The following is a 412,974-nucleotide window of genomic DNA, read 5'->3' as shown; positions in this document are numbered from 1 at the left end:
TTACAGATTACCACTTTGATCATTACTAGTGTATAAGGACACCTGTGGTGGGGCAGTGTGCGGCTACTATTTATGGTACTCATTAAAATAATTTCTAAAAATGGTGTGGTATAGAGGAAAGAGGACCGTTAATGTATTGTATATCTCACCTTCATTTAGTAACTAATCATCTTTGTTTGATAGATGGTTATGTGGCAGATTCTTGTGTGACTTGGATGTTTTTATATTTTACTGCCTTTTTTTCTCACTAGCCACTATGTTTATAATATATGATGAGACATATGTGATGTGTCCTGGAATAGAAATAAATAAGTGTCTAATTTTGCTGAGGACAATTGGATGATGCTCTAACCATAGACTATATATTTAAAACTGTAAAAATGTATTACTGAATAATAGTAATAGGTTTAGTCAATCTATTTTGGAGTGCTGTCTTTGTTGAAAGTACAAGAAGTGACAGTTTATATATGGAGACCGTATTGGCCCTGAATCAGCAAGGAATGTAAATGCCGATATGTGCCGCATTTAGTTTAAAATCACTCTACACATGGCCAGAAACAAACCATACGCTAGAGAATGCGGAAACTTTCAATTCATGTGAGCGCAAAGGACACCCTACGATTTCATTGGATAGGCTGTATGCACGTAGTGAATATACAGTAAGGGGGTGCCAAGCTCAAGTGCACGCACCAGCGTCTGATTCAAACTTTGGCCGTTTCTTAGGTTTTCAGTCGTATCACTTGCACCAGATATATATCTGGTGTAAGTGGCATCTATTAGTAATGACGGCTGTGTATGTATGCTAGAACATGTCTTTACAATTAGGAGCAACTATAAAAATTTAGTTTATGTGCAGTAGACATTAATAACATTCTAATAAATATATTTAATGGGGAAAAAACACTTATTTTTTAATGTTTTATCATTAATAGCTATATTATTAAGAGGTGACATTAATTGAATTTTTTTTTCCTGTGCGTTCCTTTGTGACTTGATATGCCGGTATCGGCACATTACGGTTATTTTAAGTTTCTTGATGAATGAGGCCCTATATGTGGCCAATATTACTTAGCAGTTACCAGATATGTCTGACCTTTAGACCCAGTCCTCCTGCATCTTGTGGTCAGAATGTTGTGTATCTTGAAAAATCTAAAGTGATTAGCTGAAGTTGTATCCAATTATGTACTACCTTTAATATACAACTACATCTCTGAATGAAGTCTGTCATAATGTATATCTTCTAGGGTCGTGGCTGTCCACAGGATCGGATGCTGCCTCATTCACTAGATCCAACTTTTTTTAAGAAGGGGTAGAAGTGAAATCAGTAGTCCTGCACTGCTGTATGCACCAGATGGTGTCCAAAACTGTGGGGAACTTTGATTTGCAACTCTTGGATAATAATAATTTCTGAAGTGTCAAATCACTGGAACATTTTATGATCCAAAAATGCGGTACATATTAGTTTTAGGATTATTTTATTATTAATTATTGTGGTCTTGACAATGGAACTGCCCCTAAACCGAGTACTCTGTTTTAGATTTCTTAATACATATTGCAATTTCAGATATATTCTTTATGGTTTCAGCATCTCTGCAGTTTGCTCCAATGCAAAACTGTGGACTCTAACCTGAGTTGAGGAAATTGTTGGTTCAGCATCTTCCCAGTGCATCACAATACAGAGACATAGCTGAGCTACTCTTCTTTATTTCTAGATATTGCTTACCGCAGACATCTCCCTACAGGCAGGGCTACCACTGCAAATCATCACAATATTTCCATTTAACAGCAAAACCCGGATTGTGTATCACTTTGCCCATAATAACCCATCATATCTCAAAAGTTATTTGATACATACCAGTAGATAATAAAAGTAAACTACACACATATGTTCTCCAGAAGCTACTTGTTTTACCATATTTATATATTTTATTACCATTAAATATTGTTACCACAGCACCAGCATCTTCTTAAAAAATAATAATAAATAAATAAATAAATATATATATATATATATATATATATATATATATATATATATATATATATAAAGAGAATTATCTACAGGAGTTTAATTCAATAGGGAATATATACCTACTCACAAGATCTTCAAACTTTTACATTCATTAAATTTATTTTGTTCTATTGTGCTAATGCAATTAGTATGTCAATGCCCAATTTACTATGCCAGGGGGTATCAGATATAACAGGGCTCCTTGCTTTAGATGTAGGGTTGTTTCAGTTCTCAGGGTGTAACGTGCAACCTACAGTGAACAGTAGAGTGTTTTGGAGAAATTAGGGCGCCACTTTGAAATGGTTTCAGTGATTTACCATCAAATGAAAACTAAGAAAGTTCTAAGAAAGGTCTTATAACTAGTGGGAGTAGGTGAATTAGGCCTCTCACACCATCCATCATACTAGCAATCCCTAGAAATTGGTTGCATAGAAGCAGTGTGCTGATATCATCTTGTAATTCCTGCTGTAAAATATTCACACTATTTAATATGCTGCTTAATAGTTTTCCTCTTGTATCAAATTGCAATTCAGGATTGGCTGTAGGAGCTGTCAATAAACAAAATAGACAAAACAGAAAGGATAGTTGCTCAATCATTTTATAGGTTAATGGCAGCTACTTGAAATCCACCACTCTATTTCCAGAAGCGCCCTGACGTGGCTGGTGGCTTATCATGCATTTGCAAATGTGTGTAACTAATAATTCTGCATTTTTATGTACAAATAGAAATATCAGCTTTGTAATTGGTTAACAGCGAGGTGCTGGGGGATTTTTCTCAATAAACAAAATAGCCAATCATCTAGCTCCTCCAATGAGCTATCATTATGGCCTTGTGACCAATGAAAACATTAACTTTATTATATTTAGATCCTGTTAACAAAATGTCTATGCTCAAAGCATTAATTTAACATGTCCACCTGTCATGGGTGGGTTACATTCACTTTTTCATTTTAAATGGCATGTCCTCATGGCACCTGAAAATGTCCTTCATTAATAACCATTTCCTCCATTAGACTTCTGTAACGAGAAAAACACACAACAACACAATATTAAAATACCACTTTATGTAACCTTGAGTGGCACAGATTTATAATGGTAATATAATTCTTTAAAAAGTTGAATGTTAATGTTATCGATATTGCATTAGAGATAAAACTCCTGACATCATTGCACATCAAGGATTCTGATATAAAAATTGTAAACCTGTGGTATTAAGTATACAAGCTTCCTGCTTTAAAGGGCCACTAAACCTTAATACAAGAGCATATAAATATCTACTAATTAAATTAATAAATGTACAGTCTTTCAGTATTGTGAAGACAGTACAATTGGGAAAAGGGTGGTTTCCTTTATACAGCAGACTTCCTACCATGAATCCCACAGAAGGATGTGGCAGTCAGTCTCTTTAATCTGGCTACATACTTTATAGCACAATCATTTAAGCTGATTGTTTTTTTAAAAAAAATGGTTAAAGAGTTAACACATGAGTTGGTGACAATCTATTCAATGCTATCAAGTGAAGATGGGCAAATAGAGCAGTAATGAGATATTTGGTTGCAAATTTTAATCCAAAAGTATCGACCTGAAGTTTATAATATTAATAGCGAACGATTAAAGTACAACCGACCAGCACCTGTCTTGCATTGAGCATACGCTGCAAAAGTATTTTTGGTCCATTAGACTAAAATTGTAATGTGTGTAACTCAAGTACAGTACTTGGTTCTTTTTTTACTTCTAAAAATAAATCATTGGCTAAAAAGAATCAGACTAATGCTGATCAGATTTTAAATGCATGCCTTGATTGTATATTGATGCATTTGCACAGATAATGTCTGTGGAGCCAAATTTAGCCTCATTTTGCAGAAACTATCTGATAAACATAATTTTTTAACTCAACTGAACAGTAAATATGAATAGAATATAAAAACATATCAAGTTCTGTCAAAGCATAGGAACATAACACACACACACATATATATATATATATATATATATATATATATTGTTGTTGTTCAGAACAAACACCAGAATGGGAAAGAAATATGATCTAAGTGACTTTGATTGTGGAGTGATTGTTGCGGGGGGCGGGGCTCCGAAATTGCGTAATTTTGGACCCGCCCCCCCCGTGACATAATGACACAAACGCATAATTTTACAGCAGGGGCGGGGCCAAATGATGCGATTCCCAGAGAGTCGCGGCATTTGACCCTAATTCTGCCCACTTCCCTAGGAAGTGGGCAGATGCTGGAGACTTCCACACTCTACTCACCTGAAATGCGGGAGTCTCCCGGGAGAGTTGGCAAGTATGCTATGAGCAGCACAAACCCCCCAAAAGGATATAACATGTGTTTGTTATTAAATAATAAAATAATTATTAAGCTGCCATGTTGTTCTGTCGCTCCTCTGTCACTAATTTTAGGCAGCCAGCTCGCTGCAGACTTTGGCCAAAATTGGCGAAAATGTAGAAAGTTGTGAAGGGATCATTAGAAAGTAGACTGTTATTGACTGGAAATGAATTTTAATGCTATAAATAGTAATATAGGAACAAAAAGAGCTAAAAAATCACATAATTTTACCTATTTTTCATAAGTTTTAATTAAATCCAAAACCAAAACGTAGCCAAAACCGTTCATGATATTGGGGCAAAGCCACTAACAAAACCAAAACAAGAAAATGTTTTAGAACCAAAACCACATCCAAAACCAAATCATGTGGGTCTGTGCTATCTCAAATGAAAAATCTTAAACATGCCCAAGATGATAAAAAGTCTTCCTTGTGCCAATGCAATGCACCTCTTCCCTATTGATATATAGTATATTGCACAGTATCTTATAGCGGAGTCCCTTTTGTGCGTCAACTAGTCCCAAAACATATACATAATATTCTTTAGATCCACAGTGTTATAAGTGCACTTATGATCCGTTGTACTCTAAGCGTAAGGTTCTTCTTAGTTACTCTTTCCAAGCGGCTGCTTATTGCCTTGGTTGGACGCAGGGCCGCCGAGAGGGGGGGGGAGCGGGTACATTTTACCCGGGCCCGGGCTTGCCAGGGGGCCCGGACCGGGCCTTCGCTGCAAATTTGTTTGTTTTTTTTTGTTGGTTTTTTTTTTCATCTTCCGTCTTTTCATTTTAATTTTTTTTTTCCGCGGGAGGGGGAGGGGGGGGGGGGCGGGGGTCGGTCCGGCAAGATCGTTGGTGGGGGGAGCTGGGACAAAAAAAACAAACCAAAAAAAATTAATACTCACGTGATCGGCGCCGCGTCCCTCCTCGTTCTTCTCTGCACCATTCACACTGACTGTCGGGCGTGATGTCATCAAGTCACGCCCGTCAGTCAGTGAGGAGCGCCGCAGCCAGCATGAAGAAAGCAGCATGAAGACAGAAGAGAAGAGAAGAAAAGAAAGAAGCTGACAAAGGTAAGCAAAGAAATGGAGAGGCAAGAGGAGGAAAGAACAGAAAGGGACAGTACTATAAAGAAGGGGAAGAGAGGCACAGAGGAAAATAAAATGGGAAGAGAGGCACAAAGGAAAATAAAATGGGAAGAGAGCCACAAAGGAAAATAAAAGGGGAAGAGAGGCACAAAGGAAAATAAAAGGGGAAGAGAGGCACAGAGGAAAATAAAATGGGAAGAGAGGCACAAAGGAAAATAAAATGGGAAGAGAGCCACAAAGGAAAATAAAAGGGGAAGAGAGGCACAAAGGAAAATAAAAGGGGAAGAGAGGCACAAAGGAAAATAAAAGGGGAAGAGAGGCACAAAGGAAAATAAAATGGGAAGAGAGGCACAAAGGAAAATAAAATGGGAAGAGAGGCACAGAGGAAAATAAAATGGGAAGAGAGGCACAGAGGAAAATAAAATGGGAAGAGAGGCACAGAGGAAAATAAAATGGGAAGAGAGGCACAAAGGAAAATAAAAGGGGAAGAGAAGCACAAAGGAAAATAAAATGGGAAGAGAGGCACAGAGGAAAATAAAAGGGGAAGTGAGGCACAGAGGAAAATAAAATGGAAAGAGAGGCACAAAGGAAAATAAAAGGGAAAGAGAGGCACAGAGGAAAATAAAATGGGAAGAGAGGCACAAAGAAAAAAAATAGGGGGAGAGAGGCGCAGAGTGAAAAAAAGGGGGAGAAAGGCACAGAGGGAAAAAGAAGGGGGGAGAGCAGCATGGAGGGCACAGTGTGAGCATAAGGGGGCACAGTGTAGTTGTAATGAAGGGGCACAGTAATGTGTGTGATGGCACAGGGGGCTTGTTGCAATGTAGTGAGTGTGAGGTAGGTGGTGGCTAATTAATAGGTGCTATTTTGTTTGTAGGGTGATGGTGAGGCAATTTAATAGTGGGGACTATTAATTTAAGATGGGGAGGTTTGGGGGCTATTGAATGTTGGGGTGAGTTTAGGGAGAATGAGGTCTATTTATTAAATGTGACTATGAATTATTTAATGGCAGTGATGGTTGCAGGAAATAGGTATTGCTGGGGCTGTTTGCAGGAAGGGAAATAGGTTTATTTATTAAATGTGAATACTATTATTTTAATGTTGGGGCTGGAGGAAGACCTAATTATCAATTGTGGGTGCTATTGATTTAACGCCGGGACTGGCTGTAATTTTCTAAATGTAGCCATTTTTTCCAAATAGGCCCTTCAACATTGCAGGATCCGGACAAGCCGCAACAAAAGAAAGCAGCAGCCACAGGTGGAGAAAGTGAGAAGAACAGGTAGGAGAGAGCAGCACAGTGTGTGAAATGTTGTGATTCTAGTAGGGACAATACCAATTTTTGGTGAGTGTTGTGCCCAATGTAAGGTGCAGGCCAAGACTGAACTGTTTGTGTACACACTGCATTCTTTGTATACTACACTGTGGTGCTAGATGTCCTGAAAGTCAGGAGTGCTTGGACATATGTGACGCTCCAGCGAATTGAGAGCCTAGTGATTTTGATGCTAGCCACGCCCCAATGGCGCATTTACCACGCCCCCAAATGCATGAACACACCTCCGAAAAATTTTGCGCCGTCGGTAGGCTAGCCACGCCCCAACGGCACATTGACACGCCCCTAAATGTATGACCACACCCCCGAAATTTTTTGCGCTTAGTCGACTATGAGGGGGGCCCCATGAATTTGTTGTACCCGGGCCCTGAATTCCTCTTGGCAGCCCTGGTTGGACGCACATTTGTATAAGCCTCATCCTCTCAGTTTAAGTAACCCAAGTTGCAATCCTCAGATATCCACTATTTCCTGCTTATTCCACCTCTGTTTTGTGCTGTTATCTTCATATGTGCTCAAATATATTTTGCATGCAGATGAAAACCATATTTATCTCTACACTCATGAGCTTACTCCCTCTTTATTACCCAATTTATCCAACTGTTTTCAGCCATATGCTCATTAATGTCTAAAAGGCATTCAAAGTTAAACACAAAAGCAAAACTAATTTTCTTTGCTCCATCAATCTAAGTACTTCCCAAGTTTGTGGCCTCATATACACCTTTGGCTCTGCATTCTCCTATATTTCTCACAAGAAGGCAATCTCCAAGTAATGTCACTTCCTCCTGCACAACTCCTTCAGAACACATCTTCCTCAGAAAAGATACAAACTCTCAATTTATGCCGTTATAATTGTCCACCTTATTTCCCTCTCTGTCAATCTATTCACTGGCTTCCTATAAACTCCAGAATGAAATTCATTACTTACCTATTATTCCTAAATTCATCCATAAATACTCTCCCAGTCACCCTTTCCACTCTTCTAGTATCCTTCTAATGTCTTCTTCTCTCATGGCCTCAACCCATGCATAACAAGACTTCTTCTGGGCAACTATCCATCTAGACAAATCTCAAGTCCCCCTATGAGATTCTACTCAACCCGTAAATTTTTTATTCATCCCTGAAGATATACTTATTTATTTATTAACAGTTATTATATAGCGCCAGCATATTCCAAGTCTGACTATTAACAGACAGAAAGAGAGAGAGAGAGAGATTAGATGGTCCTACTCACAAGTTTACAATCTATAGGACATTATGAATTTGGTAAATGAGGTTAAGTGCCACATATTGCAATATTGCATAGTGGTCAAGACAGATTGCAAGGGTAAAATTGCTTAGAGGGCTATATGATCCAGTCACACAGCAATGTTGTTCTGATGGTCATCAGGTTGTTTAAGTATAGAAAGAGAACACATGTAAGTTATGTGTGAACTGTGTAGAGGGGTGGAAATTGAGTAGAATAGAATACAACAGTTGAATAATATAATAAAGTAACCTAGGGAAATTAAGAGGGTGGTTCAGGAATTTGATAAGCTTGCCTAAACAGGGGAATGCTTGAAGCACGGTGGCTTAGTGGTTAGCACTTGTGCCTCACAGCACTGGGGTCATGAGGTTGATTCCTGACAATGGTCTTATCTGTGTGGAGTTTGTATGCTCTCCCCGTGTTTGAGTGGATTTCCTCCAGGTGCTCCAGTTTTCTCCCACACTCCAAAAACCATAGTAGTAGGTTAATTGACTGCTATTAAATTGACCTTAGTCTCTCTCGGTCTGTGTGTGTGTGAATGTTAGGGAATTTAGACTGTAAGCTTCAATGGGCCAAGGACTGATGTGAATGAGTTCTCTGTACAGCACTGCAGAATTAGTGGCGCTATATAAATAGCCGATGATGAGGTTTTAAGGCTAGAGGAAAGGTCATGAGGAGGGTACTGTAATAGTCAATGCAGGAGATAGTAAGTGCACCTATTAAAGTTCTTACAGTGTCTTGTGTGAGCTACGTGTGCATTCTGGAAATGTTTCTTAGATTTATGTAACAGAATTAGAGATGCTCACTTTGTGTCTTGGTTTTGGATCTGTATTTTTTTGAAAAATTGCTAAAATATGCTAAAATCACATAAGTTTGCTCTTTTTTAGTTCCTACATTAATATTAACATCAATAACACTAATTTCTAGTCATTTCCAGTTAATTTTGATCACCTCACAGGTCACAATATTATTTCCATACACTTTCGAACAAAGACTACAGCGAGCTGGCTGGATGCTAATTGACAGTGCAACGATACAAACACACAACACTTCATAGCACATCTAGGAAACATTGCCACACAGCGGTGGCAGGAAAAAAAGAAAAGTGGTGCAAGATGGAATTGTCCTTGGGCCCTTTCACGCACCCTTATGTAAGATATTGAAAAGGACATGTACAGTTTAACAAAGCAAGCACTCCAGTGACAAGCAGTGCCACTTTTGTGGCTGAAGTGTTTGGTTTGTTTGGGCCCCCACAAAACAAGCTACCAATAGCTTAGCTGCCTTAAGCCCAACAGTGCTGTCAATGAACTCTACATTATTAAACCATGTCTGGTTGTGCAGCATCTTTAATCTCCTTCTCCTCTGTGGATACCTCCCTCTCATCCCTGAAGAACTGCCAAATTTATGTAGATACAGGAATGGATATTACAACTGGAGTGGGATTAGATCTGCTTCAGACAGACTGTGACACGGAACATGTGAGCAGCATGGAATCCGTCATGTTGAAATACGCTGCATTGAACAGAGGTTTAAACCAATATATAGATGCAGTTGAGGAGACCGTACTTAAATTGAAAAGTGACCCATCGGATGAGATCACAGATTTAAGAGAGCTTGTACATGAGAGATCAGTGCACTTCAGAGGAATATAACAGAGGAGGCCCTGAGACAGGACAATAAATCTGTCCAGTTTAAAGAACAGCTAAAAGACCTGAGAAAACAAAAGGGTGTCACCGGCCCCTCCAGACTAAGCTTTGGAAGATGAAGACGAGGAGATCGCAGTCACCCAGAGCACTCCTATAACACAGTTGGGGATGGTGAACCCAGTGGAAAACAAAGTACGTGGTCACACATACGAGAGAGAAGCAATTGAACGGATGACTGAAAACTAACTTCAGAAGGATTATCGGCCAGGTGTCCAAAAATTGGCTGTGATCACTCTGACATGAGTATATTGGATCTTGTTCCAGACAATGCACTAAAAAGAGGCATTCATTGACATTCACAGCAAAAAGCAAGGTCATCACTGAGCTTCGAATCGGCTCCAATCCACAAAAAATGAAAATATAGTTAGGTACCTTTGACATAAAGTGCAGATTACAAACACTTTGTGCAATACTGATGAAACAGCAGCAAAGTGGAAGGTTTGAGTAATACATATACACATCTATTTAGACATCCATGTTGCTTACATTATTTCTGCAAGCAACGTTGTTCTTTGTTAATAAAACTGTTGTCTTTAGACAGTTAAAAAAATAATAAAAAAATCCTCCACCATGGATGTTGATAGTAGGATAAGGTGGAGTTATGGCAGCGGTGTCACAAAGTTTGGTCAATTCTTTTAGAGAAAACCAGACCAGATGACAAAATGTTATACTGAGTCATCTGCATCATTATGGGTGTCTTGGTAAGATTGCAAAGCAAACGACAGGTTATAGCACATCTAGGTAACATTGGCACATAGCAGTAGCTGAAAGGAGAAGTGGTGCAAGATGGAATTGTCCTTCTTTGGCCCTCCCACCCACCCTTATGTTGGATCTTAAATTGGACATGTACACTTTAACAAACCAAGCACTTCATCCACAAGGAGTGACACTTTTGTGGCTGAAGTGCTTGGATGGATTGGGCCTCCCACAAAACAAGCTAACAATGTGCTTAAAGCACCTTAGCTAAGTGTGCTGTTAATGAACTCTACAGTGACAAGATGTTGTTGTCATCATCCTCACCCTCATCAGTGTGTACTTCATCCTCACACAATATTAATTCTTTCCCGTTGGAATCCACCATTACAGAAGTCTCTGTACTTTGATGTAATTGGCGGTAAAGGCCTTCCTTGTGGAAATTGTAGTTAATTTTCATGAACATGATCTTTTTCACATTTTTAGGAAGTAGCCTCCTATGTCAATCGCTGACAAGGTTCCCAGCTATGCTGAAAACTCATTCCAAGTACACACTGGAGGGTGGGCAGCTTAGCGAGTTGGTACATGGGGCTCCAAATTCCCTTTTTTTCCTCCCAGTATGTAAAGAGACTGTCTGATGTGTCTATTTCTGTACTGTCTGTAAAATAATCCTCCACTATCCTTTGGATGTTGATAGTAAGATCAGATGGAGTTACGGCAGAGGTGTCACAGTTTTTGGTCAATTATTTTAGACCAGATCAGATGTCAAAATGTTGTGCTGAGTCACCTGCATCATCCCTGGATCTCTTGGGAAAGCTAAGTTTTTCCTAGCAGCAGTTGACTGAGAAACAGAAGGGGGTGACACCATCCTGTCACATAACACTTGAGTTGTCACCTTGCTCACCAGGAGCTCCTTGCATCTCTTGAGATCTGGGTTAGTTGGAAACAAAGAGAAGACATAGCTCTTAAAACTAGGATCAAGTACAGTCGCCAAAATGTAGTAATCCGATTTCAAAATTTTGATAACTCTTGGATCCTGGCGAAGCAAATAAAGTACTTGATCTACAAGTCCGACATACTTAGTGGAATGTCTTTGTTTCATCTCCTCCTTCACTTTCTCAAGCTGCTTTTCCAAAAGTCTAATTAAGGGAATCACTTGGCTCAAGCTAGCAGTGTCTGAACTCACTTCACAGGTTAAAGAAAAGAGGATGAATGCGCAAACTCACTTCTTATGAACCATATAATCAAAGTTTAATAATACCAGATACTAGACCATCACGATCTCACATATCAAATAAAAAATGTATATATACATAATCATAAATCCCTGAGTATATCTCCTTAATAATAAAACATGCATGTACACAGCATCCAATACATGATTCTTAAAATATATAGAAAGCAGACTTTAGCATCTTTGCTCCATATCCTGATGGATTAAATACTTTTCTATTCTCATGAAATTAAATCAAATAGTAGAAAGTCACTTCACAGGTGACTACTTTGAATGGTTTCAGCACCTAGTACAACACAGAAAATATTCTCCACTGCGTTTGAGTAAAATACAATCCCCCTCCTTTCCCAATGGCAGGGCTTGTGGAGTAAGCATGTATGGCTTTTTGCTGTTCCTCGATCCTCAGAAGCATATACAGGGTGGAATTCCACCTTTTACCACCTCTTGCTTCAGTTGGTGGCAGGGCAAATTAAATTGTTCTTGTAGCTACTGCAATCTTCTACATACTGTTGCAGAATTGCAGAAATGTCCAGATACATGTCCACCTGCACGTCCCTGTCATTTTTCAAAAAGCTCTCCACCACCAAGTTGATTGTGTGAGCAAAACAGGGAATGTGATGGAATTTACCCAGCTGTAATGCTCTCAAAATATTGGTGGCGTTATCAGAAATGACATATCCTGAGGAGAGTCCAAGTGGGATAAGCCATGTTGCAATGAATCCCTTAGTTTTTGTAACATATTGTCAGCTGTGTGCCTCTTAATGAAGCTGGGGATATACAGAGTAGCCTGACTCTGAAAAATGTGATGTACTTCGGTACATGCTGCTGTTGTTCCTGCTGGTGAAGGCGATTCATCAACCCAGTGAGCTGTCACAATCATATAATCTTTAGTTTGCCCAGTTCTGCTTATCCACATATCTGTGGTTAAGTGTACAGTGGGTAGAATGGCATTTTGTAGCCCAATTATTACATTTTTACGAGCCTTCTTGTACAAGTGAGAAATAGCTTTTCTTGTAAAATGGTGTCGTGATGGAATTTGACAACGGGGACACAAGACGTCAATTAACTGTCTATAACCAGCATAGTCACCATGGCGTCTGTGATCCGCTTTGCGACTGGGTGACAGCTTTCAAACTTGGTTCCTCTTGCAAAGGATTGTTTAACAGTCAATTGATGTAAACTACTAGTAGTCTTCTTCTTGGTCTGCTTCTGGGTTGAAGATCCACCCCCAGCAGCAGCAGCGGGACCAACGCTTCATAATTCTTCAGAGGAATCATTAATAGTGAAGGAGTCATCTAGCCTTAGCAACTTGAATGCAGGACAAACTCCAATCGCTACAGAGGATATTAATGAGGAAGGTGTTGTGGGTGTAGAATGCAGGTGCCGGGATCTAGGTGAGAGAAGGGAGCAAGCTGATGCTGGACTGCTTGTTGTTATGTTTTTAGCATAAGTTTCTGATTTTCCCAACAGCTTGCCATGAACTCACTTCAAATTGCGTAACATGGACGAGGTTCCTAGATGGTTAAGGTCCCTACCTCTACTAACTGTGGCTTTACAAACACTACAAATGGCTAGACAATTGTTGTCAGGATTTGGGTAAAAATAATTCCACACATAAGTGGTGGATTTTGTGGTCTTAGCCCAGGCATGACAATGGCCTTCTTCTTATCACTGGCAAGAACTGCTTCCACCGGTGCAGGACTTACACAAACAACATCATCCTCACCAACATCCTCATTAGCGCCGTTGTCAGCTACACAAATATCTCCCTCACTCTGTTGCAATTCCAAAGTGGCATCCTCAGTTTCTGTATCACACTTTGGCTGCTCATCCACACATCTGCAGAAATGCTGAAAGGAGGCTTCTTTATGAGTATAGTATCAGAAAAGTCAGGTTTACACCTAGCACTCGTGGATAGACTCTCCTCAGGGATTTGTGTCATTTCTGAATCTGAACATACTGTTTCTTCTAATGCCTTACTGTTTTTTTCCAGCTCAGCTTTTACACGTAAAAGTATTTGGGCACGACTTTTTGAGTCAGAATGACTCACCTTACAAGAAGATGGCTCACTGACAATTGCAGAACTAGCACTCATAAAGAAAGGCGAAGACCTGATTCTTTCCTTGCCACTGCGTGTGTAGAATGGCATGTTGGCAATTTTATTTTGTTCAGCATTTAACTTTGCCTGGATTACAGGTGTTTTTTTCTTTATCAAGGTAAATGTGCTTTTTTCATTTTTGTTTCCCTGACTTAAAAACACTATGCCCTTTAACATAGGCTTTAGCAGATGACGTAGAGATGAGCAGATGACATACTATCAGCATGACTGGTGCCAGCAGCTGCTTGGTGCTCCTGCTCTTCTGTGGACTGATGTGAATCCATTTTGATGACACAGTACAAATGTGACTGTAGACTTTTAAAACCACTGCCAGCTCTATTATTATAATTTCAGTTTCAGCACTGAAAACTGCCACCTCTCCTGTTTCTGGGTGAGCTATGGCACAGTAAAATGTCACTGGAGACTTTTAAAAACACTGCCAGCCCTATAATGTGTCTTTCAGCACTGAAAACTGCCACCTCTCCTGTTTCTGGGTGAACTATGGCACAGTACCATGTCACTGGAGACTTTGAAGAACACTGCCAGCCCTAAAATTTGTCTTTCAGCACTGAAAACTGCCACCTCTTCTTTTTCTGTGTGAGCTATGTCACAATACAATGTCACTGGAGACTGCCAAGAACACTGCCAACCCTCCTCTTTCTCTTTCATTAATGACACTGCCCTACTGCACGGGAGACTGCCAACAACCCTACTACCCCTTCTGTGTCTCTCTGTGAAATGGCACTGGATTACCAGGGAGGGCAGTACTTATAAAATCTAAAACTCGCAAGATCCTATGACGCAGCAATGACGTTTTGCCTCGTTTTCACTTCCAAGGGCGCGCAAAAGTACTGAGCCGACTCGGCTCGGTGCTCGGATCAGCGAAGTTTGGGTGAGCTTGGTTCTCAGGGAACCGAGTCTGAGCATCACTAATTAACATATACCATTAACCCACTAAAACCATCTGAAATGACTTATGAGACTTTTGTTTTGCTCACATGTCTCATGAAGTAATGATGAAGTCAGACTATCATCTGTCCTCATATATTATACCTCGGAGAACCGAGCCCGAGCATCTCTAAACAGAATATGGATGCAGTTTGGATATGGGGAACAGAGGACACATCTGAGCAGGGCCGGATTAAGGGAATGGAGGCCCCTGGGCTAAGGGGGCCTCCATTCCCCCGTGAGGGTCCCCCCCGTGATCCGAGCTGCTCCCCCCCCCCGTGATCCGAGCCGCCCCCAAGGCACTTACCTCCTTCTCCTGGCATCAAAGTCCTTCCCCGGCGTGCTGTACGCTCTTTACTGAGGAGATCTCGTGAGAGTGAGACTCACGAGATCTCCTCAGTAAGGAGACTACAGCGCGCCGGGGAAGGACCTCATGCAAGTGCTCAGCAGCACTGATCGCGCCGGGGGGCCCCCGCCCCCGACCGATCTATACTGCTGCTGAGCACTTTCAAGGGCCCCCTGGATGCCCGAGGCCCCTGGGCTGTAGCCCAGTTAGCCCTAGAGTTAATCCGGCCCTGCATCTGAATCAAGGATAACACATGTACAACTACCTTGAGGGGTAAGGTTTATTGTAATGTTGTGAACAGAAATAGAGATGTCAGGTAGGTAACTTCTATTGGCTGGTGGGTATATTATTGTAATTTACTTCTTCAAAGAAGCCTATACCTTTCTTCCAGAACCCCTTTTCTGTCAATCTTTGAGTTTCCCAGTAACTACCACTGTTATTTCCCCCTATTTTTTTTGTATCAAATGCGCCGCACATCTCTTAGATTGTTAGCTCTTTTGGGCAGGTTCATCTTTACCTCCTGTTTCATATTATTGTATGTAGCTTGCTTGTAACATGATACCCTTAATGTACAGCACTGCATAAAATGTTGGTGCTTTAGGAATAAAGGCTAATGATGATGGCATTCTTTAGAATATCTCAAAATACAAAATCTTATTTTAGAATTGTTGCACAGAATAAGGCAAAGTATTTTGGTTATTCTGCAATCTGTCCGTGTCTGGCAAGTCCTTATCCCGCAATTAGCACTATTTTTCTCTAATAACCCGTGTGCCTGTCTGTAAAAGAAACAAAAAAGCATGAGCTACAACACACAAATAGTAATCTGATGTCATAAAGCAGGTTTTTGCAGTAACTAACCATATTTTTCTCATCTATAAATGATCACCAGTAAGCCTACTATACATAATAATAGTAAACATTCAGCAGTTAAGAATTGTTCATGTCAGGAAAGAAAATCAACACTATAGGTTTGGAAAGAGTCCACACAATACAATCCAAATCAGGCAAGCCTTACTGCCTATCAAGAGGTTAAAATCGTGCTTGCTTTCTGTTTTTTTTTTTTTTATTGTGTCCATTGCTCCTCCCTTAACAGCATGTCTACTTAGCTTATGTTGTAAAGAACGTAAAAAAAAATTACTTAATTGAATTTTACACAGGAGCTATACTGGTTGCCCCTGACAACGGTCATTTCAGGTAACGATGCTGCAGAGTTTTCCCTCAGCAGTCTGGCTGTTAAATAAAACCCAGCCTGTGTGTTACAAGCAGCTGGCAGGGTCAGGAACGCTCCAAGCTTTTTAAGGGGGATTGAATCCTATTTTCAATCCCTTTGAGGCTCTATAGTAAAAAGGTGATTTGGGGGATTCAGGGTAAGAGAAATAACAAAATAAAATTCTTTGTAAGATGAGATGAAAATTTCTCACATCAATCCATAAATAGCTGTTGTCAGTGAGCCAATGAACAGACAAATGGGAGATTATTGTGACTGGAGACAGGAACAGGAGTTATCCTTACAGAATGTTGTAAACTCAGATGAACCCAGCAGAAGTGTAGAAAACATAACAGCTTGTCATCTCAATGAATAGTGCATAACAGTGTTTTTCTGTCTGTGGCGTAATAAGACATTCTCATGTGCTGAGTTGTGACTACTGCCAGACGAAAAGTCTGACAAACTAAAACATTCAGAAAGATTTATTGGTGTTACTTTGCGAGATCTGGTCATACAGGGGCCAATGTTGGCACTCTGCTCTTGGCATAAATGGGGCATAATAGTATAATTGGAAGATTACCACACGAACAGGCTGGGATGTTTACCAACATGCCGGATAATGAGCTGATTGATTTTAATTTGATTATAATCAGACATCTAGGACACAAATGCTGCATTATTGACCCAATTGGCTAATATAGGCAGCAATGTTGTGAAATGTGTATCCAGCATTAAGGCAACAATATTGTGCTGTTCTATTTGTGTACTTAAGAAACAGACCACATCCTTCTGCCTGATTCATTTTGAATATGGGTTTTATGGCATGGGTATTAGTCACAATGGAGTCGAAAGACCATCTCATGTAAACAACACTACTCAGCACAGGTGCCATGTAAATCCCAGCTCACTGTCCCAGTGCGGTGTCCCTACATTATGAAGTGTTTATTAAGGTCATAGGCAATGCTGTGGTAGAAATAAATTGGTGAATGCCACAGAGATAACAGTGAAGGAGTGCCCACCCTATGCAATATTTTCCATTTGCTTCCAACTCCATTTTAAGGAATAATATTTTTCTTGATTTCAAACAGAATGTGACTGGATGAGGGCGGATACCTGAAAACTATTGAATGGAAGTACCTATTGTTCTGTACCATTTAGACAATGTCTTGTCTGGCAAGCTGGGTGGATGGGTCACCTAACCACAGGGCCGCCATCAGAAATCATGGAGCCCAGTACGATGACTCCCCCCTGATGAACCAGAGCTGTCTTTCCGAATGGGCACGATGGGCAGGTGCCCAGGGGGAAAGTGGGCCTAAGGCAATGAAAAAAAAAATCCTGTAGAAAAAAACCCGTACCTTTCCTGGTCACGATCCGGCTCCCTCCCTGGTCCTTGAAGGGGGTCATTTGGAATGCAAGTTTGTGTTCCAAAAGCCGAACTTCCTGTTAGTGGAACGCACGTGCATTCCATTGCGGAAGTTAAGGGCTGAAGGTACAGTTACGGCTCTGCCCGCTGTCCTCCAGTCCCGTCTTCGCTGCTGTCTTCAGCGGGCCCCCTGGTAAGTGTGTGCCGCCATGCCCCCTGGTGAGCCCGGGCCCGGTACAAGGGTACCCCCTGTACCCACCTGATGGCGGTCCTACCTAACCAGAACCACTTTCTCTGTCACCAGTCCAATCTTTTTCTATAATAATCTTTTTCTATAACTTGGAATTAAAAGTGGCAAATGGGATGTTTAGTTTTGGACAACCCCCCTTTCTTATGAGTCTTTGCCCCCACCATTCCGGAAATGGGGGTGCCCTCCCCCAGCATTCGTTATCTGAAATTTAGATGTTAAAATGTTTCCAGGGCAGGCAATATAGAGGGAAGGGCGCACAGGACACCACTGAACAGACTTGGATTTTAACATGCAGGAAGAAGAATTTGATCTATTTGGACTGTGTGGAAGAAGGGAAGCAGACCCGCCCCTTATGAACTTAAAAATTAGTAAATTTGAAATAACTGCAAACAGCATTCATTCAAAAATATTTTTTTAAAAAAATTACACAATTCTTAAGGAAATTACCCTTTTCTAGATTACTTATAAAATACAGATACGTGATTACACCTACATGGAATGTTTGCAGGTGAACATGGTAAAAACTGTAATAAAATCAGAGAGATCCTTTACCCATCTGTCTGTTTACTTGTCTATAGAAGCAAAGTTGTTCTATTATGTTCAGGTGGCTCCCCCTAGTGTTCACATCATTGATTGCTGATGTCTCCAGCATTTTCTTTTTTCCCAGCAATTTCCTAAAGCTTGAACAGCACACTTACCACTGTATAAAAAGATAAAGCTGTGTGGGCATATATATTTCACATATGCTAATCCAACAAATGAAAATTTTACGGACAATGGGAGCTGTGCATTGCTGCCTCTATATTGTCAAATACCCATATCCTTTTCTTTCTCTCTATTTATCATCTCATGTACTCTTTCTCATTACTGCTTAAATATTTAACATTATCATAAATATTAAATATACAGGACTTACAGAAGCACAGGGATCCTTGGCACAAGGGCTGTATACACTAATGTTTAGAGGTTAGAAGTGAGAGATCGCTCTGTGCGGGTAGAAATGCCTGCATTACATTTGGTTTTTAAGTTCACTGTAAGATGAGTGCATGCAGTACCTTCCTAATATGCAATGCTTGCTCAGCGCATGTCATGATGTAACTTCTTAGGATTTTTAGGAAGTGCACAATTCACATGCTGCTCTGAAGCACACTGTGTAGAGGGATTAAATATGTATTGCAGTTTAGTCTGTTTCCGAAACATGGTTGCCCCCCAGAGGTGCAGAAAAATACTCCATGTTTTTTGAAAACTGATCAAACGTTACATTATTATTATTATTATTATTATTATTATTATTATTGTTTATAAAGAAGATCTTTCAGTAACAAATCCAATTGCTTTCTTCTTATTAATTTATCAATATTTTTGCAAAAGATCTTCAGTGCAGAATATTGAATGCTTATGCTTTTTTGAAAATAGGTATGTAATAAATGATAGGAAGACAAGCATACACAATTATTATGTCGTTTTATCCTCAGTGCTTACAGAGGATATTTACTCATCCACATCAGCCCCTGCCGCAATGGAGCTCCAACAGCTTCCATCCTGTGGCCGTCTCCTGGTACCTCCTCCATCCTCAATCCATCTACTCATGCCAGTCTCCATTTTCCGGCCCTCTTCTGATGCCTCCCTCCCGAGCCTTCCCCTGAAGCTGTCCGCCCATCTTCTCATGCCAATCTCTCATGCCTCTGTCCTCTTCGGATGTCCCTGGATAACCTTCTCCTGTGATCATTGTACTCCTGCTCACTGCAACCCCCCTCTACCTTCTATTGTTTCTGACCTCTGGAACTACCACAAACTTCTTCCCCTGAATTCCCTGGATAACTTCCTCCTGTGATACCTGGACTCCTGGCAGTGAGATCCCTGTTTGCCTTCAGTTGTTCCTGACTTCTGGAACTACCACAAACTCCTTCCACTGGTCCTCTGGACTTCTTTTAGATTACTAATTCTAGAACTCCAGTCCTGTCCCTTGGTCCCTCCTGAACTTACCCTGATCTTATGATATCCTGAATTTACTTTTCCGGAACATACCTTAATGTACTGAACCTACCAGAACTTGTGGGCAATGAATATCCATCTTCCAGTCCTGCTTCTTCATGGACTGTTCAACCTGTTTCCCCTGCTATTGTACCCATTGATGCTTTACTTAGATTCCTATAATCTTGTTGCTATTAGTGTTGTGTCACATAGTCGTTAGATGCTTCATGTATCCATTTCCCAACTTTGCTTTCTCATTCTGCAAGTTGTTACTGGGTAACTAATTTGATCCTTCTCATATCCTACTGTGTCTCATGCTGTCTTTCTTGTCTCATCCTGAACCCCTTCCTGGCATCCCTGCACCCTTCGCCCACTCATTTCCTAGTCCATCCTCTCCCCTCCTAACCTTCCTCTCCCTACTTAGTCTCTTTGCTCCAGTCCAATACCCATCCTTGCCCTTATTTCCGTCCCAGATTCAGCCAACCTCCACACACGAGCAACCTCTCCAATCTCATCCACATCTCCCCACTTCCATCTCTCCCTTTCTCCTGTGCTCTCTGGATTCCAGATCCATCTGCTACAAACTGCCTTCTATCCACAACTGATACTGCTTCCTCCGCTGCTCTCTCCTATGGGGGCCTCTCTTTCACCCACTCAGTCAAACCTGATCACCATCCAGGTGGTGGGGTGGGCAACCTCCTTTCCCCCAATTGTACCTTTAATGCCATCTCCCCTGATCCCTCCCTTTCATTCTCCTCCTTTGAAGTCCACTCTATCCATCTATCCATCTCTTCTACTCCATCCATCTCCGTGTCTCAGTCATCTACTGCCACCCTGGTCCCACTTTCCAATTTCTTGATAATTTTGCTGCCTGGCTTCCCCACTACTTTTCCTCAGACCTCCCCTCCATCATCCTAGGTGACTTTAATATCCCCATCAACAACCCCACAGACACAGCATCCATCAGACTTCTTGCCCTTTCTTCCTCCTTTGACCTCTCACAATGGACCTCTTCCCCCTCCCATTGTCTTGGTCACTCATTTGACCTTGTCTTTTCCCATCATTGTGCTCTTTTTGACTTCTCCAACCCTCCCTTCCCACTGTCTTACCACTATCGCCTCTCCTTCACTCTTTCCTCATCTCCTGCACCCCTCCCCACTGTCACGGGCACTAGGAGTCTTTACCCAGGAAATCACCAGATGTTGGCTTACCAGAGTAATATAGATGGTAATGGGTACTCTGGTAGCAGGGTGACAATGGAACTGGAGGAACAGCAGATGGTGAGAGACTGCTCGAGGAAAGTCTATGACTAGCAGCACTGGTAGTGAGTATATAATTGAACACGAGGAACTGGATGGACAAGGAAACGTGAGGGTAGTCAGTGGTCTGCGTAAAGCAAGTTGTACCACTGCTATAGTGAGGAGGAATGTCCAGAGGTAGCGAGGAGGTAGTGAGAGTCAGCGGTCTGCGTATAGCAAGTTGTACCGCTGTCTAGGTAAAGGAATGGAATCCAGGTGAAGGTAGATAACAGGGAAGTCAGTGGTCTGCGTATAGCAAGTTGTACCACTGCTATGTGAGAGGATACTTGAAACTGGTGTCACAGGGAACTGGAAGCAGTGGTCTGCATATAGCAAGTTGTACCACTGCAATATATATGTGAGGAGGGCACGAGGAGATGAATGCTATGCAGAGTATACACGGGTACACAGAACTTGATCCCACGATGATATCACAATACAATGATAACAGAGCAGCACTGCTAAAGAATACAAAGTCACAATAACAATCCAGGCAAATAGGAGACAAAGTCAATGGTAGCAATAGTCTCAGTGGATAGAGGACTCCGGAGGAGAACACAACACAGTCCAGCTAGATATGCAATACACAAGCAAAGTCAATGAGAAGTATGCATACCGCGGTTCAGGAGAGCAGGCTGTCAGAGAGACGTGCAGAGATACCTGAACGGCTGAAGGCCGGCAGGAGGAGAGATCACTGGAAGGTGGAAGCGGTAATCAAGTTGGTGCAGCGCACGGCAGGTAAACCATCATGAAGGAGGCAATACTCTGGAAGCAGTAGTAAATGAAACTGGAACTTGAAGAACACGGGAGAGTTGAGGCGGTCTGAACTCCAGTAGCAGAGATGGAAGCAGCGGAGCGCTGACCCGATGAACACAGGAGAGTTGAGATGAGCTGGAACTCTGTAGAAGCAACGGAGGCAGCGGATAGGAATCAGCTGGCTGCAGACACAATGAACACCGGGGAGTTGAGGTGAGCAGGAACTCTGTAGAAGCAGCAGAGGCAGCGGATAGGAATCAGCTGGTGCAGACACGATGAACACAGGAGAGTTGAAGTGAGTAGGAACTCTGTAGAAACAACGGAGGCAGCGGATAGGAATCAGCTGGTGTAGACACGATGAACACAGGAGAGTTGAAATGAGTAGGAACTCTGTAGAAACAACAGAGGCAGCGGATAGGAATCAGCTGGTGCAGACACGATGAACACAGGAGGGTTGAAGTGGTCTGGAAACCACAATAGAAATAACAGGAATCAGCAGGAGCTGAATACACGAGGAAACACAGGAACACCTTCAGAGGCTCATGGGAATGAGACTCCAAGATCAGGCATTGAGGTATTGACCACAGGTGCTTTAAATAGGGAGTGTTGCCTGATCAGCCAATTAATGAAAAGTAACAGATACTGAAGGCTAGAAAGGGCTGCACATGCGCAGACCCTCAGGATGGCGGACGGCCACGGTTCCTTAACACACGAGAAGTAGCACTCACAGTTCGGTGAGTGACACCCACGCACAAATCTACCCTTTTTTGACACATTCTTGATGCTCTTGATCCTGCTATTTTGTCCTCTTTGCTTGAAATTATCCTCTCCTCTCTATCCATCCCAGCCTGCCACGGACAGCCTCCCTCTACAACCACATCCCACTGCTCTTGACTCTGCTGCCCCTGCCTCTTCTGTCCACCTTTGCTGCTCTAAACCCCAACACTGGCACTCAAAATTTACCCAGTTTCTTCAAAAATGCATGCGTACCACCGAAAGCCACGAGGAAATCTAATTTCTTGGCAGACTTCCTTTTTTTCAAGTTCATCCTCTCATACTACAGTTCCACCCTCTCCCTCGCTAAACAATCCTTCTTCAAGTCTTTTATCTCTTAACACTCCTCCAATCCCTACCGCCTTTTTGCCAATTTCAACACACTCGTTGAGGCCATCAGACATGAAATCTCCTCCTCCCATATATCTTCTGCCACCCCTACCACTCCTCCTCTCCCTCCAGCTACCACCTCTTCTGCTGTTAGGGTTCCCAGTATGAAGACCACGTAGAGTAGGGAAAAAGAAACAGATTGTTTTTATTTTTTAACACAGGTCACACAGGTATAAACAAGATCAGTCAATAGAAAAACAGCTAGCACAAAACCTTAGAATTAACAGGAACAAATGGAGAACTGCAGGTGCATGATGCCTAAATTACCAGGCTTAGCTGCAAAGCAGGATTCACTGGATAATAGGCACACATGGAGAACTGCAGATACTGGAAGCCAGGATTACCAGGTTCAGCTGAGAAGCAGGGGTCACTGGATAATGGGCACAAAAGAGTAGCTGCAGGTGCAGGGGATACCAGGATATCCAGGTTTAACTGAAAAGCAGGAGTTACTGGAGACCAGGCACAATAGGATAGCTGCAGGTACAGGATACTGGAATCTCCAGGGGGTAAATGTATGAACCTCCGGATTCTTCAACGCCGGCGAGTTCAGCATCTTCAGCGTTTAAATTTAAAGCGGTGCTGCTTTAAATTTAAGCGCTGAAGACACTGAACTCGCCGGAGTTGAAGAATCTGGAGGTTCATACATTTACCCCCAGGTTTAGCTGAGAAGCCAAAGTTAGTGGAGAGCAGGCAAAATAAGATAGCTGCAGGTACAGGATACCGAATTCTCCAGGTTTAGCTGAGAAGCCAAAGTTACTAGAGAGCAGGCACGATAGGTTATTTGCAGGTACAGAATACCAGAATCTCCAGGTAGCTGAGAAGCCGAAATTACTGGAGAACAAGTGTAATAGGATAACTGCAGCTACAGCATACAGGAATGACCAGGTTTAGCTATGGTCACAGGAAACACTAAGTGATGATCAAGGGAAGAATTAGACTGGAGGAAGGTAAGGCATGCCAGGGTCAGAAGCTGAACTTTCCACAACAGTACCAGGGTGGTTCACCTTGTCGAAGTCAGCAAATTGGATAAAGTCATTTCAATTAATATCGAGGAAACTTGGTTGTCTTTGTCTGAAATTATGCGTAGAGCACGCTACGGCGTGGAAGGGCATATCCAACCACAACATGTGGCAATAACAAGGTTTTACACTTTTACACAAACACACACACTTGTAAATAGTACACATTAATTGTAGTTGCAACACAGTTATTTATGTCGAAATATAGTAGTATTTATGTTCAATAAGATAAGATATATGCATTTAAGTGAAAGCCAAGGCTCAGGTTGCAGGAACTGTGTCATGTTTAGTATCATTTTAATCCCCTATTCATCAGCAGCTGTCCGGTTCATTCGCCGAAGAGATCACACATTGCATACTCTAGTTATTGATGTTAGGAAATAAATGTTTAAAGTGATACTGACTATAAAATGCTAATAGACTAGTTGAAACTGGAGTCTTGGTGGGAAAGTCGGAGCACATCCCCTGGAGAGATGACCCCCACCTTTGGATATTTTGAATTGAACTGGCCTATGACCTGCAGTACACTGGACCTTCCTGAAGCCTGGACCAATAGAAGCAAGCCACATCATCTGCATTGTTTTACTGTATTTCTGACTGCATATAAGCAGGAGCTTTGGGCTTAGTGACGTCTTCTTTGACCACAGCCTTCAGACCTGAATAACTGTTCACTGGATCCAGAGCGCCTGCGATAAGTAACGGCTGTACTTATTTTATTTTGCTTGAATTATTCTGCTACTTTTGGATAATAAATTACTTTGTGCTTTGGAAACACAAATCGAGATTCGACAATCGTTATTGGATAGCGACAAACCGTGCATAACAACCTCCTACCTTGCCAACTAATCCTTCTCTGTTTCTACCTCTGGTTCTTTCTTGACTCCTCCCTCTCCTTCGCCCCATTCAATTTCTTTCCCAATCCTGCCACTTCCTGCTCCGCAACATTGCCCGTATTAGACTCTCCTCTCGCAGGATGCCACCAAAACTCTTATCCACTCACTGATCATTTCTCGTCTTGACTACTGAAACCTTCTCCTTACTGGCCTCCCCCACTCCCATCTCGCTCCAATTCAATCTATACTAATGCTACAGCTAGACTTATCCTCCTCTCTCACATCTGCCTCTCCTATCTGCCAAACCTTACACTGGCTCCCCTTCCCCCACAGAATTCTCTTCAAACTCCTAACCCTCACGTGCTGCCCCCCACCAGTGGAACGTTCTCCCTCATACTATCAGACTAGCCTGTATAGCTTCAAGCGGCCATTGAAAACCCACCTGTTTATAAAATCCTACCAGTCCTCACGTAACCATTTCACCATGTAGCATACCTCATTCTCTTTTATCCTCCATCTATCCCACTCTTGCTTCTTGCCCTCAAATACCCTTATATTGGCTCACCCCATTTGTCTGCCTTTTCCTTTAGATTGTAACGCAATCTATAAATTAAATAGAATTAATTTAGGAGAATCTATAATGGAAAAAGATTTGGGAGTGCTCGTAGACAGTAGACTTAGCAATAGTGCTCAATGTCAAGCAGCAGCTGCAAGTGCAAATAAAGTATTGGCATGCATAAAAAGGGGCATAGATGCAAGGGAAGACAGTGTAATTTTGCCACTGTATAAATCGTTGGTAAGACCTCATCTTGAATATGCAGTGTCGAAGTCAGTAAATTGGATAAAGTCATTTCAATTAAAGTCTAGCAAACTTGTTTGTCTTTGTCTGAAAAGATGCGTACGGTACGCTACGGCTTACAAGGGCATGCTACGGCGTGAAAGGGCGTGCGCATCCACTACACGTGGCAGCAACAGTAATCGGTCTTTTACCACACATTCGCACAAACACGCATACTTATAAAATAGTACACATTAATGGTAGTTGCAACACATAGTCAGTTATGTCGAAATATAGTTGTATTTATATGTTATATCAGAGTTACACGCATATTAGTGAAATACCCGGAATGGGTTGAAGGAATAACATCATGAGTGGTATCATAATGAACCTTGTCACATATCCTACTGTTTGGTTCACTCTGCGAGGGAATCGCAGAGTGCATACTCAAGTTATGAATGATAGGGAATTATGAACTACTTAATACTAATGAATCTTGGCGGGAAGAGCAGAGCATACCCCCCGCTGAGATGACCCCCTCCTTTGGATTCCTTTGTATGAACTGGCCAATGATGACGACCCCTTGGACCTTCCTGAGACCTGGACCAATAGATGCAAGCTATTCCATCTTCATTGTATTACTGTATGTGATTGTGTATATAAGCAGCAGCTTGTGATCCAGAGTGCAGACTTCTTGTCCCCAGACTTCAGGATTGAATGACTGCACTGGATCCAGAGCGCCTGCGATAAGTACCGGCTGTATTTACTATTACTTCGCTTGAGCATATTATTCTACTTATTTGCGAATAAATCTTTGTGCTTTGGAAACACAAATCGAGGTTCGACAATCGTTATTGGTTAGCGACAATACGCACATAACAATTTGGGGGCTTGTGAGCTTTGGAGGTTTCGTTGCCGACCAACGGATTTCGGTTCCTCAACAAAGGGTGGAGACGCGTCATAAACGGGTAAGAACGCATGGTGTTCAAAACCTGAATTTTACTCTGTGTTGCGAAACCGAATGTCCGTTTTGCATTATCTAGGGCACGCTAACTAGAACCTAGGGACAAAAGAGAAAACTGTTTCTTTTTACTGTCATTGTGCGTTTTAACTGTATTGCATTGCGTATGTGTACTTCCTGCTGTGCGTACGCGAACTTCCGGTAAACTTGCCATGTGGTTAAACAATCGTTTTGATAGTTATTGTACATGCATAGTATAATCACTTGTGAAAGCCTCTGAGACATTATTACTTTTGTTGGGAACTTTTGATTTTCTGCGCAGAAAAGGTGTATAGTGTGTGATGTTGTAACGTAGATACACTGTTTTATTGTGGATTGTGCTCAGTTGCTGTCTGACGAGGCGGATTGCCCAACTGAAGGACGGTATACAGGGCAGGTATACCGAATGCGAAAACCGGGTTTTTTGCAAAAGCGCTACCAATAGATCGCAAGGTTTGCTAATAATTAGTATTGGTAGGCAGTGCGATCCGATCGCACCGTTAGTGCGGATTGGTGAAGCAGCTAGGGGGAATTATACTGGAAAGGCAGGTTGATTGTATCGACTTTGCGCTCCCAGCGATAATAAACTCAGCAGATTTTTGTGGTTAAGCCAGGTTATCGAGGAGCTGATAGCCCTTGGGGCCCACAGTGATATTTCTGTATTAGGGATCCTCGCATGGTGCGAGAAAAGCGAGTGAACGCGGCTAAAGGAAATACGTTCACCGAGCATTATAGATCTCTAGCGGTGAGTATAGCAACAGAGTTGAAATCATTAGGTGGAAGGAACAGAGCACTGCGGTGTGTCTGTGTTCGGGGTAGAAGGTATATTGTTCAACATGGGTGCTAAGCATACGCTAGAGATGGTCAGTGTACTGCCTAAGGAAGGCCCTATTGGTTCAGCTAGGTTTCTCATGTGTAAGAAATATGGTGCATATGCAACTGTGTATTGTGACACGTGGGTCGGGATGACCAAAGCTTGTGATAGGCCTTTCCCAACAATAGGGAGTTTTAATGCAGAGGTACTAAATACTGTAAAAGATAAAGTATGGTTGATCAAGTCAACGAAAAAGAGAAATAGACATAATGATTGTTTAAAATTGTGGCAAATGGAAGGTAACACGTGGCAGAGCAGCGAATGCAAACCGGAAGTAGGCGTGACGAAAAGCGCGCGCGAGGCGGATGTAACCATTGAGAAGCGTGGCGAACTCAGCGCAAGCGCGCCCCCGCCACCTTATGTGGCAGGAGGGGTAAGTACAGCCGTTGTTAAAACTGAAAATAGAAAAATTACTAAGTTGTACCCGTTTTAAACCAGTTTCAATCAAGTGTATCTGAAAATGAAGATGAACCCACTGTGATTTCGGCCATTGCCCATGCTGTTAGTGTACTAGAGGCTCAGCGCAAGTATGAGAAAATGGCTGAGATAGGTGAGAGTAGCGTGATCACTAGGAGTGAAAGTGTTTTAAATCTAGGGCCTGTAAATCCTGTAGTGTCCCCTGAAGTTAGTGTACCAGAGGGTGTGTTCCCGGTCCGCACAATATCGGTTCCCAATGGGAAACCGGATAAGGATGGTGTAGTTCCTTTAAGAAATGTTACAATGCATTGTCCCTGGACTAGATCAGAATTACGTTCCATTATGACTGAATTCCCAGACCCTAGAAAGGAGTTAGCTAAATGTCAGAAATTTGTTAAAGACTTAGGGAATGCTCACGAACCAACCAATAAGGATTGGCGGGTAGTGTTGAGGGCGTGTCTTCCTCCCAATACTAACATACAAAAATTTATTGAAGATTGTTTGTTGGAGGAAGATGACACCTTGACTGATGAGATTAACCAACGGAATATAGAACAAATTGTCAAACATTTAGCCATCTGTTTTCCAGTAGTAGTAAATTGGAGTAAGATTTTCACCATTAAACAAAAGGATAGTGAAACTGCCTCAGATTACTTCACTAGAGCTATAACAGCGATCGCACGATTTACTGGGATATCCAACATAAGTGAGGATCCACATCACAGAGAGGTAGCTGTAGGAGTACTGATGGACGGCCTTAGAGAAAATTTAAAGACGAGAGTACAAACCACATTACCTAATTGGAGAGGCGTCACGGTAGACTCTCTTAGGGAGTCTGCTGTGGAGCATGACAAGAACCTTTTTAGAAAAAGGGAAGAGAAAAGTGATAAGTTAATGACGGTAAGTATACAGGCTCTAGAAGGGGTGCATACACGACCACCAGCATACAACCCATATAAAAGGAAACCTAAAGTGATCAGGTGTTTCAACTGTAACGAGGAAGGACATTACAGGAGAGATTGTAATAAAGAAAGACTCAATACACATAGGGGTGGGTCACATAGATATCCTCCAAGGAAGGATTCACATAGACTAGAAGACTCACATCTACCCGCGCATATTACGGCAGCAAATGCTGCGCGGGAAATCAATAGTCAGCGCTAGGGGTCAGGTCATACCTGTAGTCTACAGCCAGTGAGGTTAACTGAGAGTCAGAGTGAAGAACCAACAATGATAGTTGACATAGCTGATAGGAAACAAACTTTTCTTGTAGATACAGGGGCGGCCCGATCTGTGATAACCTCTCCTTTCAATCTTCCAGCTATGGGGGTGACGGGAAAAGTGTTACATTATCCTCTAACTAAACCCGCTGAAGTTACTATCGGCCCTCTGCATACTAAGTATTCGTTCCTATTAGCTGCAGCGGCTCCTACTAACTTGCTAGGGAGAGACTTGTTATGTAAAATGGGATGTGTCATATACTGTACTTCAGATGGTGTGTTCCTAGATATACCCGAGAAGGTTGCACATGAGGTACAGGACATATTGGACACCCCTCAAAGGTTAATGTTACACTCTCCTGTTATAGAACGAAGTCCAGCTCAAGTAAAGGGGATGTTGCTGGAAATACCAGGTTCCCTATGGACCAGAGATGGACAGGACACTGGACTGATGGCAAACGTAGCCCCTGTCATGGTCAATCTAAAAAGTGGTAGGATAGCTCCAAAAATCCCACAGTATCCATTAAAACCGGAGGTGGAACTAGGGGTATATCCTGTTATTGAGAGGCTAATACAACAAGGGATTTTAATCCGTACAGCTAGTACAGCAAATAGTCCCATTTTCCCTGTGAAGAAGAGTGGGGGGAGGGGCTATAGATTAGTCCAGGACTTAAGGGGAATTAACAAAGTTGTTGAGAGCCAATTCCCCGTAGTGCCGAATCCAGCTGTCATCCTCATGCAGATTCCACCGTCTGCCAGCCATTTTACTGTCATTGATCTATGTTCTGCTTTCTTTTCAGTCCCTCTTCACCCTGACTGCCAATACCTTTTTGCATTCTCCTACAGGGGAGTGCAATACACATGGACCAGACTACCCCAGGGGTTCATTGACAGCCCCAGTATTTTCTCCCAAGCCTTACATGACTGTTTGCAATCCTTTCAACCCCACAATGGGTCTGTTCTAATTCAATATGTGGACGATTTGTTGTTGTGCTCTGATTCTTTTATGTCATGTTTACATGATACTAAATTGTTGTTGCTTCATCTTTCACAAACAGGGCACAAGGTGGCAAAGGATAAATTACAGCCATGTCAGACTAAGGTCAAATACTTAGGACACTGCCTCACTAAGGGGCTAAGACACCTGACAACCGACAGAATTGAGGCCATACAACACATGACCCTGCCACAGAGCCAGAAGCAGATTCGTACTTTCTTGGGGATGTGTGGATACTGTAGGTCCTGGATCCCAGGTTTTTCTATTCTGGCATTACCATTGCAGGAGCTAGTCTCTTCCTCAAAACCAGAACGTGTTGTACACACAGAAGAGTCAGAGCAAGCGTTCTTTAATCTTAAAGATAGTCTGACAAGAGCACCTGCATTGGGAATACCTAATTATGAAAAGCCTTTTGAGCTATTTTGTACAGAAGCTGATGGTTGTGCAGCAGGTGTCCTCGCACAGAAACATGGTGATGCTAGCAGACCGGTAGCATACTACAGTGCACAATTAGACAATGTGGCAAGATCACTCCCAACATGTCTCAGAAGTGTAGCAGCAACGGCCCTTCTAGTAAGTAAGAGTGAGGATGTAGTATTAGGACATAATTCAACCATCTATACACCCCATGCTGTATCAGCTCTGTTAAATTCAGCCCAAACCAGACATGTTTCTTCAGCTAGATTCACAAAGTGGGAACTAGCCCTGATGGCACCCTCAAACATCACCATCAAACGATGTAGCACCTTAAATCCAGCTACATACCTTCCATATGTGTCTCAAGAGACACAAAGGGTGGGAGGTGAGGAGACCCTGGTTGATGATGAGTTAGGCAAGAATACTGACACGCATGACTGTATGGAACACCTGAATCAGACCTTTACTGCAAGACCCGACATACGTGACACCCCCTTAGAAAATGTAGATTTTACGTTTTATACAGATGGAAGTTGCCATAGACAGACAGAGACAGGAGAGCTATGTACTGGTTACGCTGTTGTAGACGATCAGGATGTGGTAGAAGCTGAACCCCTTGGCCCACCTCACTCAGCCCAGGTGGCGGAACTAGTAGCACTAAGGAGAGCGTGTGAATTGGCAGAGGGTAAATCAGCCAATATATATACTGACTCTAGGTACGCCTTCGGGGTAGTGCACGATTTTGGGGCCCTTTGGCGTCTTAGAAACTTTACGACAGCAGCAGGTACACCAGTGGCACACTCACAACACATAAAAGGACTTCTGACAGCGATACAGTTACCCAGAACAGTAGCCGTCATAAAGTGCAAAGCCCATACCTTTGAAGAAGACCCAGTGTCACTGGGCAACAACAGGGCAGACGAAGCTGCTAAATGGGCAGCAGGCCAACCTATGACTGTATCGACCGAGACTATGATGGTTTTTCAGACATTAGACATGCAGAAATTAATTGAAATGCAAGATTTGTGTTCCCTGCAGGAAAAGGCGGTCTGGAAGGCGAAGGGATGTGGTCAAGAGTCCTCAGGACTCTGGAGGGATGGACAAGGTAAGCCTGTAGCTCCCCAAACATACTATCCAAGCCTGGCTGAAGCAGCACACGGCCTGACTCACCTGGGTAAAGAAGGTATGCGCAAACTGGTGAGAGCATACTGGTGTGCTCCCGGATTTTCCTCTCAAGCTGGTAAGAAAGCAATGTTATGTCTTACTTGTTTGAGGAAAAATGTTGGGAAAACTATTCCAACTGAGCCATCCCACATCCCTCCTTACAGACGGACCCTTTTCAGGTAATACAAATTGACTATATCCAATTACCACCGTGCAGGAATCTAAAGTATGTGTTAGTGTGTATTGATGTGTTTTCCGGTTGGGTAGAAGCATATCCAGCAGCCACTAATACTGCTGTGTTCACTGCAAAGAAAATTGTACAAGACTTTGTGTGTAGGTTCGGTATCCCTAGGATCATTGAAAGTGATAGGGGTACCCATTTTACTGGTGATATCTTCCAAAATATGTGTAAACTCATGGGAATCAGTAGCAGACTTCACACCCCTTACCGACCACAAGCCAGTGGTAAGGTGGAGAGAGTAAACGGTATTATCAAGAACAAACTGGGTAAGATAATGGCTGAAACTGGGTTGGCATGGCCTGAGGCTTTGCCGTTGGTCCTCCATAGCATTCGAACCACTCCTAGACCTCCTCTTAATCTGTCACCCTTTGAGATACTGTTCGGACGACAACCTCATTTGATCGTGACGACTTAAAGTGTAATAATGAAGTGACTGTACAATATCTTATAAGAATGAGTAGACAGCTGAAACAACAACAACAAAAACTAAAAATGCTGTCACCTGGTATGCCAGAGACGAACTGTCATGATGTTGAACCTGGAGACTATGTTATGATCCGCAATTTCTTACGTTCAGGTTGTTTAACAGACCGTTGGGAAGGCCCGTACCAAGTGCTGCTGACCAGTACTACATCACTGAAGGTTGCAGAGAGAGACACTTGGGTCCATTCCACCCACTGCAGGAGAGTCCATAATCCGGAGAAAGTGCAAGACAAATCTCAGACCGACTACATAGAACTGTCACTTGTGAGCCTGTTCCGGGAGACCTAAAGCCTGCAGTTGAGACACCTGAACCAGAGACGTTGCCTCAGAACTATCTTTCCAGCGATGGAGTGGCGGTTTTTGTTTTTCTTTTGTTCCAGGATTTTCCTTGTTTTTACTTTTTCTAGGACATTCTATTTTTGTGAAGGAGGATGGAGGACGGAGGAGAGTTCTGGGAGTGATACGGACGAAATGGAGGCCGAAGAAAAGTTAATAGAATACTCTGAGCAGCCCATTATCAAACTTGGTCCAGGGGTTATGAAAAGGTCTGCTAGCTCAGGAACTCGGAGGCAGTGTGACGGGCTATTGTCTGATGAGTATTGTATCTGCAAGTTCTGCGACTCCCTAGTTGAAGAGAGATGCATCCAACGATGCCAGTCCCCCAGTACTCTGAATATAGGCGGGCATCCTTTGGAGGATTATCACTCCCTGGTGGGTAAGGTGCTAAACCAAACCGAGTGTTGGGTGTGCTCTCACGTGCCTCAAGGGCAGCATAACATAGGACTAGTGCCATTCCCTCTAAACATATCCGAAGTACTCGAATTAAGGGGTGGGAGGCCCATAGAAGGGAGGTACAATAACACTAGGTCCCCTAGTCTGACGCTTCGACAATACTCCATAGGCAGATCTTTGCTGTGCCTAAACATATCTCATGCAAAGCGCCTGGAGAATTGGGAGGCTGACCTATCAGATCAGACAATGGCTCGCCACCCTCATTTTAGAGGAAGACTCACAAGGTCACTACTAGGCAGGAATGTTGATGGAAGTCACAAGTTAGGGCGTATAACCAAACATAAGAAGGTATCCATTGGAAAAGTCTCTACAGATAAATGTGAAAATGTCATTAATGCCGACACATGTCTAGAGCAGATGAAGACACTAGGCATGGGTAGTTTTATCAAAACTCTGTGTGATATAAATCATGGGCATACTGTTCCTTATGTTCTCCCTGAGGATGTGTATTTTGTTTGTGGGAGAAAAGCGTATTCCTGGGTGACTCCGAGTTCCAAAGGCTTGTGTTTCCTAGCTAAACTGGTTCCTGAAATCATGATTATTACTCATGAAGAAATGGTTGATATTCACAAGACTACATCACCACCATACATACACACACAGTATGAACATATGATTCCTGGTGAGGAACCCATAGCTACAAAATTGATTAGTGAAACTGCTGGCTTCCAAGTTATGGTTGCTCTAGATCTCACCAGGACCGCTCGGGGAACATTAAACTTTAAATATATCCAAGACCTAGCCAAATTAATAGATAATATCACCGAGATGTATGATGACACTTTCAGGTATACTGGAAGGGAGCTACAAGCGTACAAGAAAGAGTTGGTGCAACACAGACTGGTACTAAATTATCTCACCTCTATTACTGGTGGGTACTGTGTGACACTAGCCACCCAGTTCGGTGTCAAATGTTGCACGTACATTACTAATAATACGGATGACCCTAAAGAGGTTATAGACCGGAAGATGGATGAAATTTTGCAGCTGAAATGGGAATTTCGAAAGAGCCATAATTCTTCGTTATATGAGGTCGGGGAAAAGGTGGCGGGTTGGTTCTCATGGTTGAACCCAGCAAAATGGTTCTCCGGTCTGGGGGAGTGGGTACAGGAAATGATTGCGAGTGTAGGTAAGCTCCTTCTCCTTATACCTGGTGTCATCTTAGCAATTGGTTTAGTTGTCAAATGTGTTCCTACTGTGTTGAAGTGTGGAAAATGGTCTCATAGGAGTAACACTAAGAAAGAGACTGAAAGGGTGGTACCAGATACCGAGATCATGGTCTGTGGAGAAGTATTGTATAATCCTGAACTTGAAACGGTGATTGGGTGATAGTTTATTACACTATCAAAGGGTGGAACTGTCGAAGTCAGTATATTGGATAAAGTCATTTCAATTAAAGTCTAGCAAACTTGGTTGTCTTTGTCTGAAAAGATGCGTACGGTACGCTACAGCGTACAAGGGCACGCTACGGCGTGAAAGGGCGTGCGCATCCACTACACGTGGCAGCAACAGTAATCGGTCTTTTACCACACATTTGCACAAACACGCATACTTATAAAATAGTACACATTAATGGTAGTTGCAACACATAGTCAGTTATGTCGAAATATAGTTGTATTTATATGTTATATCAGAGTTACACGCATATTAGTGAAATACCCGGAATGGGTTGAAGGAATAACATCATGAGTGGTATCATAATGAACCTTGTCACATATCCTACTGTTTGGTTCACTCTGCGAGGGAATCGCAGAGTGCATACTCAAGTTATGAATGATAGGGAATTATGAACTACTTAAGACTAAGGAATCTTGGCGGTAAGAGCAGAGCATACTCCCCGCTGAGATGACCCCCTCCTTTGGATTCCTTTGTATGAACTGGCCAATGATGATGACCCCTTGGACCTTCCTGAGACCTGGGCCAATAAATGCAAGCTATTCCATCTTCATTGTATTACTGTATGTGATTGTGTATATAAGCAGCAGCTTGTGATCCAGAGTGCAGACTTCTTGTCCCCAGACTTCAGGATTGAATGACTGCACTGGATCCAGAGCACCTGCGATAAGTACCGGCTGTATTTACTATTACTTCGCTTGAGCATATTATTCTACTTATTTGCGAATAAATCTTTGTGCTTTGGAAACACAAATCGAGGTTCGACAATCGTTATTGGTTAGCGACAATACGCACATAACAGCAGTACAGTTCTGGGCACCACTCTATTAAAAAGATAATTTGGAACTAGAAAGGGTTCAGAGAAGGGCAACAAAATTGATAAAGGGTATGGAGTCATTAAGTTATGAGGAAAGGTTAGCCAGTTTAGGCATGTTTACTTTAGAAAAGAGACGTCTAAGAGGAGATATCATTACTGTGTACAAATACATCAAGGGTCAATACAGAGAAATTTCATGGGAACTTTTTACCCCAAGGACTATACATAGGTCACCCCCTAAGGTAAGAGGAGAGGAAATTTCACAACCAGCAAAGGAAGGGGTTCTTTACAGTAAGGGCAGTTAAATTATGGAATTCATTGCCAGGTTGTGATGGCAGATCCAATAGCTATGTTTAAGAAAGAGTCAGACAAATTTTTAGTGAAAAAGTGTATCCAGGGATACGACTGTTAATTAAAATGAAGGATAGTACTGGATATAGGGTAAACATAGGACTGCAATATTGGGTCTGGTAGGATTTTCACAATTGAAACAGATTGACGGTTGCTTACTCTGGGTCAATTTCAAATATAAGTGCAGGATCGCAGGAGATCCAAAATAGGTTGAACTTGATGGACTGGTGTCTTTTTTCAACCTCATCAACTATGTTACTATGTAAGCTCTAGTGAGCAGGGCCCTCTTCCTTCCTATTCTCATTATCTATAACTTTTGCTCTCCAGCTACACTGTGCACTTCCTCCTTTGGCTCTCTGCCCATTAACTCCAATCATCTATAGGTCACATATTTCAGCCTGCCCTGAATATACCTCTTGCACCCCAGTAGATGTGTTGAGAGATGTAATGTTATCATTTTACTGTATTGTACTGTTATATCATGTACTGTCTTGTTGTTTGCCCTCTGTACGGCGCTGCGGACCTCATGTGGCACCCTATAAATAAAGGATAATAATTATAATAATACTAATGATAATAATAATACAACTTAAAGCCCATATACTGAAAAGAATTAAGGTGTAGGGGAAGAAGGCGGAAATCTGATTCTACATCTAACTGTGCCAGCAATGCAACTGACCCATACTCTGGAACTAAAGCCAAAGCCTCCTCAAATGACTGATATACCACCCCAGCAATGGAGGACCCAGGAGGGGGTGAGTGATTCAGGCAGCTGCCTGGACCAGCACACTCATTGGGGTATATTCATTAAAGAGGGGCTTTGAAAAAGTGGATATGTTGCCTATAGCATCCAATCAGATTCTAGTTATCATTTATTTAGTACATTCTACAAAATGACAGCTAGAATCTGATTGGCAACATCTCCACTATTAGGATTTTTTTTATTGAATGCCTACATCTCTTTTTAGCCTGACAATCATTATATATTCACAGTTGTTCTGAGTTAAAAATGTCCAAATTTTGGAGAAAAAATGTGTCTATTATACCACATCTGATTATAAGAAAGGTCCCTGCATAATAAACTTAGTTTTGTACCTATATCAACAAGAAGTAACTTGTAATGCGATTTGCAATTGATCCATCATAATCCCACCGGCGCTTAGTTGTACAGTGTGCCACTAACTACATCTTTTTTCACTGCAGGTAATTTTAAGTTAGGTTTGTGTCTGAATGTAAATTTGCCGTGCACAAATATGGTGCACTCTAATTTGCATTACAAGTTGTGCCCTCCACAATAAGTGCTGAGAGACAAAATCTGTGGCATTGAAAGAAAGATAATTCAGCAAATAATATTAAGAATAAAGATCCTGTTTTATTAATTACTTGCTGAAGTACCTGGCGTTGCCTGGGTTTAAATCTTCAAGCTATTAAGTTATCAATGAGTTGAATGTAACTCTCAACCATTTCAAAATAATTAGAAGCTTAGCGGGTCTTCCAACACACCCATTAGGAGGCTGCCCAGTGTCATTTTTGTTTTTATATTAAATGTAATTGAAATCAATCTAGTGGAAGGTCCGGAACAGGCTTGTCAGGTCAAAGTTCTGCACAGCGTACAGCAACGGGAGTTTCTACTGGGACGCTAATCTCCCTAAAACCTGGCCCATCTCGCGTTTGTTTCATCCCAATCGGTGCAGAGGTGTCTGAATGCATAACTGGGCAGACAAGCAGATCAATGATTTTATATATAAGATTTTACTGTGATAGGACATCCTCAGAATCATTCCTCCTCTTGTCTGCCGTACTTAAATTGTTCACCATTCTGCGCTCTTGTTATGATAATTGCTATACCTACTCCCAATGCCCTTCTTGAGTATGTTCCAGTAGGATTAAGGATAGGGATGAGGTATCCTACTACATGGACAGGAGCCAATGACTGGGGAGTCATCAGACCCATTGTGGTTAATAATGCCACATAAGTACCCCTTGAGCAAAATATACACCATAGGTATATCCAAGCACTTTTTTAACTTAAGATGATAACACTAGAATCTGAACATATCCTGGAGGGGTGGCTAATTGTGAGGACGGGGGGGGGGGCAGGGAATCGTGTCATTTTGCTACCGCCCCCAACTATACATTTATGCAGCCGCGTCGATATGACCCAGGTGTCAAAGCCTACATTACGCAGTTTGCTGTGACTCGTGTCATGGAGGACCCCATCCTGACCACTTCACTGGGAAGTGGCAGGATGAGGGAAAACCTACCCGGGAGATCTATGCAGAATTAGGGAGTCTCCTGGACAATCGGGGAGAGTGGGCAAGTATGATTAAAACATAACCTAAAGCATCCACTACAAAGCATACAAGTATAATAGTCAACTCCTGTAAGCAAATCTATATACACCAGACAGAGAATACTAAGTAACACCAAACAAATGAGCTGGCAACTATAATTGTCTGCTAGTGAAAACAAGTTCTGCATTGATATAAGATCACTTTTTACAGACTATGGTGCAGGAACAACAGTCGTATCTAAGAGACACGACACAAATACTCAATCTCCTTAACCAAGTCCATTGGGAAGACCATTATATATTAGTCACCAATGATGTTAGAATGCTATATACATGCATTAATCATTCAGATGGGATGAATAGCATTAGGGCCCTTTTGGAAAAAGACTCTAAAATCCCATCAGAACAGATAGAGTTCATCATCAAAGGCATACAATTTATTCTCACACATAACTTTTGGCTTGAGAATACTCACTACCTTCAGACAAGAGGAACAGCAATGGGGACCAAGTTTGTGCCAAGCTATGTGAATCTTTTTATGAGCCAATGGGAAGAAGAAACCATTTGGTTAGATCCTAGCTTGGTAGCAAACTTGGTCCTCTGGAAACGATTTATAGGTGATATTTTCTTCATCTGGAGAGGAGGTGAAGAATCCTTAAAGGAATTTATCCATAATATGGACACCCCAAAGAAAAATATGAAGTTTATTACCAGTACTAGCCAAGAAAAAGTAATCTTTTTGGATCTGGAATTCTTTATCAATAATGGAAAGATTGAAACACAAACTCATTTTAAACCAGTTGACTGCAACAGTTTCATATCCAGTATAAGTCATCATTATCCCAACTGGCTAGATAACATTCCTCGAGGACAGCTAACCCGAATAAGAAGAAACTGTTCGAATTTTGATGATTTCGTACAACAAGGAAATATTTTGAAGTCTCGGTTTTATGAGAGAAGTTATAGTGAGGTCAAAGTGGAAAAAGCCCTGGAGGAAATTAGTTCCCTTAATAGAAAAGATCTTTTAGAATATAAGGCAAAAAACAAAGAGAACTCCAACATCTGTGTTCCATTCATAACACAATACTCTGAGTCAGCGAAAGATATTAAGAACATAATAAGAAAACATTGGCACCTCCTTAGGAAAGATGAAATCCTCTCAAAATTCCGTCCCACAAATCCAGTAATAACTTTCAGGAAAGCACCTAATCTTAAGTAGAGAATGGTTACCAGCTATTTACCGAAAAAGAAGGAAAATAAACCATCAAATTGGCTTCAGATTCCATACAAACAAAATTATTTTTTTATTGTTAAAATTGCAAAGTATGTACCTCCACGAGAACTGTACACACAAAATTAACAGTTGAGTCTTCTTTTTATACCACATCCCAGGTATTTCGAGTGCGAGATCGCATTACCTGTGACTCCCAAGGAGTCTTTTATTTAATTACATGCCCATGCGGCTTACAATATGTAGGGAGGACCTTCAGAAAATTAAAGACGAGAATTAATGAACATATTAGAAATATCAAAATTGGATTGGAAACTCACCATTTATCAAATCATTTTAAGATAATGCACCAACAGGATCCGTCAGGATTGAGATTCTTGGGAATCAAAATAATTCATAAACATTGGAGAGGAGGCGACTTTAACAAATTGCTAAATCAAGAAGAAGCTAAGTGGATTTTTAATCTGGGCACCCTAGCTCCGATGGGACTGAATGCGGATTTCAAATTAAAATCCTTTTTATAATATTAAGTATGAAAAATTATCCATGGGAATCTATGCATGTTAACTTATCTATCCAAATATTGAAGGAAAAGTTTATTGATTTAACTGATTCAATCAACCAATTGATGTCAGTTTTATACAGCCTTTTAAGTTCGATTATCCCTTTTAGACCATATATAATGTAAAGTATATACATATATCACATACAAGTGGCAGGATGGTAAATTCATCGTTTTATTTTAATGTGTGATAAGATTTATAAGTTGGTACGGTCTAATTATAAGCTACATATGTGGAAGTAGACAAGCTCTATATAAAGCATTACTTAGCCCTCATTGGTTATCCCCTGACAAAGTCATTGTGACGAAATGCGTAGGGTCCAATGAGAGCTGAAACACGTTACCGTGACAACAAGACCCGGAAGTGAGAGACTCGGAGATTGTGCTTTACCCGCGAGTTTTACCACGAGCAGCAGGCATCTATTCATGAGAAAGAAACCTTGATGTGCATGTCAACGCTTACTAAATGTAAGGTTATTTTATTCTGATTTTATAAATAAATGTTTTTAAAGTATTACACTATCGGGGCATCCGTATCTCTTTTTATTTCCCTTTTCCGTATAACCTGTGTCTTACCCACGAGTCTTACTACGAGCAGCGGGCATCTGTTTTATCATCAGAATGAAACTTTGATGTGCATGATAACGCTTACTTAATGTAAGTTCATTTCATTTTCTATCAAAAAAAGTTTTAAAATATTACACCATCGGGATACCCGCATGTCTTCTTTTCTCCCCTCCCTATATAAGATAACCTGGAGAGAGATTTGGGAGTTTATTAGAAGAAACTTATGCTGGTGAAATGAACATTATGGACAGGTTCTTGTGGAATTTACTATTAGCAGAACTTTATTTTGGAAGTTCATGTATATGATTGTCAGCATTCAAGTGCAATTTTGATTTGTTAGATTTGTTCGATTTAAAATGACTGGTGATGTATGGCAGACTGAAAAGGCTAAACCGACAGCGGTTTTATCCAAACCGCCATCCAAAAGACAGGACAGGACAGTTTTAATACCTGCTTCAGAATGGCTTGATAGCTTGAATATGCTGTTTGAACTATTTTGCCATTCAGAACATTAGAGAAAGCACCATTGACATTTACATTATGTTGCCAATCATTATTTATTGATTAAGGGGCAAAATGAATAAAATATTAACTTATGAGGGAATAAAACATTTTCATTATATTAAGGGGATAAAATTATTTAATTATTATATTATTTGGACAATATGTCATGACAAATTGTACAACATAAATAATTATATCCACCATTAACAATCAGTTAATATTATATATTCACATTTTCTATATAATATAATGCTATATTAGTGTCCCTTTAAAAAAAATATATAAAAAAACAATTCTCTCATAAATTAATATTACATTTATTTTGTCCCTTTTTCAATAAATAATGATTTTCCAAATTATTAAAATATCAATGTTGCTTTCTCTTATGTTCTGAATGGCAAAATAGCTCAAACAGCAGCTGTTTGATCAATCTCGCCTATTGCAACCACCTCTTTCATTTTGGCCAATTGGATGGCTGTTTTGCGGCGGTTTTGAAAACCTCAGCTTAGTAAATCCGGCTGTTTGTATGTTCATCATTGTTAAAATCGGGATGGCGATTTGTAAAGTGGTGGTTTTGAAAAATGTCATTTCTGGCGTTTTGACGGCGGTTTGGGCTTTAGTAAATCGCCAGAAAACTAGCCGAAAAGCGGCGGTTTGAGTAAACCGCCCTTTAGTAAATCTAGCCCTTAGAGTATAGTGATTAAGGATAGTGTGGGGAGTCCTGAAGGTGTGTATTTGTGTTATGCCCTTTTGCAAGGACAATAGCGTTTAGGGAGAGAGGGTGGTTAGAACCTGCTTCAATCTTCATGATAAAGAAGTTGTACGACTACAAAGAAAACAAAGCTGCTAAACAGAGAATTGATTCTATGTGAATGCTATTCAGCCCATGAGGAGCAGCCACTTTGAGATTACAGAGAAAGTTGTGCTATTTGCTATGGAAATCTGTAGCTATATTTATTCAAGTGTCCTATTACCTGCTGTGTGTGATTACATATCATTTATTCAAATGACTGTATTCAAATTGAAGTTGCTAATCTGCAAAGAGTGAGTGTTCAACTGTGTTATTGTTTCTAGGAAAGGGTGATAACTTGATCACCAGGGATGTAAAACATCTCTATTCAAAGGCACATGTCCAAAGTACTGTATTCAACTCAGGGATTATTTACCGAGTTTAGGCAGATGCATAGACTGTAAATGGTCAATGGTCACACGGACTGACCAACAAGAGAGTTAACAGTATTACTCAACTTTTATACGTTTAAAGGGTTTCAGTGTTGTACTATGTGATGTGAACTGTGTAAAATACTGTATTATTATTGCATAACCTGTGTAAAGAGTGAAACTGCTAAGGGAAGTACTGTTACAGGTAGAGAGTATCACATTCAAGCCATGCTCTTGTTATTCCTGGCCAAATGATATATAACCCTGGACAGAGTATAATGTTTAGGCTCCAGTTTAAGTGCCTGTTGTAGAAACAAACCAGCTAGAGTAATTAGAGCGTCCGTGGTACTTCATCTATAGGCACTAAGTCAGATATAATGCTACTAATGCAAGGAAAATTATCTGGGATGATATGCAAATTGTTAGATGTCTAATATACAAGTAATTGTTACATTTAATATTGTATCTTGAATTGTTTTGGGCACTTTCATTATTTCATGTCAAAAGAATATTTTTGCTATAAAACCTAAAAAAGTGCTGTCCAAATCCTTGTTTAATAAATGTGTGGGTGGCATTTTTTTGTCCCGCTAAAGTATTTTCCTGTTTGTGATCACAGTGGTGGGCAAGGGGTCTCCTTTGGTGTTCTTGGTCCTGCACACTCCCCAGAAGAGATGACACGTGTCAAGACTTGTGTTGAAGGCACTGTTCTGAATTAGGTAAGAGGAAATCTTACACCAACGCCATCTACATTCACCAATTCCCAGGAGCCTGAAAAAAGGGGTGTTACAATCGGACGCTACATAAGAAAACCAAACAGTAAAGACATGAAAGAAATCACAAGCTAGAGTTGTTTACTCACAAAAGATACAACCATGTTTTATTCATATATTACACTTAAAGATAAATATATCTGATTGGTACATGGCAGCACTTGAGAAGTGGTAACATTTGTCTCCAAAACAAAATGAAAGATAAAAAAATGTGTATAACATTGTAGTTATTAAGGGCATGTGCCCAGAGATTGGCACAGTGGTGGGAAGGTCTGTCATTAATTACCCATTGCTAAATTTCAACTTGAGCATACTTAAAACATTAATATGAGGTTAGAAAAATATCCTGTTTGTGTGAATATGTCCATTTGAAAACTCCATAGGAAATGTGCTTGAAGAATGGATATAGCATTACTAACTTATGGAACTTTAAGGGCCACGCCCCATCTAATTCTATGATGTTAAATGCCCTTTATGTTTTCTTTTCCCAAGTGTTTACAACTACACTCACCACCCATGATTAACACACATTTATTTTATTAACTTATCAACTGATTCTATCTTACCATTTTGATTGTGATCTGTAATTTGTCTAAAAAAATCTTTTCTTTTGGTTGCAGTGGAACATTTTTCTTCCGCACTTACATATGGTGTTTATCATAGTAAACATATTTATAAACAGTATGTGAGGTTATACATTGAATTCTCAGTTTTTACTCTAAAACCATGGTTCATTAAACAAAGAAGGAACTAGCTTTGTGCAAACACCAATTGTCCTGTTAGTAGGGGCAGCCTGTATAACACTGCGATACAGATGAGAAACAAGCAGTCAATTAGAACAATATAATAGACGCTAATACTGGATACCAATAAACTAGCCTTGTCAATTTTAGAGCCATTATGACAGTTATCTGCAATGCTACCAGTTATAGTATTTAAGATGTTTTCACAAAAGTAGCAGAATCTTTGTTTATTTACTTCGCCATCTAATTTACATAGTTACCAGATTTAGAAACGCAAGTTGTCAATTTTTCCATAATTCTTTGTAAGATTTGTTTTTGTTAAAGTTTTATGCTACTTTTTTATACTAAAAGTTTATTAATTTCCATTAAAAATATGGCAGTTATAAAATCTACGTTCTTTACATCAAATTCAAGAAAAATCTTTTCATTTTATGTGATTTCCAGTTTTACCACCAAAATAAATCTTCTTTTATGAATACAGCTTAAGGTCTGTGGTTCTGTACTGTGTTCAATGAACCCATTGTAGTTTTAACAAACCTCAGATTGATCATGGAAGCTGCCCCTTCTGACTTTAAGCCAATAGGCTCCTTGTAAAAACCCAGTGAGCGGTGTTATTATTGAAAAAATTTATGTCGGCATCCAACCTATGCACCTTGATGTGTGAGGTTGGTGATTATGCAGTACTGTCAGTATTGCTTGCTGCAGTAGGGCTGCACAAACTGAACCAATCCAGCATCTGTTGACCTACAATCCCACTGCATTCAATAAGAGCTGAGGAACCACAGTTTTCCTTTCGCTTCTACAGTAAAACTGAGAATGAAGAGAAGCCGTATGGACATGTACAAGGCAGAGGCTTATTTTAGGAGTTGATAGGGAGCAGTGAAGTTTTGACATTCAAAATGGCAGAATCCAGCTTAGAATTATACCGTATGGAATAAAAAAATACAGCTGTTGTACTTAGATTTGTAAATCATATTACTCTGGGAGAGAATGCCATCGATACAACGATGATTAAGTCAGAAGCTTGCATTTATTATGTCACTTCCTAATCACTAGTTTGATTTTATATGTGTGTATGTTTATTGTGTTGTGTGTGCACGCATGTGTTGAGTTTGAAGAGTATATGAATCTAAGAAAATGACAAATTCAAGGCGGATCCCAGAGTAGGTTAAGAATCAATCAGCCGTCAATCTGAAGACAGGTAGCATTTTAGCTGCATATATACAAATCTATCTGTGCGTGGGAGGCTGTATATGTGAGTGGTATATTTCAATTGTTTCTGCCAGGAGTTCTAACACCAGCATTCAGTGTTGCAATTACAAAAGTTGAATGTCATCAGCTTAACATAAGTTATGTGTGGTCGTGTCTTAGTTGGGCTTTATAATGGCTGTGACATTTAGATTGAAACAAGAGAGCTGCAACTTCACATGATTTTAAATATAAAGGCATCTTTAACACAGGAGTGGATAGGAAATTATGGTTAAGAAAGCACTGTTATAAAACGGCATTTAATAATCTTTAATCATCTTTAACACTATGTTCCTTTTAAAGGAAACTGAACATGTAATATTGTAAAGTCCAGTTTCCTATAAAAAAGAAGCAATAATAGAATGACTTGCTTAGCATTAAGAGCAAAGCAAACAAGGAGCAAATTTGCACCTGGGCAAAACCATATTGCACTGCGGGGGGGGGGGGGGGGGGTTGAAATGAGAAGACGGAATTTGTGAGGGGGTGTATCATAGCTGAATTCTAAATTACAGTGTAAAAAATACAGATGTCCAGTATTGGTGTGCTACTTGCAAAAGAAGATAGTATATTTTCCCTGCATGCAAAAAGAAAAGTTGCATTTGTACCCCTTGCATTGCAACATGGTTTGTCCGGAAATAAATTTCTCCCTTTTATTTGCTTTGCTCTTAACTCTAAACGAGGTTCAATATGTGTTGATGGAGATTAAGTTCTATAACAAACTGAACACCTGATTTGTTTGGTATTTCATCTAATAGCTCTTTACAATAGTCAAAATGAAGGACTTAGTCACAGAGCTATCATGGGCAGTCAATAAATCAATATTAAGAATGGAAAACGTATGCACACCAACTGCTTTAATACTCTCTGATCCAGTACTTCAGCCACAGCTAAAGTGCAGAAGTCTGTCACCGGTGATAGCACCATTAGATGTTCTCATTAATTTTACTTGCGCATTAAAAATGGCAAAGACCCATCACATCAGTATAAAAGGTAACATAACAAGACAAAAAGTAATACAGTAATTATTTTATACATTCACATGCCCAAAGTCAATGGCTAGCTTCATTTCCCTGACAAGTCTGTCAATCTAAAGAAACTATTTTGGCAAATTTAATAGATTGACACTGAAAACGTAAACACAACCATACAACGGTTACTGTATTGGAGCAATGATATAGAAATAAACAAGTACATATAACATCTGATCCTTTAACATATATTTTGTATGCCCACTGTGACCTAATTACGTAGCTGCAGAAGACTCCTGTCATGGTGATGATTTGTGCCTCTGATTCTGTAACAGACCAGTAGATGTTTTATACCAGGAAACACTGATTCTAATTGTGGTCATTTAACCTCATTACGCAGTGAATGACTGGCCATCATTGAAGCCTTTCATTGATTTTGTTTATACACTATGAGTGATCACAAGGAATATTAAGCAATTAATTTGAATATTTATTATCAGTAGTTAAAAGAATGAGCTTAAAATGTGCAAAAATTCTTCTTTTTAAATGTCTGATTATAATATATCAACTGATTTCTGTTTTTTTATTTATTAATATGCACATTATTAGACACCAGTAAACAGCAGAGATGAGCTGCAGCTCTGCTGGTCCAGCACACCCTTAGTTTCAGAAAAGGTTTCCTAAGCCTGTTTTTTTTCTTTCATCTTATTGTTTAACAATCAGTGGCCTTCAGTATCTTTCATGGTGGAAGACAAAGCCGGTACAAGTTGTAAGCAGAAGAGGCAGCTGCCTTGGGAACACTAAATCCAGGGGATGGATAGTCCTGATTTGTATGAAAACAGGAGTAAAAAGGTATTTTTTGTCAGATCTGAACCTGATGGCCACCAGTTGACTGTCTGTTTTTCTATCCATTATTAACTTAAACTTATAGTACAGTGGTCCTAGCTCTTCAAATTGATGTATAGTTTGTCTATAATACCCACACAGTATAGCACTGTGATTGCTAAGCAAGAGCTGCTAGCAGTTTTTTCTCCATTTGGCCTGGTCCTCTCATGAGTGACTTGGCTAATTTAGTCCAAGGCATGTTCACCGGCCAACAAGCGGTATTACCATTTTATATAGGTGGAGAACCTGTTTAACCTGATCACCAGAATTGACAGAAGGATACAATCTGGGTCGTACAGGAACACTATGCACCGGGAATGGGGTTGGTCCATGGGTATGCATTGGAAGAGGAGACAGATGGGCTCAGTTTGCCATTGATGCTTGCCCTATGAATTGTGGAAGAGGTTGTTTAAGCTTGAACCTCTCCTTATACACATAGTTAAACAAAGACAAATTTATAAATTAATTACATAAATTAACTGGCAAACAAAACACAGTAAAGGTTCCTTATAATCACAAAGAACGTACATGCAGCCACCATGCGGAATGGCAGTTTCCCCGCTCAGATATTATTAATACTGGAATCTATTCAGCAAAACATGATATGCTGAGCAGGAAATGGAATAACTTCAATAATACAGAGCAGTTTCTTCAATTAAGTCATGGGTCATCCAAGGTCACTTACTAAATAAAGTGCAAGCACCACCCTTTAAACAAACACTTCCATGCCAACAGTGATCCGATAAGGTGCAGTCTATGTCCTGGTTCAATGTAGCTTTAAATCATATTTACTTTACAATTTTTATGACCAAGATGGTTTTTTACTGTGAAACATGAAGGTGTTCTTAGTCATCATCATGCTCCTCCATGTGAAATAAATTTGCATTAGATCTTAATATGGGCACTACTCCTGAATGTCCATTTGATATATATTATTGTAGATCCTTTTGTTTTTAATAAAAGGCCTGTTCAGATCATTCACTGTTTATGAAAATAACACAAAGCACTTGAGAAAGCATTTATGAGTCACCTGGCGACTCCTAACCAGATCATCAAGTGGTACAAGAATAGGCATAGGCACCATCTTTATCTACATTGACAGCTTAACCATGGTGTATTATGCTTACACACCTCCTTCAAAACACATGGCATATGGTAATCTTTTAAAGTTGCCCGATGCTTGAGCTCATGAGTTTCTGTTGGTATGTATGGGTAGCTTTTGTTAGTTATAGACAAAACAGCCCATCACATGCCAAACTGACATTCCACAGCCCTTCATGTTATCACAGTGGGATTATACAGAGACACATCTGCATGCTGAACAAAATTACAAAATATAATGCATTTTAACATGATTTGTAAAAGGCCATCAGTTGGCATGTGTCCTCTGATGAAGTCAAAAGAAAAGATGGGATTTCATAAATTCCTTGGCCAACAAAGGGTAGGCTTTCAGTCTCAGAAGACAATGATATACTTCCACTACTCCAGCAGCAAAAAATTCAAAGGTGAACAAAGCCCGGTGGCTTTTGACATTTCTCAGTTTCACTGAAAAGAGCATCTGAGAGATATGTATGGTTATTTACTCAAGATCAAACTCTGATCTTTGTTTTAATCTAATTGATATTCTGTTTTTGTCTTGTAAAAGTATATTAGAAATGTAAAATTTAGCACATTTGTGGGAAAGTTCCTGAAAAGGTTCACACAGATATACAGAGCAAGAGAAAGTGGGTTCCGTTGCTGCTGGACACAGTCGAAGGCCCTTTGAGCACCTCTGTATGATGATCTTACTTTCGATGGTCTCCAGTTCAATGTGGAAGTTTCTCACTTATTTTCAATAAGCGTTTGGACCTTGTGAACTAGTTCCCGGGCTATCCTCAGAATCAACTGTGCATCATGATGTTCTGCCATTTCTACCAAAACAAGATGGTGGCACTTACGTTAATATACTCACATTGTTATTTTCTTACATGATACCCAGTTTACTTCCTACTTGTTTTCTTCAACGGGGAGTAAATTATGTAAGTCATGGTAGGGTATGGAATAAAACTGGAGCAACAAGTAACATCTTCAGCATACTGAGTGGGGTATGATTACAAGGTTGCATGACTACATCTTATCATCATAATCATCTATTTCTATAGCGCCACTAATTCACAGAGAACTCAGTCACATCAGTCTCTACCCCATTGAAGCTTACAGTGTAAATCCTCTAACATACACACACACAAACCAAGAAAGACTAAGGACAATTTAATAGCAGCCAATTAACCTACCAGTATGTATTTGGAGTGTGGGAGGAAACCGGAGCACCCGGAGGAAACCCACGCGAAGACAGGGAGAACACACAAACTCCACACAGATAAGGCCATGGTGGAGAATCGAACTCATGTCCCCAGTGCTGTGAGGCAGAAGTGCTAACCACTAAGCCACAGTGCTGCTCTCTTTCCTTGGCATGTTGCCAATGAAACGCTTGGAAAGTTTGTAGTATACATAAAGCGTATCAGTACCCGTGTGACAAGAACATATAATTGTTGTGGCTAATACACATGGGTACACACATCTCCAGTGTGATATTAGCCTACGGGCTCATACACACAGGTTCTGAGACACAGCTGCATGCTTAACAAAAGTACAAAACCTATTTAATTTTCTCAAATGATCCCTCCAGCATAATGTACTATGTACTTCAATAAGAGTTGCCTTAGAACTCCATCGCATTTTACTGAGTGGTAACACTGCTGTACACTGCAGGCAACACTGGAATTGGCACACAGTGAAGTGAACACTCATCAGAAAATGTACAAGTCTATTTGCTTTTGTGCTATCAACATCAAAGTGTCTTTCATAGGCGTTGAGAAGGTGCGTTAAATGCTTTAAAATAAAATTCATGTGTACGAAATCTAAGGATGAAGAAGATTCCAAACTGTGACATCATTTTTGTACACTTCTGGTTCCACAACATAGTGTTATATTGTTTGTGTGTCTGTAGCTAAATAAAACATATTTACAAAAAATATAATATATATATTTATGGCTATAACATATTTGTATGTAATAATTTATAATAACAAACTTCCAGAAAAGAAAAGTAAATATAATTTTAATTAGGTCAATAAACCCCACAAAACACACGTCATTTCAAATAAAAAAGACCTGCATATTGCTTACCATTAAAAAACTTGATGATATCTGTGAAATCCATGTTATTGTCTCGTACTATCTCTCGATAAACTTGCACCAGAGCTAGAGCAATGAATAGTACAAAATGCTGAGAGGAAATTTGTCTGGCCGCCCATATCACTTCCCACACGGCAAAAACATCTTCATATAACAATTCTGTTGAACAGAAGACAAGGGCACATAATGGGCTTATCGTGAGAGGATATGGAAATATTGTCAACAAATCACATATATTATACTGACCATACTGAAAAAAAAAGTTTTCCATTAAACTATAAATAAAAAACATCTTAGCTATGCATTTAGGGGTGTCACTACTGAGGGCTTAGTGTAGCTCATTGGAGCCTGTAGACACGTGAACTTTGGCATCCTAGGCCACACCCCACCCTCTTGTCATGCAGTCTGGCCCTGTCACAGAGCATAATGCTCCTAGACACAAGCCTCTAGTGCTTCATACTAATCTAGGCCTGTTCCTACCCTCTTATGACTTAAACTGCCCCCGCAGGCTGATAACTGCTCCCCCTCAAGTAATGCCACTCCCAAAAACCTTTATTTCTAAACCCGTCATATACTTAATGAAGAAGGATGCGCCTTTTCCCTCTTCCTGGCCTGGATTGGCATAGGCATCACCGGGAGCTTTCCCGGTAGGCTGGTGACTCATACAGCCACCTAACCGTTTGTATATATAAAAAACACATATCTGGCTTTCAGTGTCACTGCGCATACGTGAACAGGCTAGACGGGTCTAGCATGTATATAACCCTGGCAGGGGAGGGCTGGCAAATTTTAGCCCGGGGGTAAGACTTGACTCAGCAGCCTATTAACAACATTTTAAAGGAAAAAATATGCAGGTGGCCCAGTGACCCAGCCCCAGGTAGCCCACTATGGGACCAGCCTGGGGGGCATATGCCCCCCAACCCCACAGCCCAGCCTGCCCCTGATCCCCTGTGACTGGCCGGGTAACATGGTAAATTAAGCCTTACATCTAGTAGCCAGCAACACTGAGATTGGTAAGCTTTTATTGATAAATTATGGAGATAAGTGGCTATAGAAAACCAGCCCTATCAACCTGATTTAATAAATAGGCTGTATATGAGGATTGCAGGAGTGGAGGCTTCAGGTGAGAATGGGAAACATTCTTAGGTTGGAAGGTAAGAATGGGAAATAATTTCCTCATTATACGTCATTGTAATGTGGTCAAACCACCGTGCAACGTGCACAATGTTATATCTTAGTGTTGGAAGGTATGAATTTAAATAGGTTGCACTTTGCAGTGCTACACAGACATTGTGGATATGTTCATTCTCAGTTGCTTAGAGCAGCTGGAGCACTAATTCAACAAGTGGTGAAGAGCCAAAATGCTTTTGTTTTATCACATTTTCATATTTAACAAAGGGAGAAATCAGAGCTTTCAAAACAGGTATATGTACAGTCATGGCCAAAAGTTTTGAGAATGACACGAATATTGGTTTTCACAAAGTTTGCTGCTTCTGTATTTTTAGACCTTTTTGGCAGATGTTGCTATGATATAATAAAGTAAAATTACAAGCATTTCATTTGTGTCAAAGGCTTTTTACAGTAAGTTTATGCAAAGAGTCAATATTTGCAGTGTTGACACTTCTTTTTGAAGACCTCTGCAATTCGCCCTGGCATGCTGACAATTAACTTCTGGGCCACATACTGACTGATGGCCGCCCATTCTTACCTAATCAATTCTTGGAGTTTGTCAGAATTTGTGAGTTTTTGTTTGTCCACCCGCCTCTTGAGGATTGACCAAAAGTTTTCAATGAGATTAAGGTCTGGGGAGTTTCCTGGCTATGGACCAAAAATTTAGATGTTTTGATCCCCGAGCCACTTAGTTATCACTATTGCCTTTTGGCAAGGTGCGACGTCATGCTGGAAAAGGCATTGTTCTTCACCAAACTGGTCTTCGTTGGTTGGGAGAATTTGTTCTTGGAGGATGTTTTGGTACCATTCTTTAACCATGGCTGTGGATAATCTTAAATTGTGAGTGAGCCCACTCCCTTTGCTGAGAAGCATCCTGAGAATGGTCTCAGGATGCTTTACTGTTGGTATGACACAGGACTGATGGTAGGGCTCACGTTTCCTTCTCCAGACAAGCGTTTTTACAGATGCCCCAAACAATCTGAAAGGGGATTCATCAGAGAAAATGGCTTTACCCCAGTCCTCAGCAGTCCAATTACTGTACCTTTTGCAGAATATCAGTCTGTCCCTGATGTTTTGTCCTGGAGAGAAGTGGCTTCTTTGCTGGCCTTCTTGACACCAGGCTATCCTCCAAAAGTGTTCTCCTCACTGTGCGTGCAGATGCACACACACCTGCCAGCTGTCATTCCTTAGCAAGCTCTGCAATGGTGGTGCCCCTTCCCGCAGCTGAATCAACTTTAGGAGACAGTCCTGGCGCTTGCTGGACGTTCTTGGGCGCCCTGAAGCCTTCATCACAACTATTGAACCTCTCTCCTTGAAGTTTTTGATGATCCGATAAATGGTTGATTTAGATGCAATCTTACTAGCAGCAATATCCTTGCCTGTGAAGCCCTTTTTGTGCTAAGCAATGATGACTGCACGTGTTTCATTGCAGTAACCATGGTTAACAGAGTAAAAGCAATTATTTCAAGCACCACCCTCCATTTAAAGCTTCCAGTCTGTTATTCTAACTCAATCAGCATGACAGAGTGATCTCCAGCCTTGTCCTCATAAACACTCTCACCTGTGTTAACGAGAGAATCACTGACTTGATGTCAGCTGGTTCCTTTTGTGGCAGGGCTGAAATGCAGTGGAAATGGGATAAAGTTCATTGTCATGGCAAAGAGGGACTTTGAAATTAATTGCAATTCATCTGATCACTCTTCATGACATTCTGGAGTATATGCAAATTGCCATCATAAAAACTGAGGCAGAGCAGCAGACTTTGTGAAAAATAATATTTGTGTCATTCTCAAAACTTTTGGCCATGACTGTATTTGATGTATTCAGTTTTGTTCGAAATGTGCCAGCATTATGTATTATGCAATTACTGTGCAAAGTACATTTATATAATGCGGTCTATCACAACGTGTTGTTTGCACATAGGCATATACCCAATGTTATAATATTTAGTGGAAGCGCTGCTGCATTCCCATATAGTTATATAACATTAGCAGAGAGGTCTTGTGCCACTACAATGCCCAGGTGGTGACGTTGTGTAGCTGAGCAGCTAAACAGATTATTCACACAGTTGAAAGACGCACACTTCCCCCGACTAATTTACTGAAAGTGTTTTTCTCCAAGTGGGTGGTGGCCTAGTAACTTCTGTGTAGGGCTGTAGAGTATTCCTTTTTAACACCAGATAATATACCTTGGCTGACCTGCGGTTAATCTAATCACACAGCCCATTGTGTGCAGGGATCCAGACATCTCGCCTCTGCCCCACATCAGCCTATGTGGTAAATAGTGTGACTAGGGTATAATCACAAACACCGAGCAGGATCTGCAGATCTGTCGGTAAGGCGAGTTCCTGGCTCAGGGCGCTCTGTGAGCCAGTATCCGAGGCTGGAAGACATCGGACTCGTTAACTCGTCATAGGACCACGTACCTTCGCAACTCAATATCAGCATAGACACCAGCAGCAGAGAGTCTCAGGCTGGAGACTAAGCCCCACACAGGGTAGATACCAACCAGGGCTTGTTGGTAATCAAATGGCTGTAATTTGCTAATTATTTTTATCTTGTCCCATGTGTATTTACACAAACAAACTTTACTTTTATATTTGTATCTAATTCTTTTTCCTGAGCGATTTCTACCCACGAGGAGACACCTCAGACACATGTCTCCACACAAAGGACCCAGCTGAATCCTTCTGCTGGGTCACTCACAGATGAAAGCGCCATGTGCATAGCACATTCGCCAGCAGACTGGGCGAACAGAAAGACAGCTTTGTGGAGGAGGGGGGTCTTCGCTGGGACTCCCAGATTTGCAGTGATACATAATGATTGTACTGCTGCTGAATAATAAATAGACCCCTAAGTATGGTATTTATAATGGCTGCGCTCTGCTAAAAGAAAAAGATAAAAGTAGATATTGACAAGAGGGGAGAGAGAGTCAGAACATATGATTAGGGGGTAATTTCCTTTAGTGACTAAACAATCAGATATAAAATACCTCTTTTGAAATCAAGAAGGAACCAACGATAACAGAAATAGAAATGTGTGTAGTCTCCATTCTGGTGCATAAGTTCAAACAGCTCAGAGTCCAATATCTGGCAAAAGAAAACCAATTACAATCAAAGGTCTAATTTTCCACTTTGTTATTTAAATGAAATAGATACATCAGAAGATTTTCTATATGGTAACCTCCATTAGATCATTATCATTAGTTAGCCTACAATAAAATAAACCGAGGCAGTGCATCAGGGAAGAAGGTCTTGTAAATAAGGCTATGTAATTAGTTATTGCATTGCATAGCGCTGATTCCTACAATTTACACCAGTAACTGATATAGACACAGCCAGCACAGTCTGGTGCTTACCAATGTGTAGCTTGGACAGTCAGAGTATGAACCTCATTTAGGTTTGGACGTATGGCAATATTTTTGACATATTGTACGCATTTCCACTGCGCATGCCCACTAAAAATATGTCTGCATGAAGATTTTTTCGTATTGCAGATAGTATCTCCTTATGCCTTGAGAGGTGGAACAGGGGTGAACAAGTATAAGCAAAGCACAGTAAGGGTAGGTTCAAGTAAGATGACATAGACATGAATGCAAAGATACTTAATGATGGTGATGAGGACTGTCAGCAGCACTATCCAGCGCTGTGACTATAATAAAATAAATTGCAACTACTGATTCACATTACTTATTTGCATTTCCATTTTTACTACTGCTGGAATGTAAACGGTCATTGGATTTGTAAAGGAGTACAACTAATATGGAGGTGTTTGTATTTAATTACATTTTATATGTAAATGTGACTTTCACATTAACTCATAGTTGTCAAGACTCTATTCTGTCTTGTGACATTTCATTACATTATTGTATTGTATACAAATAAGGTAATGGGACTTTTACAATTAACACTGTCAAGCCGCATGTCTATACTCTCAGTAGGCCTAAGTGTGCACACATGTCTTTTTATGTATGTCTCTTTATGTATGTCTTTTTAGGTGTGTCTTTTTATGTATGTCCTTTTATTAGAGATGCTCAGGCTCGGTTCCCTGAGAACCGAGCACACCCGAACTTCGCTGAGCCGAGCTCGGTACTTTCACGCGCCCTCGGATTTGAAAACGAGGCAAAACGTCATCGTCACGTCGTCGGATCTCGCAAATTTTGGATGCTATAAGTACCGCCCTCCACAGCGTCCAGCGCCATTTCACAGAGGGACACAGAAGGTAGCACGGTTCTTGGCAGTGCAGTTGGGCAGCTTCATAGTTAGAAAAGAAAGAGGAGGGGTAGCAGTGTTCTTAAAAGTCTACAGTGACATTCAGGAGAGGTCCATTGCTCCATTGCTAATTGTCATTGCTGAAATAGAAATACTAGGGCTGGCAGTCTTGGTCTAAATCTGCAGTCACATTGTACTGTGTTATCAAAATGGATTCACAGCAGTACACAGAAGACCAGGACCACCAAGCAGCTGCTGGTACCAGTCATGATGATAGTAATCCCTCTCCGCCATCTGCTAAAGCCTATGTTAAAGTGCCTAGTGTTTTTTAGTCAGGGAAACAAAAATGTAAAAAAACACATTTTACCTTGGTAAAGAAAAAAAGACTTGTAATGCAGGCAAAGTTATCTGCAGAAAAAAAAAATTGCCAACATGCCATTCTACACATGCAACATGCCATTCTACACACGCAGTGGCAAGGAAAGAATTAGGCCTTCGCCTTTCTCTATGAGTGCTAGTTCTGCAACTGTCACTCAGGCATCTTTTTGTAAGATCAGTCATGACCAAGCAAAACCTTGTCATTCTGACTACAAAAGTGGTGTCCAATACTTTTATGTGTAAAAGCCAAGCTGAAAGAAAACAGTAAGGCATTAGAGGAAAATATATGTTCACATTCAGAAATTACACAAATCCCTGGGTCAATCCACGAGTGCTATGTGTAAGCCTGACCTTTCCGATAGTGTACCCATAAAGAAGGCTTCTTTCAGTATTTCTGCAGATGTGTGCATGAACAGTCCAAGTGTAGCCGGTGATACACAAATTGAGGATGCCACTTTGGAATTGCAAAGGTCTTAAGCTGCTCATTTAAGGAAGCGCCGCCTCTACATTGTACAGTAAACATTGTAGAGGCGGCGCTTCTTTAAATGACCACCTTAAGACCGAGAATGTCTGGGTCGCAGTTTAACCTGATGTCATTTGCACACGCCGGCATGCTCATTCGGCGGAATTGTTAGCAAGAGTTATTCCAAGCTGTCGTTCTCACCTCCAGGTAGGACAGCTCAAAATCGCACTTCTCCCATCTGTCAAACTGATGTCGGATTTACTGCAGTCATTAATTCATACACAACCCGTCTTTTTATGTTTGTCTCTTCATGTATGTCTCTTTATGTATGTCTCTTTATGTATGTCTTTTTATGTATGTCTCTTCATGTATGTCTTTTTATGCATGTCTCTTTATGTATGTCTCTTCATGTATGTCTTTTTATGTATGTCTCTTTATGTACGTCTTTTTATGTAGCATTTTGTGTAGTGTGATGGTGATATCTAGGAGGTTGGTAATTCTGCAATATCTAATACTGATTTAACTTGCATCTAATGGGGCTCCAATGAGGGTCTGCCACCTACTATATTGTGAGGCCTTCTGAATATTACACTAATATACTCTATAGTAATGTTACAGTAAATTGTTTTTGTTCAAATACAAACTTGAAATAATCTCACTTAACGTCTGCTATAAGGGTGAGTGTACACTGGTGGATTTAAGCTGTCTGCGATGCTGTAAGACCGAGAAGAGAACAGAATCTGACATCACATATTTACCTGTTCCTTCCAATATCTAACTCCAAGAGGCATATTTATCATCGGGCGAAAGGACATATAGCTGGCGAAATGGGTGCTTGGTCCTATAAATGAAAGGGGTACCTCCGGCAATAAGATATGCGGGTATCGCCAGCGATGGGGATGGCAATTTAATAAGCACTATGGCAGTACATGTAATGCTCCAATAATTGTTCTGTTATCATCTTCTGAGGATGGTGATAATAGAGGGAAATGAATGACAAAATGTGGAATGCTTTCAAGCTATTTTTTTTCTGGTAGTATTTATTGTTATATTTGTATTTGTTTTTCCACCAAGTTCCACTGCACATACAGGAACTGGCTAGTATGAACATATCCTGTGAATGGCCTGGAAAAACAGTAAGTTAACCCTTACCACTGTGGGCCAAGCTCAGCTGCCTTGGCGAGAGTTTATTCATAAATTGTGGCAATAGCTGATTATTTATCTCTGCAATCAGCAGCAATAAAATACAACCTCATCGCCACCTATTAATAAATATAGCCTCCAGTCTCTGCATTCTTGCTCTCTTCTTTCCTCCTCCTCACATCCTGACATTGATACTGTTACATTCATCCTTGTCCTCACTAACATAGTCACATGAGTGGACAAGTCCCTACCCCAAACAAGCTCAGCACACTCACAATGTACTTTGTGCGACTGTGGACATTCCGATGACCTGTGGAGGTTACAGGCTGTTCTGTCTCTGCCTACTTTAAAACTTAGGACATGCCAGACATACAGGAGAGGAAGACTGAATACAATAAGGTGCTCAGAACCTTTAAAACAAGATGCACCACGGCCGGATTAACACCGCCCATGTGCATAGTCTTAAACGTATCACCTCTGCAGCACATTTATTATTTTCATTGGCAATATGCTTTACTATAGCATCTATGATAAAAATGATGTATACCTTAGAAATATTGAAATATTATTATTATAGAATAAATGTATAATAACCCCTAAGGAATAAGACCACTAGCTGGCAGAACACACAAGTACTTGTACAGTGATAGCTTGTGAACCACATTTGTTATTATAGGGTGGATTGTATATTACATACAGAATTATACTTGTTCAATGAACTTCAATGAACTTTAGGGAAAGCAAAGAATCCAACCTGGATCAAAGATCTCATGTTGGCAAAGTGTACGTCCATAGCACCTCCATTTGGGAAGTTCTGAGTCATTCTCTTCATGAGCTGAGTGAAGCAGCTGTACGCCAGCAAATCTAAGGATGGAATATATAAATACAGATTATCTTCATGATTTATTTGTTCAGTACATCCATTAGTGGTATTTTGCATTCCGTTGTACTTTTCCTTATTATTATTTTTATTACCAAGTAGCAACTATTTAGGATTTTAAAATAATTTCTTTTTTGATATTGGGATTTGAGACCTATCTCTTACAGACCTGGAACATAAAACTGTACATGGTCATAAAGTGTAACTTCATATAGAGAAACATTATGGGCCTGAGTCATTAAGGAAAGTAAGGCAAAAAAAGGAGTAAATGTTCTTCGGGACAAACCATGTTACAATGCAAGGGGTGCAAATGAGTTTATTATTTTGCACATAAGTTAGATACTGGCTGTTTTTTCATCTAACACACAAATACTTGATAGCTTTATTTTTACACTGAAATTTAAAGTTGATCTAAGACATGTCCTAGCCAAACAATACATCTTTCCCCACATTTTAAATTTGCCTCCCCCTCCAATGCAACATGGTTTTGCCCAGGTGCAAAGTTACTCCTTTTTTATGCTTTGCTCTCCTTAATGACTCAGGCCCTATATGTCTTGAGTTATTTAAACTGATCCATTTGTACATTTGATGATAATACAATAGCATTACAAATTCATATCAACATCTGAAGGATCCTGCGCTGCTATTTTGAGTATGAGTGGGCACGACGCATGAGCAGAATAGCACAGCGGGAGCCTCCAGATGCGATAATTAAATATGCATCACTTCCCCTGGCCCACCTAAAAATGTGCTAAGGTGTCCTAGAACTACTAGTTACACCCTTGGTTATTACTATTAAATCCTGTTTTTTATATGCTGTACTGTATGGTAACTTTGATTAAATGCTGTGTGGAGTGTAGATATCCATTTAATCTACTGGTATATTGTTTAGTGACATGCTGTGTTAGGTTAACCTTCAGGTACATATAGTACAGTTGTACTAACCATTATCCAGAATCACCATTAGTGGAGCCAGGAGGTCACACATTCCTTGAACATAACCCACATCCAGGTGCTCCCACACGTAGCTGTGTGAAATGTAACAACAAACAGATTAATGTGTATAACACAAATCACCCACCTAACTCATAACTATAGATGCTGCATATGCTCCCTTTATTAAGTTCCTCATTATTGTTCCAAAGTAGGAACGTCATTTGTTGGCTGTGTACTCTGTGTAGGAAGATCTGCATCAATTAAATTACCGTATTTCCCCATGTATAAGACGCTCCCATGTATAAGACGCACCTTAATTTTTTCTCCAAAATGTAAAATATATATATTTGCTGTTAAAAAGTTTTGTTCCGTTCCGTGTGCTGAGATTGTGCAGCAGCTGGCCAGCACACTCTCCCTGCCTGTATTTGCCGAATGGACCTGCACAGAGTGTGCAGCCACCGGCAGCAAGCCCCTCAGCACACTTTAGTGGAACGGACCTGCCAATCGCACTACCCCCACTCTGGATCCCCCACTGCCCCTGTGTAAGATGCACCCCGTTTTTAGACCCTACATTTTTTGAAAAAAGGTGCGTCTTATACATGGGGAAATACGGTATGTTTTCTTGTATACTGAGTGTATGTAGCACAAGATATTTTCTGTGCTACATACAGATATATTAGTATATATATATATATATATATATATACTAATTTTACGAAAGTAGTAATTGTGGAGCAGCCCAGGAATTATGTACCTGCACATGATATTCCGAAGCTTTTCTAAGTTGTCTGCTGTGAAGTACCAGTAGTTCCGATCACATCTCTGAACATCCTTATCAATCCTATGCAAATTTAAGGCAATGGTATCCAACAATTCTATCTGATAGAAAAAAACACAACTTTACACATGAAATGACAGCGTACAGAGCACATTACACCTGGATAAGGCATTAGTAGTTCAAATCTTGATAACTGTAATTTCAAATGACCATTAGAAGTTTTCCATGTGACAATTAAGACAAAATAATTTCTCTTAATTCTGAAAGAAAAGTAATTTTTTAACATAGAATGTGACATTATTAGCACAGGGACTCGATTGCTTATAGTAAAACCTGCATTTAAAAATAATAATAAAACAGATATTGTAGTTATATCATTTGAAAAGTACACACAAGCCAGTATCCACTTACAAAGTGCCTCAGGTAGGATGGCCATAAGTCTAAGGATGGCCATAAGGCCTATCTAGAGATGAGAAAGCCGTTTCACGTGGCACAATCCTAGGGACAGTAGACATGAGGTTCGAAGCTTGGCTACTGGCACTCCACCTGTCGCATCTACCTCCCTAATAGTTCTCACCACTGCTCTCTGCAATAATTGATTTAATTAAGAAGCAGTGTGACACAACATTTCCCATATTATAAATGTGGTGAATGGTGGTGTGAGCAGACTAGTGACAAAAAAGAGTCCAAAGCCTCTAAATTGGTACAGAGGCGCCTAGATGGCTCATGAATCAAATCTGTGACATTTGGGGCTCTTGTGGAAAGTACGTGGTTGACAGCTATTGTGAAATTTTAAAATGATACATTGAAGATCTCTGCTTTTATTATTTTGTTATATGGTGTTAAACTAAATATGTTGATAATAATAATGTGTTCCTTTAGTATGGTTTGGGACTCAACTGCATCTTCTAAAATGTCAAAAAAATAACAGTAATATAATTTCAATGACCAAAATATTTTATATATTAATTAATCTACTAATAGAATTAAATTTGTATTTTTATTTTACAGAATCTAGAATTTTTGCAAAACTTTTTTGAATATTGACTCAAATATTCATGTATGTAGATTTACCTGATATTTTTGAATTTTAATCTAAACCGTTCCCCATCAAAAGAATTAAAAAAATAATACTAATCTTTGGGAACTACAGTATGTCATCATTTGTCAAATAGAGTTTCTAAATTGGTCAACATTATAAAAGATAATGTAACCCCTGAATACTAAAAGTCACTGTGAAGCCCATGTACAACTGAAAGACAGGGGGGAGGAAAAACAGCCAAATAGATTTTCCACATCCTACAGAATAACATTAAATATTAGGGTATATAGGTTAGATGTTAGTCGCTACCATACATACAACAACAAATACTGTTATAAATATATCCTACAAATTTCCAATATAACTTAGTACTACTCTAAAAGTATAACAACAATACTTGCAACAATATAACAAATAAAAATTAAATAAATTAAAAATACAAGTAGCACTATATAATATACTTGTGTATTTTGGATATTTCTTCTTTTTATAATTATGTTCATGACATTTCCAGTCTTCAGTCATATAACATACCGATAATATAAGAAATCTGCTATGGACCATTTCACTGCAGAATATGATTAACACGTTTACTACCACTTACTGTATAAGACGTAGGACACATGGAAGAGATGTCATCAGAATTATTTAAATACTCTAGCTGTGAGCAAAGCTGCTCTTCACTTATAGAGTCCTGCATTTTAAGGATTCCCTTGGCTTTTCGAGGTGGTCCCAGGCTCATTTCCGTCCTATCGGACTCTGTGCTGGATTCTTCTTCCTCAAAGCATATGCTTTGTCCATCATCAATACTTGAAAGGATACCAGAGGTCACAGAGTAATTTCGAGAAGAGGGAAGACCAGAATCTGGAGAGTCAAATTCCACGGACTGCTGTGGTTCGACTGCCACCATGGCATATGGAGTACTGGCGGCTGTGGTCAATGTGGACGTTTTATCATTTCGACCTTTCAAATCTCTGTCCGTCATGTCTATTTCTTCTGTAGACATAAAAACCTGACAAGTCCATAAATGATAAAATATGAGTAAAAATGCGGAACCAATGTCAGGCACAAGATGCCAGATACGATGGTTTGTCACTATTTTTAGATACCCAGAGGGGTGCATATAAATTACATTTATTGGTTAGTATAAACATCTTTATAATTATCTAGCAACTATTTTTTAAAAGGCTTATCAGTATCCTTCCATCTACTGAGCATTAAAGACGTTAGAGAGGGCTATCAATCAGAAGCAAATTAATGGCCTCTCAAATGTGCATTGGGCGATAGAACACAAATTACTCTACAGACATTAAGTTATTCTGCTAAGCCATGCAATAATCCTAAAATTAAATGTCACCGAATGAGATCTACAATTTAATAGATGTCAGAGAATAAAGCAGCAGACGATTAAAGGCCATCATTTGTCAGATATGATAAATATTGTGTTTTTGCTGGATTTGTATTTCACTTGTACAGAGGGAATAAAATGGAGCATAAATAGCCTTTAGTGTGCAGCCTTCAAGACTAGGCAGTGATCTACCCTGAATTCATCACTAGTACAGTTTTCATGGAGGTGTAAGGTGAAGTTAAGTCAGAATTTCTACTTAGTTTCTAGTGAGACAACACTTTTGTAATGCTGTAATATTGATTGTTTTCATGTAGAGACACATGTTCTATATTTAAGCTCAAAACTAATATCACCGTAGACAGGTTCTGGTGAGTACCAACATGGGACTGGGTCTATAATGGGGCACCGGAGGTATTCCGGACTGTGATGTGTACAGATAAAACTGCTACATCTCTTTCTTTATAGGGTACGTCACTGGCAAACAACATGGTAATGGTTGGTTGGGGAGGGCATGAACGGGGCACCATTTCCGTTGCAGCAGAAAAAATAAGCGTACCACTGGATAGCACAGTACATGTTCACAATAGTATTATGCATCCAAACAATATACAACAGCAGATACCATTTATAGTATATTATTTTCACTAGTTCCATCCACTAAGAAGTATCTCAAATGAGCTACAAACTAAAGTTAATACATTTAAAACCAATACATTAAAGTTGTCTACCTTCACCCAACTTTAATGTATTATATGCTGTTTTTGTAATTTTTTTTAAATTACATTGCATTGTTTACCTGCCAGAGAAACAAACTCCAACATATTTAGTAGAGTTGGAGGAAAGCATGACCAAGCCAAGAAATAAAAGTCATGTGAAGGTGGAAAAACATTTTAAGTTGAATGAGGTTTCTTTGTTTTACACACAGGTAAAAGTAGTGTGTCTTACATCATTACTGATAGTAGAGTCCCGATGAATCAGACGTTGGACATGGCTGTCAATGCTACTGCCAGATGAAAGCTTAGCATAAATGGCCGAGTGGGATGCCTTTTCCCTCTGCTTGACTATCACCTCACAGGCTTTCCACTCCGCCATCACTTTCTGGAACCTGGAAGCGATAGCTTCATCAACCTCGGGTGAAGAACAAAAAATCAGATACTGGAGGTTAAAGAGGTCTTACAGTGATAATAGTCAGGAGCAACTGGGCTCACAGTCCCAACACAGTGTTTGCATGCTGGCTTTCCCAAATAACCTTGTTATGAGCTAGCAAAAACAAATAGGTACACTTGCACACAGTTATATGCTCTGCACATGTGCGCCCTATGCAGTTAGCAGACAATCCTTACTTTATGTAACAGTAAAACTTTATACTGTAACCTGATATCATAATGTTATCTGATGCCTCGACAAAAATATAATGTGCAGTCCTTTAGTGGGACCAAGAGACTCTTGTGACCCCCCCCCCCCCCTAAATATCTTGCACAAATATAGGGGCGGAGTTTAAGTTGAAGGAAAAGAAAAAAACCTTCTTTTGTAAACACGCAAGTGTGTGTCTGTATTTGGAGTAAGATACATCTTATGATACGTGGAGCCTAGGAAAGCTGCGACACACATTCTTTGCACCTGTCTGTAGGCGGATAATATATGCTCTGTAAATCATGGTTTCAAAAACATATGGAAACCAAAATGATGGTGTCTCTTAAAGGTCGTAGCTAAAGTGCTCCTCCTTGCCAATACTGTACCCCACTTACATGTGAACTCCCCTGATTTGCCTCTGTATATGGCTGAAAATAACGCTGCACGTTGCATGCATAGCGTGACCAAGTTTGCATGAGATGCATAATTACAATGCACAAATGCGCCCCCCCGCAACTCTCAAGCCCCCTCCCCTTTCCTTGGGTGCCCCTCACTGCTCCTTCCCACCACTTATTACCTTAGCAGGTGGGAGGTGGCGTCTTCTCTTCCCAGCAGTCTAGGAGTATGGCGCTGGGCTGTGACAGCATAGCTCAGCACTACATTCCCAGACCATTACTAACAGTGAAGAGAGCAGCCGGCAGCTTCATAGGTAAGAACCTGGCAGCTGCTGCACCTCCATGCGGGACGCCTCAGTGAATGAGTGACATTATGTCCTGCATTCAGTGTTTTAGGCACCCTGTAAACCATGGCGTCCTAGGCTAATGCCTAGGTTCGTCTAATAGAAGCACCGACCCTAAATCAGAAAGAGGAAGGGGAGGGCCCTGCTTTTACCATCAGTCCCTGGCGCCATGATTTCTGAGAATGGCCATATAGCAAAATGCAGCCCTTATGAGTTATTGCACATACATACATACAGGAGGGAGCATATGTACTGAAGCATATCTATATTGAAAAAGGGAACTACCTTCCTATATACAGAACTATGTTAAATGCTTTGTAATTTTTTATCCCCCAACACTAATATATAATTTAAAAAGTTGTTATTGTATATTCATCATCATCATCATCATCAGCTATTTATATAGCACTACTAATTCCGCAGCGCTGTACAGAGAACTCACTTACATCAGTCTCTGCCCCATTGGAGCTTATAATCTAAATTCCCTAACATACACACACATAGACAGACAGAGAGACTAGGGTCAATTTGATAGCAGCCAATTAACCTACTAGTATATTTTTGGACTGTGGGAGGAAACCGGAGCACCCGGAGGAAACCCATGCAAACACGGGGAGAACATACAAACTCCACACAGATAAGGCCATGGTCGGGAATCAAACTCATGACCCAAGTGCTCTAAGGCAGAAGTGCTAGCAACTAAGCCACCATGCTTAGTGTATATTAAGTGGGTTGTAAAAATCCTTGGACTCTAGTGAGGTCAATTTAGAGCATGCAGTATAATATATTGTATACTTACTCTATCCATTTCTTTTTTAGTCATTCCAAACTTGTAATGGCCAAGTAGAAAAGGCCAAACCTCTTTGCGGATATCATGTTCCACCCCTCCATAATACACCAACCTCAGAAGCTCCAGTTCCTTGTAATTCTACGGCACAAAACAAGATCATCCTCAGTATATTATGAGCAGATCTCTAAAACTAAGAGTGAAAATGTACCCTAATGATAAGTAAGACTTAATTTCCACTAGCTAAGATATAAACATACTGACACAAGGCCTGATTCATTAAGGAAAGTTAAGTAAAAAACTGAGTAAGTAGTCTCCAGGACAAAACCATGTTACAATGCAAGGGGTGCAAATTAGTTTTCCATTTTGCACATAAGATAAATACTGTCTGTTTTTTCATGTAGCACACAAATATTAACTTTAAATTTCAGTGTACAAATAAGCTATCAAGTGCCGTCATCACTAGTAATCGTCACTTACATTTGACTTGTAGCTGGTGCAAGTTATGACAGGAAAACATGTAGCTTTGAGATGCCAAAGCTTAAATAGGACACTGCTGCGTGCGCTCGAGCTTGGCACCTCCTTACTCTACATTGACTACGTGCATACGCCCATTTCCCTCACCGTTACACCCATGAAATCGTAGACTGTAGTAAGGGTTCTTTTTGCTCTTGAAGATGAAGATTGTCTATGTTGCTGCGTTCACTGGCATATGGTCCAGTTCTGAGCATGCTCAGTGAGATTTTCCGCAAAATATGCCACATATCTGCATTAATGTTCCTTAGTAAATCAGACACAGAATCTGTGTGACAATTTGGTGACTCATATAAGGCCAGAGTGTAGGTTTAGATACTTCAACCAGCCAAAGTATCTCATATAGAATAACTCCCACCCTTGCAGTGTAAATGTACATTTTAAATTTGTATGTTGAAATTATATCCAAATAGAATGTGTGCATGTAATGCATTACCTGTGAGCAAGCAGGTGATTATAAACATACATGTTTACAATGTACATTTTGAATGTAATGACTACTGTATAAGTGATGTCTTAGGGCTTGATTCATTAAGGAAAGTTGAGGAAAACATTGAGTAAATTTTCTTACTCAAGTTTTCTAAATAAAAAACATGTTACAATGCAAGGGGTGCAAATGAGATTATTATTTTGCACACAGATAATACTGGCTGTTTTTTCATGTAGCACATAAATACTTGGTAGCTTATTTGTACACTGACATTTAAGGTTGATTTAGGACATGCGCTACCCCAACTATAAATCTGCCATCACATTTTAAATTTACCTCCCCCTCCAATGCAACATAGGTTTGCCTTACTTGCTTACTTTTGCGTAACTTTCCTTTATTAATCAGGCTCTTAGTACGCAATAGATTATATTTACACTATGGCCAGATGTGAGTCACCATATATCAATTTTATCATACAGATAGAGCACATTTCTTTTAGACTTGTGGCATGACTCGTAATGACCTGACACTTAGAACCTGATTTATGTTCAGATGTAAATCCCTTTGTGTAGCGTCTATTGCGTGAAATAGCTCTGTGTATGCTGAGAAACTGACCTTACGCTAATGAATGTAATTACATGAAATTCATGTCCGAATGCAAATGACACGACTGCCTACAAGGGCCGAACGGTGGTGGGAAGGGGTGGATGAACGTAGACAATGTACAGTTAGGGCGTTTTAATGAAGATGCCGTCGATTCAAGTTCTGGGATTCTTTAAAGTATGGTTTTTCTAGTTGTCTCATTTGCATCAGCCACAGGGCTGGAGAAAGTGCTGACTGATAGTGATGACTGACACGGCATTGTCTTTGTATTAAAAACACATGTATGCGTGCCACTAGATAGCCAAGAAGATTTATATACAGGTAAGAGGGAATATATAAACACACTGTATGTACAGTATGCACTAAGTACATTCTGATCTATGTACTCAATGTAAAAAATAAATACATTTTAAAACACATATTTTTATTAATTAATGTAGTATTATGAGTTGTTTATAGGTTATAGAATTATTTTTTTGCAATGCGTCCTGATGGAAAATGAAACGTATCTTGAGATCCGCTTGGATTTGAATACGGTTGTAACTACGCTTAAGTTCTGTGCTCGTATTTTAAATGCTAGTTATGTGCAGGTAGCGTCTGAACATGAATCGGGCCCCGCCATACCAAGGGTCTGATTCATTAAAGAAAGTAAGGCAAAAAAAAGAGTAAGTTTTCTCTTGGACAAAACCATGTTACAATGCAAGAGGTGCAAATAAGTTTATTATTTTGCACATAAGTTAGATACTAGCTGCTTTTTCATGTAGCACACAAATACTTGATAGCTTTATTTTTACACTGAAATTTAAAGTTGATCTAGGACATGTCCTACCCCAATTATAAATCTGTCCCCACGTCTTACATTTACCTCCCCTCCAATACAGCATGGTTTTGCCAACGTGCAAAGTTACTCCTTTTTTTTGCTTTTCTTTCCTAATGAATCAGGCCCCAAGAGCATCCACAAGTTATGATAGTAACTGCAATGATAATCATAAACACTAGATAGTGCATCAAAGAATTGCAATGTAACACATGAGGGGCGTGATTCATTAAGGGAGTTAAACAAAAAAAACAAGTTACTTTGCACATGGGCAAAACGATGTTGCATTGGAGGGGGGAGCTAAATTTAAAATGTGAGAACAGATTTATAATCGGGGTAGGGCATGTACTAGAAAAACTTTAAATGTCAGTGTAAAAATAATAAACTCATTTGCACCCCTTGCATTGTAACATGGTTTTGCCAAGGTTCAAAGTTACTCATCTTTTTGCTTTCCTTTCCTTAATGAATCAGGACCAAAATGTGATGGCATATTTATAGTTGGGGTAGGGCATGTCCTAGGTCTACTTTATATTTCAGTGTAAAAATAAAGCTTTCAAGTATTTGTGTGACCCTTTGCACTGTAACATAATTTGTCAAGGAAAAAGTTTACCCTTTTTTTTGCCTTACTGTCCTTAATGACTCAGGCCCGAGTAGTATTGATTCCTATGTTTTTGGCACTGTCTTGCTACTTTATGATGTGCAAGAGGACTAAAGAACACACTACTTTTGCAGTATGCGGGACGTGTACTATTCTGTATGCATTGCCCTCTGATGTTACAGTATATTACATGCTATGTTACAGCAATGTTGCCCAAAGTCATTAAAATTTGTCATTGTGTTATTACATGTTGGCAGGTTAAAACTTGTTCACTGTACTGTAGATTCGATATTCTGTGCTCAGTGGCGGATTAGGATTACCAACGGCGCAGGGCTGTAAGAAAAAGACTCCTCCACTTCCTGCGTCAAAACTAACAATAATACAAATCAAGTTTATCATTTGGAGTGGGGTCAGAAAACAAAGTTAAAGGATCATACCTTTGAACAAGAGAATTGTCAGTGTGCATTGTCCTTACACACAGCTGTAGAACAGAGACTGATATTTACATTAAAAAAAATCAAACAAGGAAAATAGTAATCTCTGCCAACTTGGGAGTTGGTTGGGTTTAGAGACACTGAGAATGAGCGTTTTGGGCCACCATCCCCTGGCTGTGTGTGCATGCACAGCCTGGGGGGTGTGATTGCATGGACCAATAGGAAGCTCTGCTATTAGCCCATATAGTCATCTGACACATTTACATAGGGCAGAAGGGGCCGGAACAGTGTTCGCCACAACTGCTCTGAACCCTAAACGGTTGCCCCTATGATTCGCCACTGTTTGCGTATTGATATTATTGTGGGGAAGTTGCCAAAACATCATAGTGCTCTGTATACAGCAATACCGTACCAATACCTGGGAAATAAGTCACAGTTATTAAATGTCACATTTACAAATAGGAGGCGCTACCTGGGCACTCACGGACCGCTGTTGTAATGGCAGAGGTGTGTAATAAACAGCATAAAAAAATAATATATTTTATGAACTGAGTTTTAGACAAAAAATGAGCAAACAACAACATCAGAGCAAAAAGAAAATGAAGTTTAATTATGGAATAAATGATTTAAGTACAATTACAACAATGTATTTGAGGCCAAGCATACTGTGTCTTTTACCTAATATGAAAGTAAAGTAAAACACATTAAACCAAATGAAAGTGAACTGATAACAATATTCTAGTATGATAAGGGTAAGTGCAAATTCATTACAGTCCTCCTCCCTGTTCTTCCGATAGTAACAGAGGGGAAAGTCCTGGTGCCTGCCTATTATAGTGCAAGATACACAGTACATACTGTACTATCCTTTGTTAACAAGAGAGGAAATGTCCACTCTAATGTACTGTGCTGAACTTTGGACATTTCTTGCGACTATTTACTTTGCTGTTACAGGGACAACTGTATCTTGCTCGTTATTTGATTTTACAATATGTAATTTATTATACTACACCTTGACATCCCAAGATGAATAAAGTGCAGAAGTCCTGATAACAAAGGAAAGAGTCCCGAACAAGAAATTTCCAAATATTGTACAGTACTGTCCAAGAAAAGTACCAGAACAGTACAGGGGGACAAGTGCACTCACCTCCATGGCAGAGAGATGAAGCGTAAGTCACTGTGCTTATACTTTCTACTTTCATTTTCTTGCTATGGAATTGATAGAATTATGTATCTTCTTAAAAACCACGTGGTAGGGGTGTAATGTACATACAAACATGTCTGGGAAAACTTAGTGTGTTTAAGTAACTATATGGCAATACTGTCTGTCTACTGCACAAATAGTACTCAACTTGCTACAACTCTCTTCACTCTATGGGGCATATTTAACAAATAATGATAGTGCACTAAAAAAAGTCCCTCTGTGTCCCTCACATATTTAAGAAGGGTGCATCGCAGCAGATATCTGCTGCTTTGCATTCCTTCGTTTTTGGGAGCAGTCACCATTCTACAGTATGGTGACTGCTCCCGGCCCCAATCTAACAAGTTCCGAAAAAACATTTTTTTCGGAAACTTGTCATGTTAATGTACGCCAGCTGAATCTGGCGTACATTATCATAAATGAAAAATTCCAATGCTGTCAGCTCTGCTCTGAAGAGCAGAGCTGGACAGCACATGTGTGGAGGGATCACATGATCCCTCCCTGTCACTCACCGCTCGCTCTCTGCAACTATAGTTGCAGAGCCAGAGCAAAGATCTTTGTGCACATGTGCAGTTCGAAAAACTGCAAGTGCGCAATTCATGTATGAAGAGGAGCGAAGAAGACCTGGAGGAGATCCGGAGACAGCGCGTTCCGAAGAGGGGGGTAAGTATGATTTCTTTTATCACAGAAACAGCAGTTTATCAGAACTGCTGTTTCTGTGTTCCCTTTTTCATAAATTTGAGAAATAGTTCAATCCTTATCAATGCGATAAGGATTGAAAACTATTTTTGACTCTATGAAAAGATTGATAAATGTGCCCCTATGGCTCTTAATTGTGTGCTTTTGTCTACTGGAGCAGTGCTTCTGTTTAACAAATTTACTGTAAGGATAACGCAAAGCTGTCATCTATTTACTCATCTCGCTGCAGCGTGAGATAAAATGTACTACACGTGGGAATGTTTTATGGTCTTGTCTAATCTTATGGAGCAGTGCTTCTGTTTTATAGTTTACTGTAGTGCAAAGGGAATATTGTTATGTGTTATCTTGCTACAGCACTAGGGAGATGATTCTGATTACCCTACAGATTTCCCCTATCAGGCTAAAATAACTGTTCAGGGAATGTTAGTTTGTGCCGTGTTTACTTATCTGACGACAGTATGATCAAAAATGCCCAGTTTGGATGTTTTACATTGGTGTAATGTATAGTCTTTTAGGCAGTGCTTCAGTCAACAAATTTACTGTGCTGTGAGTAGAAGTCTGTGTTGTACTAAATGTACAGTGTTCCTATGACAACTGAACGGAAAGTGGGGGATCTCTCTCATTCTTGTAGAGTACAGTATATGTACAGAACGAAACAGCAAGTTTGGCTAGTGCTTCATTTAGTTTCTGTTCTGTTTGTACTAAATATTACACTGAAGCACAAACTTTATTGGTGAAGGTTCTCAGTGTGGATCACTCTACCTAGACAAACGATGATGGTCCAGCAAATGTTTTGTTGGAGGTTCATGGCGGATGACAGCCATGAGATCTCATGACATGTGTAGGGAAAATGTAATGTACAGTTGAAAAAGTACTATTAATATTCCATACTTTACAAGTCTAATTCATGAGTACTGTATATATTTATTCACAGACACAACACTAATCTGTATTACTGTGGTGGTTATTTGGACACTCAGGCACCATTATTATATTTGGAGTACTTCACTATGCATATTAAAGACTAAGGGGTATATTTACTAAACTGCGGGTTTGGAAAAGTGGAGATGTTGTCTATAGCAACCAATCATATTCTAGCTGTCATTTATTTAGTGCATTCTACAAAATGACAGCTAGAATCTGATTGGTTGCTATAGGCAACATCCCCACTTTTTCAAACCCGCAGTTTAGTAAATCTAGCCCTAAGTGTCTTCAGATAAACTTCAGTCCTGTTCTCTCGCTGTCTGAACATAGTACTGCAGACAAAGGACTGGCTTCAATGTACAGAAACGTTCCAAGATCTTCACTGATGAGCCCTCCATTGCGCTGGAATGATTGTCAGATGTACGTTCAAGAGGAAAAAACCAATTGTCAAAGAAAGCAAGATCAAAGCATTCCCTAAAAATGAATGTGTGTGGTGCAATATCTTAGTGAGGTACAGGGCCACTAGTTGTTTTTGAGGATAACAATACATTCTTCATGGACAACATAGGAAACAGTGCATGAATGCCATAAATCAGAAAATAATTGCCCTGTGTACAAATTATTCCAGGACAATGACTGCAAATATTCAGCAGCTGCTGCCTTTTAGAACACAAAGCCTGGACCACAATGTAAGTGCCCTACAGTACAACAGCTTCTCTTCTGTCTTGTGTGGTACAGTACAGTTGCCCTTGTAGTGCTTTGTGCCTGCTTGGACTTGTAGTTCCACAAAAGCAGAAAGCCTCATCCGGTTCTCATCTGTTAATTGAACCTTAGGATACCACTAACCCCCCCCCCCCCCATACTTATATGTGAAGAACACTGGTCTTATTAGTAAATTACCCTGCTGGGACTTGTAGTTCTACCTAGATCACTGCACTGTACAATACTGTAAGGAAGCTGTATCTGTATATATAGATCCACTCTTTTCCAGCTACATTGAACAGCCACCTGCAATGAAAGAAAGAAAAGGTTTAAGTACTGAAAGTGATACTGATACTGAATAAAAAAGAAAAAAAGAATCAGGCTTATTTGTGCCCATTACGAAGAAAGCATAAATAAGGGGGGCACCCAATATGTAACATTATACAGTGCTGTACTTGCTATATTGTAGTAGGGATGATAATGTGCCAGGTTTAACATAGGTTATCCTGCCCTGGTGTTCTTCTGTTCTGCAGCGGTTGTCTGTCCACCTATAAGGAGAGCTGGAAAAAAAATGAGGAGGGGTCACACCGTGCACTGATTACTATACTATATGTACTGTACACATGGGGACAGCATGAGTGAGCACCGCAATTCCAAAATTGATAGAGGTCAATAATTAATAGTGATTGATAATGGTTTTTGATTTAGCAGGGACACAATGCATGTTGGGGGAATATCTCCCACCTCAGGGAATCCCCTTAAACAAACACGCAACAACTGTGGCAATGATGTAGTAAGTTTAGTTTACTTGCCTGAAAATATTCGTTTTCCTCGGCTACACTGGTGTTCCGCTCTGCCGTGGTTGTCCGAGTTCTCGGGTTCAAAATTCATGTGCAGGTCCAAAATATATGTAGAGTGCCACGATTCATAAACGTACTGTTGGCTAAAAATGTAGGGCCTGATTCATTAAGGAAAGTTAAGCAAAAAATTTAGTAAGTTTTCTTAATCAAGTTTTCTGGACAAAACCATGTTACAATTCAAAGGGGTGCAAATGAGTTTATTATTTTGCAAATAAGGAAAATACTGGCTGTTTTTTCATGTAATACACAAATACTTGATAGCTTATTTGTACACTGAAATATAAAGTTGATCTAGGACATGTCCTACCCCAAATATAAATCTGCCATCACATTTTAAATTTACCTCCTCCTCCAATGCAACATGGTTTTGCCTTACTTACATACTTTTGCTTAACTTTCCTTAATGAATCAGACCCAGTGTCACAAATCCATGGGGATGACATTTGTAACTACATTTGTTAGAAGTCAGCAATTCATTGCAATGGTGATGTCCAACCGGGCAGAAGCTTGAATAAGAAGAGGGCAACCGAATCCACTTCACAAAAACCTCCAAATGTCTTAATTTAGACGAGACAGTCCCAATTTGAGGGAACTATCCCACCATCCTGTGAGTTATGTCCCCACTAACAATGGAGAATGTGACAATGTACAGTGGGTAGTATGGTGACAATGCATTTGAATGGTGTTTTTAAAGGGATATGAGGGGTGTTGGTTGTGGCTAGGCTTGCATGGAACTCAACATGCCCCCAGTGGCGAGCCATATCCCTCAGTGCGACGTGACCTTTTTGCATGCAAAGGGAGTTTGCAGAGCAAGATAGCGGCGCTTGAGGAATTTACCAGCTGACAGCAGTTGGGCTGAGCGAGTGCATTCTTTGCTCTGTATGGAGTAGAAGTATCTGTACACCCAGTTTTGCAGAAAAGTAAAAAAAAAAGTAGATTTCTTTTTGTGGAGAAAATTGAAATGAGATTAAAGGGTGAAGAAGGCACATGTTCCTTGCATTGGAGAAGGGAGACATTTTCACTGTGCAGAAACACTTGAAGTTTACATACGGTCTAAGCTGGCAGAGACCGGGTGTCATCTTATTCTTTTAATAGGACTCAATCTTTATCTTTGTACCTTTCGGCTGCACTTTGGTAGAGAAGCACATTTCTAGGTCCACTTTGTCTAATGTAAAAGGTTCAATCTCATAAAAGTGTCCCAAGTAAATGAATCTGCAGAGAGCAGAGAGCAGTCCATCTGTCAAGTGCATTGGTACAAAATCAGGGTGATTAACGGTGATCACACAGAGCATTTACTAAATAAGTTCTACAGTAGCTGATGAGGCAGAAGTAGAGTACATTTGAAGTTGGAGTCTCAATGTGGCGAGGTAGCACTCAGCATGGGATCCAGGTCCACATCCATTCCCGGTGCAAAGAAAAGACGTCCCTATCCTGTGCGGTCCAACGTATACTGGTACTCATTAAATCCAATAGAATCCATTCTAATGCACAACTAACAGCCAGGCCCAGCCCTCTTCATCTTTGCATCGTTGTCTTCCACACTTCACAAACACCTACATTTCTTATTTATAAAAAATACATATTGCTCACTTTTCCATCATTGCATTTAGCTGCAAAATTTGCACTAAACCATAACAACCAGACACTTGCTTTCATTGTCTAACTTGCACTTGACAGAGAAAAGTTAGCTGCTTCCTGTGGTCCAATGCAAATGGTGCACTAAATGTAATGTTAGCAGATGAGCCCTTATTTGACTTTGCCAGATCTCAAGAGCTCAGTAACTCGTGGAGACCCCTAGCAGTGATAAGCGGTGCTGCAAGTGTCAGGAAACAATCAGGCATGACCAGAGCCGGACTGGCCATCTGGCACTTCTGGCAAATGCCAGAAGGGCCGATGGTCAGATGGGCCGGTCTGATCTGTCAGTGCACCGTCACTGCACGGTGTGTGCACTGACACTTCCTGGTGCGCGGCACATGTGACCAGTACAGGTACTGGAAGGCAGCAGATGAAGAGCGGAGAGAAGCAGACAGACATGAAGCTGAGAAGGTAAGTACAGAAAACGGGGGAGGGTGGGAGAGAAAAGGTGACAGACAGACAGAAAACCGGGGGGGGGGGGAGAGAAAAGTTGACAGAGAGACAGACAGAAATTGGGGGAGAAAAGAAAGATTCCAGAGTGAAAATGTAAAGGATCAGCCAATCTCCAGACACCCCCAAAAACAGACAAACCAATACACCAAGACTTTCCTGACCTCCCTACCCTTCACCCCCACCCCCTGTCTCCCTGCACCCTGCTCTACTAACAATACCCTCCCTGACACATTAAACAGGGGGGAATAATATTGCCCACTACTGTGTAGCATAATATCAACTGGGGGCACTATTGGGGCATAATATCAACTGGGGGCCCTATTGGGGCATAATATCAACTGGGGGCACTATTGGAGGATAGTATCAACTGGGGGCACTATTGGGGCATAATATCAACTGGGGGCACTATTGGGGCATAGTATCAACTGGGGGCACTATTGGGGCATAATATCAACTGGGGGCACTATTGGGGCATAGTATCAACTGGGGGCACTTTTGTGGCATAATATCAAGTGGGGGTACTTTTGTGGCATAATATGAACTGGGGGCACTTTTGTGGCATAATATCAACTGGGGGCACTACTGTGTGGTAAAATATGATTTTGGGGCACTACTGTGTGGTAAAATATGATTTTGCGGCACTACTGTGTGGCATAATATCAATTGGGGGCATGTACTCAGGCATGAGGGAAGGAGGAGAATGTTAATATAATGTGGGAGGCAGGCTATTAATTTAATGGTGGAGTTTAGGTGGGGGCTAATTATTTAATTTGTGCTATTTTATTTGTGGGGTGATGTGGGTTAATTTAATATTAGGGGCTAGCAATTTAAGATAGGGTGATTGGACCTTTTAATTAATTGTCCCCAAACCACCCCAGCATTAAATTAAAGTGGGGCTGTTTGGGAAAAAAATATGAATTTAATGGCAGTGATGGTTATGGGAAATAGCATTTACATTTAATAAATAAACCTATTTCCCTCCCTCCAAAAAATCCCAGCCATAAATGAAATAGCATTTACGTTTTTTATACCTATTTCATTTATGGCTGGGATTGTTTGGAGGGAGGGAAATAGGTTTATTTATCAGCAGCAGCAGCTATTTATATTAAATGTAAATATTAGTATTTTAATGTTGGGACTAGATGGAGGCCTAATTATAAAACATGGGTTGTATTGATTAAACACCAGGGCTGGTTGGAGTTTTCTAAATTACATGTACCCATTTTTTTTCCAAATAGGGCCTCCAACATTCCAGTATCCAGACAAGCAGCAACTGAACTAAAGACACCAGGAGCCATAGGTGGTGAAAGTAACAAGACAGGTAGGAGAGAGCAGGACAGTCTGCCAACTGTCCTGAATCTGGTGGGGAAGTCCCGAATTTTGGTGACTGTCTCGTTTAGTGAGATTTGATCCAACTAAAAGGACAGTTGGGAGGTATGTCCCACTTCACACTGTACTGCTTGTGAAGGCAGAGCTGTGTGCAACTAACAGTATTGCCTGTGTATTTGTCTAACAATTTTCTAAAATGATAGCCATGTTACATAAAAGGGGCTCCCTGTCTTAAACACCCCAGGCCTCCCAAGTGTTAATCCAGCTCTGGTTAGCAGGAGGGAGCGGATAGCTGCTCCAAGTCTCTGGATAGGACACAGCCTGCAGAGCAAGCCGAGGAGCTCTAGGTCTCACAAGATTTGGTAATCTTGTGAGACTATGAGCTTCCCTGCTCACTCTACAGGAAGTTCCCACCCTGATGGATGTCAGCAGCACCAGAAGCATAGATAAGTACAGTGGACTGGGGGTGTCATAATGTGCCTCGGGGGATGGCGTGATAAATGTAATGTTTTATTTTAATGTATGTGTCATTGCTCCATGTGGCCACACCCACAACACAATGTGGTCGCGCCTTTTTCGGTGCTGCCGCGCAGGCCCACCTCGGTTTCTTTCCGCTGGAACTAAGGTGGGCCTGTGGACTGTAAATGCCAGGGCTGATTTTTAGCCCCAGTCCGGCCCTGGGCATGACATATCATATAACATAATGTGATTAAACGTTCCCTAGGGCAAGTCTTGCAATTTGTCCGAAAGAAACATGCTCCATCTGTAAATGGCACAAGTACAGGATTCCCATTTGTTCAGACCTTGTATTTAGAGGTTTTAAAAGAAAACTCCTCAAAAATGTTCAACCCCCCAGTTGATTATGTTGATGTTGTTAACTTTCCTTCTGCTTCTAGTGAAAAAAATAAATATAAATGAAAGTTATTTGTATCCTCCAGATTGTAAGTGACATATCAATTAAGGTTGATAAAATAAAATAATTAGATCTCTCACGCCCATTTCTTTATTCACTAGAATAGAACTGGTCAGGTAGACAAGATTACTGTTAATAATTATCATTTACATAGCGCCGATCACACACGCACACACAATCATCTACACGGGGAGAACATACAAACTCCACCAAGCTAGGTCCCAGGTTGGATATGAACCCATGACCTCAGCTGCTGTGAGGCAGCAATGCTAACAACAGTTTCACATCATAAAATTGAACAATAACTAGAAGTCGGTGGAACGATGACCCCAGAGCACACGCTATCGATGCTTTGTTGTAATATTTTTCAAAGGCTTCTCCTACAGTCTCTGAAGTTATAATAAAATAGTCAATTGTACCATCAGTATTCAGCTTAATGCCATTGTTCATAAATTTACTAAAATTTCTTTATTGCAAGGGCGGAGGGACTCATGAGCAACATCTGCATGACAACCTTGTGAAAGTACTGAGGGATGATGTGGGAAATATTTTCCACACAAAACAAATGAAAGACTATATTCAGCACATAATAAAAAAAACTGCTCTGTGCACATTTGCATTATATATTTTTGAGACTAGTGAATCTTTAAAGTTTGCAAGTATTTTACCTCCAATTTGGGTAACTTCCCAACCACAAGAATTAAATATTGAGCAGGTGTGAGAATTTAATGCAGTCTTGGTAACTTAGCTGTATTCTGTTCATTTATTGCAGGAGAGATTCCACTGCTCTTTTATTTCTTGAGTTCCTTCCTTGACTTTATCATGCCATGGTGGCAGTGTCAGATTGGGATATGCAGATTGGGTTATACAGGGACCACAAGTAGTCTGAGTTACTTGTCATTCTATCTAACTTTAATGGCTATTTAGAGAGTAGGCAAACAGTAAGTGTAGAAGGTATGACTTTCATGGGATCCATTGTCCAGGACTATGTGCTGGCATCACATGCTTTGTGAAACCATACAACAGTTCATCAGTGTATATGGAATATTCTGCACTGAGCCTAAAGAACTATAGTTGTGTCATTAGTTGTATGTTCTCATGGAGTCACAATGTGCTGCCAACAAGGATAAAACAGTAAAACAATAACACAATAAAATATACATTAATCCAGAGGTTTTGAACTAATAAGTCAGGTCCCAAAACATGTATCTCATGCTTTTTTTAGGTCACCAATATCCTCTTATTTCAAACCAGTTCTGTAATACCAACTAATATATCATGGATTACCATGTGTTGGAGCACATTTGTGCTTCATCGTAACAGGTTTTGTCACAAGAACGTAGCTGCCATAAGAGACATCCCTTAAAAGTAATGTTAAGAACCATGCATTGGAATGATATGTAAAATATAATTTAAGTGAAAATGTAAATATTCAACCAACATTTATCTATCTGTCATTTTTTAATGAAATATTTTGTTTGTAATTATGTTTAAATGTTGGTTTGTCATGAACGAAGAACTATGTAAAAAAAAAGAAGAAAGGTTGTGAATTGCTATAATGAACCAACAATTAATTATAAAGCAAATTCCATCAATACCAAATACTTATAGGTAAATCCCCAGTGCCCCCACTAGCAGGACTGTGGTGGTCTGATGCCCGGATGCCTGGTTTACGCTGTTTAGAACATGCTCACCTCGGTGTCTTTGTAACAGATCATTCTAGTGCCATTACTTAAAGCAGAAGTTCCTGTTTTCCCTTCAGCTGACACCTCTATTGTGAACATGAACTTCGCAGGCAGCTACGTGGCCAGCTGCTCTCAACACAAGAGTATCTTCAGGGAAATTCAAAATTGTCTTGCCATCCGCAGCTATCATGAATGTGGCACCAGGGTGAGGGAGCGCACCTCACACTCATCCTGGAACCCACAAGTGGATCTGGAACCCCCAACTTTCTGCTGAATTGGGGGAGGGGTAACTATTGTCAGGGAATAATGTGTGATACGATTCCTTATAAAATAATGTGTGTGTTGAAATATATGTATACAGATATATGATTTTTTATATGTATGCACAGATATATTAAATAGACAAGAATGTGATAAGATCTTTATTACAGGAACAAGCCTGAAAGGTGATAACATCTACCCCTGCAGTCAAGATGCGAGATCAGACATATCACAAGATGTCACACCCCTAAGATGTTCTAACTGTTCCGACCACAACTGGGAGGTTTTTCTGCACAGAAATGATAAACAATTTAATATATTGACATGTTATAAGATAAGTGCTTCAACAGACTTTTTTGCTTTGTGATCTGACTATAAAAACGCTCTTTGATTAAAGGCGCATCAGCTCAGTTTATCTTGACCTCAATTGTGTATGTCATGATTTCTCGACTCCTGATCGATCAGTAAAGGACGCATATGATATCTGAAGGTAGTTGGTTTTAAGGATAAGAATTGCCTTAACACTATAAAATATTTAGTAAGGGTGGATATCTCTCAATATTATAATGCACCAGGGGTTAAACTATACATTTGTGAGCCCCATAACAAGATTTGTAATGGTCACTATGTAACACTCAAGAGTGATAAAAAAAAATTATATAGATATGGAGCTCTGAAAGGGGAGGTGGGACCCCAAAATTGTGAGCCCCTAGCAGCTTCACCCCCTGCTATTGTGGTAGTTACGCCCTTGCAAGTCACCAATTTCCATTTCACTATATTCATTGATAATATTATGGTAGTAATAATATACTACAGCAACAAGCATAGCTGTTGGATATTCTAATCCTCCCACTATATTTTTATTACCATGTAGTCCTCCAACTCCACTCACTGAAATACAGATGAACAGATTTCATAGCAAATAATACCATCACTATAAAATCTAAAAAAACCTGAAAAGCAATGCATATTTACATATTGTTAAGAAACAATTAACAATAATTATAAACAATTATAATTTTATATTTTTTTATGTATACCAATGGAAATGGTTGGTGATAATGGTTAATACTATGTTCTGATACTCTGTATACATGTATTTAATTTCATTCACCAGAAGGGCACATAGTGAGCCCAAGTGACCATGTACCGCAGGTTAATTACATCTGGCCATGATATATGGTAGATATGGGTTTTTGGTTTACCTTCATGTCCTTCTGATATTTGCTCCACACTTCTTTGGTTAAGCCACCTGATGCATCAGTGGGTTTGTCGGGTGGAATTATTGAGTGATGAACAAGTGCAGAGAGATGTGTTCGAACAGTGGACAAATGACGACAGTAAGCAAGCCCTGAAGAGAAACACAGGAAGAAAAATAGTCTTTAAACTAAAGTATAGAATGATGAGTAACACGTTTATTAATATATACCATGAACCCACTAAAACCATCTGCTATGACTTATGAGACTTTCGTTTTGCTCACATGTCTGACGAAGTAAATCGACTGATGATAAAGTCAGATTATCACCTGTCCTCATGTTTTACACATAAGGGGAGACTAACGGTACGTCTAGGTTCTCTTGAATGGAATTCTGAAAACACAGAGGAAAGCAGGGTACTTCAGGCATGTAATAAAGACTAACCTGCTAAGTACCTGTTATTCCAACCAACTCGCATATGGTGTCAATAACTAAACTGTGCGCATCACAAAAGGATAAAATAAGATATGGCGTTGCCTGTATTAGATTACAAAGTGTTCAGAATATTATTATTGTACCCCTGTTGGGAAAATATTCTTTAAAATGTGTCAGGTGAGTAGTTCATCATTTACACAGCTGAATGAGCACTTTTGGGGGTGCAGATTGCCACAAGGGTCACACAAAGTTGTTCTGTTAATGGCCCAGTGTTCTTATCAGTCCTGTGTTGTAAAGGGTTTAAAAAAAGAAAGAAAATAAGAGTTTGTTTTTCAGTTAAGATTTGCCAGTGCTGTACTCACATATATATCATCTGTTACTAATAAAAATCAAGTTATATTTTTCCCCTGTGGTCAGCTGAGTGATTATAAATTTTAAAAGAGATTTTTTAAGGTGTGATAGAGGCATTGTCAACTTTATCTAATAGCCAGAACACCGGACTGTTCGATGTGCTTTGACCTAGCAGCTTCCGCGTGATGCTCACCACCCAGGACCAGAATGTTTCCAACATGGGGGATTCCCACCAGATATGCAAAAGAGAACCAGATCCCTGGTTACATCTCCATTGGGACACATTTTAAAGCACCAAGTTTGGTTTTAGAGCTATGAGGATTATGATTACTTTGATATTAAGATGATTAATTATAAACGATTCCTCTAAACTGTTTGATCTGAAAAAAGGGGGGTTAAATGCTTACTCTAAAGAGAACTGAAAGGCTGCATTGTGCATCTGCTGTCCAGTGCAACCCTGTACAATGTATTTATTCCCCCCCTAACACGTTCAGTTTTTATAGCTATGGCTTATATAGCCTAATGGATTCAGCATTGATTATTATAATAATTATTGAGTTACAAGATATAACTAATATAATTAGTACTTAAAAGTAACTTTAGGATAATTAGTAAAATAATACAATGTCATGTTTAGTTTTGTATGCATGAAAGACAATACAAATTCTATAAACTGAAAATATTATCTATGTCGTTTTCAACTGTCAGGGAATTTGAAGGTTTGACCCTGGAAATGTTGATATCATAAAGAGAGTGTTTATTTTGTTAATGCACTAAGGCTCTGCAAGAACTAAGTGTTGTGGTGAATACCTACTAAATTCTATTGTAGTGAATAGGGAATAATATCTTTTGTACCCCACCAGTACATCGGTAGGGGTCCCTCTTCTGTGACTTCCACCATCGGCCAATTGTAGCCAGGGCTGTTTACTATTAGCAGAGCTGCCTACTGGATGGCTTCAGTAATGATGCAGTAATGATGTATGAGTGCAGGTGGAGAGGAGATAATCCACCCATGGGTGGAAATGACCCAGTAAATACTAGACCTGGCTGGATTGAGCAAATAATAGTTTCACAGTAGAGAATTGCCCACCGATATACTAGTGTAGGTGGAGTCCTCTTTAGAGAAGGGGCAGGAAATGAATACTCCAATTAGCAGTTTGGTTGCTGAAACATCGCTCTGTTTTCTAAAAATTTAATTTTTTTTTTCCTACTATTGGTGGTTAAACAACATCTCCAGTACTTCATATAAAACACAGTATTTATTTCACAATAGTCAATATGGTAACATGGTTATGTTATGCACATTATTTGTGTAAGTGCACTTTTCATTTCTAATTTGTAGCACCATGTAAGTACAGATAGCTTTGAACTATACATAGGAACAATAATATTTTCTGCATGTTCAGTATCGTTTATAAAACCGGGACACATACAAGAGTGGACATATTCCTTTTTTATATGTGAGTAAAGTATCCCCTACTGCAAATTATAAGGAGTTTAGAAGTTACTGAGAAGTGTGTTCTAGGGTAAGTGCTTTTCTACAGGTCACGGATAACCAAGGTGACTTCTAATATACGTAATAAATTACAACGGGGGGGGGGGGGGTGAATTATTCTTTATAATACAAAAGTTTTCTCAATGTGTAATACAGTGATGACATCAGTCACCGGATAAGCAAAACTCACTGTTTATTCAGATATTATTTACAGGAGTTTATATATATACTAGCATAACTATTATATTAGTAAAACATAATGTTTACAAGTAAAAAGCTAACTTTTAGTTTTGTATTTTGAAGCCATTCCCCATATGTGCATGTATACAGTTGTTTCATTTTTAGGGTATTTTTTCATCTGAAACTCAAATAAATTGATTCCTAGCTCTATTGAGGCTGACAGTCATCTTGAGCAATACACAGTCATCCTGAGCATTACACAGTCATCCTGAGTAATACACAGTCATCCTGAGCAATACACAGTTATCCTGAGCATTACACAGTCACCCTAAACAATACATAGTCATCCTGAGCAATACACAGTCATCCTGAACAATACACAGTCACCTTGAGGAATACACAGTCACCCTGAGCATTACACAGTCACCCTGAGCAATACACAGTCATCCTGAGCATTACACAGTCACCCTAAACAATACATAGTCATCCTGAACAATACACAGTCACCCTGAGCATTACACAGTCACCCTGAGCAATACACAGTCACCCTGAGCAATACACAGTCATCCTGAACAATACATAGTCATCCTGAGCATTACACAGTCATCCTGAGCAATACATAGTCATCCTGAGTATTACACAGTCACCTTGAGCAATACACAGTCATCCTGAACAATACACAGTAACCTTGAGCAATACACAGTCACCCTAAACAATACATAGTCATCCTGAGCAATACATAGTCATCCTGAACAATACACAGTCACCCTGAGCAATACACAGTCATCCTGGGCATTACACAGTCACCCTGAGCAATACATAGTCACCCTGAACAATACACAGTCACCTTGAGCAATACACAGTCATCCTGAACAATACACAGTTACCTTGAGCAATACACAGTAATCCTGAACAATACACAGTCACCTTGAGCAATACACAGTCACCTTGAGCAATACACAGTCACCCTGAGCAATATGCAGTCATCCTGAACAATACAGTCACCCTGAGGAATACACAGTCATCCTGAGCAATACACAGTCACCCTGAGCAATACACAGTCATTCTGAACAATACACAGTCATCCTGAGCAATACACAGTCACCCTGAGCAATACACAGTCACCCTGAACAATACACAGTCATCCTGAGCAATACAGAGTCATCCTATAATTTTACAACTCACCCTCTGTGATAGCACCCATGGAAAACTGCTGTTTGTGTCTCATGCTAAAAGAGGCAGCAGGAAACATGTGCAGTGTCAGAGATGAACCTTGAAAAGGAGAAAGGATGGCTCCTGCTCTGCGATTATATGATGGTAATGATGATGATATTGAGTGAGAAGGGTAATGGGCAGCCAGGACTCTGAAGACGGGTGTGCAGATTAACAGCAACTTTATTAGACCCAAGTGTAGGAACACCAATCACAGCAGCACAGGAAGAGGAGTGAGGATAGTGAAACATGGGAGTGAAGGGTCTATATGCAATATAAACAGTATTTACACTGGCAGAAGTACAACATACTCCGTCTTCCTATTAGGAGTCTGTTTAATACCGGGCCCGCTGGGCCTTAAAAGCAATAAGTCTGCCCAGTTTGAGAAGGAGCATAGCTATCCCATGCTTCTGAAAAGGTGAACCCTTTCCTTACTTGTTAAAAATTCTACCTTTATTTAAGACTGTGGAACTTTTTAATAGTATGTTATATTGGCAATAAGTCAACTTTAAAATATGTAAAGACAATCAGCTATATTGACTTACATCCGTAGAAAGCTCGGGAAACAATCTGTCTCTTCATGTTTTCACACAATAATTTGAGTGGGGTCCTGTAGGTAGACAAAGGCTTCACAGTCAGACATGCAAGAGCTATATAAGAACAAACATCAGGCTTTTGTATTGGGAAATAAATTGTCATCAATATATTTGCATTATATCAATTATTAACCATCTCCTCGCATTGTATTTTGCATAAAAAAATCAAATATTTACTTGCTATATAATGAAAGTGAAAATAAGCTACAGCGTTATCTGTACCCTTGAATTTGATATCACATATGAATTTGGTGCTTTATCCAAAGTGTGTCTTTAATCTTCAGTCTAAGTTTAGGTGTCTCTCATTGACTGTAGAGTGCTGCATTCCTGTCTGACTGTAGAGTGCTGCATTCCTGTCTGACTGTAGAGTGCTGCATTCCTGTCTGACTGTAGAGTGCTGCATTCCTGTCTGACTGTAGAGTGCTGCATTCCTGTCTGACTGTAGAGTGCTGCATTCCTGTCTGACTGTAGAGTGATGCATTCCTGTCTGACTGTAGAGTGATGCATCTCTACATCACTGTAGAGTGCTGCACCCTTCTCTGACTGCTACATCCCTGCCAGGCTATCAACCAACTGGCAAGCTCTTATGTAGCAGCAGGAACCAATGTGGACCATTGTTCACAATCACCTGGTGTCTAATATGTCATGGAGTCAAATTACAGTATAACCTTTCAAGACTTAGTGGGAAGATTGAAGATTTTAATACCTTTTAAAAAAATTGCTTTCTTTATGCAAACATTTACATATCACTTTGTGATAATAAGTCTTTATTATACATTCATAAACACATTCAGCAAAGAGCAAAATTGTTAAAGGTCTATAATTGAAGGGTACTAAGGGCAGCTCTCACCGATCATGGACGCAGCTGCAGCAGCTGGGAATATCGTATGGCGAACTTCCTGTGGAGCAGGATAAGCAGGAGGATCCCTGACTGCAATACTCATTAAGCTGCCAGGGCAAAAGATTAGCACCAAAGCCTTGCATCTCTATCACGTCCCTGGAGTCTGGAGAGATATCAATCAAACATTGGACAGAATGAATGCAACACATTTCCGTGTTTAGAATGACTCTTGGCTATTGACACAGACCAACATTCAACAGTGATGTACCTGTCATCCGTAGCTGTGTCAAATTTATCTTGCCATTCAGTAAAGGTACAAAATATAAGGGAACTAATGTAAAATATGTGGTTAATATAAGATGACATGCCAAAATATAAATTAGGCTTATCTGACTAAGAAATACTGGACACATTTAGAATCTTTAATTTGGTATGGTGTAGGTGTAATCATTTTTGTTTGATGGGGGAGATAGTAGCACAATCTAGAGGCTGGTAATATTTTGGTCCTATGTATTGAGATTGGCTTTAGCAGCTCACTTTTATACTTAATTCTGAAAGTAGAAAAATACAAATTATACCTGCTATGAAAAAGAGATAAAAATGAATACTAGTAGATAGGGTAGTGCTATCATTGAGACTCTGATCACTGAAGAGTGAGAAAAGACAGGGATAATTATAGAAGTAATAGTGACATTAATATAGGAAACAGAAACAGCCGATTAGCTAATCAATAAATAACACTTTTATTCATGGCAATTACCAAGGTGACCTGCAGTACCAGTAAGAAATAAACAAAAACAAAAATAAAAATAATGTCAAAAAATGCTGAATTTATATGACATAAAATAGAGGAGAATATCCTTTAGTTTTTAAGTGAATCATATAATTGTAACATAACAGAAAGCTACAGTAAATAAAGTAGTTGTGTGGTTTAAAAATGTTGATGATGACAATATACATAATACTTCATTAATGCAGTATAGTAATATTCAATGTGTTGCATATTCTAAAACATAAGTGACGTTTACAAAAATCTAAAAATTATAGTATTTTACACAAAAAAAGTTCTTTGTATGCAAAAATAAAATAAAAACTGTTAAACAAATGGAATGTTTATCCACTGAATTATAAGAAAGTACAAAATACTGTATATGTCTGTCTGTCTATCTGTCTGTCTATGTGTGTGTGTATGTTAGGGAATTTAGATTGTAAGCTCCAATGGGGCAGGGACTGATGTGAATGAGTTCTCCGTACAGCGCTGCGGAATTAGTGGCGCTATATAAATAGCTGATGATGATATGTTTGCAAAATGTAACATGAAATCCTGAAAGAAATAGGATTTTTTTGTGGTGACTGGCTAGAAATAATTAATGGACATAGGACTCACTGTGGCACCAATCCAGTGCAGATGAAGATGTTTAGTCTTTGATCTCTAGTTTACCCTATATGATTACTTGATTGGACGCAACGTGGCACCTCTTTGAGGGACTATCCAATGTTTGAAGAAGTCTGCAATGTTTGGGTCTTCCTACAGCGCTGGTAAGCTGTAAAGAATTAAATTTGTTCAACCGTTGTGGAATAGAAGAAACAACTTTTCACTGAGACTTTCCTTCAACTGACAGGTTCTCAGGAAATGATTTATTACTAAATTTGTCTCCAAGGCCTTGAGAATACAGCATGTCTGCATTCTATGTACAAGAGTGTAATATAGAGAATGAAAATAATGTAACAGATGGAGGGGCTTAGAATTTTGATGAAGATATACAACTAATGGAGATGATCATCATCAAAAAATAGATCAACAAAAAACATAATACAAACCCAACATTATTTTTTTTGTTTATTTATTTATTAATTTATCAATAGTGCTAAAGTCACCTTCTTAGTTGTCATTAATAAATCTGTTTCATTGATCAATTAGTCATTGATCTTTTTATTTCTGTTTCCAACATTGAGGACACTGTTGCTTACTTTTTGATTATTATCAATGATTATTAATGAATCAAACCATAGGCTTGCAATCTTCATCCGACTATTGTTCCATTTGCCTTGTGGAAAAACGGCTGCATGTAACAGAACCAGCACATTCATTAAGTCGACCACCCTTAAATAGTGGCGAACAGAATTGTGAACAGGAGGACCAATCACAAGCCACAATAAAGATATTGATTGCATATGGGGCTGTAATGTGTTGAACAAAACATTTCCTGACAGAAACTATAATGTATAGAATGCTACAATATAGAGTAAGGAGATGGACTCTAATTGATATAGTGGATCTGAAAATGTGATTATTTGGTATTGTGCACTCATGATTAACCAGGTCATATATAGGGAAATAACATTAAGGTAATACCACCATCAAAATCATTCAAAACCAGCACCAATATAAAAGCATAATTATAAACTAAGGGGTGTATTTATCAAGCCGTGGAAGAGTTGCCCATAGCAACTAATCATGTTCTAGCAATCATTTATCTAGAATGTACTAAATAAGTGATAGCCAGATTCTGATTGGTTAGAAGGTTTGATAAATAGACCCCTAACACTGTCACTTCTAAATTAGTCAAGCATTGTTTTCAGTACCATTATTTTTATTACACAAGGAACCACTTGTAAAAAATATATAGAGGTTTCATTTAATTGTTTAAAAATACTGTATGCTCTTCATTGGTGTAAAGAGGACTTTATTTTTGACACAAGTTTAATCAAATTAAGTTTATACAGATTGCGTTCACTAAACCAGGGAGAACTTTGAATTTCCTTTTTCCCACTCATACTTCAGTGTTAAACATATTTTAGACATTAGGCCTTTCAGCTCTCCCCATGACATGAATTAGGTTACCAAAAAACATGACACATGCTTCAGATCAGTGCTTAAGCTTTTCAGACCAGTGGGAGCAAATAAGATGACAACACAGACTATACAGTTCTGCAGGGAAGCAAGCCATGTTAAGAGGTCTAAATCATAGGCCTCACCGCAAGCAAGACTTAAAAAATAATAATTCAGCACATGTGCAAGAAGAACATGACAAGGAACACATGGGGGGGATAAAGTAGGGGGTTCATTCATCAAATCAAGGACCGGATGCAAAGAGTAAATTTGGTAAACTATCTGTGGCAGCGAAATAAAAAATGTAAGTATGTGAACGTCACCCCTTCTCCTTTATTTTTTTGTTAAGATCTGCCCAATAATATATTGATGTTATTTTGTATATTTACATAAATTTGGGTATTAGGCAAAATCACATATGCTAGACAGCCACTTTAAATTTACTACAGGTATTTCTATTTGTCAGAGGGAAAGGATTTTCTTTAGGCAGGCAAACAATTCACAGCAACGCAAGAACATGCCAACAGGTATAAAAAAAAAAAGAAAAAAAAAAAGAAAATTGCTAAGGAAAGCCAAATTTTAATGAAAAAATGCTCTTCACCTTAATTCTTCAGGGAGGGAGCTGGATGGCCAAAATTGTATTGCAGCTTTTTACTATATAAAATTATAGATTAAATGTATCAAAGAAGATTAACCCCACCATATGCCACAAATGTTTGTATTAAGTTATTACCATTAATTGTAATGTTTGCATGGGCCCAAGTAAAAAAAAAATATATATATATATTTATAGAAAAAAAAAATAGTAACCACATGGAAAAAAAAAAAATTATAAAAATAAAATATTACAAATTGGAATATCAGAACCCCACAGAACCTAAAGATCCAGATGAAAGGTACCGGAGTCGTTGAAGAATTATAAGTGAACAGCATCCTCATTATTTTGTTCCATTCATCATTTGTTTGGATAGCTGCAAAATTGGCCACATGCAAAGGTCGAGCATGTTGCAAACACCAGCAGACAAGGGCAAGCAAACCCTGTAACAACAGTGATGTCATTATCGGGAGGCAGGACACAATGTATACAACAGAATTATTTCCATGATGGATCTTATATGTGTGCAAGGCAGGTAGAATGATAAGTATATACAATGAAGGTCATGTGTTCTCTGATACAGTTCTTACTTTTACAAATAAAGCAAATATGTGCAGTAATTATTTCAAAACTAAAATAAGGTTGCAAGCCAAACACTTGGTGGTTTAGTCTGAATACATATCCCATATTACCAAACAGATATTTAGTCTGCATAAACGACCTTTGGTCTGTTTCTGTCCAACACCACAAAACATTATATTAGTCAAATTTACATAATAATTCTTGCAGTTCAAAAGTCTGCTGTCAGTGCATTATAATTATAATTATTTTATTTAGCTATTTCATTCAATGTGGGCAACCAATTCTTCTTAAACATGTTCTTACCTAAAATGTGCTTGTGTTCTACTATTTTAATTTGACATGATTGCTTTTTAAGATGTATGTTTTCTCTTTGGCATAGAAACTGTAATGTTGCATAACTTCTGATTTGATACTTGGGCAAGTTTTATTCCTCACATATATTATTTAACTATGAGCTAACGGCCTGGACTGGGTACAATGTGACTGAGAAGTATAAGTCACATCACGATTTACGTGAAGTTTAGTCCACGTTAATGTCAGTTCAGACTGTTCTGCACTAGATTTAATAAAATAATAAAAAGAATATAGAAAAAAAAGTAGGTAAACCCTCAAAACTCTTTCAATTAGATTCAGTGAGAACTGAATATAAGATTTTATAATAAAAATATGTATAATTATTTAATCACTAGAATTAGAGCTATTGTATAACTATTTTCCAGATAAAAATGAAAACCGAGGAAAAATAAGAATAAATGAGGTGGATATATAATAACTAAAATACCTTTTTGAATAGTTACTTGAATATAAGTATATAAATATGCTTATATAAATATTCATTATATAATATACCATAGAGACTTTTACTAGAACTATATAACGTTCTGCATGTATTACTTTTCAATTTAATGTGATGGTTGGGGAAATTATTTTCACCACCAAGATATGGCCATGAAACCCAATGTTTCATGACATCACAGCACTATTAAACTGTGTAACTCTGGCAACAGGCAGAAGATTGTGGAGACTGGAAGCCTTGAGAGAAACTGTTTTTTTTTTCTAACTCTGATTAACCATTGCCACTGCCAGAGAGAATACACAGAGCCCCGTAATCATGTCAGCACTTCTGGCCATGTACATTACATAGTGTGGGACAGAGGGAGGCATGAACCAATATGAAAGTGTCCCTATCCTTATACATAGTATATTTTCTATAATCTGGGAACCACATTACTAAAAAAATTACAATGTGATTGCAAATTTATTTAAGTATAATTCCGATATTAATTGAATGAAATTTATTTTGCACTTGTAATATATCAAGCTTATAATAATGAAGACGCTAGAGACTTATCATGTGGGCACTGAGTTAATCATTGTTTACTGAAAATAAAAATAAACGGATAGTAACTATGTATTTCTAAATAACATGGTTGATTCTTGTGTATGCCTGATAAATATAGGCTAAAATATGTTAGTATTTTAACAATTTGTATATTAAACTTTTCCTGAGCAATCTGGAAATGAAAGAGTTAACTGTATCTTAAGGGAGCACAATGTTATAATTAGAATCTACTGTTCTATGTAACCCTGCACGGTGGACAAGTTCATTTCTTAGCACTATAACTTCCAGATCAAGCAGCTTAAAAAACAGGTTGTTGTACTTTAACTGGTGTGTTTAAAATACACACAACTCTTCTTTATGTGCAAACATAATTATAACCTTAAATATATATGATTTTTTTTAGAAAGAAAATGACAATGTTTTTTGTCATACAGTAAAACTCGTAGTATAATAAGATAAAACCTAACATACTTAAAGGAAAGATACCCACAAGATACAATATTTAACATGTTGTGTGAAGCTAAATCTAATTAAACTCTGCTGTTTAGTAAAACAAAGCATAAGATGTATGATTTTTAAAGATGTTCCTCCTTTTTAGAATTTGGCTATATCTGTTTTTTTTTAACCTGCAGGTGTCATTGTTGCTTGGACTGATCAAGATCTCCGCAGTTAACAACCTTCTAAGGATTAGTATCAGCACTAATTGCTTAACATAAGCAAGATAGATGCCTGCAATTAAATAAACAGCAATGCCATATAATGTTTTATTATTTTAATTTTCTTCTCTAATTTAAAGCAGCAATCCCATGAAAAAAGTGAGGGGTTTTTCACATAAATAATTGAGGCAGGCTATAGTTAATTCTCTAGGGTTTGTGGTGTCATGTGGCTATCATGGCAACCACAGTCACATGGCACATGATGCAGTGAGTCATGACATGCTGTGAGCTGTGAAGTTTGTCTTTGTGAGTGGCAGCCATAGATGTCCGCCCTCACGAGAAATTTGAAAAGTAGATAATAATTAGTATGAAGACAGATAATAAAATTGATGCATTCGTACAAGGTACTTGCAATTTAAAGATGAAAAAAACCTTCTAAGTGGAAATGCTGGTTTAAAAAGGATTACCATAACAAAATAATATGATATATTCTATCATAAAATGTAATATATTATTATTATAAATATAATCATATTTTTTTATATAAAAAAAGTAAAATGCTGCTGTTTTCTTATTTTATATTCAATAAAATAGTAATGTTTAAGTTATAGTTTAGATATAGAAGGTGCCACACCACACTCTAGTCTATAATCTTATCTCTCATGACAGGAAAGGTGAAGGACATATCCTAAAACTCCTCATATACCTTACTTTATCAACTATCAAGGACTAATATATAGTGTTTCTGTGTGGACTACTATATATTAATTTATTTTGCCTCCACAGAAACATACAGATACACTGCATACGCTGACTAGTCATTTATACAATCTATATAACCAGTTATATCCCAGTGTTAGCAGTGCAGAATAAACCACCAATGCTGTACAATGAGAGATTACTCTCTGTGTCTAAGGTAGGACTGCCCGATAATGCCAGCACAGTTGTCACAATCCTTTGAATGGGAAACATTGCCTTTAAACAATGTCTCTTTATAGCAAGACGTGGGGAGGTTTAGGAGGGAAGTTGGATAAAAACCTTTCATCATTTTAGGAGCTGTGAGGTTCCGAGAGGAGATCATGGATAGCATGGCGTGAAGCCTATCTTCTTCTTCCTCGTCATCGTCAACAGAGACAGAACGACTGCCTGCTAAGTGGTGGTAGTTAATAGTGACTGCTTTAGGGAAATAATGGTGAGGGAAAAAAGAAGTGCAAAAAAAATGTTTTAAAAAATGAAAATGATCAGATCATTAAAAGAAAGTACATTTAAAAGATATCTTCACCCAAAGCTTTGATATTTAACCGTCCAATGCGTAGACCATCTGACCTTTAGCCCAGCAACTTAGTGGTCAAATTAGTATATTTTTTACCATGCTCGAATAATAATAATAATAATAATAATAATGTAATAGTAATACTAGTGCATAGTATAAATCTTCCATTTAGGTGAACAATCAATGAAATGTGTATACCTGTACCAAAACATGGATATAATTTGGTTTTATTTGACATACGATAGAATAGAATTTTCACAATTCATACGTTAGAAAACTGGAGAACACAGCCTACACCAGGGGTGGGCAAACCTGTCCTCAAGGGCCATATCCAGTTCATGTTTTTAGGATTTCTTTAATCATGTACAGCTGTGTTAATCTATTTGGCTGGGTCAGTAATTATCCCACCTGTTTCTACAGACAGAAATCCTAAAAACATGAACTGGATATGGCCCTTGAGGACAGGTTTGCCCACCCCTGGTCTAAACCGTGTGAGCAGTTCTTCTAGACCTTTAACTATGTCTGCCAAAGGTTGCCTATCCCTAGTCTAAAGTCACGCAAGAACTGCAAGGATTGGTTACTACGTTTTAAAGGTACTGTAGTTCATTTAAATATAATCTCTATTAAAAGCAAGTATACATTTTAGGATGATGGGTTAATAGTGGCTGTATTGACAAAGGAAAGTTATTTTACCTCTTCCGAGACGAGAGACAAAAGCACTTCTGTAATTATATATAACAAAAACAGGCTGGACGGGAGATGACAGGATGCCATTTGCTCATCAGGCCAGTAATATTACACAGGCCAGTAATATAACAGATAAGGGCTGACAAAAATTTAAGGGAGAAATTAGTTATATCGGGGTCCTGGATCATAAATTGGCAGCATCTATAGAATGACACTTTGTCATTATGTGGAGATAGATATGTAGTGTTCTCTCACTGGCTATAGTCAAGCTGCAGGAGAGCGCTGTTGCTGGAACCTCATTGGATGTAACCGCTGCTACCTTTCCATAGATGTCTATTAATATAACCATGCATGATGTTGCTGCAGTACATCGGCCCACTCAATTGCTCTGTCCACATGGGAAAAAAGTTGCCAACACTTCACTGCACAAAACTGATTTAGGACATACCTTTAATAAAATACTACAGAGGAGATTGTGAAGGCGGAGGCTCCCCATGGACATCAGGTGATACAGGTAACACCTTTTCAATTACTTTTGTTACTTTCATTTTCAAAACTGCTTTTCTCTGATCACAAACAAAATTTCAATTGTGCTGCTTGGGGTGAAGATATTGAGGGATAGATAACACTAATAACATTATTTTAATATTCTTTCCCTGGAGGCATGCTGCAATATCATATCAGTATAATTATAATATTCCTTCACGGAAGACATAGGTATAAAAAAACATACCAGTTAAGTGAAACAAGAGTGCTCTCATTGCAAGAAGTATCACTACTACAAATAATAACTTAATAAAAACTTATGTATATGCAATGCATATGGTATAAGTACCCCCTACATTGAATTATAAGCATATTATATGACAGCTTAATTAGACTTAAAATTTTAAATGATGACATCAGAACTCACCATTTATAAAGATTTTAAAATTATACTTTAATGTCACTTGTGTATTATACAAATATAATTTGCTGGTCTATTACAGATATGGTGATTATTTACAAACAGAAAGCACAATGTAAAATTACAGCAAAAGCTATCATGATATAACACTACTGATTTTGTACATGTTGGACCTGAGTCATTAAGGAGAGTAAGGAGTAAATTTGATCCTGGACAATCCATGTTACAATGCAAGGGGTGCAAATTAGTTTATTATTTTGCACAAAAAGAAAATACTGGCTGTTTTGTCATGTAGCACACACATATTTGATAACTTTATTTTTAGACTGAAATTTAAAGTTGATCTGGGACATGCCCTAACCCCAACTATATATCTGACCCCACATTTTAAACTTACCTCCCCCTCCAATGCAACATGGTTTTGCCAAGATGCAAAGTTACTAATTTTTTTTGCTTTGCTCTCCTAAATGACTCAGCCCGTTGATTTTATCCAGTGGTGCACACACTTGTGTAGCATGATGATATGCCTTGGTAGGGGGCACATTTTGCGCAGGATCATGGGCATATCTACGCAAATTTGGGGCTGTCCATAAGGGCAGCATTATTTCTGAAATTATGCACTTGAATTGTTAAAACATATGTTTTATTTATATGCAATGATTGTGCAATGTATCTAAGCAGTATCTGAGCACATGGATAACGGAACTTCCACATTCAGATGTTAAACAATTTATGAGCATTACATTAAACCAGACACCACACACACAAACAATATGCCAAACTATTTTATTGCGCCTTGTAATCAACCCTCGTTTGTGTTTTTACATTAGACCTGATCAATGATCTAGATTGTCTAAAAAGATATCTCACTCTATGTTTTCATAATTATGCTTATGGCTGACAGATTTATCCATAATCACAATGCGTCTGGGGGGAGGAGCGGTGTAGAGGGCTGATTGTGAGACTCACTGTGCTCGAAAAAGTATAATGTAAAATGTATATTGAATGACACTTCACAAAACAATGAGAGCACCACTTTTTCACTGATAAGTAATCCACAATTTATTCACATGCGTTTAAATGATACCCCTCAATTTTATAACATGCCAATATACATATAGTTAAAAAAAAAACAACACCAAAAAAACAAAGTGATTCGTTTATTCGGCTGTAAAAGAAAAAAAAAGCAAATTAATTTGTGAAAAACCTGGAAATTCAGTTTTTAATGAAAATGTCCCTATTGTGTTAAAAATGATAATGTTAACGCCTTAAAGCACCACTAACGTGTAAGCATTATCCACAACGTCTTATTGCATAGCACTGTTTTTAAATAGTAACATTTTGTGAGGTTATGTGATGTTTTGATTTCACACATCAATGACTGTACCTGGTTACAGGTAAAGTATGCAACCTACACACTTGTCTTCTATTATGTAAAAATATGTATTGTTTTTTCACATAAATGTTTCGGTGGTAATCCCACCTACATCAGGGTGTTATTACAACTAAGCATGGAAGTACAATTTATAGAATTAAATAAAATAATTGAAGCTAGTGTCGAAGTAATAATTAACAAAAACCCTATATTACCAATTAGTTCAATAGAATGAACCAATGAACTTGAATTTTGTTTCTGTGCTTTTAAGAGAACGGAAAAAAACATGTATTGCACAATTTAAGAACAAAACAACAAGTTATATAATGGCCGGATAAGGCCAAAGAAATATTGGCTCTAGATAAGGTCAAGACGACCCTTCCAAAAGGCCCCTCCAAGAACATGTCACTTTAATGATAGAGACTTAGGGCTAGATTTACTAAACTGCGGGTTTGAAAAAGTGGAGATGTTGCCTATAGCAACCAATCAGATTCTAGCTGTCATTTTGTAGAATGCACTAAATAAATGACAGCTAGAATCTGATTGGTTGGTATAGGCAACATCTCCCTTTGTCCAAACCCGCAGTTTAGTAAATGTACTCCTTGGAGTGCCAGCAGTGATGTAAGCTGGGAAGGTGTGTTTTAAAGTAATAATGAGCAACATTTTCTATAAAAAAAATGACTTAATCAAATATAGATTGTCAATTGGCATTTAAGACCCTGGGTGTATGTCTGCTTCGTCCAGTATGGCTGTATATATGCATAATATCTTTTTAAGAAAAAATAGAAATATTATATTTTGGAAACCTGCTCATCTCATTTATTATCTAAAGAGAAGAATAGAAAAATCGTATACACTAGTTACATGCACAATTTTTGGAACAGCATCATACAATGAAAAGAAAGTAAAAAATCCCCAGCATTCCCAATATGTATCTGAAGAATATTTTTAGCAATGTCTCATACAGCAGAGAAGGTCAATGTTTTATACCAACGGGTCCAATTTCAGGTCTTTTTTTTCAAATGGAAAAGAGCTGTAACATATGCCTGGAATTTTATCTTTGCAACAGTCGTGTATTTCATATAATGGTAGAAAGATGCCCATAAAATATTGCAGAGGTAAGAATGCCTAGAAACCTATAAATGCTGCTTATTAATAAATCCTTTGAAGTTTCCTATGCTATCGTAATGCTTAGCTCTGTCCCCCTCTACTATGCATATTTCCAATTGTCCTCACAGAATGATAAGTGAATCGTAAGAAGTGTGGATATTTTAGAATAATTTAGTTACTCATTAATACCCCTGTTCACCTGGAAATCTGGAAGTCACGCGCCGCTAGTACAGAATAGCACTTCTATATACATCCATATATGCACACCTCCTAACTATTCTGATGTAGGTGAGAGAGTCCCGAATCTAGTGGACTGTCCTGCTAGTCGGGGCTTTTGTCCGGAGTGCCAGAATGTGTGTACCACTCACAGGCACGGAGAGGCGATATGGTCACATCCCCATCAAGACCCTAATGTGACATGGCCATGTCCCCTTTTGTTGTTGGTGGTGGTGGTTGGAGGGGGGGTTAGAGGCCATATCTCTATCTCGATTCTGAATTCTAGAATAGAACTTTCATCTTCTTAAGTTATATCCTCTCCATGGGGAGATAATGAAATTATGAGATGACAATAAGCCAGGTCGACCAGCTTTCAAGAGCAGAGTAAATGACTCATTCTATGGAAATGTATCATTTTCCTATTACTTCTGTAGATTACTATGATTGGCATTGCAAGTGGCTGTAATACTGTGTTGGTTTGTACAAATAAATTGTATTACTTTAAATAATAATGATAATGTATATATAATGTATATATGATAAGTGAATAGCCATAGATTCTTGGCATATGTGAGTCACATATAAGGAGAGATTTTCAGCTGTGGTCATCCAATCAGGTTTGAGCTAGGCAAAGTGGAAAAAAAATCACGACTGAAACGTACTAAATGAATCAGAATCTGAACAAACATTTTTCAGGACAGTTTTGAAAATGTGACTCCTCTCTAGTACAAAGGGATCCATCACTCGGATCCTCTACCCAAGCAAATATGGAATAATGGACTTTATATTACTGAAAAACCCTCAAAGTGCTAAAAAACATACTCATATTTTATATTGTTGTGCATTTACAGCACAAAATGTGTGTGCCATAATATACTCAATCCCACTCAGTAAAGGGCTCTATAGCTCTGTAGGTACATTAAATAATATGAAGCCTAAATGGTACTAAAAAAAAATATTATATATCACATTATATGTTATAAGATTTGTGTTAGAGTTTGATTTGCAGTTTGTGTCTCGAGTTGAAATTATAAATGCACTTCATTATAGATATTATAGTATAGAGATTGGAGAATAGCATTTATTTTGTAGATACACACTTAACCCAGTTTTTCAGAAATTCACAAAATCAGTGACCCTGAACCAGCCAAAATCTACTTAGGAGACTAATGAATCTTTTAACACATCCTTATTTTTTTATTGTCAAATAGCAGCATAGAAAATATTTTCTTCATGATAAACATGGGGATGGTGATCTGTAAAGCGGTGGCTTCTAGCCCAAAGAGCCCTTGTAAACATTCCCTAGAACCCCCTCACAAATATAAATGATGTCACAAGCAAGGCATACTTTCTAATAATTACATTACTCAACACTACAAGGTCATACTGTAGGGATTATGATTAGCTGTTGTAAATGTTTGATGTAATGTTTCATGCAGTCATACACTTACTATAGTTCAACACCCAACAGACTCAATTACATTTACAATATTTGTAATCCTAAATCACTATTCTCTTGCATGCATTTGGTACAAGTGATGTGTACATGTAAGATGTTCCCTCCTAAATGTTGCACACTGATTTAGTGCTCCCCTCTTAACCCTCAGGTCCTCATGTCTTTTCTTCCTATCACTATTTATTCAATGTAAAGCTGGCTACACACTACAGGGTTTTTGTCCAATAATCGGCTCAACCAGCTGACATACAACCGCTCGTTCAAAAGTTGGGTCAGTGTGTGCAGTGACACGATGGTCGAAAGTCTGCCCAAATGGACGATTGTCGCCTCATTTGGTTGGTAGTACCGTTAAATATTTTCATTCCAATCTCGTTTCCGTTGTGTAGTGTGTATAAGTTTCCGACCGATGTTGCTTCAGTGTGTACGAAATTACAATCATTGCTCACGACAAAATGGCTGTAAAAAGTAGTTAATGGGACGGCCATTTTTCCCTTTATCGTCTAAAACAAGGCTAGTGTGTATGCAGTCCATGGACCGAGCGATCGGACCATCCATTGGATGCAAAATCGATTGGCATAAAAAGTTGGTGGAAAACTCTATAGTGTGTACCCAGCTTAAGTCTCTGCTATTCATCCCTTATCTCCTTTCTTTTCTTCAATCTCATGGATTCCATTCCTTAACTCCTCACCACTCACACCCCATTTTCATTTCCTCCACTTTTACCATAACCCTACATTTGCTTCCTCTACTAACCCTACCTTTGGTAGCTTTTTAAAATCCAGTTTAACGTGTAAACTGATTCATATACATATACTTTTGATATCACAAAAGTGAGGCTCCTGCCACACACTAGTGTGGCAGGAGCCTCACATCACTATTTTCTTGGAAGATGCTGTTCCTTCCACTATCTAACACATAGTCTGTGGCTTCCTGCTTTCCTCCAGTGTGATATTGAATACTTTCATGTCAAAAAAGACAAACGTATTATAGGAGTATTATAGGAGTATTAGCCTTTATTGGCTAACCACAATATTTTTTTTTATATTTGCTAGCTTTCAGACAACAGAGGCCCCTTCATCAGGCAAGTTTACAAATGCTTTCCTCCAGGTAATCCTCTGTGGTGCTGTGGATATATTGATGGTCTGATTGACTACAGTCTGTTTTAGTCCCGTCCACTTCAACATTAAATATACAGGGATTGATGTGAATGAGTTCTCTGTACAGCGCGGCGGAATTAGTGGCGCTATATAAATAAATGGTGATGATGAAGATGATGATGAAAAGTGGCACCCCAGCTCCCTCAATGTGATTATTCTTCTTTATCTTCCAACCAGGGGTTTAGCTAGAAATATGAAGTCATTCATCTCCTTATATTTCCAATTGATACCTTCTCAAAAGCTCATTAAGCTCCCTGCTGCTTAAGTGCTCAGAGTAGATGGTAGGACCTAGAGGAACAAAGGTGGCAGCGAGGACCCCTCAGCTACCAATAGTAACTGCCTCCCCTACCAACCCTTTAATTACATCTAAGTCTCAACCAGCAATCAATAAGTCAGTGAAGGGAAGCAGGATATAACTACTGACATCATATAGTCAGACAGGTCAAACCTGCACACAAACACATACATAATATCAGCTTGTTTAAAACACATGTGTCTTATACCCAGGGACATGAATTATGTGTCTAAGTGTCTCTTATTACCAATAAGACTAATGTTCAGTGAAAACTTGTCTCCGCATCATTATGAGGCTTTTAGATTATCTGTGTGTATTCCTGGTACTGCTTTATTTGTAGAGAACTGGAGAATCCTGAGATACCATAACCATACTGGTGAGAGCAGCAGTCATGTCATTAATGACTACTTAGCTACAGTGGCCCTCGCAGTGTTAAGTCGCTGCAACGTGTGTACTCATTACAGATAGTATTAGATATTGTGATATATTGCTGTTAAATGGATGTTACTGAATAATTTATTTTAAAAGGAAAGTAAGTTTAAACAGATCTGTATTTACAGCTATAAATCATACGTATTTTCTTTAATATTACCATTGACAGTTTCCTAATTAACGTTACATATAGCGCCCTCACGAGTAATATTGAATACGAATGCAGAGAAATGCACTTTATGTGTTGTGTCTAGAATACCAGTGACACAAGGCTGCATGTCGACTTACTATTGTCATGTTTGTGTCCAGCATAGAGGATTCTGAAGACATAATCCGTGGTTATTTCTTCCACAAAGCTATCATCAAAGTCTACTGACTTATTAGAGCTATTTCTTTTCCTCAGTTTTGGAAATACTTTTCCCTGAAAAAAAAAAGTTGAAATTGGCCAGTCAAAAGAATAACCAGATCCAGAAATTCACCATATATTAGTTATCCTAATCCGTTGCTTCCTCCTGTGCTTTTGCTCACAGCCCCATCTAATGCTTGTAGCATCCAAACATTATGACCGTTGCCAGTGAAGCAATGAATCTTTTCATTTATCAATTACTCAATTTCAATTACTAAAGTACTGTTAGTACATTCTTAACAAAACCAGCATGATTTAATAGTAGTGTACCTATCACCCACACACCGTGGAGGCAGACAATTTGTCAGCCCACAAAATGTCTCCCTCCACTGTCTATAGATGACAGATACAGTCATGGCCAAAAGTTTTGAAAATGACACAAATATTGGTTTTCACAAGGTTTGCTGCTTCAGTGCTTTTAGACCTTTTTGTCAGATGTTGCTATGGTATACTGAAGTAAAATTACAAGTATTTCATAAGTGTCAAAGGCTTGTATTGACAATTACATTAAGTCTATGCAAAGAGTCAATATTTGCAGTGTTGACCCTTCTTTTTGAAGACCTCTGCAATTCACCCTGGCATGCAGTCAATCAACTTCTGATGCTTGGAGATTGTCAGAATTTGTGGGTTTTTGTTTGTCCACCCGCCTCTTGAGGATTGACCCCAAGTTCTCAATGGGATTAAGGTCTGAGGAGTTTCCTGGCCATGGACCCAAAATTTAGATGTTTTGATCCCTAAGCCACTTAGTTATCACGTTTGCCTTATGGCAAGGTGCTCCATCATGCTGGAAAATGCATTGTTTGTCACCAAACTGTTATTGGATGGTTGGGAGAAGTTGCTCTTGGAGGATGTTTTGATACCATTCTTTATTCATTGCTGTGTTCTTAGGCAAAGTTGTGAGTGAGCCCACTCCCTTGGCTGAGAAGCAGCCCCACACACATGAATGGTTTCAGGATGCTTTACTGTTGGCATGACATTGGACTGATGGTAGCACTCACCTTCCTTCTCCGGACAAGCATTTTCCAGATGCCCCAAACAATCTGAAAGGAGATTCATCAGAGAAAATGACTTTACCCCAATCCTCAGCAGTCCAATCCCTATACCTTTTACAGAATATCAGTCTGTCCCTGATGTTTCTCCTGGAGAGAAGTGGCTTCTTTGCTGGCCTTCTTGACACCAGGCTATCCTCCAAAAGTCTTCGCCTCACTGTGGGTGCAGATGCACTCACACCTGCCTGTTGCCATTACTGAGCAAGCTCTGCCCTGGTGGTGCCTCGATCCCACAGCTGAATCAACTTTAGGAGACGGTCCTATTGAACCTCTCTCCTTGAAATTCTTGATGATCCGATAAATGGTTGATTTAGATGCAATCTTACTAGCAGCAATATCGTTGCCTGCGAAGCCCTTTTTGTGCAAAGCAATGATGACTGCACGTGTTTCCTTGCAGTAACCATGGTTAACAGAGGAAGAGCAATGATTTCAAGCACCACCCTCCTTTTAAAGCTTCCAGTCTGTTCTTCTAACTCAATCAGCATGACAGAGTGATCTCCAGCCTTGTCCTGTGTTAACGAGAGAATCACTGACCTGATGTCAGCTGGTACTGTTGTGTCAGGGCTGAAATGCAGTGTAAATGTTGTTTTTGGTAAAAGGGCCATTGTCATGCCAAAGAGGGACTTTGAAATTAATTGCAATTCATCTGATCACTCCATGACATTCTGGAGTATATGCAAATTGCCATCATAAAAACTGAGGCAGCAGACTTTGTGAAAAATAATATTTGTGTCATTCTCAAAACTTTTGGCCATGACTGTATACTTTAATCGTAAGAACCCAAACTATGATTAAAAAAAAAAGACTACTACAAAGAAAATAGTTTCGTAAGCATACCTTGCCCCGTTGGGACCATAAAGGAGGCTCTAACTGTCCTCTGGGTAAAAGACCATTTTCGAGGCAGGAGAGAAAGGCAAGAAGATGACCTCCTAGAGGAAATTGTAGTGGCGGTCTCTGAATACCATCCTGGCTGACCAGAACAAGGACTCCCCTACTCTCTGCTGTACATGGAGTGAAAACCAAAAGAAAAGCAGTGAAAACCAACATTAGACTAGATGCAAGCACACATGTTTTTATAACATATATTAAAAACATATAATATATAATATAATAATAATAATAATAATAATAATAATAATAATACTAAAAATATTTTAATTCTCTATAAAATATCTTGTTAAATTGCTGAGGCTAGTGATGAAGTAAATGGCATTAATACAGCTTTCTCCTGTCATATATGCTTTATTATGATATGTGACACTGATTGACATGTAATACATTGGGTAATGCTTATACTTACGCTGCTGGTGGCAATGGATACAGACTATCTGACTTATTGGCACTATCAGGGCATAGTCCCAGAACACACTGGAGAAAAAGAGAAGAAAACAGTAACTTCACAGCACAATAACAAAGGGTGCACTGCCATTAATCTGTCATCCTTTATGTAGCAGGAGACAAGGATTGCAGGCAGACATTGACCAAAGATAACATTCACCTGGACCACTATATGCGCTGTTATAAATGGACAGAAAATAAATGTACTCAGAATCTCACAGACAACACATACATAAAAGATATAACAGCAAATAACCAATTGTTCTATGCAGTCTGTCTATCACTGGCATAAGTTATAGGCTCAAGGGCCACAATGCAAAATCTGAACCAGGGAACCATTATATTATATCGTTCCCTGTTCAACTATACAACCCTCAGGGACCAAAATCTACCTTCCCACTTAATATATTAGTATATTATGTAGCCCATCAATTCACTGGAAACTAGTGAATTATCACTAGGGATATTACTAATTCCTAGTCAATTCCTTTAAAGGCCTCATATATAGCATATTTTAACTTGATTATATACAGCACAATGAGAATATGTTATATACTGCCACTTCAGTATAGAGCAACATATAACATTACTTGCCAACTCTGACGGAATGTCCGGATTCTGGGTGGGTCTCCCGGACTCCTGGGAGAGTATGGCAGCCTCCTGCATCTGCCCACTTCCTAGTGAAGTGGGCAGAATTAGATCCAAAGTGCCGCGATTCCCTGAGAATCATGGCATTTGGCCCCATTCCCCGCTGTAAAATGACACGTTTGCGTCATTACGTTACGGGGCAGGGCTAAAATGACATGATTTTCTGAGCCCCACCCCCGCACGCCCACCTCCCCCCGGCAGCTCCGGACGCCGACTGCCATAAGTTGGCAAGTATGATTATATGGTATATAATACTTAAGTGTTACTAATATATGTATACATTGCTGTAAATTATATTTATATAAATGGAGAGTTCTTATGTCATCATCTTATTGTTCATTAAGGAACCTTGCGTATTATAAGGGATAATTTAAAGCAGAGCATACATTATTTTATATGTACCATTTGGTCGGTCTCATAAGCTACCTTGGTCTGGGTCACTGGGTAACCTGCATTTTTTTCCCTTTAAAATGTTCCTAATAGGCTGCTGAGTTGAGTCTTGCCCCCATGCTAAAATTTGTCGGCCCTCCCCTGCCTATGACTACTGAAGCGATGGATGTCATCCCTAAGCCAAGTTATAAGTGATTACACAGTTCACTGTTTATAATGAGATAATTTACAGACACTTTATTTGAACTACATATTTTGTTAATTTAACGTCCTGGAGAAGTTGCCACAGATTATCCCATTAAACAGGTCAGGACTAAGGGCTTGATGGGGACACTTTGGTGCTGATCCAATGCACCTAAACACGTCACTTGCAGTACTGTTTTGGCTGACTAGGGAGAACTATAACGCCCAGCATGCCATGTCCACTATACCTCTTCATTAAATTCTAACTTGTAAAAACTGGACAATAAGACCAGATTTAAAGAATTGCATCTAACATGCATAAAAAGGGGCATTTGCATTGACAAAAAGTTTCATGAACAAATCTTTAAAACTTAACGATGGCGATACCCAGAGAGTCAGCAAAGCAAAAATTGCTTTATTATTCAAATAATGAATTTTTTCCGAAGTTACATATATTCAAAATTTTGTTTGTTATTTTCACTAAGTAGACTGGCTGCCAAAGGTGTCAGACTCCTTTTACCATTGTCAGACTGAACCACCGGGGAGCTGAGTATCATCCAGCTGCCCTGGTGAATTTTTATTATTTAATTGAGGCAAGAGAAGATATCTTTTTCACCCTCCAGTTGCATGCAGTAAAGTGACATACATAATAAAACAGTTCCAATTATCCTTCAAGACATAAATAAATCTAAACTGGGCAATACTTCAGGAGAAATAAAGTTTAAACCAAAGTTCATATACACATGACAAAAAAGTGTTTTGACTGTCTTTACTGGAGATTGTTGTACATCAGTACATGTCAAGTACATGTATACATGTAAAACATGGTTATTATATCGTGATAACAATTGGTGTATTCTCTGTAGATTACCAGATGTAATTGTATCTTCTCAGCACCACTCTATGTGTAATCCTTGTTAGGTAAACTACAATGATTAAGAACTGTAATATATTGTAGATGCCACTTTCTTCTGTTCTTATCTACACCAGCATGGAGGCCAAATGATACGGACTTCAGGGACAGACCCAGGTTCTGTAGGTTTGTCCCTGGATTTTTTTTTACCATATGTTGCTGGATAAATGACTAGAGTGGCCTTGAGGTTCGTGCACTTTAGTAAAACTGTAGTCCATTAATTCTGTTTATTTAACATTCTCTTAAACCTTTTGTACATGCATGGAAGTATGTTGTGCTTTGGCCAGTCTTCCACCAGGTAAGGGATAATAAGGCAGGATATCCAAATGGAAATAGTGTAAAACTGCACAGTTCATACATTAATAAGAAGAACAAACTTATGCTCAATACCTCTTAAATATCCATAGAGCTATAGGATCCAGTTGCTGCTGTAGTATAAAGGGCAGTTCAGATCATCATTTAAAAAATACATGGAACCCCAAAGCTATATTGTGGATACATGAGACAGGGGTTTAAAATCAAATATCTAGTTACTATTTAATTAGATCATACATTAGATAACATCAACGCATGGCAAGATAACCCAGAGGTTCCAATTCAGTTCAGAGTCTCCTTTCTCTAATTGTTATACCATTCACTGTTGTGCAAACTGATGTACACAGAGACCTAAAGAGTTAATGTGGGACAGATACCATACACTACTGATAAGTTAAATACCTTTCTGGTAAACAGGGATGGGTTTTAATGCTCATTATAACACCAATATCTACCTTGTATAAGCATTTTGGGACATTGCTTATACACTGTTTTCATTGCACCTCTCCGTTCATACAACACACAGAGTAGTACCTTGAGGAAGAGATGAGGACATTACCTCTTTTCAAGCTCAGAGTCTCCTAGTGTTCCATTTAACAACTGGTTCGGGGTCCATTTTAATGTCAAGTTCTCACCACTCTGGTGCAGGGAAAGATATCCAGGAATAGCTTCCATGTCTTCTTTCTAGAGAGGGGATTCACATATGATTTTGGACATGTCTAGAGTTTCGAAGTTTGCTAGAATAAACCACTCTCAAATACTCATTAATACTTCCTACATTCCATCTTGAGGGATAAGATTCATTAAAAATAACTATTTGCACTAAGCATGAACCAAGGACAAATCTTGCTTCCAATACCTACACATCTGGTTTCATTATTTTATGTAAAAATAGTATAGTTGGTGTAAGTAAATAATTACATAGATGGTATGTTGTCCTGTTTCATATACAGCTTAACAATTTGTCTCTTTTGATTTGTAACTAAAGATGTTTTTGCAGGAAGTTCATAAAGCAATACATAGCTTACCAATCACTAGATCAATTATTGACTGTGGAAGTGCACAACAAGGGCTATATTTACTAAACTGTGGGTTTGAAAAAGTGGAGATGTTGCCTAGAGCAACCAATTAGATTCTAGCTGTTATTTTGTAGAATGTACTAAATAAATGACAACTAGAATCTGATTGGTTGCCTTAGGCAACATCTTCACTTTTTCAAACCGGCAGTTTAGTAAATATACCCTCAAGAGTTGGCTACAAGTTTGCAAACTAAACGAAAATTTCAGCTGCAAAATTGAGGCTTACGTGTGTATTTTGTGTTGCAAATATCTTTGAGCATATCTTAAAGCGCTCGTAGTAAAGATAGACTAGTCATCATCATCAACATTTAAATAAAACTTGATAAATAAATAACAAAAAAACATGCCTCGCACCCACAAACAGTAAGCAACACCAGTGCTTACAGCCTAAGATGGTTACCACTAATGTGGAGGGACAAAGATCGTGGGATCCTCATGCAAAAGTGGCTACCAGCCGCAAGCTATGCCAAGATGGGCTTGTCACACTATAACAGGGAGAGCCCAGCATGTGATCCCTCTGTCATAATGTGCTCCAGCTCTACCCTGGACAGCATGTAGCTGAACACCCTAGAAGAAGCAGGCCTACAAAACATGTGTGGAATACCCAGGGAAATCCAGCCCCTTGCTGAAAACCATAGGGGCTATTCCTGAACCCCCTGTGCAGTTGGGGTTGGGTTATTGTATTACTTGTGGAATTACAAATCCCAGCAAGCCCTAGCAGCCATTAACAGCTTGCGTGCGCTGGTGCTTGTACTCCTAAATCTGCAGGGATCTTCTTTTCATCTGTCCTGTAGTAGCAATTCAAGATAATCCAATGGATAAAAAAACCCATGTTCAATGAAGCACAAACTGTTGGTTGCTGTTGTTGCAGGAGGCACCTCATGCAGTTTGTTCCACTGTATTAACAATTACCATCCCAGGCCATAAGCACTGGTGCTGGTTATTGTTTTAGGGAGAGGACGACCTTGATTATTTATTTCAACTTTGTTTATGTATGGTTATCACCATCAGGATGTAAGTTTACACCACATCTTGTGGAGACGGAAGTTTTACACCTACTACCTTAAATATGCCTCCAGGGGGCATGCCACTCTTACATGTGCATGCCTTTACTGCACATTAAGTTGCACTTATGCTTCACTCATGTGCATGGGTGCTGCACTCGTCCAACTCTAAATCAGGTCCTAAATGTTCTAAAATTAAAACTGTGACAACCACATCAAGAATAATAAAACAAAACAACTTACTGGTTGGACCAGGACATTGTTTTTCCCATAGAGAAGATGTATTCTGGAGTTCTGGTGCAGCGATTCGACATATTCTCTAGCTGATGCCGCAAATTTATCTTCTGACATACTACCACTGGAATGCCGCTTTTTGATCTGTGAGATTTGAAAATAAAAAGTCTAAGGAGTTTGCTATGGCATGAAACTAGACTCTGGATTGGAAGCTGCAGGGTTACACACAACACCTTTATATTTAACCACACCAACTTTGACAACAGCCAAACCAACTATTATGTCATTCTTCTGTATGGATGTATGGTCCGTGGGTTCCTACAACTATGTTGCTGCAAGACTGATCTTGCTCTCTCATCGCTCCACATCTGCTGCACAACTGTGCAAATCCTTACACTGGCTCCTTGTGTCCTCCAGAATCCAATTCAAATTACTCACCTACAAAGGTAACACCACCCCTTCAAACATCTCAAATCTTTTATCACAATACTCTCCCTCCCGCCCTCTTAGATCTACCTCTGAACTGCGCCTTGTTTCGTCTCTGGAAACCACCTCTCACTCCCGCCTACAAGATTTCTCCCATACTGGTACCAACTAATGGAATTTATTACCATGCCCAAACACATTTTCCCACAGCCTTCAAATTATTAGACCCTCTCTTTTTTAAAGCTTACCTTGTCCATGATGATACTACTCGCACTAATGCGCACTCACAACTGTCCTACTCTCCACTCTGAGCCACACTTGCTACTCTTGTTTCAGCTGTGCCCTCTTCCACTTAGAATATAAGCTCTCTAATGAGGAAGGTACTCGATATTGTCTACCTTGTATGTCCCTGTTCTATGTATGTCCTGTTTTCCCTATTGTACGGTGCTGCAGAACACTGTGGTGCCTTACAAATCTACGATGATAATAATAATAATAATAATAATAATAATAATAATACTGTATGCACTACATGCAATACCAATTCTTAATCAGCAAACAAGTTTGTGAGGTCAAGTTAAAAAAAAATTCAACAAATTTTTATAATGTAACTTTTTAAAATTTGAACAAATGAGCATTAAAATAGAGACTTAATTCTTGAATATGTTTAAATATATAGCTTTACTTACCTTTTCTTACATTGGTTTTAAAACAGTAGATTGTGGTGAACCAAAGTGAGCGATATCTGATTGTTTCCTTGCACTACAACATTTATTCCACAACAAGGATGATTTCAATAATGGATGACCACATTTTATTGAAGATAAGAAGCCTTTCTCTATTCACAATATGAAAAGGTTTACCAAGACCTGGAAACACATTTACCATACTCACTCTAGTCTGGTGATATATTTTTAGTAACGGGATCAGGGAAGCAGCATCTATTTGGTTTTCTCACATTTGGATGAATCTATCTTACAAAAGCTGCAATATTTTCTGTATTCTGAGAATTAGTGAACTCAGGCAGAACCACTGAGCAGATAATAGAGCCGGCAGTTCCCAGAATTGTCAAAATGTTTTGCACATTCCTCAAACATACAGAACATTTGTGTCTGTGCTACATGTAATTCCTCTGATATTAGAGCTTGCCCTTATGTCCTTCATAAGTAATCATCTGTGACTCATACTCTTGCTTTACTTAAGTTGCTAAGAACGTATTCTTAATGATATTTGCTTGTCAAAACCAAAGACAAATTTCAGCATATTTGTCTTTGTAGGTCAGGAAACAGAGATGGTGTTGTCCCAGTACTTGGTGTATCCACAAAGACCTTGGCATTTGTCAGTGATAGCACTAAAATGTTTTTTTTACAGTCTAAGATGTATTTATTTATAGACCTTAATAGAGGTTTTCAGGCATTTAAGTGCTTTTTACCAGCAGTTTATTTTGTTAGCATTATGCTCCTTGGGTCCATTACAAACACATGCTTATTACAGATTCCCAACATTCTCTATCTATGACTGTTGTCATTATATAATAATATTATTCTCCAGATGTAGAACACATTTCCTTGTATGTCTGTATAAATGATTTGGTGATCACTGACACGGGGGAGGGGACGGGTTGGTAAAATGAAGGAAATTAATTTGCAAAATGTAAAATTTCTCAATGCAAATGTCTAAATTAGCGGTCTATAAAGTTATAAAGTAATACCCACTAAAGCAATTCATACACAAAAATGCAAGGGGTGACAAAGGCGCTATTTCAGTTGCTTCACTGGACAGGAGAATGGCAGACGTGAGTAATAATACTTTTATGGGTAAGAAACCCTTTAAGCTAAGATTAACAAATTTAGTCAAAAACAGCTTTCATGCAATTTTAGTAGCTTGAATCGAAAAAAGCACCTAACATATAAGTGTAAATGTAAATAGTATGAATTTAAACCACAATTACTACACTATCTTTACTTATATAAAAAGTACATGTAGTTATATGAATGTCCATTAGTTTTACTTTACCAGTTTTGAAGATTAGGAATATCACTATTGGGTGAGCTCACTAGTCACGTGTTTCTATAGACAATACTACTCAGGTTCCGGACACCCGGTAGCGGTCACCTGTGCTGCATCGGGCGCTGCTCCTCTCTACCAACATATAAGGGTTCCAAAACGACATTTAGCTTAAAGGACAAAGGATGTTCTCTGTCCCCGAGCAGGAAGTTGACAGTGGTACCAGCCCAGTGAGATAAGAAAGGGATGGGGGAATGAATTGATGGGCAAAATAAAGAGATGTGTCCCTCCCTAGAAACTTTAGGGGCCCCTTCAAGATTTTGCTATGGGGCCCATGAATTTCTAGTTGTGCGTGTTTCAAGTCTTTCTATTATTCTTTGTTACTGCTAAGTTGTCTGTAGGAACCCTTAGGATTACTTTACATAACTAAATGTTTATGCAAAGACATTTAAAAGTGATCCAGGATATTGAATACAACACAATTCAAACTCTAAGTTGTAAATCCATAAAAATCTATGTAATGTAAATAATATATAAAAGGTGCAATCAATAATGAAAAGAGACAATTGAGTTTGGAACCAAAACAAGGACTGTCCCTGCAAAACAGGGCAGTTTGGAGGAAGGCACGTTCACATACATGAATGCAGCTGCCCTACAACAGCCACTTGCACCTTCCCCAACAGCATCCGCACTTCTTATTCCGCTCCCTTATGTATCAAGCGTCCCCAGACCTCTTAGACTGTCATGTCATGTGTGCAGGGCCATCTTTACCTTCTGTATCATGTCATTCTATGTAAAGTGTTTGTGTCATGTTACACTCGATGTACGATGCTGAATAATATATCAGAGCTTTAGTAATAAAGTATAATAATATTTCTAAGGACACCTCCATTGGTTGTTTCGGTTAGCGGATGTATGATTCTGAGATATATCATACATACAACAAGTTATACAATATTTGTATATTTAATATGTTAGAAGACATGAATACGTACACCAAGAGCAGGCCGCTTGCAAGGACTGGAGTCCTGGCGTGTGTGTGCACCATGGATTCTATGCCTTTGCACTAGTTCATCTGCGGAGGGATCTGTCCAATAGTGATCAGCTGTTTTTAACTTTGTATATTCTAGTGCACAAGGTCCCACTGCAAAAAAAAGAAGAAGAAAATAATAACTGCACCTCAGTGACTAAAAAAGCTACAGAAGGTGATCCACCCATGGGTGGTGTTACATGGGTGATATCACATTGGTGATGTCACATGGGTGGTGTCAGATGGGTGATATCACATAGGTGGTGTCACATGGTTGATATCACAAGGGGGTGTCACATGGTAGATATCACATGAGTAGTGTCACATGGTTGATATCACAAGGGTGGTGTCACATGGGTGGCATCACATGGGTGGTGTCACATGGGTGATTTGTGCGTCCACTAATTTTAGGCCAGGACCTGATGTACAATATTTGCATGCACATAATAGGTAGTGTAAATGTCAAATTTCTTCGTCCTGCCTGCGTTCAACATCTAGTCGTACAAATCGTCTGTGTGACTAGTCTAAATGTGATTTTCCCATCACCAATTCTTATGTGCATTCTGTTACGGACCAGTTTTTAACATGCATATCTCAAATGTTGTCCAGAAATTATTTTGGGGTCCACTTGTCAAAATGTAGGTATTCAAGAGCATTAAGAATCATGATGTGATGTGTGACACACAATATACTGAGTTATGGTACAAATAGCAAATCTTCAAGCTACAGAACTTCATTTACTCCATATATTCCCAACCATGGCCTTATCTGTGTGGAGTTTGTATGTTCTCCCTGTGTTTGCATGGGTTTCCTCCAGGTGCTCCGGTTTCCTCCCACACTCCAAAAGAATACTGGAAGGTTAATTTACTGCTATTAAATTGACCTTAGTTTCTCTCAGTCTGTGTGTGTCTGTGTTAGGGAATTTAGACTGTAAGCTCCAATAGGGCAGGGACTGATGTGAGTGAGTTCTCTGTACAGCGCTGCGGAATTAGTGGCGCTATATAAATAGCTGATGATGATGATTTGCTCAAACATTCACTCAAAAATATCCATTTAAAACAATAATTGGAGTAAATAATTGAGATGATCTAATTTCCATATGTTGTTTGCCAACTTAAGGGTCACCTACTGCCTTATCTGTCTGCCTGAATGTAACACACACACACCTAAGTAACATCAGAAATTAGTAAACGTGCCTGTTTTATTATAATGCAGGACAATTTAATGTCAGCTACAAATTTAGGGTAGTGTTCAGTATTTTACGGCAATGTGCAGTTGTGATTTCTATTTGAATCTATTAATATTACTGCTAATATATGTATAGTTTGCAGCAGTGTTTAAAAAAGACATTAAAACCATTACATGACATTTAAAATTATAATGATAAAATAGTCTAATGTCTTACAGCAAAATTATTAATTACATATTAGACTTATTCATATATTTACATTTTTTGTTCAATATTCTTACCTAAAAGAACAGCCAAAATTGGACCGCAAACTGGATCAGACATTAAAGATTCTTTTTCGTAATACTTACTGTAGAAAGATAAATCAAATAAAATGACATTATTTTGTGCTGTGTTTTTATGTTTTTTTTTCACTGAACATTTCCCTTATAAGTGTTAATAATTTAATAACCACAGAATAAGCAGATACGTATTTTTATGCATAAATGTGTCTGGTTGTCTGCTTAGCACATGCATACTGTAGGCGTGCTCCCACTCTCCTGTTTGGGAAGTGTCCCACTACCTGTGAAAACAGTCTTTAAGTTCAATAGTAAGGTTACAGGATGGGATTGTGCAGGGTAGAAAGAGTTAAAACGCAACTTCAACGTTCTAACGGCTAGCAAATTAGGGCATCCCCTTTATTTGTTCCATCACTTTTGAAAATGATCCTTAATGCCTGTTTTTGTAGACTGTTGTATACACTTACTAATAGAAAACACAATACATATTAAAGATTCCTTGTAAGTGCCATTTTTAAATGGATAATTTATGTCCCAGATTTGAATTGGCATAAAGGTAAAATTAGGCTTGATATAACAGTATTCTTACGGCCAGTTAATGCTTGGTTAGCCGGAGGCTCTGCATTAATGTGCTTCTTTCACCATAGGAGACAACTTTTTAAAATGATTGGAGGTCCCCCCCCCATATGACTAAAGAGGCCATGCACAAACTTGGTTAGTGGCTGCGGCATCCACAGACCTGGGGGTAAATGTATCAAGGTGTGATTTTGCAAATCCAGCGATTTTCTCGCAGGTGTTTCATCTCGCAGATGTATTAAAGTGAGATTTGATGTAAAATCGCCAGAGACGTGTTTCTGGCAAAATCGCTATTTACAAAATCGATAGAGATCAAAGTCCCGACTGTTTGCCACTCTAGCTACACAAGTCTCAAATGTATGAATCTGCGATTAAGCAAACTCTCCTGAGTTTGCTTTGAAAATCACCAGATTCAACATGCTGCATCCTAGCAGTGTGATTAGTAAACATATCACTGTTACACTGTCTGTCTATAGACAGGGCCAGTGTAACAGTTATGTGTTTAGTAATCACGCAGCTAGATGAGGACAACACAGGAGAGTTAGCTAAATACGGGAGTGTCTGACATCAAAGCAAATCGCCAGAAATGACCAGTGATTTTTAAGATCAGAGTAAAAATCGCAGTTTAATACATCTGGTGACTTGAGGACTAAAATCACGGGTTATCACCCATGATTTTCCCCGATTTTAAAATTCTGAAAAAATCGGACTTGATACTTTTACCCCCTGGACTCCAATGACTGTGATGTCACAGCAATCACTCATAGGGTTGTGTTTGCCCTCTAAGAACAGAACATCAATACCTGAATTTGGATTATCTAATAAGATATCGTGTTATAAGGAACTGCGACTACAAACTCATAGGTAACATTGCTTTCGAATACAAATGAGCATCTGTAAATTTGCTGTGCTCTGAAAATGTTATCATAAATTACAGTGCACATTTAAACACTTGATTAAAAAAATCGTTAACATTTTAAGCAGATTAATAGCCTTTTTGAAAAAAGATTAACATGCAAATCCTTAACAGAATAATTCCTACCTATATTACTGTATATAATTAACAGACTAAATTACGCACAACAGGGGGCACCCACATAAAAGCCACCTACCTAGACCACATGAAAGTATAGTAGAGTAAAAATGACACATGACACTGCCATTATGATGTTTTTTAGAATGTTATGAATATGTTTTTGCAATAATGTAACATAATGTGTTTTGTTTTGTTTTTAACTGAGACAACTAGACACATATTTGTTAAATGCATTTATTTTATGCAGAGAAGCAGAACTGATTTAAAGGGAAGGCATCTCTCAACATATATATTTTAAAACATTCTAGACCTGTCTTCCCCAAAAAGACCATTTGATTGCTCCTTGTATAGCTGAAAGAGGCACCTAGCCCCAGAGCTGGATTAAGGCTTTGGGGGGCCCGGGGCACTTAAGACAGGGGGGCCCCTAAGATCTAAAATGAATGCAGTGGTTCCCAAACTTTTGCAGTTTGCGGCACCCTTATAGAGTCTCCATAATTTTTTCAAGGCACCCCTCTAAAATAATTACCGAGCAGTACCGTTTTTTATAATTAGTCGGGTCAAAATAACGTAATAAGTATTTAGGTCAGGACGGACATACTTAGTAAGTTGTTGGCAAAAATAATACACATAAATCCAAGGGACAATAATATTTTTATATATTTTTTTCTATTATATTTCTGTCAAAGAATAATTTACAGCTAACTCACTCTGTGCTCCTGCATCATCTCCACACACACTGTGCCCCTCTGCGTCATCTCCACACACTCTGTGCCCCCTCTGCATCATCTCCACACACTCTGTGCCCCTGCATCATCTCCACACACTCTGTGCCCCTGCATCATCTCCACACACACTGTGCCCCTCTGCATCATCTCCACACACTCTGTGCCCCTCTGCGTCATCTCCACACACTCTGTGCCCCTGCATCATCTCCACACACTCTGTGCCCCTCTGCGTCATCTCCACACACTCTGTGCCCCTCTGCATCATCTCCACACACTCTGTGCCCCTGCATCATCTCCACACACACTGTGCCCCTCTGCATCATCTCCACACACACTGTGCCCCTCTGCGTCATCTCCACACACACTGTGCCCCTCTGCGTCATCTCCACACACTCTGTGCCCCTCTGCATCATCTCCACACACTCTGTGCCCCTGCATCATCTCCACACACTCTGTGCCCCTGCATCATCTCCACACACACTGTGCCCCTCTGCGTCATCTCCACACACACTGTGCCCCTCTGCGTCATCTCCACACACACTGTGCCCCTCTGCGTCATCTCCACACACTCTGTGCCCCTCTGCGTCATCTCCACACACTCTGTGCCCCTCTGCATCATCTCCACACACTCTGTGCCCCTCTGCATCATCTCCACACACTCTGTGCCCCTGCATCATCTCCACACACTCTGTGCCCCTGCATCATCTCCACACACACTGTGCCCCTCTGCGTCATCTCCACACACACTGTGCCCCTCTGCGTCATCTCCACACACACTGTGCCCCTCTGCGTCATCTCCACACACTCTGTGCCCCTCTGCGTCATCTCCACACACTCTGTGCCCCTCTGCATCATCTCCACACACTCTGTGCCCCTCTGTATAAAACGCATGTAAAATAACGACATTGGGTATAAGGCTATAAGCCGGTGGTTCCCAAACTGTGCGCCGCGGCTCACAGGGGTGCCGCGGCGCTGTCTCAGGGGTGCCGCGGGCCAGCCATAAAAAAACCCAACAGAAACACTTACCAATCCGCGCGGCGCCGGGACCCAGCATTCTCCTCTCTCACGCAGCTGTCATATCAGTGACGGCCGCTGCGTGAGAGAGGAGGATGCTGGGTCCCGGCGCCGCGTTGATTGGTAAGTGTTTCTGTTGGTTTTTTTTATGGCTGGCGTGCAGCAGAGGGGGCAAAGTGAGAGAGGGCAGAGGAGAGGGACAGAGGAGGCAAAGTGACAGCGTGACAGAAGAGGGACAGAGGAGGCAAAGTGACAGCGTGACAGGAGAGGGACAGAGGAGAGTGACAGCGTGACAGGAGGGGGACAGAGGAGAGTGACAGTGTGACAGGAGAGGGACAGAGGAGGCAAAGTGACAGCGTGACAGGAGAGGGACAGAGGAGGCAAAGTGACAGCGTGACAGGAGGGGGACAGAGGAGAGGGACAGGGTGACAGGAGGGGGACAGAGGAGAGTGACAGGAGAGGGACAGAGGAGAGTGACAGCGTGACAGGAGGGGGACAGAGGACAGTGACAGCGTGACAGGAGGGGGACAGAGGAGAGGGACAGCGTGACAGGAGGGGGACAGAGGAAAGGGACAGCGTGGCAGAGGAGCTGGGACAGCGTGAGAGAGGGCAGAGGAGGGGGACAGCGAGAGAGAGGGCAGAGGAGGGGGACAGCGTGAGAGGGCAGAGGAGAAGGACAGAGGGCAGAGGAGCTGGGACAGCTTGACAGAGGTCAGAGGAGGGGGACAGTGTGACAGAGGGGGCAGCGTGAGAGAGTGCAGAGTGTCTGGATGCAGTGGGGGCAGAGTGTCTGGATGCAGAGGGGGCATTTTTGCATACAACTAAATAAGCATTTCTGTCCTGACCTAAATACTTATTACAATTTTTTGACCCAACTACTTCTAAAACAGGACTGCTCAGTAATTATTTTGGAGGGGTGCCTTAAAAAAAATTATGGAGACTCTAAGGGTGCCGCGAACTGCAAAAGTTTGGGAACCACTGCTATAAGCATTGACACATCTACATCATCTACAGCCCACAGTATTACACTTACAGCTCTCCCAGAGGGGCTCGCCTAAGTTGTCTGCATAAGACAAATCATTACTTACACAAACTAAAATACTGTACATTAAAGCAATCATCAAAAGCCCACATTAAAAATACCATTGATAACGTACACTAAAACTAACAATTATACCGCACGCTAATACTAGCACTGATACCGCACGCTAAAACTAGCACTGATACCACACGCTAAAAATACAATTTATAATGCACATTAAAAATAGCAATGATACCGCATATTAAAAATAGCAATGATACCGCAAATTAAAAATACCATTGACAATGCACATTAAAACTAGCAATGATACCGCACATTTAAACATAAAAAATAAACATTGATAACGTAACACCAATTTTGACTATATATGTGTGTGTAGCTATGTATATCTGTGCATATTTATGTGTCATATATATATATATATATATATATATATATATATATATATATATATATATATATATATATTGTATTAATCATGCAGGACCCTCTATTTTATTAATCATTATTAAAGTTATTATCGAAGCCTGCCACTTATATTAAAGCTTTAATTAGACTACATAAATGTGTATATAAATAAATATAAATATAAATTATACTTAATGTATTACAATTGTATTCGAACTTTAATATAACTGGACGGCATCAGTTATTACTTTACTAATGATTAATAAAATATAATCTGCAACTCAATTTGCTCTACCAGCCTAATATTAATGTTTAATGTATATTTATTAAATCACTACTGATAAAATAAATAATCATATTTAAGAAGACCCCTCATAGCATGATTATTGCTTGATTAAATATGTAAAATGTAGCCAGAAGATAGATTTTATATATATATATATAATGTACTCATACTATTATAGGTGGCAACATTTTACATATTTAATCAAGAAATACCCATGTTATTAAGGGTTTTGTATATATATTTAGTTTTAGACTAGTATAATTTTTTTTCACTCACCTACTGTCTCTGGAGTCTTCATGCCGAGGAGGAGCTGCTGCATCTGCACATGCGCAGCAGCTCCATTTCGGCCATTTTAGATATTACAGCAGCCGCGGTGCTGCTAAGATAGAGTGGGCGCACATCGCGCAATTGTCAGCTGTCAGATGGCCGCGGCAGCTAATTATCAACAGGAGAGGTAATGTGGGCGGCGAGGGGGGGGGGGGGCGCCAGCCGCGGAGAGAGGGGGGCCTGGTGCGATTGCTGTCAGTATATTACTGACAGCAGATGAAGTCATATGGGCGGCGGGGGGCCCTCAGAGAGAGGGGGGCCCGGGGCACGTGCCCCCTGTGCCCCCCCCTTAATCCGGCTATGCCTAGCCCTCCCAGCCAAGGCCAGTGGAAGTACTGTAGGCGCCCCCCTGCTGCCTTTTACCTTTACAGATGGAAAGGAGAGGGCACAGCATCTCCAGCTCCCTTCACTCTCCCAGCCCATCACCAACATTGAGGAGCAGCAGCTGACAGTTTCACAAGTAAGAAGCTGCTTGATGCTTCTCCTCCATGTCAGAGGCCAGCCCTCTGTGTGCAGGCACCAGGGGACGTTACAAATCAATAGATGAGTAACTTTATATCACTCATTCAGCATTTTAGGCTTTCCCTAACCATTGGCGCCCTAGGTAACTGCCTAAGTTTGCCTACTTGTAGTGCAGGCCCTACTCCCTGGCTCTGTTCAGCTGACAATGGCTGTGATTTCATGAACTTCCAATGAAAAAACAACTGATAGGGCCGCTGTTTGTTTAATAGCCATTGTGATAGGATCTGCCTGCAGTTTTCTGCGTTGCATGCTGCTTGTATTGGCATCTCCTGCCTCCAGGACCTTGAACTTGTTACATTTAATGCATTATCTGCAGTACCTCTACTCACCAAAGGTGTTGCTATTGTGTCTTTCCTTTTCACCACTAGGAGTTAACCTGTTGCACAAATTATTTCCTGCACCTGGTAGTTCCCTATTTATACCTGCCTCTCTCTCTTTCCTGTGCTCGTCATTATTGTTTTGTTGCCTTTCCTTATGGTTTAGTACTCCTGCTTCTCGTATGTTCTCTGACTTTCACAAACTGCTGCTGACATTACTACTCCGGATATCTTTCCACTTACCATTCTACTTGCATTCGCAGTATTCCTTGCAACCAGTATTCAGCCTTCTCAGAAATCCCTGTGCAGTATCAGCAATATTTGGCTCATACTATTGTTCTGTATTTTCTGATCAATAAACACCTTTATGCTTTCATCACATCCTGGGCTCCATAGCTGTGATTTACATTGAAGCGTGACACATTGATTCCAGTGCTAACAGTCTCATTTCTTACATTTATGTTGCCGGGAAACACAGGACAATATCTCAAATTAATAGTATCCAAATCCTCAGGAGACATTAGTGATAAAATAATCATATATTAATACGGCCCTCTTGTGTTAGCTCATTTAAGCATCTCCCTTAAGTGTTTTTTCTAACCTACAAAAATCATCTATTTATCAAAATAACTCACTTCACATAGACCTGGGAGAGGGATCTAAATGGTTGGTGTCACTAACACCCAGCCTGACCCAGATACAACAATCTGAACAACTGGCCATGACTTAGTCCCTTAGCAATGAATACACCTTTTCTGCCACCACGAATGATTTATTATGGTGCCCTTACATTCACAAAACTCACTTATTAATGTTTCACAAGTAAATCACATGCATATGTAGCAGGGGCCTCCCTGGGTTTCGTAAGTTCACAAAGAATCACGGAGAATACACTAGCTTAAATTTATTTAATCTGAAAAATGTTTCCAAGGCTTAGTTACAAAAAAAGTTTATAACAAGACATACATTAATTGAACAAGTAGGTTTCAGAAAATAAAATAGGAAATAAAACCAGTCACTACTTACTAGTTAAGACTTGGTGTGTGAGGGAGCACAATTGAGAAATTTGGGACATTTCAGTCTTGATTGACCCCCTCATGAAAATGCACATGCTATTGTCTAAGGCAGAAGATATTAAACCTTTTTCCACATAGCTCTCACCCCCCACTTTTGGAGTTTAGCTGTCAATAAGGACAGATTGATCTCCCAAATGTCACAGAGCTTTCGAAGTGAGCTAGGGATGTCCTGAGATCGGGAATGTTCAAAGGACCTTGGGTTCTCCCCTCTGCTCGTTCTGCTTGGCTAGATGGTTTACAACTTTGGGGCTTCAAACTCTTCAGAGATGCCTATCTCTTACTCGTCTGGCTAATTTAAACAGATTATTGACACTTGCAGTTCAGACTCATGTCATCTAGCAAAGCACACATTGTGATTACATTACAAGGTTACATACAATATTCATTCATAAATTCAACAGAAAATAACAATCAGTCATTATTTATACTACAGTTGGGATAGAGAAAAAGATTGGCTTAAGATCTGCAAGGACACCAGGGAACACCCTGTGCAAGAGGAATGAGTATGACCTTATATTGGGTCTCTATAACTGATGTACTGGTTGAACTAGCTTGTGTGGGAGATCTCTTTCTCTAACTATACTATTAGCATGTCCTTAGCACAGTCTGAGGAGCCCAAGTAATGGTGTATTTGTAGATAGCTCCAGAATTCTGTGTGTGGCAGATCCCAATTTGTTTGAATTTTGGAAAACAGATGAACTCCTGATGATTTCATCAGCTGGCCGACCTGGAAGACTCCTACCTAGGTTAACTCTTAAAAGACCGATATATTGATCCCCAAGGGAAATTCTGAATTGGCAAGGAAGAAAGTTAGAGGGGAAGTTAATGAAGATATACAATTTACGTGCCTCAATATTTTCCCAGCAGTCCAAAGTGGGGGTTATTGTTGGGTGATATTTTGTAAATAATCTCGGTAACCTATGGACTATTTCTGAAAGTGACTGGAGGTGCATTTCTATGGATATCCATTGTTTAATGTTTTTCGATCTGGTCCACTCCAGAATTCTTTTTAACATTATCTCTTGGTAGCTGGTAACATGTGGTAGTTGTAGGCCTCCCGTATGTTTGCATCTAAACAAAATATCTTGCCTGAATTGTGTTTTTCTTTTCCTCCCTAGACAAATTTGATTATCAAACCCTGCACATCTTGAAGCCACTTGGTATTATTATTATTATTATCCTTTATTTGTTAGGCGCCACAAGAGTTCCGCAGTGCCGTACACAGCACAAACAGTAGACTAAACAAGGTGAAACATTACACACAGTAAACAAAAAATACCAAAACTTCAGAGACTTCAGGCAGGCTAATGCAGTAAAGACGGAGCAGAAGAACAGGTATGGAGAACAAAGGGAAGAGGGCCCTGCTCAAATGAGCTTACATCCTAAGGGAGGGTAGACAGAACTCAGGGACACAGGGAGCAAGTTAAAGAAGTGGGGAGAGAACAGGGGGCTGGGAGAAGAGAGGGGGAGAACAGGCGGAGGAGATGAGATGAGGGGGTTAGGTGGAAGGTTGGTAGGCTCTTAGGAACAGGTAAGTTTTGAGTGCCTTCTTGAAGGAGGACAGATTGGGAGAAAGAGGGATGGAGCAAGGGAGGCCGTTCCAGTGAAGGGGGCAGCATGGGAGAAGTCTTGGATTCTGGAGTGGGAAGAGGTGATCAGAGTGGAGGAGAGTTGACGGTCATTGGCCGAGCGCAGGGAGCGGGCAGGGGTGTGAATGGAGAGGAGGTTAGATATATAGGGGGCAGTAGACTGGGAGAAAGCCTTGAAAGTGATGGTCAGGAGTTTGAAATGGATTGGTAGGAACATTTATTGCTAAAGTCCACATCAAAAATAGAATCTTGGGCCACTTGTTCATTTTATTAACCACGTTAATCCACCCTATCAAAGATAGGTTTTGGATTGCCAGTTCTTGTAGCCTGTGGTTAGACAAGATGGATCCAAAGTTTGCTTGGAAGAGTTGTGACAAGTCTTTGGTTATCTTAACCCATAAATATTTAAGTTAGATGGAATTCTAGGCAAAAAGAAACACCTGCCTCAGATCGTCCACTATATGAGGCGGTGTAGATAGATTCACAGCAATCGATTTTGAATAGTTTTTTTGAAATTTCATAATCTACCAAGTTCTCAGAACTTGGCTATCAGGTAAGGAAGCAAGTCTACTGGTTTGGTGATCACTAGAAGCAGATCATCAGAAAAAAGTGCTAGCTTGTATTCTCTCACCCTTAACCTAATTCCAGAAATGTCTTGATTGGACTTAACTGACCTCGCCAAGGCCTCTATGCACAGTATAAAAATTATTGGTGAGAGGGGGAAACTCTCTCCTATGCATCAAACAGAGAGCTGTTAATCCTAATTCTGGCAAAAGGTGAGTCAAAAATGGCCTCAATCCTCTCTGCCGAAAGCCTTTTCAGCATCGATTGACAGTAGAATTTAATGGGTAAATTTTTGAAAGATATGGTGAATTGGGTCAACAACTTTAGTTGTGTCTGGTGGCTCATACCCTGGGAAAACCTACTGGTCTCCATGGCTTATCTTGGGAAGCAAAATCTTCAAGCCATTTGCAATTATTTAAATCATATAAATTAAAGGCTATGTTTAAGAGTGATATTGGCCTCCAGCTTTGGTATAGAGATAGATCATTTCTAGTAGAGTAGAGGAGCAAGCCTAACCTTAAAAGTGTTACAGTAAGAGATTGTAAAGATATGGGCTTTTGCATACAGGTGATAAGGATATTGCTAGGTCCACTACCTGTAATGCAGAAATATATGTCCTCCTCAGAAAGTCTGAAAATCAATCAAATGAACATAATCAGCAATCTCTTCCTACTTACTAACTTACCTAACTGAGGAGAGATTACGGCAATGTTGTAGAATTTAGAGCAATAGAAGCGGAAAGAATTGTCTTGAAAACTAGCAGTGAAACTAGCATTGAGGAATAGAGGCATCTTTTGGAAGGAGTGCTTCACCCAATAGCCATTTGCACCGATGAAAACATCTCCAGTATGTTTTAACAGTGGCAACCAAGTCAAGTAAAATGCTCACTAAAGAGTGGCCATGTTTATTTACTCAATAAAAGATGAAAAGAATGGGCTGCGCTTTGAGAAGACATCACTTAGAGGGCTGTGCTTGCTCCTGGTACTAGCTGCTGCATATGCGTACACCCGCATCATCTCACCGTTCTTCTATACTCAGACATGCAGTTCCACATTTTGGTTGCACCTGCTAGATTTTAATTGAAACCTATGTGAGCAACAGGTTTTTTCCTCTTCTATGTAACTATTTTTATATTACCCATATACCTATAACTGACCTGGATCCACAGTCTGTAATAGTTCATTTAGCTATGGACACCACTGACATCCCATTACTTAGATTATATTATAGACCTCTCTGAGTGACTGAAAAAGCAGGAGATGAAACAGGACTACTTCATTCATTTCTCTGAGGACTACCCACCTACATGGACTCACTTCATGCATTGCCTGCCATACCACAGCTTTAAGTGCCAGCTTCTGCACATGCATCTGTATTCCTCTCTTCCATCTGTATTCCTTAGCTACTTAGCTACGATGGGCATCCACATGCATGTTGGGCTTCCTGTAACAACCCAGTTTCAGCTTTACTTGGGGACTTCATCTGAGAGCATGCTATCCCTCCACTCTAAGGAATCTCTTGTCTGAGCATCACTACTAACTTCTATACAATGCTTCTGTGACCATCGCAGCCTTTAGGAAAGTCTTTGACAAGCCTTCCACTCTAAGGAATCTCTTGTCTGAGCATCACTACTAACTTCTATACAATGCTTCTGTGACCATCGCAGCCTTTAGGAAAGTCTTTGACAAGCCTTTTCTTTATCCTTGGCTTTCAAAAGTCAGTACACCATTCATTTTCATTCTCTCAGACAAAATCAAGGCTGAGTAGGCAGTTTGAGATTTCCTACAATCCCTGGACAATCTCAATTTAAATTGTTTCAAGGAGGGAAGAGAATTTCCAGATACCTCTGAATAGTCCTCCAGAGGAACCTTTGGAAGTAGAATGATTTCACTTCTTGAAGAGTATTGCTCTTGCAGTAATGTTTGTCTTTGCAGGTACTGGGGCATCAAATGACACTTTGTCAACCAGATTCCCCTGAAATTGAGAAATGCTAAATTCTAGTTGTTTCCAGAGAGGCCATTATGGGCAGTATTGACAGCTCTCTAATCAGTTAAGCTTCTTTTAAAATCCTTCTTCCAGTTTTGAATTTAGATTTTGAAATTTCTTTACTACTATGACCTTCTTGGATTTGAGGGCTGCTGGTTATTAAATTAGTTCTGATTCTAAAGTATTATATCCCACTAGTTCCTCTCCTTAAGTCAACCTACTATACAGCCATTGATAAGGGTGTCTTTCCTGGAGGATCTATTTAGTTCAAGGCTTTTGCCCATTTGCAAATTGGGGTACTGCATATAGAATTTTTTTTTTATATGTCATTTCATTATGTTTAAATCTTTTTTTATAGTACAGTTTTTTCTTGTGGTTCTTTATTTTTTCTTTTGGTATTTGTCTTGAAAGCATAAAACCTAGTCTTCCACTTTCTTTGACAGTCTCGATGTTTAACCTTTCCTTCCCTCTGAATATTTAAACTTTTCTTGTTTACTTTTTTCAATCCTGACAGACAAGATAGTTCAGATAGCATGTGGTTTGAGCTATCTTGCCTATCTGAACCATGTCTTTTTTTTTTTTTGTAACTTATAAGCAGTGATTTGCTATGCGTTGCACAGTTGGACTATTTCATTACCTCTGCAGTTTAAAATCATGGTCTTTGATGTGTAGTTTGACCTTTAGTAAATCGTTTGTTTACAAACCGCACATCAAGGAAGCACCAGAAAACCTGTGATTTGAACAAACCGCAAGTTAGTAAATCTCCTCCTCTGACTTTTCGTCAGCAGTGAAGGGTGAGCAAGGCGAATGAAAAGAGCTGAATGATGAATACAGATCCGAACGTGTATGAATTTTTATAGACTCGGAAGTTAAGCATGAGAACTATAGTACGCAGTGGGAAATCGTCTGGTTATACATTTACCAACAATTGTAGCTGTGATACAAAACAGACCATGATTCATCATAACCTACAAGCTCTGTGTGAAGCTCAAGTTATTCCCTGCAGCTAATGCTGGATGGATAGAAATTCAAAGCGTATTTCTTACAATGAAAACCAATAACATTTTGATTGCAATATTTTTGAACTGCAAACTATAAAACCTTGATTAGCTGTTGCATTAAAATGATTTATTAATGAATCATTCATTGAATTCAATTATACAAGTGTAATGTAGAACCTTATTCTGCATGACATTAAAATATTAAAAATATATTTTTGTTGCTGACTCTGTGTGTGTTAAACTGTTATATTACCTGATTAATTTGCCTCCTTTGTGTACTCTACATAGAATATAAATATATATAGTCGTCAATGGAATTGTAATTTTTTTTATTACAGGAGAACACGGGCAAACATTTTCATATAATGCACAATAAGATTTCCATGAATAAATACAAGTGTTGGTAATGGACGTGTCTTTAGTACTTACCTGCAGTTATCTACAATATACTGTACAATTTTATCCAGGACTCTTTCTATCAGTGCAGTACGGACCCAAATGTGCTTCAGGGCTTGTGGGGTGAGTGTGGTCGTTCTGACAGTTGTTGAGTTTTGCCTCTTGATGGATTCTTGGCCATTGCAGAGGTTCTTTCTAGGAGAAGCAAATTGTCATTAGGATTTCTTTTTTCAGCTCCAAACCTTATACAGAAATCTTCATTTTTCACTAAACAATAATAGTAAAAGTACAATTATTAGGCATTTACATAATTTGCAACATAAATAGTATTTACTGTTTATTGGAAAAACATTATGGTTCCTGACGATAACCATTACCGAGGTGCACTGCACAATACATTGATTTTTCACCTTAGCCCCCCATGGTGAGTCCAGAGCCCTTCGAGGTGCCCACCTCTGTTTCACACTCAGGGACAGCCTCCACAAAGTGGAAAATTTTTAGGAGGTGTACTGTGCCAATGTATAAACACCCATCAAAGCCAATGTGCCAAACCTTTCAATTGAATTAACTTTTTTGTTTATCTCCTATGTTTGTTTTTTTATTGCATTTGACACTTTTGTTTGTGTTTAAAGTTTTTTTTATTACATTGCTCAGAGTGCATCTAGGTATAAAGAACAACATGCAGCGGCAGGACGGGTTCCATTGTAAGTACAGTGTGAGATCTCCAAGCTAGTGCAGAACTCAAGTTCTTTTGTGGAATGGGAATGGCTGTGCACAACACCCCAAAAATACATCCTCTATACCCCTTATTTCATTACAATAATTTCACAAAATCCAGACACAAGCGGAGAGAGAATCCAAAACTGCATTTGCACTGTGGATTGGCCTTTTACTGCTGACCTCTACTGGTTGTCTGGCTTTAAATACCCTTGTCTCTACCAATTCCACATATGACCAAGGGTCACACCTATTACTACACACTATCATGGCACCAGGGGTGTGCCCAGCCATCTTGCTGCTAGATGAAATGTTGCCCTTATCATCCGTCAATAAAACTAGTATAACATGTATATATGAATAGTGTATTCTGTAAAAGGCAAGCATTACCACTTTATTCATTATTACTTCTATCAACAAGAAGACGTTTTGAAATGTATTACCTACACTTTGCTATCCTAAAAATATTGCTGTGAGAGATGTAATAAGTCCAGCCAGTCTTACAATATTCTACCTCATAGTTATAATTTAAAGCTTCACCTGTTATCTTTTTGGTTTCTATCAAACATATCCTGGTCGTGAAAAGAGACTTTAGCTGGCAAGTATTTGTTTTAGTGTTTGTCGGGTCCCGGTGAGAGGTGTGGGGTGAGAAAATTCAAAAACATTGGGGTCTTTGTGTATCTATGAAGCTTTTACTTTCATGTACCTGCGTGATATGCCTTTCTAGTTTTGTTTGCAGACATCACCTGCCACGATAATCAGAATAATGTGAAGAAAAATGGTCATCTCTGTCCTTAAGGTTTCTTGTTATGACGCTACATGTCTGGATTCTAGATAACTACAGCCAGCCTTATTTCCACATTTCCCTTGTATTCTTCTGGTAAGGACGTGTTCCACTTGCTTACTTTCTGGACAATGACTCACTTTTAGACTCTCTAACCATCAATAGATGCCATTAAGGAAACACAAACATTTGTGTTAGGCTTTCTTTAGTGTCTGTTTTCCATCTCTGCATTTCAGAGCTCATTTACAACATGGTAATAGCTGCTAATGCACTGTAATGGCTCTCACATGATTATCATATAATAAGTTCAAAGCTGGAGTAAGTGAATGAGTTCTGTATGTCTGGAAACTCGCAGATGTGCCCTGTGCGTCCTACCATGAATTGTGAGAGTTAACCAGGCTGTTGTACTTGATACATGTAATTGTACACAGAAAGTCTCACGGTGGTTTACTATGGAATCTCTCTGGTGCTGCAGTATAGATTGTTTAACAGTGCAGAGAAATATGTCTAAAACAAGCCAACATAGGTTCCAACATACAGTGAATATGTTAGTTGCTGGATGTCTGTCACTCACCGGACCGTGAGTGCCTCTGCGCTGATGCGTGGTTCTCTAGCCTTCCTGCCGGCGCCTGTCCTGAGCAGCGGCCGTCCGCCATCTTGATGGACTGCGCATGCGCAGCCTCCAAGAACTCTTATGACCTTTGCTTTTAATCTAATTGGTGGATCAGGCACCTCTCCCTATTTAAGGCACCTGTGCTTATTACATCATTGCCTGATCTTGAGTCTCATTCCCTGTGAGTCTCTGAAGGTGTCTCCTGTGTCCTGCTCGTGTCTTCAGTTTCCTGCTGATTACCTTCTCTACTCATCGGTGGTTCCCATACCCGCTACTGACTCCTGTGTCCTGCTCGTGTCTTCAGCTTCCTGCTGATTATCTGCTCTACTCATCGGTGGATCTCATACCCGCTACTGACTTCTGTATCCTGCTCGTGTTCTCAGCTGTCTGCTGGATTACCTGCTCCACTCATCAGCGGTTCTCATACCCGCTACTGACTCTTGTATCCTGCTCGTGTCTTCAGCTGTCTGTTGGATTACCTGCTCTGCTCACCTACGGTTCCCATACCCGCTTCAGCCGTTCAGCGCTCCTGCTGTGCCTGCATATCCTCGTGGACAAGCTTCTCTACTCATCAGCGGTATGCTTACTTGCTATTGACTTTCCACTGTTACCTTGCATATCCGCTTAGGACAAGCTTCTCTACTCAGCAGCGGTATCCATACCAGCTATAGACTATTAGCTGATACGTTGTATATCCGCTTTGTACAAGCCTCTCTACTCAGCAGCGGTACATACCGCCATAGACTATTAGCTATAATGCTGCATATCTGTTTGGAGCAAGTTCCTCTGTGCTCTCATTGTATTTATACAATTATTGACTCTATTCATTCCTCCACTTATCCTCACCTGGACAAGTCCTCACCTCCTCGCAGTGGTACAACTTGCTGTCCGCAGACCACTGACGCCTCCTCTACCTACCTGCACCTGGACAAGTCTTCTCATCACAGCAGTGCTACAACTTGCTGAACGCAGACCACTGACTTCCCGCTACCTACCTGCACCTGGACAAGTCTTCTCATCACAGCAGTGGTACAACTTGCTGAACGCAGACCACTGACTTCCCGCTACCTACCTGCACCTGGACAAGTCTTCCCTTCACAGCAGTGGTACAACTTGCTGAACGCAGACCACTGACTCTCCCATTACCTTCCTTCACCTGCTCACGTCCACCCTGCTCTCCGTGGTTGAAACCTGCCTTCCACTATAGCTGCAAGTCGCTGACTCATCTACCAGTATAGCTGCAAGTCGCTGACTCATCTACCAGTATAGCTGCAAGTCACTGACTATCATCAATTCCATTGGCATCCTCTCTCCATCTGCTGTTATATACATTCCACTATTCACCCTGCTGCCAGAGGACCGCTGTGCAAACTCCGCCCCTCTGGTAAGCATAGTCAACTGGTGAATCCTGGGCAGAACTCCTAGTGCCCGTGACAATGTCATTTATGACCCACAAAGAAAACAAGGCACAGTGCAAAATCCTCCTTGATGGTGGTGTGCGCCTTGATTTGAGCAGATGTAATGCACATGGTGTTACATGAATTAGGCCACTCTCCCAACCCCTATATATTGCCAGACATGTAATGACCATTGAATGTACCATGAGATTATCTGTTTAGCGCCTTCCTTAAAGGATCCAAAACAAGTAATACATGAGAAACATGACTTTGAAGTAAAGGGCCTGGACCATACAAAAGTTGATTATTTATTTTACTCTAAGCAGCATGGTGTTCTTGGCAGAAGAGTGTAGCACATGATTGGACATTAAATGATCACATGATGCTCACCGAGATACACAAATTGCCTGTGGCTAAGGTCAAGAATGGAATTTTAAAAGAAGCCTTGCGAGACTCAATAAGCGGTTTTCTTCTTCCTAATTTTTATTTATAATCCAGTCATACGTTTCATGAGTCCTAATTCTAAACCTAAACCATTCTAACTGAATATTATAAAACATGCATTAATTACTGTAGCTGTAAATTAAGGTTGAAAATCATAGCAGTAGTAGATACAGAACTAAAAGTGATTGACATAACCTAATATAGCATGGTAATTGTCAACACAAAACCAAATTTAAAAAAGACAGGAAGTGTAAGTAACATTGTGCTCTATACTAGATGCATATTCCAGAACTTTGCCTGTATAATAGCCCATACCAAAATTTAAAAAAACTAGTGCAAGTAGTTCAGTGGTTCTCATTTACAAAAGTGCACTGGATGTGCACCGAAAAAGCACCTTGGATTTGCACCACCACCTAGATAGTCCTGTCGGCGTATTCAAGGTCCACACCTACTCTCTGTTCTCGGGTGATGCCTCCATAAACTAGAAGTGCACTTAGGTTTGCGGGGAAGAGGATAAGTCGGAAGTGGCACTGTGCAAAAGTGTAAACATTACATTAAAATCCAACATCCAAGAACTTGAGTACCAACCCTTTTATTAAATTAAACTTTTGAATGTTTTTCGTAGAATATTGTTTGGTTAAGCCTCATTTATGGCATAAATTAACCATGTTAGTGATTGGACATTGGGGCCGTTGTTATTACGTGTGGCACTTTGGTGACCACTTCTCCACCAGAGTGAAACAGGAAGGTACAAAACATGGCCCACTAAGGACACATTCACACCTGTCTGCTGTTAAAGTCATTTAGAATCGCTAAGCAATACCGGAATACCACATTAAAAATAGGATGAATGGTTTCTTATGGGCTCATTCCCACCACCACATGTAAAATTTAAGAACTACAACCTATTTCTCAGCCATTACAACACTCTACCAGTATTACAGATTTTATTGGTAAAACCCAAAAACATAAAGGGTTTGATTCAGTAAGAAAGGTAAAGCAATAAAAAATGAGCAACTTTGTACCATGGCAAAACCATGTTGCAACGCAATGGGTGCAAATAATTTTATTATTTTGCACATAAGTTAAATGCTGACTGTTTTTTCATGTAGGATGCAAATACATCATAGCTTTATTTTTACACTGACATCTAACGTTGATCTAGGACATGCTTTACCGCAATAACAAATATGTCCTCACATTTTAAATTTACCTTCCCCTCCAATGCAACTTGGTTTTGCTGAGGTGCAAAGTTACTAAGTTACTAATTTTTTTGCTTTACTTTCCTGAATGAATCAGGGCCCAAAAGGCTATCCTTGCACAGTAGACAGTTGAGTAAATTAGAAAACATCTAGCTATAAGTCAATGTCAATCATTGTTATATATACAAAATACATTTCACTTACTGTGCACATCAGTTGTCATTCACCTTAATAATCCTTGTAATATCTGTCCTAACTTTTAATGAAATGGAGCAGTTAATCATAATTACGGCTTGTTTAATAACTCTGGTGGACATATATAAAGGAAAAATAATATTTGGATTTATGTTAACCTCTTCAGGTGGTTTGCACTGCAATGACCTGATCCCAATTCAGGTTATGTTTCATGGAATTACATCACTTATACAGACAATGCATGCTGGAGTGAAAAGTCACACAACATAGGTCTAAGGCTGGGTATACACTACAGGTTTTTCAGCTGACCATTGGATCATTCACATGATAAACAACCATTCGGGCCAATATCGCACTAGTGTGTATATTTGAAAAGGAATAATGATTGTCGTTCCAAAGTACCAATCGTAGTTTCATTTGATTGTTTAGCAGAACTATAAATCATGTTCCAATGTCATTCCAATCCTGCGGTGTGTATGCACTCATGATCAAGATCTCCATAGAATATACATAATTATGATCTTTCCAGCCGACGGTTATGACAGTTGAAGAGCACAGATCTTAGGGTAAATCTTTTAAAACACGTGTAGTGTATAAGTATGAATCGGCATGCTGATAGGGACTTTTTTCCTCAGTCTTTGGTACAATTGTTGTAGATAACACATTGGTTGGAAAATTCTGCAGTGTGTACCCAGCCTAATTGCAGTTGGACCCTGGGTGGAAATCAAAGTGCAATCCTGTTGGTACCATCCATTTCATTAGACATTTCTCAGCCCACTGAACCCTACATTTTTATTGATTTAGAGGAAACCTATTACCTGCAGAAATAGATTTAATGTAAGTAGAAACTAATAGTAACCAATACAGCAGCTATTAGTACTAATGTGTGAAACGAGGGCCAAGAAACAAATGACATTGGAGCATGCAGTCACCATCTTTTTCAGAATAGAAGCAGGGTAACAAATAGTGAGCTGTGATATCTAGCTCCTTGCTGACTGGTAGTTAACGATTCATAAAACCATCTTGAAACTGGTGGTTCATAATCAGAGCCAGGTATTATTTCCAGAGGGGGAAGTTGCACAATGGTGATGAAAAATTTGTATGCGGTTTAGAATAATATGTTTTAAATAATTAATCTAACCTAAACTATGATATGATCTTTATCTAAATCCTAATAGATACAGTGAATCTGATAAAACAAATAATACACAACAAAATGCTTTCTTGTGGTATTCAATTTATGAACTGGAAAAACGCTGGGCACATATATTGGTGAACAACCACCTACTGATTTTGGGAACTGCTCCCACAAAAATCACTCTTGATTCAGAGTGAGACTTATGCCCATAGTGTATCTTCACATTTTGTTGCAGTGTGCATGCTCAGAAACTAAATGTATCTAACAGTGACTTCAAATCTGCAACTTTTTTGCACTTACGATTCCTTACACTTGAAGACAGTGGAGGGAAGGGGTGTACTTACATAGGCAATGTACAACAAAGACATGTTTAAGCAATTGCGTGTGGATTTAGACTGGGTGTAGTCTGAAAAAGCGGTGTTATTTGTGGGTGGACAGAGGTAGGTGTAAGTAATGGATAAATAAAACAGGTACGAGTATTTCAGGAGCAGACAAAATGAGGAAACAGCCTATATATATAACATGGATCTAGTATTCTTATTCTTACTCATTCAATAATGACTTCCACATTTCATATACATACGTAAAATGACCAATCTCAAATGTCTCTAATAGAAGTAATAGTAATGTCTCTTATGGTTTCTACGTTGTTTCCAAAGAATGGTATATCCAACAGGATATCCCCCGATGTCATAGGGGAAAAAAAAGACACATTAGACGTATCAGGTAAAGTACATACTAAATGTATATAGTCAAATACCCGAACAGCAGACTCTCTCAGAACTGGTGAAGAAGATCAAAGGAATCTATATATATTTATATATAGTGACAGCACGGGATGGGTACTAAAACCAGACATAGTACAAATATCGGGGCACTTGCCCCTTCCGATATGCCTATATATATGTATATATATAAATCAAATGTTTTTCAACTGGATCCCATTCTCAGTGTTAAACGGTATATATGGAAGACAATATCATGCCCAATCTAGCATGTTACCTTTTTTAAAACACTATTTTAATCTCATATATTCAAACAGGGACCAATGAAAACAATAAATACTTTAGTAGTTGCTTTGCCATAGATTAGGACTTGCAGAACATGTTGAACTCTGCATTAGACCCTACATTGATGGAAAAGCACTTAAATGCCCTTTTCTGTATAACGTGCATCAGGAATGTGTAAATGACAGTACATTGAAAGTATAGGCAGAGACATGATCACCTCCACCTTCAAGGATGTGTACGATTCCTTGGTGCCTGTGCTATCCAGAGAACACTCTTGTAAATGTACTCGCTCTCTCTAACCCATGAATCCCATGTACAACACTACCCTTTCACTTGCCAAGCAAACCTTCTTCACTTCTTTAATATTCACCCAGACTTCTAACCTTCCACTCGCTTCTCTGCACTGCTGTACCACATCCCTGGTCCTCCCTCACAGCCCGTGACTCACCTACTTCAAAGTCAAAATCGATACCAATCGAGAAAGATACGTCCTCATGCCAGACCCAACACGCCAACCACCCCTACACAGTTCACAATTATTTAATTCTCCCGCAAAACTGAGGCTGAAGTTTCTGCACTCCTCTCATTATCTCACCCTACAAACTGACCCCTCATCTCTATTACCTCAAAACTTCTACTCTCCCTCTCTCTCTTTGCACATTCCTATTGGCCTATAAACATGTGCGCATCTCCCAAATAATTAAGAATCATTTTTTTTCTCCCAACTAATGCCCTATTTCTCTCCTTCCCTTTGCTTTCAAACTACTTGATACTTGAGAGACTTGTGTACATCCACCTGCTTGATTTCTCTCCTCTCACTGCCTTCTGATCTCTTTGCAATCAGGCTCCCGCCTCCAACTTCCCACTGAGACAGCCCTTACAAAAGTGATAAGTGGTCTATTATTACTTATAATAGTCTAAATGTCACTTCTCCATCCTGAACCTCTCTGATGCTTTCAACTCTATTGAACACCCTTTTCTCCAGTACATCCTTCACTCCCCTGTCCTTCATGACAAATGTCTTTCCTGGTTCACGTTCTACCTACCTAATTGTTTCTTCAGCGTTTCTACCTCTGATGCATCCTTTTATCTACATCCACTTTCTGATATCCCACAAGGCTCTGTTCTTGGCTCTCTGCTTTTCTCACTGTGCAATTCTTTTTTGGTGAACTAATTGGCACATTTGGTCTCTACTACCACCTCTACACTGATGACACCCAAACCTACTTTTGCTTCCCTGACCTTACCTGTCACTTTTAACTTGTGTGACCAACATTCTCCCTGCTATCTCCACATGGATGTCCCAACATTATCTAATGCTCAACTTGTCCAAAACAGAGCTAATCACCTTCTGTCCTTCCAGGGTCACAACCTCTGCTCAAATCTCCCTCACTGTTAATAATACCACAGTTTTCTCAGTAACCCAAGCCTGCTGCCCTCACATGACCCTTGACTCCACCCTCTGCTTTACTTCAAACTTCCAGTCTCTCTCCCAGTCCTTCAAGATCTTGCTAGAATATGCCCTTTTTTTATCCAAGATGCATCAAAACTCTTATCTCTCATTATCTCCCAACTCAACTACTGCAAAATTCTCCTATCTGGCATTCCCCTCATCCATCCATCTATTAATCTCTCCTAAATACTGCCACTAGACTGATTTTTTTCTTGCTGCTCCACATACACAGCACCACTGTGCAAATCCTTACACTGGTTCTTCATATTCTCACCCTCACCTACAAACCACTTAACAACACTACCTCTTCATACATCTCAAATTTCATCCCTGCATATGTTCCCTTATGGCCTTTTAGATCTACCTCTGACCTGTTTCTCGTTTTGGCTCTAATAACCACTTCTCACTCCCAACTACAAGGCTTCACCTGTGCCTCAATCCACTAATTGAATTCCCCACTATGCTTGTTCAGACTATCCCAAGCCTTCAAATTGTTAAATGCTCTCTGAAAGTCCGCCTCTTTAATAACCTACTTCCATTTATACTGTGCACACTAGTACTTCCTCGCAACTGCCCCAATTTCTACACTGACCCTCAGTCAATCCTTTGTTTCAACTGTGCCCTTTTACCACTAGACTGTAAATTCTGTCATGAGCAGGGCCTTCCCTTCCCTTTCTTTTCACATCTGTATTTATTTTATGTACCTTATATGCGCCTGTCACAAATAGCCAATCAATGGTTTAATTTCTTATCATATGTTCATACGGTCAAACGATATATCACCTCTATTTCATCAGGAAATCTCTCGTAACTACCCTTACCAGTTACAAACCGCACTCTGCGCACTTGTTTACTGTGTCGGCTTCCAAACAATTCCAGCACTCAATGTTCCTCTCACCTATCGTACAAGTTACAGATTTAGCTGAATCGCCCCCAAACAGCGCTTACACAACCACACCCACTTCGGTTTTACCACCACCTATTGAATAAGGGCAATAGGACCTCAATATACTGTCTCCCACTGGCACGCAATGAGCACTCCTTGTTACTCAGAGTTTAGCAAGGCACACACCAGCAATCAAAGGGTTAACCCTTAACCCCTCAAGGCTGTATGACACAAATGTACATGCAAATGTGGAGGGACAGAAGATGCCAGAGCCGGTGCCCGTGAAGAGGGCGAAGATATCCGGCAGCGCTGTGCCCCTGGAGGGGCTGAAGAGGTCCCCGATGGTGCCCAGCAGGAAGAAAGAAGAGAAGAAGAACTTACCCGTCCATCGATCCAGCGGCGGTGAGTATAACTTCTTTCTTGCAGGTCCTGTGCGCGGGGGAAGGATGAGCCAATCAGGGCTCATCTTTCCCCGCTGGCCAATCAGCGGCCGGATGCGCGAGCCAATCGCGGCTCGCGCCCGGCCATTCAAAAGATTGGCGCCGACGCGAGCCAATCAGCGCTCGCGCCGGCTAATGACGTCACGCCGGCGACTATATAAGTCGCCGGGTGGCGCCATTTTGGGAGAAGTCCGTCGGCGGGGAAGAGAGAGGACGTCTCGTCCAGACGTCCAGCAACTGAGGCAGCAGCAGCGGCGGCAGGGGGCCCTTGTAAGGGCCGTGAGCTACCCTGCCGCCAGAAGACTTCAAGCAAGCCGCCGGAGCGGAGATCGTCGGCGGGGAGCCCTTGTCAGGGCTGAGAGCGCCCCCGCCAAGCAGCCTTCAACAGCGCCGAAGAGGAGAAGAGGCGCCGCCGGCTGGAGGGTCTGGAAGACCCGGAGAAGAAAGAAACAGAAGACGGCGTGTCAAGTTGAGTATCCTGCGCAGAGCAGGTAAGTAGACTCAACAATAACGTCGGGCACTAGGCCCGTGGGCACAGTCGGGCACAAGGCCCGTGGCACGTGAATTAGGGGCACAAGGCCCAGGGACCTGGGCACTAGGCCCCAACGAAGGTAGTGGGCCAGTAGGCCATTAGTATATTGATATAAAAGGGGACAAGCCCCTGTTAGATAGCGAGGGGGACTCTGAGCCCCAGAGGTACAAGGGCACAAGGCCCTTAGGTAGTTGGTGGCCTAGAGGCCATAGGAAGGCCAGAGGGCCTGGTTAGGGGCTGGTAGCCCATCTGCTATTAAGGGCACAAGGCCCTCGGTTAGTTAGGAAGGCCACAGGCCTCAGGCAGGGGCTAGGACCCCTAGGTAGTAGGGCACAAGGCCCTAGTGAGTGGGCTCAGAGCCCTGAGTTAGAGAGGGGGCTGAGGCCCATTAGTCAGAGCAGAAGGCTCTGTGTGTAGCTGGGCAGAGACCCATGGTGTGTAGGGCATAAGGCCCTGGTGGTGTGAGGTAGAGGCGTGAGAGCCTTGTGAGTGTAGGCGCGGTCCTGTGTGAGGTGAGCACACGTGGTTAGGAGGTACGGTCGAGCGTAGGCTCCTGTGGTGCTGTAGCAACCTGCTGGTTGGCTAGCAGCGGTGTGTTCGGGTAAGTAGCGGGCAAGGTACTGTATACTGTATCTATTTATTCTGTCTGTGTGGCGAGTGTAGTTTACATTACAGTATTTTGGTGTGCTTTCTAACTGTGTCCAGGGGCAAGACGTCAGGCCCCCATTAAAGGTAGGCTCTTGTTTCCTGTGGTTTTCCTGTGCTAACCCGTGCTGTGGGGGACAAGTGTAAGTACCAGCATACACATAGTCAGGGGAGAACACACGTAGTTTCCCTGTCCCTTAGGTCCCCGGGGTCACACTGGTACCCAGAGGGGGTGGCTGAGTGAGTTGGTGGCAGTACAGCACACCTTGAGGCAGTTCCAGGGGCGGCCGTGGTTCTGATCAAGGGTCCTCAAGGCCGGTTCCGTGCAGGTGGACCTGTGGTTCCGGACGTAGGGACACGTGTGAGATACCCGAGTACAGGCAGTCGGGCGGTTCAGTTCGATCGGCTGTTCCGTGCGGCAGTCGGCCCGCGGGTTAGTGTGCTGTTTTACTGAGCCTCAGCCGGGCTTAAAGAACCCGTACTTAGGGCCTGTGTGTGACTCCATAGCAAGAAGGCAGCTTCTTGGTACGACCTGGGTGAGGGGGTTAGGAACCGCCCTCCGGTTTAGGCTGTGAACACCGGCTGGTGTTCCCCGTAGCGTGTAACTAGTAGTTCCGTTAGTGCACCACATTTAGTTAGTCCTAGTGTTTGACTTAGTTGCGTTGCCGACCATTAGAACGTTGTTAGGGTCGGGTCGCCGATGTAGTTAGTCCAGTTTTGTGGGTGCCATCTTAGTTTCACGGAGAGCGTAGAGGGAGGCTGTGTGTTCTTGTCATCCGCAGGAGTCGGGGAGGTGCAGGAGAACCGGATCGGAAGTGGGAGTGTCCCGGTGAGTATCACGCTCGATTCCTCCTTTCGGTTAGGCCCTCACCGGCAGGTGTGTGAGGCACTTGAGGCGGGATTAGTCCTCGGATTAGTCTTGGCCTTCAGTGCCTGTAGTCCCCCGCGTCTTGGCAAGAACAAAGTGAGGAGGCGGCAAGGAGCTTGGACTGACCGTGTCCTTGTCCTTTGCCGTAGTCTCGGACAGCCCTTACCTGGTAGGCACGGCCGTAATCTCTGCCTCTATCTTAGAGGGACGTGATTGGAGGTGACCGCGGCTGCGGATCTGCTGGGATCGGATCGCAGCTGGGAAATCAGAAGCGGACTGGAGGTGACCATCGTTTACAAGGTGAGTTATTTTCTGTTGCGTCTGTCCCTGTCTTTCCCCGCAGGGGGCGTTACACAGACACACACTAGACTTGGTATACAAATGTATTTACTATTCACACCTCAGGATTTTAAGAATTAGCATGGTCAAGCAATCTTCTTCATAAAAAGCTGTGAATTCGTTTAGAGCAATAAAGACATCACTAATTACATTTTAGATTTAATATACAAAGAGTACAATGCTTACAGGTCATAAAAACAATTAATAAACAATTGACATACATACACAAGTGAAACAGGTATAAAATAAAGGGATTAAATTAAATTCAGAGTATAATTTACAGACAGTGGTATAATGTATGATATGTCTACCTGGATGAGTTTGTTCCTCCCATTCTTCCTGTTTAAAGTAAAGAGAAAGGACAGGAGATAAGGGCAATAGGACCTCAATATACTGTCTCCCACTGGCACGCAATGAGCACTCCTTGTTACTCAGAGTTTAGCAAGGCACACACCAGCAATCAAAGGGTTAACCCTTAACCCCTCAAGGCTGTATGACACAAATGTACATGCAGACACACACTAGACTTGGTATACAAATGTATTTACTATTCACACCTCAGGATTTTAAGAATTAGCATGGTCAAGCAATCTTCTTCATAAAAAGCTGTGAATTCGTTTAGAGCAATAAAGACATCACTAATTACATTTTAGATTTAATATACAAAGAGTACAATGCTTACAGGTCATAAAAACAATTAATAAACAATTGACATACATACACAAGTGAAACAGGTATAAAATAAAGGGATTAAATTAAATTCAGAGTATAATTTACAGACAGTGGTATATTCTGGGCCAAGGGAAATTGGCTTGAAGATGGACAGCTTTTCAATGTAGATTGATTTCCCAAAAGACTGACAATTTGTGGGGGCGGAAATGTCCCCTGGGTGTCACCTAGGGTTTGTTCAAAAGAATTCCTAAAGTTTTTGACCTGTCTTAACTTTCCTCAAATATATCCCAGAGACATACCTCCCTCGTCAATAAACCGATTATAATCTCCTGCAATATGTCATACTTTTCCCAAAGACATTTGACTACAGCTGTTCCTTGGCACCGTTGGTACCTGTAATTCCCAACCCCGGTGTGGTTTTTGCCCCTCAGTATGGAGTGGCACATGAATTTCTCAAAATATGAAAGCATTTTCTTTGAAGTTCATATTTCTATATACCTGCATAGATATTCTTCATGTGTTGCCTTTGTCTACAAAGTTCTCACCTAGGCATGGCTTTCCCTAATTTACACCTACTGGTTCTTTTGTTTCTACAATTCCTTTTGAAAGGAAGTCTCTAATTAGGAAGGTGAATACATGATCAAAGACAATGGATGTCTGTGATCTGCATATCTTAAGTTGGTTTCCTCACAGAGGATCTGCTCAACCTAATTGCCTCCCACTGGACCAATTTACCAAATGTTTTAAAGAGAAAAAACCCAACAACTTTTATCTGAGGGGAAATCGTGGTCATTTCTATTTATGAATTTAATATATTATTTGGGGCCCTCATCCTGACAGCCCCTGTTTTATGTATGTGCTGTTTCCCCCCCTGAAGTGTCTTACAATCATTGTAATAACTGTGACTTCAGCCAAATGTTTCCACTGAATGTGAGTCTCTCCCACACATTCATGCAGAGGTATATTGACCTTTTCATCTTTACAGATCTGCTTCAATGTATTGTTATTTTGCAAGAACTCCTTTGAATTGTCTACATGATCTTTTCACTTCAGATCAGGGTACATGTTATACTGCTTTAAGGCATTCTATTTTACCTGTGTGTTCAGTATCATTATCATGCCACATGACCCACATTCTATTAAACTTCAGCTCACATATGAATACATAGATATGATGCTGTAACTTTTGCTAGTACTATTCAGACGTCGCTGGCAGAGTAAGGGACTCTTTTTATGTGTGTGCAGATGGAATAAAATTAGGGAAACTAACAGTTCTGAGGCTATAAGAAGAATGTTGGTATTTGTTGTTTTTCTTTGGTTTGCTTCTTAAGGATGCTATCAATGATTTATAATTCTGCCCATTGTCATGGCCTACCATAGCAACCACCAGCACATGACACATGAGATAATGAGTAGAGAGGATTTGGAACGCCCCTCTGAGCTGTCTGCTGTATGTAATGTAAACCCTCCACTCTACCTTTACATGACATGGTGAGAACTGTTAGCCTGTATAAGTGTAATAAGCAGTACAGTGTGAAGCAGGACATTCCTCCCAACTATCCTTGCAGTTGGAATAAAGTCCTGACTGAGCAGGACAGTCACATAAAATAGGGACTGCCCCACCAGAATCAGAACAGTTGGCTACCATTGCCTATGTATTTGAAGGGGATGGGAAGAGATGGAGAGCAGCCTAGCACTGTCTCACATGATAGCCATGCCTCTTTCATACACTGGCAGTGTGGAATGGAATTTCCCCTCTATAAATACTGTGTTTGCCCCTGCAAGGGGGATACAAAACATAGCAAAGGAAGAATGGGAGGAACAAACTCATCCAGGTAGACATATCATACATTATGTTGAATAATTAAGAAAGTTACAGCTTTTGTTGCACCATATATATATATATATATATATATATATATATATATATATATATATAGATGAAGCACAGAGATCCCAGCAAAATGTTTATAAAAAAAGAGCAACAGTTTGTTGTTTTTATTCAGGATATAGAATAATGGTGCATGTTTTCACAGTTTAGAGCAAGCTCTTGTCCTAGTGGCAAGGACAATATTAAATTGCCAAACAACCAGACTGCAGAAAGATAGAGTAAATTTACGATATCAAGTTGGTAAAACCTTGGAAAAATCGGGAAATCTGTACAACTATAGTACAGGAGATAGAAACTAATAACCAGCTGCAAGAATATCTGATGACCTTATGCAAGAACAAAAAAATACAAGGCTACAGCTTTGGTATTTCGCAATCAAGATGTTCTGTTCATGATTTCACAACAGAACCAGGGGTCACTGACAAACTAACGCTCTGTAGAAGTCATGGGGAACAAAGAGAAGCAATATGGTTAGAAATCCAGAAAATGTAAACATTGGGGTACTTGAGGCATTGCATTGTCTGATTGTTCCATGATTGATCCATGTCCATAAACCACCTATCAATATAACTTTAGAAAAGTCATTGAATATAAATTTTTTAAGAATAACCTATACCTGCGTATTGTTATGTCTAAGAATAACTTTTTAACAACAAAGGGGTTACAAATGGATACTATCAAGTTCCCTTAGCTAAATCAGCATAAGAAAAACTGCTTTCGTAATACCCGATTATCAAAATACTGTACTACCATTTGGTCTTCATGGAGCACCTGCAACATTTTAAAAACAATTAAAACATATGATGATAACAGAATTACTAAGACAAATTTCTCCCAGTATGGGAGTTTATTTATACACACATGTATATATATATATATATATATATATATATATATACATATATACACATATGTGTATATATGTATACATACTAGCTGAAGTACATTGCATTGCTCGAGCTTAAAATTTCGAATAATTAATTTATCGATGAGTTTGATGTAACTGTTAACATTTTAAAAATGATTAGCATCTAAGATGTCATCCAATCCATCCAGTGGAAGGCCCAGAACAGGCTCCTTGTGTCAAAGTTCTGCCCAGCGCACACGAACAGGAGGTCTGATCTGGAACCTGGCCCCCTAAAACCTGTACAGGATCCAACTGGATCACCTTGCATTGTTGCATTACAATCAGTGCAGGGATGTTCGAATGCAGGCTCAGAACAGGCTCCCCAGGTCACATTTCTGCCCATCGTACACCAACGGGAGGTACTTTGTGGCTGATAGGTCAATCTATACCACACAAATTATGGTATATTGACAGCCTCCTTAAGAAAGAAAGTATTTAGTCTCATAGCTAGTATATAACAAGCATCCTTAGAAAAAGCTATTAAAATATAGCAGTTAATGTGGCATATCCAACCCTTCTAATTGATTCATTAATAGTTTTTAACAGTTCTAAACTTGTTTGACTTGATACACCTTAAATTAAGGCAGGTAGGACACTTCAAGAATTAAACAAATACTCTGACCATTCTAATCTCTCAGGATACTGTGCCTACTCTAAATAACATTAAGAAATGAAAAAATCAAGGCAGGATCTAGCAGATGCATAATATCCTCTGCTAGAACTGCTCATAAACTCATTAACAGAACCCACATATCACTGCAAAGGACCTCAGAAAGGTTTAGCTGAAACCAGAGTACACAGCACTGGTTACACAAAAATGATATGCATAGAAGAGTTGTCAAAAGGAAACAGCCTCATTACAAAAGTCAGCATCTAAAGTAAGTATAACAAAAAGCCTGAGACTTTACATGCTGTGCACTGAAGGAACCATCATTGTATTTTTTTTGCCACAACCACCAAAGACATATTTAACTTTTCGGCCACCGTAAAATATAAATTTGGAGATAAACTGGTAAAATATTTGAAGAATAAAATACTAATGGCTAAACATGGGGGGAGGTGTATTATACTTTGGGGTTGAGTGACAACAAAGAGCACAGGAAATATTGTCTAGGCGGAAAGAAATATGGATTCACCTAAATACCAACAAGTAGATAAGCTATCATCCACAGTCAGTGAAGAAATTGAAGATGAATGGCTTGGATATTTCAGCAAGGGAACGATCCAAAACATATCTCAAAATCAACCATAAAGTATTGAAGGAACAAAAAATGTTTTTTTTTATAAGGACGTTCACAATCCTCAGACTTTATTATTTTGAATTGGTGAGATATCAAACATGCAATACATGTAGCCATTACCCAGGGCCTCCTGAAATGCTTCTCCATGCACAGCATGGGGAAGCCTATTTACCAAGGACAGCAATGTTACAAGTAACGTCCCTGTCCTCCGATTGCTGATTCCAGCTCTGGATTATTCTAGTGATTTCTATACACTACAAAGAGCTCTGTAGTGACCTCTATATAATACAGAGAGCATTTAGTGACCTCTACAGAGAGAATCTTATTGACCACTATACAATACAAAGAGCATTCTAGTGACTACTATACGCTACAGAGAGCATTCTTGGGACCACTACTTAAAACACAATGCATATTAATGACTGCTAAAATGTAGACCTACAAATTTCTATTGGCTTTACAATGCAGGTCCCCTAAATTTCTGGTGGTGTTACAGTGCAGACCAACCCAAATCCCTGGTGGCTTGATTAAACACCCCCCAGATCAATGGTGCTTTAGTATAAAGGCCCAGACTTATGGTGGATTTATTATACAGACTACAGATACCTGGTGGTTTTACAATGTAACCCCCTCCCATCTCTGTTTGTGAGAAAAAGCAGACTCAGGTCTCTGGTGGCTTTATGATGCAGCCTGATGTTGATAGCAATGACCACCTCCTGTGGTCCCATGTTGCCAGTCGGACACTGGAGAAGAAGTTTGACAGCATTTTGAACTCTAGCTGGAGGATAATTCCTGTAATACTCAATCACTGTGCGCCCAAAGGGAAGGGAGCATCCTCTGCCTGTCTCTTGGCCACTAGGTATGTGCAGTCACAGGTAGCCTGGCCCCAAAAGAACAAATTCTTGCTCAGAACAGCCTTGAGTTACAGAGATATAGACATCCACAAGTAATGGAGTACATCTTCTTATAACAGAAAGTATTCACATTCTCATACCTAATTTCTAACAACAAGATTTATTCAATAGAACCAGGGTACAGAATTAAACCTCACCCTCGGAACTTTTGGTAGACATATGTAATTTGCTCCCTACTTGCCCGTAATGTCCATTCATGCATCCAGAACCACAGATTTTATGGTTAAATAAAAGTAGATCTAGATGCAGATTTTTCGTTTCATTTATCTCTACACAAGAGAGATGAAGTTTCATACACGGTTTCTAGCTGACAAATCTACATGGGGATTGTAGACAGCCTCAGATTGCTTGGAGCTTGCAGCAGGTGGAGAGGGTATGGAGGTGAAGGAGTCAGGAGTTGTGGGGGACCGGGCAATGACCTCTTCTGAGCCTCACATTCTCAGGCCCCCTGCTCTGCACCATTGAGAGCAGAGGGCGCGTCCTTGAGGCAATAACAGTATCGCTGGGCCTCTACTTAAATATTGCTATGGGGCCCAGACAATACACTGTTCTGCCCCAGTTTAAGGAAGATATTGTTAATGTGTTAACAGTGCTACTTAATTCTTATATTTTTAGAATCCTCCTAAAAGGTAACTCCACACATTTAAAAATCATATTCTCCAATTAATAATTAGATGCAACACATTGTTAATGATTTTAATTTTATCCCATAGTGTTTATATTAAATTTCACAGTCTTTTATGCCAATGTTCTGAACATTTAAGGAATCCCAATGGTTTTAGCAGCAGGAGTCAAATCGGGACATGTTAATAAGAACAGAGTCATCTGCGGCAATTGCTGTTTCATCTCTGTAGGGTGCCAGATCCCCCTTTGATGAATATATCCTTTACTTTAAATTAAGTCACTCAGATAAATATTTTATGCAGTTAAGAGCAGTGTTGGTTGAGATATACTTTCTTGATGTAATTTTATCACCATAATGTAGTAGAGATTATTATTTTGTTAATGTTTAAATAAAATATAGCTTATTTTGTGTCTTAATTTTTCATTAAATTTCAGTTTTATGCCTGTATATCAAACATTACAGACTACAAGGCTTAAATTCCCATGAGCCATATGAGTTACGTGTCTGCAGTGTCTACAGTTGAATTTGTGACTTTCAGTCTTTAAATAATCCACAACACCACTCTCTACTCAATAATACAAAATTAGAGAGTTTACATTCTAAGTGATTCTATGTCTTTCTGAAAGGGGTCTATTTATTAAGCAACAAATTGACTATATTGAAACGTCTCTTAACAAAATCATGATTGGGCCTGCTTTCCTTATTTATCAAAAAGCTAGAGTCCATTTTTCCCTGCAATGCTTTTCACACATCTCAGATATCTTGGAAAACGTGAATTAAAGTTAATCCAAACATACACTTTTTATTATCTGCAATGTTGCATTTTTGTAGCCATTATAAATACATATACTGTATACACCCACTTCTTGATGCAGGCCTCCTCTATATCCCACTGGCCTCTAACCAGTTGTCAAAGTGAAAATTTAGAAGTGGCGGTATGGAAAATGTAAATGAATGGCATTCGATAGTTTTACAAAGAAGGCAGTATGAGAAGTGACGGTATGGCATACACCAAAATGGCAAAAAGAATAGCAAGCAAACCACTTAGCAACCACATCAGCAGAACATTATCCAGAACATCAAACTGCCTTCTTCCCATAGTGCATCCTGGTGCCATCTCTTCCTCAGGTAAACAATGCACACGCAACCGGACATCCATATGATGTAAATGAAAATGTGATTCATCAGAACAGGCCACCTTCTTCCATTTCTCCATAGTCCAGTTCTGGTGCTCACGCGCCTACTGTAAGCACCCTTGGAGGTGGACAGGGGTCAGCATGGGCACTCTGACCACTCAGTGGTTACGTAGTCACATATGCAGCAAGCTGCGATGCACTGTGTGTTCTGACACTTTTCTATCATGGCTACAACAGTTCTCCTGTGGGATTGGACCAGACAGGCTTGTCTTCGCTCCCCAAGAGCATAATGATCCTTGGGCGTCCACGACCCTGTCGACCAGTTCACTGGTTGTCCTTCCTTGGACCACTTTTGGTAGGTACTAACCATTGCATACTGGAAATACCCCGCAAGACTTGCTGTTGTGGAGATGCTCATACCCAGTCACAATTTTGCCATTGTAAAGGTGATCCAATCCTTATGCCTGCCCAGTTTTCCACATCAACTTCAGGAACTATTCACTTGCTGTATAACATATCCCATCCCTTTATAGGTGCCATTATAACGAGACAATCAATGTCATTCACTTCACTTGTCAGTGGTTCTAATGTTGTGGCTGATCAGTGTATATCTCTACAGCAAGGAATCCCTGAAGACTGAAAGGATGTCGACTAATTGTTTCACAGTCCAGAAATAAAGGCTAATTGTCTCTAACATTTATAAAAATTCCACTTGATGCCTTTCTTTCTGCTTTTCTGTAAAATATCTATTATTTTAATCCCAATTGCTGCCAGACACATGAACTTTAGAACCTTAATTCTAGTAAACTGGATTATTGGTTAAATCATTTTACATATTTTAAAGGGCAGCATAACAGATAGAATAAGTCATGTAACTCTCTAATTGGGTGGTATACATTTTAAATAAACAGGTGGTGTGAATCGTTCATGTGCCTGGTAGTTGTGTATCATACTGTTGCTTGAATGCTTTTTCCCATACTTAGCAACTTTTGGGTGGGATTGGGGTGTGGTCACAGCACTATGGGTGCGTGCCTCGTGCTTTTAAAACGCCCTGTTCTCTCCTATCCTATCCCTTTCCTCCCCTCCAAACCCCTTCATTGACGTATGCACCAGAATATCTTCCAACTTTCCCATCAACTGGGACAAAGCTATCCCTATTAGTTTGCCCAAAAAGGTAATCAGATTGTCCCGCCTAAATCAGGATGCTTGGAAGGTATGTTTTTCCTGCACACATCTGGTTAGTTGGTTGTCTGGTGGTCCTTTGGGAATGCCGTGCAGCATATGTGGTCCGTGTGGCCACATCCCATGCCACCCACTGTAGCTGCATCATTTATCCATGTCGTGGGCAGAGGGGACATGTGTGAGAAAAGCATTTTTCTGTTGAAGGGTGGACTAGCGCTTTTCACCTGCCCTGCTAGACATGTGATTCACAGCCACGCCCCCAATGGTATGGCCACACCCCATTGATGGTGCATGAATTTACATACCAATCATCTAAAGGGGGGCCCATGAAGTTGCTGTACCGGAGCCCAAAATTCCTCTTGGCAGACTTAAATATCACTACACAAACTCACATTCAGACTCTTGATACTATTTAACACAAATGCAACGACACCAACTTTGGTCAAACTCAGCAATTTCACACATTGTGTTGCTGTGCTTCATAAACTACCCTGATAGTATTTTGATAAAAAATGCACTTATCCTCTACCTAGAGGCCTTGAACGCACAGATGGCAATAGGCATTCACAGTGCATCACACTAGGGAGCTTTTTAAAACAGATTGTGAATGCTCAGAAATTGAGGGTTCATTAATTCCTTTGTAAGCTTTATAAGTACACACAGCCTCTCTCTGTAGACATGGGGCAGTCTTTAGATGAAAAAAGCAACCATGCTTGAACCCTAATTTTCTGCGCATTTGAAAGCACCAGAGTTCAATGCACCACAGATGCCTTAAAAACAAGGGTCAATGTGTACAAAGTCTTAGGGCTAGATTTACTAAACTGCGGGTTTGAAAAAGTGGAGATGTTGCCTATAGCAACCAATCAGATTCTAGTTATCATTTATTTAGTACATTCTGCAAAATGACAGCTAGAATCTGATTGGTTGCTATAGGCAACATCTCCACTTTTTCAAACCCGCAGTTTCGTAAATCTAGCCCTTAAGAGTAGTAATGCAGCCAATCAAGCTACAGGGTAGTTTATAAAATAATTTGAAACTCTGCCTTTGTTTTGTAATTTCTGATTAAGTATTCCCTTAGTATTATTAATGATTAGAAAAGTGGTATATCACAGTCTGATATATGTTTTATTCCCCCCTCTTTATTTACTAAAATGATTTGGGGTGCCAGTTTTGCTTTATTGAAATGAAAACACATTTATTGAGACAACTTGTCTTTTCCTCCTGATAGGAGAAAGTACTGTGCGCATGTGAAGTCAGAGAGGCTTCAGCAGAACCCCATAGGAAAAGACAGGTAACGCCATCCTGTCTGCGCAATGTGAAGCTTATCAAAGCTTCATGCATTGCAGAACATCGCAGTCCCCTTATTAATCTATGGGGACTGCGATGCTGCACGGTATTTGCCTAAATGGAGATTTCTGTGAAATCTCCTCCGTTAGGCAGTTAATGCATTAATGCATGGTAAGTATACTTAAAAGATGCGGAAACTACTGCATCTGTAAGTGGCAAATTATTTTAAAGCATAGACCCCATATTGGTCTACTATTTGTAAAATGGTGTTATATTTTTTAAGATGTTTCCTTGAATTTCATGTACTGAATAGATCAAATAGTGATATTTAAAAGAGACATTTAAAAAAATGTGTTGTTATACTATCAATTTTGTGAAATCAATTTAAATTGTATTAATGTAACAAACTGTTATATAAATACTATGCCCCTAATATATCTAATAGAAATGACTGCATTTACACAGGTCCTCTGGGGTACTGTATAGAGTCAATGATAATACAACATACCACTGTTACACATATTTTTGCTTTCCTTATAGACTCTTTGGCAAAGAAGAGACATGTAATTGCATATAATTGTTCATATTCTTTATAGATAGGTGATAAAGTTTTAATCAAAATCTACACCATTCTATGCTAGAGACTATCAATAGTTAAATATACAGATATTTTATTGTTTGTAACTCATACATGATGTTAACATGTTTACTAATATGTTACTACTTCCCCACCACAATGAATGTCACCAATAATGTATAGATATTTTATAGTTTTATATCTAGATATGTTAAGTTACCATATTTAATGATATTTTTTTTTTTTTTTTTAAAGTTTTATTTTTGAGAAGGTCAATAATGAGCATCAGTCCAAGACAAAATCTGTTACAATCAGGTTATACATATTCAGGGACTAATACAAACATTGTGTATCATAATGAGAATATTGAGATTGACCAAATTTTAGCTATAGGGATAGAAGAAGAAAGAAACAGAAAGGAGGCCAGTCAGAGAAAAGTGGGCAAAATAGATTAGGAGGCGGTGTGGCAGACCGCCAATAGAAGAGAAGAGAAAGAAAGCAGAGCAAGAAATAGAGAAGTGGGGGGAGGGGGGAAAGGTAGCGGGTTGAGGAGGGATATCAAGTGGAGTGTTTTAGAGGAGTCATAGGGCAAAAGGAATTTAGATTTGAAAAAATGACATCCAAGGTTCCCAGACCTTATTGAATGACTTAGAGGTGTTGCGCAATATGCATGTCATAAACTCCATTTTGTATGACTGCCAAACTCTATTAATATTTGTCTGCATAGTGGGCGCGGTGGGTTGTTTCCAATTAGTGGCAATTTGACATAGTGCTGCAGAAACTATGTGGCGGAACATTTTTGTTTGGTGTTTAGTTGCGGATGGAATTCCAAGTGGGAGAAGGAAAAATCTGGGAGAGACCGGGATGTCAATCTGCAGAATCTGAGATGTGAAGTTCCGTAGTTCCGACCAGAATGGGGCAATCTTGGGGCACTGCCACCAAATATGGAGGAAGGACCCTTCTGACGAGCATCCTCTCCAACATGAGCTGGATGAGTCCGGAAAGATTTTTTGTAATCTGGTCGGGACCAAATACCATCGATAAAGAAGCTTATAGGCATTTTCTTTCAGCTTCACACAGATTGAACTAGAGGCCGTGTTGGTTTTTATTTCATCCCAATCTTCCCCATCCAAGGGACCCCCCAGATCCTCCTCCCAGGCTCGCTCATGGGAATCTTGGGTGTCTGAGTCAGGGACTCTCAGCCCTCCATATAGCCGAGATATAAGGCCATTGGTAGAAGATCACCGGAGGAAAAGTGACTCGAATGAGGTCAACGGCCTGATTCTTAAAGATGATTTAGTGGTGGATAGAAAGTTTCTTAGTTGTAGGTATTGAAAAAAAAAAGTGTTGGGAATATTGAATTTGGTTTTTATGTCTTGGAATGAAGGAAAAGAAGCGCCTGTAGTGATATTATTAAGATAGTAAACATCGTTCCTTTTCCAAAATTCAAAGGACGAGACTATTTGACCTGGTAGAAAATCTGGGTTATCAAAAAGAGGAACAATTGGACTAGGAGCCGGGGCAAGATTAAACTTAGTGTTTGCCCGGTCCCAGAGAGAGAGCGAATGCGATACAATTGGGTGAATAAGAGCGGACCGAGGACGTTTAGTGCGAGGGAGCCACAGGAGAGAGGAGGCGGAGGAAATACCCAGGCTCTCAGCTTCAATCGAGACCCAAACTCTGGAGGAGCCCGGGGAGTTCCATAAAATACACTGGGCAAGTTGCGCTGCCAAGAAATAGTTTTTAAAATTGGGGATTCCCAGACCGCCCTCCCGCGTCGACCTTTGTAGGACAAGGAGCCGAACTCTTGGACGTTTTCTACCCCATATGAATTGTGAAGTGTAGTGTTGCAAAAATTTGAATACATAAGGGGGAATGCGTATGGGAAGGGCTTGGAAGAGATACAGCAACCTGGGCAAAATGTTCATTTTAACTGAATTGATTCGTCCTATCCAGGAAATTAGGTTTTTACTCCAGGTTTCTAAATCAGATTTAATTTGGGATAGTAGTTTAGAATAGTTAGCTTGGAAAAGCTGACTATATTGTTTAGTTATGTAGATACCTAAATATTTTATCTTTTTATGGTACCATTTGAAGGGGAATTGTTGAGTGAGAGAAGATTTCATACTTTCTGTAAGATAGAAATCAAGAGTTTCTGTTTTTTGTGGATTGATTTTGTATCCCGAGATGTAACTGTAGGTTTTGATGTCTGCAAGAAGGGGAGGAAGAGAAACAGCGGGATCCGAGAGAGTCAAAAGAACATCGTCGGCGTATAATGATATTTTATGTTCGGATTTATTTAATGATATTTTTAATGTTTTCTTTCTTTATGGCAAGATAAATAATTTGCATTGTAAAATGTTTCTTACTATGTTTTCACTTTTTCTTGTTCCTTTTTACAGGGGGACGAGTTTTCACTAGTATTTGCATAGTTTTGTTAAACTAAAATTAAGTAATAACCTGTGTTTATACTTGATATTTTTAGATTATTAAAAATAGCATTTGGAATTTTCAAATGTTTATATTCTATTTTTTTAAATAATTTTTCCAGGGAATTTGAGAGTACGGGTCATCCCTCACTCTTATATACACCCTGTATACCCTTGTACCATGTACCCTTGAGCTTTTTGCTGACCAAGTTGTGCCTTGCACACAACTGTGCTTCCCATTGTCAGCACTTTCCAATTATTGCCAATTGATCATAAGATTCTTGGAATGTTAGAGATTACCTGTTTTATTCAATGGTTCATCATTCCCACTTAACAATAGATTTAAATCGGTTCAGCGATGATGTAACCCTAAAGCTAGACAGAGTGCATATTCATCCAATAATCTAGTCATACCACGCCCCTATCACAGCATTTCTTCATGTCTGGACCTCAACCTCATCCCATGACCTAAACAACCTCCCTGACAGTTTATATCCCTCCATGATATTCAACAAAAATTTCCTGAAATTACATTTCCAAACAAAATATTTCCTAGCCTCTCTTTCACCAGAACAAATGCCGAGACCTATCACTTTTTGAACAAATCTGTCTCATATCCCACACACATTAAAGCATGATTTCAATATAATATGGTTTATTACTTGACTCCCTTAATGTATTACAAAGTTGTCATGAAAGAGGAGGGGAGAAAGACCTGGGTCCCCCTTTGGATGAGGACGGATGAGAGGGCATGGTTGAGGGCACAGCTAAAAGATCCATTTCCACCTTAACCAAGGAAACGGCCTATAAAATATATTGTAAGTGGTACTAAACTCCTGAGAGGTGGACCTATCCTTGGATATCCCCTTTCTGGGATAAAATACAATTCCTTTTGACTTCCATGTCTGAAGATTCTGTACAAAAAGTTCCATGGACCTTTCTTCTGTGTTACCCTTCCGAGAATTTAAATAAAATGGTCAAGTCCTCAAACTCCATCAATACCAGCCCTTTAAAAATTAAATATTTGGCACATTACCTCCATGGGAAAATAATACATTATCTCCATGAATGAGAACATGTATATGAAATGAACATAATCCAAACACCTGGTGCTCACATACACATATGGAGACGATAATAGTCCTCTACCACATTGGGCTTCTCCTTCTTGGATTTGCAATCTTCAATTGTTCGAACTAGAACCAAAACTCACAAAAGAAATACCAATATAGTGTACTATATGGATACAAAGACATAAAAGTCCTCTACCAATATATAACTGTGGGATGTATAAATTATTTCAATGTGTGGAGATCCTATGATATCTCTTCACAATTGTACTCAATTCTTTTGTACTCAAAATTTGCTGGCAAAATGAAAAGAAAAGGGGAAACAACTTGTGTAGTACCCTTTTAATTGTGAAGATAAAATCAAATAAATCATTGTACTCACACTGTATAGGCGACACGTTTCGACTCTGGAAGTCAAGTCTTTATCAAAGCTTTAATATGTATATGGACAAGAATGGATCCTGTGGCTCTTTATTGAATCCCATAATCAAGAACATAACTCCTCTGAATAATAGTATCCTTATTATCAGTGCTTTTTTTTGTCATAGAACTCACAGAACTGAGTTCCGGCACCAATTTTCAACGGATTTTCCAAGTTTTAAAAGTAACTTTTGAACATTTGATGTTTGGTCCAAGTGGACTTGAATTGCCCTGTTGATGGTAGGTCGGCGTCAAAATCATTAAAACGGTACATGCGGGCTGCTTGTGTGCCGAGTCCGATGCATGCGTTCTTTGTCCGCACTAGTTGTGATGGCACTTCTCGGCTTGTGGCGCTGCTCAGCTTGTTATTGGTCGTGTGGTTGCGCGTTGAATCCTTACTGCAGGCAGCGACAATTATGTTTCATTACACAACTGACGTGTGTGGGTGTGTGTACAGTGATTGACTACGTGATGTGACTTCCGGCACATTTTTTGTTACAAAAAAGCACTGCTTATTATGATTATTCCTCCTTAGCAATTTCTATTTTATGCTGCTCAGAATTGAAAACGGAACCTTTTTTCATATATCCTTAGAATATACATCTCTTCTGTTATCATAAGATAATGTTTTTTTTGCCAACTGTTTGTGCATTTGTTAAAGATGCTACAGAAAGATTGGGATACAACCTAGTTGGTTTCCATGTTTTTGAAGTGCTGTCCAATTTCTAGTGAAGCAGGGCACAAGGCACAGACCTGTTAAATAACTACAGTAGTATCGCCTGCTGTAGAAATGGAGAATCCTCAGGTGGCCCATGTAACAGACTGAGCAGCCTGGTTCTCCACACATATGCAGTGATCATCTCATCACTGAGGTCTACAAAATAAGCTCTACTTTATACTTGGGTCATCTGAATAGGTACTGCATTATACTGGGCTCAGAAGAATAGGTACTGCATTATACTGGGCTCAGGAGAACATGTCCTGCATTATACTGGGCTCAGGAGAATAGGTACTGCATTATACTGGGCTCAGGAGAACATGTCCTGCATTATACTGGGCTCAGGAGAATAGGTACTGCATTATACTGAGCTCAGGAGAATAGGTACTGCATTATACTGGGCTCAAGAGAACGTGTTCTGCATTATACTGGGCTCAGGAGTACATGTCCTGCATTATACTGGGCTCAGGAGAACATGTCCTGCATTATACTGGGATCAGGAGAACATGTCCTGCATTATACTGGGCTCAGGAGAACATGTCCTGCATTATACTGGGATCAGGAGAACATGTCCTGCATTATACTGGGCTCAGGAGAACATGTCCTGCATTATACTGGGATCAGGAGAACATGTTCTGCATTATACTGGGCTCAGGAGAACAGGATCTACATTATACTGGGCTCAGTCTGGTCTGATGAATCACGTTTTCTTTTACATCATGTGGATGGCCGGGTGCATGTGAATCATTTATCTGGAGAAGAGATGGCACCAGGATGCACTATGGGAAGAAAGCATGCCGGGGGAGGTAGTGTGATGCTCTGGGCAATATTCTGCTGGGAAACCTTGGGTTCTGGCATTCATGTCCTTGTTACTTTGACACGTACAACCTACCTAAACATTTTTCCAGACCAAGTACCAGGCGCGGGCTGGGAGAGGCATGGCCGGGGGGCACACAGGCGGCCGCATCTCATGAAAAGGGATGCGGCCGCGTCATTGATGACGCGGCCGCACCCTATGTCATGTGATGCGGCCGCCTGTGCGCTGATACGGCCGCATCTGATGTCATCAGATGCGGCCGCGGGCTGAAAGCATAGTATTTTGCAGCCGGGGGCGGCCGGCCTACCCCCCGGCTCTAATAGCGGCCTGACCGAGCGGCCCGGGGGGCCGATGCCCCCCTGCACCCCGGGCCAGCCCGCCCCTGCCAAGTACACACCTTTATGGCAACAGTATTCCCTGATGGGAGGCCCTTTCAGTAGAATAGTGTGCCCTGAAACACTACAAACAATGTTCAGGAGTGGTTTTAGGACTTAGCATCCAAACTCCCCAGATCTCAATACGATAGAGCATCCGTGGGATGTGCTGTAAAATTCAAGTCCGTGCCATGGAGGCCCCACCTCGTAAGTTAAGGATCTGCTGCTGATATCTTGTGGAATCCATGCCTCGATGGGTCAGAGCTGTTTTGGCAGAATGATGGGGACCTATACAATATTAGGCAGGTTGCTTTAGTGTTGTGGCTGATCAGTATTTATATATTAAGAAAAAGTAAAAAAAAAGCAACAAGTGATGTGTCACATCATAGATAATTGCCTTCATCTACATAAGGAAATACACTGACACAATGAGGCAAAAACAGGTTCAAAACCTTTCTGTTAAACTCTTCTGCACATTTTGTAAGGAGGCTGGTTATATACAATTTCAGGCTACATATATTCAAATACTTAAAAGTGTTAACTACCCTTTCCCACAACTGATTACATTTGGTTAATAACTGTTTGCAAAACAAAGTAATCGCAGGTAAGTTGTCAAAATGATTCTGCTAATGAATTTCTTACACGTTTGGTCAATTTGCTAATCGTGATGACAGCATCAGCTCATTAACTTCACAGAACTGCGCTGGTCTGAAAAGCCCTGGAAATCTCAATCACATGTTTCTTTTGAAGTAGCATTTCCTTGTTAATGAAATGTTAGCGGGCCAGCACTATGCATACAGATGAGCGATCTTCCTGCGGTTTATTTCATTTAAGTATTTGTGATATTGGGCCAATAATGCTAACAAGCGTATCATGTAGAGTGACCAGGATATTTTTATTATTCCTCTCTCTTGCACCCATACGGGACTGGATCCTGAAACGTGCTTTTAAACCAGACATCTTCCTTTGTGTCATCGACTATCATGGTTACGCACATAGGTAGGCATTCCTACAGAGTACTGAGAAACGCCATCTTCCAAAAATAGATACACACAATGGTTTCAAAATAACGGACCATCAGGGAAAAAAAAGCTAAACATAACATTGACAACAATCCTACCAGATCATTATGAGCAATTGCTTTGAATTAGACAATTATAATTTTTCAAAATGTTTGTTTCACCCTGTTTTGTGTATATGTGGGATGTAGCAAATTAAAGTACACCTTCTTGGTTGTATTTTCAATATTTCAAGTGCACATTACAGTTGATAAAGTAGTTTCACAACTCCTTCCAGTTTTACTTATAAAGAATTACCTTGATTAACTGAATATGGAGTGGTGAATCCGAACTAGTGGTTCGGGGCATATTCTTAAGCCACATGCTAGAATGGATGTTTCATAAGAATTCAAGTGTGATAGGTAAGGATTATTAAATAAAAACTAGAAGGTAAAGATGAAAGAGTGAGTACACGCAAAATATATTTTATTTGGATAATGTTTGCCTTTGTTTATCTTATTTTCTCATTCTTTCAGCTTTAATAATCACAGTATTTTAACAAAGATGTATAACCAAAAAATAATATAGACAGGTATATTGACAGGTGTGTCTTAACATAAAATGGATGGGATCCACTGCAATACAGTATAGTATGGCCAGTTACATCACACTCAAGGAACACTGATTACTGGCTGAATAACTTTCCGAGGAGATGACCGGTCACATTCCATAACCCACTATTGCTGACACATGAAGCTTCATTTATGTTGTAGAGATTATTCCACATTTATTTAGTGAAAAGACGGAAAACATTTTAGGAAAAGGTAATGTTGCTTCATCAGGTTTCCGTGATCTGAGGGGAAACTTAAGTGTAAAGCATTCACTTTGTATAGTCCACACTTCAGCTAACTATAGTTCAAAGTAGCCTTTCCGCTTTACTGGGCTTTGGGTACAAGTAGTGCTGGCATCACCATGACAGGAGTTGATGTACAAATCTTACCAATTGCAGAATGGAGGAATGTCTCTATCATAACAGCTATTTTATAAACTACTGCCACCTTTTAGTCTAGAAGACTCACTTAGGACATTATTACAGCTCCCCCGAATCCCGTATAAGCTTTTAGAACAGATACTGTAGTAGAGGTCTTCACCAATAGCAGCTGCCATTCCCATAGAGATAGATATTTTTGCAGGTACTTGGATGCCCCCAGGACACTCAGAGTAGTAAAAGCTTATATCTAGGAAAGGGTAAGCGAGAAGTAGGAGGCAGGAGCACTACTCAAGCGCGAGTAGCAACCAGAGCCAGACAAGGGGTCAAAAGGTCAGAAGCAGACAGGAAGAGTCTCGATTCGGGGCGGAGGGTCAGAGCTGGCAGCGAACAAGGGTAGTCCAGGTAACAGAGCCAAAGGGTCAAGGGCAGGCAGGAAATGATAATGGTCCAGATAACAAGCCAAAAGGTCAGGTAGGTCAGATCAAACAGCAGAATACAGATTCAGAGCAGGCACAGCAATTATAAGGCAAGCACACTATAATGCAAAGAAAACACACAGTGCTGACGATGGGCAAACTTTTAAATACTAAAGTAACAAAACAGTAAAAAATAAAATAAATATACACATTATTATCAATACAAATAAATTAACAACCACTTTGTGCTCTCTTGTGTGGGAGCTAGCATGAGTCCCTCTCTGCAGCCAAAATTGGGAATTTGCATATAGTGTGGAGCAATGTTTATGCTTCTTAGCAGAAGGACACTATGCAAGATGAACTTGACATAACTAATGTGGCCCTCGCTGAGTTTTATCTAGTTAATATGGTTTTCAGTGTCATTCCAGTTTTTCCTCATAATGCTGGACCAGAGAATACCACCTTCATACAACTGAATAAGCTTCAGATATAAGCTTTGACAGAAGGCCCATCACCATCAGTTCAATAAAGTACTGCTTTTATCTTTACAGTACTACTTTGGGCAGATATGGGGCATGGGAAAATTGTCCCAATTCTCCAAATGGGAATGTTGGCAAATATTCTATCATAACATATATAGTTACACTAGTAAAGACAGATATAGACATTCTTCTTATTATTAGATTGATTACTAAGGTAAAAATCAGTAATTTAATAAACATTATTTAAATGTATTTGTTACATGTTACTTCTACATAAAGTCTTCTCCCTGAGACATCTACATCAGTTTGCATCAATATAGAAACACTCCTCAACTTAACCACCATTTCAGTTGTTTCTTGGGGCAACCCAGGTTGGAATTAAGCCAAATGACAATGGTTATCAACAAGGTATTTTCCATGGATTTAACAAGTGACCTGGACCCACACAAGTGAGGGATCACATCTTCTTGAAAATAAACAAAAAGGGAATATTATGGAAAAAAGGGAATGTACCCCGTAACCTACCAGTGGGTTATGGGGTACAACCAACTAATAAACTAAAAATGATGAGATCATGAAAATTCCATTCTGTAAGATCCTCCTCAAATGACTCAACATGTGAACCGAAATATCTATTTTTTGACATGAGAGGTCGTCCCTGGTCTCAAAGACATGTTTAAGGACATCTGTAAAATAATTGTGGACTCTAAATGAGCAATTCCCCAAAGGCAGAAGAGAAGTACAACACTTAAACACTCTTATTCCACAATTAAAGGGAGCTGCAATAAACATTATTATTTCAATATAACCCTCATCCTCACAAGTAGAAGAAACACTAGTTCCCATGCCTGGAATCTGTGCAGTTTGTCAGATACACACCCCTGCAGGTGCCATAATAGAAACTTATGGAGGAAGTAGGAAATACAACACACAGCATTGAAAGTATCTCCTGATAGACACTTTTATATGCAATGATAATTAAATGCACATATTATAAGGAATATGTTTATACGGAATTTACATCTCACTATAAACCACAATTGGGTTTCTACAGGGCATGAATGTTCATTAATTAACAGTGTTGAGATGTTACACTAAGTATTCTTCAGATTGTTAACATAATGCAAAGTGCACTTTCCATCAAATGTAGAGCACTTAACCTCTCTTATCTATTAGGGATAATGCAGCAAGAAACTGTCACTAAAGATCCATACTGCATATTCAGTATGAACAAACTTATATAAGATGGCCAGTATTTCTTTATTCTGCTGTAGAGTTTTCAGATTTTACTCTTTACTTTTTGTTCAGTGCAAACAACATTTTCTGAAACTCTACTTATTGGGCCACATTAGTACTAAGCAGAGGCCCGGCAGTGGTGTTTGACTTGCTCTGGAACTTCATAGACATCTGCAGGTATGAGCACTTCCACGTCTGTTACCAAGGAAGCTGGCTAAGCTACTGACTGTGGTGATCTTTGTGTGGGGCTGCTGATCACTTCCTAGATACAGAGGGCCTGATTCATTAAGGGACCAACAAATGTTGATACGTGCCATATTTTCCGTTAAATTGCTGTGCACGATACTCCAGTGAAAGCAGTTGTATGCAATTCATCTTCAAGCGTTAAGGTCACTTCCGACAGGTTAAAGATTTCATGGGCAGAACGGGGAGGGGAATGGGTGTTTGCATGTACTCAATGTACAGAGAGGGTGTGCCAAGCTCAAGCGCACGCAGCAGTGTCCTATGCAAGCTGTGGGCATCTCTCAGGTACGTGATTTTAAGTCGCACCAGCTACAGGGCAGGTCTAAGTGCAGAGCGATACTGATATCGAACATGTATGCATGATAAAACATCTGTTTGCAATCAAAGTATATATATATATATATATATATATATATATATATATATAGAGAGAGAGAGAGAGAGAGAGAGAGAGAGAGAGAGAGAGAGAGAGAGAGATCTATAATATAAATGTCTAGTGGCGTTTGTTAGTCTGTCTGTGTGTGGAAAAAATAAAACCAAGCTGCAGCGCCACCTGCTGGGCGGAGTTATACACTGACCTACTAAATTCTTAGTGTGTGTGGAAAAAAAAATTCAGAAAGGGCTAAAATTTGGTATACTAAGATGTTTTTAATTTGTTAATTTAATTTGTTAATTGTTAAAAGTGTTTATAAAGATTTTAAAAAAATATATATATATTTCTTGAAGGAGAAGTGACAGTTGGGAGTGGTTGGTGGTTGCCGGGGGTGACAGTGGGGAGTGGTTGGTGGTTGCCGGGGGTGACAGTGGGGAGTGGTTGGTGGTTGAGGCCTGGGCTAGGCCCAAATGCATGACAAGAACCTTTTTAACACCTTAAGTAGCTTGATTTGACTCGATTGCATGAGTATCATGCACGGGTTAACTTGTATGTACATATATATATATATATATATATATGTATATGTGTGTTTTTTTCATTAATGACTATTTGCCTGATTCATTAATGAAAGGCAAAACCATGTTGCATTGGAGGGGGAGGTATATTTAAAATGTGATGGCAGATTTATTTTTGGGGTAGGACATGTCCTAGATCAACTTTACATTTTAGTGTAAAAATACCGCTATCAAGTATTTTCATTATGTGCAAAATAATAAACTCATTTGCATCCCTTGCATTGTAACATCATTTTGTCCAGAAAACTTGAGTAAGAAAACGCACTAAATTTTTTGTTTAACTTTCCTTAATGAATCAAGCTCTAGATTACTATTATTATTATTATCCATTATTTATAGGGGACCACAAGATTTCTACAGCGCCGTACATAATACAAACAGTAGACCCTATATGGTAAAACAGTAGAGAACAATAAACGAATAATACCAAGGCTCCAAAAAGCTCCAAGCATAGCTGGTACAGTGAAGTTGGAGAAGAAGAATAGGTAAAGAGACAGGAGGGAACAGGTGACCATAATTGAATACTTTTTCTTTCTGTGAATTTTGGGACTTTATATTCCACATATGTATTGTACATAACCTGCAGTGCTGTGTGTGTATCAATGCGGCAAGTGCCACATACGCAGAGCGCACCTACACCCGTATTCAACAAGAGACGTTTCTTCAGATCTGCTTCCAGTTGATTTGATGTATTTATTCATTTAGAATGGAGGTAAAAGTTAAGTGTATGTAGGGGGAGGGGATATTAAAATATTTCCATAGGATCCAGTAATCCATACTCACACTCCTAGGGAGCTGTTAATTTAACTTCAACAATCCCCCAAAAATATTATCTTATATAATGGTAAGAAAACATAAATACCATTCACATGTTCATTATAATAAAAGTTAATTTACAACAATTTGAATTTGCAGTGCACTTAGTTTTTAGCAAATCTGCATAGTTTACTACTTTCTATCTAGCTGGCAGCTATATGTAGGACTGTAGGCCCATATGGGTATGGGTATCCTGACAAAATTAACATGATGGAATGTAAATCTCAATATGTGTATATATATATATATATATATATATATATATATATATATATATATGATAGATAGAAAGATAGATAGATAGATAGGTATGTGCACACGTATACATATAGATATATGTGTTATTTATGGATAGATGGATAGATAGGTATATATATATATATATATATATATATATATATATATATATCGGAAACATTAATTTCAAGTTAAGCATTTGGAAACTCCCTTAAGAAATCCTGTCTCTGCCCCGATACCTCTATATTCTTCATTGGGGGTTCAGAATTACATTTATGTGTACTGTTACTGCCTAAGATCATTCTTCGCAATCAACTATCTTAGCTGAACATTGCATTTAAGCTTATCTTTTTGTTATTGATTTAATTGTTTAATATTGATTGTTGATATAACTTGAATATTGAATATAATGCATAATTTTGCAGAAATAATGTTTAATTTTTTTTTTTTTTATAGGAGACCGTTTTGCATGTGTGCATTGAGAACCTGAACCACGTTCTTTAGAGTGACATTCCCCTTTAAATGCTACTGTAAGCCTTACAAGCTAAGATTTCAGGTGCTAATTAGCAGAAGCATTATTTCGCTTGAAATGAGCAACACTTTTTGCAGCACAAGAGGGAAAGAAGCTAGATAGCAAACACTACAGTCACACCTCATGAGCTGTTCTTATTAAAGCTGGCTGTGATCCCTGTGTTTGTGTGATACTCTTGCTCACAGCTGACAGGATGCTGGAAAAAACAGTTTTATCATTGCACTTATGGCTGAGCCTCGAGAAGTATGAGGATAGTGCTTATAGTGTACAAATTGTAGAGTTAAAAATAGGTTTAATTTTGCTGGTCTATAACATTAAGATTGAGTTATTTTATTGTAACCTAGTAGACTACAATGTAAAAAGTAAGATCTGATAATAATAGGTCAAGAGGATTTGCTTGTTACCATCATGGTAAAGGCCAAGTAGATGAACAAGAATAGTATGAGTCACACAATATAAGATACTGTAGATCATGTTAAAGGTGTGAAGAGTGTAAAGACTGATAGGTAAAGCAGCAATCTCATGAAAAAAAATGGGTGTGTTTTCTAACAGAAATCATTGGTGGCATGCTATAAGAAGAAGCTTGGTAGTTACCTTTTTCCTTGGTTTGTTTTTTCAGGCTGCTATTACTGATTTATAATTCTGTCCACCGTGGCATGTGGCTACCATGGCAACCACAGCTACTTGGCATAAGATGTAGTGAGCAGAGAACACCTCTCTGAGCTCTGTAAACACTGTAAAATCTTCCCACTTCATCTCTACCCTCTGCCATCACATGACTGCTGAGAATCTGAGTCTATGTGTGTGTGTGACTGGCATCCATACTTGTCTGTCCTCCAGTGAGATTTTGAAAAGGAAATAATGATTTGTTTGAGGACAGCTAATAAAAATGACTATCCGATGCATGCTTAAAATGTAATTAACTTGCTATTTAAAGAAGAACTCCCCCCCAAATACCTCTATGGGGCTTGATGTGTACAGTGATGAAGAAAATAAGGGATATTTCTGAAAACTGGTGAAAATCTGAAGGAAAAGATTGATCATTTTTCTAATGAAGGATACACCATTAAATTATCTGGCTATAAGTAGAGATGTTCAGGTTTGGTTCTTCGAGAACCGAGCACACCCGAACTTTGCGCGCCCTCGGAATTGAAAACTAGGCAAACGTCATTGTTACATCGTTGGATCTCGCGTGTGAAGTTTCTGATTTTCACAAAAGCTTTCCATGAACTCGCTTCAAATGGCGTAACATGGATGAGGATCCTAGATGGTTAAGGTCCCTACCTCTACTGACTGTGCCTTTACAATGGCTAGACAACTGTTGTCAGAATTTGAGTAAAAATAATTCCACACATAAGAGGTGGATATTTTGGTCTTATAACAATGGCCTTCTTCTTATCACTGGCAAGAACTGCTTCCACTGGTGCATAACTTGCCACAGTAGAGTTCATTAATAGCACTGTTTGCTTAGGTGCCTTAAGCCCATTGTTAGCTTGTTTTGTGGGGGCCCAAACAAACCAAGCACTTCAGCCACAAAAGTGGCACTGCTTGTCGCTGGAGTGCTTGCTTTGTTAAACTGTACATGTCCTTTTCAATATCTTACATAAGGGTGGGTGTACCACTTTTCTTTTTTTTTTCAGCGGATGGCTGTATGACAATGTTTCCTAGATGTGCCATGAACTGTCGCTTAGCATCCAGCCAGGTCACTGCAGTCTTTGTTTGAAAGTGTATGCAAATAATATTGTGACCTGTGAGGTGGTCAAAATTGACTGCAAATGACTTGAAATTAGTGTTATTGAGGTTAATAATAATGTAGGAAAAAAATGATGTGATTTTAGCAAAAAAAAAGGGATTTTAGAAAAAAAGGGATCCAAAACCAAAACCAACACACGCAAGGGCTGTTTTGCCAAAACCAAAACACAAAATTAATCCAGATCCAAAAAAAAAAAACCAGAACACGGGGGTTAGTGAACATCTCTAGCTATAACGAAGAAATGAAAGTGATGACAGTTGTCTCAAACCACAGAATCAGTGTGTATACATAACTACTACTACTACTACTACTACTACTACTAATAATAATAAATATTATTTTTTTAAAATGTGCAAAATCACCGGTTTAACACTAGTGTATATATTGGAAGTGCAAAATCCTAAAATGTTGGCTGTACTTTTGTTAATGAAGATTTCACTAGAAATTTTTTTATTTTCTAGAACTTTATTCCACATTATACCATGTCTATAAATTCTGCCACAATTATCTAATGCAGTTTATCCCCCAAAGACAGTTTCACTTAAAAATAAACCACTTGGTGAAGATCATCATCAACCAATGATAACTTAATTATGGGCCTCATTTACAATTTGACTATTTGTCCGTCTATCGTATGCATAAAACTTCTATTCCAATAAATCAGGACTTATGTGCGTATGTTGAGTTTATCTATCTGAACAGCAGTATTTCTCTGTCAGGCCATATGTCAGGCATAGAAATGTGTAAACTAACCTAAGACAACATAGAGATGTGTAGCGCATTAACCTTAATGCTATGATGTGTCATCACCAGTGTTATTAACAAAAGCAAAAGTCCCATTTTCTCATAAAGTGTGATGAAATACTGTACAAAACCCACCACAGCTGTCATTTACCACTTTATAAAGCCAATGAGAAATTTTCTTTCTGCAGTAGTTAAAATGTAACTTACAAAAAACAAATCCAATTAGACGTACACAGTCTGACATTATATACCTGCAACACTAATGAATGAAGCACTATCAGTTGGAGGAGTCAATATACAAACAGCCAATTAAAAGCTGCTACACAATGAGTCTGGTGCCATCATCATCATCATCATGTACCTGTGCACCTGGCCTCATGTGTCTGTATAAGACACATTGCTAAGAACTATATCTAAAGATGTGTCTAAGTTTATTCAGGTCACATTTCCAGGGGGTGCTGCACTTACATGTACAAGCCCTCTCCAGGTCTAAGGAGCCTTAGGTGTATGATTCGCACAAATCTAAATACTGACACATTGTGGTGCGCATACACAGTACGGAAATCCATATATTTATCAGCAGCATATGTTATTGAGTTTATAGTGTGGATATCACCCCAACCTCATTTATTTACATTGATTTAAGTACAAACCATATGGTTTGTCATAGTATTTCAAGGAAAACATAGCAATTGTTTGGCGTTTAATGTTAACAATATGCATGGCGTAAATATACTGCCTGTATTATTATTATTATTATTATTATTCATTTTTATTTATAGGGTGCTCCATGAGGTCCGCTGAAGTCCACAGGGTTACTTTATGGCAGCAGATTTACTCAGGGTTAAAAGACAATTTGACGTGTGCTACACATGTAGACAGTCAGCGTGTATCGATCACTTGGTAAATAAGCAGCTTTATGACTCACTAAGCACCACTCAAGAACTGGAAAAACTATGGATGTGCAGGCCATAATATTTTAGCTGCTGCACCCATAAACAGGTGCACATCTATATACTGCTTTTGGAAATGCCTCTGCACAGAAGTCTTGTGCAACCATTTGCCGAATTGTGGTCCATCATAGGACTGCTTATAAACATATCCTTATTATTTTCAATAATCACTAATTATAATACTTTTTTAATTTAAAATTAATTATTACAATAATTCAGCACCAAATATCTCACAAACTCTTGCAGATCCCAGATAGACAAATCTTTATGTTTTTCTATTATTCTAAAAATCAGACTACTGATGTATATGGATTATACATCATTTGGGTTAGACACTTTAAACTGTTTTACAATGGTTTGTGCCCAAAATGAAGCAGAGTGTTTTTATGAACAAAAGCTTGATGCCACGCGGCTGTTCTGGCTTTCTGCTCCTCTTTAGGGGAGCCCTATTTTCAGTGGAATTGTATAATTTGTGAAATACTACAATATATTTCATTATATTTATTATTTTGTTATAAGCTTGATATTGCCCTAGCATCTGCGATTTGGTTGTTACTTCAAGGCATTAACAGTACGCAACCTTGCCCTCACCTTTCACAGAGGTTACAGAAAAACACCCCAAAGCAGATGTCTCACTTCCATACACACCTAATCACTGCCACCACTTATTGTATTAGGGCAATAGAACCCCATACTCTGTAACACAAACTTACCTGCTTTCACACACTATACTCTGTTAGTCAAAGAGTTACCAATTCACACACCAGCAATCAAAGAGTTGTTAACTAGCACTAAAAAGATTAACATGATCAATATACTCCTTCTCTTCATATCAGGCATAAGGATTTGTTAGCATATCAAGAACAAACTTATTAAATTTTAGATTTAGTATAAAAAGGAACAGGACATAGAATATAATACAGTGACATTCAAATAAATGCAATACAGCTAGAAAATAAAGGGTAAAAATACAGAAATATAACTCTTACATAGTTTATATAGTCTGTATGCATGGAACAAGGCAGAAGGAAGTGGACAATCCATAATTAGACTGAGTTCCCAGAGCTGACAATTTGCAAGAACATACTAGGGATTTATAACCACTGGGAGGTTCCTCAGAGGGGAGTATATGCTAAAATGGGTAGGAGATCTCCTGCTGGTTGTGAATCATAGTCTGTTCAGGAATAGTCCAAAATTCATATGCCAGCCATATCTTTCCTCATAGACATATTTCATCATTCAATAAACCGGTCACAACATCTTATTCATGTGCCTAATAAATATGATATTATCATGGAATTGTTCAGTCTCATTCCGGAAGATACAGGATTACAGTAGTCTCTCTGTACAGCGGTTATTTTTAATTAGCACACCTTGTGCAGCTTTTGTCCTTGAGTTTAAACTGGCACAAGATTTCTCAAAATATGAAATATGAAGAAGTTTGTTTTGAAATGTACATTTTCTTTATTAATACACAGACAGCTGGTATCTTTTGAAGTTGTCTCAAGTCTTGTTGTTTGCTCATGGATTTCACTGAGCCACATCCTTTTGTTAATGGACAGTACTAACACTTTTTGATGCTAATGTTTCTCTGTCTGCACAAAACCTTTATTAGACAGTTACTCCAGCCAAGAAGGAGCGTGGATTATCAGATGGAAGCAAGGTGGTAACATACATATTTGGGTTTCCAGAAACCATGTGTGTTCTCTGATGAGTTTAACCTAAATACCTCCCACTGGGCTGACTGATCAAATTCCAAAAGCCATCCTTCTGGGGTGAAATCATTTATATAAATCCCCAATTCATTATTTTAACTCTTGTTTGGGAGTCAATGGTCTCAATTCATATTTTGTTTTAACTCTATCGCCACAGAACCATTTAAGTATGAAAGTACATGGGGGCAGTGGGAACATGGGGGCAGTGTGCATCCCTCACTCTTCTGCTGCCTTTCGTGTGTACCTACATTATGTGGTCTTTCCACAAACCCAGCATTGCCTGAATGCGGTGCTGAGTGAGGCATTTCTATTCTACTTCTTTAGATTATTGGATTCATTATGGTAATGTATGTTATTGTATTGTTTTCCAGTCCACAAGCGCACAAAATGTTTTGACTATTAATGCTACTGTGGAGGAATATATATTCAGTGTGGATAGCACAAGGCCCCATTGTCTGGGAAATCCATGGTTTACTATAACGCAACATATTACAGATGTCTCAGCTACTCTACCTCTTGTCTGCTTGTCCCGGAACCAACTAGAAGTCGACATGTGTTTATAAAACAAATCCATCACATGAAATATGAATATATCCATCAATATGAAAAAACTAAGCTGAACTGTTACCTCTCTCCCATGGACAATTTCCTGGTAGTCTATAGATTACAGTTGATTATGATCTATTTTCCAGATCCTTGTTTCATTATCACTTGTATTTTACATTGACAGCTTGATATATAGTCTAAACCGAAAGGCATAGCTGCTTCTTCTAGTTTGATTTATGGAAATATATTGCTTTAAAACTACAGTAGAACACCGAAAGAACCTGCGATTGATGTAAGACAGTGCATGTGATCAACCTACAATAGAAGGACTATGAGGCATACAAACAACCCAATACGTAGGCAACAAGATGGAGATAATTAATCACAGATAGGGGCCATATTACACACAATCTACTGCAGACAAAGGTAAAACATGGCAAATCATATACTTAGCTTTTCTCCAATATATACAGTTGTATGCAAAAGTTTGGGGACCCTGATACATTTCACTGAATCTCAAAGTGAAAAGAAATGAACAAAACCTCTGTAGGGTGCAAACGTAAACAAGACATATATCTTCAATGCACAATTACTATTTACTTACTGATATAACAGATCAAAAAAATAAAACTATAAAAGTAAAAGTAAATAAATGTGCACAAGTTTGGGAACACTTCCATTTGATTCATTAATCATTTTTATAAGGATTCAACAATTGATTGACTTGTTAAGCCTTAAAATAAAAGAAGAGAAGACAGTTCTAGAGTTAAATACCCATTTAACATCTCAGGATGGTGAGCCTACCTCATTTAAAATGGGCTCCTCAAAGCAGCTGACTGAAAACTTATAAATGAAGATAATTTATGTCACAATGTAAATTAAGACTATATAAAGATATATAAACACTTACACTTTGGAATTTTCACTGTCAGGAATAGCATTAAACAAAGGAAGTTAATGGAAACTGTTGAAGTCAGTGCAAGATCTGGAAGAACCAGAAAAATCTCTAATAGAACTAATTGTAAACTAACCGGATCTGGAAAGCTGGAGCTATATATCACTGCAATAGAAGCCCAAAGGTCCACAGAGCAGTGTTGTTTAGTACAAAGAATAAATAACAGTGCTAACAGTTTTCTACCAGTGTGAGATACAGTATAAATAGAATTTGGGTGAATGAGCAGATGTCTACATTAATAAGTAACCAATATAAAAATTATATCAATAAACAATACCACATGAATAATACAAATGCAGATTGACTTACAATATATAAAATATATCACAATGCAGTAAAAAACAAGGTGTTCCAGCATTAGAATAGTACATGCAGTATAATCAAATAAATACAATTGCTGAATAAATTATACAAGTTAGACCTTTTCCTGGAAGAGGTTATTTGAAGCTGCCAGAATTAATTATGCATGGATGATATAATGTTCATGTTAAATAACAAGGGTACTCCTCAGTGAAAAATGCTTAGTATCAGTAATCCTCTCCTGATTAGGAACACCAATGTCCCAAAACTGTTGTATCGGTATATTGAAATGGAAATAGTGAGCTGTCCGTAATGTCGCCATTAATTTAAGTAAACAATCCAAGAATTGGAGTTAATGTGTTTCAGCGCTTTAAAATCTTACTGCTCTGTTGATGACTGTGCGAAAAAAAGTACTGTAGTTATCTCACTGAGATGATGTTACTAAAAGGACAAAAAACGAGTTCAGTAAGTTTCATCAATATTTGGATTTAGATACATTGGCTTCATCTGTTTCTCCACCATTGGTGATTTCAGGTGAGATTCCGAAGCACTGAATAGTGCTGAAACACATTAACTCTAGGCAGGGCCGGTGCTAGGGTCCACGGCGCCCTAGGCATTTTTAAAAAAGCGACGCCCCCCACCCCTTGCAAAAATCGCCGCCCCCGCCCCCGCAAAAATCGCCGCCCTCCTCCCTCCTCTCCTTACCTTGTCTCGCCACCGCCGCCTCTCTGCTCCGTCTCCTCCCCTCCACTCACTGACACTAGTAAGTGATGGGGAGGAGACGGAGCAGAGAGGCGGCAGTGGTGACAAAATAGCCTCTTCCCCCCTCTCTGTGCATCTGATGCTGTGCGGCGGCCGTGACAGGTATGGTCAGCGGTCGTCGCACAGTTTTAAAGTATTTTATTATTCTGTGGTGCCCTCCAGAGCCCGGCACCCTAGGCAAGTGCCTAACCTTGCCTAATGGGAGCGCCGGGCCTGACTCTAGGATTCCTAACCATTCTTCTTATCTTCCTACTGTAATTATCCAATGCTTCTTATCTGCCTCCTGGTATTACCATACCTATCTTCTGGCCCTCTATATTTAATGCTTCTTGTTTGATCCATGTGCTTAAGCCATACTTGATCCCTGCCTCTGCATGTAACCTGTGTTTTCCTTTGCCCCTTTGGTTATCTTTTTTTGTTTCCAGTATACACTTTCTTCTACTTATTCTCATTAAGCATGGCCTGGTCTGCAAATAAACCCATGAGAGCACTGTGAAATGGTGTCCCCATTAAGCATTCCAGCAAAGCAATATATATATATATATATATATATATATATATATATATATATATATATACAGTGGTTGAAGTGGAAAATGAATTGACGGTATGGAATATGTAGGGAATTTAGAATAAAGGAAGTAGGAGAAGTGGCGTTACAGCTGTAGACACCCTTACTTCAACACCCTCACTAAATATATATTTATATATATATATACAGTGGCGGTATGGAAAATGTAAGTAAATGAGTTTGATAGTTTTACAATGAAAGCAGTAGGAGTAGTGGCGGTGTGACATACCACTGTATACCTACCAACTTTGACCGCTGGTGATGTTAGTGAAGAGCACCTGGAAAGTATTTATTACTGAACAGGATGTCCTTCTAAATAAATTGTGTAGGCAATACCTTGTCTCCCATCTTCACACTTGTTTAACAGCACAAGTCCGAATAAAATTTTCTTTATTCACTAATTTTCTCTAAAAAGACATGTATGCTTTTAAATAAATGTAATAATTTAGATTTTCCTCACCTGCCTTCCACCTGTTGTTGCAGGTCTTGCACTTTCTTGCATATATCTGCAGCAGTGGTACATGTCTTGGCGACCTTCATGAATAAGGCTGCAACTTTATCACTCCGCAAGAATCCGGCTGCCCTTCTCTTCAGGAGGTGCAGGAGACAAGCTTCCACCACACCTGAGAAGCAGACAAAATGACAATCACATGAGTACAGACTGAGAAGTATCACTACACCCAAATTGAATAATATGGGGCCTATTCAATTAAGCGCAAGGTTCCATAGAAAACTTGTACAAGCGGTTAATGTGCACTATGCCGGAAAGTACTGTACAGAAATCTTTACATCGCTAAGAGGAGAGAGCAAAAATATGCAAATATTTTAACCCTGAACATTCCACAGAGGAAACTCGCACGAGGCTCCTATGAGACTTCACACTCAATTGAATCTGCCCCTACACGTTAAACCTCCCAGCCAAGGACCATGGTGTTTATGAGATTCCGGACCCCCCTGGCTCATTCTCTTTCCAAGACTGGCAGAATAATTTTGAATTCTGATATATTGGGGCTTATCTAGTGTTGAGAACTCTTACTGGATAGATGCAGTAGTTCTCAATGTGTCAAAGTGCCAACGTGTCGGAAATATTGCAAAAGTAATGTAGATGCTTCCTAACAATTCACATAGTGTGTAAGCAGTTTTTCAACATCGACTTAATTACTCATGTGCCAGGTGGAGGAAACATAAGACTTATATGAAGTGTTGAGCTGTTTCTCAGTTTGCCAACAGCTTTTTTTTACAGATTTTATAGCAGGGTTCTGCTCTGTGTTACGACCTGTAGGCAAAACCCATTAATTTCAATAGGACGCCAACACAAAATTAACAGAGAAAAGAATGCAGCAGCGATAGTTGTTGTATTACACCACCCTTAGGCTGGTTGAAGACAGCACTCTGAACGCTAATGCGATTCCAGCAATAAAAGCACTCACGGTCATATCGACCAAATTGCTCCGTGCTGACACATTGAAGCGAATGAGGAACACTCATCTCCTGTCACACTGGAGCAATAATGTACAGGAAATGTTTCATCCAGCGTTAAAACATTGCAAATATAAATGTGTGTAGGAGACCATTAGTTGTTTCTGTTTCTCCTCTCCCCCACATAAATAGCTGAGTGGACCCCTTTTCCCAGCCACTTTATATTGCCCCTGTTTCCCTGCCCATTGCCTGAGAGCTTGTACTGGAATTCTTCCTATAGATTGTACAAGGCACTGGAGAGTATTATATAAATGCTGAAAAATATGAAAATGTTATTAAAATATCTGTGATGGAACAAATATTATTATTATTATTATTATTATTATTATTATTATTATTATTACTATTAACATTTATTTATATAACACCAGCATACTCCAGGGTGATTTACAATTGGCAACAACATTGTAATAAAACAGAACTGCATATTAACACACAGAGACGTAAGAGGGCCCTGCTCACAAGTTTACAATCTATAGAGCTCGCATTTTTACACAATATTCTATAAAAATATTTTGCATTTAGGATGCAAAAACATTTTTTTGGTTGTTTTATTTCTTATGCTTTTTTAAGAAAACAGAGATGTAAATAGCTGCTTGCTGCTCTCTTCTGACAATATGCAGTGCAGGTTCAGTAGGAAAAAAATCGCAAACCATTACTACATTATAGGATTGATTTATCACCTTCTAGAAAGGATACGTGTAGGTGTTGCTCATAGCAGATTTTACCTATCATTTATTCAGTATATTATAGAAAATAATAGCTAGAATTTGATTGGTTGCTATGGGCAACACTTCCACTACACCTATGTGTACCCATACCCCTGTGTGTACTCTATAAAAGTAACATTTCATTGTGAGGTTAAGCAAAATAAACCAACTTTTACTAATTAACATAAGACATGCAAGTTGCAGAATATTACTGAAAATGGAGTACAAAGAAGGATAATATAAAAAAAGTTAAGGCAAAATTTCCATCCCCCTTTTCCCCTCTCTTATATATCACCCATTGTGACTATTTTCAGAGAAAGTGCAGGTTAGGAAGTAAAGAAGGCGATGGGTAAAGGAGCCCCTAATTTCTCCCCTTCTATGTCAAAATATAGACAGTTATACAGTGGCATGAATACATTGGTTGTAAATGTCTTGACCACAATAGGGTGCTGAGGCCCAGAGCGCTTGGGTGCTCAGTGTCACATAAATAGTATTTGTGTGCCATCACTGTACCCCAAGTGACAGTGGGGTCCAATATTAGGGCCAGGAACTACTGTAGTTAATGTTCCTGTAATCTGAGTGTAATTAGTAAAATATTGTGATATTTCTGCAAGGCGATTTCATTACACTCTGGCCTGGCAATACTTTATAGTCTGAAATCCTGCTATTTGTCTCACAAGGCGGTGTCTCACTAAATATGACTATTGCGGTTATTTAAGTGGAGGTGGCAAACTAAGGGGTCCAGATTCCAACCTCCACCAAAGCCAGGACCCTAAGGAAATGCCCCTGTACCTATACATAAAGAACCTAGCTATCCTTTAACAATTATTTTTTATCATATTTTGATTTAAATTTAAAAAAGTAAAAATAGGAGTTTATTATTTATTATAAAACATGTATCTGCTACCACTAAAAGGAGCACAACTACTATTAGCTATAAATTTCATCTTTAATTAGGATACACATGATGAGTTAGCAATACAAATTACAGCACAAATAAAAACAATATATGTAAAAATTAAACAAACAGTGAGATTGTAGTCAAGTATAAAAATATAATTGTAACAGAAAAGAAATTACCTAAACAACATATCTAATAGAAGATGCACCAATAAATAGTTGATTATAAGTAATTTGTAACCTGGAAACAAAAGCTGATATTAATAAATAACTAGAAGAAATAAAAAAATATTGATGCAATCATAATGGAAAAATACAATTCATAACAGTACATAGCCAGTCAATAGTTTATTTAAATAGATATCTACCAAAAACACAGAAAGAATGTAGGAGATTATAATGCACAACAGTAAATTAAGGCCCAACCTCGATTAGTTCATAGTAAAAATCCCTACCGACCCCTCACAAAGACCTGTGAATGACATGGTGGCAGCGACTCCACAGTGACCCCCGATCCGGACTCTACCTTCCAACGCCTCCTCAGAAGGCACTGTTGTTGTTTGCTATTACAATAAGGAAAATATATTTTCCAGACAATCTGGTGATAGATGCAATTGAATATATTATTACTCAGCTGGATTTTTACTCAGCAGGTTTTAGATATATTGCTGCCGTATATCACATTCTGGCATGCAAGTGGTATTTATTTATTTGTCTGTATTGATTGTATTTTACTTTGGATCTGATTTAATACTCAACAGGATTGTTATTGCATTAATCTTTCAGCACTGGACATAAACTACATTATATCTGTTCTAATGCCAAAAACATTCTTATTAAATTGTGCTGCAGTTTATGAAACCCAGGTCTGTGTCTTCTTCTTTGAGCTCTTCTGTCTGTGTTTTGTCTATACACACTGCAAGAAACAGAAAGTAGCAATAATGATTAGGTCACTTGGTACAGTGCGGAAACACTCTATAGCAGCGGTTCCCAAACTTTTTCAGTTCGCGGCACCCTTAGAGTCTCCATAATTTTTTTTAAGGAACCCCTCCAAAATAATTACCGAGCAGTACTGTTTTATAAGTAGTTGGGTCAAAATAACGCAATAAATATTTAGGTCAGGACAGAAATACTTAGTAAGTTGTTTGCAAAAATAATACATATAAATCCAAGGAAAAATAATACTTTTATATATTTATTTCAATTATATTTCTGTCAAAAAATAATTTACTGCTAATACTAAGAGGAATAAACAAAATAAAACAACAACATGTACAAAAATCATCACACTGTGCCCCTTCACGATCACTCTGTGCCCTCCTTCATCCACACACTCTGTGCTCTCCTTAATCCACACGCTCTGTGCCCTCCTTCATCAACACACTCTGTGCCCTCCTTCATCAACACACTCTGTGCCCTCCTTCATCCACACACTCTGTGCCCTCCTTCATCCACACACTCTGTCCCCTCCTTCATCCTCACACTCTGTGCCCTCCTTCATCCACACACTCTGTGCCCTCCGTCATCCACACACTCTGCCCTTCTTCATCAACACACTCTGTGCACTCCTTCATTCACACACTCTGTCCCCTCTTTCATCCACACACTCTGTGCCCTCCTTCATCCACACTCTGCTCCCCTTCATCCTCATTCTGCCCCTCGTCATCTTTACTCTGCCCCTCTTCATCCTCACTTTGCCCCTCTTCATCCTCATTCTGCCCCCTCCTTCATTCTTCTGCCAATCCATTTCCCCTCCCCTTTCTTTACTTACCATACTTGGCCTTCTTTCTTCTATTTCTTCTGTCTTCTCTTCTGTCTTCTTACCAATCCGGCGGCGCCTGGGACCCAGCATCCTCCTCTCTCCCGCCGCTTCTCACTAAATAAGTCGGATGAGATGACGTCACTCCCGACATTCAGTGAGAGCGAGAAGGGAGGAGGATGCTGGGTCCCAGGTGCCGCCGGATTGGTACGTTTTTTTTTCTTTTCTTCCTGGCCACGGCACCCTTTTGACAGCGCCGCGGCACCCCTGGGAACCGCTGTTCTATAGCATACCATGTGATAGGAAACAACTAAGTAAAAGTATTCAGACATTGTTCTTTATTATTTGATAATTGAAAGAAGAGAATTTTGTAAAAGTGTTGCAATTAATATTTGAGTATCAGATTATAGGTGGAAGTTCTTTTAGAATGGAGTGTGTCATATATTCTGAAAAATATCTCTCTGTATATCAGAAAATGCAATGTATCTTTCCTGCCTTGTGTAGGTCCCTGATGTGTTGTATTTAATTTGCATATATACCAAGAAATAAAAAATTCTAAAAATGAAGCACATATTTCCTAGATAGGTGTAATGGTCCAGAGACTGAATTGGAGTCTAGTGGCAGGAAGAGTGTATTAAAGAATGGTCAATGGCAACCAGGTTTTGTACACAGTGAAGCAAATTAGGCAAAGGGTTCTGGCAGAAGAGTAGTCGAGGACAATCCGAGGTTGGTACACGAACAGAGGATAATAGGATGCAGGGTACAGCAACAGGAACTAGAACTAGTACCGGCAGGAGCATAATAATCTGACAGGAACAGGCAAGGTTTATATAGGAAGTCAAGGGATGGAGCGAGGACATGCTAGAACATTAGGAGATCAGTTAAACTGAGCTAGCACACAGGCAGAAAGCTATCCAGGAGCCTGAATAGCTCAGTCAGCAGAGGAGCAGTCTCCAGAGTTCAAAGCCTGACAACAGGGCATCTGCTTTCTGATGAAAAATCCCTGTTCTATTTTCACCCACAAATTTAAAACCCATCAAATAACTTTGGCATGCATCTCTCTATTTACTATCCATAGCAATGGTACATGGTCTGTCATCAAGGAAAATTCTCTTTAAACCAGATAGTAACAGAGTGCTTCCATAGCCAACTTGATTGTGAGGCACTCCTTTTCCACAATAGCGTATTTCTGCTCTTTAGGGAGTAACTTATGGCTTAACTCCAAAATGGGGTTCTCTATTCCATCTTTCTGCTGTGACAACACAGTGCCTAAACTGACCCCAAATGCACTTGTAAAAGAGAAAGAACTCCCAGCAAGCAGAAAATTGATCATTCATAAGATTACCATTTTATGTTGTTTATTCCTTTTTATTTTACAAGAAACAATTATATTGTTTCTCTGTAGGATACTTTTTTAATTGTTTTTCATTGTAAGCATTGTGGATTTATTTTCCATTTAAATTAACATTTAATAAATTCAGGTCTTACAATTTCAAATGTCAGACTTAGCTTTTTAATAGAATGTTACATAGTTGAAACAGAGGAGATCGGTTAGTTTATGATAACTCTGGGTTAGTGGAGATTATTAGGTTTATGATAATTCTGATTAAAGTAACTTGTGAGAGATTAGTCTACAAAAGGGAGAACTGAAGGCTTCATGAGTATGAATGTTAGCGTTTCACAAAAAACCTTGGTGGTGGCATTATTAGCAAGGCAAAATTAATGTGTGGGATAGACAGAAAGGGTTTTAATAATTTAAAATAAACCAGGTGGTTGTTTTTGATTAACCCTTAGTCACACACAAGTCACGCAGGTTCAGGTGAGCGCTGGATTGTGACAGCAACCAACAACACCTCTGCGATGGCTTGACTTTTACCCTTTGCAATGCCATTCAGGTTGTTTGTTCCCAAGATTCAAGGTCCATTAACAGTGTTTCTGTAGGCAGGCTGTTTAGGATCGAACTTCTAACTAGTGAATCAATTGTAAATATATACGTCCGGGCTTGCCCATAGAGAACATTGTGGAATAGTGGGAAGTCTCATCCCAGAAGAAGTGGAAAAGGTAACTTAGGACTATAGCAGTAACAGTTTCACAGTTTGGCCTTTAAGGGTCGAGGCTAAAGGGTCCTTTGAAAACTCTTGGCTGCTCCATATATACAGAGCATTTTGACCCTGGCCAAATGCAAGACCTTGGCTCCAGCCAGGTTAGAGTTGGAGACCAGTGTAAGCTCACTCCTTTGACTAGCAGACAATCTTGTTGCTCACCCATACAATCACTTTAATTAAAGAGGGACCACTAGTTGTGAAACTTCGGAACAACAACTCAAAGTCAGGCGATGCCTGGGCAAGTGAACAGTCCATAGGCTAGTGGAGTCTAGTGCATTCAGTTTTAAAGTGGCCCAACCCCCCGCACTTGAATCCCCCCTGGTCAGACCCCTTTACAGCTGGACCATGATTAGCAGCAGTGTTCTCTTTGAAGACTTGGACTTTGGTTCACACATCAGGATGCACTCATTCTTGTTTACTTTGTTTCTTATCTCATCATTCAGCTGATTGTTGAGTTTTTCCAGTGTGTCTTTCAGAGAGGATGCCAATGCCACAGCTTTGACCTCTTTATTGAGAGCCTCTGCTTCAGCTTGGTCACTTTCCTCAGCATATCTAGAAGAAAGAATATTTTTCTCACCGAGTAATCATCCAAGCTCTTTATGTGTTACAGCCAGAAGAAGTCTCTCTAGATAAATAGTCCACAAGCCCCTTTAAAGACGCTTGTTAAACAAAACAACAATTTCTTGCCCTTTCTCTGCTGCAATTTCTTTTGCAGTGTTTTAAAAAATTTCACTTCTTTTCCTCTTTCCTCATATGACTTTTGCAATTCACACAATTCACCTTTCAAGGATTTAAAAACAGCTTCATAGGCTTTTATCCTTTTATAACAATGTTGCTTTAAGTTCCACATTTCTTTTTCAAGCCGGTGGTGTTCTTCTCTTGATTCAAAAAACTTTTCTCCATGCAATCAAACTCTTCCCTGGCCACATAATCTGCTCCAGGTAAAAAAAGTTTTTTGCAGAGAGGAAGAAGTTATCAACTTTATCTACCTACTGCAAACTCCAGTGCAAGTTTTTTAAATCTTCCTGCTGGTACTAAGCGTTAGACACAGCCTTCTGCAAATGTTATTTTTGACACACTTTACTCTTTTTCTTGTCCATATTAACTGAAGTAAAGACCTGCACTGACAAAAACTACTCTTTGTTTTATTGAAGTCTTTAAACAAGCTTCATTTTTTGCATTTAAATACATCCAGCACTTTCCATGGGCACATAGCCCAACTTATTTGCACATGTTTCTGGACTACACCCCACTCAAAAATTGTATTAGTATGAACATCACATTAAAGTTCAATTTCCTAACACTTCATTACCACCCCTTTCATCAAAATAAACCTCCTTCATTTGTTTTGTTTGTCACCTATAGTACTGCTCAGTTTAGTCTCATTTTCTTTCTCACCCGAAGTGCCAAATAGATGCACAAAATGGGTCTCATTAAACCTATATAACGAGCTATTTCTGAGCTAGAGCAGAAATGAAATCTTTTTCTAGAGTGGAAATGGCTGTGCACCCCTCTGCATGTTAATGAATGCCCCTAAAAATCCACTCAGCTTAGCTCATTTATCTCACTGCAAAAAATGAAATCTCATTTCTGCACCACTACAAAAAACAACGCACATCAGTGTGCTAACTCTATACTTTAAAAGGAATGCCTGTATTGTGCACAGCTCTTTCCATGTTCCTATACAGACTGCAGTTTCTCCTCAAACGCAGCCATTTTGTTCTGTATTTCTATTAATTTTAGGCACACTTACAAAATTTGAGGTGAACAGTGGGTCCAAAGCTGCTTTTGCTCTTTGTGAATGACATCCAAAGTGTTTTATATGTTTATTAAGGCTTTTATTTTTCTAAAAAAACAAGTTTCAGAACCATTGAGAAAAACGTCTGGTGGGAACGAGCAGTCAGGCAGAGTAAATAGTACAGGATAGAGATCAGTGGAGCTCTATGTCATGCTGCTTATACTGTCCGGATGAACAAAAGGGAAACATGTAGCACAAAGCAAACGCAAAACACACAAAGAGAAAACGCACTTCTGGATGAGCCTTTAATACTCTTTTGAAAGCACATCTCCACCTAACTAAGGGTTAATATGCTCTAGTTACTTTTAATGTTAATCTACATGCATATTTCTTCCTGATTTTAATATTATATTTAAATTTAGATTTACTAAATTTTGAAAACTTTCTTATATATCTGTTTATCATTAGCTGTAGATACCCAGTACACAGCAAAAACAAAGGGGAAGGATGAATATTTGCTGTTTTTTTTATATATATATATATATATAATATTTCAAAACACTTTGAAGCTCAATATGACAATTATCGCTATTTCCTAAACAGAGATCTGCTCTGTGTTTATGGTCAGGGACAAAATAAAAATGTTGTTGGTAATTCATTAATTTTTATTGCTCCCATTACCCCAGGCCACAGTTTTTATGCCACATATATAGAGTTAATAGCATATTGTGATTACAGCGTGATTACATTTTCTGTTACTGGTCTGCTACGGCAAAAAAATTAGGTGCTCATTTTGTCATACTTTCTATGAATTGGTCAAAGTGTACCCATCATGCCTGCCCAGAGAAGTCAGCCTTTATGTGGGTGAGCCAAAAAGCATACCTCCCAACTGTCCCAATTTCAGCTGGGACAGTCCCGAGTTAGACATGTTTGTTCCGCGGGTGGGAATGATTGGATTGTACCAATATAGGGGCTGTGACCCAGACTGTGCACTTTTTGAATACACTGCATTCTTATATGCTACAATATGGCACAATCCATGTCCTCGGTGGGCTGACCATGCCGCCCCTAGTCACACACACAGGTAGCCAGCCACACCCACTCTGGTGGGCCCCTACCATGACATCCCCCAGTGGGCCCTTCATTTCAAGTCCGACACTGAACGGATATATATTATATCTGTAATGACAAAAATATAAACACAGTTGCATGACAACTGCTTAATTCAGATTTACATTGATTGTGCAGCCTTTTTAAGTAGAAAGCCACCCATGACCCTGTTTCTTAAATGTTTTCTTATCGACAGAAGCACAAACACCATTGATTCATTAACCAAAGAAACCCTCTAACTAAACAAGTCAGTTCACAGAAATCAAGGACATCTTCTAAGAGAAAATCATACATCATCTTTTAAGTCACTGAATTCCGTTCTCTGTCCATGTAGCATGGTATGAGCTTGTCCACAACTGGAAATCAATGAGAAGTGATGGCTATACTAGTTGTCAGGATAAGCGTAGTACAAGGTTAAGATTTGTGTCAAGTATTAGTAAGGCAGGTTCTATACATAGATGCTTGTATAATAATGGCAGCTTGGCTGCAGCAATAAGCAACCTTTGCACGTATCCTTTATCACCGACCTTAGAATACAGTCAGAAGAAGACATTAGTATTGTCATACGGAGCTCTTATTTGTGTTGTGGAGGACATTGCTCATAAAATATATCACTTCTGAACCTTAAAAAAGAACTCCACTCAAAAAAATAAAATATAGTAATAGATGAACTTTACTGTGTTAAATGAAATGCTGATGTTATTGCTTTTTTCTATAAATATGTTAAATCTATTTACTTACCTGTGATGTGCTGTGCTTCTCAATCTGCCAGGTCCCTAAAGCTTCCAATTGTCTCTGCTCTTCTGTTCAAACCGAACACTTTCCAATGCATGTACTTAATGCTTGCACTAGCAGAGTGACATTGAACACAATTGTGCCTTTTTTAATCAGGTGAATGTTACACTATATGTGAAAGCAGAGTGTGAGGCATTCTAAGCTTCAGGGACTCAACAGATTGAGTGAATAATCCACCGCGAATAAAGGAAAGCCCTATCTCCTGGAGACAGAGCTTCTCCCTATCTATAAGGTGATAGCTCTGCTATCTCTGTAGGTAACCCCTGTTGGCGATAAGATTTGCTGCATAATGCCGGTGATAGCTTCACCATGAAATGTATAGGGAAGCCTATTTAACAAGGAAGGCGGCAGTACAAGCACAACTACAATCCTTCTGTTATCAACATCTTACCATTACTCATTTTATTTTTAATTTTTTATTAATGCAACTAAAAACCCAAGTCTGGGCTCTAAGTTGCATATGTCCTCCAAACTGGCCCAGTGAAGCGGCAACTTAAGCCTTACCTCTCCCGGCTAGTAAGCTGGCGAGATTTTAATGATAAATCATAGCTAGAAGTGGTTTTCTATTGCTACAGAAAACCGACCGTTTCACCATTTGTTAGTGAATAGGCCGTGGAAGTTGACATAACATAACTGATAATAGATAATAGATTTTTTTAATACTAGATTTTAAATTTGAGTGGATTTCTATTTTTAAAGACCTATGATATATATATAGGCAACATATAAATAAACTTGATTTACTTTTAATGTCAGCTAAAAATGTATAATTGCTTCCATATTTACCCCTATATATGGCAGCATGAAGCAGCATTAATACCGTTAAAGGGGAGCCATCTAATTACTGTCAGCTCTGTTGAGTACCGTGGCAGGATGGACCGCCTATGCCACCCTGTCTGTTGTTGCTGGGAACCGGCTGGGTTTACTTTGCCATCGTTCCCTGTAGGAGGAACCTGCTGCCACCACTGGGCTCCTTTATGGCGCCCAGAACCACGTTCATTCCGGGTAACTGTCACTACTAGTACTCCCGTGCTGGTACACTTAGGCTGGTACCTCTGACCGCTTACTATGGATCAGGGTGCCTTGGATGGATCCCCCCTGGCCTATCACACTGGCTAAAGCAGCTGGGTAGCGGCAGAGCGGTGGTACTGGAGAGCTGGGTCCAAACCTGAGAAACAGCCGGGAATGGATTAGATTTAGGGTCTAATCTGTAGGTCACAGGATTTTCAGCATGGAAGATATTTTCAAGCAGGCCTTTGAAGCAAATGATGTTTATTTGCAGTCACACTGATTGGAGGTACCAGTGTTAAGATCAGATGAAATCAGAAAAACAGGAGGCAGGAAATCTACTAGCAAGTCAAAGGGTCTAATTAACATGAATCCTTTCTTCAGACAGTTGCAAAATACACATTCCCCAAAGAAAGGTACAAACCCCAAACAAGCCATTTCCCCACATCACAATACACAAAAGACTCCCATCCACAAAGGCTTATTGTATTAGATATATACCTCCAGAAATAATGCATCTCCTCTAGAAAGGTTAAACAAGAAACAGCTTTCTTCCCCTGGTCTCATAAATAAGGATTTCCTATACTAAAAAAATACACAGTATCAAAAACAAGTGCATTGGCAATTATATAAATAAGCGCCCTGCGCTATTTCCTTTAAATAGATTTATACCATGAGTTATTTATACGTGATCCAGTCACAAGTACAGCTGGAATTTATGACAGTCGCCTCTCTCACAACCTTTATAAGTTCACATTATCTACTTGTTACTGTTAATGAGCATTTTGTTTTATAAATCTCACAATGTTTCAGTTTATTCCTCCTGTCTTTCAGGCACGAACAATAGATATGAATAGATTGCAATTTTGATACGCAGGCTCTGGGTGATTACAAGGGGTTATTCAGAATAGTTCCAATCGCCTGTTTATTGTGGAAAGCGACGACCGTCAATCAAGTCACGTGTAAATTATGGAAACTTCCCGACATAAGCTGACTTGAAGAGGTCATCTAATATGCATATTGATGAGATAAAGGGTCCAAAAAGATAAGGAGGTTATTTCATCAAAATGAATGGTGTAGAAAGGAATTAAAGGAACAGTGCTGTTTATGGGTGATTAAACTATTTATACACATGTATATTAAACTGGAAAATTTAAATATTGCATGAGTGTATGGTATTTCCTTGTGAAATGAACTTGCAGTATCCAAATAAAATATTGGTGTCTTAGAAACTTTAAATACGAATTTGTCTAGATGTGTCTTAAAACAGAAGTTATTCATTAACATTTCTGCAAAAAAAAGTAGGTGGTGATTAATCCGTATTATTCCTGATTATTCGAGATGAGAACAGCTTCAGGAAGCACCATCCTAGGGGAAGCAAAGACAAAGTTCTCATGTTCCCTCCTGGCCTGAAACCTTCTTTGTCCCCCTCCCCTGCCAGTTCAATTACTGGCTATGCTCTGCAATAACTGATAGCAGGACGAAGCATAGTGACACCTGTTCTTTTTCCTGCAATCAATATGTGACTGACTGCATGAGTTGAGTAACGCCAGGAGAGGGAGATGAAGATTTCTTTCTCACCTGCCCAGGGGCGTAGGAACGCAAATTTTCATGGGGGAGCCAAAAAGCCAAGGCCTACTATAGGGCTTGAGTCCCTTTTTCTTACGTTTGGTATCTCGTTTTACAACATTTGTAACAGTGACTGTAGATCAGGGGTGGGCAAACCTGTCCTCAAGGGCCATATCCAGTTCATGTTTTTAGGATTTCTTTAATCATGTACAGCTGAGTTAATCTATTTGGCTGGGTCAGTAATTATCCCACCTGTTTCTACAGACAGAAATCCTAAAAACATGAAGTGGATATGGCCCTTGAGGACAGGTTTGCCCACCCCTGCTGTAGATATACAAAGACCCTCAATCCTATGTTCATTTTTGTCAGTCTTTCAGGGGTTGGCCAAAATGTATTCCTACATTACTGCACTGTTTCCCAATTCCAGTCCTCAGGGACCCCTAACAGTGCAGGTTTTCCAGGTCACAATTGAAATAATTAGTACCACCTGTGGATCGTTCAAAATGTGTCAGTCAGTAATGAATACACCTGTGCTCCAGGAAAGAGATATGGAAAACATGCACTGTTAGGGGTCCCTGAGGACTGGAGTTGGGAAACACTGCATAACTAAATAAATAATATTATTATTAATATAAATTACCAATTAGTACAATAGCTGTCAGATAGATAAATTGCATTGTTCATCTTAAAAATGTACATTATTCATAGCCCTTAACCTAGTTTTTATTCAGATTTCATTGACAGCCTAATCTCATTTGATTGAGAGTCTTTTTGAATCTATAGTCACTGCCTCAATGGTTATGGTATATGCTATAAATTTAAATTGCTGTATATCATGTATGTTACTGGACACACCACACGAAACTCAGGGTAAAAGTAAAGTGAACAGATGTTCATCATCAATACAGTTTATTTATTAAATGTTTATGAACGCAACACTTTTTTAAAATATACAAATCAATCAATCTGTATTAAATCAATACTAAGGCAATCTATATTACAGAACATTTGGTAGTTATACGAAGACAATCTGTCATTTAATAAAGTCTCCCAAGTTTAGAACAGATTTTATGACTTCAGAAAGTAGCGTGAAGGTTTTGTGTAGAAGTTCATGTTGAGGGCACAAAACATAGTCTTTGCCCACCCAACAGAAAACATGGGGGTGGGGGGGGGGGGCATTTCCACTGACCTCTATTGTATTCTAAATGCACAGAAAAACATATGACTCATTTCACAGTGCATGTTGCTGTAATCTGTTATTCCAGAGCGTGACCCGTCACCATATTAATGTAGTTTGGTTTGGAGAGGGAGAGTGGTTCTTCCACTACTCTCCTCATACAGTCAGTCATTGTCATACCAATACATTAACTGCATTAAGGAGAACAGATGATATGTGTCAACACTCTTTTTGTTGTAATAAGTTATTGCAGAGTGCGGCCCGTGTCCAGACCATCAAGGTAGGGATGGCAGAACGCCCAATGTGTGTTTACCTTCAGAGATTGACAAATTTATTGCTAGCTGGTTCATTAAAATATTTGGTCCAAACCAAAAAAAGCTCATTATTTCTCCAAATACTTAGACTAACCTATTTGCGTCCAACTGGTCCTTACAGTGTTTTCAAGCATATCCCACTCATATAGATTTCCCCAAAACTTACTGCATTAGATGGTTTATTTATCAAAGGAGATAAGCGCTAAATCCTGCAAACATGGGAGTTTTCACAGAATTTAGGGCTTCTAACTATTTACCAAAGCCCTCGGCCTCTTGTGATGCTTTCCTCTGCATAGCATTGGGAAGTCTATTTACCAGAGACAGAGGCAGTACTTGTACTTGTCCTATAGCTAGCACCATCTTAGGATGGCATTAGCTGGGTGTGCCCACAGGAAAAAAATGTTGTATTGGTAAAATATAATTTTTTTTATATTTTTACATTTATTTTTTTTTAAAAGAAAACATTTTTATTTTATTTTTTAATCCAGGCTCTCAGCACACACATGCACTGAAACACCCTCCAATGGTCTTGCAAGCGGTAAGACCTTTCTTACTATTGGCGGCCTCTCTTGCCGGCGAGCTGAGCTCGGCTTAGCTGATCTGGTGAAATTTACTTGATAAATTGCCCGATAAAAGTTTCCTATCACTGTGATGCTTAGCGATAAAAAATCTTGTCTTCAGAGGGTTCTTGATAAATAGACCCCTAAAGCTGCTGACTCAAAAGTACATATAGTCATGGACATTTCTAAAAAGACCTCTGGCTAAAAAATTGGGCAGAAATGATGCAGAGCGATCCCACTATAATAATACCAGCATTATTACAATGCTTGCGCTTAAATTAATTTTGTAAAGTGAGCGTGGCTAAGATAAATTAAAATATGTATTATTAAGCAATCTATGCATATAAAATTATTACAGGAAGAAGCTATATTTATACCCATCTATGGCAACAGTCAGAGCTTCAGAATTTGCATCTGAAATGTCACATGTGCCTATTATGGCATTAGAGAGCTGCTGTAAAATAACAGGCCCACCAAGACATTTAAATCAACCAGAGCTGCAGTTACAGAGCTATAATCACAGCTGTGAGTTGATTTAAATGATCTGGTGTTCCTATGAGGAGATGTTCAGAGCAGAGCTGCCGTGCTCTGGCTTATAAGGAAGCTGACAGCAATAATTAGCAGGGCATATTAATCATGGAACAGCAATTAAGCCTGTATTACACAGGGACCACAGGTTAAAGTCAATCATGATTTATCATTTTGTTTCTCTTGGAGCCTGCATAGGGGAGACTTCTTTACAAATTATCTTACATCCCGCAGAAGTGAAGGGAGTAATCTGATGCATCGACTCTGAGCTCACAACTGTGCAGTGATTAAAATTACATTTTAATAACTGATTTGAAAGGGAAATTGTCTTCCATCCAAAAATAATCACACTGCAATATAACAGGGTTGTTTCTCTAGAATGTAGGTATATTATTAGAATCATACCTTCCAACTGGCCCAATCTATGCCTAACAGTCCTGATTAGAGGGCTCTTTCCCGCTGTCCCGCCCACGGACATCTTTGTTCCACTGTGGGACAGTTCAGAGGTATGTCCCATTCACTGCCACTCTGCTGGACACGCCCCTGGATGGAACATGGCATATCCCAGCATGATTGGCCACACCTTCATCTTGTACATGCACATGTTGTCACAATTCCCTAACTTCATAACTTAGGAGGTATGTCAGATTGCATATTGATAACATTACATGCTACGTATGGTATTGCTTTAGAATAGCAAGTTGGACATCTCATATAAAAGAGCATTTGACACTACAGTCTTTCTACATCGGTTTCACAGGAACCTCACTTCCCTTCTCAGTGCTGTTGGCAGAAGGGGATCTTTAAGGACAAAGGTGAGGAGATGCAGGTGATCCTGTCTTCCTCAACTTTTCATCTTGAAAATCATGGAATTACTGATCAAGGCTATGAAGGAAATTTTAAACTTGGATATAGAAGACCTAATGCCAACAATGGAAGTCAGGATGTTTGATGAGACACTGAAACAAGCTTTAGTGTTCCACATCCCTGACAAAATGAAAGGAGGAATGGTCTTTTACTGGCAAAAAAGGTATTTCATTCTAATGGAGTTTCTACAATATACCTAATTTCAGAAAATTACATTTTTTAGGTGGATGCAGCTCATAAAGTAATTGCTAGAACATAACAGCATCAAGAAATGGATGGAAAAATTGTCACCTATTCTTAAGGAAAAAACATTGGAAGAAATCTAGGTGGGTCTTTATCTGAAATATACAATATTTTCCTGAGAGTCAGGTCTTCAAGATGGAGTCAATGGATGCTTATCTGCACATCCCAGTGTTTGTAGGTCATCAGAAGTTCCTCAAGTTCTGGGTCCTAACCTGAGTCTTTTAATACAAAGCATTGTCATTTGGCCTAGCCACATTTCCTCATACCATCATCAAAATCTTCATAGTGTTTATAGCAATAATATATCTACAGTTAATAGGTAAGTCAAGTTCAGAATATCACTAAAAACCACTGCCTGGAATTGTATGCCAGTTCAAGTGGCTGGGCAGCTTATATACATGGTCTCTGCTGTTCAAAATATCTCAAGTTCCATCTTGAGGAAACATCTTGAGGGAGCCCAAGCTTTTTATTTCTGTGGATTAGTGGTTACCAACCTGGGCACTGGATAATTATTTTAGAAAGGAGCACACTTTTTATGTTGATTTGTTTGATTCATGTTTACAAAAGTAAAGATGATGATCATCATCAGCACATATTTTTACACCTAGCCTAATTTTAGCGAATGTTACTATTTTAATGCAAAAATCTATATCATATGATATACAAATAGAAACTATTTCACAAAAAATATCTTGGTCAAGTTTGTGCAAACTATTATAGCATTTAGATGCAACATTTATACTAAATCATAGCAACTAATCAGACACTTTTATTAGGACCATGCAAAAGTTACAATGCAAAATTTCATGTATGCTTTTGCACAAATGCTAAGAGGTGCCCAGCAGTGGAGCCAGACTTACCTGATTGCTGATGTTGGAATGCCGGTAAGTCAAGAACAAATTTGCTGGCAGCCAATCAGGGGCCAGGGCAGTGAGCCAATCATGTCGGCCACTTTAATTTGGCACTGTAGCAAATCAATCAGGACCCTCTTCAATGAAGAGGACCAGACAGCCAGATGAAGATTGAGCCTCTTCAATCAAGGGAAGCACCAAACTGGTGAAGAGGCACTGTTGGCTGTAAGAATTGGAAAATAAGGAAATGGTGGAGAGAAAATCTGTTGCCTACACAGAGCAGGTAAGTATGGTTTTCATGATTTTCTACCATGCTCACTCTCACCAATGTCAGGCACAATGCCTATGGGTATAATTGTTGTGCACTAGGCCCGTGGTGCAGAAAGATGGGCATAAGGCCCGGGCCCCTTAGCTTACCTTTTAGGTCTTTAATGAATGTATTCTATAGGGGACATTTAATCAGACCTAGAAGCCTGGGGCCACAGTAGACACACAGACAGACTCAGAGCCGATCCAGATATCACATTTTGGCCACAGTACAAAACAGGCTTAAAAGCCTGCCCTGTAGTTAATCAGGCATAGCCTGGGGCCACATGTAAATAGTAAACGTGGGAGATGATGAATGCATGAATTGTAGATTTTACAGTGCAATATGTGTGTATTCTGGAAATGTTTTTTTACCTGTATTTTAGATGTATGCAACGGGATGTAGATATAGATTGGATGTGGGGAACAAAGGATAGTTCTGTGTCAAGGATCTCATCTAGACAGCGAGCTTGTGGGGTAGGATTTATTGTCATAAAATAGAAATGTCTGTTAGGTAGCTGCTCTTGTTTGGTGGGAATATTATTATCTCTGTTTTTAAAAGATTAAGTTTGAGTTGGCAAGAGGACCTCCAAGATGAAATGACAGACAGTCAGTAATGTGGGCTATCCCAGATGGTGAGAGATCCGGACAGGATAGATAAATTTGGGTATCATCTGCATAGAGATGATACTAAAATCCAAAGGAGTTTATTAGTTTTCCAAGAGAAGTGGTATAGATAGAGAAGAGCAAAGGACCTAGGACTGAGCCTTGTGGTACTCCAACTGATAAAGGAAGTGTAGAGGAATTAGATACAGAGAAACTAACACTGAAAGAGCAATTAGATAGGTAGGATTAGAACCAGGATAGGACATTGTCTTGAAGACTTAGCGATTGCAGTGTTTTTACGAGAAGAGATCAACATTGGTCAACAGTGTCAAATGCAGCAGAGATATCCAGGTAAATTAGAAGCAAGCAATTGCTTTACATATATAACAGTTATCAAATCATCGACAACCTTTGTCAATACAATCTCTTTGGAGTATTGGGAACAAAATCCTGACTGAAGTGGATCCAATAGGTTGTCTGAGGAAAGTAAGTAGATGAGGAGAGTGTAGCAATTCTCCCAAGAAGCTAGGAGAGGAATGGGAGCTGAGAGATGGGGTGGTAATTTGAGAGAGAGTTTGGGTCAGAAGTTTGTTATTTTAGAATTTGAGTAATCCCTGCATGCTTGAATAATGATGGAAATATACCAGTAGATAGAGATATTATAGATTTTAGTTGAGATAAGCACAGGAGACAGGAATCTACTGATTTGTGAGAGTATATGATAAAGAGTACTGGTAGCAGAGTAGGAAGACAAGAAGAGAATAGATACTTTGGGGCTGAATCATCAAGGAATTTAAATGCCAATACGTGCTGTATTTTGCGCAAAATTGTACTGTGCATGCCCAGAACTGGAGCATCCAATTCATCTTCGAGCACAAAGAACCCCTACTACAGCCTACGAGCGGTGGGCTGTAGTAAGGGGCAGAATGGTGAGGGGAATGGACGTCAATGTACTGTAAGGGCCAAGCTTGAGCGCATGCAGCAGCATCCCATTCAGTCTTTGGGCATCTCAAAGGTGTTTTCTGTTGTATGACATGTACCAGCTACAGGTGTAAGTGCCGATTACTAGTGATGACAGTCGCGCATACATGCTAGAACTGTTTGCAATCAAGAGCAGAAATGCTTTTTATGTACAGTAGACATTCATAACATCCTAATAAATGTATTTTATGAGGAAAAAAACTTTTTTTTTAATGTTTTGTTATTAATGACTATATTATTAACAGGTGACATTAATAGAATAGGTTTTTTCCTTTTGTGCGTTCTTGGGACTTGAGATTCCACATTTGTATTGGACGTATCCTACAGTGTAATGTCTGTTAGAGCAGAGCGGAGCTAGACATGTATTACTTCCGGTCCTAAGTGAATACGCATGTGCATATCCCGGATGCACATTACATTCATTTGTTGACGAAAGAAAACAGAGGGCAGGAATTGGCCCAAGGGCATATAAATGCCCAGGTTGTGTTGAAAAAAGAAAAAGTTTAGCCCTCCAAGAGTTAATTTTACTGGGTCTATCTATTACAGGTAGTCAGTCAATCAGTAAGGGTGTCGAGGGATGGCCTGAGCTGGGGAGGTTTTATAAAGATAGGCATAGGCTGGTTTCAATTTCTTGCCACTGTAAATTTCCCCACCCACCCAGTCCCTTAATTTGATGTTCATGTTGCTGTGTTGTTTAATCAATGGTTTTCTTTCATAAGGGACTTGGTGGCAGAAAACCATGCCAATCTGTAGCCATAAATGATACATGTACTCTATTAAAAAGGAGGTTCTGGTCGGGTCCCAGCTACTAAGCCAAAAAAGGGAGAGTGGGGCTACTCTTTATTCATTAGGTAAGATAACTCTTGATAAGGGTATTCAGGTAAAGGTTATTGTAAAATCAACCGCTAAACGACTGATGAGGCTCTTCAACTTCATTTTTGGGATTAAATGAAGAGAGAGTGCCAGAGGATGCTGGGAAGGATTTGAGGTGGTTATTTGTCGAAGAATAAGATTCCATTTCAAGTCAGGTCTTATCAACCGTGTTCTTGAAGTAGGAAGCAAGATCTTGGGCACTGAGTAGTCAGAGGGTTTGGGGTTGGAGGGTTGAGAAGATATTTAAATGTGCTAAAAGACATTTGGGGTTAGATGCTTCTGCAGAGATGAAAGATTGGAAGTATATTTGTTTAGCAGTGTCCAGAGCATTTTGATAGTAGAGGTAGATAGCAGTATATGTGAGAAAATCATTAGAAGTACAAGAGTTAGGCCAATGACCTGCTTCTTTGCAAAAAGGTTTCTGAAGATCTAATTTTTTAAGACAGTATTATTTAAGGTTGGAGAAGGCACATGATGAGATGCATTCTCAATCTTATGAGTGTGTGTGATATCATATTTTAACCTTAAAGTACATGATTTATTTACCTGATCAGAATTGGTATAAACCAGGCCTCATCCTATTATTTTAATGGGATTTGTTTTGTACTGTCCAATTGCACTCTGGCAGAAAAGCATACAATCAAGCAATTTGATACTACTAGTACTATTACTATTACTAATAATAAATAATAAAATGTAAACTTTTAAGTTAATGAAGGGAGTGTCCCTAAAGTGGTAGTAAGTTGGACTTACTACTTACTACTAAACATTCTTTTCCCCCCATGAACTTTATCAAGTCTATCCACGAGCCTACAAAAGTAGTTTGTAAATGACTGGTATTGTGTAATTTGCTCTAGACAGATAAAGTTATATGACGGCTGGTTGTTGTGAGAAGCATTTTACGCCCTCCTGCCATTCAAAGAGGCACTAGCATCCAACGCCCTCACACTGTACTCTCCATTTACAAACCACTCACTGCACTGTGTGATGACTGAGAAAAGAAGTTGCGCAGAAGATAGGAAGAACTTATTTTCCCTCTCGTTCCTGTAGTGCAGAGCAACAAGGGAGATTTGTAGAAGCATGTTTGGCACCAGTAGGCAAGGTGAGAACCTCTTCCCTGCCCGCTTACAATGGTTCTCCTGAGACAAAGTTTTCACCTTAACTCATGGAACGTGTTTAGTTGATGTGGTCTAGTGCTAATTTTTCATTCAAACTCAACTTGTATTAAAAATGAACCCTAGGGATTTTTATTTGTTGAGTAGAAGTGTGGTTCATAAGTTATTGCCTGATATTCTGACATGTTGCATGATAATTTTTCACTGGGGGGTTCTATTCTATTAGAATCTATTGATGATATTTCATCTCAATTTGTACGAGATAAACATAGAATATGATGGTAGAAAATAAACTATAGGACATCTAGTTTGCACTTTTTTCTGAGTACTTTTTGAAAAAAAAAACTTTTAAGAATACTATGCAATGTAGTTATTTAGGCTTGAATATGATTGAATGCATTCACATTGCTCAAATTTAGTTAAACACATTTTTGAACTTCAGAGTTGATTCAACAAAGCACTTTGAAAATCAACTTATAATAAATTTGAGCCTCCAGAACTATACACAGTACTGACCGGTGACCTATACAGTCACCAATTAACCTCCTTCTTGCCACTACTAATACCTCTTCCTGTACAACCAAGCATTCTACTTGCCCTTCCCACTGCTTGCTTACCTTCATGTCATGCAGTATAGACAAGCGAACAACCCTGTGTGTTGGTTTTGTTTCCAAAACTATTGTTGTATTTTGGTGTTTGTGTCTTTTGCACATGGTCAAGTGCAATTATACACTGATGATGTTCTTGGTCGCCAGCGGCTTCTGATAGGCTGATTGCAAATTCACCTCTGTAACGGATAAGTGCTTTCCTCACTGATGATACATATATTATAGGATTTTATGAGTGCATTTTAAAAATATTTTTTTCGATACTTTCATTCATATTTCAGAAGGAATATTATATTGTACTGTATTATGTCAAGTCTAATAGTGAGCGTGTTTTTTGCTATCAAAACAAAAGTTAAACATTTCTTGACTTGGTTGTCTGTATGCGTATGTGGTTGTATGCATGACTGACGTAAACCTGAAGCATATACTACAGGTGCATAGCTGCATGCATCTTGCGACTAAGCATATGGGCGTAGTAACGCTATTTGTATGGCTTTTTTGGGGCGTAAATTACGGCAAAAATGCACCCAACTCAGCAATAGGCAGAGTATGACAAGATTGTCAACTTAATAATCAATTATATTCAATAATAGGTCAACTAGTAGTCTTCTTGGCATGAATAGCTTTTTTGCTCTCTAATTAATTTTTTAAGAGTATCATACATTTTGAATAGAATATAATTTAACTAACTATGCTATATTATTGATTAAACTTAACATTAGAGTTGTTTAAAAAGACACCAGAGTAATGAACAGTCACTCTGAGGTATAATTATTCATAGTAATAGCAGAAACCTAGTTGGTCCCCGTTTCATTGTATAATAACAGACAGTACAGTATACCCCTCTTCTGCACCTTGTGTCGCAGGAACAGATCCCTGCTATATATTTTCCTATTTACAGTCTATAAGGATGTATTTCCCATTACATTAATTATAACAAGCAAATTATGTAACTATATGAATAATATTATCAATATTAAAGTTCTTGGAATTTGTTAGTCTGACTGCAGCACTCTATTGCACTGCTATTTGGTGCAGACTCTAGACCAGTGTTGGCTAACCCAGAGCCCTAACTTAGAATTCTAGCGCCCTGGGCGAGAAAGGCAAATGCCGCGCCCTAGCCCTCAATTTTAACCAAATTAACCTAAAATATTCCTAAATTGCGCCACCCTTCAGCGTTGTGCCCTGGGCAGTCGCCCCTGTTGCACAGCCCTAGTTATGGCCCTGGGCTAACCTGTGACACTCCAGGTGTTGTGAAACTACAAGTCCCAGCATACCCTTCCAGCAATAAGCTGCTATATATTGGCAAAGCATGCTGGGACTTGTAGTTTCACAACACCTGGAGTGTCACAGTCCAATGTTTGTGAGATTCCAGGGTGACAGGAAAGTGATGGTTTGCTTCGCTTTCAGATCCGAGGTAGACAATTTAACTTGGATTAGTAAAACTCAGAACTGTCAGACTCAATATAATCCAAACTGCTCATACCCAGATTACAGAGACATAGGGGTATATTTACTAAGCACCGGTTCCGACGAACTGTCATTTTTTAAAATGGCAATTTTATTGACTAAGACCATTGGGTTTTGTCTATAATTAAAATCGCTGTTTTAAAAAAATGACTGCACAGCGCCGAGAATCGGCGGTTAATCGGAACCGCCAATCAGAAAATATACCCCATAAAGTTGTGTGCATCCACATGTTTTACAGAATATTTTAACTAATTACACAGTAGCTAAAGCATCAATGAGTACGAGCTGGGAAGAGCTGTGTTGTTGAGAAAACCACAAAAGCAAACCCCAGATGAAATTAAGCTTAGATACAATGTAACAATAATTCACAAACATAATATTCCAACCTGCAAAGTAATGATGAAAATTCCCCCTTTGTGGAAGACACAGCACAACATTATCAAGCAGAGGTTTAGGCAGCAACAGATGTATATTGTATGGAAAAAGTGATTTGCGTCCCAAACACTAAATACAATTACAGAAATAGTTAAATGTTGTATTACTGTGTGTGCAATTCTATTGTATACTGTGTGTGCTATCCTGTTGTATACTGTGTGTGCTGGCCAAGTAGCTTGCACTACTGGGCCATCGTTTGCTAGAAATGCTGGAGAGATCAAGGAACCAGTGGGTAGGAGAATTGATTCCTGTTAAATTCTTTTGATATTACTGAATATTGTCCTATAGGCAATATGAAGGCAGTTTCTAGACAAACTGGCTCCGAGTTCATTATTAAATTTAGACCTTGGGAAATCCCTTAAAAATTTGAGTCAAAAGATGACATAAGTGAAGCCAATTAAAGTTAAAATTAATAATCATATTGTATACCAAATGGGTGGCTTTAGCATTGAAAGCAAAGTGGCTGCATAGCTGCGGATCATCTGTCTTCCAAGAGTCACTTGTCTACATGCTCTGACCTACTTTGTCTTGTTTTAAATGATTTCCCGTTACACAGTATAAATCAAATAGAATAGAACCTACAGCACTTGGAAATCAAACAACGCAAATTAAGGGCTAAATTAATTTGTGAACCATTAATAAAAACAAAAATATTTCATCAAACAATCTCTCAAACTAAGCATCAGCCAACAATGAAAAACTCATTGCAAACATATACATAAGCAAGTGATTTTGGACTTCTTATATATTCTTTTCTTTTATAGATGTCCAAGGATAGTTCTGTAATGATGTCTTCTACTGATTTACTATTTGGTTTTTAGCACAGTCATTGGGAGTGGATAGGTCATGTTGGTGAACATGATATATATTTCTTTTAATTAATGTCAATTCACTTTCAACTGTTCTTAAATCACAGTTGGTGTAATATCTATCTATCTCTATATATATTGTGTCAGGCACACCAAGCAAATGCTGCTCACACAGGTTTGCTGAACCACTTTCCTGCAGCTTTATTCAGGGATGTTAGGATGACACCGACATCAACTCTTGTAGTTCCAGCAATCACACAAATAGAAGTATTTACAATTCCATGCGACCCTCCTTCTAGCTAGACACTCGTTCCCCTCACTAGTCCCCGCTCAATGACTGCCGTTGGTTGCCACACCCCCAGCACAGATCCAGCTATGTATGAGTCCTCCCCAGCGCAAACTAGCTGAACCATTAATTACATACACCCATGTGCTCCACCTGTGACCATGTGCTTTGTGTGTAGAGAAGTACGGAGACTTAACTTGTCTGCTGCATGAGCCAGAGGAATTATTAGTCTCTCCCTCAACAGTGTGTGGAAAACTGCTCTTTTTGCCAGTATACATATATATATATATATATATAGTTTTATATAAACTTTGATAAGTTATGTGGCAGTATCTTTTCACAGTGTTTACAGTATGTCAATTGCTTCTGAAGCTAGCGCTGAAAGGTGCCGTATGAATGTAATCACGTGACTGCTAGTGGCAGCATGGATTAGCAATTCATGCATAAATGGGATTATATGATCCGAGTTTGGCATCATGATCCTAAGGTTCTGTAGCCTACTTTTGTCTTTGCTTTCCCTATTTATTTAATCTCACTGGATATACATTTTGTTAATATGGTATCACTGCATAAGATATTTCTTTATACTAAAAACCCAACCCCGGGGATCAGTTTAATCAAGTGCATCACCAAAATATTTTTAAGAAGGATACATGTTTACAGTGGTTGGACAATGAACTTGGAATTTTTTAGCTTCTTGTAAAATTTTGATAAAATAATGGCCCATGCTAGGTGTTTTTTTGTCATTGCTGGTGTCCGATTTGGTTTCTTGACTGCTCGACAAGCTCTAAATCCAAACTCTGAAGGCGCCTCCGAACAGTTTTTAAAGAAATGTTAGCTCCTGCTCCCTTCCACATCATCATCACATGTTTGGCTGGCAATTTTCTCGAGCAGTCTGTCCTGTCTGGGTGTAGTTTTACTGGTGTTACTGGTTCTCCTAACTTCTACTTCCTCTTAATTCTTCCTACATCCTGAGGTGCAAATTTAGCAGCACGTGCAACTCCATGTGCATTTGTACCAAAATGTTGAAGCAAAACCTCTATTTCATGCTTTTTTCATGGACTGATATCTTTAGTTTTTCTCATTTTACTCCCCGAAAACAAACCCTAAGACTATTAATCAGAACATATTTACTATATATTCACTATTTTTGAGGTACAAACCTTAAATATACACAAAAGTTTAAAAATTCCTAATTCGTTGTCCAACCACTGTATGTATTCATTTAAATAGATAGAGGCCTATTTACTAATTTTCGCAATTTTAGCCAGTAAACTATAATCTCTTTTCACATGAACAGTTAATTTACTGTTTGGCTGATGAGAGGTGCACTGACAGAGCAATTTAGCATCATAATCAAGCTGGGCCATCACCTCCAACAAGCGGCTGTCCCGGCAAATACTGTAAAAGTAAAACTATCATGCGCAGCTCTTCTTGCAACCTGGGCAGGAGTTTTCTATTGGATGGCGTAGTAACACCATCCTCAGATGTTAGCAAGCTCCATAAAGGTAAATTTTATGGAGCCTCATAAATAAGTTTGTTTCTTCTTCCCTAGAGAGATATACGGGGCCGGTTGTTAGGATTGAAAGTGTAGTGAGCAGGATTAATAAACAGGATTAATTATTTTGATACATAGATTGTATGAAATAAAGGGAAGAGAGACTTCACTTCAAGCTTGCTTGCTAAAGTTCATTCCCTTCAGGAAATTCTCTGAATGCAGTGGTGGAATTACCATTGGTGCAGCAGGTGCGGTGCACTGGGGACCATGGAAATAAAGGGGCCCATTGCATGGGGAACTAGCGAACTGTGGGCCCCGGGTTCCCTCCTCCCCGCTTCCCTGCACGGGGGCCCTCAGCTCACTAGTTCTGCCTCTGTCTGAATGGTAATATCTTTTCTTGCTATTAGGATTGATAGTTTTATATCAGAGTTCCAAAGTCTGCTTTTGCCATCGTTGGGATGATTTTCCCTAAATTCAGTCTCATGAAGTATGCTTTAACTGTGTCAGCAGTGGTGTGCTGTATAGTGACTAATTGGCAGCACATTCATTTTAGCTACAAAAGTAGAAGACACTTATATTGAAGATTTTCACTAAGGTCTTAGGGGAGAATTGTCCCAATGTTTAGCAGGGGCTACTGTGTACATTGTTCCCTTATAATATCCACATGGATGCAATTATGTTTTCACTGTTGGCTGATGCTTAATATGTGCAGGTCCATGTGCTGAATTTGCCGTTTTTACCGATAAATTAATAAATGAGATTTTTTTTTACAATATATTTGTTATTGATATTAATGATTCACAAATTAATAAAGTCCTTATAGGACATGTTTAAGTAATTTGATTCCAAGTGCTATGTGCTCTTTTCTTTTTTATTTATACTGTGCTTACAAGAGGTTTAGCAGCCTATACATAACAGTGGCTGGTATCAATTATTTTCAATAAAAGGAAGCACCGCAAAGGGAATTTTGCTTTCTATTTAGCTTTTATTAAACATTTGTGAAAAAGTTAACATTTAGTTTGGCTTTGCTAGCTAGGAGATGGATAAAGCTGGGCAGCCTAGTGCTCCTGTCCTACAGCTGTCTATGGGAAAGGACTTTATATTCATTTGTTTCTGATACAGACTGCATTTTAATATTTTAATCCATTTAATTAGTTTATAGTAGAACTTTAAAAATTCCCCTTGAACTCTCTTTTTTGCCTTGGACATCTCAGCAAGTTGGGTATTGTCAAACTTCCACACGCTTGTTGCTCCTTATCTACATATTTTTTTACTGGCTGAGCATCATGGGACATATAGCTTAACTAAAGCTGGATGCTGATGGTTTCCTATCCCTGCTTTGTTTTATGTTGTTTTCTGTCAATGTTGAAGTGATAAACTTAGCCATCTGGAAATTGTCTGTAGAGTCTGCTTCGCTACTGCAGGGACTACCTCAGCAAAATCAAGACTGTTGTTTGATAAAATGGCATCATTTGTTTTTCTTTTCAACAGGATGAATAGGAGAAGACCTCAATCCTGCAATCGGTCTCTTTCCAGCAAAATACAGTGAAATACATGAACAACATAAGACTTAAATGAATCATTACAGGCTTAGCAAAACTGTGAATTACCTAGCGTTGCTGTTGCTGTTTTAGTGGAGCAACATTAAGGAATGGTAGAACAGATTGAGTGTTAATTATTCACAAGGGTTGCAGAGAAACACGAAGACTAATTTTCATTCTAAAGACCTTTTTCAAAGTACCAACATTCACACACACTCCATATAGACATTTTCCTGACAGCTGAAATGATGATTACGCATTGTGCAATATTAGGTCTGGTTCGTGGGTGGCTGCATGTTCATGCATCTCTCACTGTGATAAGAGCACTTGCTTCAAGATTACTTAATGTAATTGGTACAAGGGCACCTGTGATTAGTTCAGTATGAACACAACATGCTGCATGTAGACCTTTTACTACTTAAACAAAAATCCACTTTTACCGATCATCAGGAATTAAACAACTGCTGTAATAAATGGGTTTATTTCTGGTAAGCTCACTTAATTTTTGTTACATCCATTTAGTAATTATGATAATTAGGCTTAGTTATGCACAACATGGTCCTTTGACTGGGGTAACTATGGCTTTCAGTGGCCCAGGGCAACATGTGGAACCCACTGAACTTCAGATATGGTAGCACAGTGCAGTAAAAATTTGTTTTAGGGCATTGCAACATCTGGTATCATCATATTAAGGTATATGGTACCAAAAAAGGAGTACATAGTAGTTTAAGGCACTGGGTCGGTTGCTGTTGCAGCTGTGTCTTCGGCACCTTTAAGATCTTCGGCTGTAACACCAAATGCAATTAGGGTTTAACAGACTAACTACTGTACAATGCACATTTTGCAGTGGTTGACAATATGGTATGTCCCTCACCCACAAACACTTCATCTGCCATTCCCTCTTCTCCAAGCCAACAAACATGGGCAATTTAAAATAAACACTGATGGGCAATATTTTTAAAAAGTTAACAATATCTGTTGTAAGACTGGCTCATAGAATAGAAAGAGTTCACAATCCAAAATATATCTAAAACTACAGTCATGGTAACACAGAAGTGCCAAGGCCATATCATAATTTTTGACTTATTTGATAGTGTGTTGTCCATATATTTACTGAAGGCTGTCAGAATAGACAATAGACAATGAGTAGCTTTGTAACGACATAGTGATTGATGAGACTGTAAAGTATAAAGGCAAGATAGGATGACTATCTAGCCTAAGCCTCACACAAGGGCACATATCTTAAAGAGCGAAAGGGATGAGTATCAGGGCCGGATTAAGGGAATAGAGGTCCCTGGGCTAAGGGGGCCTCCATTCCCCCGTGAGGGCCCCCCCGGTGATCTGAGCTGCCCGCGCCCCCCCCCCCCCTGTGTTTGGAGCTGCCCGAGCTGCCCGCGCCCCCCCCCTCGACACTTACCTCCTTCTCCGGCGCGCTGTACTCTCTTTACTGAGGAGATCTCGTGAGAGTTAGACTCACGAGATCTCCTCAGTAAGGAGACCACAGCGCGCCAGAGAAGGACTGCAGGGAAAGTGCTCAGCAGCACTGATCGCGCCGGGGGCGCCCCCGGCCCTGATGAGTATATGAAGATTTAAAGAAAGATGAAGGTCTTTAGGTAGATGAAGAGACACACAAATGAGCAAAAATACAAAAAGCCGCGAAACAAGAATAATCTTTGTCACAATTTGTTGCAAAAATGAAATTTGAATTCTTAAACAATCATTCCCTACAGGAATGTTGTAAATTCAAAATCTATAGTCCCAAGTGGTGCTAACGTTCTCATTGTATAAATCCATTTTGGTTCCTCACGATTGAGTCTCTTGATAAAATCCCCCCTCTCCAATTTTTCTTTAATCATTTGATGGCCATGAAACTTATGCCTGATGGATCTTGCTTGTGAATTTCTTTAAAGTGGCTGGGCAGGCTATGTGTCTCCACACCTAACCTAATATTTTGTATATGTTCTGACACTTGTCTTTAGCTTTCTAGGAGTCCTTCTGGTATATTGTAGACCACAAGGACATGTAATCAGATACATGACCTCTATAGAGTCCCATGTTATACTTTCCTTAATATGAAAAACTGTTTTGGTAACGGTTGACATGAATTCTTGTATCGTTGTGTACTTCTTATTTTAGCAGTTCTACATGGTAGGCAGCTGTTTGCAATGGTAAAATTGTGGCTTTTTTGTTTCTTCTGAAAGCCAATTTAATTTTCCTGATTGGCTGCGAGGTAAATGACTTTGTACTAGTTTTTCTTTCAGATTAGGTGCTTTCCTGAAGACAACGTCGACGTTTGGGTAAAATTGTGGATAATGCATCATTCTTTAGTAGTACCAATGTTTATTCAGGATCTTTTTAAATTGCAAGGCTGAATTGGTTTACTGCGTTATGAATGAAAGGTTCTGCAGTTTATGTTGAGCTTCCTTTCCCTTATTCCTGTATACAAGAAGTTCTTCTCTACATACCCTACTTGTTTTTTACATTGCTAGATCAATGGTTTTTGGGTCATAACCCTTCTCGTTGAATCTAGATTTCAAATTTCTACTTTGTTCTTTGAAGGTATCTATATTCGAACAGTTTCTCCTTAAATGGGTAAACTGCACTAGAAGAATATTTTGTAACCAATTTTGATGATGGGTAATTGTTACTAAGATGAAACTATTGCAGTCTACAGGCTTGAAATTAGTTTTGGTCTCAATCACATTATTCTCTATTGTCCAAATCAAGAAATATAACATGGCCCTTAGTGCTGACTGTGGTAAATTCCAAGTTACGGTAATTTCTGTTCATATTCTTTATGATCTGTGAAAGGGATTCTTTATCCCCTCGCCATATAAATAGAATGTCATTGATGAATCTCCGCCAGAGGACCAAGTTCGCAACCAGAGATGGATCCGACCAAATCTCCTCTTCCTCTCACTTACTCATAAAGAGATTGGTATAACTGGGTGCGCACTTGGTCCCCATAGCCGTTCCACGTATTTGCAAATATTGCGCATCTTTAAACCAGAAGTGATTATGAGTGAGAATGAACCAGATACTATCAATAATGAAGTTATTCTGGTCCGCCAAAAGTTCTCCTTCTTTCTCCAGAAAGAAACTGACACTTTCAGTTCCCTGTATGTGATCTATACATGTAAAGAGTGCTCTCACATCACTGGTGACTAGATAATAGTGGCTCTCCCTGGCATCCCCATTCAATATACTGAGAATTTCTTTTGTATCTCTTATGTATGATTTTTACTTCTTAACTACACTTTGAAGGAAAATATCAATATATTCTGATAGTGATGATGTTAATGAGTTGATACCAGATATAATTGGGCGACCAGGTGGGTGAATCGGATCCTTATATATTTTCGGAAGATAGTAGAATACTGGCAATTTTGGATGTGTAACTCTAATGTATTTCCTTTCATCATTACTGAGAAGTCCTTTTTCTGAACCTGTTCTGAGAATGATATTTAACTCATCCTGGTAGTCTTGCATAGGGTTCCTTGTGAGTTTCTGATATGTCGCTTCATCGCTTAATAGGTTGTGCGATTCATTTATTTAATCTTCTTTATTCAGTATAACCAGTCCTCCTCCTTTGTCAGCAGGTTTTATAACTATAGATTGCTCTCTTGCTAAAATGGACAATGACTTCTTTTCTTGGTTTGTCAAATTCTGTTTTCCTCTGCTTTCAGCCTCCACACAATGGTCACTAAAACCCGGAGCCTCTCTTAGACTATGGCCCCTATTTATCAATATTGGGCGAAATTGAAGATTTTAGACCCAAAAGTTCGCTCTAGCTGCTGAATGATGCTCAGCTTTTCATCATACTGGCTGGCAGAGGAGAGCTGAACACCACTCACCAGGCCCCTCAGGGACCCTCTGTGCATGCGTGAGTCGGACTTTAGCTGAAGTTCAAGTCTGCTTAATTTAGAATAAAGTTTAAAAAACAATAATTGTAAAAGAATAAATAAAAAGGTAGAACAGCGGCAGTACTTATACATCCGCTGTCCATGATAAATAGGCTTCACCACGCTTTTCTCTATTTGATAAATAGACCCCTACTTTGTCACTCGAACACAGCTCACTACCTCTGCAGTTTCATCCCTTCTACTTCTGTAGGTCAGTGGTAGAAGGGATAATACTGTCAAGTCATATAGGACTTCTTAAAGAAACACAAATGATAACCCTTCATCATGAAAGGTAGACCGTTGCAAAGGTATTTCCCTTTCTGGGCATCGGAGCACCTATAAGCCCACGACAGATCACACTACATTCCCCGAGGGTGGCACTTTCACATAGCTTTATCACTGGAGCTGTTGTCCATTAAATTGCAGGCAAGGGTGCTCTACATATGTGTATATATATATATATATATATATATATATATATACACACAAGTTAACCTGTGCATGATACTCATGCATTCTAGTCAAATCAAGCTACTTAAGGTGTTAAAAAGGTTCTTGTCATGCATTTGGGGCTAGGCCAGGCTTCCTCAGGGGAAGAGCGTTACTTCCCGACGTAAGCGCCCTTTTTTAACGTGGTTTTGTCCACATGTCACCACCTCATTCTTCTCCATCACCTGATCCTTCATCTTTATCGCCACATCCTTAATCTCCATCGTCTTACTGTTCTAAAACCTCTCGATACACAACGTTTCTGCTAAACACCTTATCGCTGTGCTCAATCAGTCTTCCTTGAAGGGCAGTATTCATAACCTGCACTTTCACATCACTGCTTCTCCGTACTCATGAAAATGCAACATACAATTGTCCATGACCAAACACAGGCTCTGGTAAATAAATACCCACACGGTCAAGAGTTTGAGCCCTCAACTGGTAAATTTAGCCCTTACTACCACTCCCACGAGGGGAAGGGGGGATGATGGAAGTTAAGAGACTTCACTATTATAATTTTTTTGTCAAATAATGTCAGTATACCAAATTTCAGGTCAATTGGATGAGCCCTTTCTGAGAAAATAGGTTTTTCCACACACACACACCCACACTAACACACGCCACTAGGCTTATATATATTATATATATATATATATATATATATATATATATACACACACATATTATTATTATTTTTTTATTTTTATATATTTCAACATGACTGTGCCCCAGTGCACAAAGCAAGGCCAGAGACATGGTTTGATGAGTTTGGTGTGGAAGAATTTGACTGACCCGCACAGAGACCTCAACCCCATTGAACACCTTTGGGATGAACTGGAGCGGAGATTGCGAGCCAGGCCTTCTCGTCCATCGGTGCTAAGAAGAGTGGAAGCTGTTATAGCTGCAAAAGGAGGACCAACTCCATATTAAAGTAAATGTATTTGAATACAATGTCATTACAGTCATTGTTGGTGTAATGGTCAAGTTTCTGAATACTTTTGTCCATATAGTGTATATATGTCCTGCTATAAAATGCCTACAAATGCCACTGCCCTGTAATAATGAGTCAGTAGGTATGTGTGCAGCGCTAGAGATGGCAGTCCAATAGTTTATGTTTATATTTTTTAAAAAAAATCTGATTTAGAGGGGGATTGTGAACACCTATTCTCTTTCCTGCTATTACATAGGGTTAGTGGCATATTTAAATAATCCTAGATAGCTGGTTAACAGATTTTAATTTATCCAAATACATGTACAATTACTTTACTGCTGCTTAAAAGATTAAATGTACTTATTTTAATGATAATGTAACTGTGAGGAAATGAGATACAAACTAATCTTAATATATGATTCATATTTGGTAAGTTTTTCAAAAGGAAAAGGAACATGGGGACCTAATTTCTGGATTTATTCTCACAAGTTAGGAGACCCTGTAATATATTGTATTGCCAGTTAGAATATAGATACTACACAGTCAATATTACAGATGCTTGAACTACTCAAGCAAATTCGAAACTCGATTGAACGGACCTGGGTCATCAACCTCAAACTTTTGGATGAACTTAATTTTGAGACTATTCGTTGTGTGTTTTAGAACTGCCGTTAACTCGAATTCAAAGTTCAACTGGGAAGTTTGAGTTCAAAGTTTGTATCCATAGCTCGCAGTTTATAGATATTAGAAATGAATTGGCTACATTTTATAGTATTTCTAATGTTATTTATTTGAACAGTGAACATTATTGTGTTCGAATATTGCATGGAAACATTATTCAAATATTGTAGAATGCAGGCACGTCAGCTCAAACAAGCTCATTCATGTTTGAATCACCACGAAAATAGTCGAACCTGTTTGCCATTGCTGGAGTTTAGCTAAAAAAGTTTAGCCTATTTAAAGTTTGTGAATCTACAATGAATTTTTGCATTTTTGAACCGGTTAGAGAAACCAGTTTGAAACAATTTTGAGCATTTCTTGTCAAGATAATCCTGGACCAGAGCCGTAACTTAAAAGTTTAGCGCCTGGGACGAGAAACAAAGATGCCGTCCCCCTAGCCCTCAATTTTAACCAGATGAACCTAAAAAATTCATAAACTGCGCCCCGCTTCAGCGTTGCATCCTCGGCGGTCGTCCCTATCGCACAGCCCTAGTTATGGCCATGTCCTGGACTAGTAATTGAGGCTTCCTTTTAACATTCTAAATCTAGATAAAGCACCCGAACCAACCATTGACACTGCTTATGCTAGTTAATGCTTACTGTCCCTTGAAGGCTTATTATGAATTTTGATCAGTGATAGGAAACCCGTTACGCTTCAGATGCTGCATGGGTGGCCCTCTAACATTTAAAAGAGCCGAACATTACCCTTACTCTCAAAAATAAATAAAACATAATACAATTAATAAAAGAAATAGACACCTATCTGTAATAACATATCAGCAGGTGTTTTCAAAAGTTATGACAAAGAAATTTGACAATAAAACAAGATGGAGCCGGGGGGCGCAGATGAAGGCATAGAGGGCAAGCTGGTGCCCATCACTGATTTAGAGTAACAGAATACTTTGTAATATATTGCTACAGCTGAATTACTGTATTTAGCACCTAAACATAGGAAATGGGCAGCTCTACAAACCCCATGTCAAGGTTTTCTGTTTTTTAAAAAAAAATAAAAAATATGGGAGCACTAGTCCAGAGAGAGAGAGCCGGTAGTGTAATATAAGCATGTGAAAGTGATATAACTAATTTAGGGAATCTATATAAATAAAGGATTAGGGTATCACTGGTTGTAAACATGGGGCCTGATTCATTAAGGAAAATAAGGCAAAAAAATTAGTAAGTATTCTCCTGGACAAACCATGCAACACAACAAGGGGTAAAAATTAGTTTTTTATTTTGCACTTACGTAAAATACTGGCTGTTTTTTCATATAGCACATAAATAGTTGATAACTTATTTGTACACTGAAATTTAAAGATGATCTAGGACATGCTCTACCCCAATTATAAATCTATTATCACATTTTAAATTTACATCCCCCTCCAATGCAACATGGTTTTGCCAAGGTGCAAAGCTACTCTTTTTTTATTTTTTTGCCCATGGTGTTTTATATAAATACTGTTAAAGTGTTAAGGCATTAAAAACTTTTTTAGCAAAAGTTGTCATGATATTTTTCCAACTTTGCTAGAACCACAATATGCATATAGATTGGATTTCTATCAATTGAAACTTGAAGTTAGACAGCAAATTTGTAGAATGTCCCATTTGTTATTCATATGCTTATGTTATGAATTCACCAGACACACGAAATTGCAAGTCAAATATTAATCTGTGCTATTATTTAGGTTTTAGAGTCATGTTATGTTTTCGATCCATTGTAACTGTCAGCCAAAAATGAAAGACATTTTTTTGCCAAGAATACTTTGTAAAACTTCCTAAATGATCGAAAGAGACAACAGATAGGCTGATAATTAATCAGACGATATCCTGCAGTGTTATTTGATTAAAAGCAATAATGTGAGGAGAACTTAATGAAAATCAGACAACAAACGATTTATTTTTTATTGTAACATCCAAGGCAATTACTAAAGACAAGCACATTTAGTTTCCCACTCTAATCTCTCTCAAAGCAAAACTGGTTTACTTTGGACATGATGGATGTGTAGGTGCGTGCCAAATTTCAGAAAAAAAGAGTAAAAAAATGTCAAAATAGGAATATTCAAAATCTCAACGTTCTTTTTCCACTTCCTGTTTTGCAAAAGTCACTGTTTTTCTGCTTTTGCTTTGGAGAGCATAACTCCGTGCACAGGAGGTTTTAAGACTTGGGGTTTGTTTTGTTAGAAAGCTATTAGGGCGTAGGAGTGCCTTTGATGGTTTACAACTTTGAGAAAAAAATATGCCCCATTTTAAAGAGAGGGGATTTCACAGAATTTCATAATGTTGCGCATGTCAAATAGAGGTGGGCTGACATACCCCCCACATAATGATTTAGTTCTGTAAACTGTAGAGGAATTATACCTATTTGTTGTATATATATATATATATATATGAAAAGTGGAAAGCTGCGCTGTTCACAGTTGTTTACTCTTAAAGGAACCACACAGATGTTCCTGAAATAACAAATTGAATATATAATGATAAGAGTCTCCTGCGCCACTGAGTGTGTTCACATATAATTACAAATACTAGATGACAATAAACCAATTGCAATATAGCAAATTACATGTGAATGAAAAAAAATACTTAAATTCAACTGGTGAGATGATCCACGTGTCTCACTGTGATGGTCACTTCTTCCTCATAGGTATACAACGAGATATGACATGTGAAAAGAGATAAAGTGCAACATAGTGCAATATCATTTAAGATAATACTAATAATTTAACATTATCCAATATCCCATTGATTCTTTTGAACAATAAATGTGAGTTCGTATAGTAAATTCCTCTGTGCTTCCTCTCCTTTGTAGTTCCACTTACTAGACAGTAAATATATATTCGCCTTAAGTGCTCCAATGCTTATGGTATGTGGTACATATTACTCCTTCACCATCCAATCCTTATGTGAGAACACTTACAGTAAAAGAGATATAATCAGGCAGGATATCAGCAAAATCTTTGCTTCTTTCTTGCATCAAAGATACTCCCTCAGTGCGATATGTGGAGAAGGTAAAAATAAAACAAATCTAGTGTGATACCGTTCAACACTAGAAAATATTTTTATTTGACATCGCAGCTTGGACCAAACATACAAAAATAGAACACAACATAAATATGAAATATAAAATGTGGAATAAAATCAAACCACTTGGATAATAGATGGACCCCTACCAGATAGAAGTCTGAATGAGCGTGTGATGGTAAATTCCCGGGAGTCTGCTCAAACTTAGTTCCTCTGGTGCTTTAGATGGTAATACAAGGATCCAAACTATTTCAAAATGGACAGCCCATATAATCCAATGCGTTTCTACCTCCTAGTCAGGTCTTTGTCAAGGATAGGGCTGTTTGTAATTTGGCTCCCTTTTATACAGGAAGTCACTCAGATGTGAAGTTCAAAGGTCATACATTCATACCCAGAAATAATCTTCCCATCGTATGTTTAAAACAAATTCTCAATGCATTTCAAATGAAAAATCAAGACATAAAAATAGATTGATATAAAAGACACATAGGCATAGCATGTTATTTATCAACAATCATAAAGATCACCTGGTTTACAAACACTGCCCTCCTGTTGTTTTCATTCACTCCCACATTTCACCTAATTTTTCTAAATCCTTTTAGATGGTCTTCACAAAGAGGCAAGAACTATAGGTAACAAGTAATGCTTCACTCTTTATTTCTATTGTAAACATTTTTCGATTTTGGCACAGAGATTTCTCTGAATTTATCCAATAGAAGTAAGAATAACCACAAAGGAGAGGAAGCACAGAGGAATTTACTATACAAATTCACATTTATTGTTCAAAAGAATCAATGGGATTTTGGATAATGTTAAATTATTAGTATTATCTTAAATGATATTGCACTATGTTGCACTTTATCTTTATCTTTATCTTTATCTTAAGGGACCAAAAGTAATGGGACAAACTAAACAATCCTACATCAAACTTTCACTTTTTAATACTTTGTTGCAAATCCTTTGCAGTCAATTACAGCCTGAAGTCTGGAACGCATAGACATCACCAGACGCTGGGTTTCATCCCTGGTGATGCTCTGCCAGGCCTCTACTGCAAATGTCTTCAGTTCCTGCTTTTCTTGGGGCATTTTCCCTTCAGTTTTGTCTTCAGCAAGTGAAATGCATGCTCAATCGGATTCAGGTCAGGTGATTGACTTGGCCATTGCATAACATTCCACTTTTTAGCCTTAAAAAACTCTTTGGTTGCTTTTGCAGCATGCTTTGAGTCATTGTCCATCTGCACTGTGAAGCGCTGTCCAATGAGTTCTGAAGCATTTGACTGAATATGAGCAGATAATATTGCCCGAAACACTTCAGAATTCATCCTGCTGCTTTTGTCAGCAGTCACATCATCAATAAATACAAGGGAACCAGTTCCATTGGCAGCCATACATGCCCACGCCATGACACTACCACCACCATGCTTCACTGATGAGGTGGTATGTTTTGGATCATGAGCAGTTCCTTTCCTTCTCCATACTCTTCTCTTCCCACACTCTGGTACAAGTTGATCTTTGTCTCATCTGTCCATAGGATGTTGTTCCAGAACTGTAATGTATTTTTTAGATGTTGTTTGCCAAACTCTAATCTGGTCTTCCTGTTTTTGTGGCTCACCAATGGTTTACATCTTGTGGTGAACCCTCTCTATTCACTCTTGTGAAGTCTTCTCTTGATTGTTGACTTTGACACATACACACCTACCTCCTGGAGAGTGTTCTTGATTTGGCCAACTGTTGTGAAGGGGTTTTTCTTCACCAGAGAAGAAATTCTTCTGTTATCCACCACAGTTGTTTTCCGTGGTCTTCTGGGTCTTTCGGTGTTGCTGAGCTCTCGGTGCGTTCTTTGTTTTTAAAAATGTTCCAAACAGTTTATTTGGCCACACCTAATGTTTTTGCTATCTCTCTGATGGGTTTGTTTTGATTTTTCAGCCTAATGATGGCTTGCTTCACTGATAGTGACAGCTCTTTGGATCTCATATTGAGAGTCGACAGCAACAGATTCCAAATGCAAATGTCACACCTAGAATCAACTCCAGACCTTTTACCTGCTTAATTGATGATGATATAACGATGGAATAGCCCACACATGTCCATGAAATAGCTTTTGAGTCGATTGTCCCATTACTTTTGGTCCCTTAATTAGTGGGAGGCACATATAGAAAACGTTGTAATTCCTACACCGTTCACCTGATTTGGATGTAAATTCCCTCAAATTAAAGCTGAAAGTCTGCAGTTATAGCACATCTTGTTAATTTCATTTCAAATCAATTGTGGTGGTGTATAGAGCCCAAAATATGAGAATTGTGTCGATGTCCCAATATTTATGGACCTGACTGTATCTCGTTGTATACCTAGGAGGAAGAAGTGACCATCACAGTGAGACACGTGGATCATCTCACCAGTTGAATTTAAGTATTTTTTTTCATTCACACCTAATTTGCTGTATTGCAATTGGTTTATTGTCATCTAGTATTTGTAATTATATGTGAACACACTCAGTGGCGCAGGAGACTCCTATCATTATATATTCAATTTGCTATATATGGGCTGGTTGGTATTTTGGAACTGATGGGGGTACACTGTATCATTATTGGCCCTGGCACCGTTCTTATTTCAAAGTTTAATCCCTCAGTGCGGTGCCAGAGGCGGCTGTTAGGGAATCCATTTTAAACCTCCCACCCCCTCTGTGACGTTAGTTAATTTATTCACTGCACTGAGCTGGGAGCGGCAGATTTAAAAGTCAGGCCAAACCAAGTGTACTAAACCAGTGTCACAAAATCCAGCAGTTATTAGGGTCACATAATGCCCGGCATCGGCGCTAACACAACATAAAGCACCTGCCCATGTCATATATACCCAGCATCTGAACTAAGCACACAAAGACATCACAGAGCACCACAATGACACACAGTGTGGCACAGGCTGACTTACACACACAGCGTATGACATATAGCTGCCATCTGTGTGTGTCACGATATACAGACACATATAACACACCCAGACATCCTCCAGTGTCTGGAGCCAAATACTGTTAGGTGCAGCCCTGGGGTCAGCTCAGCTGGCAGACAGTATTCCCAGTAGATGTGTAGCTGTGCTCACAATACAGATGTGTAGCCCCCTGTGTACTGCGGGTGGAGAGCGGAGAGACACTGACAGTTGGGGGGAAGAGTAGGGAGCAGGCGGGGAATGGGTAAGGTGTGCGTGTGTAGAATACTGTGAGAACAGCGGGGACGATATGATAAGTGGCCAGCAGGGGTACAAAATCAGCAGCCTGCCACACCTCCTACCGAGCCATGGTCCAGCCTATATCACTGTCCATAATGCTTTGTAATTAGGGGCGCATAGTGCATCCAGTGCTGACAACCAAGTCGTAAAGTCATGTCATTAGCCCCTATGCTGCACCCTATTTATAACTCTGTACCCGGTCAGTACGGCACTGCTGCTGGTAAAAGAAAGGAACAGTAATAATATAAAATAATATGAAACTTAATGATGTAGATGTGCTGCTTGCTGATCACTCCTTAGCAATCCCCTAGGAATTTATATGCCCCCTTCCCCACTTTAATAATTATCCTGACATCAAGTGGACCCCAGTTATACAGGGTTGAGAGCAACTGAGAGTGACGCCTGCACCTTGTGAAGACATCTTCTTCAAGTCCCGAGTGAGGGCGCTGCATGGGACACCAAAACTACCAATCATTCCTACTCCACAGGAGTGCTCTGTCTGACCTCCTATACTTACCGATCTGAAGATACAGCAGCTCTCTCCATCTGATAGTGACGGTGCATGGCTGAAGTAGCGGTGATGGCCAGAGCATCACCTGTAATGTGGAGGGACTGGGGTTTAGTCCTGTAATGTGGAGGGACTGGGGATTGTGCTGTAATGTGGAGGGACTGGAGGTTGTGCTGTAATGTGGAGGGACTGGGGTTTAATCCTGTAATGTGGAGATACTGGGGATAGTAAGCTGCAAGATCAAGGAGAGGGACTGTCCTGATTATGGTGATACGGTCTCGTACATAGTTCTTTGTCCCAAATGCAGGGAGGTATGTCCCCCTTCATGCTGGTGTGCTTTAGGAGGGGCCACATGCACCTAGAAGTGGTGTATACAGCGTTGTCAGTGTTGGATAAAGCAATATACCAGCGCTCACCCAAATGCAAAAAAGCAGCCTAAATACATTTTATATGCATTTGTATTTATAATTGGTCTCTGCTATTTACATTTAGCGCCGGGGAATTTTTGTTTGTTTATAGCGTTGTCAGTGTGTTTGAAGGGAATGTGATTGGAGCATAAATTGAAATCTAAACCCCTTGCGTGGTGGTTACTCCCAAATCTGGTTTTACTTCGGTGGCACGCCTCCTGTTGATTTAACTCTGTCCACTAACAATTTGGCCACACCTATCTCTAGAGGCCACTTTCGGAATATTTTCCAGGGCTGCTTTTAATTCCCAATCTGCCCCTGCAGTGGGGAGAAAGGAGTATGTGGGATACTGTATAATCCCTATCAGTGGTCGAAGTGGAAATTTAGAAGTGTCGGTATGGAAAACATAAGTGAATAGAATTTCATAGTTTTGCAATGAAGGCAGTAAGAGAAGTGGCGATATGGCATAACACCATATATACCTCCACTTTGAGCACTGATACATATAACAGCATATAAAGCATCCCAGTACATAGCATTAGGGGAACCATATCCTGTCAGTTGCACATCTGGGAGTGAGATTCATCCAGACAGTGTCTCCTTTCTGCAGTTCAGCTGTTAAAGTACAGCTCAAAGCCCAGGGATAACTCTGCTCAGAGCAATGATCCAAGTACATTGTAGAGAGTATACAGGCTTGGAGTCTGTAGTGAGTCACTGCCAGGCAATACTATGGGATAAACATCATACTGACATTAGCGCAGCTACTATGTACAACACTGCATCCTTTCCACCTGGCATATTGTTGAATGTGGGGAAATCACTGAGAGGGGCTGCACACAGCATGAGAGCTTCCCAACCACAGCTTCTCTCCGGTGACTGCTTCAGTTATTCTTCCTGCACTGTACATTGATAAAATAATTATTCTAAATGCTTGTTATTCCTTGGGTCTCTGACAGGTGGTGGACTGCAGGCAAAACACTTCCCACATTCAGAGCAAACATGTAGCCTCTCTGCTGGTTATGGGTTCTCTGGTGGCAATCTCTCCTCTCTCCTCTTCACTGTGGCTCCTACACTAGGGCAGGTGATTCTCTCACTTGGCAGCCTGTCTCCTCAAGTGCCCCTCTTTCCCGCAGGTATTGCTGACAGTCTCCTCTTACCACCTTCAGTATCACTGAATTGCTGTAGGTGTGGGAGACATGGCACAAGCCTCTGTAAATAGAAGATATCAGGTTTGTGTGTGTGTATGAATATATAAGGAAATTCGTGCCTTATATTAAGGTTGACTCTAATAAATTGCATGTCATCATGTTAATTTCGTGAGAGGAGGTCATGGTTTTTGAGGTGCTACATTTTAAAAAGTATTAAGGTGGAATTTGACATGCCAATGGAAAACCGTCTATCGGTGCTGCATACCAAATTTCAGTAAAAATAAAAAATGACACATTAGGAATTATGACCAGTATTACTTCTCCTGTTTTGGAGGAGTAACACTGTTCATTGGGCTGGTTGTGATTAACTGGGGCGTGGGTTCCTTCCATTCCCCAGTCATTCTATGAGTGACTAATGACGACGGGCTGTGGAGCTCTTGGTCTTTTTCCTCCAGGCTGGACATAGAGCAACTCTGTGCCAGTGCCACTGCCACTCTGGTAATTTCCAAAACTCCAAGGTGCAACACTGTCTCACTTGGGTAAATGTACACATAGTATGTTACTTACATATATACAGTGCCTCACTGTTGCTGGCACATACTTAATACACCCAATACATTCAGAACATACTTCACCCCACCACTGCCTGCCAGAACATACATACATACTGAACCTCACTACTACCAGGACATACATACTGCACCACTCAGTGTGGCACATTAGATACGGTTGTGGGCATACAGGGTAGCATGTGAGAGAAAAGCTCATAGACATATGGGGTGGCACATGACAGAAAAGCTGGTGAGCATAATCGATGGCATTTGTGAGAAATGTTGGTTGACATATGGGGTGACGTGTGACAAAATCTGGTGTGCAGGGGTGACGTGTAAAGAAAAGCTGGTGCAAAGGTGGTGACAAGTGAAAATAAAGCTTGTATGCAGGGAGGTTACATGTGAAATAAATGATGGTGAGAATGGGGTGTCGTGTGAAAGAAAAACTGGTACACAGGAGGTGACGTGAAATAAAAGCTGTGCATGTGTGTATGCAATCACAAAGTTGGTAGACAGTCGGGTATGTGTGAGAAGAAGACATGCACTGGAACTGGAGGGTATTAGGTTTAGAGGAAATCTGAGGAAAAATTAGTTTAGAAAAATGATATTGGATAGGTGGGATAGGCATCCAACAGAGGTAGTAGAGGTTAATATAATAGATAAATTTAAACACACTTGTTTAGTAGGGATTAAAATAATAGTGGAATCTAGATGAGTCAAGTTGTTCTTATCTGTCGTAAAATTTCTGTGTTTATGTTTCTGAATTTGATATCATAAATATTTTAAGTTTAAAAAAAGCTATGGTAAAAGGTGGACTAGCTGCCCCTAAGCTAGAAATATATCAGTCTGCGGCTATCCTAGACCAGCTTAGGGATTGGCATGCCCCTTCCCAGTTAAGGAAGCCTTGGGTTGACATTGAGCAACATAGTTTTTCCCCATTCCCACTACTAGACCTGCTATGGTTAGATAAGCCAAGTAGACCAAGCCCTTCCCAAGCCCTGAGAAGTGTTAGAGACTCTCTCTCTGTCTGGGATTAGATGCTGACTCTTCTGCCAGAATTTCATCTCCCTTCCTCTAGTCTTTCTACAATTGCACTGTCTCAACTGATTCCAGACCTGCGCCTTGGCTTTTGGAATAGGCAGGGGGCTAGTCAGGTGCAGGACCTTATGGAGGAAGGTTCACTTCTCTCTTTTTCCCAAATTCAGGAGAGATAAGTGTCCCAGCCAGCGACTTTTGCAAGTACCTCCAAATTAGACATTGGGCGCACGCTCACCCCTCATTCCCACCAGCCTTGAAACCGGCTCCCCCTGGTATTATGTCATCTCTCTCTCTCCCATTTCTCATGCGGGAGGCATCTCAGTTTGGTACCGACTCTTGATGGTTCCTGTGGACAGCACAGATCTCTCGGTGCAGGGAATCTGGGAGAGAGATCTTGACTTGGATATATCGCCAGAGGTCTGGGCGAAAATCTATAAGAATATATACAAAATGTCAAAGTGTATATATAATATATATAAAATTCAGAAATGCTTATTAAAATGGTTCACAGGGTGTATCTCACGCCAGACAAACTACATAAAATCTGGCCGTCAGAAACCAAATACTGTTGGAGAAATTGTGGGGAAGTTGGTACGCTTATACACATTTTTTGGAACTGCCCTAAGCTTCAACTACTTTGGGTTGAAATTTTCCAGCTAATTACTAAGGTCACTGAGGATGATTTATCCCCATCCCCGGCTATGGCGCTTTTACACCTATATCCCCCTCATCTTCAGAGTCATAATCACTATGTGGCTGGGCACATTCTCATCTCAGCCAGAGCCGCAATAGCTCAAAGCTAGAAATCCCCCTTGGCTCCATCTCTTACCAAAATCATCAGCAAAGTACAACACAGCTATGAGATGGAAACCATAGGGTTTAACTTCACCTCAAGGGCTTCCTCACCCCTGGCTAAATGGTTCACATGGTACGAATTTTTCTTAGGGTACAGACCTGTGTCTGCCGCCTAACTCTCCTATGCTGTATACCCCTCTGGAGGGTAGATGTCCTGTTTTCAAAATGTATTTTTATGGTTGATTGGGTTTAATACGGCCAGTCTCCGACTCTTGCCCCCCTGTCTGTCTCCCTCCCCCTCCCCCTTGAAGTCTTTGTCTTATGTGTATTTGAATGTTTCTTGTGTTATTGTTTGTTTTTTCTTTTTTGATTGTTTGTTTATGGGCAGTTCTGACTGATTTATTGGATCTACATTATGCACTGTACTCTGTTGTAACTGCCATGTTTGTTACATATTCTTTTAATAAAAACCTTTTAAGTTAAAAAAAAAAAAAAGCTATGAAATTACATGGACAAAAAAACCTTACGATTTAACATGTCCGATTAAGGCTTCTTACACTTACACACCATCTAAAATGTAAGAAAACTATTGAAACTCTTGAACTCAAACTCCAAAAAGCAATGAAATTACAACAATTAAAGCAGATGCCTTAATGGACGAGTTCCTTGCGCAATACATACCTTACATACATGCATATCCTCTGCACCAGCCTTTGAAATAGAAATTATTTTGTGGAGGTAGTAACTCCTAGTTTTATTAATTGGATTTGTGATACACAATGTTAACATTCATACTTTTTAGCCAGGTTTATGTTTACAATTTATTATTTTATGGAATATGACGGGGCAGAATTAGCTGCATCACTTAAAGCAGGTTATCATCATAAATCAAATTGAAAGCTTGTAATTTAATATTTATTATTTATTTTTATTTTTATAGTGTGAAAAATTAGATTGGTTTTCAGTCCAGATGGAGGTTAATTAGGATGTTTAAACATTGATTAACACCATCCAACAGCAGCTGAAGCACCTTTGATTGCTACATTAACTGTGATTGCCACTGCAGAACGTGATTAGCCTTATTACGGAAACACCACTGATATATTATTTAAGTAGGACTCTAGGAATGAAACTCATCAATAGAATCCCGTTATAAGTATCATTACATCTCTCTCTCACATCATGAGCAACACCAATTATCTAGCATGGGGATAAAAGTAAATGTTACTGTTCAGTTAAACATTTATGGCATTCCAGTGGTTGAAGAAGAAATTTAGAAGTGGTGAATCGAATTTGATCTTTTTAGAATCAAACTACTATGAGAAGCGGCGTTATGGCATACCTCATTATACCAGCGCACATTGACCACTGTGGCATTCAGAACAAATTCTAGCTTTACAATTCTAATATAGATTTTGCCCTAGATGAACTGTATGTTAGTTATATATGTACATTACTTGGAAATATCCTTTGACCTCCGGCTATGCACTTGGGGTCAACCAATTACAAGGCACAAACAAGCCTTTTAAGATTTTATGTTTCCCACTGGTCTGAAGAAGTGAACAGCATCTCACGAAATGCGCTACAACTGGCTACATGTCAACGAGGACACTCGGAGGAACAGCAAGAACATCATTCACTATTTCTGATGCTGCATATCAGGATAGGATCTTATTGCTGTGAGCCTGTCCATCAGGTAAGTGTACCCCTTGTTCCTGAGCTTATTTTCAATGTTACAGTACATAAAGAGATTCAAATACACAATTTTAAACACTTGTTTGTAGATTAAATACAATTTGTTATACTGATTAAAGAACGAACAAAGAAGATTTCGCTACTTGTCTAAAACAAGGTGACCCATAAGGTGAGTATCTACAGCATCAACACCATGAACATTTATTTATATAGCGCAAACCAATTCCATAGCATTTTACCTGCTTGTTCTATTATTTGCACCATCTTTACCGGGAATCTATTGCATTATATTTTTCTAGATTTTTGTCTGTGGCATGATGTCAACCAAAAAATGAATTGTGAAGCACCCAAAATGGCCCAATACAAAAAGAAGCAGATTTTTAGCTTCATAGCTTCAGAAAGAGAATCACATACTCGCAAAAGGACATATTACACTACTACTATTCCTCCCTTCTTTTTACAGTCATTGCTCCAAGGAATCTCTATAATTTGTACTTTGACTTGGCAGATATTTGGGGACTTTCATTTATACTTTTGGGCTACACGAAAAGGCAGGTATACAAAAAGAACCTTTCACGTCAACTATTGGTGGCACAAGTTGGGTCAACGCTGGTTGAATCTTCTCATGACACACTTTAGAATCACACCTTTCATTAAAATAAACTTACATTTTTCTAAAAAACTGCTCGGTTTAATTTCATTTATGGCGTAAATTAATTACAAGAGTAGAGTGGACATCGGGACAGTTTTTATTTGTGACTCTCTTGTATGTGAAGTTTTTTATTATGTTGCTCATATGTGCTTCTTCACTGAAGTGCAACATGAACTTGCAGAATGGGTCCTATCAACAGTGTATTAGAAGACTCAAAGACGGCAGTTCTGAACCACTTGAAAAGTGAGGACTTCTTTAGCTCATTTGGATAATCTCACTCCACAAAATGAATTCTGACTCTGTTACTCAAAAATGAGTGCATCTACATCGTACTTTGCAAGTAACATCCTCAAAGTCAAGTGCTCCTCAGCAAATGCTATTAACATGCTCTGCAATCTCACGTGCTTTAATGAAAATGGAATCAAGGTGCATTTTTGACAGTTTTACTTATTAAATCTAACTCCCACAGGCCAGTTGGGTTAGGATGAGTCCCAGTGCTATCAGCACCATGTTGAATTTCCCTAGTGGGAAGAAACAGATTTTTAATTCTCATTAATGAAACATCAAAGAAATATAAACACCAGAATTATTCTTTATATTTATCTTATCTGCACTGGGAATTTGAAATAAAATTAATATCTGAACCACCTTCAGACCTCAAAACATCACTAAGTATCTAGTTGTTGTAAAATGTTGGACCATCTACTCTTCAGCTGGGTACACACCACAGAACATTTCTCCGGATGTGATATCGTTAACAGTTTTACAAATGACTGAAAGTCCCAAACAGCATGCCGATTCATGTGTACCTTCAGATCTGTGTCTTCATCTGTCAAAACCATCTGCTGAAAAGATTGTGATTCTGTAAACTCTATGGAAATCTGCCTACACTGCTGGTCCTGCATGCATACACACTGCAGAAAAACCTGTAGTGTGTACTCAGCTTTACTGGGGCTGTATAATATCTTATATTCAATGATAGTTTTTCTCTTTTCTTTTCCTTTACCCCTGACTCATCAGTTATAAGTCAAGAAGTTATATTAGAGCAATTTTTCAATTTGCTGAATGATAAAGGCACAGCCTGCAATTATTTGTAACCTTTGATCTGTGTAATTTGCAGATCTGAGTTCAACTTTTATGTGTAAGTCAATTATTGAAATAAATGACTATTGACGCACGTTTATAAAATCAAGTTGCATGTTCACTGTAAAATAAATGATAAAGTAAAACACTTATGTAAATCTTATAATCATTACCCTCTGATTCTGACATATCACTCAGCACTGAGCATTGAGGGGTTTGTGGTGCAAATAAATGACATACAAGTGGCCCTGTCCAAATAAGCTTATGGTTTGTGGGGAATACTTGATAAAAAAAGATAGAGGAGTAAGAATTGTAGCTGTTACATATAGGTGTGTGTGTGTGTGTGTGTGTGTGTGTGTGTGTGTGTGTGTGTGTGTGTGTGTGTGTGTGTGTGTGTGTGTATATGTGTGTGTGTGTCTAGATGGTTTGAAATAATTTATAGCTTACCCCTACACAGTCCCATTTTTCACAGGACAGTCCAGATTTTCCATATACAAAAGGGACTTGGGCTATCAGATTGGGGTCATGGAAATGATAGATTGGGAGGAGATGGGTTTGGAGCCTGTGAGGAGCTTTCCCAAATTTGTTTCAATCTTTGTTTTTTTATTTTGGAATGTTGGGAGGTTTTTCCCAGTGTAGTCATCAAAGATGTCACCTTTATATCAGTTATTTTTTAATAAAATTGCTGACTTTCTAACAGCATTTGAAAAATATATACTTATGATACTTTAATTAGAAAGAGATATTAGGCCTGAATCATTAAGGAGAGCAATGCATAATACAGGAGTAACTTTGCACCTAGGCAAAACCATGTCGTATTGGAGGGGGGGGTAAATTTAAAACGCGTGGACAGATAGATCATCTTTACATTTCAGTGTAAAAATAAAGCGAACAAGTATTTGTGTGCTACATGAAAAAACAGCCAGTATTTTCATTATATTCAAAATAATAAACTAATTTGCACCCCTTGCATTGTAACATGGTTTGCCCAGGAGAAAACTTACTCCTTTTTTTTGCTTTGCTCCACTTAATGACTCAAGCCTCTTATATGAATATATACAGTTAAACAAATATGAGAAAACTTAATATGAGAACAAAATATTTATAGAGGTCTGCAGAGTAAAACCAAGATGTCACCATGAGTAAAAAAACTTCTGGTTTCTAAAGGCAAGCAAATTGATGATTTCTAAAATGTTTATTATAATAACATACTCAAGTGTGTCAAAGAGAAACATTTCTTTGAATGGACAGTAGTGATGATTTTCTTTAAACAACAGTAAGTTACTTTACTGAAACAGCTTTCCTATTTAAAAAACACAAATCAAGAGCGAAGTGAACACGTTCAAGTTTGTACATTTACTTAACAGAGCAATCCCATGGAAAAAATCATGTGTGTTTTATTAATATAAATCACTGTGGTAGGCTGTAAGCAGAATGTTGGTATTTACCATTTACGTTGTCTTTTTTCTTCAGGCTGCTATTAATGGTTTATGATTCTAGACTACCATGGCAACGATAGTCACATAGCACGCGATGTGTTGTGAGCAAAGAGGCTTCTGAGGTCTGTCTATACTGTGATATCCTCCTTCTCCCCCCTCTGCCATCACATCAAATGATGAGAGTCGTGAGCCTGTATTTGTGTAACAGACTGACTGTGTCTGTGTCTGGCAGACATTTTTCTTTGGCAAAAGAGACCTTTTGAAAAGGAGATAATAATTTGTAGGAGGATAGCGAAGAAAAGGGACAAATGCATGTCAGATGCACGCTTAAGAGTTACTTAACTTTCTTCTAAGTGGGGTTGCTACTCTAAATTGTAGACTGGCACACGACTGTCACATCTGCCAAAACGTTGGAAGGCGCCAGTCACACAAAAATGCACTAGACTAGTTAGGTGAACTAATGAATCAAATTTCTGTATGTATTTACAACAGAGCTATTTTCGATTGCAGAGAAGCTATATTCATGTATAACCAGTTGTAAAGAAATATATTAAGTCACAATGACATGAAAATAGGACAATCCCAGCATCTGTGCTGAATCTACCCTTTGTAAATGACCTCTGATGTGGAACTAAATATAAAGAACATATGACTTTAAATAGCGAAATAATATTATGAGGCTCATTTAGAGCTGGATGCATCTATGTCAAAAGCACAGGTGTAAGAAACCTGGCGTAAAATGCCTATTAACGTGTTTCATCATTATCTGCATGGACCTTTGCACCAGGGGTAGAGCACCAACAACAGATGTACGTCCTGATATACATATCTGCGGTTGCGCCCGATTCTCAGTAGAGGGCACATGAACACATCTTTACTGTTCTTGGCCTACACTTTAACGCCACTTCTCTCCCCCGTTCCACCTCTCCAAGCAAGAGGCGCAAGTCAGGGCTACGCAAAAAGCATACTATGGACGCTGTGACACACATTTTTCCTGGGCATGCATAGTACGAAAAAGCGGATTTTATGTTTAAAAATGAGTCCTGTGTCCTACTCAAAATGAGCCCCTATATTTATTGATCCTTCTCTAGTGTACTAGATATCCTTGATTTGCACTAAAGTTGTTTTTTATTGCCTGAAAGTCCCTTTGAACATCAGCAGTTCACAATGCTTTAAAATGAGCTCATGAACTCTAAAGATAATTAACAAAACAATATCCACTCATTTACAAAAGCATTTTTCTAATGTATTGGTCAAACTTCTCAAATGAAGCCTATTTAAATTGAAGAGAAAAGAAAACCATGTAATGTATGTCCATATTTTTGCAGCAAAATGATCCTCTGTGTTAACATGATGCAAATTGACGTTATTTTCTGGAATAGGCTAAATTCCAGAACAGGAGGAAACTGTTTAAAACTGGTGATGGTGGGGGAGCTTTCAAGCCAAGATATAAAATATTGCTACCAAGAAGCAATATTTGGGAGGAAAAACAACAGAAAGGAATTTAAACAAGCTTGGGATGAACAAAGATCTGTCTTGAGAATCAACCATTTACAAGCAAAGTAGGTAGTACAGATGGACCATTTGGACATTGGGTTGGTCATGTAAATATTCAACCTCTGTGCATGGCCAGTTTAATGTTGTGCTGGGGGCCACAATGCTGGTATATTAAGCTGGTGCTAGACATCCTTTTTGCACATGGTTCACACATTTTAAGTTATAAAACTGCCGTCTCCTAATGTTAGTCCCTGGCTCCTAACTTTTAGAGACATTTTAATTTGTCTAGGCCTGGTATAAGCATTTTAAAAACCCAGCAGGATTGGACTATCACTTGCTGAAGCCCTGAATTAAAAAGTATCCATCCAGTATTGGTAATATTTGAATTAGTTAATTGTTGTAGTGTCCCTGGACACCCTAGGCTGCGACCCCCCCACCCCCCCTGTCCAGTGTCACTGCCCATTCATCCTTGGACCGATACGTTCTCCTCTCGGACGTTTGGCGTCAGGCTGTGACATCATGGCCTGTTGCCGCTCTCTCTCTCTCACCCCATTACCAACATGGAGGTTTATAGGTAAGCTGCCGACTACTGCCCCTCTATCTCAGCGGCTGGCGCATGGTGAAGGGGTGACAATAAAGGCACTGAATGAGTGACATTATGTTTGCCTGGGTTTAGGTTTGCCCCCTAAACCCTGGTACTCTAGACGAGATTCACCTATTGTTGTGAACAAATAGATGTTTGTACAATATCTGCCATTATCAAAAATGAGAAATTCCTAGCTTTCTTTTTATACCTTGCAGAAAGAATCTATCCATCTCCCTTGCTCCTGTCCAAAGTTTCAGTAAGAGTTATGAGTGTAATTTACTCTCTGTGTGCAGCCTTGCCCACCTTCCCGAAAAACAACTGGGAATTCCACCAGCTTCCAAAAGTAAACAGCGCTAATTGATGGCACTAAGTGTAAGCTGATATTATTACATTTGTGTCTTCACCTCCCTTAAGTGCTGGGAGCTCTGTTGCAGCAACATAGCTTGTCTGCATTGACTGTAATTCTGCTTCAGAATAATGGCCTTATGCTTCACCAATCACTCACCATCGGGGCTGATTAAAGCCTACAAAATAAACATGTACTGAAAACCGTATTTCAGGCTAGTAAAATTATAGAATTGACTTTCAATACTGCAGCAAAAAATGAAATGAAGAGTGTTATGATTATTTATACATTGTGTTCTTTAAAGGACTTGGCACACTACAGATATGAGTGAAAGTCAAGAGTACATGGGACAAAGAAGTGGACAATGTTGGACAATAGGTGGCCTGTAGTACACAAATGATCTAACATGATTTCACTGACCTCTTAGCAGTATTAAATGACACATTGGCAGCTGTTTGTGTGTGCTCACATAGGGCCTGATTCATGTTCAGACGCAACATTTCATAAAGAGCACGAAACATCTACCTAGTTCTGACCGTATTAAAATCCAAATGTATCTCAAGATACATTTCGATTTGAAGCTGGATGTAAGCATGCTCTGCCTAAACATTACTTGCTGTATGTAGACAGACATAACAGACTGCAGTATACGCATAAGCGTCAGTTCACTAAAAGGTCAGAACACTTTAAAAGAAATTAAATTATAAAATAAATGAACAACTCTTAACAGTATAATTTAATAAATTTAATAAAAAATATTCATTAAAAAAACATTTTTTTTTTACATTAAATACATAAAACTTATGTATTTATGCTTTTAATGCATACTGTATAATGTGTTTATATGGACAATCTTCCTTGCATGCACATGTTTTGTGCTAGGTAGTGACATACATACATGTATTTTTTAACAGAAAGACCATGCCATGTCAGCCATAACTATCAGTCGGCACTTACGCCTGCCCTGTAGCTGGTACAATGGATACGGCTGATACCAGGTGTTCTTAAGAGAAACAGAGGATTGAGTTTGGCCACATTTGCATAGGACCGCCCTCAGCGCACCCTTACAAGGACTATGTTCATTCGTCCCTTACCTCCCCTGTTCCACCTCTCAAGTAGTAGGCAGTCATAAATGCTATTTACATGCAGTTGCGTTCATTGGCATGAGTTAAATTTTTGAGCATGCACAGAACTATTTCACGCTAGATACAGCACTTATGTCTGAACATAAATTAGGCGCATTGTGATCAGTACTTTGTGTTCTTATGCCACACACGTTTCCTCCAACTCACAAGATCATATCATCACAGGTCACAGTGTCAGGATGAGCTTCATTAACTGAGAAAAGTGAAAATTACATCACATAATTTATTATATTGTTTTGTCAATCAAAGCCCCTGGACATACTGCATACTGTGCTAAATCCAGTCTGAAGGCCCCATTGTCAGTGGTTAATCTGTTTCATTTAACTTATAACGTGATAAAGCACCAGCTCATTTAAAATGTTTAAATATCTTTAATTGAAATATGTGAGGTAGGGTTTAGATAACAAGAGTTCAGATTACCTTAGAACCAATAATACTGCTTCTGGTCTTCCTCTGTGAGTGGTCAGGACTGACAAAGTTGACCCTGTCAAGCAGCCACCTATTCAGGCATCTCGGTTCGTAAAATACTTTCTATTTGACAGCCCAAAACCTGAGATTAGTTGTCAGAATTGGACAAAGCTGAAAGAATCAATTTATATTGGCCACACTCGCCAATTAGACACTGTCCAGTATGTTAAGCTCTGTAGCTAAACACATTTATAAGTATTCAATTATAATTAAGAAACTACCTACTGTTCATTAGGACCAGCAGCTGTCTAAAAAAGGTGACCACTAGCCTCTAAATGTATAACGTTTTGACAAAAAATAATGACAGCGCTAAATGACATCAAAGACCACTATAGGCAATCTCTATAAAAAAATTAATATATAAAAAATATTGGTTTTATATATATATATACCGTATTTGCCGGCATATAAGACGACTTTTTTGCACTGAAAAACATGCCTCCAAGTGGGGGGTCGTCTTATACGCCGGGTGCAGGCAGTGGAGTGGTTTGATTCAGAAAGCTGTGCAGCAGAGGGCGCTGCATTCGGGCCACACCGCGCATGCTCCTAATAACAATGGCTCCTACCGGTGATAAGAGGAAGCGGGAAGACGACAGAATGGCGACAGCGGGGATGCGAAGAGCTCAGTGGAGACACAACATCCCCTTCTCCGGGTTCCGACTCAAGACTGTCCTGAGAGAGTCAGCACGGGACAAAACCATCTTCCTGCACGGCCAGGTACCCGGGGGAAGAGTTGCGGGGTTACACAGCTGACTGAAGACAATGGGCGGCATGTATCACTGGCGCGGCGTGGGGGGGGGGGGGGGGGTTGTGTGTGTTATGTCCCCCCATTGCTGTCCAGAGGTACAGATCAGGGGTGGGGAGCAGTATCTGCAGGACTGGAGCAGCAGCTTAAATAGGGCTCAGATCAACTCCGCTCTGCTGCATGGTTCAGATGGAGATGCCTGCACCAGTTCTCACCCTGCACTGTGTGGCTGAATGATGGTGGTCCTAGTACATACACTGGTGATCACACTAATAGCTTTAACAAAACTTTTCAATCATTTGTGAATATGACAGCTGATGCCTAACATATTATAGTCATGTCTATTGATATAGTAGATGCTCAGCTTTCCAGTCTCCATAACACAGAGTTACATGTCACACCAGCCTGTCTTACCACAGATTGACGTCATTACACGTTGTAATGAGAGAAGCGCGCTCCTGCCCAACATCCCCTTGTTGTCATTTTATTAGAACATATGGGGGGTATTCAATTGACCAAGGTTTGTTTTTTTCATCCGCAGCTGTACCGTATGGTGTGCGGAAGAGGGGGTAGTCTTATACGGCGAGTATATATCAAACTCTATATTTTGAGTGGAAATGTTGGGGGTCGTCTTATACGCCCAGTCGTCTTATACGCCGGCAAATACGGTATATATTAGAGAGAGAGAGAGAGAGAGAGAACCATGCGGATATATATCTGTATATATAGATATATATATAGATTAGAGATGAGCGCACTCAGATTTTGTGAATCCGAGCCCACCCGAACCTTTCCGATCCGAGTCGGATCCGAGACAGATCCGGGTATTGGCGCCAAATGAAAACTTGAAACCGAGGCTCTGAGTCATAATCCCGCTGTCGGATCTCGCGATACTCGGATCCTATAAATTCCCCGCTAGTCGCCGCCATCTTCACTCGGGCATTGAACAGGGTAGAGGGAGGGTGTGTTAGGTGGTCCTCTGTCCTGGTAGATCTCGTGCTGTGCTGTTTCGTTCTGTGCTGTGCTGTTTAGTTCTGTGCTGTGCTGTGTTCTGCAGTATCAGTCCAGTGGTGCTGTGTGCTGTGCTCTGTCAATTTTGAGTTCAGTGGTGCTGCTGGGTCCTGTGCTGTGTCCTGTTCAGTCCAGTGGTGCTGTGTCCTGTGCTCTGTGCTTCTAAGGGCATAGTTATATCCCCATTATTCCCAAGTGTTTTAAAAAATAAAAAAAAGTTATAAAAAAAAATACAAAAAAATAATTTTAAAAAAATTAATACAACAAAATTTGCAAAACCAATCCTGCAGTATAAGCCCATTTGTACTGCAATATTACCAAGTTCACACATTCAACAGTAAAAGTCCAGTGGTGCTGTGTGCTGTGCTCTGTCAATTTTGAGTTCAGTGGTGCTGCTGGGTCCTGTGCTGTGTCCTGTTCAGTCCAGTGGTGCTGTGTCCTGTGCTCTGTGCTTCTAAGGGCATAGTTATTTCCCCATTATTCCCAAGTGTTTTAAAAAATAAAAAAAAGTTATAAAAAAAAAATACAAAAAAATAATTAAAAAAAAATTAATACAACAAAATTTGCAAAACCAATCCTGCAGTATAAGCCCATTGGTACTGCAATATTATATTACCAAGTTCACTGATTAAGCAGTATAAGTCCAGTGGTACTGATATATTACAAAGTTCACTGATTCAGCAGTGTATAAGTCCAGTGGTACTGCTATTACAAAGTTCACTGATTCAGCAGTATAAGTCCAGTGGTACTGCTATTACAAAGTTCACTGATTCAGCAGTGTATAAGTCCAGTGGTACTGCTATTACAAAGTTCACTGATTCAGCAGTGTATAAGTCCAGTGGTACTGCTATTACAAAGTTCACTGATTCAGCAGTATAAGTCCAGTGGTACTGCTATTACAAAGTTCACTGATTCAGCGGTGTATAAGTCCAGTGGTACTGCTATTACAAAGTTCACTGATTCAGCAGTATAAGTCCAGTGGTACTGCTATTACAAAGTTCACTGATTCAGCAGTATAAGTCCAGTGGTACTGATATATTACAAAGTTCACTGATTCAGCAGTGTATAAGTCCAGTGGTACTGCTATTACAAAGTTCACTGATTCAGCAGTATAAGTCCAGTGGTACTGCTATTACAAAGTTCACTGATTCAGCAGTGTATAAGTCCAGTGGTACTGCTATTACAAAGTTCACTGATTCAGCAGTATAAGTCCAGTGGTACTCTCCTGTGCCGCATACAGTTTTTAAAGGCTTTGCCGAGTGTGTGTGGCTTAGGGGTACGCTCTCTTGTGCTACATATAATGGAAAACCAAAATTTGGAAGATAAAGTAGGGAAAGATCAAGACCCACTTCCTCCTAATGCTGAAGCTGCTGCCACTAGTCATGACATAGACGATGAAATGCCATCAACGTCGTCTGGCAAGCCCGATGCCCAATCTCCTAGTACAGGGCATGTAAAATCCAAAAAGCCCAAGTTCTCAAAAAATAGCAAAAAGAGAAACTTAAAATCATCTGAGGAGAAACGTAAAGTTGGCAATATGCCATTTACGACACGTAGTGGCAAGGAACGGCTTAGGCCCTGGCCCGTGTTCATGACTAGTGGTCCAGCTTCACCCAAGGATCTAAGCCCTCCTCCTCCCCCCCCCTAAAAAAATTTAAGAGAGTTATGCTGTCAGCAACAACAACAAAACAGCAAAGAACTCTGCCTTCTAAACAGATGACATCACAAATCCCCAAGGCGAGTCCAAGGGTGTTGTTGGTTGTGAACCCTGACCTTCCCATCACTGTACGGGAAGAGGTGACTCCATCCAGCATTTGCAGCACGCCCTCTGCATATGCTGGAAGGATCACCCACAATCCAGTTACAGATTTGGCTAATGAAGGTGTGAATGTTGTACACCGGGAGGAGGATATTGATGTAGCTGGCGCTGAGGAGGATGTTGATGATTATGATGCAGACAGATACCAAATTGCCTTTCTCAATTTCTATTTATATTCTAGATTATATAACGGCTGAATAGTTTTCTGTTTTACTCCTAGTGGAGAGGGGATCTGATGCAGACAGATACCAAACTGCCTTTGTCCATTTCTTTGTATATTTGAATTTCTAGTTCTACAGTCTATGCAGGCTGCTTTATTTATATTCAACTACAAGTGTAGGGCGGGGGGGGGGGGGGATAGATAGCCACCAAAGTAACGTGGTCCATTTAATTTCACTTTCTAGCTCCACAGTCTATGCAGCCTGCTTTTTTTTATCTTCAAAGTATTTATATTTACAAGCCTTGCAATCTAAATTAACTAGAGGTAGTGACGTGGTAGAACTCCAAAAGGCAGTTTGGAAGCCCCTGTACAAACTGGCTCTATTTTTTAACTGAGTTGTCCCCCCTCCAGTGTGTACTCGGAAAGAGTTTTTAGTACAGCGGGGAACCTGGTCAGTGAGCGGCGAAGGAGGTTGCTTCCTTACAACGTTGAAAAAATGATGTTTATAAAAATGAATAATCAATTCCTCAATGAAGTACAGCACTGCCCTCCAGACAGTACAGAGGGACCTGTGGTTGTGGAGTCCAGCGGGGACGAATTGATAATGTGTGAGGAGGAGGAAGTACACACTGTAGGGGGCGAGGAATCAGAGGTTGAGGATGAGGACGACATCTTTCCTCAGTAGAGCCTGTTTAGTTTGTACAGGGAGAGATTAATTGTTTTATTGGTGTGGGGGCCCAAACAAACCAATCATTTCAGCCACAGTTGTTTGGTAGGCCCTGTCGCTGAAATGATTGGTTTGTTAAAGTGTGCATGTCCTATTTCAACAACATAAGGGTGGGTGGGAGGGCCCAAGGACAATTCCATCTTGCAACTATTTTTTTGGCATTATGTGACCATTCAACAGTCGTTTGCCATGTTCAAAAAGTAAAAGAAAATGCCAACAAATGCAATAAATTAAATCAAAAGTTAAATGCCCTGTCATTATTTAAAACAAGAGGTTTTGACGTGCTAGAATTAGTGTAGTGTTAAGATGTTATAAACACTACACTTGGAACTTGGAGGAGGTATTGTGGCCCCGGTATCAAATTGGGTACCGGGGCCACCCCACTACGCAGTCCAGATACTTGTTTGGTGGAATTCTGACCAGTTGAGGGTGTATTTATTTTATTGTGGCCCCGGTATCAAATTGGGTACCGGGGCCACCCCACTACGCAGTCCAGATATTTGTTTGGTGGAATTCTGACCAGTTGAGGGTGGATTTATTTTATTGTGGCCCCGGTATCAAATTGGGTACCGGGGCCACCCCAATACGCAGTCCAGATACTTGTTTGGTGGAATTCTGACCAGTTGAGGGTTTTATTATTATATTGTGGGGACTACTCTATACCACACTACCACTCTATACCACTCTATTTAATACTTTAATTCTATTTAATACTTTAATTCTATTACTAATTGCCATAAAGAGGAACTGCCGCTTCTATTTAATACTTTAATTCTATTAGTAGTTACCATAAAGAGGAACAAATTAAACAAATTTTACCAAAAGTATAATATGACTTACAAACACTACACTTGAAAGATGGTGCCTTTAAATGAAAAAGTCAGTCTTCATTGCACGACTATGTGCAACAGGGACAGTTTTTTGGTTTACAAAGTCAACCAATAACACTTCGACCCTGTCTGTCTTTAACATACTTGATGGGATCTCAATGATGAATAATCTGTACCATGGTTGTAGGAGGTATTGTGGCCCCGGTACCAAATTGGGTACCGGGGCCACTCCACTATGCAGTCCAGAATCTTTTTTTTGGGAATTCAGACCTGTGGAGGGTTTTTTAATAATATTGTGGCCCCGGTAAAAAATTGTGTACCGGGGCCACCCCACTACGCAGTCCAGAACCTTTTTTTGGGAATTCAGACCCATGGAGGGTTTTTTAATTATATTGTGGTGACCACTCCTCTACACAGTCCAGGTACATTATTGGTGCGAATCATACAAGTTCAGGGTTTTTAATTTATATTGTGGTGACCCACTCCTCTACGCAGTCCAGGTACATTATTCGGTGCGATTCATACCAGTTGATGGTTTTCTTATTATATATATTGTGGTGACCCACTCCTCTACGCAGTCCAGGTACATTATTGGTGCGAATCATACAAGTTCAGGGTTTTTAATTTATATTGTGGTGACCCACTCCTCTACGCAGTCCAGGTACATTATTCGGTGCGAATCATACAAGTTCAGGGTTTTTAATTTATATTGTGGTGACCCACTCCTCTACGCAGTCCAGGTACATTATTCGGTGCGATTCATACCAGTTGATGGTTTCTTATTATATATATTGTGGTGACCCACTCCTCTACGCAGTCCAGGTACATTATTGGTGCGAATCATACAAGTTCAGGGTTTTTAATTGATATTGTGGTGACCCACTCCTCTACGCAGTCCAGGTACATTATTCGGTGCGATTCATACCAGTTGATGGTTTTCTTATTATATATATTGTGGTAACCCACTCCTCTACGCAGTCCAGGTACATTATTGGTGCGAATCATACAAGTTCAGGGTTTTTAATTTATATTGTGGTGACCCACTCCTCTACGCAGTCCAGGTACATTATTCGGTGCGATTCATACCAGTTGGTTTTCTTATTATATATATTGTGGTGACCCACTCCTCTACGCAGTCCAGGTACATTATTGGTGCGAATCATACAAGTTCAGGGTTTTTAATTTATATTGTGGTGACCCACTCCTCTACGCAGTCCAGGTACATTATTGGTGCGAATCATACAAGTTCAGGGTTTTTAATTTATATTATGATGACCCACTCCTCTACGCAGTCCAGGTACATTTTTTGGTGCGATTAAGACCAGTTGATGGTTTTCTTATTATATTGTGGGGACCACTCCACTACGCAGTCCAGAAAGATACCTCGTTGCAACGTTTTGGACTAATAACTATATTGTGAGGTGTTCAGAATACACGGTAAATTAGTGAAAATGCTTGTTATTGAGGTTAATAATAGCGTAGGAGTGAAAATAAGCCCAAAAACTTGATTTTTGAACTCTTTATGCTTTTTTCAAAAAAAATCCGAATCCAAAACCTTAAATCCGAACCAAAACCTTTCGGCAGGTGTTTTGCGAAACAAATCCGAACCCAAAACATCGCGGAAATCCGAATCCAAAACACAAAACACGAGATATAGTTACTAATAAAACACATTTAGCACATATCCAGCAGATATGTCAGATCAAGCAAAAGACATTCAGCGCTTACCTATAAATCCTCACTTGGTTTTACCTCGGTGCAATAAATATTACCCTTAGGAACTCAACTTTCATGGCATGAATATATCACAAAGAGAGGAACCTGATGAAATGTCAGTAGTGATGAACTAAAAAGTCCCAGTATGATGGATTTCTTTAGCAATTCCACAAAGGAGTTCTGGTCACACATCGTAGTATACTACACTTTCATCTCCTCAAAAATGTTCACATGTTCCCAATGAATGTAGCTATATGTTAATCTCAATTAATAAAAAAGAAAGTGGCCAACTTACTCAAAGTTACAGATGAGAGATGAAAGTTTTCAGTTCGCGGCACCCTTAGGGCCGTTTCAATTGTCGTCGGAAAGGCCGAAAATCCCGCGGCCCGCGCACGATTACCGTAATAACGTGCGCGGGCCGTGGGATTTTCAGCCTTTCCGGTAATCGTGCGCGGAAAAACAGTTAATACGGTAATTTACTCGCTGGATTTCAGTCCGCAGCTCCCTGAGCCGCGAGCTGAAATCCAGCTAGATTTTACCGTATTAACTGTAATAGTTTTAACGCCGCAGGACTTTTTAACAATTGAATACGCCACATAGAGTCTCAATAATTTTTTCAAGGCACCCCTCCAAAATGATTACCTACCAGTTCCATTTTATAGGTAGTTGGGTCAAAATAACGTAATAAATATTTAGGTCAGGACAGAAATACTTAGTAAGTTGTTTGCAAAAATAATTCACATAAATCCAAGGGAAAATAATATTTTTATATATTTTTTTCAATTATATTTCTGTCAAAGAATAATGTACAGCTAATATTAAGAGGAATAAGATCAAACTAAATAAAACAACAAGATGTACAAAACTGTGTGCCCTCCTTCATCCAAACACTCTGTGCCCTCCTTCATCCACACACACTGTGCCCTCCTTCATCCACACACACTGTGCCCTCCTTCAACCACACACACTGTGCCCTCCTTCAACCACACACACTGTGCCCTCCTTCAACCACACACTCTGTGCCCTCCTTCATCCACACACTTTGTGCCCTCCTTCATCCACACACTCTGTGCCCTCCTTCATCCACACACTTTGTGCCCTCCTTCATCCACACCCTGTGCACTTCTTCATCCACACACTCTGTCCCCCCTTCATCCACAAACTCTGTGCCCTCCTTCATCCACACACTCTGCCCTCCTTTATCCACACACTCTGTGCCATCCTTCATTCTTTTGCCCCTCCTTGCTGTTTCCTATCACCATTTACCCTATGTTTCTTTACTTACCATACATGGCCTTCTTTCTTCTATTTCTTCTGTCTTTTCTTCTGTTTTTTTAGCCTGGGACCCAGCATCATCCTCTCTCCTGTCGCTTCTCACTGAATATGTCGGGTGTGATGACGTCACATATAGTGAGGAGGGAGGAAGATGCTAGGTCCCAGGCGCCGCCGGATTGGTAAGTATTTTTCTTTTTTAATTTCCTGGCCACGGCAGCACCCCTTTGGAAACCACTGGCATAGGAAGTAGAGATGGTTTAGCCTTCCTTTTTTGCTTGTTGTTAGTAAGCTTGTTAACTGACTGGATACTCTGCAGATAGTATTCACAAGCTGTGCTAGCCTCTGTGAATCCCTTTTATCAGTGTTGCCTTGTTTAGAGACTAGTATTATATTGGCTTGTTTTATCTTCTGCTTTCCCCTACTATATTCTTCAGTCTTTACTCCTATGATCATGACAAACAATAAAGCTCACATGTCATTCTGTCATAGACCACAAATTAAAAATGTTAAATCTCATCAGTACCACTAATTCTGCAGAGCTGTACAGAGAACCCGCTCACATCAGTCCCTGCATCATCTGAGCTTACAGTCTACATCTCCACCCACAGTGAGGCAAAGACTTTTGGAGGACGGCCTGGTGTCAAGAAGGCCAGCAAAAAAGCCACTTCTCTGCAGGAAAAACATCAGGAACAGACTGATATTCTGCAAAAGGTATAGTGATTGGACTGCTGCGGACTGTGGTAAAGTAATTTTATCTGATGAATCCCCTTTCAGATTGTTTGGGGCATCTGGAAAACACTTGTCTGGAGAAGGAAAGGTGAGCACTACCATCAGTCCAGTGTCATGCCAACAGTAAAGCATCTTGAGACCATTCATGTGGGGGTTGCTTCTCAGTCAAGGGAGTGATCTCACTCATAATTTTGCCTAAGAACACAGCCATGAATAAAGAATAGTACCAAAACATCCTCCAAGAGAACTTCTCCCATCCAACCAAGAACAGTTTGGTGATCATCATCATCATCTATTTATATATTGGTGATGAACAATGGGGGGGGGGCTCTGGGATCAAAACATTGAAATTTTGGGTCCATGGCCAGGAAACTCCCCAGACCTTAATCCCATTGAGAACTTGTGGTCAATCCTCAATAGGCGGGTGGACAAACAAAAACCCACAAATTCTGATAAACTCCAAGCATTGATTAGGCAAGAATGGGCAACCATCAGTCAGTATGTGGCCCAGTAGCTGATGCCAGGGCCAATTGCATAAACTTAATGTATTTGTCAATCTTTTGACACTTATGAAATGCTTGTAATTTTACTTCAGTCTAAAACACTGAGGCACCAAACTTTGTGAAAACCAGAACTTGTATCATTCTCAAAACTTTTGGCCATGACTGTACACAGTTGCATATGTTTTACTGCAAAATCTATAAAGAGGGGTGTGCCCCAATTTAACATTCACAAAACTAAGTTAAATACCCCTATCACTGAACCACCCCTTTAATAATTTGAAGTAATGCTCATTTAAACTTTATTTATATCCGGTGTCATAGTCATAGCAAACACTGGGACTACCTTTATTTCAGAAGTAATAATTTTACATATCAAGGGGTCTTATCGCAGCGATAAACAAAAATGTAGTTTTGCTTTGCTGCTCTTTATGAAATTATCTAGCAAGGACAGCGCCAGCAAGAAGTGTCTAATGGCAGGCTGAGGTAACGAAGAGGAACCTTCCACATTATGAGCTGTCCTTGGAGCTGGAACCTGTGTGTCAGCACATTACACTGTGGAATAAAATGTCACTTTGTTGCAGTTTGGTTACCACCCTCTGTACGTGCCCTTGTGAAAGAAGCCTGGCCTGGCAAGCTGGACTGGGCTTACCTCTGTACATTGGAGCCATGTGTGGTACATAGCCCATCTCTCACTCTTCTCCACCTCTCCGTGGCCAGCCACAGCCAAGCTCTGTGCAGGGATTGTGTGTGCAAGCTCTATTGATGCACTCCTCAAAAATGGATGGAATATTAAACCATTTTCATTAAACAAAACTCAGCTATCTCCACCCTGGGTGATTTTTGATCTGGACTTTGGAGTTAACCTGATCTGTTAACTCAAAAAGAGAAAATTGTCCAATCAGTGAAAAGCTGTGCTTTTCGGTGCTTGGTAAAAAAGAAGCATAACATCATAAAACAGGAAAAATTACGTCAGCGCATCACACATACATTATTCTGTAGTTTTAAAAGAGCCAAATTAGTAAATAACCAAAAAGACACAAAGACAGACTTGTTTTGTTAATTATGAATACAAATGACATGTGCTTCCAACAGCAGTTGGTAAAGATTGTGTCCTCTGTTTTGTTTCCAGTGACCACGCAGTGAATATACTGGAGGGAATTTGTGGACACAAGGGAAAGTTGGAACAAGCAGTTGTAAAGTCTGCCATCTGTACCCTGAAGCTATGTTTCTGCAGAGCCGATATATTTTGTTTTGTAGGGTCACTTTCTATAGTACATACTGTATGGACATTGGGACTGTTATGAATTTTATGGAACTTGGATGACTTCAAATAATAAATGTACACATATGTTTATGCTTAAAGAGTTAACGCGAGTTAATAGTATGCAGCAGGAATAGGCTGCCCAGGGTGTATAACTAAAATCAGCCAAGTAACAAGAGAGGTATATAGAACTGTGTAAATGCATTCACAGTTGTTCAGATTTTTGTAAGAATGCTGCACCCACGCTTGCATGCCTGAATAAAGGAGCTCACATTTGGATCTTTGGCATATGATATTTGACTTCATACTGGTAGGTAAAATCCTAGCTCTTACAGTGACGAAACAGATTTTTTCTCTGGAGACAGGACTTACTGTATTGCTGCCTGTGTGCTAGGAGAAATAGTGCTTATCTTATACAGCATAGGGTTGTCATTCAAACTGCTAACACTATCTACAGTTGTTACTGGCAACCAGAAACAATAAGAAGTAAATAAGAGAGATTGATTTGAAGTCTAAACACCTGCTGTAAATAGAGGACAGTTACAGGTAAATTATTTACAATGTGGAATCATTTTTATATTACTACATACATTTTATTTAAAATATACTTACCATTATTATTATTATTGTTGCCATTCAAATTAGAATACATATATCAGAATGCTTGGCATTGCAAAGGTATCATTTTTGAACAAAACATTGTTGAAATTGGAGAGTCCTTTTTTGCTCTAGTTTATCAAGATGATATTTACAAAACAAAATAAATTTTGCTTTTAAAATAAAGAATTGAACTCTCACATTACTGATTTATCACATAAGTGTTAAGTGTAGACAAGTGGTAATTTAATATTTGCATTAAAATACCATCTTGTCCACTGGCAATTTCAAGTCACTTAAAGAATTAGACATGCAATAAAATATCACCCCTAGAGAACCACCAATGTGAACACACTGGATTATTTATGAGACAAAATGATAACTCATCTTCATCCAGCACAAGGAAGGTTTTAATAAAATAGAAAAGGTACATTGCAAAATGTAATATAGATATATAGATATATAGATATATATATATAATATATATAATGCCCAGTAAAGTCACTTGTTCCTAGTGAATAGGCTATATTTGCATGAATATTATTAAATCCAAAGGATGGATGCTTTCATTCTGAGTAGATGATATGTACACGTGAGCACTTAAACACATTTGTAGGTTCCACTCACTGCTTTCATAAACAATATTTTTGAGTGCTAATTCCTAGACAGCTGTTGTCTTGTTTTTTTCATGGGCTCAGCTATATATCTACTTGGGGCATAGCAAAGTAATGGACACCAGGGCTGCCACCAGGGTGTGCGGGGGCAAGAGGTGTAGGGGCCTGCCATTGCATGCCTGCTCCACTACCCTCTTTTATTGTACTCATGTGATGAGTTGGCTCCCAATCACTAAGAAGCTGGGAGCTCGACACCAGGGACTAGATGTTACATTGAATGATTCTCTATTGGTTTAAGTGAATGGCACCTGGTAGAAATTCGGGGCTGGGGTACACTTGCCAACACCACCATCCTTAACCACCCACTGCTGGGCGCAACACATACTGAACTGTCTTAAGAAAGATGAGCAGGCAGGGTGAGAACTAAGTAAAATTTAAATAAACAGGTGTCTGAGGAAGCGAATTAAGGCATAATATAGAATCAGGAGGGAGAAGAACAAGTTTGAGTCAGGCTCTTCCTGTAATAGTGGTGGAGTCTGGGCTATTAATTTCATTGTGAGGTGGAAGATATTAATTTATTAGTAGGGGCAATGTATTTGATGGTGGGAGTTATTAAATATAATAGTGAGGTCATGGTACTGCCTATTTATTTAAAGTGGGATTATGGGACTCATTATTGAATACTGGGGAACTTTTGGGGCTATTAATTGAACGTTCAGGGAGGAGGGGTAATTATTAAATGTGAATACTAACTATTTAATGTCAGGGAGTTTAATAGATTTAATTATTAAACATGAGAGCTATTAATTTGGGGTTCTTTAGGGGAGAAATATGTGTATTTATTAACTGTGAATGCCACAAATTTAATGTTGGGCTATTTGAGGGGAAGGTTAGGTCTATTTATTAAATGTAAATCCTAATTATTTAATGCCAGGGCTATTTGGGGGGTTGGAAGTACATGTATTTATTAAATGTGAATACTATAAAATTTTATGGCAGTGCATGTTGGAGGTATAGGTCTATTTATTAACTCTAAATGCTATTAATTTAATGTTGGGGCTGATTGGAGGCAATAAGTCTATTTATTAAATGTGAATGCAACTCATTTTAGTCAGGTTGGATGCAGGGAGGGATACCTAATTATTAAATGTGGGTACTGTTGTTTTAACATCAAGACTGGCTAAATGGAGGTAGACCTAGAGGGTTTACTCATTGCTAGACTTTACAGATTTCATGTACCAATCCTTTTTCCAAACAGGGCCCCAGCGTTCCAGGATCCAGACAAGAAGCAACTGAGCTAAAGACAACAGCAGCTACAGGTAGTGAAAGAACAGGTAGGAGAGACCAGGACAGTCTACCAAATGTCCTGATTCTGATGGGGCAGTCCCAATTTTGGGTGACTGTCCCACTCAATCAGGACATGGGTCTTGTCAACCATGTGATGAAATTTTGGAGCAAGTGAGGAACATGTGGAAGGATTTTTGGATGAGTGATGTATGTGTACCAAAGGGATTTTCAGAGGGGCGGGCTGTCTGTTTCATTTGTACTGGGCCCCACAATTTCTGATGGCAGTCCTGATTAACATTGATGTAGTAGGTGTGGATTACCAGCAGATTGAAGTAAGGAATGTCCATGCTGTCAATTCTGTTCTACAACTGCTTGATAAGCCAAGTGCTGGCACAGTCTGATACGCTAATCTGACTATTAGTAAAATATAAATCATGAAACCAGTAATGTACAGAAACAATTGTGTGCACACATGACAATTTTCATAAAAAGGCATAGCTTTCAAATCGATGTAATAATAACATAGAGAAGCCTGCAACTACCCACAAAAGTCAAATCTCAAAATATACTCACATGCATTTAAATATATCTACCATTTAGATACATGTGCAGTAAACTGGGCAGGGTTGTACCTGTTCTTTAACTTTAGATGAAGGCCTCCACCCTTCTCTTTAACTGGGTTACAACTTTAATTATCTTTTCATGGTTCACAGGACGAAGTATATATTTCACTCAACAGGGGATAATATAGACCCAAGGAAGGAGCTCTAGCTATCAGTAGCTAGGTTCAGTAGGCACCATTCTCACAAGAGACAGTCATTTACAGTCTTTGAACTATTTGTGAGGTGATTATGTGTGTAGTTTAATCATGCCAGGTTAATACCATATTTTTCCTATCTTACTGGCAGATTGAAATGTTATTTATTTTTTATTTTTTTACAAAATATCAGTGAGCATACTGACATTTGGCAAACCATTTGGTATGAAGAAACCCATAACTGATCTATTACTGAATAACCGATGGCAAGATAGGTCAGGTTTAATGTCCAATATGTTAAATGATCTAACCACAGGGACTTGGGAATACACTAAATGCTAAAACTATCACAGACAATAATGCACTAGTTGTCATGGACAGCTTGTGCCTGATTGGTTAATAATTAGTCTCGCATGCATGTTAACTTGGCTTAGATGTGTAATAGTAATATCTATCCATCTATATATCTATATATATATATATATATATATATATATATATATATATCTTTCTCTCTCTCTCTCTCTTTCTATATACATTATATATATATATGCAACACACAAGCACACGCACAAGCACACGCATGCACAAACTGTCAAGGATGCACAGGTGCTGTTTAGGTGCTCTAATTCTAGAATATTCAAAGGGAAGGCAAGAGCAAGCTGAAAGTCACAAGTCACGTACAGTGTTTTGTAACAGACAATTTAAAACATACACATGCAAGCAATTGAAAAAAAAATATTTAAATCAGTGATGGGGAAAACTGGAAAGAGACCTTGGAAAAGAGCATAGAAGTGTGACGATATATAAAGTGGATAGAGAAGAGGTAGGAAGGAGAAGGAGGGAAGTAGTAGGGGCAAGGGATTGTTGAGACCGAATCCTGCACCCCCTGGAGCCAACTGGCAGTATGCAGTGTGTAGCCTACTTAAAATCAATGACAGGAAGAGGGCTGAGACACTCTGTGGATGGTCAGGTGGTTGGCATGATCTGAAGTACCATTATAAAGGAACCAGTCAGCCCAAATTTGGGAGAATTTGTGGGTTTTCGTATTTAAATATGCAGACATTTTTTCCATAGGTGCAAGTCACCAAACTTTATTACGCAATTGTTATCTAGAGGAAGGATCTGGATTGTTCCAAAGCTTTGCAACTAGACATCTGGCTGCGTTGAGGATGTGAATGGACAGTTTGTCAGCATGCTTATCTAGAACCTCAATAGGAGAGTCAAGGAGAAATGACCATGGACATTTGGAGACCTGGACGGTAGTGACATTGCTAGTGAGAGCAGCAACATCATCCCAGAAAGAGGTGATTTGTGGGCAAGGCCACCAGACGTGGAGAAAGGACCCCCGTTCCCCACAACCCCTCCAACATAAGTCAGAAGTGGAACCATAGATTCTTTTCAGCCTGGTGGGAACCAGGTACCAATCGTAATATATTTTGCAGGCATTTTCCTTGTTTCTTATATTTGTAATTGTTTTCAAAAGTAAAGTAATTCAAAATGACATACATGAGCAATTAAGAAATTATACATGGGTCACAGAGCTGATCCATTGACATTCAGTAATGTGGTTGAAACATACAACATAACACATACTTGCCAACTCTCCCGGAATGCCTGTAGATTCCCGGATTTTGGGTGAGTCTTAAGAACTCCCGGGAGAGTATGGCAATCTCCTGCATCTGCAGAATTAGGGCCAAAATACAGCGATTCTCAGGGAATCGCTGCATTTCCCCCCCCCCCCTCCCCACTGTAAAATGACGCATTTGCATCATTACGTCATGGGGGCCAGGTAGAAAATTAAGCAATTTAGGAGCCCCCCCCCCCCCACGTCCACCTCCCCCATGGCAGCTCCCAGAAGGCAATCACAGAAAGTTGCCAAGTATGACATAACATTATTGTTATTACTATTAACATTTATTTATAAGTTGCCACAAAAGATCTGCAGCACTGAAAAATATATTATCAGAAATGTACAATACAGAGACAGCAAAGACATAATACATTGTGGAAATAAAATCAGCAGTTGTTTATTCTTTGTACATTCACCATTTAAATCAGAATGGATCAGAATGCTGCATATAGTTAATATTATTGGTGGTATGATCTTAAATCCATCATTACTTTCATTACTATTTACTGGGCTTAATGTGGCATCATCAATATATTGACTTTAATACTATCATCACTCTCCACTTTCCTGTTAAATGAGCTGGTTGAATCATTCACAGATTTAAAATAAACATATAGAGCCTGATTTATGAACAAATGCAAAACGAATGTAATACATCAGACATACGCACATCCATATTCAACAAGGAGTGGAAATGAAGATACATCTGTGGATGAATTTGTGTGTAGGTCCACTTTGCTCTAAAAGACAAGACACTGCAGGAAATGTCCAATAGATATGTGAACTATCAAGTCACAAAAGCATGCACAGAAATAAAAAACAATTCAATTAATTTCACCTGTTAACAATATAGGCATTAATGATAAAACATTAAAAAAAATATAAGGAGAGACACAAAACAAGAGTTTTAAGGCAACTGCATTCATGTAGAGCACAAATACTTGATAGCTTATTTATACAGTGAAATTTAAAGATGATATTTGTGTGCTACATGATAAAACAGTCAGTATTTAACTTATGTGCAAAACAGAAAACTAATTTGCACCCCTTGCATTGTAACATGGTTTTGTCCAGGAGACTGAAATAAGAAGTTTCTTAAGTTAAGATCCTTAATGAATCAGGCCCCAGGAGCTCGCTGTATCTATTGAGATCTGGGTCAGTTGGAAATAAAGAGAAGACATAGCTCTTAAACCTAGAATCAAGCATAGTTGCCAAAATGTAGTGATCTGATTTCAAGATGTTGATAACTCTTGGATCCTTGCACAGTGAATGGAGTACTTGATTTACAAGTCCGACATACTTAGCGGAATTGCTTTATTTCATCTCCGCCTTCAATTTCTTGAGCTGCTTTTCCAAAAGTCTAATTAAGGGAATCACTTTGCTGACGCTAGCAGTGTCTGAACTCACTTCACAGTCGACTACTTCCAATGGTATCAGCACCTTGCACAACACAGAAGGTATTTTCCACTGTGCTGGACTAAAGTACATTCACCCTCCTTTCACAATGTCATGGCTTGATGAGTAAGCGTTAATGGCTTTTCGCTGTTCCTCCATGCACTGAAGCATATAAAGCGTGGAATTTCACCTTGTTACCAACTCTTGCTTCAGTTGGTGGCAGGGCAAATTCTATTCTTCTTGCAGCTACTGCAACCTTCTGCATGCTGTTGTAGAATGTTATAAATGTCTTTTTTGGGTCGCAGACAGCATCTCCTGCATGTCACTGTAAATTTTTTTATAACGTTCTGTACCACAAAGTTGTTTGTGTGAGTAAAACAGGGAATGTGACGGAATTCACCCCGCTGTAATGCTCTCACAATATTGGTGGCGTTATCAGAAAACACATATCCTGAGGACAGTCCAGTGGAAAAAGCCATGTTGTAATGACATCCCTTACTCTTTCAAACAGGTTGTCAGCTGTATGCTTCTTAGCGAAGCTGGTGATACACAGAGTAGCCTGCAACTGAAAGATCTAGCATTGTTTGTTACACGCTGCTGTAGTTCCTGCTGCTGAAGGTGATTCACCAACCCAGTTCCATCTTGTACCACTTTTCTTTTCTGCCACTGCTGTGTGGCAATGTCTCCTAGATGTGCTATAAACTGTTGTGTGTTTGTGCCATTGCTCTGACGCTTAGTATCCGGCCAGCTCGCCGCAGTCTTTTCTTTTCTGCCACTGCTGTGTGACAATGTCTCCTAGAGGTGCTATAAACTGTTGTGTGTGTTGTGCCATTGCTCTGTCGCTTAGTATCCGGCCAGCTCGCCGCAGTCTTTTCTTTTCTGCCACTGCTGTGTGACAATGTCTCCTAGAGGTGCTATAAACTGTTGTGTGTGTTGTGCCATTGCTCTGTCGCTTAGTATCCGGCCAGCTCGCTGTAGTCTTTTCTTTTCTGCCACTGCTGTGTGGCAATGTCTCCTAGATGTGCTATAAACTGTTGTGTGTTTGTGCCATTGCTCTGTTGCTTAGTATCCAGCCAGCTTGCTGCAGTCTTTGGCCGGAACTGGATAAAAATAAGATTGTGACCTGTGAGGTGGTCAAAATTGACTGTAAATGACTGGAAATTAGTGTTAATGATGTTAATAATAATGTAGGAACAAAAAAAAGAGACAAATGATGTGATTTTAGCATATTTCAGCAATTTTTCAAATAAAATACAGATCCAAAATCAAAGCCAAAACCAAAACACAAAAGTTAATACAGATCCAAAACACATAAAAAACATGGGGGCCAATGAACATCCCTAGATCCCTAGAGAAAATGAACTGCAAAACCTACAAAGTATCTAATAAGGGCCCTTTTCATATATATATAAAAAATCCACTGTGCAATTTAACATACAAAATAGGAATATATCCAAAAAATGATTTAAAAGCATGATGATGTTTTCTACATCTAGAAAATAGGAACTGAGAATGATATACAGATACAGAAGCCAAAATTGACAGGGTTGCATGTGCCTCATCATGTCATTTGCTGGGAACATTTGTGTATAAATAATAGATTTGAATGTATACAAGTTTTTGACTCTTGAAAAGGCATTGCATTTTCTGCAAAATATTGCGTTTTGATGTGATATCTGAACCTCTAAATTAAGGCAAGAAAACATTTTTACAATGATTTCTAATTGTGAGGCTTAATAATTTATTTTGGGGCTGCCTATTGTTTTTATGGAAATATATAAATGGTAATTAAAAATAATAAATAATAATCCAGAAGGTTTGAGTATAGTAGAGGTTATCTGCCTGGGAACTTTCACGCAAGGCTTTTTCACAAGCACCACTGACAAGACAAATTTGTATGCTTCAAATCTTCAGGGATATCATCTTCTGTTCTCTGTAAGAAACTTAGCATAATTCATTCCCTTTGTTGAAAATGCTCCCAGCCAGCCTTGTCATCCCTCACTCCTAAAGGGCACAACTGCTGAGATTAACCACTCACAAGTGATGGATGGAAACCTTCAATGTTTCATTGTTGCAGTATATGTCAGTGGTGTCGCCATAAAGGCTCATTTACAAACATTTAGGGAGGAATTTAATTGGGCTCGTTACTGCTGAAAGTAACGCGGCCTTCGCACTATTACTGGTACTACGCGAGCAAAAATCCAGGTTAAAATTACCGTATTATCAGCAACAAGCCCCTTGTGAGTTACACACAAGCCCTTTCAGAGATAGTCATCAATATCACCTGTCTTGACCTTGGCTTGTTACCATATTCTGTTTGCTGACTCTGCCACATGGCGGAACTGGACATCTATGGCTACATTTGTTATACTGAATATGTGGACAATCCTATGTCATTGTTTTCTACTGTGCCCCTTGTTTTCTTCGTGTCCAATATAAATATCTTGCATCGATGTCAGAGCTAGTTCGAACCCCGACTACCATGTGTTAAGTCTTGGGGGCAGCTTAATACTGGTTAGAATATTGCACTCTATGGGAAAGGGCACTGCTAAGGGTGAAGCCATGTGTAGAAGTTTCTAAGGGACCCATATTGGCTTCTGCCATCTAACATCACACTTGACTGGTGTAATATTATAAAGATGAACATTCTTCCATGGCTGCTATATGTCAATTAGGTGATACTAGCACAAAAGCCTAATGGAGGAAAAGGCCTGCACTCTAGCCAAGGTGCAGATGACTACACCCAAGTAGACAATTCCCTCCTCATTCTCCATCTGACCCTTCCACTACTTTCTATCCACTCCTGTTATCTCCATCTGCTACCCACCTCATCCTAAACAACTCTCTCCTCTAACTCCACCTACCTTTTCCTCTCGTTTCCCTCCATCCCTATTGCCTCTGTTTAATCCTCTTAAATATAAACTCTTACAAGTTTGGCCCTCTCTACCTCCTATCTCCTAATTCTCTTTGTACTGTTTTCTTTGTTCTAGTTGTGTTTTCTTGTTGCTGTTTTTTTTTCTGTTGTCTCTTTTATTGATTTTTATTGATTCTATTGTTTCTCTTGCTCCTTACTTATCTATATTTTTATATTTTGTTCTGTTTATATTGAATGGCTTTCCAGTTATCGCCTCATTTTGAAAAGAGAGAAGATAACTATCTAGGACTGTTGCAAGCTGATCCACAGCCTGACAGAAAACTATTCCATCTGGACAGTCCTGAGGAATTAGAGGTCTAAACACCTCTCTTTCTCTCCTTCTCCCTATATGTGTCTGTTTTTCAATAAATAATTTGGCCTGTGATTGCTCCTCCTTCCTTTCATCATCACACTGCTTGAAGTTTGTTAATTGTCTTGCTTTTAATTATGCACCCTCCCCTCATATGTGTCGGTCTACCGATCAATAAAGCTCTGGGTCTGTGATCACTCTCCCTTACCCTCTTCACCTACCTCCCCCTCATATCCATTGCTTGTTGAAACAGTTGTCTTTTTAAAGTGATGCTTAAATAGTGCAGTACTTGTTGTATAGTATAGGATGCCAAATCATATGATATATGTCTTGTATTGTACTATAAAATATCTCTGATTTATATTTCATGGTGTACTGTGTTTCAGATGTGCTGTAATGCAGTAAACTTTACCGTCTGTTTTTTTGTATCTTTATGCAAAATAAAGTTACATTTTTCAATCAAAACATTTACGGATCAAATTAACGAATAAGTGATATCCACTTGAGAGTCTGATCAGTCGCACGGCATAGAACATACAGAAAGCAATTATGAAACATCAACAAAGGTCACATGTCTATAACGTTATAAAAGGAACTTTCAGCTGCTCTGACATTTTTCCTGTACTTTACTACAGGAAAATGTCAATGGATGCTCGCTGTGACTACTAGTAGCCCAGACTACTAAACACTCCTGTGAAAATTGTAATTGGTAGATAGATGCATAAACAGTCCTGTAACATTGCCTGATTTATGTTTTCACAGCTTTATTATTTTCAAAGATTTCACCCTGTTTAGTCTTATTGCTACAATACAATTGAATAAACGTTTCAATATATTTCTTAAAGATATTCCTAATCCCACTCAATATTAGCGGCTCAAATTACTGTCATTCATAAAGAACGCAGAAAAACTACTTCATGTACTAGTTATATGTCCATCTCCTTTATCAATACAGATCGTTAGATTTAGAGCAAGATTTTAGCTAACAGATAAAATATGTGCTTAACCTTCCTGATTAACCCAAACCAAGTAGGCTAAGTGACTAAGGGAACAATTAACTTAATTCCCATTGCTAAGAAACAGCAAACTTTCATGCTAATCTTATCTTTGGACATGGGTGTTAGGCTGACAGGTCTCGTAATAAACTTGCAAAACTAGCAGTAGAGGTCTTCACTTATAGCAGCCGCCTTTCCCGTAGAGCTTGACGCGCTCACAGGTACTCGGATGCCCCCAGGTCTTAACTCTATTGTAGTGCAAGTTTATTAACATCACCGCAGTGGCAGGGCCGAAGGAGGGAATCCAGATGATAACAGGTGGTCAGACGTAAGCTGAGGTCAGGGGTCCGAAGCAAACAGAGTAGTAGGGGACAGGCCAAATGGTCAGGGCTGGCAGCGAGCAGGATTGTCTGAGAAACAAGCCAAAAAGACAGAGTCACCAGAACATAAGCAGAATCCAGAGACAGAATATCCACAGGAACATGGGTAACAGAACATGAGCAAGTCAGCAACAGACAGAATCTATGCTATAACTGGCAGGGAGGCTAAGCCCTTCCTGCCTTAAATACTCAAGGAGACCAATCAGGGAAGGGGGAAGAGGTGTATCCCAATAAGCCCCCAGCAGGTGTATAATACTGATTAATTAGGGCAGCCCAGTGGCTTAGTGGTTAGCACTTCTGCCTCACAGCACTGGGGTCATGAGTTCAATTCCCGACTATGGCCTTATCTGTGTGGAGTTTGTATGTTCTCCCTGTGATTGCGTGGGTTTCCTCCGGGTGCTCTGGTTTCCTCTCACACTCCAAAAATATAGTAGTAGGTTTGTATGTTAGGGAATTTAGACTGTAAGCTCCAATGGGGCAGGGACTGATATGAGTGAGTTCTCTGTACAGCATTGCGGAATTAGTGGAGCTATATAAATAACTGATGATGATGATGATGAATTAGCCCACAGGCTATGCCAGCATATTACTGGGGTCAGTATTTTCCTGGTAGCCACTAGAGGTCTGGAGTCTGTATTTTGTGAAGCCACCAGAGATCTGTGATCTGCAGCTCATGGAAGCCACCTGTGATCTGAGAGTTCTGGGGTCTACATTGTATATTAGTCATCAGAATGCTGCATGTATTGTTTATTTGTCACCAGAATACACTCTGTATTGTACATTGGTCACTAGAACGATTTCTATATTGTATAAAAGCCATTAGAATAGGATACATGTTGAATACTATTCAAATGGGGCTGCAATGCATTTGATTTATAGCTTTGTAAAATGCCTTTTTTCATTGGCTGGATAAAACTACACCCACAATTTAGCTATTTCCATTTTGCTTTTGCTTTGATTGTTATAATTTAATTTATAAACTGTCCTCTTCTGTACATAACCAATGTAAAACCAAGGAAACAGAGGAGACCTTTAATTTCCTTAGCCTGTTCAATATTTTTTGACATGAGAACAACAGTTAGAAATGGCTGCTCTTTAGGTCAGCTCTGTGCCCTTCCAATAAATACAATAGTGAATGAATGATTTATTCATTATAATATCATACTTGCCTACTTTTTAAATCTGTACTCTGGGAGATTCCGGAGTACAGATCATGTGACAGATGGTAGGAGGGGGCGTGATGACGTTGTTACATCCCTATAGCCCCGCCCCTACTATAAAATACAGAAAATAAAAGGTATTGAATGTTCGGAGGCAGGGCTTAATAACGCGATAAAGCCCCACCCCCGCTATTCAATACCGGAAATTTCTGCATTTTACAGGGTCCGGGAGGTTTGCCTACTCTTCCTACTCTTTCGTGGGAGGACTCCACGAAATTTGGGAGCCTCCCGGGAATTCCGGGAGAGTAGGCAAGTATGTTAATAATACCAAAAGTACCACTGTTTCTTCCCTTATAATTAATATGCATATCACAGGCAGTGAGGTTATGGAGGGGTCAAGTGACCTGTGAGCTAGCTTTTTTTATATCCACTAAACCTTTGAGTGATGGGTCGGGCTCTGGGAGAGTGTCATATTTTCATTAAAACCACACCTACATATGAATAAGCCACACCTATTTATGAATCAACCACACTCACATTTAAATAATTCAGTTTGGCCCCCAACATAAAGTATTTCCTTGGTCTATGTCTAAAAACATATAGATAAACATTTTATTTATTGAACCATCTCAAGTAGTTTTTATCACGATGATTTGTATATTCTGAGTACTGTATATTTTATTTTACATTTTCTGTAACAATTCTAGAATGCAGCAGTATTTAGTGTTATTTAATTGCAAAATTTTGCCTCACTTATGATCACTCTGTAGAAGACCAGTACATATTATGCAATATTTGTTTTTTTGCAATGAATAAATAACCAGCATATATAGGTACATATATATATATATGCATTTCAGTGTACAGCTATATACTGGAAGGTCAAATACAACCTGGGTAATCATTATTCGCAAAACAAATAGCAATGTGTCTATAAGCCAATGGAATTAGTCATATATGTGTTTTAGAATCATAAAAAAAAGTATCCAAAAGCAAACTAATGATTAAATTAAGACACAGAATAGCATAATTAATCATATATGTGCCTACTATGTCGTTACTGCTCTGACGGACGGAACAAGCCCAGTAAAGTGAAGCATTTAGCATTAAACTGAGCTGCAAGTAGGAGGTTTCCATAACTACGCAGTTTTGTTTACACTGGTAGGTCAATGTCATCTGGATAACGAGCTACTTAGCCTGAATGTTAGGTCTGCACTCCGATTACCAGAAAAACAGTTTTGCCATGTAGACCTTTCAACAACAATGTAATATCTAACAGCACACTCTTTTTACACTAATGTTACATAAAGAAACTAAACAATTCAAGGCAAACATAAAAGGCACTTGCACAATATAGACCAGAGCACATAAATTTCATATAAGTATACAGCTGACATAAATTCATTGGAGAATAAATTTTCACTAATTAAGAGAAATCAAAATATAATTCTAAGGAGTTTAGATGAGATAAATAAAACAAATATGACAGCTGTTTACTGTCTTACATGATTAATTTTGTAACAAAAATATAGCTCAATTAGCACGTCTATTTATCATCAGAACAAGTGCAGAAAGCTGATTTTTTTTTTTTATTAAAATAGTATTTTATTAAAAGCATGGCCAAGCTATGACATTTCCTCAGATGGAGATGGCAGTTTTACTAAATTGCTTTAAAATGGATTGGATACTGGGTTTTGTTTTTACAATAAGTGGTATCTGTAAGTATATACTAGAAAATAACAATAGTAGCGACTGATCCAGGGTGTTGATGTGTTCGGCAAGTATGGGCTTAAGGATATTTTTTTCTCCTTCTGAGGTAAATCGGCAACTATTTCCTGTACCTGGAGCATTGGCTACTCCTTAATCTGTAGACAAAGTGAACTCTAATAATCCTCCTGGAATAACTTCCAACTACCCTGGTGCATTTGTCTGTACTTCTTTAGAAATAGTATTTTGGGCATCTCATAGGACTGTAACTTTACTATTGAGGCACAGAGTTTTTAAAATATCTATGACTTTCCCTGACATTGTCCATTTGGCCCTGAATCATTATCCTCCCTTTATAAACCTCCCCATTAAACACATACTTGGACTTCCTTGTTGTGGTTGACAGAAGGTGACATCCTCCTTTGCTATGCCAGGTTGCAATCTTGCTTTGAATTCTTTCTAAGTCCTGTTTGGCTTCCCAACCAGTTCATTTCACATTAGGCTTCCTGTTTCAATTTTGGCTTTTGTCCCTGATGTTGAACAAAACTGTTTTTTTTAGCCTTTCCTTGGATCATCACAGTATAACTGTATGGATAATGTACTTAATTACTAAACTCCCTCCAATTGGACCACATGACTCTTTTAGACTTATTTTTAAATTTTGCACTCCAGAACAAGGGCAGGACAAAAGGCGGGGTGGTTTCCACCAGCAGGGTGCAGCTCGAAATGGGATTGTACATATGATGAATTCATTACTTCTGACAACAATGTGAGTGTATCCCTTTCAGAAATTATTGTTTTATTTCTGACAATTTTATACTATGTTAAATATTACATGGTAGAAAAACAGTTATACACATTAATTGAAGTTTGCAGCACATTTTTTGGTATGAATTACAGAAAGGTAAACACCAAGATGAGCTCCATCTAGTCAGTCTTTATACTTTAATCAAAGTGGAAAAATATTATACAATATTGCACTATATGGTTTTCTTTCTTTATTTGGTGACACAACAATGCAATTATGAGCATAAAAATCTTCTAATGAAGAAATAAAGTTGAGTTCCCACCACGACTGAGGAAATACCCCCGAGGATTGAAATGTGTCATTATCACTACTAATAGGTGAACACATAAATGGAACCTCTGTTATAATTTGACACCTGTTACAAACATATCACATTATTATCTCTTTTCTATTGTTTCCAGTCTGTTGCACCGAGGGATCTTTCAACTTTGATTTACTGCATGAAGGAATTTGGGGATCTTCTCCTCCCCCTTGGCTGCATAGAAAGGGATGGATAGAACATTTGCCATCTCTAACTTTGAACACTGGTCAAAGCAATGACAGTCTGGTCCTCTTTGGCACACAGGAGTACTGCACTGGGAAAATGCACTTCAAAATGAATGTGTGGCTAATTTCTCTAGGTGTCATTATCCTCTGCATAAAGTAAATTACACATTGTAGTTTTATACTCATACAGAAATGTGCAACAGGTACTGATTTTAAAAATAAGCCTCTGTTCATTGTCTACATGAAAGCTATTCTAAAACAAATGTTTCCAATTTAATCTTTATCCTTTTTTTTAACTCCCATACTAAGTACCATTTTGTGTTTTTTTCATACTGATTAGACCTTTGTTGTGTATGTCATGAAGCAGGTACACAGTGTACTGTGCTGCTAAAAGCCCTGCCTGAGTCATATTAATTAGGATATGAAAGAGGGATTAGCAAGCAGAAGATCACAGAGAGAAGACAATACAATAGATATGTACTCTTTCCATTTCTGTCACTCTGACTCAGGAATCTGCTCACCTCTCAACCTCTCCTTTTACGTAAGAAGACCATGAATTTCACAGAGAGCAGAATGATAGGTATTGTGTCCTCTGATGCAGGGAAGGCAAAGTCTGAGCCTCTTGAAAGAAGAACTGGCAATGTCTGACAAGATTAGCTTAACACGGTTGGCGTAAGAGCTGGCCACACACAGTTAATTTGGCTATGAACATGCATGGGTAAAATGGAGATATCTGTATGTTCTTTGCTCAGGCTGGGCAGGGCCTTATTGCTGTGGGCACACACAGGCCAACAACGGTCATCTACATCCCCGATTTATGGACATATCCGAAAATTAGTCAATGAATTTAGATTAGATGGGAGGAATCATGGGACATGACTTCAGTTTTTGGTTTTTGTAACCTGTATAATAGATTTAAAATATATGTATTTATATATGTAACTAAAATAAAGCCCTATCCATTACAAATATAACTAAAATTAAAATAGCTAAATAATTACTTGAAATTAGATTCTATTATTGCCAGTGATCTCGATGGAGCGCTGTTCTCCTTAAACAGCCCCCTTTTCCTTTAGAGCTAGATGTTTTTATTGGTAGGAAGCTGCAATGAAGACTTTTGCATAGAAGGATAATAGGGAACTACTTGAGAGAGGAATATATTTTAGACTAGCAAAAGTACATTATTTATGGCACACTGGGATGAGAACACACTCCCAGAGGCTGAGGCCAACAGGGTACGAATTTAGACTGGTCAGAATCAGGCATGGTACAAGCACTGGAGTAAGCCATAATCCATTAAGTAAGAGCCAGAGAAGTAATCAGAAAAAGCCAGGAAGTAAGACCTAGAGGAATAATTAACCAAAACTAGGGAGCAAAAGCTAGAGGAATAATCAGCCAAAACCATGGAGTAAGTGCCAGAGGATGAGTCAGCCAAAGCCAGAGAAGTAAGACAGAGAGTAGATGTCAGAAAAAACAAGCGGTAAGAGCCAGAGGAAGAGTCAGACAAAGCCAGGTAGTTAGAGAGAGAGAGAGAGGCAGTCAGTCAGATAAAGCCAGGGAGTAAGAGCCAGAGGAATGATCAGCCAGAACCAGGAAGTAAGTGCCAGAGGAATAGTCAGATAAAGCCAGGTAGTTAGAGAGAGAGAGGGAAGTCATACAAAACCAGGCAGTAAGAGCCAGAGGAGCAGTCAGCCAAAGCCACAGAGTAAGAGTCTAAGGAATAATCAGATAAAAACAGGGAGCAAGTGCCAGAAGAGTAGTCAGAATAAGCCAGGTAGAGAGAGAGAGAGGAGGAGTCAAATAAAGTCAGAGAATTAGAGCCAGACGAATGATCGGACAAAACCAGGGAGTAAGAGCTAGAGGAATAATCAGCCAAAACCAGGGAGTAAGTGCCAGAGGAGGAGTCAGACAAAACCAGGTAATTAGAGAGAGAGGGGAAGCCAGATAAAGCCAGGGAGTAAGAGCCAGAGGAATGATCAGCCAAAAGCAGGGAATGAGTGCCAGAGGAGTATTCAGACAAAGCCAAGTAGTTAGTGAGATAGGAGAAGTCAGATAAAGCCAGGGAGTTATAGCTAGGGGAATAATAAGACAACACTAGGGAGTAAGTGCCAAATAAATAATCAGCCACAGCCACAGAAAGAATTTGAGAAGTAATCTGCCAAATCTAGAGAGTAAGAGCCAGATGAGTAGTCAGAAAAAAACCATGGAGTAAGAGCCAGATGAAAAATCATCCAAAGCCTCGCAATTAAAAACAGAGAATTATCAGTCAAAACCAGGGATTAAGAGCCAGAGGGGTAAGCAAACATAGTCAGACAGTAAGAGCCAGAGGGGTAAGCAAACATAGTCAGACAGTAAGAGCCAGAGGAGTGGATAGCCAAAGCTACAGAGTAAAAGCCTCAGGAATAATCTGCCAAAGTCAGAGAATATGAGCCAGATTAAACATTCAAAACCATGGAGTATAATCCAGAGTAATAATCATCCAGAGCTAGGGAGTAAGTGCCAAAGGAGAAGTTAGACAAAGCCAGACAATATGAGCCAGAGGAATAATCAGAGAGTAAATGCCAAATGAATAATCAGCCAAGGCACAAAGTAAGAACATATTCTCTGACCAAAGCCAGAGAATAAGAGCCAGAGGTGTGGTCAGCCAAAGCCAGGGAATAATAGCTAAAGCCTGTAGAATAGACAGGCAAAGCAAAGGAGTAATAGTCAGTGGAAAAGTCAAAGACAGGAGCAATAGTCAGCCAAACATGGGAGTCAGTCAGGAGGACCACAAGGGTTGCAGGATCAGTGGTGTGGAGACACCAATATCTGGCACTAACTACAGTTTAGATCAGTGGATCCCAAACTAACTCAGTTCGAGGCACCCTTAGGGTCTCCATAATTTTTTCAAGGCACCCCTAAGCCAAAATAATTTCAAATTAGTCCCCTGCCTTGCTTACCACAGGCCCAGGCCACAGCAACCCTGTGAGATTGACGTGGCACCCCAGGGAGCCGCGGCGCACAGTTTGGGAACCACTGGTTTAGATGCTTACTTCAATAGCCCTTTGATAACAGGGAATCTGTCCCAGCTGAGTGTGCTCAGAGACTTAGACAGATTTTCATTTATTCACAGGAGGACAACAGACGCACCTATATAGTATGGGTCTGTCAATATTTTCATGGTCGGCAGTAGCTACAGAAAAATCTTCTATCTAAATCATCATAAAAACTAACACACAATATTAGGCTTTGTAACAAAATAATAAATATAATAAATAATAATTATATTGAAGTATATTTTAGTATTTAATAAAATGAACAGCTCTTTTTCAAATCGTGCTCCCCTATAGTGGTGTAGAAAGCCAGAATACCCATGTGGCATGAAGTATTTGTTCATAAAACCATCCTGCTTCATTTTGGGAACCCACGCACCCATGTATAAGATGCACCTCAATTTTGGGGCCCAAAATTTAAATAAAGATGTATTGCAATAAGTTACTGAAGCAGAAGGCTTGTCTGGTTGTGATTTTAGTGAGAGATCTCACATCAGGTCTAGAGGAGCAGAATTTACAAGTCCCACATTCAGTTACAGGAAGGCAGTGCTGATGCACAGCGCTGTACATACCATACTACATGCTGGGCTAAATTATCGTCAGTCAGCGGAGACTGGGAGGCGCCTGAATGACCTGATGGTCTTTTTACCTGAAACTGGCAGATCTGTTCAGCGGGGACTCCTCTCTCATACCCTCACAACAGGGGTCATCTGGGCTCAATTATCGGTGGTCAGCGGAGCTGCTGGTCACGTGACTGACAGCTCCGAGACATCAGAGACTGTGGGAGGCGCCTGAAGGTCCTGCAAGCAGATCTGTTCAGCGGGGACTCCTCTCTCATCCCCTCACACCAGGGATCATCTTCTTCATTCAGGTAAGTAGCGCTGGCAGTATATAAGACGCACCCTTTTTTTAGACTCAAAATTTGGGGGGAAAAGGTGCGTCTTATACATGGGGAAATACGGTATATTGACAGTAATGAGGATAAATTGTGGCATATTTCTATAGAAGCAAATTCAGCGAACATCTTACTAGTGCTTATTCTTCCATTTAGATTACAGCTATATAGGCAAATACTTTTGAACTTTAACAAAGAAACAATAATTCTATTTCCACTTTAAAAAGAAATAGGGCAAACAACACAAAATATATGTATTTACATGTCATAATCCTTATCTGCAGAAGGGAAGTAGTAACATCAAGGAGAGATAAATGTATATGAGGATTCAGGTATGTTATTGGCACAATCATTAAAATGAGCTTAGTTAAGTATATTTCAAAAGTAAAATCCATAGTTGTTGCCTAAATAAAGACTACATCAGAGTTAACCATTAAAACATTAATTAAACAATATTTGCTAAAATAAACCATTTTTACTCAAAATCAGGGGAAATATATTTTTTTATGTTTTGCAGCTTTATTTATGCTGCTATAACATTAAATTGTTGTACTTTACAGACCTAGAGATAGAAATGTATAGATCTTAAGAACATTATTCATCCATGTTTGACCATTGATCCCCCATAAAGTGTGCATTATATATAGTGAAATAATGTGGCTGATCTACAGATACACATAAATACACATGTTGCATGTCTACGTTTATTACTATGCAAATATTACTTTTGCTGTAGTTTGTAAATACGGCAATTAAGTGCACCTGTCATTGAGGTTTGAAAACCCTAGCAGTAATAGTGTACCTGAGCAAAAGCCCAATTGTAATATACAGTTATTAACACACAATCCATTCTTGAGAAAATATTTTATAAAATGGTGTTCCTTAGACTTATTTATATTATCTGTTGGCATGGGCTGAAGGGTAATCTATTGTGAGACTAAGCTCATGTGATCATTCACAGCCAATGTCCTGAAAGCTGCAGACTCCTGACAGTTTGATGATGTCACAGATGTTTCTCAAAACTAAAGTAAACAGTACTTGCTCACTTCACACTCTCATTAATTCTATGTATATATGACTAGAAAATGACTAACTTCGTGAAGAATTGTAAAAAGATGAATGCAGGTTGAACTATATGGCTGTAACATGCAGCAAAAATAACATAAGTCTACAGGCATGACCAAAAGTTTTGAGAGTGACACATGTATTGGTTTTCACAAAGTTTGCTGCTTCGGTGTTTTTAGACCTTTCTGTCAGATGTTGCTATGGTATACTGAAGTAAAATTACAAGCATTTCATAAGTGTCAAAGACTTTTATTGACAATTACATTAAGTTTATGCAAAGAGTCAATATTTGCAATGTTGACCCTTCTTTTTGAAGACCTCTGCAATTCACCCTGACATGCTGTGAATCAACTTCTGGGCCACATATTGACAGATGGCCGCCCATTCTTGCCTAATCAATGCTTGGAGTTTATCAGAATTTGTGGGTTTTTGTTTATCCACCCGCCTATTTAGGATTGACCACAAGTACTTAATGGGATTAAGGTCTGGGGAGTTTCCTGGCCATGGACCCAAAATTTCGATGTTTTGATCCCGGAGCCACTTAGTTATCACTTTTGCTTTATGGCAAAGGTGCTCCATCATGCTGGAAAAGGCATTGTTCGCTACCAAACTGTTCTTGGATGGTTGGGAGAAGTTGCTCTTGGAGGATGTTTTGGTACCATTCTTTATTCATGGCTGTGTTCTTAGGCAAAATTGTGAGTGAGCCTACTCCCTTGGCTGAGAAGCAACCCCACACATGAATGGTCTCATGATGCTTTACTGTTGGCATGACACTGGACTGATGGTAGCGCTCACCATTCCTTCTCTGGACAAGTGGTTTTCAAGATACCCCAAACAATCTGAAAGGGGATTCATTATAGAAAATGACTTTACTCCAGTCCTCAGCAGTCCAATAACTGTACCTTTTGCAGAATATCAGTCTGTCCCTGATGTTTTTCTGGGAGAGAAGTGGCTTATTTACTAGCCTTCTTGACACCAGGCCATTGTGGGCCTGCAGATGCACTCCCACCTGTCTACTGCCATTCCTGAGAAAGCTCTGCACTGGTGGTGTCCCAATCCCACAGCTGAATCAACTTTAGGGGACGGTCCTGGCGCTTGCTGGACATTCTTGGGCGCCCTGAAGCGTTCTTCACAACTATTGAACCTCTCTCCTTGAAGTTCTCGATGATCCGATAAATGGTTGATTTAGGTGCAATCTTACCAGCAGCAATATCCTTGCCTGTGAAGCCCTTTTTGTGCAAAGCACCACCCTCCTTTTAAAGCTTTCAGTCTGTTGTTCTAACTCAATCAGCATGACAGAGTGATCTCCAGCCTTGTCCTCGTCAACACTGTCACCTGTGTTAACAAGAGAATCACTGACCTGATGTCAGCTGGTCCTTTTGTGGCAGGGCTGAAATGCAGTGAAAATGCTGTTTTTGGGATAACGTTCATTGTCATGGTAAAGAAGGTCTTGGAAATTAATTGCAATTCATCTGATCACTCTTCATGACATTCTGGAGTATATGCAAATTGCCATCATAGAAACTGAGGTAGCAGACTTTGTGAAAAATAATATTTGTGCCATTCTCAAAACTTTTGGCCATGACTGTAGATATATGTTATCTGTTCAGCTATCTGTTTAATGTGCAGTTGTGAGTAGGCGACAGGCAATCATTAACAAACTGCTAATCTTCAGCACATAACCCTGCCATGTCTTTGGCTATTTATTTCGAACTTCCATTTTTTAACTATTAGTAAATCAATTCATATTCTCACCTTTCATCTCCATACTTTCAGATATTACTAGTCAGTTAGTTGTAGAAACATACAGACCACAGAGTAAATGCCATTTTATGGCATCATCAGGCCCAATTCTACCATTATGTAACTTAAGGCAGCAGACTACGGTGACGAGGGCCCCTAAAGCGCCCCCCCATATCCGCAGTGCAGCGATCATCATAAATATTGTGCTAGTGAGGAAGTGCCTGAAGAGTTCATGGAAGGCTGCAGGCCCGAAACCTACACAATACTTGCCGAGATTTAAAACGTTCCCTCTGGGAGATCTCTGCGGGGAGATCCGGTGCCAAGTGGTGTGTATGTGGCCAGGTGGTTTGGAGATGGAAAATTATTGGACAAAGGGGCGTATTAGTGTCTACCAGGTATGTGATATTGGTGTGTGATCTGTGTACAGTGATCAGTGTGTATACTGAGCGATATTAATGTGACCTGTGTATAGTGATCAGTGTGTACCGGGTGGGTGATGTCAGTGTGACCTGTGTTTAGTGATCAGTTTATATCTGGCGTGTGATGTCACACTGTATAGCGATCAGTGAGTATCAGCTATGTGATGTTGGTGTGTCCTGTGTATAGTGATTCATTTGTATCAAGTATATGTTATCAGTGTGACCTGTCTACAGTGATCAATGTGTATAAGGTGTGATATTAGTAAGACCTGTGTACAGTGATCAGTGTGTATCCGGCAAATGATGTCACACTGTGAACAGAGAACAGTGTGTACCAGGTATGTGATATTGGTGTGTGACCTGTACATCGTGATCATTTTATACTAAGTGTGTGATATCAGTGTGGCCTGTGTATAGTGATCAGTGTGTATAAGGTATGATATTAATATGACCTGTGTATAGTGGTCAGTGTGTATAAGGTATGATATTAGTGTGACCAGTATATCGTGATCAGTGTGTATAAGGTGTGATATTAGTGTGACCCGTGTACAGTGATCAGTTTGTATCCAACGTGGGATGTCCATGTGACCTGTGAATAGTGATCAGTGTGTACCAGGTGTGAGATACTGGTGTCTGATGCAGAACCCTGTGCCTGGACAGCGTTCTGCATCAGACATCAATACATCTGGACTGCAGTCTCGCCAGCCAACCACTAGGAGGTTAAAGTGATTATGTGAATTATACAAAAGTCAAGCATGTGATGAGCTGGGAAGTGGGTATTATATGGAGGGCAGGCGGTAGTGGGAGCTTTCCCTTGGGAGCCAAGAAGAAACTTTGCAATGGCCCTGGGCATTATGACCCTCATTTTGTGCAATTGTCTACATTTCTATGTGAAAGCACAATGTTTAACCTCTCAGCATTAGCAGCGGTGCTAAATGTCACTTTTGATGGTCTAACTATATTGCTCCATGTGTTGCTATTTGATGTAATCCAGAGAGTGTTTCATACTGAGTGAAGACTCAACCACTCTGCTCCATATGTTGCTAGAATTAGATAAATAGCGGGTAGTGTATAATAAATAGTGTTAGTAATAGGTGAAACATATGGAATAATTAACCCCTTCAGTGCCAAGGACGGATGGAACTCATAGACACCTCAAAAGTACTAAGGAAAAGACAGGAATTCCTGCTGTTGGGCTGGGGAAAGAGACGATGCACAATGACGTCATTGTGCTGGTGCATGATGATGTCACAGAGCGTTCAGGCACTCTGCAACTACACTGCAGAAATATTATATAAGAGCCATGACATGGGGGATGCGCTAGCCCAACCTAGTTCCTAGAGACTCTGTGTCACCAGACAATTACACCAAACACTACAGAAGAAGTCCAGAGAGATGGGGGTTGTAATTCCCAGATCCCTCCATCCTAGATTCAATAAGCTCAGAAGTACCCTCCTTTGATCTGGTAGTTTGTCTGGTTTTAAAAATGGACCCTTCATCTTATTCCTACACATTTTATGCATTTCATTCAAGACAGTCCTAACTAGCAAAAACATGGTATTATCCATTTCAAATACAGATTTTATTATGAAAAACTATGTGTAGATTCCTGCTTTTTGCTGTTTTATAAAGGTGGATGAACGCTAAAGCAATAACCCCAGGTTACACATATTTGCTTTTTTTTCACTTTCTTGCAATTTCAATAAACACTTTTTTGGCCATTTTGAGTTGATTTTTTTGCTGTCAGGAGAAAACTATTTTATTCTAACAAAACATTTTGATGTACTGGCTGCCACATTGCACATGACAAAGGTTATTTAGTTGTATTTAGAAAGCTACTTGGATAGATGACTTTTGATCATGTCTCAAACTCCTAGTTTAAATATGAGCCGAATTCACCTACCGCACAGAGCAATTATGTGACTGCTGTCTTCATGTACAAACTTCCTGGTTACAGCCTCTTCCATTATCTGCTTCACCTGCAAAACACAGAACAAATATAGTAAGTGATGCTACGACACAGACTTTATATCAGCATTATCATGCACACTATGGGCCTGATTTAAAGTTGCATTTAAATGATGTAAAATAACATCTAAGTGTTAAACTGACGCATTTTGCATGCGCATAACTTGCATCTGTATTCTGACTTGTATTTATCTTTACGCCCCTCATGCTCAGAAAGGCAGATCAGAAGGCTAATGTGCAAAGGTGTAAAGCTAAGTAGCAAAATACAAGTTAAGTACATCCCTTTGACAGGTGTCACATTTTAAGTTACATGTTTCTTGAAATACGATGACTATGAGACGTACATTTTCCACCTTGTTGTGTCTTGTGTGCAGACACATCTTTGTTCATATTATTATTATTATCTTTTATTTATAAACTGTCAACATATTACATTAAACAGACGCTAAAGACGGCTCTGCCGGAATGAGCTTACAATCTAAGAGGTGCGGAGAACAACTGACAAATAAGGTAGTGGAAAAATAATTGTAGCTGCTGGTGGATACTCTATAAGGCATCTTCATTCGTACAGCTCTGAGTCATACCCTATTGTGTATGTATATATATATATATATATATATATATATATATATATATATATGGACTATGGTAAAAAAAATGTACACATGCAAAAAATTAAAAACAGAAAACACCAACCTCTCCCACCTCTTAAGGGTTCTTAAGTGACCACTAATGCCAACATTTTCACTGGGGATGGGGATTTACTCTATAAGCAGTCTGATTTGTAAGTGATAAAAAATGTTCTAGTGCCTTTGAAGGAAATACCATAATGGGAAAGTAGGTTATTACAGAAAGCAAAGACACACATTAGAAGCTGATCATAGAGAAAGCAATGAAGCATTTGAATGAGGTCCATTGTTTTTAAATGGCAAAGTGCAAAATGAATGTAATTATTTCTGGTGTGAAGAGGATAGATGTATAAGGGCAATATGTGTTTTAGCTATAGTTGTTACAGCTGTATGTAGTATGAACATATTATATCCATCATGCCTGGATAGACCACAAAGCCAAGATAAACTCTGATTGGTCACAAGTTTGAAATACCTTGTGATGTGGCATTACAGTCAATTCACTAACAACCAAATTGTACCCCAACATAGAAACACTGTATAGAAATATACCTTGTCTGGCTCCACTAATAAGGAAATGTATTATTCAACAGATGCTAAAGCTGGGTACACACTACAGGTTTTTCATCCAATTATCCCACCAATCACACAATAAACTGTTTGGTAAGATACTGCACTAGTGTATAAGCTCCCACAATCACATTTTATCATACCAAAGCAGATTGTATCGTTTAATGTGGCTTTATAAACTTCCTGAAATTCATGATCAACGATGTTCTGCAAATGTGGAAGTGTGTATGCACTCACCACCAGCAGTGTCTAAGGAGTCTAGGGTCACAATCTTTTCAGCAGATGGTTATGAGAGATAAAGAGCACAGATCTGAAGGTAAAGTGTGTAGGTGTGTACACTTAAATCTGCATGCTCATCAGGACTATAGACAATACTTTATTGTCTAGCCGCGAGGCTACTCTGATGTTCTTATATGATAATTGAATAAATATTTTCATAAAACCGCATTCACGGTATGGCAATCAACTCCAATTGTATACTGACACTCAATATGTATCTCCTATGTATAGTCAGGAGATTTACACCTCTAATAGTGGGCTATTGATAGGTTAAATCTGACGGGGATTAATATCCCTCACATAAACCCTAAAGCCCCTTTTTTGTTAATAACGGTATTGCTACAAATAGGAAGTATGCCTAAATTTTCAGATATAATGCTATTATTTACTCCTATAATCTAGACTCTAGCCTGTCTCTGATACCACTCCTAAACAGGTCTATGGATGTGGTAACGTGGATCTCAAATCTCTACAGTACTGCAGTCTAGCTGTCTGCTGCAGTACTGGGAACTACTGAGATAGTTGGCTCCGCTAGCTGCTAACATATGCTGAAATGAGACTAGCTGCCTATAGTATTAGAGGTGTAAATGATATAGTGCAATTGGAGTTGCAGAGTAGCGAGCGCGGCGTCCGCCGACGCGCGTTTCGCTAGTAGCTTTGAGTGTCAGTATACAATTGGAGTTGATTGCCATACCGTGAATGCGGTTTTATGAAAATATTTATTCAATTATCATATAAGAACATCAGAGTAGCCTCGCGGCTAGACAATAAAGTATTGTCTATTTTAACTGATTTATGTATATATCAATGCATGTTTCCAATTACAAATTTTAAATATTTCGCTATTAGAAGTATGTTCTAAATTGATACATAATAAAGAGTGATTTTAGTGTCACCAACATATCAATACAATGTAAATATATATGTTGTCTATTTCCATTCATGAGTGCCTCTTAAGGTCATTTTCTTTTCTTTTTGCTGAATAAGGTTACCCAATTATATGACCGGGTGCACCCCTCCTCAATAAATATCTATACCAAGTTGGAGTTAGGGGGAACTATATAAGTGGAGGAGGTTATGAGTGGTACACTTGGTGCAGTTAAACATTCTCTTTAACTGCTCATCAGGACTGTCAGTCGTTGGTAAGATTGTTACAGAAATTGCATCTGCAGTAATTTTCTGTAGTGTGTACCCAGCTTAATACTTATAATTGACTATGGGCATATTTTTAGATCCAAAAACAAGGTTAAACAAACTCAATATACCTCAATGGTGCAAAAATCAGCATTCCCATTCTCACAGAGGCTACTGTCCCCACAAACTAAAGCCATGGGACTTTTACCAAAGCTGTGGGATATGTCATGGAAACACCCTAAAGGTTTTTCACGAGGCAGAGTTGCAGAGAGGAGGGGATGTATCTCCATGTGCGCTCGGCAGGCTGCCGAGGTGGCCTGGTAACAAACTAATGTATTTTGCTTGAGGTTTCTGGTCTGACGAAGGGGCAGGATTCCAAAAATGTCCTCTCTATTGTACCCCACTAGAGTGCAACCTGAAACTAATTAACACCCTATACTGCTTTTTTTGTTGTGACATTTCAGTATCCATCTAAACCCAATACTACCAGCCAAGTTACAGGTCTATTTGTTATATGTCTGTCTTACAAAGGCTGATGTTGAAACTGGATTAACAAACAGTATAGTAGGTGCTTAAATACCTTTACCTGTTAATTGCAAATAACAGGTGTCTGTGTACTATCATTTATTAAACCAAAAATCTCAAGCATCCTTACAGAAACCTTAGAATGCTTTTCTGTCCTACACTGACACACTCCCCTGTCAGGCATGTAGTCTGGACAATTACGTATCCTGGCAACCACAGAATTAATCAATTTACAAACTGACACTGTTATTAAGAAAAAGAAAAGCCCTCGTTTTGTAATCATTATTATACTATACATTCAAAGCCTCCTCTGTTGGCAATTAATTGAACAACTGAATGAATCCAATATGGTACCTAATGTCCATCCGGTGAGTAAAACAACTGATCTATCCCTTGTCTGCAAACAGCCAAGACAAAATATACGTCACAGGGGAAATCACAGTACTGTCTCTAAAACCCTTATTGAAACTGAAAGTGGTACAAGCACATTTAAGAATATGGTTACTCCTCTGATTCCACAGAAATAGAAACTGATGAACTCCTGCTTCAGGCAATTTAATGAGATGGTCTGGGAGTTTCATAAGGAGATATTTTCTGCACCAAAGGAATATTTTACCTTCTACTCAACATAATTTCTGTATCTGGAATTATCCTGATGTAATGAGAGATGGACTGTAAATCCACAATGGCATTTTCGTATAGATGAGCAGAGAATGTTTAACCTCTTTATTATCCTTCTTGACTATACACTAAAAGTCTTATTAGTCTATTTTTTCTATAGGAGAGCAGAGAAAATGATGCCCAGTATTATGTTATAACGTGCCATCCCCAAGTCAACACCACTCTCCTAACAACCACATAGCCAACAACAGCACACAATTATATTTCATTTCCCCCACTAAAGTTCCCCATGCAATAATGAAACGACTGACTTTTTCCAATTCCATGAATGTATCCAGTTCGAGGGGAAAACTTTCAGGTTAAAGGTCCTTATCTTCTTCTCATACATAGCAAGCTTTCATGTGACCCCCACGGTATATACATCTATATCCAGCTGTGATGTCCCCCCACATCCATTTAAAATGTATATACTGGATAAACCACATATGAAGACAGCAAAAGTCCAGGTGGAGAGAGAAGGGCAATTATCTCATACAACACAATACATCCAGCTCCTAACCCACTATTGGGTTTTTAGTAGAATTTTGAAGTGAAGTGCGAGTGGGGAAGTGCAAGCTCTCCGCAATGCACTGCAGAGAAACGGAAAGCCATGAAACCACTGCACACTTGATATAGTTTGCCCCCTGCACACCTCACCATCCAAAAGAAGATGACCCCTTCTTTGTCCTTCCAAGTGTGAGTAGAGGGGACTCGGCAGGTCTGGTTATCAGGTGCTTGTTGTACAGTGTTTTTTCTTATAAGCTCAGAAACATTTCTAGTATTCTGCTTAATAAATAGGAAGGTTCCCATTAACTGCATTAAGTATAACATAACTTGATAATAGTGAGCAAGATGGAGAGATGGATGGAAACGTGGGTCAGCAGATCATCAAATCATGACCACAACAACTTACTATTATATGGATGGAGGTGTACTAATTAATTTTAACTGGAGAACCCCTTTCCCATCAATACACAGTTGTGTGTCTGTATGCATACAAAATGTCAAAATGTTATTTGTTTAAGTTATATGTTATAGAAATATCTGCTCCTGACATTTTCTGACATTAAAAGATCTGACCACGCTCCAGTGATATCATATAATCTTCCAATGACATTTAACCTACCACAGACAGTAGGACAGGCTCACAAAACATTGTAAGGTGAAAGCATTGTCATTTATGTTTAAGATTAACAGGAGGACAGAGGGAAATTATGGGACAAAGAAACAAAAAATGTCAGTCTAGTGCAGGCCTAACCAACCTTTGACTCTCCAGGTGTTGCGTAGTTGGCAAGGCATGCTGGAATTTGTAGTTCCGTAACACCTCTAGGGCAGCACAGTGGCTTAATAATTAGCACTTCTGCCTCACAGCACTGGGGTCATGGGGTCAGGAGTTTCATTCCCATCCATGGCCTTAACTGTGTGGAGTTTGTATATTCTCCCCGTGTTTGTGTGGGTTTCCTCAGGATCCTTCAATTTTTTTTACCAAACTCCAAAAACATACTGGTAGGTGAATTGGCTGCTATTAAATACTCAGTCTGTGTATGTTAGGGAATTTAGACTGTAAGCTCCAATGGATCAGGGACTAATGTGAGTGAGTTCTCTGTACAGCGCGGCAGAATTAGTTATGCTATATAAATAGATAATGGTGAGCCACAGGTTGGCCAAGCCTGGTCTACTGAATGGTTTTATCGGCAGCATTAGTAACACATTATAAATGCTAAATACATTTCTTGCTATGTACAAAAGAAAAAAACAGTTTTGCGACTTTGAATTCAGGTTATATACTTAATGCTGCGCAACTTGTATTGTACCTCAACCATGAAACTGTCAGCTTACACGTTCACAAGGAGTCAGACATTGTATTATTAGCTGTCCAGATATATTATAATATTCTTGTGTGACTAGGGCTAACCTAACATTCCCTTTACATAACTAATCATTTCTTTAATAGGAAATCCCCACTACCACATTTCATTCACAAGATACAGGTACCAATATATACATGTAAAAGTTTTACCCTGGTCAGTCATCATGGACAAGCAGCAAGAAGCTCTTTACAGCAGTGTCACCCCCAATTTCCTGGCAGCATGTCATTACCCATGTCAGAGAATCAAACTGTAATGCAAAGCAGATTAGAGCTGGCAGTTTAAGTCACCAAGCCATTCACAGACATGTACTCTATACGCTGTGATTTAATCTATCTACTATATGAGCGTGACTGGCAGTCAAACAGCCTTGAAAATAGCTTAGACTGTTACAAATGCATATTGCTACCATTTAAAAAAGTAAATTTAACACCCCTCCCCCCACACACTCGTTACCTGGATGATGGTGGTCTCTCCACTGGAACTCTCATCCCCATGATGAAATAGAACCTCTATAAAGGAGGACCCAGTGTGCACATCACAGAGTAGTGTTGGACCTGCCCTCTCCTGCATTTATTAGCTAATTAGGTAAATACAATTCATAGACCAAGTTGTGTTACTACTGAGACTTTGGAATATTATTATGCCAGCAGGTGGAAGTGGTGGAAAATCAGAAGGTGGCCCTGACGTTACTTTGGGTTGCAGCAAGATCTGCAAATAATGTTTTTGTTGGATTCCCAATTTTATCCCCTTTAATTTCTAAAACAACTTTTTTTCCCAAAAATACGTATGAACAATTTTTTTGTCTCAGAACATATAGTATCCAATATCGTACATTCTACTTCTAGAATGGTAATCATGATTGTTCATCATAGAAAGTGCAATTACTAATTTAGGTCTGGCAGTTCTGTTATGGAGCTTTGTGTTCCTTGCACAACCATATCATAAATAAAAAGCTGACCCTATGTTCTCTGACTAATAAACCAATCCTAATTAGCTAAACTACAGCCAACATTACTAATAGTCTCGGTCCAAGGTACATCAACAAAATACTCCCTCTTGTTACTAAATTGAGCATGTTTAAATAATCCCACAGTTTGTTATTATTATTATCATTATTTATTCTGGCTTTTGCAGGGTGTCTGCAGACAGAACCCAAACTGTTTCATTTTCCCCTTTTTTATCATTTTTATTTCCATTCCCACTTTTTCTGTCTGGTGGGTGGGTTGTGTCCAAGATTACTTTGGCTCAAACAAAAACCTAACGCTCCCCACAAATAAAATATTTATTTATATTGCGCCAGCATATGACAAGCGTTTTACATTTGGGAACATATTAATAAAACAAGACTGGGTATTAACAAACAGACACAAAAGGGCTCTGCTCCCATCTCCTAATCTATAGAAAAACAGAAGTTTGATACACAGCTAAGGGCCACTGATTGCACTGATTGGTCCAGACAGTTTGCAATTGGAAAAAGTGCTTAGTGGGACTATATGATCCAGTCAAACAGCAAAGTAAGTTTGGGGGGTCAGTAGTTTGTTTGAATATAAAAAGCAAACAAATAAATGCTTTGCATAATCTGTGTAGATGGGCAGGTTATTGAATAAAATAGCCTAGGGGGCTAAGAAAGGGGGTTTTCTTAATGGGCTTAAGAATGGGGTTCAGTGATTTGATAAGCTTGCCAGGAGATGTGTATTTTTAGTAGAGATGCTTTTGGTTTTGGATCTGGATTACCTTTGGGTTTTGGTTTTGCCAAAACCACCCTTGCGTGTTTTGATTTTGGTCTTGTTTAGCTTTTTTTTCTAAAATTCCATTTTTTGGGCTAAAATCACATAATTTAGGTATTATTTTGTACCTACATTATTATTAACCTCACTAACACTAAATTTCAGTGATTTCCATTCAGTTTTTACCATCTCACAGGTCACAATATGCTTTTCATACACTTTCAGCCAAATACGGCAGCGATCTGGCTGGATGTTAAGCGACAGAGCAACAAAACAAACACACTGCAGTTTATATCACATCTAGAAAACATTACCACACACCAGTGTCACAAACTCACAATAGAAAATTAATATGGAGATGGAATTGCCTGCAAGGACTTGTAGATTAGTATTTCAGCAATGACAAAATTACCAAAGCAGCTCTTCTCTTTGCATGTATATTACACCCTACACTAATTAGTGCAAATTCAGAAAAAAAAAGTCTGCAAGGACTTGTAGATTAGTATTGCAGCAATGGAGCTCTTCTCTTTGCCACTCTATCCTACCCCTTCTGTATCCCTCTTTCAAATGGCGCTAGATCGCCGTGGAGGGTGGTATTTATAGATTTAAAAAATCGCGAGATTCGATGATGTAGCGACAATGTTTTGCCTCATTTTGGAATACGAATTAGCGCGAAAGTACCGAGCCGACTCGGCTTGGTACTCGGAACCCCGAAGTTCAGGTGGGTTCGGTTTTCAAGAAACCGAGTCTGCCCATCTCTAGTTTTCAGGGAAAACTTAGAGGTTTGGAGGCTACGGGAAAGTTCGAAGGAGGAAATACAGAGTAGGTTCACCCACCAAAACAAGTCCTGTTACCTGAATTGAGAGAAGGTAATGAGCAGGGATATATGTTGGTGCAGCTTTGCTAATAGTTTTGTGTATTTCAGTAAGAAGTACTTTATTTTATACTGGACTCTGTAAAGTACAGGTAAAAAAATGTAGGGACTGGCAGAGGGAAGCAGCACTAGAAAAACTTGGGCAGTGAATCTGATAGGAGGGTTTGATGTGGGAGGTTTGAAAAGAGATCGAAATGTATAAAAAAGGCATTTGAGTGAACCAAATATGATAATATAAGTGTATTTGGTAATGTACAGATAATTTCATTAGGAGTGGTAAATCACAGCACATCTCAGGAAGTCATGAGTACAAGACTTTTACTTTTTTATTCTACTTAGCTAGAAAGTTTCCAAAAGTTGAGTGCAACAAGGTTAAAATGTTTAGGGAGAGATTGCGGTGATCAGGAGATAGTCTGAGAAAGGGAATGAGTGTTAAAGAAATCAGAAAGTGAACAGTGGCCATCATGCTGAGTAAGATGGTCAGTCCAGAGTAAGAGGGTCAGCCCAGAGTAAGATGGTCAGTCCAGAGTAAGAGGGTCAGTCCAGAGTAAGATAGTCAGTACAGAGTAAGAAGGTCAGTCCAGAGTAAGAAGGTCAGTCCAGAGTAAGAAGGTCAGTCCAGAGTAAGAGGGTCAGTCCAGAGTAAGAGGGTCAGTCCAGAGTAAGAGGGTCAGTCCAGAGTAAAAGGGTCAGTCCAGAGTAAGAGAGTCAGTCCAGAGTAAGATGGTCAGTCTAGAGTAAGAGGGTCAGTCCAGAGTAAGAGGGTCAGTCCAGAGTAAGAGGGTCAGTCCAGAGTAAAAGGGTCAGTCCAGAGTAAGAGAGTCAGTCCAGAGTAAGATGGTCAGTCTAGAGTAAGAGGGTCAGTCCAGAGTAAGAGAGTCAGTCCAGAGTAAGAGGGTCAGCCCAGAGTAAGATGGTCAGTCCAGAGTAAGAGGGTCAGTCCAGAGTAAGAGAGTCAGTCCAGAGTAAGAAGGTAAGTCCAGAGTAAAAGGGTCAGCCCAGAGTAAGAGGGTCAGCCCAGAGTAAGAAGGTCAGCCCAGAGTAAGAGAGTCAGTCCAGAGTAAGAGGGTCAGTTGACTGAAAGTCCTCTTATCAGTTGAAATGTTGAAATCACCCAAAACGCTGGTGAGGATGTCAAAGTATAAAAAATGAGGGGGTTGGGTTTACTAATGTTCAAAAATTGTGACGTTGTGCAATGTGTTAGAGTGGGCCTGGAGATCTACTCCACCTTCCTTAGTTATGTTTCATTGTTTGAATAAATTATCTGCATACCACCAAGTACTGCTGTTGCTTCTACTCCCATCAGAAGGTGCAATATTTTGCACAGCTGCTGACCCTATTATATTGGCCTCAAACCCATGCACTTATTGGTAAAAAAGGTAACATCACAAAACAGCATTTCCACGGCTATTTTGCACTTCCATAAGAAAGCTTTAGCATGTCTTTCGCTGTACAAGCCTAAAGATGAAAAGAATATGAAGGCTGGAGATAAAAAGATATCTGGTCCTTTGACATTCAGTTGCCTAGAGTTAAAATGCTAACATTCTAGACAAAGACAAATGGTATTATCAAGTATATATATTTTTTTTATCTGATAATGATTACTGACTTCAGAAGGGGTTTCACTGAATGCGGTAGATACTGTGCAGATGAGCCATGAACTGGATACATTTCTAAGCAACAATGACAAGTAAACTAGCTTATTCATAGCCTGGGACTTGTAACATTAAGGATCTTTCACACATGTGCAAATTTGTGCCCCTGACTTTTTTGTTTCATGTTATTTTTGTGCAAATGCAAACATTTTATTGCGGATAAAATAAATGTGTTTATAAAGAGGATAGGGGTCCAAAAATTAGCATCTTCTGATCATGAATCTTATACTGCATCCACATGCAAAACTGAGATTTCCTTTTGTGGGACAAGGTATTTAAATGAGATTCAAAGGGAGGTGTGTTTCCTGATTAGCAGAATACACATGTAGAATGGATGGTCGGTTCCTCCTATATGTAGTCTTTCTTAGACTATCCCAGATGTCAGTAGATTACCCACAGCAGTGGCGCACGCAGGGGGGATTTCTGAGTCTCTAGAAACCCCCCCTGCGCTAACTAAGTGGCCACTGTCCTATACAGCAGCCGCGGCGCTGTCAAAGAAGCGTCCGCGGCGGTGCTGTATTGTATACAGCACCGCCGCAGACGCTTCTTAGACAGCGCCGCGGCTGCTGTATAGGACAGCGCTGGCGAAACGGAGCTGCTGCGCATGCAGCAGCTCTCTCTCAGGTTTTTTTTTTTGGGGGGGGGTTTTGGGTCGGCGGGGGGAAACCCCCCCGACAATCCTCCGTGCGCCGCTGCACAGCAGTTCTGAAGGGTGGTGACTAAATCCTTGAACAATAATTTACCACTTTATCAGTATAATAGGTAATGACTCATCATCATCCTTGTCTTTTCTACCAGGCACATTTACATCTTAACTCAGCTCATACTATCATGTCAAGATGACACCACATCATACTTAACAATCTTATAATTACGTCGACCTTCTTCCCCTTACTGAAATAGGTTGAACACATCATCCACCAGCCGTAATACAGCCGGACACAAAATATAACTGAAGACAATATAGGCTGGAACATGCAGAGTTGGCTTAGGAACTTGATTAGTGCAAAGGAAAGTAGTCTTAATGAGCATAGTCTTTAGGGCACATGGCAATTCATACAACTGAACTGTGTTTCTGTTATTTAACTCTTGAATGGCAGATTTGAACACTGCTTTGGTATCATTATTATTATCGTAGATTTGTAAAGAGCCACAGTGCTACGCAGAGCTGTACAGTAGAGAAAACAGGACATACATAAAACAAGGACATACATAAAACAAGGACATACAAGACAGAAAAAAATAAATGCATACATTAAACAAAGGGTATGGAGGACTATGCTCAATAGAGAGCTGTCACTCACCGGACTGTGAGTGCCATTTCCCGTGTGTTCAGGAACCGTGGCCGTCCGCCATCCTGAGGGTCTGCGCATGTGCAGCCCTTATCAAACCTTCAGTACCTGTTGCTTTTAATTGATTGGATGATCAGGCAACCCTCCCTATTTAAACCACCTGTGATCATTACCTGGTGGCCTTATCTTGGAGTCTCATTCCCCATGAGCCTCTGAAGGTGTTCCTGTGTTCCTCGTGTATTCAGCTCCTGCTGATTCCTGTTTACTGCTATTGTGGTTTTCAGACCACTTCAACTCTCCTGTGTTCATCGTGTCTGCACTCAGCTGATTCCTATCTGCTATTACTACCGGACTCCTGTTCGTTTCAACTCTCCTGTGTTCATCGTGCCTGCACTCAGCTGATTCCTATCTGCTGCCTCCGTTACTACTACAGAGTTCCTGTTCGTTTCAACTCTCCTGTGTTTATCGTGTCAGCTCCCTGCTGCCTCCGTTACTACTACAGAGTTCCTGATCGTCTCAACTCTCCTGTGTTTATCGTGTCAGCTCTCCGCTGCCTCCGTTACTACTACAGGGTTCCAGACCGCCTCTACTCTCCCGTGTTCAGCGTGCCTTCTCTCCGCTGCCTCCACCACTACTACTGGATACCAGACAGCCTCAACTCTCCCGTGTTCATCATGTTTCCAGTTTCACTTACTACTGCTTCCTGAGTATTGCTTCGTTGATTCTGGATTACCTGCCGTGCACTGCACCAACCTGATTACCGCTTCCACCCTCCAGTGGTCTCTCCTCCTGCAGGCCTTCAGGTATCCCTGCATGTCTCTCTGACAGCCTGCTCTCCTGAACCGCGGTATGCATCCTTTCCATTGACTTTGCTTTTGTATTGCATATCCATCTGGACTGAGTTGTGTTCTCCACCGGAGTCTCCTATCCACTGAAGCTATTGTTACCATTGACTTTGTTTCCTATTGCCTGGATAGCTATTGTGACTTTGTATACTTCAATTAGTGCTTGTCAGTTATCGTTGTATTGTGGATATCATCGTGGGATCAAGTTCTGTGTGCCCCGTGTATACTTTACATTCATCTCCTCGTGCCCCTCCTCACATATATATATCAGTGGTACAACTTGCTGACGCAGACCACTGACTCATGTTCCCTGTGACACCAGTTTCAAGTATTCTCTCACATAAGCAGTGGTACAACTTGCTATACGCAGACCACTGACTTCCCCGTTACCTACCTTCACCTGGATTCCATTCCTTCACTATAGACAGCGGTACAACTTGCTATACGCAGACCGCTGACTCTCACTACCTCCTCGCTACTCCTGGACATTCCTCCTCACTATAGCAGTGGTACAACTTGCTATACGCAGACCACTGACTCTCCTCACGTTTCCTTGTCCATCTGGTTCCTCGTGTACATTCATCTACTCATTACCAGTTGCTGCTAGTCATAGACTTTCCTTAAGCATTCTCTCACCATCTGCTGTTTCTCTTGTTCCGTTGTCACCCTGCTACCAGAGAACCATAGTACCAGCTATATTACTCTGGTAAGTCCATCATCTGGTGATATCCTGGGCAAAGACTCCTAGTGCCCGTGACAAGAGCTTACATTCTAAGTGGAAGAGGGCACAAGAGGAGTGAGTGTGGCTTAGAGTGGTATATCTGCCAACATGAACACAACTTCCAGAGGCGAGTCATAAGTAGTAATTGTACTGTATTTTAAATACCATATTATTCAATCAGTGTGGTGGATAATTGTGAGTCTCAGAGGTAGAAATTACTGGTAGAAATTATTCAACGGAACAGAGTACCAATGCAGACAGATGTTCAGCAAGTAATGGATCAAAATAAAACCAGGTCTGTTTTTTGGTCACTCTATAGGAGATGGCCTTTCAGAAATATATATGCATATATTAGTTAACTGTAGACTCATATTCTGTAAGCAAAACTTGGCAATAAATAAAAGTAATTATGATTGGGAATTATAGAGAAGTGGCAATGTCTTGTCTGACCCACCACTTTAGTTAACCCTTTGCTTTTCCTAATAATTTCCCGGCCTTACAGTTACAAACCGCTCACTAAAAATTCTGCAATATTGTAGGCCTGTCCCTCTGGACCTTTGTCCCCTAAAAGCGGCATTTTTAGTGGAAGATACATAGAAGTTGCTGTAGTAATGCCAGAAATTCCCCATGACAGCCCTGGCAATGTATACTACTTCCAAACAGTCCAGATTTCATGTGAGTACAAATGTGTGACCCATCAGATTGGAGTCATAGTCATGGCAAAACTTGGTATGACCTGGATGGATTGGGGTATGATCTTGGAGGATCAGGGGATGGCCTCTTTCAATTAGAATTTTTATTTTGAAATGTTGGGAGGCATGTGTATAGTTGCCTGTATTAAATAACATAGACCAGTGGATCCCAAACTTTCTCAGTTCGAGGCACCCTTAGGGTCTCCATAATTTTTTCAAGGCACAATAATTACCAAGTTGCCCCTGCCTTGCTTACCACCGGATGTGGTGAGACTGCCACGGCACCCCAGGGAGCCCTGGCACCCAGTTTGGGAACCACTGACATAGACAATACATTCCAGCAATTTCATAAGCAACCAGAGGTGTCCATCCACAAGTGATCTTCGCATTTATCCTAAAATGTTGTATTTGTAAAAAGTGCAAAATGCTTATTATTATAATAATATATTATTATTATAATTTAATTATAATTTGTATAACCTTAGCAACTTATGAATCATAGTAAATGGCATAAAAGCCTTTGCCTATTATAGATCTAACCAACTGAACAAGTTACTAATAGGAAAACACAGGCTCAGATATAGATGTAGATATTTCCCTCTCCTCACTACATCCTAAGTAAAAGACTTAAGGGAGGAGCATCAGCATCAATTCTTCAGGTCCAGCCATCTAATATCATGTCACGGATGATGAAAAGACCTCATAGGTGTAGGTGTAAGGTGGCCAAGGGTCCCGGGGTTGTAGGATGCTAAGTTTACCTCATTGTGTTTATTTGGTTTTTTTTTGTATATTACTAACATATAATTTACATATTATAAACTTTTAAAGATAGAATCAATAAGGGCTCAATGTTTTCCATTCTTTCACATATAAATCCCCTCCTGTCTGTCAATAACCACAACAGGAACCAGAATGAATACACTACTCGGAATGAGCCATCAGGACAGACATTAAGGGAATAAGTCATGAATCTAATCTATGGAGGCACTTGTAAGAGCTACAATGTAACTGAATCACAGATACAAATTGCTTCCCATGACTCACCTGCAAGAGGATGTTATATTTTCTTTAAAAACAGTGCTATGATTTAGAGTAGATCTGATGTGAGCCAAATGGGCATGGCAGGAAAGAAGCCACAAAACAAAATAATATAATAAATTCAAAATAACGACGTTCTATTGTTTCATTGACTTATCTAAGTAATAAGCAAACTAAAACATACAATTTATGGGAGATTACCACTCTAATGCCCCCACCCAGGAGCAATATGGCGCGTGGCGTAGTACATGGAAGGAGAGCGTTAAGTGGTGACATGTGCACCTGTATCATTGCTATGGGGTGGACAAGCATCAGGTGGGCAACACTTTAGGACCCTAATACATATATATCTTTCAACTCCAATAAAGACACAGGGCCTGATTCATCAAGGCACACATTCTGAGTGCAACCCGCGCTCAGTGTTATACACATGTATAGAATCTGCGCACTCCCAAATTCATCAAGAGACGGATCTCTAGATACGTGCCCTGTTGAGTTCAGGTGCAGGACTGCTGTTCAGCCCTACTCCACAGGACACTGCAGGTATGAAAGTACCTGTCAGCTCCACAACAGCCGCCAGACCCACAGGCTATATACTCTGTTAAAAAATAGAATTTAAAATATAGAATTTTTAAAAAAATAGAGCTCTTGGGCTGACGATAGACTAGCCCCAGTGCTGGTGCAAGAGAGATGGCAGAAAAACAAGTCACTTTGATGGCTGTAGAGCTGGATACGCCCGTGGTTGCGTGTTCTCGAGTTTGGCACGCCCCTACTGAAAATTGCCCATGGCAAAACACCCTTTTCCTGCCCAGGTCACTCCATGAACTTTGACACTATAATAAGTGTCCTTAGCATGCACTGCCGCACGGAACAGGCCTGTAATCACAGCCGTACCTGCCAGTACTGAGCACGTGCAGAGGGATTTTGTGGACGATACACTCAAAATGGGCAGATATGTGTCTTGATGAATCAGGCCCATAGCGTGTGCAAATGAGGGCATGGTCACATCACAATGGGGACATAGTCAATTTGCAAGGAGCAGGCCAAAGCCTGGGGCTTGTCTTCCTCTTTTTGAACACTAGGCCACCCCTAACACCACTCCCTTCCTCTAAAATTTCACATACATGGGGATTCTGTGCTAGAATATAGTGCTGCCGAGATCTGATTGGTTGTCTATTACTGCTGCTGACCAGCTTAATTTCTATTGCAGTGTTGTGTTACATAACAACAACCCTGACTGTCAATGATCTTAAAAACTGAACCTGCATTGAATTTAATTTGCTAAAAAAATGGATTCTGCCAGAGTAGAGTAAACACATACTGGGTCCGGCGGCTGTTATGGAGCTGACAGGTACTTTCATACCTGCAGTGTCCTGTATAGTAGGGCTGAACAGCAGTTCTGCACCTGAACTCAACAGTATCTAGAGATCTGTGCTTTGATAAATTTGGGAGTGCGCATTTCGCGAGAGTCTCCCGGACCCCCGGGAGAGTGTGACAATCTCTCTGATCTGCCCACTGAAGTGGGCAGAATTAGATCCAAAACAGTCACATACAGGCTATGTACTCAGCAGTATGTTGCATTCATATGCAGGGCATGAGGTTTAAACACTGCACCTTCATGCAGTAACGCTATTGTAACAGGCTCCGTTGTGTTATAGCTTCAGGTCACATATACGCAGCTTGTAATTCTGCTTCACCTACACATACAACAGAAAGAAGACACTTTTGGTTCGCGCAGACGCAGTAACGCTGTGTCTATGGCCAAGCCTGTCCCACTAGACCAGTGTTGGCTAACCTGTGACACTCCAGGTGTTTGTGAAACTACAAGTCCCAGCATGCTTTGCCAATATATAGCAGCTTATTGCTGGAAGGGTATGCTGGGACTTGTAGTTTCACAAACACCTGGAGTGTCACAGGTTAGCCAACACTGCACTAGACCAACGGCGATCCAAGAGACAGAGCACAGCGCTCCATACCAACAAAAATGAAATTTGTTGTTTGCACTGCTTTGTAAAACTAGACTGCATCTATTCCATAACTAGCATACAAATGCCCTCGCTCATCTGAACTAGTGGCTTTAGCAAACTTTTGCTCCTCGGCAAATGCTGTCATCTGCAACACCATCCGAGTGCATCTGAGAAATCGAGGGGTACAGCACAACCACAGAGGACTCTGTGCTGCACCTCTAATAATATGTTTCCTAAGTGACCTCCAGTGTGTCCACTGTAGGTAAAAATAAAATGACAAATGACTTCCAAGCCTAGGAAACAAATTTGATCAATAGAAATATTTGATTTGAGATGCAGTAATGTAGTAAACCGCATTATATAAGAAAAGCAGCTTGCTGCATTAAACTCAGAAAGATGGGACACTGACATTACTCATGTTTCTCAGTAGTGATGTCACAAAGTGTGAGATCTCACACGTGTCTACCTGTCACACATTATCAGCTGAGGAACTCTTTTATTTACAGGCTCCATTTAATTTTAGATCCTATATTAAACAGGCACATCTATAAATAAGCTGTATTGTCCCCTAGGAACATTGTAAATCAAACAGTTCTTGTAGAGTTGGGCTTCTCATTGATCCTTTATAGATATCATATGAAAATGTTAAATGTTAATTTAGAGTCAAGAATGAAAAGTCCTTAAGGAAAAGTGATGACTTAAATGCAAAATACAGTGTATAACCATTGGAAACAAATTCAATAACTGAGATTAAAAGTAGACATTTTATTCATATTCTGCAGTTATTATACCATGAGGTGTCTAAGACACTATTCATTATTACCATATATGGAAGACTATAGATTAGTTAGCTAAATAAACTGCATAAAAAATAAATAACTGGACTTTGTTTAACCTATTCATGACCGCAGGCATTTCATGCCTTAATGAACCGACTAAGTTCCACATTTAAGAGATTTGTCAGTTTCACCAGAAATAACTTGGTTTATTTCATAGTCTACCCTGGATTCATTTTATATTGTTTTTGGAGATTTTTTATGTGTATTTCACTAGGGGATGGCCACATTATCGTATTCAAGCTTCATCTTGTGTATGTCTGTGTGTACCCTGTTAATTTGCATTCAGATCTTAGTTTACAGCGCAGCCAATCAGATCATTGGAATGCTCCCAGCATCATGAGAGGACTGTGTTGACCTTTGTGTGAGGGAGGGACCTCTCCGCTTATGAAATTGTGTTAGTGAGGAAAGTGCCACTAAGTGAGTTTATAGACACTAAGATGAATCTCAGGCCCAGGGCCTGATCAACCACTAGGCTGACCAGGCTGCAGCCTGGGGCGCTGGGTCCCGGGGGGCGCTGCCCTGTGGGTATTTTTTTTTTTAAAAAAAAAATTTTTTTTTTTTTTTAAATTTTTTTTTTTTCTTCATTCATTTTTTTTTTCGGGGTGGGGGAGGGGGGGGGTCGCCGCGGGGGGGTGGAGGGCTCGACAATCAAAAGCAATGGTGGTCAGTGGTTAGCAACACACAGCCAATCGCCAGGCTGCCTGTTGCTGTGCAGCAGACAGGAAGCAGGACGTCTTCACTTCCTATCTGCTGATCTGAGGAGAGGAGCGACGCTGGCACAACTACAGGTAATTGAAGGGGGGAACTGCCCTGCATATCTATAGGGAGGGGGGGAACTGCCCTGCATATCTATAGGGAGGGGGGGAACTGCCCTGCATATCTATAGGGAGGGGGGAACTGCCCTGCATATCTATAGGGAGGGGGGGAACTGCCCTGCATATCTATAGGGAGGGGGGGAACTGCCCTGCATATCTATAGGGAGGGGGGGGGAACTGCCCTGCATATCTATAGGGAGGGGGGGGGGGGGAACTGCCCTGCATATCTATAGGGAGGGGGGAACTGCCCTGCATATCTATAGGTGGGGGGGGGACTGCCCTGCATATCTATAGGGAGGGGGGGAACTGCCCTGCATATCTATAGGGAGGGGGGGAACTGCCCTGCATATCTATAGGGAGGGGGGGGACTACCCTGCATATCTATAGGGAGGGAGAGGGGGGACTGTCATGCATATGTATAGGGAGGGAAAGGGAGACTGCCCTGCATATCTATAGGGAGGGGGGAGAACTGCCCTGCATATCTATAGGGGGGGGGGACTGCCCTGCATATCTATAGGGAGGGGGGGAGGAACTACCCTGCATATCTATAGGGAGGGGGGGGGACTACCCTGCATATCTATAGGGAGGGAGAGGGGGGACTGTCATGCATATGTATAGGGAGGGAGAGGGGGACTGTCATACAAATCTATAGGGTGGGAGGGGGGGGCTGCCATGAAAATCTATAGGGAGGGAGAGAGGTTGATATGTATGAAGGAGGGCAGAGGAGGGGGGCTGATATATGTGACTGGGGGAGTTTTGATGTGACGGGGGGGATAGCTAGCTAGCAGAGTGGAGGTAAGGAAAATAGCTGCAAGGGGGGTGGATGCAGGATGGGAGGTAAAGAAAATGGCTGCAGCAGGGGTTAAGGAAAATGGCTGTGGGGGGGTTGTGGTTAAGGAAAATGGCTGCAGGGGGTATTTAAAAAATAGAGCAGCTTTGGGGGGCAGAATCTCATGATTGTGTGGTGGTCACATGGATGGTCTCAGCAATCACTTGAATACTAAATATTAGTGAGATGGGGCTGGTAGAGGTTTGTATTTGATTGACAACAAATATTCAGATATTGCTTATATATGCCTGTCCAATGGGGTACTTTTAGCTGGCCATAATGGAGTGTTTTGTTTTAACTAAAGGGCCTAATCATTCAGGGTTTGCATTATAATACATTTTTGCATTTTCAAAACAGGATGCCAACTTTCCAGAAGCCAGCGAGAGGATAACAAAGGTGCAGGGGGGTGGGGGTGGGGGGGGGCGCTGCGGCCGTATTAGCCTAGGGCGGCCAGAACCCTTAATCAGGCCCTGCTCAGGCCCCAGTGGGACAATGGCTTCTTCTCCTCTAGCCCCCAAGGTTGTGTTACCTCCTGAGCAATAAAAAAAATAAGAATGATGTGTGTGACTACTCGGACCAATAGTAATAAAACTATAATTCTGAGCAATCAATGCTTTCTAATTGCCGCTGTCAATTAATGAGCAGATGAGGCAAAAGCCATGGGCCCCTCTGATGCCCTATGCACCCCCATTGTAGCCCACAACTGCTGGGGCCCCTGGGCAGGACACTTGTAAATGCTAAGTTAGATAATGGAAGAAGCATAGTCCTAAATAGCACAGATTACTGATTTGAGGCTTTTGTCACTGATTCACAAACATTTTACTGTCAAACCCAGCACTGTAAGTTCATACATTCAATTTGCCTATTGTACAGTTATTATATAGGAGAACAATGAGTACAAATATATATATATTTTACTCATGATCTGATGATGTTAAATGCCAAGAACAAAGATGCATACTTTAATTTTCAATACTTTTTTTTTACATAAAATATGCTGCCATTGCAAAATCTTTATGTTAGGAGTAAAGAATGACATATAAAAAGTATAAGGCTGGGTACAACTTTTTCACCCTTTTATTGTGCCAATCAAACGGTAGACGACCGCTAGGTCCTATATCGCATTAGTGTGTACGCTCCAAAGATCATGTTTTATCAGTTCAAAGCACATCGCATCATTTGTTTTTACAAACAGACTAAAAATCTCTAGAAATGATGGAACAATGTTGTGCCAATTCTAGAGTGTATACGCACTCACGACCAGCAGAGTAGACAGAGCTCCATAGATTGTGCAGAGTCACAATCTTTTCAGCAGATGGTTATGACATACTTGCCAACTCTCCCGGAATGTCCGGGAGACTCCCGCATTTTGCAAGAGTCTCACGGACTCCCGGGAGAGTGTGGGAATCTCCCGGATCTGCCCACTCAGAGTTAGGTCCCAAACATCGCGATTCCCGGTTTGGCCCCACCCCCCACTGTCAAATGACGCCTTTGCGTTATTACGTCATGGGGGCAGGTCCAAAATGATGCACATTTTAGAGCCCCGCCCCCATCACGCCCACCTCCCCCGGGAGGCTCCCGGAAACCAACTTTCTAAAATTGGTAAGTATGGGTTATGATAGATGAAGAGCACAGATCTGAAGGGGAATCACGTAAAATGTGTACAGTATGATTCAGTAATTCAGTCGTTAGTAAAATCATTAAGGATAAGGCATTCGCAGAAATTTTTTGTAGTGTGTACCCAGCCTAAGGCAATACAGGGCTAGTGGTGGATGATCAAAATTCAGCTGGCTGGCTCCTATTTCATGGGTTTGGGCAACATTAATTTTGTGCAATAGATGCATTTTTGTATAGAAAATGCCCTACAACCCAACATTTACTCATGCAAAATCTGGACCAAATGAGACGTGGTGTGATCTGTGTAACCACACCCCCATTTCACACAAAATATACTCTAATCCGCTTAACTACGTTCACTTTCCTATGAAGCCACACCCAATTTCCTATAAGCCCCACCTATTTAAGGGCCCACTAATCAGGGGTGCCCTGCTGCAATCAGGATAGTTGGAAGGTATGCAAAATATCACTGATAGCTGGATACATCATCTTATGGTACTTGGTAGTGAGTTGAGTTTTAAATGTATTCTTTTATTGTTTTATTTTTTTAGATTTTTTTATACTATTCTGCTTTTATAATTTCCTTTTAAAAAATAACGATAGGGAGGGGGGGTAGGACTTCTAAAAGGTTTCCTTTGCACCTAAGCATTAAAAGATAGCTTGCATTAATGATCTAATGCTATCTGGCATGCCTTATTCCTGGGGTATAGATTACTAGTTTGTGTCAACCGTTTACAGAGAAAATCACTGTAATGTCAATATCCCTGCCATTTTTCCATAGCAACACTAATGTGGAAACCACACATCTGCATTAAAGACACAGCATTCACATTGAGTGCTAGGTTTTTCTGTCTGTGTGTGGAATCAAATCAATTGACTCCCAGACTCCCTACTGTTCGTCACTTATCACAACAGAGCTTAGATCTAAGGTCCAGTACAACAGGACATGGATATATTATTGGGTGGGCATTAGTGGTTACCAACATCTGTCCTGCATATTGACTCCTTTGGAGAAAGCTATGAAGGGTGATGTTTCTTTATCTAGTAGCTGCGCAAATTAGCAAATCTCCAAAACTAGAGAAATACTTTGTAGAGGCTGCAAATTGGTGGATAAATCTAAAGGGGCGGAGCAAGTGATGTCACAACAAGCATACCTGACATGCTATTCTTTTCATTATAACTTTTTTGTCCTATATCAGATTCCGTTAGGATAGTGTCCTTAATATGCGTGATGTTGCCTCAGCTGTGTGTTATGAAGGGAGGAGCTATTGCTCAATCTAACTTTATTTTTAACCAAGTAATTTAAGTAATATACATAATGTAAAGGAGGGTTTCTTACAGTTTTAACCCCTACTTATAGTACTGATACATCACCTGCACATAGTGGAAGCAGCCATTTCATACCTCCAAACTACAGGGTGTTCTGAAAGTCACTGTGCACTTATCGTAAATCAGTGAAAATAGTGGAGAAGTGAAGCAGTGGAGAAGTTGCCCATGGCAACAAATCAGCTGCTCCGTATAATTTTATAATATGCAAAATAGAAATGTTACCTCAATGCTGATTGGTTGCCATGGGCAACTTCTCCACTGCTTCAATTCTACACTGTTTTCACTGCTTAATGAAAAGTGCACAGTGACTTTCCGAACACCCTGTATATGTCACATTGCTGGACCATGTCCCCCTTGGGGAGGCGTTCAGTGCTTCTGATGAGCTGGATTGCTCCCAGCTCTCCCCTAAAAACACCCCTTAGTTGCTGTGAGGACCATTGGCAGGTGCACACTGCACCATTCACCGCTGCTCTGCTATGCACGGCATAGAATACCTCACAAATGTCCATCCCTCGGTACAAAGCTGTCCTGATCAGGACAGCGGGACGGAGCCCTCAAATGGGGACGGTCCCATCTGAAGCGGGACGGTTGGGAGGTGTGCCGTTTTATGGGCTGAACTAACCAGGGCCATCTTAACAACATTATGGGCCCCCGAGCAAAGCAGTGCACCGGGGCCCCTAGATATAGATATAGATATATAGATATATACAGATATAGATATAGATAGATATAGATATAGATATATAGAGATAGAGATAGATAGATAGATGTACTTGCTCAGTGACCCTTGAAGGTTTTTTTTGCAGGCTTTTTTGTTTTGCAGGATTATTTATTCTCATTAAGAGCCGTGCCTGTGGGGCCCCCTTGCCGTGGGGCCCCCGGGCAGCTGCCCATCGTACCCAATGGAAAAGATGGCCCTGGAACTAACATCTATGCCACAGTGTTGTCGCTGGTTCCTAGAGAAATGATAGGTGCCATGAATACTGTAATGAATACTGGACCAGTCCTCAAAGCCCATTTTAACTAAACTGTAAGGCTTTAAGGAAAATATAATGTCGATATATCTCTTGTGCCCATGTTGATGCTAACAGACTATGGAGATTAAAACAAATGAGAAACACTCAAGTTCATTCATAGCTACAGAAAGGTGTCAAACGTAGTGTTAAATACTATGTAGCAGAAACACAGCCACGGATACCTTACAAGAGAATGTGATCACTCCTGGGAAATGAGCTCATGACTTGACATTTACTCCTGCTGTAGATTTAACAAATAGCTTTGATTAATTGCCATTACAATCCCCTGGCTTGGATAAGCTGCCAGGCTCCAGAATGTGTATATGTTACAGATAAAATTATAGGGCCTGATTTAGAGGTAGATAAGAGTGCATTTGTGCAACATAATTATGAATCTCACATTAAATGTATCACACTGTGTATGCACACAACTTGCAGCATTACTTTCAGCCTCACATATCTGATACATACTTGCCAACTCTCCCGGAAATTCAGGTCAGTCTCCGGGGCTCCTGCGAGAGCTGGCATTTCCCCCGCATCCCGGGTCTCCCTTGTTAAAATGATGCGATTCACTGCCCCCAAGACAAAACGTAATTTTACTCGTGGGGGCAGGGTCAAAATGACGCGATTCGAGGTGCCCTGCCCCATGCAGCCCATTAGTCACTCCCCTCTCCCAGACGTCGCCTACTGAAAGTAGGTAAGTATGATTTGATATTTGTGGCACGTTATGCTCTGAAAGGCAGACAGGGGTGTTCATAAAAATAAGACTGTGGATGTGCACTTCAGCTACATTTTTGAGATGCATCAGTACTTTGGATTACCTGTATCTACGCATACCTGCACCTACACAAGGTTTTTGCAACCAGATATTTGCATACCTCCCAACATTTCAGCCACCGGCAGGGGGCATGGCCACTTCATGATGGGGGCATGGCAATGTCACAATGGGGCATGACCATGCCCCATGGGCTGCCTAGGGCTGTAAAGCACTAGGCTGCCCTTTACAATCTTCCTTCCTGCAATGTTCTCTCCCAAAGGACAAACAGCGCAGGACAGTGCAGGACAGCATGGCTGAGTCCTAAAACTGGGACTGTCCAGTGGGACTCACCCGCAGAAATCGGGACAATTGAGAGTTATATATTTGCACTCTGTGCATCTACGCACAAAATTGAAGGTTGCATTTACCAGAATTATGCATCTTGCTCAAAAAACAGAAAAAAGTGTGCAGATATACACTGGTGTACATACAAAAAAGGAACTGTTAGCATTTAACTCTAATGCACCACATAGTCTTTATTATTAATTTAAATCAAATTTATTTTGAATTTAATGAGCAAACAAATGTTATTTCAATTGTGTTTGCTCTACTACCCAAAAAGCCCCCAAAACAAACAAAACACATATCTACTAAGTAGTAATACTCTTTTACAAATTACACCTGAAGTTAAACCATACTTGCCTACTTTCAGGCAGTGCAGTCTGGGAGAGGGGCGTGACTAGAGGGCGGGAGGGGGCGGGGTCAAATGCTGCATTTTGGGCTCGCCCCCTGCGACGACCATGACGTTTTGTCGCAGGGGCGGTGCCACAATGATGACATTCATCGCAAATCGCGTTATTTTGGCAAGGGAATTGTGAGTTGCGTGAGACTTGTCTGCTCTCGCGGGAGTCCGGGAGACCGACCCCTCCACCTCTGAAATAGAGCTTTTCTTAGTTGAAATTCAAGTAACAAAGGATAAAATGCTTTGAAAGGCAAATCAACTTTAGAAAACTCTGAAGGCCATGATCACTACCTCATCTTCTGAAAAATATCTCAAGTGCTTTGGGCCCTATTGGAAGAAAAGCAGACTATAAATAATAATAAAACAATAATAATAAAATAATAATAATACTTTTAGTAGTAGTAGTGTGACATAAGAAAAATCAAATTTAGACTGTAAGCTCCAATGGGGCAGGGACTGATGTGAAATATTCTCTGTACAGCACTGCAGCATTGGTGGTGCTATATAAATAAATGATAATAATGATAAAAAGATGATTAAAAAAAACCTATTCCTTTAGTGGAGAGAATATGCTCTGCGGCCACCCATTAATCAGGTAACCAGACATTTCCCCCATAAATAAGCCATTGACATCCATTGAGTTTTATTTCAATATATTGTCCTGCAAAATTAAAGTTTGGGTTTGTATTTGGGCACAATCTGAGACACATTCTTTCACCCAGCCTGCCTTTATCTAGTAATGTCCAGATCGCCCAGCTTTTTCCATCAGCATAATTTTGCACCCCATACAGATGCCTCACCTTTGACATGCAAATGCATGTGCTTCTCACCATGGCAGCTCATTTGCACACTAACAGCTACATGACATCAGAAATTGGCATTTGTGCATCAAGGGCACAATTTTGCACATTCGGAAATGATTATCCAGTAGAGGATACTTCCGATTTATTAGTAGACACAGTCACATATGACAGCCAGCTGTACTTGATAAAGAAGATAATCACATGCACTGGCTTGTGATGCTACACCAACTGTCATACCTCTCAACTGTCCTGATTTTAGTGGCATCATCCAAATTTGTGGAACTTGGAAAAGTTTGAAGTGTAGATGGAAGTGGGTGTAGCTTTGCCAGAAAGTGGATTTGGTAGGGCAGGTGGGACTGGGTTTCTGAATTAGGGATGTGGCTTGTGCTAATTAAGGCACAGAAATAGGAACTTCTATCTTACATACTCATTGTCACACTGCTGCAAATACTCACTGGCACTTAAATTATAATTTCAGGACCTAAGATATTGTCTTAAACATCTACAATTGTGTGCCTAAATAAAGGTTTGTGTCACAATTCAATAAAGGTTATGAAAGGACTTCACATGATTCATAATCAGGTACTGTCAATATGGTCAAACCATTCCATATGTGTTTCACTTATATCTACAAAACCACTGTTTTGACTTAATTAAAGTTTGTATATTTGAGGAATACTTTTCTTTTATTCTCACAATACAAGGCACTTAATATTGGGGTTTCCCACACAATAAGGGCTTCAATTAGAGGGGATTGACAGACTGACCAGTTATAGCCACAAGTGTCAAAAATGTGTGAAAGAGTCTTTTGCACCAATCAGTGCATTGTAAAAATAATACAAGTTGAAATTAAAATTGGTACTTGGACACTTAGATAACCAATGGTGCTATTGACAAGTGGAGGAAAAACAATTTTTTTGCACCAGTCAGTGCATTGTAAAATGGTAAAACAGTTGATACAGCAAGTAGTGTATTGCCTGGGTATTTGAACACCTATATGGAAAGTGACAAATACAAAAAATGGGTTTTTGGTTTTAGAAAAATAGTGAATAATTCAAAAGAGTTTAAAGATGTGGGTAATTTGTACAATGGAATAAATACACATATATATTAGACTCCAAGAGATTGTAATTCACTATAGAACTAACTGAATAGAATGTAACAAGCATGCATAGAACAGTGAAGATGAGGAGTGGAATAGTCAGAGGCCAGGCCTGTTGCTACCCAGGTGTTGTAAAACTACAAATACCAGCATGCTTTGCCAGCCCACAGCTGGCAGGGTATGCTGGTCCTTACTCACCTAGAGAACCACATGTTGTCCAGGCCTGCGCTAGAACAATCCAGGAAATTTGTCAAAGGGAAATTTGTCAAAAGCCCTAATGTTGGCAAAAATGGTTGATTTTGCAGAAATAGGGATTTGTTTTTGCTTAGCCCTATATATTAAGGGGGTTACTGCTGATAATAACCATGTAATATCGTCACCAGGGTAAGTATCACTGTCTCCTGTCAGCAAAGGCTACTTATACTTGTACATATGTATCTCAGGATAGCATTAAAGGAAGAGGAACACCAATGTTTGTATTTATTTACCTGTTTCATGTGATTTGGTTATTATTTATTTATTCTCGGGGGGGGGGGGGGGTAGGGGGAGTAGACATACTGTAATGTATAAACTGCCATATTATTTATGTAAAAAAGCTTTTATTTGGTTATAGTAGTGGAACCACTGTGCGTGGACACACTGGGAACATGGTTCACACTTGTGCAGACTGCCCCAGTGAAACGTTGAGGAATTCTTACAACTCTGGGCCGGTGTTGCTGAGCTATATTAGTGATTAAATATTAATAAGAAAATATACTTTTGCTGTAAAAAGAAGATTTCTGATAAATATGACCTTAAGTGCCAAAGGGGTGGTAATCTCTGTTTATTAAGGCTAAAGACATATGACTTTTGTTGATAACTCATTGACTTCTGTGCATTCCATACACTGTGATGGCCGGAGACTCCAGGGGGCATAAATTATTCTGCGACTTTTGAACGAACAATTTGCAAATTGGTTTATGAAATGCTGAAATTCAGCTGAAGTTCAGAATTAGCCTAAATGATTCGCCCATCACTACTTGTGACCTGGAGAGTGCAGCTGATAAGTAATAACTATTGGGTCTATTTATGAAGGTTCCCCTGATTTTGATGTTAACTATAATTTTTTATTGATGCTTATGGCTATTTGTGAAATTTCTCTCTGTGGGACTGCACCAGAGAATGGTCACATTTCTCCCCAAACATTATGTTGCTGCTGCGTTACCAAAGCCATGAATGTGTTCTTTTCTTTGCGAAAGAACTGATAGCATTTCAGCACCTTGGACAGCGTCCTGTGTCCTGCAGTATCTTATGTGCTCTCTCAGTGACAAGCGGCTGAGAAAGTCTGAAGCCCGTTTATTGCTGGTGTACAAACTGCATGACGATTGCTTTCAGTCCTGGGACATTTCTGCACACAATGCAAGTGGATGGGATTTTTGCTTATTTGACGTGAGTGCTCACTGCTAAAGCAGGTAATGTTGACAGAATACAGGAATACATACTGTTCCTGTCAGCGAGGTATTTACATGTGATACTCTGTGTCGGTGTGTGCAGGTGAGAGGTATAGCTGAGTATGTTTGATTTGTGCATTGTACATGTGGGTGTTGATGTGCAACCAATTTTGCAGAGTCTCTACACTGCAGAGATGGGATTTCATAGAGATTGTCTGGTACATTTTTGATGCAATGTACCTGCCATTTGTCAGTAGGTTGCAGGAACACAGTGAGGTGTGTAAGGCATTTGTCACATGTAAGATGTGTAATGGTGAAGTGTGATATACAGGGCAGTGTGTGCACTCTACATGACTCCACAGGGGATCAGTTTTTGGCTATTGTCCCCTGGATCAGTGTATCAGCTCACCTCAACCAGCATCAGTTGCATAAAATCTTTGGATTGTTAGCAGGTTTGTAACAAGGGCTGTGAGGGAGGGGCGACCGCCTAGGGTGCAATGCTGAAAGGGGGCACAGTTTATGAATATTTTAGGTTAATGTGGTTAAAATTTAAGGCTAGGGAGGCGGTTGTTTTCTTTCTTTTAAGACAGCAGTTATACTGAAGGTCTGTGCATTTAGACACTGCAGAAACTTGCTCTGATCATCCTTTGTCAGCCTGTGCCTTTATACATTGTAAAGGGTCTCAGCAGAAAAGTCCATCCAGCATGTTAAGGGTTAAGCTATTGCTAACTGCCAGTGGTGAAGAGTCAGAATGCTGGCGTAAATGCCAGCAACAGGCTCTTTCACTATTTTTTCTTATTTATGAAAGTGTTAACACTGGAGAATTCATAGCACTTACTGCTGTCCCCACATACCTCTATGGAGAGAGCAGCATTAGGTAAGTCATCAAGTTAAAAAAAGCAAAGTAACACCATCTTAGGGTGACGCTACTGATATTTTTCTATGGGATCCAGCTGAAGCCTCTCAGATTTCACTGGATCCCTCCCGTGAGAAAACACTAAGCGCATGCGCATAGCACCTTCTCCATTCACCGGCAGTGTTAGGCTGAAGGGGGGAGGGTTCACAGAACTTCACTATGTACTGCTGCAGCTTGAAGCAGTACATATTGGGGGCTACTGCACTGAGGTCATAAATAGAACCTTTATAAATATCTTAAATATAGTATAAAGAAAATAGTAGCCCAATTTCAAACAAACACAGAAAACAAGTCATTTTCGATAGAAAACAAAAATATATTGCAACACCGGCCATGGTACACGTAGCTAAAGACTGATTCATCAAGGAACATAAACAGCGATTTTGTGCATAAATTGCACCAATTGCACTCTGTGCATGCTAGTAAAAGAAGAGTCCTTCATTGACCCCCTATCCACGTTTGGCATGCGATGGATACTGATGTTTAACGTGTATCCATTGGGTAATGGCCATTATTACTCGATAGAGGCTAATAATTTCATGCAACCCCTGGACCCAGCGCTCACTGGTATAGGGAGGCCAAATCCCAGGAGTTCAGTGACAGAGGGGAGGAATTACCGGCAGTAGGGGGTTGTCCAATGGGGAGAATTTGGCTCCAAGTGAAAGGGGAAAGTAAGAAGAAGCATGAGAGTGCGGCCATAGAGGAGGTAGCTGTGGACACTGAGGTGACTGTCTCCATACACAGTGAAGTCTATGGAAGACAGAGAGCTGCATAGCCACCACTAGTAAGCTTGCCAGAGGACAAGTTGATCTCGGTGAGACTGAGTACAGTGGGAACATGTACTGCAGAGTCAAAGACACAAAGTGGACCCACACCATACAGAGACTGTAGGAGGAGATGAGATGGCCATACCTCCCTTAGACAGAGATGCAAGTTTCATAGAGAAAGCTGCACAACTGACAGAATGCTGTCAACCTTACAGAGGGCTGGCTATTTTGCTAAAAGAACTGGAATCAGGAAAAGCTGCTAGAAGGAGCTGCAAGACTAGCATAGGGAATTGTCAATTCCAGAGAGTAATTTGCCAGGGATACTTGTCAAGCTGTCAGAGGTCCAATGGTGGTCCAGGTCCAGTCCAGAATAACAGAGAGAGTCCAGATCCTGCCCAGAGATCCAGGAAGAGTCCAGAATTGTTCCAATTGTCTGTAGATTGTAGTTTTCTTTCCATTGTTCTATGTTCCTGGTGCTAATGTTGCTACATCTATGCAGCCATTCAAAGAGGAGAGTCACTGTAGGAGTTTATTTAAATAAACCTCCAGATTTCCAGAACTTATAAGTTTCTGCTACAAGTGTGAGCAGCTTGCTTTATGCTGCTCAGCACCATAATTATTGCCAGTACTGTGGCTCTACTGGTCCAAATGCTGGGCCTTGAACTGTCTTGTGATGCCAGGACTAATCCTCCTCTGATCCTTAACACAGAATTGTGCATACTGACCAAGAGCAGACTACTCCACCCCTTGTCATTGCACTTACTTCTCCCTATTCCTGTACTGTACAAAGGACATTATTTCTTTTGTATTATATTACCTCCAGTTATTATATGAGCTGGGTATACAGCCCATTCTCATTATCTTCTTCAGAGTGAGAGCTGTCTTCATTATCACCATTAACAACAAGAGACTTGCTATTCTTCCTAGTTATTAACTTAATCAGTGTTGTAAAGGCTGCTAACCATATATTTTGCAACCTCATCTTCTTCAAATTCAGAGTGTTAGTTATGATCCAGAATGTACATATAGCAGCTGTTAGATTCAACCCAGATTATCGCAAAGTGTGTAACATTTAACATGGTACTGCTTCATAGCCATATTCTAGATGTCTAGAGTATACTGCAAGCTCTAACTGAGCCTTCTCTCGAGGTATTATAACTACAAACCTACTAATTCACAATTCATTTTTTGTTCTTCCATTGAATTGTTGTCAGATATTATTATATTCACTGTCCCTGTCTATATGCCACTGCCTTGTTCTATTCTTCACCTAACCTTCAACTATAAATCTATAATTGCCCTTGTATGTCTTTTATTTTACTGTTACATATAACTTTACCTTGCTACTCTTATCAGAGAGAAAAAATGTTAGATACTTAACTAGTTATGAAGGTGCATCGGGCCTGCGTCATTAAGGAGAGCAAAGCATAAAAAAGGAGTAACTTTGCACCTGGGCAAAACCATGTTGCATTGGAGGGGGAGGTACATTTAAAATGTGGGGACAGATTTATAGTTGGTGTAGGGCATGTCCTAAATCAACTTTAAATTTCAGTGTACAAATAAAGCTATCAAGTATTTGTGTGTTACATGAAAAAAATCCAGTATTTAGCTTATGTGCAAAATAAGCTAATAATTTGCACCCCTTGCATTGTAACATGGTTTGTCCCAGAGAACATTTACTCCTTATTTTGCCTTACTTTCCTTAATGACTCTGGACCATAGCCTTTTATAAAAAGTTGCCAATTGGCTTTTCCCGCTTTAGTGGTGTAAGTGTGAGTTGTCACAAGTCAATTTTAAAGAGATGAGTGGGGTTTCCCAAGACAACCCCTTGACAATATCTACCATTCTATTTTTATCTTTTAGGCTTACAGCCTCCACCATCTCTGGTTTATATTTTATTCACATTAATAACATGAGGTCAGAGTCAACTATGACATCACAGTGGGTGACACAGTTTCCATGGAGACCAAGCCATTATGATGAAATAATCATGAGACTGATATAGAGACCAGAAGCTGCTCCAGTCAGTCAGTTGTCAGGTTGGATCCCCGGATCACTGATAGAGATTCATTGGTCCCACATCTATGGAATTATAACAACTTCAAATGCTCATGTAACTGTAACATCAGTGGAACATGCTGCTCTCTCTTCGAATCCGCTCGAATAATATGAATATTCTTATGAGTAGTTAATTTTCATTTCATTTTTGTATTTTTAATAATGATATTATGTCTTTGCTAAAGTACAGGTAAGTGCAAGCAGGTAAATAAGAAGCAGGTATGTGTGTATCTATTTAGCTTATTATGGTTTATTAAAAGTTATAAGCATTCCTTATGCATTTGAAGCTAAAGAATAAAACATGCAAAGTAATAAGTTAGATCCTTAAATTCTAAATTCATTAAATTCAATTAAGCAGAATCTAACTCATTCGACTGTAAGCTCTTTTTAACAAAGTTCCGTTTGAAATGGACATACTTCCCCCCTTTATGGGAAAAAATGTAAAAGCAGCATCATAAATGTGGTTATTTCTTAAGGTTTTTCCACTTGATGTTACCAGGATCATTATTATTTGAAAGTAGAGAGAAGTTAGGCACCCAGTGGCGCACTCCAGAAACCCCTCCCCTCCGCTAACTAAGTGCTCCTACATACGGCTCTGTACTATACAGCAGTCGCGGCGCATCCGCATCCGCAGCAGTGCTGTATTGTATACAGCACACCGCGGACGCTTCTTTGACAGCGCCGCAGCTGCTGTATAGTACAGTGCTGCCAAAACGGCAGCGTGCGCCCCTGGCACCTGTTTATGTTAACATTTTTATTATTAAAAATAGTTAGAATGAGGAGTAACAACTATACATAGTGTCATTTACATGTACATCTCAATCAGAAGGCGTATCAATGTGTTTTACATATTTGAAGTATCACAATATACTGTAATAATTACTATGCTCACAAACAAAAAAAAATACCAAAAAATAAAAAAAATGAGCATACCCTCTCATTATTGTCCATTGTATCGGTTTGGGAGTGTACATGATAATGACAGATAAGTGTATCTGCATAGATTAATCATATTGTAAGCCCTAATGGGCAAGATTCATCTCATTAGATTGTAAGCTCCTATGAGCAGGGCCCCCTTCTGTATAGATTCATCATATTGTAAGCCCTAATGGGCAAGATTCATCTCATTAGATTGTAAGCTCCTATGAGCAGGGCCCCCTTCTGTATAGATGAATCATATGGTAAGCCCTAATGGGCAAGATTCATCTCACTAGATTGTAAGCTCCTATGACTAGGGACCCCTTCAGTATAGATTAATCATATTGTAAGCCTTAATGAGCAAGATTCATCTCATTAGATTGTAAGCTCCTAAGAGCAGGGCCCCCTTCTGTATAGATTAATCATATTGTAAACCCTAATGGGCAAGATTTATATGGTTAGATTGTAAGCTCCAACGAGCAAGGCTCCTTTACCCCTTATTTTTCTACAGAGATATACAACAATATGCAGTTATATACATGTGATCCAGGATGAAAATCGATTGCCAAATGTGGAGTCAGGAAGGAATTTTTTTCCCCTCTTTGAGAAAAAAAAATGATGAAATGTTTCTGGGGGGGTTTCTTTGCCTTCCTCTGGATCTATAAAATCAAACCAGATCACAGGGAGCCCCAAACATGACCAAAACAATGGATATTATTACAGAAATGCTGGTGAGTTAGTCAAAATGACTGCACTGAGATATTTGGGGTTCCCTGGGTGCTGACTGTGTTCTTTAATAAATAAAAGTTAAGCAATATTTCAATTGCACCTCTGCATATTGTTAATTCAGTAAAAAAAAATGAAAATAAACTCTGTGTGATTGTTGTTTAAAATAAACTGCATACACTCAAACACAATGATCAAATTAGTTGTAACTAGGAAATTGGTTGGTTATCAGTGTAGTTCAACCAGACAAGGTGGTGTAGGGGTGAGTAAGGGGGACTGCAAAAGCCAATAGCTTTCTACTGGTCCGCTTGGTCACACCCCATAAGCCAAGGGGGGCTCATAAAAAGTACAGCTCTAAGGCCCTGGAATACTTTTGGTGGCCCTGAATGCAATGACAGTAGATGTCACAACCATATAACAGACAGTAGTCAGTGCATGAATCCTTTGCATCTGTGAGCAGGGGCCAGATAGATGGTGCTCTAAATTGCCCTTTGTTATAATTTTAGCATATTATATACACATCTCTCTTTGTACTATAAGTAACCAATAATAATAGTTATAATAATAAACACTGTCCAGATTTAGGCAGGACAGTCCTAATTCTGGGACCTTTATCCAGACTGTTACCAATTGACAGAATTTATGTCCCACCCACAGCAGTGTTCTCATTCCAAACATTAGAATGTTGGGAGATATAAGTAAAATTATTTCAATATTGGTGGCAAAGCTTGGCTGATATATGTACTATCTGCTTCAATTACTAATGCAAGAAACAGCAAATCCATTTCTCCACAGCATAAAACAGTGTAAATTTAATTTCAATAGTTAGACATCAAAAAATAGTAACTTCTGGTGAAGACCAGAGCTGTGTAGAGGTCACATTGGTCGGCACCTGGGACAGAAGAGTTGGTGCAGCACAACTCTACTTTCTTTGCTCATCTTATTTTAATCCTATTTTGTATAGAATTAATTTCCATTGATTCATCTTATGTAGATGGGGGGTAGAGTTAGTTGAAGCCATAGCAGCAGGCGGCACAGAACAAGTGGCCTAGGGCAGCACAAAATGTAGTTCCTGGTTCTAGTACCTATTCCTAAGAGTAATACAACTGTGATGTCAACCTGTCGTGTGAACAGAGAATCAGTGAAGAAACTCACAGCTGTGTACAAGCTTGAGGCGTTATCCTTGGCTGAACTCAGTGTTTTAGCTATTGAGACAGTTGTTACCACTGTCATAAATATGACAATGTTAAAGGGGAAATACAACCAGTGTGCTGCACAGCCTCGCATCTGTCATCCACAGACTTCTATCAGGCTTTCAGGTACCAATGGGGGCCTCATGGGCCAAGCCTCTTCAACAAAAAATCCTTCACAAAAGTGAGAGAGGGCTGGGAGATGTGGCAGATTTTGGCCAAATAGAAAATCTCTATGTGACCATCTTATAGTCAGGCTGATACTAGGCTGAGGCATATATGGGTGCAGAGGAACAGGCCCATTACTGATAACACACATTTTCTTCTCTACTGAAGAAGGGCATCAGGTCTGTACTTTTCTATAGAGAACTCCCCCCTGCTTCTAATTACTGCATGTTGTCCCTGAACTGGACAAACTAAGAATCCTGCATCACTGGTATCGTTTGATGTGGTTTTCGCTCTTCAGGGACAGGACACCCTCTTGTCTACAACTGGTCACTGTAGCAGACAGAGGTTTCCCTCTCTCTCTAAAACAAAGGACTCTCCTGCGCTCCTGTCTAGCAGAATCCAGCTCTCATGGGACAGGACACCTTTCTGTCTCAAACTCTGGGCTTTCGAACTTCTCTTTCAAGCACAAGACTCTCCTAATCCCTTTCTTGTCTATCTCCAGTTGTTCCCAGCACAAAGCTGCCTCCAACAGGAAATACCGCAGCTCCACAATGAGCTGTCTACTGAGATCAACAACTAAGCTGCAGATGAGTGTAGTCACACACCTATTCATTCCTGTTGTGGAGGATCCCTAACATCAGGACTTGAACACTTTGCTAACTAGTGTCACCAACACTGTATCTATAACTATAAATAAATATATATATATATATATATATATATATATATATATATATATATATATATATATATATAAATATATTTAATATATACAATGTTTTTTTCTGGCAGAATGCAGCATTCCAGCACCTTTTGTAATGTCCCCAACTAAATTGGTCATGGCTCCTGGGGAGTCATGTCCACCTTAATCAGTATGTTTTTCTCCTCCCCAAAGGGGATTGTACACAGCAGCAAAGTGGAGAAGAGTCTGCTTAAACAAAATTGTATATGCACATTGATTTTATGGTGTGGTTTGCAATGATTGTGTGGTGTTGTCTGTGTGAAATGTGTGTGTGCACCTTGAAATACGCAATTGTGGAAACAGCATTTCAGGTCTGCAGAGTTTGCTGTTTGTAAATAACCCTGAATGTGTCTAATGCAGACCTGTCAACTTACACAGTCCCACTGTATAATACAGGGTTTAAGACCTTGTCACACTGTTTTTAGAGGAGGTTAGGGTTTGTCACCTCTTGTTTCTAACACACTAGACATGCCACCAGAGGACATGAAAGTCTCCCAATGTAACATTGTCACAACCCATGATTGGACAAAGCCAAAAGGTATGCTCTATATAAAATGCTAACTTATCTATGAAACCAGCACAGGTTGATTGCTCTGTGTATTACTGGAACAGACAAAAGAGGAAGCTAGTCACGTGGCAAGGCTGCTGGTGGTATGGGATTGTGTAAGTTACAATGTGGCTGTGCTTGAGAGGATGGGGTTATCCTGAAAGGAGAGAGCTGGCAGAGACACATCTGATCAGGACACCATCTTCACTAAACCAAAATGTTCAAATGATAATGCCAAGTAAAGGCTGTGACTTCAAACACTCATTCTTAAGGACACACAAAATGGAACATATCACCAGTATTATCCACAGAAGCCCCCTCCAATTATCCTCCACTTAGGACGCCTGGACATCCTACTATGCTGATGATCCATAAGATAACTTTCATATATGGCTCACCGTACTCAATCCGGTTCCCCTCTCTCTATTTTCTCTACTAATACCCCACTCCAACCCCTCTCCTCTCCCATTTCCCTACACTCGCCAATGTCATCCCTATTCCTTTCTAGACCTTCTCTCACTTAATTGAATGTCAATTCTATATTCACCTGTTTGTGATTTGCAAGATTGTAAACCATGTGATTGTCATCTGGTCCCATTGGAAATTGTACCCTACAACCCCCCTCCCCATTCCCCCATTTCCTCTTGATATGCAAAAATCTCCATAAATATATTTAAAAAAAAACAAACAATTGCAGTGCTAATGTATTGTACTGATGAATGATGAAACAGCTGGGGGAGGAGGGGTCAATACGCAAGCAGCCAATCAGCAGCAGCAAGTTTAGGTTCTTTAGAGACATTGCTTTCACTGTAGGTGTATAAAACTGAGATGACCCTATAACCTGGTCTTCACCAAAGAACCACTGTTGTAGCCAAACTTATACTTCACTCTCACTGAAATGAGAAGTTGACATGGGTTGATATGGGTGTCTGGGGAAGAAAAGCTGCCATTGATGATTGCTGTTTTCACAAGATGTTTCACATGTTTTACTCGGTATGGGATCACGAGTATGCAAGCAGAGAAGAGTAGGTGGAACATATTGGTTTCAGAGAGGGTATGGAAGAATCTACACATGCAAAGAAGCCACTGCCTAATTTATTGTTATCACTTAGACCAGAGGTAGGCAACCTGTCACTCTCCAGTTGTGGTGGAACTACAACTCCCAGCACCCTGCTAGACAAAGTTGATACATTCTTACTGCACCACTGGAAGCTTTCTAAAATGAAATTGAAATGGAATTAGGGAGTTGATTTAGAGTTAACAGCAAATCCAGCTACAGGGTGCAAATTTTGCACCTAGGAAAAAACATTTTTGTGCTACAAATAGAGGAAAATGCACAACTTTACTTAGTGTTGTGAGGGGGACACAGCCTAGCTCAACTATAAAATGCAGAGTGAAAGCACAGCTAGCCAGCATATGTGCAGCACATAGGAGCAGGCAGTATTTGCCCTGCATGCATGAAAATATGGTATTTGCACATCTGCACCTTGCAGAGCAACATGGTTTGCTTAGCTGCAAGTTCTGCACCCAGGCAAAATTTGCACCAAACTCTAAAGCAGCTCCTAAATGGGCAGATCACATAACCACTTTTTGGAGGAATTGTGGATAAAAGAATACAAAGTCATTTGGGTTCTCCAAAGGCCAGTGTAGTAAAATTCCAGGAAGTATAAATATTGATTATCATTGTGCAGTTAGTCAGGTGCAGCCAAATGCAGATTATTGCAGTTTGAAGCATATTAAAGGCAATATTTTATATGACAATGAAGTGTTTTCTCAGCTGTGCTGCATAAGGCAAAACAGAAGATGAGCAACTTAACACATGAACACATTTGATTTGCCAAGACCTTTTTCTGGCACTGTATGAGCATCATGCACGGTATCTCTCTATTAGTTTAATAATTAATGTAAAAAAGCAACATTTGGCTCGAAAATCCAAGTAATACTGGCAACTTATCAAAACATTACTACTTACTTGAAACTTTTCAGATCACATTTTTATTTCAACTGTGTTTTGCTGTTTGCTTTTTTGCAAGTTAGTATTAGAAATGTTAGTTTAATCCATATTGTAAAAATAAAATTTTATTGCACAACATGGCATCTAAATTGGTGAAATAGTTAAACCTAAAAGGCCTGATGTAGAGTTAAATGCAATTTACATTGAAATTGCATCCTGTAATTTACATAGGATTCCAAGTGGCTAGGATCTTTAGATCCCTGCAACTCAGAATACCATGCAAATTGTACAAGCACACCTCTTTATCTGTCTTATGGGCCAGTATGCATGATGCACATAAGTGTATCAGTCACAGTGGCCCTGTAAAGCAGATAAACAAATAATTACATTAATGTAAATAAAATCGTGCTTCACCCCCGCCCCCTTTTCCTCAAATAGCCCTAGGGTTGGTTATGTTTGAAATACCTCGGCGCTATAAAAGTGGGTGTAGTCTGTTAGTTTATTGTAAACAACAAAAGATAATAGTTCTGGCCAGAACAATATAACAAATTTCAATAAGTTCAACAAAGTGAACACGGTAATGACATAAAATCACAATGGTAACAATCACATAAATGACCAAGCTTCACGAGTGGCAGGTAATGGGTTGGTTATGCTGTTTGGGAGGGGGTGCACACCTTTTTTTTAAATGTAATTATTTTTCTACTTTTCCTTTTAATACAGCAAGGTCTGTTGCACCAGGAGAGAGCACCCGCAAAAGTTATGTCTCCAAGAGACCTATCTGTGGCTGAATTCCTGAAGCTGCCCAACATCTGCCTATTCGACCACCTGGAAGAGAGAGATATGCTCCCACCCCACCACGGGGACACGGGCAGACCAGCCAGGTCCCACCGGACACGGAGGGTAACTAATGTATTGACTGAGCTAACTTTTTTTTTTCTCCCAACTAATGGCTAATTTTTCCCTGTTTACCATTAATGTGAGGAGTTTGAAGGATAAGATTAGACATCAGTCTGTGTTTACCTTTCTAGACAGTCAGAAATGTGATGTTTACATGTTGCAGAAATGTTCTTGCCTTTCTCTAGTTCCTATAGGCACCTGGGTAGGCAGGGGTCTCATGGGCCCTCCTATTTGTCTGGGGGGAGTGACTGTAAGTCTGCGGGGGTCGCCATTCTTATCAGGGGAATCCTCTTCACACTAGATTCCGTTCAGAAATTTGTCTGCGGCAGATCGCTTATCGTAGATGGCTCTTGGGCGAGTGAGCCTATCGGGCTTATCTGTGTGTATGCAACCCCTGGTAAGAATGAGCATTTGGAACTTTTCCAGACCCTGCGGGCCCAGCTCGCAACCACCAGGACGATAGTGATGGCCGGGGATTTTATCTGTCCTATAGAGGAAGGCGGACGAAGTTCTAACAGCACTGCTAAACTTGATATTTCTTCTAGGTTGTTGCAGGAGATGGTAGTCGAAGCATCCTTGCTGTATGCGGTGGGATCCATGGGGGCCGGTTCTGTAAACTATACTTGGAGCCGCACCGATGGCTCAGTGCATTCCCGGATTGACTTTGTGTTTACCTTGAAAGCGGTAAGACAGAACAGGCATGCCATGGTTCTCTGCTTCTTTTCTGACCACAGGGGCCATTCTCTTTGAGGGGTTCTGGGCCACAGTTTTCCTCCCGGCCCAGGCTAATGGAAATTAAACTGTGCTCTGCTGGAAAGAGAAGAGGTGTTGGAGGAGCTGAGGGGTGACTATGTAACTTGGAAAAATGACAAAATGTATTTTGATTGTATGTCTAACTGGTGGGAGCATGTCAAGTGCAAGTTTGGCAGTTTCTTTCAGGCTAAGGGAAGACAACAGGCGTGTGAGAGGAAGAGAAACTTCAGGAGGCTTCAGCGACAGCTGCAGTCCCTGCTGGATCTCCAACTTTGCGGCTGGGACATGAAGGATGATCTGGCGGAGGCCAAGGGGGGCCTGAAAAGGCACTTCGAGGAGAAGTCCAGATGCATCATCTTCCATTCCAAGGTGGAGAATCTGGAGAAGGGTGAGAAATGTAACTCTTTCTTTTTCAGAAAACAACACTCCGGCCACACGACCCTGATTGAGCTGCGGGACGAGACTGGCACCACCAGGAAGGAGAAAGAGGGTGTCATGGGAGTCGTCACAGACTACTACAGCAACCTCTACTCCCCTAAGACTACAGACACCGAGGCAGCTGAATCGTTCCTGTCAGGTATCATTAACCCCATTGATCCTACAGGTAGAGCAGCCATGACGCCCCCCTTACGTTGGGGGAACTGCACTCTGCTGCTAAATCCTTTAGGCCAGCTAGGACCCCGGGCAGTGATGGTCTCCCAGCGGAGCTCTATGTAGTGCTGTGGGACCTCATTGGCCCGGACCTGGTAAAGGTGTACGAGGAGATGGTGGTGGAGGGCAGAATGCCTCCGACTCTGAGAAGAGGGATTGATCACGATTATGTATAAGCGCAAGGGGGAGAGGTGCGACCTTAAAAATTGGAGGTCCATCTCTCTCCTGAACGTGGACTACAAGATCCTGGCCAAGGTACTAGCCAACAGGCTAAAGGTTGTCATTGGACAGATTGTTCATCCTGACCAGACTTGTGTCATTCCAGGTCACAGGATTGCAGACAGCCTTCACTGCTGAGGGACATGGTCCACTACATCAAAGACCGCCATGCACACGTGGCCCTGGTCAGTCTTGATAGTGTTTCTCATGATTTTATGCGTAAGGTTCTGTGCAGGTTTGGATTGGGTGATGTTTTGTTCTTATGTTAACCTGATGTACCTTGACATTTACAGCTCGGTGTTGGTGAACGGCTGGAAGACTGACCCCTTTTCTGTCATGTCTGGGGTCAGACAAGGATGCCCTCTTTCACCTCTTCTTTTTGTTTTTTGTATAGAGCTCTTTGCGATGTGCATCAGGCGGAATCCAGAGATAAGAGGTATCATCGCACCGGGTTCAGACTTTTCTAGAGACCAAGTGTGGACATGGACGACATCATTGTCTTCTGCACTGATCAGCGTTCGGTGTCAGCACTCGTCCAGACCTGCGAGAACTTCGGCTGAGCTTCAGGGGCAAAGCTCAACTGCGGGAAGTTAGAGGTGATGCTGTTCGGACAGTGACACCTGTCATCCCCTGCTGCATTCCCCTTCACAATCAGGAGAGGAGGAGGCCCTGAAGTGCTGGGAAGAGAGACTGGCGACAGTCAGACAAAAGATTGGACTGTGGAACCTCAGAGACCTTACCGTCGAAGGGAAAGCATTGGTGCTGCGCAACAAGATTCTTCCCACTCTGCAGTACATGGCCCAAGCTTGGCCACCTCTTGCTGCCATCTGTAAGACCATCACGAGGGCAGTCTTCCACTTCATCTGGGGCTCCAAAATGGACAGAGTGAAGCGGTCAGTTATGTACAAGGAGCCCCTCAAAGGTGGGAAAGGGATCCTCGATATCCCCACCATGCTGCAGGCCTTCTTTGTTTGTAACTGCATCCGCAGGACACTCCTTGAAAAGAACATTTGCTCTGCTGGGAAGTCCATGTCTCGCTTTTGTCTCCTGCCTCTTTGGAGGACCCTTGGTTGGGACAAGTGGGACAGATCCTTCCCTTACAACTGGACTACACCTTTGTTTTACCTGGATGTTGGACAATTTGAGAGGGAGCACCATCTGGAGGGACTTAAACCAGACTTGTGGAAGCCAAAAACTGTCCACAAGCTCATCAGAGCTAAAGACATTATGGAGTCTGTATCAGGACTCCCTGCTGCAACAACAAAACACGTGTGAGAGAATGTAGCCTCTAAGAGGCTGACTAATAGACACAAAGATGTTGCATGGATGGCTATCCAGGGGGGTCTGCCTCTCAGGGCATTCATGTACTCTCGGAACCTGTGCCGATATGTCCACTGCCCTTTCTGCATCACCAGAAGGGAAACAGCACAGCGTATTTTTTGGGACTGCCCCACTGCACAGGCACTGTTGGATGCCTTGGAACTTGAACATAAGAAGAGTGTGCCCAGAACTTGCCTTTCTCACCATTCAGTATTTTATGGATTATTTCCTGGGACCCACATTATTGGGGCAATCTAGGAGGCCTGGAGCCTAATGAACTGCTTTAAGGACGCTATTTGGCTTGTCAGGAATCGCCTCATCTTAAAAAGAGAGAAGATGACCATCCAGGACTGTCGCAGGCTGATCCACAGCCTACTAAGAGACTATAACACCATTGACAGTCCTGAGGAAGAGAAAGATGATTCATTTTCTGTCTCCCTCTTCTCCTTCTCCCCCTATGGGTCTTTTTAGTCAATATAACACTGTTGAATTTGCCTGCAAATTCAGAAGACAAGCCTGCTAGCCCTCCTATTGTATTTCAGCAATGACTCTTAGCAATGGAGCACTCCTCGTTGTCTGTTACCTATATAACACTTCTGACTTTGCCTGCAAAGTCAGAAGAAAAGCCTGCAAGGATTAGTATTTACATTTCAGCAATGAGAATTAGCAATGCAGCTCTCCTTTTTGTGTTACCTATGTAACACACTCTTTGAGTCAGAATGACAAGGTCTTGAAGCATCATGACTGACCTTACAAGAAGATGCCCCACTGAGAGTTGCAGAACTAGCACTCATAGAGAAAGGCGAAGGCCTGATTCTTTCTTTGCCACTGCGTGTGTAGAATGGCATGTTGGCAATTTTATTTTTTTCGGCACTTAACTATGCCTTGATTACAGGCATTTTTTTCTTGACCAAGGTAAAAGGTGTTTTTTTACATTTTTGTTTGCCGGACTTAAAAAGCCTATGCAATTTTACATAGGCTTTACCAGATGATGTACAGGGATTACTATCATCATGACTGGTGGCGGCAGCTGCTTGGTGCTCCTGGTCTTCTGTGTACTGCTGTGAATCCATTTTGATAACACCGTAAACTTTTTGGTGAAAATTTAGAAGAAAAGCCTGCAAGGACTAGTATATATTATATTTGTATTTCAGCAATGACAAATTGAGCAACGCAGCTCTTGTCTTTGGGTGTATATAACACCCTACACTTATTGGTGCAAATTCAGAAAAAAAGCCTGCAAGGACTTGTATATTTGTATTTCAGCAATGACAAAATTACCAACGCAGCTCTTCTCTTTGGGTGTATATTTGTATTTCAGCAATGGAGCTCTTCTCTTTGCCACTCTATCCTACCCCTTCTGTATCCCTCTCTCAAATGGCGCTAGATTGCCGTGGAGGGCGTTATTTATAGATTCCAAAACTCACGAGATCCAAGATCCTAGATCCGACGCCATCACAATGACGTTTTGCTTCGTTTTGGAATCCGAAATAGCGCAAAAGTATTAAGCCGACTTGGCTCGGTACTTGGATCCCCGAAGTTCGGGTGGGTTCGGTTTTCAGGAAACTGAGCCCGCCCATCTCTAGTCTAAAGGCAACAGAATTGGTACGCAAATCTCAATTTAGCACCATTTAAAGACAAAGGTGCACAATTCTTCCCATAAAACACTAAAATCACTTGTAAAGGCCCAATCGCTCTTCTAACATTAAAAGAAGAGATTGGCCCCTGTCTGCCATTAGCCTGTCTACACCAATAAGATGCAACCCATGTCATGTACACTTTACTTACTCCTAAAAATCCTCAATAGAGATGGTAGACTTATTCCCAGGTCTACAAAGGTTTTTTTCAAAGGGAACACCAGCAGCAAAATGTAAATAGTCTACAATGGGCTGCCTACATGTTTACACTGTTATTACATTGATTAATCATACACATTTAAACTATACAATAGCCTCATGATTCATACAGCAGTGGAATAGAGGAAGGAAAGCTTCCACATTATGAAATTAAATGTAAATAAATGGTTGCATAATGCCATAAAGGAGAAATCTGCAGTTTAATTAAATTGGACTCTGGGGCCAAAATAATGTGATTCAATAAGAGAAAATATTAAAAAATAATTATGCAGAAGAGGAATTTCCACACAAATGTCCACTGTTATTGCTTCCTTAGAAGCAATCATCAGCAAATGAATCTTCCTCATTAAGTAAAGACTATGAAGTGATGAGAGAGAACAACTGTCTGGGATTATATGTTGTAAGAATAGTACCTTCTGGGCAAATCCTCATGGTAATTATTGCATCACTGGCTGAAGCTTAGTAGTATCAGAGGTAATTTGAACATGGCAAATAAAGAAAGGGGTAGAAGCTGATTTTAATAACATGTCAAATCAAGGATATGTAATCCTTTTTTCCTCAAAAAAGTACTACTGTATGAGGAACTACTACTATATGATAGAATACCCAGACACTCCAAAACATATTAGTAGGTTAGTTGACTGCTATTACATTGAGCTTAGTCTCTCTAAGCTCCAATGGGGCATGGACTGAAGTGAGTGAGTTCTCTGTACAGCGCTGTGGAATTAGTGGTGCAATGATGAGGATGATGATAATGATGATAAAGACGATGATGATAAAGACGATGACATGTATCATGAAAATGTTGGAGTCTTCAAATAGGTACCTTTAGAGACAATTTGGCTAACTTTAGTGGGGGGTGAGGCCAGATTTCTAAAGTGAGACCTTGAAAAAGCCGCTTCCGGTTTTGGTGAAGCAGTCTATTGTTTTGTTCTGTGTGTCCTAATCCGCTTGGTTTATACTTACCTTATGTGATAGATATCCATAGACTTTCCCTACTCCCCCCCCCCCCCTCATCCCCATCCAGGGCTGCCAAGAGGAATTTCGTACCCCAGTACAGCGACTTCTTGGGGCCCCTTCCATAGCCCCTGAAGAGTGTGTGGCTACACCAGTTTTGTGGCTCCTCCCACTGTACAGGCTGACCATGGCCCCCAGGTAGGGCCACACCAGTTTTGTGGCTCCTCCCACTGTACAGAGCCCCCAGGCACGGCAACACCAATTTTGTGACTCCTACCACAACACAGGCCCCTGCTCCACCCCCATCTCTCGGCACCCTTGTCCTTATCCACATAACAAGTGGGATCGACAGATTGGTTTATTGACCTTTAATTTTGCTATTGAATCTTAATTTTGTTATTTTATTCAATATTTTCTTTAACTGCCTTCCTGTATTTAGGACACAATGCTCATGGAAATTTGCACATTTTTTCCCCCCATTATCTCATTCAGGGGCAGGCTGTGGGACAGGGGGACATCTGCCCCCTGAGACCAGTCCCATAGTGGTCTACCATGGGCTGGGTCACTGGGCCACCTGCATTTTTTTTCCTTTAAAATGTCCCTAACAGACTGCTGAGTGGAGTCTGGCCCCCGGGCTGAAATTTGCCAGCCCACCCCTGGTCTCATTGTATTTCGTTATATTTGCTCTTTAAACATGTGTACAAATATAAATTGAACAGATCTGCTGTATTCGGATGTTTTTGGCTGTACACATTTATTTGTTTTGCTTTTCAAAAATAAATCAAAAATATTTATAAGTGAGAATGTAATGTAGAGAATAAAAATGGTTTCAGGAAAAGGAGTTATGATATTTAAATAGTGGGAGGGTGTGTAAAGAACATTTAGATGTGGAGGGAGACACTGAGGTGTTGGACTGAGGATGAGGGGGAGTTAAAGGAGCACAGACAGTCTGTGTTGTGAAAAGGAGCATGTTAGGGTAAATTAGGGAGAGGATTGAGATAGAAATGACAGTAGCTGTAGGTGTCTAAGGTAATGAAAATGCTTATGCCTGTTGGGTAGTACTGTGATTATAAAATGACATGAGCAGGTATATATAACTTGTGTTTTGGGTATTTGTTGTTCACAACTGAATATACTGTCTACGAACGTCATCACTATGCACAACACTTATGACATATCATGACATGCCCATAAATAAATTAGAAAAATGTACCGGGCACTGACCTTTAACAATTCGAACTCAGAGTAAGGTTCAAAACTAGATATTAAGACAATGCTGTATTTCTAAAACCAGAAGAACAGAGGAATGGAGTACAGGCAGTATACATACTCATGTGGACAGCTCCACATTCAACAGCTTGTTTTAACATTATTATTTTTTAAGGGCGCTGTTCCCTCCAGCTATTTCCTTTCAAAGACAGAGTTCAGAGTGCTGCTACGTATGATGATGACAGATGACCAGACACACATGCCGATGTGCTCATTGGACAACCAGATTTTCCAACCTAAACAATGATATTATGATCAGATTTTTAACAGACAGACCACCAAGGAGTGATGCTTGGTGGTCTGTGGGCCCTTGGTGAATTAATTTGAAAAACAGAATTGTAATATGAGAGACTAAAATAAGAGGAAAACCTGAAGACACTCTTTATCAAATGCCTGGAAGTGCTGTTCTAATAAGACTTTCTAAAAGAACTTACGGCTAATGCAGTAGTCTGTCTGTGTGTTCTTCTGACACATCAATGTAGGTCAGATGCCTATTGACATTGTCCATGATTCTCTCTAGCAACCTAGGAGGATCAAACTGTGGGGCATAATCTAGTGAGGGTACCAGTGGGTCAGCAAGCTGGATCCACATGAATAAGTCCATATGAATTAAACATATAAACTGTATTAAAGTGTTTACAGTTCCTCTAGACTGCCCTACGCCAGCAGTAAAGGGGAATATGATAATACAGTGCACCCATTCACAGTGCATGACTTTGTACATAACTGCACAAGTCACTATTTTGCTTTTATTGTCAGATTGGTAAAGTAATTTGACAGCACAGAGTTCCACACTTTTCTTGTGACCATAATGCAAGATAGACAGAGACCAACTCCCTAGCCACTGGCCACTATCTAGCATTGGTCACAACTGAGCAATAAAACTGACAGTTTTAAATAGTCTACACTTCTCCCACATCCCTAACTTGATGGACAGATGACACTTCCACCCTGCTTTTAAAAGGGAGTTTGTTGCAGGTGCTCTGTTTAATTGCAGACACACCCTGTCAGGCTGCTGCTTGCTGTGAAAAATATGCTGTTTTTAAACCACTTCAAAACATGTAAGTTGAATCAGACTCTTTACTATTATTTTGTCATTTGTCATACATATGTCCTCCACCTCTATCCCTTTAACTTAGGTGAACTATTGTACATATATATATATATATATATATATATATATATATATATATATATAATTAAGTAGTAGTTCATATTTTAGCTGAAGTTGTCCTTTTTTAGTGAGTGAGTGGGCAGAGTGAGGGAGGAAGATTCTGTGGGAAAGTTTCTACAAGTCCCAGTGGATTCTGCGTAGGTGGACCAGGTTTTGCTAGCAGTTCTGGTTGGTTTCCCATTCTGGAGGGGGAGGCTGGGCTGGTTTCCATGCATAACTTAATCTTCGCTTCCTTCGGATAATGCTAATGAGTTAGCTCTTTTATTTCTCTATGCCCAAAGGGTGCAGAGCAGACACACACAGATAAAAAAGCCAGAATAGACAGGAATCAGATAGAATTCATTAACTAGGTATATCTGTCATTAGTTGACATTAAAAATTGTGAGATTCTTCTATGTAAGTCATTCTCACTTAACAATACTCATCAGACGACTGAAAAGTGCCAAATGCCGTTATCACACGTTACGTGTTTATTTCAGGAAGCAGTGTAAATATAAGGACAGAAAGGCTTGAAATAAATATACTGAGATTAGTGGGTACTTTGATTGAATATAACACACATTAGGGGCTACTTGGCATTCATGCACACACACTTTAGGGCATACTTGCCAACATAATTCAGTTTCCCTTTGGGATATCTCAACAGGAAGATCCAGGGGTCAGGTGCAGGGGGCATAACAAAGCAATTGTGTCATTATGGCCAAACCGCATGGTGTAATGAACAAACTATGACATTAAGGGGCAGAGAGTGGGACCACGATGACAAGATTTGCAACAAATCACATCAACAATACCCCATCCCACCACTTGGTCTGGGAGGGTTGCCAGCTCTACCGGAAATCTGGGACAACTCTCCAAAATTCTGGAGTCTCCTGGATATTCTGGGAGAGCAGATAAGTACGCTTTAGAGGTATCTGGTAAATGTTTACCATTACACAGGGGTACATGTAAAAACGAGGAGTCCACGTTGTCCTTAGTAGGTTAAATCTGGCACACATAGGTCACATTTATATTTTTAACTGTACTTCCTTTTCAATTCATAACCTACCTGTGTTGTAAGTTATCTGGAAAGACTGCTTGGATAAGGGACATTCTATTCAGATTGTGGCCAGTCTACATAAGCATCACATGAAAGCAAGAGGGCTTATATTATGTGGGTGCAGTAGGCAGAGGGCCAGAGCTGTGTGGGGATTTCGGATAATCGGATGATTACACAGCTGCATTAGTTTACTAATAATAAACGTGTTCAGCAAAGTAAAACATTTTGTTAATACTGATTAGAAGCACAGCAGTAAATGCTCACAACTATGCATTTGCATAAGCCTCCTCAAGGCTGACATCAATAATCAGTTCAATTATAAGACTCTAATAAAACAAGATAATACAATTTACTTGGATCATTTGTGAGATGATTACAGGGGAAGAAATTGGGCATTTCCACCTATGACAAAGAACTCTAGTGCTTACATTATTATTCATTTATCTTAATAGGTAGATAGAAATGGTGTCAGCGACTAGCTTACAGGATTCTGTGTTCCTGCTTAGTCTAAGAACTAACAGCAATAAAGCAGAGGTTATAGTCCTTTAATATATCTACCAATAGTAGATTACAAATACATATGATGAGTCAGGTGTATAGCTCTATTAAAAATGTAATGTTCACAATAAAGATATGCAAAGTACAGTTTAAAAATAATTAAATAAATACAAATTGAATGAGATTAGTACTCTCAACAATTTGATGTTCATATAAAAAAATTCATCCTGCTCTTATTAAAATTATCAGCACTCTTGTAAGCAGGGCCGCCATCAGGGGGGTACGGGGGGTACTTTTGTACCGGGCCCGGGCTCACCAGGGGGCCCAGTACAACAGCGCAACACAAACTTACCTGGGGGCCCGTTGTCTTGCAGTCTGCTGGTCTCCTCTGCTCTCCGCTGATGTCTTCAGCCTGGCTGTCAGCGTGACAGCCAGGCACCAGAATGTGATCGCAGGGGTGGAGGAATATTTCCCCTGCGATCATGTGATTTGCCTGTGACAGCCAGGCAGCTGCCAATCATGATCGCAGGGGAATCATTGCTCCGCCCCTGCGATCATGTGATCCTCCCTTGTCGCTGATGGTGTGGTGTGACCTGACATCTTTAGGCACTCATCGGGGGGGGGGGGGGGGCATGATTTCTGATGGCGGCCCTGCTTGTAAGGTCTAATTGCCCCTTAATCTGTCTAGGTGCAAAGGTTACACATTATTAAGTTAAAGAGAGTAAAGTTATCATTTAAAGTAAAATGGAGCCAACTGGGAGAGAGCAGCCAGAGAGTGAAGTGGACAGCGAGCTAAGGCGATTTAGGCACATCACAAGCAAGCAGCAATAGCATCAGTAAGCAATGGGAGGGGGAGAGGTGTGTGTGTGTGTGTGTGTGTGTGTCAGACACTGAGTGGCACTGAATCAATTTAAAAAGAGTTGCTGGCTAAGGGTTGGCAGCAAGTGTGGGCAGATGAACACTGGCACTGGCTGGCATCAAAGTAACTATAGAAGAGCTCAGCATCAGCAAGCATCATTCTGGCTGTGACTTGCTGTGGAACATAGTTTGGACCTGCTTCAGACTCAGATACTGTGTGTGTGGAAGATGCTGTGTGGCACTGCATCAATTTAATACAAGATGTAGGGTAAGGGTTAGCAGAAGTTTTGGGCAGCTGAACAGTGGCACTAGCTGGCATCAGATTAACTAAAGAGGAGATCAGCATCAATGTAAAATAAAAAAGTAAATTGAACCAATATCTGCATTGCTTGATTTTAAATTCACTACAAAAGGGTCGATGTATGGGCATTTAGCGTAGATTGCACAAGGTCTTGCACAACAGTGTGTCTGATCCACAGTAAGGGGGAGGTAACACAGGGAACTTTGTTTTGTAAGCTTTGAGGTTAAACTTAGCTTTAGAAGCATATACCGCAGTGTTGGAACTGAAAAAAAATGACATGGGAAAAAACAGGGAATTATTAGATTTTGACCAGGAAAACCCAGGAAAAAACAAGTCGCAACACGGAAATGTGGAATTTGAGAATAGAAACATTGGGTCTGATTCGTAGCGTATCTTGCATGATTTCGCACTGTGCATGCCTAGAAACCAAACTTACACAACTGAATGGAATTCATATCCACATGCATTTTACACATACAACCCCTTATGTCTTGACAGGCCGAACAGGAATGGGAATTGACGGACTAACAGAGGCAGGGCCGGATTAAGGGAATGGAGGCCCCTGGGCTAGGGGGCCTCCATTCCCCCGTGAGGCCCCCAAGCGCTTTCCTGTCACTGCAGTCCTCCTTCCGCGGCGCGCTGTAAGCTCCTTACTGAGGAGATCACACGAGAGTGAGACTCATAGTCTCACTTTCACGAGATCTCCTCAGTAAGCAGATTACCGAGCGCCGGGAACGGATGACTGCAGTGAAAGTGCTCTGCAGCATTGACCGGTCCGCCCCCGGAACGATCAATAATGCTGCTGAGGACTTTGAAGGGCCCCTGGATGCCCGAGGCCCCTGGGCTGTAGCCCAGTTAGACCTCGGGTTAATCCGGCCCTGAACAGAGGCCATGTACAGTAAGTGCTCACGCAGATGTGGCTACTTCAGTTCCTGTGTTTAGAGTAAGTTAGCTTGTGTAAATACCACTAGAATCTGGCAATTACATCTGCTACAGAGCATATCATAGTAATAACCGACAAGGCATTGTCTTTGCTCACTACCTTTCACCCATGCGTCTCGGTACTTAGCACAGAACAACTGTACGAATGAAAGATTTCTTTTCAATATGCATCGTATGCACTTTACGCATTGAAGTGTGAGTTATTTAGTTTGAAAGTTAATCTCAAATATATTGATATAGAAAAAAATGATAGTTAGATTTGTTTGTTTGTTTGATTGATTCTTTGTTTGTTATTATATTGTTACCAGTTGTTATTTTAATTTATGATCATATAAAAGTTAAGTGCGCTCTGATGTGACTACACATGTAGTAAACATAGCGCAACTGCTCCTAAAAATACTTCAGCCTGTATGTGTGTCTATGTTTACGGTAACTATGCACAGTTTATATAGAGCGTTCGTCTACCCTGATTCAAATCATAACTTATCTCAAGAAACATTTGGATTTCAATATAGCAGAAGTACGCACATGTTGCATACTCATTTTAAACATGGAAATTACAACCAATGTGCATTCTGATCTAAATCAGGCCCACTGTGTATATCTTCTGAGTCTCTAACGATACAATGTAAATTTACAAATATAAAAATGTTTTACAAATCTTAACAGCAATACATAGTTTAGGTTTAACCCTGTCCATAGTACTCAGTGCCGCTGGAATTATATAAACAGATTTGACAGATTAGGAGAATGGACGAAACACCTTGGTACAAGGACTATAAACATTAGTATTCCTAATTTGTGGTTATAGCGTACACCGGCAGAACAAATCTATGAACAGCTTTTAAACTGTATTATTATTCAATGTAATACTGTAAATCTATCCATTTAAACTGCATTTTAACTTCATGTTCTAATATAGGTTGTTAAAGCGGACAATACAGAAACAACTTTTCCCCGATTTATCTATATACTTTACTGTCAATCCCAAACCAAAGTATAGATATTATAACTATCTTTAGCTACATAATAATGTCACATATGATTACTGACCCTATAGCCTCTAAAGTTCTTTCGCAGATGCTGTATTCTTGATCACTGTGTTGACTTTATCAATAACATTATCGTTCCCATTATATATGGAAATCCTATCAATTATTAAGTATTACAACAAAATATTTTAAAAGCAACATCTACATATATTTGCAGATGTAACTATCATGATAAGGAGGGCAAACCTAATATTCAGAAAGGATAATGATCTAGTGAGAGAACATACAGAAACTATTGTAGTTTATTAATCATTACATAGATCACACCAGCTAAATGGATAATAATCCAAAATGTTCCTTACTGTATCTGTGTATATACCTAGATGATGTTTTTTCACTGTGATCTGATCTGACACCATAAATCGACAGCTTTTGAGATCCCCCTCACACATTTGTGTCTATAGCACCTTATTAATAAACAGGTTTTTTAAGTATATAATGACAATAACATTTAGTTGGTCATCCCATAGTTTATAAGGACCTTTTATGCATAGGAGCTGTTCCCTTAATGATGGTGTTTTTTGCATTTATATATTATTCAAGAAAAGGCGGAAATTCCAACCTATATTGGGAAAAAAAAGTTCTAAGATGGAACATCTATATAGATTTTAAGGGCTTGATTTACTAAAGGGCGATTACTAAAGGCTATTTTTACGGCAGTTTCACTAAAGCCCAAACTGCCGTTAACACGGCCAGAAATGACATTTTTCACAAGCACCACTTTACAAACCACCTTCCCGATTTTTAAAATGAGGAACATACAAACAGCTGGATTTACTAGTTGGGGTTTTCAAAATTGCCGCAAAACAGCTATACAAACGGCCAAAATTAAAGTGGTTGTGAATGGCGAAACTGTTTGAGCTATTTCACCATTCAGAACATAATAGAAAGCACCATTGACATTTTTAATTATTTGGAAAATCGTTATTTATTGATTAAGGCAGGGTTTCCCAAACCCAGTCCTCAGGGCTCCTCAACAGTGCAGGTTTTCCATATCTCCTTGCTGGAGCACAGGTGTATTCATTACTGACTGACACATTGTAACAGATCCACAGGTGGTCCTAATTATGTCACATGTGATCCAGAAAACCTGCACTGTTGGGGAGCCCTGAGGAATAGGTTTGGGAAACCCTGGATTAAGGGACAAAATGAATTTAATATTAACGTATTAGTGAATTTTTTTTTATATATTTTTTTAAGGGGACACTATTATAGCATTATAATATGTGGGAAATGTGAATATTTAATAATATTAACGGATTGTTAATGGTGTATATAATTATTTATGTTGCACAATTTGGCATTTCATAGTGCCCGAATAATATAATAATGAAATAATTTTGTCCCCTTGTTATAATGAAATTTTTTCCCCCATAAGTTAATATTAAATTTACTTTGCCCCTTAATCAATAAATAATGATTGCACACAATTTTCATAGTGAGTGTGGGGTGGGGCAAGGGGACTCCACTTGTGTCTTTCATCAAAATCTACATAAGTATACTGTACAAACCTGACATTCTATACCTGGTGAAAAAAAGTGCATATATTAATGCTGGAAATCAAACAAGGGATTTTTACAGGGAAGAAGGCGTCCTGCTTTGGCAGGCACCAAAGCGTTCATAGATTACATTTGAATACATACAGAGCAAAATTTCATATGAATAGCAATCATAATATATATAAAACGCCAAGTGTTTAAAGAGTACACACACATAGAAACAAACACATATATTTCACTATACCCGCTAGCATTTTTTTGTGATTTTCAGCAAACTACAGGGGCCCTTTCTAGGAATAAGCTCCTGAAAAGGGTGTGGGTTTGTTAGGAACCCCTCTAGCCGGTACAGCACAACCCGGAGTCTGCTCTGCCAGTCAGGTGTTCACTGGAGCCCCTAGTGGTGGGGACAGACTTGGCCGCAGACTAGCAAGGGTCGTGAAGTACGTACCGACTAGGGAGAACCCAGGAAAGCGGAGTAAAGTCCAGGCAGGGGTCGAGGGCCGGCAGCAGACAGGGAATCCAATACACAAGCCGGGGTCAAGGGTCACAGGCCCGGTAGCTAGGTCCAGTTCAGGCAAGAAGGTCAGGGTCACGAGAAACACGAGCAAGGTCCAAATCTAGGCAAGGGGTCATACACGAGCAATCCAACACGATATCCAAAGGACAGAGCAAGGCAGGGAGCAGGTTAGCACACTGGCAACAGAAACTATAACCGGCAGTGAGGCTGCAGACCTCACTGCCTTAAATACAGACATAGACCAATCAGGGCTTGCCCCTGGGAAATGCACACCTGCAGGCTAATTGCCTGCTATACCAACAGGCCAATCAGGGCTTATCCCTGAGGTATACAGTTGCAGGCTAATGCCTGTAATTCAATATCAGCTGCAGCTAATTGCTGGCCTCCCAAATGCGCATGCGCGCCCGGCTTCCTATACTGCTGGGGCACCGCGCTGCAGAGGCGTCTGGCCGTTGGGTGGAAGTCATGGTGACGGCCAAGACGCCAGGGAGCATAGGAAGCGAGCTGCGGCGGCTGTGAGTACCACCGCGGCTCGTGACAGGGTTAGGCAGATTTGGTTATGTGTTTGTTGGATCAGAAAAGTGGAATTTGTGCCACGTTATCAATAGGGATCGTTGGCAGATATGTTACACTGTCCACTAACAGAAGTTATAAGGATAGGTGAGCCAACCCAGCTCTGGATAAAACCCACACGTTTGTTAAATTCCTCCAGCACACATTTAAATGTTGCAATAAATATTCAACAGTAATTCACTGGTTCAGACAAGAGCTGGCATTCATTTGCCTTGGGGCCATTACTCCGGACCTCTACTACGTCCTCCTCAGCAGCTACTCTGAACAACAGGTCAATCTCAATGTCACCTGTCCCCTATCAGTCTCACTATGCATGGGTGTCCTGCACAGCCTACTGGTACTAGGCTATCATTAAGTTCAGGGGTCCTATTTTCAACAGTTCTACTCCCTAAACAGGTTGAATAGGAAGTATCACTCTTGACACACTATTGGTCGCAGCATGCGTCCAAATATATGTATCTGCAACTCGTTGGTTCAGGTCTCCGACTTGGAACTCTGCTCAGAGAGACTCCTGAGTAGAACCTTGTTATTGTCCCCACTGTTAATGCTTGGATCAGCATAACTCTAGTCGACCAATAAACAAGGTCAAGTTTATAACAACCTCAACAGAACTAGGGCCCTTTCTGGGCATCAGAGACAGTCTTTATATCCTCTGACTCTGCCGCCAACTCCTGATCCCGCCACAGTGGTGGTATTCTCAACAGTCATTGATAAACAGTGCTTAGTTATAGGGGCACAGCACCAGAATAATGTCTAGATAAAACAGCTTGGCATCAAAGTAATTAATATTTAAGCTGATTTTATATCCATTGTCATTGTTCCATGACATCTAATTCTCCTGTATATTAGACTCACTGTATCATGTTATTAGTGACATTCAAATTGATTTCTAAGCCTAACTAATTTTATCTATGCTCATTACCTAATAGACACTCATTCAGGTTATCCCCAGTTGTGAATTTACATATTCACAAATTACAGTGAATTTTGGCTATAGTATGGAAAACAAAATAATGAATAAAACTGTGCTAATAATTAGCTATAGGAAATAATCACCACTTGATTAAACAAGAGACATGTATGCCCAAAAGAGGGGCATATTCAATTGTGAGCGTTAACGCTGAAAAAAGAGCGCTCTAAAAATATTACTGTTTATACGGTAATATTGCGCGCGAAAAGCGTTAATACGGTAGTTTACTTGCGGAATTTCAGCTCGCAGCTCAGGGAGCAGCGAGCTGAAATTCCGCGAGTAGTTACCGTATTAACGCTAAGATTTTTCGAGCGCTCTTTTTTATCGTTAACGCTAACAATTGAATACACCCCTCAGAGTCAATGTACTTTAAAGGCTGCAGGGCTTAATACTGCCATGAAAATGAAATTAAAGTGTAAGTAGGTTCCTTATAATAACATAAACCTGACACAAATAAATGTCACACTCCATTCCCTGGAAGTAATGGGAGGCCCAGGTGAAAAAATATATATTTGACCTCTCCTTCATCCCCTCACCTACATCCTAAATATACACAAATAGATTACAGTACAAATATGGTATTTTAAAACTCCCCCACCTTAGCCCTTCATTTTTAACCCATTGCATGCCCCTTAAGTCTTTAGTTTTAACCTCCTCCATCCCAGCCCTCCATTTTTAAACTACCTCATCTCCCGCTTTTAAACCCCCCAACACACGGAAAGACTCGCACTAACTCATACATGACAACTCTTGCAAATTTCTTTCCAGGAGGTCTGTGGGACAGGTGGGTGTGTGGGGGTGGGGCTTGGATAATTGTGTCATTTGCCGGACCACAATGACGCGTGCATCACTGGAGGAGTCTCAGAAATTCAGTAGTCTCCCAGACATTGCGGGAGAGTAGGCAACTATGCACCAACTTTAGGGCAGACCCACTTTCTTCTTCCACTGCACATGCGCTGCCGGTCTGCTCCTTCCCTCTAACACTAACTGGTTCCCGCAGAGCCAGATCAAACCATCTGTGCAGGGTGGAAGGAGAGGAGATGAAAGAGTTGATACAATGAAGTATTTCAGTACCACTGAGCATGCGCTAGCCAGGTCATGTATGTGCAGATCCCTTGAGCCTGGCCTGGCAAAGCGGCAAGCTAACCCTTAGTACTCCTACCTACTATTATCTAGCTGAGTATCGCTCAGCAGCCTCAGTGATATTTTATTGAGAGATTGCTCATTAAGTGGTTTTCTATTGCCATGATAAGCACCAATAGAAATATAGCCTCTTTGCTTCATTTTAGTAATCAGACCCTTACGTCTAGTTGCAGTCTACTATTAGAGTGCCATTAACTTTTTATCCATTTTAAAATCCCCCTATTTTATTCTATAGACCTCTTGTGAATATTGTGGTCTGATAATCCCATCAAAATACAACCATTTAAGGGCATGACCAGTGGTAGAAGGCAGGAGTAACATCATTGTGGGTGTGCAGGCCCGGCGCTCCCATTAGGCAACCTTAGGCAGTTGCCTAGGGCGCCGGGACCTGCAGGGCGCCGCTGCCGCTGACTAGATTTGAAAATCTAGTCAGCGGAGGGAAGTGGGAGAGAGGTGCAGCGGCGGCGGGGTGCTGCCGCTGTTTTTTCAACTTCCGCCGCCACTTGCAATTAATTTCGATGCGCCCGGGCTGCCCGGCGCATCGCTCACCTGATCACTGACGATAGTGATCAGGTGACAGGTCTTTACCCGGCGACGCCTGTGCTGTGCTGCATTATCACACTGTCTGTCAGTGATAGACAGTGTGAATAAAGTTCTTTCCCCCTCCCCTCCCAGCATGCATCGCTCCGCCTCCTGTGTGAAGAAGGCGAGGAGCAGCCATAGGAAAGAAAGAAAAGAAAAGAGAAAAGAAGAGAAGTGAAGAAAAGAGAAGAAAGGAAAAGAGAAGAGGTTTTAAGAGCCCCCCTGCATCTACTGAAGAGGCTTCAGGAGAAGAAAGAGCGAGGTAAATAAAATCTAATTATTTATTTATTTATTTATTTATTTTGTGTTTTCGGCAGGGGCGGCGGGGCAGGGAGGAGGGGGGGGGGCGTTGAATTTTTGCCTAGGGTGCCTAGAACCCTAGCACCGGCCCTGTGGGTGTGGTGGATACAAATGGCGATGTAAGAGAAGCACTAGAGGTGTCACTAGGCCAAATATCGTGCTCCCTCTCATGTGAGGTTTTGCCTGGACGAGAGCTGCACGACAAACATCTGTAGCACAGTTTACCTCCTCAAGTGCTGCTTCTGTGTCAATATATCATGCCGGATAAATCGGCACTAATACTAGTTGTTTTTGTTTTGTTCTAAAATTAAAGGAGTGTTTGCCAGCAAATTAAAGTGTGATAACAAATAAAATGTACTTAAGTGCTGCAGAGAGGACAGGGATCATTGAGGGACCAAAATGGACCATGGACCAGAGTGTACCTCTGTGTGCTTAGGTGTGTACTGTGCAAATAATTGCCAGTAACCATCCTTTACTATCCAAATACAACATATAGAAATCACTTTGTGATAATGCCTGTCAGCTTGCAGGAGGTCCTGTCACCCTAAAGAGGAGTGTGCACACTTCTGGAATCAAGCGGAAGGTAACACCTTTCTATATTTGTGTTATGCTACTCGAACCAGGATCAGATTTTCTAAGTGGCTAGGATATTAATACATCAATTTGCCACAGATGTATATAGTACCTGATACCTTGACTATTATCCCTACCCATCGGACTGTGAGGACGAGAGTATACACCACTGTATTAAGGGATTATCTTCTTGAGTTCCGCATTTCATCGCTGTGGGGCTGTTATCTGTGAATCTCAAGTCACATTATATTAACTATTCCTTCCTTCGGTTGCTTGAATACATACAATGAGTAACAGTCAGATGGCTGTTAACAATATAGTATATTATTTATAGTCAAGAGATTCCGGAGTTGTTATTATTATATTGGTGTTATCACTATAGTGATTTCATTTCTCTTTTTTTTTTAACTTAGAAGGTTTTCCATTGAGTTTCTAAAGTAAAGCAAGACAGACATAACAATGTATAGTCGTTACAGCCAATAATATTGCAAATTTGTATAATTAACATTGTTGACATATAGCAAGACACTGTACAGATTGCTTCTCCTTTTTAACTTAGGAAAATCAGATCATTGTGTATATTAGATTTATAAGTATAATGATTCATTCAATAAACTGTATGATTTTATGAACATTTGCGTGTTGGCATTTAGATGACTTTTAAAGGGTTAATCTGATAAAATGTATATGCTTCTTTTGTTCTGTATTTTATATTTTTGAATAAGTCTCAGGGATTACTACACAGCAAATCCACCATTAAGAACAGCTTTTTTCTTACAGATTTCAATTCCTGTTTTGTTTTTGTCCTTAAGATATATTACTTCTCCATGTATGCTCATACGAATGTATTTATGATATACAATCTGTTGATAATTTTATATATTCTTTTGGATTAAATATTATTATTAATAGTATGGTTGAGTAAACACCAGATTAGAGCATCTTTGTGAGATCTCTAAATGTTAAATGTTTGTAAATTGGGCATTTTTTCCATGTGTCTAAAAATACTGCATAATAATACAGAAATGAAAAAAACACTTGCTATGTTCTAATGCTCCCTTTGAAGTCCTAAAATGAATTTAACTGGCAGAGTACAAGCACCACTGAAAGCACACCTGCGGCCAGCATCTATGTATAAGGTGACTGTAGATCAACCAGCAGATGCGGGATCTTAAAGATTCTCTACAACACTATTAATCTGTCCATAGCAACTAATACATAGTGACAGCCTTTCAATATTTTGTTGCTTTTAAAGGCTCAACATATTAGTCTTGCACATAAGCTTTTAAGTCTTTGGTGGCACTTTAACAAATGTATGTTGTAAGAAATCATATTTAGTATTAGTACTAGCATTTTATGTACAGAAACAAACAGTATTACTTGATTCCAAATAGTGAAATAATCATCATCATCAATTTATATAGCGCCACTAATTCCGCAGCGCTGTGCCGAGAACTCACTCACATCTGCCCCTGCCCCATTGGAGCTTACAGTAAAAATTCCATAACATACACATGGACAGAGAGAGTGACTAGGGTTAATTTGATAACACCTAATTAACCTACTAGTATGTTATGTTTTTGGAGTGTGGGAGGAAACCGGGGCCCCCGGAGGAAACCCACATTAACACAGGGAGAACATGTAAACTCCACACAGATAAGGCCATGGTCAGGAATCAAACTCATGATCCCAGTGTTGTGAGGCAGAAGTGCTAACCACTAAGCCACCGTGCTGCCCATAATGCATTGTATGTCCATACACCAAATGCAGGTTATTCACTATAGAGGACTCCCAGCTGTCCAAATGATTGTGGCCTAATGGATAGGGATATTGCTAATTGGGTGCAACAGTGCCAGGGACATGGCAAATTGTGTCCCAATTTTGAATCACAAATTTTGGGAGGTTATATTCACCATCATCCATAGCAAGAAGAAGGATGCTTGTGGGCTGCCTATCACTTTGGAAGCACTAGACCCACTAAATGATGTGATCGTACCTTCACAAGGTGTCATCCCTTAACAAGGACGTGCACACTTTGCTCCAATCTGGACTGAAACCAATGTTGGTTTGCCACGTTAGCATATGCAGAACAAGTAGCAATGATATTAAAATGTTCATGTTCCCCCTGTATTCAAAATTGAATTCTTTCAACCAGGAAATGCTGTGTGCATAAAATAATAAAAAAAGACACCTGCGCATCCAAAAACCAAGCTTATATCTCTCTTGGGCAATAGTGAGCAGCAAAGGCTTTAACTGAGAGTCCTCAAGAATTACACTCAATCAAAACAGATCAGAGGTAAACAGTCAGCGATCGTTCTTACATATTTCCACACGTCTTTTATAACCACAAAGGATTACTAGTTCAGAAGAAATATATAGGCCTTTAATCTATACAAGGAAGAATGCAATTTTCAGTAAGCATTTGTCTGCTGTCCATATTATGCATTTTTATTCTATACTTTTAACTTAAAGGTAGAGGGGTGTATCAAAATGTGGTTTAATGTGCGATTTTAAAACCACCATCAATTGGATGCGGTTTTCAAACGCTTTGCTGCATTTATTAATCTGCAGTTTGCGGAAAATCAAATCTGATGTGTGGCAGTTTTAAAATATACGCAAACCACATGTGGATTGTAGCAAACTAAACATCACACAAAAACCATTTGCAACGGATTTAACCCTTTACAATGCATCCAATTTTAAATATTATGTATCTATATGAGCTGGGGGGTTTGTACGCTGTTTTGTTGATTTGAAATTGCTGTGAGTCATCTGTGTCTTATGGGTTAGTTTAAAATAGAAATACTCGTGCTTGGTTTTAAGAGAACCGAGCCCACCCGAACTTCGCCGATCAGAGTACCGTGCCGAGCCTGCTCGGTAGTTTCACGCATCTCAGAAGTGAAAACGAGGCATAACGGCATTGTTGCGTCGTCGGATCTCGTCGATCCTCTCTCTCAACTGCAGTTCGCGGCCCTCTAGGGGGCGCAGAGCAGATAATGCACAGAACCACCAAGTAGCTGTAAGGCAGAATAGAAGTTGTAGTGAAGAGATGAACTGCAGAGAGCTGGAGCACTGAGGTCCACACAGGTGTATAACTCTGGAACAGGACCAATGATGAGCGATGCTCTGCAGTGAAGCCACAGGTCTTGACTGTGAGGGAAGCTTAACCAATAAGGTGGTGAAGCGATGAGCTGCAGAGAGCAAAAGCACTGAGATCCACACAGGTGTTAGAACGCTGGAACAGGATCAATGATGAGCGATGCTCTGCGGCGATAATGCTGGGAAGCAATGAGCTGCACTGGTAAATGCTGAGAAACAATGAACTGCACAGGTAATACTGGGAAGCGATGAGCTGCACAGGTAATGCTGAGGAGCACTGCACTGTACAGGCATTTGCTGAGTAGCGATGAGCTGCACAGGTAATTGCTGGGAAGCAGTGAGCAGCACAGGTAATGCTGAGTAGCGATGAACTCCACAGGTAATTGCTGGGAAGCAGTGAGCAGCACAGGTAATGCTGAGTAGCGATGAGCTGCACAGGTAACTGCTGGGGAGCAGTGAGCAGCACAGGTAACTGCTGAGAAGCAGTGAGCAGCACAGGAAATGCTGAGTAGCGATGAGCTACACGGTAATGCTGAGTAGCGATGAGATGCACCCTCCACAGAAGTCAGAGGGAATGCTTCCTATCAGGTAGAGAGACCTGATGATCTCACACCCATTAAATTGAAGAGGGCCCTTATAAAGGGAACTGGCTGCAGATGATCCAATCACTGCAGAGCAGAGGTTTTGAAGGTTCCCGGCTTAGCGCATGCGCAGACCACTTGACAAGATGGCGTCCGATGATAGAGGAACGCCAGGCTGAACAGAAGATAGCGGTAACCAAGGGAAACCAAAGCACAGAATGAACAACACGGAGCTAACCTGGTGAGATGAGTGATACTAAGTTTTTTCCTAGCAGCAGTTGCCAAAGAAACTGAGGGAGGATGAGTAGTCGTGTCAGGGACCACTTCAGCTGTCAGCTTGCTGACCAGGAGCTCATCGCATCTCTTGAGATCTGGGTCAGCTGGAAAGAAAGAGAGGACATAGCTCTTAAACCTAGGATCTTGCAGTTGCCAAAATGTAGTGATGTAGTCTGATTTCAAGATATTGATAACTCTTGAATCCTAGCGAATAAAGTACTTGATCTACAAGTCCTACATAGTAAGCAGAATTGCTTAGTTTCATCTCCTGCTTCAATTTCTCTAGCTGCTTTTTCAAAAGTCTAATTAGGGGAATCACTTGACTCAAGCTAACAGTGTCTGAACTCACGTCACAGGTGACTACTTAGAGTAATTTCAGCACCTTGCACAACACGGAAAGTATTCTCCACTGCGCTGGACTAAAGTGCATCCCCCTCAAATTTGATTCCTCTTGCAGCAGCTGCAATCTCCTACATGCTGTTGCAGAATGCTGAAAATGACCCGAATTATTTCTGAACACAGACAGCATCTCCTGCAAGTCACTGTCATTTTTTTAAAAAAAATCTTGGTACCACCAAGTTGATTGTGTGAGCAAAACAGGGAATGTGATGGAATTCACGCCGCTGTAATGCTCTCACAATATTAAACAAGTTGTCAGCGGAATGCCTCTTAGTGTAGCCGATGATACACAAAGTAGCCTGCCTCGGAATAATCTGGAGTTTTTGGGTACATGCTGCTGCTTTTCCTGCTGCTGAAGGCAATTCACCAACCCATTGGGCTGTCACATTCATATAATCTTTACTTTGCCCAATTCCGCTTGTCCACATATCTGTGGGTAGAATGGCATTTTGTAGCCCAATAATTACATTTTTGGAACCTTCTGGTAGACTTGCAGGAGATGCTGTCTGTGGCCTGAAAAATTTCGGGACATTTTCGGCATTCTGCAACAGCATGTAGGAAATTGCAGCAGCTGCAAGAACAATTTAATTTGCCCTGCCACCAACTGAAGCAAGAGGTGGTAACGAGATGGAATTCCACACTTTATATGCTTGTGAGGATGGAGGAACAGCAAAAAGCCATCCACGCTTACTCCACAAGCCATGACATTAAGAAAGGAGGGGGGATGTATTTTAGTCCAGCGAGGTGGAGAATACTTTCCGTGTCGTGCAAGGTGCTGAAATGATTTAAAGTAGTTACCTGTGAACTGAATTCAGACACTGATATCTTGAGCAAAGTGATTCCCTTTATTAGACTTTTGGAAAAGCAGCTTGAAAAATTGAAGGAGGAGATGAAACAAAGAAATTATGCTAAGCATGTCACACTTGTAGATGAAGTACTTTATTCGCTTTGCCAGGATCGAAGAGTTATCAACTTCTGGAAATTGTATCACTACATTTTGGCGGCTATGCTTGATCCTAGGTATAAGAGCTATGTCTTCTCTTTATTTCCCACTGTCCCAGATCACAAAAGATGCAATGAGCTCCTGGTGAGCAAGTTGACAGCTGAAGCGGTACCTGACACGACGGCGTCCCCTCCTTCAGTTTCTCAGGCTACTGCTGCTAGGAAAAAACTAAGCTTTCTAAGAGACCCAAGGATGATGCAAATGATTCAGCAGAACATTTTGACATTTGGTGTGGTCCAAAAGAATTGCTCAAAAATCATGACAGCTCTGTCATAAAATAAACTACAAATTCTATGAGGAAAGCCTTTACTGGTATTTAGATCAAAGTAAGTTTTTTTTACATTTTTGTTTTTGACATTTATGCCACAGAGACTTCTGTAATGGTGGTTTCCTGCGGGGTTGAATTAATAGTGTGTTAGGATGATGTACACACTGATGAGGGGGAGGATGAGGCTGAAGATGATGACAATAACATCTTGTCACTGTAGAATTCATTGACAGCACTGTTACCTTAGCTGCCTTAAACCCATTGTTACCTTGTTTTGCCGGGAGCCCAAACAAAGCAAGCACTTCAACCACAAAAGTGGCACTCCTTGTCGCTAAAGTGCTTGGTTTGTTAAAGTGTGCATGTCCTTTTTAAGATCCATTATAAGGGTGGCTGAGAGGGCCCCAAGGACAATTCCATCTCGCACCATTTTTGTTTTCCGCCACTGCTGTGTGACAATGTTGCCTTGATGTGCTATGAATGGCCGTGTGTTTGTATCGTTGCCCAGCCAGGTCGCTGCAGTCTTTGTCCGAAAGTGGATGAAAATAATAATGTGACCTGTGAGATGGTCAATATTGACTGGAAATGACCGGAGATTAGTGTTATTGAGGTTAATAATAATGTAAGAACAAAATATTTTAGCTATTTTATAAAAAAGACAGATCCAAAATAAAAACCAAAGCCCTCGAGGGCGGTTTTGCCAAAACCAAAACTAAAACACGATCTTAATCCAGATCCAAAACCAAAACCAAAACACGGGGGTCAGTGAACATCTCTAGTTTAATGAGAACATACATGTTTAGTCTATGGAGTGACAGAAGTTTGCACAGACAGGGGGGGGGGTTCAGCAGAATGAAGGCATACCCTGCAAAGTCCAGAACAGGAATTTTGGTGTGCCTGGTTTGAGGAGCAGTGCTGGAACAAGGCTTTCTTTTCCATTGTGAGATTATTATAATGAGATAAAGGAAGAGAGGTCAGACTTTTAGGGGCATTCCTTGCTGTCCGGAAGGGCACATGTCCATTTCCACTCTGCAAAAAGAATTTTACACATAGTTGCTGACTCTCCGGAATGTCCAGGAGACTCCCCTGAATTTTTTGAGGAGGACAACCTCCCACATTCTGCCCACTTCGCTAGTGATGTGGATGGGGGAGGGGCTAAACTGATCAATCTTGCCCCAACTCCTATTGCAATAGGTCAAAATTGGTATTGTTTGCCAGTGGGGCGGGGCTAGGATTATGCTATTCGCATGGCCATGCACCCAGGACACGGCAGCTTTGGAAATCTCCTGGATGGAAGATCTGCAAAGTCGGCAAGTATGATTTTACACCAGCTCAGAGAGGGTAGTCTGCAGGTCTCCTCCTTTAATTTTGCACCTCTGTGTTGCACTTCAGCATCGAGGTTCATTTCCAGACACACTCCAAGCAATGTAAAAAAAAGAGCTGCGCACACACAAAATTGTCAAATATAATAAAGATGGCCCTGATGTTCCCTCAGCCTCATATAGGAGTAGTACTAAAGTGGCAGGATTTTGGAGTTTGATATAATATTTACAGTTTTTTCCCTGCCTCGGCTTACTGACTTGCACTTAGTTGCAGAGGCCTCTCACAAGAGCAGAGGATAGGTGTGCACAAGATCATCCAGATGTAAAATCAAGGTGTCTTGCTGTGCTAATCAGGTGGGCTACATAGATGACTTCAAGTGTGCTCACAGCTTGCAAAGCGAACAACAAATGCAGCTGTCATAGAGATCATTAATCCATAGGGCATCCTGTGTTCCACATCAATGTTTGACTTTATTGTGAAATAATAGGCTGCATTCTTCTAACTGCTGGCTCATCCCACAACATGGCTGTCTCTAATGTGTGCCTCCACACTAGTACTTAATTAATGGACGTGGATAAAAGATTACAACTCCAGCAATAAGTATGATGTTCTGACTTAAAACCCTTTCAGTGCAAGCATAGCAAAACGTACACTACAATAGGCCTATAATTGGTTTAAACAATGGCATTATCATATATTTTTACTGTATGTGAATTCTTATTGCTCGGTTCTTTGATAGCTAGTGGTGATTCCCTTCATTGTTGTTCAGTCCTGTTACTCAGACGGGTCTTTATCTTTCATTTCCTTTTTTCCCAGGCTGTCATGGAGACCTCTGGGCAAGGAATATCTTAAGTGTTTCTTTGTAACCTTGTCTGCATAACAGACCTATGCTAATAAGGCAGTAATGTATCAAGGGTGGAAATTCACTCCTGTACTAAACACCTGTCCAATATTTTTAAATATTTGAAAATTGTATAAGAGCTTTTACTAGCATTGCATTGTGTTCTGTTTGCATTATGATTTTTTTAAATATATGTTGTTCTATTTTTTGCATTTATCGTGGGTAGATGTATTGGGGAAGCTTACAGTGAGCTCCAAATGCTAGTAAAAACATTAGTAACGTCTTTTTTATTGTTTTTGTTATGCATAAAAAGCTCCATTGGGTGTGAGACGTAAGGCTGTAAAGATATATTGTATACTATGTTATGCACCAAGTGAGAGAGTGCTGTGTTACACTATACTAAATCACTGCTGTTACCATAATATATAACAAATCAGAACCAGAAGGGCTGTGAGACTGCTATTTATTGCAGACACTATATATTACCTTAAATTGAACAACACACTAAAATTCAGCACTTTAAGAATTGGGTCACTATCGACATAACTACATAAATGCTAATGAATGAGTAGCCTGGTTTTTCAATAGAAAACAAATTATTTTTAAATCCAGAATCTGTTCACAGCTTAAAGGATATAATTGTACACCTCTGTATTCAGGGCCAGCGGTGGGATAAGGAAAGTGGGGGACGATATGCCTGAGAGGTTCTCTGCTCCGCCTGCCTTCCCCGCTTGTCCAGACCACTGACTCAGTAATACTGGTGGCTGCACTTAGCACGGGCAGTGGTGCCCGACACCCTCTTCCCTGCTCCCTTCTCACTTAATCACAGAACGGCTTCCTAATAATGGTAACAGTTTTAACACAGCGGAAATTCAGGGGCAATTAAATTCCCCCTTAAGTGGAGGAATGACTGGTGGCAATTTTATAACATCTATAATGTCACAACTAGAAATGGATCTTGGTGGCACCCAGGCCTGGAGGATAGATGAGGCTTTTACCTTGGTAGGGGCAATAGAAGACAACTCAGGAAAACCGCCAATCACAAGAACTAAGATGACAAACCAATCCCTCGATTCATCCACAGCACATGCACCCAAGATTAAGTAAATGTTCATTATCCTGCCTCTCTTCACATGGTTTTAAGTTGGATCCATAGTATGACTTATTATTGCGAGGAGGATTGGCTACTTATTAAAAAAAAACTAGTTAACATTAGTATTTACTGTACAGCTATTAGTTGAATGGATAACTGAAGTACCTTGAATTAATAACTAGATAAATGAAAAGTGTTAATAACTTCATTAAATGTGACAAAGCTCGTCAACTCTGATTATTCCACACTTATTTCATTATGATCAGTAATGTCATGTTTTATATCTTAACAGTGAATCCTTATAAAAACTCACTGAAATAAAAATATATAAGTGGAATTATGTATAGCTGTACTTACAGTTCTGTTTTAGAAAACTAAAGTAGTCTTGAAGAAAGCAAGTCTAGGGGATCCATAATTAAGTATTTGAAGTGATTAAAGATCTTCTACTGCTACTTTAGCACATGGATGGAACAGACTGATCAGTGCAAGCTATAAGGTATGTATTAGTGAGAAGTGCTAAAGAAGGAAGTGGTGGTCATGAATACTAGGACTTCCCCTTCTCCGTGCCCGTGCCCGTGCCCCAGCCAGATTGCGCTCCCTAATGAAAGGCATGGTACAACAATGTAAATGTGAAGATTGCTAAGGATTAAGGAACACTATTACATACATTGTGTGTAATGTACATTTAAAGGATATCTTCAATCTCTAGGCTGGACCACAGAGTTCTCTTCCCCAGGACTTGACACTCCACAAACATTGTTTTCTCTGAGTCTTTGAGACCGGACACTCTAAGCAGGGACGAAATTATGTCGGATCTCCCCAAGGTTTGTCCAATCAACGTAATACGCACAAATTACGGTCAACTGAGATGACATAACTCCTGATTTTTTCAATATTCTTTGGGCTCAAGGGTGGGGGGAGGGGCTTCGGCAAATAGTGTGGGCTCAGTGTAGTGGTGCCCCATACTTCATACTTTTGGTAATATTGTACTGGAGATTGGAGTTATCCTTTAAACACTGCTATAAGTATGGTATATTTGTACTGTACATAAAATACTCAACAATGTACATTTTTATATATGTAGATTTGTTTCTGCGAGGCCTGACAGCTGTGTCAGGATCATGCAGGGGCACAGTGAGAACTCTATGCTCAGTGATTTGAAATTGATGCACTAACTACATTAACTATTTTTTTTTACCCAAAATGTTTGTTTTATATTTACTTCAAAGTATTATACAATACAATGTAAAAACATGTTAAATATGCATTATTATTATTAATAATAATAATAATAATAATAATAATAATAATAATAATAATAATATTTTAATGATTTTTTTGAACGATCCAAAGAAGTCCGTACATTTACCGCACAAGACGTGCCAGGGCCTTAATCTCCTAGTAGACAATGGGGAGCAGAAGGAAAACCAAACGCTTGGAGGTAGATAATAACTATATACTATAAAATATTTATTTGGATGTAAACAACTGTAATTTTACAATTTGTCTTGTGAAATGCATTCATGCTTTAAAAATACTGTACATCTGAATATTTTTTAGCATATTTTCCCTTATTTATTTATTTAATGGTTTAGTTTGTTACTGATTATATTATCACTATTATTATTATTATTATTATTATTATTATTATCATTGTTATATAAAGAGGCACATGTACCCTTGCTTATCCACTGCAAAGACATGCTTGTTTTAAAAACTTTTTACTATTTAGATACTTTGTTGTATTTTTCAGCAGGAAGCTCCGGACTACACAGAGCTACTCCAAGCTGGTGTATAACCACAAGAGTGCCCTTGTTATACAAAGAAGCAACTGATATCTCTACAACCAGAAGAGGAAGGAGGTTCAGTTAATAAAAATGGTGAATGACAGATATGGTTGCCAGCAGCTGCCTGCTGCACTCTCTCATCATTCCAACCTGGTACCATCCATAACAGAACACTGCTATCTGTATGGAAAAGCTATGGCTGCTCAATTGTTGGCAGTGGGTAATGCTGCTATCTTACAATAGCCACATGCACTTTCCCTACAAGCAGCTACAATTGTTATTCCCAAACTTCTGTATCAAGTGCTGACCACACCACCTCTTATAGTGTAATGTCATGTGGGGAGGACCATATCTATCTTCTGTTTCATGTAAATGTATGTAATTTACTAGAGATGCTCACTGTCCTCCGTGAACTGGTTTTAGTTTTGGTTTTGGATCTGGATTAGCTTCGTGTTTTGGTTTTGGTTTTGGCAAAATCGCCCTCATGTGTTTTGGTTTTGGATTTTTTAGGAAAAATACTAAAATATGCTAAAATCACATAATTTTGCTCTTTTTTGTTCCTACATTATTCTTAACCTCAATAACACTAATTTCAAGTCATTTGCAGTCAATTTTGACCACCTCACAGGTCACAATATTATTTTCATACACTTTCTGTCAAAGACTGCAGTGACCTGGCTGGATGGTAAGCGACAGAGCAATGACACAAACACACAGCAGTTCCTAGAACATCTAGGACACATTGGCCCACAGCAGTGGCAGAAAGGTAAAATGGTGCAAGATGGAATGGTTCTTGGGCCCGTCCTCCCTCCCATGCACCGTTATGTTGGATCTTAAAAAGGAATCCAAAAATCGTGAGATCCGAGATCCGACAACGTAAGTATTCCGTTTTGCCTCGTTTTCAAATCCGAAAAAGCGCAAAGGTATCGAACACCCCTAAGTTCGGGTTTGTTCGGTTCTCGAGGAAAGGAGCCTGAGCATCTCTATAATTTGCTAGTATCATGATCCTCTCAATATACAGACGTACAGTGCTGGATAATACATCAGCACATTATAAATAAAGGATAATAATAAGAATAAGAAGAATAATAATAAGAATAATTATCCTATGATCCTATTTATGTTCTTGGTGTCCAGATGTGGAAACAATTCCTCTTGATGATAGCCAAAATACTTGTATTACCTATGCATACCAACACTTTTCTTGTCCTATACAATCATTTCCCTTGCAGGGGCAAATGCAGAATTTGAAAGTGGGAATTGCAAAATGTAGGGTTTTCATTACCCCATTGCATCCTTTCTGGCAAATGTCAGATCTCATTTTCAATACATAGTATATACATGCATAGTATATATATATAGTATACATACAAGTATGGAATATAAGAGCAAGTCAACTGAGACAACGTAGGCCTAAGTCCCAAGGCATTAATGGCCTCAATAGTAATATCCATGAGTTAAAAAGATTATCTCCCTCAATTAATTAAAAGATTCTCCCCCAACTTGTTTTCCTTGCTTGCTCCCACCCACAATGTTAAAAAGGGGTGACAGCATAAGACATAATCTACTTGTACTTTTCTCTACCTATATAAACTAAATAATAATATTAATATTAAAATCAATAATAATGTTGGTCTATTTCTGTTCACGGACATTCTTAACATAAAGGGCATTCTGACATAAAGAAGGGAATAAGCCTACATGAACTACATTATACTATATGGTTTGAATAGAGGTTGGTGGTCAAATGTGGTACTGCAGTGTTCATAGCCTGGGGGAATTCCAGGCACCTACGGTCTCCTTAAACAAACAAGTGCCTTGTCATTTGGTCTCCCCAACATAAGCTATTTAAAATCTTCTTTGACTGTTAGACATTATTGGAAGATAATGTATCTTCCGTTTAGCAATTTTTCTCTTTATATTCTTTTGTAGAATAATCCATTTGTTAAAAGAAACAATAATGTTGCTGGTAATATTTCATGTCACATTTTGTTGATGTACTTTGTGCCACAGAGTGTTCTGAGTAACAATAACATTGTTAGAAACGTCATAAGTGTCAGGATGATATCAGGGAACTGGCTCATCCAGTACAACAAACAGATGTTGTTGACACATCACTACTAAAGAGTTTCCATCTGAAATGAAAACTGCTGTTATCAAATGGTCTACTTCATTATATGACAACAGGAGACCAGATGGATGAGTACAGTCTAACCAGCTGAAACATTACTTGTATTTGTCAGGATTTTATCACTTCTCACTGAATTTTAAATATAAAACTTTTTATATGTATTGAATGTTTTTTTAGTGCTGCTACAATTCACAAACATCACCTCCACTCCCTTCTGCTTTCTGACTCCGTAATAGTTACAAACGGTGCACAAGAGGAATATTCTCATGTTCCATGTTGTACTTCTTTACCATTCTTTGAAAAATTTCCATTTAAATGTATGAACAATAGACCAATCTTTATTGTTTAAAATAGGTCAAAAGCTGCCCAGTGAAATAACCATAGCAGCCAATTAGCTTTGATTGGTACAGATTAGACTAATCAAATGGCAGAAAAAATCTTTTGGCTGTGAAAACTGGTGTATTTTTTCCAGTATTTCACTTGTTTTCACTTCACATGACATACTAATGCAGAGCAGTCTTAATGCATGGGCAGACTGGGCAGTTGCCCAAGGGCCCCATAGGAGCCCCATAGGCTTGCCAACTTTTCGGTATATGTTTTCGGGAGATTTATTCAGAACCTTCAAACCTTCTTTATTAAAACCTTTAGGTGGACTAATCACCTCAGTATCAGCTGTTATCTGTACATGCGATCTTGCTGTTGCAAATACATATCTTGACCTTGACGAAAACATACACGTACTAATTGTACATAAGTAAGACAAAATCAACACACATAATTTTTTGAAGCAATTTTTGAAGCAATGCAAAGAAATTTTGCAAATGTTTGTGTTGAACACTTGTTTAATAAATAATTCATAGAAATTTCGTACTGTGCCATCTCAGCCTGTATGATTTACCAACTAAGTACCATTTTTATGGTGAATTTCTTGTTTTTCAACCACAAGGCAATGTTATATTGTCCAAACGTTTGTGCTGATTAATGCTTTTTAATGTTTAAATACTAATTTTGTTGGAGGTACCAATAAATACATGCTTAATTTTATGAATAGTTTACATTTAAATTCCTGTGAGTGGTTGTGTAAGTAGGGCATCCAGAGCACTGCTTTGCCTGGTGTCCTATAATGCTGTTAAGATGGCCCTATACTAATGAGATTAACACTGGCAATAACCCCACCAGCAGTAAATCACGCAACCTCTCACCAGTGAATGCGCCCCTATGCTCTTGATTAACTTAATGTTTTTTTGACTGCAGACATCTATAAACTAAATAGGGCTACTTAATAACTAAATAGGAATAAAGTCTTTAAAAACTAACAATTTAATACAAAAAATTGTTTGCAACTAATTAAGTATCTTAAAATCACATGGTCAAGTCTGATGTCAACCACAAAATAGTTAAATAAGACACCAAAATATAATAAGAAAACATTCTAAGAGAGGCAAGCAAGCTAGGAATCATATTAAAGTATTGCACGGTCCTAGAGGTAACAAGATATATAACCCAGAGGCCATAGCTAACCAGTTCGCTAAATTCTACTCTAAACTTTATAACCTCCAGGACGATGATAATGTTTTTAAACCATCTGAGGCCTCCATTTCCGCATTCCTCCAACACTTAGACCTTCCCTTGTTAGACGCCGATAGTTTACAATTGCTTAATCTTCCATGGACCCAGGGAGAGGTTGAAGGAATCATTAAATCCCTTCCAAAAGATAAGGCTCCTGGCCCGGATGGTTTCATTAATGCATTCTATAGTGCCTTTGGGACCGAAGTTTCCCCTCTCCTTACTAACCTGTATAATAGCGTTTCGGAGGGTGGGGGCTTCCCAACAGAGATGTTGGAAGCACAGATTATTACTATACCAAAACCGGGCAAGGACCACTCAGACTGTAAGAACTATAGACCAATAGCATTGCTTAATACAGACCTGAAAATATACGCTAGATTGCTTGCTGATCGTCTGAATCCCCTCTTACCACAACCGATACATCCGGACCAGGTAGTCTTTGTAGTACGCCGCCAGGCCTCGGATAACACTCAACGCATATTAAATGTCGTGGACCTCCTCTCTGGGTTCTCGGAGGAAGTCATTCTGCTCTCTTTAGATGCAGAAAAAGCCTTTGACAGACTTCATTGGAAGTACATGAAGGAGGTCTTGTGTAAGTTTAGTATACAGGGAAGAGTTCTACACTCCATATTAGCCCTATATCAAGACCCCTCCGCTAAAGTCTTCAGTAACGGTTTCCTATCATCTTCATTTCCCATCACTAATGGCACGAGGCAGGGGTGCCCTCTTTCCCCTTTAATGTACGTCTTGGCTATAGAACCCCTGGCCCACACAATCCGGCAGGCGGATAACTTTCCAGGTATTAACATCCATCCATATAGACAGAAGCTATGCCTATTTGCTGATGATGTCCTACTGTTTGTAACCAGCCCTCGTTGATAACTTTGAAGCATATCTTAGACCGGTTTAGCGAAGCATCATTCTATAAATTGAACATTACAAAATCTGAAGCCCTTCCCATTAATATACTACAATCTTCCCTTTCAAACTTACAAAAGAAATTTCCTTTTGTGTGGGTTAAAGATTCCTTATCATATTTAGGTATACATATTCCGGCAAATTTATCTGCGGTGTTTGAAGTCAATTTTTCCCCGATTTATCTTCACCTCTCCTTACTGGCTAAGAATTGGATTGACTTTGAGGTCTCCTGGCTGGGGCGCATAGCGGCTTTTAAGATGATGTTGCTACCAAAACTTATGTATATTTTCCGTACCATACCCTATATTATACCAAAACGAATGATGGATAGGTTCCACACTCTGATGATGTCATACGTCTGGAGGCAGAAACGCCATCTCCTTGCACACAAACATATGTCTTTACCAAAGTCAAGAGGCGGCTTATTGCTTCCCAGCTTAACACTTTACCAGGATGCCTGTGTTTTGAGTTGCCTCCGAGACTGGTCGCTACCTCATGCAGCTAAGCCGTGGGTGGATATCGAGAGGGCTCTATATGCAGGATTCCCCTTGCTGGATCTTCTTTGGATTCCTAGGTCGGACCGCCCATCGGGTGCCCGTAAATTACTCTCCATCTCAGATGCCTTACGGGTATGGGATAAATTTATTGGGTCGCACAAGGACGTTGTACTCCCTTCTCGTAATCTTTCCCTCCAAGCATTGTCGAAACTCATGCCGAATATCAATATTTCTGTATGGAATAATAGAGGGATAGTCTCTCTGGCGGATATGTTTGCGCAGACCCTTTTCCTTCCCTTCGACAAGCTTAGGGACAAATACAATCTGCCTCAGGCTGAGATGTTTAAATATATGAGAATTAGACACTGGGTGGGGGCAGCCTTCAGGACCCCCATGCTCTGTCCACATTACCAGCTCAGGTCCTAGATAGATTAACAAAGGCGGGTAGTAGGGGAGGAATAACATTCTGGTACCGCTATTCCCAGTCCCTGGTCCCAGCCTCCAAGACTCCGACTCAGACACGTTGGGAAGCAGATATTGGTATGACTCTTTCCCTCCAGCAGTGGGAAAAGATCTACATTTCCTCACAGCACATGTCTAGATGCATCAATCACACCGAAATGTATGTTAAGCTCCTCAATCGGCTCTATCTCACCCCGGATCGCCTTCATAAGATATGGCCAAGTCAGTCTAAACTCTGCTGGCGTCAATGGGGTCAGATAGCAGATGTTTATCATGTCTTTTGGACATGCCCGGTGATCCAGACGTTATGGGGCGAGGTATCCGCTTTGATTTCCGAGGTCCTGCGAGTTTCTGTCACTCTTGACCCGAAGGTAGCCCTCCTACATATATATCAGCCTGTGGTTCCTAGCTATAAGCGCTATGTATTAGGACACATACTAATTACCGCTAGAGCAGCTATAGCTCAGAACTGGAAGTCCCCTGCTCCCCCCAGCATCACTAAGGTCGTGTCTAAGATCCAGTATAGTTTTGAAATGGAAACAACGGATGTGCCCTATACGTCATCCGCCTCCAATCCAATTTTCAAATGGTTTAGCTGGCACGAATATGTTACAGAAGGCTCCGGTAGAGCACGAGTAGCTTCAAATACTTCACCCTCTCCCTCCCCAGCAGCCCTTATAGAGGAACCCCAGCCTAACGAATAGGCTCTGCCTGTGTGTTATCTGACCTACCTAGGTACTAATATCTCCCCATCTGGTGTACTATGAGAAAGACCAATGTGTATATTTTATTTCTGCTTTTTAAAGTAATGTGCATGTTATAAGATCGCTGTTTCAACTGAGTGACTTCCCCCCCCCCCACGTGGGGGTTCCCCCCCTTTTTTACCCTTTTGTTTGTTCCCTCAACTGTGCTTGTCACCCTTTCTTTTTTCTGTACCCCATTTAACTTTGAAAAACTCAATAAAAATTTATTGAAGTAAAAAAAAAAGAAAACATTCTAAGGTTCCAATAGGAGATTCATTGAGGATATTACAGGCTAATATGTAACCATTAAACCCCATTCCATTCATATCTAATGACAATCCTGACAGTGTCTGGTTCATCTGGCACCCCATCTTATATAATTCATAGAATTACAGCTTTCACAAAGGGACGTTCAATTCATCCATTGTTTATTAGGCATCATTAAGTAGATCAAAGTTCAGGGGATACTGAAATTTATGGTGACTATTATGGGACTAGTCAATTTATCTAGTAATTGACTGACACTTGTTCCAGGCCACAGACACCTATTAATTATGGATTGGAGAGCAGGGACAGATAAAGCTAGAAAGAGCTTCTGAGCCCAGGAAAGTGCAATTTTACCTTCTCCAAAAGTGATAGAAGAAGAAGTTATGCTGGGGGATGATCCTAACACACGGCCCAAGCTCCTAGTAACAACATCAATTTTCAATTTAGCCACACATGCATGTAACCAAATTGGATGACATCTAGCCATTCAGTGCTCATTCTGAGCGGCCGAATCACTTCCAAATCACAATGAGGCCTGTGTTGTTGGAAGATGAATATACAAACAGTCTGAGAGTGATCATCTTCCAATCACATTTGATTGACTTTGATTGAATTATTATGAGTCATTGTGCTAACACATGACAATATTGGACCAGATGGTCATGATCATTGGCAATATAGCTGCACCCAGTGGTCAAAGTGGAAATATAAAAGTGGCGGTGTAGAAAATATAATGGGAATGCTAATGAATGGAATTTGTGATAGTTTCACAATGAAGGCAGGAGGAGAAGTGGCGGTATGACATACCACCATAGACACCCCTACTTCGACCACTGGTTGCACCATAATAAATGGACCCAATTTAAATTTCAATAAGAGTGAATTGCAAAGAAATAATATCACCATCATTATCACCATTTTTTAATATAGCGCCACTAATTCAGCAGCGCTGTACAGAACTCACTCACATCAGTCCCTGCCCCATTGGGGCTTATAGTCTAAATTCCCTAACATACACATAGACTAGGGTCAATTTGTTAGCAGCCAATTAACCTACCAGTATGTTTTTGGAGTGTGGGAGGAAACCGGAGCACCTGGAGGAAACCCACGCAAACACAAGGAGAACATACAAACTCCTCACAGATAAGGCCATGGTCAGGAATTATACTCATGACTCCAGTGCTGTAAGGCAGAAGTGCTAACCAATTAGCCACCATGCTGACCCAATATAATATTGTTGTTATTGCATTCTACAAAAATACAAGAAAGACAATTTCATATGGATGTACCCTTTCATTCTAATAGCAGATGAGGGGGATTTGTACAAAGCTAAAATCTAGTTCAAGGCCATGAAACAATATTTACATAGATGTTTAGTTTAAATAAAATAACCTTTCTTACGCAAAACCTTCTGAGCATCAATATATTATATTGTGCTATTTATGGCAATAGTCCTATATATTATTTTGCTAGGAAAAAAACTAAGTGTTTCTTACATTCTATACAGTGTAAGTCTTTATTCATAAAGACACAATCTATTGGATCAAAGGTCTTTTCAGTGTTGGCTAAAGTAGTATGAATGGATTATTTGTAGTGTGTGCTTTGACAGCAGAACTATAGGAGATAAATAAAACTGAAGTGAGTTAGAGAATATCATGGAAATTTATATGAGGGTGAAATCATCTGGCCCAGGGCTCTTACCAGTAATAGATTATTCAATGTGAAATGCACTTAAAAATGAGGAATTTAGATATACTCACAATAGATACAGGTATAATAATATACACTGTACCTTTACACATGTTTGGTTATTATATGACCCACTGAGCCTTTAGAGACTGCAGTGTTGGGGCATTTATTATATGAGTCTGATCATTTGAGACGGCAGCGTAGCTGTAGCCACTAATATTTCTAAACAGACGATAAGGACACCCATGTTACAGTCTATAATTGCTACTCTTGTGTTTGCAGATATCTATCTGTTCCCAGTAATCCTGTTGGGTGCTATATGTGGGAAAACAGTTATTAGTGACTATTCCCACTAATCCAAATGGATCAGAAGGTTGATTAAGACGAAGGATAATAATCCTAGGTAAGGAGTCTAAGCGGTAAATACTGAAGAGGTCCTAAGTAAAGTAGAACAATGGAGATATAACCACGGCTTCAGGTAGTCACTCGCTGAAATCAACTATTTGCACATGGTTGAGTGCTTTGTAGAGGGTTCTTGGAGTCCTTCTCCTTTGAATTTAGGACTACCCAGCAGGGACAGGCTGGGCTGGGGGGCATCTGCCCACCGAGCCAGTCCCATAGTGGGTTGCATTTTTTTCCTTTAAAATGTTCCTAATAGACCGTCACGTCGTGTCTTGCCACCGGGTTAAAATTTTCCAGCCCTTCCCTGCTACGCATAAAAGCTTAAAGATTGCTTTATGAAGCTTTTGATGTGAGTAATATCCGGAAAGCCAACAAGATAGCAGCTACCCTCATCCATGGCAAATTACCACCAAGCCCCTGTATCATCACAATTGCATTAGTTCATATATATGTAATTCAGAGATTATATTGTATCCTGAGTTTTTAGTTTGGACTGTTTGTAGATTGGTAGAAAGGAAGGAAAACTGTTTTATAAGCTACTACCTGTCCTAAATTTATACGACATATTGGGCCTGAGTCATTAAAGCACACATACTGAGCGCAGCATGCGTTTGTTTTAAACTGCACGTAACTCAGCTCTGCATACTCCGAAGTTAACAATTAACAGATCTCAAGATACGTGTGGTGATAACTACGGGTGTAGGGTTACTCCGGTCTATTAGATCAGACACTGCAGGATACTTACAATACCTATCTGGAATATAAAATCTCAAAAGAGCGCATAGAAAAAAATAAATATTAATCAAATTATGTTACATGTCAATATATGATTATAAATGGAAATTGTTTTATTTCATTTTTCTAGAAAAACATTTCTTAGGGTGTACTTAATGTCTACTGTACATAACAGATATTTTTACATTTGCTCCTGATTGCAAACACATGTTATAGCATGCACACGTGACTGACATCACTAGGATTTAGACTAGACCTCTAGCTGGAGCAAGAGATACGGCAGAAAACCTGCTTACGCCTGTGTGCGCCTGAACCTGACTTTACTGCACGGAAACGCCATTACTGTAAATTGCCTACATGAATCCAGCCATTCCTCACCCTGTTCCTCCCCAAAATCGTAGCCTGCTGTAATTGTCATTTGCAGTTGGAGCTGATTTGGACGTGGCTGCGTTCTGTTGCTCACAAAACCGGCAGATATGTTCCTTAATGACTCAGGACCTTTATATTTACTTAGTTCAATTTTATTTCATATCTGAATATGAATAGAAACATCCCATTTGGTTGTTGATGGAGTATGGAATTTCTACAAGTATTAATTAAACACAGATGAGGCAGTGATTTTGTTGACTAAAGCAATACTCATAAGAACGCAGCCTATCAATTCATTAGGAACCAAATGGATCAGCGATATCACTTTTTTTCCATGAATTGATAGGCTGCATCCACAAAGTGCTGACTCCACCAAGTGTAGGTAACAGGTGTACATTCATTCAGCTCCCTATTTGCAGATTATTAGACACCTTGATGGTTCATGACCTGATCACTATGTGTTTCCTCCTGCCGTGGAGAGGAGCTCATGTCGTCAGCTTGCAGGGGAAGGTCAAGTGACCTATGGGGCAGGAATGCCCCCAAGTGAGAATATATTCCTGAAGACTTCAAGAACTAAACATGGTGACATACATTGAACTTAGAGGTATCAAAACTGACAGGTAACATAAGAAAGAATATATAATTTTCTGCTGACAAATTCTATGTTTCTAAGTTTCTATTCCAGAAGTTTAAGTAGAAACACCGCCACCCAACAGCGTAACTTTGCCTATAGGAGCACAATTTAAAATAGTTATTTTACCAAAAAATCCACTAGACAAATCCTTAATCAATATTTTTATGAAGCTAAAAGTTGAACTTTAACAATATACATGTGTATTTCTTCTGTACACATTATATAACAGGTGAGCTAGCAGAGGGCAATGTGGCACAATGGCTGTGTCATTATATAAATCCCTTGTATACACTGCAGCCTGTGTGCAAAGCTTTTCCTTAATAAAGAGAGCTGGAGTCTCAGGTAGCTGACCAGTGATACCACATTCCAACTTTCCCCCTACCCATCTGGCAGAGTTACTGTACTGCCATCCTAATGTGTTTGTCCAATATTTTACCAGCTGAGAGATTTTATATTAGCATCTAAAATACTGATAATACCACAATAACCAAGGAGACATGTTGATCAAGGAAAACAGCCTCAAGCAACCCCGCTTTGATATTTTGTATGCCAGTAATAATCCAGGTCACCCATATCAACCATTTACCACATTCATTAAATGAATTAGAATACTTGAAAACCACTTTTAGCATACTAAGCTTAATAGTTTATAATGTGAGGAATTATAATAGAATTAGAATCTTATAAAACAGATTAGTTCACAGCTGATTCTATACATAATGCACTGGTGTAAACTTCTTTGCTAAAAGCATACATGAAAGGGTAAATACACCCTCATATATGCTATCTGAGAATATCTGATCATTGTGCTCATCAGGTTTGCCACAAGTTAATATCACTGAAAGCTAAACATACAGTTATAGGGCATGTTAAGGCTAAATAGATAAACTCTTCACAATTCCCAGAAAGACAAATCCTTGTATTGCAACAATATCCCACCATGTGGCCACCTGTGAGAATGGCAGTTATATTAAATAAAGAAATAAAAGAATGTTACATTAATCAGACACTGTAATTCAGAATAGTATCTACTGTGTATCATCTGTCAGTGTCTCACAAACAGAAAACAATGATGTCATCTTAAAGATGTAAAATGAAATGAATCTGCTATTAGTTGTACTTCTGAAAGGACTATAGTGTTATATTTTTACACTATTAAATCTAATATGCACAGCACATTAACAATGCATTCATAATATAAATGTTAATAGTAAGCTGCACTATTGAAATTTCCTTCAGTTTAATAGTTTCTATTTAAAAAAAAAAGTCAACAAGTTTGATATAAAGTGTGAGGGACTTTATATGTGTTTGCAAAACAATATACAAATTGTGGATTATGTTGTATATGTCATACAGCATATATGATGTATTACGTAAAATGTGGAGCGAAGTAAAAAAAAAACAACAACAAAAAACAACTTTCTAAACCTTCCTTATAGATGTTCAACAAAATGTCAGTATCATTGATTACCAAAGCAAATTGTCACCTAGGCAAACATGAGCCCACTATTTAAATGTGACTTTGCTCATCCTGTAAATAAACCTGTACAGCCTAAAATAAACATTGCAATTTTATTTGTATACACATGTACTAGCTTCAAACTACTGTGCCAAACAGATCAATCAAATCTTTGAACACAAGTTCCACCTAAAGAGGTTGATGCATATAGGAGATCATGGTATTTTTGTATGTATAGTTAATCACTATATAACTATAAAGATCCCTTAATTACACTAGTTAAAACTATAAAATGCCCAATCTGTAAATACAGCGACATTCAATTTGGTTAAACATCACAAAATATTATGGTAAAAATTGATCACAAGCTTTGTGTGGATGTCATGCATGTAGAAGGATGTTACTGCACCCATATGTAGCAGTCTGTAGGATCTACACATCTGTTTTGTGGCAATGGTGCATTCACGTTTAATGAATACAAGTATATACAGTATTTACTGACTCTGCACAGACAATGACCACTAGGCACACGTCTGTTAGAATATAGAAGGAACCTATTGGTTCAATTAAGTATGGTAAAGGCAAATGTATGTTAGCATATTGTAATAAGTGTATGTATGATTGCACATACATATGCACACGTGTGTAATGTTACATGTACCTCCTTTTTGACGTTCCAGAGCAGCTTCTCTTTGGTGCTGTCATCTGAGCAGCTCATTGTGCAGGAACAGGTGAGATGCTAATAATAATAATGATGGGGAGATTGTAGTTTATCCTTTGCAGCCTCGGCTGTCACCCAGCAGCACTCTTTGGTGGGCACCCCCGTTCTCCGGTGATGGGCTGTGGGTGGCGGTGTGCTCTTGTCACCGATGCTCCCCCTACTGCTGCTGATGCTGGTACTGTCATTCCCCAGAATTCGCTGTGACGTCACGCTTTCAGCAGCCCCCTCCGGGCCCCCTCCTGCCTTTACTATAGCCCCGCCTGTGTAATGGGCTGGCATGAATGTACCGGACTCACCGCGTCCCCGTCGTACCTATGACAACCGGCCAATAAAGGCAGAAGGAGGTGGCCCCGTTGTGAGCTCACAGAGGAGGGCTGTGATGATCAAGTCATGACGGAGTTTGATGCTCACAAGCTAATTTCATCTTGGAAATTAATATGGCAGTTCATGTATAGCTACCAATCTAAAAATGTGTTGTATCATATGCCTGTCAGAGGTTCTAACATAGTGATGAAAGCAGGGCCGGACTGGCCATCTGGCACTTCTGGCAAATGCCAGAAGGGCCGATGGGTGGATGGGCCGCCCCGACTCTTCCTGTCTTCCCGGTGGCTGGTTCCTCCCCGGGAACCAGCCACCTCTGTTGAGAGCTGCTCAGCTCCCTCCCCTGTTACAAGCAATCTGGAAAGTTTTTAAGTTTTTACTGAATAAAAATTCTCGCTAGGTGAGGGGGCCGCGGGGGTGCCGCGATTTTCGGGGGGGGGGGGGGGGGTGTCGCGGGGGTGCCGCGAATTTCGGGGTGGGGGGTCACGGGGGTGCCGCGATTTTCGGGGGGGGGGGGTGTCGCGGGGGTGCCGCGAATTTCGGGGGGGGGGGGGTTGCGGGGGTGCAGCGAATTTCGTTCGGGGGGGGGTCGCGGGGGTGCCGCGAGTTGCATGACTGTGAGAAGGCCAGGGTGGTAGGGGCTGCTGGTAGAGTATTTGAGAGACCCAGGGTGGTAGGGGCTGCTGGGAGATGGGCTGAGAGATCCAGGGGGGGTAGGGACTGCTGGGAGAGGGGGTAAGAGACCCAGGGTGGTAGGGGCTGTTGGGAGAGGGGGTGAGAGACCCAGGGGGGTAGGGGCTGCTGGGAGAGGGGGTGAGAGACCCAGGGTGGTAGGGGCTGCTGGGAGAGGGGGTGAGAGATCCAGGGGGGGTAGGGACTGCTGGGAGAGGGGGTAAGAGACCCAGGGTGGTAGGGGCTGTTGGGAGAGGGGGTGAGAGACCCAGGGGGGTAGGGGCTGCTGGGAGAGGGGGTGAGAGACCCAGGGTGGTAGGGGCTGCTGGGAGAGGGGGTGAGAGATCCAGGGGGGGTAGGGGCTGCTGGGAAAGGGGGTGAGAGAGCCAGGGTGGTAGGGGCTGCTGGGAGAGGGGGTGAGAGAGCCAGGGTGGTACGGGCTGCTGGGAGAGGGGGTTAGAGAGCCAGGGTGGTACGGGCTGCTGGGAGAGGTGGTGAGAGACCCAGGGTGGTAGGGGTTGCTGGCAGATGGGGTGAGAGACCCAGGGTGGTAGGGGCTGTTGGGAGAGGGGGTGAGAGAGCCAAAGGGGAAGGAGGTGCTGGGAGAAGGGGTGAGAGAGCCAGGGGGTAGGGGGTGCTGGGAGAGGGGTGAGAGAGCCAGGGGAGAAGGTGGTGCAGGGGGTTAAGTGAGAGGGACAAAGGAGAAGATGGTGCAGGGGTATAGGTAAAAGAAAGTGTAAAGGGAGAGACATCTTAAGAATGTGAATGTCAGGGATGCAGCTATCATAAAGCACAAGTAGTAGTGAAGAATGGGAATGCACAGAGGGTACAAGTGTTAAAAAAAAAAAAAAAATCAAGCCTTCATACTCCATTCACTTATATTTTCCATACCCCCACTTCTAAATTTCCGCTTCGACCACTGCCCTCTGTTCCTGCTCCCGACTGCCTGTGTGAGTTGACAGCTGCTGATCCCTCCTCGCCCAGCGTGCCAAGTAGGAGAAAAGAACTCAGAATACCATAATCAGGTAAGTTCATATATTTTCTCGTGTGCAATGTGTTTTTAACCATCCTTTCATGAACTGGGGGCACTACTGTGTATCCAATGACGTTTAAAACACTATGTATTGTTCATTATTGCGCTGTAATATTTCTTGCATATCTATCTGTACAGAGATTTTTAATTAGGAGGAAAAAACATTGCTTGTCATAAATTTTATCTGTGATTGTGTCAATATATCTATTTTTGTTTGCATTGTAAATGGTGTATTAAGCTGCTCCTGGGATTCACACTCTCAGTATCTGAAATGCTGTACCAATTTTTATTTGAGAATGAGTTTTTGTCTGGGCACTACTAATGATTTGGGGGCACTACTATGGCATAATGTTATTTGGGGACACTATTGTGGCATAATATGACCTTGGGGCACTACGATGTGGCATAATATGAACTGGGTGCACTACGGTGTGGCATAATATGAACTTTTGCCAAAGGCAAGTCTTTCATTGTTGAATATGATGGGAGCCCAAAGAAGTTGCTGTATCGTGGCCCAAAAATCCTCTTGTCGGCCCTGCCTGTGAGTTAAGGGGGTAGACGTCTCCAGGTAAATAATCTAAATATTTCCTATCTGTTTTCCATCAAACTGATGGATCACAACCAATTATCTCTCACCCACCTCCAATATCGCCCTTAATTTATATACTGTGTTATTTAAAATGAATAGAAAAGATGCATATCCAGTTACTAGAAAAAGTTAGTAAAAAAAATATTTTATTTTCTCTGACATTTTGCTGTAGATGGAATTTTTTTTAATGCGGCCGTGTGGGTTCAAATGATCATTCAATAGTTTTTTTTTTTTTTTTTTTTTAGATATATGTTAGAGTTTTATTTCATGTGGAATGATTCATGAAAATTCTGCCATTACTATTTAATTGAGGGAAAAGGGTATCTGTTACCTATATGTGTGTATGTATTCTGTTGTTGCTATTTTGTGGGAGATTTGAAAGAAGCAAAACAATGGTTTCCTACAGTGGCGCCTGTATAATTGGTGGTATTGCTGTAGTATGGGGTGGCGTGGTGACGGCAATGCTGTAGTGTGTTTGGGGCTTAGTATTGTTAATAAGTAGGAAAGGGTATTACTGTAATGTGGGGGTGATGCTGGTTGCTGTAATGTGTGGGTGATGCTGGTTGCTGTAATGTGGGGGTGATGCTGGTTGCTGTAATGTGGGGGGTGATGCTGGTTGCTGTAATTTGGGGGGTAATGCCGGTTGCTGTAATGTGGGGGGTGATGCTGGTTGCTGTAATGTGGGGGGTGATGCTGGTTGCTGTAATGTGGGGGGTGATGCTGGTTGCTGTAATTTGGGGGGTGATGCCGGTTGCTGTAATGTGGGGGGTGATGCTGGTTGCTGTAATGTGGGGGGGTGATGCCGGATGCTGTAATGTGGGGGTGATGCTGGTTGCTGTAATGTGGGGGTGATGCTGGTTGCTGTAATGTGGGGGTGATCCCGGTTTCTGTAATGTGGGGGTGATGCTGGTTGCTGTAATGTGGGGGTGATGCTGGTTGCTGTAATGTGGGGGGTGATGCTGGTTGCTGTAATTTGGGGGGTAATGCCGGTTGCTGTAATGTGGGGGGTGATGCTGGTTGCTGTAATGTGGAGGTTATGCCGGTTGCTGTAATGTGGGGGGTGATGCTGGTTGCTGTAATGTGGGGGATGATGCTGGTTGCTGTAATGTGGGTGGTGATGCCGGTTGCTGTAATGTGGGTGGTGATGCTGGTTGCTGTAATTTGGGGGGTAATGCCGGTTGCTGTAATGTGGGGGATGATGCCGGTTGCTGTAATGGGTGGGTGATGCCGGTTGCTGTAATGTGGGGGGTGATGCTGGTTGCTGTAATGTGGGGGATGATGCTGGTTGCTGTAATGTGGGTGGTGATGCTGGTTGCTGTAATGTGGGGGGTGATGCTGGTTGCTGTAATGTGGGGGGTGATGCTGGTTGCTGTAATGTGGGGGTGATGCTGGTTGCTGTAATGTGGGTGGTGATGCCGGTTGCTGTAATGTGGGGGGTGATGCTGGTTGCTGTAATGTGGGGGGTGATGCTGGTTGCTGTAATGTGGGTGGTGATGCCGGTTGCTGTAATGTGGGTGGTGATGCTGGTTGCTGTAATGTGGGGGTGATCCCGGTTGCTGTAATGTGGGGGGTGATGCTGGTTGCTGTAATGTGGGGGGTGATGCTGGATGCTGTAATGTGGGGGGTGATGCTGGTTGCTGTAATGTGGGTGGTGATGCTGGTTGCTGTAATGTGGTGGTGATGCTGGTTGCTGTAATGTGGGGGGTGATGCTGGTTGCTGTAATGTGGGGGTGATCCCGGTTGCTGTAATGTGGGAGGTGATGCCGGTTGCTGTAATGTGGGGGTGATGCTGGTTGCTGTAATGTGGGAGGTGATGCTGGTTGCTGTAATGTGGGGGTGATCCCGGTTGCTGTAATGTGGGGGGTGATGCTGGTTGCTGTAATGTGGGTGGTGATGCCGGTTGCTGTAATGTGGGGGTGATGCTGGTTGCTGTAATTTGGGGGGTAATGCCGGTTGCTGTAATGTGGGGGGTGATGCTGGTTGCTGTAATGTGGGGGATGATGCTGGTTGCTGTAATGTGGGGGTGATGCTGGTTGCTGTAATGTGGGGGTGATGCTGGTTGCTGTAATGTGGGGGTGATGCTGGTTGCTGTAATGTGGGGGGTGATGCCGGATGCTGTAATGTGGGTGGTGATGCCGGTTGCTGTAATGTGGGTGGTGATGCCGGTTGCTGTAATTTGGGGGGTAATGCCGGTTGCTGTAATGTGGGGGGTGATGCTGGTTGCTGTAATGTGGGGGATGATGCTGGTTGCTGTAATGTGGGGGTGATGCTGGTTGCTGTAATGTGGGGGTGATGCTGGTTGCTGTAATGTGGGGGTGATGCTGGTTGCTGTAATGTGGGGGGTGATGCCGGATGCTGTAATGTGGGTGGTGATGCCGGATGCTGTAATGTGGGGGTGATCCCGGTTGCTGTAATGTGGGGGGTGATGCCGGTTGCTGTAATGTGGGGGTGATGCTGGATGCTGTAATGTGGGGGGTGATGCTGGATGCTGTAATGTGGGGGGTGATGCCGGATGCTGTAATGTGGGGGGTGATGCCGGATGCTGTAATGTGGGGGGTGATGCCGGATGCTGTAATGTGGGGGGTGATGCCGGATGCTGTAATGTGGGGGGTGATCCCGGTTGCTGTAATGTGGGGGTGATGCTGGTTGCTGTAATGTGGGGGTGATGCTGGTTGCTGTAATGTGGGGGGTGATGCCGGATGCTGTAATGTGGGTGGTGATGCCGGTTGCTGTAATGTGGGGGGTGATGCCGGTTGCTGTAATGTGTGGGTGATGCCGGGTGCTGTAATGTGGGGGTGATGCCGGTTGCTGTAATGTGGGGGTGATGCCGGTTGCTGTAATGTGGGGGTGATGCCGGTTGCTGTAATGTGGGGGGTGATGCCGGTTGCTGTAATGTGGGGGGTGATGCCGGTTGCTGTAATGTGGGAGGGATGCCGGATGCTGTAATGTGGGGGGGTGATGCTGGTTGCTGTAATGTGGGGGTGATGCCGGATGCTGTAATGTGGGGGGTGATGCTGGTTGCTGTAATGTGGGGGGTGATGCTGGTTGCTGTAATGTGGGGGTGATGCTGGTTGCTGTAATGTGGGAGGTGATGCCGGTTGCTGTAATGTGGGGGGTGATGCTGGTTGCTGTAATGTGGGGGGTGATGCCGGTTGCTGTAATGTGGGGGGTGATGCTGGTTGCTGTAATGTGGGGGTGATGCCGGTTGCTGTAATGTGGGGGTGATGCCGGTTGCTGTAATGTGGGGGTGATTGATGTAATATGAGTGTGTGTGTGTGGTGGGTTATTTATTGCTGTAATTTGGGCACTAATAATGTATTGTCATGGTATTTATTGATGTAATTGGGGTGCTAACAATGTTATGTTGAGGGTCATTAGGAGAAATAATTCTCCCCACACACACACTCATACTACATCATGTTGTACAGCACAAGCAACGCGCACTGCGCCAGCATCAGTTTACAACAATATAGTGCATGGAGCCCACAACATGTGGGCCTGTGTGCTTTAAATGCCAGGGCTGATTTTTAGTCCCAGTCCGGCCCTGGATGAAAGAGTCATTGTACGACGTCTGCTTGGTAAACTGTTGCATGCATATGTCAGAGAATTGCATATATTAAAGAATTGCATATGTCAGGAATTGCATATTGTGCGTACTGCCAAGAATGGTCCCCACATTTAAAGTGTGTTAGAACAAAAAATAAAAATACAGTGATCACATATCATTCACTACACCAACCTTATTGTCAGGGGTCTAGACATTATGGGTAACATAACACACAATGTTATAAGGGCCCCTATGTACCACCCAAGGGTGAAATAAACGCATATACATGAGAGCTGCGCCCTCAGCTGGGTCCTGTTGCAGCTGCACCTTACGCTGCTATGGTAATTAAAGCCCATTTCTTCTAAAAACTTTCCCCGCCCATCCTCAGACGCTCCTGCTTTTATATTCTGATATAGTTTTGTATAGCATTAATAATGTAAGAGTAAAAAGTGCTGGTTGTCTGTATTGTGTTCCATAAAGATGCCATTACAAATATTTGCAATTGCTGTTGACCCTGCTTGGCCAGGTAATCAATGCTGTATATTATAAAGGAATTATCAGGCTATTTTACACAGCAGAGATAAATTTCAGGGCTGGGTAGAAATCAATGTAAGGTCAGAATCATGACATTGTTGTAATCTAATTAGTGTATATAACAATGATAAACAGAGACAGATAGAGGGAGAGTCCTAGCAAGGAAGAAATTTTAGATAGATAGATAGATAGATACCAAAGTTCCCCTTTGTCTTGTGTATGGGAATCTGGGACCTAGTGGGCTGGAGACTGGGATAGATTTACAGAAATTAATGTATCCACGGAGTCATGATACAGTTGTAGTGGAATAACAGGTTAAGCCTTCTCAGTATTATGTTAAAGATGGATTTTGTGTCTTGAAGTGACTAAAATAACTAGACTATAATAAACACAGTTGTTAGTTGGTTCCTAGTTTTAAAGAGTTTTGCAGAGTTAACTTTTATTATATGACCTGGGTACCCCTATTTTGCCACAATAAGATAGAATGTTTCAGGTGTGCTTTTGCCATTCCACACTTTGGCCCTGACTTTTATTGGTGTGTATTAAAAAGTTATTTGCTGCACTGCACATTCTAATACTTGTAATTCCAAAGGCACCAGCATGCCCACAGTAGTATTGAATATATTTTTGACTTCTCACTATTACTCTGGTTGTCCCTAAAAGGGGGCCCTTACATGTTTTTTTGTGAGCTTGATTCTCTTTGGGATTACAGCCCCATGCTGATCAGGCTGGTATGCATATACATAACAGGAGTTACCAAATTGCATGTCTCCTGGTTATAGAGTGATCAGCCCTGCCTGGGAGAACCTGATGCTGATTACTTTTTTTGTACAGTAGACTTTTTTTCATTTGTTTTTTAATGTATTAATTTAAATCAGTCTTTACACTTGTGATACGGTAGTCAACATTATCAAATTGATGATGATGACTACCATATCTTTATTATGGCCATCTCTATACGCCAGAGCATATTTTTGCTGAAGCTGCATCTATATGATGTATTAAAAGTTGCATGTATCTCAAGATATGTCTAACTAAAAATACACATGTAAATTTGCAATTGGGGGTTACCCAATCCTGTTTGAGGAAGCCCTTGGGATTTGCTAGGGGTGCCCTCTGTGGCATTGATCCCACCGTGATTAGCAATGATGATGCTATGCTCCTATAATGGAAAAGTCCATCTGGATTCTATATGAAAGTAGAGCAGTGGTGGGGAAAGGGTGGTGGTCCCTGAATGTAGCATGTGATAGCTGCATTTAAAGTACTTTGATTCTTTGGAGGCTTATTACATAAAGATCCTTACAAAGCCAGACCGTGAAGCATGGGGAGGGAGGGGGCTTCAATGCGGTCTAGAACTTGTAAAGTGCTAGCCACGCCCCCACAGTAGGTTGACCACGCCCACTCGATGATTGACACTCCCACTTAGATGGGGGGCACCGGTGCCCTGTCTCGCCCAGGGCACTAAAATGTCTAGTTATGGCACTTCATATCCAGGGAGATTCCTGCAAATATCTGTTAAGGCCTCCCTGAATCCTGCATAAGCTTTTAGAACAGCCTTTCCCGTAGAGATAGTTACTCTCACAGGTACTCAGATGCCCCCAGGACTTATACTCAAAGGTAGTAAAAGCTTATACCACGGAACAAGGAGAAAGAGGCTGGGATGCAACTCTGAGGAAGAGTGCAAGGAGTAACTGGAGCCAAGCCAGAGGTCGTAGGTCAGTAGCAAACAAGAACTGTCAGACCAGGAGATAAGGGGCAGGCAGCACGCAAGAGTTGTCCAGATAACAAAGCCAAGGGGTCAGATTCAGATACCAGTTGGTCAAATAGCAGACCTCAGACAGAGCGCAGACACAGCAATAGCAGTGCAAGAGCACTATATTTGGCAGGGAGGCCAAGCCAAGAGAGAGTACAATCAGAGGAGGAGTAGGCATACACCCCCAGCCCGCAATGGTGAGTGCAATCAGGTGATGTAATGCGATTGCGCACACCCTGGCTGCCTCTCAAACAACAAGGGGCGGAGAGATACAGAAGGTCCTGGCTGCCAAGGCAACAGCCAGAACATAGAGGGGTGAAGCAGTGTCCCGGCTGTCTAGGCAACAGCCGTGATGGAAGTATATCCCATACAACAGCGCGCAGCTCAGGTAGGGTTCGTAGGCAATGAGCCATTGTGATTAGCATGGTGGCTCATAACTATATCATTACTAGAGTCTTAGAAACTAATCACCTTTGCATGGTGGTCATCTTCCAATGCATTTTGGTCATAAGAATCTCTGTCTTTATGGTCAGCTTTATACACATTTGAGTGTATGTTTCTGGATTTGTGCTAATGAAAATAACCAGTGCTGAAATACTGCTTATGTGTATATATTTCCTATTTTTCACGTATAATCAGTAGTGGAGCAATAGGGATATTAGCAGTCATATTTGCAACTGGTCGTGGGTTGTGACCCCCGTTTGCACCAAATTCCTTTGGAACACAATCAGTTCACCACAGAACTTTGTGAAAGGAGAGTTCGTTTAGGTTCATCTTGTGAGACTAGGAAATCACTGAGTGCTCAGCTGCCATGTCATTGAGCATCAGTCACATGACATGCTGAAGAAGAGACAAGTGGAATGTGTGCAAAATGTCATCATTTTATATGTGTGGTATCTGTTTTGTGTGTGATGAGTTTTATTAAAAGTGGAAGATTCCAGAAGGGGACCCGTTCCAATTTTACCTTTAGTATATATTGTAAACTACAGTTTTATCAAGGTCATTATTAGTTTATTCTAATGGAATAAAATGTTTTCTTCAAAATCTGTTTGTTGAAAGTACAAAAAACGTAATGCATTCAAATTGTTAGAACGTAAGGACATGAAGGGTCTTTATGAATATGCGGGTGCACATCGCGTTTCATTTTATGCAAATCACGCAGAACAAGGAGCACACCAACAGTCTGATTATTAAAAGTAACCCCATAAAAAAACAAACAAAAAAAAAAAACATCCTTTGTGACCTTTTGCAGGTTCGGCCAGAAATGAGCACATTGGAAAGAGTAAAGCCATAACTATAAAGTGTTATTGTTCTGTTGAAAACCAATTCCTAATTACAGCCATGGAGCCAGACACTTGATATAAACATTTAAACTGTTTATTGCAGAAAAAGTATAGTCCAGGGAAGGCAAAATAAACAGTAAACAGTTCAGGCTGAATGAAACAATGGACTTCCAGATCTTGCCAAACAACAGGTAAATAATAATGAAATACAGCAAATAACTTAACTGAAACCAGTTTGCAGTAGTAGCCAGAAACATGCAGGTAATCCAGGAACAAAGACCCATGAGCAGGCATAGGAACTTCAATGACCAACAAAGCATTTAGGAATAGACAGGCATATATAGGACAAAGTCAGGTGTGGCTGATTAGCTAGCTGTGCTAGTTAACCCCTGATAGTAGGAATGGGTAAACAGCAGCACCTCTGGAGGATCACAGGTACTGCAGGGTAATATGCACACAGAGATACAAGCAGATCCTAACATAAAGTGGAGGCTTCTGTCATTTTAGAATCACCCTTTTAATTCCTTTCAACTTCAAATTCTGCTAAAATACTGCTTGGTGAGGCCTCATTATGTCTTAAATAAATCATGTGGGGTGAGGGGACATTGGGACTGTGTTTAATATGTGTCACTGACATACATTTAAATATTTTATTCACAATGGTTGAAATCCACTTGAAATGTACTTTCCCAGATATAGTGTACTTAGAAGCGGTGGTACTCATTATTCCGACATGTGGCTCCTGCCATTGCCGCTTTAAATACAGAAATCTCTATGCCGCTCTCTTTTCTGACGTACAACTGAAGTGCGGGCAAGCAGTATGTTCGCAATTTCTAGCAGTCTGGATGGAGGGTTGCCGGAAAAATCCTTTGTCTGTTTTAATGTTAGTCTGCATTTAATCAATGTCGCTGTTCTACTAATCAGAATTTGTTTGTCTATATATTAGTTGTCGCTAATACACATGTCGGAATAACGTACCCAACCCCTTAATCAGTAACAAATAACACGTGTTTACATATAGCAGGACGCATAAACACTCTCATAGTTCTATCATATTCGGGAGATAATTGCGTAATTATCCAGAAATGTAAAGATGTTGTTTTAACATTTCAGAACTATAGGGTGTGGAGGGGATGGGAGTAATGAATAGAAGGGGAGGAATGTAGGGACCAGAGGAAGGGTTGGGGGGTTGAGGATTCCCATATCAAATAAAGAAGAAGTAGACTTGTTTAGAAGCACCATTCCATATTAAGATTCCGCTAGAACTGGAGTGGAGTTTGATTATGATATAAGGCCCATGAAGACCAGACTTTGTAGAAGGAGACGGAGGAGCCCCTCAGTATGCTAGTAATATGTTCCATCTGGTAAGTATGCCAGATCCGACTGCAGACCATATGGAGAGTTGGCGGTGTGGAGTTTTTCCAAGAGGCCGCTATCTGACAAGTGGCAGCACTGACAATGTGCCTAAGAAGTTTGTGAGCAGATTTGGTGAGGTCTGGGAGGGGCATCGATAGCAGAATATGCTTGGGATCGGGTGGAATATGAGTATCTAAAATTGTTGAAGCTAGCGCAAGGACTGCTGTCCAGTATGGTCGGATCCCGGGACAGTCCCACCATATGTGCATAAATGTTCCCGTTTGCCTACAGTTTCTCCAGCAGTCAGCGCTGAGCGCTGGTCTGTGGGTATATTTTTTGTAGCCTCGAGGGGACATAGTACCACCAGTGTAATAGCTTGTTAGCATTTTCTTTGATACGAACATTTATAGAGCAACGAGCTGTACTTTCATAAATATCCGACCACTCTTCCTCATCTAACTCGGTTCCCAGGTCCCATGGTCTGGATTTTATGACCTCTGATGACATGTAAAAAAAGCTTGTTTTTGCATGTGGATAAAATGAAGTGCATTCACTTAAACTCCTATGTAAAATTATCTTTAATATGTGTGCCCAAATGTTTGGTTATTCTTTGATCAGGTCACACAACAAAATGTTATTGTCTATGGTTACCTTTATTGTTTAGCTGCCAAAATTTACATTTTCTCAACAATAAAATCATTTTTTCATGCGCTCAATTTTTAGGTCCTTCTGCCTTATTAAAACATAAACTTTGTAGAATAAAAATAAGAAAACAACATAATCCAAACTGTGGCTTCAGGATCTTTTTCCTATTAGGATATTGGATAAGACAATGTTAAGTAAATCTTATAAATTACTTTGCCTTCAGGCGTTCAAAAAACTTTTTATTACCAATGTGCTTTTATTACAGATCTGTGCAGAAAGTAGCAATTATTAGATTTTACCAGTCAGAAATGGAGTTTTACTGGAATGAAAACAATTTTGCTTCTCATTATTCTTCTGTGCATTTGGCTTTGTTTGTCTTTGACTTTTTAAGCTAGGTTTGTATTACAGTATTATAAAGAAAAGTTTATCCGTTGCTTAAAAATGAAGTTAAACTGGTATTTGAAACGGTTTTATTTGCATAATATTTTTCTTGGGTCAAATTGCACACATGGGCTGTTCTTATTGCTTATGTTGTAATGTGCTAAGGTGTATTAAGAAAACACACAAGGAACACTGAGAGGTTTGTCTGTCTATATACGTCTAAGAAACAGGTCACACCCATTTGTTGGGTATCACTAATTTTATCAAGTTTCTTAAATGTGTTAATGCTTTTATTTAGTTGTGTTTCTCATACTTTTGTATGCACTGTCACACCGCCCCCCGGACTGACTACTGTAAATATTAAATGATTGTACAAACACAATAATGACACAAAACATTTTTCTGGCCATGTGATAAATGCCCAAGTCCAATATTTAGCCAAAAAGTGTCCTGGTTTCAATTTACAGCCAACAGTCATCATCATCGACATTTATTTATATAGCGCCAGCAAATTCCGTAGCGCTTTACCATTGGGTACAAACATTAATAAAACAATACTGGGTAATACAGACAGACAGAGAGGTAAGAGGGCCCTGCTCGCAAGCTTACAATCTATGGGACAATGGGAGTTTGAAACACAAGGGCATGTGCTACATCATATTGCACATTGGACCAGAGTCATGAGAGAGGAGAATGGTTCAAACTCAGTTTCATTTCTTCATACTTGTGATGGTAGACAAAGCCTTGAGTAGAATTGAAAGTACAATGATGAGATTGAGGACTGAAATAGCTGTAGCATGGGTAAGTGGACGAGCAAGTAGTACAGCAGACTGATTAAACAGAAGATGTTGCAAGAAATATAAACTTACAGATAAATCATGACCTGAGTAGAAAATAAGATCAGAGTCCGAAACAGTCTTCTTGTGGTGTGAAGCTTGTAGCCAGGGAGAGATGAAAACATCAGGGGCTAAATGTATCAAGCTGAGAGTTTTCCAGCGGGTTTGAAAAACCAATAAGATTCTAGCTATCTTTTATTTAGTACATTCTAAAAAATGATAGCTAGAATCTGATTGGTTGCTATAGGCAACATCTCTACTTTTACACGTGTAACTATACACTTAGAACTATACACACAGGTATGCAGCCATTCTAGAATTAATATATATTGTTAACAAACACATGTGATCTTTAATAAGGTCCTCAATAAACTCCCCCAACAAACACTAGCAATGAAAGATTTAAATAAACAAAGAGTGAAAGGACAGCATACCATTAGAAATAAAAATGCACTTTCTTAATACAGCTCTGACACTGGTGCAAAATAAAGTAGAAGTAATAACAGTCTAGAAATGTAGATGTTATTTTCAATGTATAGCAAGAAAAGTAACCGTCTTTGCAGTAGTTATGTGTGTCCAGCCTCTGCCATTCTGCCAGGAAAGTCAGTTTTCCAGCACAAGACATAAGAGTCCAGCTTTGAACATGTAGATAGAAGTGTCCAGATTTGATGTGTAGTCAGTAGTGAGCAGCTTCTAATGTGTAGACAGAAGTGCCTAGCTTCCAATCGGTAGACAGAAGCGTCTAACTTCCAATATAAGGGCAGCTGTGGACTCAGATTAAGTCTGGGAGTAAAATTTTGAACACATGTGTCTCCTTGTAATTACAGCTCCCAACATAGGCAAGACTCTGTTTTTCAACAGTTAGAAAGGTGTTTCCAGCTTCCCACATGTACTCAGGAGTGTCCAATGTCCAATAATATGTAGTCAGCTTGCCACATATACTCAGAAGTGTCCAATGTCCATAATTTGTAGACTGGAGTCCTCAGATTCCCACATGAACTCAGCAGTATACAATGTCCAATAATATGTAGACAGGAGTCTCCAGCTTCCCAAATGTACTCAGGAGTGTCCAAAGTCCAATAATATGTAGACAGGAGTCTCCAGCTTCCCACATGTACTCAGGAGTGTCCAATGTCCAATAATATGTAGACAGGAGTCTCCAGCTTCCCACATGTACTCAGGAGTGTCCAATGTCCAATAATATGTAGACTGGCGTCTCCAGCTTCCCACATGTACTCAGGAGTGTCCAATGTCCAATAATATGTAGACAGGAGTCTCCAGCTTCCCACATGTACTCGGGAGTGTCCAATGTCCAATAATATGTAGACAGGAGTCTCCAGCTTCCCACATGTACTCGGGAGTCTCCAATGTCCAATAATATGTAGACAGGAGTCCCCAGCTTCCCACATGTACTCAGCAGTATACAATGTCCAATAATATGTAGTCAGGAGTCTCCAGCTTCCCACATGTACTCAGGAGTGTCCAATCTCCAATAATATGTAGACAGGAGTCTCCAGCTTCCCACATGTACTCGGGAGTCTCCAATGTCCAATAATATGTAAACTGGAGTCTCCAGCTTCCCACATGTACTCAGGAGTGTCCAATGTCCAATAATATGTAGACAGGAGTCTCCAGCTTCCCACATGTACTCGGGAGTCTCCAATGTCCAATAATATGTAGACTGGAGTCTCCAGCTTCCCACATGTACTCAGGAGTGTCCAATGTCCAATAATATGTAGACTGGCATCTCCAGCTTCCCACATGTACTCAGGAGTGTCCAATGTCCAATAATATGTAGACAGGAGTCTCCAGCTTCCCACATGTACTCAGGAGTATCCAATGTCCAATAATATGTAGACAGGAGTCTCCAGCTTCCCACATGTACTCAGGAGTCTCCAATGTCCAATAATATGTAGACAGGAGTCCCCAGCTTCCCACATGTACTCAGCAGTATACAATGTCCAATAATATGTAGACAGGAGTCTCCAGCTTCCCACATGTACTCAGGAGTGTCCAATGTCCAATAATATGTAGATAGTATTCAGTTTTCCACATGTCCTCAGCAGTATACAATGTTCAATAATATGTAGACAGGAGTTTCCAGATTTCCACATGTACTCAACAGTATACAATGTCCAATATGTGGACCCGAGTGTCTGGCTTTCAATCATAGTCAGAATTGTTCCTTTTCTAGTAGAAAAGTTCAACTTCCAATATTTGGGGAGCATTGTAGACAGAAGCCAAGGCCGTATTTTAGTACTCATACTTGGGGCACTGGGGAATAGGTCGGTGTGGGAACAAACACTCCAAAACAAGACCTTTTTAGTGTAACCTTGGTCACCCTATTCTATGTGACTTCAATATTTTATTTACACATAATATCCAGTACTTGGATTACTGCACAACTGCACATATGAAAACTGTAATGTATGCAAATCAAGCATGGACCTCTATGGATGCATATGCAGACGTCTGCACACATGGTATTATAGATAAAATAAATGCTGGGGGAATGTTCTGCAGATCCTTTGCACTGCCTCAAGTATCCCTAACAGGAGACTCCAGCTTCCAATTTTAGACAGAAGTGTTTTGTTCCAAACACTGTAATGTTTGAGAATGAGTTAGATGATTATTTGCTAACTGAGCAGCGAAATAGAATGTTATTTTATATATTATAAGATGTTACATCTCTGCCCCCTGTCTCATGTCCTTTGTCAAACTTGTATGTACTGGTTAATTTTTTAATTATTATATTTTTTTTGTACAAATTGTCATTCTGACTGTCCAGGCGATACAGAGTTTGATGGCGCCTTATAAATAATGGATGATTATATTGGTGATATTTATAGCTCACAGACACTAACAAGACAAACATGTAGAAAGATGAAGAAATATCCGATCAGTTCGTTTTTTTTAAATGAACATAGTGTAAAAAGTGCAGCTATTTTGTGGGGTGAACCAAGTTAGTACTTACCCCAACTTTCTCCCCAGTATAATCTTCATTCACACATAAACCTTTTTCAGAGCGAAACGCACCAGGGCAGATTTTTCTCAATCAAAGACACTAAAGGGCAATCATATATGATTCTAAAAAAAATTGCAACGTATTTCCATCATCATCATTTATCTATATGGCACAGCATTTTATAAGTACTGTACAGCTACTAAAAGTACAATAATAGAATGGAATATATGGCACCTTAATTAGGAGTTTTCTTAAGTGATGTTTCCCCTCCGTAATTTTGCTAACACTGGATTGTAGCTTTGCTGACTACTCAGATGATGGAAGGTGAATGGGAAAGTGCGAAGTCTTGCAACAATATGTTTATTCAATTCTACAAGATTGCAGTTTCATTAAGTCAACAGGTTTAGAGCATATCAATTTGTAATGTTTCAATTCTTGGTTCTGTGCTGCAAACATTGGTCATTTAAGAAGTCTTTATTGTCACCCGATCAAATTTGCTGCTGGTACCTTTTTTCTTTATGGTGTATCAATAAACAATCTCTGTATTTGTAAAAAAAAGGTGACTTTTTTTTTTTTACCAACGCGCTTCATCATTTCAATGGAATGAGTTAGTGTCAGTGATTCATTCTTTAAATACACCTGTCTGATTCCATCACAATGTTAAGGTGTATGTTGTATGTTGTATCTTATGAGAATATTTGTATTGTGTGTTTCATTGCTGCCTATCACGTGTGTAAGATTATTTTATGTACCGTTAACTCCATAATTGGGCAAAAACAATAATAAAAAATAAACAATACATAGGATTCAAATGTTCCTCAAATATGTTAAGAGAAATTGTTTACCATTTATACAACAGATACAGACAAGAGTCCTGTATTACTTTAAAAATGTGTATTCTTTCAAAAACATATGTGGCAAAATGATTGGCACCCCTAAAGAATATTTTAGATAAAATCAAAGCAATATACATCCTAGTGCAAAATACTAATTCTATTGCTCCTAGTCTCCAGGAATTCCATTGTTGGCTATGACAATTTCCTGTTTCCCTGGGGTATAAATATGAGGTTTCACACATGTAAAATACCTTTGTCATCCATCAACATGGCTAAAACCAAAAAACTGGCAACTAAATTGAGACAGGAGGTTGTGGATCTGCACAGATTAAGAAATGGATTATAAAAAAATTAGTAGTCAGTTGAAATTACCATTAAGCACAATCAGGGCTATAATAAAAAAAAGCAAGAAAATCATGGAACAGTTGAAAATTTGGCAGGAAGATGACGCATGAGCATACTGCCCCCATGTACAGTGAGGAGGACGGTAAGAGAGGCAAAGACAAACCCAAAGATTACAGTCTCAGAACTGCACAGTTAAGTTGAACCTTGGGGTTTTAAAATTGGAAAATGCACTATCAGATGCCACTTCTGTGACCAGATGCTTTTTGGAAGAGTTCCACAAAAGAAGCCTTTCCTAACAAAAAGACACAAAATGTAGCACCTGAATTTTGCCATGTCATTGGAACTATAAATGGAATTGTGTGATGTGGTCAAATGAGACAAAAATGTAACATTTTGGCCATGCACACCACTATCACATATGGAGACTAAATAAAAAAAAAGCACCACAATTTGGTGGGGTATCATTGATGCGTTGGGGCTATTTTGCTGCTAGTGGTGCAGGGGCTATTGTGAAAATCAATGGCATTATAAATGCCACTCTATACCAAAAGGTTTTAGGGCAAAATCTGTCTGCCTCTGCCAGAAGGATGAAACTTGGCTGTTGATGGACCCTTCAGCAAAATAATGACCCCAAACACCACACAGAAATGGTTGCAGGAACACAAAATCAATGTTTTGCAATTGACCTCTCAGTCTCCAGGTTTGAACCCAATTGAAAATCTGTGGCATGTATTGAAGCGGGCAATCCACAAGCGATGACCCAAGAATATCAAGGAATCTGAAGACATTGATTATCCTAAGGTTAAGAAGATGGAAAATTGTTTTAAAAAGCTTCACCTTTCCACTGGAACTAATGTGCAATCAAAGGCAGCAATGGCTTCAGTGGTCAGACCACTCACACTATGGAGTGAGACTCTTCATACAGATGTCCAGGAAAATATTAGTAAACAATATTTTATGAGAAGCATTGAAGTTATGCAGAGAGGAATAGATTTCCTTTGTGCACCATTGTTGGATACCATTACCTTTTCAGCCAGAACTATGGATTCAACTGTGGTAGCTTGAACACTCTGGCTGCATCCATTAGCAGCAGATGCTCAATTTGAAAATAGTCTAACAATACTCCCAATTGAAGGTTCTTTGGTGATAAACTAGACACCAATATCTAAATCTAACCGTCACAGGAAGTTTGCAAGACCTTTCTTCCACATTTCACCTCCAAAGATGTAAAAAGTTAGAAGCCTGACAGGTAATACACCAGGCAAGGTGGTACCAAAGAATCATTTCAAGCATTCAGTCTCAAGACAGAAGATAAGGTCAAAAGACCTCCCAATGCATTGCAGGAAGTTTGCAAGATCTTTCATTCCAGGTAGAAAATCCTGTGCAGATCAGGTAGAAATTCATTGGGAGTTTTCCAATACCATTCTATATATAAGGAGGCTCTTTGTCTATGCAAGACATTTCCATATGGAGTCTGTAAAGTCAATCCTCACTGCTATGAGAGAAGGGTATTGTCTTCAATTTTTTGCATAGCTCCTCAGGATGCATACTTCAAGATCCTTGTTTGAGTTCATCATTAGAGATGTACTAGGACAGTATTTCCAGTTCACTTGCCTTCACTTTAGTCTGGCAAAACATCCCCAAGAACTTTCACCAAGGTTTCACAGAGGGGGTTATAATTTGGATGACACCCTAGTGACGGGGAAGTCATAACATATAGTCTGATCCAGGATAGGTTAAGTAATGAATTTTCTGCAGGAACACGGCTGGATTATAAACAAGGCAACGGGTCAGAATAGACACTGTACAAAACAAAGTATCTCTACCAAAGGAGAGATGTATCAAGATCCAGTTGTTAACGTAACAAATAGAAGTCCAATATGAGATTACAATAAGAAGGGGCCTTCACCTGCAATTAATGCATTCCTCCATTGTAGGACTTTTTCCTTGGACAAGATGGCATATGCAAAATCTTCAATTAAACGTAATCAGTGGGATTGCAGACAAATATCTCTGGATAATGGAACTTGATTAAAAAGGACCAAGGAGTCTCTCAACTGGTGGCAGAATCCAAAGTTAAGAGAACTGAGAGTATGTCTGTGAGAACCATATTGGATAATACTCATAACAGACCCCAAATACACATGCTGGGTTGTTCATTTCCTGTCACAAGTAGCACAGAAAGCATGTTCACAGAAAGAAAAGAAACTACATATAAATATTCTGGAAATGTGTGTCCTCTGGAATGCAATTGATGAATAGATGGAGTCTTTTCATCCTCTACTACAGGGATGAGTCACCAGGTATTCTCAGACAATATTACTGTAATTGCAACAGAATCACAAAGGAGGTACCAGGAGCAGGACATTGATGACAGAGGTAATAAATGACATGTCTTGGGCAGAAATACTGAAGTTGCTCTTGGCATTTCATGTGGCAGTAGACAGAATGTCACAGCCGATAACAGAAAACTTGTTCATCCAGGAGAGTAGAATCTGCAACAGGAAATATTTAAATTGCTAACAAAAAAATTTAGCCGCCCTCAAGAAGACATAATGGCAACAAATCAGAACACCAAAGTGCACAGGTTCTTCACTCATTACAAAGTTCCAGGAACAGAAGGGATAGATTCTCTGGTAATTCCATGGACATTTCAGCTATAGAATATGTTCTCTCCATTTTCGGTCATTGCTCACACCCGGAAAAAAAGAAAAACAGAAACCATAGCAATCTTTCCATTCTGGCTATGATGTCCATGGGTTGCGTTGAGAGATGCGTCAAGAGCAACTCTGGCCTATAACTCTTCAACCAGTCCTTCTAAACCAATGTTTAAATACAAAAAGGCTATTTTTGATGGCACGGGGATTGAGTGCTCACTGCGCAGAAGTAAAGGAACCTCAGAGAATGTAATTGACACATTTTTACAGGCAAGAAAAGATTATTCCTTGGTGAGCTATCATAAAGTTTGGAAGAATTTAGTCATGTGATACGAGTCTAAAGTTTATATAGTTTATAGTGGCTATAGTGGTTACAATAGTGGCTACTATTGTAAATGTTCTTTATTGTCTTTGACTTTTAACTCTAAAGTTACATGTGTTTCAGGGCCTGATTCATCAAGGAACGTAAATGGCAATTTTGTTCATACAATCCGCAAAATTACACTGCGCATTCCCAGAACCGGTTCATACACCCCAGAATGCAGCCACGTTCAATCTGCAAGCACAAAGGACATTTACTACAGAATACGATTTCAAGGAGGGAACGGGGCGAAAAGGGGCATTTGACTGTAATCAATGTACAGTAAATTGCAAGCACGCGCAGCAGCCTCCGATTCAAGCTCTGGGCATCTGGACAGAGCCTAACATTTTCTGTGTGTTCTTTTGAGAATTTCTATTCCACATAGGTATTGGATGTAGTGTCCTTTGTAGTAGAGCAGAGCAGACCTACACCGTATTCACCAGCGCATGTGTCTTCAGATCTGCTCCTTGATAAATTCGGGTGTGCGTAGATCCGAATTACTTGCAAACGCACTTTGTGCTCAGTATGCGTGCTTTGATGTACTCAGCAATCTCCCAAAACTTTCACTGGAGGCTGATTAACTCTGAGATTTTGGAGGAGACGGTAGATACCCTTCCTCCTGGCCTCATATTATAAGAAATTTCTTGGTATCCAGGACCCCTAACTTAACTCCCTGTTCTACTCAATTCCAGATGGCGGGACTATTGGCCCTGCCACAACAATTCTTTTCTATGTAGCAGTTACTGCCCTATCTCATTATTAAATTTAGATCTAAAGACCTGTGCTATAGTCCTTGCTAATAAGCTCAATATGGTCCTTCCATCCTTATTTCACTCAGATCAGGTTGATTTTGCCCCTGGTTGACAGGTAATGAACAACTCCAGATGAATCATTGACTTAAACCATTACTTAAATGAATACCATCTCTTTCATTTTTCCAGATGCCAAAAAGGCCTTTGACCGCATTGGGTGGCAGTTTAATATGAGACCTCTTTCTTCCTATTGATTTTGAGTTTCTTGTGGGTGTTTCAGTACTATACTACAATCCTATTACCTCGGTCCTGGTAAATGGGTGCACCTCAACACCTTTTCCACGCGAGCAAAGGAAACTCAGCAAAGATACACTCTATCCCCCTTATCTTTAATCTTTCCATTAAACCCTTTGTCATCAAAATTAGATTGAATCTAGATATCTCCAGTGTAGCAATGCATCTGGCATCCGCAAGGTTGCTGTCTACGCAGATGACATCCTTCTTACTATAACAAATCCTTTGATTTCGCTTCCAAATTTGCTCAATGAGATCCACTGCTTCTTCGTTTTATCTCATTTTAGCATTAATACGACCAAGATGGAAATTCTGGACTTTTTTATCCCTCCCAACAGAAAACAGTTGTGAGCTCAATTTTACTTTTAGCTGGCACTCAACCAAACTAAGTATTTGGGGATTGCACTCACCAAAAAGATCAAAAATTTCTGTCAAGCCAATTACCCTCCTCGAATCAACTGACTCAATGTGTGAAACGGCACTCCCCTTCCCCACCAGGACTGTAGTTTGTGTGTAATTAGAATCAGCAGTGATGGATGGCTACCCAATATGTTCTCAGCATTACACAAAAAAAGAATGAGGTGAATTAAACTTACCAATTATTACCAATAATTCCATTTACTCAAGATACTCCATGGTATCCCACATTTCCAACCCATGTTGTTCGATATTTTTATTTGTTTTGCTTGTATATTTAAAGAACAGCTTAGGAAGTCACTCAAAGACACAGGGGAAGATGATGTGCTGCAATATATACTTCCTGGGGGTATTTCTAATTTCTTGTCTCTACCTAAAGCTAGAAGGAACTAAACCATTGAAAAAGCTGCCATTGAGTATCTCTAGGAAAAGGATTTAATTCACCTATCTCCTCATTAACAACTGACTGAAGAGACGGCTTCCTGGCACAAATTGCATGAGATACTTGAGAGAAATCAGGGTGGTAAGAAGTCAGAAACTGGTCCAGAACAAATGAATAAAGACTTTCCTTTCTCTGAAAGAACATTGATTCTTGTATTTAAAACCAGTAAAAATGTGCAGGCAATGACTTCACCTTCTGAAATGTTTATAATTCCAATATTGATTGGTGTCCAAAGCATTAAACAATTTTAGCTGCATGTTTTTAAAAAAGGTGAACAAAGTAAAGTAACACATAGCAGCCAATCAAGATAGTCAATGAAGGTAAATATCTGATTGGCTGCAATCAGTCAGTTTTTACATATCTACTACTTTCCTTTATAGATTGCTGTGTTAATTCTTATTGAAGTACTTGGGACATGTGACTGTCAGAGAAACAATAAGATTTTGTAATTACTTTAAATCCATTTCTCGGATTCCATCTGGGGGACACTGCTACCTTTGGTATATGAGGGCCTCATATAGGAGTAGGCACATAGTTTGAAATATTGAAAACTGTCAACTTGAAGCTCCTCCCCATTCTACAACCCCTGTACTAACGGACACTTGGTTTTCTACCTGTCAAAACCTATTGGATAGCACATAATAATCAAACAAATAATCATTCTAATTCAAAAACTATACTCAATATTATAACAGAGCATAAACAAAAGGGGTGGAAATGCATTGTCCCCCAGGTGGAATCAGAGAAATGGATTTAACATAAGTACAAAAACCCTCTTTTCATCTATACTGGGAGACATTTTTACCTTGGGGACATTCCAAAGCTGACCCTATGGGAGGACTCTTTCATCCAATGATAATTTTCATCTAAAAACTTTGGATTTGTAAAATTTAGTATACTGCAAGGATGAAAGACCAGGTTGCCATCTGTCACGACTGCTCTGCTAATGTCCCTTGCCGCAGCCTCCAGAAACTGCTGACCATTCTTGTACAAGAAGCCATGATGTTCTCAGGAACTTGTTTTCCTGCAGAAACATAAACCGTATAGATTGTAGCCTTAAATCACCTGGGCACAGACCGTTTAGTCACTGGCCAGCCGCTCTTCTTTGTAACATAAAGAACCAAAAGACTATCATTCTATGCAAGATTGAAATTCTCTTGACATATATCCTCAAGACTCGGATCACATCCAACAATTGCAGGGACTCTTTACTTCCTAAGGAAAAACTCTCTCCAAAAGCAGGAATAACAATCTCCTGGTTCAGGTGAAAATTAGAAATCACCTTGGGCTGAAAAGATGGTTCCATGCACAGTATAGTGGTGATTATGAAAAATAAGGAATGGCAACCTGCAAGATAAGGCCGCCAACTCTGGTATCCTTCTTGCTGATGCAATGACGAACAGGAAAACCACTTTGTAGAGGTTCAAATAGAGTATTCTTCAATGTTGAAAGGACCCGATTAAGCTTCCAATTCAGCCATGAGATTTATCTCAGGCTAGCCCCATTTCTCCACTATCTGATTGAAAACTTCTTTGTGGAGGAACCACTCCCTGGATGGATGGCAGGTAGTCGGCCTCCCAATTTTCTACTCCTGGAATAAACACGAATGAGATGTCTAAAATATGAAGTTCTCCCCAACTCATAATGCTGGTTGATCCCCCTCATCGCGAAGAAGCTCTTGGACCTACTTGACGTTTTATGTATGCTATAACTGTATCTGTAGTATGTGACCTGATTTTCCCTTTAATACAGATTGAGCTCGAATCAGGACGTTGAATATTCTTATTATGGTTGATTTGTAAAGGTGCCACAATGCTCTGCAGCTCCATACACGAGGGGAAACAGGACTTACATAAAACAAGAACATACAAGGTAGACAAAATAAATGCAGACATGCCAACAAAAGGTGTGGAAAACCCTGCTCATTAGAGAGCTTTCATTCTAAGTAGAAGAGGGCACAGCTGAAACAAGAGAAGTGAGTGTGGCTCCAAGTGGAGATTGGGACAGTTGTGATGGTGCATTAGTGTTAGTAGCATCGGGGATAAACGAAGCTCTAAAAAAAAGAGATGGGTTTTCAGAGCGACTAAAGATTTAAAGGCTGTGAGAAAGCCTGATTGTTTGTGGTAGGGAAGTGGAGGGCGGCACGGAAGAAGTCTTGTAGGCAAGATTGAGAGGTGGTTACCAGAGACAAAACAATGCGTAGCTCAGAGGTAGATCTAAGAGGGTGGGAGGAACAGTATTTTGATAGGAGATTTGAGACGTACGAAAGGGTGTTTTTGTTGAGGGCTTTGTAGGTAAGGGTAATTTGAATTGCATTCTGGAGTACACAGGAAGCTAGTGTAGAGATTTGCAAAGTGGTGTCTCAGATGTGGAGCAGTGAGAGAGGAAGATCAGTCTTGCAGCAGCATTTAGGATACCGCTCTTAGTTCAGGAACATTTATGGAGAGCTTTTATTCCAGCCGAGACCAAAGTCCCTACAAGAGAGGTGCTGAGTAACTGCTCTCCACTTATCCAATGATGAGCCAAAAAGAACACTTTCTTTTAATGGTAAGGCTCCCAGAATCCTATTTGCCTCAGTATAAGCTTCCCTTGACCTTAGTCAGATGGAACACCTGGCTGTTATAACCAAAGCTGAAATTCTAGACTAAACAACACCTGCATGTCCAAATTATTCTGATATGGTCCATCAAATTGTAAACCTTCACAAATCTGTTCAACCCTTTTCTCCATTTCCTTGTTAAATCATGCAGCTGCGATAAAAGATCCAGATGTCCCAGCTACAACAAAAATGAATGTTGTCACCTCACACTTCTCACCCATACTGTCTTTTAATGAAGCAGCATTGTGGAAAACAGTCAGATTTAAAGTTGTGCAATGGGAGCATCCACTCATGGTGAATTTTCTCATTTAACAGTGTCAACCTCTAAGTCGTCAATGACGTCTACTAGAAGAGTCAATTTCCCAACCTGTAAGGTCCTCAAAGTCTGACTTCTCATGGAACATCTCCTTTATCCTGAGAGGAACTGAATGAGGAACTTTCTCATTCAGAGTCCCTTAAGTATTGAACTTGGGTTTAGTTTTACATTTAAGTAGACCCTTTTAAGCTCTCTAGTGATTAAGAAAATAGTGTTAATACATAAACAGATATCTCTAGACCTTAGGCCAAAGTGGCTCCTGAAACCCCTGCTTTAGAAACACCCTGAAAACTAATAAATGGCCCCAAGGAATTGTGCCACCTCTTATAGGCGCATGCAAATCGTGTCATTACAGCAATGGATAAAGATAGCAATTTTGTCAAGGCCTGTTCAGAAACGTCAACTGCGTCACTCCCAGACTTGCACAGATTGTGAGCCCTAGTGTTAGGAACCCCTCCAGCCGGCACAACACAACCCGGAGTCTACTCTGCCAGTCAGGTGTTCACTGGAGCCCCTGATGGTGGGGACAGACTGGGCTGCAGACTGACAGAGGGTCGTGAAGTGTGTACCGGCTGGGGAGAACCCAGGCAAGAAGAGTCAGGTCCACGCAGAGGTCTAAAGGCCGGCAGCAGGTAACAGAAACGATGAGCAAGCTGAGGTCAGAGGTCACAGGCAAAGTAGCAGAACAGGTAAACGAGCCAAGGATCAGGGTCACAGGAAACACAAGCGAAGTCAAATACGAAGCCAAGGGTCATACACGGGAAGTCAAAACGTAGATACAGGAACAGGAACTGGAGCAAGCAGGTCAGCAGACTGGAGCACAGAAGCTATAACCGGCAATGAGGCAGCAGACCTCATTGCCTTAAATACAACCCATAACCAATCAGAACCTGCCCCTAGACAAGGCCACACTTGTAGGCTAATTGCCAGCACCTAGCAAGACCAATCAGGGCTTAGCACTGAAATCCACACCTGCAGGCTAATGCCTGCTAATTCAGCCACAGGCTAAATCTGCCTGATTGTCCCTAGAGCGCATGCGCGCCTGGCTGCCAGGACACGGCGCTGAGGAAGTGTCCGACCGTTGCCTTGGCAACGGTTGGGAGTTGGAAGGAAATGACGTCCCGGTCGTCATGGTGACGGCCGGGACGTTGGGACCTACAGGAAGCGAGCCGCGGCGGCTGTGAGTACCGCCGCGGCTCGTGACACCTAGCCTTGCAAGCTACACATCAGGCATCTGGCTATGAAGGTCCATTTGGTAATTTAGCCTGGAATTTAGAGCAGGTCAAGAATGCTAAAATGAAGACAGACTGAATGCTATGTTGTGCTGTTAATAAAAATTTAAAAAGTTACCTATTTTCCTCCTTAGTATATTGAGGAGAGAAGCCTCAAGAAGTTTCTGAGAACAGAATCTGGTGGGCTTTCCTGTCAAAGGATAAGCCTGTCAAGGCAGGGATGCCGGGGCTGAGGGATAAACCCCTTCCCCTAACTGATCCAGTTCAAACATGACTCTGACCTAAAGACAGTTCCCTCTGCTCTATTTGCCCCTACTGCAGGGTTTACTATTCAAAGTAGCACTCACCTGATCATCTCCACAGGAGATCCCAGTTTCCTAAACTGGGCGCAGTGACCGGCAGTAACCGCAGCACCTTGCAGCCTTTGTAAAGTTAGACTGGGGCTCTTGTGCAAGCTACCGTAGCTCCCAGAGTGCAGCTCAGGTGAATAAAATTACAATTCTCAGCCCTCGTTCTCACCAGATCCCCTCTCACTGTATCAGCTGACCTCCAGGAACCTAAAGAGTGGAGGCTGCAGAAGAGGCACTCTGTGCCCGTGGTGTTCTTCCAGATACTAACTTGGAAAATAAAAATAAGAAAATAAATAAATATTTTTATTGCTGATGTAGCACAGTGCCTAACTCCTACGGCATAATGGGTAATAGCAGGGATAGGAGCTTCAGGTTGAGATTTCAATATTTCAAACTAAATGCCTAATCCTACATAAGCCCTCCTATACCCCAAGGTAGCAGTGTCCCAGCCATGGATGAAAGAGAAATCCCTACTTCATCCATCATCAATTGCTGCCATGTGTGGGTGCACGAAAAGAAAAAGGTAAGTGTGACACGTTCTGTTTAATAAACAAACCTGGTGAAAATATAACATTTCTTTGTTTAGTGATCACATTTTCCCCACTAGATGGCAGCAAATGAACAATGAAATCACTAAAATCAACCTCCTGGAACTGCAAGAAAAATGCAGCAATGATTTCACTTTATTACATGAAATAATCATTATACGATTTACATTATTCTTTTATAGGTAGACTATCATTCATGGAGAGATAATTGTTTAACAACTGATTTGGGGGAAACTGTAACACGGACCCTGCTGGAAGATGTTATGACATTAGCATTTTCAGGGTATGGGTACACTCCAGTCTTTAAGCAAATACTTGTATATAATTTGTAAACATCACAAAAATAGATTAAGAAAGTTGTAAATTATTGACGGGAGACAAACTTAAAAACAGGAATCAGAAGGAGCTTTAAAAACACATACAGTTATTGATTCTTTTATTTAAAAAACAAACAAGAAATGATAAAACAAACCAAAAAAAATAATATCACAAATGCCACTTCTAATAATGATTTTTTTTATTGTCAATAAAAAGTTAGTTTAATTTTTCAGTCAAACATCCTAAAATTACAGGAAAAAAAATCTATGGTTAAATAAGTTAGAAGTCAATAAAGTGGAAATAAATTGAATATTTAATTTCTTCAAAATAGTGAAATGGTATTAACAATGAATGTGATGTTTAATACTGATCTTTGTCCATCTTAAATTTATACACAAAGATTTGCTATTTAACCTACACTGTTGGAATCCTGCTGTGTGATGTAAAGCCGAGTGCCTAGGAGCTGAATTTCATTGTGAAAACTAATGCCATATAGTAGCATAGTAGTAGTATAGTACATGAAATGGACAGTTTCAGGAGTAAAACTTAAATATCAGTTCTTATTGAAAACCAGATGCTCTTGGTGCATCACAGAGTCTTAGAGCAAGCATAGAACGGTTACCATGTTTATGTTAGTTAAGTAATAAACCCTTCTATATTTCCCTAGTGATTCCATGCATTTGGGCTGTGCATTACTGCAGCATGGTCACATACCACTGGTCCACCTACAAAGTACTAAGTTGTGAACGCAGAATTCAACATGACCCCGGAAGTGTTTTGCTTGTTTGTTTCTTAGTGAAGAATACTCTGAAATGTCTGAAGTTTCTGGAAGCATATATGTTTTACTTTTATATATAATCTCTGCATGAAATACATTTTCCACTAATGGAAAAATTATGTAGACATTCACATTATTAGTGGGGGCTTTAAAACAGCCCAAAAGCAGTGACTTAATAAAGACAATCTGTTAACACCGTGATATATAGTCACTCTTTTTTTATTTTTATAGCTATATATACTGGATGCTTATATTGTCTAGCCATATTATCGAGCATATACAGGGAGAGCAAAAATGCTGTATGCACTTCAGTGTGTGTCACCTTTACACTGAGATCTCAAACTTTTTGTTTTTTACGGTTTGATTTTGGGCTATATTTAAATGAACAAATAATATGCACTTGACATATTGGTGAAAAAAAACGGCAAGGCTATTTTGGTGGAAAATTAGTTTGAAAATTGTGCACATTGAAGTTGATTTAGAGAACAAATTTACAATTAAATATTTACAAATAAATTAAATGGGGCTACAGTAAAGCAATGCACATAATCTGTCTACTTGACATGTTTTGAATGCTATACTTTTCCTAAAACAGCCTTCAAATATGGTCCCATGTTTAGTTTCAGTGTTAAGCTGACTTTTCATTGCAACTCTATTAAAACTTTAAACATTGCCACCCCCACCAGGGCTGAATCATCCAACAGCTTGACCAGACTGCAGCCTAAAGCGCAAGGTTTTTGGGGGTGCAAAACTGATACAGTCATGTGAGTTAATGAGACATCACTGGCCCTGCCCCTGTGTATGAATCCACCAATCCACATAGTCTATTTGTCGCAGAGCAACTCTGCAAAGTTGTGACTCAAACACTGACTGTTTAATTAGAGAAGTCCCACCTAACATGACAAACTGTGGCAGGGGAATGAAATACAGCATGCTGGAAATATTTAGGCAACTCCAGGTATTTCATCAATATTATTCAGCTCATTAATACACAACCTATATATTAAATTTTAAATAGTTGCTTTCCGTGCTCTTTAAATAATTTCATGTAGAGTTTACAGTTTTCATGTAGAGTTTTGCAGTTAAGGTCTAAGACTAATGAATATATAAACATTTCCTGTAAAATCAAGGTACACGAACTGCAAGTTCGGAGCAGATACCTAGGGAATATAATATTCCCAGGCTCGTTGTTTGATGCAGCTAATTCCTCCACCATGTCAAAACCCAGCCAAAGCAGATACATGTAATTGATCAGTTAATATAAAAAAGAAAAGAAAGCAAGCTGAAGAGGAAAAAGTAATTATCTATCCTCCAACAACAAAACCTGTGCAGTACAATGCATTGCATTACTAACTATGCAGTAATTAAAGGGCAACTACACCTAAGATAAAAGAAAATAAAATAGGGTTGGCAATTGAAGATATTCTGAATGTATAGAGGCAGATTAATCAGAGCTTGCAACACAAAATCACCTATTAATAAAAGAATCCACATAGCCATAGATCCCTAACAATTTTCTCACATCACAGCCATGAAATAACACACTTAAATATTGATTCCTCAGCGCTGTAAGGGGGGGAGGGGGTTAATGGGGGGTTGGGGGGCAAGGGGAGAGGCTTTACTACTTAGCACAATTAAAAGAAAACAACCACAGTTCTGCTTGCGAAAGCCACATCCATATTGAGGTTCCAAAAAGAAATCAGCAGAGAAGGGTAAGAGTGCAATTATATTTGATTCTGCATAATATAGTGGAGATTCATTTTGGGCTATTTCTATATAAAACATAGTCTCTTTAAAAAGGAAAGGGTTAGTCAATATGAAGACTGCATATAGAAGAGACTGTGATAAAATAAAATCTACACATTCCAGCTGTACAAAATGCTCATATATATATATATATATATATATATATATATATATATATATATATATCTATCTGTGAGCAGCCAACCACATGCTGCCGTCATCGGTGTGGGACACTCCACTTCTTATGTGTATCCCAGTTGATTGCTGTCAATTAGGGCTGCCAGCTTTGATGTGGTCAGATGGTCCCATAACACTCTAAAAACTAAGATACATATTGAAAATTCTAGTAAATAAGGTTAAGACTAATTATTAAGTTATCTGTCCAGTTCGGTATCATTTTGTGTGTATCAGTTCTGATTTATGAAATGAATGATACTAGAAAAGTAGAGAAGTATTATAATCTTAAGTAAACTAAAACACAATAATTAGACAAGAGCAACCGATAATCTGAAACAAGGAACACATGCGAATAGGCTTGATTTTAGGAATCTCATGTAATTATTTGGAATACTCCAAATCCATTCATTATAATTTGGATAAGTACACTATACTGAACTAAATACTAATCTGCATATTCAAAATGAGCAGGAACCTAACCTGTATACTTAGCTTGTTGAGGGAATAACTGTATCTATACATTAAAATCTCAATGAAAAGCAGAATATTTTGTCCAAACAAAGGCAAATCTTAAATCGCAAACCAAACCATGGATTTAATGCATCTATGTTAATAATGGCTGCAGGTAACCTGCAAGTCATTAGTTCTACCCTGTTTTATGGCCACTAAGCTATCGAGCAATGATATACTCGTAAAATGTCCAAAATACTGGTTGGGAGTTTTGAATATACTTCCAAATATAAAAAATCATTGATAATGATAGATGATCTCATGGTACAGTAATCAGCTATCTGAACCCTTAAATGAACAGAGTATTATTTATGTAATACAAGCTGCAACTTAACTAGAAGAGCTACCATAGCATTTGTAAGACTTATCAGCAATTTATACAGTAACCAGTTTTATTTTCATCTACACATGCAACTGTTCAACCATTCTACACAAGATCTTCACTACAAGACTGATCCACCTCAGTGTAAGCCAATCTGGCCACCAATTGAACTTATAATAATCTATTAAAACTGCAAATGAAAACACAGCATTATGTCCTCATATCAAAAGAAGCATAAAACAATATTACTTACAAAGGACACTTTTGATCTAAAACGTAAAAACACAAATGTTGTCATATAAGTGGCTTAAGAACAGGCTCTATGTTGGCACTCCTATGAATGCAAAATGTCTAGGCGTAAGCCATGTAATAGAAGTGGTCTTCTCCTCTCTGATTTGTATATTACCCACTATGTTGGTGACTTGCAGAAGAATTCTCATTAAAATTCTACAGCCTGAATTACAAATGTCAGAGCCAACAAAAGGACTGCCTCTAATGTGCGATGGGTGCTCTAATGTACAATAAAGTATTTTTGGTTTCAGGATGAGCAGTGATACTCATTCCCAGCCCGGTACATGTGCTTTTGTAATGCAATAAGGCACAGCTGGTGTGGTGGTGTCACTATATCCTAAAAATAACCTTATAAAAGGTGATTGTCGCTGGGTTGTCGAATACAAAGATATATTAGTGATAATCAGTTAAATAAGTAAAAACTGATCACCTGCAGTGTTTAAATAATTTTTTTTGCTAGTAGAATAAAGATCCACCCTCACAGTAAGCGATGAGTGTGTACCCTCTTCAGGACTCTAACATTATAGAGAATTGTCCATTAGTGAGATGATAAGTGTATGCGGTCACTCCAACCATCAAAATGACATACTGGACAGTGGACAGACTTTAGCTCAGAATCAAGCCAATCCATAAAGACACGCTTGTCTGCTAGCTTAATTGTTGTGCTAAAAAGGGAATCAGCTTTGCTATCCAAACACAAGTTTAAATCATCCATTTGAAGCTATAGAGTAGATGACCGATACCGTCATGCATAATAGCTTGAATGCAAGGAACGCATAACAAGATCCTCATACAAATTGGTTTTTGGCTGTAAAAGGCTCTAGTCACAGAGAACTTTACAGTTTCTTATGAAACATTTCCGCTGATTACAGAGAGTCAGTCCCTGTAAGCAGACTGATGTCCGAGCTGACGGTCATCGTACGTGCTGTATCTTTTCACGTGAATACGGCGAACGCGGTCTCGGTGCTCTAAGCCCTCATCTTCTTCACTGTGAGATGCTTGACTGCGTGTGCGGCTTGTGGCTTCCAGCAAAGAGTTGTCAGGGACTCGAGGGGTCTCATACAGTAAAACATTTAGGGTCTCCTCATAAATGCGTGCTTCAGGAAACTCAACCTAATCAGGGATGAGAAATTCATTTTACTTTAAGGAATACAATGCTGGAAAGATTGATGGCAGAAATACAAATGTACATTCATAAAGCCATGCCTACATGCAAAGGGGAAGATAAATAGACTAATGTCAATACCATTATTTATATTTATTTATTACAAGAGGAAACAGTATGTAAAAATACAAACAGCAAATAAAACAGAAGAATGTAAGTCAACAAGATGTATCCTCTTATTTTAACTTTTATACTAGAGGGGAGGGAGAAGGTAGAGATCAGGGATGGAGGGAGAGATAGAGGGGAAAGGGGGAGGGGGAAACATAATTGGGGAGAAGGAAAGGCACGTATATCGCCGTAACTATTAATAAAGAAATTATATGCAACGTGTCCAGATATATACGACCTAAGTAATTAGAAAACAAGCGTCAACACATATGGGGCTCTTACCCATGGTACACGACAGCCAGCCTGGAGGATCCAGAGGCCGTCCAAAAGCTGTGTGCAATTAGAGGATGGGAGAGCCAAAGAGTGTAAACAGCTACGGCTTTCATGTAGATACCACAGGGCCCAAACCTTGTCAAAGTTGTATGATTTATCGTGAAGGTAGCATGTAATACTCTCCATGCTTGCGATATGCCAGATGTAATTCTGTAGAGCCTGTATGGAGGGAGCATTAGGGTCTTTCCAATGTTTAGCTATTAGGGATTTGGCAGCAGCCAGTATGTGAGAGATCAGCTTGTTGGAAGGGATGCTCTCATCAGGGAGAAGGCGAGAGAGAGACGGAACGACCAGGGATCCTTAGTGACCTGTTGTTCAGATACGGAATTAATAAGTGCAAGCACCATGTTCCAAAAAGGGATCATACGGGGGCAGGTCCACCATATATGTAGCATCGTGCCTCTCTGGCCACATTCCCTCCAACAGCTCGGAGTGGCAGTGGGAAACATTCTAGACAACATATCTGGGGTATAGTACCACCTATAGTACAGTTTGTATGCAATTTCTTTAATAAGTGTGGATGTTGAGCTCTTGGCAATCCCCTCTCTGACCTTTTCCCAACAAGACTCATTCAGGGGGGTCACAGATGTCTCTCCCATTCCCGCTCATGCCACGCTGGAACATCAAAGGTGATCTCTATGAGCCAATTACAAATCCTCTATATCATCCCTTTGGCAAGTGGGGAATGCAAACATGTGCTCAAAGAGTGAGGGGCCAAAGAGTGTCAGAGGCGGGCACAGCGAAGTGTCTGACCTGGAAATAAAGAAGAGCGGGTGAAAAGGTTCAAACTTGTGATGAAGATCTGACATAGAAGCCCAAGTTCCGTTGACCACCAGGTCCGAAACCACACGTATCTAAGCATGCATCCAGTGTTTAAATTGCTGCGACTGGTTACCGGAGGGAAGTGTGGGTTGCTCCAGAGGGGAGTTAGAGGGGAAATAAGGGAGGACAGTTTGTGCTTGAGCTGGCACGAGTCCCATAGGGACAAACAAAATTTGAGAGATTGGAGTGTGGAGGTCCCTGGTGGTCTGTCTAGTTTGGAAAGGTCCCAAAGGGATGCCAAGGAGGGGACTTCTGTAAAGTGGGTTTCCAAATCCACCCATGCTACGGTCCACTATTGACAGTAGTAACCGCAACCTGGGTCAAATGGGCCGCCAGGTAAGAGTTTAATATCTGGAAAGCCTCTTCCTCCCCGAGCCCTGGGCTGCTTGAGTACTGCTACTGAGATTCTAGGGGGCTTACCCCGTCAAACAAATTTGATGAAAGAGGAATGCAAGTTCCGAAACACAAGATCCGACACCTTCACCGGGAGAGTCTGGAAAAGGTAGAGAAGTTTAGGGATCAGGTTCATCTTAACAGCAATGATCCTCCCCAGCCACGATATGATATAGCTCCTCCATATTTCTAGGTTCTTTTTGATTTTAATTAGAAGGGAAGAAAAATTTTCTCGATATAGTCGGTCATAAGAAGAGGCGATACAGACATCAAGATACTTGATCTTGTTTACCTGCCAGCACAAGGCAAAATTAGCCTGTAGGCTGGTACGGAGGGGAGGAGGAGCATGGCCTCAGATTTAGTAAAATTAATTTTATAGCTTGAGAGAAGACCATACTCATTTATGAGTCTGTATAGAGCAGGTAGAGGATTCGTAAGAGAAAGAAATATGTCTTCTGCAAAGAGGGAGACCTTGATTTCCCAGAGTCCCAGATCCACACCCGTTAACAGAGCCGTCTGCCTACTCATTGCTGCCAAGGGCTCTATAACCAAGGCAAAAATTAGGGGTGATAGGGGGCATCCCTGTCTCCTCCCATTGGAAAGGGAGTGGGGGTCGGATAGCGAGCAATTAACCAATACCCTAGCGGTGGGAAAGTTATAAAGACCAGATACCCCGTCAGGAATTCAGCCAAGAAGCCACAAGTTTTCAGAGCGTGAAACATAAAGTCCCACGAAATCCGATCGAATGCCTTCTCAGCGTCCAAAGAGAGCAACATAGCTGGGAGACGACTCTGGTTAATTATCTGAACGAAGTCTATTGCATAACGGGTATTATAAATTCCAGCTGATCATAATGGATCAGACCCGGAAGGACTCCATTCAACCGGGTGGCTAGTATTTTTGCATAAATCTTAACATCAACATTAAGGAGGGAGAAAGGACAGTAGCTTGCACAGACACTAGGGTCCTTCCCCTCCTTATATATAACTACTATGTGTGCTTGAAACATCAATTTGGGGGAAAGGGGCTCCTTGCAAGACAGCATTGAACAGGATGCGGAGATGGGGGACCAGGGTCTGGGAAAATCTCCTATAGTAGCCTGCGGTGAAGCCGTCTGGGCCTGGGGCCTTAGAAGTCTTTTGTGCTTTAATTATAGCCAGTATTTCCTCTGACAAAATTTCCTCATTTAGTTGTTGGACCAAATGGCAGCAGAAAGTGGGGAGGTTCACTTATTTCAGAAGCGCCTTTATGGTTTCAGCTGGGGGGGGAGGGGGGTACTTCCAAGGTTCGAGTTATCTAAATTATACAAAGCAGAATAAAACTTCTGAAACTCGCGTCCTACTTGGACAGGGCTGTAGATGGGGGAGACTTCAGGGCCATCAATGACATTTTTGAAGACAATTTATAAGAAGTTTTCAACTTCGGGCAACCCCTCTCTTTAGTAAGCACCCCAACACCATGTATCACTTCAGAGGGGCACCCCCCACTACTGTACATGCAGCCAATGAACACAGGTGTGTAAAACCAGGTCTGTCAGCACCTACGGCCTAAATCTGACCAAGAAATTCAGTCTGTTAGAAAGAGACGTGTGAAGTGATTGGAGTCTAATAATGTACTATATTCAATCCCTCATTCAAGTCATGGCAGGTATGAAACCTCTCGCCAGATCTCTCTGCAACACTGATAATTCTCTTGTCTCCCGGATGTCAATGGTCTCTATGATCCAAGTGCTCCTATCAGGTAATGGTGGAGACCCCCACTGAAGCACTGCTAGAGATGATGCTGTGTTGGGGGGAGAACAATATAGGAATACGAGCCTTAAAATATATATATGTAAAAAACCCAGATCCCCATACTGTAGCAGCCCTTAAAAACTATGTATGGCATATTGCAGGCTTGGAATCTATTACGTACTACCTCTATGACAAACACCATAAATTTGACCTTGTTTGGGCCCCCTGGTACCTATGGGAAAGCCGTGACTCTCTATCCACCTCCGCCCCGCCTACTGTTCTGTGATTCCCAGTAATATTCGCAAACCAAGCCATGAGCTGTCTCGGGATCCTCTGGCCTGGACGATCTACTCTTTATATCCAAGGAATGCAACGCAGTATGTTTATTTGTTGTTTATGTTGTTGTATACATATAGGCCTACCATGCTCTGACCAGCATTTATCTTTGTTATGTGAGTGTCATTTTACTTTATTTTCTATATCTCTATAGGATAGGATGGCTGCCCAAATGGTCATACAAGCTACGATCGTAGCCTAACTTGGTTGAAATTAACCAAACAAACTCACAGATGTGTGTGCATAGAGCCACCTACTATGCCAGCATGTGTCTAACTAGGCCTTACCATTGGTATGGAGTGGCTAAGCAACCATACTGAGCCTTAAATGCAGATGGTACAACAATTTGTGCCTTCTGAAAACAACAATTAAAAGGTCAAAACACTCTGCATTTGTCACACAAATGATAATTGTAACAATTAGATTGGGTGTACCTTTGTTTGCTTCTTTTCAGTGGCATAAACAATGGAGGTGCAGCAGACTTCTGCTAGTTTCCGTCCCTGACCATAGAAGGACCAGCAACAGATCTCATCTCCAATCACATCCTTCATAAATAATACTCGCCCATTGAAACGGAGAGAAAGTTTGTCGAACAGCTCAATATTTTTCAGGAGGTTGTCGTCAGAGGTGCTAAAATTTTCATATTAATTGAAAAAAAATAAAAAATCCTTGCATTAGGGGGATTATACCCATTTATCTTACCTTCTGCACTAGTTAAAATGAGCGTTAGCAACATTATAAAAAGAAAATCATACATTTTGAAATTTCTTTTAAATGAAATCTCCCAAAATCAAGGAAATACTACTTTATGTATGCACCTATACAATGAACTTTACCCCCCAGAACTTTAGATTACAATTTCAAAAATTCACATTCTGAAAGACAGGTATCACCTTATCTGTGTCAATTCATTCTAGACAACATTAGTTAATACTCGTAACCGAGATCCCTGTCATATAGAGGTTAATTTCTTTTCTATCTATTTGTTTTTGTTCTGTTCAGAGAGGAATGGGGTGAAATTAACTCTATACTGCCGTATTTTTGACAACGGCAAACATTTTAGTACCTAGCAAACTTAGTACTATTTTTTTTTTATTCCCAAAATATTTTCATTACATTCAAAACAGATCTATAGATCATTTTAATTACTGATGACATTCTGAAAGATGATCTCTCAGTTGATGATAAACTAGATGCCCAACATCCAGGAAATGCCCTAGGGCTAGATTTACTAAACGGCGGGTTTGAAAAAGTGGAGATGTTGCCTATAGCAACCAATCAGATTCTCTCTGTCATTTATTTAGTACATTCTACAAAAGGATAGCTAGAATCTGTTTCTTTGCTATAGGCAACATCTCCACTTTTTCAAACCCGCAGTTTAGTAAATCTAGCTCCTAGTGTCATCTCCACTGTGGACATATAACAATAAGACTGTCTTCTTAAAAGAGAGGACTAGACTGGACAGGAAAACTGTACTTGACAGATATAATGTGCACTGCGCAGCATACAAACAGTTAAATACTTTTAACTACTTTATTAGACCAATTCGCTTACTGAAATAGCTGCAGTTAAAGCAAACATAAATGGGAAGAATAGCGCACCTGGTGTAGGAGTATTTGTTGTTGCTTCTGTTATACAGGAGTTTGACCACAGGCTGAAGGGAAACAGAAATATAATACATGTTATCCTGGTGATAGATGGCAACCCTCCACTGAGAAAATAAATGTATCCATACATTGCGAATTAATAGAGAGACACAGCTTACACACTGAAGGTGCAAGTGCATTCATACAGTGTAATTATGCGTCACAATCAACTTGTGCCAGTGTTTTCAGCCGCTCGTATCTGATGTTTCAGCCCCTGGTGCTTCAAGGCGGTTCTGGGGTATTCCCGTCCAGGTGGCGTACAATAAGGGAGTGGAGATGCACTATAGTTATGCCCTTTAAGCTGTATCGGTAGTTTGGTTTTTGCGCAATGTTTGAAAATGTTACTTATGAAGCGTAATCTATGTGCCTACATAAGACAGGTGCCAAGTGTGTGTGCGCCTTACAAAAACACAGCATGCATTGATGCCCTGTATTTAATGGATCTGCCTCAGATTTTTAAATCTTTTATCATAAAAATCACATTTTAAAACATCTGAGAAAAGATTTGCAGTGTAACTGAAATGAGCTTAGACTTTTCTGATAAAATTAGACAGGCTAGTTACTTGTTTCTCCGAAATGTGATTTTCTAAGTGGACATTTATCAAATATTCTAATCCTGCTTTCATTGAAAATCTCAGCAGGAGGCATCCGTATGTATGTGCCTGATTTACAATTAAAGGACTGGGTTCAAGCAAAGTCATCTCCATTAATAAAACAATTGTAGGATATTTTATTCCTCAACTACGTTTACATTGTATATTACAGATAGGGAAATAAACTGAATTAAATAAACTGTGGCTTCAAGTGAAAGCAGATTACAGAACGGGAAAATAGGAACAGAAAGTAAATCTTAGCTAGCCACACGTGATCTATTGTCACTGCCAATAACCTATTAATTTCCTCGATATTCCAGATCATGTAGCCCAAAAAAGTAATCGCCTACTCGCATTAAAGGCAGCTATTCTGTGGCCTAAGGCAATAATGATGAGAATGCAGCCAATCAATTTGCTAGGAAGCAGTGACACCACTAAGACATGCCATGACCCAATAGCAGTGCTCAGTGAACGCTACATTATTGTGAATATTGTTTTATCCACACAATGGTTGCCTCCATTGGCAAAAAGTGGAAAGTGCACTTTAATATGGAAGCTGAATAAACTAACACAATAAATACCTCATTTGTATGACTCCAGTGACAATATTTTTCCTGTATTAAATTCAGTCTAATGGGCTAGTAAGCATCACAATAATAAATAAAAAACCAGACTGAGAATACCACTTGCTGCATTACTATGCCTGCAGCCAGCAGACACGGAATCTAATCGCTGACCCGAATGCACAAGTGAAGCACGTACCTTAGCGGATGATTCAATCAGCTTCTCTTCTTCTTTTGGAGACGTGATGATAGGGATATTACATACTGCTTCGTATGACTCATTCTTATCCTGAGAGAAGGAAAAAAAAAAAAAGGAGAAAATGAGAAGACAGACTCTGCTGTATTGTTTGCAGTCGTGCTTGACCTGCTGTCTTATGATGTCCTAGAAAACGAAAGAGACAGAAATAGGTTTGAACAAGAGTAAGAGAGCCTGCTGGAAACAGCTGGGGGTTCTACACAAGACGACGGTGGGAGAGATTTCTAAAGGCTTCATCGCTGAGGAAAGTGAACCTTCAATTACTTACAAATCTCCTACTGTTGGGTGAAATAATCTTTATGGGGTTTTTTTTTAAATCATTAAATAAAGCCCGGTGTTAACAGGACAAGATAAGTTAAAATAAGTAGCATTATATGGAATAGTGTATTCCCTAATTTAAATTGTAAAGATATTACAAGTCATATGAGGCATTCTGTGCTTTTAAAAATCAGAGATAACATCTGATATCGATTATAATTTGCAGTATGGGGTATTTTAATCTTTATAATGCACAGATTTTACAAATGAACTGAAGTGGTGACATCAGAACTGATGGTTTATACAGATATTATTCTCAGGAGTTTGAACATGTATTAGAATCCCTTCTGTAGTATGTTAGACGTCTTGTTATGTTGTTATTTACCATAAATAATAAAGAAGACAACTACATGTACATATCCATAGCGTGCAGTCATCACTGCCCATCATTGAATTTTACAGCAGTAAACAACAATGCTGATATCTCCTATACATAACAAGAATTTTCTTTTTACAGGTTTTATTTAAAAGGAGCAATTCCACTACAAATGTGTTTTTTTTTTAACATTGCGTCAGGCAATAAGACGAATCTTGGTAATTACCATTTTCCTTTGGTTTGTTTCTTCAGGCTGATATTAATGATTTATAAAAAATTTCAGATTCATGGACCAGTCACATGGCACATTAGCAACCTCTACGGAAGAGGGAATTGTATTAGATGAACAGGCATATAGGGAAGCTGGGCTGGGACATATACCAACTATACTACAGAAAACCCATCAAAAGAAAATGTGAGAAATGGCACCTGGCAGAGAGCAAATAGTGCCATCAGACACCACAGATAAATCATCACTACCAGAGGAAAAAGACGAGAACTGAAACTTGATGCCAGGACTGTTTCCCTTACAGGACTTTGCCTGTGACCAGCTAAATGATGCTACTCTATCTAATGTGCTTAAGCTTTAGTTGAGGCTAATGGGATAGAAAAGTCTTCTTGGTCTACTGGGGGTGCAGCTTAATTTGTGGTTAAAAATTGTGTGCTGTGCAGGGGTTGTAACTACCAGGGGATGAAAATAGAGCAGCTATTGGTCCCCAGAAGTACATTTCCCTATTGTGTTAAAAATGGCATATTCCAAAGGGGTACGATGTTTCATATTTGGTGGTCTTGCCCGATTATCACCACCTTCTGGGACTCAGTCCATAGTTTCCTAAATACCCTTTTTGAAGCTCCTATCCCGAAAGATCCCTGGATATTTCTTTTATGTTACACTCCCCAAGACCTGGACAAATTCTCCAAGAAAACAACTGCCCACATCCTGACAGCAGCCAAATCACTCATAGCCCTTAATTGGAAAAAGACCTCACCTCCATCCCTTTTGGCTCTCAAGAAGCAGATTTGGCACGTGGCCGCTATGGAGGAGATTACGTACTACCTCCACGATAGAGGCCACGTCTTCAGTCAAGTCTGGGCTCCATGGCTAGCCGTGGAACACACCTTCCCCCCTCAACGCTCCACGTCCTCCGTCCTGACCCATGTGCGATGACCCTAACTCTTCCCGACACATATCTCCCCCTCTGCTATAGGCTCAACACACCCTAGTTATCCTCTAAATACTTACAGTGCTTATCTTTGTGGTCCTACCCCCCTCACCCCTCCCCCACAATCCATTTTGTTCCTACACCCATTTTATATTACTCTTTAAAAATGTAAAAACCGGTCATTTTTGTCTAAAGGTTTCCTAATATGCGATACACCACAATAACTTGTGATTTTACTGTGCATGCTACACAGTGTTATCGTTTTGCTGTCTGTATTTTCTTGATTGACCACTGAAAATAAAAAATTATAAAAAAAATAAAAATGGCATATTCAAATATATTCGGGGCCATTGTGGGCAAGACAAAACATGAGAGCAGGTTTTGTCAGTCTTTCTAGCCATAAATATATGAGGCAGTTTAGAGGTTATGCTGTTCATGCCTGGACTGTCAGAGGACCTGTCATAAACTTACTTTACAGGGCCCCCTGGTATCTATGCAAAAGAGCAAGCTCTTGGTTCATTGGCAAGGATGCAGTAAGGTAATAGAGTTTGTTGGCCGTGCTCAATCATCCTGATAGGAGGAGAGCAGATATACTATGTCAATTTCCTTAAACCCTTGCAAGAGGAAGCCAAAGTACCAACAATGATTTAACTAAAGGTTCCTATAGAGGTGGATTTCTTCCCAGGCCAAAGAGACCAAGTTTATTACAAAGAAACGTGGATGCCCTGTCAAGAAAGTGTGTGCTCCCCTTAGAGTCTGTGTCACCTCACTTGGCACCACTAGGGGGAGGGGAGTGTAGCAAAGCGAGTTACTTACAAGTGAAGGATCCGGGGTTTAGCTGTTATAAGGCCTAAAACACATGCAAAACTAAGCACCTGTTCTAATCAACTTTTAGGGGAGGTGGGTGGTGTCATACCCAGGGGGAGGATTATATGGATTTAACACCTGTCAATCAGGATACAGCTGGTAAGGAACATAGGATTTAAAAGGCTTGTGAATCCTGTTGGCGAGGCGATTGATGCTGGACAAGCTGACGGATCTAAGAGAGGTCTGTCTATGCCATAGCTGAAAGGTAGGACCTATTGTAGGATGAAAATATTGAAGACCACTGGACCTGGATCTGGTTATTGAGGGAAGTATATAAAAGTCTCCCATCACAACACTCCATGCTTCATTATGCACAGAGTATGTCCAATTCATAAGAATAGTAATGAGACCTGATTATAGGTCAGCCTTACTAAACCCCCTCCTAGTTTTAGAGCCAACCCCTCCCTCCCCCAAGCCAGATAAACTCTGCCATCAGATGCTGCCGTTGCTGTAGGTGTGTGGACTGGGAGGGTATAAAACGAATAAAATGGGGAGGACACTAATTTTTTAAATGGGACGGAGCTCTAATGTTTTAGCAGCAGAAGGGTTAGATATACATAGTACAACATCATCAGGCTTCTGCGCTTCCCCAGACTCCAGTAGCTGCTCTGGGGGAAGCAATATGGATGTGCAAGGTGAGGAAGGGGAAACAAGAGGGTCTGGGGTGGCAGGACAGCATCTTTAGTTGTAAATAAATGGGTACGGTCTAGATTTCCATTATGAAGAGATTCTTATCATCTCCCATTCTTACTTAATATCAGCATTTGAATTGGATATAGTGTGGCTTCTCTCTGGGTCCAAGCCATGACCCAACTTTTTATTAATTTTTAAATTCCTTTTCTACATTATTCCCTTACCAAAAACCCTACAAAGCTATTCCATAGATCAATTACCTTTCTTAGTTCAATTAAACATCACATGACTTACTTCACACAGATTTAGGTCAGTTGGAGGAGACAGCTTTTCTTTAGTGTCAATGTTTCTCTTTTCAGGCATCACCTGAGAAACACTAATGTTACTGGTCACAGGCAGGATGTATGACTCACCTGCAGTGCTGTCTGGCATTTGTCTACCAAGCCCTGGATGAGGTAATATTTAGCTTCTGCCATTAATTCCTTGATCTCGTGTCTGTTCTTTGGAAGTGCAATGGTTTCATCTCGAAGGTAGTTTAAGATGCTCCCAAAGTGCTTTCCACATCGGTCAATAAGAATCCAACCTGTAAAGGGAAGTTTATACATAACTGTCCTGTGACTTTCCCAAAACATATATTTTAACATTAAAGCTAGACAACCACAGCTTCTTGATCTAAACTAGAGCCCAGATCATTGGTTACATTGTGAATGGCAGATTAGCTGTCTTTTTTTTTCCCAGTAATGTAAAGTTTTATAGTTTATTTCTGTTATACCATCATTCATTATTTATGCATTTATTGTTTATGTTTGAACTGATTACCCTATTCAAGTGAGGATGTTGCAGGTTCGACAAGCACTCTGAAGGTTCTGCGATCCCCTGAGATTGCCTACCTGCTTTACCCAGCTGCCAAACAACTGGGAAGCCCATTACCATACTTACCATCAAGTCTTCAATCTCAGGAGTGACACACACTACAAACAGTACGTCCCATGGTAGAAACTGAAGGTCATGCATTGCACTTATGAAACAAGCAACGCTGGCTCTCTACTCTATAATGACACAGTTTAGCACACTGCCCTTTATAGTTTGTGTGTCCTTTGTTAAAATAAACTTTCCATTTTGCTTTAGAAACAAAAGAAAGAAGAAGATATACTTAATAATGAAATCTCTTGTTCACATTGTAATCCAATTAACTGACTTTAGCCTACATTATAGCAGGAACCTCTGATGAAAAGGAAAGCAGATAGTTATGTCAAGCACTAGTTAGAATGGCTCTGAACAGCTATAGATCTTTACTAAAATTTCGGTCATTAGCACTGCACCGGCTCTTCTCTGAGCCGACAACACGGGGAATATGAAAAGCAAACAGTGCTGTGTTGGTTTCTAACACAGGATATGATTGCACAGAGATGAAAAACTAACACAACACTGATTTCACCTCCTCTCCCCCTGTTGTCAACACAGAGAAAAATCTCAGTGCAGCAGCAGTGGTGTGAGTGCTAGTCAAACTGCACATCCCTGGTGTGAGACCTAGACAAATCTGATGGTTGGAGGCAGAAGGATCGTTAACTAAAATGTACTCCTTAATGGAAATATCCTTTAACCTTGTCCACCATTTCCATAACTTATTACAATTGTTTTAAAGTAATCTTTGCTTTTCTTCAATATAAATTACCAATTATGTTTAACTTCACTTGATGGTTTCCACACATCTATAGGATTGAATACAGACTGTATGAAATGATTGAGGCTAGCATTTTAAAAGCTTCAGTAAATGTTGAATTATTTGTAACTACATTTCCCATGATGCTCTACCAATCAGGAGCTAAGTAGTGCCAAGGGTTATGACAGGATTAGAGCCATTTGCTTGTTATGAATTGAACGATGACGTTCAAAATAAAGTAAAAATAAAAGTTTGTTACAAACAAATACATTGTATTTATCACATACTACCTGAAAGCATTATAAAAAGTATAGTTTAGTTGGCATTTTATTCTTAACAAAGGGAACCCTTTGAAACATCCTAGACATATGGGAACAGACAGAGTCATGTAAAAGGAATGTCCTAGGAAGCGCCTTCTACTAATAAAACAATTACTCTTACAGTGTCTATAATAAGTCCAATCATTGTTACCAGTTTTGGGCTGCACCAGGCATAGCCATATAACACATTTATATTATTATTTTACTTGCATTACATGCTGTTAATGCAGCACTTTAGAATGGTCAAATCTCAGAAGACATGTAGATAATGCACCAAAAACAATGATCGGTTTGGGTTTAATTTTTGGGAGTCGTTTCTCTTCAGATCAATGGACACACATCTACCCTTGAGCATTAAAAAAATCCTGATGGCCACTACATTGGTTTGGATGCTTAATTTCTCATTACAATATGTGTCATGATCAAAATAGACGCACTGAACACCCATAATTTTCCAGTAAAGAAAGTAATCTCACCTTCTTTATCAGTGAGCACCTCCATGCGGCCACTGAACATTGCTTTAAGCATGGTGTCGTGCCTTGTGAGGACCTGTACTGTGGTGTAGTACAACGATCCTCCCACATTTAGCCGCACATACTTGTTTCCTAGGCAACCTCCTTTAAAGCTGTAGGTCTTAGGTTTGGCACCTGAAACAGGGCACACAGCCGTCAGACAAGTGTCCCCAGACATCTCTCGTTGCAAATAGACGATGACTCTGCACACAGTGGGCTTCACGTGTGCCGCCGTGGTGGGAGGGTGCAAGTGGAAGACAAGTCCTAGCTAGCAGGAATTGGGAGCCTGCTATCTTAATTCAAACGCTGCAGAGAAAATTGAGAAGAGAAATAAAGAAAAAAAAAAAGAAATGAGAGCTGAAGACATATCACCGGAATGAATCGGTCACCATAATGACCGTGCATCATGTGTGTCATCAAACATCAAAAAAATAAGTGTATCATTCCTCAGTGATGTCACCAATTCCTAGTGAACTGATGTTACATTCGCTGTAAAATGAGTTCAGTCTACAAAGTTACCTCTGTAGTGTATGGGTGACGGGTCCACCTAAACACTGTACATTAAATCACCAATTGTTCAGTTTTCAGTCTAAAACACAATAAGGTGTGTTTCCATTTACTATTACCTGACGTTGGCTGGGGAATAGACTGCCTGCTAAACCTGTAACTGTTGCGACATCTTCACATTAAATGTATAAAGTATGTTTCCTATGGAGGTGTGGGGCACCTCAAATCAGCACAATGTAAGCATCATATCAGAGATCCTGCTCTTTCCACGATCTAACTCTGTTCCTTCTTGATTACCTCCATTCCCCTTCTCACATCATAACACTCCCTCTGTCACATGCAGTCTTTACTACGGACACAAGGCGCAGTGAACAACTTTGACTGCAATTTACTCACTGCTGGAGGTCTAGATCACTTCCACAGATCATTCAGTAACAGACTTGAAAAAAGAAACAGGAGCTGCACACAGAGATGTAGTATAAACGGTAATCCTGCGCGGAAAAAACGTTAATACGGTAATTTACTCACTGGATTGGCTGCGAGCTGAAATCCAGCGAGAGATTACCGTATTAACGGTAATATTTTTTTCGCGCTCGAACTTTGGAACAATTGAATATGCCCCTAAGGGGGGTATTCAATTGATAGCGCTAATGCAAAAAAACGAGCGCTCCAAAAATATTACCGGTTATACGGTAATATTGCGCGCGAAAAGCGTTAATACGGTAGCTTACTCGTGGAATTTCAGCTCGCCGCTCCCTGAGCGGCGAGCTGAAATTCCGCGAGTAATTACCGTATTAACGCTAAGATTTTTTGAGCGCTCGTTTGAGAGTGTTAACGCTAACAATTGAATACCCCCCTTAATATTTAATGACATAGCCTACTACTGAATGAGAAAATTAAAACTTATGGCTCAGTGTGTTACAAATATAATAAATGGCAATATAAAAAATGAAAATAAAGGAATATTAGGTTCAGAATTCCTAATCAAAACAGAAGATTCAGTCACTGACTATAATATATATATATATATACACATATTATAGTCAGTGACTGATTATATATATATATATAATTTAATTCCATGTAATGATATATGCAACAGTCTCAGCACACAAAGGTCTGTCGAGAATCAGCAAAGTAATTTCTTTTCACTGAAGCCACATTTCCTTCAAACTCCTGTGGGAGGGACCCCATACTAAAATTAAGCACTGGAAATCAGTTAGGATTTGCTGGTCATCCTGTTTCCGACAATTTTATATGAATGACTCAGATCACATTGCACAACCAAAGCAAAGAAAGGATAATGCCTCTAAAAGACAATTTCCAGCAAGCTATTATTTACTCAAGACGAATCAGTATCAGTTAGTAACGTTATTAAAGAATTGAATGATGGCAAATTTATATATACATTTAAACACTTGATGCATTTAGTAATATTAAATACAACAGGGACACTTATTAAAATGGTGTATGGTTACAGTTAATCAAAGCTTTAAATTAATTGCCCACTTTGAAATTTACCCTATAGCATATATTTGAAATATTTTGTGGGCAGCACAGTGGTTTAGTGGTTAGCACTTCTGCCTCACTGCACTGGGGTCATGAGTTTGATTCCCAACCATGGCCTTATCTGTGTGGAGTTTGTATGTTCTCCCTGTGTTTGCGTGGGTTTCCTCCCACAATCCGAAAACATACTAGTAGGTTAATTGGCTGCTCTTAAATTGACCCTAGTCTGTCTGTGTGTATGTTAGGGAATTTAGACTGTAAGCTCTAATGGGGCAGGGACTGATATGAGCGAGTTCTCACACGGAATTAGTTTTTACAAATAAATGATTATGAAGGGTGTTCTTAGCTTGGTACACCCACCATTAACCAATAAGAGTCGCACAGACCTCTCTGCTCCTCATTATAATGACCAGAAATTCACCCTATAGTGTCAATCTTCTAGAACTGGAGAAATGTACTAAATGTAAAGCCAGATTCGATAACTACAGCACCTGTTCGATTAAATGCCACATTCACTTTGTCATGTATGTCCTAACAGGTTTGACAGAACAAGAAGTGTCAGCCTCTCTCTCTCTCTGGGTATACAACAGAAGTGCCAGCCACTCTCTCTCTCTCTGGGTATACAACAGAAGTGCCAGCCTCTCTCTCTCTCTCTGGGTATACAACAGAAGTGCCAGACACTCACTCTCTCTCTCTGGGTATACAACAGAAGTGCCAGCCTCTCTCTCTCTCGGTATACAACAGAAGTGCCAGCCTCTCTCTCTCTCTCTCTCTCTCGGTATACAACAGAAGTGCCAGCCTCTCTCTCTCTCTCTCTCTCTGGGTATACAACAGAAGTGCCAGCCTCTCTCTCTCTCTCTCTCTGGATATACAACAGAAGTGCCAGCCTCTCTCTCTCTCTCTGGGTATACAACAGAAGTGCCAGCCTCTCTCTCTCTCTCTCTGGGTATACAACAGAAGTGCCAGCCTCTCTCTCTCTCTCTCTGGGTATACAACAGAAGTGCCAGCCTCTCTCTCTCTCTCTCTGGGTATACAACAGAAGTGCCAGCCTCTCTCTCTCTCTGGGTATACAACAGAAGTGCCAGCCTCTCTCTCTCTCTGGGTATACAACAGAAGTGCCAGCCTCTCTCTCTCTCTGGGTATACAACAGAAGTGCCAGCCTCTCTCTCTCTCTGGGTATACAACAGAAGTGTCAGCCTCTGTCTCTCTCTGGATATACAACAGAAGTGTCAGCCTCTGTCTCTCTCTGGGTATACAACAGAAGTGTCAGCCTCTGTCTTTCTCTGGGTATACAACAGAAGTGTCAGCCTCTCTCTTTCTCTGGGTATACAACAGAAGTGTCAGCATCTCTCTGTATACAACAGAAGTGTCAGCCTCTCTCTGTATACAACAGAAGTGTCAGCCTCTCTCTGTATACAACAGAAGTGTCAGCCTCTCTCTGTATACAACAATAGGGTCAGCCTCTCTCTGTATACAACAATAGGGTCAGCCTCTCTCTGTATACAACAATAGGGTCAGCCTCTCTCTGTATACAACAATAGGGTCAGCCTCTCTCTGTATACAACAATAGGGTCAGCCTCTCTCTGTATACAACAATAGGGTCAGCCTCTCTCTGTATACAACAATAGCGTCTGCCTCTCTCTGTATACAACAGTAGCGTCAGTCTCTCTCTCTATATATACAACAGAAGTGTCAGTCTCTCTCTCTATATATACAACAGAAGTGTCAGTCTCTCTCTCTATATACAACAGAAGTGTCAGTCTCTCTCTCTATATACAACAGAAGTGTCAGTCTCTCTCTCTATATACAACAGAAGTGTCAGTCTCTCTCTCTATATACAACAGAAGTGTCAGTCTCTCTCTCTATATACAACAGAAGTGTCAGTCTCTCTCTATATACAACAGAAGTGTCAGTCTCTCTCTATATACAACAGAAGTGTCAGTCTCTCTCTCTATATACAACAGAAGTGTCAGTCTCTCTCTCTATATACAACAGAAGTGTCAGTCTCTCTCTCTATATACAACAGAAGTGTCAGTCTCTCTCTCTCTCTATATACAACAGAAGTGTCAGTCTCTCTCTCTATATACAACAGAAGTGTCAGTCTCTCTCTCTATATACAACAAAAGTGTCAGTCTCTCTCTATATACAACAGAAGTGTCAGTCTCTCTATATACAACAGAAGTGTCAGTCTCCCTCTATCTATGTGTACATTAGAGCTCTCCCTCCCTGTGTATATCAGAATTCGCAGACCCTGTTTTCATATGATGCCTGTGTGTCGCCCACCCCTAGACACACACCTGTCACCAGAGACTCGGCCGCCCGCTCCGGTACCTCACTCAGATCTCCTTAGTGTCTCCCATCTTTCTGTAGGAGGATGAGGTCACTTCCGGCACCCGTTGCCCCGGTAACGGCCTACGCACCGGTGTCCTGTGCCCCGTGTACAACTCTTATTTGGGACATGTATTATTATGACGGCGCATACGACGTATTATGATGTCTCTCGACCTTGATAGTTACTTATTATTCTTGTTTTTCCGTTGCTAATCCGTCATTAGTAAACGTGAAACTACACATCCCAGAATCCCTTGCGACAGTTCGGGCGAGGCCACTCTCCACAGCTCACCAGAACCCGAACATTGTCTTATGCTTGTCAGGCAACAAATAGATATTACGATATTATAGATATTTAATATAGATGTCTACCAGTAATTACTAATCCCTGATGAATTGGGCAGATTGCCCTCACATAATATGGCTACCGAAGGATGCAACTTCCGCATTGTCTCTATGGTACCTGATGCGTCTCAGGAAAACACGTCGGTAAACAATAGCCGGCTGTAGCCGTGGCAGCCGGAGTTGGGAAAGGGAAAGATAGCGGACCGAGCAGCTGTGAGATCAGGTAATGGAGGGAATCATTGTCTTTTTCCTGTGTCCAGTAATCTCAAGGCTTTATATTCTCTTCATTTAATGTTCAGTTGTGGTTGACTTTGTATTATTATTAATTGTTACCTTGGCAACTTGAAAAATGGTATTTATTATTATTTATTATTATTATCATCATTTATTTGTTGGGCGCCACAAGGTTTCCGCAGCGCCGTACATAGTACAAACAGTAGACCATACAGGGTTAAACAGTACAGAACAATAAACACAAAGTACCAATGCTTCAGAAACTCCGGGACAGACATATGGAGTAAGGATGGAGCAGAAGAACAGGTATGGAGACACGAGGGAAGAAGTGCCCTGCTCATAAGAGCTTACATCCTAAGGGAGGGTGGACAAAACAGAAACGAGAGGGAGCGGTGGTGCCAGGGGAGAGAAAAAGGGACCAGGGGAGAGAGGGAAGAGCGAGCAGAGAAGATGAGGGGTTAAGTGGATGGTTGGTAGGCTTTGAGGAACAGGTGGATTTTAAGTGCTTGTTTGAAGGAGCACAGATTGGGATCGAGACGGAGGCAGGTCATTCCAGTGCAGGGGAGCAGCTTTATTTCAACAGTCTCATTTTTTTTCCAGTGAGATTGTTGAAATAAAGGGTTAATTTAGTGTGACATTCAATGACATTATTTGCCTTAAGTATTGCACCCCAACTGTGCAGGAGGAGACCCTGGGAGAATCATCATTGCTCTTCCATGTCTGTCCCTCCACTCTTGTCACTACTTGCCACAGGTTATCTAAGCTGTAGAGGATGGAAGGTATGCTGCTTACATGCTCACCTATCTCACCTATTCTCTCTACCACAGGCATGGGAATCCATAGACTTTCCAGTCGGTGTGTCATACATGAGGTGACTGACAGTTTTACAGTAGCTGGAAAGTCCCAAATTACTTATCTTTGCATTTCTGTAATTTTGCTGTAAATTTGTAATCATTTTGCTCACATACAAAAAAATGAACAGAGAAAGACATCTGTTTTATCCACACAGATCTAAAGTAGACCGAAGATTGTTAGGAAAGAGAAACTGGTAGTTTTGGGTTCAAAATAGGGACAGTTGGTTGTAATATATGTGTAACCTGAGCTATTTAAACACTTTTTTTTTTATACCTTATTATTAAATTATTGTACACAGTATACAAAGAACTTAAGCATTTTCTAGTATCCCAACCAGAAAGTATCACATCCACTGACAACCCTCAAACCTCGGAATGGGCAGCGTAATGAGAGGACCCAGTAATCTATCAAATAATTAGAGGGAGCACCATTACCTAAACCAGGAATGAATCTTAATCCATTGGACAACGTATCACATATTAATTCACAATATAAGGAAGCCACATCATATAGGGTTGGATATATCACAGTAACCATATGTGTGAATGCCTTTTTCAGATCAAAAGAGATACAGCATGAAATAATTATATACACAGGTTGCATTTGCCACTTCTGCTTCTATCATATTTTCAGTTGCTGAGATGTTAGGAGCAGAACATACTGGAAGACTGAAAATGTAATATAAGCATTTTCCAGAGAAAATTGATGCTACTTGAAACTTGAGATTTTCTGTAAGGGGGGGGATTTTCTTTTCAAACTGCTGCAACATGTTAAGGACAGGAGAGGTTATCCTGCTTGTACTGTTGGAGACATTGAATGTCCCGCCAGATCAAAGAACATAGGAAGTGCAGGAAAGTAAGATTTTGATATTTTACTTACTTCACCCAAAACAAATGTTAAGTTTTGAGAGGCGTTATCCTGTAATCATGCTTTAAGACAGTGTTCCAGTGGGATCTGATGCAGGTAATAAACTGAGTCTGCAGTAATTTGAGCTGCTGTGACATCTATGGTCCTGCTGTTTTGTATCTACTAATCCATACTGTATTAAGTGCTATTATTTAAGCAACTGCATGTCTATTAGTCACAGTCTGCCTCTTCAGTTATAGAAGAACCTGCTGCAAAGGTTTGAAAGAGAGTATGATGAACATATTTATGTTTAAAATTAAATACTTCAGTTATTTTATATTATTCAGCCCAGTAACTCATACAGCATTTGATATATAATTAAAGGGTTTTGGACAACTAAATAAACCTACCCCTGCATACCAAATAGGTGCTTCCCTTGTTCCCAGCCCATCTCTTATCTGTCACAATAGAGCTCTATAGAAGCTCACCCACCCACTTTCCAGTAATACAATGTCTTTTTTGTTTTTTAAACTTTACCACCAATACCCTCTCTTACTTTTCTAAAGCTACATTTCTGTTCTCATCAGACACTATCATTAGATTCATACACAGGTTCCATGTGAATGGCAACGAATTGCAAAACTGTGCATGTTCTGAGAGTAAAACAGTTTTATTTTAGTGTTCTACAGACAGATTGACAGTAACTGTTATTCCCGTGCTTTGTAAAAGGATAAGCTGACCCCCAAGGTCATGTATTTCCAAGCTTTTTGTGTACACTAAATCTAGAATGTACAACCATTATTCTCAGACAGCCAGTGTGTGTGGCAGAGTATAATTATAGGTGAAGTGCATATGAACTGTGGAATATGGCAAGTACTAATATAGTTTTATCTTTAAGATCACTTCTCTGTTCAGAACTATAGAAAACATTCAACTCAGACTACTGGCTGTTGCCAGATCTAGATGTTTCACTTTATTCCTTTCACAATATATATGCTCCGTTTTATTTTCAATAGCAATGGCCAAAGACTCACTGTTAGAAGCTGGGTTGCACTTTGATGAACTCAACAAGCTACGCATCTTGGATCCAGATGTTTCCCAACAAACCGTAGAGTTGAAAGAGGAATGCAGAGAATTCGTAGACAGTAAGTCACCTTCTCACATGGACACAGGGAAAAGAGATAAGAACCATTCAGGCAATGATTCTCTTCTCATTTGAATTTACAAGACAGTGTTTAGTTGGCGAAGTAGAGGGACAGTAATGTCGGCTAGTCTACACCTGCTTCACACTTTCTCACTATTCACTCCCTCTTTGATTCCTTACAATCAGGCTTCCACCCTCTACACACCACCGATACTGCCCTCACCAAGGGGACTAATGATGTACTCTTGGCCAAGTCAAAAGGCCATTTTTCCCTTGCTCCTTGACCTCTTTACCAGTTTTGACACAGTTGACCATCCCTTCCTCCTTGACACCCTTCAATCCCTTCCTTTAGTGTCTACTCCTCTGGTGTCTGATCCCTTCCTGTCCTCTCTCTCTTGGGGTTCCTCAAGGCTCTGTTAGTTGCCCATTACTTTTCTCCCCTTACGAATAAAGTAGGTATATTGTTATAGCGTTCCTTTAGGAGCAGCCCAGTCAGTATATAATAGGACTCCACTAGGTCCGAAAGGATTTTCTATCAAATACAAATATATACGTAGTTTATGGCGCTCACATATGTAAAAGTAGTCAGCCAGTAGTGATTTTCTTATGTAGAGGATTGTCACCGCAACTAATAATGCTCACAAGAAGACACAGAAAGATACATATAGTGTAGTATATTAACATTCAGATATTTTTCACCAAAAAAGAACCCATAAATTCCTCAAAATATAGATATTTTGTTTTTATATAGATAGGAATCCACTTCTTAAAGGTGCAGAAACCATATCAAACTTGTCCACCATGTGAAGATACAATGCTTACTCGAGAATCTCTTCACTGCTTGCGTTGTATTGTTATTCTAGAATTCCAACTGTGATACAGCTTTCAGTATATCGTTCCCGTGGTGTAGATGTTGATGAATAAAGAATAAAATACATCTAGTGTATTACCATTTAATAAATATATATATATTTTTTAAATGTCTAAATTCACATGCAATGCAAATAATCCCTAATAAATAAGGTGGATATCCCTACTAGAAGCACCAAATGTATAAGCTTGAAAGAAGAAGATGTTGTCCGTGGTGTTGAATTTCTCACTCCTTCAGCTGATATCCAGATGAATACAGGTTCCAAGGGATCAGGATAATAAACCAACGCATTTCGACTCTCTACTGTAGTTTTTATCAAAACCATAAATAAAACAACTAATCCATCCGTCTTTTAAATACATTGTGACCAATCAAATGTTGCTAAACGTGCTGCCTAGCAATGTCCTAGAATTGCACATGAGGATGAGGCTTGGCTGTCAGTACAGACTGGTGGTGTCCACCTCTCCCTGGTTCCCCATGCACGCTGCCTGGGGTTCTTCATTGACTCCGCCCTCAATTTCACTTCCCACATCCAGTCCCTTGCCCATTCCTGTTGCTTCCACCTTTGCAACATTGACAAGATTTCGCCCTTTCCTCTCCCTGGATATCACCAAGGCCATCATCCATGCTCTTGTCCTCTCCAGCCTTGATTATTGCAATCTTCTCCTCTATGGCTGGTCTATCTCCCCTGAAATATGTGCTGAATGCGGCTTCACGATTAATCTTCCTCTCCCAATGTTCCTCTTCTGCTATGCCTCTCTGCAAACCCTCCATTGGCTCCCCACTCCCTTCAGAATACAATTCATGTTGTTTGCCCTCACTTATAAAGCCCACTACAATCTGTCAATGACCTTCACCTCTTCTCATCACCTATCATCACCTGCACTTCTACCCTCAAGATTCTGCACATTCTGCTCCCTACATCTGGAACTCCCCACCCTGCTCAATCAGACTAGCCCCCTACCTCAAATCTTTCAAACATTCCCTCAAAACTCACTTTTTCACTCTTGCCTGTGTCGCCATACAAATAAATTAAGATGATGATAATGAACAATCTTCAGAGGAGTGAGCATGTCACTCAGGAAATGACCTGCCAGTGTTAGTTGTTAAGCTGAAGCCCTAAACTAATAATTATGATTTTAGTCACTTACATAGAAGAACTTCTTCACCATTCTAAGATTTATCTGTTTCCAGCAAAGTATCAAAAGGAAGATTTCAAATTGAGAATTACTTCTCATTACTTATAATTAATTATTTACCAGAATAATCTATAGTCTATTAAATTACTGTAACCATTTTTTCTAATTTTAAAGAATATTCTCTGTTTCAAGTAAGAGATTACAAGATGACATATTTTTAACTAGTAAACAAAATGTTTAAAATGACATCTGATTGAAGGGGGGCTTGTGAGCAGTTATTCCCCTGATGGCCACTGATTTGGTTGAAGATGCTGCCCAAAGAGCCGTGTTTCTGCCCTTACAAATTCTGGTAACTATACCTGGTATTTATTAATAATTTGTAAATGTAACAAGTGTGCATAGATGCAACATTGTTTCTGAAAGGCAGCTCAGGGGTATTACAGGCAGTTAGGGAGACAAGCTAGGGTATTCATAACAGACAGTCAATGTGGGATAGGTGAGAGTAACGTGATCTAGGAGGCAAGTAACTGCTTTCTTTGATACATAGTGCGGTAAAAGACATTTTGGGGGGAATTCAATTGGCCGCGTTATGGGTAAAAGTAACGCGGCCTGCGCATTATTACGATAATAATGCACTTAATTACTGTTGTTACGGTAGTATCAACGCCGGCTTTTTGCTCACAGCTCAGGGTGCTCCCTGAGCTGTGAGCAGAGAGCCGGGTTAAAACTACCGTAATAACGGTAATAGTTTTAATGCCGCGCTAATTCGGGGGAATTGAATTCCCCCCATTAAATGATTCGGGTTGGGTACGTGACCCCGACTAGCACAACACCGACAACTCCTTGAGAAGAGCGAAACTGGCACTCACGAAAGAATGTTAACACCGAAGGTTTCAAATGACTAGCTGCCAGAATCGCGAAGAATGCAGATGCCGGCACACAGAAAGTCATGTGACTTTCTGGGACTATACTATTATTAGGGGTGTGAACGGAGTAAGGCAAAGAGGCGCTGAATGTAGAAGGTAGAAGGCTTGCCATAAGATATTGTACATCCTGCGCCTCCCTGCATTACTCCGTTAACACCCCTAATAATAGTATAGTCCAAGAAGCATGACACATGACTTTCTGTGTGCCGGCTTCTGCATTCTTTGGGATTCTGGCAGCTAGCGATTTGAAACTTTAACATTCTTTCGTGATTGCCAGCTTCACCCTTCTCAAGTCAGGTAAGTCCTTGTCGGTGTTTTTGTAGTCGCGTTAGTGACTACCACCGAAATCAATCACACACGGATACATGTATACATGGCAACAATATGATTTTTACAATTATGTATGATCCCCAGTTAACGGCCCGGCCATGTTTGACAGCATATTTTAAAGGATAATTCCACCTTTAAAGAATATCTGTAATAATACTTTATAATAATAATAACAACATTTATTTATATAGTGGCAGCATACTTCATAGCACTTTACAATTGGGGACAATAAAAGTAGTATAACAAGACTAGTTAGACAAACAAACTAGTAAGAGCATACTTACCAACTATATGATCTTCAATTCCGGGAGCCTGCGGGGGAGGTGGGCGTGACGGGTGGGGCTCCAAAATATGCGTCATTTTGGACTCGCCCCCCTGATGTAATGACGCAAACGCGTCATTTTACAGTGAGGGGCGGGCCAAACACCGCGATTCACCGGGAATCGCGGCGTTTGGGACCTAATTCTGCCCACTTCACTAGGAAGTGGGCAGATCCGGGAGATTGCCACACTCTCCCTGGAGTCCGTGAGACTCTCGCAAAATGTGGGAGTTTCCTGGACATTCCGGGAGAGTTGGCAAGTATGGGTAAGAGGGCCCTGCTCGCAAGGTTATAGTCTATAGGGAAATAGTAGTTTGATACATAACTTTAAGTAACAGGTATTACATATTGATCCATCCAGATAGCAATGGGAAAAAGTGCTTGGTGTGGCTGTATGATCCAGTCAGGGGTCAGAGGGTTTTTGAATGTAGACGAAGAATAACTAAATGAAAATGTGGATTGTGTAGTGTGGTGGTAATCTGGCAGAGAGACTAGGGAGGTGGCTCAGGAATTAGGTAAACTTGCCTAAAGAGATACATAATATTAATATTTTCCCAAGAAATGTGCCAGTGTTTTTATTATTGTGTGACACCAGACATAACTTTTTTTTAGGAACCTCTTTAAATCCCAATAATTGTTTCTGGCCTTTTAATATTTTCAAAAGGCAGACCTGGTGGAGGAAAGGCAGTCTGCAATTAAATCACAATACTGTGCAATGATTGTGGCTATAAACTACAACTCCCAGCATTCATTGCAACTTTGAAATCATTATAGCAGCATTAAGCAGTCTTTCCCTTATGACATCATCACCAAGCTGCTTGCACATGTGCATGTGACTGTTTGTATCCTATTGGTACAGGTCTTTTAGTTAATCCTAAAACATGTTTGTTTTCCTCTAATTTCAGAAATAGGGGATTTTCAGAAAATAGTTGGTGGTTTAATTGATCTTGTGGATCAGCTAGCTAAAGAAACGGAGAACGAGAAGATGAAGGTGAGACTTTGTTCTTCTTTCTACGTAGTGTTTTAGATATTAAAACATACAATTAACAGTGATCATTAACCAGCAGGCACACCAAATCACTTTCTACGAAGAGGACTCTGAAGCTATCTCGCCCATTGTCAAAATGCAGTATGGGTTTTCTGCCTGTCCTAACTCCACACACATTATTTTACCAGCAGCTTTTCCACCTAGGTAAACATAAGTATGCTTTCTGAGCATAGGATGTTTTCAACAGACATAAACCAAAGAATGGCAATCTTGTATCGCAACTGTGATATTTACATTTGGTGTCTGAATTAAACTAGCTACACACGGTAGTCTATATTTCCATTTTAATAATAATGCTGAAAAGATAACGATTATAGAATGTTTAGTGTATTTGCTCACTCATCATATATTTACTTTTATGATAATACACTGAACATGTTCTTGCCACAAATAAAGCAGCATCATGCACTGGATTGTCTGCAAATAGGTGAATTAAACTGGCACAGAATACACTGAACATTGTGGGCCTGATACAACGAGGTACGCAAACCGAACGTATTGTGTGTTAATTTAAAATTCACGTAATTCCGTTCATATTCAACTACAAGCAGATCTAAAGAAACGTCTCTTGATGAATACATGTCTAGGTCCGCTCTGCTCTAACAGACATTACACTGCAGGGTACGTCCAATACATATGTGGAATATAAAGTCCCAGCAGAACGAATAGAAAAAAAAAATGTTTTCATGAAAAATCATTCCAAAAAATATGTATTTTCCCCCCAATGAAATAGATTTATCAGGATGTTATTAATGTCCACTGTAGATAAAATGCATTTTTACAGGTTCCCTTGATTGCAAACACATGTTGTAGCATGCATACGCAACCGTCATCGCTATCAATCGGCAATTCTTCGGCAGCTGATACGCAGTACCTTAAAGATGCCCAAAGCTTGAATAGGACGCTGCTGAGTGTGCTCGAGCTTGGCACACCCTCACTGTACATTGACTATATGCACACGCCCATTCCCCTCCCCATTCCACCCATTAAATCATAGGCTGTCAGAAGTGTCTTTTGCGCTCGAACTTGAATTGTATTCACTTGCATTCTCTGACATATAGTTTGTTTTTGGACATGCGCATAGCAATTTAATGACAAATACGGCACATATCAGCATTTGTGTTCCTTAATGAATCAAGCTCTGTGTTGCCATAACTAATGAGGTCAGTGAAAGTCTTGGCATATAGCAAAATAAAAATAAATAAATATGTTAAGGATATTCATTACCTCTCTATATGACCATTTATACCAGGAGAATTTTCCCAGACTTATTACCAGAATTAAACGTGACCTCACACTCTGTATCTTGTGGTAGGGGAAGATCATCGCTATTAAGATGGCCCTGGTCCCTAAACGCCTTTATTGGTTCCAGACTCCCCCTATTACAGTCCCTGATTCAATATTTAAAGAATTACAATCCTCCTCCCTGAAATTAATTTCAAACGGTAAAACTCCTAGAATCTCCTTAGCTGTTCTAAAGGAACCCAGGATCCCAGGGGACTGGGGGTTGCCAGATGTCAAATTCTATTATTTTGCTTCTCACTTAAGTGAACTGACAGCCACATACGCACCCTACCATACTATTGCTTGGATGGACCTGGAAGCTCACTTCCTTGGAGTCCATTTCCTGGCTTCCATCTTACTTTTTTTTTAGCGGCTTTGTCTGCGATCCTTGGCAGTGGTATGATCCCCTCCATTTATAACATTGGATCCTCACGGCCGTCATGAGCGGGAATGAAAACGGGACCTGGGCACTGCTCCGGATGAGGCATGCTGGGAAGAAGTAGAGGTAGTAGAGAAGGGAACGCTACTAGTTCTACCTCTACCCAAATGAAGGAAACTGCATACAATAGTTATTATAGGTGGTATTACACTTCAGGCAAACTCTCCAAAATGTTTCTTACGTCCACTCCAAGCTGATGGTGGAACTGTGGTCATCTTAACATGTAACTGCCAACATGAAGCGTGCATATAGCGTTATATGATGGATTGGGCAGGGAAGAAAGGACGACAGCAGGGAAAGTTAACATGTTCTCAGACATTTCGGAGCAGATTTCAGTTTGGATAGTAGAGAAGTGCTTGATAAAAGACAGCCTAGTTATATTCCTTTTCATTTCATGTTCAATACATTTGGTTCCTCTTTACCTAAAATATATTTTGCTCCGGCCATCTCTTATTCACTTGCACAGAGCCATTTCTCTCTCTGATTTTCTCTCCATATTTGCCTGATTATTTTTCTAATCCAATATTTTCTTCTGTTTTGGCATATATTAACAGTGCTAGCAATAATAGCTTCTATTGGAGGGTACATTACATTTATAAAATTTCCAGGAGAAAGGATTGTTTATTTAAAAATCCTCTATAACCCAATAATAAAATTTATGTTACCTGCGCAAATCAATGTAGTTTCAAGGTGATGAGTATTCATGTTTTTTGACATAGAAGTGACTGGTAAAATGTGACCTTTTGATTTGTTCTCGTTTAGGCCATTGGCGCCCGCAATCTGCTAAAATCAATTGCTAAACAACGAGAAGCACAGCAGCAGCAGCTACATGCATTGATAGCGGAGAAGAAGATGCAGTTAGAACGGTATGAACATCCAATTATTTCTATTATTATTATTAATATTATCGTTCATTTGTTAGGCGCCACAAGGTTTCTGCAGCGCCGTACACAGTACAAACAGTAGACATTACAGGGTAAAACAGTACAGAACAAAACCCGAGTAAACCAAGACTCCAGCAGCTCCAGAAATAGCAATTAAAGAGAAGTTGGTGCAGAAGAAATGATGTAAAGACAGGAGGGAGGAGGGCTCTGCTCATAATAGCTTACATCCTAAAGAGAGGGCAGGTACAGAAGGAGTCACAAAAGGGGATCAAGTGCAGGAGGAGCAAGTACGGGAGTGAGAGGTGAAGAGAATAAGCATGGATGGTGGAAGGCTGGTAGGCTTTGAGGAAGAGGTGGGCTTTAAGTGCCCTTTTGAAGGAGCAGAAGTTAGGGGACAGTTGGATGGATCATGGATGGTCATTCCAGTGGAAAGGGACAGCTCGGGAGAAATCTTGGATTCGGGAATGGGAAGAGGTGATCAAGGTGGAGGAGAGGTGGCGGTCGTTACCTGAGCGCAGGGAGTGGGAGGGAGTGGGGACGGAGAGGAGGTTAGAGAGATAAGGGGCAGTTGTGTTGGAGAGGGCCTTGTAAGTAATGGTCAGGAGCTTGAAAATAAGTCTGTAGGGGAAGGTGAGCCAGTGTAAGGCCAGGCAGAGAGAGGAGGTAGAAAAAGAGCGGCGTGAAAGAAAGATGAGTCTCGCGGCCCCGTTGAGTGTAGAACGAATGGGGTCGAGGTGAGAGCGGGGGAGACCGGAGAGGAGAAGGTTACAGTAATGGAGTCGTGAAATAGTGAGTGCATGGATGATGGTTTTCATGGCATCCTAAAAAAGGAAGGGCCGTATGTGCCCAATGTTACGTAGTTGGAAGTGACAGGATTGGGCAAGAGATTGAATATGGGGGGCAAAAGCCAGGTAATGTCTGGCTTGCAGTTCAAGAGGTAATATTTGGAGACTGTTTGGTGGATGCCTATCTAGCCCCTTCCTTCTCTCCAGTCTCACTGGTCAGCCAACTACATGGATTAATATGGTCTGTTACATCATATATAAATTGTTTTTTCTGCTCCTTAATAAACATTTTGTGGTTAGCAATATTGTCGTCTGTATGAGGCAGACACTTAGAGTATAGCTTGTATTCAATGGCTCCATGAGCTGTGTAATCTTTTCTATGCAGTATGTGCCAACTTTTTCAGCCCTCCAAAACTAGTCTACTCACATTTTGGTTCAGTGTAGTTTGTATCGCATATATCACAATGATTATTGTCTTAACCATAGTTTTATTTCTTACTCTGTTAGACCCCTTTCAGAATAGGTATTTTAAGGTATAGTGACATTATATGCCTGCTTGCCTATGTAGCTCACATGCTGTTTGATGCATTTGGCTCAAACAACCTAATTTAGGCTCCTATTCTCAAATCCACATATACCCCTCTCTTAGGAGTACTTCAGTTCCGTTAGTCCTTCCTTGGTTCTGAATGACCCAGAGAATACCCATTATAGGGACAGCGACTTATTCAATTGTATTTGGCTGTTCTTTTGTCCAAGCAGTTCTCTCTTTGTGGGGTTCAACTTGCCAGTAAGCACAGAAGGTTGAGTGGTCTTGCTCAGTTTCCAGGTTTATAGTGCAAAACGTCTATGAGGATGATTGTGCAGGTGCTGGTTTTCTTTTATTTCTTTTATATTATCCATGCCCTCCCTACTTTTTTGTGATATATGCATTCGTTTGTCTGTATTTCCCACATGGCTAATGGAGAAAAGGAATTTATTTTTTTTAAAAAAAAAAAAAAATTTCTCCAAAGTCAGTGGGGAACAGTGAGCTTCTCTCCACGGAATGTCAGTGTTTTGTTTGTTCGTTCATCTTGTTCTCTCATTGATATGCGTAAACTGACACTCCCTTCATTTAAGTGGGGTTCAGTAGGCAGAGGAAGATACTATATTGTTTTTTATTAAAGTGCCCTGATTGCTGAAGGTAGGTTTTATTGTTAATCAGTGCTATATTCACTGTGGAACTAAGTGGTGCTATGGAATCTAAGCAATACAATTAATTTCACATTAAATATATCCCTCTGTCTAATTTCAGGTATTAAATTGTAGGAGATGTTGTTAGTTACATAACTTATATTTCTTAATTATTTTTTGTTTTGTTATTTTTCAGGTATCGAATAGAGTATGAAGCTCTATGCAAAGTAGAAGCAGAGCAAAATGAATTCATTGACCAATTCACTCTGCAGAAATAAGTATTACTGCATTTTATGGAGAACCCCCCAAATGGAGAGCTATTTTATACTGAGGATTTTCCCATCTCTCTCCCATAATGGGATGATATAGTATTTCTACAGTGGATCTTCAGAAAACACTTGTCGGGACCAATTCGTCATTTATATCTACATAGACCTATTTCTATGTAGATATAATGTACTGTAAAGATCGCTCTAGTTTCAGCAAGTTGTGTTTTTTAAAAAATGTCTATCATACGCATGCAGAAAGCCATTAATTTATAAAATATTTAAAATATAGTGTGTCTGAATTTGGAATCACTTGGCTGTGATGTCAATTAATAAGAGAAAGTGTATATTTTGTTTTGTTAATTAAAAAAGGGACGCAGGAGCAATGAGAGTCCAGTGATGTCTTAAACCCTCTCCTTTTTCCTGCCAATCCCCTTTATTTCGTAAGACAGAGAATTGGGAAGGAAGGAAGCCTGTGCAAACATCAGAGGTTTGCTACATAACTTTCATGGTGGGCCCCAGGTAACCTTCTGGTTTTACCTTATATATTCTACCAAAATTGCTTTTGGTGGAATGGTCCTGTAAGTTCTGTATGCTGAGGCAGTTACACCGTTGATATTATTGATTTCAAACAGATGTGTTAATGCACTGCCTTTTTATATCCGCTTACATTTTATACCTATCAAAGCAGTAGTGTAGCTCAAGACAGCAGTTATCAACTCGGTAACTCCTATAGGTCATCATTCTTCTCTGGCAACAGCAATTCTGAAGGCAGGTTTGTTGCTAATAGGCTGTGTGTGCCAATCAGTACGCAAACTTTACTGCATCACACGCCGTATAGGCACTGCGATGGACGGAGGAAAACACAATACAGTTGAGTACATGGGAGAGGAAGCTAGATAGTGCATGAGTGGGGGGAAGAGGGCTGGGAATAAGTCTCCTTTTTGGATCGATTAAAATGATTGCAAGTACATCTGAAAAACTTATGTTTTGTGGTTGAATGTGTGGTCAAATGCATTATTTGCAGCTTTTAAATGTAAGTTTTTGTGAAACAAAAGGGTCTTACATTTTTCTATACTCATGTTTGGAGAGTCTCACATTAAAAAAGGTTGAAAACCTCTGTCTTAAGAGACAGATATATCTATCTATAGTCCTTCATGTGACCTCAAATTATGATACAGAACATAACTGAAACGTTAAATACTCCGTATAAGGAAACATTTCAGATTAATATAAATAGTAGTTGTATAAAATACTCTCAAACTGTAGCATCTAATTAAAAAAGAAAATAAAGAAATATGTATACAATAGGTTAAGGTACTCTCATTCACAGATCCATCCACGTGGCCCAGCGACTACATTGATGTCCAGTTCGGCCACAGGTGTGCAGCCGAATTTAACAGATCTGTCCATTCAACATACTGGCCCAAAAACTGTATTCTGTGGGGCCCAATTCCTATTGTATGATCACCCAGCCCACATACATTGTCATGCCAAAGATTCCAATCGGATTGTAATTAGGATTGGCATTTTTGCTAGGGGTTTTGGGCTCCGTTGTGAAACTATATGCAGCCAATTTGGTCTACAAATGACAGTAGCTGTCAGAATTGCAGCATGTATGGAGTGCTTTGGGTTGCATACACATAGTACCGATTAACATCCATGGTACAGCAAGATTGACCTTAGACCTCATGTAAAATACAGGTGATTGAATAGATGTTAACTACAACAAAATGCTCCAAGGTGTGTTTTCTTGCAGGTAACGTCTGTATCTATCATCCTAGTGTACTTTTCTTATAGAAATCAGTTGGCATTTTTTACAAGATATCTGGCTGAATATAGTTCAACCTTCCCTTATCATGAATGTGACAAGCTGGCTATGTGTACGCAGCCTAAGTATTATGTTGTCTCCAAGCACACCAGTACATCTTTATCTACCATATAATGTTACCACTAAATCTAATACAATCAATTCCACAACCTAATTCCAATAATCTATTTGTATTTCTAAGAAAGATAACTAAAAATAAAAACATTCCAATTCTCCATTGCCAGTGTTGTAATATACAGCATTTAAAGTTATTTATTTTGCATAGATGAATGATAATAATGTATCAGTGTCATTTTGCATTTTCATACATACAATATGCTTTGAGGCAATTGAAAGAAGACCAAATGATTTATGTAAACAAAGTGTTAAAATATTTAAAATATTTAGAATTGTACTTTTTTCTTCTTATGTAATTACATTGCATTGTGACATACTTTGTATTATTGCAGTTTTTCTACATTGCTCTCCTCTAACAAGAACAAAAATATATGCTTAGCTTTATTATATTCTACATTATCCCCCTCCCCGCCCCTCCTGATGCCGGTAAGTCAAACTTGCTTTTCAAGGTAATATAAAACGTATGCAAACTGAACATGGCATATAGTTGTCAAAATGACTGTCTACATAGATACTGTAATGTCCCAATTAGGTTTAATCTGTGTTTGTGCGAGTGTATTTGGTTGTATTTTATAACTGGGTGCCTTATGTGTGTAATAATTCTTATTTCTTTTGAATTTATAAAGTTGCATCAATTAAATTTGTGGCATTGTTTTATTTTGTGGAACATATTGTTATGTAAAACATATTTAGTACAGGTTGTCTATTACAGTATTTACTGTCAAAAACATTGTGATACGCTGAAAAGAATGATGAACTGTTTTTTGTCTATTACAATGTATACAACTCCAGGTAAGAAGTAAGAAATAAAGATACTGTGAAAATAAAACTCTGGGTAGACCAGCGGTTCCCAAAATGTGCGCCGCGGCTCCTAGGGGTGCCGCGGCGCTGTCACAGGGGTGCCACGGGCAAGCCAGAGAAAAGACAAACTAAACATAGACTTACCAATCTGCGCGCCGCCGGGACCCAGTGCCCTCCTCTCTCACGCAGCTTGTCACTGAATATCAACATTCAGTGACAAGCTGCGGGAGAGAGGAGGATGCTGGGTCCCGGCGCCGCAGAGTGAGGGGGACAGCGTGACAGAGGAGGGGGACAGAGGGCAGAGTAGGTGGACAGCATGAGAGAGGGCAGCGTGTCTCCATGCAGAGGGGTATTTTTGCATACAACTAAATAAGTATTTCTGTCCTGACCTAAATACTTATTACATTTTTTTGACCCAACTACTTCTAAAACAGGACTGCTCAGTAATTATTTTGGAGGGGTGCCTTGAAAAAATTATGGAGACTCTAAGGGTAACTGAAAAAGTTTGGGAACCACTGGGGTAGACCTAGATCTTGATATGGGAACATAAGCTGCTGAGACCAATTTTTAGATTTTCATTGTGTGTTAGAACAGAAAAATTATTAGAAGTTAGTGTAAGAAGCAAATCCGTCGCATGCGCACTAATGCACTCTATGAACACTACTTGTAGAATTCCTACAGTGTAACATGAACTCTTAAACTTAATGCTAGGTACAGGCAAGAAATGTGTGTGTGTGTGTTTGATGAGTGTAAAATACCATGGGCAAAAAGCATGTGCGTGTCACTAGACATGCATGGGCGTTTTAAAGTAAGTTTTATTGTTTGATTTAGCTTTTTGAATACTTTTTAATAACTTTCTGCATAAAGTGTATTATAAGAAGGTGAACTTGTCTTTCACTGAATTTAATGCATGTGAACATCAGTATTGAACAACACATTTTAGGGGAAATTTACTAAGCAGTCATTTTTTGCTGCTTTGCAAACCACCACACACCACTAGCTGATTGGAGCTGATAATCGCTGAGTTTTCACCCTCCATAGTTTGGAGGGTGAAAACTCAAACCCCCGTATTATGGTACAAAAGTGCTGACTTTGGACAGCTGCCATTTTCTTGGTGGTTTTCAATTGCAAACAATTTCCAAACATCCGAGACATGTAGCATATTAACATCAAATTCTGTTACATTATTTACCATTCCTGTGTACTTATTATTTTTTCATTCTAACATACACCAAAACGTATTGGTAGGACAATCAAGGGCATTACAATTACAGAGAACCAGATGAGTCTGAATGTTATCATTTTACTAGATGAATGTTAGCAGCAAGTTAAGTGTTATTTACAGTGAACTTTAGTAGATCAATCATCCACAATACAGAGAATACTGTAATTTGCCTGACAACCCCAGATTGCCAATCCACTGTAGCCAATGGGTTTGGGGTCCTTTTTTATAGGTATGATAGAGCCTGTGATTTGAGCAGTGCTCAATGACCCGCTCACATCTTTCCTATTCAACCAGGAACACCCTTCTGCTGCCACGTTTCCTGGCTGCATCAGAAGTATAGAGAAAGTTTGCGACAGCGCACAAAAACCACTAAATAGTGATAAAAGTAGTTCTATAGAACTTCTTCAAATGTAACACTCAAAAGATCCATGGATAAAAGATTAAATTACTATATTTATTCACACATCACATATAATATACATGTAACAAGAGCTTTTATATAAAAACTTCAAATATAATACCATTACCAGTAAGGTCTCTGAGGAAATTGCTTCTGGCAATGAAATGCGTTAGGCAGTGTGATTTATGGTGTGGAGTCAACTGAGTTCTCATACTCTTTATTTTTGAAACCAAAGAAACATCTCTCCTTTAAGTGAAACTGTGCAGGTGCTGTCACTTGGTGATAACTGCAGCATAGGCTCACGAGCACCATCGGCTGTTTATGCTGCCATGATTTATGTTACACAAGTATGCAGAGGAGAGGCTGTGCTGTTTGGGATAAGCCCTAAATTGTTGAAAAGTCTTGACGTCTACAAGCCTCTACCAGCTGGGATCCCGTTTCTATTGTGAGTTCACGAGCATACAGGGGAGAAGCTGCAGCTCGTCACATGCACGGGAGAATCTAACGTCTGAAAGCTGAATAAGGGCTAAATGTCTGATAAACCTCTCTCTTCCTCAGCACTTGCCAGTGATTTACCGATTCTATAAAACACATCTGAGTTTGTCTATCCAATTGTGAAGTGTGGCTGTGACTATATTTTTACTATTGTGTTTCAATCCTTGATATTGTGATTGTTGGTTGCAAAATCTAGTTGCAGTTATACATCTGCTAAGGACTCTTTGCATATTTTTATACTTTTTTTTTTTTATACATCCATTCAACCAAGTAAGAACACACCACCATCTGAATAATTGTTGGCAGCACGCCTTCACAAGTATATACATACAATTGACAATCTACAGCTTCATCTCCAAGTTATATAGCAATTCTGATTGAAACACAAAGATTGGCAATATCAGATGTTTTCTTGCAATTACTTTTTGGACACATAAATTAAATTGCTTTTTAGCATTATATGCCTCATCAGTTTAGCAATTGGCAGTGTCGGACTGAGGCATGAAGGGCCCACCAAAGGGGGTGTGGTCAGCCATCATAGAGGCGGGACCAGACACTAGAGGGGGAGTGGTCAGTCCACGAAGGACAGCTAGCACCTTAGTGCAGTATATAAAGAATTGGCCTGACATGCAGTAACCCACGTCTTATCTGCAAAGGAACGGTGTTTACTTTCATCAAATCAATGCAAAGCCCCGTGCAGTTTTACCTGTTTGTTTTTATGTTATGCTGGATGGTCTCCAGGTTAAAGCAAAGCTGCTGATCAATTTTGCTGCCTGTAATTTGACATTAAAGCTGCCAATGTAATATAGATTAATCTGTTCTCTGCCACCACAGGATGGACTCAATATACAGCTGTTAAACACCTGATTGGAGGACTCCTTTTTTTTGTTTTGAGTTAAAGTGCACCCAACACCTACACGCAGAGGGAGACGGCTATTTCCAGAGAATAAGTCAATGATAAGTCAATGCATATTTCCATTTGTAAACTCATTTGTAAATTTGACTGAATGTTTGCCTTAAAGCCAAACATAATTCTACATTTATAGCCATAGTTACTGCACTAACAAAAGGACCCTGAGAATTGACATCCACTATTCCCTAAACAAGTATCTGTTAGTTCTGCATAATCAGGAGTATATCTTTTTTTATCCCTTTCACAGTATATATTTCTAGTGCAAAATCCATTTGAATGTCCTGTCACACAGTTATGGTACACACATATTATATATATATATATTTTGATAGCATAAACAATATAAACAACTGGTTAATACTCACCCAAAAGTTGATTGCTGCAGCCTTTCTGCTCTTCTCCCTTCAGCGGCGCGGGAACATCAGCTGACAGGGTGAGGGGGCGGGTCACATGATCGCAGCTGCGATCGCATGTGAAAGATGACTGGCTGTCAGTGACAGCCAGTCATCTTTCAATTGCGATCGCAGCGACGACGTGAGGGGCCTCCAGGTAAGCTCCGCCCACTGGTAAAAGGGGGTGTGGCCGTACAGTAGCTGGGCCTACCGGTGGTTTAACCGGTAGCCCGCTGGGCCAGTCCGACGCTGGCAATTGGCCATATTGCTTGTAATGGTATTATATTTTAAGTTTTTATACAAGAGCTCATGGTATATGTATATTATATGTGATTTGTAAATATAGTAATTTAATCTTTTATCCACTGATCTTTTGAGTGTTACATTTGTATAAGTTCTATAGAACTACTTTTATCACTATTTAATGGATCTTGTACGCTGTTGCAAACTTTGTCTATATTTTTTAATTTCTGATTAGGGGATAACAGACCCCTAGCGATTGGCAGCCTCGACTCACGAACTACATACCCTGCGCTGAAAGGTTTTGTTATATATTGTTTATTGCATCAGAACAATGACTACCAGGGCCGGACTGGGACTAAAAATCAGCCCTGGCATTTAAAGCACACAGGCCCACATGTTGTGGGCTCCATGCACTATATTGTTGAACACTGATGCTGGCGCAGTGCGCGTTGCTTGTGCTGTACAACATGATGTAGTATGAGTGTGTGTGTGGGGAGAATTATTTCTCCTAATGACCCTCAACATAACATTGTTAGCACCCCAATTACATCAATAAATACCATGACAATACATTATTAGTGCCCAAATTACAGCAATAAATAACCCACCACACACACTCATATTACATCAATCACCCCCACATTACAGCAACCGGCATCACCCCCACATTACAGCAACCGGCATCACCCCCACATTACAGCAACCAGCATCACCCCCCACATTACAGCAACCGGCATCACCCCCCACATTACAGCAACCGGCATCACCCCCCACATTACAGCAACCGGCATCACCTCCCACATTACAGCAACCAGCATCACCCCCACATTACAGCAACCAGCATCACCCCCCACATTACAGCAACCAGCATCACCCCCCACATTACAGCATCCGGCATCACCCCCACATTACAGCAACCAGCATCACCCCCCCACATTACAGCATCCGGCATCCCTCCCACATTACAGCAACCGGCATCACCCCCCACATTACAGCAACCGGCATCACCCCCCACATTACAGCAACCGGCATCACCCCCACATTACAGCAACCGGCATCACCCCCACATTACAGCACCCGGCATCACCCACACATTACAGCAACCGGCATCACCCCCCACATTACAGCAACCAGCATCACCACCCACATTACAACATCCGGCATCACCCCCCACATTACAGCAACCAGCATCACCCCCACATTACAGCAACCGGGATCACCCCCACATTACAGCAACCGGGATCACCCCCACATTACAGCAACCGGCATCACCACCCACATTACAGCATCCGGCATCACCCCCCACATTACAGCAACCAGCATCACCCCCACATTACAGCAACCAGCATCACCCCCACATTACAGCAACCGGCATCATCCCCCACATTACAGCAACCAGCATCACCCCCCACATTACAGCAACCGGCATTACCCCCCAAATTACAGCAACCAGCATCACCACCCACATTACAGCAACCGGCATCACCCCCCACATTACAGCAACCAGTATCACCCCCACATTACAGCAACCAGCATCACCCCCACATTACAGAAACCGGGATCACCCCCACATTACAGAAACCGGGATCACCCCCACATTACAGCAACCAGCATCACCCACACATTACAGCAACCAGCATCACCCCCCACATTACAGCAACCAGCATCACCCACACATTACAGCAACCAGCATCACCCCCACATTACAGTAATACCCTTTCCTACTTATTAACAATACTAAGCCCCAAACACACTACAGCATTGCCGTCACCACGCCACCCCATACTACAGCAATACCACCAATTATACAGGCGCCACTGTAGGAAACCATTGTTTTGCTTTTTTCAAATCTCCCACAAAATAGCAACAACAGAATACATACACACATATAGGTAACAGATACCCTTTTCCCTCAATTAAATAGTAATGGCAGAATTTTCATGAATCATTCCACATGAAATAAAACTCTAACATATATCTAAAAAAAAACAAAAAAACTATTGAATGATCATTTGAACCCACACGGCCGCATTAAAAAAAATTCCATCTACAGCAAAATGTCAGAGAAAATAAAATATTTTTTTTACTAACTTTTTCTAGTAACTGGATATGCATCTTTTCTATTCATTTTAAATAACACAGTATATAAATTAAGGGCGATATTGGAGGTGGGTGAGAGATAATTGGTTGTGATCCATCAGTTTGATGGAAAACAGATAGGAAATATTTAGATTATTTACCTGGAGACGTCTACCCCCTTAACTCACAGGCAGGGCCGACAAGAGGATTTTTGGGCCACGATGCAGCAACTTCTTTGGGCTCCCATCATATTCAACAATGAAAGACTTGCCTTTGGCAAAAGTTCATATTATGCCACACCGTAGTGCACCCAGTTCATATTATGCCACATCGTAGTGCCCCAAGGTCATATTATGCCACAATAGTGTCCCCAAATAACATTATGCCATAGTAGTGCCCCCAAATCATTAGTTGTGCCCAGACAAAAACTCATTCTCAAATAAAAATTGGTACAGCATTTCAGATACTGAGAGTGTGAATCCCAGGAGCAGCTTAATACACCATTTACAATGCAAACAAAAATAGATATATTGACACAATCACAGATAAAATTTATGACAAGCAATGTTTTTTCCTCCTAATTAAAAATCTCTGTACAGATAGATATGCAAGAAATATTACAGCGCAATAATGAACAATACATAGTGTTTTAAACGTCATTGGATACACAGTAGTGCCCCCAGTTCATGAAAGGATGGTTAAAAACACATTGCACACGAGAAAATATATGAACTTACCTGATTATGGTATTCTGAGTTCTTTTCTCCTACTTGGCACGCTGGGCGAGGAGGGATCAGCAGCTGTCAACTCACACAGGCAGTCGGGAGCAGGAACAGAGGGCAGTGGTCGAAGCGGAAATTTAGAAGTGGGGGTATGGAAAATATAAGTGAATGGAGTATGAAGGCTTGATTTTTTTTTTTTTTTTAACACTTGTCCCCTCTGTGCATTCCCATTCTTCACTACTACTTGTGCTTTATGATAGCTGCATCCCTGACATTCACATTCTTAAGATGTCTCTCCCTTTACACTTTCTTTTACCTATACCCCTGCACCATCTTCTCCTTTGTCCCTCTCACTTAACCCCCTGCACCACCTTCTCCCCTGGCTCTCTCACCCCTCTCCCAGCACCCCCTACCCCCTGGCTCTCTCACCCCTTCTCCCAGCACCTCCTTCCCCTTTGGCTCTCTCACCCCCTCTCCCAACAGCCCCTACCACCCTGGGTCTCTCACCCCATCTGCCAGCAACCCTACCACCCTGGGTCTCTCACCACCTCTCCCAGCAGCCCGTACCACCCTGGCTCTCTAACCCCCTCTCCCAGCAGCCCGTACCACCCTGGCTCTCTCACCCCCTCTCCCAGCAGCCCCTACCACCCTGGCTCTCTCACCCCCTTTCCCAGCAGCCCCTACCCCCCCTGGATCTCTCACCCCCTCTCCCAGCAGCCCCTACCACCCTGGGTCTCTCACCCCCTCTCCCAGCAGCCCCTACCCCCCTGGGTCTCTCACCCCCTCTCCCAACAGCCCCTACCACCCTGGGTCTCTCACCCCCTCTCCCAGCAGTCCCTACCCCCCCTGGATCTCTCAGCCCATCTCCCAGCAGCCCCTACCACCCTGGGTCTCTCAAATACTCTACCAGCAGCCCCTACCACCCTGGCCTTCTCACAGTCATGCAACTCGCGGCACCCCCGCGACCCCCCCTGAACAAAATTCGCTGCACCCCCGCAACCCCCCCCCCCCCCCCGAAATTCGCGGCACCCCCGCGACCCCCCCCCCTGAAAATCACGGCACCCCCGCGGCCCCCTCACCTAGCGAGAATTTTTATTCAGTAAAAACTTTCCAGATTGCTTGTAACAGGGGAGGGAGCTGAGCAGCTCTCAACAGAGGTGGCTGGTTCCCGGGGAGGAACCAGCCACCGGGAAGACAGGAAGAGTCGGGGCGGCCCATCCACCCATCGGCCCTTCTGGCATTTGCCAGAAGTGCCAGATGGCCAGTCCGGCCCTGATGACTACCATGTGGCAGTGGGTGCTTTCCCTTTCAAGGACAGAATAGCTTTGGCTTATACGCCTATGTTTATCATTACCAATAAGTAGTAGTATCACCACTGACATGCTTTGTGTGAGCCACTGATGTGTAAACAGGACCACAGTCTAGATTAGTAAAGATTGGGCAGACAGAGCGACATCTAGCTGTAACTTTCAAGTATTACACATCCAAGTATTTGAAAAATACATTTATTTAGTGAACTGTATGAAAGATCAAGTAATTGATGTTGGTAATTATGATTTTTTGTTAAGGCCTCATGAAACCTTTGTTCAGTCATTATATAATAGATATTAGTTGTTAAAAGAAGTTATTCATTTTCTGCTGAAATGCAGTTTTGCAAGATGTAACTCCACGGCCTTGAGGCTAAGCTGAGAGAATTCCTGTGAGAACGCAGCAAGGTTTGTGTAAAGGCTGCGCCTATGACCTTGGATATGGCAGACAGGGGATAAACCTCCAGCCCCTTTTCTGGCCTGAGAAGGGTAAGAAAGTTAAAAGCCTCACGAATACGTGAGATAATTAATCCGTAGCGCATC

The 412,974-nt window shown here is 40.1% G+C and overlaps 3 protein-coding genes across 5 annotated transcripts; 1 reads left to right on the top strand and 2 right to left on the bottom strand.

The window, feature by feature from the left end:
* Positions 1–46,062: 46,062 nt before the first annotated feature.
* Positions 46,063–339,990, bottom strand: SGSM2 (small G protein signaling modulator 2). 2 transcript variants are annotated; one of them, XM_075196760.1, is made up of 24 exons: positions 339,672–339,990; positions 258,714–258,789; positions 170,418–170,580; positions 125,867–126,028; positions 112,972–113,039; positions 111,467–111,615; positions 108,048–108,182; positions 106,281–106,405; positions 103,235–103,302; positions 102,772–102,935; positions 100,768–100,900; positions 92,610–92,744; positions 85,573–85,726; positions 84,672–84,736; positions 80,460–80,605; positions 65,192–65,320; positions 63,246–63,428; positions 61,557–61,964; positions 59,887–60,011; positions 59,142–59,224; positions 58,071–58,180; positions 54,114–54,210; positions 49,944–50,111; positions 46,063–48,685 (listed from the first exon to the last, which is right to left on the bottom strand). In XM_075196760.1, exons 1-24 carry the CDS (start codon positions 339,726–339,728, stop codon positions 48,597–48,599), a joined length of 3,192 nt encoding a protein of 1,063 aa, XP_075052861.1. In that variant the 5' UTR covers positions 339,729–339,990; the 3' UTR covers positions 46,063–48,596. The 2 variants fall into 2 exon arrangements, with proteins under 2 accessions (XP_075052861.1, XP_075052860.1); XM_075196759.1 differs by lacking the exon at positions 92,610–92,744.
* A 29,796-nt stretch (positions 339,991–369,786) lies between these two features.
* TNFAIP1 (TNF alpha induced protein 1) lies at positions 369,787–389,162 on the bottom strand. Of its 2 annotated transcripts, none has more exons than XM_075196756.1 (7): positions 388,988–389,162; positions 384,642–384,983; positions 382,596–382,765; positions 378,829–378,918; positions 377,429–377,481; positions 376,262–376,457; positions 369,787–372,050 (listed from the first exon to the last, which is right to left on the bottom strand). In XM_075196756.1, the coding sequence occupies exons 2-7, from the start codon at positions 384,853–384,855 to the stop codon at positions 371,814–371,816; spliced, it is 960 nt and encodes a 319-aa protein (XP_075052857.1). In that variant the 5' UTR covers positions 384,856–384,983; positions 388,988–389,162; the 3' UTR covers positions 369,787–371,813. The 2 variants fall into 2 exon arrangements, with proteins under 2 accessions (XP_075052857.1, XP_075052858.1); XM_075196757.1 differs by having other exon boundaries at positions 384,642–384,812; positions 388,988–389,160.
* Positions 389,163–389,358: 196 nt separating this feature from the next.
* IFT20 (intraflagellar transport 20) lies at positions 389,359–402,197 on the top strand. Its single transcript, XM_075196758.1, has 5 exons — positions 389,359–389,589; positions 392,318–392,446; positions 396,936–397,021; positions 399,564–399,667; positions 401,837–402,197. Exons 2-5 carry the CDS (start codon positions 392,320–392,322, stop codon positions 401,916–401,918), a joined length of 399 nt encoding a protein of 132 aa, XP_075052859.1. The 5' UTR covers positions 389,359–389,589; positions 392,318–392,319; the 3' UTR covers positions 401,919–402,197.
* The last annotated feature ends 10,777 nt before the right edge of the window (positions 402,198–412,974 follow it).

The sequence above is a fragment of the Mixophyes fleayi genome, chromosome 2 (assembly GCF_038048845.1).
Source record: "Mixophyes fleayi isolate aMixFle1 chromosome 2, aMixFle1.hap1, whole genome shotgun sequence".
Lineage (NCBI taxonomy): Eukaryota > Metazoa > Chordata > Amphibia > Anura > Limnodynastidae > Mixophyes > Mixophyes fleayi.
The sequence above is the reverse complement of the archived record's forward strand: the minus strand, read 5'-3'. Positions and strand labels throughout refer to the sequence as shown.

Excerpts from the sequence above, each read along its gene's own strand:
- IFT20 (XM_075196758.1), top strand. The coding sequence starts at position 392,320 with ATGGCCAAAGACTCACTGTTAGAAGCTGGGTTGCACTTTGATGAACTC. Across the intron at positions 392,447-396,935 it reads ATGCAGAGAATTCGTAGACA|AAATAGGGGATTTTCAGAAA; the intron begins GTAAGTCACCTT and ends CTCTAATTTCAG. Across the intron at positions 397,022-399,563 it reads CGGAGAACGAGAAGATGAAG|GCCATTGGCGCCCGCAATCT; the intron begins GTGAGACTTTGT and ends GTTCTCGTTTAG.
- TNFAIP1 (XM_075196756.1), bottom strand. The coding sequence starts at position 384,855 with ATGTCTGGGGACACTTGTCTGACGGCTGTGTGCCCTGTTTCAGGTGCC. Across the intron at positions 377,482-378,828 it reads TGATTGAATCATCCGCTAAG|CCTGTGGTCAAACTCCTGTA; the intron begins GTACGTGCTTCA and ends GTTTCCCTTCAG. Across the intron at positions 376,458-377,428 it reads AACAAATACTCCTACACCAG|CACCTCTGACGACAACCTCC; the intron begins GTGCGCTATTCT and ends TGAAAATTTTAG.
- SGSM2 (XM_075196760.1), bottom strand. The coding sequence starts at position 339,728 with ATGAGCTGCTCAGATGACAGCACCAAAGAGAAGCTGCTCTGGAACGTC. Across the intron at positions 126,029-170,417 it reads CAACAACAGGTGGAAGGCAG|AAAGAACCTCTGCAATGGCC; the intron begins GTGAGGAAAATC and ends TGCTTCTCCTAG. Across the intron at positions 63,429-65,191 it reads CTAAAAAAGAAATGGATAGA|GTTGATGAAGCTATCGCTTC; the intron begins GTAAGTATACAA and ends TCTTCACCCGAG.